This window comes from Melanerpes formicivorus, unplaced genomic scaffold (genome assembly GCF_026170545.1).
Source record: "Melanerpes formicivorus ecotype bairdi unplaced genomic scaffold, bMelFor1.0.p_v2 SCAF_20, whole genome shotgun sequence".
In the NCBI taxonomy this organism is placed as follows: domain Eukaryota; kingdom Metazoa; phylum Chordata; class Aves; order Piciformes; family Picidae; genus Melanerpes; species Melanerpes formicivorus.
The window spans coordinates 7,933,149-8,473,621 of NW_027142372.1; the positions used below are offsets into that span (position 1 = coordinate 7,933,149).

The following is a 540,473-nucleotide window of genomic DNA, read 5'->3' on the forward strand; positions in this document are numbered from 1 at the left end:
AAAAGAGGTGGCATCTTCCCATAGGCCAGAGGTTCTGCATCCTCACATTGGAAGTCTCAGCTGTATTACCAGTTGCTCTGTGCATGTTTCTTCCTTGAAAATTATCCTTTTCCTGTCCCCAGATATACAAACCAAGAGACTGCTCATTAGCAAATCTTAACTTTTCGATAGAGAAGGACCAAGACAAAACGTGAAGTATAAATCAAAAACATTTTTTTCCTTAACACTGTGTACTACTGTACTTCTTAAAGCTGGCTTAGCCATTCACATAAAATATTCTGCATTGTGTATTCTGAACTGCCTTTCCAGTGACCTCCAATATGGGAGACTTCACAGCAGCAATCCAATTCAAAAGTGATGAAAGCCAGAATAAGCCAGTGAAGGCAACAAGCAGAAGTTATAGCTCCATCTCTGAGAAGACAAACACTGCTTGTCAATGCCATCTAAGTACTCAGCATCATACATGGATTCCACAGAAGCCCTTGACTGCAAATTGATTTGTGTCACTAAGTGCATGCCTACCCAGCATGCTGCAGCTAGGAAGAGATACAAAGCCAGAAATCCAAAATGGGTACAGAAATATTGTAGCCATCTTAGTACAGAACTTTACCTGTATCAATTAGTCCAACTGAGATGTAAATTAAGCCTCTGGAACATGAGTTGGTGATGAACCTAACAACCTATTCAAAGGTAGCACTGTAGGACAATTCATTATCAATATGAAATAATAATCTGTTAATAAGGATCCAACCCTTGCCACAGTTTCTGCTTACTTAATTTTAGGTTGAGTTTCAGCTAATTGCTAACATTATGCTTTCTCCTGCTATTTTTGCCAAGTTGTCTTAGTATGACAATGCATTACCAAAACGTTCCAAAGGAGATTGTAATTTATTTCAAGAGCAAGTGACTCTTGCCCTTTTCCTCTTCTCTTGTCCTTCCATTTCTTCCCTGACCTCCTTTCTCCCTTTATTTCACTCTGCTTTACAGAAAAAGCTTTTTATCAAATCACTTTAAAATGAGAAATGTGAAAATATACTAAGATGCCCTATGACTGTTCATATGAAACGACCCTTTTCCAATTGCAATGGCATATTTAGAAGTGTTCTGAATAGTGACATAAAGTTACCACACATTAAGTTTTAGTTGTTTATTATATCCTGTTGAAAAATAATGACTCACTGAGCTGCTTAGCAATCAACTGTAGAGGCTGGCCTACCAGTTCTTTAGTTGTTTTTCTTTTTACAAGAAACCAACCACAAGTTCTAGGGAACCTGTCCTCGTTGTACTAACTTAAAAAAGAATTTGAAGCCCCTTATTCCATAATTGGAAGTTTCCTATCAGTTAAAGATATATTATTCTAAAAGATACAAGGCAAAAAAAACCAAACACACAAACAAACAAACAAACATAAACCACAAACATTGTCCTAATTGGCAAGAAGGACAAATTTTCCTAGGCATTTGAAATTAAAAGTATATGTCATAGAGTGTCTGACTCTTCAGAAATTACCTATGCAGTGCACACCTCTGTGCTCCATTTTTGTGTATCTCTGTGGTATAATAGAGAGTACAGGGAAATGCTTTATAAAAATGAAAATGCAATTGTCTGACCAATAAAAGGTATTCCTGTATGTAATCCCAATAATAGATTTTTAAACCCTTACCACTGCTGCAATATTATGTATTCATAGTTATTATCTTGTCCACTTCCAAATCCTTAAAGGTTAGATTGTTTAAAGATTTGTTAGCTGTGAAATACTTTAAAAAGCAAAGTATTAAACTCAGAGTTAATTGAAAAATAGCATTTTATCAGATTCTCCTTTGATATTATCTTGTAATGATTGTACTTAAAGCTACTCACAATACTTCAATAAATGGTGAAATTAAAAATATAACATCTTTAGGGCTTCTCAGAGAATGTGGCTGTTAACAATTTATACTGCCTCTTTTTTTTTTTTAACCATTATTTTCTTATATTTCCCACAATGCTTCACATCAGAAGCAAACAGAAACTGAATGATTACCCCAAAGTGTGCTAGATGAACTGGAAAAAGTCTATTCAAACAAAGCTCATTAGTTTTGATACCTCCAGGGCTATGACAAATTAAGCGGCTGGTGAATATGCTTGCAGACAAAAGGATGATGCAAAATCTAGGGCTTGTGCTAGGCATTGTGTCAATAAATTCTACTGAAAAAGGTAAAAATTACAATTGAAGCCAAAATGAAATCCCTTTAAGGAACATGTAGAAAATAGATCATCCCTTTTCTTAAATACATTTATGAATGATTGTGCTATAAATAATAAAGGGATTGCTTATTGGCTACTTTGAATGTACATTCTGATGGGTCAGTCCTGGCCTCTGAAAAATTGTACTCCAGAGCTACTAAAAAGCATGCAGAGTATTTAGGTAGACTCTCTGAATTGCTTTGCCATATTGAAAATTTAACTATATCAGAACCACTGCACATCTATGCAATTTATTATAGCATCCAGTCCTGAACTAGAAGTCATCATCAAGCTTATGATTGCACCTTTGGAACTCAGCAGTCAAAATGCACCATAGCTATGAAACTAATTGGTGGAGCTGGCCCTGCTCCTAGTGAACAGGTGTCTAAACCACATACCCCATCACAACCAGAAGCCCAGTTGATCAGCTCAGAAAAGACAGAATGAACAAATTCATTCTTCTATTGCAAGGTGACCCTACTATATCATCTACTGAGCCACTCAACTGATCTGATATTTGTCTGCTCTTTGTGGTGCTTATGCTGTACATGTTCTGAAACAAAGTGAAGAATTTGAAAGACAGCACTAAAACTAAAATCCTTCAAAGGCACTACGAGCTTAATCTTGCTGCCTGTCAGCTTCCATTGGTTTTAATGAGAATAGAACTGGAACTTTTCTAAATTATAATTAATTCCTAGTATTTGCTCTCAGATCGCCAAAATGCTTTCTGATGCAAACCTTGTTCCTCTCATGAACTTGTTAGTTACTTCCAGTTGTGATTACTTTGCCATGGGTGGTATGCAAACACCTACAGCTTAATTTTGCTGATGACACGGCATACCTCCTCTTTTCCAGCTGTACAATATGTGACCTAAATATCAAAGTTTCATGTTCAACACAGTCAGGATCTGATCTATGACAGAAGCCATACTGCTACATGTTGCAGTCAGTGAATCATTTCCTCAGAATAGTCTGTACCTTAAAACCACTACAGAATATGAGCTAGAAGTTGGATGGACCTCCTTTTATGTTATCAGGAATTCAAAGTCAGTGCATGACCTAACTAATCCAGGCTGCCACTGAAAGCAGACTTTTGCTTTGGAAATTCGCCTCACCTTCTGATAAAGCCTAACTTTGCAAGCTTTAAGAGAACATTGCAGAACTCCCTTTTGTATCTGATGCATAATCAAGAACTATATTTGACCAAACAGGTCTGACTTCCTCTCCATAAACTCAATGAGGCTTTTTACCACCAGGGAAAGAAAATCCTCCTTGTATACTTCTACAGAGTATTTTATATACACCACAAATTTGGAAAATGTCTTTGAAAATTCTTTTTAAAATGAAATACACATTTTTTAAATAAAAATTGACTAAAAATATTACAGATCTAAATTCTAACTAGAAATAGCCAGACGAAGCAAAATATACAACACTATTTTCTCTGAGGTCTTAGTTCCTGCAAGAATGTATCTCTATTTCCATATTTAAGGTCACTTTTGTTACTTAAAGTCAAGTTAAAGGATGGGATATTTCCCTAGATAGCATAGTTTCCAAAGGAAAAAATAAATCCATTAAATATTACACAAATTTGTCCTGCCAGAAACTAAACAGGAACTTACAGTTGTTGCTTTTTGCATGTGCGAACAAATTTCAAGTACCAAGACAAACTGTTACCAGAAGATGTAAATTGCAGGGCTGGGGGAGGAACCCGTGTAAGTTTCTCAATAAATGAGGAGCCAGCTTTGTATATCTTCATTATTGGTTTCAAAATTATATTTCAAACAAGTTTTCTATCAGATACTACTGGCAATGGAAGAAGTGGAAATGACATGCAGCAAAGCATCCTGATTTAATGGCTTTCCATAGAGAAGATACACATCACTTTAAATAACAAAGCCCTATAGAAATATGTTCTAACAGGATCAGGTCGGCAGGCAAGACAGTACTGGCCTTTGAGACAAAAGCTAGATGCAAGAGAATTGCCAACGTGTCTATAAGTGACTTGAGAAGTCTTGGGAAGAAATTAGTAATATCATGATAAATTAATGAACAGCCTCCAGAAATCAGACTTTTTGTTCCTGGTTACAATTTGCTAAGAAGAGCATCTTATGACCAAGATTCCATTTGCAAATAAACTCATGTTATTCTCTTCCAAGTGTCAGTCTCATTTCCTTTATTTGTGTGCAAGGTAATGAAGCACCTGTCTTCTGAAGTCAGTAGAAGTCATTCATTTTATAGGCAACAAAAGGAGCACTTGTTAGTAAAACACCAGGTTAAAGGAAACACAAAACTCACAATCACAAAACAAGCAGGCACTTCTTGCCCAGTTGTTCTTGGTTTGTGAATCTTTAGCTGGAGCTACAACAAATGCCTGGCAAAATGGTTTTAATTTGAACCTCTGATTTTGGGGAAGAATTGAGGAAGGCGTGACTGGGCCAGCATTATGACTGTGCAGTACTGAAACATTACTGTATTTTCCAGCTATGCACCAACCCAGAGTCATCTGACACCGCTACTAACCCTGTAGCAAGTTGTGACCCTATTGCACATACCACTGAGAGCTTTCACAAGTTTTGGAATATCTGTCTGCATGTCTTTGAAAAACAGAGCTTTCTAACAGGCAGCTTACTGGATAAAAAGGTTGAACACTCAACATAAAATATAAAGCAACATGAGTTATTGAGGATGATAGATCTGACATTTCCTACAATTCCTCTAGTCAGAATTATTTGTTAATTAGCTATATCAGAAGGAAAATAAAATATACATGTACCTATGGGGGGCACAATCTTAACTCACTGGAGCTGCAGTCATCATCCTGTACACAACACCTGCCTGTGCTTTTGGGTTTCTTGCAGAACAGCTAAGGTAAGTAAAAGCAAGCAAACATTTTTGGTTTGAAATATATACCACTACCCTGAAGAGAGGAAAAGTTTTTATTCATTCACTCCTAGTAGTAAAAATACAGTTTGCCATTTTCTCTACCCACATTTTTAGGTTGTATGCATTTGGGAAATAACTTTGATGGTTCTGGCACATAGTTCTGATGTCAGGGGCTGGCCTATCCAAATATTTGTTCACTTAAATATATTAAACCTATTCTCACAGTCCAAAAAACCCACAGCCAACCTTGAGAAGCATCTGTTGTGCACCTTGTCTTAGCTGACTCCTAGCCACAGTAGATAAATTACACTTCCTCCTCCATAAACAACATAAATAAACTCAGTTGTTAACCTTGACAACTTCGGGATCACAGAAGTCAGGAAGTTTAATGATTGTAGCTCTTAATTCTGCAGTGGCTTACCCAGGAAACTGCATTACAATAGTTTATCTCTATTCTTAAAGGATAAAGAGATCTATTGAGAGTTAAACCTATAGTTTTGGTTTTCATTTGAATATATAGAACAGTGTTCTGCCACAGAACTATTAAGAGATCTCAGGACTTCGGAATTCTGAGAAATCATCTGTCTCTCTAAATTATTCTTTTGGTTATCCACATAGTACTGAGTTGAGGTACCATTTTTGTATCTTTTGTACAATTCCTTTCTTATCCTATTTCAGTCTTCAAAACTCTATTGTCAGCCACTTCATTATCTTCATTATAATCACTGTCAAGAGTGGAAAGCACGAAAGGCTTCAACTAGCATCTTCCTAAACCAAACTCTTTCGTGCTTTATAAGTCACTAGTGATCTCACATACCATACCTAGGCTCAAGCAGTGAAATATCAAGAGCATAATTCTTGCAAATTTTTGAGTATCATAAAGTCTTACTGTGCACATCATCCAGACAGTTATGATGTTACTTCTGTCTTTTGATATGGCAATCAACAAACATTTATATCCACATGTATAGAAGACATGAATAAAAGATGAAAGACAAACACAACTACACAGATACAAAAGAAGATCTGATACATATAAACATTCAGTCGATAAAGTATAATTTTTTCTATATCACTCTGCCTAGCCCATCCAATCAAAGACAAAATCCAGTTGAAGGAGTGACTTCATCAATTTTCCCAGGACATATTTATCATCAGAACTAAATTAAAGTAGGTGCCTTTTTTAATCTCAAGGTGATTTATGGCAATATTTCATGTTCCTAATCAAAAAGCACTCACAAAGTTTTGGGGAGACAAGACCTTTTCAATGGAAAGGTAACAATGCTGTCACAAGCAAAGTTATACAAGGACATTAGAATCAGAATGCAGTTCTCCTGAGCCTACAGCCCCACCCTTCCCTTTCAGTTCATCTTTATAAAGTGCTAAGCATTGAATCAAACAGCGAAGACATCCATGCAAGCAGACATATCTATGCAAACCTCCACAAAATTAAGGATGAAGAGGAAAACAGTACTGGAGAGTGAGAAACTATAACGAGACAAAAATTCTTCCAGGAAGTATGTAAACTGACTTCATAAAATTCCAATCTGATTTTCTAGCAGCCTTTAATTTTCAATCTGTCCCATTGACATTTAACTGGGAGTTGCTCAATAGCCCATGTTACTCACTTTAAAAAATCTGCACTGAAAGTAAGAGATAGACCACAGCCTGCTGTGAAGGCATATCAATGTTTCCTGAACTAGGAAAGGAAGGTAACAGGACCACATCATCCAAGGAATCTTACCATAGGAAGTTAAAGACATAAATTAAGTAAATTTTTAAAATTATTCAAATAACTGTGAAATAAAGACCACTCTTTGCAGGGGGTAAAAATTCCACAAACTGTGCTTTAAGGCATGTGAGTTTTAAATAAGAACAAACTTTACATGCCACATACTAATTGCAGGTGGTTCCTCTGGCAGGTACACAGAATGTCACGGGGCCAAAGGCAAATAAAACAACACTTTGTGATTTAGAAAAAGAATCACAAAGATGAGGTTTATTCTTAAAGCATGAATGAAGTATAAAAGCTTATAAATCTCAGCAGGAAAAAAAAAGTATCTTCTTGCAATACAGAAGAAAGCCACATTGGTTGGCGTGGGAGGGAGAAGGATAGGATAGGATAGGATAGGATAGGATAGGATAGGATAGGATAGGATAGGATAGGATAGGATAGGATAGGATAGGATAGGATAGGATAGGATAGGATAGGATAGGATAGGATAGGATAGGATAGGATAGGATAGGATAGGATAGGATAGGAAGGTTGAAAAAGACCTTTGAGATCATCAAGTCCAACCTATCACCCAACACCATCTAATCAACTAAACCATAGCACCAAGTACCCCATCCAGTCTCTTCCTAAACACTTCCAGTGATGGTGACTCCACCACCTCCCTGGGTAGCACATTCCAATGGCAAATCTGAGGGAGGGAGGAAGGAAGGAAGGGAGGGAGGGAGGGAAGGGAGGGAGGAAGGGAAGGGAAGGAAAAGGAAAAGAAAAAAGAAAGGAGAAAAGAGAAAAAAAGAAACAAGAACAAAATAAGAAACAGAATTATGAGATACCCATTTGTTACACTTTCATGCCAGACAAATCTGTCTTCAAACAGTTCTTGCACAATTTAAGTTGCCAAACAAAGATAAAATGGCATGAAAACTCCTCCTACAGGCATTGCAACTGAAGTTCACCTTCACATTGATGACATTTTTTGTTTCTTTTTTCAAAACCATATAAAGATAATGTCATCTGTTCTGATACTGCCAATTCAAAACAGGACTTGCCTGAGAATTTCCAAGTAGAGACCTGCCAGATAACACTGATACTGATGATTTTTCCTCACAGAAATTCACATGAATAAAGATTTTCTTTGTTTTTTTTTAATGGAGACTAGGTATAAATACTAGAAGCATTCTGAGAAACAAAAATAAACACATTTCTCTCACAAAGGAGTATTTTTTTGTTGAGATCTTCCTCTTCACTCTTTGCCTATCACAAAAAATTTAGTAGAAACCCTAAAAAGTCTATCAGATATTGGCTTCTAACAGCCATACAGGTTAGATGATAGCTGTGACTCCCAGCTTGAAACAGCATCTAAGATTACACTGGTTTTGACTGTTCACATCTGCTAAGTTGATTCTAATTAAACAGTAATATTTTGTAGGAACATACTTTTATATACTGTCACATTATCAAAATGTAAAATTAATACCTCCAATAATTCCATGATATCCATTTCCCTCCTCTCCCCTACCCACCTCCAATTCCTTGCTCTAGTTAACTGCAACAATTCACACATCGTTAGGAAACTTGTAGCAATTATGAGGTCAGGAGGAGAGAGGAACCCAGCTCAGAGAAGCTACTGGCCATCTCACCATACCCTTCAGCAGTAATGAAGACAACCAAAAAACTGAAAATAAGATAGCAGCTATAATAAAGACAGAAGAAAGATACCTGAGTCCAAATTCAGCTGGCTAGACCTTTCCAGTCTGACAAGTAAAACAATAAAAGTGATTCTTCTCAAGGTCCTTGAAAAAGAAAGTTTCTTGTATGTTGATATCTGTCTCATACAATGGGATTCTGCTCTATGAGCAGAGTAAAAATAATTACATCAATGGGCTTGCAAATAACACAGATGATAGAAATAGACTATAGAATAATTTTGCCATTCCTGGGAATAAAAAAAAATTACATTATAGTCAACAGCTTTTAAATACAGCTGCTATTCCCAAAAACTCAAGAGGTCTCCAGGTAATTTGCAGACCAGCAGTGGAAAACATGAAACATACTCGTTCAACAAAAGTGACTATGACAACTAAAATTAGTTCTTACTTCACTCAGACTGTAACTTCTGGAAGAAAGCTTGGAATGCTATGAGCATGCATACCATTTGAAAACCTATGTATTATAACAGAAAATCCACATGAATGCCCACATGTAACAGAAATAAACTTTTTGATATTATCATATCCTGTATTACTTAACCTGAAGAACAAAATCTATTTAAAATGTCAAGCTTATAAATCCTCCTGGATTGGCTGTGGCAGAAGTAAGTTTTGGTATGCAGCAACTGAAATCTGATCTTTTCTGGCTGTGTTCGTCAGGTTTCTCTAACCAGCAATCCTTAGAATATCTAAACATTTATTTCTGACAAAACCATGCACATCCTTATTAACTTCTCATCTGAATAGTGTGGCTCAACTTAGTATCAACACTTCTTACCTTTATTCAGGTTTTCATTGTCTATGTTAGTGACATAAATATGCATAGTCCTCGTGGTGGGATGTTGTATTACCGGAAGAACAAATAAGTACTTTATACAGTCTGTAAGTTACACACACACAAAACAAAAAAACAGCACACACAAAACAACACAAAAAACCACCAACAACAAAAAAAAAAACAACACAGAAGATCATTTCCTTATCCTAAAATAATGACAGCTGCATTTTGAGAAGCATATTTGAGAAAGTCTTTGGGTTGTTTCTTTCCTAATTTGTTTCCTTCTTTCTCTGAAGGACAGATTAAAATCGTGTTCCAAAGTGAAACACATTTTTGGCTAATTCCACTTAATGGCTTAACCTGGAGTAAAATGAGCCTTCAGAAATCAAATGTAGCAATTACCTGAGGAAAACATATTTTCCTAGGACACTGCATAGCTTTTTCCTCAAGCAGGTTTCAGTGAAACACAAAGGAAAAAACAATATATAAAGACAGAATAAGAAAGAAGACAGCCAACCCCAGCATAGGCAGCAATATAGGGTTAAGGTCTGTCTTAAGCAACTGTGTAAAGCAAAACAAACAGACAAAGAAAACAGTGCACTTGCAATCCATAAAATTTATCACTGCATGTTTCATTCAGTGACTCAGGCATCTTTCCACTGGACTATTTAGGAATTAGGATAATTTATTGTATTATTGCTATTGTATTCTTACTGACACTTCATTAAAGAACTTTTTCAAACTTTCTCAGTCACTACAATGATTACAACCATCAATAGACTGAGGAAATATGTTGCAAGAAATTGTAGGAAATTTAACCAAGAGGATGCTTTTGGTTCCTAAGAGGCCTCTGTCCACCTCAAAGCTATTTTATAATCTGCAATATGAGTCTTTTTTTGCTTCAGTTGACTACTTATATGTGGCACAACATAAAACTCCACCTCTGTTTAATATCAGACTACTATGAGAATCTTAAGAAATGACATTACAAAAGAGTATTGCATCTTTAGCAACACAACCTTACACCTCCTGTTTACGGTATGTCTAAATGTAAGGATTTATTTAAGACCCTTTCTAAAAGGAGAAAAGAGAAACTGATGTAGCCATATGTAAGCCTCAGGTACAATACATCCCAAAGATATTAATCTATTGCAAAATTGTAAAGATTCACAAATACCTGTAAGTCAGATTTTCAATGCATGCACAGTTGACTTCTGTTTTGCCATTTTTCTTATATTTGTCTGCTAGTCTACACTGTAATCATTACTAATATACGGCTTTAGGCCTGAATGCTGTATTTGACCAGAAGAGAACAGTTTATAATGCTGGGACATTTTGAAGCATGCCTTAATAAGAATATAAAATGCAGACACTTAAAAAAAAATTTAGTTGAGTGGAAATACAGCCACAAACCCTGGATTTTATCAAATTAATAGCATGATCTTCAAAGCAGGGAACACATGGGCAACAGTTTCTATGTGTATGCTATTTTCAAGGATAGAACTTCTAACATTACAAATTCCGGTCTGGAGGGGATATAAGGAAAATTCACGTGCCATTACAGCAATCTAAAGCTCTTTTCTAGCTGCATTTGTACCCTACAAAACCCACTATTTAAATTACACAAGAACACAATCCTTTCTTCCTTTAAATTCTCAGTACCTGAAGTTTCTCTCTTCTGTAGTATAAATCCTTTCTGTAATTCTACTGAGTATTATCAAGGTTTAAACACTTGGAGAGACCAACCCTGGAACCTTAGTTCACATTTTGCCTGGGTTGTTTGGTTGCAGTTTTTTAGAGCCACAGAAAAGAATACATCAGTTCATATTGTTTCTATTCTGTCAATATTGTTCCCACTTCGTTAATATAAAATTATTCCTATCAGGTTGATTTCTTTCCAATGAGTCCAAGCTACATTTAAATGCTGCATGATAGAACTTCTGCCACAAGCTGCATATTTTTCTCTCTAAAATCTTTCTTAACATCTCAGAAATGCTATGTATACTAGTTAGCAGCCTCAAGCAGCTTTAAGCTGAGAAACAAAACCTAGGCAGCAAATTGTGTCACAGTCAGTGACAATGACAGTACAACAAGGTTTTTCTGCATCATATATCATGCACAAAGAGTTTTCAACATCTGTCTACTACTGCTACAAGTTCACCTCCTTTTTCCTCAGGAATAGAGCTGGAAGTGCTGTATTTTGAAACTATAGAAGCCTTTATTGCAACAAAATCTTAAGTATTAACATGCCAAATTATGCACTATTTCCACACCCAGAATACAAGGGAGAAGTCCTTGCCTTGGTGCTCTACTTGTAATCCACTGGTATGCCCATGACCCAGCTGCATGCCTTTCTGTGAGAAGATAACAATAACAATAGTAGTAGTAACAATAATAAAGATTCAAGCATCAAATGAGGGATGCCATATTTAATAAAACTTCATTTTATCCAAATTAAAATCATGCTCCTGGATTAACTCATTCTACAAAAGAAGTTATCTCTTTCAGGTCAGTATGCACTTATTTACAGAACCTATTAATGCATACTTTTAAACATGAATGAATTTGGGGTGCTAATATTATAGAAAATACAATTATTCTGTTAAATGGGTTTTATGTTTATTCTCTTACTTAAACAACCATGATTTATAGTCCACATTTTGTATTTTTCCATATATATAATACAGAGAGAAGGAAAAATGTGGTCCAGTAATCCAAAATTTACCTACTGGTAAATGTAGCAGAGGTTATGTATGTTTGGGTTAGTTATCCCATAAAAATTTCAGATATAAAAAGATCAGATATATATGTTTCAAGATGGCTGCAACATAATTTAATTAAATTACTATTTGTGAGGTATAGACATCATTAAATTAAATATATTTACATATGCAGAAAGCTTAAAAAATAAATGGAGGGGTTGGGGGGTGCTGTTTTGAAATATATATATATATTTGCATTGTGTCTTTACCAGCCAACAGCTAGCTACTGGAGCAGTTTATTGGTACAAGGATTCTTTACTAGTACAAGTGACTTCCCTTTGGCCACCAGAATTTATATTAGAAAAACATATACTTGCATTCTTCTCTATAAGCATCTGCTCTAGAAGATTTACTCTCTGTTTCAGCTCTACTTTCTAACATAGTCTGCCCATACTCACTCAGACTACTTACGTTGACACAAAAGAGAAAATGACACTTTTTACCCCAAAGCATCAGAGAACTCAAAATTTAACAATAAAGTTTTGCATCTAAGTCTCTACCACCTAACCATAAACTTTTAACAAACACATAATACAATCGTATTTCTTCCACAATAAATTACTTGTAATTATGTTTTCTTTTGCTCTCAGATATTTTAATTGATTTTTCCCAACAGTTTTAGTTCTTCTAAACTTTGTAACACTGTAACCTATGTCAAATAAGAACGAACTGATACTGATCTCTGATCTAAACCAGTACCTGCCACTGTCTGTTAATAATAAAATCCAGTTTACCTGCACTTTACATGTAAAATGGGTAAAAGAAGCTCTATTTAGCATCAGCTGAAGTGATTTTAGTTGCAAGATTTGTGTCACCATAAGAAAAGGAATGTAAAAATTAGGAGCTAGAGCTCTGGTTCAAAGTCTTTAAGTAGATTCTTCAGTACACAAATAAGCCAACACTATTCATTAACTTTAAGGATGCAAGCTTTCCCAAAAGTGTATTTATGCAGTTTCCTGAATCGTGGCCTATAAGTTTGTTTGCATGAGGTAGTTTCAGAAAGTTTGGGAAATTTTATTAGACTTACTACAGCATGCATTTTAGATCCACATGCCTAAAATTAGCCTCTGAATCCATAATGAAGCATCAGAATAAAGCTGTAAAATCTTTGACCATTTAGGATATGTTCAGACTGCACATTACAACCATTAGCTTGCATTTAAATTATTGAAGTGTCAAGATGGGGCCCTTGCTGTCTTACCCTATAGGTTTTTAAACCATTATGCCAAGAAATCTCAAGACAGCCCAACCCAGCAATCCAATGTGAATGGACTAGCGTAAGGTTACTTGATCTCACAGTGCACTCCATTCATAGGTGACCAGATTCTGAGTTTCATGTTACCATTCTTGCCACATGTATTTATGCCTGGACAACATAGTTTTGTTTTTTCTAACCTCACCTCTTCACAACTTGTCAAATGAGAAAAGCACAAGGCATTCAAATAATAAATACCCCACAAACTCTTAGAGAGTTTTGTATTATTAAAAGTGGGTTAAAATTAGCTGTAATGCAACTACCTATTGCTATCCAAAAGAGAGAATTTAAACTTCACTGAGTGCAGTGACAGGTTGGTCATAGCAAAAAGGGAGTTTACAGCAATCATTAAAAAAGACATGTAATGAAATGCTAAAATTCCCCTCCCTCCTTTAGCAAATGCAATGACATTGCTCCCTCCTTCCTCACACTGGCCATGTAAATATCACCCTTTTTACTTCTGTCACTACTCTATTAACAGAGCAATTAGCTGAAGCTGCCAGAGCAGCAGGTGTGGCATACAACCAGGTACTTTGTAATCCTATATGGATGGCATTAATCATTAGCTTATAGCTTTAACTTGTCTGAACTGGAGACTAGACCTAAAATTATAATTCAGATATGAAGAACAGGATTCACAGGATTCATCTAATTCAAGTTTTAGTTATTTTACCATGACATATCCAAGTCTCAGATCTGTAGACTAAGTAGAGAACAATGGAAGCCAGGGCGCATTATCTGTGTAGACATTCCTGCAGCATGGCTCCTAACTTCTTATTTCTTCTATAACTGCTAGCCGTAGATAAAGACTCAGCACAAAACCCAACAATCTAAGAAAGTATCTATATTCCACACTGATTTTTAAGTTATAAACTAAGTCAATTGTAATGTTAAAGTATGATAATTTTAATGTATACTTTTTTTATTAATGCTCACACTATTAGGTTCTGAACTTCACTCCACCATGGTAGATTCACATTACTCCATGCTTACACCATTATCTGGCCCAGCACGCCCACGGAACAGGATAGCTCATAGCCCTTTCAGATACCACTCAGGTGTTAATTACCTTATTTTTATATAGTTTAGGTGGAATATCTGCTTAGTTTGCAATATATGCTATGTATTTTACCCAAAGAAATATTGCATGCAGTCATTAATGAAATGCCACAAATGCTAATACCTAGACTATAATACATGTGGAGAGGAAAACATGCTAAACTAAAGGAAAAAGTATTCCAGGCTGTGAAGTGTAACAAAAAAGGCCCACGATGACAGTTTCATCTGAAATAGCAGATTGAGACATATTAAAATTGGTTTATTGTCTCCCTAATGAGACAATGTATGTAAAGCCCAAAATATTCTATAATCAAACTTACCTGGCAGTATAAGCTTTGAGAAAAGTGAAGCAGCTCCAGAGCTGGTAATTAACAACTTCCTTCATTGTTGACTCTGCAGGAAAGTGAAGGGTGCTTTTACTACTGTTGTAGACTGCTTTACTGCATGATGCCACTGCTACCACGTGGTCTGAACCCAATCTCACAACACAGTAACTCCTTTAATTTTTTCTGAAACTCTTGTGAGTTGCAGTCAAGAAGGACTAATTTTGCACACTAAAATCCCAATGCCATTTATTTGGTTAGATACAATTAGAATAATCTCTGTAATTATAACAAGTCATAACCTTTCAAGCTTAACCATAATGTCATGAAGATACAAAGTTTTTCTTACTCCAGTCTGTTTTTTCCAGGTTAAGTATAGCTCTTCTCTATGCAAATACAAACCCTTATAAACTGCTTCATCACACCTTAAATAGCAAAACCCCAAGTATTTCTGTCCTACCAATATTCCTATTCAATAATGAGTAAATCTAAATATCTTACCTTATTCTCCCAAGTTTCAAATAGACCTGGATGGCCAACTTTTTCTGACAACATAAGAAAGCAACACTGGAAAGAGTCAAGATAGCTTGTTCAATCAAGACTACTGCCTGTAGAAGCTCCAATAATCAGGAAGCAGCATTATTAATAAGATGACCTAGTTGAGAAATACAATTTGCAATCCTTCAGCTGAAATCCTCTGCTTCCCACTGAATGACAGTACAAGATGATCACTCAGACTCCAGCCTTCTACCAAAATACTATGCTCCCAGCATCCTGTCTTTCAAGTCAACTACTGATATTTGACTTTGACCAGTGTTCTCTCTGAATGTTTTCACAGCCTGAAAATAATACATGAACATGAATACATGAATTAAAATGTGAGGAACAGGGTCTGAGCCTCTGACAAACTCTGTGAAATTTTTCTTCCCCTAAAATCCAAGCTTTTTTTTTTCATAAATCCAAATTATTCTTTCCTGTGTATTCCTAACAGGATGTTGTGTTCCATGCTGTAAGGATTTTTAGGCTGTGCCTTAAAATGCCTCACATCTAAACTAGGTTTTCAAAAGTGGCTGCATGCAAATCAAAATACTACTTACTTATTAGCCCAGGGCAATAATTATTTTCTATAAATTTGTCAAATGTCCTTTGTTTCTTAATCAATCTTAAGGGCATGTGCCAGACAAGCAGGTTTTGTGACTCCTGAAAGTAAAATTTCAGGCCAATTTTGCAAGGTTGGTATTAAAGAATGTGTGTGATCATGTGCATTGAGTATTTCAAGGCTCCAATGAAAACTGCAAATCACTAATGGATAATACAGAAAAGTTATATCCAAGTCCACTAAATCCAAACTTCAAAATCATTGGGTAGACCACAAAATAGTTGAATGATATATACAGATGATATCACATGTACTATTGAAGAGAAATAATAAACTGAACTCCAGTACAAAAGCTTATCCCTGAGCCCTAGTGTTCAGTGAAGCTATAATGGCATACCTATGCTTCTGGCACTGAAACTTTTGATCTTAGGAAAGCACAAACTATAAAAAGAAATGAGTCACATATTTTGAATGAGCATACACATGGTCCACAGTTTAAAACATGTATATATGAAGGGCTTTTTTGGCACACTCATATGGGACTTTTTGATAAAGTTTAAATGGAATCACAAGGTAAACATTACTTAAGAGGGGAAAGAAAAAAACAAAACAAAACAAAACAAAACCACCACACACAAAACCAACTGGTTTGGATCTGACCATCTAACAGCCAAAGAAATATTGCCTCTCATACTGTAAATCTGTATACAAACAGTGGCTATTAATCATGTATTATGATCAAATTCTACCACAATTGAAAACTCTGCCATCACAGATCCTTAGATATTTTCATGTTCTGGACCCCATCTAAATGGAAATATTACCTTGTGGATCACATCCCTTCTCATCAGCACTTCCAGAAACCAAGCTCCCTCATACTGATAATCCTGACTCATATCCATTTCCATTTAGGAGCAAGAGTATATCTTTCCAGGCCTTCATAACTCCATCTGTTCTGCCTGAGATTTCAAGTACAGATAAATTCTATTGAATAACACTTTTCCCCAGGAAAAAAAAAAAAAAAAATTAAAAATCCCTGGCTGCAATATGTGGAATGTATACATTGAGAGCAGCATATGGAAAAGCAATATTAAAAAGTATGTCTTGTGTATTAAAAATACGCATGTGATTTAGAAACCAAAAAACCCTACCAACCCAAAAAAACACACCCTGAAAGATAAAACATTACCATTAGACTCCAATCTGTCTGCAGACAATCAATAATCCATGGTGAAAGTTTAGATATAGACTCAGCTGAGTAGAATATTCTGCATCAATTTATTCCTCCAAAGGCTACATCCAAAGTACAAGGGGCCATCTGTAAAAGAAAACATGTATGGGATGCATTAAGAAACCCTGAAACACCCTCTACGCTCTCCTCCAGCTGGTCACTACAGTTCTTTTCCACACAATCTAGAAAGCACTGGCTAATAACACAATGTCCTTAGTTTGATATCAATGGGCTGATACACAAAGAACTCAGCAGTATGAGCAGAACCCTTATTGTTTACTCTGCACTGCTACTGCCATCATTACATCTAAATCTAACATTTAATTCTTGGTGTGGGCTAATGGTTCTACAACACAGTCCATTATTGGTTATTCTGTGGTGTTTGCAGAGGTACCCTTATGACCTTCAGTTCAAATCATCCTCATTTAATTTTTGTCCTCTGTAAATGAACTTAGCTTTGCACTCCCATCCTATTTGACAGGAGGAGATAGATATATCTACTACTTTGTTCGTATTTTTAAGTGTCTTTTCTAATATTTTTTCCATCACCATCCAATTTTCCAGTTACCACATGAACTGGATCTGATTGATTGTACAGTTTGTGGAAATACTGAAGATGACTCTCTCCCACATAGTTTTAAATAAAGTTGTTGGGTTAGGGTTTTTTTATATTTAATTCTTTATTTTAAAAACCCCAATCAGTTCTCAACCATGTTTTTTTGCCTGGGTTTTCTAAACAGTATAGGAAAGGCTGATCTCAATGAGAACTGTAAAAGCTTTTCTAGATTCATACTCTTATCTGGACTCAAATCTCTCAAAATAGATATTCCTCCATAGGCAGTAGAGAAAAGAAACACTGAGAAATAATGAAGTGACAAAACCACAAGCAAACACCAACATCACAACCCATAGCTCTGCCCCCCTAAAAAAATTCCTGCCTCCAACCCCACACACTGCCCCCCTTCTTTTTTTGTTTTTTATATTGCAAATCAATATTTGGGACTATTGCAAACAAATTTTGATATCTGAAATGCAGCAACACCAGCAACCAGGTAAAAACTCTAATTCAGTTTTGTCTACTCTGTTTTGATATCACCAAAAAATTAAACCACATAAAATGCATGTGTCATTTATTCAGCTTCATAGTATTTTTAAGTAGCTGAGTTCTTTCTGATGTTGTGGCTTTTGCGGTAAGCTAGCCAGAGTTAACATTCCAGGTAGCACTGTCTCCAAAGCTATATAAACCTTTACTAGCACAAAGAAATTGCAAAGCAGGAAAAAGTTTAAATTATTGCAGAAATAAACCTAGAATATAAATGGTGCTATAAAACCCTATTTGTTTCAGCACTTTTTCTTTTGTAATGCACTGTCACTATCATGTGGCAATCACACAAAATCTATTCTTCAAAAACGAGCCCTTAGCCACTGTTAAAGAACTAAAAATGGTTTGGGGGTTTTTTTTTGTTGTTTTTTTGGTTGGTTTGGTTTTTTTTCCAGATGGCCTAATGATAGCACTTTTCACAGATCAGCTGCAAAAGTTGGTTGTTTTGTTCTCACTTCTGTGAAGTAAAATTCCAGAAATGTCAGAGTCAAGTTAATCTCAAAGGAAATACATATAATGAATACAGAATCAGGGGGCTTGTCTAAACTGTGACTTTTGTAGAAATGTTATATCGCTTCTGCAAGTATTAAACCTCATCCTGTCATGTGTTATATAGCTACAACTTCCACCAAAGTCAGAACCTCTTAGGACTAGGGCCAAGTCTAGACACACACATACAAAAACACACTGACGAAAGCATCATTTTGAATTGATCAAAAGGTCAGTGCCTTTTCTGAGTCCAAGTTCTGCCCTTTGAAGGAGGACACTAGGAAAAGGAGCATCATGGGCCTAATTAAAGCTCAGTAATTCTGATACCAGTCTGACAGTCCCAGCTTGAGTATGACCTGTGAGGGTATTTGCCTACAAAACACAACTCACAGATGGTAGCTATGGGAGTTTATGCCAACAAACAACTGAGATCTGTTGTGCTCTTAAACCATTTTGCCCTTCCCCAGCAAAGATTCTGAATGCCTGCATCTTTAAACCCGAGTGCATTCTGGTAACTATTTCTCTAAAGAGGATAATAGAACTAAAAAGGGCACTGGATAACCAGAATTATAAAACTAGAGGTCATAAATTGCCACTTTCCAGAAACAGGGAGTACACATTTGGGAAAACACAACTTTACTTTTGCTCTGTTACTTCTACTCTTTCCCTCTAAATCCTTCATTGGCCAACATTACAAAAATGCTTTCAGGCTGATGCAGAATAGTTGTTCTTACCACCATAAATTTGAAGATGGGAGGGACCCCTAGAGCACTGATTCCCAGTTCAGAAAATCTCAGCTAGCCACATAGATTCCAAATCAGACTATTTAAAGGAAAGGACATTAGAGGACATTAGAGGATTTAGATTAACTATTTCTAGAATTCCATAGATGTCTAGGTAATATAATATACAGGATCTTTAGTACTTCAAAATTAGCAAACTAAGGTCAGAATTTTAGAACTAAAGCATCATACTAAGAATGTAAGCTTTAAAACAACCTCAGAGTATATTACATATTTTCATAGGCATCTTTAGACTCACATCTGTGTCTATAACAAATGAGGAATAAAAAAACTGAGAGCCTTCTGACTACAACAGAAACAGAATCAGTCTCTCACATTAGCACTTTGATGAAAAATCTTGTCGAATAGAATAGAATAGAATAGAATAGAATAGAATAGAATAGAATAGAATAGAATAGAATAAACCAGGAATGACTGTATAATAACAAATTACATCTAGAGAAAAATGGATTTATTTTTTTTAATGAGTAACACCTACAGCAATAAGCAGAACTCCTCAGTATGTCAGTGTTTTAATGCATTTAAAACACAAAACTAAACTATTTTGTAAGCAAAACTAAAAGATACTTTTCTTATGTTCCCGAATGCTTAATAAGAAAAATGATACAAATTCATTTTTAATTCAAAGGTTTTCCTGCTTTTAACAAAATATTTTTGAGTCTCATTCCACCAAATCACTATAGTTATCATAAAGAAATGTAATTATATTTTAACCTGACTTAAAACACACTTGTAAATCAGTATTTCAAGTCATACATAATAAAGCAATTTAACATAGTATAGAATGCTTAAAGGTAATAAGTAACTTCTCAGAATGCTTTAAAAATAAAAACAAGAAATACACATCTTTCCATTCTTACTAATTTTTTCCTTCATGCTGAGATACTTTCTGAATGTTCTTTAAAAAAGAAATAAATTCTAGTAGTAGTACCCAATTCCTGAAATAAAATGTTCAGTGAATCTTTTCAGAAAGACTGTCTGTATAGCATTTGATGCAAATCAATCCTACTCACACAACATTAAGAAAAACCCACAAACAAACAAAAATAAACAAAAAAATCACCCACAAAACAAAGCAAAAAAACCCAACTTGTACAGATAATGTGGTTTCCCGCCTCTACCCAACCTGCTTATGCACATGGTTGTTTGCTTAAGTATGAAATCCTGATGAAATTGCATTATTAAGTGCCTGGTGCTAAACATGGTCACACAGAAAGAAGCAGCAGTGGAAAAAAACATTTCAGTCGAAAGATTTCTTCCATAAGCAAACAAACAAACAAAAAACAACCACAGAACAAACAAGTTTCATAAAAACAATAATTCCAATATATAAATAGATTCTGAATGTACGTGCTATTGCGTCGGTATTTTCTAAACCAAAATGCTAATACAACAGATTATACCAGAGCTTAATCACTGACAGATTGAAGCAGTAAAAATTTCCTAGCAAAATCAAGACAGCATAAAAGATGCTGAAAAATATCACACTTCTGCAAAAGCAAAAAATCAGTGTAGGAGTACTTTGACCAAAGAAACCTTTCCAGAATAAGAGTGTCAAAACATCTTCTCAGTCAACCTGTCCAATCCACATGACTGCAACAGTAGATCTTCTCCAAAAACAAAGCAGAAGCTTCATTTTTAAATCCAGTTTCTGCCTTGGAGTGCATTACAACTTGTCTGTTTTGGTTTTTTTCTCATTCTCTCCTCTCAGAAATGTTATTTTAACTTCTCATCATAAAAAGATATGATTCCAATGTTTATACCATGAGTTACATTTATCTTTAAGAGCAAGATGTTGATTTTAGTTCTAATGATGAAAAAAGCCTTTAAAAAGGCAAACTCATCACAACTCATTATGTACTATAAAGGCCACAATTTAAGGATTCTGTAATTCCAATGATGATCATTTTAAAGTAGATTTATAGCAGAAAACAGTTAGATCCTTTGACTTCAGTTATAATTTTCCATTTTGTAATTTAACACTCCTTTAGTTTATATTTGCACATTAAAAATATAGCATCTAAAAGTCCATCATTAAATACTTTTAATAAGTGCAATAAATAAATTTTACAGTGTGCATAAATCTAAGAACAAAACACATCTTAAATTGTTAATCTTACACTTTTTCTCATTAATTGCAATACATAAACATATGTTTTATACAAAGATATTTGCTACAAAATAAGTATAATAAATACAGTTTACCACATGTATTAATCTTAATAGTTACAAGCTGTTAATCTTATATATTAGGTAATAATTTGCAATAAATAATTGTTTATTATCTTGATGTTTGCTTGTCTTGGGTTTTAGCAATATGCAATAAAGAAATGCAATTTTGAATAATTTGATTGTAAGACTGCTGGGAAAATACTGTAAGATAATTAGCTGAGGGAGGATTTTGTTCACTAGATGAACTATAGAGATATAGTTCAATAACAAAAACATGCATTATTGCTACCATAAATAATTTAAAAAGTTAACTTCGGTTTCAAGCAATAAGAGATTTTTTAAACTTAAATGCATATAAAATTAGTAAAATATTTCACATACTTTAGTTCTTTTATCATTCTGTGTTCACTGACTACAGCAACAAAAAAAAACAAAGAAACATTTCAGCATCTTCTAATTCTTTACACACGCATACAATGCACATATACATTTATACCTGTCTCCCCCATCAATATTTGCCTGTTCAATAACATGTCATGTATTTATCTCAGTATCAAACCATCTTCTGTCCAGTTCTAGGACAATGTGTGTTTTACCATATGTACTAATCCCGATAGAAATTGGGTTTCGTATATATAAAGGGGAATAATTTGTCACAAAGATTTGTTCATTAGTGTAGTATTTTCTCACCTTGGAACTTGGCAACATGCAATAAAGAAATGCAATTTTGAATAATTCGATTGTAAGACTGCTGGGAAAATGGGGTAAATTCTAATTAGCTGAGAGAGGATTCCAGTCACCTCAGAAGGAGACTGCTGCTTGCCTTCAGTAACTTTAGAAGTTTGCTTTTAGCAAGTAAATGTTACCTCTTAATTTAAGCAAATAGATACAGTAAAAGGACTGCAAATGTATCACTTCTACAGAAACAAAAGCATAGCTACAAACAGTAAATTAAACATAGGTCCTGAAGCCTCAAGGTGCTTGGGTTGGGCAGGAAAAACAGTATTAGCATTAGATAACATCTCCCTGTACCATTCAAGTGGTCAGCATAAGGTATGTATTTTTAGGTAATAGTGTAATTTTTAACATATTCCACAAATTTTGCCTTTTTTTCTTTCTTTTTTTTAATTCATGGCCTAATTCTGATAAGTATAGAAGTTGGACATGCCTGTAAGAAATACAACAACAAAATTTCTAAGGTAAAGGTTTTTGCAAACTCTGCTGTCCACTGGCAAACTCAGAGCTGCAACACCCTTTAATCACCATCATACCAAAGCAGAACATGTTTATACTTTCTGTGTTCTAGATGCAGTATTCGAATGCCAGATATTCCTGTCACACATACAGAGCAACAACTTCTTCCTGAAGTGAAAAACTTACTATGAAGCCAGAATTTGCAGAACACAATCCAAACTATTTTTGGAATTTCACTCAACTTTGCTTTCATTGCAGCATCACTCTATTCCTCTGTTTGATTTCCCTGTAATCTGGCTCTGTTTATAATCTGTAAACCACGCATGTCAAATAAAAAGAAACTGCATTACAAATGCAAGCAGTACAGTAGGAAAATAACTCATCATTAGGTCACAGCATTTCATAATTTGTATATTACTAAAGTTATTACTATACACATACCTACAGTATCTCTGAAAATTATCTACTGATAAGCATTGCTATATATGGCAGTATCTGTAAAGGAATGCCACTTACTGTTAAGAAAAGAACACAGCCACACATTTATGATATGTAAATTGCAAACAGTAACTATAATACTTGTTCTCCCACCTTTTCACTTTGTACCATCGTGTAAACAAATTATTTATGTTGCTTGAACTTCATCTAAAACTTACTACTTAACCACCAGAATTTGCTGACATTTAGGAAATAAGGAAAGACAGACTGCTCTCCTTTAGTGATCAGAACCTGGTGTGTGCATATATATTTACTTAGCAAAGTTGAAAGAAAGAATTCACCTCTCTAGCAATTTTAACAATTAAATGACAGGGCATTCAACACCGCAATGCAGGTAACAAAACACTCATTGTTAACATACTGTAAAACAGTGGTGGAAGGAAAATTTATTTGTAGGTAGATTTACAGAGGTGTATTTATACATACAAATTTTAAACTAACTCAAGTCTGAAAAACAGTGCTCAAAATTAGAAAATATTACAGGCTTAATCGTTAGAGAAGATGAAACACATGAGGAAAACAACTAACTCACAGTGGGGAAAATAAAATGCTCAAAACCCAACTCCCACTTGCCTTACTTACATGAATAACCTTATCGATTTTAATGGGACTACCTGAACAAGTAAATCATGGAAGAGAACAGGATCAACAGTGGCAAACCTATGATGGGAATGAATTCAGAAGCCCTTTGCATAATATCCAGGAACGATTTCCATCTAGAACTCAGGAACTGGAATAAGACCAGTTCAGGTACTCAAATGAATTTGTACCCAGCATGTAACAAGAGAAATCAGAAATCCGCATCTTCCATTCACTAAAGATAAAAGGAAAACATCCTCAAAACAAAAGTGTTTTTTTACACCAGATGAAAGGCATTTGTTAAACAAAGAGCTAAAGAAGTCTGCTATTCAAATGAAACACTGTACTACAAAAACACAGCAAGACAAGCATTATTAGAAGCTTCACAGCAGATGGAAAAGCTACTTTGTTGTAGCCTAAAGATGTAAAATGCAATACCAGTCCCTAAGTGGCACTGGTACAACTGTGGAAATCATGCAGCCAGATGAAGCACATAAATTTCCCATATGAACAATTGTTTTCATTTTCCTCCCATGCCACTAGATATTATAAGTGGAAAGTAAAACACAAGTAAATATGTTCATTCCACTCTTGTGATCAGTGATAAATGAAAGGCTATTGAGCCTGACAAAGGTCAACCATGGCCTCATTGCAGTTTGCGGCTGCCCCGGTGTGCGGCAGGTGCATGTGCCTATACTCCCACCAACAGGCCGCAAGTGGGATCGCTCCCTGGGTGCCTTACCCAAGACCGGTCGTAGTGGCGTTCAGCTTTGAACGCAGAAAGGATTTTCCCGGCTGCTGTTTGTAGAATAAAATACAATACGGTCAGTGAACACTGATGCAAAACAGTCCATTTCTTTAGACAAACAACAGCAGCGGAGAGAAAGATCATCATCAGCTATAAAACACAAACAACAGAGGGGAAAAAGTGGCAAGAGCATTTCAGGGGGTTATTCGTAGAATCATGGCAAGATTTCAGAATATTAAATGGGTATTTCAAGAAAATTCAAAATATTAATAACACAAATAAAAATAGATTAGTATGTATGCAATTGTCCCAGACGTTCTCTGTCCTTCACTGTCTATATTTACACTGCTACATATTTTCCTGAAGTTCTTAGTGTCTCAGCAAGAGCTGCAGGCACAAGTCCATAGCCAGATACTATTCACTGCAAACCTTAACGTACAGCAGGACTCAAGGGTAAAACTAATACATTTAATTACTAATTCCATGTAAACACAAAATCTTTGTTATCCTACCCAAATTTTAGACATATTCCAGAATTTTTATTCTTATAACTACAGCAGCAAAATGAAGAAGCATTAAAAAACACCCATTTGTAATAGGCGGAATTGGGTCAATGTCATCTTTTGGACAATTAATTTCATGTTATGAATCTAATGCTATTAAATTTTCAGTAGCACATTTACTAGTTCAAAATCCCATGAATAGGATGTTTAAAAAAAAAAAAATCTATTACAATTACAATTGTTAACCAAAAAAAAAGGGGAGGGGGGGAATTGTAGCAATAAATTGGAAACTGCATCAGGTGGAAAACAAAATAAAAGCTAGAATTTCAGAAATCTGAACATGTTTCTTAGGATTGCTAGATGTTGCTAATATTATCCATCCCTCCGTTTACTTGTAGGATAAAATACCATAAAACACACAAGGGAAAAGGGAGAAGGGAAAAGGGAGAAGGGAAAAGGGAGAAGGGAAAAGGGAGAAGGGAAAAGGGAGAAGGGAAAAGGGAGAAGGGAAAAGGGAGAAGGGAAAAGGGAGAAGGGAAAAGGGAGAAGGGAAAAGGGAGAAGGGAAAAGGGAGAAGGGAAAAGGGAGAAGGGAAAAGGGAGAAGGGAAAAGGGAGAAGGGAAAAGGGAGAAGGGAAAAGGGAGAAGGGAAAAGGGAGAAGGGAAAAGGGAGAAGGGAAGAGCAAGGGAAGAGCAAGGGAAGAGCAAGGGAAGAGCAAGGGAAGAGCAAGGGAAGAGCAAGGGAAGAGCAAGGGAAGAGCAAGAGCAGAAGGAGAAGGGGAAGGGGGAAAAGCAGAGCAAGAGAAAAAGGAAAAAGAAAAGGAAAAGGAACTAAAATAAACCACAAAAAACACATAACAAACACAAAGAGAGGGATGGAGATATTCCAGAAGCAGCCAAGACCTAAAAAAATAGCCATATACAAAGCAGATAAAACTTCTGAAAGTGGCTGTGAATAGGATATGTTTAAATAATAAATATACTTTGATATTTTGATATTTTTACAGTCACTATTTTTGCAATATATTACATTGATGCTCCTCTTTCTTTACCAGTCTCTATATCTGCCTTAAATCTGGATCTCAGTTACTTGAGCAGGATTTTATATAGTCTGTACGTTCTAAGAAACAGCACAGGAAAAAAAAATATATATAGCACAACTAACCACAGGAAATACTGTTATCTACACATTCTCTGTTTCTGTAAAGAAGAAGCGACAGTGAAGACATTAAGTCAAATTTTGCTTCCTCAATACAAAGCCCAGGGCAGCAATGGAAAAGAATGAGAGGAAGGAGTAGAGACAATTCTGCAGCATAGCTGTATTTCAGGGGATGGCACAACTGCAAAGCTCCAGCTCCAGAGCCAGGAGCAGACCACTCAAGGGTAGAGGACCTGTGCTGCAGAAATACCAGCAAATGCAGTAACTTGACCTAGCAGAAGCATAACAATGTCCAAATAAATGCACTCCCTTAGAAGCTGTCAAAGGCAAAAATGACAGCAAGGTACTGCTAAGCAATTTACCAGAACACAGATTTGTAATTGTTAAGTTCTTAGTAAGAGCCTGTTTGCAGTTCTTTGTGAACGACAGACCAATTGCATACATTTTTAGTTCATAATTCATATGCAGACTTCTGAGATTCAGTAATCATTCCTGAGTCAACAATAGAAACTTCCCTGTGTTCCCAAAATAGCACGTGGAAATAATGCTAGGTATTTACAGCATATTTACATAAGCAGCAGTCAGAACAATAGGTACTACTACTGCTGATAGTGCTACTTTTGTCTTTTTGGGTAGCCCATTGCATCTTACCCAGGCACCTCTTAAAATCTGGCAGATCAGAAGTATTTCAAAGTTTTCAAATCTGCTTCAGTACCACTCTTCTACGTTTCAATCTCACAGAATATATTGGAGATTTCTGGCAAGATAGGCAACAAAAGATGGAAGCAATCTTATGCACGCAAAATTAAAACAGGAACAACTAGAAAAGGAAGGAATACATAGATTCTTCAAAAGTGGGGAGGGAGAACAAATAAACACCATGAAAAACAAATGACAATACTTTAAAGATGTACCACAAAAACCTCACTATTACAGCAGAGTGAGTGGCTGTGTTCTCCTGAGTCTGATGAACTTCATCAAAGAAGGTACCTGTAGAAATTTTTTCAGAACTCTTCCTTGATCACTTCATAAAGAAAGGACATAGCAGAGACAATCACACTAGAATAGCTCCAAGAGGTAAGAGGTCTGTTGTTTAAAACAGACAATCCATTCGAGGCCAAGAATGAACTTTGGCTTTTCTACCATCTTGCTTCCAGATGTGATGACTTTAGATCAACTCCAAGGCAGACTGAAGATGAGCTAGACTCCTTGAAGGACTGTGTATAAATTGGACTTTTCTGGCCACCTCGAAGGAGACAACGTACATTTCCAGCAGCCTTACTCTCAGTGTAAGACCTACCCTTTTGCCTCTCCCCAGCCACTCCCACCAGTTAGAGTGAATAATTTTCACAATGTTTTTAGATTTACTCCCACAGATATAGCCTGCCCAGGTGTTAAGGTATAGTATGCACAGACTAGAGGGGATTTCATATGACATTTATTTTGTTTACATACTAACCAACAGCAAAAAGTTAACGGGGCTTACACATAGAAACAGTTACAATAGAGACCAATTCTATATGTAAAAATCTCAAGAGTTCCACTTTAGAAAAATCACTATTTTAGCTGAGAAGTAACTCAGATCAGGTCTCATGCTGCATGTTACATTGAATGAAACAGGTCCTTGGTCCCCAGGTTTCTTTTTGGAATGAACTCCTTTAATTCCACTTTTTTCTCCTCATGACCTGCCTCCCTTCCAGCCACCATCTTCCCTTTCCTCCCTCCTACTCACCACATTGCTTTCTGCCACTGCCTGATGCTCTCTCCTTGTCTTCTATTCTTTGTTCTTCTGATTCCTGCTGCTACCTCCCTCCTCCCCCAGCTGCCCAATTTGGCAGTGTCAGCACAGGGCCCAGTCTAATAAGCCTGAAAGAGCTTATTAATTTAGGCTTCATGCCATGCCTCAATGCTACTGGTGTATCCCTGGTATCTGGGAACCAAAACATAGACTTTCAAGCTTCACTGTAATGTGGAACTCAAACATTTCAGAATTAAAAACTGAATTAACAATTTCTAAAATATTTATTCTACAGGCAGGCAAAATTTGAGTACCAATCTCTGTCTCTATTTCACTAAGCTATCTGAAGCTCCATTAGTTCATGTTTCCTGAAATCACAAGAATTGCCATGCTTTACTATAATTTTATAGTCAAGGTGCTTCATCTTCATATTGAGTGGGTTCTGTGTAGTGGGTTCTGAGTTCACCAACTCACCAGCTATTTCAGGTGTACCCACAAATGATTTCTGTACATGTGAGAAGCATCACAATTTCGCTGCACAGCAAAGGTTGCAGGGAAGCCTTGTGGTGCACAAAAAGGACTTTTGAAAGAAACAGAAAATAGCTTCTTAAAAAAAAAAGAAGCTATATGGACACCACAAAAATTGGTCTAGACCATATGATAAAGTGAAAATCATGTGACACCAAATATTAAGCAGCATGTGATACTGTTTGTAGATTTTATATACTTTACCAACATGTTGATCTTTTTTTATTAACTCTTAACATAATTTTGATAATATAAAAATCACCACTACTCTCTCTGCCAAAAAGAAATACTAAATACAGTGCTAATATGTTACAGTAGAAAATTGCTAAACAATACAATAGATCTTAAAACAAAAAAAAAAAATTATATAGATTTCCTGTAGTTTCCCTGCACTATTTTCAACCCTTCTCACAAGGGATACAGCAAAATGGCAAAGAAAAGTGAATTTCCTGCTGTTACAGCCACTTTGGATGCTCATGCTTCTGTTCCTGTGGAGCCAGCTTGGATCAATTTCAAGAAAATAGCCTTTATCTACACTTTTGCACAGAAAACACATTTCAGTTTTGTGGAGATGCAGTATTTGTCTGTGGTCAGTATTTGCATCTGCGGCACAACAGTGTTGTCACTTGAATATAATCGAAGCGTAGCATACTATCGGATTTACAAAGTACTGCAAGAAAATTATTTTGAATTTTATGAATAAGGTAGAGATGCATCTAGTTCAGAATTCTTAATATCATTTAGGCACTGTACATCCTGTATTATATGCACCTGGTATGCTTTTGTCTGCTGAAGCAGAAACTGAAAATTTACTGAAAATCAGTATTGTTCCCATATTGAGCGTGAAGATGCTCACATTGTCATTTGTAGATCATCCATGTCTTCTGAACTAATCAGGAATGAGAGACTCTCTGTAGCAGTTAGTTCTAATCCAGTTACCAGGTGTGACAACATTCATTCATTAGCATTATATTATATAACTCTATGGCCAACTCATGTCACCAAGAAGAAAATTTTAAAGACGTGTTTGTTTTAGGTTACAGACACTCAAGTAAATTAATGCACAGAGCAGCAGCACACAAATTTAGTTACTACTACTTCATTGAGGACTTAATAACAACTGATGGGCTGTAATCTCACAGCAAAAGACTGTAAAGACACATGTTTATATTCATGCCATAGTTAAACTCGTCATAGCTTGTGTTTGAGTATACCTTTGAAGGGGAGGTGGGGGAAATCAGGGTATCATGCAGACTTCAAGGACACAAGACTAAACATACAGTCAGTTTGAAAGAACTCCAGACAGGCTACCAACGAAATCTGAATCAACCATCCAGCTGTCATTCTGTTCATTCACAGTTAACACACGCATTACCTGGCCTTTATTCCTTCAAATTTGTTGCATAAACATACAAAAGCACCTTACAAACTGTACACTCTAAACAGACACATCTGTAACTAAACAAATCACAGCATCTCTGTAAGAAGAATCCACAAGAATCAAAGCAAAATCTGAGTTCAGACTTTCTTACATGACTCCAGGAGAGTTGATCAATAGTAGCCTATCTAGGTCCTTGTTTCAAAGCAAATAGAAGCACAGGGTCAGTAGGAACAGACTAATTCCTAAATTGTAAATCAACATTACTTTATCTTTTGTACATGAATACACTCTACCAAAAGCACAGCTCCCATTTTGAATGTCAGCTCTCTGGAGCAATAGTTGTGACAGAACACAGCAGAATGTGCAAATTTCTTAAGCTGCTTCATGTAATTTCACACTAATTTCCAGGTATTTAAAAGGAAAAATGGTGGAAATTAGTCTGATTGTTGCTAAAACTTAGTTGTGCCTCTTAATAAAGAGATCAGGTACAAAGTATGGTAGGTATTGTTTCCTCTCTATGCACTCCATAAATCTGTTTCTTCGATAAACAATTCAAAAAAGGCCCAAATTGCTATTGCTATCATGATAAACATTGGAAAGTTCTGCTTGACCTTTTATTAACATTTTTCTATACCAATATGGTTCTTTTGCTACAAGCACCCTAAGGAATTATGAAAAATACTTTTTTCTGTAGTTTAGCCCATGTGCACTTAATAGGCTCACAAATATAATACCATTATAAAAAAGAAAAACTGCCAACACTGCTAAAAAAATTGTCATAACACTAAATTATTATATAAATATAAAAGGAGTATGTCTGTAAAATATTCACTCAATGAACATCCCAAGGTGATGATTTTGCTATGTTGTTTTTATTCCTAGGAGATCCATAACACATTTGGATATGCCACATGTCACCACATGAATCAGGCAGTTAATGCATGTGCTTTTTAGAAGCAGAGATGTCTTCCCAATAGAATGTGCTATAAAAAAAATAATGTTGAGATTCTGCTGCTTTGTCTGATAGGCATAATTTAATGTCTTGCTTATAAAGCTGCATCTTAAGGAAAAATGTGCACTGTCCTATGTAGTTATTTACAATATGTTACTAAATCTATGCAAATATATTTCCCTGAGCTTGCTATTATATAACAAAGGTCAACAATGTCTGAAATATTTTGAAACACATTCCTAATATATTTTGTATATAGCACTAATGTCCAATGTACATACATATATCTTAATATATTTTCAGATATTTCTATTCATTTTATCTTGCTGTAGATTTTCACAATAAATAACGTGTGAGGCTTTTTGTTCTAAGACTCTAGAAAATGGCCTATCAGGATATAGCTTTTAATTAAGAATGGTGATTACATATTTGTTAACAATGCATTATCTAAATCACTATGTAATAAGCCAGGACTATTTAATAAAATAAATTTTAGTAGTTAATATTCAATACCAGTCAATAGTAAACAGATACTTAGTTGAGAAAAACGAAAATAAAAGAAGCTTTAAAGTTCCAATTCCTATGGGATTAATTTCATAATTACTATCATTCATATTTTTTTCACTAACATTTAACCAGCAGATCCCCAAATCATACTTTTATGTCCCATTTTAGGATAAGTATTTCTCTCTTTTTGGTGAAAACTCCAGACATGTGATTCCACTTACAGTATCACAGTATCACTAAGGTTGGAAGAGACCTCAAAGATCATCGAGTCCAACCTGTCACCACAGACCTCATGACTAGACCATGGCACCAAGTGCCACGTCCAATCCCCTCTTGAACACCTCCAGGGACGGTGACCCCACCACCCCCCTGGGCAGCACATTCCAATGACGAACGACTCTCTCGGTGGAGAATTTTCTCCTCACCCTTTTGTCATTTATGTCCACATTATTGTTAACAATTTTTTCCTTTCCTACAAATAAAATTGTATAAATGATTAGCAGGTTGTAAAGTCATGTGCATTACACAGAGCAAGAGTAATAGTTTAAAAGGCAATATATGTTTTTTCCCATGCTTTCTGTATTTTTCCCCCTTTTTACACAGCACATATTTCCTCAACAGAAGAGTAGATGATTTTTTTGTTAAATTAAAATATCAAATGGTCCAATGTATATGAAATTCCCCTGAAATGCTCAGCAATTTTTATGTTGCCCTGCCAAGTAATGGACAACTTTTCAAATTTTATACACATATGATTTCAAAATGAAAGTTCCAAAAACTAATCAAGTGACATATAGTAATGACAGTTTTTTCCATCTTTCCTATGTTAAATCTGTATCCTGACATTTTAGCATAGCATTAAATGTATTTTAGCATTCATCAGCGCATTCATTTAGCATTCATCTGAAAAGATCCATAGGTTTTCAAGGCCAAAGGGAATCCCATGTAAGTCAGGCTAGGTAGCACCTCTGCCACAATGCCTGTTATGGAATGATTTGAATACTGAACTCTATGGCAAATGCAAAGATTAATAAAAATATTAGTAACTTTTTATTAATATTAAAAATTGCCAAAAGCTTATTAAATAGGGTTTGACATACAGTTAGAATATATATTTACAGTGGCAATGTACAGTATTTAGGCAAATATAACAATTTTGATGCAAACCAGGAGGAAATAACAGAGAATCCCCAGGAGCGAAATGGTGCTGGACCACAGGACGGGGGAGACTCAAAGAGAACTGTTAAGCAAAAGAGGTAATGAATTAATTACTCACAGCTGATTCTACCCAAGCAGGGAGTGCTGCTGCAATGTATTAGCTGTTGAGGCTTTTGGGGTGATCTCATGCAGCACTGGCATGGCTGGCTGCCAGCAAATAATGCCATGCAGTCTCAGGGCTGGTCTAGCTTCAGCTATACAGGAGGCTGTACGACACTATTGCAAAGGGCTCTCAGCTTTCTTGGGTGAACTGAGGCACAGCAAAGTTCTAGTTGCAAGGAGAAGCAAGGCTTGGTTCTGGCTCCAAAGCTCATGGCATCTCTAGCTTGTAATGAGTAGGCTTGTGGCTTTTGTCCCAGGTTCTGGACCAGGCAACTTGAGGAGAGACAACTTGAGGCAACTTCAAGCAAGACAGCAAAGCAGGTTCAAGCAAGGCAAGGCGACTAGAAACTGGCCTGTATATATATCTTGCCTGAGATTCAATTGGACCAGTAGGGCAACTGAAGCCAGCACATAGTTACCCAGTGACAAGGGGTTCTGCCAGGCTGTGGCCATAAAAGGCAAAAATATAGTCCTGGTCAGGGAACAGAGGCCAGTACGCATGCTCTTACCCCAGAAGCAGACTTGTTTACCAGACACGCATGGACCTGTCCACTTTGTTCCTTTTCCTGCATTACCCCAACTTTCTCCAGGAAGGAGGAGGGAGTGGGGGAGAACATCTGGACACATCAGGGCCTGTCTAGGTTTTGTACTGGGCTCGTTTGGCTGTACCATGACAATGCTTGACCAAGCAATTTTCAGATTAAATCAAACAGAATTGCTATAAGCACTGGGGAAAAAAAAAATAGGCTAGAACTAGTCCATATTGCTGCACAATGGTAATGGCAAATTTTTTCTTTATGCTTCTTCCCTATTTCCCTGGGAGAGGCAAGATGACATCCTGTGAAGCACATTGTTGAATGCAAAGCATCTCCCAGGTCAGTATTTACTATTGAGTTAGCATGTGCTAGTTGCCTTACATACTCCTAAACTTGCAGACCAGCTCTGTTGTACCATTAAATAACAGGTATAGCACTTTGCTCAGTAAGTACCAAGCAAGATTTAGCTGACTCTGGCTACATTAAACTGGAGGAGCCAAAAGCATTTTCAAGCTGTTTGTGTAGTTATATCCCATGGCCATATCTGAATTCTACCCCTAAAACATAGGCCAGGTTGGTATTAGGACACTAGGAAATGTCATGGCACACCCTTCCATGTCTGTTTAAACTGTAGACTCACCCTGCCTATTTTATCAGCAATGTGCAGGCAAAGCCATTCATTCCTAAGGACTCTAACTGCTGGAACCAAAGCAACAAGGATTCTCCATCACTTACCCACCATTCAGGTTGTACACTCAGACTCTAAAGTTCAAGTCACATGGGCAGATCAATCAGTACTTTAAATCTGTGCTGACTCAACTGTGGGTGTAAGCAGATAGGATGAACAATATCAAGATGAGAACACTTCCCCTTACTACTCTCCCAGCCTTCAACTACATTTCTACATGAAGCCGCCTCCTGCCACTCTGTATCTTTTCAAAATATTCCTCAGCATCTTACAAAATATTTTAGACATGCAGTGTCATTACTCTGATGATATTTTCTTTCTTTCTCTCTGTGTAGTGCTGGTTACTATTTGCTGAAGTTTTAAATTTGAACATGTTTTGCTCATCTCTGATGGGTGTTTACTCCATTCACATCAATTCTTACCCACTTCATTTACTTCAGCACCAGGCACTTCAATATTATCCATTCTTGCTTTTCAACTCTTCTTTTTAAAACTTAATTATATATTTGAATTGTAATTCTAACTCCACCAAACTGTAAGAACTGTCATTATGTCATTCTATTCACAGCCATCTTTTCCACAGAACAGCCATCTATTTTTGTCTTATGTAATACAGTTTGCATTTGCAAACTCAGTAGTATAGTATGCAGGTAATTACTTAACCAAAACTACATACGAAACTACCGTGCCTGTTTTCAGCACAGTTTTCCACATTGTGCACAACTCTTCCTACTTTCCAATTAACACGCTCATGAGTACTTTCTGTATCTCTTTCCTTGCTTAGCATTGTCTGCATTGCCTATGGATCTGTTAAATCTTCATCTGACTCAGGAAATAACACATTTGGAATTGATAACACACGCAGAGCTGTGTTTAGATCTAGGATAGTCCTGGTCACTCAAACATGGCGATTAACTTCCACTGCATTTTAAAAGATACCAAAATTATCGATAAAGAAAGTTGATGACTAATATCACAGTCCTATTTAGTATCAATCAAGCATACTAACAAAAGCAAGCTCTCCAAAGCTAACACATACTCTACTTTTAAAAAAGCCAGACTACAGAGGCAACAAGATATGAATAATGCCTACAACTGGCAGAAATTTATGATGACACTGTTTCTGGGAAAATACTTTGAATTATGCCCATGATGTTTGCCTGGAGAATAAAATCTTTATTCGATTGGAGTTAGTTTCTTAGTATTATCCTTCTCTCATGTGTACATTAACTTCACTGCAAAACTTCCAAGGCTCACTGTCACGAAGGCCAATATTTCTTTTGATGTCAGAGACCTGCTAACAACACTCTGTATCTCTTCACATTGTTAACCCAATTCCAATAAATATTAGCATTTCTTCTACTGTACTTTGCAAATCTCCCCCCATAAACACATACACAAGAGTACCAATGTTTGATGCATTGATATCACTTCTCAGAAAACATCTGTACCCCAAAAGGACTATACCCCCAATAAAGCTGCTTGCCCTTGAGCTTATCTTTGATGCATATTATTTCAAAAGAGGCAGCCATATCTCTGAGGTCTGGGACAACTGCTTCCTTTGTTCTTCAACACCAAATCTACCCTACCTATTTTGACATTTTCACACTTCTTTCTATCTTAAAAGAAAGAAGAGGGGGTACAAAATTTGCAGTGATTCCAGGAGTCTTTCCAAATAAAGATATTCAACAAACCTAAGTATTACATGTTTTTGTAGAGAGCCTTAACAAACATCATTACAAGCAACAGATTGCCTTAAGACAGGGAAGTATCATTTTCAGACTCTTTAAGAATAAATCTAAATATGAACTTTATGTTGCAACAAATTAGCAAACAGCTAATCGTGCTTTTTTTGGTGCAGCTGTGGTGACAAGAATCTATTGGCATATTTAAAGTGAGTTACTTTGATATTATACTTCAATAGTAAACTAATTTAGCCAACTAATCTTGTTTATTTCCTAAATATTTAGTTTCTATCAGTCAGATGATTTTTGCAGACACTTACATAACAAGCATTAAAAAGACACATTTAGCAGCTACAATTGTTAACATAACAAAGGCTACAGAATCCAGAGGTTATTGCATTCTCCCAAAAGTACTTAAATAATAGCCTAAAATCTGAAGAATTACTTTAATACTTCAATAAAAATAACCCAATTCAAAACATTTTCAAGGAAACAGAGCTCCTTGCTCTAGGCTACCGAATAATGGCTGAAAGAAAGTATATAGCTTGTCACTTCTGATTAGAGAACTGTGCCTCTGTGCTTTGAATGAGAGGCATGTCTGGTAATAGGAAGTGCAGATATTAAATTTAATAAAATAACGTGGAATACGATATATATGAAACTTGACCAAGTATAGCACAAAATGTAACATACATTACCCTGCTCAGTCAACTACTGTGGCCTAGCATCTAATGACAGATTTAATTTCTATTTTCCAAGGAGAATACTACCAAAAAGAAAAAAAAAAAAAAAAATCAGATTACACAAATATTTTATCAGACTGTACCAAATACGTAACCATAATTGCCTTGCATATCTGCATGAATACATAACAATAGTAGAAAACTGCTAGGCTCCAAAACGGTCAGCCTTAAAAGCCGACAGAAAAACATTAGGTCTTGTAAACAATTAGTTACGAAGACCCTGATGCTAAGACATCACAGCGTCATATGACTCACAGGACATTTCTTTCTTTCCAGGTTTAAGGATTCATTCATTCTGGGGTTTATTTGTTGAGGATTTCAGTTGTGTTTTTTTCTTACGCACAATCAGGATACGGCATTTGCATATCGTTTATGAAGAAGGAAGTGTCTTATCCGTGTTTCTGTCTTACTTCTGTCATTCCAATGCAAATCATAACGGCTTTGTCTTTCTATACACTAACCCTCAGCATGTATTTCCACAATTATATAACCAGCTGCACATAGTACTTTCCACTCCCTTTCTTACACAGAACTATGCTACCTGTGATATGACACATAAGGGATTTTAAAACAATTCCAAGAGCTAATTCTAGTAAACCCAGAATTAAAGTTCTTGTTTTCATATTTCACTTTCAAAATATTTAGAACTTTGACAGATATGACATTATGTTTTCATTAAAACAGCTGATTTCAAAATGCTGCACTGTGCAAAAACACCATAAACAGTTTATGATGAACTGCCACACTCTTAATTAAAACTATAAATCCAGTGCACAATATTTGTGCAGCCTCTGGTTTGACCTTTGCCTCTTGCTATCCACTACCAAAGCTGCTGCCTCATTCTGTGCACCAGATGTAGAAGGTTTTAAACCATGATCTGAAAGGCAGTAAAGATAAAATAAGAGAAAATGTGCCATTACTCTTTGCAGTTATGATTAATTCAGTTCATATTTTACAATCTGGTTATGGAGTAAAACTGCAGACTTTACATCAAGTATTTGCCATTCAATATACCAAATGTATAAAAATGCCTGATACTTTAGAAAATGGCACAAAGCTAATTCACAACTACCACATGAAGGACAGCAATGGTAATAATAAAAAAAAGAGGATAGTAATTAGCTATCCATCTAAAACAATGAGGCTATTTCAGCCACTTGATGGTCAGTCTTGGCAACAAATTCATCTGCTACGACAATGCGAACTCTCTGCCACTTGATTTTAGATTAAAATAGCTTTTCAAACTATCAGGCCTGCTCCACAAACAGAAACAAAAGGTTATTAATTACTATGGCATGATGTAATGATCACAGACTGTTGTGTTTTCCTGGAAACAAAGTCAAATGCAGAAACAACTCAAAGTACAGGAAATGAGTTAGGATCCTATAGTACAAGCTGGTATAGACAGAAATCTTAGAGAAAAGATGAATTGAAAGGTCCTCATTTTGTTAATGTATATCAATTCATGATTTTGATCCACTAGCTTTACATACTGTAAAGCCTGTAGTAGTAAACATTGTTTCTGCTTGGTAGATTCATATGTGACTCTCTTTACTGCATAATTAATATTTTTCTATCAAAAGGAATCAGTTTACCAAATGAAGCCAACATAGTTATGATCACTTCAATGGGAAATTGGTATTAAAAGATTATTTTTTTTTCCCTTAGAATGGAAGATGGAAAATGCTGTATTTTGCCCAACAAACAAATTCAGGATTCAAACACAATTCCACTTATGCCCTAAGAAGTTAAGATTTCCTTTCCTATAGTAATTCCCCATGCAGAGATCTAAAGAATAAGACCCTTATTTTGGTAGTTCTTTGATTTTCTCACAGTAAGAAACAAAAATCTCTCCTCAAGGTTAGCTTACAGAGACAAATCATTCTGCAGTTGTCAAGACAGTAGATCTTTGAGGTGGTCAGGGGTGATAAGAAGTTTGGTTTTCTTTTGATTTCTTTTTACTCCCCAGTTTCAGTTACAAGTTAAGAAAAATAAAAGAAGAAAATAAATAAAAAGAGTGTAGACATAAACTTTCCCCTGGTTTGATTCCTTATGCCTTCAAAATCAAGGTGAATGGCTGTACAAAGCAATGTATCACTTTTCTGCATCATTCACAGACAACACCATTTCAAATTCAATGAAAGAATTCTTCAGGGACGCAAAAGGGAAATGCACACATGTATCTAGTTTCCTGCCCACTGAGAAACCAGAAAGTCTTTTTAAAAGGCAAGTTTACAGGGAATAAGATCTTTTAAACTAAAAGTGGACTAAACTTACAAAGGGAGGTGATACTTCTTGAGCTTCTCTTGTTTAATTTGCATTATCACAGGTCCCACAGAAGTGATCCTGAAACACTTGTGGAAATTGAATATGAATTCTAACAAGAGCATAGAACCTCAGAATTTTAAATCTAACTACAGGAAAATTCTTCCAAGTAACATCTCCAGACTGGGATTTTTCCCACTTTCCATATTTTTAAAGAGAGGATGGAGGAAGCCTTTGAAGCTGTCAGTTAATTTCTGTAAGCCCTTAACGCTTTCACAATACCAAACTTATTCCTACCAGCGAAGTTTCATGAACAACATTAAACTTGCAGGACAGCACTTCCAAGTTGTAATTACTCTCTAACATAGCTTTTTCCAAAGCAGAAATGTTGACCCTGCTGGCAGTAATCTCACCTGCCAAGTTAAAACTTTCTGATGAACACACGTAAAAGTCCTTAAAAAAATAATCTAGTTCTCAGAACTAGAATTTTTAGCCCCAAAGTGGGTGACATAAAAAAAAAAGTCTTGAAACTTTGTTATAATATTTTTTAGATTATTTTTTAATTTGAAAGGTTGGGCAAACTTAAATTAAGGGTGATGTAAAGCCTGCTGTAACAATATTTCTATGCCTACAGCAGAAGTGTTCATCCTTTTAGAAGGAAACACATTTCAAAAGAATATGTCACATAAGGCATAAAATTTAAATCCATTTTAAACAGGAATTTTGCCTACAGATCCATTCCACTCCAGCCTCTGGTAGATATTTTTCTGAAGAATATTTTTTTTAGTCCATGCAATGATTGATTTCCCTTCCTCTACCTTCCAGAAGGAAGGAGTTGGTCAATTTTGATAAGATTCCTGGTGCAGGCACCTTCACATGAAATGGTTTTGCATCGCCAATTAAAGTGGTGGCGCTCCGATTCAGAACAAATACTGAATATACAATAGAAATTAATACTGGTATATGCATATATAGCATACAGATTAACATAGAAAAGTATAAAAGCAGGCAGCAAATCCCACCCCATCCCCTTTTCAGCTATGAAAGATCTGCATAGTTATCTCCTCCTGGATCATATTAACAGTGCATATATGTGCAATGAAAAGTTATGCCCAGAAGGCTAAAAGAACCAAGACCATCTCTCAGCAGCCTGGATGTATGACAAATCTAGAAGCAACCATGATTACTTCAAACTCCACAACCCCTTGAAGAGCTGGAAGGGTATAAAGTAACATAGTCCCACAGGGAATTTCCATTAGCTCACCTGACAGCTGGAAATTATAATTATACAATCAACATGCTGCAGAACCCCACGACCACATTCTTGTAACACTTTTAATGATCTTTTAAAAGGAAGAACAAAATGCGTGGAGAGAAAAATACATATTCACCTTCTCATTCAAAACATTCATCTCACTTTTCTCCTTTGCATTATTTTTCCCACAACACATTGCTCCAATACTTCAATTAACAGTAGTTAAATTTAATTTTATGGGGAAACTTTATGGAGGGACCTCGACAGGCTGGACAGATGGGCAGAATCCAACGGCATGAGATTTAACACATCCAAGTGCCGGGTTCTGCACATTGGCCACAACAACCCCATGCAGTGCTACAGGCTGGGGTCAGAGTGGCTGGAGAGCAGCCAGGCAGAGAGGGACTTGGGGGTACTGGTCGATGGTAGGCTGAACATGAGCCTGCAGTGTGCCCAGGCAGCCAAGAGGGCCAATGGCATCCTGGCCTGCATCAGGAACAGTGTGGCCAGCAGGAGCAGGGAGGTCATTCTGCCCCTGTATACTGCACTGGTTAGGCCAAACCTCGAGTACTGTGTCCAGTTCTGGGCCCCTCAGTTTAGGAAGGAGGTTGACTTGCTGGAACGAGTCCAGAGACGAGCAACAAAGTTGGTGAGGGGTTTGGAAAACGAGCCCTATGAGGAAAGACTGAGGGAGCTGGGGTTGCTCAGCCTGGAGAAGAGGAGACTCAGGGGTGACCTTATCACTCTCTACAACTACCTGAAGGGAGGTTGTGGACAGGCGGATGGTGGTCTCTTCTCCCAGGCACCCAGTACCAGAACAAGAGGACACAGTCTCAGGCTGCGCCAGGGGAGGTTTGGGTTGGATGTTAGGAAGAAGTTCTATACAGAAAGAGTGATTGCCCATTGGAATGGGCTGCCCGGGGAGGTGGTGGAGTCGCCGTCATTGGAGGTGTTCAGGAGCAGACTTGATGGGGTACTTGGTGCCATGGGTTAGCTGTTTGGGTGGGTTGGATTGGTTGATGGGTTGGACACGATGATCTTGAAGGTCTCTTCCAACCTGGTTTGATTTATTCTAATAAAGGTTTATTCTAACCTGTAAAGAATTCATGTTTCACAAAGGAATCAATGACCTGTCCAAAATTTTTAAACTTTAGGATCCAAATCCAAACAACCTTCTTTCTCCATGTTATACTGGAATTGGAGATGTAATTTGGACCCCATAGTACCTGATTTTGCTTCTAAACTGAGAGTAATTACTCACAGACTACTAAATTTAAAATAATTAAGATACCAATTGGCTGAATAAAGCAGTTCATGAGTGTTACTTCAGTCCATACATTCAGGAAGATGACATCTGCTATTAGGCATTTTTCTTTAAAATAAAAATCAATTTTAAAAAGAAATGCAATTACATAAAAATTTTGGCATATATTAAATGTGCCAAATAGTCTGAAACTTCTGAGTTGAGCATTTTCAAAGCTATTCCATGACCTGAACTTTCACACTTTCTTCTTTATCCTGACTTGAATACCAAAGACTTAAAGAAGTGGAGAAGAGTAGATTAAGAATAATAAAATATCTTGAGTTACAATATTCTTTAACCTTCTATCAGAGACCCTGCAAGAAAACTAGGCATGTGAAGATCAGCATGTGAAAGATAGCATCCATTAAGGTTTATGCTGCAATGGCTTGAGGTTTCATGAATAACAAAAAATGAGCTCAGTCAAGAAAAATGGTTGAATAAAATGGAGAAGAAATACAGTATCCACGCAAGGCCGAGGAAGTCCCCTTTCCTATGAACTCAGTTAATGCTGTTTTCCTAACACAAAAGTAGGCAATGACCATTTGTTTAATTTTTAAGCAGGTAAATGGTGATAAATCACTAAAAAATGCAAAGTCTTTTCTTACTAGGAAATATATTTGAGGCATGGAATAGAGGAAATAGGAATTAACTAGTATGTTCAATGAATTCTAGCTCAGGAAATGCACAAATATATGTAGAGGTAAGAAATATATATTTCAACAAAGCCAAAGGAAGAAGAAAAATGAAATTTCTTACAGCCTGTATAACCAAGTATCTTTTTGACATTCAACCCTAACATTTAATGTAAACAGTATATATGTCTTTCTAAGAACTGGCAAGTATTTCCAGTGATAAAAAATTGACCTACTTTAACAACAGCAATCCAAAATAATAAGTCTCATATAGAGACAATGTGCAGTAAGTCATATAACCCTCTGTCTCCCTCTCAACTGTCAGCTTTAGGAATACTACTGGGTCAACATTCTGGGCATATCTGCAAAACCATAAAGTCTTCAGTGGTCCAAATATCAAATCTATACTTAAACTCACAGAAGTTGGTAAGTGATTAGTTGTTAGAGGTAAGTGACTGATTAAAAAAAACATCTGAGGAGACGATTAGAATGAGAATTAACTTTGAATTACATAGGGTAACAATCATAAGTCTTTGTAAAAGAAAAAGATATGTCTTTCTGGTATCATTATCCACTGATCAACTATCACATTTCTACAACTGTAAATAATCTTCCTTTTTAATACTAAGGAAAAGGGCTCTTGTTTACTAAGATGAATAAACAAATATTGAATTTATTATTTTTCAAGTGTTTTCATAACTTTTATTTTAAAATATGCATTATATACTGAACCTACAGCAGTTATAAATATGAAGACAAGAAACTCATGGTAAGGATGTGCCTAAAATTCTTGCTGAATGAATAATCAGTATCTTTATGTTGCCAATTCAGGAAATCCCAAATATCATGCATTGAACTTTAGAAGAACATTAATAAATGTATTATCTTTGAGGCTAAATGGAAACACTTTCTGTATCTCATGTGAAACAGATTGACCCAACTCAATACTTATACATGAAACAAGTCATCATAGACAATAACAATGAAGTCAATAAATTTCACTTTGAATCCCATTATCTTCTTCTTTAACAGCTCATTTTTTTCAATCTGATATAAAATTCTTTTGCATCCGTGTGGAAACTGAAAATGCACAACTGTCACTCAAAAGAACTACACAGAGACTGTTTAAAATAAAGACAGTTGGCTGAAGCAAGGAAACCCAAGACACTCAATAATTTCAATTGTGAGCCTTAATTTGTACTGCAGCACACATAAGCAGCACCACATGAGAATAATTCAATATAAGTCACACTCAACTTCTGAAAATTTGGAATTTTTAGTTTGAAGTCTGTGGGCACTATCCAATAAAAAAATAATCAAAATTTAATGAGGAATTCTTCTTGAGTTATACCTGAAAAAAAAGAAATATATCTGTCCTTTTTAGAATTAACAGAGGCTTTAAGACATCATTCCTAGTGTAAATACAATGAAAAATCAGTGCCACTACATATGGAAAAACACTGCTTTAAAAAATCCCACAAAATAAGATGCATTTCATATTAGTAAGTTTCACCATTGGGACAGTGGAAAAAAAAAGAACAGGGATACATCTCCATCTAATTGTTTATGTCTTTCTCAGTGCCATTATAGGACTAACATATTCTCCCTCTCAACTTTTTCTTTTTTTTTTTTTCTTTTAAATTGTGATAGCACCACTGGGAGCAGGTGCCTTGAAGTGGGGGCACATACCAAGCCTGACCTCTCTATGAACAGCTCTGAATTCCCTGATCTTGTTATGAATATTTTTTCTTCAAATGCAAAGCTGCAAAATGCATGGAAACTAAAGTAATTCAATTAAGTATCTATTCTGAGATGGAAAAGACCATTTTGTTAGAACCAGTGGAGCACTAGTTTAACCCTGGCGCTCAGAATTCCCAAGCAAGTCAGCACATTAAGCCAGCTCTTCAACTTAAGAACAATTACTGTCATTTATCAGCCTGAATAGCAATAATGCACAAATCGACAGCTTTCAAGAGGCAAAGAGTGAGCTAGGTGTAATGATATGCAAAGCCACAGCACTCTACATTTTGAACTGTCTTCAGCCCATCAATACATCTCCAAGTACCTACAATTTATCAATACAAATGTGGTACTCGATGAAGGCAGGACCAAAAAGATAAATATGAACAGGGTAAGAATAAAAGGTTCAAGAATGTTTGAATCTTATAATGATGAAGTACAGATCACATTCTTACAGCATTTTACATGCAGTGACCTGATCACATAACATTTTATTCAGCAAGAGGAGACTAGGATAAGAGATAATCTTTCTTTCAGGTAGTTGTGAGCAGCTGCTTTGCTTTATTTTTAGTTTGTTTCCTCTTTCTTTTCTTTTTCTTTTCCCCTTCCATTTCTATTTCAATCATGCATCTATGCCGTAGTTACAGATACGGTTATTTTTACTGGGATATATAATTAACATACCATCATTTTTATCTCAGAAAACCACAATATATAGAGAAGGGCATTATTTTAGTCTCACTACCTTATAAACCCATTCTAGCAGTAACTGAAGGATTAAATGAATGCTTGAAATCTTACTTAAGAGCATATATATCAAACAATATTCTGCTGACAAAAGGCTCAATAACCCAGAGCTGATTTCCTCTGGACCTGATCTAATTGTGTGTGGTATTTTCTTTTGGTTTTTTTTTCAATTATTATTTATTTTTGCTTTCTTAACATAAACAGCTTCAATTCGGATGGAACCTTTCAGCAACTGTTGCAATAGTCAGGCATTCAGACTCCTTTTCTCATATGGGCCCTACGCAGGCAAGTATAGGCATTTGGATTAGTAGCTAAGATATAGAGAATAAAGACACTTTTATTTCACACAGAAAAAAAAATCAGGATTATTTCACCTGCAAGCCTGACCACTCCACCTCAAACTACTAGTTTTATAATACCCTTTAACTTTCTATTCCTTACTTTCCAAATACTACAGCATGTAAATTGTTATACGTAGTCCTATCTTCATTCACTATTTTAGGGTGTTCTCTTGCATTAAAAATCTGTTTTGAAATGTATTTTGCACTGGGGAACTTCATAGGCTTCAAAAACTTAACTATGTACTACCACATCCAGATAAAATGAGGGGTATAAAATGACAGTAAGTCCAGATAAACTGAGATATGAGCAGAACTGTAGTTACAGAGCAGAGATCAAGAGCTCTGGGGCTTATTTATGCAATTGTTTCTGTTGCAAAAGACCTCTAAGACCACCAAGTCCAGCTGTCAACCTAATACCACCATGGCCATTAAACCATGTCCCAAAGTGCCACGTCTATGTTTTTTTGAACACCTCCAGGGATGGTGACTCCACCACCTCTCTGGGCAACCTGTTCCAATGCCTGACCACTCTTTCAGTAAAGAAATGTTTTGTAATATCCAATTTAAACCTCCCTGGTGCAATTTGAGGGCATTTCCTCTTGTTCTATCAATTGATACTAGGGAGAACCTAAAATCCATCTCACTACAACCTCCTTTCAGGGAATTGTAGAGAACAGTAAAATCTCCCCTCAGCGTCCACTTTTTCAGACTACACAATCCCAGTTTCTTCAGACACTTGTCGTAACGCTTGTTCTCCAGGCACTTCACCAGCTTTGCTGCCCTTCTCTGGCCACACTTCAGCAACTCAATGTACTTCTTGTAGTGAGGGGACCAAAACTGAACACAGTATTTGAGATGCAATCTCATCAGTACCAAGTACAGGGGCTTGACCATTTCCCTATTCCTGCTGGACACAATATTTCTGATACAGGTCAGAATGCTGTTGGCTTCTTGGCCACCTGATCACACTGCTGGTTCATGTTCAGCCAGAAGATAAAAAAAAATAAATTATTCAGGAGAAGGAAAAATATCAAATAAATGTGTAACCTAAGCAATCCAAATGATGTTGTGTCAAATCCCTTTGTTCATTTCTTATGTCTAAACTGACTGCAAATTTAATTTGTCTCTGAATTCAAAATAAAACATCCATCTTTTTGTTTAAAAAAAAAAAAAATCACAGAAAGATCTTTTGGAGACAGATAGTATCTTCATCCCAGAAAACTTTGTATTTATCTATTTCTTGGCTCAAGTAACAGGCAGAAACAAAATAGTAAGAAAAATTTCAATAGTACAGTTTCAAGCATTAATTAACTGAAAAACTGTGGTGTGCCGGCTGGATTCTGCTTGGCTTTATGATAAAAGAGTAGAGTATCACATTGTGGCTAATTATCTAGTTAAACTACAGATCATTCTGTGTGGTCAGGACTCAAAATGGCTTGAAGGGACCTGGAGGTCTGGGAACTTTCTAGGCTTCTGAGAGCATTGTGGAATTAAGAAGAGGGGACAAGGACTGACTACATCTGCTTCCTTCCTCCCTTCACTGAGCTCTCTAGCAAAATGAACGCTTGCACTCCAAGAGCAAAACACAGGCTCCTTAACAAAGATTTTCACAGACATGAAGACATGATTCATCATCGCACAGCCCATAGCCATGACAAATCTGTTACAAAGTTCCCAAATAGAATTCGCCACACATACCAGCCATAATATCTACAGCCATTTTATCTATAGATATAGCAAAGTGATGACAGATCAGCAGCCGCTTTGAAGGCTCACTAAATGATGAAAAAGATGCAGGTTAGCATCCAATTTGTAGCAGAAAAAGGAATGAGCTCTATTTGAAGATGAGTGGGAATTAGGCAAGTCTGTACTTAGAGAAGACACCCGTCTGCACCTTTACACACAAACACATTCCTACCAAATTGATTCCATCTGGGAATTAATACCCACCAGATTAATTTAAATGAGAATTATGGTGAATGATCTCTAGCAATTTTTTAGTAAAAGGAGAAAGCTCTGAAAAGTACCCAATTCTTTCTTCCCAGAGTTCTTGTTTCTTCTTTCTTTCAAGGTTTTTAAACATCAGTAAAGCTACAGAATGCTTAAGGAACTGGAGGAACAAAACTTCTAAATACTCATTCCAGCTGATCCACATTTTAGCTGCTTAGTAGACAGCACGGAACAAACCTGAGAATCATCATTGCTTTAGTTCCTAGAGATAGTTTAACCTGACAGCTAATTTCATCAATAGCATTGAAGGAGTATGGCAGAAATGAAGAATTTTGGCAGCAGCAGTCCAGCCAGCCTCCTCCTGAATAAAGACCACAGTCAGTCTGACATGGAGTTACCTTGGAGTTACCTTGATTTATGCTAAAACAAATTTATGCCAAATTATTGCAGAATTTGTCAAAAGACAATTGAAGCATCAACTGCTTCAAAGTGATCAGCTTACCATTGTCATTTCTAATGGAACTTGTAGCACAAAGCCCTTCACTGGAAGTGTGGGTATTCTTTTAAAAGGAAGTATTCCTAAATATGGATGTTTAATATAAAAGCTCATACTGACATCTGGATTTAAACTGCCAGAAAAGATGTTACAGCCATTTTATCTTTGTTTCTATTAACTGTATAACAAGCATGAAATATATACAGAGGATGACATGGAAGAAAAAGCAAACCATAAAATGGGAAGTCAAACTCTCAAACTGAAGAAAACTTCCTGGCTCTTGTTACTCTTCTCTTTGAAGTATCCATGAAGTAATTTAGAAGGGAGTACAGCCTCATGAAGTGAAAAGAATAGAGGGCAAATCAGGGCTATTTCAGGGATTCAGATCAAATGCTGATTTATTTAAAAATGCCATAACCCAAAGAGGAGTGTTTTCTTCAATGTCATCTTATTACACTACAAGGGAGAAAGCCAGACAGTTCAGTCACAAAATCATAATGCTTAAGAAGCATGAAATCATAAAGCTAACAACAAAACAGGTGAAGCATGCTACATTTATGATTCATATGCTTCTTTTCACCCTAGCACAGTATTGGTTTACTGATAGCCCTAAATGGCCAGTCCCTGCTGGTCTCCAGCACAGGAGGAGTGAGCAGTATTATCCTTTTGGGTATACTTACTGTACTGAACTCCATCATATAAAAATAATGCACATAAATAGTTAAACTGTTTATCCAACTGTACACATAGGTTACAAGCTACCATAAATAGGGTTGCTGTTTGGACATGTACATAAAGCTCCATGCATACAAATAATCTTTACTGTCTCATTGTAGGTCCATTGAAATAGGTACACTGCTACAATATAATCTGGTAATTTCACTTTGCTACAGCACACCCAATTCTCTTTAAAATTGATATGAAGTGAAATAACAAATTATTTGCAAAATCATATATACAAAAATCCACATGAGGACTTTCTCTGATCATTTAGGTTTTGGTTGTGGGTTTGTGATGGGGTTTTTTCCAAATTTATGTGATTTTGACATCACTAATGTAGATATTCTCAAGCACTTTTTGGGGGGCAAAAAAGGTCATGAAAAAGCTGTCACCTTAAAACTTACTTGAGTATAATACCCAGAATAAAAGCAATTTGAAGAAAACTCACAGCTTTGTCTTGTGCCTCCATGTGGTGAAACAGGAATCTCCATCTAAGTTACTAAACTGAAATTAGAACATCACAAAAAAAACCCAGGACTTTTCCTCTCTGCTTAAAGCTGAACTCAACACACATGAGGAGGGAATATAAAGGATAACTTTGCTTACCTTTGCTTCTTCAGTTTCTGCAGCAATTCATTTGGGTGAGTACTTACAGAATTCAGGCCATCTTCTATTAACAGAGACCTACCTGATAAAAGTCAGTTCCTAAGAAAAGGATACTGGAGTGACTATATAATCTAAGAGAAGTGAACTAGTCTCCTAAAAGGGCTTTTTATTAATTTTAATCATCTATCTCATATTCTGACGCATTCACTGCCAGGTCAATACAGCTGCTATCACAGAATGAAAGAGGGTAAGGGTTTGGAAGTGACCTGAAAAGATCATCCAGTCCAGCCCCCCGCTAGAGCAGAATCACTTAGAGTAGGTCACACAGTAACACATCCAGGCAGATTGTGAATGTCCTTGTATTTTATTAAATTTTTCCCTGTCCAACTCTCCAGTCTGAATTTGTGCCCCAACTGGCATCTGCAAAATAGAAAAACCTAGAAAACCTTCTGGATTAGCTGCAAAGGTGAAATCAATTTCTCTGCTTTAAAGCATAGAAAGAAAACCTCCACCCAGAATACTGGAACAGGCTGCCCAGGGGGGTTGTGGAGTCTCCCTCTCCGTAGACATTCAAGACCCGCCTGGATGAGTTCCTGTGTGACCTAGTGTAGGTGGTCCTGCTTTGGCAGGGGGGTTGGATTAGATGACCTCTCGAGGTGCCTTCCAGCCCCTGACATTCTGTGAATTCAAATAAATGTGTCCATGAGCACTTAGGAATGTACCACCACAGATACCTAACCTGTGCAAAATGAGAAAAATGTTTCATAATTCCTCTATGCAATCGCTTCTAAGTTCCAAAAAGTAAATGTAAGAGGGAAATTATTGCTTTACATTTCCCCATGGTTTTAATTTAGATATGTCTGCAGAGCATTTATGCATAATAAGACACAAATTCCTATAACTGAAAACATGCAGTTCTCTCAATTTTTTCTTAAAAGTACAATACAATAAACTCTTACATACACTTCAAAAAATGTATTTTCTTAGTTATCAGATATCTGTTTATAAAGCTTTCACAGTTACCTCAGAGGTTTCAGTTTAATTCACAATAGATTAATAACTTCACTACTGAAATTTCATGTTACTTCCCATAAAAAGATATTCACCCACATTTACAGTTCAAAATGTTTAATCTTCTACTGCAGTGTTACCAAACTCACACTGGTAACTCCAGTCAAGTTAGGAAAACAGCACTGCTATTAATTATTATTATTTACAGTGCACAGTAGTCAATTAATTGGGCAATAAAAGGTATTGCTATGATTTATCAGAGTATTAAAATCTCATTCACTGGATTTTTTCCCCCCTACTGAACTACTGCATTCAGTACTATAAAGCAAGCTTTTCACCTTTCTATTTATTTTAGTGCGTTGATTTCAGAGAAAGTAAAAGGGAATAATTGTGAATGTTATTGAGAAGACAGCAGAATTTATGTTATCATTAGAAAAAAAACCAGAGTGTAAATAATTTAAGAAAATTTCCTTCATCTTACATTTGTGCAACTGCAGAAAATCAACAAAAATTATTGTTCAGGAAGTTTGACATCTGGAAAACTTAAAGAAAACCTAAAGAAAAAGACAAGAAATATGAAATCCATCCTTAACAAAAGAAAAAGAATGCCTATCCAGACAGGTTTTTCATTCAAGTATCAAAAATCACACCTATTTCTGCTTAATCACCACTCTTAAGAGAATTTTTTAGACATAAGACATGTCTATTTAAACAGAAAAATATAACTGATATCTGGCAAACCTTTAGATAGTAACATGCTTGTTATTACTGTACACAATAATTAATGAACTATTTTCCATTTCTTATCATTAATACTGGTTTTGAAACTACTACCTTTGTGCTAAAACTGCTAAAGTAGCCAATATGGTACAGAGATGTAAAGACCTGAATTACTCACCTCAGCACTTTGCCTGCTTGTATGATGCTTGCAGATACATTATGTGTAAGGAAAAGAATGTATTATTGAATAACATTCCTAATTGCATCTCTCCCTGTAGGATCCCATCGAAACATGACATGTTGTATCTTTATAAAAACATGTTTTGTAGAAGGAATTTGGAAAAGCAGAGAGCAAGTAAACAGGTAGTCATTGCACATATAGTTACAATGCATTATGTATTTAATAACCTAAATTTTTCAATTGACAGTGCAGATTTTTAGTAAACCTAAATGAATATTAACTCCACGTGCTTAAAAGCACAATCTTTATCTATTTGTATAATGAAGATAAGCTATTAGCCCAAATGACAGATACTGTCCATGCTCACAAATACTGCCTAAATATTCCTTCAGTTAAAGACACATTCTGCTGATAACATGGATCCTTGAAATTTATGTGCAACACCACAAAGATTCAAACTTTTCTATCCCCTAGTATCTACCAGACCTGTGATTTCCTCTAGTTACCATGACAGCAATTGTGAAAGAGCTTTCATTCACAGTTATATGAGGATAACCTCAGTTTTCATCCTGTCATCCCCTTTTTTTTTTTTTCCTCCCTTAAAACAAGCAGGCACAATCCAAAGAGTGGTTTGGATGGCAGTGGTCAAGATGGTGTGCTGTCAATCTATGACTCATGAAGCAGCTCCTTCAAATATCATACTATCAAACACATTTAAGTTTATTTCCTTCTGAAAACCCTAGCTTGGGCAGGAAGGAAAGCAAAAGAGGTGGTGAAGAGAGTAGAATGGAGATGCTGATGGTTAGATTTGTACTGATTCTCCTAAGCCTTTTACTGACATTCCATGAAAGCCTGTCCACCATACTGCCTATTTACTGATCTACACTCCTTAATAGAAAATGTTATTACAGTGTATCAGGTGGAACAAGCTTGTAAAAGGATCTCATTTTATTTCAGTCAATGCAGAAAAAAAAACTCTCGATCTCAGGGCGGTGATCCAGTACACCAGTCTTGTTGGGAACTTCATGGAATCTTAGCAACAGTCACTGCATCTTCCAAAACACCGACCTCATTTACAGCAGCAGCAGTGATACAGGAATGAAGAAATGGTTCGTACAAAGCTAATTAGTATACCATCTTGAGTGCTGCTGTGCTGGTTTCCTTGCAGGTGGCAAAGAGCTGGTCTTTGAAAGGAGAGGTTGGTAATTCCGCATCCCAACACACAGCTGGTTCCTGCCAGCTCCAGCCAGTTCTGCAGCTGCCTCAGTGCAGGGCCCAGATGAGTGCAACAGAGACTCGGGTGGTGCCTCTGGGAAATGAATCTGAGAAAGGGCAAAATGCTGCCCACACACAGCAAGGAGAAAGTGTGAGAAGTGAGGCAAAGCCCTGAGACCACCAAACCAGGAGGAAAAGTAGGGTGCAGGAGGTGCTCCAGAGACCAGAGCAGGGACTCTCTTGCAGCCTGTGGAGAAAAAACGGGGAGCACCCAAACTGCAGCCTATGGAGGACCTCACACTGCAGAAGGCAGATATTTCCTGAAGGAACTGCTGCCTGTGGAGAGATTCACATTGGGGCAGAGAAAAGAGCAGCAGAGATGCACTGTAACTGACTCTCCACAACCTGCCATTCCCAACCCCCTGCCCTGGTTAGAGTTGGAGTGGGTAGAGGAGTCGGGAAGGAGTAGTAAAGTAGTTGGGAAGAAGGAGTAAAGTCTGGGAAGAGGAGGGGAGGCTAGGTAGGTGTTGTTTTAATTTTGTTTCTCACCATCCAATCTATTTTATTTGACAAAAAAATAAATTCATTTTTCCCAAGTCAAGTCTGATTTGCCCATGCCAGTAACTGATAAGTTATCTCCCAGCCTTTATCTTGACCCATGAGATGTTTCATCTTACATTTGGCTGCAGTACAAGGTCAACCCACCACATCCCCAGGCTGATGTCCACTACCGGACTCAGCTGAGGCAAGAACATGGCAGAAAAGGGGTGAAAGTTACAGGTGGTAAACATAAAGGAATAGTAGATTTAGTTGAAATGATACCCAGATTATTATTAAGTTTTGATGTCAATCTGTGATATATTTGGATATTTTGATCACACATCCACACAGCCAACATTTATTTCAGTGACACATTTGGGCCTCTGTACTCATTTAGGTCTATTCTCAGCATACAACAGGAACCCCAAATATAGTTCCAGTCTGTCTATGGGTATCATGCTATGTAGCTACAACAGGCATACTTTACTGTAATAACCCATTCTTCTACTTTCAAATTGTATAAGCACTTGGCAGGATCTATATCTACAAATGCTCGATGTCTTTCATTGTGCCAAATCTTGTATATACCTATTTGTAGAGAAAGACATGAATAAAACTATCAATATTTGTAATGGTTACATAAAGAAAAGTGCTTTTTAATAAACATTATCATCATCTGACAAGGATTGTATAGAAAACAATTTAAAAAAAAAAAAAATGTTTACAACTACAGTATTTTCAGGAAATAATGTCACATTATGACACCTTCAGTATGCTATACTTTCACATATGGATTTTACTAAGATGCATTTAGTATCCCTGAAATTTATTATCAATTAGTCTCCCTTTGCACTTAACTTCTTCCACTATCACATAGTTAATGATGCTACCCTTAATTTCAGGCCCACCATCTTCCCCAAGACACCAAAAAGTGACTTTTTTTGCTTACTCTAGATAGTTTTCCTATTTTTCCATCAATTTCACACTTCCATGTCTCCTTTCCCTTTAATAAATAAATAAATAAATAAAGTTCTACCAAGAGTCTTCAGTAAACTTCTGGTCCATCAGTAATGACATTTCTGACTGGCTACTGAAGAGCACCAATCTTGTTCTTACACACTCGATTCATGTAGCAGTTGTGATACTGATCTAACAAGTCCACAAAAACACAGCTTTCAACGGTAACAATAATTGAGCAAAACACGTTCATTCTGAAATTATTAATACTATCAGAGGGAGATTAATTTCCTTTTGATGTTCTTCTATCAGGAACTCTACTTTGATTCATTGATGTCACAGAACAAATTAGCGCCGTACATAGCCAAGCAGTATATTAAAATCGGACATTGTTCTGCCGCTGATATCAAACAATAAAGCAGCAGATGGCTTTTTTTAAGAAATGGCTTTCATGTCTGAGTAAAGGCTATAAAAACAGAACTATTTTTTTTTCCTGTAAGTCATTCTTGTTTGGTTGCATGTCCAAACCAAAATCTCCAATGTATGAAAAGACTACATTATACAACAAAAGGTCAAACATTCAGCAGTATACAAGAAGGTAAGAGATTTTATAGCCCTTCACGTTTCAGCTCTTTAGCTTCAAAGTGGCTGCACAAAATTTGGTGAAAAAAACAAACACTAACCAACCTGTGTGTACTTTTGGATAAACTATTTGCCAAGCATTCCAGTTTTCATAACATTGCCATTTTTTATACAAAATTTACTTACAACACATGCAACATTTATTTTGAAAGCTTTAGTGTTCCACGGTTCTTCATTTCTACACTAAACCTGAACTTGCTTCTCACTGAATTAAAGACAAACATTAAGATTTTGTCATTTGTTTCTATGGGAGGTAAATGGAATTCAGTGTCTTCTTTCAAGCGTGTCTCGCTTCAATACAACCAATGTCTTAAGGACACATGCTACCTCACCTTATTCAGCACAGCTAATGTCTTCAGGAATTAAGTCACAGTATCTGAATACCCATGCTTAGAGACAAGTTTCTTTGTTGAGGAATAGACCAATCCGTAGCTGATCTATTTCCTCCCACCAGCTGCTGCTAAGTTTATATAATGTAAGAAACAAAAGACCATTTAGCAAAACAATGTTGTCTATGTATCGTGGGTGAGTTGAATTTGCTGATGATACTCAATTATTCTGCTTTGGTGGGACCTCACCTGGAGTAGTACTGTGTCCAGGTCTGGAGCCCTCAATACAGGAAGGACACAGACCTGATGGAGTGGGTCCAGAGGAGGAACATGAAAATTACCAGGGGGTTGAAGCACCTCTGCTATGAAGACAGGCTGAGGAAGCTGGGGTTGTTCAGCCTGGAGAAGAGAAAGCCCATTAAATTCCTTATCTTAATCCAGAGAGGGTTTTGTGTTACATTCCCTCCTGTCTGTGAGGCGGGGGAGAGAGGCTTGTGAGAGCAGGCTGTGTTAACCCAGGACACTATGACTACTTTTAAATGAATGAAACAAAACACAGTGCACAAAGGTTTTTTTCATGTAGCATTTAACACTGAGAATGACAAGTAAATGCAGGTTTTGTGCAGCTATTTTTATCCACCAGCAGATGGCTGAAAAACCAGATACCTCAGAATCTTTGAATTTCAGTTGCACAGATGAGGATAGTATATGTAACCCATTTCCTGTACATCATGTGGTCAATTCTGTAGCTATAGCTTCATACAACGCAGTTTCCAGGACCTCAGGAAAAAGAACGAAACAGGGTCACTTACTTTGATCTCATCCCATGGGAATAGAAAGAAAGAGCAGGAAGAGGTATTTACATATTTAGTAAAAATAAAAGAGTTAAAGTACAGAAAGTAAAGAAATCCATAGAATCTCTAGAAAGAAATACTACTTCATCACTTCCTAAAAAAATACCTCAGCAGAGAAACATGAGAGGCTGCAAAGTGGATTAGCTACTGTACAAATCCTATTGAACAGAGCAGGCCTTCTAACAACTTGCAATTTGCATTTCTCCATGGTGGACCAGTGATTAGTTTTGCATTAATTGCAGCAACCTGTTCATACTATCCTGGACAGGTTCCACTGGCAACTCGAACCACTTTCTTTGTTATCAGTTCTTATTAGTTGTTATATTCATTTAATGCTAACATATCAATCACATTGAGTTTTTCCATTTATTCTCATTAATGCAGGAACTTTTGAAAGGTTGGACTACTTACGGAAGAGGTTGGGGGCAGGGGGTGTGGAAAGAATTAGCTGTAGTTTCTCTTCGAGAAAGTATTTGCACCTGGGTTTTTTTCAGTCTTCTAAACTCTGTGACCTTTTAATATTCTCACTTGTCAAAAGTCAGACAGTTAAATTCATTTCAAGCAGTGAAAATATTACAAGTTAGTAGCACAAAATCTGAACTGAAAGATTTTCTCTTTTGAGCAAAACAGTTAACAAATTCATATCTGTTTTCATATCTTCATCTCCAATTCTACCTTTTTTTTAGTAAATAAGTATCCAAACATGAACAAGCATGAGATACATTCTCAAGTTATTTTATGAGTTACTGTGACCCTTTCACTTCCACTCCACAAAACACCTCAAAATATTATATTCACCATCTTTTTCAGTATAAATTGTCTAGAATATACCGTATGTTATACAGTGAAAACTTCTAATAAAGCTAAATTAACAAAAATCTGCAGGTTTTAGAGTAAAAAGATCAGTGTTTTTTCCACCAAATTAAATGAATGGCCAGTAAAATTGTAGGCACAGAAAATGCATTCTGTACTCACTGTAATAGTGAAATGTTTGGCTTTGCCAGCAACAGGCCAAGTACTCTGTTTTATGTAGAACGGGATGTGGTTTGCTTAATTAGCTTGGAAACAAAGTCAGTGAAGAAAAGTGGAAGCTTTCGAAAAACAGAGAAGCACAACTTAGTACTGTTTTCCCATAAAGCTGCAGAATGCAAGGTCCTTTTCAGCTGTTAAAAGATTGAAGAATGACTTGGAGTAGAACAATAATGTCAGAAGAACAAGGAAGTGCACACTAGACAGCCATAAGAACTTCATTTGACTTGTATTGGCAATTGATTTAAATGGAATTGCAACTACCCATCAAGGTCAAGAGTGCTTTCTTGACATTAGGGACCTTTGTGTCAACTGTAAATGTACAGTGGTCATCTATTTTTTACAAACATGTTCAAATCATTATAAATCATAGTTTAGAAGGATTCTTTTAATGTTCTAGGTAATGTAATTTTACCAAATGGTAGTACTGCTAACTGAACAGGTTTTAATATATTCTTTGCTATACAAATTACCCCATGAAATAATAAAATTGTCTTTATCAGATACTACATACTTAACTGAAAGGGACAGATCACACCAGGCACTTTCCATTTCAGTGCAGTAATGGTACCTTTAAGACAGCAATGTTGTGATTTCAGGGCAACAAGGTCTTGCTTAACATTAGTGTAAGATTATGCAAATGTTATCCTATCACCTGAACAAATCCTAAAATATTAGCTCCAGGTCAAAATCTCTGAAATATTCTGCAACATCTGTAATAGATTCTTCTTCCACTGAAGTTGAGGACAACCTGTTTTATTCAACTTTGTATAAAGAAACCCCCAGCGTGACAATTGTAATTCTTTTATTTCTTCACAAAATATTTCTTTATGGTGCTCAAAAGACAAATAAAAAGCACATCTCTGCTTTTGAGATACTGATAATCTAGGTTCCTGACATACAGAGATGAGGGGTACCCTCCAAACCTCATTTCTATATATTTCTGAGAAACTACTTGCAGTAATTTCCATGTTAAATATGTTCAGGTCATATATATTGTTGCCTTACTCTTATTTTTGAGGTAAATGTATTTTGATGATAAAGAGCCATAAGGTGAAAATCAGAAAGAATGAATAAAGAAGTTTAAAGTGAATTATATTGTTCACAGGAATACTGCTGTTACCTGTTATCCTGTTGCTTTGTAAGTACTGCATTCATACCTTTAGAAATTCTGTAAAATCACAGAAATTATATTTGGAAACAGTGAAGTGTGACAAAGAGAAAACTACAGTAAGGACCAGAAGTAAAAGATCAGATCTATGTCTGAGTGAAGTAATAGTATTTGGATTGGCTTTAGTAACCACTGACGTGGCCCAAACAGCATTCATACATTGTAATCTCTGGCTTGTGGTTTGTGACTCTCTGCTTTTTAAATCTAATAACACATGATTTTTGAGATATAATTCAGCTTACATTTGCATTTTACTTGTACATATTTACTTGTTTATATTTGTGGTGGGTTGACACAAACCACAATATTTAATAATCGTATTTCACCAGGAGTTGAAGAAATTCTCAAGGTACACCTGGTCAACAAGGAAAACAAGCAAAACATGGGTGAGAAATACAAACAGGTCTTATCTTAGTATAAACATAAAACCCTAAAGACTCACTATGACTTTATTTTTCTTTAAATATTTTCTTTAAATATCTTTAAAATCACTGAATTAATTTAACTATTACATAAACCATCTTAAATCAGTCCTTTGGACTTCTGTAGTAGCAGTTCCATAAAGGTGTTCCTTCAAATTAGCTTTTACCTGATGTATAAACACACCACTAACATTAATTTTCTGCATCTGTTAGCATAACTACTCTTGAATGCTGTTTCTTTCACACCATTAAGTTGCATACTAGGTATTTCTTTTGACTTCTAGTCCATACCCGTGTTTGTCTTGCAGAACAGCAGCACCAGAGCAACAATGCAAGCCACACAGCAAAATCATCGAGCAGTGCTAGTATCCATCAACTGGCTTCCCAGCCACAAGTTGTCTCAGAAGTTTGTAAAAACAAATAAACAAATGCTTTGAACCTTTTCTTCTAATGCCTCCTACTTTTACTAATTACCTAATAACAATTTGGTAACATAGTAGTAATTAGTAATTAACAACATAGAAATGCATAACAACCATGCGCTGAAGACTGACATAAGCAGTATCATACCACCCAATATACTGGGTTTCATACAACTCTTTCATTACCTGCAAGCTTCTTGGTAATGAATATGCTATTAAAAGGGGTTGGGTTTTTTAATTTTCATGTTTTCATGTTGTAATTCTCCAATAAATTTATCTGACTTCCAGCATAAATAACTTTCATTATTCCTCATTATTAAAAGAAACAAACACATTCTCCTTCACTGAAAGGGTGTCATATAATTAGATGACCTTCCCACATAAAATCGTGAATGAAAAAGGACCTGACAACTTGCAGGAAAATATTTAATCAGACATTAGGACATTAAATACAGTTAGTTAAGACACAAGACAGTACTGTACTAACAAATGCTTTCAGAAACAGTCTTTTACACTACAAGAGATCAAAAGAGACTTTAGTTTTACTACACCACTAGACAAGCCCCAGCTTTCCAACAATTTATTACCTATTTCTTCATTTGGTTGCTTTAAACATGCTTTTAAAACATACTTGATAACTAGTAAAAATTGTATACAATGCAAATGACATTTCAGATAAGTTTTATTGACTTAATGCTCTGGTAATAAAATTATAACAATCAGTATTATTTTGATTTATTTCATATTTTACTTTCACCTTTAATGGACTTGGTGTATCGTAGAATTGAATGTAATTCTGCTGCCACCTCAAGGTCACTACAGAAAAGTGTGATGGTTCATTTCAGTCTACTCATACCTAATGGACAGTAGCAAGATTCAGTAACTAAGAATGAACAAACTCCTTTGTTTTCCTGCAATTGTTCAATGCTGTGTTCAGATGCCACAGGCATATTTGCAGTAAAACATGATTTTATGTCACTGTGTACACGGAAGTGTATACACATGCTCCTACAGACCTGCATGCATGCACAGTGCTAAGGGCTAGAGGAAAGCAAAAACCTTGGGATGTCAAGGAATGTTCATACAATGAACCAAGCCATGAGGTCCTAATTTTACAAAAACCCATGAACAAGAATTTTACTTAGTAAAATGGAAAAGGGAATTAGAAACTTAGTCCAGCACATTTCCAGGGTTTTACATGTTTATTTATTGTTTTATTCAAACTTTCAGATTAAAATCACAGTAGGGTGAAGACTCCAGTTCGTCATGTTTATATTAGCATTTGAATATATATATTTTGAGAGAACAAGTGCACAATAAGTTCTGTAGCACCAATAGGAAAGTTGTGTAAATTTCCTTATATAAGAGGAGGCCAAACCTTCTAATGAAGACAACTGAAATAATGTATTTATTGGGTGCTATGAAACGTCTGCAGTGTTGTTGTTTGTATAGTGCTCAGAAATAACGTAAGTTTGCACTCCTGAAAGTTCTACAGAAGCGTAACAGAAGCTTCACACACAACAAATATGGTCACCCATATAAATTTGGCAAAATTTATCAAGATTAGGTTAATGTGACTGTTTGTAATTCACAAATTAATCCTCTTGACTGTGTAAAACACACATCAAGAGCAGTCACTGGGGCATATATGAATAGGCAAATACAGCACCTGGGATCAGTATCTACCTGCTATAATGCAACACTCACCATACAGCCAATTAAGAAAGCAATGGACAATTCTGTATTTTCATGGACTGTAACAAGAGAAAAAGAGTGGGAGTTCTTTGCTGTTGTAGGAGTCTTTTGTGCACGACTCCCCTTGCTACAACTGCCAGTAGTAAATCACTTTCTACAATCCCTTAATTGAATTACATGCCTAAGAAAGCACTATTTGGAGTTAACAGCTGGCAAAAAAATATCAGTATCTATGCAAAGTAGTAAAAAGGAAAAATAATAATGGACATTAAAATATAGTACAACATGACAAGCCTCTATGAATTGCCTTGACATTTTCAGCACAGCTAAACACTTTTTATCCCTGTTCTAAGTGGTTTCCCCACTGCCAATTCAGCAGTTAAAAAATAATCCTAACTTTCCCTAAATTTTCACAAATTGAAAACAGCTCTGTCCAATACATGTGCACAGACCACATTGCCTTTAATTTATGGAATATAGGATCTGGTATATGTCTTATCAAACATAAGAAAATTGCATATTCTAAGGACTAGGAGAAGCACTGAGCCTTCTGAAGACAATGGTGAAATACCCCAAAAAAATGACAGTAAGGTGCAGTTGCCACCTACCAGCAGGCAATACAATTTCCACATCTGCAGACCACTTTAAACTGGTTAAGTGACAGGCTGGAGAGCTATATTCTGTGATTCTCAGATGGTTCCACTGCCCTAGCTCACTGCAGCATTGAGTACAACTATAGCTCATACCACAACGATTTCTCCTGTAGTGCCCAATTTCAGATCAAAATTTTAAGGATATCGCTATAGAAAACTATGAGCCTTTCCCTGTTTCTTGATCTCCAATGGTTCTTATTCAGGTCTCTTTTTATCAACAGCAATGATAAGTCAGTATGCTAAAGACTGTACAATATATAGCACAGAATGGCATGAGGGGAATTTTGCAAAAAACTACATTCTCTTACTCCTGAGAAAAAGTTGTAAATATAAGAGAAGAAGCCAATGAGGAAGAAATATAGAATTTATTTTTTTTTCCTGTAAAAAGCAATTCCAAATAAGTGACTTATGGTCATATAACTAAGATTCAAGGGAAAGAAAGTAAGTTTGCAAATAATAGGACAGATGCTGTTAAATCATCTCTAAATTGCAATTACGTGCTTTACGTATATACTTACTTGCACACATAAAATTGGATTTACATACAGCTTAAAGGAGGCACTGAATCATAGGGTTTAAATTTGGAGTCAACCCTACATCTGCAGAACCACAAAGCTGGGGAAGTAGGGGACTGAATACAGGGATTTTTGGTCTCACTCCCAGCACAAAGTACATGTTTTTTCAGAAGACAGAATAAGTCATATAAGAAAGCAGAGTCAACAGGATTTCCCTTTAGTTCAGAGGAAAGTATATGTAAAGTACAGAGTGGAAAAGATCTCATCATTCGATAACTTGTCATGAAACAATGCAAGGGCTAAAGGAATGGGAGAGATTTGCTGATTTGCAGTGTTAGCAGTACTAAAATAATTAAAAGACAGATCAAGGAAAAACAAAACAAAACAAAGTTAAAAATGTCACAGCTGTTCTCTGAACATACAACATATTTACAGCTTTTCACCAAATACTAATAATTTAGATTTAGTGAACATATTAGTAACCATATTACCAAAAAATAGGAGATACGTATCCAAATTAAATTAACATAAATCAGCCCCTAGATGTCATTGTTGCAGCTGAAATATCATTTAATACAGAACTTACCTAATTCTGCAGTAAAAAAATAAAGCTGTGTAAAGTAAAATAAACCATCTAAGTATTATAAATTCTGTGCAGTTTTAATGCCTCAATGCCAAAGCACAAAGACTTCTGAGGCTATAACAAAAAGATAACTAACTATAACTATACAAAAGGGCTGTATAAAAGATTCAGATTCTGACAGTAGGTAAGCACAATCATCTCAAAGGACATTGCAATCTAAACCTCACGGTGTAAAAGATCATATATCCCTTTGGCTAAGGAGATTCTTCACAGCTCCTATCAAAGTTTGCCTCGATGCTAAAACCATTGATGTTTCATATAGTTAACGTATTTCTGTCTAAAACAGCTGTATATATATGCTTTCCACTGGGAGGAAAGGGGTAAGGGGGGTAAGGGAAGGCATTGGGTTTTACATCTTACAAAGTTTTTATTTTCTACCAACAAAACCAAAATAAAACAAAACAATCTAAAATTTCCTGTACCTATTTTGAAAGTGCATTAATTCAACATCACTGAATACCTAATTAGTCTAACACTGAGAAAAGAATATTTAAATATTTAAAGTGTATTTTCTTTATACTATTTTGTATCATTATACAGCTATAGCTATCATGTTCTGCAGTATCATCTAAGTGAAGCAATGCAATCTCTATATAATTTGTCAATACTTCTAAAACTTTTTAATTCATCCATAATATTTTCCTCTCAGAATATTAGCCCTGTTTAATAAATGAATAACATATTTTTTTCCTTATACAGCATTCTTACCATTCTTCTATCTTTTATTTTCATAGCTTATATACCAGGTTTGCTAACTCCTTGTCATGGGTTAAGTTGAATCTGATGATGATACACGATATCATGTTGCCATCATGCCAGCTTCAAAATGGAAGTGCTGGCTGGAGCAAAGTAAGGTGGGGCTTGACATTCAGATTGTAACATCAGAGGCCTCGTGCTTCTTGCTGCTTCAGTTTTCCAGTTTTGGGGTGTTGGTCTTTTCCACTAGGAAGGCTGCAGGTTAGGGAGTGGGGGTAGGTCGCTGGCTTCTGCTGCTGCTTCTGCATTTTGCCGCACTTTTCTGCAAACAGGCTAAGGCAATTGTGCATTGCATTATCTCAGTTCCAGTAAAACTCTTTATCTCAACCCAGAGCTGGCTTTCTTTATGTTACTTTCCCTCCAGTCTGTATGGGAGGAGAGGGGCTTGTCAGAGCAAGCTGCGTTAACTTAGGACACTACTATATTTAGTGGGTCAAAGCATCCCTTCTATAAGGCTCCATTTCACACTAAAGACGCCCAAGATGGCAGGCACATTAATCGAAGTCGTCAGTAGATATGCACCTATGTAAAAATATGTAAATTCTTCCTCCAGTTTCTGAGAAACTGACAAAACTTTAACTTTTTGCAAAAATCCGTTGTATATTATGCACTCTGCAATTTTATTTTCCCCAGAAACAGAGCATAAAAACTTAATCCACAGATATAGACAATATGAAACAGATTCTGTTTGAGGAGCATGAGTAAAGTGCAGGCTCATGCGTTGCGGTTAAGTCTATAAAGATGGAAGAAAGATTCCTATTTGCTAAGAGGGTGGCAATGCTACTGCAAGTTTCACTTTTGTTTGGTGGATCTACTTCATGATACAAAGATCACCTCAAGGCTTTCAAGACCTAAAACTTAAGCAAAATATAAAACAGTTTCACACAGTAATCTTGGTCACTGTAAAAGCCAAAGCCTCTATTCTGACTAGTGCTCAGTGCAAGAATCACTTCTGTTGTACATAAAACTGTGAAGCAGTTTATTTAATCTCCACTCAGAGGATCAGGGACCCCATTTATATAATACATTATACTAATGTGAAAATTATAAAGCTTTTGGAATGCTTTCGGAACAGCCAGGCACAAAGTGTAGAAAACTCATGGGCTATATTGAATTTTTTATTGACAACTATATAACTCATTGCTGTACAAGTCATTAATGAAAATAAACCTAATCATTAATCTTGATGACTGAAAAGAGTTTGAGACTGAGGTCACAAAGAATAAACAAGACACTGTATAGGCAAGTGACTATATGCAGATTTTTCTTGCTTTAAAAGCTTACCAAAGTGTGTGTACTTTGCATGTGTTTACTTCAAGAGAGCATCTCTGCTGATGTAGCTCTAAATTTCCTTGATCTTTCTAGACTATGTATTGCTCTTTTAAATTAAGCTTATAATGTTTGCCATAAAACTTATGCCACTGACATTCTGTACATATTTACAGTAATTAGGAAGCAATTTTGTATGAAGTTTTACAAAAAACATCAACATTCTGAACTTATTATGCTCAATACAAGTGTGCCATCTCTACCACTCAAGGAATAGCTGCCTTACCCAGATTTGATTTGGTTTCATGCCTCCTTCAACTCGCAAGCAATGAAAATGAAACATACGTAAAGAACTCTGTGAATTAAGAAGCCTTTCAAATTAATGTAAACATCTGGTTCTGTTGTACAATCACACTTACACAGAGAATTGTATCTTTAACTTAGTCCGACTTCAATTACAATGGAGAAGAATAACAGAGTGCACAGATACCATTACTCATTACGGACAGAGTATTTTTAATCCAGACATCACAGTATAACTAAGGTTGGAAGAGACCTCGAGGATCGAGTCCAACCTATCAACACAGACCCCATGACTAGACCATGGCACCAAGTGCCATGTCCAATCTCCTCTTGAACACATCCAGGGATGGTGACTCCACCACCTCCCTGGGCAGCCCATTCCAATGATGAACAACTCGCTCGGTGAAGAACTTTCTCCTCACCTCGAGTCTAAACCTCCCCTCATGCAGCTTGAGACTGTGCCCCCTTGTTCTGGTGCTGGTTGCCTGGGAGAAGAGACCAACCCCTTCCCAGCTACAACCACCTTTCAGGTAGTTGTAGAGGGCAATGAGGTCGCATATCAGATCCTAGCATATTTTGACTGGAAAAAGGAGGGTGAGAGTTCTGTATCTACCAGAATGATTCAAGTCAGATAAATGGTTAGTTAAACTATGACTAATAGAGATGTGGAAACTAAGCTTTTAAAGGAACAGGGTCCATGAAAAATAATCACATTTCCATGAAAAGGCTCCAGTTAATATAACAGGAGAAGCTGAAACAAGCTCCTACTATTACAACTACTACATTTGACATTAATACTGTGCAGATTTGGTGGGTTTGTTTGGGTTTTTTGTTTGCTTGATTTTTGTTATTTGTTGGGGGGGAGGGGTTGGAGTGTTTTTTTTAACAGATGTATTAGTAGCTGTTAAGAAAATAAGTTGTAACCTTGCACTTTCCTTGGCAATTTCTTTGGGGAAAAAAGAAAAATTGAAAAATCTTATCTCACAGACTGCAGAATAAGGTTTGAAATGTCTTAAAATGTCACATAATTAAACAGAGCTTCATCATTTAGGGAACTAAAACATCAAAGTAAAATTACAAACTAATATTTAATAATTTAGTTATAATTTAATAATAGAATGATTTAATAATAAAGGTTTAAATCAAAGTGGTTTCAATGCATTTTAAATCTTTAAGCGCTTCTGTTGATAAGTTTAGAGAACAAATAACCAAGCTTTTAGAAAAACAAACAAACAACCCAACAAACACAAACCAACCAAAAAAACAACAACCAACCCACCAGCCCAAATGGTCAGTGAATTTCTCTTTAGATCTCTGCACTGTCTCTGTTAAGACTCTCATAAATGCCTATAGATACTTCATGGGTGGGTGTTAGGAGGATGGGGGTAAAGTGCTCAAACTTGAACATAAGTTCTATCTAAACATGAGAAATTTCTGTAATTTAAGGGTAACAGAGCACTGGAGCAGGGTGCCCATGGAGACAGTGGAGTTTCTATCTCTGGAGACATTCAGAACCTGCTGGATGTACTCCTGTGTGACCTTCTTTAGGTGAACCTGCCTTGGCAGCAGGGGTTGGAGTCGATCTCCAGAGGTCACTTCCAACCCTGTAACATTCAATGATGAAATAACATCCATTGAAAGGATGGCTAAATCCTTCTCTTGAAAAATACCTTATTTGCCAATATTTAAAATGCATCTCCTATCTCTATGAAACAAAATACAATCATGAACAAAACACCTGTGGGAGGAAGTGAATTTGCAAAATGTTACTATAATTTTACTAGGTGTGCCCCAAATTCAACCATAGACCTATCTACATCAATACAAATCAGGGCTCTTTCTGGAAATGGAATTAGATTTTACTTGCTGTTACTAAGTCATGAACCACTTCTGAAGCATATTATTCCCTGATTTTTTTGGTTTATATGGGGTAACTCACAAATTCACAGTATACATTTCTGGTGGGCAGCTTCTAACGTTGCCCCCCAACATGCAGTATATGCTTGCAACTCCATATTCCTGCTGACTTAAATCACTAAACCTTATCACATCTCTACAGTTTACACTTGGAAACCAGTTTGTCATTTTAGAGCCAAAACATGGAGGGGTTTGTGTTGGGTTTGTTGGTTGCCACTTGAAAACTCTGCCAAAAGAAAACACCCTTTGGGAGACTACACCATTTCTTGAAGTGCATCATGCTGCCTGGCTTGGCACTGAATACTGAAATATTCACAAACTCCTCACTTCGGAAGGCAAGAAGTCTGATCACCTAAGCACAGGAGCTGCAACGTAACCACCACCAGTTCACTTTACACCAGGCCATCATGAGTGGCTGGGCACTGCTGTCGGTTCTCCGCTGCTCAGAGGAAATCTAAGACATGATGACACACCTATATTGCTCTCTCACGAGGCCGGTGGCAGCGGTCTGTGGAGAGGACCGGAGGCCCACAACCGCACCGTGACAGGGCTCCGTCTGGCCGTAGGGCCGAAGCCAGCGCGGAGGCGAAGGGCCCAAAGCACCGCGGCCGGCAAGCACCCTTAACAGCCCCATCCGCACAGGTGCCTGGGACGACGAGCCTGCAGTAGCCCTGCAGTAGCCCTGCAGTACTAGTCACGAACGCGGAGGGGTGCGGCCACGGCAGGACCCACGCTCGTCTCCGTGACAACGACGCGGAGCCGCCGGCGCGGCGGCAGCGCCCACCCGCCGGTCACCTGACCTGCGCCGCCGGTCACGTGACACGGACTCCATTGTCGCCATCTTGAAGCGGTGGTCAGGGGTGAGGGGAAAAAAATTTCTTTCTTCATGAAAACGCAGGTAAAAAGCAGGGCGGACCCTCGGCCCAGCCGAGGCGAGCGGGAAGTGGCGGCGGCCCGGCGGCGGTGGGCGGCAGGGCGCGAGGCGCGGTGTTGGGCAGGCAGGCCCCGGGGCGGCACGCCGCAGCCCATGTGCGGAGCCGCGGGCGGTTGCGGTTCGCGGCGGAGCCTTCTCCGCGCTCGGTTCCGGCCGTCTTCCTCCCGTATCCTCCTCACGGCATCACCTTCCTAGCGGCCCAACTCTACGCAGTTCAGCTGCTGGAGCGGAGGACGCTGCTTCTTGCCCACCCTGCGGCGTCAGGCCCACTGCTTGAGGGGCCCGCCGCCGGCACCTGCGCGATATAAAGCGGGGTCCGCCCGGGGAGTGGCGGCAGGTGCGGCCGGCAGAGAGCGTGGAGGGCAGGGAAAGGCAGGGAGGACCCACAAGAGAGCGTCGTGGATCCGCGGCCGGACGGCTCCGAGACGCAGTCCCTGGACAAGGGCTCCGCTGCCTGGGGGTGACACTTGGCAACACGGAGCTCCCACTGATGAAGTTTTCCCAACCCTCGAGAGCCGTGATGTAATCAGACCGGCCTTTCCGAATCATATTGTTGTGCAAAGCGGTGGTTGGCTTTTCCGATACCTGAAGGCATTTCACCTTGCCTGTGCCATGCTGCTCGAGTGGGTGTTTGGCACAGGTGGATCGGGAAGGTCCAGCACAGAAGCCTTTTCCTCTGCTCTGCATCTGCCCTTACAGGCCCCATTCCCACCCCCAGACCTCGTATTTTCATAACTCTGTAGGTCAGGTAAAGGACGCATGCTGGTATTCTCTGTGTTTTCATTTTCGACGTGGCAACAATATGTGGCAGCATAATTCTTCTATGGTCTATGTTTTCTCTTAGTTTCTGTGCTGCTTTCAGATGAAAGAGGTTGTGGAAATATTTGCCTGTTCAACATTACTTACAACGTTTTTAAAGAACCAAGTATCATTTAAAGTAGCAGCATGTGCTTATAATTTTCCTTAGCTCATTCTCAAGCTGAAAATATTTCAAATACATCTTATTCTGTTCAGCACTTTATGCAGTTAAATTTGCTTTCGGGGAGAAAAGCACATTGGCTTACTTTTCATCAAGTTTTTAATCATACTACAGACAATATTAAACAAATAGCAAAGTATTTTTGTATAACTGAAGAGGATGGTTTTCAAATAATAACAAACTTACTTTAAGTTATTATACAATTGGAGTTATTACATGAAAGGGGTCACATAGACCAAAAAAGTTGGTAGCTTCATTTTCTAGTTATTGTACATCCAGTTACCCTATGGCAGTTGGATCCATGAATATATGATTTGTGAATTATACGAATATTGCTTATACTGATAGCTCTCATAATAGCCTAAATTGTAAATTGAATGGCAAATAAAATCATAGAATCAATAAGATATAAAAGACCTCAAACAAAGGCCAACAAGTCCAACCTGTCACCCAAGACTACTTGACCATGGCACCAAGTGCCTCATCCAATCCCCTCTTGAACACCTCCAAGGATGGTGACTCCACCACCTCCCTGGGCAGCCCATTCCAATGCCTAACAACTCCCTCTATGAAGATCTTTCTCCTCACCTTGAATCTAAACTTCCCCTGGTACAGCCTGAGACTGTGTCCTCTTGTTCTGGTGCTGGTAGCCTGGGAGAAGAGACCAACCCCCTCCTGGCTACAACCACCCTTCAGGTAGTTGTAGAGAGCAATAAGGTCTCCCTTGAGCCTCCTCCAGGCTAAACAATCCCAGCTCCCTCAGCCTCTCCTCATAGGGCTTGTGCTCGAGGCCTCTCACCAGCCTCGTTGCCCTTTTCTGCACACATTTAAGGTAACTTGAATGGTTCTGCCCAGAAATTTTCTGTAGTGGGAAAGGGGAACCACAGAGCCCACTCACATAGGTTCATTATATTGCTGCATACAAAATCAGTAAGTAGGAAAGAGTGGATTTCTTGGGTCTTTAGAACCACTTCTGGAAGTTCTGGTTTGGCCTGTGTCTTAAAAAGAAAACAAACCAACACCACACCAAACAAGCAAACAAAGCCAACAACAAAACCAGAAACACATGATGCTAATATGGCATCTCTAAGTTCTGAATTTTAAATATAGCATATAAATTACATATTATGTCTAAACTATATGTGTGCATATGGTGGAACTTGAATAGGATCATTTTAGACAGATTTTCAGAGGTAAACTCCACTGTAAGGCTTTTTGTACAGCTTCTCCACCCCACACCTCACAGCTTTGCCCACGTCACAAAGTATGTTTTCATGTAAATGTGTACATACTGGCTTCTAATTTAACCTCCAACAGTACCACATTATTGCCTATGGTTTCTGGTTAGATCTGTTTAGAGGAAGCGTAAGTGGAAATACTAGAATAAACCAAACCAGGTTGGAAGAGACCTTCAAGATCATCGTGTCCAACCCATCAACCAATCCAACCCACCCAAACAGCTAACCCATGGCCTTTAGCTTTCCCTCAAAACAGGAAAAAAACCCAACAACTTTAGTTCAAAATTATTTTCCCTAGAATTAAGGAACCGTAGAAAAAGTTACAATGAGTACCTTTTCTGGAAAATTACGTTTGCCATGAAGAGTATGACTTGACATTTGAGTTGTCTTAAATATAGTCAGAGCAAAATGACTAAGGCAACTAAATACCAGAATTACCGTTTTTCCCCCTTAACATTTCAAGGAAAACTGCTCATTGTTGCAAGTTGTCATTTGATTTAGAAGACATCAGTGGATCAGAGTGTTAAGAATGCATCTTCATATCATGCCATGGCTTTTTAACATTAATATCCCAATTACTATTGATTGATATGTTTAAATGTCTATCATTCAGGTGTGGAGGCCTCATAGAGACAATGATAAGGCTGTAACAATGCTAATCAGCCTATAGTTGAAGAATATTTCTTGCCCTTGTAGAGCTTGGAAGCAGGATGTTATAGGCTCTCTTGGAATTATTCTGTCCAGCCATATCAAACAGCATCCACTACATGTCCTCAAAATCTTTGCCTATTTATATAGCTATTCTAAAAGTTTTTATGAAGGCTTCCATATTCATTAGAGGGAGAAATCTAAATAGTACTGGGTTGTATTTTTGTTACTGTGCAGGTATACATTTTGATTTTTTTATGAACTCTTTTCTCCTAGGTATTATGGAAGAAGGAAGCAGTGTTGCAGTCTTGATGCCAAATATTGGGGAACAGGAAGCTGTGCTGATATCTGAAACAGTCATTAGCCCAACGCTGCAGAGCAGTGAAGATCAGAGAAAATGTAAAACTGATCCACTAATCCATGTTATTCAGAAACTAAGCAAAATAGTTGAAAGTGAGAAGTCACAAAGATGCCTTTTAATAGGGAAAAAACGTTCTCATCCTAATGCTTCTACGCAGTCCTTTGACACAGATCTTTGTGAAATCCCAGCTAAAACAATTGAGCTATCTGTTATTGCTACTAAAAAGACTGAAGAGTTACAAGCAGATTACTTTGTGACTGAGTGTCTTCCACAAAGCAAAAAAAAGGTGATGTGCTACCAGTGTAGTCTATGTAAGCTTCTATCACCTTCTCTCTTAACGCTACAAGAACATATAAAGCAACATGGGCAGAAAAACGAAGTGATATTAATGTGCTCAGAATGTCATTTTGCTTCCAAAAGCCAAGAAGAACTTGAATCTCACTTCCAAAATTACCACGAGAATGATGGTAAAAATAGCATCCAGACAAAAGTGCAGCAATGTGTAAATGTTGCAAGTTCATTTTTGCAAGGGCCATTGGAAGGAAATGCCAAATCAGGGACTGATCAGACGGGAAATCTGGAATGTAAAGATGCAACTCAGTCCACTCATACGCCTGAAATGGGTAGGAGGAAGTGGTACACTTATGAGCAGTATGGCATGTACCGGTGTTTAATTTGTCGGTACACCTGTGGTCAGCAAAGGATGTTGAAAACACATGCCTGGAAACATGCTGGTGAGGTTGACTGCTCCTATCCTATCTTTGAGGAAGAAAATGAAACTACCAACTTGTCAGAGGCGGCTGTAACTCACACACCTCAGAGTGTGGATACAGTTGTTCTTTCTTTGGAAAACAGTGAACTTGATATCCATGGTGAACATTCTCTTCAGCTTCAGATTTGCAATTCTGAGCAACTGTCATGTAAATCACCAGTAGGAACAAACATAAAAGACGAAGAGCTGTTAAATCAGTCTGTAGTGCATTCGCCTACTACAGAGGTTTTAGAGGAGACTGTATCAGATACAGAACAGGATAATATGATAACTGATAGCCTACTTTCATCAGCACAGAAAATCATCAATTGTAGTCCAAATAAAAAGGGTCATGTTAATGTAATAGTAGAGCGTTTGCCAGGTGCTGAAGAAAGTGTCTTACAAAAGCCTTTCTTGATGAACACTGACATTGAAACAGAAAAAAAATTAATCTCAGATGAGTCCAATGCTGCCCATGAAGAACATGATGAAGTTTATCGTTCAGATGAAATTCAAGAAGTAATAATAGGATGGAATAATACTGAGAAGAAAGATAATGAATCAAGCTCTAGTAAAAATGTAACAGCTGACGAAAATGTACCTCCCGCACGAAGAAGGACAAATTCAGAGTCTTTACGACTGCATTCATTAGCTGCAGAAGCTCTCGTTACAATGCCTATCAGAGCTGCAGAACTAACAAGGTCTAGCCTCAGGACTCTGACTGGAGAAGATGCCATAGATGCAGGTGCAGGACAGGGAGTAGCAAACGGCCCATGCATGGCTCATTCTAAAGTAGTATCCTCGCTTAAGAATCCTTCAGAGGAGTTGAGCGGCTTAAACCAAAGTGAGTGTACAATAGTTGAGATACAGAAAGATAGGTCAGAGTTATCAGAAGCACCAATTAAAATGGGCATCAGTATGTCACTACTCACTGTCATTGAAAAGCTGAAGGAGAGGACAGATCAGAATGCTTCTGACGATGACATTTTGAAAGAATTACAGGACAACGCACAATGCCAAAACGCAAACGATGCAAATATTTCTGGAGGCAACCTAGTAGAATATATACCTAACGCAGATCGACCCTACCGCTGTCGCCTCTGTCATTATAGCAGTGGAAATAAGGGCTACATAAAGCAGCACTTGAGAGTCCATCGTCAGAGGCAGCCGTACCAGTGTCCTATTTGTGAACATATTGCTGACAATAGTAAGGACTTAGAGAGCCACATGATCAACCACTGCAAAACAAGAATGTATCAGTGCAAGCAATGTGAAGAATCCTTTCATTATAAGGTAAACTTTCCTGTGCCTCTCTATAATAGCTCAATAACTTATTTTGCTACTTTTTTAATAACTGGGAATCTCTCTTGGTAACTTAATGCAGTCTGACATCCTGGCTTCTTCTTGTTACAATTGGGGATTATTGCCAGCAGCACCTTCCAGATAGACAATTCAGCTAGAATTATTCTGCTTACCCACTGAAATAAACTTGCTTCTTCACATAAGTTGTTCAGTGAGAACCATCTCTTATGGACATATTAATATCATGTTGTTTTTCTGCCCACACGTAGCAACTACAGGAAGAAATGGAAGTGTTAGAGAATTTATAGTTGGAACTTTGAGTGCTCTAGCATGCCCGCTAGTTGTGAGTGTGTGCAAAAGTAATCATGGCATTTGGAGGTAATATGAAACACTTTGAAACTGAAATTATTTTCATTTTTTACTGTTGTTGTTGTGTTGGTCTGGTTGTTCTGTAGAACTTAGATCTGAAAGCTTACACATCAGAGCAGAATAATGTACTTCTCCCTGCTTTATAATCATTATTTTAGGCGTTTGTGCTGGTGAGTGTGTTCCTATGTACTCAGTTCAGTACTTTGGAATATAGAATCCATAGCTGTAGGCAGTGGTAGTGCAAATTTGCTCCTATTTACTGCTGGCTAGTCCTAGTTTGAAAAAATGTACAGGTAGAGTAGCAAAAGGCTTTGTCTTCCCTCTCCCCAGCAAGTAGAAACAGGAATAACATATTCTTCAGGTGCTAGGCAATAGGAAAATTGAGTCAGTTTTCACATAACCTATCCTCTAACCTCTAATGTAATACTGCCTTTGGAGTATACTACTTTTGGAGGAAGAAATATTTGCCATTTTTTCTGTGAGAATGTGGGAAGAAAGAAATTTATCTTCTAAATGAACACAAACAAAATCCTCCCAGTCACTCTCATCAATCCCTGATGTTATTAATGTTAAGTGCTGTGTTTGTTCCTAGTAAAATGACCTGAGGGATATTTTTTATATATACATATGTATGTTAACATACATTTTATAACAGTTGTCATTAAAACTTGAGTAACAATGTCAGAAATCATTGCAACCTTTGAAGTGATCAGTGTATGTTTGTAGTGGTGTATTTAAATGTGGGAATTTGTTTTTTTCAGAGCCAACTGCGAAATCATGAAAGAGAACAACATAGTCTTCCAGATGTCTTTTCCACAGCTACATCAAACAAACTAATAGTTTCCAATGAACTAGATGAAAGAGAAGGTATTGCTTGTAATTACACTTGAAGTTACAAAAAGTCATTTATTATCTTTGTTTGCTATACTTTTGTGTAAAAGTGCTTTAAATCTTGCTCATGCTGAGATGTTCTCATGCCTGGCCATAACCTTAAATGCATGAGATTTTCAGCATGCAAAACTTAACCATAGTCAGTGTTCAGGTACTTTGCTGACATTTATTGGTAGTTAAGCATTTTTAACCCATCATTGGACCTTGCATTTCTTCTTAGGAAAAACTATTTGTATGGAGTAGTATTCTGAATTTTTAAGACAAAAATCTTTTTTTTCCTTCTTTCAGCCACTACAATATTTTCCAAATCACCTATAGCAAACAAAAGAAAGCCTTTTTGTTTTTACACTCACTGTAGTAGTTTGCTGTCAGCATATAAGTACAATACCGTTCATTCTGTGTTTAGAAATTTCTGTTCAGTTATAGTAATGTCCAAAATGAGTCAATTTATTTAGCTCTAAAGAGGCAAACGTAAGGCATTCTAAAAATGCAACCTGTATCTGTAATAGTTGCCAGGATAACAGTAGGTAGACACTTTCTAAATGCTTAACTGTGTATCTGCTTACAGTTTAATAGTGTTGGTTTTAAAAACAGCAACAACAAAACCCAAACAAACCCCTGATATGTTAAGGTAGTGAAATCAGGGGTCAAAAATAGCCACATTTTGATGTTTAGGAAAAAATACCATCTTAAAATCCTTTAATTACCCTGGAGGCCCAATATTTTGAAACTTGAATGCATCCTCCCCTTTGGTGAGTTGAAGTTACTGAAAATATTTACAGCATTTTTATTCTCCAGGCAAAATGTAATTATTAGTATTTGGCCATTTTCGAGCACTGTGGAAAAGTTCTAGTAATTATAGTCACTTTTGAACAAATGTGATAGGAAGTACTTCCATTTTTCCATTATTTTCTGTCCTAATTCTGATCTCTTTTTTTGTTTAGATAGCAAAATGTGCACTATTATAATACTTAAATTGCATTTGAAATTTTTGGGTTCACCACTACAGCTGATAAATATAATAATCTCTGAAATTGATGCAGCTAGTTGTAGAAAAAAAGGCACTAACCAGCATGAGCCAGGGTGGATGGCTTGAACCATTAATGATTTGTCCAATGCAGCACGGTAGACACCAGAGTAGAATGAGATTGTTAACTCTTGACTTCTGTTCTCTTAGCTCACACTGCTTCTGTTTCTGGCTTTCAGTATACCAGTTAGAAACGCAAAAGTTAATTACCTTATCAGCCTCAGCCTTCCCAATTCCTTTTAGCTCTCATCAATGCAGAAGGCATTTAAATTCAGGGTCTGTAGTGTGTGCTACAACCCTAAGACCTGAGCTCAAGTGACTCTGAAGTTATTGGAGATAGGAAGGAGGCTAGCAAGGGTCTGCTGGTAGTGGGAATGTTCCTCATTAAGTAGTGGGTTTCTTTCTTCAGAAGAAATAGCATAAATGTTTTTAATGGAAGTGTTAGGAAAAAAAAATCAACATTATTAGTTTAGCTGGTTACAAATGTCTATGACCACAACGTGGACTATTACTAATGACAGTGTTTTGTTTCTTTTAAATCAATATTTTTAAAGATGTCATGATACAGGAAAAACTACTTCACAAAGCCTGAAACAACAGAGATTTGGGGGAATACTATACCTATTTGAGCTTAAGTCCTGTTAAGGTGACTGAAAATCAAGATACCTATAAGCTTTTGAAGACAATATATTTTAATTAAGTGGTTTTCGAGTTTGTATCCTGATTTTGTAACTTCCATGAAAGAAGTTGAACTTCCTGTTCAAGAAAACTGCCTGCTTTCAGTTTAGTTACTTTAGAGACTCTTTAAAAATATTTTTTTGCTCATTATTATATTATAAAAGTGTTAGAGCCCTGAACTTTAATTGATTGTTTGCTTCACGTGAAATTTAGTCATGTGGCTTGAATGAAAACTATTCTCCTTTTAAACTTTTATTAATTCATACTGTGGAATTCTTAAATTCTTTCAGAACCAATTTATAATCAAATTGCAACACCACTGCAGTACAGCAATCTCTTGTCAGACAGATGTCATCCCTATAAAGCGACACAAAACAAAGAAGTTTATGGCATAGCATCTGTTTATGTGAAAGATGCCTGAGCTGGAACAGTTTCATTTCTTGTTTATGAAATAGTTAGTCCTAAAAGTCTCTTTATTCATCATGGTTGTACAATAAATTGAAAGGGAGCATTATGACACTGGATATGTTCAGATTGTAAATGTCTAATAATGAAGGAATAGGGTAATAAGCAGCATTACAGGAGCACCTGTTACTGCTGCTAGAACAAAGATCTGTCATTTCCCTGTTCACTTTTAAGAGACCTTATATTCTCTATATAGAAAGCTAAAAAGGCCTGAAACCCACAAGAAATATGGCAGTGTTGGGGGCGGGAGAAACAACTGCTACTTAGCAACAGTGAGAGATTTATATGATGTATTATTATTTATGTGTATTTGGTGGAAGGAATAAATACAGTGATCGGTGTAAATAATTGCTCCTAAGTGAGCTCTACTGGGTGGATAGCCACTTTTAACTATGCCATAGATAATGTTTGCGTAATGCTTTAAAAATTTCATTAGATACTATTAGTTTTAAGCTGCCTGTGCAATAAAATACCAAATTTGTAACAGAAAATGCATTTGGAAGCAGTTTACTCTAAAGTTGCAGAATTTAAGATGAAAACCCCATTGAAGTAGAGCAGTCAATAGCTTGACCTTCATACAACCCCTGCTCTCCCATAGATCTGCAGCCTAGTAAATGTCTTTGTATTCATTCAGTCTTCAACATTCATAACAGAATAATTGTAGAAATATAAATTCCAAAATCTCCAACTATAGAATTGATTGTTTTGATAATTCACATTAAAGAAAACAAATTTAACTGTATGAGCATATCATAGGGAAAATTATGATATACTTTACTTTAAGGTTGACTTGCAAAGAGTGCATGTTATATCTTACTTTATAAGAATGCTAGAAGAGTGAGCACAATGTCATATTTTAAAGGGGAAAATATAAAATACTTGCTCTATTGGTACACTCAGAATTATTCAAATTTTATTTCAGGCTGTCTCTGTATTCAGATTGCTATTTTATTTTATATGATATACTATATATTCTTCAGAATGACCCTCTGGTGTTATCAGCCCTAACTAATTGCTTTACATCTTGAACCAGAAGTGCTGGGTTTTGGAGGGAAAGTTTAAGTAGTAGTAATTTCCCCTTACTGTTGAAGTTAGTTGTGTGACTATATCCCACATCCTTGCCCACCTGTGGAGGGAAAAAAATGAAAGTGAAAAGTTGAACTTCCATTTTGGATGACTCATTCTACTGGTTATTCTGCTCTGTCTCCTTAAAAAGAGTTTTACTGTAAAGATTCTTAATTGCTGCTTTGGTAATGAAAGGATTCACTCTGGGTTACTGGAGTCCAGCATCATCAAGAAGAAACTCCAGAGCAAATTAAATTTAAAAAAATCTGTTCAGTATTTTTGACTCAGGAGAGAGCTTTTGTTTACTGTTCTACCTGGGATCTTCTGGTATATGCTACTAGTAGTAAGCCCCTTCACCACACAAAGTAATGTTTTCTTTTTGCTGGAGATACGCTTCACATGAGCCTGAAGTGCTTTTGAGGTCTGTTACTGCAAGATTTGAGCTTTACTTTGTCTCCCACACATTATTTATTGAATTGTATATTTATTTTGGTTTGGGGATGTACTTTAGTATTGATCTTTACCCACCAGAAAAATTCTCCAAGTATCTCTATCAGACTTTGTTCAGAGTTCATGTACATAACTGAGAGTAATGGCTTGACTTGTTCAGCTAGCTAACAATTTGGTGTGAAGATAGAATGAACTTGAGCATCTTACTTGCACTTGAAGGAAAAAAAGAAAACTCTTTGGGTTTAGTTTGATGTTTCTTTTTAGAGTAGAGCTGATTTAGACAGGTGCAACCTTGGTGTTCCTTTGTTTCATGCTGTTCTCTCATTTAGGAGGTGCATTAAGGCTGCACAATAGACTGGAATGGGAGAATGACCTGTATAAAAAATACCATCCCTCTTCCCACATGTTAATATTTTAACCCCAATCAGTTCTGTTATTCAGTGAGGGAGCAGGAATAGCACTGTTTAAGTCAACATACTTATACCTTAAAAATACTCAAATTGCACTTATAGACACCCATTTTCCTATGGTAAATTAGTCATTAGCCTTTGTCTCAGAAACCATTAATTTTTCAACAGTCTCTTTTATTCTAGAAAGGAAAAAAATTCTTTTTGTTAGAATTGCTTTTTAGTAATTTGGAGAAGTTTCAAATTATTTCTTAACACATTTGGTTGTTTTTTTTTTATCATCTCAGACTCTTCTGAAACTGTGAGTGTATGTGGTTGATAAAGAAAATTTAGATGCTTTGGGAGACAATTTTGCTATTCTATGTTTGCCTGTTGGAAACTTGTACTTTCTCAATACCCATCATCTCCTTTGATTTGGTTCATTCTGCAAAGCAGTGATACTGCTGGGTTCAGCACTTCCCACATTTTATCACCTTTTACTGTAACACAGGATTTTAACACAACTGCAGGATGAAGAGAAGGGTCTGCATAGAGAGGAAGAATGTTGTTTCCTAAAATTATCATAATTTCAGTAGATGAAATGTAAAAGAGCATGAAGGGTGAATATAGAAGAACATGGCAGTCTATTATCTCTATGCCCATTGCCAGTTTCCTCAAAATACTTTAAAAGTATTAAATATTTATAGATGTTTAAAAATTTTACTTCAAAACATTAACTCATGTTTCATAATTCAATCATGCAGAAATTATCATCTGAGACCCTCTTAAAATGCTGAGTGCAACTCTAAAATAATGGATTTTGTTTCACATAGGAAATAAGTCTTCAGTTCAGAAACTGTACAGATGTGATGTGTGTGACTACACAAGCACAACTTACGTTGGTGTACGAAATCACAGACGAATTCACAACTCAGATAAGCCATATAGGTAAGTGTCTCAGGTATTGCTGGCTAATGCTACATGGTTGATTTATCATGGTCATATTGCTAACTTTGCATGTTGACTCCTACAGCACGTGGCAAAAGTCTGCCTTTTGTTTTGTCACTAATTCTCTCATCTTTTTCACAGGTTTCAATCAATATTAACATACTCACTTAGGATCAGACTTTATCACTTTCTCTACAAGGATGTTACATAGATTTATATAGAAACTTTGATACCTGTAATCACACATAATGCTACAGCTCAGATCCCCAGCAGAAAAATAAAGCATGCATTTTTCTATTGGTTGCTGCATAAATTCCTGCAAATTCAATCTATTCTCATTCAGTGTGGATCTCTGTCCCTCTCTAGTGGCTAGAAAATAAATCTGAGTTAATAGAATTGTTGAGCTAATATACTTCTGTCTTTTTAATATAAATTCTGGAAACTCTACACCTTGAAATGTTGAGCTTAGCCAGAGACTCTCTTTCAGATAAACAAACCCAGAAGACATGTTGTATTTTGATTTGTGCATTATAATGATATCCCATAACATTAGCAAAAAATTGCAAGATGTTTGCTCAGGGAGCAAATATGAAATACAAAGAGAATCTTTTTTTTCTCCTCAGGAGCTTTCATATTGCCATCACTTCTTTCTTAGTGCAGTTGGAACAGCAGACACTGTAGTGTCTTATATATGATAGTTTTCTGATGTTAGCCAGCCTTTCTGATTTAGGAACTTGAAAACTTTTCATTGGTGATACAGAATGCTGCAGATTAAATTTACATCTACTGATGTGGCTTGCTCTTCTTATTATTTTTTTCATAAAACCCTTAGACAAATCTGCAGACCTGCCAGGATATTTAAGCTGCAGCCTAAAAAAAAACCATAAATATTCAATATTCATGGTATTTCATACTCTGAAACATGTATTTGTCAAGCCTTTCTTATTATCAGATAAGAGCCCACTATATTGTTGCTATTTTTATAGCTGCAAATATATTTTATTTATTTGACAAAAATTGCTGGAAATTAAACTGTATATATAGCCTCCAGTGATGCATTTTTGCAGATTTGATACCTTCTGGATTTTAATACTGCACAATTAAGTCCTTTCAAAAATAAAGTGAGCAATCTCAAGGTAAGTATTCTGCAATCTCAAGCTGGTTTACTCTATAGACCTGACTTAGTAAATATTGGGCATTTTACTATTTAAAAAAATAACCTAACAAACTACTAAAGTCTTAACAAATAGGTTGAGTTTTAGCTGAGCTTGATGACTTCTGTTTCTGCATGTTATATACATGAAGCCCATATGGTAGTATATTGATATTTATGAATAGCATAGTATTTTGTGTAATACTTGGGGATCTAAATCTAGCTCCAGGCTGGTTTATGTATGGGTTTTATAAAAAGCTGTTTTATAGAAGTAAAAAAATTAAAATGTAGACAGCACTATGTGACACACTTGTCTTAGGGCACTTGAATCTAAACGTATTGATCTTGTCCCTGACTTCTATTTCAGATACAACACTCTGAAACTGCGGTATTTTATTACTGAATAGATTTAGCTTTTAAAATGCATGAGAAACATGGCTGTTGCATTAAGTAGCACATGCATTCTTGAGGAGCAAGACTTACTTCTACATACGCTGTGTTCCTTAAAGCTCTTAACAGACATGTTCTGCCTTTTCATAAATATAGCCAAGCAACTTGCATCAGGGCTGCATCCATTCAGGCTCATCCACATCTCCCTTATACTTTGTGATGCTTACCAACTTGAGTAGAGGCACACAAAACAGATGTCAGAGAGGAACATAGTCCATATGCCTAGTGATTCTTGCTGCAAGGTGGAGAAGGCTTTTTTGGGCTGCAAAAGATTCTCACGGTCCAAAAACTGAAAGTTAATGTCATCACTTGGATTATGTAAATACTGTTAGTCATTAACTGTAGTCATTCCAGAAACCTTCACTTTCTCATATTTATTTATTTCTGAAATAGTGCTAGCAGTTAATTATCAGATTAGTTTACTTCTTGTTGTCTCTTCAGATGTCGAGTATGTGACTTCGCCACCACAAATATGAATAGCTTGAAATGCCATATGAGGCGCCACCCCCAGGAGCATCAGGCAGTGCAGCTAATGGAACAGTACAAGTATGTAATGGTTCTAATGGGGCAAAAGCTGTCATAGTAGTGATTTTGTTATGTTAAAATACAAAGCAAGGTTCAGCTTCTATTCTTTTATTTCCTAGATTCATTCTTTGTTCCAGTAGCTTTTTTTGGGAGGGGGTGTTGTTTGTTTATTTGTTTTGAGAGAAAGAAAGAGACTTGATGTAGTATTCACAGTGATGATAATTAAACATGTCCACAACCTCCCTCTGGTACAGTATTTAGCTTTTCCTTTCCTGAATGGAGTGGTTGCATATAAACTGCCTATTACAAGCAGTTTCTGGACCGTGTGAATTACAAAAGCATGCCTAGAATTGTTTGGAAGAATGTATGTGCCAAAGCCATGCCAGGGGCACTTCTAAAAATTAACATTGTAGATTGTTAAATTCCAGTATTCAGGAATGTTCCCTGGCTTTAATATCCTGGTCTAGGCACAGACTTTGCTAGTTAGAATCCAGATTGGCATCACCCTGCCCTATTTAAGAGTTGGTATGAATAGTCATTATGTGTAAGTGAGGTGCATTCTTTACAGTCTGTCCGTTCGTATGTGTGTTATAGAGAGAGATATATGAGAGAAAGCTGGGACAAATAAGTGCAATTGCTCACAACTAATATGCAACAAAAATGAAAGCTGAGAAAGAAAATCATGAATATTCTGAACATTTCTTAGGGTAAGATTTTATGAGCAATAGGAAGAATCCAAATAAAGTGCATTCACATAAGGGTTTCTTCTCAAAAAAGTCTGCTTCTACAGCTTCAAAGTCCTTCCACTGCATCTTTTCCCCAAAATGTTCCTAGTAGTGCTAAGCTCTATTTGCTTCACTGTCATCATACAGTATTACTGAGTACCCTTAGTATTTCCAAAGATTATTGAAAACCTCCACACTTTGGTCCCTACATCCCCAAGGAAATAATCTTATCAAAAGCTGTAAGATCATTGTTTCCTCAGTAGGTCAATTTAGGATACACTTGAACAGCAGAGGTTAATAATTCAACATAGGTCAACCAGTAGGGCAAATCATGCTATAGAATTGAAAGGGTCCTTCTACTAAACTCAATGGTTAAATAGTTTTGTTTCTCTGGGAATATACTGCATATGCTGTAGCTATACATTAACTACATGATTGTAAACTGTAGTGCAACAGGCTAAATGCTGTTGAGTTTCTGTGTCTTTGATTTGAACTGTATGCTGAAGCAGTCAACAGCATTTGGCTCATCATCTGATTAGTAAATCACCTGAGTAAATTACTGTACTTCAAAAAAATGAGACTGCAGTTAAAAAGGGATAAAACACAGCTTCATTTGCTGTGTTACCAACCCACTGACCAACCTGTGTTAGTGGTGCAAAAAAAACATATAATATTAGTGGAGTACATGTGCATATAGAATGGAATTGAGATTATTTGCTGATCTTTGTGTTTTGCCAAAAAATAATTTTATCTGCCTTTTATCTTACTTTTAATGATGCCACTGTTTTATAACAGCCTTATTAGAAACATTAAGATTCTCAACCTCAGAGTGAATTTGCCTATATTTGAAAGCATCCATTTTCTTTACAAGGCTCCAAATTAGGAGGAAAATAGCTTAGAGAACATTCTAGATCAAATAATAGAGGAAAGTGAGCTAGAAGGACATGCCTGTTTTTACCCAGCAGGACAGAATTACCTTGCTACATAAGCAAGGCAATGTACCATGCCTTCAGCAAACTTGTGATCACCAGTTTTGCTCTTCTTCACAATCTTCTGCTGAGCAAAACTAGTTTCTGTATTATTATGATTATTTGCAAGTCATTTAAGGACTGTATGCTACTGTCATTAAGAGAAATGGTAAAACCTTACTGAATTGTATGATATAATACTTGTTTATGTGTTTCCAGGTGGGGTTTTTTAAGAGGTCTTTTGAATCTAGCAGGCAGGTATCATTTTGAATTACTAGTATTTTGAATTAATAGTATAATACTAATTTTAGCAGACTCGTCATAGTGTAACATATTGATTGAGCAAAAAACATCTTATTGTCATTGAGGAATGAGATAGACTAAGATGCTATAATTTAATAGAACAAGGTTGACTTTGATTTCTAGAAAACATTGATCCTAGTCTTTTCCATGTGATTTGACAAACTGAAGACATCCAAAGTAGCAGGTGGCGAAGCAAAGTAGCTTCCTCATCCAAAGACAGGGAGCTACATCACCGTTGCCATAAGTACTGTTCAGTTCTGGGGTGATGTCACACAGTATCACTCATCTCCTTCGTGCTAAGATGACTAATTTATCATATGAGAAAATACTTGTAAAAAATCTCCTCTGACATATGAAAAAGTCCAAGGATTTGATCAATCTTGGATTGTGTCTCTAAATATACACTACTACACGAATAGGATTTATTCTTAAAGGTTTTGTTCTTTATTGTGTATGACAGTCTTTCCTAGGGAAACAGAAAATTTAGTCTTGTGGTCCCTGGAGTTGATGGGAAACTCTGTGAACAAAACTGCTACCTGTCAGCATCTCAATCTGCAAATGCATTCAAAATCTGACTGGATGCTGTCCTCAGCAACCTGTTGTGGCTGATCCTGCTTGAGCAGGTGGATTGGACTAAATGATCTCAAAAGGTCAACTTCAAAAATTTTGTGATCCTTAACTAAACTGATATATGCTACAGCAGGGAAGACTTTATTAGTTAATTAAAACTATCAGTGCTAATTACACAGCTCCTGCTTGATTCAGAGCAATGGCAAAGAGAGCTCATTACCTGCCTGCTAGATACCACACCGATGTACTCTGTTTCTGCAGTCATCAGAACTACTGCATTTTTCAGTATTTCAACAGTATTAACAGGCTAAGGAGATAAGACTGTAATTCAGCTGTTTAAGAAGTGAGAAAAAAAAATTAATTTCTCAGACCCTAAAAATACATTTCAGGAGGAAATGTTGCAAACTAACAAAAGAGATCTAAAACTGAAAAGTGGAACTGAGAAGAGGATTGATATGTATCTCTCTGTTCGCTAATCCATTACTACTAATAAAAATTAACTTTTAAATGTTTTTCTTTTTCCTCCACATTTTTTCTCTAGATGTTCTCTCTGTGGATATGTATGTAGCCATCCTCCATCCCTGAAGTCCCACATGTGGAAACATGCAAGTGACCAAAATTATAACTATGAACAAGTGAACAAGGCTATTAATGACGCAATCTCACAAAGCAGCAGGTATGTCTGACTTACTTCCATGCCCTATCATTTAGAGTTTTCAAAAGACCCAACTCTCACCCAAAATAAAGATCCTGTCAAAAAGCAACAGCTGTACATTTTGGTTGTTGTTTTGTGGGCTTTTTTTGGTTATTATTATTATTATTTCAGGTTTCAAGGACAGCTCCCTGACAAAACCCTATCAGAAGGCACAGATGAAAGTACAGTACCTATACTAGGAAGTTCAGACAACTTGGTGTCTTTCACAGAGTCTATTAACCAGACTACAAATGAAATTTCAGGTTCTGATGAAAATGCAAAACCTAACTTGATGAATACCTCATGCAGTTTAGAAAAGAATTCCACTCTACCCCATCTTGGCACAGAATATTGTGTTCTTCTCTTCTGCTGCTGCATTTGTGGTTTTGAGTCTACCAACAAAGAAAATCTGCTTGATCATATGAAAGAACATGAGGGCGAAATCATAAACATCATTCTTAATAAGGACCACAGCGCAACTCAGAGCACAAACTAAGTGAAGCAGTAAGTTACAGAAAGGGTTTCCTAGAGTGATTATTTTCTTTCTTTGCTAATTTTTGCCTGAGAAACTTGTTAAAAAAGATTGCAAGCAAAACTTGATTTGTCATCCTGAGTCCTTGTTTTAATAGGAGTACAATATTTTAACCAGGGACCGATGAATCATTTAGGAGATAAATATAAGGAATGGGGAATAGAATGGTCTGTTTTAACCTGCTATTTCTCTATATGGTGCCAAGAATGTAGGATTGTTGAAATTTTTTTAATTGTCAGGTACTAGTCAGTAATAATGCAGTAATTAGACCAGTAAGTTAAAATCCAAAGGTATGAAAGCTTTGTATCAAGTGAAGAGCTTTTATTCTTCCTCCCTCTTTGCTGTTTTCTAAGTATTTCAGCAAAGAACTTCTTTACCCTCTTTTCTGAAACTGGCAACAGACCAGATACCCCACTGCCTGGATTCTGTAAAGTAGGGAGAGGGGAGTTGGATGGGGCCATGTGCATGCCTGCATGCACACATAGGCATTGTATTTTTCCCAGTCCATTTTGAGGGCCTTACAAACTCCAGGTCATCCATCAACAAAGACTGCTATCCTTTCTATCGATTTAGAGGAGCAGGAGCTGAGTAGTCTAAAAGTATTTTGCTAATTACTATTTGTCTGATTGGATCCTAACTAAAAAAACTGCTATCTTTGAACTGATAGCATGTTAAAGATCATTTATAATAATGACCTGCTGTTTCTTAATGGTTCTCTTGACACACTCAGCAGAACTATTAAAAAAACAAAAAAGGCTTATCATATGTCACTTTTAATTTGTGGTGATTACTTTGCAGTATGTATGAGCAGTGTTGTTTAATGAGAACAAGATATTAACAGTAATTGCCACAAAGAGATGTACATTAAGTCTCTATAGATTCCTTAAAGATGTAGGTAAGCACAAAGTGGGATTTTGAGAAATGCATATATGCTCTGGAGTTCCTTCAAATCCCACTGGCTGTCTAAATTTCCCATCTGCTGTAGCTGTAGAAATAATTCACTGAAAGATGGAGCAATCTTCCTGTGCAAAATTATATTTTAAAAAAAAAAATAGGCAAACAATATTTTTAGCAAAAACTGTATCCAGTCACTTCCAGAATACATTTTGCTGGTGCATAGAAAATGGACTCCTAAAGGAAATTTGGGATTACTTTGTTTCCTGAGGAACACACAGAAATTCCTCCCTTTTAAATCCTTTAGCTTTTAAAATTACAGTGCTTTTGTTTTGGGGTTTTGTTTGTTGGGGGGATTTGGCAGTTGCAGCAGTTTGCAGTAGAAGACATTCATCTATCAGTTTGAGATACTGCTATACCGGTTAATTACCTGGCAACTTCGTTGAGGCTATTTATAAAGTTGGGTACTTAAATTCTTTGAAATATATGCTTAAATCAAGTGAAGCAGTAGCACTTCCAAAGAAGCCCTTTAGCAGCCAGATTTAAAACTTCTAGTTTGGCCACATATTTCTGCTTTTGATGAATGGCAAATGCACAGAAGCATGCCTCGCTCCTGACACGGGGATGCAGTTACCTGATTTTTAGTAGCTCATTACTTAAAAACTGACTGACTCTTAGAAAAAAACAGTATTTTATGGTTAGTTTGTTTATATGTATCTGCTAGCAGAAATAAGCTACAACTGTAAATCCAAGAAGGTGTCACACATAGTGTACATTCTATTGCGCAATCACTGACTCCAAGTGGCAAACAGGAAAGGAAAGCAAGTCTTGTTACAGCTTCATAAAGGAGCACAAAATCTAAAGTCCAGGGTAACAGCCCTAAGATTCCAAGTAAGTTTTTTGATTTTTGTTTTCAAGTTATTTCCTCAATTTGATTTGTTCTTTTGGGGTAACTATCTTTCATTTCCTTTATAAATTTGATAGCAGAAAATAATGGCAAAGTATTTTTGTGTCAGATATTTGAGATGTTTTAAATACATATGTGAAGTAAGTATACATTATTTTTGGTTAAAAGTTATTTTTCATATTCCTATAGATGGATTTTGCATAGTTTATTTACATGATCTTGAATTCAGTTAGAGATGGTAAACTTTTAATGGGATATTCATACTGTCCTATTGACACCAATGCTTTACCTTCAGTGTAGAATTCATGTGGAAATTACTACCCTTTTCTGGAATATATCTCAACTTTCTCATTCAGAGATTCCATTTGTTGAAAAAATGGAAGGTACAAATTCTGTAGTAATGCTAGAGTACTAGTCAGTATTAACAGAAACATTTTGTCACATCACATTAAGTTTGTGTAAAGGGATAATTATTTCAAGGTTTCTCAGCTAGTAAAAGGTGAAAAACATGCATTCATAAGCTAAGAAGAAAATAGCAGTGAACCAAGACTTAAAAAACAAGTAACTTTGAATCCAAATTAACAATTTTGGTGTATGTGCAAGCCACATTTGCAGTATTAAGTATAATGCACCGGGACTCGTAGGGAGATTGCTAAGGAGGATGTGTCTATTTGCAGTTGTTCCTTGTCATCTTGTTGCTTTTTTCTTTTTGACCATGTGTTCCTATAAAACAGAAGAATGCTAATTGCCTCTCAAAACTGTTGTCAGTCCTATCAAATGCTAGCAAATAATGCTTTCCCTTATGCACAGAGATCAATTTTTATTTGACTGTCTCCATGCTGTTTGCCATTAGTTGCCCACTCACAATTCCCATGGACTTGTATCAGAAGTTCTGCATGTGAAGTAAGTAGAGTTTTTCTGAAGAAAGCAAGTTACTCCTCAGGTTATCTGCTTTAGAAAGTATATGGTTGGCTTGGTTGCATGTTATGTAAAGGGTTTTAAGCACATTTCAAAGTCACCAACACTGTAGTCTTTCCCTTTCTTTAAGCTTTTAAAATATTTTCAGGTCTTCTAACACAGCAGTGTCAGATGACCATCTAGTCACTTCCTGCTTATTTAAATTAGATTTTATTCTGAGATATAAACCATAACTTGCAACTTTTGTTTAAATGCCTATACTTCTAATAAAGAGAAAACTTCATTCATACCAGACTATACAGGTAAACAGGTGCATATTTCATCTTTCCAAGTTATGCTTGGCCTGGAAAAAGAGTGGAATTCATTCAGAGTTATTGTATTTTCCTCTTTCAGAAGCACTTATTTAATCATTGAGAAAAATGTACAGTTGGTGCTCAAAGTAACATTTGTTAAGATATATTTAATAGAAATTTGCATTTGCATTTGATATTCATGGACATGGGTACATGTATTTTTTTAAGAAAAGGTATTGTAACACTATGGCACTGCTTTTATAGCCAAAGTATTAAAAAAAAAAAAAAAAATCTAGAAAACTGACATGTAAAGACTGCAGTTAATTCTGACACTGTTACCTTATTAAATAGGATTACCTTCATTTTATAAAATTACCCAGCACATTAAGCTGCATGCCTTAAGCTCTCTCTAGGATTGTGTTCCTGATAGACAACTGTTTGGAACTATGAAGCAAAGTCTGTAGTACTACTTTAACTACCTTCTGAAATACTGTACAATGTTAGAATAATTTATTTTGCTTTACAGGAGTTTGTCATGTATTGACTTTAATAATGTATTTTGGTAATAAACATTTTTTTGTTAAACTGCTTCGTCGCTTTTATTTGACCGATATGGAATATGAATATGGAAAATTCACTGAAATGGTGTTTAGGGTAAGATGGGATCTGTTTAAATCAAAAAGTATTTGAAATACTGTACTGCCAGTTCTCACTCTTGTGTCAAGTTATTACAGTTCTAATACTGTTAATACAAGTTTCATAAAAGTAATTGTAGTGATGAAATACAGGACCATTAAGTCAAAATACTTGTAAGCCTGCGTGCAGTTAACGATGGGACAATGCTGAAGGACAGAACTGCACTTTCAAAATTCATCATGAAGCTAGCTGTGATTTTTTTTCTCTAATTTAAATGGAGAGAAAGCATTATGCAGTTTTTTTGAGGTAAGTGATTGACTCTTGCTTACCCATTACATAATCTAAAACATATCTTGCAACCCGATTTTAAATAGAGAGTTTATTTCATGGCCTTGCTGGAGTTTTCCCATCTTTTTCAAGGGAAAAAAAAACAAAAGAGGAAAACTACTCCAAAAATAAAACAAAACCAAACAAACAAAAAGTCTAATTGCTGGTAAGGAGAGAGAAGAGAAAGTACTATCATATCCTAGAATCATTTAAGTTGGAAAAGACCTTTAAGATCATTGAGTCCAACCATAACCCAACTACCACAAGCACTGAATTATATCCTGAAGTGCTACATCTACATGCTTCAACACCTCCAGGGATGGTGACTCCACCACCTCCCTGAGCAGCCTGTTCCAATGCCTGATCATGCTCTCAGTAAAGAAGTTATTCCTAATGTCCAATCTAAACCCATTAAGTCCATTTCCTCTTGTCCTGTTGCTGGTTACTAGGGAGAAGAGACCAACATCAGCCTCACTACAACCTCCTTCCAGGTAGTTGTAGACAGTAATAAGGTCTCCCCTCAGGCTCCTTTTCTTCAGACTAAACATCCCCAGCTCCCTCAGCCACACAGGACTTCAGTTGTTTGGACGGAGCCATTAAATAAACATGAGCAGGACAGGGTGTGCTGGCAAAGGAGCACACATGCATGCCTGTTTGCCTGAGGGGAACGGACTTCATTTCTTGGTGGTGCCACAGGCAAGCCTCTTTTGGACATGTTTATGCTGGAACAGACTCCACTTACTCAATGCTCTTACTATCATGATTTACATTTACATAAACAGGTTATTTTATTTCATTTTGGATTTACTATTATGGTCCTGGGACAGATACACTGAAGTACAAAATGTGAACTACAAGTGGATTTAGAGGCAGTGCTACAGAATGAATTTTAACATTTTCTGTCATGCAAAACTTGGGGGGAAAAGTCTCTGTAGTAGGATGTGGCATCCTATTCATTGGGCTAAATGCCTTATTCACTTCCCCTTGATAAAGCAGAATAGACTCATAAGAAGTTACTTCCCCCCATAAATAACCTGGCAATGTGTGATCCAACTGGTATCCGAAGACACTTACCTATTGTGAAGCACATCTTATCAGACACCTTCCCTCCTTACCAGTGCTGGCCAACCCAGAGTGGGGCTGCTGCTGCAGAGAGCTTGCTAGTGAACATTGCAGCTCATGCAGAAATGGGACTGGGCACATGGCTTGGGATAGAACTGTACTGACCTAACATTGGATTAATGTAATACTCCTGGAATTAGGACAAAATGGATTAGAGTGGAATTTGTATCACTCTGTGTTATATCTGGTGAGTATTTAGTTAGAATTATTGCAGAAAAGTTAATGCACCATGCTTTGCTTTTTTTTTTTTTTTTGTGCAGTCCCTTCTAGGCATATTTAGAAAAGAGCTCCCACACTGAGCCACGCAGAAAGTGAAACACCATTAATACTGACTTGGCTAGCTAAAAAGCCTCAGAACTGGTATAATAATAAGATGCTTTTGCCCAAAAGCAAAACTTCAGTCATTTGACAAACTTTTAAAGTAGAAAAAACAGATAACCTAGAAACCTGTCATGCTTGCATGCAGCACATTGCATGGCTGCTGAATAGCAACTAAAAAGATTGCAGGTTTAAACTCAAAATTTACTGAGGTAGAACTTGAGTCCTCCTGTGCTTCAAGTTCACAGTAGATCTTTCTACAGTATTGAATGTAACGATCCAAGAGAAAACAAATAGTAGAAAGGAAGTGAATTGAAAGTTTCATTCATCCATTTCCTAGACATTACAGTTTGCAGGTGTTTGACAAACATTTGTTAGGATTATGGGTAACATAGCACTAATCTTAAGGCTTTGCTACCATACAACCTAACTAGAATACAATGAGCAATAAGAATATTGGTAAATAATACCCTTTTGCTGCTCTGGCAAGTATACAGTCAGCATTAGTGTATTATATGTACTATATATATACTATATATTATGCTGTATTATAATACAGCATTACTGATGGCTTACTACAATTTGATGTATTTTAATTTACATTTTATAATACAATTTTCAAAGATCAATGTCAATCTAGAAGTCTTTACTTTTTCTGTATCCTCAAAACTTGAAACACACTTGTTGCCTAATACACTGTTTCACTATGTTGAACAATAACTCTGAGGTATAGCTACTTCGTGATACAGGATTATTTTTTTAACTTAACGTTGCTCTAGTCTCTGACAAAAAGAGGATATCTGTGATACTTCGCAATTATTACTGTATTTTAGGTGTCATCACTAGAATAATGGGCAAAACGGCATCGCATTTGTCTTCTCTAAGTAATCCTAGAGGATCAAAGCAGAGGGGGTGTCTGCCACTCCGTTTTTCTCTAGTTATGTACTCAAGTACTTTTCAGTCCAGCGGGACAGTACGACCGAGGACACCCGTTGCTCCCGCCTGCTTGAAGGCAAACCGCCCACGGGGACACAGCGCAGGAGGCGCAGAAGCGCTTCATGGGATCGAGCCGCCCATCATCACCGCCAGCCCTGCTGACTCGATTTTCCCAGTCCGGGGCAGCCCAGGGAAGGTGCTAGCCCTTGCCCGCTGCAAGCCCGTCTTTTCACATTTAAACTTTCAAAACTCCATTCGGGGTGGGGAGGGACAAGTTTCAGACTTAGGCGACTTTGCCTGTCTCTGCTTTCGCAAACGACTTTCCCCCCGCCGGACCTTTTCTCGCAGAACCCGCCAGCAGAAGTCCAAAGCGCCAGCAAACCCCACCGAGGCATGTGCCGCCCCGCACCCCGCCGCAAGGCGCGGACAGGCCGCCCCAACCGCAGCCCGGCCCCGGTTCTCAGCCCGCCCACTCCCCAGGGCCCGCAGCTCCTCCCCGCGCGGGCTTCCCCGGTCGGGCGGCGGCTGCCTGCCCGCTGGCGCGCCCCTGCCCGCGCCGAGCTCCGCGCTCCGGCTGCCGCAACCCCTCCGTTCTGCCTGAGAGCGGCCAAAAAAAGACCGCCCTCACCCCCGCCCTTTCCCCTCCTCGCGGCGGTGCCCGAGCGGTTCCGCTCAGGCAGCGCCGGTAGAAGAAGCCGCCGCCCCGCTGCAGCAGCCTGCGGCCCTCGGAGCGCCGACAGGTATCGGCCCCGTCAGGGTGGACGCGGAGGGGAAGGGGAGGAGGCGGGTGGACAGTGTAGCCGCTGCCAAGCAGGCCGCGCAGGCCGCGGGGAGCCGCGCTGCTGGGGGCTGGAAGGTGGCGCTGTGCAGAGCTACTCGCGGCCTTCTGGGCCCGCCCCAGCCGCTGGGGGTGCCCCAGACCCGGCCCTCCAGCCTCCCCTTCCTGCTTTTGCCCACCCCTTGCCGCTGTTTCCCTCTCCTCGTCGGTCCGCGGAGCGTCAGGCGGTCTCGCAAGTAGCCGCCCTCTCGTCTCCCCCACTGTGTACCGCCGCGATCGAGGGCCTCTGCCCGGGCTCTCCATCGTGCCCCCCGAGCCTGGCCTGCAGCCGCAGAGCCTTGCTTTGCCGCACCTCACCTCAGGCATCGGTGCGGACTAAGGCGGGCCGTTCCCTTCCCGGCATCCTGTCGAGGCTTTCCCCGAATGTGGCAGGCAAAACCGTTCCCTTCGGCGTAAGGCACTGAGGACAGCTGGCTGAGATTGCAAAATGGAAAAAAAAAAAAAAAAAAAAAAAAAAAAGAGTGTAGTTACAATGACCATCTTGCCTGTGTAACTTAATTAATAGGATTGCTACACACCGGCATTTAAAGACGACTTGGATATATGCTCACACATTTACCTGCCAAGGCACGTGGGAAAGCGATAAGGCTAACGCCCTGTAAAAGCTTTAAAACAACAAAGTTGTGCATTTGAGGCATTATCATTAGCGGTCAGTTACAGCAGTGGTAACATAAATATTAGTGTTTGTGCTCTGGGAATGGTAGCAGATTTTTGCATTCAAGATGGGACATCACTTGATTTCAAGATGAAGAATGGCAGATTGAGGCAGTTTTGTGCATGGACCAAGCATACAGAGCAGAGGACACCTGGCAGCTGATAGGACTGCTGTTCTTCATCTTTTATATTATTCTCAAATTTTATGGTCCTTTAAGAGTATAAAACATTAAGGATATTTTTAATGCTGTCTCTCTAGTTGCTTTTTTTATAGCACATGTTCTCTGGCATGATTTTTGCAACTTACGCCCCCCCCTTTTTCAGGGTTTCCTGAAAGCCAAGATTTAAAACCTGGCTTTCTTTTTTGGGTGCCCAACTGAAATACCCTGGAAAGACTAATTTTTCTTTGAAGGGCTTACACTTTTTCAAAGAATTGAAACGTGGTATGAATTTTGAGTCAAGGTGAGGGCAGTCAAAATAGTCATTCTGAAAACCTGGATAAGAATATGTGTAATAGTGAACTTAGGGCTTTACAAGTTTAAGATAATGTTTTTATACTTTTCAATTGCATTGTGTTGTAAAAACTTTTTAAGTCTTGCATTTTTGTAAGCTGCACTTCAAGTACAACGCAGTTCTGTAAATTAAGTTCTCTGATGGCAGTAAAACAAAATTCTGTTTTCTGATACTTCATACAGTATTAAGTGAATGTTTGGGTAGAAAGATGCATTGCTTATTTGTGTCCATTTAGGAGTCAGACTGAAAAATAATGAATTAAAGTGACTGACATCATGACAACCGTAAGGCAGAGAAGGGTTGGAAAAGGCACAGAACCAGCTGAGGACCAGCCTTCAGAGGAGAAGAATGTGAAGCCTGATGGGAAGATTCTGTCTGGTGGGTAAATGACAAGGATTGTAACGTTATGGCTTTTTAGGAGTGTTTATAGCTTCAGGTATCTATGTTAAGCACTGGTTAGAGCTAGGTATGTACCAAATACATTTTCATACTTAAACATCTGTCACCAAAATTAATTGGACGAGATGGAGGACATGCAGATCGCTGCATGCCAATCTCATCTCTGGTTTAAAATAGTAATTTTAATTGGTGATATTTTTTTCTCAGTTTAGCATCTGTGACACACTTCCAGGTTTCATATAGCTGTCGCAGGTTCTTAAATCCTGGTTCACATCACTGGTAACATAAAAGGAATTGAAGACCTCTGAGGAGTCGAAGCTAAATATAAGCAGATTGCATGTTGAATCTGAATTTAACTGCAAACCTTGTTTTTAACTATAGGACAGACTACATAAATAAATCTAAAAGTGAGACATTGTGTCTTAATTTGAAAATCTGTTTAAGTCACAAAATACACCATTTTGTTTTAGAAATTATATCTTTAGAATTGGCAAAATTTTTTGAGTTTTGGTTTTATAATTAACTTATTCTAAGGGATGTTTTGATCAAAATTTGAAATGTTTCTATGTAACAACATTAAAAAAGAATAATAAACAAATAGGAATGTAAGTGCACAATACATGGAACTGCCTAGAAATTTCTTTCCCATCACTTTGTATAATCTTACCCTGGTGACAACAGGAGGTCATCCTCAAGTCAAAGCATGACACCATTAGCAAAGGCTGCTTTGGCTGCTGTTCAGTCTCTTTGTAAGACTTAATGGGACTTCTGAAACTTCAGTGTTGTGTTTCACAAAAAAAAACAAAACACAAACCTTGAGAAAACAGGCATCATTTGTAAGACATTTGAAGAAGATTTTAGTTTCTTAACTTTGTGATCTAACAGTCATCTTGTATTTCTATAATTAAAATATATGCCCTGGAGGATGTTCCAATTCATATTTATAAATTAGATATGGTATTTATCTAGATTTATATAGGACCATGGTGTTCTTAAACCATAGCTATGTTTTACCAATTAAGGAATGGCTTACTTCACTTTACATGTAAATGATATGTGAGAAAATGAAAAATACATCTACATGAAGACCTTTTAAAACCAAATGTTGTGTTACTTACGGAATGTGAACTGTAATAGCACAGGCAATGTATAAATGTGTTTCCAAAATGCCTTCAAGTTATGCCTTTCACAATTACAGAGTGAAATATTTTTCTTCAAGATCATGCAGGTAGAAAGTTGTGGAACATACTATCGGTAACTGTTGGTGGAATTGCTGCCGTCTCTCTTGGACTTCTCACGTCTGTTTATGTTGCTACACTGCATGAAAATGACCTGTGGTTTTCCAATATTAAGGTAAATATCATTTTCATAGTTTGATCAGTGCTTTCACAGAACATTAACATGAATTTAAATTGAAAATTCATTTCTTTATGTATTTGTCCTGTAGCTTACTCAAAAGCATGGAGTGAGTTTGGGTTTGTTTTTGAAAGCTGTGCTTCAATTCCTTCTACACTAAATTCTTGTTCATTTCTATAAATACTTTTTCCTGGTTACTCTCTAAAAGCGTTGCTGCGCAGCTTCTGCTTGAGTTGTGGCTATGGTTCTTCCAACTATCAATCATTATCTAAAATAGAATTACTGTATGTTGTTCTATAGTCATTTTTTCTTTTATCCAATGCCAAACAAAAGCAGTTAAAATAAACAATGTGCAAAATCCTGGCATGCATTTATTTTATGATATTTATACTCTGTTCATGCAATACAGTTCAGGCACAGTCTCTTACTATTTTTACATATATATATAATTTATGATAAACATGCAAAAAAAAAATCAGACATTCACCAATATAGACCAAACAAACATTATGGGAGAATTTTCATTCCCAAGATCCAGGACTGACTAGTTTTTTCCTAGAATCATTCCATGGGAGAATGCAGCAGTACACATATCTAAATTTAACCAGAGAAAAGAATCAGGTGAGTCATTTTCCTTTTAGATGCAAAAAATTCACTCTATTAGGTCTATGTGTTATGTTATTTAGAGTACATTTAGGTGGAACATTTTCATTGCAGTAAGTCTTTCCTATACTGCACATTTTTTATGTCCTAAAAATATTTACATACCTGTGATGAAAATAATTGTCACTTACTCAAACAATTTGTTGTATTATGCATATAATACTGTTTTGTACACAACTGTCATCTTCTTTTGAATACATAGGTAGATTGTGTATATATATTGAAGATAGGTTTGCCAGAAGCAAGTATTGACCAATTCCACAGTTACTGTATGTTTTGGCATGCAAACAAGCCTGTATGGCATTGTATGGACATAACATACAGCATTTTTACTCTGTTGAACTGATAGAGAGGGACAGAAATTTCACTGAGAAGCAAGTCTGTAGTTAAGTTGTCCCCCACTGGATGGCATGCTCATTTTACATGATCATTTCTTCTCATTTTAAGTATACTAGAATGCCATTAGATATCAAATCTGAAATAAAACCCTCAAGATACTTTCAGTCTGGATTTGATTGTCCCTGTAGTTCTTACTTCATCCACATGAGTTGATATGATAATTTGTAACATTGAAACATGAGCAGTTTCAGCCAGTTTGATGGAAAGATTCTAAAAAGCATTAAGTTCATCTACCAGCAGGTTAAAGGAGGTGCAAAGATTCTCTGATCTCACTTTATAATGCCACCAGAGAATTCATACAGCCACCATGCCAATTTTAAACTGCTAACATCAGAAAAAGTTTTAATTGGAGATTACACTTAGCAGAGATAAAATAACCAGTTGTTACACAGCCAAGAGGCTCCATGCACACTCCCATTTTTTGGAGCTGTGTGTTCCATGAGTGTATACTGTGTTTTGCATGTACACACTCTCAATTTATATTTTGTCTAAGGCTATCTTCCCACATAGAACGCTGTAGCTCTGATTTGATTGACTAGATAAAGGCAGTTTATTTCGTAAACACGTCCCAAGTGAGATTCCAAGGTGCTCATAGCTTTGCGCTCAAATAATTTTTACAGCATGAGCTCAAACAAGTATCCCCTGCAGCCTATGTGCAAATACAAAGAAGGCTGGGGATGAGTGAAGTCTGATCAAATTTTCTGCAGTTGTCTGCCAAGTCAGAATTGGACTATGCTTTCACTTTGACAAAGCTTTCTGAGGTTTTACTGTTTTCTTACCAATGTTCATATCAGAACATTTAACTAAGCAGAGGAAGAATACATACATGGATGAGATAAAGTTTAAACAAAACTGGGTTTGGAGTAGTATGGGAAGTGAAGACTGAATCTGAAAAGCCAGTGAAATTTCCTGTGAAGCAGAGGCTAAACAGCACACCTTAACATCTGTAAAACAATATATAAATATCTCTATGCCTGTGTGTATCAGTGGATGCAGTAGTATCTCTAGGTGCATGGACATGTTTTCCACCATTTCTGAATTGGTTAATCTCCCAATATATACAATAAAGTACAAGAATAAAATACACTAGGGAACAACCTGAGATCCTCAAAATTATTATGAAAATAAATAGATTTTTTTCTTTTACTGTCTACCATTTTATAGTTTCACCAAAATATATTTTGCATCAATTGACTGCATTTTCTTAAACAAAAAAAAACTAGAGTATTATTTTAACGTGTGCCACAGCCCTCATTCACAGAATGGATGACTGTAGTCTGCTCCTTGTCACACAATTATTACATGCTTTGCTTGACAAAATGCAGAGGTTATTTTGTTTATATTAAAAGAAATGGCAGCAATGCTAATACACACTGTTTTGTTAACCCCCATGCCTATGAACCACAGCAGTGCATCACCACAGCAGTGCATCACCACAGCAGTGCATCACCACAGCAGTGCATCAAACAGAAAAGAAAATAAATTCTAAATAAGTTATATTTCCATGCATTTTAAATTAGTAACTTCAATTATTCTGAACTGGTTGTAGAGTTCATTTTGGGGGATTTTATGTTACTAAACTCTCATATAAAAATTCTATAGCAGTAAATTATTCTCCTGATTTTTTTTCCTGTCTTTCAATAAGCTATGATTAGTCACATAGTAAGAATTCATACACAAAAGTGTATGCAGACCACTACTTTAATATGGTGAGACATTATGGGAGACTTGATTGTCATTTTTTATTTTACATGAACCCTCATGTTGTCTTTGCATGTCAGCAGAAGAAGGTCTGCAATGTTTATCTGACTAGGACAAAGGTTTTTACATACACCATTTCAATACAAAAGGTAGAGGTTTTTGTTCTGAAGACACCGTTGACATACAAGCATCATGGTTGCCTAGTTGCAGACTTGTGCAGTTTGCCAAATGTATTCAGTCTTAAAAAATGCAAGGATGAAGCATTCATTGTGCAAAGTCATGATTCTTAACTTACAAATAATTGAACTCACAAATTGCCTATACACTTGTAGTGATTACCTTTCTGTAATTTCAATTGCAATTCATGGAAAGTCAGTTCAGTCTTGGGTGTCTTCCAGCAAAGGCTCACCCAACTAGAAAAAACTCTTCTGTGATTATCACACCATTTTGTGCTATTTTGAATGTGGCTTTCAATAGTGCATTGATTTCAGCTGTTGCAGTATGTGTGAATCTTGTTCTTGTTTGCTAATGACTATGCCTACTAGTATAAATTTGCCATGGTCTTTAAAGAGAGATGTAATACTGTTCCTTATCAGAAAAACTGAAAATGCAGATCTTCAAGAGTGTTTTCTACTGTGAAAGAGGTACATGATTCATATTCTTTTTTTATTCCAAGACTTTCTGAAAGAGATACTAGGAAAAAAAAATGAAAATGCAGAATACTGCATCACATAATATCAGAACCAGTGTTTGTGTACACTTCGATCAGGGATCACAAAAGGTTATAATCACTCCCCTTGTCCAAACAATTTTGAAGAAAAAAGTTTGGATCTCTTCTCTTGCATTAGAACAACAAAGATTTCTGTTTGTGGTGGTGCCAGCCAAAACAGATTTCTTAGCCAAAAATCCCTTCACTGTTTTCAGAAAACTTACTGCGCTATACATATAAAACGGCAGGCTCTTCTCAGTAATTGACTGCTCAGGTATAGAATCTTACAGGTACAGAATCTTCTATGAAAGTAAGAAAATTTGGAATGAGAGGAGAATTGTTTCACCACACCTGTCAGCTGTCTTATTGCTTGTTCAGATGCAGACTGAAGAAACCTTGATCAGAAAAGTTACTAGTCCCTCGTGTTTTGTTTTGAACACTTAGTTTTATTAGGCTACTACTGCATAGATTGAAATCATATGGACCTCTATACATATCCTGGAGGATCACGTTCTTCTTTTCCTTGGAAGAGTGATAACTTCTTTGTTAAACACTCACAAATTGAATATACAGAAAGATAAACGTGTGCTGTTACTGTGACTACCCATGAGTCTGTATGTTTTTATTGACTTAGAATACCAGGAAAAGTATAAAGTGCTGCAGAACTGGAAAAGTATTGAGAGTGAATAAAACAGATGTTATCTTAGCATGAAACAGATGTAAAACTCACTAGTGTTTGTCTCATAAAGCAGAGCATGTGGTTGAATACAGCTGGTGCCAGGATTACAAATTAATCACGTTTGAATGCATTTTTGCTAATTAGATCCCCCTCTGTGACTACTCTCTCCCCCTTAATAAATTCCAAATGTTAACATGCCTCTTTTTTTTTTTTTTTTTTTGGTATGAGCTCTTAGAATCAACCACTTTTTGGTATTAGAAAACTTCAGTAGTGATGAATTTGAAACTAGAGTTCATTCAAAATCCAGCATTTGCATTTTGCTAAGTGTGTGGGTTTTAGTATTTGGTGCCAATGTCAGTTTCTTCTGCTGATATTATAATGATTTGTGTGTTGTAGAGCAGCTGGAGAGTTTATTTGTGAACTTATATTGAATCAGATGCAGTTTTATCTGCTGATTTTTCTCAGACCAGAACTAATACTGGTTTAGTTTGTCAACAGTTGACTTCAATAAAACAAGATAATATTCCATACTGGGCAGCAGAGGAGAGAAGAACATGATATTTTATGTAGCTTTATGTTAGCTTTGATACAGTGTTGATTCTGTTCCAGCAAATGAGATGGGATTCTATAAGAAAGATGAAAGTCTTGGGATGCTGTACAAGATTGCATTAATCTCACTGAAATCTCTTTGGCTTGCTTACACCACATGCAGGAATCCCACTGAGTTTTCAAATGCGTATCAAAGCCTTTTCTAACTTACTGCATATCAGAGATAAGAAAGGATGTTTTTATGTAAACTGCTAAAAAGATCACTAATACCAAAACAATATTTTTGTAAGATGTCCATTATTTCTTTTCATATTGGTTGTTCATGTACTATTTCCTTTAAATGTGGTTCCCCAAGGTTCTGAATGTGTTAACTATCACTGGGTCTTCACAACTGATGAGTTTACAAAGGAGGTGAATTCCAAAAGCAAAGATCCTGCACTGGCAGCAGTTTTCTGTAGAAGAGCTTGTGTATCTTACTAGATCCCTCCTGCTTCAATAACAGTCTGGAAAGAGGCATAATTTGAAGTGTACCTAATCATTGTAATAAATGTATCTATATGCAAATAATTTAAATGTTTTAAAATTTAAAATAACTTTACCAGGACCTAAAAACAAGTTAAAAATTCCCTTTCCTTTAACTTGCAATTTAAGTATGAGAGTGATGAGCAGCTGGCTTCCTGCAAGAAACAGCATCAATCAAGGGGGCAGCAGTATACCCTGCCAACTGAAATCTCAGAGTGGCATTATGGTGCAGTCCCAAGTACAGCACATCAAATTAATTGAGCCTTTAGGTGGCAAAGCCAGGGAACATTATAGCATATCTGCATCTGGAAGAAAAGGTTAAATGTATGCAGCAGTTTTGAAGTCCAGCTGTTGGCCATGGCATCTATCTAAACATTGAATATTACAAAAAAGAAAAAATATCCAAAATGTTTCATAACAGCATATCAGAATCACAAAAAGCATTTACTAGTAAACAGAGGCATTGACTTCTCAGCCATTTGCCTCTCACCCTGATTTGTCTATATATTTTACCTATGTTTGAAGTAAGTGGCATAGAATGCATGAAGCCTAAGAGTCAAGCTACTGTATATAGGGCAATTTCCCTGGTGCAGCAAGAGTATGAGTTGAAAGCAGCTTTGCATGATTGTGAAAAAAACAATGGAGTGAATTTACTATTGAACTCTCACTTTCAGGAAGTTGAAAGAGAAATTTCGTTCAGAACAGAATGTGGACTTTATTATTCCTACTACAAGCAGATGATTCAGGCTTCATCCATCCAGCAAGGTATTGTAAACTGTACAGTAAGTTTTACTTTATGTTGCCAGCTGAGTAGTATTTTTTCAAATATAGTTGAGAACAAGGAACGCTGTAACTGTGAAAGATAGTGTAACAATTGTGCTGGAGACATTTACTCTGTTTATATGCTAGGGAGCCACACCCTTATGTTCTGATGAGGATAATCACTTTGAGGGACAGCTTTGGTATCTCTAAGGTTTCAGCCATGCTGATTTTTTTGGTATATTACTTTAATTTATATTCTTACCTTGTTTAATGTGAATCAGGTATTATTTGTAAGAGAGGAGGTTTTTTTGTTGGGGTTTTTTCATTGCTGTATGCCTGGACAGCAATTTACACAATAATCAGGTTCCCAGAAAATTATATATGATGATGGAGTTTTCAGAACCAGGCTCATGTTTTCTAGATACTTAACTATTCCTTCCTAGCAATTTTGCTTATACTATGCATTTGTTGATATTAGCATCACCTGTGTTGTAAGTAGTGACAAGAGTGGTTCTCAAGATCCAGTATATACCACAGATTCTATGCTAGGAATGTAAGCGTAAAATCAAATGGGTTTACATTACTAAATATATAATAATTGAGTTAGTACTCTGAGCCATATTTGAACCAGGGAAATTTAAGACTTCAGAAGGCCATGTTGATTCAGAGGATAATATGTTCTGAATCGTTGTCTCAAAGTTTGCAGGTTTTGATGAGAGATCCTAAAATACCTTTGAAAAAGTTATTCACTGTTCAAATGAAGACAGAGGGGAAAATGACAATCTCCTATTTCAATTTCTCTTTATCGTTAAGGTTTACATGGTTTAGTATATGACAATAAAACTGAATCTGTGAGGACAATTAACATACTTGAAAGAATGAATGTTTACCAGGAGGTGTTTCTCAGCATTCTGTATAGGATTCTTCCAATTCAGGTAGGCATTTATTTATGGCTTTAGATTGTAAGTGCGTTATGAAGATTGCTCAGTGAATCGTAGCTCCCTTTTTTAGTTATTTTCTGAAGTATTTCTGATACCTTTTTAATTTGCAAGAGCAAAATATAATTCATGCTAAGTATAATCCCCCTCATGAGTGTTTTATGTCAACATCAGTATTCTTGTGTTTTACAGCAATACCTAGAGCCCGTTTATTTTTATATCTACACTTTGTTTGGACTTCAGGCAGTTTATGTCATTGCTCTGTATGTAACAAGCTGGCTTCTTAGTGGAACGTGGCTTTCAGGGTTGTTGGCAGCTTGCTGGTACATTACAAACAGGTGAGTGAGATTAACTATTTAATCTTTCTAATCTTTACCTCATGTCAAAGGTAAGGCAGTAAACTTTCAAATGTACAACTAATTGGACAAAAGTGAAGCTATAATGTCTTTGTCCAGATTAGCCAGAAAATGGTGGGAAAGTTAATAATACAAAATTTATAATTTGGCTTAAATTGGTCTCTCAAAGTAGACAATGTCTTTCAGATGTGTCTGGATCTCCAGGTGACCTACCCTTTCTTCTCCAGCCTAGGATCCCTTAGATGTTAAACACACCTATTTATATGCTCTTCAGGCCTTTCCTCACTGCCCCACACTCAGCCTCCAGAGGTTCCTTCAACAGCCCAAGATTGTGATAAATTCAGTTTCCCTGTTCCCTTATTCCTAAGGCTCATAGAAAAGTTGAGCTGCTCTAGTGTTTCATCACTTGAAGAATTCTCAATTTACAGAGAAAAATAAAATAACTGGCTCTAGGCCAGCAGCTTGCTGGCATGAAGCTAAAGCTGGTGACAGCCATAACTTAATAAAGAAAGTAAGAGTACAGTGTCAGTTCTATCAAAACTGTTTGATAAAATGTTTCTTTCTCCTAAGATGAAAGTGATTTAAAAAATACATGCAATGTGTGCATGTTTATGTCATGAGGTCATCTTTTCTATTTACAGCATTCTTGGAGCAAATGTGGTTTTTCCATCTTTCTAATAATTCCTGAACAATGGAAGCTTGTTATGCCTTATGCAAGTAGGATATAAATACATGAGATGAATTTAGATAAAGACTTTCTGTCCAGATGAAGTGCATCTGAGTCTACTGAGTAACTCCATTTTAAACTTTTTTTTTTTCATCCAGCTAAGCCTTCTTCAGATGTGTTCCATGTTAAGAAACATTTTATCTATACAAGAATAAAGGTGGTTTTTTTAACACCTTTTTTTTTTATATATATAAACTTTTGAGCTAGGTTTTGTAGATTACTACTCTTTGAGTAACTTTTTACTAACTTTAGCCACTTTTAATCTTAGAACATTAAAAAACCACCAGAATTTCCTAAACACTTTAGCAGATTCAAATCCAATGCCCTGGGATCACAGTGAAGAAATAAATTCCTTTTTTATATATGTTTTTTACCAGCCAAAAAAAAAAAGTGAAGTGAAGTACAATTACCTTGTGGCATGCAAAATACATGCTGGATCTTGGGAGTGGTTTTGTTTTGGGATAAGTTTTTTCATTTTTTAATTACCCAATCTGTGCTTCCTAAGTAAGATTTAATCCATTGTTGAGGTTATTTAGCAGTAAATGGAGGTAAAGTCAGCATTTGGCGTACAGAAAAAATGTGTGACTTGCCTGGCTCTGAGAAAACACCATGAAGGTTCTGCAAGTTGAAGGAACTAGACTGTAGAGCCTCTGTTTTTATCAATAAGTAGTTAAAGTGCCACAAAGATTCCTGTCATTGCAACCTCTCTGTCACCAAGTCGGTGTTTGTTTTATATTTACGGCTCTCCATTTGTTTTGTACAGAATAGATACTACAAGAGTAGAATTCACCATCCCTTTAAGAGAGAACTGGGCACTACCATTCTTTGCTGTTCAGATAGCAGCCATTACATACCTACTCAGAGCTCATATACAGCCTGTTCAAGAAGTGAGTATTTTTAGTAAGCATGACACAGTAAAATCAATATCCAAAACCAGTCTATAAAACTTGGGACAAAATACTTAGTAAGCATTTACAGCAGTAAAGGTGTACACACACAAGTCACTTGGAATGTTGAAAACGATAAAATGAGCCTTCTGTTAATTTACCACAGTACTGTGTATTTAAGAAAGGGTAAGAGACTAACAGAAAATGGGCAGTAGAAAAGCTTGTGAAGCATTAAGGATTAAGAGGTTTCTTTTGATTTCATTTGTTTTACAAATACCAGGCATCTTATAAGAATAAAAGGAAATTGGTGATACAGTTTCTTTCACAAACAGCTCCTAAATCATTACCCCATAATTTCTTCAAACAACTGCCATTAATAGTATTGTATAACACATATTGCATCTATGGGCTGAAATTATTTGAGATTTCACCATTTTCTTGCAAGTGGTATTAGAATAGTAAAATGCAGTATAAAAATATGTAACTAAAGTTCATTATCCTCCCAGCAGTTGTTGCAATTAGAAAACTCACATTAATGTTTTTAATAATTATTTAAAATAAAACTATGTTAAAGTGGGTTTTGGTTGGTTTTGATGTGAGTTTTCTGTAGTTTGGGGTTTTCTGGGTTGGTTTTGTGGTGGTGGTTTGTTGGGTTGTTTTTAATGAAGGAAGGTATAAACTTAAATATAACTTCTTTCCCTCCTTCCAGAAATTGACACTTGTGGCTGTGTTCATGGCAACATTTCTCTTTAGCCTGACTTGGCAATTTAATCAGTTTATGATGCTGATACAAGCATTGGCATTATTCATACTGGACTGTTTTGATATGCTGCCCACAGCAAAGGTGAGAATGTATTTGGAAATAAAGCTAACAGTTTTGGAGGTATTTTACTAACCAGTGTAAATTTAACAGAAATTTTACTGCATATAATGCTGATACTTTGTGCTTTTAAGTAATTACAGTGTATATGCCACAACTATCAAAATGAATAACCAAAACCCCACCATTTCTGATTTTTTCTCAAATGATCTTATTTCAGTTTCTGTAATTTATTTCCTATTGTGCAATTTTTGTCTCGTTTAGTTCAGACAGGTACGTTTTGACACTATTAAGGAACTGCTTTTAAATACCACCATAACAGTTGATCTAATAACACAGTTAAGCATGCCCCCTGGAAATGGCCAGGAAAAAAACAACCATAAGAAGTCTTTGGCTAAGCTGAAATTACAACAGGGTATCTTTCATACATTGAAATTCACAGCAAAATAAGAACATTGTCAATGCTGTGTTGCTGAACTGAATGAGCCAAAATAAAATGGGTGTTACTAAGGAGATAAGGGATTACCTACAGTCAATCATAGAAAACAGAAGATGTTTTCACCTTCTATAGGACATTTCTAAATTCAATGTCACTGGGAAATTCTACTGAGAAGATTTTTAGCTCTTGTAAAAGCTTATAGTAGTTGAAAAAGTTCTAACTTTACTTAAGGAAGGTTACAGGAGGATGAAGATTAATTCACATTAATATCATTTTAAATTTGATGCAGACTTGAGTATCAGTAATTGTATTAATTCAACTGAAAATTACTATGGTGGCTGCATACACTAATAAATGTTTAACAGTTTCTGAGTTCCAGTTAGCAATTACTGTGACCAATCAGCTATCTTAAGAGTTGGCAAATTACAAGCTTCATCCTGAATTATACTAAAATGGACTTAATGCACCATTCTTATTCCATATTAATTTTCAAAAAATTCTTACTTAAAACTGTTGGAGTTTGTTGGACCATTTAAAACTGACTTGCACCACTACTGTCATACAATTTTAAACTTAAGGTCTTTGTGCAAGGTAATACTTTTATGTTGTGGTACCAGTGGTATCAGAAAAAGAAATGGTTTTTAGTGTTGCCATTCAGTTGAGCATTTGTAGTAGATCAGTGTAGCTCAAAAAGGGCTACTGTAAAAGTTACAGAAGTCAGATAGTGTTTGATTGCTGAACTGCAATGAGCTGTAATGCTTTCACTAGCCATAAAGATATTAGAGAGGGTACAGAACTTCCTCAGGTGGCTCAGTTGGTAGCGCATCAGAGCCTTAATGGGAGTGAGTTCAAGCCTGCAGTGGGCAGTAGTGTCCTCCCTACTCTAGTCATGAGGTCTGTGGTGACAGGTTGGACTCCATGATCTTTGAGGTCTCTTCCAACCTTAGGAATACTAAACAAAGAAACATGTCTTTGACAAAGGAAAATAAATAACCATCTTCCAAATATTAATTAATATTTTCCTCTGCACTTGTTTAACTTAATCTGCTTTATTCTAGTATCAGACTTCTCTAGGCATAAAACAGGTATAAAATATTAATCTAACTCATTCAGGACATAAATGTACAAAGGATATAGCAGTGTCTGAGTGTAATGATTTAGTGAAAGGTGATGCATTTTTGTAAAAATTACTGATGTTTAAATAAATTATAAAACATACTCAAAGAAAAGTAGCTATGATTATGAAGTTTTGTAGGCATAAAATCTCATTATTGTTACAGGTTACATGGCTCTATGTCATTCAGATTTCTGGATTGCTGCTAGTCTGTGTCCTACAGTTCTTTAATTCTATGATTCTTGGATCATTACTTATAAGTTTTAATACTTCTGTCTTGATAGCAAGGACAATCCAGGTAGGTACCAAAATATTTGTGTAGTACGAAATAAAGAGTGTGATGTGTGGAGATAAGTAGTTTATATGCATTATAATCCACAATTACTAATACTAATTAGAGGAATTACTATAGCATAAAGCAACGAAAACATTGCATGATCAAATAATGAATTTAATTACACTAACTACAACATAACCAAGCATAGCAGACACCATAATTCTGTGATTGCTGTTAACATTTATGACTGTGCAAGCTGCAGTTAGACAATGTCTGCACCTATTCCAAGTTGTCTGTAGGCAGCCAAAGAACTGTTGTTGTATCTTTAGCTTTGAACTGGAAAATTGTTCAAAATCAATTGCCACATGGAACCAGAAGACATTTTTGCCACATTGAGGTGGAGAGTGTTGGAAAACAACCACAGTTGAATTGGGTGCCAGCAGTTGTATAAATATAACAGGGCTGCTCTGAAGGAAGGCCATTTGGCTAGTTATAAAACTCTGAGAGATCAATATGCTGGGGAGCTCTCTTGTTTTGTGGAAGAAATAGATCTTTATCCTGATACTTGGTGATGTATACATTTTTGCTTACATGAATCTTAATCCAGATTTCATCCTTATCAGGCCTATCAGATGAGCAATTTCACATAGTCTGCATTGCTTTTGTTCCACATTTACTGAAATGCCAATATTTTGTACCAAGTACATGAAAAAAGTACTGAAATATTAATATTTTCTTCTTTGTAGAAAAATCTAAAAAGGGGCAGCTTGCTCAATAGGCTTGGGAAGCTTATCCTCCATGTGCTGTTAGTCTTGTGCTTGACTCTTACAATAAATAAATTCATCAAGGTAAGTAAATAATTTGTATTGTAGAACTTCCATATGTATTATGTTACAAGCTACTTTTTAATCATTTACAGTAAGATTAAATAAAATTGCAATGAGGTTTCACTGCATTTCAGAGACTGCAGTTTTAGTCTCTTCAAGAGATCTGTATCAACAGATTAAAATTTACTACATGGGGAAATTAAAAGTTTCATAGTAAGATATGATAAGTCATTAAACTAAAAAATACAGCTAAAGCTAACTTGTCCTGGATAATACTTATCAGTAAGTAGGAAACTAAACCTAAAAGATATGATAAAAAGTAACTAACTTGCCCTTTGGACTACAAGACCATAATTACAAGCTGAATGATTATTGGATTGCAGAGTACCCTATCTGAGTAAGTCTGTGTTGCTTCACAGTTTCATTTCATAGAATCATAGGATCAATAAGGTTATAAAAGACCTCAAAGATCATCATGTCCAACCTGTCACCCAAGACCTCATGACTACTGGACTATGGCACCAAGTGCCATGTCCAATCCCCTCTTGAACACCTCCAGGGATGGTGACTCCACCACCTCCCTGGGCAGCCCATTCCAATGGCTAACAACTCTCTCTGTGAAGAACTTTCTCCTCACCTTTAAATGATTAAAAAAACCTGTTTATTGTGGGAAGCTTAGTTTTCTGCTACTTAAAACACTATTTCCTTTGTTTTTTTTCCCCTTCACAGAAAATTCTTAATCTTGAGTCAGATGAACATATATTCAAATTCCTGAAAGCAAAATTTGGATTTGGGGCAACAAGGTATGACTTAGCTGTAATTCTATTTTTTTTTATGACTTCATTAAATGAAGCCTGTAGGTTGATTCTCACCTAAAATTGTGGTGATGAATCATATATTTTTACTTCACATTCATGTCATACATTTTCCTTTATAATAATCTGTGCAACAGTGGGTTTATAATTGCTTGGGGAAAAAAAAGAAAACGTTGGTCCTTGTTTGCATCTAGCTGTGAAATGCACAATGACAAAGATTTATTTTACTTTTTCTTTCAGAGATTTTGATGCCAACCTGTATCTTTGTGAAGAAGCTTTTGGGTTACTACCTTTAAATACTTTTTCAAGACTCTCAGATACATTACTTTTTTATGTCTACGTATTTGTTCTGTTCCTTATGACAATAGGAGCTGTAATTGTTGCCTTCCAGAATCTCAGGTAAAAAAAGTGTTTTTAAAATAATTCACTTTTTTAATCTGTTTTCTCTTGTTCAGTAGTCTAAGGACCTGACAGTTGAATAGAGCAGCACAGACTATTGCTTTCCACAAGTACTGAGGAAACAGTAGGACATATTATAGAGAGATCAGGCAAAGCCCAACAAAACAGTGAAGTCTTCACTCTCATCAGAAGCCCTGTAAGAATAGCTGCTTCAAGGCTTTATGCTTTCCTGTAAACAATTTTATCCCATTCTAAAAACATGCCATTTAAACCCGTTGCATTTCCAGAAAACTAGACATGAAAGTGTACCTGCTAGTGCATCAAGTTGGTGTTATCAGGCTTAATTGTATCGTAGATGATTGAGGCTTTTTAGCCTCAGAAGGATTAAATGCTTTTAAAAATCCAACTGTATGAAATGTGTTACAGAGCTTAATGTAATACTTTTTATTTGTTTTATTAGTGGTTCAAATCAAGTTGATTTCATGGAAAAAATGGAAGAATGCACAGTAACACTGAAACCTGATGCTGCTTACAACTTAATTCACACAGTTCTCTTTGGATGCCTGGCATTAAGCACAATGAGGTATATTTCTTTTTAATTCTACTAAAGGCTTTTTTTAGACAATTGAGCATATTTTGAGAAAAGTGCAAAATATAATGACCACAAACTGATAGGATCGTGAAACTACTTTCTCCCCCTGGTGTGTTTCTGCTTGTATACTGAGGCTTTTCCCAAAGTTCTTCCAAAAAGAAAATTTCGAAGTTTGGGAGCATAGATGTTCTCAAGAGCACCTAATAAAGTGCAAAGTCAGTCTTTTACTCAGTTATTTCAGAGTGCAGAAAACCCAAGAGCCCTGTGTTCAGAATTTCCCTAATATAACTGCTTCCAACATGGCTTAGCAATGTTCAGGAGATCAGCAAACATTTGTCTATATTCTTCCAGAATGAAGTACCTCTGGACATCCCACATGTGTGTATTTGCATCTTTTGGCCTGTGCAGCACAGAAGTCTGGAGACCTATCCTGAGGTGTATTCATCTCTACACTTCCCAGAGGGTTAGTGCTATACTCACAGCATTTCATGAAATTGGGGTCTGCTGCAGAGTCCAATGGAGAACCACAAGGATCATTAGGGAACTTGAGCATCTCCCCTTCGAGGAGACTGAGAGACCTGGGGCTGTTTAGTCTTGAGGAGACTGAGAGGGGATCTGATCAATGTCTATAAATATCTGAGGGGCAGGTGTCACGTGGAGGGGCCAAGCTTTTATCAGTGGTGCACAGTAGTAAGACCATGCATACAAACTTGAACATAGAAGATTTCACCTCAACAGGAGGAGAAACTTCTCTACAGTGAGGGTGGCAGATTACTGGAACAGGCTGCCCAGGGAGGCTATGGAGTCTCCTTCTCTGGAGATTTTCAAAACCTGCCTGGATGCATTCCTGTGCAGACTACACTAGGTGATCCTGCTTTTGGCATGGGGTTTGGACTTGATCTCTGGTGTTCCCTTCTAACATCTAACCTTCTGTAAATCTGTGAAATCAAGACTTAGAATTGTAAGACACTCTAGTCCTCTTAAAATGGATATATCTGAAGTACATTCTGTAAATTTAGTAAATAAAATGTATTTTCTAATGGTTTATACATTAAACAATTCCATTTGAATACACTAGATGGCATTATAGATGTGACTATGAAAAATAACCACAACTTTACTAAAATAGTCTTGGTCACCATATTAAGAATTCATCATCAGTGACCTTTACAATCTATGACACTGAATCATGTAGGGTTTTCTTCTGTGGAGAATATAGATTTATGTATAGATTTATAAATCTGTCATTTTCAACATGTCTATATTAAGGAGTTTACTTGAAAACTCAATCAGAATATGTCTTAATTCAAACTCTGCAAATCCCACCATATAAAAAAAATGTCAGATATCAATACATTAAAAATTAAGTCTGTCCAAATGAATGTATCAGAATAACTAATGGCTTTTTTTCTGCAATTTCTCTTAGATGCATGTGATTAAGTATTCTGTACCCATAGTTACGTTGCTATACATTTCATATAAGGTAAGACATTTTTCTTCTCGATGTTTTGGCATTTTTTTAGTTGCATTTTCCTTTTCTCATAGAGGGGTTTTGTTTTATAAATAATTACATGCAAGGTTTGTAGCTGAATTTTAAAATTTGGGATAGATGACCTGAAGTAGGAGTACCTTTATGCTTATGAAACTCTATGTAAAGGATCAGTCTGGTTCATTTGTTCCAAAGCAGCTTTTCCTGGATACAAATGTTTGTCTGATTGCATACAATAGGTTACCAGATGTTACTTAAATGCATAATTTTATGGGCATAATTTTATGGAAATGTAAGTTGCCTGGTTTGGTTTTGACTAAATTGCAGATAAGATACAGATAGTTAAATCGAGTAATTAGTCATTGTAGGCACAAAAATTATCTTAATGTTCTATTCTGCTGTTCCTCATCTCATGTGTTCTATAGTATAGAATTGTTAAACTCATCAGGTACTTATGTTATCTTTGTTCTGCCCCAGAAACAAATTAATATAGTCATTCAAATGTATATACATACTTAAAATAATAACTTGTATGAGATTATTAGTCTGTTAGTTTGTCACATCAGTGGGATTTAGAAGATTAATTTAATGGGTATAACATTGTCTTTTAATCTGCATTTACAAAGACCAAACAATCAGATGCTACTTTGATGAAGAAGTTATTTATGCAATACTTAGTGTGAGATGAGAACATTTCTGTTAACTACCTTCAGAGAAACTCAAGGCATTAGTGAAGCTTAACAAGTGGGAAAAGTGCTGATGGAGTTCACTCTGGAAGTCTGTTCACTCTTTTAAAACAGTGAAACAAAAAGTTAGAAAAGACTGAGTTGGTATCAAAGTTATACTAATGTATTCCACTTACATTTTCTTATTATTCTGCTAGAGGACTTCCTAGGAATTTTTTTCTCATTGGTATGCTGGTTAGGGAAATCATTTAGCATTTTCATCATCTCTGAAAAGGATAGAAATAATGGTATTTCTCTTGACATGGGTGATGCCAAGAGCATGACATTCTAATAGATCAACTGGGAATAATTTTCCTCCCACTCTTCATGAGCAGATGTGAAGTTCCTAAACCCTGTCAGATTCAATTCTGAAGTCAACATAAGTCACCGATTTTCATAGGCTTTAGATCAGTCATTAGTTATGCTCAGTCTGCCTGAAAAGCATCTTTTTTGTCTTTCTTCTTAATATAGGAAATAACTATTACTGACATGGAAAATTTTTCAAACCTTTCAGTAGGAATAAAGAAATACATCACCTCTCAGGATTTTTTTTTTTGTCTTAAGTCTGTTCTTGCAGCTCAGCAACCAGGGGAGTGAATATATCTGTGTGTCTGTCTTTTCTGCACATCTGTGAGAGTTAGTGATGCTCCAGGAAAGGATCCTGCTTGATGGGCAGATAAGTCTTCTCACCTGGTTTTCTGACAGTGATCAGAATAAAAATTCTTGCTGAGAGAGATCCAGAAAGTATCCATTGCTTCTGGGAGAATGTGTTTATATATTCTCTCTCTAAAACCTTCAGAAACAACCTGACAATGCCAGTAGATTTCAATAACAGTCTTGCTTATCTCTGTCCCTTCCAGATAAGAATTCATCTGTTCATGCACTGTGACTGCTCAGATTGCATGAGCAGTTTGCATACTTACTACAAAGTTAACTGGTCGTCATGGATAGTTTTCTTAATCTAGTAGTAGGGCAATTTTGTATTTCATTGCCTGCTATGGTTGCATTTGTCAGAACTATTCTTTATGGCTGTTTCTCAAAATAGGAGTTTTATGGGATTATTAACCTAATCCTGAATAAGCTAATGAAAGCCTCTTTTGAGGCATGTGGTTAATACAATCCAAAATACATCACTTGAACAGTACTTTATGAGATAACAGTTGTAGCTACAATGTTGGCTGTGTTTCAGACACAGTATGGTTTGAGACCTGTAAGATGTCTATAATTCTATTTACACAGGTTTTTTTCATTAGTGTAGCACAAGCATCTTTTAGATCAGGCACTGAAGTATTTCTGTGTACTTCAGTTATGCTGCAGGTAACATAACACATATATAATGCAGCACTAGACATTGCTTATGTTTCACTTCATGTGCTTTATGTAGATTTCAGCTGTATCTGTGTCCATTGCATTCAACTTCTCAGTAGAGTAATACCCATCAATTTGTGTCTATGTGTCTGTCATTCCTAACTAAATTGATGGCATTTAAAATCAGTTCCCTAGTTTCAGCAAGTCTATAGCTCCTGGTTTTGCCAAAAAATCTTAATTAGTAAACTATCTCTTCATATAATTTCTCAAACTGCATTGTTATCTTTGTCATGGCCAGGTCCCTTTGCTCCAAACATACACATTTATTGCAGCAAATAGTGCAGCTTATACCAGCGATCTGAGCAGTCTTCAGCTGTACTGAAGAGCTCCCTATATGCACTGTGTTCATCCTTTAAACCTACAGTTTGTAAGCTTGAGAGTCTGTAGAAAAAAATTACAAAAGAAAATGTCATGTGGGTTTTTTTTTTTACTCTGAGAAGACTTAATTTTCTTTCCTAGGCCAACAGTAGCTATTATGCTGGATGACATCACGATCGTAAGCAAGAGGGATAACAAATGTGAAAGAGAAAGCCAAAGTCTTTCTACAGTATAGAGAATTGGGATAATGTTTTCAGGCACAAAAGATTTCATTTTACTCATGAAAGTTTAAAATGATCTTAGATCCACCAAGGAGCTAGAGCTGGGGAGCAAAAAACTTGCATACCTAAATCTAATAATTGTGTTTATTTCTGTGGACATGACATCATGTACAGAGTTTGTTTCATTTATTTTTGTAGCTTTTAGGTCTTAGTGATATTTTTCAATGGATAATTACATACCTTAGGAGAAATACTCCCTATTATCAGTTCAGAGTATGCCACCTTTCTATTTTCTTGGGTTTCTTTTTTGTTTTGATGCAAGTCAGTAATAATATGTCATATTACCCTTTTATATGCAAGTGGTTTTATTAAGCCCTTTGGAAATTGCAAATGCTTTAGATTTTTCCAGTCCAGAACAAATTCCCTGTGTTGCTGATTTAAGCCACTTGACAACAGGCTTCTTTTTCTGAATATTTGGATCCTAGAGAGTCAAAAGTACACATCCCCTTGTAACGAGTATGTTACAAGTTGGAAACCTCTCTTACATGCCACTCCTTGTTACGAAGATTTGTTACATCCCTGATTGGGATCACTTCTTTTTATCCATTCTTTGTCACAGTACCCTTTAGTTTTTACTTACTTTTTCATTTTTATCCTGATTGGAACTCCTGAAGTTCCTCAGGTTTTTTTCACTAATTAGATGTAGCATTACCTGAAAATTTGGCGTTTTGGATTATCAGGCAGGTTTTCTTACACTTTTACCCTGTGACATTTCACTTAAGCAAGACAGCAATCCTTACCTAAGTAGTTTTGCAGAAGGTTTCACCATAACCCCTCTGAAGTAAAGACTGGTGCAAAGGAATCAGCCTTGGTGTTCTCTCTCTTAATTGCTCCCTTTTCCCCTTGAATATGCACTAACATAAACAACAAGAAATCCTTAAGTAACTCTTTGTTCTATTAGCTTTTTTTAGAGGAGGGTTAAGCTTTTCAGAATCAATTTCAATCCTTATTTCTCTCCTACAGGTTTGATTTTTGTATTCTTCAGAAAGTTTTGAAACAGTTTCACCCCAGTGCTCTATTGGATGTTGTCATTCAGTCACACTTTTCTTTTTATCTTCAGTGGATCTCTTTTAATTAAAACTTCTGAAATGCCATTAATGGCATCCACAGCATGTGGATAGAGATTTCCTACCATTTTATCTTTTTGTAAGTTGCCTTTCCAAACTGAATGTTAATTCCTGGGGCCTTTCCTTCTCCTGTAATCATAGGCATTATTTAATATCTTGGCTGTTACATATTGAACTGTCTAAGGATGCCTCTTTATCTTGCTCTTTTTCTCAACAGTTTAAACATTAACATGCATCCTATCCTCCACAGCAGTTATACCCTGGTAACTTTTGGGTTCCCATTAATTTTAAGATTTGCATGTTGACTGATCTTAACTAACAGAGTTCTGAAAACTTCACTCCAGCAAGATGTGCATCCAAGAAAAGCTGTTCTTTTCAGGATCACTAAGAGTGATAAATTCAGTTCCTTCTGGTCATCTGAAAGGTCCTGCAGATCTCAAACTCTGGAACTCTTTTCTTTCTGCAATGACAGCCACCTATCCACCTATAAGAAGGATGGATGTGCTTATGTCTTGCAACTTATCCATGAGCTGGGCAAGATCAGTTACCAGCTAAGAAGAAAGGTGTTTCAACATCCAGAACTTGACTTCAGTTTGTTTTATTTTGTTTCCATTATAGTTCTGGCCAGGAATAATGGATGAATTGTCAGAGCTGAGAGAATTCTATGACCCAGACACTGTGGAGCTGATGAACTGGATTAAGTAAGAGGATTTTTTTCTCCATTTAAGTTAAATGCTATTTGTGTAGATCTAATGTTCTTAGTTATAGTGTTCTCCTTACTTGTCAGAGCTCATCAGTGAACTCTGGTGACCCATGGAGATAGTCAAGGATGAATGGGCTATTGAGAGGTTAGCGTATTAAGGGCTGTCCCCCAGATTGCTTGGCTGTGGTTCAGTGTCCTGGTGCTGTGTTGCAAGTGCATCAGGGAACCTGTTGACTCCTATTTGACTCCATAAGTACATACAGCTTTCTCAGCTGAATGAGGTAAACTTGGAGATATCACACTTCTACCATTGTATTATAACAACTTCTTTACATTAATAGATCGTTGAAGTAAAATAATTTTACCTCCCCCCTCTCCCCCAACCTGGTCTCCTTTCTGGTTCCAGCTTTATAATTTAAAAAAGCTTGTTGTAGGATTGGAAAATCTGTAGTCTACAGTGTTTCTTGAACTTAAAAATAACTTGAATTGTTTGTACTTATAAAAATTAATTTGACCCTGTGTTCTAAACTGTAAGCAAAATATCTGTAATTGAACATGATCTTATCATAGCTAAGCATAGGTGCAAAGTCATGAGCTAATCATTCAAACCCCACATCATCATTTCTGCTCTCTCACAGAGTATAGGAAAGGGTTTTTTTAGGTGAAAACAGTTTAGAATACTGCATGTAGAAGGTCTTGAGAGAAGGGGACAGGATGTTCCTTGGAGGACTGTGAATTTAAGGGATATGTTCTTTATTAACGTACACTAACCACTAGAACTTTCAGGTTAAGTTCTGAACAGAGATATTCTTGGCACTTTTGTTTATTTTTACCTCTTACAAATATTTCTGTCCTCCAGAAAATGAAACTGGAAGAAACCATTCTGAAAGTAAACCTGAATGTATTACATTTAACATTAATCTATTTGAAATATTTCCTTGGAGCTCTGTGTTGTGTTTTCATGTGGAATGAACTTCAGTGAAAGCAGTTGCCCAGCCTGTTCTACCCATAGCAACATATTTACACTCAACAGTGTTGTATTTCTTTAATCCATAAACTGGAAGTAGTAATTTAGAGACAACATTTATTACAAGCCTTCACTGACTTATTTTGAAGGCAGGCCATGGGTTTTTTCCATTATTTAGAATCTTTGAAGCCATATTGACACATCCTTGTGACTAATGTTTACTAACCAGTTCCATTTAGCACTCCTGTTTTATTAAAAGATGGTAAATGTCTGATAGTTCAAATCTCCTGTGTACAATATATAGAGTTATAGATAGATTCATACATAAAATATGCATGTGAAGTTATTCCTAGCCATGAACTGGATTTGACTGGATCCAATGAGAATAATTTTTCATATGTTCCTAGTGCTGAGAATGCTAAAGTGGTGCTTGTCCTCTTTTCATTTTAAGTCATGACAGACAATTACAGGGGGAAATTTTCTACTTAGAATTTATTGTGTATAGAAATACTATTCCTGTAAAGAAGATTTAATTATCTGTGTTTGAAATACAAGTCAACAAAATTTATGGTAAGTTTCTCAAAGTGGGACAGATTTTCTTTAGCTTTGGTGTCTAAGAAAAAATAATTTACTCTACCAACACTTGACAGTTCTGTTGTAGTTAATGATCTGTCAAGGCTGGTGTCAGGAACTAATCATTCATTATTAAAACTCAGTATGAGAAACTAATGTGTCGTGTGTAGCGGTGAATTAGGAATAACTCATCTGTCTTGCAGTCTCTCCCCTACAAGAAAACCCTTCAGTCTGATTAGACCTAAGTGCACAATAACTTGCCCAAATACACAGTCTGAATGATAGCCAGCTATTAGTCTGTCCACTGTTGAGTATTGCAGATGTATTTTTCACTCTTCCCCATACTAAAACTACCATAGTGTTCTCAGGAAGATATACTGCTTTATGTCCTTACAGTGAAGTACTGCATAGTATTGGACTGCATCTGTTGCAGAGCAGAGTTTTTTGCATAATGATCTTGCATATCCCAGTCTCTTGCTTTTTAACTACAAACAATGTCATCTTCTTAGCTTTTTTTTTTTAAAAGAAAAAAAAGTCAAGAAGTCCTGCCAGTAACCCAGGGATAGTTCACAGCTGTGTTCCCAGATGGGAGGTACATTAAAAATCTTAGTTTTGGTCTTTCTCCCGAAGACAACAGGAACAACATGCTCATTTGTGAGATGGGGAAGAATATCAGTAGAATGAGCAAATCAATAGCGTGAACTTCCCTACTCTGTTTACTTCTGGTAAGTGTTTAAGAAGCAATGTCTTCTGCCTTTAAAGGGGAAACCTTTCTAGATGTGTGGAATATATCATAAGCAGTTACCCAAAAAAAAATAATCACAGAAACTTAGAAATCTCAGACAACAGTGGAACAGTTATCTCAGACTGAGATTTGGCAGAACCTAGTTGGACATCAGCAGCATTTGAATCAGGCAAATTTTTATATTAGTGGAAACCCCACAAATTTCCAGAGAGCTCCTAAGGTTACCAAAATGAAATACCCACATTTCAATGCTAGTTCTCTCATTTAGTAATTTATATGAATGGCTATATTTTAATTTCAAGACAGCTCTAAATTTTAACTTTTAACCTCTCATTCTTACTTGCATGCTTGCCTTTCAAGGGTAATCACACTGAAATCAACACATATTCCAGACTTTAAAGGCAATGTTACACTTTTACTTTTTTTCTTTTTAGTTATTGTTCTTAAATTCTTGGGCTTATCTTTTGTCACTGACTGATTCATCAGAAGAATTCAGGCATGAACTTGATAGTGCCTGAGAATTAGGCTTATGCCAACTGTGTAGGCGCACTCCTTTCTGTGTACAAAATGTGCATGCATAAAATTGAGGCTGGGACTAGAAAAAGAAAATGCATCTTGTTGCTCGCTCTTTCTGGCTCTCATTTTCCATTTTTGCAATTTTCAGTCTTTCCAAACCAGAGGGAAAAAAAAGAACCATGACACTTTGACCGAATGTGCTTTACTGCCCATCATTTGCAGCTAAACCTGTAGCATTTTCATATGGCATTCTGCAAATAAAAATACTTGAAGGGGGGGAAAAAAAGAACTGTTAACATGGCACGTTTGAGAACCCCTTTTCAGAATCTCCTTTTCTCAACCCCCCCTTGCTTTGTAGGTTTGTACCACACCAGGTACCAGTAAAGGAATAATGTGAGATTTGTTAGGTGTTACAGTTTTGAAAGTGAACTACAATGTTCAACTCTGGAGGACTTTAGGTAGAAATACCAATTTTATTTCTAATGATGTAACCTATAATTGCAATGTTGGCCATTTCTGTAAAACACCCTTAAAAACAACTCACAGTAAGTGTTTAGCAGCTTAAGAGAAAGAATTGTTACCACTTTTAGAGCCTGTGAAAGTAGTTCCTGTAAAACCCTTCTATTTTTAATGAACTATTCTTTAGTGTTTATGTAATTCTCTAACTTCTTAAATGTAGGTAAAGAAAAGCTTCATGCAATGTATTATAGTGCTTAGTTTACCCATTAGTTCAGCTGTAATTAACTTGTTGAAGGCATAGAGCTTCAAAAATAAATGAGATTATTTGTTCAAAATGCCATCAGGTCTTCTTGGAATGAAATTTAAATTACATAATGTAAATCAGTTTGACCTGTAAGTCCTTATCATTATGTAGTGACATTTTGTACAGAACAAATTGTTTGCAGGTTGGGCAGAGTGGTATGGAGCTTAGCAGAAAGCTAGAAAAACAAATTATCCTTTCATTTTATACATCATTTGCTCAGACATTTGTAAAAATTGCTTCGTTTTTCTATAATAGAGAAGTGTCATTCAGTGGGTTGAAGCACATCAGCTACTTTGGCTACAGAACACAGCAGTTAGTGTCTGACTCAGAAGCGTTAGAGAGAGACACCTGCATGACATGTAAAAATCAGTCTGGACCTGAAGACTCAAATGGTCACTGTCCAGTCTCCTGCCAGTGGCTTCTTCAGAAGATAAATGGTCAGAAACAGCAGCTGAAGTTCTCTTGCTCAGTGTCACCTCCCAGTTTCTAAGTGTCTGTCTGCAGCAGTGAAATCCAGTGCCAGGTTTGTGTGCTTGACCCAGTGAAGCATGAGGAGAAGGTGCCTCCAGTAGCTCTGGTAGAATTTGTTGGTCTGGGAATTGTCTGAGCTGGCCCCAGTAAAACATAGACGGTGATAGATCTGAAAGCTTATAGTTTTCTAGCACTTCAAACATGTAAATCCGAGTCTTGGGGAAACATCTGCCATTACCTGGATTACCAGATTTTCAGCTCCATCCAGGCCCAGATTGCTTTTAAGGTACAGGAGGAGGAAGAAATGCTGGTAAATACCTGATTAATAAGGAACGGGCTCACCAGTATTTCACCCCTTGTGGAAAGGGCAGGAATTGAACCCTTCACCTTCTACATTTCTGATGAGGATTTTTACCAGTAAGTTATGGAAAAAGGGCACTGTCACCATTTCTTCTAACTTTGTTACATAAGAAAAGAGGCTGCAGGCTGTTCCTTGGTATCTTTTCTTTTCTTTGTGGGTTTGCCTTTGGTACTTGTTGTGGAGGTTTATTTAAGGAAAGCTTGAGTCTGAAAATTACCATCATATTGAGCTCTTCAGGAATCAGAGGTGCAGGATTGCTGTGGCAAGGCCAAGTCAGGAGATAAGCACTGCAGAGCATTATAGAATTTGAACTCATCTTGAGCAAAAAGAAGAGACTTTTCACACTAGAAGTTTCCTAGCCTGAGCATAAACACAGAAATATGTTGAAAATGCTTTGAGAATCATCCTTTTCATTTAGGTATCTTAATTTCTACCAAGTCCCTCTGTGAATCTAAGTACATGTTCTTTTCAGCTTAGTCCTAAAAATTGTGCTTTCCTGTGGGGTATCAGTAAAGTTAAACTAGCCTGTTAAAAATACTATCTCTGTCCTGCCTATATGAGATTAAGGTACCAGTGCAAGGATTTTTAGGAAGAGTTTGTGGTTATTAATTCATCTGCTAAGGATAGTCTCTTGGAAGGCGATAGTAAAATTTAATACTTGTCTCAGCATTTTCAAGCTGATTGTGGAGCTTAACAAAGACTGAATATATAGCTGCAGTTTCAAAAGCTCCCTAAAGTGCACCCCTAAGTTACTTCACTACTATAGATGGCATATGTACATGTATGTGAATATTAGGCAACTATTCACATCGTTTATCATTTAACTTTACCTGATTTCATGCATGCTTCTCTCTGTTAGTTTACTCTATTTTTAATTAGCCTAATCATAGCACTATTTATTGCCTGGCATTTTCACTTCACCTTTTCCCACACCCTTCTGTTGTGTATTTACATACATTTTACATTGTAAATTTCTTGAGGGGAAGGTGAGCAAAAAATACCTTTTTTTCTCTCAAAGGTATTTAAACAATCCTGAGATACCAAAAGCTGTTATTTAGGTAACAATTCTAGATGCTGGCTTTGAATTTCAGTACCAGTAACTGACAGCATTTCTGTCTGGCATGTCCTGCACCTACGCCGCCCCACTTTTTGCAAATGGAGTGACTTTGTTTCATAATTACTTCTCCTGTTCTGACAACACTGGGAGAAGAATGTCATGCATAACAGAGTTTTCATGCCAAGTGAATGGAGAATGGACAGGAACAAGAAGTTTTAGCATACAGACTAAATAATCCATTTTCAGTAGAATACCTTACATATCAGACACAAATCTAAGTCACGCTGAGTTCCTTGAAATATTAAAAGATAACCCAATGGATGTAGGAATTTACAAATATTCAGGATTTATATGAACCCAAGCATTGGATGAAATAATGGAAGTAGTTTGAAATTTTAAGGATCGTGCTACCCCTAAATTTCCTGAGAGTGCATAGTACATTTGTTTTCTTTGCAGTTACAGTATTATCAGATTTGTCTGCTTCATATTTGAAGAAAACACAGTTGCTTGAACAGTTTGCTCACTGAACAGAGGAGAGGCAGAAAAATATTTTTATAGTCTTTTTTTCCCTTCTGACCTGTAACAAGCAATGCAAAAATGCCTCTACAGAGACTTCCTCAGACTTATCAACATTTCTCTAGGTCAAACACTCCAAACACAGCAGTGTTTGCTGGGAGCATGCAGCTATTAGCAGGAGTCAAACTCTGCACTGGACGGACCTTAACTAATCATCCCCATTATGAGGATAAGAATCTAAGAGAGAGAACAAAACAGGTAAGAGTATTCTGATTAAACTAATTGTTATACATAACAATGGCTCCATTCCAGGAAACACATGCAGTTACTAATAGCACACTGCAAATGCCATCAGGTGCTTTACTAACTGAACTAACTCACTTTAAGATAGAGTTCCATAATTTGACTTCTGTGAGACTTGTAGTACTTCGGGCATGTGGTAACTCATTTCTGACAGCTGGTATATGAATGGATAACTCAAGCTAGTTCTGAGTGAACTGGTTTGGGTGCTGTTGGTATTGATAGAACTTCTGCCCAGTTTGGCTGTTAAACTTCATATGGAGCATCTCTTCATTTGCTTGTTAGGCCTTTCAGGTCCCAGAGTAGCACATAACATTTTATATAGATACCACTCCAAGAAGCTCCACACAAAGCTGGGGAGAGGGAGATTGTTTTACACTACCTATTTTGATAATTTAGATGTTCTCTGGTTCAAGATAAAGGAATCATGAGAAAGTAAACAAAGAAATAGTGTTAGTCTGTTTGACAGCTCAGTTTTCTTCTTCTATAGATTTATCAGATCTATGCCAAGCGATCTCCTGATGATGTTTACAGAATACTTCGATCCTTTGGCACAGATTATGTGATCCTAGAAGACAGCATTTGCTATGAAAGAAGGCACAGTAGAGGCTGTCGGCTGCGTGACTTACTAGATGTAGCTAACGGCCATGTAAGTATTACAGACAGGATTCTTACTGGAATCATGATTTAAAGTAGCCTGGGCTCTGTCAACTTTGATACAAGTGTGAGAAGTAAAAATGTAATGAATCTCACAATCACCTGGTTGAACATTGCTTGCTTTTAATGGTATTTGAGGATTTGGAGAAAAAAAAAATAGGAATTCAGCCTGGCCAAAATAAGCAATCACTTCCTGGTGAGCTTCAGGTCAGCAGTACACCAGGAATGCTCTCTCTCAGTATAAAATCATCTCATGCCTTCAATTCCTGCAGGACCAGTGGACTGTTGTAGCACTCCGTTTTGTCAGGGGAGTTCTCAAGTGTTTCTGGGGCTAACATGGAACCACAGCAAACCACATAACCCAAAGCAGATATGTACCTCTGAGAAATCATCTTTAACCATAATAGAAATGATGCTATAAATCTTAACTGCTGTAAGATTATTTTTCTCCCCCTTTCAAGAAGTCACAAATCTCACCAGCCTGAGGTTGTTTTTAGCTTCTTGTTATTGCCTATAACTGTGAATTGACTAAAGATATCTCACAAATCTGTTCAATTTCATTACAGATCATGGATGGTTTGGGAGAGAATGAACCTGATCTGAAACCTTCCCTGTATCCTCGCTTCTGTGAGGAAATTAAAAGAAATCTGCCTTCTTACACCACACACTTCACTAGAGTGTTTCAAAACAAAACATTCCATGTTTACAAACTTGCTAAGCATAAATAACATTTTCAACCATGGCTTCAAGTTCAGCATTTTAGTGCCAGGATTCACAGTAGAAAATGCAGAAGAATTTTACAAACATGTGGCATTTGTACGACATTTTACATAGACAGTTCCTTGCTTAATTACTTTGACTGGTTTTATTTCTTCTTTTTTTAGACAGTTTAGTTCTTACAACATTCTTGATGTTGCCAACATTTTCATAGATTCATAAATAAGTGCTAGCAGGGACCATTTTGGTTAGAAGATCTGACCTTCTGTATACCTAGGGTACAATTGTTTTCCAGTTTGAACTGGTTGGAAGACATGCAAAATGCGCAGCCTGCATGACCGCTGCAGAACAGGTGGCCTGTGAAGTTCTGCTTGGCAGTTTGGATTTTTAGCATAAAATGGTAGAAATTCAGTGAAAGCAGGCCATGCTGCTCCTGTAGGAGTATGCATTACCTTTGTGAATCCTGAAAATAGTCACAAATTTTGACTTTTGTCTTATAGTCTTATCCTCTTTGACTGCTCTTTCAGTGCCTCTTTTTTGAATTCTTTGGGAGTGTATGCGGATGTGAGTTTCCAAGCTTGTGAGTGTGACTGCAGAATCAGTGAGTGCAGAGTCAGCACACCTTTGAATAGTAAAACAGTCGTTGTCCAGCATTTTTAGTGATACAGAAACATACTGTTTGTAACATTAAGCATTTAATGATGGAGTGTTATGTGTTTCTAATGAGAGTTAGGGGTGGAGCATGCTTGATACACATTGCATGTTTGTGTCCTTGTAAAATCCCAGAACAAACAAAAAAAAAACTCCACAAATTTCTCAGCTTGGATTCTCAGAAAACTAACTTCTGTGTTTGCTTTCTGAACTACAGGGGATCATTTCCTCCCCAGTAGGCTGCCAAAATTGAGCACTGCCAACCTTATGAACTAAAAACCTCATCTCTAAAATCAGAAAGAAATGTAGGTATTTTAAGTATGTTCAAGTATTGGAGCTTTGCTTTAACTTATTTTAGACACAAAGCTATATATTTTAGCACAAAGTCATTGTGTCCTTGCTCTTTATCCTAAACAATGGACTAGAGTTATTTTCAGTTCTCTTTGAGGATGAAGTGAACAGTCCACAATCCTGAGACTTTTGTCATTTGTTTGTACCCTTTGTCTTTTTACGGCCTAGAACTTTGTGAATCGCGTTGACTTTCTAAATGCTATGTAGCTAACACACAGCTTTTGCTGTGTTTTAACACTGCTTTGAGTTTGTATTGAAATTAGAGATTAAATCTGACCAAAAGTCTTAACAGTACTATCCAACTTTAATTAGACATCCACTAGGATCATTTGTTTCTTAGAAAAACAGAATTGTAATAATCAAGTGCCTCTAGGCCAATGTTGAATTAACATTTGAACACCTATAAGAGTGTTTGTGGCCTGTGCAAATAACTCAGTTATAATAATTACCACTGCAATTAATTTCTAATGATAGAAAACTTAAAAGTGCTACCGATGGCAAACTCTGTGTTTAATTGAATCAGGATGTGTAATGAGATTAGCTTTCACAACTGAGCTCTGTTCCATTTCCAAATGATTTAAATGTTTTCCCTTTTTGGTTGGGCTAAGGTAAATTACTGAAGAGATGTAGATGGTTATGTCATATGCTCAATTCTATGTTCAGTAAATACTCCTCAAACAATGTTCAACTTCTTTCTGCATTTTCATGCTAACACAGAAGGAAAGCGTGCTTTAATCAGAATATTTAAATCAAACATTGACAGTAGCTAGGTTGTTAAACTGAGCAACTGAAACTCCTGAGTAATTTCTAGCCTGTATCCTTTAATGAGGTTGGAGACCACTGCAGTTTAACATAATACAGTAATCAAACATTTTAATCAGTATTAAAACTTTAATTAGGCCTGTAATGATGCATGCCTGTTCTTGCTGAAAGCATGGGTCAGTGAATTCCTCAATGAGTGCCTTACAGTAATTGAAAACAAGCACACGTAAGGTGAAGTATGTCTCAGCTGTATTGTCCTGTTTTAAAAAGTGGTTGTATCTTTATTTGAAGGTGCAGTGACTGTCCTGTGACTTACATGAGAGATCCCAAGTGCCTGGGGGCTTGGGATCTCGTTTTGAGAATTTACTTGTAGGTAACAGTTGAGACTAAGAAGCCCTCACTGTAACAGCATATTTTAAATAGACTTTTTTAAAAGCACCATCTCTAACCTTGCCAAAGGAGAAATGCAAACTTTTTGTAAGAACTACCACACTAACCTAGTTTCTTTGTGCAACACAAACATCTCCCACAGAAGCACACCAGACATTGTAAGTATTAGATACAAAGTATTTTGGAGCTTGCTCAACTCCTGCCATTCACAGTCTTCAAAGCCTAGCCAGCTTGTGACACTTTTCAGCAGCAGTTCCTGTATCAGAAAGATGTAATGCTAAAGGACAGGGCCTGTTTCATGACTATGTAGGGCAGCATCCCAAAGACCAGTCTCCCTAAAACAGTAAGATAAGACATGCCAAGGAACAAAGCCACTTACCTGCTCAGAGGAAAGCAGCACACAGCATTTGGAGAGAGGAAGCAGCTGCTTCTGTGTCTCTCATTTAAAGGCTTGCCTGCCAAAGCAAAGCATGCTGGGAAAGGCTGGAGCAGTGGTGAGTAGTCAGTGCTGGCTGAGGTGTGGGGCTGTGGGACTGCTTGGGAGAATACCTGCCTTCCCTGTTCATAGATGTGTAAGAGTCTAAGACTTCTAGGAGGTAGGTGGTGTTTTAGTTGTCTGATAATTATTTTCTCTACTTCCTGTGTTGTTGTTGTCTTATTCACATTAAGAAGGGGGAGGGGGAATAAAATTACATAACTGTACCTGTTACTGAGCTACATCATCCCAAAGCACCTTACTTCCAGGTGATTGCTGTGGCATCACTGTTTCATTGTATTAAGTATGATCCAGCTCCAGGAACAGCCCTGGTGGCAATGTGTTTTCTGGTCTTACAAAGAATTAGCAATGGGAATGGCACCATCATGACTTCTTGTGTATGATGCCTGTTGTCTGCAAGGACTTTTAATATGTGCATTACTGATGGAATTGTGGTATGAATTACAGTTTTCTTAGATTGCAGATACAAGATGTTATCAGGCAACCAGAATGTTTATAGGGGAGAAAAGCCTTTGAGATCCATATTTTCATTACTTGTTTCCATATTCTACCAGTGAGATCTAACATAGTTATTTTATAATACATTGTTGTAAAGAGATGTAATGACTATTGTATACTAAATAAACTGTGTCATTTGAAAAACACTTTTTGGTTGCTTTTATGTTGGAATGGGCTAAGAATGGAGCATTTGGGAATTCAGTTCCATTTCAGTCCATAAGGAAGAAAGCAAAGTTATTTTTCAGCAGAAATTTTTTACTTTCCTCAAGCTTTTCCGTGGCATATAGCAATGACTCTTTCAGTCATCTTTGTGTTTTAACAGCTTGCTGGACTGCCCTGCTACAAGATAAAGGTGTGTTGGTCATGACTTTTACCAGTCATTGTCCAGCACACCTTAACTTCAGCAAGGTCACTAGACTTGAGGCAGTTACTCCATGTAAGTACCATTTCCTTTGATCAATAGGGATCTGCTCATGTCTGCGTTACAGCTCAAACTTTAGTATTGTCAATGAAAAGAAGCACACATTCTTTAGGAGAGAATTCCATTATCAAGTCCTTTATTTGAACTAGGATGTCCTGACATAGGTAAGCTTTTAGAAGTCTTGGTGCTGGAGTGGCAGGGAGAAGCAGGATGTGCAGGGCTGTACCTACAACTGCCTGGCATGTGTGTTTCTCATTTGGGATGCCAGAGTGCAGTCACAACTTCACTTGTGGTACTGCTCTCAAAGGGAGGTTTGGGGGAGTTTTGTCATGTGTTGCAAGCTGGTTAATTAAATCCCCAAGAACTGGCCATGGGTTTTAGCATTTCTTTAAGAAAATTATCAAGTTTCTTCTGTTCACCTAACCCTGCTCCTTTTGCAGCCATGGTTTCCATTCTGAACCTGCTAGTACTAGCCAGTAGGTCAGACCTAAAGACAATCAGCTTTCATGTGGCTTGGCTACATGTTATATACTTGGAATGTTACTTTAAAAAGGGAAAACCACCAAGATTAATGTGGCTGACAGGCAGACAGATTAAATACTAATATCCACATGATTACTTAAATTTTAGACCTTTACAAATATTTTATGCTAAATAAAATGTTCTTACCACATGTTTAAAGTGAGTAAAGAACGTGGAAGAAGATTACTAAAAGAACCGGATTATTGAAAATCCTACTACCTAGGGACCCAGTGGGGTTTTTATTCTCTCTTTTTTTTCACTGCCCTCACACATTGCAAAGCTGTCTGTTGTCAAGCCAGCTGTTCCTGGTCTGGAGTGATGCCACTGCTACGCTGTGATAAGCTTTTTTTGCAGAAGTACTGAAGTATTTGTATGTGTAAGTGCAGAACAAGTGAAGGTAGGAGTTCAGCAATTGCACAGTAATTAGAAGAGCAGCATGCAAATTAAAACAGGTAAATGAAGTGGACTAATTAGTAAATCTTAGAATGAGGAAAAGTAGTTTTTTAATAGAGCATGACAGCAGCAGATGAGTGTGTCCTGTTACTGAGATTGTGTTTACACAAGGTCCTCTAGCAGTTTTGAAAATGTTTTCTGACCTTCTGTTTTATGCTTTATGTACTGTAAGAGGTATAGCTAAGTGCAGTTGCAGGAGCAGCATGAGGTTGTGGTTGTTACTTTATTTATGTTTCCTTAAAAATTAGTGACATAGCTGTAATAGGGGAAGAAGCAGTGGTACAGCACCAGCTCCAGGCTGGGTTCCAAGTTTCCTGTTTGGAACTGTTGAGAGGAGACATACCGACCTCAGCAAATCTGCAGCCTTGACTGCACAACCCATCTGCCTCTGTGCTCCCAGTCATCAGGTTACAGAACTGTGTTTGGCATTATTTTTGCTGTCAGTGACAAGTACTTAATTAATGGCCTAAGTGCTTCAGCAAATGGAACCAAGGCCTCCATGTCTCAGCATACTTTGTAGTCAGGTTACTTGGGCACATTCCAGGGAAGGTGATAGAGTTACAATTTTTTTCCCACACATAATTTGAACTGTGACACATTTAGAGCAAATCACCACCAGCTCCTCTGCTACTAGGATTTTGTTGCAAACCTCAACTTGCTATACACATGGGAATTGTTAACCTGGGGGTAACAAAACTTGAGTAATTCTACTGAATGTAAAATTAAGGAGTTGTTCTTTCTTAGATTGTCTGCCTGTTGAAAAAACCACAACCATGCAATATGCAAAAAGAAACACCCTGGTCTGTGGCCCCAGCCAGCTGCAGCCCCCTGAAAACTCCAAAATGGTGAGCTTGAGTCCACACCTCAGTGAGAACTAACTGCTGCTTCCTTTGACTTTTCAGACAGAACAGCTTGCATGACTCATGGCTGTGGAAGTATCTGATCAAAAATGGGAAATAATTCTGCAGAGTCCAACCTTAAATATATGCAAGGAAGAGACATCATATACAGAAAGTTTGTTTATTACTAGTATGGTGCCTTAGATACACATGACACTGTACAAGCAAATAAAGGTAGTCCTTACCCCAAGGAGCTTACATACAAGCAAATTAAAATAAAATCAGACAAAATGGGAGCATATCCATAGCTGTGGAAAGAACACAAGGCATGCAGACAAAATTACTGCTAGTTGGGAACAAATGGATTGGCTTTGTATAATACATTGACTTCATTTTCCATATCCTGCTCATTACTGTTGTGATCATGAAGTACAGAAGCTGACATACCTGACTTGTGAACACTGCAAGGCATTTTAGTCTGCATTTCCTCACAGGTAACATAGCAGTCAGATTACAGAATCAAAGACTCTGTTCCACCTGTGACTCAAAATTGTAAGGCATGGGTAAAAATGGCATTTAGCTCTCCCAGGTGAAAATGCTACATCTGCAGCATGTAGCCATTGGCCGAATGTGTGCTGCGGAGTTTCCAAAGTGTGTCCCAAAAGCACACAAGAACAAGATACTGCATGAACATTTCGTTTGGAAAATGTGCAAATTCATCTTGCCAGCAGATTGCACTGACCTATTTATGTGTTTTTTATATATATATATTTAAGTAAAAGCCAGACATGTCAAAACAAGCCACTGATGCACCTGTAAGCAAAGCAGTTATAATGTCTCTTACAACAGATCGGTTTGTTTTCTTTTAATGAAACAAGTTCTCAGATCTATGTATCTTAGACCTATATATTATATTCATATTGTCAGCTGGTAAGATTATATATAATTTACATAATATATGAACAGCACAAAATAAGATTGTGTTCCTGCTGCACTTTGCTCCATTTATATATATATACAAAAGGTGTCTGTTTAAAAAGTAAAAAAGAATCGACATTAATTTTATGGGATCTCCTCTTTCCAAATATAGTCACCTTTAGGCAAAGAATTTCAGAACATAGCTGGACATTAAAAGGTTTGAAAAGGGGATTAATAATTTAAAGCATAATATTCCTCCCTCTGCAACTTGCTGCTACTTTCCCCCATGTTTCTCCTTCCACAGCTGATCATGGTTCTCTACTAAAATGTTTCTTCCACTAACTGCTAAAGCTCCTACTGGAAATAAAACACATACACACCACGCATGCTTCATGCTTTGAGCACCATCTTAGATGATGTGCATAGGATCTCTCAAACAGTCTATTAGTTACCCAAAACAAAAAAAAACCCACCCTGTTTATTTCTTAAACACTGTGAATGGCTAAGTACCTCAAGTTCTTCTTTTATGCCTCCCAGTAAATTGATATTCCCAAACATAAATGTCCAGAATGCCCCAAGATTAGCGGTGTGGCCCATGAGTGGGAATATGACTGCCTATCATAACAGGAAAGAAAAGGGGGTGGGGGTAGTAGATAGCAGGAGCATGAAAAACTGTCCTTCACCCCTGCTTCCAACATTTTAATTTAAATAGCATACATTGTCATCTACAGGTTCTCTGCATTTATATGCGAGTACAATTCACTTAGTTTCTCAAACTTTGGTCCCCACTCTCTGATGTCATCATACACTATACCTTCATTCACTCCAGAGGAGCTCAGGGTACTCAGACTGCTAGCAACTGAGCCTTCTCCTTCGGTGCAGAACACCTGCAGTGAGTCTTGAGGGACAGCTTGGGGATGATGGTCAGCATCTCTGACAACATCCGACAAGTACTGACCAAAGTCTGTGCTACTACAAGAGGCCTCTGTAGTCACTGATGTTTTGGTCTGCTCCAGCATGCCTGGGGATGTGTCCCTAATGAATCTCTTCAGTTTTGTTGTTTTTTCTTTCTTCATGTGGAGGGAATAGGCTGGGCTGGTTTGAATAGACACCTGCAGTTCTGCAATGTTGTATGCATCCTGGGGTGAGAAACCATTCACAGGCAGTTAATACTCCCTGCAGCCCCCTAAATTTACCATTTTAGTGGAAATAAAGAAGGAACAATCCCAAGGCAGTTTGTTGTGTGCGAACATGCAAAGGACTGGCTTGTTCAGCCAACTCTGCCTCCTACAATGCCAAACCCACTAAGCAGAAGAGAATGTATGAGGAACAGCTGTGCAGCCTGCGCTACTACATCTGGGTTCAAAATCAAGTACACTTTCTTAGTAGAAGCTAATTTAAATGACAGCAAAAGCCCCAAATTTAGTTCTGAAATTAAGATCTGAATATTTTCTCATCATTAAACACTGATACAGTGTCTGGCAACAAAGGTGAGAAAAGATATTCACAAACAACATGTTAAAGGAAATCTTTCTGCGTTAGTAGTTCAGACATTGACTGTGATTTCTGCTGAAGTTGTATCAATCTGTGGAATAATGGTTAGTTGTGTTAACTGGAAGGAGCATTAGTGTACAAGCCAAATAATTACCTATTACCAAAATAAATACATTTCAATAAAACTATTCACCACCTCATGCAAAGCACTTAATGGTGTCCATGCTACAGGACCTGAAGTACAACTTCTGTCAGTAAAGCTACCAACATGGTATATGTCAACTGCATTAACTGATCAACGTTTGCCAGCTGAAGGAAAGGAAAGTGTTGTTCTACAGCATCCTTCACCTTCCCACAAGCCAGAGGTTGTGTCTCTGGACTTCCTTACAGGCCAGAGAAGGCTGCTGACATGCTGTGAGACAGAATTCATTAGGGCAAACAAGTAATTATTTGTATCGTTCATGCTATTCACCTGAATAGCAGCCACCAACAACGGAGCTCTCAAAGCATCACTTTCCAGAAGATTACATTGATTCTCTCACATATCCATTCTCTAAGAGATTAACCTAGGTGCTCTTGGTAAGTTTTGCTGAATTTCAATCAGGGACAAAGAAGCCATGCAGGTGGCAAGAGAAGTTTGTGACAGGACTGTAACACCAAACAGCTGCTTATTTCAATTCATCTGGAGTCTAAATACTGTTAGTGATGAACAATGTGAGACCCACAGTGCAGATGTCTTTCTTAGACATTCTAAATAAGTGCAAGCTGCAGTATGATCCCAGGATGAGCATGTTCCATTAGCATGGCTACCAGTAAGGGTGATAAGACATGACAACTTTCTGTCACATGAAATTTGAATGGGAGTTTGTCCAAATACAGATTTAAGGGTCATCTCTGCTGAACTGGGTGATACCTTTCACTGCTATTAGTTGTCCATTACAATAACACATCTCTTCTGATTATAGACCATTCCCAGTCAGCAGCTACAAACCCCAGCTGATCCTTGCCTCTACCTTCAAAGCTGGCTTTTAACAACACCTGATGTTTTGATGTGTTAAGCATATACTCAACAGTGCACTAAGTTACTACAGAAATGCACCCATAATTCCTCCAAGGACAGTTTATTTCAGGTGAAGAAACTCCTTGGTAAGACACCTTCTTATCCCCATAGTCCTACCCTGTGTTAACGTTACAAAGACAAAACTCTGTTGTCCCAGCACCCTCAAGATCCCTTTGTTAAGGTAACATGAAAATACAAGTAATTGTAATTCTGGGTATGCTGAGGTTTTTAAATACAGACAAGCAATTGGCTATTAAAAAGGATAGTTGAAGATTTTTAGTTGCAACCCCAGCAACTGTAAAATTTGAACACTTTAGGAGCAGTATACAGAACACGTAGAGGCTTCACTCCAGGCAGCATTTCCTCAAGACAGACCAATAGCCCTGAGGATCAAGTCACTAATTTGATTCCACTGCTTAAAATAAGGAGTGCATTTTAAGAACTCTCTGAAGGTAATCAAACATGTCATACAGACATTCTGGGTGTAAAATCCCAAAGTATTGCAGAGGAAGTTAATCTGATTAACAGCAGCAGGATTTATGCATAGAGCTGTCTATGTTACTGCATGGATATGTCCCTGTAGTTATGATGTTCACACTAATTCATTAAGAAGGGATGCTCTATAAGTAAGAATATTTTCTCAGTTGGCTTTTTAAAGGAGATATTTGAATTTTGAGGACAGATCATATTTAATACTTGGTTTTAATTGCAGCCTTTTTTTGACCCATCACATTAGTGGCCTCCCTACTATTACCTCTGTAGTGTCACACCACTGTCAAGTCTATGAAATGAACAGTTTCAAAGGTGGCAGTGAAGATCCTTACCTTTTTTAAACATAGATCATTTGCTGACCCACAGACATTTGCTATTTAAATTGCTCATCTATAACATCTGCAGGTTTCTTTCAAAGTCCTGGCTTAAGCTGACAAGTAGAAATCCTTCAAACAGGTAGCCGAAATGTTAGTATTACCTACTCTTGGTATAATCTGGTCTAAGTATAAACAGATTATGTTCAGTAGTTTATTTCACTCCAGAAAAATGCAGGAAGGTTCTCCCACAACCACTCTGTGCTATAGGGCTTAGGAGAAGCAAATGCAGAAGTTTGCTTTCTTAACAAGTCAAGTCTGAAAACTGCTATTACAGTCTCCAGAAGGAGACTGTCCCCAAGGAACAGTTCATGTCAGGCTCTTTCAAGCCCTCAGTGCTGCAGCAGTAATTACCACTGAAAACCTCAGTGGCTTCCAAGACATGAAACCAAACCCATCAGCTGTTATTTCTTTACTGCTAAACTCGCTCTACAAGCACTTTTAAATATGCACATAGGAACACTTGCTTTAAGACAAATTAAAAATGGATAGGTACTTATCTCTACTGAAGAAACATGCACCCTTGTGTGCATAACCTTGCAAATAATTCCTCTACAAATAGCAGTAATGAATCAGCAAAATAAAGGTTAAGGTCCTCCGTTATAAAGGAAAACCATAAAGCACATTTTCATTAGCATGGTGAGCCACTAGTCCCCTCAACTGTAATGTAACACAACGATCCTTACTTCGTCTTGTTCCCCACCACCTTCTTCATTGTAGTTGAGGATATTTTCTCTGATGTCCTCCAAATCCTCATGATGTGCAGACACCTGGTAAACTCCATTCAGGCGTTTGTGAGTCTTCCAGCGAGCCCATAAGAATACAGCACTGAAGAGAGCTGTGCAAACACACAGGAGCAAAACAGAGCATCATTCAGATACAAATAAAACCCTTGTGTACAGCAGTGCTGCAGGATGGCTTTTCTGTCCAAGTGCTGCAGCACTGCTTTGCAGCCACTGCCAGCAGGGCTGTAGTTTTGTGTTTCCCAGCAAACATTGGATTTTTGCATTCTTGAACATAGTTACAAATGAACATCAAAGACAGAGAAACTGCCTTTAAAGAGCATTTTAAATTCCCTTTAAAGGACAACCTTGACATTGTGAAAGAACTGAACAACCCAAGTGGTGTTCAGAGACCTAACATTTACTGCCAAGTGTTAAACTGTGTAAGAGAAAATGTACACAAAGGGGTAGCAGTTCAGTATCAACATGTTGACAGGAGGAGACACAGCTACACAGAAATGGAGCACAAGATGGCATGAGACAAAAGAGGAAATTACTTCATACATTTTACAAGAAAAAATATCAGGCACATTTTGCCTTAACATCCATGAATTTAAAGTTTTTTTTCCTTAAATGCTTAGGTGCATTTCACACATTGACAGTTGGAAAGCTTCAGCATCAGATAAAGAGAAACATCAGATAAAACAGAAACTTGTGCACCACTGGGTTACCAACTCTACAGAAACTGATAGAAGCTCATAGCAAGACCTCAAACTATTGCATTCCTTGAACCAGTACCAGCTCTATCACTGAATTAAAAGAGACCAGAATCTCTTGGAGCATCTGCGTGACAGAGTGCAGTTCAGTGCAGCAGCATCTGGATGTCAGTGGGTCTGGAAGTGGTGCACACAGGTGTATGTGCTGCACTGCGCTGTGTAGCTACACCCTTGAAGCTGAACCAAGGCAAGTGAGGTGTGCATTTACCTCTTCCTTCATAGCCCCCATTACCATAATGTGTCACACAAATTTTCACACATGGTGACTTTTTGGCAATCATTTTTTTTTAACTGAGCTGATTTTGACATACTCAACAATTCTTTAAATGTTCCACATCGCTCCTATTCTTTTACTGTGACCACCAGTAGAAAGCCAAAGCTTATGGTGAATGTAGCCCATGTGCCAACCAGTGTAAAACCAGAAGTACCCCGCTGAAGACAGGATCTCTTCCACACAGAGACCAATCCTGCCCAATTCTGTGCTTAGGATCTTACAATCCTAAACTGCCATTAAAAGTATTCTGTGAAGTTAATTGAGTCTTTGAGCCAAGAACTAGTCCTAGGGCTGCTGAAAGCTCCAGAGTGTCACTGTGCCTTTAACTGAACAAAATAAGTTGAAGTCTTGTCACAGCAGGGAGGGATGGGGAAGATTCACATGATATGAAACCAATGTGAGGCCACCACAATATTGATTTACTTGCAAAATCGCTCCACATTTGACCTTAAAAGATGTAATCAGATGTGGGAAAAAAAAAGCAGCTTTTCTAACATATTGCGAAGATATACATTTATAATGAAAACTGCATGAATTAATCACTAAGTGCACTACCACTTTCTAGAGGCTGTGTAAGAGAAAGAGCATCTGAAATCTTGAGAACAAGGCATTTTATTAAAAATTCTCCTAGCAGAAGTTACAGTTGTGTGATAATGTCGTTGCTAACCACGTCAACTAAAATTTGCACACCACCACACACCACCTGGTTTCTTACTCATAACTGTGACCTGAAAGAGTAGCAGGATTATTAGCTACAAGAAGTTTTTGCAGCCAAGCACAGGCAGCCATACAAAGTCAGCTGACAAGAAAACTCTGACAAAGCAAACACCCTCCTTTAACATAATGGTCTATTAACCTCAGCTAACCAGCATTCCAAAAGCCATGTGAACAGTTAGCTTCCCAGGTTGTTTGCTGTTCGTATTTGCATGGCAAACATATTATCTAGCAGAGTTGGGGAAAATGATGGTATTTCAGGTATCTACACAGGTGGATCCAAAATAGTCCACAATGTATCTTTTTCGTCTTTGAGACCAAGTACCTAAGGCTGAAAACGCCTGAGGAAGCCAAAAGCAGCTGTCAGGAGTTGTGACACAACTGGTTAAATGTGAGGGACTGCTTCTGCCTGACCAAGTGTATTCCTATCGGACAGTGCATTTCTGCTAGACAGAAAAATCTGTTTCATGCTCAGTAGTATTTTATGCAGTGCTTATCTGGCAGCAATTTCCACTTGTGCTGTTCAATTGAATTTGCTTCCAATTATGCATCTGAACAGTTCCTTAGCAATGAAGTGAAAATGTGCAGAAAACAAAAATGCAAGGACTTCCCATAGTTCACAAAGGTCGACTCACTTAGCAATACACCTTCACAGGGATGAAAAGTAAGTTACTGATGGAGCTGAGACCATAGCAAAGAAATGAAGGAGAGTCAAGTCTCCATTAGGAGGATGAGATGATGACTGTTCAGGACAAGGTGGATAAATGAGTTCACCAAAGGTAATACAAGATGTAGTTGCCATAACTACCTAACAGTGCCAAAAAGCAAATGCAGATGGCAAACATGGAACTAAAGCTCAGGCCAGTATCCTTATGAAAGATCGCCAGTGTGATTTCACAGTTACGTCCAGTATAGCCATCAGGGCAGTGACATTGGAACTTGGTTGGTGACTGCGAGATGCAGGTACCATAGTTACAGGGCCTTTTAGCACATGCAGTGTAGACACACTGTCTACCAGTGGCATTCTCCATGATCATGTGTCCTGGAGGGCAACTGAAAAGACGAAGGCAGAATGAAAACATTAAACTTTGAGAAAAGTAAGCATGAAAGACAGCATTTAAGATTTTAAAATAGTCTTTGACATTCTACACACAGCTCCTGAAGTAGCTATTACAAGTAAATTGCTTAGAATAATAACAGGATTGTAGTCTTCCCTAAAGTAGTCATACAACAATGAGCTCCACAACATTAAGCCCTTATGTCTGGGGCTTTCAGAACTCAGGTAGTTCCACTGGCTACTGCAAGACTACCCATGAAAAACTAGCTGGATTAAGGTTTGCAGTTCCATCCAGGCAGGACAAACTATGCTGTGTTACACTGAATTTCAAGGAAAAAACAAAACAAAACAAAAACACCCCATGTCTAGAAAACTCCATTTGTGTGGACAGTGGCAGTCAGTAATGCTTACAGTGTACATTTTCACAGCACAACTAACTTGACTTAGCGTTGTCCTAAGCTCAGCCCCAGCCACACAAAAGAACTCTGAGTTTTATGATGTGGTGCTTCTAATGCAACCTGAGTGGCCTGTAAAGGAACAGAGGTCTCAGTTTAAGACAGTGTAAGAAGTCAGACACTAACAAAGGAAAGCGCATCTACGCTGCATAGCACAAGATCCAGAAGCCAGCCTAGTCATGCTAGCGTTCTGTTCCAATGCAGCTAACATACCTTTCTTTCCCTGGTTTTCAAGGTTTACAAACATTCTGGATTTGCTGCTATTCTTTAAATGTTTTTCAATTAAGACAGGCAGGTGAAATTGCTATAGAATCAATGGAGATGTGCTGATTTACATCAGCTAAGTGCAGTACCTAAAAGGCCAGTGTTCTCTGAGTTGCTTGATGCCTTATGCAAGCTTCTAGCTCAGTGTTCCACTGCAGTTCAACCAATTTGATGAGATTGCCAGTGGCAACCTTCAAGTTGCACACATATGCAGCATCCACCCTTTCCCACCTAAATCTGGAGGATTTTGTGGTTTTATTTCCACCAATTACCTGCATTCGTGCATCATCCACAAATCAACACAAATAAATTCCTGGTTACAAGGGTTATTTGTACAAGCCTCTGAAGAACAGCCTTCTTTGACACCTTGGGCACTCAGTACTGACACCAGCTCCTTTACATGAGTATCCAGAGGGATCACGTAGTTATTAAATCTGACATCCTTCATACATCCTGAGGCAAGGCAAAAAGAGACTGTTTTAAAAGCTATTCAGCAAGAATGATTTAAAGCAGCTGTAAGATTTGGCAGTTCATGTTTAACAAAGGACTCAGACTACCAAAGTTTAAATCTAGGACTGAATCTACCTCAACTTCCATGGCATCATTCTCCCTTTTCTGTCTGATTTTTCGTTAAGATTTTCAAGAATCAAGTGCTGTGCAGACCTCTCTATCTCTGTGTTTTCAAGACACAGATATGTTCTGCTGACAAAATACCCTTTCACTAGGTTTTCAATAGAAAATTTTAATTGTTAGCTCTAATTCAATAAAACATTTCTAATTTTAGTTATTGTTTCAACTGAGTGACTGTAAAATCCAGTAATACAGAAGTAGTACATAAAGGTAATAACCCAGAGTTTGTTGTGTACTATGCAAAGCACGTAGGAAATGGAAATATTCCTTTCAGCATAGGGGCAGCTGTATTTGTTTGGGAAGCACAGCTGCTGGATGGACTGGGCAGAACCAGGCAAGGAACCAGTTCTGTGTAAATAATGCAATAAGCCATCCACAGTCCACCTGGGAAAAGCTTGTGGATCTCCAGTTATAAATGTTCTACATACAGTCCTGTGAAGAAGCCAACAGTATAATCCCCTGCTGTACATTTTTCCTTGTCAGAGGAGTTTATTTGTCCCTGTTGCAAAGTGTCACTCAAGAATCCTGTTTACTTTGTACTCTACATAAACAAGAAAGCTTCTCACAATATGCCCATGCAGTACCAACACACCAGATTTATATGTCCATATCCTGAACACTGAGATCAAGAATTCCTCACCTTGAAAACTCTTGTTTTGATTGAATGGGTAGGTGTTTCCAAGGACCAAACTGCTGGGGTCAATCATGATCTCTTTGTATATTCCTGCTGCTTTCAGAATTTCTCTCCTCCCACCTCCTTCATAAAGGCGAAGAGTAAATTCATTTTCATTTCTCTCCAGCGTGATATGATGCCATTCACCATTATCAACATGGTAGGAGGGAAGGCTTACAGAGTAGTCTCCATCACCCAGATTATATGAGACCATTAAGAACCCCTGAACAACCTTGGGAATAATTAACAAAGTAGTAAGGGGAAAAAAACCAAAAAACCAAACCAACACCCCAAACACATCACATGACATTTTTAATTGATCTGTAACTGTCATATTACCTGAACTAAGATTTTTGTATAAACATCAATCTTAAAGCATTTATTTTCATTTAGGATAAGTTTACAATGCACAGAACTAGACAACCCAAATACTGGTAGCAGGGTACTCACAGCAGTATGTATTTTACTCAGAATAATTTTACCCTCCTTCTTTCAGACAAATTAATAGTGCTCTTGAAATGCTTGAGAATCTGGTGCATCATTTCCACACTCTAGCTCAAACCAGTTGATCTGAAGAGGTGACTAATCCAGTGGTCTGTATACAATAACTGTTGTCATTTGGAGAGCCTGACACCATTAGAAGTGTTATAGGAATCTTTCTTGACAGGGTCAGAACTACACAGAATTGGCCACTTGTGAACATGGCTGAATAGGACACCAGGGTGGACACCCTACTGATCCTATTCTGTACAGGAAACAATACTTCACTATAACTGGCAATAAATTCATTTGAAACCCAAGGGGATACCAGGGCTGTGTGCTCAATATCTTAAGTGAAGGCTCAGGTCTGCAAGTGTTCATAAAATGAATTCCAAAGTTTTTGTGCTTAGCATAAGGTTTCAGTTCTATTTCCAGTGTTTCTCTGGGCTAAGTACTCACTGGCATGGATTTACCATTATGCTATTACTGCCTGGAATGCCTTGCACACCTGTAGGGTGATGTGTTCATCCTTATTTCGAGACAACATGCTCGTGATGACACTGTCAGGCTGCCGTGTCCTAATCATAGCTTCAAACTGCGTCCTACGGGCTGGCACGCTGACGGGAAGCTGATAGCGAATGTGACTTCCTGGCCCAAATGTATATTCTTTGGAAACTAAAAAGACAGGATAAAGACCTTTAAATCATTTTGTAGGGAAAGGGAAATATTATTGTCTCCATTATTTTTGTAGCAAGAGTTGAAAGTAAAAGAAAAAACTTGTCATGCCCAGCAAGAATCCATGAGAAAGAACTTGTCTTTTGGGACAGGTCCCTTTGTCCACTTCCACAACTTCTCCAGTTGCTCTTGCACTTGATTTTCCTCTATAAAGAGAGGTTTTCCCTCCTAACTTGACCCCACTAATGCTTCTCCTTCCAACACTCGTGTGACAGGAGGAAAGCAGAAGCTCTAATGAAAACAAAACGAGAGCTGTAGACAGCGTATTAAGTACTGCAACCTAGTTTCACAACCTGCTGTCTTACAGTTCTCTTTTTGCTGCAATCTTTGGCTCCATGAGGGCTAAAGAAAAAATCCTACTATACCAAAGCACAGATTCTTAAGTCTCTTCCAGACACCAAGAGAGCAGGAATTTCCTATTTCTGTTGTGTAGCTCTAATTCTGCACAGTAAAGTGGTACTGGCACACTCACATTTAGGTTTCAGGTTATTTGCTTTCTGAAACAGATGCAAATTCAAAAATTGTGATGCAAAGAAACAATTTTGTTCTCAAATCTTTTGTCATGTAGTCTCCATTATATAATTATGGCACAAACACTCTCAGGATTAAAGAAATTATTTGATATTGAGAAAGTAATTTCTCAAAGACAATTAGAAAATAAACTGTTAAAAACACAGACAACTACACTGAAATATGGCTTTACACAATGTAAACATCAGAAACCATCTCAGCAGCCATTACCTGCAAACATTTTAGGTTTTAAATTTACCAGCCTATCAAATACATAACTGAAAAACAGACTTCACCTTTATCACATCGATAGCCATAGTAACCCGGCAAACAGTGACAAGCAAAGGAGCCCCAGTCTCCGAGACACCTCCCATGAATACCACAGGATGAAGATCCCATCGTCTCACAGCTCCCATCCGTAAGTGTGCAGCCAGGAAAACTATTCAGGGACTCTGCAGGAGACTGCAGGTCATAAACCTTCAAGAGAAAATCATATGACACTGAAATATCACTTAAGAAACACACTTCATTTTTAAACAGAAATGGTTATACCACATAAGAGTCTGTTCTTCATCTCCATTGCTTAAGATGCTAAGTTTGCCTTCTGATATTCAGATTTCAGCTTATTTTATAAAGACTGCATTTTGCCTGTGAATAAACTCAACTGACTATGAAAGTAAAAGAATCCCTAATATTTTCTAACAAAGCAGACAGCTGGCATAAATACACCATTATACAACTGCCATTCAGAAGTTCCCTGAATGAGCAAAGAAGCTTGGAAGACAGCTGCATTAAGTAGGAGATAAAAAGGCAGAGTTTCTGGGTCACAAATACATCTGTTTGTAATTGAGAGATAACTTTTCAAGGTGGTTATTCTAATGACGACAGAAAAATCCAGAATATTTTTGTAGTTTACACTGATGTAGGCAGGCATTGAATAAACAGAAGTAAAAGTTTCAGGTATAGTACAAATCTCCCCAAAATTTAACGAAGTTCACTCCTTTGCTAAAGCAAAATGCTACACTTGCACTTACCTGAGTATCCAAGATGAAATTGCGCAAGCAGCCAGAAAAGTGTTTGTGTTGCAGCTGTGGGTAGGAATAGGGTAATGATTCTTTTACACCACCCAGCTGTAGGACATGGTTCACAGTCAAATACCTTTAAAAATTATGTGAATAACAGAAATAGATGTGAATTGAACTTCAAACATATTGCAATAAGCAGATAAATAAATACCTACACTGCATTTCCAAGTAACAGGGGCTTTATAAAATAACAAAAGTAGGCAACTATTTTATCTTTATCCTTGTAATCCACACAGTGAGCAGAAGGCATCATCCCTTTAAAGGGTAATTTACTTTTTAGGCATGACAGTGAAATCTGTTAGGAATTTAACTATAGGACCATTACAATTCAGGTACGCTTGTGTTCAAGATGCCATATTCTCCTTCAGGTGCTTCTGTAGGTGCTCATTTCTCCTATATTGTAGGAATACTACAACAAAGACTGTTTTGTGGATAATAAAGGCCAGAAACCTTAAAGTTGGGTCAATGTCCAGTACAGTAGGCTCTTCAATGTATCCCAATTATCTCTCTGAGCCAAAGAATTCCACATATTTTGGCTCTCACAGAGTTTCTTTTTCTCTGAGTTATCAGCTCTGGGATTTTGTTTTCATTGTTCTCATGTTTTTCCCCTTTCTAGGTGCTTCTTTCATGACCAAGGTGGCTTCATGCATCTGCTAACAAGGCTTCCAACACTAATCAGCACACTTGCTGGAACTATCTGCTCCACAGCTCAAATATCTTTAGTACAAAGGTTTCCTTAAAATATAACCCAAATATTTCTTATTGTAACTTAAAGTACTGTACAGGTGAGATTGTCCAAATCCTCTTTGTAGCATTCTTCTATATACACTGAGACGTATCACATCTCTCCTCAGTTTTCCCTTCTTCCAGTTAAGTGACCTCAATTCCTTCATTCTTGATAAGGCTTACTCTCAAGGCAAGCTGATTACAGTCATTGCTCTTCTCTGGACTACACCCATTTGTACACATCTATCCTGCACCATGGTACACAAACTGGATCCAGGACTCCCGCTGAAGTCCAGCAGCACTAACCAGAGTGGAAGGATTATTCTCCATCTTTCACAGATGTACATATGTTGAGCTATTACCGTGTAGCCCTTGCCTTTTTCAGCTTAATGTGGCATTCCTGACTTATTTTCCAACTACCATCTGTACCTCTTACTGATATCCAGCAGTTCTTCCCTTCTCTCTATTTGAGACTAGTTATTGTATTTTCTGGTCCTATTTTCAGTTTGCTGAGATCACATTTAATTCCAAGCCATGGCCTCCAACATACAGGTAATTTCTCCTAGCTTGGTGTCATCAGCAAGGGCAACAAGCATCAGTCCAAAGGGCTGAATAATACTGAAGCCAAACCCCTACAGAATGTAGCTGAACCCAGCCCTCTGCTTTGAATGTAATGACGACTTTTTGAAGAAGATTTTCCATCTTTTCCAGTTCTAACCAAGGCTAAGGACTGACCCAACAGTACAAGCAATTTAAACCACCAGGCTCAGTGCCCAACTTTGTCTGTATTGGACAAGGAAATGTGGATTGTGCATCTCATCAGCACTCTGTAGGACTGCAGCAAGCTGTGAAATCTGAGGTATGAGCAGTGCTTCTCTCTGTCCTAGAAAGGCAGTAATGTTGGATCATAGAGACCCTCATGTGCCAAAAGTTGTCAGTAGAGGCCCTCAGACTTCTACCAATCAGACAGTAAACAGACAGTAAAACTGGTTGACGATCCAGTTATTACCATTAAAATGTCAAGTGGCCTAATATGGTGAGGTTTTTAAGAACAGGCTTACACTGACTTGATAAATAAAGTGAGAAATCCTGTGGACTAGGGATGGTACACAGTACCCACAAAAGCTCTGGTATTTGCCACGGAGTGTTCTGGGGCTACTGTTTAGCATGGCAACGATATTTTGGTTCCCCAAAATTTGTTTAGTGTTTTAAGGTCCAGACTTGACCCAGAAGGTCCTTGAAAAAAAAAAAGTCTTACAGTGAATCTCCTGAAATGTACCTTGCTTCTCGTGGGACAGACCCAGAGACTTCACAATTTGTGCGATCTTCAGTGGACAGCCATCTGCCTACGCCTTCTATCTCTGAGACAACCGCTGTAGTGCAGTGATCCAGAATGAATCGAACATCCTACACCAACACACACAATTACTGAATTAAGAATTTCTGTAACATTCAGGAAACAAGTTGTATCAAATTTCCATCTTTTTCTTTTTGCATACCATCAAGCACAAAGGGCTGTGGTTTTTTCCTGCTCTGTTTTCCATTTTGCAACAACCAGTGAAGGCAAAGTGGAACCATTTAACAAAAGAAAGCACTTAACTCCGCATTTAATTTATGCTTCTGAGTGCTTTCACCACTTACATAAACACTGTAACTGCATTTGCAAATAAATAATTATCTCTTTTTTGTGCAGAGGTAATCAATTTCAGGGTCCAAATGTGTAGCCTGAATGAGCAAATTACAATTAAGCCTTTATACACCTTCCACATGTGCTGGAGAGTTTAAAATACATGAGATAAAAAAGATTCCTCTGATCCTGGAATAGAGACTACGACATAGGTAGGTTTGAAACTGACAATGCTGTCTTCCTGAAATTTGTATTGATAATCAAATCTACAAACATTAGAATAATACATGTAATAACCCTCTCTGGTTTTCCTGCCCTTCTTTTTCAGCACAGAGAAATTCTATTGGAAATACAAATATCCTGCTGTGGAACAAACCAAATAACTGACCTGGCCTTTGGTTCTGACTTCTAGATGATGCCACTTTTTGTCTGCTACATTCAGCTGACTTGGAAACTGCAGCATCACAAAACCTGAGCCATGGCTTATCTTCAGCACAGGAATACCACTGGAGAGTTCTAATGCAACATGAACAAGAATTTAAATACAGCTAGGAGAATACATGTTAGCAGCTAGTGAATGTATTGATTTACTGGTTAGTACTACTCACATAAAATAGGGTTCACTACTCCATAACTAGAATTACATGCTATGACTTCTATGGTGCAAACACATTCATTCAATGTAGTATTCATTTTTATACTTTAGATTGTTCCACTTCTCTGTCACAACACTAAGTCCTGATAAGTAATCTGCACATTTTTAATGCTCTAAAACAATTAACACATGCAGGTTTTACTCTCTCCCATCTTCTACTCAAATTTATAAGTAACAGCAAAACAAAGCAAAAGAAGAGATAACTGATTAACAATGTCCAACAACATTACCTTTCAATTCATTAGAAACATGCCACCCATACTGTGACTCATTTATTAATTCACAAAAAAATAAGCAGAAGCAACCTTTTAAGTAGGTGTCAACATAAAGGAATGTGTTCTACTTGTGTATAAATTGTACTACAGTGGTGCACTGGGGCTGGATTCATCCATCAAGTCAGTGCCTGTTCAAAAAAAAAAGTGTAGAAATGCCCCAAGACTGAAAGCAGTTTAAGGGGATTTCTTTTCTCACCAAACTAGATAAGAATGACATGCAACTAAGACTGCATTAGTCATGTAATACCTATCTTCAAAGTACCTAAATTCCTTTATAGCATTAGAGCTTTCCTAGGGGGATTATTTCATATATATATACATATAAATCAATCAATCTATTTTGCTTTCCCCTTGATTTCTACAGCTCTGAAATGGACCTAAAGCTATAGGTGCAGGCTATAAAAATAGACATCAAAGAAGAAAGAGCTATTAGTAAAGGTTTCAAAATATTTTCAAAACAGAAAATAAATTATTTCATAAGATAGAAAGGCAGAATTCATACTCTAACTACTACACTGTACACAGGCAACCCAGTCTCAAAAGAAATTCAATTTTTTCACACACTTTTGCAGGAGTACCTATTGCAATGAAGTTTTCTGTCCTACCAGGTTCCGGATTTGATAAAGGACCACTATACAGTAAAAGTCCATCTGGTACCACAGTAATAAACTCTAGAGAGAGTGAGCTTTCAAAACAAGGCCTGATGGGACGAAACCATGCATAACCATTTCCATGGAAACTGTGCTTTGTCTGCTGGCAGTCTGGTCCATGAAATGAAGCAGGACAAAGACATCTGAAAGAGCACAAAAACATCAAACAGTCAAAATTCCCCAACACTTAACTTTGGGTTTTTTGTTTCACTAGCATTAAATAGCTGTTTAAAAATAGGAGCAAAACAACAAATACTTTAGCAGGGTCTCAGTGGTGCTTGATTAAAGTATTTTAGGAGTACAATGCATATTTTTCACTAAATAAAAACAAAAAACCCACCACCAGAACACACTTCCCATTTCTTCATACTGAATTAGGCACTCTTAAAAAATTACCTCTGTTAATTACACCACTGGTTTTTTTCCCCCAGAGTTCTCTTTCTTATTCACAAACTATTTCCATGACTTTTAGGACCACAGAACTCTTACCGGGCCACTACTAAAGATGCTCTGTTTACAGTGCAGTGCACTCATGGATTTTCTCCTTCAGTAAGAAGTACATTTATGATTTTTTTAGACCTGTATCTTATAATCCCCAGTCAACAATTTAAAAATAGAAGGAAAACAAAAAAGGAGACTCTGCAATGGAAGTTTTCTCACCTGTAACCATTCAAAGTGTCGATACACATCCCACCATTGAGACAAGGGCTTTGAGGGTAGGAGGAACAAGACTGATGAACTCGGTCCCTAGCTGCACAGGTGCAGACTGCATTGATGGTGGTTGTTACTGAGACAAATGACACACTTCCAGTATCCATCACTGTTGGGATGTCACTCATGGCAAGGTAGTTGGTACAGCTCTCACTGCATTTTGCGCTCCTACATTCATCTACATCAATCTGTGAAATGTTCAATTGCAAAGCTGACTGGATCTAAGAGAAAATACAATTTAACACATCACCAGTCTTGTCCTAATGAATGTTTTTACTCACTCTGTAATTTCTGAAAAATCTAAGCATCACAGCCTTCATGGGATGCTTTAGTTTCTTGAATATTAAAACAAACCAATTTGACAAATACAGGAAAAAAAATATGGGAGCAGTATTTTCTAAAAACAGAATAATTGGCATGACTGACTGTGAACAGGTTGAATCTGTACTGGCCTACTGCCATTATTTCCAAGGGCCAAAGCCCTGAGAGCAGTGATATTCAACCTTCTGAGCTGTGCTGTCTGTATCACACTTCTCTGCACCCTGACAGCAACAGGCATGTTTTAGCTGAAGCCAGGAGAAACATTCTTCTGTGTGAGTTACACCCAGATACTATTTCTTATGTCCTCTTGCACATAAGGATACAGACACAGGAAAAAGCAGGGCATTCAATATATTCATTGCCATTACATGCATTCAATAATAATGTCCACAGACAAGAGAATTTCATAGCAATTAAGGTTCAGTCTACTAACTTGTGCCCCATACACTTAAATTTAATGGCAAACTGTCTGAAGCAAAATGTGGTCAACTCAACATACTGGATACTGTATTCTGTTCTACATTAATCTTTCCTAGTGCATTGGGGGGGGTTATCATTAATTGGGGTTGCACCTGTGAGCCCAAACACAAATAACAGCTTTATTGTATACATAGGTCTTGTAATGTAGTAACTCTGCAGTTTGCAGCTTCTAATCTGAACAGACTGAAGAACTAGCAGAAAGAACAAAGGGGAAAGTAAGCTGTCCACAATAAGCCTCAGGACAGTAACACGGCTGCCATTAATTCAGACTTTTTGTGCTTCTGCCAGTAGCCTACACACTGAACTAAGTTATCATGAAGTTTGTTCCCTGGCATGATAGATTTCTCCCTTCCACTTACTTGGGGATTGTGCACTATAAAGCTTCTGACATTAAAATGATGTGCCCAAACACAAGAGACCTCACTGCACTCACAGTGGTGTATATATTGAAGTATACAAATGTAAAACTAACATTAGATCAAACTGACACTCTCTTCAATTCTATATTTAATATGTATCTTTTCAAATTATCAAATGTATGACAAAGGCCTTAAAAATAACTCTGAAAGGATCAAAACAAATACATAAACACTGAAGTGATTTTTTCACTCGTGCTGCCATCTCAGTTCACCACTGTAAGAACTTTGACCTTTGTAATCAGCTGTCAGTATATCCTCAAGTATCATAACATGTATTGAAAAACGTCTCCCCAAAGGCATAAAATACACTTTACAATGACGTGATGCATCCTGTCAATGCAATTTCATGTGTGCTGCCCACATCTATCACCATTAGTGGAGTGTTCATAATGTACATGTAGACAGATGTGTAATACCATTACAGAAAACCAGTGTATATAACCAACCATGGCTGCTTTACACTATTAGGATGGATTATTTTTCTGCTAAACAATAAAAAATCACAGCTGTTGTAAAGCCATATCCCAGGGAGGTAATGCAAACATATTATTTGTTTAGCAATTCAATGAATAATTCCAGTGCTAATTATTTATTTTCTATATTTATAGTTAAACATGTACAAAAACTACTGGAAAAATTCTTCAGCTATGATTGGTTTTCTGTAAACTATTGGTGATTGCTCGCTAGAGCTATTAATTAAATATTAAAAGGTGATGTATAATTAATACAGGCATATTTTTTCATTAAAATATGTGAACCAGTCCCCTTGTTACCATATTGATTAATTCACCTGCCATATATTATGGCACAGAATATTTTAAATCTATGCAATTTGCTATATTATTGTTGCAGTAATTCAATAAATAAGCAAAAGAAGCATTCCTCATTCATACTTGGTCACTCTGAAGTGTCTCATAATCCGCACAACTATTTAAGAAACAGTAAGATGTAGGCAGGTGGCTTCCAGAATCAGGAAGACTCTTCCATATTCACATAAGTGGGAAGTGCAAATATGCTCCCATAGCCACAAATGACATGTCAAGAAGCACTGCCTTGCCCAGGGCAAGTCACAAGCCAAGCAGCAGCTCCTTGCACTTGTGCAAGGCAGTAGCTTTAGCGTCTGTTCAGCAGCATCTGCAGGACTTCAGCAAAGCCACAAGAAAGAAAAGTGGGCCCCAGACAGACTGTATCTGGGTGACTGAGTTAGAGAGCATGCAGGATGTGGTGAGAGAGCAGGATAGTTATGGAACACCAGGATCAGGAAAAGGACATCTTACATTAAAGAACTGATTTTGCCTTGTTACAGTGCAAACATTATTATAGAGTAGAGTAGAGTAGAGTAGAGTAGAGTAGAGTAGAGTAGAGTAGAGTAGAGTAGAGTAGAATAGAATAGAATAGAATAGAATAGAATAGAATAGAATAAACCAGACCAGGTTGGAAAAGGGCTTTGAGATCCTCAAGCCCAACCTATTATCCAACACTCTCTAATCAACTAAACCATGGTACCAAGCACCCCATCCAGTCTCTTCCTAAACACCTCCAGTGATGGTGACTCCACCACCTCCTTGGGCAGCCCACTGCAATGGCCAATCACTCTTTCTGTGAAGAACTTCTTCCTAACATCCAGCCTAAACCTCCCCTGACACAGCTTGAGACTGTTTCTTCTTGTTCTCTTGGTGGTTGCCTGGGAGAAGAGACCAACCCCCACCTGTCTACAACCTCCCTTCAGGTAGTTATAGACAGCAATAAGGTCTCCTCTGAGCCTCCTCTTCTCTAGGCTAAACAATCCTAGGATGTCACTTTGCATGTAAAGTTGTCCTTTAGTGATTTGAATACAATCACAGAATTGGTTGTCTCCATCTCAATTATCTGTTGCAACTCTTCTAACCTGCAGATTCCTTCCAGCAGGATTTTTTCTATGGAGTGTCTGATAAGATTACACAATGAAACACAGACAAGAAAACCCAGGAGACTGCACCATGACAGGAATGCAGTCCCAGACAGCTTTCTGTGACTGAAAAGTGGTTATATTTACTGACTCAGGAGCTAGCAGAACAATATAGTAATAGCCTGTAATATAGTATTACAGTAATAGTATGTAATGTATAGTATGGGACCAAGGAGAAGCAAGAAATCAATTAATTACTTGCTTGACAAGTGGTTTTGTCCTGAGTGAAGCAAAAAGCCTTACCTGGAGATCTGCATGTAGATCTGCAGGCAAGATGTTCTTCCACTGAAGTTTAGGATGCATGCCCTGCAAACTCAGTATCTGAGTGAACTGCACAGATGACAGATTACACAGATAACCCTAGAGAACATACCTCATTTTTAAATGCTGCCATCTCAGCATGCAGTTTCTCAGGTCTATAATATGCTGAGCCATCATGGACTGCAAATCTTACATCTGTCTGTTTTCCATCAATGTTCATCACACTGAAGACAATGATATCACTGAGCTTAGCAGGTAACATTTTTGCCAGTAATTCCTTGAACTTGTCATGTCTTGTTTTGCCATGTCCATCTATCCTTACGAACTCCTCTGCTGTGACATCTGAGTTTGGTATGTAAGTAGATAAACATTAAATACTGGTAGAATGCAGGATAATTTCTCAGCTTATTTCTTGTTTAACAATATGGAAACACACTAGAAAATGTCCTAGAGTGCTAAGTAGATCGAGTATTGATATAATAATACCTACAGCACATGAACATTCAGGTACAGAAGCAGCTGATCTGAACTCTCACCAGCAAATAGAACCAACCTGATAGACGCACAGAGGCCGAGTTTTGTATGGCTTCATTTTCCAGCTCTTTGACATGGATTTGTACTGTAGATATAACATCAGGACAAACTCCGTCAGAAACTCTAACTTCCAAGTTGTATATTCCTTGAGGAGTGTTATCCACCATCATCAGAGAACCAGTCCTCTGATTTAATCTGAAAGACCTAGATATAAACCTTCAATTAGGAAACCTCAGTATCTCAAATGGATCATTTACTTTATCTGTTAACATAATTCAGAAAGCCTTAAATGTAACTATGAAGGTTATAGGAATTGATAACCTCAAAACAGCACCAGAAACACCTTAATTCAGAAACTACAATCTGCAGAATTTATAACAGGTGTCTCTCCCACTACCTAACCCCTAGACTTTCCCAAACTCGAATAAAAGCAGCGTGTAAGCTGAACCACAGGGTTCAACATAGTCATCATGGTCTGGTCTGTGAGATAAGTAATAGAAAGTGACAAAAACACACAAAGTTTTTCCAGATCTGCATTTATATGTCTGGAACAGCATAAGTTCTGCATGAAATCACAGATAAAATCTTCATTTGCCACCTCAAAGGGACCTTAATCAGTCATTATGGAAACATTCCATGACCACTATTATGGAATAGTAACTCTCTTACTATGAAAATAGGCCCAGGGGCTGCTGACAGAAAGTCAGTTTTTAATTCTGAGCCACAAAAAGCTCTTATGCACAGCAGAGACAAAAATTCACATTCATTTTGACATCCATTTTCTGTATCCATACATGCAATCACGCTACATGCCATATCACTTTATGAAAGGAACAAATAACATCTAAGTAGGATTTAAGGATCCAAGTCCATATTTCAATTAACAGAAAAAACTTCACTAATCTGAGTCATGGCTTTCACATGCAATTGTAAATTTAACCATCAAAGGAGATCAACAAATTCCCTTTCATTTTTGATTAAACTATTTCATTCTGCCCTTTGAAATTCAGGGTTTGTATTTCATCAACTCCAACATTTGAGAGCAAGTATTAAACATTCTGCCTATTTTTCAATTGGATCGTACAGAATGCACATTTTAAAATAAATTAGTGATGACATCTGACTAAAAATCAACATCATGGTGTGATCCTCCATTCTCTTGGAAAAAAAAAATATCTCTTGCATTAATTTCTTTATACCTAGTTACCCAAATAAAAAGAGCATTCAGAAGGTATATTCATTAATACACTCTATAACCCTGGCTTTATGCATATCCTGAACACAGAGAAATACATGAGAAAATAATTACAAAAGCATAAATATTACTCATTTTGACACAAATACAATCCTCACTTGAGCAGTTTTCCTTCAGCAAGAAATGTTTTATTGTCCCAGTCATCTTGATCTGGTGCAAACACTTCCCCAAGCACTGCTGTTGACCATTTTCCTGTTGAGATCAATTATAATAAATCTGCATTTAATTTTTGCTTTTCAGTGCACTTTATATTCTGCTGCATTCATTACTGTATTTATTATTTTCAGACCCCTGCTTAATTTGGTCATGGTTATGATCCGAGATTCTTAAAATAATGCAGAGCCTGCCACAGGACTTCCTCCATTTCTGGAAATGTGAGCACACTATGGATGTCACATGAATAGAAGAAAAGCTGCAAACAACACAAAACAACCACAGAATGATAAATAAGTACAACTCTATATACAATTCTTAGATAAAAACAAAAGTCACCACATCAGGAGCTAATCCCCAAATGTTTCATTGCTACTCTATTATTTCAAACAGCACGTAAGTGGAATCCAGCAAAAGAGAGCAACTTGCAGGGTGCAGCTGGGAGAAAAGGACATGACTGAGAAAAGGAAATGGGCAAGAAGCCACCAAGCTGTGACAGTTCTTTGCCCTTTTTTCAGGCCCTTGTGGGCTGTCACAGAAGTGGAACATCTGAGCAACTGTTCTCAAATACTAAGCTCCAGGGAGGGAGACCTTTGAATTTCACAGCCAAGATCCAGTAACACGTGAAATTTTGAAGGTTCAAATCTGGAGCCAATCCAGCCTAGAAACTTTGTTCTCCCATTTCTGCACTAGGATCAGGTCACATCCTTTTCTAATCTAGGCATACTGATAGTCAGCAAAAATAGCTCAGTAAAGAAATACTCTTTGTAGATTAATCTTCTCTAATAATTATCAGAAATTCTACCAGTGCAGTGATAACTGAGATATAGTCAAGTCTACCTGGAATGGAGTATCTGGGCAAAGGCATAATAAAGCACACTTAATAAGGGCCACCAGGACTAGTTTTGCACACAGTTTCAGGATAAAACATAGTAAAACATAGGAATTCAAGAACAAATTTTAGAAAATATTACTAAATTGTTCATCCTCTGCTAAACCACTCTGATGAGAAAATGTAAAACATTCACTTAATGGATGCATTTGCTCTTCTCTTTCTATGATAAACCTCACAGCCCTGTGGCTGCTATCACAGAGCAGCTTTCCTGACAATATTTCTTGAACTCGGTACTGTGTATTGCTCATAAACACATCTAGAATCAGTTCAAAGACTACATTTTAGAGCACATTTCCTAGAGGAAGCAGTCACTTATTGTACCACAAAGATTATTATTTTCCTTTGGGAGGGGAGGGGAGGTCCTTTCTCTTGGATCCTTTCTTGACAACAGAAAACTCCACAGATTTCTGTCCTGCTCAGCCACACAGTGGCTGTCTCAATGGAGGTAGGACTGGTCTACAATTCCTCATCTATGAACTTCTGTTTATCTCAGATACTTCAGTTCTCCCTTTCTCATCCCCAGATCTCTTCACGTCAGATCATGGGTGCACACAAAAGACTTTTCCTCTGTGTAGGTGGAAAGTAGTGAATGGAAAACAGATTTTATTGGTTAAAAATCATGCTTTTTCTGCAAGTGAAATATGTACTTGTTTGCAGGTAACATTTTTTGGTAGATGATCACTTACATGCTAGGGTCTCAGCTTTGCAAATACATTTTACTCGTTCCACTTTATTTAGTACTTTACAGAATTGGACTTGAAATTTAAAAATAGGAAAACCATTTTAAAAATAAATTAAGAACTGCAAGGGGGGAAAAAAAACCAATGTGTAAACCCACACTATATTCATGAACCTGCTACAATACCCAAATACCACTTACCTTTGTAACTGTTCACATAGACTTCCTTATGGCCAGATTCATGGCAGTTGTCATTTTCGTCACCAATTGTTATAGTTAGGGTGCTTGTAGAGCTCATAGCTGGAATTCCACTATCTGTTATAACTATTGGCAGATGAAACACTTTCTGCTTTTCTCTGTCAAAGGACCTCAAAGCAGTTACAGTTGCTGTGTTATTTCTGTTGTCAGTAAGAGAAAAATCCGAAGAATTCTGAAAATCTGGCAGCAATGAAAATGTAAAAGGTGGCCCATTTTCCTCACTGTCTGGATCAAATGCATGAAGCAATTTTGATGTGTGGTTCATACGCACTATTTCAGGCCTCAATATATTTTCCCAAACTACAGGCATGTATGGTGCCTCAAATCTTGGTCCATTGTCATTGACATCAAGCAAATTAATCAAAACTGTAACACTTCCAGTGTGGGCAGGTGTCCCTTGATCACAAGCTTGCACAATTAAGCTGTATTTTTCAATGACTTCACGATCTAGGATATTTGCCACAACCACATGACCATGTTGGTCAACCACAAACTGTCTCATGGGATCTGAATCTGACCTTATAGAATACATGATGTTCCCATTCAAACCAGAATCCTGGTCTGTAGCGCTCACTGTGGTTACTGTAGTACCTACAGGCACGTTTTCAAAGAAAGGGCTTGTGTGAACCACCTGAGAAAGGAATACTGGGCTGTGGTCGTTAGAGTCTTCAACTTGGATCAGGCACACTGCAATACTAGAAAAATCAAGATCTTCCACTGTGAGAGTAAGATTAAACTGCCTTTCACGGGCATTCTCAAAATCCAATCTTTTTTTGAGTCGAATAGTGGCACACTGCCATTCTTTGTCTCTCTCAATACTAAACTTCTGATCTGGGTCTCCCCCGATGATACTGAACATTAAGTCAGCATTTTCCCCAGTATCTGCGTCTGCTGCACACACTTGCAGAACTTCTGAGTCGATGGCACTGTTTTCAGGAATTGTTGCCTGCCACATCTTTTTTGTAAATTTAGGTACATGATCATTGATGTCTGCAATCCAGATAGTGGCAGTGCCAGTTCCTGTTAGCCCTCCCCCATCTCTTGCCTCAACAGTAAGAAAATAATTGTCAGTCCTTTCTCTGTCGAGCGTTCCCCCTGCTACATGAATTGTACCAGTATTGGGATTGATATTAAACATGTCAGTACCAAACTCATTTTTTGCATTCTCTGTTATCCTGTAAGTCAGGACAGCATTAAGACCTACATTTGGATCATCACGATCAACTGCACCCATTTCCATGACTAACGTTTCTGCAGGAGAATTTTCAAAGACACTCCCGTTGCAATCATGAGGCATGCACGTAAACGTGGGTGCATTGTCATTTATATCCCACACATTAATAATTACATCAGCAAACCCTGTAAGTCCTTCTCCACCTTCATCAGTAGCCAATACAACAAATCTCCACAAGGCTCTCTCTTCCCGATCCAGCATCTTGTGTGAGTAAATGCTGCCTGTTTCCTCATCTATTGTGAAAATGTCACCTGCACCATGCCCATGCAGTGAGTATCTCAAATCTCCTTCATTCCCATTACTATCAGGATCATTTGCCATAACCTACAAAAAACAAAGACATATAAATTATTAAATAAGCAATTATTGCATTATATCCTTCCTATATGCTGCTAATTTTACTGTGCTGTTCTGATAGCTACTTTAAAATTTTAATGATTTGCTTTTTAGGATCACAAATTATCCATCCTGCTTACCCTACTTGCTATCTTTGTAGTTATTTTTCCATTTCTCTTCACCCACTAACCAAAAATAAAAATCAATAAAACTAAATTTCACTAATATATCTGTGCTAAATTATCACTAACATAATTGTACCAGAGTAATCTGTGCTCTTTGACTGAAATACTATAATCTCTGAAACTACATACACTACCTGAAGTACAAAGACTGGTAATCCATCCAGCTCCTCAATTATACTTCCATAGTATTCATTGATAGAGAAAACTGGAGTCTCGTCATTTTTATTCACGACATTGATGATGGCAACTGCATAATCTTCCCATTTCCCATCAGAGGCCAGCAAGTGAATCTCATACATTTTTGTTTCTTCATAATCCAGTGGCTGGGCAATAAAAATGGCTCCTGTTTCTGGTTCAACATCAAGCACTCCTCCTGTGTTTCCAGCTGTGATCTGATACCGTAATTTAGCATTTGTTCCTGTCAATTACCATCAGTATCAGAAAGCACACAGTTCTTGAAGCAGACCAAACATGTGGTGTTAAAATGCAGTACAAATTATATAACAACTGCTTTTGGTACTACAGTTTTGTGGTCTTTTAAAACATGCAGCTATGTCAGTTTTATGTGTCAGAATGTCCAATTTTAATGATATAATGTGCCTTTCCTATGAATTATTAATTACTTATGAACCCTCCAATTCATGGATGGATCAATATGACTGGCCAAGTCTACAGGACAAATTCTTATTTGCTAACACCCAGCATGTAAGAATGAGTTATAAATACTTCATACTGTAGAACCAACCTGCACTCACTTATGCATAGACCTTTCCAACAAACAGGATAATTATCTACCAAACTAGAGACAGCCGAGACAGCCCTAACAGAACTTTTCAGATGCAATACTGATTAGTCAATAGTTTTACATCAAATAAAGACTTTCTGACCTTTCTGCAAGCTCTACCTTCACATTACTATTCTTCTTGCCTTCCCTTCTCTTATAGCTACATCTTTAATCCTTATTAAAAGGACAGAAATGGAGTGCCATATATCCATCACATTAGGTTCTCTGATTCAACACTATAGATGTACAGGCAGCCTACGTAATAAACTAGAAGTTCCTTGAGTAGCTAAATCTGTCTTCAGTATAACTTAATTATAACTTCATTACATTTGTCTCAACCTCAGGTGGGTGAGGAATCAAATGCAACCAGGATGCACTTGCGCTTTGTAGACGTGCTGACAGAACAATGCTCTGGGACTTGTGCAACAACAAAAAAAAGGATGTTTAACCATACAGCCAAGTCAAATTAGTAGTGCACTGCAGCCAAAAGGTGGAATCTGTAGTGTTCCTTTTCTGCTTTATGATCACTGGTTAGGTACTTATTTTTACATGACTTATAGCTGTATTCCTGAATGATTGGCAGATAAAGCATTATAGCTAAGACTCGTCACATGCCATTTAAGGAAGGTCAATCTCGAATATGAGAATGTGTACCAATAAATTTTTGTTTAAAACACAACTATACTGTCCATAAAGAAAACAAATTAATCTCACTGAAACCAAGTTTGATTCATTCTAGTTAAGCAGGACATTTTTATAGGTGCCCATTTGTAAGAAAATTACCTAATCTATAATACATTTTTATTTGCTGGCAAAGAAATTATTCCCCATCATTCCACATTAATGCATTGCCTCCAAAATAGGAGTTACTTGACTTATGCCTCGCAGCTCCATTATGAACTGATGTTCATGCCCAATCAGTTCACACTTAAAGTAGTTTTAAAATCTAGAGGGAAAAAAAAAAAAAAAGACATTTTCATTTCTAACACTACTAAATATGTCTTGGTGCACTGAAGTTAACTCATTAATATTTTAGACGCAGCTATGGGGAATTCCAATAATTTACCTTCATCGTCGTCATTAGCGCTGACCGTAATGACAGTCGAGCCCACCTCCTGATCTTCATCCACATTTGCTTCATAGACACTCTGAGTGAAGACAGGCTTGTTATCATTCACATCACTGATAAAAATGCGCACGTAGGCCGTGTCTAGAGAAACAAGAAACTAAAATACTCAGCTGTGCCACTTCTGTCAGCTACAATTCTTTAAACTGTCTAGCCGCACATTAAATGAAGACGAATATGCAGACAATACAGAAACAAACCCTTAGGGTTGTGGACAATATATATACCAACATTATTCCAAAGCACTTGGATATCAAATGCATGTCACATTCAATTTGTCTGAACAGATAATATGTGAATATCTGATGCCTAATATGGCAATTGTACAGTTTTTGGTCAGAACTTGAAAAAGGGAAATTAACATTTAATCTTGTATCTCCGAGCTTCTGTTTTCAAAGACAAATCCAGGTAAAATTATGCTTGCAACAGACATTTGTCTCTTACCAGAGTTTGGCTTCCCATGTTTTCCAGGTCGAGCTGATTCAGAGCCATCTACTGACTTGACTTCTAGAAGATAGGACCCCTTCTTCTCTCTGTCAAACACTGAGGCAGTGTATATTGAGCCTGTCTCTGAGTCCAAGCTAAAAGATGTGTAGTCTCTGCCACTATCATGTAACAGGGAGTAAGCTATCTAAAGGATTAAAAAGAAGTCATTATTCTTATACTTCCTTTTGTTGGGCAGTTCACAAATTAAAGAGAAGAACAACATTTCTTTCGTTTGAGATAGCTGAGTAAAACTACCATCTTGAGCAACCTAGTTTAAAGTCAACTGTGTGAAGACTGTGTAAATAAATTTGTCTTGGTTCCCAAGACCGCTAGTTCATGTAAGCACAGTGCTTGTGTGACTGCACTCAAACTCAGCCAAATATCACAGGTATTAATATAATAGCCACAGGGGAGCTGTGCACTTGACTTCAGCTTGCACTCTTCTTCTAAGAATATAACTACTTCCAGTTTTTAAAATCACTACCAAATGCATCCACTTTTGCTGTTTACCTGACATCTTTTGTAAGAGATCAGTTCTCAGTACCCTCCACAATTTACAACTGTCAGAAGCTTTTAACTTCTAATCACACTTTAGGTCTATGTAAACCTTTCCAAACCAGGGCAAGTTTTTCACCTGAACTACAGGTTGTATTTCTCCACCCGCTAGTTTCAGTTGCATTTTTTTCACACAGTAAGAGAGAAAAATATGTAATTAACTATTTCCCTATTAGTCATCCCTTTTCTAGTTCGAAGACTTACAGTCTGGTTTACCTTTGGAAGCTATTCCATACCTTTCATCATAGAAGATGTAGGAACCCACTTGCTTACCTCACCATTCTGACCAAGGTCAAGGTCTGTGGCAGACACTTGAACAACAAATGTCCCAACAGCAGCTCCCTCTGCTACTGAGGCTTCATAAATAGAGGAAGTGAAGAATGGAACATTGTCATTGACATCTGAAGCACAAAAAAAGAGCATATAAAAAACTATTACACTTTAAAGGGAAAAAAATAGAACAACTACTATTAATATACTGTAATATCACTACACAGCTTACACACCTGTTACATTAATATAGACTGTAGTGAATGCTGCCAGAGGAACTGCAGCGACATTCTGTGCTCGAACCCTCAGCAGAAAACTCTTTGTTGTTTCATAATCTAGTGGCTCAGCTACTAGGATTGAAGCAGAACCATCATGTCTGTTTGGAGTCAGGTAGAAACGAACTGGCATGTTGGTCTCTGGTACAAGGCCCTCTTCTAGGTTGTAAGTCACACGGGGATCACCAAGGGGAGAACTTGCTTTGATTGTCTGCACAGGTCAAAAATTTCGCACAATTAACAGTTTCGTAAGTACCACAACATTTCTAAAACCTTTTGTGTATTGATTCATCTAGACCTCCATCTCTCAAATGAAAACATTAGGACACATGTTTCCTGAGACCAAATCTTAACCCTACCCAATGCAGCTTCGGGCTGTACACAGCTGCAGCCAAAGGTCACATTTGGTTACTCATTAATTTATCCTAAATATACGAATTTTGAAGTTACTTCATAAAACTGTTCCAATTACTCACTCTGAGCAATCAAATTGAACAACTCTAATTACTTTAATTCCAGTAATCACCTCATGTAACACAATAGCATTAAAAATTTTGGAACACCTATTGTGCTGTTCAAGTGGAAGAAAATTAAATAATGGCTGCAACACATACAAACTAAATAAAAAATCCTGGTTACCATTAGCACTTCTAAAAGAAAACTGATAGTAGATCATTGGTCCCTACAATACCCAAAACTGTTATAAAAGCTCACTATATCTAAGCAAATAAGCAACATTCAGTTATTCAATGACCTTTGAGCTATAGATAGATAGCCAAGCCTGTTCCAACCTTACCAGAATCGATGCATCTCGTGTAGTGTTCTCTGGAATAACAACTTCGTAGCTTTCTCTTTCCCACTGTGGAGGCTGGTTTTTTGCACTGGTAATAGTTACTGCAAGTTCAACTTTACTGCTTCTGTTACCTCCATCTGTAGCAATAACCTCTCGAATTATAGATGACCTCTGAGCAGTAAAGAAAGTTCTTCTTATCAGAGGGTTTTGAATCAGGCACCTTCTTTAATTTTTTTTCCCCAATGAATTAATAAAAGTGATTTTTGTTTCCAAACGAATTAGTAAATGTAAAGGCACACTTAAAAAAAAAAAAAAAAAAAAACCTATACAGAAGAAACACTTCCACAAGTGCAGAATACTGAGCTCAGACTATGAAGCAGGTGCAAGGTTCATCCAAATTCTGCTATATGCTTTAATCAATATTGTTGGAAACTGTTGCTATTTGTCTCAATAAACATTAGCAAATTTCACACAAAGTTTCAAACAAACCCAAACATACCCACTTTGTGGAGCCTTTGAGGTCCTAAGCCTACCTACCAACAGTTTTTCTTATTAGGTCTGTAAGGCTCTCACATTCAACAAGGAAAATATGTTTGATAATATACATTTTCACCAAAGTTCTGTGTGTCAGTTACTTATAAGTTGAATCTCTATGAGATATTTAAAGATTGATATCTACAACAGCATGTTTCAGTACAAATTACAACTCTGAAAATATCAAACTGCTTATGCAGGTTTTGAGAAAAAGCAGACGCTGGTAACTTTTGGATAACTTCCTGAAACTATCTTGTTCACTACACCTTCACCATACTGAGGGATAGCCATGCTTACTCCACCATGACGGATGTGTATCAAGTTGGTAATCTGTACCAGAAGTAAAATCTCAGTGTCTTTCACATTCGGACTTGTGTCTTAACTCATTGCCTGTTAACACAGCAAAGTCCTACACCTGGGTTCTTGCTCCCCTGCTTACAGACTCAGCCCTCAAGTCCTTACTGTTAGTATGTCAAAGCTAATAAAATGGGAAATTCTCAGAGGCAATGCTGTGAGTGACTACCTTCCAGCTGAAAGCCAGGCTTGCTTATATGCAAGTCACAATCAATGAACTCATCAGCTAAAAGCCTTAGACTCAAGTTTAATTTAAACATGACATATTGATCCTTTAATAAGAAGTGTAACACAAACTCAAGACCTCAGTCCCTCCTGAGATAGCCAGCTTAAAGAGGAAAGCAAGTGCCATACCTGAGATATGGGTTGGTTCACATACACCCAGCCTGTAGTAGGATTAATCTGCAAATAATTGGGTTCTTCATTTGCTATTGAGTATGTAATGGCAGCATTTGAGCTGTAGTCATCATCATGGGCTGCAACACGAAGAAAACTGGTCCCAACTCTTGTGTCCTCTTTTAGGAAATCTAATGTAAGGAATGGACATTTCAAACTGATCATTAATTCACTAAAATATACCTTTCAAAGTATATGAAAGGAATAACAAAAAATGCTAAATTAGCAATGTATAGGAGCTATAACTTTATCTCCTTTGGAACAATGGCCATCACTCCAGAGCTACAGATCACATGAGATCTTCACATCATCACATTCACAATTTGGAATTCTTATTTCTCATAAGATACTACTTTTTTTGTCCTGCAGTTTTGCTAAGGGACTAAGTGCACTGTATGAATTTTACTTTAGTGCATAAAACCAGAAGAAAAGGACCACACAATCAGAAAGTACTTTCTAGGATTTGCATAGAATAACTAATTAAGAACTACCAGTCTTCATTTTTTAATGAATATTACACATGCCTCTGAATGTTTATGCATGAAGAAGAAGGTGGTTTTTTATGAATCAAGAAGGAAAAGTAAAACAGTGAACAATGAAGAAGTACAAAATTCAAATGAGAAAAGTTATGACAAGAATCTGTTAATCAGAAAACAAAGGATACAGTTATTGCACAGTGCTGCACACTCACATTCTTATCTCTGCGTAACACCACAGACACTTGGTGTGGTCAAGTAAACAAAGATACAGACATGACTATTGTTTCAAGGAATTCTCCCATAGAGACACTCAAGAAGTCCTAAGATTCCAGACTGTACTTGTTACATTGCACATTACACAGAACAGCAATTCTGCAATGAATTAAGGTAATGCATCTCTGGCTGCAATCACCTAGTGGGTCACATGATCTACTGCCAGGAAAGACAAAACTCAAAAATCTTAGCCATCAGGTAAGCTCACAGTCAGGGCACCGAAACTCTATCCAATGACTCTCAATTACATTCATAGTGGGTGTTTTCAAATCTGGGATCATTGTCATTTTGGTCCAGGATGAGAATATTTATCTGACATATTCCAATGAGCGGTTCCGCTGCCTGATCTGTTGCTGTCACAGTGATGGGATATTCCTTCTGCTTTTCTCGATCAAATACCTGAGCAGTTGTCAGAACTCCTGAAAACAAATGTAATGCCAGAGTTAAAATGCTATGCATTTGACAATATTCTACATTTAGATGTTTATTTATCTGTCAATACACTGAGAAACAGTGCAGCAGGTTAAATATGCCTGTAACCGTGAATTTCGAGTTCAAGGATTTGAATGCAAGGTTTAACAATTTCAACATCTTAAACTGTGCTGTTATAGATTTCATATACACTTAACTGCACCTAAATTTTGAAAATGGAGATAAGTAACAAATTATTTTAAGGGAATAAGTAAAAAAAAAAAAAAAAAAGGAAGAAGAAGAAGAAAAATACAGGTGTATTCCATGCTTTTAATTCTCCAGAAGTTCAGCCTGCATTTACAGAATCACAGAATCACCAAGGCTGGAAAAGACCTCAAAGATCATCAACTCCAACCTGTCACCACAGACCTCATGACTAAACCATGACACCAAGTGCCACGTCCAATCCCCTCTTGAACACCTCCAGGGACGGTGACTCCACCACCTCCCTGGGCAGCACATTCCAATGGCTAACAACTCTCTCAGTGAAGAACTTTCTCCTCGCCTCGAGCCTAAACTTCCCCTGGCACAGCTTGAGACTGTGTTCTCTTGTTCTGGTGCTGATTGCCTGGGAGAAGAGACCAACCCCCTCCTGGCTACAACCACCCTTCAGGTAGTTATAGACAGCAATAAGGTCTCCCCTGAGCCTCCTCTTCTCTAGGCTAAATAATCCCAGCTCCCTCAGCCTCTCCTTTTAGGGCTTCCGTTCGAGGCCTCTCACCAGCCTCGTTGCCCTTCTTTGGACACATTCAAGTGTCTCAATGACACTAGTTTTGGCCTTGCAAGACTTTGTCTCTTTGCTGTTTATAAGGCTACTGTCATTTGGATAAATCATTTATATGCCATTAGCAATGTTTTAAGATAATGTGCACTTAAAAATTTGTGGCTTTTTTTTAATCTAATCACAAAGCCACAAGAGTTATTTCACAAAGAACTTCCACATTTCAGGGAAAGCATCAGTTCTAGTTCACAGTATCACAGTATAACTAAGGTTGGAAGAGACCTCGAGGATCATTGAGTCCAACCTGTCTCCACAGACCTCATGACTAGACCATGGTACCAAGTGCCACATCCAATCTCCTCTTGAACACCTCCAGGGATTGTGACTCCACCACCTCCCTGGGCAGCCCATTCCAATGATGAACAACTCGCTTGGTGAAGAACTTTCTCCTCACCTCAAGTCTAAACCTCCCCTGGCACAGCTTGAGACTGTGTCCCCTTGTTCTGGTGCTGGTTGCCTGGGAGAAGAGATCAACTCCTTCCTGGCTACAACCACCTTTCAGGTAGTTGTAGAGGGCAATGAGGTCACTCCTGAGCCTCCCCTTCTCCAGGCTAAACAATCCTAGCTCCCTCAGCCTCTCCATATGCATGAAACTAGAAGGAGACTATTTGTTCCTGCAGTTAATATGGTTTATATTCTGTCTGCTATTACAAAACTAAATGAAAAAGTACGAAATCTGATTTTATTTTTTTTTTCAACCCATGTAACAAAGTGGTCTCCAGTATCAGTTATGATATTCACTTTACCTGTGTCAGGATGAATACTGAATGCTGGTAGAACACCACCTCTGTGCATCAAGCCATATTTCACCATACCATTGACTCCTTCATCAGCATCAGTAGCTTCAACCTGCAGTACAGCTGTCCCTGAAGGCTGGTTTTCCAAAACAGAAGCATGCTCCTGATAATACTGACACTGAAAAAGCAAGAAAAGAGATCTAGCTACACTTCCATTCATATGCACTGATGTCAACGTTTTCTCTGTAACATAATTAACTAATTAATACTGTGATACTGTGATTATTAAAGCATATTTAAAGATTTATTATTTACAGTACTTTACAAGTTAAGCTAAAACACTTCCATACTTCTCCCTTCTATCAGTTCCATACACACAATGATCAGAAGAAGCCTATGTAATTTAGAGAGGTATTTTGGAATATTTTGCAACACAGGGCCAGTGAATAGATAGCTATACCTAGCAATTCCTCTTCATATGTCACTCAACCTCCAAAAGGCTCACATTCTAACATGCCAGAGATGAGATGTGGTTCAAGAAAGAGACAGTGCTCACAGGAACTGTTCTGCCACAAGAGGAGAACAAATCCTATAAGTCTTAGGAGAGGGATGGAAAAAACAGTGAAAGGAACACCAGGACTCAGAATCCAAAGCAGATCACTTGTTGAATAGCTCATCTGCTGCATCACTTGCAGTCTTTAACATTTGCTACAGAGCCTCATGTATTTACCTTCTGAAAGACAGGTTTATTATTGTTGACATCATCAATTCTCACAACAACCTGGGCAGTACTTGTAAGAGAATGGGGCCCTCCAGAGGTGTTATCATCAGTAGCTGTGACATTAAGTACATATTCTGGTCCCTGCAGCTTTGGAAACGGACTTGAACGAAGTCTAACTAGCCCTGTAAAAACAACAGTAGATTGTGGTTGGGTTTGGATTTTTTTTTACTAACCAATTACTATTATTATTCTCACTAGCAAGCACAACACCAAATCATTCCAATGTACCTACTCATGAATAAACCACAAGGCTGCTACAGTTTAACTGTGGTATTTTCACTGCAGTCTGATATTAAAACAAAATTAAGTCAGCATAATAAGTTTGTTCGTCTACAGAGCTAAAGGAGATAACAGCTACAATTCAGCTGACCTGCATAGGTTAGCATTCCTCTACCTATCACAGAAAAAAAGAAAATCTAGAAAAACTTTGTGGCAGACTTCAGTTTTACCTGCACCTGCCCCATCAGTGAGTCTGGTTATGTTCCTGTACCATTATTGCAATGAAGCACATATCACCAGGTTTACTTTCGTAGTTAGTGATGCTAGCTCAACTGAAACTGGTTGAAGTTTACCTTTGTGCATCACAGTCATAGCAGAATTTCAATAGAGGTATATTCTCAGAAAACCTGTATTTTGCTACTTTCCCAAGTCACTCAAATGATACACCCTCCTAAATGAGACATAAAGGCATTGTCAGAGAAAGATGTATGGAAGATTTGTTACAAAAGCAGAAGAGACTACAGCTACCCGAGACCATGCAGTAAGAATCTCTCATTCCTTTGCTCCATCATCCATCAATCACCTCTGTTCTTCATCAGGCACAACAGAAATTGTATTGTTACAGATCAATGTCACTCAATTAAGTTGCAAATGTATTGTTTTAGCTGCAGCACTTATTTCTGACACTTCTCCACTTTACCTTGGCATTCCTGCATCAAGGGAGTACAGACTATTCTCCTGACATGATTTATTTCCGAAAGGAAATTGCTTCAAGCCCCTGTATAAACCTTTGCTGCTTTACTAAGCAGCAAAAGCCTGAAAGTGTTTTGGAAAAAAAATTCTACTGGTTATAAAATTAAGTTAATTGGTAAAAAAGCATAAAAGTCCATATAAATTATTATCTATATTAAAACTATGGAGCTAATCCTATCAATCAAATTTTAAGGTTCTTTAAGCACTACAATAAAGTTCTTTTGAGAAGCATCAGATATACTACCCCTGTGGCAATTAAGGCACTTTTAAAACCATTGCTCCTCTTCAGGTGCTGAAGTATCTTTAGAAATTTAACTCTTGGAAGCTACAGCTCTATTTTTAAGTTGGAAAGGATAAAAGGAGCTCTCAGTAAATTGAGGATCGTGCTCCACCACTTGCAAGTTACCTGCATGTCATATTTTTGGGAACATTTCAGAACCTAACATTAATATTGCAAAAACATGATTTGCATCGACATTAAAATTTCATGCTAAGTGAACTCTATGAAATAAAAAGAAGGAATAACTTTAAGCAGCTCATTCCTTCCTATATACTCAACACATTACATTCAGATTTTGATTGCAGTTCAAAACAGGTTAAACATCAAGTAGGTTAATTGAAGTTAATTAAGTTACTTCAGTCGGCTTTCAATCCAGTTGCCTGTTGCTGTCTCAAAACATTGCCTTTTGCTTTTTCAAGCAATCAGCAGCAATCCTATTAATTCAAAGGGATATTCCAGCCTACTCAGATGATGTGTGTTTGTGCATATTTTTGGTTTTAAATGTTATTCAAACCCTTTTTTGACATTTTGGAATGTCTATCAGTAATAACATTCTCTATTAACTTGCTATCTATTAACTCACCTGTGGTTTATAATCACGCTCTCTATTAAGTTAACTGAAAGTAAACAATGAACAAATAAGATCAATTTTACAAAGATTTTAGGAAAATGGTACCCTTTTTTCAATATTATGAATGTCTAGAATGATTGCATCTTTTTCCTGAACTTTTAAAAAATTACATTAGTATTAGCTTAAAATTGCATATGCTTTTATAACTGCTACCTAAGGATGACCAAATTCAAGCTGCACCATATGAGAATCAACATTGTGACAGCAGCAGCAAAGAGCTAAAATAATATTACCTTTCTTAGGATCGATAACAAAGTTTCCTTTTTCATTTCCAGACAGAATATCATAGGTCACACCATCTCCATCAGGGTCAACAGCATTAACTGTAGCAATCAGTGTATTTGGGCCTGCATCTTCAGAAACAAAACTTCTGTAGCTGTTAAAAGAAATTATGACAACTCATTTATGGATTGACAGGACATAACCCATACAGAACTATGCTTTACAAGACCCACTGGCTGCCTGTGCCGAGATTTCAATTAGTTTATTAATACAGTTACACCAGTGAGATGCTTCTTTGTTAAGCAGTGAAATATTATTGATGATCCATCCTACCACTCATATCTTTCTGGTGTTACCTCCCATAGATTTCCATCACAAACTTTAAGCAGCATTAAAGTTTTTCTGTGCTACAAGGCATGAGTTACTTGGAGAATTCACTCTGCTTTTTTTAATTTAAAAAAAGTGAGTTGCATGATTCAAAGCCAATGTTTTCCAAATTGACAGCACTGCTTGTTATAGTACACTTTCTGACACAAGGTCTAAAAATGCTTTTGGTGTAGTCTTTGCCACCAGCGTGAGTAGGATGAGAATCAGATCTGGAGGACATGTGTATAATGTCAGCTTTACAAAAACATCAAGTCCATATCACTGACATTGTAAGCTATTAAGAGGTAATATCAGCCTAAATTTAACACTCTCTGGAGTAGAAAAGGCCCCTGTTTTCACCAAGTATTTATTATTTTTATCTTAATGGATTGAATATAATCCAAACTATGCATACTACAGTCCTGCCACATAAGAGATATTCCAAAATGCATCCATAAGAATGAACTACAGTTGGCTATATCCAACAATATAAAATACATATGTACTACCAGGTTAAAAGTGCTTATGGACCTACTCACCATATGCTGAAAACAGGGGAAAAAAATCTAAGAAAAAGAAAATGGATGCATAGAAACCATCCCCCTGAGCTTTGTTATTATTTTTTTCCTAGATATATGTGTGTTTTCATCAAACCTTCACAGAAACTGCTTTTTTTCTTCCCCCAGTTTAACATGCAATGAAGTAAGTGAAGTAAATTATCCTGGTTTAGCTCAGCCACAACCCTCAGGACACTGTTAACTCTGCATCTGGAAAGCAAACGAACAGTAATTCCAATAATTTTGAACATGAAATATAGGGACAGAAGAGTTCCAGGCATCTGAAGAGGTCTCTTAACAAAGAGAAAAGTAAGAATTGACAAAATGAAACAGAATGGTAGCCTTAAGCATTTCATAACTGAGATAAAGAATAACTGTGATGAAGGAAAGCTCATGACAAGGAATTGTAGGTTTATACCAGGCTGTAAATCTATTTAAACAAGAAGCTAGAAGGACATCATCATGAGGACAGGCTGAGGGAGCTGGGATTGCTTAGCCTAGAGAAGAGGAGGCTCAGGGGTGACCTCATTGCCCTCTACAACTACCTGAAAGGTGGTTGTAGCCAGGAAGGGATTGGTCTCTTCTCCCAGGCAACCAGCACCAGAACAAGGGGACACAGTCTCAAGCTGCACCAGGGGAAGTTTAGGCTCGAGGTGAGGAGAAAGTTCTTCACTGAGAGAGTCACTAGTCATTGGAATGGGCTGCCCAGGGAGGTGGTGGAGTCACCATCCCTGAAGGTGTTCAAGAGGAGATTGGATGTGGCACTTGGTGCCATGGTCTAGTCATGAGGTCTGTGGTGACAGGTTGGACTCAATGATCCTCGAGGTCTCTTCCAACCTTAGTGATACTGTGATACTATGATCTTGATTTGTATTAGCCTGCTACAGAGTACAACATTAATTGCAAACTAGACTCTCAGCAGGACCTAATGTACAAGTTTTCACAATGAATCTACTTCACAGAAAACTATGAAGTTCTGGCTGAAATTCACTTTTAAGTTGGAAGATTTTTATTTTTTTTTAAATGAGAAATTTAAAGTAAAATCAAAGCCCTGTTTAACCTGGGTGAATAAAAACCTGAGATAACTTGAATTCCAGGAGCTGAATTCAATTCCAGTGCCAATTTACACACATACAGAATAGAAGTTTGCTGCTATTGCACAGGAAACAGCAAAGCTTCTTGTGAATGTTTGGTAACTTCAAATAATGTTAATTTTAGTCATATTCTTTTGTAAGCTTTAAATATAACAGCTGGCAGGGTGCTGGGGGTTTTTTATAGTATGTTTTCAGCTTCCAGTTTGTTAGAGATCTTTACAGATTCTTTAACAGTGTCACTTATTTATGACTAAAAAATGAGGAACAGATACAGGTAAATATTCAAAGACCTTCAATATTAACACAACCACATGCATGAAAAATAAGCATCATAGGAAGGCTGAGAAACTTAGTTTGCTTTCATGCTAGAAAATGCATAGAGATCCAATAAGAATTAACAGAATATCAGCTTTTCCAAGCTGTACCTCCTAAGCAATGTTTGGGAAAGAAAAGCAGGCACGAGATTTTGAAGCCAGAGGTTACCTTTACGTACAATAAGGACTGTCAGAAAGCTTTGCTGTTTTGTTCAGCTAAACCACAAGCTCAGCATCACTGAAATCTCCACCAAGGTTTTGTTCTGAGCAACTTCTACTTTTAAGAGTAGAAGATTGGTTCAGAGACTGACTGTGAATTTCATTACTAAGCCTTAAATGCAAATCCAAGTTTATAGCACTTTTGACACTGCTTCAGATGCTTTTGAGCCCCAGCTATGGAATTAAAATGCTTCCTGATGCTGTAGGGGGACATGGGGAAGAGAGAGCAAGAGAAAAAAAGCAGAGTTTGTAGGGCATGAGTCTAAGTAAAACTAAGTGAATTCCACTTATTGACATTTGGTTTGTGGGTTTTACAATTCAGTGGTCATTTAGGATTCTGTCATTTAAGCATTTTTCTTGAACAATTATAAACCAAAGATGCAGAGTGTTGACTCTGTTTAAGCTTAAATTGCCTAACTAAAAGGCTGAATTCCACCATGCACTCTGGATGAGGGCTGAAGACAACACTGAGGTGCCTGCTTTTTCTGCTTGATTTCCTTTGGTGGTACAGAGGTCCTCTTGAATAATTTGAAACAATTGCACCATCACTTTCAGTACATACTGGGGAAAACCTAAGTGCAAGATCTGTCAAAAGAAAGTGCCTATATACTTCTCTCTAGGTAGATACACAAGTCCTACTACAGAGTGTTTATATAGGGATACGACAGGGGCAGTGGTTTGAAATTAGAGTAGATCCAGGTTGGATATTAGGATGCAGTTCTTTACCATGAGGGTAGTGGAACACTAGAACAGGTTGCCCAGAGAGGTAGTTGAGGCCCCATCACTGGAGATATTCAAGGTCAGGCTCAACAGGACTCTGGGCAACTTGATCTAATGAAGGATGTCCCTTCAAAGGGGTTGGACTAGACAACCTTTGGAGGTCCCTTCCAACCCAAATCATTCTATGATTCTATATACTACCTCTCTAGGTAGTTAAACATGTCCTACTATTGAAAGTAAGCCTAAACCTTAAACTTAGGAACCCAGTTTAAAGATGTCTTCTTTGTGGTTTTTGTTTTTTTTCCAAAACTGATAGTAAGAGAGTCTCAAAGTCAATGATTGTTCTACATTTGCCAGTCCGACTCTCAAATTTGACTGAATCTAAGTCAGTTACCATGCTGTAATGATCAGCTTTCCAACACAAACAACAAGAGTAAAAGACAAAGATAACAGAGTTTTAAAAATATGTATTTACATTCTCTGAGAAAATTCAGGTGCTTCATCATTCACATTCGAAATGTGGATCCTAACAGTTGCTGTCCCAGTCTTTGGCTCTTCCCCTTTATCCACAGCCAGCACTACAAACTCATACAGATGGTTAGGTCGCTCATAGTCCAGTTGTGTTGCTGGAAAAATAGTACCATGAGAACTAATACTGAAATCTTGACTCAAAGAATAATACAGCAACTCAGCGTTCTCCTTTGAATCACAGTCAGAGGCTGTCACTAAAAAGAGAAAAGAAAGACATTGTATAGATCAAAGCCTGTGAATTGGAATGTTAAGTACTTTAACAAGAGAATTAGTGTGTTGTTTAAAGCTGTAATAGCATTTGCCTTGGCATGTGGTGTTTGAAATAATTTATGAAATTCTGCTATCCCTTGTGCTTTTTATTAAGCTAACCCTTCCCTGAATGCAAGTTCCTTTAAAAAAAAAAAAAAAAAGAGGAACATTTAAGTCCCTGATTGAATTTAGCTACTAGATCTTGCCTTTGTCTGCTGGATTCAAAGAGAGCAGTATTCCCTACAGCCAGCCCACATAGTACTTTAAAAGACAGGCAGAGAGAGTGAGCTGATGTTTCCATTATTTCTGATCCAACATCACTCTCTTCCTTCAAATAAACACTGCAAGATTGCTACTATAAGCCTGCTGATACAATACCAACCACAACCAAAGTCCTGTTACTTCAAAAAATTCTACAAAGATTTCTTTCCTTTGTCTCCTGTCCCCCAAAATCATTTTGTTTGTGCCAGTAGTAAATAATTATGACCCAATCCCACAAGGTGCCATTTGTCTTCAGAAAGTCGCAGCTACCAACGCTGGGCCAGGTAATTTTGCCTTCTGAACTGAATTCTAATTGTGAGAAGAAAATAAAATACCCACACTGAATGTAACAAATCAGTTTAGAAACACTAACCTTGTAGAAGCGCAGTTGTCATTGTAACTGTTTCAGGAACATCAGCTTTGCTGTAAATCATCTGATGAAATTCAGGGGCACAATCATTCACATCTGTGATTACAACCAAAACCTTAACGGAAAAGAGGGGTATGTTAAACAGCAAAATTCATCAAGGTAATGATTTTACTGCTCTAGAAATATTGGCAGGAAGAATTTCCCAAAAACATCCTTGAGGTCTTAAGAACCCACAGCACATAGGCTAAGCCATTTTTCTGAGATTGTTCTTCTTCTACTGAGAACCACTGAAATATTAGATTCCAGAATACAACAGGGTAGGTTTAGATTAGACATTAGGAAGAAATTATTTACTATGAGGGTTGTGAGACATTGGAATGGATTGCCCAGAGAGTTTGTGGATGCCTCACTCCTGGAAGTGTTTAAGAACAGGCTGAATGAGGCTTTGAGCGCTGTGGTCTTGTAGGAGGTGTACCTGCCCATGGCAGGGGGGTTGGAACTTAGATGATCCTTAAGTTCCCTTCTATCTCAAGCCATTCTATGATTCCATGATACTAGAAATTGCCAAGTTTCAGTCCCTTGCAGTAAAATTTTCCACTCATCATCTCATAATCTTTCAAGTCATATTCTAACACTCTTAATCTTGTAGTACATAAAAGGGTCAACAGAAATTATGGGTCTCTGGAGCACTACAGCCACTATTTGTTACATGGACATATTGCTTTTTGTTTCACTGTCTCTGTGACCTCACACTTGGTCCTAGTAATTCAAACCTCCTATTCCCACTATTGGGTACATCTTACTTCCTGCAGCAGGAATAAGCATGGATTATCTAGCTCAGTGAATCCTTGAATTCAAATAACTGAACACCATGATATCTCTTTGGTTTTATTACTTTCTCTCTTTACAAGTTCATTTCATGTCCTAGATAGGAAACAAGTAATTTTCTGTTCTGCCTTTGTTTTAAACTGGAACAATCTCAAAAATACATTATACTTTATGAAGGTTTAGTGCAGAACAAAACCTTCTCCATGGCTTGGCCACATCTATTTCCATATCTTCCCAGATAGGGGATGGCATGTCAATTCCTCACAGAAATAGCCCTTTCATCATCTGCAAGGGTGAACTCTATGAGTACCTAAACCTGCCCTCAAATAGTCAGAAAGACTACATAGACAGTAGAAGAGATAGGATGAGATGAGGAAATGAGAGCCCCTAGTGAATCTGTACAGAACTCTGGAAAGGCTGACAGAAAATGGAAATACATAGAGACTGCCAGAAATGAACACCTACCTCAGCTGCACTGCTGAGCTGTTGTTCCTCATTTTCCTCTGCTCTGACCAGAAGTAGATACTGGTGTTGGTCACTCTCATAATCCACACCCCGAGTTAAACTGATATCTCCTGTTCCATGATCAATGCTGAATAGCCCACTAGGATTAGTTAGTAAACTGTAGCTCAGGGATTTCTTTTGATATGATACAGCAGTGACTGTAAGAAAGCTGCATTTTAATAAAAAAAAGAAAAAAAACACTCTTAAGCACATAAAAAAGCATATTGGAAAATATTACATAAATTATATATATCAAAAATTATGGTGAAGACTTCCAAGACCCATCTGGATGCATTCTTGTGCAACCTGTGATAGATTCTGTTGTCCTGCTCTGGCAGGATGCTGGCCTCAATGATCTCCTGAGGTTCCTTCCAACCCCTAACATCCTGTGATTCGGTGATCCTGTGCAGTCCTATAGGTCTAATCAGGGCAATACTAACTGAAGCCAGTGATAGCTAAACACCAAATGCAAACATTTTGTTATATAATACTTCTGTCACCTTGGGGTTAAATAGGTAAGGATAGAACTCTTGGAAACAAAACACAGTAAGGATTAAAAGCACAGATGCCACAGAAAAATTTGCCTGTTCTAACTTTCCTCTATGATAGTGATGGTTTTCAGGCAGCAAACTAAAAGATAAAACAAGGCACAAAAGATTACTTTTAACCACAGTATGGCAAGTTTGCTGCTGCAGTCATTTCACCCTAAATTTTCAACAGGTAGCTGCAAAAGGATAAAAGCCAGTCACTAACATGCCAGTTGTACAGAACATGTGGGTTTTGCTCTTGAAGTACAATGTGTTTAAAGTCATCAAGTGGGAAAACACTTGCAGCATGAAGTAAAAGATGACATTAAAAAATAAATATATTTAAAGGGTTTAAAATACAATACTAATTCCTCTAGTGCTTGTTGCCTTAGCATGCAGGCTTCTTAGTGAAGAGAATTCTATCTCCCAAGAGAATCCAACAATACATTTGATACAACTGCAATGAAAAAGACAAAACTCCATTTGTGCAAACAGCTTTTTTTCCATTGTATTTCCACTCTGCTGTCTTCTCACTTCCCTCAGGTGCACGACTGAAACAATGGAAAAGGTTGCTCTAGGTCATTACCTCACTTCAGGGTTTTTTCTGTATTTTCCTCTGCTGTGGTCTCACACTCGGGTTTCAGCCAGCGCATGACTGTGTTCCTGCCAACAGGAATTATTTTGTCCTCCTTCTAGCTCCCTACCTTGGCTGCACGTTCACGCCACCTCTCCTCTCCTGTCAGCACTAAAAATCACAAGGTCATGCTGTGAACACGTTTAATTATGCAACTGAAAGCTTTTTTTTCCCTCTTTTTTTTTTTTTGCATTGTCTTTCATTGTATCAGATAGCTCATGCAGCTAGATTGTTAGCACAAGTGGCAGACCAAAGGAAGAGGAAGATCTGGTAACATTCCCCTGCTCAGTAGCAGTTTTAAATCATCCTGTGAACTCCTAAACCCAGAAATCCAGTGTACGATAACAGCTCTGTTTTCCTGCATACTTGTGCAAGTGGTCCAATTTAAATACCAGAACTTAAGGATTCTATGTGGATTTTCATGACTATTCCTAGGTCAACAAACATAAGGAAACTGCTTTCACTGAGCACATTGCATATATTCAGCCCTCTTCTGATATTATAGTAACCATGTTAAATACTTTTACAGAATGTTATTCTTTTTAATCCTAAATATTATTGAACCCAAGATAGCAGGTACCTGTTACAGTAGTGCAGCATTTCACAGTTCTTGCATTTCTTTTATGCCTGTGTTATTTCAGTTCATTGCAGTTTTAATAGTAGATAAGGTTTTTCTTCTAACAGTTGCTATTATTCTTTTTGCCTAACACACTCTTATTATTTAAACACTGTAAAACTCAACGGTGTGGATTAACAGTAAAATACAACCCCATAGATAATACAATAAGGCTTGAATGGCCACACAAGACATTTGCTGAACAAAAATATTCTCAATTCAACTGGAAATGTTTGCCTTAAGAACAAAATTGTTTGGGAAAGACAGAATTGAGTACTCAGGTGGGCCTACACTGCTGTCATTTTCTGTGTTATTTAGATCGACGTGGTTAGACAAAGAATGGAAAATAACATGGTGAGTTTTGTGGCATCTTCAATTTTTCCTTAGTTTGTCATCAAGATGAAGACAGCAAAGAAATTCTTTTGCTTTTTTTCTAATTTTCACTTGATGGAGAATGCACTTCTCTGGATTTGGCACATGAAATTATTATATTCTTTTGCACCAGGATATCTTACTTCATGACGTAACAGTTCTAACTTATATTCTGAATTTTGTTTGAAAATTAAGACCCAATCAGCAGCCCCTAGTACCTCCCACATCATTTAAAAAAAAAAAAAACCCAGACAACCTTAATTATTCAGTGTATAAAAGGGTAAATTTAAAAAATGCATCAATATATCTTGATCCCCTCCATTAAGATACCTAAACTGCTACTCACTGTATCTGAGTCACGAATACTGGGGTACTGGGGAGATCAAACAGAAGTTAAACAAGGAACACAATCTCACTGCAGTATGTTTAAGTGTCACTTACGATTCTCCTTGTGGCATACTTTCAGGAACATAAGCCAAGTATGATATGTTGGTGAACTGTGGTGGTCGAAACCCAGCAATTATAGAAACAGAGGCTGGAGACCCTCTGCTGCCAAGTTTATCTGCTGCTAGCACAGTCAGCAAATACTCCTTGTCCCTCACCAAGGGCAAACCTGTTGTTTTAATCCAGCCAGTGTCCCTCTCAACTTCAAATCTGCCTTCACCACCTAAAAAGAACAGATCCACAATTTGTTATCAGCAAGAACATTTTTATTTGCTTGAAAGGGGAATGCAGTATCAATTCCCAAGTTGATTTTGCCTTAGGATCAGCATGCACACTGAAATTCAAAAGTTTGTTTAAAACTTAGAAATCAGTAGTTACACCCACAATTACCTTTCTAAGTTGCATTTTACTTCTCTGGACAATTACCACTGTTCTTTATCCTCCAATACTTTGTTGTTGTTTGACCCTAAATACCCCTTACCAGAAAACATCCTGCTAAAGTCCTCATGAAGAGGAAGAAATTCACTTTTGGAGAGGTATTGCCACTGCCCTTCTGCTTAGACAGTGTTAAACTATTGCTGAAGTTTAAGAGCCCTATAAAGAATATTATTAATGAGTCTATACAAGTTTTGTCAAGCTAAGGCACAACCCAGACCCTTAAAACAGATTAGAAATTAACCACAAGCACAACTCCCACAATGAAGAAGGAACATGAATTCTCTCCACCCAACAAACTTTGCTCCACATACTGCCCTATCGCATAAACAAGCAGTCCAACAGAGAGGTACTAACCACTGCTGCTACTGCCACCTCACTGTCAAAGGCCTGAGAAGTACTGACTGCTCTGGTCCCCACCATCCTCTGAGGGCAAATTCTGGCAGGAATCCAGCTTTGCAGGGACAACACCCTCTGGCAAATCTGTCCATAGCCTCAGTAAAAATTGATTTAACTCACACACAGAAATGAAGACTTATGAACCTTTTGCAGGAGGAAGGAAATATCTTTTACTAGCAAAACTGAAGTTAAAACACATAAAAAATCGCAGTAGCAAAGCTTAATACACAGGGAATGATGGGGTTAAAATTTACCTTCCAAGAGAAAATATTCTACAGTTCCATGGATCCCTTCATCTGCATCCACAGCAAGCAGCTTGTATACTTCAGTACCTCCTGCAGCTTCAGGGGAAACCACAGCTAAGAATGGGAAGGGCTCCATGGCCCACTCAGGTACATTGTCGTTCACATCTGTCACAGTAAGTGTCAAGTGCACCAAGTACCAGTCCTTTCCTAATGGTTAAAGAAAAATAAATGCATATTTAGACTTAGCTTAGTTGCACTTGGAGTAATGTAAATAAGTATCAGTTGATGAGTATTGTCTGCAATATTGTTGGCATGTAACCCAGAAAAAAAACTTATGGCTACAGCAAAACCAAACTGTAGAGCACACAAGTGATCCATTTCCTGAAAACCAGCCTTGAACATATATTGCAGTTCTGCAATCAGAAGTGTTGGAAGGCCATGTGTAAGGATGATGAGTTTAATTTCTCTAGTTGAATGCTCTTTATAGTATTGCATGTGAAGCCAAAGATAAACACAAACTGCCTTATTGCGGGGGAGGGGGAAGAAAATAAGACTGACATCAAGGTGAGAATAGTGTAGCCCACACTGCTACTGTAATGTCCTTATAGATATCCAGGTGTAATTCCCTTCAAAATTTAGACAGACTCTGTGAAAGCAACTGCTTGCTTTCTCCTCTCTATAGCACAAAAGAAGCCAGAAGCAGCATCAAAAACACATCCAAAATCACAAGGTGAAAAGCAGCAGCATGGATGTTATTTCCTACTACCATACTAAACAGAAACAGATCTGTTTCATGTCAGAGTGCGTGTTCCAAAAGTCCAAGCCACCTGAAGAAACTGCAGGGAAGGGAACTTTTTAAATCTTGATCTGAGTCTGAGGTTGAAATACACCATGATGCCCCACAAGAGTAAGCTCTAAATGAGAAGTGCCAAATGGGATCAGATTCTGCTTGAACGCTCCAAAGATTTTAATTAAAAGGTTGTCCAAAAAGAGTAAGTGCAAAAGGAAGAAGTTAGTGCCAGAATTGCCTGTCTCTCCTCAAAAGAACAGGTCTTGTGGGTGCTGTCACAAGTTTGCATATATCCACTATTACCTTAGTTTGCCTGGGCGTACTGCAGACTTAAAATAGTAAGCACTAAATTAGAAGCTGAGTTAAGAACCTTTGAAAATCTGTCTCTATAATAGCAAGATCTATTGAGGATTTGAATGCCACCTTAGCAGCCCTGCCAGGAGTAGAAAGGTTACTAATCTTCCTCCCTCTGGAGTCTGAAAATCAATGTCCTACTCAGCCCCTGAACTCATTCTGTTTCAAGTTGTGCTAAAGTTCTTACCATGCATGTATTCCTCTATCAAAAACTGTGTCTTGGTCAAGGAATTCCTGGTTTCTACTGAACAAGTAGCAATAAACCTGGATACAAATTCCACTCTTGTCACTTACTGATTGTCAGCTCATTGAATATTACTATGCTGATACTTAGCACATAATTATAACTGAGAAATACCCCTTATAAGGAAACTATGGAAAACTGCATCAGTTTTGAGATTAATAAAGTTTGCTAACGCCTGTGAGGACTAATCAAAAACTAAAAAGACTTGAACAGGTACGTGTGTTTTAATAGTTGAGAGACCTTAATGTCATTTGACATCTTGGCAAAATCAAAGCTTTCAGCAATGCTGGTTACCTCTGAAACATCTGAATACTCTTAAGAATTTTGTTAGGGTAGTGAGCAGAAACTGCAATGCACATAATTGAAGAGACAGGCATAAGTGCCTCTCTTGACCAGTACGTTTTCACTGCAAATGACCTTACAGATCTTATTGGTGTGTTTACTTTTTCCATCAATCATAGACAATCTGATTCATAAGCAAAAATACTAAATAAATTATCATGATTTTGCTTTCAGATGAAGGAAGTCTGGAGGAAAATGACTGTAAGTTAGTTTTCCCTTGACTGCATACCATACATCAATGCAAAAACTGCAACAGAAACACTGAACAGGACTGTACTTCTCTGCACAGAGACCTACAAATGTGACCTGACAACTTGTAGAAACAACATCAGGGTGTCCAATGAAGCATGATCAGACAAGGGCTTGCCAGAGGACAGCAAGTGTGATGAAGAGGCTGACATGGACAATAATGTGTAATATGTATGTGTCTAACAGGACAATGCATTAAGAATTTCAATGTGTGAGTGTGTGTTCATGAAAGTGATTTTTTTAAAGCACAGCTCCACATTCTAATGAGCACAGCAAATATTTTAAACTTTTTCCCTTGGTGTGATTACTACGAGTCTATGCTCTCACATAGCTGCTTGCCTGTGGAACAGTTGTGCTTTCCCATGTGGCATAGAGTTTCAAACAGACCTTTACCTTTTTTTTTTTAAAGGTATATAGAATTCTTTTTCTCCTTTATGTATGAAAATTATTTGTGCTTCAAGATAGTGGAAGGAAGGAAATTTGAGACGCATCTCTTGACCAAGCGTCACAGTGCCTCTTTCCACTAAAACACTCCCCATATGTATCTTGCATACATGTACATTTAGTATAGTAATAGTAGTAAATTATTATGTATCTGCATTCATATATTATGATTAAGAGTAGTTTATTAGTAGTATATAAGAAGCACATGTGCAGTAATATTGCTACATTATGGGCGAAATAACATGTTACAATTCCACTCAAATCTTCACAGAAACAGCTTAAAGCTGGTAATCCTCTGTGGATTTGGGTTAAGTCCTAAACACACAGGCAGGTTCTGCATAAATTTTTTGTTCCAAATACCAGGCCCTGACAACAAGTGGAGACACCTGCACCTATATTCAGCAGTGCAAGTCAACCCACTACTGAGATCCTAAATCAGGAATCTAACACAGGCTTAATTACCCCTTAAAGAATTTGCAAGTGTTTTGAAACACACTACCAGTAACCACTGCCTCAATATTAAAAGCTAGATCCTCAACTTTCAAACTAGGAACACTGTAGATACCTTACACAATGTCACAATGTCATCCATTCCATAAAATCCTACTAAAAGAGTAGTTCTGCTAATTGCATTGTTGGCACACACACAGATTTTGCATTTGACAGATTTTCTTCCCTGGCTTAAGACAACAGAAAAATTTAAATTGCTTTCTCACAGATGCTGAGCAACAAGAGATAAAACTCAAAATAGCTCTTGCTGCACATAAACATGACAGTAACGTAACACTGGAACATCTCACATTAAAAATAAGTATTTTGGTAAGTCATAGAGAAAATACTATGTCATATTCAAAAGGGCAAAATCATCTTTTTATTTGATCAGAAAGTATTCTTCCCCTTTTCTTATTTTTCTTCACTAACAGAAATTAATGAAAGCAGGTCCTGTGAGCAGACTGCTTTTCTCACATATTTGCAAACATCCATTACTTGCCCTTTGCAATATCAAAACTAAGCCCTCCGTACAGTTCTCTTTTCAATTTATATAAAAAATTAAAAATATAAACATCTCCAGAGGTTTTTCCCACTCGAGCTGCTTAGTTCCTTATTAGAGTCAATTCATGTATCATTAAAAATCCTTCTGAGGGCAACTCATCCTGAAGTCTGCTTTTTCTCTGATATTCCTCCCAGTTGGGATCACTTCCTTTTAACTCAATATTACTGATGAAAGCAGCAGCACTGAAATTCATTCCCTGTCACCAAAATCAATCTTCATAAGCCACTGCTGAAACCTCATCACAGGTATTTATTTAGAATAGCTTATTATTCATTCCTATTTGTGGTTGAAAACTGATAAATAGAAGGATTTATTATACTGCTGCTGAATTCTAGCTCCATTAGGTAATGTCCCAGTATAGCTGGTCCAAGTAATACACTAGCTGATCCAAGTTCACAGGAAATATATAGTATGCTACGACTCACAACTGTCATCCTTAAAAACAAAATACCTAAGTAAATTAGTAAGTGACTTGCTGGGAAGTTTAAATATAACCAAAATGTTCTTTAAAAGCAGCAGAAAGAAAATTAGAATCATTAGAGTATCTTCTTTAGGCTTCCTTGTAGGCAAATTTCTAGATCCACACAGCTAATTAAACCAGTTCTCTGCCTACCTAATCTGTGTAGGAATTACACATCAACATAATCCAACTGTCAATTTCTAGGGCAGAAGCACTTCAAAGTCATAGGTTACCTAAATAATATCCCTGGCTGCTAGACTTTCAGCATTTTATGTTGATGATGACTAACTTTAGTACTACACCTGTTTAGCCCTTCAACAGATGTGTAAAACATAGTCTACCTCAGCTATATAAAGACAACTAACATTCCTTCAAGTCCACAAGGTCTTTAATAGTTAATCATTGGATTGGTTGATGGGTTGGACGCAATGATCTTGAAGGTCTCTTCCAACCTGGTTTATTCTATTCTATTCAGTTAACAACAACTTTTCAATGTTACCCTGGTTAAACTAAGCCCTGAAAAGCATGGATGCTGAAATAGTTTGATTGCAATTTCAAATACTGTAGGCTGGAGTTGCCTCTAAACCCATCTCTTTTCACCATGTCAAATTATAAAAGATGCTGTCAATCTCTGAAATCTGACATATTCTCAGACTTCTGATTTCATTAGGATTACGTGACTGTCTTTTCTCTCAAAAATCCAAGAGATGCTTCTGTAAGATGAGACTTGAAAATAAAATCCTTGTGTTTGTTAAAAATGTAGGCTTCTCTGCATCAGTGCCACTGATAAAATGGACAATACCAGACATCCTGATCTTTAAAGTCTGACAATATAGAATATGTACTTGAGTGAACATGTCTCTACAATTGTGGGCAAATATTATACATTCCTTGAATGTACTGATGGAAGAGGTATTATATTATTATGATTAAACAATAATGGGTGAGAAGCTGGGTTGCTCCTGGCATTTTTAGGTCATTTCAATTTATTTTTAAAAGGAGATTATGAAAGTGTTGAAAGTCTTTCAAGCCCTTAAGTCGATATTGCTATTACATTCTGTCCTACATCTATCAGCAAATTAAGTACTCAAAGTTGGTATTTTTGGTTTGGTTTGGTTTGGATTTAAGTTGCTCCAAGACTTTTACCTGAAATAGACGAATGTTTTTGGAAACCAGGGGTTTGCTATTTGTTTAGGTTACTGCAAGTCAAATACTTTTAGTTTGGTTGAAAGGACATTGTTGTTTTGAGGAGTATGATATTTTAAAATATCATACTGAACACCTGATTCTATAATATGCCTTCAAGTAAAGTATCTACTGAATTACAGTTTGGGAAGACACGTTTCCAGAAAAAAAAATCTTGATGTTTTAACCCTCTAGCTGCAATCAGGGGAAATCTCTGGTCCCATTTTCACACCATAACATGAGATAAAAGCTACTGGTTACTGTACCCAGTCCTACTGTATATCCTTCAGAAAACAGGACAATTATGTGTGAACATTTCTCTACTGTCATTTCTGAAAATTCATGAAGTATATGATGGGCTACTTTTATGCACAGGAGTTTGCTCATTCATAAAACATAAACCTTCTAAAGAGATAACTTTGATGGGCTCAAGCTGTGGACAGCCCACATTCCCTCCTAATATGCCTTATCCTTCTTGCAGATAGAATAATGACAGTCTGTCACATCTCTTCCTTACCCTCACACAGCTTTTAAAACAGAAGTGAAAGCAAACCAGAAAACAAAAGTAGAGAAGGCATTAGAGGAGCTAAATGATTGTGGCAGAGTGGATCTCAATATAAATTACCAATTAAAAGAGAGTAAAGTGATAACCATGTTATAAGGGAATTGCCAGTGTGTTAACCATCTGTGGAGAGTGGCAGACAGAAAAATCAAGCATGCACAGATGTGAAATAACTGCTACAAATTAACAATCACAACAGATATCCTTAGATAGTAAAACATGTTTCTTAATAAATGATTATTGATTGTCAAAATGCATTACCATAAGGGGATAACTTCACTAAACAGGTAGCAGCTATCATATCACTGTAAAATGGGAAATTGTCTTGACATTTTATTCAGAATTTCCTGGGGAAAATCTCCTTTGCTTCTCTGTAACTCATTACGTGCAAGAAAGGAAAAAAAAAATATTTGGCACCACAATCAATAGCTTCACAAGCACAGCCTCTTTGTATCATTATGCACAGAAAGTCTTTTGAAACTAGCATTATCTGCACTGCAAACCCAAACACAGGAGAGACAGGAAATCATCATTAATTTTCATTTTCCAGAAAAAAAAATGAAAATGAAAAAGAGAAATCTGACTATGGAACATCAAATATCAACATTTATATGCATCATCTGTAAACTGGAGCCTGCTCAGACCACACAGAACTGTTGTCATTAGTGCTAGGAAAAATCAATAAACTGCTATCCACTGAGTGCATTGTTAGCACAAAGAAATTACACAAGGCTGTGAGACTTCACAAACATTTCTTTTTCAGCAGGGAACAAAGACTGACAAATCTCAGTTTCCATTTCAAATTGTGCTGAAGAGTAAGCTGTCACACAGAAAAAAGCTTTCCTTATCCATTTCAACTCTCTATCGCCCCCAACTGTCCTTATCCCAAAGCTGGCACTTCATCAACACCGATTTTACGTGCAGTTCCCATTTAAAGAAGTAGAAAAATTGTATATGCATAACACTGAGCATCTAAGACAATCAGATTTCCAACCTTTTGTTTCTATTTAAGAAATTATGTCCTCTTTTTATCAGAAAAGGGAAAAGAAAATGTGTTTCAGATGTAAACACTGCATATTAAATGCTGCATATTAAGTGGATATTTATGATATTAAGTGAGTCAAAAAGAAGTTGGGGCTGTTCAGTCTGCAGAGAAGGTTCCGAGGTGACCTAATTGTGGCCTTCCAGTATCTGAAGGGGGCCTACAGGAAGGCTGGGGAAGGACTTCTCAGGATCTCAGGTAGTGATAGGACTAGGGGGAATGGAATGAAGCTGGAGGTGGGGAGATTCAGGCTAGATGTGAGGAGGAGGTTCTTCACCATGAGAGTGGTGAGACCCTGGAATGGGTTGTCCAGAGAGGTGGTCGAGGCCCCGTCCCTGGGGGTGTTTAAGAGCAGGCTGGATGAGGCTCTGGCCAGCCTGATCTAGTGTGGGGTGTCCCTGCCCATGGCAGGGGGGTTGGAACTAGATGATCCTTGTGGTCCCTTCCAACCCTGAATGAAACTATGAAACTATGAAATATTGAATTTGTCTCTTCTTTACACCAAAACACTTACAAGTCAAAGGAAAACTTACTGTGGGCTACATCTCAGTCTCTCTTTTTTTCTAAGACCTAAACTCAAACAAACCAAGGTTTAAAGATATTCTGTCAGCAAATTTGGACACTACACTTCTGAGACTAACTGAAAAAGTTAGGAAAAATTATTTTTAAAGATATTTATAATTAAATAAAGGGTAATATAATTGCCAGCGAATCAATGTCCAACTGGAGATGTTATAAAACAGCTTTGAGAAAGATCCTGTCCATAGGTTCCATAATTTACTACTTCAATCAGATTAACAGATTTGTGCTGAAATCTAGTTAGATTTTTATTTAAAAAGAAAAAAAAAGAGAGAGCTTATTTCTTTTGCAGAAACTGAACATTTGATATGATAAACAGCTTTGGTGCTCAAGTCCCAGTAGTCTCACAAAGACATTTTTAATCTGACTGCTTAGAACAGACAGCATATAGTATCAAAACATTCAGACTGAATAAACATCAACGTTGCACTTTAAAGCTTCCCCAGGCATTCCTTTCTGGCACAAAAAGAGTAACATTCCAAACCTGTGAGCACCTACACCAGTCCCAAACACAAAGAAGGTACATTTTCTTTTGATTTGGTATCATGAAATCCATTGCAGTTCAACAATACATGTCTGCTGGATAATAAATGATGATTTCAATTAAAGTCCATCTTGGTACCTGTTAACATGGTTGTAATACATGAAAATGGTAATATGAACTGCAAAAAAATGAAGCCTCACCCAGAAGCTACTTAATTCATAGGAATGATCCCCGCAGAATCAATACAGCTAGTAAAGGATAAAACAGATGATCTTTTGCTTCCAAGCATGAAAACCCTCAAGATTTAAAATATCACTACAACTGGTGCCTCCACCCTATATGTCAATTGAAACAGGACAAATATACTTAAAATATAAGTGACTGCAGTTAACTGTTTGAGAGGTATGTCAAATAGCACCCTTAGTAAATCCTCTGAGAAGAAAAAAATGAATGACAGGGGATTACAAAGCTAATGCCCACGGATGAAGTAAGGTCAAAGGAGCTTGAGATGACAGAGGATTAGAGAGACAGGATCTTTCATGGACTTCCCTCAAGCATTAATGGAATAATAATGGCTCCTTCTCAAATTAAATGCTAGCTCACTGTTAAAATATTAATGTGTATGACAGTCTGAAAAATTTTACCTTCTGTTCACTGGGTAAAAACTTAAAATAGCATTAGGATTTTGTGAAGAATAAGTAAATTGTGTTCCAGTAAATTAAATGGGATAAAATCTGAATTGCCACAGAAAATGTGAGCACGGTTATCACTTCTTCAGGCAAGGTTAACTGAAGAATATAGGCCAGAGCTGAGTGGTCAGCAGGGTCACTGGAGGAATTTGCCCATCAAGGACCTTGTGCCAAAAAAACCTTCTCAGCAAGTTAAGCTCTGAAATTGTGGAATTCTGTTTAGCATCTCTTTTGGTCAAACTGATATACAAGTTTTTCCTGGTGTTTCTCTTTGCTTTGCGGTTTGTGAGGGTTGTTTTTTCTTTTGGTCAATACATTTGTAAGTTATGAAACACTGTTGGACCCTATTTCAATTTCAAATAAACGGGTTCAGCTCTCAAGACTGCATTTACTGTTCAGCATCCAGGCAAAGTAATTTAAGTTCTCAAAGTGGCCACAAACAAAATGCACAGTGAATAAACAGAAAGTTCCATACCCTCTCCTCCACAAACTGCAGTTAATTTTACTGTAGCACTAAAATGCACAAAATACACTGGTAGTGACTTCCCATCCCAAGTAGGATGAGCTAGGTTAGCTCATACCTTCAACAGCCTGCAACTTAGAGTGAGGGAAGCCTTATTCTAAGAAAGTACAACTGTTATCCAAATATTGAGATGCTTAAGGCCTGGGTGCATCTGGAACAGCATTTACTTCAAGGAACATCAGCTCTGGACACACCACTGTGTTGATTATGCAGAACAGAATTGAGAGGAAGCAAACAGAAAAGTATTTAAATTTTTGTTTTAGCTAAAGAGAAAAAAAATTAACACCCATCCTGTTACATAGCCTTTGTGCTCCTTGGAACAAAAATTAACTCAGGAGCAGGACATCTCTTACACAGTCATGGGACACAGTCATGAACTAAAGGGTGAAGGCTGTCGCATGAAGAAGAAAGACTGATGAATGTTGCCTTATTACCATATACCAGTCTTTTTGATACTATTTTGAGACTGAGCTATCAGGGGGGTAGGGGGAGAAACCCATTTTTCTTCCTAGAGATGCATCAGGACCACTTGTGCCACAATGCTTTTAAGCAGTCTTTACTGCTTTAGATAATAAAGTGCACCATATAAATGGATCATAATAGACTACTCTAAAAGATAAAGGACAAAGAATCTAGGCTTCATGTCCTAAACCACCTAAAAATCTTGTCCTGTCTTTGACATTAATACCTGGGTTGAAGGACAGATTAACACCAGAATTACATTGCTTTTAATTAATTTTCAATTCTCAGCTGCCAGACAGCAAGAATTTGGTGAGGGGGATAGAAAATGAGAAATACATTAAAGGAAGTAATGCAACTTTATACCGCTTGAACACAAATCAAGATCTGATACCATAAGCTGTAACACCATAAAACCAGAGCTACTGGGATATTTATGGTTATGCACAATGTAAAATAGGCCAGCAAATATTAAAAGCAAAGCAAACAAACCAGAAAGAACCTGAACTCACACTTACATTCACAGCAAAAGTCAGTGTAACTATCTCCACACTTTAATTCACCCTGAAAGCTCACTTCTGTAAATACTGGAGGGTTTTTTCCTGGAGCTTTTGCAGTCTTCTTCCTAATTTCAAACTAATGCAAACATCTAGTTCTGCTAGCCATCCTTATTCTACTCCAGCGCCACCCTTTTGGTTACCTTACCTCACATTACTGAAGTTTGGATTGCAAGTAAGGAAAGCGACACAACTTTACAAATACGTTTCAGGTACCTATGTATTGTAACTTCTATAAAACGAAGGTAAGCATTCTGTAACTTCAAACCATTTTTAAAGGGGTCATTATTAGCCTTTAGCTGTATTTTTATTTCTTAAACTTCAATCACTAGCACCTGAAGTATGCCATTTGTACTGTCCCAAACTAATTGTCACCTACCTAATTTCATACATTTGAGATGTTACCTTACTACTTCATACCACTAGCACTAACATATCAGGCTAGTGGAAAATACTCCATACCATTTAGTAAAACTACACAATGATGAAAATAAAAATCTGAAAAATGTTAGTTACTTCCTTTTTTTTTTTTTTAAGTGGGTCAGCAAGTATTGCTTTGCCTGTGACTCCATCATGCCAGAGACCCAGAGACTTCTTTGCCAATCTCAGACTTCTATATTCAGACTAGATAAGAGTAAAACCCATCACAAAGGTGAGACCAACTGTAACCAGAGGCAAGGTTAGCTACCACTTTTCTAACAACATCTTCCTGATCCTGACAGAGGGAGCTGTGACACCAACAAAGGGCTGAAACTTGAGCTACATGACAGTGGATGATCATCCCAGAAGCACACTCAGCCTGACCCAATAGATTTTGTCACTGTCTCTTACTAATGACATCCCCTTTGGCATGTAGCCTTGCTAAAGACTGAGTAGCGAAGATAGGACACAGAAGGCATTTGTGTCTTGGAAATTGGTCTATAAACTTCCTGGTTAGCAGCCAAAGCTCAAGCCAGAATACGGTGTAAAGCCAGTACAAGTGACTGACATCAATATGCTGCAGCCACAAGCATGACAAAGACCAAGTGAGAATGAGAGAAAGATCTGAGAGTCGTTCCTCAGGACCCAAGTGAAATGAGTTGGTGACCTAGCCTGCTTCACAGGGGGAGTACCCATGTCATTGAAACTGCCAGCACTAATTAGAATCCCTGCAGGCATCCTCAGGGATTTAACAGACACCAAGGAATAAACTGCCTCAGTCCTATGGACTGCTCCTCAGTCAGAAAACAGAAGAGATGAGGGAAAGGAATAGTAATGGGAAGCTTTTCATCTCTCCCTCCTCCATTGCTCTGTGGCTGACAGAAGTTACTCTGAGCAGTTGCACTGCTGAGCAGTTAATAATTTTCACAAGCACTCAAGGTCACACCATACAAAACCCTTTCTAAACCTTTTTCAAGATGGAATCAAACCAACCAACTTGTTTCTGCTGATACAATTTTCTACAGAATGCTCACATTATAGACAATCTTCACAACATTATTATAATCAAAAGTAACATGAAAATAACAAGAGGCATAGTGAATGCAGGCAGATATCCACCAGCCGGTGACTTTAAAATATGCTTAAACAAGGCTGTATTTTCATAGGTGAGAAATATTAACCCAGATGAGAATTCAAATGTAAAAAGTAATAGGTGTAATCAGCCAGAGATTAATTAAATTAGCTTATTTAACTAGAATAAGACCCTGTGAGAGATGACAATTTGAAGCATAAACCTGTTGGGGTAGTGGTGCAGATTGGGCTCCTCACTCTTTCAAAGAGAGCAGCCAAACAAACACAAAGGCACCCATCTTGCAAAAACTCACATTGTGCTTCTGAGTCAAACATGCTTAACCTCAGCAATGACTCAAAACTCAGTGACTTCAGCTGCATGCTTAGCATTTGCAGAATCAGAGCTGTAGGAAATATTTTAATAGAAAATAGTTGTGTAAGAATCATGGTGTATCGCAGTATATCTGACGTGCTTTATCTCCACATGCATATACCGTAAGTAACACTCTTGGGTTACACCCCACATTTTCCATGCTGCTCATTAATGACTAAGAATTTCAAGAGGTGAAACAGTTGAATTCTGACAACCACCTTAGTGCTTTAAGCGTTTTAACAGAGCTGTACAGCCCATATGCACCAACTGTGTCACCCTTGGCACCTGTGGTGTTTCAACATTGTTAATCTACAGATCTACAAGAATCAAGTATGTGTTCCACAGCACAGCTTAGGACACCTGATGCTAAACCATCCTTGTGTGCTTTCTGTCACTTGGGGACGGATGTGTTACTCTTTGAAATGCAAAACATCCTCAATCTTACTGATGGGACAAGACCATTGCTCTGTGTAAGACCCTGTGGTTTTTTGCAGCTGCAGCTGTGAGGGCGAGCAGAGGAGCCCATGGCTGCGGGGACAGCCCGGGTCGGCGGACCCACCTGTGCCTGTGAGGACAGCCCATGCCCGCGGGGGCAGCCTAAGTCGGCGAGTCTACCCGTCCCGTGAAAACAAGTCCGTGCCCTCACGTCCACACCTACCTCGGCGCTCCTGGACGCGGACGACGAGCTCCCAGGCGGCCGCCGCCTCCCTGTCCAGGACCGCGGCCAGCGTCACTTCGCCGCTGTCCCGCTCCACGCGCACCGGCGCCTCCTCGACGGGCGGCGACACCAGCTCGAACCAGGCGGAGGCGAAGCGCGCCGAGGCCAGTGTGGCCAGGTGGCTGCCCGGGCGGGCGTCCTCGGGCAGGGAGAGAGTCAGGGGCGCGGCGGGGGGCAGCACGGCCCGCCGGCGGCGGCGGGCGGCGGGAGGAGACGGCAACCGCTTTGCCTGCGGCAGAACCTCGAGCTCCAGGGGTTCGCTGAGCAGCGCTGGGCGGCCGCGGTCCCGCGCGTAGAGGCGCAGCGAGATGGGCGCGCGCAGGTGGAGCAGGGAGCGCACCAGCAGCACGCGCCCGCTGCGCGGCACCACGAAGAAGTGCGCGCTGCGCGGAAGGGCGAAGTAGCGCAGCTCCGCGTTGGCGCCCGCGTCCGCATCCTCGGCGCGCGCCTGCCACACCTGGGACCTGAGCGCCAGCGTCTCCTCCACGCGGAGCTGCATGACGCCGCCGCGCGGCGCCCCCACGAAGCGCGGCGCGTTGTCGTTGTCGTCCAGCACGCGGACAGTGAGCGCGGCCAGCTCGGCGGCCGCGGAGCCGCGGGGCAGGCAGCGCTTGCAGCACAGCCCCAGGCGGAAGGAGTAGAGCGCCCGCGCCTCGCGGTCCAGCGGGCGGCTGGTGCGCAGCCAGACGCGGGCGGTGCGGGCGTGCAGCGACACCTGGAAGTGCGCGTGGCCCTCACCCAGCAGCTGTAGATGCCAGCGGCGCCCCTGCACCTTGGCGCACCAGGGCTCGGGCCCCAGCCGCGTCAGGGGGATGCTCAGCCCGCGCACACGCGTGCCCGCCGGGCGGTTCTCTGCTACGTGCCCCTCGAACGAGGGTCTCCTCCGCGGGGCGGTGCGGGCGGCGGCCAGTGCCCAGCATAGCAGCAGGCAGCCGGCGACGCGCGGGGTTCCGTGGGGACCCATGACGGCTGCGAGCGGCGCAGCTTTCCGTCGGGCTGCGCGGCGCTGCCCGCCGCTCCTTGCAGCGGCACGGCCAGTGGGCGGGCGGGGAGGGGCCGGGGCCGCGGGGCAGGGCCGCAGCCGGGAGGCAGCGCCGCTGAGCTGGGCCGGGCGCGGCGCCCGGCTTGGGGCTGTTACTGCCGCTGCAGGGAGCGGCAGGCAGCGCGCATAGAGTATAACGCTCTGTGCATCTGGACTAAGAAGTCCCTGATGGGTTAATTGCCCGTTAGCCCACATTACCCTCCTTGTGTAATGATACCACCGCCTGCTCTACCGCCGTAAGCACCGTATCTTCCCCAGGAGCCAAGTTCTTCGTCCTTACCCCAGGCATCAGTACACAGGTGATGTCCCACAGTCTGCTGCGCGTGTCAAACAGGCTTTCCCGATACTTGACTGTCTGCTGAAAGTACTTTCGTGCTGATTTCCAGACAGGTTCTTATTGTAAAATCCCGCTTTTACCCTCGGGTCGTACTTGAGCAGAGTCAATGGCCTAAAGTTACATCTCCAGTCATGATTCATCAGCTCCCTAATACCCCCAGATTTGTAAAGGCGAAAGAAATCTTTTAGGCAAAATGTAGTTTAACTAGAAACCATTTCTGGTAATAAAGAGAGAGAAATAGAATCCAACATTTGTTAAATGACACTGATTTTTGTATAAGTGAGTAAAACTAACCAGTAAAACTAAGCATCATCATTAAAGTTTGAAAATTACTGCATTACAGTCTTTGTAACTTAGTCATTTATAGTATTGATGCAATTTTTAAAAGAAATGCTATGTCAAGTAGTCGATGCAGAATTTGCATTTTACAAGTTAGATTTCCTTTAAGATGAAGAGGAAACATTCTGAGGAAAAGCTTGCCTTTAGCCTTATGGACCTGCACTGCAAGTGCTGAGGCAGGAGAGAAGGGTTGCTTCCTGGTTTACATATATCTTGTAGCTGTAGGGCAAGATAGCTCAGGCAAAAGGGGCAAAATTTGCTTTGCTTTTGATCAAAAGCCAGCTGTGCCTGAAGCTCTCAACAGCCACATACTCAATAGCTCACTTTCAAGAGGGAGAAAGGGGATGGAAGTCCCCTAGGATCATTTACTATAAATAACAGAATTAATATATCCCTCTGGAGCCAACTGACACATGTGTCCCCCTGGTACATCTGACAGACATTACCCCAAGCACTAGTTGAAACTTTACAGAAGAGTTCTGCCCTCCCGCCTGTCTAGACAAAGGAAGCTCTTTCTACACTGTTTACTTCCCACTCATGATTCTACAAGTGTCTTGGCACACAGATCTGCAGGATCTAGCCCCAAACGACAGTCCCTGTGCTATTTCAGATGGTTTGCACATTGCCACTTTTTGTAACAACTCTTACAGCTCCATTTTCTCAAGTGCAAGTATAAGTGATAATCCTTTCCCATATAACTTTGCAAACTAAACCTAAATTATTCAGGAGTACAGCTGCTGTGGACTAATCCTTCCTAGCTCTTGCAGCTTTCTCATCACACTTCACAATTTTTTTTCTTGGAAGCTAACGGTCAAATGAGTACAAGAAACACCTTCTGTCATGCTAAGAGCAGAATGCTTCCTCCAAAACAGAAAAACTGGTGTTATTTTCAATATCTTTCAGAATCTTGTAAAAATGCACTTTCAGTTTATTTTCAAACAGCTCAAAGACCCTTCCTGCTGTTAAGCATAGTGTGGTATATACAAGTTCAAGAAGGCTAGAATAAATGTCTTGATTACAACAGCCCATGTAAATGGGTGCACTTATGCAGTCAGAAACATCTCCTATATAACTTACAATCAAATTCAATACATGTAAGAAAAGTGAAATCTGAGGTGTTGCTGAAATCAGATAATACAGTAGCAATAAATTCTCACCAAGCAACATTTAATGGCATATTCTGTCTTCCCTGGCTGGGGCCTTTCTACTTATCAAATTAATTACTGGACGTGTTCCAGTGTGATCTGGTATAGGTCATCCTGCTCTGGCAGGGGGGTTGGACTAGATGATCTTTCAAGGACCCTTCCAGTCCCTGACATTCCATGATTCTGTGTAATAATCTCAGCAAACAGCCTGAAAATCTTTACAGGAAAGCTTTTCTTAAATAACCCTGAGTTTTCACATGATAACATTTTTCTGTTCATCAGAATTTTTACTTTCTTGACTGACACAAAATGAGTCATTTCCCCTTTTTTTTTTATAATTAATTTTGTAAATTACTTTATACTACTCACTAAACATCCATCTTCCTCAAAACTATGCTTTATCCCTGTAATTTACTTAAAATGTTTAGGCGAGAAGCAGACTGCTGGTTTTGCATTGAAAGTATAAACCACAATGAATGCATATGCCTGGCACCAAACCTTCATAAGCCTTTCTTGGAGTATTTTTCAATTATCTATATACAAGCAGTACACAGAAACTATAAATTAATTCATGCTTGTGTTTCCTATTTATAAGCATAATTCTCAAAAACTTCAATGCTTTTGGTCAACACATTTCTCTGTGTTTCAGAATCTCAAACTAATTTTGTCTCAGCAAAACTAATCAGAAGAACAGAATTTACACTGTCAGGGTTTGCAGGTTGGCAAAGAAAACTTATCTGATTCAATTCTGGCCAGGTTGCAGCAGAAGCCAGGCAGGTTTCTGGACAGCTTTTCAGCAATCCTGCCTGAAGAGCTGTTGAGAAACCTGATCTTCCAGATTTTGCATCTCTGGGAAACACATCATACAGACTACAGCCCTATGGCTCAGGGTGTTAAGGTCTCCAGGGTCTCAAGCAGACAACTGCTACAAAATCAGGGAGCCCACATCTGCCAAGGTCAGTAGCTCTGAGAGCCACAGATGGACTGACCTAAATCCAGTGTAACACTCTTCTACAGAGATTTGCTAGATTTGAGAGGAGTTTGCTCCTAAGTGATAGGAACCAAATTTTTTAATATCATACATCAGCACATTTAACAAAAGCCTGCTTAAAACAGGTTTACACAGAGTACCCATTGGAGCTAATGTTTAAATAACTATGAGCAACATGACAACACCAAACACTGGTGTCTGCACTTGTTTGAGATGTCTTACACTGTATATCAGAATTAGCATGTGTCAGTCAGATTGACATTTATTATGAGAAATATTCTTGTTTAGTGAGTAATACAGAATAATACACTACCTACAAAGGCAGAAACCACCAGTAATTAGCTCATCTTTGTCTTTGAAAATTAAGAATCTTGAGTGATACAAACATAACCTAATATTTGGCTGACTTCCACTTCAAGCTCCTACGTGTTAAAAATACTCAAGCATGCTATCACTGGAAAGTTAAATACCAAAGCTTATGGCTGCAATCAGGGCATATAGAAAACCTATTAAAGGGGAATACTGAGAAAATATTCTTGTTTCTACAGCCCAAGGAATCAGTAAGGAATGATGCCTCCATGAAGGATTCGTCATCCTCCTTCACATTATGTGAAGGTGTGGTGTGACAAGCTGAAAGCAATCACTCTACCTCTGATTGAATTCTCTTATATATAATTCTAGGTAAAAGACTGCTCAGGCAGCAGATCATCTGCTTTCCTTACAATGAAGTTTTAGTACTAGATTATGCCCCACTTCCACAGCCCTTTTTTACAACAGCTACTGATTCACATGTGTGTGGAATATCTAAAATGCTGCAGAGGTCACCTAGGATCTTCTCACCATATCTTGACCTAAGCAATAGTATATGACAAAAGTAAAAGTGCTTTTTACCCTAATCTCACCTTTCTTTTCCCACCTCTGCTCGTTTGATGACCTCCTCTGTAGCTTTCTTGCAGTCTTACCTCCATTTACTCTTCTGTCATTCTTTTCATCTCCTCTTATGAAGCAGCAGCTTTAAAGGGTAATAGTGAGTTAAAGTGGGTTAACCCAACTGTTTAGTCCACAGACTATTAATTAAATATATAATTTAAACCAGCATTGTTCCATACCATGTAAAATAGATTCTTCCCATAAGCTACAGCAGAATCTAATAGTTGGAATGCAGTAAATACTTATCTTAGTTATAAAACAAATAAACAAACTAAATCTAGTGCACTTCTTATCCCAGTGTCATTTCCAAAACCTAGTAAAAAGTAAAGTTGATCTCTGTTACTAAAGAAAGCAGATACTCAACACAAAGGAGAGAACTGAGAGGCAAATTTGATTTTTACATGGGAGTATCTTTTCATAAAGCCACACTTCAAAATTTGTCAAAATTCAAAGGATGTGGAAGAGTTTGCTTGGCATGTTGGGGTGGGGGAAGAGGCGGGGAGGGCACTGCTAAAATTAAAACTTAATTTTGGTGGGCCACAAGGATATACTACCATATGTAAATTTATCAAGAGTTTTAAAACTCCTAAATTAACACCTATAGAAAAGTGAGAGTATCTAATTTTATTACATAAAGCAACACTACTGGCAACAACAATAGTTTTATTTTAACTTCATTAAATATTTATGAATTGTCTATTCCCTATTATTCACAGGTCAGAGATTTACTGGGTAGCACAGGTTTCAGAACAAGCAATGTTCAGTTGCAAATACAGCTAAGGAAGAAGCGTGATCCTGACCTCCTCTTATCTGATGTACTTTACCTGCTCAGCTAGGTTGAATATAATGGTCCTAGGCTGTTAATACAGTTGCTTCGTTCAAATTAATTCCTAGCTTGAATCTGAAATATGGTAGGAATGTTAAGAAGGGACAGTGAGACAATATAGTCAACATTTGTCATTAATCAACAAATAAGTGACTAAGTGCCTCATCCTGTAGCTTAACAACACAGTAAATACTATTATAGAAGAATGGGATGATATATTACAACTCCAAAAGAAAAATAGGAAGATCTTTCAATCAGTAGTCCACCCTCCGCTTCATATATATGTTGATAATGCAGAGTTCACGTTTTACTGGCTTTGCTGTGCTCTAGCTCATTAAACACAGCTGCTTTTATATGGGCACAAACACATCACCCAGAAAGAGAATGAGCAATCTGAGGTATAAGATTTTAGCCAAAAAAAACTAAGGCATTCATGCTCCGATTCTTGATAAAGTAAAAACCAACCCACCAAAACAAACAAACAAGCAAGCAAACAAATAAGTTAAAACCATATACTGTAGACACTCATAAGGCAGAAAAAAAATCACATTAATGTCTTCAGGCAGGTTAAACTAACTATTGGCACTCCTGTCATTGAATGATGGCAACTCTAAAGTAGGAAATAAATATATGTATTCAATTGCACTGTGCTTCCTAAAGTGTCTTATTTCAGTTTCTGTAAGGTGGGAAAATCTTGCAATGCTTATTTTGAAGGCATTGCCATGTTTGCTAATTTTTCAAAAATTATAATAGGAATGTTTACAGCTTTACTTTTTAATACAATTTTACACACAGATCAGAGGTGACTACTCAAGAATTGCAATGAGCAAGGAATTCCAATAACTTTCAGTCTAAACAGAGTTTGCAGTGTCATAACTCTAGGTATTTATTTCATTTATGATTGCTTGAGGAAGGAGATAGTTTGTTCATGCATTGCCGTTCTTCTGGTACCACTTTAACAATGTCATTTTAAGGATGATTGCAAGGTGAATGTAAGCATAACTGAAAAGATAAGCCTTTGTAGTGATAAAACCTTGTGGGGGGGAAAAAACAAACACACAAACAAAAACATTTCTTGGGTCCTCTAGTGTTTAAGTCCCATAGAGCTTATCAAAATTAATATCCTTGAGATTTCTACATATCTCAAGGAGTACTGATAACTTTTCTTGTCACTCTGCTTAATTACTAACGTACACATAGTGCACTATCACTTTCAAACAAACTGCTACTGAGCACCTTTTAGAGCTGAAAAATGCATCATGAAAGAATACAAAGTACCGCGCATACGGGACGGCCGCAGCGTCTTCCTTACCTAGAGGCACCAAAGAGCGCGGCGGCAGTAGGGCAGCGTAGCACCGACTGCCTTTATGAGCGTCTAGCAGCTGCGGAACTCAGCAGCTGCATTACCTAACTGTACACACCTGGTGGCAGCAGCGAGCGCGACAGCACAGGGCACAACGGCCCTGATGCCGACTCCATAGCAACGCGTGGCTCCGCTGCCATAGTGACGCTTGGCCCCAACGCGCAAGCGCCGACCCAAAGCAACGCGCGGGTCTGCTACGCTTGTGCGAACCCCGTAGCAACAAGTTGGCCCCGATGTCCGTGTGCCGACTCCATGGGAACAGTTTCTTACGTCTGCGATCCTTTGCCCAACACAGTAGATACAGGAGATTTTAATTTTAAATCCTTTTTAATATATACATGAATATGATTTTTCAAAATCTATATAAAAATTATACTTTATTTTCTCTATTTCAACATCTCATACCCATACTTACTGTGTTAAATATTTTTTAATCCCTCCCCAAAATTTTCAGTCATTTAGGTCTGCAAGTACCTTTTTGGGAGGAATGCTCCCATCCCCTACTAACCTGCTCCTCTGCTGCATCATCAACCCCCCTAAATGACATTACTATTGCCTGAAATAAATGACTCTGGAACCAAAGAGCTGTTTAAAGAGGACACTCAGCTGATTCAGTGGCAGATACTAGGAGATATTTCCACAAAGCCTGCACATCACTGAGAATTCTCAATGGTTATTTACACGTGAGTTTTACATAGTAATGCTAATCTAACACCATTATTCTTTCTACCTATTACACATTCATAAGGTTGTGCAAATATATTTTAATGCAGGCATATTTTCATTTGGTTGCACTGGCAAAATACTTATTTGCTTGCACATGGTCTGTGGTGGTCATCTGACGAGTGGCATCGCCTTCCTCACCTTATCCTCCTATGGTATTGAGTCACCTCAGGACACTGAAATGTTTATCCAACTCTGCCAGCTTTCAGGAAAAAATTAAGGATGTTCCTTAAACAAACACTTCCTTATCTGACATTAGTGCCCACACTTGATGTACACAGATGGTCCTTGAGCTGATTAATCACTTTGCTTATTTTAATTCATTCTTTTCCATTTTTTCCTCATGCAGGGAGAGTGAGGCCAGGCGAAGATGACCTATGGGTGCAGTCAGCAGCATCCCCATAAGAAGAACGGACAATCTAATCCTCAGCATAGCTTTTGGAAGACGGAAAGAAGAAACAACATCATTGTTACTTTAGCTTGCCCTGACTGGAGCCAGCTCCTTCTGCAGGAGACACATCAGGGGCTAGCTTGCCACATCAGGACAGGGTTTGGGAGTGCCCAGGGGCTACGGGACAGGCTTCAGAGGAGCTACTGGATCTTGGGGAAGCTGCACGGGGTGAGTGGAGCTGGGGAGAGACTCAAGGGGACCGCCGGCGAGGTGGGGAGGGGTTCGGCAGCAGCGCCCTGAGGGGTTGCCTGCCTCCTTCTCCTCTCCCCTCCCATTAGCTCCCGGGTAACACCCTGGACCGGCCCTGACCTGGCGACTCTAGCGGGCCCGGAATCTGCAGCAGCTAGCAGGAGACATCCCCACACCCGCCGAAAGGCCTCAGTTAACTCAGCGGTGGCCTTGGCGCTGCAGTTCCGCGGTTTTCGCACCTGGCGCCCGGCAGCGCCACGCATTTGGTACGGCCGCAGTATTTTCTTACCGAGGGGCATCATCCTCGCACTGCCGTTACCGCTGGACAGCAGCGTGCAGCACGGGGACAGCACAGCGCATGGCAGATCCCCAGCTGGCTGCATTACCGAGTTCTGGACGCGTGACGGCAGCAAAGAGCAGTGCAACGCCCTGTGCGACCGCGAATGCGAATGCACCGCTCGGCTCTGCCTAGCCCCAGGCTGGCAACATGAGGGCTCCGGGAGGCGCTGTCAGCCCAAAGCAAGCGGCCCAGTGACCCGCAGAATCCCTGTCTCCCAGCACCGTCCACAAAGCCCCCGCCCTCTGCCACAGACACACTGGGTACATCTCAGGGCGCCACAGACAAAGCCTGGAGAACTCATGCAATCCTGGAGGCAGGAGGCCAGGTCTGGACACAATGGCAAATGCCACTAACAGGTCTGAGCATGCATAAATCCCCAGCAGCCCAGTGAGCAGCACTGGTGGTCTCTGGGACCCCCTCACTGACCCAAAAGTAGTCTTAAGAGACCTTCAGACCATCTCACTCTCCGTCCAAAGCAATAAGTGGCCTCCCTTCCTTGGGTGCCTGTCCTCAAGCACTGCAGGTCCTATGACCAGCCACAAGTGTAAAAAATAAAGCAGTTATTCATTAATGCACCTAACACCTGGGAACAGGCCCACCACGCAGGCTGCCTGTGCTCACCCAACCCCTGTGAGACCACCGTAAGGGTCATTACTGGAACAGCATTCATCACTCTGGTGGGGAAGGGTCAGCTTCTGCCTCAGCCCTTGATCTGTCAGGTCACTGAGCAGCCACAAGCCTCTACTCTTTCATTCAGCAACAGGATTTGAAAGAAACACCCTAACTTCACCCCCTTGTTCCTCTGCCTTACCCCTTAATAAGGACTCTGCAATAAACCTGCACAGCTCTCAGATCACCTGCCACTTCAACAGTCCACTCAGTGCATCATGTCATTCTGAGACCTTAGATCAGAGGGCAGAGCTGAGGGCCAGGTTGTTGGAACATTACTGTAGTAGTCCTAAACATAAGACTTGTACAATCAAGTTGCTAGTGATGCACATAACCTGAGAAGGTGCAGGCCTGCACAACCAACTTCACTTCCAGCCTGTGTGGTGCTGCACATATCCCTTGCTAGCCAAATAAACTTAGCTGTCTAACTGCATTAAAGGAGCCTGTCAGCAGCTCCCATTTGGCATGGATAATACAGCATCTGCATGTCATTATCATAAAGTAAAGCAGCAAGTTCCCATGTGAGCATCTTTTTGTTTGATGACAGAAATGATGAAGAGAATTATTTTAAGAAAATCCTCTAAGACCTCTAAAGACCAAGGCATTGGTAGACCCTCCCTACAGAGGGGTTCTGCAAGATATGACAAGCCTTGATTGAAGATCACTCTGGCTCTGTGAGAATCAGATTTCTCAGCATCTGAAGGACACAGTACTACCCATACCAACCTATTTTTCCTTCTGGCATTAAGTTCTCTAAATGGAATTTTATCAATGCCTTCTGGAATGTAAATACCTTTCTCTGTGAGATCAACAATCCAAAGTTTATCATCTCAGGATTTAGACCTGATTTACTTTATTGTTTAACAATAAACTCTAAACCCTGAAGTCTAGCTGAAAAACTGCCGAAGTCAGAGCCCAGATGGTTGCAGGAGCTTTACAACATATGGCTGAGTTTAGAGTTTAACACCTATTTCTTGAGCATTAAATGTGTAGACTGTAAATCCTAACTGATAAATACTGAAGCCAGCAAGATTAACGAGTAAACCATAATGCCCAAGTCAGAAACCCTCGAGTCTACAAATAAAGTTAAAAAAAAGAAAAGGGCACAAGAAAATTTCCAAACCCTCAGTTTTATAGAAGAAACACTTTCTCTTCTTTGTGAGTGCAGCAGAACTGTAAGACATGTCACAAACACTTTATAGTTGCTTGGGTTTAGCCACCGCTCGAAGGTGACCATATGCAAGAAGCAACACATAGGATGTACTAAGCTGTACTTCCACTGAACCCACCTGCCACACTGTGAGCATCAATTCATGGACAGTGCCAAGAAACGTTTGTGTTATCCAGACAAGCCAGAAGAATCCAGTCCTGTAGAAGTTGAATATTGATCACTTCCAGAGAGCAGTATAATCAATACACAGATTTCCAAGGCACTTTAAATTTCTCAGTCATCTTCACTGGCCACAACTTGTAGTGCTGAAGAGAGGATAATAGTAAGAATCATGCTGCAGGAGCAAGAGCGTACCTATTCTGTGTCACTGTGCTAGAACACATGCTTGGGGTGGCATTAACAAGCTGTTTCCATTGTGATTTCATTCACAGTTTCTTCATCTTTCACTTTTTGCACTCCATGTGAACATCACATTCAAGTATCTGATAGCAAACTTTGCCACTCCAGAGAAACCACCCAGAAATCAAAACAAGTTCCTGCCTCTGCCCTTTAAAACAGAACCGCTACAGTTGGCCCTGCTTTTGCAGAAGTTTGCAGAACTTTTATGTTAAAATGTAAAATATCAAGAAGTCTGAAAAAAATAACACAACTGCACAACAATGCTAAAGCAAAGGAAGGAAGTGGAGCAATTCTGGAAGAAAGCAAAATAATTTAGTTCTACTTTGTTCCATTTACACAAAACTTAAGAACTGAGATTCTTAAATATTTAAAGCATAAACCCAGGAGTGAAGTGTTATCAAACGAAGACATTTTGGACAGTTTATCTTTTAATAGAAAGTACTTACATTATATTTTCCAACAACGCTGAGAACAGCACAGCTCAGCTGTAAATTTATCTGACAAGTACCTCATGGCATTTCTTGTATTGCTTTTTTGCTTTTGCAGTGTAAGAAACTCAGAGAGAAAAAAACCCTCTCCTTCCATTCATCAGTCAGGAAGACAAACTCATCAGGCAAGGATTTTCAAATTGCTTCTGCAGAGTAGACAAATACTCAACCAGCTGCCCCTCTCTCCACCAGATCTCTTTAAAATAACGTCTCATTCCTTTGGGTTAAGTGATGACCAACTGAATTGCCGTCTAGGCAACACTAAATCCAATGACATATCTTTTTGTTCTTTTTCTGAATCCACCAGCTGATAGCCAAGCATGTTTATAGCACCTTTGCAAACTTCCTGAATTTTCTTAATTTTCTCGAAGGAAAGAACGTTTCTCCAGGCCTGTGAAACACTAACTGCATCTCGAGATGTAATTTTGAAGGCTTCTTTTTTTTGTCCCGGTCCCTCTCCATGTGTGATGTTATAGATCCAGCTTTTGAGCGTGGGGGTCAAACTAAGATCTGCAAATTGATACATTTCTGAGATTTCTGCTAGTGGATCTCTGACCAGATCCTCAAAACGGATCATTAAATAGCGATCTTTCAGGAAGTTGGGTGGTTTTAGCGTAGCCGTTTCATAAATCTGAACATGACTTCTACAAATCTCTTGCATCACTTTGTATTTGCTGTCTTCCACTTTGGTGCCATTGGTACTCAAAACAATTCCATTGTCACGGGCTAATGCTTTGACTGATTGTTCCCGTGACTTGACAACTGCCCTGGGGTCACGGACCAAGTGAATGATTTTGAGATTCAGAGATGGATCAGTGAGAAGCGGGTAGAGGACCTTCAAGTCAAAGAATCGGACCTCCTTGATGACCACATGGCTGTAAGTTTTACAGGCTTCCTCCACTTTGCTGAATGGGTACCGTCCACAAAGAGTCTTGCATGCTGCTTCACTGGATATGTCAGTACGTTGAAAGGAGTCACAAGCAGGAGCTGAACACAGAGCCCTACTCACTGCCCACTGGAAAAGGTCAGATAAGTTCCTTTTCCAAGGTATGTAAGCATCAAACACAGACATGTCACACAGAAAGACCGACCTGACTAGGTCCCTCACTGCCATGTGTAAGACTTTGGCACTGTTCTTGTACATCGTAACCCACACGTGCCATGCAGGCTCCATCAGGTAGAAGACACTGGGGTGCTGGCTGAAAAGTTGACCAACAAAAGAAGATCCTGAGCGCCAGGAAGAGAGAATGAGGATGTGGACTTGAGATGGTTTCTGCTCAGATTGAGGCACTAAGTTACTGTACCGGGCATACATGAAGAATAAGAATCCAGTCTGAACTGCAACTAAAAGTATAATGACTGTGTTAGGAATCCGAATCCTTGCCATTCTCACCGAGGAAAAGCAGTGACAAATGCTGAAAAAGAGGGGAAAAAAAGCTGGTGAATCATTATTCTTGTGGCACAGTAATGATAAAACATGATACAAACTTTTGCATTACTAAAACCTTTCCTCAAATATGTGTGTGCATATGTGGCACCATTTCCCTCCACAATGAGAGACACTGCGAGATGATCACCTGCAGGTGACAGGTGTCTGAAGCTGAAAGAAAGTACAGTGTGACAGCAAGATCACAGCAGAAATAAGTTTGAATCAAATGTTTGATACTGAAGGAAACCTTGGATTGATGCAGCTCAGCTTGAATTCTGGTAAACACTGCTGAGGAATAAAAAAAATTCCAAATCACTCCCTGTATTTCCATTTGAGCCTAAAATTGCAAGGGCTTCTATCCCTTAAAAGTAGTACAAGTAGTAGAACTGTGGCTACTGAAAGAAAAGCTACCTTCTTACCAAACATGAGCTCTGCACCCTGCAGTGATGGTAGGTATGATGTTATATCACCTGACACTTGTGCACAACCATCTGTTTTCCAGACTGCAGGAGGTGAGTGAAAGCTCACAACCCGAAGCCACATCTGGCCACAGACGTTAAAAAGAAAAAGCAGCTGATGTGTGTCTTTGGGCTGGAGCAGATACACCCTGTGACTGAACACCTTGAGATTACATGGGAATTACTAATTTGTGAGTTACAATTAGCCTGCTTGTAACTTCTGGGAAGTTTTAGGCATTTTGACCCCAAGTGGACCTTTGTTTGAAGTTTAAGTTCAAGCCACACGCAGTCTTTTGCACCTAACCCTTTGTGCTCTCAGTTTTGCAGAGCCCACTTGTAAGCAGTCAGTATATCTTAACAGACATGGTATTAGCAAAATAAAAATCCCTGTGCTTGAAGATCATCTCAAGAGTTTCATATGCAAGAAAGTGAAATGAGCAGTTTGTGCTCCTTTCACTGCCTAAATGTCTCTTCACAATATAGAGAAATGTCTTTTACCTTAAATGAACACAATTGTGGCATTAAACTTCTGTTTGTAAATAAAGACAAACTGGGGAAATATGAGCTAAGAAAAATGATTTGATAAAAGCATCTCCCTTCAGTTTCATACAGAATCTTGTAAGGACAGTATGGCAAACGTGTAAAGTACTAATTTGACTGTGGAAGTTTTTCCACGCAAAGTAATATCTCTCACTTTTAAGACACAGAATCACAGAATTTCTTAGGTAGGAAAAGACCCTTAAGATCAAGTCCAGCTGTTAACACTTCAAAATTCACCAGTAATCCATGTCCTTCAGCACCACATCTACACACCTTTTAAATCCCTCCCAGGATGTTGACTCCTGGGCAGCCTGATCCAGGTTTTGACAACCCTCACAGCAAAAAAAAATAATTCCTAATAGCCAATCTCAACCTCTCCTGGCACAGCGTGATACCAGTTCCTATTGCTTGTTACTTGGGAGGACACCAACCCCACCTGGCTCCAACCTCCTTTCAGGGAGTTGTAGAGAGCGAGAAAGTCTCCCCTGGGCCTCTTTTTCTCCAGGCTGAAATCCAGTTCCCTCAGCTGCTCCTCACAGGACTTCATTCTTTAAACCCTTTCATCAGCTTTGTTCCTCTTCTTTGGACACAAAGTTCTGTATGATTTTTACATCCACTTTAGTTTAAACTCACTCAGCTAAAAATTACTTTTTACAGTTTTCTGTTCCCTGCTTAACCATGCAATTTGCTCCTGTAGCTTAGCAACAGCAACCATAAAACTATGGTTATCACCAAGTTTTTAGTGCTTGTGGCTGCTCATTGAGGCAAGGCTCTTTTCTTTAGTGGTTCCACATTCTCATCAGCTGTGTGCAAGTATCCATGACATACGACTGCAGTAGCACCCACTATGTTGAAACCCATGGGCCCCTTACTCTCTCTTGCGTAGTACCAATGCTTATCAGATGTTCTGCCAGGCTGTTTCAGTCTGATAGCCTGGAAGAAAGCTACCCACTCATTCTTCTTCACCTAGCTCAGCAGCACTGAAACAGCTCACAATAGCATAGTCTCAAATGAATCAGGTTTCACAGGTCTTCAGGTTAATCAGTGTTACACGTTTAGCTGGTTTTCAATCCACCTCACTGCCCACTCACCCAGCCCATACTTCAGGTGGCCTCTCTAAACAGTAACAGTTATTATTTTCATTTCAAGAGGATAGTAACAAATGTAACGGAATGCCTCTGGATAGCCTAGCCATAAATAGCCCTGTTCAAAGACACGAAAGAAGCATGCCCCAGGTATCTGTATATTCACTGATATTGCTACTAATATATGCAGGCAGACAAGCAGAGAAACAGCAGCCCAGTCTTCTCTTTTCTGCACTGGAAACAGTGGAGCAGAGGCTGGTCTGTAGACCAAATATCCTGCAAGATTTCTTTTGTGTTTTGCAGCACAATCCATACATAAGCTGTATTTCAAGGGAACTGAAGAATAACATGTGTAGTCTGGTCTATAAACTGATACCTTGGCACTTCACTAAACCACAAAATGTCAGCTGTAGAATCATTGGACCCTTGGTGCAGCTCCAAGACCTGATTGAGGTCCCAACAAGTACTGACTCTGTATAGGATCAATGGCTTTTTTTGATAGCATCATATTTTGCATGCTAATTTGCCCACAAAAAATTCTTCAAGACAATTTAGCAGAATGCAGCCAAGTGTGAAGACCAAGCACAAGGACAGTCAGTGACTTCTGTAAAAGGAACACTGAGGAATACTGAGGTGACTATCACTCCTCAGCCTAGAAGAGAGTCTTCCTGGACAGACAAATCACATCCAGGCTGGTGAAAGCAACTGCAAAATCACTCTCAGGATTTCTCAAAACAGGAAAATTGGCAGAATTTCATTAAATGACCACTCATGACAAAACCTTTTTTGTACACTGCATCACAAAAATGTCAAACTCTGCTACAAAATGCTATGGCAGCAAGAGTATATTATATGTGTTCAACAAATGATTACATGAATTGAAAGTAATTAATGGAAGAAGAGCCCCTCAAGAACTGTTAAATGCAAAGATGAGGCCACAGCCAGTGGCTTGGCAATTCCCTAAACTGTAGATGGCCCAAGGTATCTGCCTGCATCCCGGAGATATACTGGGAGAAATCACATTTCCTGTGACTTAACTTTCTCCTTAGCAATCCACCACTTGCTGCTGTAAAGAACAAGAGCAGACAGATAACCCTTTGGTTTAATTCATCATGGACATTCTTCATAGATAAAACGTGCCTCATTCAAACGCTGGGTTTGCATATTATGTCCACAGAAGCATCTACAAACTTCTCAATGCTGTGAGGATTATCAGCAATCCAGCAGCCTGCATTGATACTTCACCAAGTAGAGATGAAAGTTCTAAGCAAAGGTGGGGGAGCAATTGCATTTGCTAGTTCAAGGAGTTTTCCTGAAATAGACCATATGCCTGAAAGCCAGCAAGCCATAACTACTTCAAACCCTTTTCTTATCTATAAAATATTAGCCATTTTTCTGCAGTAAGACTGCATTAAGAAAAGTGTGTCCAGCAGGTCTAGGGAGGTTCTCCCTGATGAGACCACACCTGGAATACTGTAGCCAGTTTTAGGCTCCTCAGTTCAAGAGAAACAGGGATCTGCTGGAGAGAGTCCAACAGAGGATGATTGTGGAACTTGAACATCTCTCCTATGAAGACTGAGAGACCTGGGGCTGTGTAGTCTTGAGAAGAGAAGGCTAAGAGGGGATCTTGTCAATATCTCTAAATATCTGAGAGGTGGGTGTCAAGTTGAAGATCCCAGTCTCTTTTCAATGGTGCCCAGTGATAGGACAAGGACCAGGTACAAGCCAGAACACAGGAAGTTCCACCCCAACACAAGAAGACACTTCATGGTGAGGGTGATGGAGCACTGGAACAGGCTGCCCAGAGAGGCTGTGGAATCTCCTTCTCTGGAGACTATCAAAACCTGCCTGGATACATTCCTGTTCAGCCTGCCCTAGGTGATCCTTCTTTGGGAGGGGGTCTGGACTCAATGACCTCGGGAGGTCCCTTCCAGCCCCTAACATTCTGTGATTCTGTGGCTCCTTACAGTCTAATCCAGCTTTTAGAGACCAAATAGTGACTGTAAAAGAAGTCTAGCTACACAGAACTACTGCTCCACTGTAACCAAGATTCCTCTGCAGAAATGCAAACACTAACTGTTCTTAATAACTTATTGGCATGGGATGGGAGAGTGAAGAATAAAAGCATGCAGATGTAAAACCAGAAGCCAAAATTATTTTTTCTATTTACATCTGCCTTGCCTGCCTCTCCTTGCTCTGATTCTCACCTAAGTACTGTTGCAGACAACACTGTACCATTAAAAAAAAAGCTACTGAATATTATTCCATAATTTGTGTCTGAACTAGTCTGTCCACCATAAGAACTACAAGAAACATGTACAATGACTGTAGCTAAAGTATTTGCCTACTCTTCATTATGATATAAACTGCAAGAGCAGCACAATATCAAAGTAAAACACTAAGTAAATACCTGTTTAAAGATATATCTTCTACCCTTTGGGGAAAGTTGGGATGTTTCTGAGGACTATGGATACACACTGACACCACAAAGAAACGAGTAACTGCAAACCAAAATGTAGCATCTCCAAGAGTATTCTCTCAGGCGGTTTCCAGTGCATGAGGCCAAATACACATCCAGGTCACTGGATTTTCTTTGTGAGCACTGTCTTTTATTTCTGCATTTCTCACACTGGGCACCTGTAATTCTATTTGCATGTAAATAACCTTTTACTATTTGTAATTGCATTCTGCAGTTAAGATGCTTTCAGCCCAGGTTACATTTACACCTCTCCACTGTGCTGCTTTATAACCCACCAAGCTCTTTTGTGATTTTTGATGTTAACTGAGGCAGAAAGCAGTCCTTGAATATCCTTCTCATGAAGTTGCTGAAGATATGTGTACCTGTGTATTATATTTCTAAATCTATTGATTAGATTACAAAGCATTGCCCTAATCGTGAAGGACGGGACCTTGGGATACAGGCTGCTCCCACTGCTCTTCTATTTATTCCACTGCAGGACTCAGCAGAGGGTGCTGTTAGGCAAGCTGGCTTACTACAGCACAGAAAGGCAATATGCCGAAGATTCGTTAAAAGGTGAAACGCTAGTCCAGGACCTGCTTTGCACTGCCTTGCTTCTCTGTTTGCCAGCGCCCTCCTCCACCTACAGCTCAGGGGCTGTGAACCTGCCTACGCCAAGGTTCCCTCAGGAGATATAAAAAGGGATTTGTTCCTGCGTCCTTTCTTCCTCCTTTGCCTCACTGCAGTGCTTCCTTATGGTTGCACCCACCTGACGAAAGCAGGCCTGCTGATTAAAATCTGGGAGGAAAACGAAGAAGCGCAGTGGGACCAGATGTCCTAGCATTACTGTCACTTCAGCTGCCATCTCATTGACCAAACCATCTAGCAAGCACCTCCCCACTGACTCATGAAATCAGACTAACCACAAGTGGCAAGGGAGCCACGAGAGACTGAAAAACAAGAGGCTGAAAAACAGACTGAAGGGGACGTAAAGCTGCAGCACAGAGCACTCCCAAGACCTTTCACATCCCTCAGCTGAGATGTGTGAAGTATTGCAATACTTGGTTCTGCTTTTGTCTATAACATAACAAATACTGCTACACAAATTATTTTAATAACAGGTTGATTTTTTTTTAAGTGACAGTGGTATTACTTCTTTTGAGGTATTATTTCTTTAGAAAGAGCTCTGGCAGAGAGTGAAATAATCAAAAGTCTAATTCTAAGAAATTCTTGAGGGAAAATTGTCTCTTCACAAGCTGATGCCAATGTTCAAAACACGATCTGAAAAACATCTGAGTGCATGGTTTAGTTGACAGTCCTAAGTCAAGCTCTGTCACTGGGCTGGCCCACTAAGCACTAAGGAAAACAAGATCCTAGACTAGATCAACTCAGGATCTACACCAGAGTAAATATTCTCACATACTGTGCAAAGGAAATTAATTACACAAAGTGGACAACAGATCAATGATGATTTTTTTTCATCACTTAATCTGGTTCTGACAATGCTGAGCTGCAGGGCCACTAACATCCACCACTGCTTGCCAGGAAACTAGATACATTACACAAAGCTATCCAGGTTTACCAGGCAGGGTAAAACCACAGTGGGCAGTAGTACTGATTCCAGAAAACTTGTTTTCTAAACAGCACCTTTCAGATCCAATATGCTAGAACTGTGCAGTAGATGATGATTTAGCTCTTACTTTCAGGGACTTTTCTTTGTTTGTTACACGCGACAGGTAACATTGGAATAATCAGATGTTTGCAGCAAAAGTAGCATGACTGCACAGTAATCTCCCCTTCAGTATACAATGCAACTTGAAGAAACAAAAAATAACTTCATAGCTAAAACAACAACAACAAAACCTTCCATTATGCTGCTCTTTCTTTTTTTTCAACCTGTGATAGTAGAAAGACTGGAGAAAGACAGAATCAGAGTGCCTGACATTAGAGCTGTAAAGAAACATAGGCTTGGGACAAAAGGCTAGGATCTCAGAGTCCCTCAGAACAAGCAGGTCTGGATCTGTTGCAAGAAACTGAAAAATCTGTCTGGAACAAAACAAAATAACTGAGAGAAGAATTACAAGTACCTGCTCCCCTAAAAGGACTTGCGAGCCACTGAATAGTGTGTCTTTGTCAAAGCTTTCCCTGGACATTTTGTGTCTGAGAAAATTTCCAGCACACATTACTTAAAACAGTTCATGCAGCACTTTGAAAATCAAAGTCCTTACAGATTACACAGAAATTACTTTGACTTCCACAAAATGTAAAAATACAACTGATTTCCCAGAATGACCTGTTCCACTGAAAAAAATGAATAGCTAATGCCATGTTATATGTTCAGCCTTTTGCTGGCCAGAAATGATTTTGTCCTGTATGCTTGTCACAGTAAATGCTGACTTTCAGAGCAATCATGAACTGAATCTAATTATCATTTGTGTACTTATAATTCACCAAAACATCTCAGTACTGACTGAAAGGACTGGCGATGTCTTTGTGCATTTGTATATGTCATTGTGCATTTTATAGAGTTAATACGAAAATGTTTGTGCCAGGTGTGTGTTGTGTTACAGGTAAGATCCCAACATCTCCTTGTCTCAGAGCCCAGGACTCTTACTGAAACTATTTGTCAAAATTTAGGTTTGCTTCTCTTTCAAGTGCCCCAATATGGACTTGCTTTGACACAAGTTCATAAAGTTAAAACACTCAAAAGGTTTAATTTATTAAAGAGACAGATAGAAGAAGTTTGGGATTGCCAGTGATAAAGGCACTAACTGCGAGATAATCTCAGGTTAATGAATCAGGTTGATAGTATCCAACGCAATACTGTGTGAGCAGTAGTTCTAATATAAAACAAAAAAGCTAGCAAGAGGTAAGCCATATATTGAAGGTGCAATTTTTACCAAGAATGGTGCTGGCTCTCTTGTTTGGAGGGTAAGGAACACAACCCATCAACCATGCTTGTCTTTATCTTTCCTTTCCAGATGCTGTGGCTGCTGGTGCTAGTGGCCCCACACTTGGGATATGTTCCTCTTACGGGCTTTATACCTCAGTCCTGTCTGACCCTGCCTTCTAGGTGATGTTTAACATGGTTTGGCAGGAAAGTTGAGTAACATAATCAACTATGTTTAGTGTGTACTCAGTTTGGCTCATTAGCATACTGAGCAGTGTTAACCCCACTATTAAATTAATTAGGCAAAGGTCTTCACTTGGGCACCCAGGCCCTCAAAATCTGTTTTGAAGTCGGGTGTTTATGTTATTTTATCCTTGCTTCATTAGTTGCAGCCCATGAAATGCTGTCTTGTCTTCATAAGATTGTCTCCATCAACTCTTTGGCAGGTCAGCTACCTGGCTCTTAACACAAACAGCTTCTGATTGCAAACAGCTTAGGTCCCTAAGTATGGCTGATCAACTTGCCTTCCTGTCCCACAGTAAGATAGTCAGTTACCCTACAGTGTGATAACCAGAGCAAAGATCACCTAAGATCTTCCAAACCTTATGGAGAAGTTTTGTCAACACAGACTTTGCCCATAAGACATTGCACCAATGCAGCTGTCGCAAAAATGGCTGCTTCTGTGCGATCCAGGAGCATGACAAAGCTGGTCCAAGACAAACGTACAATTTTACTATCGATTCTTGCTATAAATCACCCACCTGGGGAAAAAAAATAAATTAATCACTTTCCAGTGTTCTTCCACAGCTAGAAACGACACGTCTTGCCAAGCCAAGAGCTTACTGTACCAATAACAATATGCAGATTGGTCTTTGAAGGAGAACGTAAAAAGTTCATTCGGAGAATGCCCTCTATCACAACTGGTACTTCAAAAAGAGTTAAAGGTCTTTCCAACAGATGACCATTGGTATAAATAGTTAGTATTGTAACACACAGTGGAACTGAAACAAAAATAATAGAAGTACAGTAAATGTACTGGAAGTAGACATTTTGAATTCTGACCCTTTATTAACGTTTCAGCTGATAGTGTTAATTTAGCATTAAAAAAATATACTTTCATTTACAGTGTAGTGGAAAATGAGCTTGGAAGAGTTGCTTACAGGTAGTCACACCATAGGTTTCAGTACATCTTTTTTTGGGGTGTGGGTTGGTTAGGTTTTTTTAATACCGTTTTGGGGATTTTTTTTCTTTATGTTTTTTGGAGTCAGGTATGTTGAGCCTGAACAAATGGCAGCGTTGAAGCACACCCCTAAACCACCTGTTTCTCCATGCAATACAGGCTGAAGTGTTTTCAGCTACTAGAAGCACGGCTATTCAATAAATTACGTCTGCTCAGTTGCAATTTCTACTAGGAATTTTTACTATTAACAACGGCAAAACTGGAATGACAAAGAGACACTTGCAGTGACTGAACATTATTCGTTTACTTTAGGCTTCACCTGCCTGTGCAAGAGAGTCCTCAAATTCCAACACTTTGAGGACAAATGGTCTGAGGTGTGCTCTGTGTACCCCAGTGATGCAACCGCTGCAACTAACAACAAATTCTTTGTTCCAGTGTCACTTACACCTAGAAAGGCAGGATACAGTACAGAAAGGGTTTTTTCCCGGAATGACGGAAAATATTCACTAAAGCACCTGATTTCGCCATCTAAGCGCAGCAAACTGAAACACCTCAACCTGAATCAGCCATGTTCTCTTGGGGATTAAGAAAAAAGAAATGCTTAAGTTGCCTTTCAACAACTTTGCCTATGTCAAGAACTGACTACACCACAAGCACTGCTCGACTGGGGACTCTGCGACGTCGACACCGCGGCAGCAGCTATGACCGCTACTTCTGGAGCCGGGCCGTGTGCGAGTGCCTTAAAAGCATCCCCTGAAAACGCAGTGTAGGTGATCATTAACACCCCTGCTGGGCACCGGAAAGGAAAATTCTGTCATCGCCCGGCTCGCGACCGGGGCGCCGATCCACGACGGGGTGTGGGACACCCTCCCCCAACTCACCGACCTTCCCGCCGCCTCCCGGCACCGCCGCGAATCCGAGCTGCCTAGAGAGACAATGAGCCGCTTTCAGACGTGGCCGAGGTGCCGGGGCAGCGGGAGGAGCTCGAAAACGTGCCGATCCGCCCCGCACCCGGAGCATCCCCCGCCAGAGGCGGCCTTGCAGCCCGCCCCGCCCCGCGAATCACTGCAGCCGGGCGATGGAGCGGGACCGGCGCGGTGGGGCCGCCCCCGCCGACTGCAAATGGAACCTCCTGCAAATACCCGCCCACGGTTCGGTGCTGCGCCGCGGGTAGGCGGCTGCCGGCCCGTTGGGTGCCCGCAGCCCCACCGGAGTCATCCCGTTGCAGTGTTGCCGTCTTGTGCATCTTTCACCGCCAACCGCCTCGCCTCCGCCGCCTCTTCAGTGCCTGGAGCCCGCGAGCTACAACCGGCCGCCTCCTGCTCCCGCTGGGCACGCCACAGCCCCACAGGGCCCCGCACCTCGCCTGTGTAGTGCGAGCACCAAAAGGACCGGCTCCATAAACAGGCTGTTTGGCCAGTTAGGAAATAAGCATTGATGTGGCACCTTTCATCCTAGTATCACCGCTTAGAAAACTCCTGAAGCGTGACTCTTGCACGTCCACATGCCCACTTACACTTAGGCACAGAACTGTCAAACAGCTACTTCTTCCTCTTACAGAGCCACTTACAGAAAACGATTAATCCTGGCATGCTCTTCCTCGAAGAATGACGTTCAGACTGCTCTGCGTACACACAAGATGTAGTAGCACTGTGGCAGACTGCAGCAGTATTTTAATTTCCTGTTTCTGTTACTTAGCATGTTAATGGAAAGGTCCTTACAGAGAACCTTCTGAGAGACTCCTCTTTCCACTGCTAGCTGCAGTGGATTCTCTCTGATATGTTTTCCATTGACTTCAGCTTATTGCTACAAGCAATTAACTGGTTTTTTTTTTTTATTTCCTCCTCTTAAACATTCTCAGAGAACATAAGGATATTTTCCTCTGTATTTCCTGAACTACTCCTTAGCTCACATACACTCACTGAACAGTTGCTGTGAGCAGCGCCATTTCTTGTAACTTAATGTGGAAGGCTGCACTAGGCAAGAGAAGTGACATGGGGATAACAGAGTCTCCCAGTATCGTTTTCTAAAATTAGCCTCTTTCACATTCTAGTTGCTACCTTCAAAAGGCTTCTATTCAGCTCAGAGGACCTTTTACACATTCTATTTTTGTGGCAGCACCACAGCTCAAACCCTTAAAATGGGTTTTGTGGTCTCTCCAGAGATTTCTGTCCCTTTCTTATGCTCACCTAATGCTTGCGCAAACATACCAAGTTCATTCAGAGAACTGACTTGTCTGAAAGGGTTAGCATATTTGGTCTATATGATCTTCACCACAAAGAACTTCCTGAATTAACACATGCAGTCACACCAGTGCAAGGCAGAAAAGCTGTGACTACAGCAGAACATGTGTACATCAGCTTGAGATGTACAGCAAGCTCACAGGCTCCTGCATTCATCCTGTGTAGTGCCTAGGAACACTGAAAAGCAGTAGACAGTTGCTTTCAGTCCAGGCACTGTGAAACAAAGTTAGGTATTGTTGAAAAAGTGGTTACAGTTAAAATTTCACACCATCTCACCAATCTAACCACTTCCTTATTGCTGGTCCCTAACAGGCTTCGCATCCTTATCACCAAAGCTTAAACATACATGCTCCCTTAATAGATGGTGTCCTTCAAGACCGGCGAGAACTGGTTGATATGGGCCAGGACCTGACAAAGACATGATCTAACTTATGACCATATAAGGAAGAATTCGACAGTTCAAAGAAAGTTCAAGAAAGATTCCCCTCCAGAAGACCATCAGAGACTGCTAAAGAGACCCCTGCTCAAAGTAAACTCCTCACTTTGTGAGCACACATAGTGAATTTAAGAGAAGCTGGACCCTTAATGTGAAGCAAGCAGGAAACTAACCAATGGATGGTTAGGTGTCGGTGTGAGGTGTCACTACTGTATTCCATTGTACAAGTATCTGCAGTGAATGTCGGCTGGTATGCCAGATTTGTGGGCGTACCTCTAGCACCCAAACATGCACAACTCTGTAATAAAGTAACGCCTGCTCATTAATGTCAAACCCTGCATTAGTTTTATTGCCTATTTTGGTGACATTACCAAGTAGTCTTTGCTGCCGCAGATCAAACGGGGAAGTTCACGTATGTATGCAAGTTGAGCGAATGCTCCTGGCAATGATTTACTACATGTTGAGACATGGGTCCCCATGTTAGTTTTCCTTTGCTGCAGTCCATCCAACATGTAAAAGTTGAGAGAAATTCAAGCTGCATAACCAAAAAGTTTAAAATAAGCTTAAACGGAAGTTCAAAAAGGAAGAGTAAAACACAGGAAGAGGCAGGTGTCCAAACTGCCAGGATGCTGAACTCTAGTGGCTGAAAGAAGGGATAATGCTGTACACGTTGCTCCTTCACATTTCATAGTTGCACCGTCTCTTAAGAGTTCAAGAGAACCAAAGACACACAGGACTTTGTTAACTAGCACCCAAAATTGTTTTAGAGTCTCTCCTACCCTAACATTGCTTTGCTAGAATTAAATCTTAACTGAAAAAATGGAAACATAATGGAAAATCTATTGGTTTTCCCTGTTAAGCTTGTCTGGCATAAAAGCGAAGCCCAGAAAGAGGAAATAAAATTAAATAATCTTCCCTGCCACCACCATCCCCATCAAGAAGGTGGACAGTGTCTTTCAGTGCTTACCTGGTTATTTATAATTGATTTAATTTTTATCTAAGTTATCATTATTGCTGTCTACAACCACCTGAAGGGAGGCTGTAGGCAAGTGGGAGTGGTTGGTCTCTTCTCCCAGGCAACCAGCAACAGAACAAGAGGACACAGTCTCAAGCTGCACCAGGGGGGCAGGTTAGGCTGGATGTTAGGAAGAACCTCTCCTATGAGGACAGACTGAAGGAGTTGGGGCTGTTCAGTCTGCAGAAGAGAAGGCTCCAAGGTGACCTCATTGTGGCCTTCCAGTATCTGAAGGGGGCCTACAGGAAGGCTGGGGAGGGACTTCTCCGGATCTCAGGTAGTGATAGGACTAGGGGGAATGGAATGAAGCTAGAGGTGGGGAGATTCAGGCTAGATGTGAGGAGGAGGTTCTTCACCATGAGAGTGGTGAAACCCTGGAATGGGTTGTCCAGGGAGGTGGTTGAGGCCCCGTCCCTGGGGGTGTTTAAGAGCAGGCTGGATGAGGCTCTGTCCAGCCTGATCTAGTGTGGGGTGTCCCTGCCCATGGCAGGGGGGTTGGAACTAGATGATCCTTGTGGTGCCTTCCAACCCTGAATGAAACTATGAAACTATAAGAAGTTCTTCACAGAAAGAGCGATTGGCAATTGGAATGTGCTGCCCAGGGAGGTGGTGGAGTCACCATCACTGGAGGTGTTTAGGAAGAGATTGGATGGGATGCTTGGTGCCATGGTTTAGTTGCTAAGGTGGTGTTGGGTGATAGGTTGGACTTGATGATCTCGAAGGTCTTTTCCAACCTGGTTAATTCTATTCCATTCCATTCCATTCCAGAAAGTAATTACTCTCTTGCTTTGGCACTCTGAAGATTCTCTGGCATGTTTTTTGTTATTTTTCTTGAAATAATCAGGCTTTTCAGTTTTACTACTCCAAATTAACAATCTAATGCCAATAGTAAATGATTTTACAAACCATGCACCCACACCCCAGTTTCTAACAACAGCCTTGAATCTACCAATCATCTAATTTAATCACTAAATGGCTGAGCATGGACACCCACAGTTACAGAAGCGTGCCTCTGACCCTAACTCATCTACAATTTTTTTTCAGATTTCTTGCATTTTTTTCCTTTCTTAATGCACATAAATGCATATACAAATAGCTCTTGGCAGAACAGCAGTGAATGAATTTACCAGGCAGTAAAAACAGTTTGTTACTGTGGTATATTTGTAGCACAGGTCATGCAAAACCAGTCTCATTGCATTGTACTGGTTTTGGAAGCATGTTCTGGTTAAAAAAAAACAAACAACAAAACCAAACAACAAAAAACAACCAAAACCAAGCAGGTTCTTCTTTAGCTATCAAAAATATTAGAATTCTCAGTCCCAAAGCAGTGCTCCAAGAAAAATAGATGGACACGTACTTTTAAAAAGGAAGCACAAACAGAACATACAAAGTTCTGATCTCCCAAAGTAAAAAGTGTTTAAAGAACAAAAGCAGCTATCTGGGTTTTGAACTGCATTTCTTCAGAGTGTTCTCAGGCATCTCCTCAGGACTGGTGCTGTTTGTAGGACAGTACAGGAGACACTGGCAATATTGGCATTGTAGTCAACACCTGATTCTGAAACACAAACATTTTAATCCTACCAAATGCCCAAAGAAAGATAAGGAGAATGCTGACATACTGGATCCAGGCAAATTTAATAATTTCCCAAAATCCTGGCTGATATTTAAAGAAAGTCAAGGACTGTTAATGAAGAAGTTTCTGAATCTAACCAAAGGAACTAAGGAGGTAGAAAGGCACAAACTCATTGGACACTATTTTTTGTGGCAAATGCAAAGCCTTTGAGGCCCAGAAAGTCCTAAAAGCCTTTTATCATAGTACCTAACAAAAGCTGCAAGAGAATGTCTGACGCAGAAACAGTTAAATCAAGTCCATAGGAAGTGCCTGCTTTGCACCTGGCTCACCATAAAGTATTGTTAATACTTAGGCAGTTAAAACCTCATAAAGAGTGTGCTCCATACAGATTCTTTTTAACACAGGCTTGCTCTTACCTGAGAAAATGATTAATGAATCTAATGCACATTTTGCAGAAGACAAAAATTCATGTCTGTCTGTGCATGTAAGAGGTTTGCCACATTCACTATAGGCCTTATTATTTGGTCAGCTTACCTTGCATACCAATTTCTAGTGATTTGTTTTGGGTCTCAGAATACAGTATCATGCTTTGATAATGGCATCCATGACAGACGGAGACAGTAAGTACTGCAAGAACAAAGCATGACTTACTGCAGATATTCACTGTGAATGGCTAAGAAATGTCCTAAAAGGCCAGCTTAGTAAGGCTGAAAAGCAACATAGATTTCCAGAAGAGAAGGGCACAAAGTGGTTATGCAAGCAGATCCATCTGGAGGACCAGGCAAAAAGGTATTCAGTATAGCATTTGCTTAGCTAACAAAGGAAAAGTTTAGCAACAAGACTACACAAAACCAGCTTTCATGTGGTCTGTATGGGAAGGCCCAAATGATACAACCCAATTATGTCACAGTTAATGAAGTTTTCAAAGGATATAAGATAACTTCCACTGGGTAACGAATAGTGGCATTAATGGTAAATGGTGTATCTGTTGCTCTTCCAGTCATCCAAACAGGACTGGGATCTGAAAAGACTGTTGTCACTAAATGGGGAAAGAAAACACCCAGGTTAAGGGAGGTTAAGATTCAGCCTTGACGCAGAACTCAAGTCCTCGCAGAACAGCTGTCAATATGCTAACTACTGCTGCTGGCACTCCGCAGCACTATGTTCAGGCTTACCATTTCTATCCTGATAGGCTGCAATGATGTTTGTTAGATCGTAGTCACTCGCAAAAGGACTTGTGCCATTGATAACAGACACCTGTTACAACAAAGAGATGCCGGCATTATTTGTCCACTCTTTGAGAAAGAAATTGCAATGAATTTCTTGCACAAAGTAACCATGCCCTTGAAAGAATGGACATAAATATCAGACTGAATATCTGGCCAGAAAAATCTCTTCCACCTTTCAGCCTAACGTGACAACAGCAGTTCCAAAGTTGTAGGGTACACTCTGTGCAAGAGTACAATTAAATAGGGTGTTACCTCTGGTACTAAGAAGATAAAGAGGGGAAGAAATTGGTCAGGAGGGAAAAATAAGTTTCCTCACATTGTATCTGGTATCCAGTCCACAATGGTTAAGTAGTTGTCTCTGGTTCAATTTCAGGTCTCCATTCACATAGAGTTGAGACCCCGGCACAGGAGAAAAAAACTGAAGAAAAGCCATGCTCTGCATCACAAATGTTGACATTCTCTGAAATGATGAACAGGAGAAAAGGGACTTCAGCTGGACGCTGGAAGGAGGAAACACCAACACTTTTCTACCTCTTTGTATCTACAGATTTTCTGCATGGATTTGATGTTTTTTTTCCTAACTCCCAAGTTTCAGATTGTCACATTAGTCTAAACAAGGGAACACTGAATAAGAAATGTTAATCACTTTTTTTATTTTAAAGTAAACTACCTTAGTTGAAAGTTAACTAATTTTACAAATCCAGTGAAGTCCCACAGTTTGTGGCTAATGAGGAAGATTGGACTTGCTATAATGTGAAAAGCAGCAAGAGCACTACACATATTCACTGGAGACATACTTTACAAGAGCAGTCAAAACCAACTAAGGACTCCTGCTCTCCCATAAAGATCAAACAAGGAAGTTCCTTATCTCTCATTAACCACTCAACCGGAAGGAAAATTTTCACTTCACATTTACTGTCTAACAAAGATGTTGTGATTATCAAAACTCTCTGTGATACTAATCACTGACATAACACCTCAGCACAAAGTTCAGACTCATAGCCATGTTTAATAAGAATCTCTTGGTGCAAAGGTTCTTTCATGCTTTGCATAACTACTACTCGAATATGACAGAGTCTCTATACCGCAATAAAACTAAAAATGCTCACATAAAGCTGGTAGGAGAAGAGTAGAATCAGCTGAACACCAACTACATGTTCTGTGGGTTGTAGTGGAAGTTCCAATTTAAAATGCAATTGATCCATTTTGCCATCTTGATTTTTGTCTTCTTCTCTAGCCTAAAATAATCAATCACAATATATGTTATTTTTTTTCACATAGGAACTTCTGTTAGAAAGAAAAACAAACAAACCAACAAGCAAACAAAAAAGGGAGATCTCCACAACTGCTGCATGCACATGTTAAGAAAGCAAATAAACTGCATAGCTGGAAAAGTAATAAAAAAATGCTTCACTTTATAAACACAAGACTAGAGGCAAGCAAGAAGCCTGCAATTTTGTCTGTATACAATGTCTCACATTTGCCCCAGGGAAGGAAAGCTCACCAGACTCAAATGTCTCTTCTGCTCTGTGCCATTCCAGCCATCTCCCCTGCATGGTACAAAGCCTAACCTTAGCATCTGCCAGATGGTCAGACTTTTGCCTCTTGCCATTACAGCCTGTCTCTTATTAGCCTCTCTACTCCAATTGCTGGTTGTGAGTCAAGGCTTGCTACACTTAGGTGCCACAAATGCCCAGTACTTCAGAGATAAAGCCAGAAAATAACTCCCACTGTTGAATGCCCAGAAGGCACAACGGCTGCGGGGGAGAGGCTACATGCTTTGCAAAGCGCTGTCTGCTTTCAAACCCAGAAGCTAGCTACCAATCCCTGTAGATTTCACATCATGGTAAATCATAGTGGCCACGGGCACAACTAATTTGAGGAAAGTGAACTGATGCATTCATGCAAATCAGCAGTGTCACTTAGGGACAAGGTTTAGTGGCAGACAGTTGGACTCGATGATCTGTTCCAACTTAAATGGTTCTGTGATTCTGTAACACTGAAAGGACACAGAACTGGGCCAGTTAAAAATTACCTGTCCCAAGTGAATTTTGCCGAGGTACGAGATGACATTGAGACTCTTGAACGTGTCCAGAGAAAGGTAATGAGGTTGGTGAGAGGCCTTGAGCACAAGCCCTATGAGGAGAGGCTAAGGGAGCTGGGGTTGCTTAGCCTGGAGAAGAGGAGGCTCAGGGGAGACCTTTTTGCTCTCTACAACTACCTGAAGGGAAGTTGTAGCCAGGTGGGGTTTGGTCTCCTCTCCCAGGCAACCAGCACCAGAACATGAGGACACAGTCTCAAGCTGCACCAGGAGAAGTTTAGGCTGGAGGTGAGGAGAAAGTTCTTCACAGAGAGAGTTGTTAGCCATTAGAATGTCCTGCCCAGGGATGTGGTGGAGTCACCATCACTGGAGGTGTTCAAAAAGGGATTGGATGAGGCACTTGAAGCCGTGGTTTAGTAGTCATGAGGTCTTGAATGACAGGTTGGACTTGATGATCTTTGAGGCCTTTTCCAACCTTATTGATTCTGTGATTCTAAGTTGCTGCTACTTGAAGGCTGCACTGCACGACAGGCTGCCTGCGAGCAGGCACCGCGAGCACTCATCCCCTGCTCCCACTCTCCACTCCAGCTTCTCGCCGTCACTGCTGGGCCCGCCCCGGGCAGGCTTACCGACAAGAATGGGACTCGTAGCCGGTCCTCCTGGAGTCTGTTGAACGCCGGAAACGTGCTCCACGCCAAGAAGTTGCCCGGGCCGGGCCCGGTGGTGGCCACGAAAAGCAGCTCGTACCGGAACCACACAGTGGGCTGCTCCAGGTATGTGCTTTGCTTCAACCAGAAACCTGTGGACAGAGACAGCGCGAGGCCTCAGGACCGCGCCGCATCGGCCAGGGCTGCAGCGCATGGGGTCGAGCGGCGCTCACCGTGGCTCCGGTAGGCCACCAGTAGCGGCGGCACATAGGTGAGCACCGTGATGAGCACCAGCGCCAGCGCCGCGGCGGAGCAGAGCCCAGCCCGGTAGCGCGTGTGAAACGCGGGATGCGAGAACAGCTCCACGGCAGCCATCGCGAGCCGCCCGCCCGGCGCCCTCACCGTGGCAACGGCGGCACGCGGGACTGACGGGGCGCTCTGCCTATCACCATTTAGAGCGCCCAGGGGGAGCGGGCGTGCCAGCCAATGAGCGTGTGCCGCTGCATTCCAGCATCGACGCCTGCCATGAAGGGCGAAAGCGCCCGGTAACAGGGGCCGGACGGAGACGAGGCCATCTGCCGCCGCGGCGGAGCCCATGATGCGGCTTAGAGCGCTCCGGACACGCCTCGCACCCGCCCGGTGACTGCAGGCCCGGGGGCTCCAGACCCGCCCGTCGATGCGTGTGGCCGGAAGCGCTGCGTTTCGGGCGGTTGCTAGGGAACTGGCGAGACGGAAGTCCCGCCTGCCGAGCCGTGGCTGTTGTTGTTGTTCCAGAGATCGTGACAGCTACAGGCCCGGCCGCCCGGGACGAGTCCCCGCCCGCCCGTACACGGGCCTCGCTGCCGCTGGCTCCGCATCCCGCCGGCCCGCACCATGAAGTGGATGTTCAAGGAGGACCATGCGCTGGGTAAGGATGGGCCCAGGCCAAGGGCTGCCCGCCGAGGGCCCCGCTGTCTTCCGTCTGCTATGTCGCCATCTGCCCCGGGGCCTCCCGGCTCTGTGGTCTCCGGTCGGCTGCCCGAGCCGGTCATCTTGTCTCTGGGCGGACAGCCGCCTGCGGCCCTCGCTGAAGGGTGGCGCGATGTTCGAGGACAGCCTCCCTGAGCAACCGGAGACCCCCTCGGGGGTGGGGGGTGGGGTAGCCGGTCTCGATCCCCTCAGGCTCCCAGCCCCGAGAGCGCTGCCCTCTCTGCCTGTGACACTGACCATACTATTACTGTACAACGACTAATTACGAGTTTTGTTCACAGAGCACCGATGTGTCGAGTCGGCAAAAATCCGAGCCAAATACCCTGACCGTGTCCCGGTGAGTAACCCAGACAGCTTCATCAGACTACTTAGAGGCAGACGTGAATAAGCTGTTTCCATCCTGTCTTCTCTTTTGTCAGACCCTGCTAAGTACATGCATTTTCCCTTTTGTGCCCTTAGGTGTTTTCAAGTGGCCTCAAACACCCTAATCGAACATTCCCTTCTCTGTCCCAGTGCCTATTGACAAGTAAACAAGAGTGCCAGACTTTCTGAACGCTTGCCAGGCATGGTTGTGGTTTGTCAATGCCCTAGTTTCTTCTAATGGCAATTATATCCCAGCAAATATTGTCAGTGCCTTGAGGCTTCATTCTGTGCCTGATTCCAGGAAAGACCATAAAGTCTTTAAACCTTGACAATCTTCCATCCTGGCTCTATAAAGAAGGTGATTTTCCCCCATACAAATCTTGCAGGTTGAGGAGGCCAGTGCAAGTGATGACCCCCTCCTATCTGCATTCATACCTACCTGCTAAATAGTAAATGACCTCTCTTCTTCACGCTTCTTTTATCACGTATCAGTTAGTGAGATGACCACATTTCACATCTTTATGTAACAGTTTGCAACACAGCCACATTCTCAACTTACCTGCTTGTGAGTAAAATCTCCTACAACCAATCTGACGACATGTCCATCTGACCATTTCATAAATAACTGTAAGTAATTTATCCATTAGCACAGTCAGGCAAGAACCTGTAATCTCACTTTCTCTGCTGCCAAGTTGCCTCTAGTCACAGCATCTTCAATTGCAGTCCAGCAAGCTGACCTCATCTTTGCCAGTCTCTGGCTAACTACTCCCTTATATGTGGGCTGTAGCATGTTCCATACAATACATCTCCACACTTAGCCACTTGTCCATTTCAAGAATATCTTTCATAACCCTAGGGGAAAAAGGAGACATTGAAATTCTGAGAGAGAATTACATGATGGTACATCAGGAATGGACAGCAAGGTGTGGACAGTTGCAGGCATTAAGTATCAAGTTGCTGATGCCTGTCTTGCTTGATGATTCAGGTGGAGCCACATACCTTTTATGAAATAAATGATAAAATTGTATTTGATGCAAACTAATAGAAGTGTTTTTCAGACTTGTGTCCTGCTTTTCAGGTTATAGCCTACATCCAGAGTGATGTAGGCCAAAGGGACTCCAGTTCTCAGCTGCTGTATCTGTCTACCTGGATTTAGAGATGTTTTATTGGTTCAAACCTATTAAGATAATACATGCACAGTCTGCCTCTGTCCTAGGCTAGGTCTCTTAAGAATACAATGGGAATAGAAAGAAATTCGTGCTTGCTAAGCACTGCAATTTTAAAGTGGCAAGTGGGAGTCAAGTGGTTTAAGGGTTAAAAGCATTTAAGGATTAAAGTTATCTATAAGTTTTACTGGAAGCAGTTCAGCAACAGCCTTAACTTTCAGTTTCTGCATTGTGAAGGTGGAATGCCTAGTGTGTTATGGTAATCTTAAAAAAAATCCAAACCCCCCCAAAAACCCCAACAAACTCTGGTCTTTGCCACCTCCCTTCAGATATTTGTGCACATTGATAAGATGCCCCTGAGCCTTGTCTTCTCTATGCTGAACAGTCCTAGCTCGCCCAGCCTTTCCTTAGAGGAGAGATTCTCCAATCCCCAAAACATCTTCAAGGCCCTTTGTTGGTCTGTCTCCAGGACATCCACATCCGTCTTGTACTAAGGAGCCCAGGACTGGACACAGCACTCCAGCTGTGGCCTCACCAGTGCCAGTACAGGAGAAGAATCACCTTCCTGGACCTGCTATGAATACTTTGCCTAATGCAGTCTAGGATACCATCAGTCTTTGCTGCCGGGGCACACTGCTGACTCCTGTTCAATTTAGGGTCCAAACTCCACTTTCAACAAAACATTAAAAGGTGTATACTTTTCTGTCACAGGTTTCTTTTAGGCATATTGCATCACTTTACCCCATGACTATCAACCCTGGGCACAGGAAGTTTGGAGCCATTGTATATGTGAATGCAGGTTTCAGTGCAGTTCTAAAATCAAGTTTTTAGAATGCTGAGCCCATCCTACCTCTCATTTGGTTGTGGTCAAGAAACCCTTTTTGTTCCTCTGCTCACTGTTGCAAGCCTGTAGCAGCAAGCAAATTACTGAAGTTGTGTGTTCATACCAATCCTGAAAAGCCTGACCTTTACATTTGCACTTCACAGGTCATAGTGGAGAAGGTATCGGGATCTCAGATTGTTGATATTGACAAGAGGAAGTACTTAGTTCCATCTGACATCACTGTGGCCCAGTTTATGTGGATCATCAGGAAGAGGATTCAACTGCCATCTGAGAAAGCAATATTCCTCTTTGTAGACAAGACTGTCCCACAATCCAGGTGAGAGAGGCTATTCACTTGGTATTCAGAACCATTTCAGCAAGCCTGTGCATATCAGAGGAGATAGGAGCTCCTCCTGTTGAGGCTTGTTTGGTGATTTTAGGAGGTGTTTGGTTACATCTCAATCTCACCATGTTATTTTTTTTCTCATGAGTTTGATAAACATTTCTTGAGCTACTTTGAAAGGAAAGGTGAGTGAAAAATATATTATTATTTATTTCCATGGCAAGAGAGTGAGTTCTGGAGTTATGATAACCTTGGGTGAGTGCAAGAACATTTACATCATCAGTGCAAGAAAAACCCCTACATTAACAGTACAAATAAAAAGTTGCATTTTAAATAATCAAAAGAAGAATGCCATAAATTATTCTGAAGAGACATTAACCTGTTAGCTCACAAAGAAACAATGATGTTACAGACTAGTTGCTCTTACTTCTTTTTAAGATAGCTTACTTGCTTCTATAAATGCAAAAAACCTATAGAAATGGTTTTCACATTGCTTTGATATAGGAATAAATTTCATTGTTGTTTGCTACATACAGAATAAGGTATAGCAGAAGCAGCTGCCACAGCTCTTTTCTGGATGAGAGTCTGTACAAGATTATTTAACAATACTTGAAGAAATAAAGGTCTTGATGTTACATGGTTTAGATAGAACATTCTTATCAATTCTTACCTGTGTAACAGTTATGGTCCTTCCAGGTAGCTTTTCCAGACTCACTTAAGAATATTTTTATTTACCTTGTGATACACAATAGGACCTGTGAGAATAATCCTTTTTTGCTTATCTGCTTGCTTTCTTCCAAAAGTAGCAAGAATGCCTGTATGTAATTTTCTTAACAGTGCTGTGGAACTGCTAGGAGTAGGAAAGAGACGGGGCACATTGTCTCATCTCAAGTTCATGATGACATATCCCATCTCTGCTTGAAAAACAGGGTCTTGAACCTTCAATACGAATGCAAAAATGTTAAGCCGTTAACAGATAAACAACAACCTAATCCCTTCCACTTCAAGTACTGCCTGCAGCAATTCCCACCTCCTCTCTTGGGTAGCCATGATCGTTTCCCCTATCAGTATCATTTAATCTACATCTTTCAGTTCACTACCGTTTTCTGCCTTGGGAAGTCAGAGAAACGTGAGCTGAGGCTATGTCATCTGTGCCAATTGATGTCAACTGCCTGTTTCCTCTGTAGGTAGACAGCTGGAGCAGTTGTATTGGCTAAGCAATTGCTCAGGTTTCTTTTTGTCTTCAAAATACAAACACTGCTGTAAAGACCACAACTGCTTAGACCCTGAAAGGTCACATCCCTATTCAGTGGACAAAAAATGTAATTCAATCAATTGTTCAAAACCTTACCCACTGAAAAAGTGATTCCTTCTGGCTAACTTGCAATTTATTGCCAGTGCATTTTATTTTAAGTCACTGCTTTTTAACGATACAGAAAACAACTTTTTTACTCCCCAAAATAACCTGGACATCAAAGAAACAGTCCAAAAAGCTCAAGTTCAATAGGCTGGAGGCCAGCTGAACGCTGATAACCACACCAGGTGGAGGGAGAAATGCGGTTGCTCGCACAAGAAGCAAGACAACACAACTGTGTTGAAGGAAGGTGGTATCAGGCTATTGATTGTGGCATTAGTCACAGCATCAATAATGGATGATTCAGAACCTGAAATATGTGCAGTGTTGAATTTCCTGTTAAACAAGGAAGGATTCCGAGAAATGTATTAGTGACAAAGTAACAAAACCGTAGATGTGCTGCAGAGAGCCCAGGATCATTTTCCTGTCTCAGGAACCAACTGCTTTTCACAGATCCTCATTTGGGTATTTTAGATTTACACAGTGACTTACAAGTTCTAGCTTTTATGAATCCTCATTTATGGTAGGTTGTAACTGTTAGCATTTGCAACTGTCATGACACAAGCAAACTGTTCCTTTTTTTTTGTGTTTTTTTTCCACCCCCTCAAGCTTAACTATGGGACAACTTTATGAGAAGGAAAAGGATGAGGATGGATTCTTGTATGTTGCCTACAGTGGAGAGAACACATTTGGTTTCTGAATGGTGGGTCTTGGCTACTATACCATCCCTGCTGTGTATCTTGTAAATAGCTGATCATTTTCTGTTCTGACATCCACAGAAGTTCCTTCTATATACATGCGTTTGTAACTGGATTTATTTCTTAATATATTGATAGGTCTTGTTTTATTAGACTGTTAAATTATCCCCAAAAAGGGGGGGTTTTGGTTTTGTGCATTATTTTTTTTTTTTCTCATGGCTGTGAATTCCCAGAGGCTCACTCCTTTGAGGGATGCATTTGGTGACACTGATTAAATGACACTGATTAAATAATAAAGCAAAGTAGTTGGGCTGCTATAAAAAACAAAATGAAAAGAAGAATATGCATTTATTCTGTTTTGAGGTGTTAGTTTAAGGAAAACAAAAACATTAAATTAGTATTGGGAGCACTGGACTTGCTAGCTTACCTGAAGCAGGAGCAAGATGCTGGTTGTGTTGAATTGAGCTAGTATGTTCTTCTTTCTCAATTAACAAACAAGTACAATAAAAATTCCTGTCACAAAAAGGCAGTGCTGTCATTTATTTTCCTTCATTTTGGCCAGAAGGTTACATTATGTTTTAGGTTTATAACAAGGCTAAGTGTAAGATCCTACTTGGGTCACAACCCCATGCAGCACTACAGGTTTGGGGCAGAGTGGCTGAAAAGCTGCCTGGCAGAAAAGTACTTGCGGGTGCTGGTAGACAGCCATCTGAACATGAGCCAACAGCGTGCTCAGGTGGTCAAGAAGGCCAACAGTATTCTGGCCTGTATGAAAAATAGTGTGACCAGCAGGATCAGAGGAGTGACTGTGCCTCTGCATTCGGCAGGAGTGAGGCCACACCTCAAATCCTGTGTCCAGTTCTGGACCACTCACTACAAGGACATTGAGTTGCTGGAGTGTGTCCAGAAAAGGGCAAAGCAGCTGATCAAGGGTCTGGCAAACAGGTCTTACAAGGAGCAGCTGAGGGAACTAGAATTGTGTAGTATGGAGAAGAGGAGGCTGAGGGGAGACCTCATTGCTCCCTATAACTACTTTAAAGGAGGTTGTAATGAGGTGAGGGTTGTTCCCTTCTCCCTAGTATCAGGCAACAGAACAAGAGGAAATGGCCTCAAATTGTGCCAGGGGAGGTTTAGGTTGGATATTAAGAAAAATTTCTGTACTGAAAGAGTGGGGCCAGGTTGCCCAGGGAGGTGTTTGAGTCACCATCCCTGGAGATGTTCAAGAACTGTACATGGCTCTTTGAGACTGGTGGTCGTAGGTTTACAGTTGGACTCTACAATCTTAGAGGATCTTCCCAGCAGAAACAGTTCTATGATTTCTATGACTACACAGCTGCTTATATTACTTACTACACACTGTACAGCTTCTGAACCTTTAGCATCTGAATGATGGTACAAGGAAGAAACAAAGATCTATCTGTAGGTTCCAAACCCAAGAGTTTCAGAGCTACTAGATCTCATCAGAAGAGTAATGCCTGCCACTGGCTGTCAAGCGAGAAGCACCGTGGGCTTTGGAAAGCAGGGCCCAGGTGACAAAGCCATAGCATGTAAGGAAAGGGCACCCAGGAGACCAGAAAGCTGGAGGAGTGGAAGGTATAATTTGTACGTGAATTATTGCAGAGAAAAATAATTAAGGAAAAATCAAATTAAAACAATTGCACAAGCAGCTCTTTGAAAAAAAATAAAATAGCAGTAGTGTGTTCCTGGCACTTCTATAAATCTGCACATCCTTTACAAGTCAGCATTCTGTAGATGTTGTAAGCACATTAGAGAACCAAGTGTGTGAAAGAACAGCTGAGTGGTGTGACTGACACACCTGAGGGATAGGATGCCTTTGAGAGGCACCTAGACAAGCTCAAGAAGGCGGCCCATGTGAATCTCATGAGGTTCAACAAGGCCAAGTACAAGGTCCTGCACCTGGATCAGGGAAGCCCACAGTATCAGCACAGGCTGGGGAAACAACAGATGGAGAGCCATCTTCCAGGGGACTTGGGTCTACTGGTGGATGAAAAATTGGACACAAACTGATAATGTGTGCTCACAGCCCAGAAAGCCAAGTGTATCCTGGGCTGCGTTAAAAGAAGCGTGGCCAGCAGCCTAAGGGAGGGGATTCTCTTCCTCCAGTCTTGTGAGACCCTACCTGAGGTAATGCACCCAGATCTGAAGTCCTCAGCACAGGAAAGACACGGACTTCTTGGATCAGGTCTGGAGGAGGCTGCAAAAATGATCCAAGGGCTGAAATGCCTCTGCTGTGAGGCCAAGCTGGAGAAGAGGAGGCTCCAGGAAGACCTTCTCATAGGGATTTAAAGATGAGGACAGACTTATTGGTTGGTTGGTTTGTTTTTCACATAGAGTGGTGAAACACTGGCTCAGGTTGCTTAGAGATGTGGTAGATGCCCCCATCCCTGGAAACACTCAAGGTCAGGTTGTTTGGGGCTCCAAGCAACCTGCTCTAGTTGATGATGTCCCTGGTCACTGCAGGGGAGGTTGAACTACATGGCCTTTAAAAGTCTCTTCCCATTCAAACTGTCCTCTGAGTCTACTCAGCTGAGGCAGAGTTTGAAAGGCTGCATGTAGGATAAAGAATTGAAGATCAGTTCCTCCAGTTTATGAGCACTATTGCCAAAGCACATACACAGCACAGTGAGAGGCTTTGTCACAAAACCAAAAGCTGTTATTTATGAGGCTCTCAACTTCTCTCCAAATGGGCTTACCATGGTTACAGAGCTACCTCTGCCTACAGGCAGAGGCACACTTGTGGCTCTGAATGATGGGGGGTGGGAAGTGAAACCACCTAACTGACCTAGCTGCTCAGTACTGGAGTTCACACTTTGGTGTTAAAAAATAAGACTGGGTTGGAAAAATAGCATCACTGTGACTTTCATAAACCATCAAGGAAATACTAGTTATAGTTTAGATTCCTAATAGAAGTTTGACTTTGTTTTCATGCTACACAGTTCAGAATATTTCTTTTTTAAACTGAACAGTTGAAATGGATACTTTCTAAGCTTAAATCATAATAAATTATACTCCATGAAGTCATTGTATGCCTAGAATTATATTGGCTCTAGTCATTCACAGGTACTGGCAGAAGGACTCCAAACTGAGGAGAGAGAAGCCTGTGAAACGCTGACACTATTGAGGAGGCTTGTCAACAGGAACAGTGCTGCATGTGCTTACTGCATCTAAAAATGTGCTGCTGATTTCAGTAAGCCTTTCATTCAGAACAGCACAGCAACGTATAGAGCACTGCTGTAGCAAACATTCCGTCAGGGCTTCCATCCTGAATTCCTTCCTTCCACCCTGCCTCTTTCCACGAATTTATGTAAATATTTACACGTAGCAGAATTTTTGACTCAGAATAAAGGAATGTGGTTTCATCTGTGATTTTTTTTTTTTCAGTCATGCTTTATTACTGGAAAAATGTTGTGTTTTCTTTAAGCTGAAACTTCACAGATTGTCTGTGGCTATCAAGTAGTAATTTTTTCCTAGCTGTTACCAAGAGAGAAAGGTAACTTAAAACTGCTAGATAAAGCTAATAACCACATGCTAACATGGAAATATATCTGAACAAACCAAGGGAAGATGAAGTTTTTTGCCCAATGTTATGATCAAGGTGACATTTGAAATACCCTTCATCAGCCTCTAAAAGAAAAAAAAACCAAAAACCACACTACTCCCTTTCATGCCTCTGTAATTATTGGGAGCCCAGGTACACAAGTAATTCCAGAGAATACAAGGAAAAACCTTCTACAGCAGTTGATGTACTTTTCATCTGCAGAGGCACTTAAGATGGCAATAAAACATCAAGAGATTTCCTTTTGAAATGCACAGGTGAAATGCATCTCTAAGTAATACAATAGTACTATTGTCAGCAGTCCAGTTATTAAAAGCATTTGGGGCCTGTATGATCTTCACTTTCTGTTAACCCTTCAGGACTGGAAAGGCATCTAAATTTATAGACTGAACAGAAAAATAAGGAGTAACTCACTATTCCTACAGCAACTTCTACACAGCCTAACTTCAAATGTCATCTCCCTCAGCAAGCTAGTCCTAGATGAATTCAGATGATCTTTCCTCAAAAATTACCTTGCATCCACCTGAAAACCACTGTTGAAACCCTCTTAACAACGACATTATCAGATTTTTGGCATGGTCACACTTTGAGAGAACTGCTTAGAGCCCTCAGCTACATTCAGCTCCCAACTTCACTCCAGCACCTGGAAACAGAAGGATTTCTCCAATAGGTAAGCTGTTAAAGACATCCCACCCAATATAGGAACTACAGTTGCTTTGTTCTGGTAAATAGGGACCACTGGTCCCCATACTAGTTTGGGAAAGTCAAGAACCTGTCTGAGCAACACAAATAGGCTCTGCAGTGCATTTTACACCTGCATTGAGCATCATGGCCTCATGTTCTGCCACTCATTACCAATTGTTTGGTTGTCCTAATCAACCACAAACTGTGGGCACTCCATTCCCCCTACTTCACACACACAAAACTCCACTTCCCTGTGGCACAGTCTCTGTGTTCCATTGTCCTTCCTATGCCTTGCCTATCTCTTTTTCAGTGCTACCTGCAAGCTTGGAAAACGCCAGCTGATACCCTCCATGAGCAATTCTTCCAAAGCTCTGCTCACAGTTATGGAAGTTTGGTTTGCTACTTCTTCTAAGAGCAAGAGATTGTGTTATCTCTTCTTTCTGTATTTTTCCCTTAGGATTTTTAGAGCCATTTCTTGGTACTACCCACAGCATTTCCCGACATCTTGGGATTAAACAGATACAGCAAATACTTTCAGTCCATCCAGTGAGTGTAAGATCCTGCAGGCTTAGCCCCTCAGCCTTTTAAATGCTACTCTTTCCCTACCCTTGCATATTCATTGACTCACTCTAGGCTTAAATATATCCTTCACCTATCCATACAGTGAGGTTAATATCAGTGTTCAGCACCTCTAAAAGCACTTGTAAACTTGACAAATAGCAGAAGGCAGCAGCCTACAGCTCAAAAGTATTTTACAAATGCACTGTGAAATCTTACAAAGAACAATTTCTAACAGCCAGGCTTAAATTTTAGGAAGGAGTTAAAAGAATTTACACCATATAACTGCTTCTCTGAGAACTAGTCTCATGCCAAGACCAGAGAACAACTAGCCTTATGTAACCCATTTTAATATTGCAGCTGGATAGGAAATGGGAACATTCCAGTCTGGTCAACAGGTTCACTACAGACCTCATTAATTAACAAAGGGAAAATAGGTATGTTAAGGTATAGTTCCTGCAAGATTTCAGGGAAAGACAAGGTAGATTTCAGGAGCCTGGAAATTTGCTAGTTATTTCTAAGTATACCACAGGACTCTGCCTTTGGAATACTATCTCCTCCATTACTGGCTACCATTTCCTCTCAGCAGTTCACTGTGTAACCCATCTGCAATAGCACCTGGCCGTTTTTCAGGCACTGATGACTAATGCAATTCACCATTCTGCATAATGCCCTGTACCCTACAAACACATACAATGACTCTCCCCCCACCAATACAACTGGTCTTTCTGCATGTTAGTGCTGGATTTGAGAGGACAGGCTTACACACACAAGAATCATGTTCTTTGATATTTCTTCAACAAGAGAGAGAACTGTTCTTATTTGACAAGTCAACTCAAGTGTGAAGTGAGAGGATTTGAGGCAATGAATTCTCAGACTTTAATGTGATACAAACTGCTTAGTCCCACATGTAGCTCAGCAGGTTACTGTAAAGGCTGTTTGGAGAACTGCTGTGCCCATTTTTCAAATACAAACCTATAGTAAGATACAGAAGATTCAGTATGAACAGAAAATCAAGACATTACTCATTCAAGTCATTACATTCTGAATTACCCACTTATTCATCCTGCCTTGTGCAAATATTTTATGAACTGTAGTTTACAACAAAAAAGGTACAAAAAGGGAGTGTGCTTGGCAGCACACACACCGCAGTCTTGGACTAGCTCACAGAAGGCAAAAATTGGAACAAGAAGTTTAAGGAGGATAACCTGCTGCTTCCCCCAGCTTGAAATGTTGACTGTTCTGCCATGCAGATGTCATTTGGCAAAAAAGCATAAAAGCAAAGACTGCCAAAGACTGCCAGCACCCCCCAAAGCACCTCCACCTCTGCCAAGCTATTAATGAACACTTGCCAGGAAACAGTGACATAACTGGCTACAGCACCCCTGCTTTTAATTAACCCTGAAGAGGTAGGGGGATGGACAGTGCCTGAAACACTGAAAAGCTGGTAAATGTTTGCCTGAAATTGCCCAGGACTGACAGGTCTGGACCAGGTAACTTAGAAGGTTTCTTTTCTGCCCACAGAAGCAAAGCAGATGAAGGGATTATCTGGCAAAGTCCTGATATTAAGAGAGATGCACAGGACCTCATAAGTGGTTCTCCCCAGAACTCTTCTGCTCTGACTCTATTTAGTAAATGGACGATTATGTGAAGGATTCCCAGATGGAAGACTCTAACAGAACTAGTATTTCCAGTTAGAAGCAATGGGGCCAAAGGACATGGAAAATTCTACCAAGCTTTGGTGGAGGACAGCCAAGAGTTAGGGTTGTCCCAGCAACACAAAACCAACTATAACAGAATGAAGAGTAAAAGAAGAAAACTGTAATAAAATTTTACAATACCAGCCTTCCTTCCATTGAACAGCCTCAGTTTCAGTTGACATTACTTCTGTTGCAATGGACTGTGGCTGATAGATCATATCCTCAGAGAACAGGACAGCACGTCACTTCTTCCCTTCTTTTGGAGGCATATTGTTTCATGCAGCTCTGAACTTTGTCTGCAATGATCTTTTTCTGTGTTTCAATAAAAAAGGGATCCAACTCAACCAAAACAAAGATTTCCCTAAATTGCTTTCCTTTTCACTTCTGTCTCCCTACAGCACATGAACTAGAGGACACCTTTTCCTAGCTCTTGAACTGCAGAGGTGTCTCTGCTGTGCACCAGGGTTCATTGCTGGATTTACACCTTTGCATGTATTCTCATGTGAACTGCAGATATTCCTTGGTGTTCTTGATCCAACCCACCAGGGCTTGGCTACGCAGCACTTTCCAGGCTTCCTGGTAATTCAATGCAGCTTCCTTGTAGTCCCAGTATGTTTCTAGAGTCTTCATCCTGATAGGAAAAAAAATTTCTATTATCCTATTGGATGCAACATCACAAAATGAAGAGCAATAAACCATCTAAAAACATGCTAGCCCCCTATGAGCTCTTTCATGCTACAATATAAAGTTTTCTTGTGCTTCTAAAGAAGACTTGGAGAGGGCCATGCCCCTAAGCTCTTGTGTCCAGACATTGTTAGTAAAATAGAACAGAATAAACCAGGTTGGAAGAGACCTTCAAGATCATCGCGTCCAACCTATCACCCAACACCACCTAATCAACTAACCCATGTAACCAAGCACCCTGTCAAGTCTCCTCCTGAACACCTCCAGTGACGGCGACTGCAGCACCTCCCCGGGCAGTCCATTCCAATGGGCAATCACTCTCTCTGTGTAAAACCTCCTCCTGACCTCCAGCCTGAACTTCCCCTGGCGCAGCCTGAGACTGTGTCCTCTTGTTCTGGTGCTGGCTGCCTGGGAGAAGAGACCAACCTCTGCCTGTTTACAACCCCCCTTCAGGTAGTTGTAGAGAGCAATAAGGTCACCCCTGAGTCTCCTCCTCTCCAGGCTAAGCAGCCCCAGCTCCCTCAGTCTCTCCTCATAGAGCTTGTGTTCCAAGCCCCTCACTAACTTCGTTGCCCTTCTCTGGACTCGTTCCAGCAAGTCAACCTCCTTCCTAAACTGAGGAGCCCAGAACTGGACACAGTACTCGAGGTGTGGCCTAACCAGTGCAGTGTACAGGGGCAGAATGACCTCCCTGCTCCTGCTGGCCACACTGTTCTTAATGCAGGCCAGGATGCCATTGGCCCTCCTGGCCACCTGGGCACACTGCAGGCTCATGTTCATCCTACCATCAACCAGCACCCCAAGGTCCCTCTCTGCCTGGCTGCTCTCCAGCCACTCTGACCCCAGCCTGTAGCACTGCATGGGGTTGTTGTGGCCAATGTGCAGAACCCGGCACTTGGATGTGTTAAATCTCATGCCATTGGACTCTGCCTATCTGTCCAGCCTGTCAAGGTCTCTCTGCAAAGCCTCTCTACCCTCTAGCAGATCAACTCCTGTCCCCAGCTTGGTGTCATCAGCAAATTTACTGATGATAGACTCAATGCCCTCATCCAGATCATCAATAAAGATGTTAAAGAGGATGGGGCCCAGCACTGATCCCTGGGGGACTCCACTACTGACTGGCCGCCAGCTGGATGTGACACCATTCACCACCACTCTCTGGGTTCGGCCATCCAGCCAGTTCCTAACCCAGCTCAGAATGCTGCTGTCCAAGCCATGGGCTGACAGCTTGGCCAGCAGTTTGCTATGGGGGACGGTGTCAAAGGCCTTGCTGAAGTCCAGGTAAACTACATCCACAGGCCTCCCCACATCCACCAGGCGGGTCACCTGCTCGTAGAAGGAGATCAGGTTGGTCAGGCAGGACCTGCCCTTCCTAAATCCATGTTGGCTGAGCCTGATCCCTTGGCCATCCTCTAAGTGCTGTGTTAATGCACTCAGTAGTCTTTAAAAAAAAAAAAAAAGGCAAAACAACTCCTCCACACACTCTTTAACAACAAACATGTCAGTGTTGGACTGTGACAATAGGTTACAGAAAACTTCCATGACAGCAAAAAGTGCTGAAGCAAAGCAGAAAAGGTGACTAGGTAGATGCTTTGGAAAGGGTGGCCTTGTTTTGCTAGAAGAATGGGTATGATTGCTGGCTGGAAGGGAAGGGGACAAGGCAGAAATTTTTTTTTATCTTCTCCCTAAAGCAAAAATTTTCCAAGCAGCTTTGGTGCCCTCATCCCCTTCCTCATGTAGCACCTGCTCCCCACAATCACAGCAGAATGGTTGGTCACTGCAGGGTGCATTATCCCATAAATTTTGAAAATAGGGAAATTCAGGTCTAGAATGTCTGAACACAAGTGCTTCCAAGACAATTCCATCAAGACTTCTTTTCCTTTCCTTGCATTCCTTTCTTAACCTCTTCCATCTTCTTTTGCCAAACAGCCTGTCAGCCACATGTGGCATGTAAAATTTATACACTCAAGTTATGAAGGGAAGATTGTAGGCAACATGACATATAAATATAGATCCAGATAAAGACAGATAGATGCATTTTAAAAAATTATTATATTCCCTGCCCCTAACCCAAGAGAAAGGCTCCAATGCCCAGCTGTTCTTTATTTATTCCTTGCTAGAAGTTGCTCTTTTTCCTGAATCTGCTGGCAAACCAGGGCCTCTTCAGCTCATATCCGGTAGTCTGATTCAACTGAACTGAGGCACACATGGGATTTTTCTAACATAGATTATTCCACAGATCCTTGTCTGGAAACTGTTGCAGCACATAAGAAGGGTAAAACATAGCTACCACAAAAGCAGGATAGACAGTAAGGAGCAGCTCAGTAGTTTCACCCCTCTGTAGCAGCCAGAAGAGCACATGTGACCACAGTCTCCTGGGGTCTCATTCTCCATGCAGACAACATCACTACAGGATTTAACAACAGATGAAAGAGAAAGCTAAGGCCCTCTTGAATTAAATCTGGAAAGGGATGTGAATGATAATAAAAAGGGCTTTTTCAAGTACATCAGTAGGATAAGGAATAGCAGGCAAAATGTGAGCCCACTGCTGAGTGAAGTGGGTGCCCTGGTGAAAGAGGCTACAGAGAAGGTGAGGGAATCATAGTCCCTGGAGGTAAGAGAGAAAGTCTGGGTGAAGGAAGGCTCTCCTTTAGTCAAGACAGACTGGGATAGAGACAAGCTGGACAGCCACAAATCCATGGGTCCTGACGGCATGCAACCACAAGCGCCGAGTGAGCTAGATAAGGTTTTGGAAGGTCATGGAGAACAGGGGAGGTACTTAAGGACTGGAAGAAAGCTAATATCACTTCAGTCTTCAAATAGGGCAAGAAGGAAGCCCCAGGAAACTACAGGCCAGTCAGCCTCACCTCCATCCCCAGAAGGTTGTTGGAACAAATCATTCTGGAAGTCATCTCTTAAGTGTGTGGAAGAAAAGAAGATTATCGTGAGTAGCCAGCATGGATTCAAAAGAGAGGAAATCACCCTTGTCCAATTTGATAGCCTTCTGTGATGGTGTGATGAGGGGAGAGCGGTAGACGTTCACTTCAGCAAGACTTTAGGCACTGTATCTCGTAACATCTGCATAGGTAAAGCTTAGGAAATGTGGGTTAGACGAGTGGACAGTGAGGTGGATTGAGAACTGGCTGAATGACAGAGCACAGAGGGTTGTCATCAACAGCAAATGGACTAGCTGGAGATAGTGATGTTCCACAGGGGTCAGAATTGGGTCCAGTATCTTCACCAATGACCTAGACAGAATGCACTCTCAGCAAGTTGCCTGATGATACAAAACTGGAGGTCAAGAGAATGAGGCTGGGCTCTTTTCAGTGCCACCCAGTGACAGGACAAGGAGCAATGTGTACCACCTAGAACACAGGAGGTGTCACTTAAACGTAAGGAAAAGCTTCCTTTAGTTTGAGGCTGCCAGAGCACTATAAAAAGCTACCCAGAGAGGTTGTAGAGTCTCCTTCTCCAGAGCCTATCAAAACCCACCTGGACATGTTCCTGTGCAACTTGATCTAGGCATGCCTGTATTAGCTGAGAGGTTGGGCTAGATTATATCCAGAGGTCCCTTCCAACCCCTACCACTCTATGATTCTGTGATTAAAACAGTTGCCTCAAATAGTTAACAAAAATCAAACAGATTTAATTCATGAGCAAATTATGCATTAAGATTCTAAGAAATTTTCAACATATATACAGGAAAAACGTTTTCAAATTTTAAGTACATTATATCTGCCTAAAAACCTCACATGATTTGACTCTGTTTCAGCTTTGGTTGAGCCATTAAGGCTCTGAGAATTTGTAACGAAGAACCTGTGACTTTTTTGGGCAGAGGGGAATGCTAGTTTGCTCCCTCTGGCAAAACCCAGTACGATCATAAAATCTCCAGCCTGTCCAGGTTTGCCTGACTACATTCCTTTTGTTTCCCTTTACTATTTCAATCCCTTCCCTATGCTACTGTGCAAGAGGTAAGAATGATTCCGATGGCTGCATGCCAAAGACATGAGAGGTGATCCACAGATTTCATTCTGCAAGGTATCACACTGTTGGAAAAATAGTGACACAAGTCAGTATTATGCTAAAAAACATTCATGTGCTTAGCCACAAAGAAAGCTAAGCATAAATGGGCCCACAAGCAAAGCAGCCTGCAAAGAAAAGCACCACACTACTGCAATAGTTTCTCCTCATGTCCAGTTTCAAACATTTACATCCAATCCATAATGTGCTTTTGAAATTGCAGACATACTGCACATGAAGAATACTGACCTAAGCACAAGGCATCAGCCAAAGCATTACTCTTAGACCAAAATGAATGAGTCACATCTAAGAGGGCAAAAGCTCACAGATCTTCAATACTTAAAAACCTGCTCTAAATCCATAATGACAGTGGCCCAGAAAGCTCTACTTGGCCTGACATGATTAATAACTTTTTTAGTGCTTCAAGTAAAAGGCAGTCATTGCAGGCAACCTTTGTAACTGACACCAACTGTTACAAAGATATAGAATGAAGTAAGAAGTTTTAACAATCATGTAAAATTATGCAGCATTTGGAACATTGTTACTGCATTACCCTCTCCAGCTTAGGAGACAGGATTCTCAGAACATCATTGAAAACTGCAAAATTAGCTTTGTGGCTTTTTCCAACAACATTTAAGATGTGTGTGGGGGGAAAAAAAGAATCATGAAGAAAATACATAGAAGCTCAATAGAGTCATTAAACAAAAAATAAAATACGTCTTGAGATAATTATGATGGGTGTTTTGATGGGGCAAAAAAGGCTACATGAAAGGCTCTTCAATCTGCACAATAATTCCAGTCAAGAATTAAAGGGAATGGAAGGCACAAAAAGCAGAAGTGGTTTTACACACAGGAAAGAAAACAGAAGAACATCAGGATCAGTATACCAGTTCCATATAAAGTTTTAACTGCCCCAGTGCCTTAGTTTTGACAGTGGACAAGAGTAGATGAAGGAAGGGTTAAGTAAAGAATGATCCTTGCGCTAAGATACACTACAACTACCGAGACAAGTTGCTCAGGATATCTGAAAGGACTACAGAATAGGATTCCCTTGATGGAGCAGAAAAGATGGGAGCCAAAACACCAGAGAGTGATCTAGAAGAGCCGGGGCAGGAACTTAGAGGCAAAGATGGAAAAGGAAATTGAGTGACAGTGTAACACAGTATTTGTGGGAGGAGATATCCAGATACATTTGAGTGGAAAGAAAATACAAACTTGGATAGCAGTTAAATACACAGGAGTTTGAGAGGAAGCAATCTAAGATTTGGGATTTCTTATCTCAGATTTTGATTACAAGGAGGAAAGGAGGGAAAAGGAAGAAAATACATCAGACTATTCTATGGAAAGGGAAGAAAACGTGAACAGCAGTGCAAGATATTTACTCATTTAGCCTTTTAAGTGAAGAGCAGGAAAAACAAAGACTCCAAAAGAAAAGCATTTGGACAAGCTGACTGGAGAGCTAGCACCTCTAGTGTATAAGTACAGTTTATAAACACAGTCTAAACATGATGCCACATCTGCTGATCAGCTGGATTTCGTCAGGAGAAGCCCAGGCAGAAAAATGGTTAAGGACAAAAAAGTCAAACGGAAATTACAAAGCCACTGGAGTCTAGAAAGGCCCTGAGGTAAAGTGTCTTTATGTAAGCAGCACATGATCAACACAATGAGTCACCTACCCAACAGTGCACTGGCTCACACTCCATTCTGAAGAAATTGTAACAGCTAAACAAGCAAGGACAAACTCCCACCCAAGAGAGGCTAGTAATTTCACATTTAAAGATTAATTAAGGAATTAAGGTGTATTGTTACCTACAGAATCAGTTTAAAACATTTCAGCAGTGGCATGGCTCATGTTGACATTGCTATCCAAGTGAAACTGTTTGACTAAATGCTGAGGTTACAGTGATGTTAAGTTAGGGTTAAATATACTGCACTCATCAGGGCAAGCTTAACTTGCTGGGAACTTAAAGAACTGCTGACAGACTGAGGATGCCTAGCCTGTGCTGGAAGGTCCCATCCAAGTAAAACAAAAGGCTGTAAGAAGACACCAAGTACATCAGAACCTAAAGAAACAAGAGATTGTCATCAGAAGAAACATTTATCACCAAACCATGGAGGTGTAAAACTGTTGCAACTTATGTTCCTAATAAGTGAACTTTACTTTCACTCATATATCATCATAATACTGAAACCCACCCTTGTGCTGAGAAGCCCCTTAGTGCAAGACCACCCCTCTCAGAGCATGTGCTATCAAATTTGTACATATTGTTGTTTTAATTTAAGAAGCTGTAAAGCAAATCAGGTACTTTGGTGATATGTAATTGTATATAGCACATGGGGAATTTCTGGGGAGGTGTGCTAGCTTTGAGGGCGACTCCTTAGCATCCAAACTGATGCAACATTGCTGAGCTCTGTGTGTATACTGGCTGTGGCATACTGGGTGAAATAATCTGTTTTTCAGACAACATCAGAACTTTAAAATATTTGTAAGATGCTGCTACAGACAAGAGCTGATAATTAAAGATCCAGAGTGTGCTGATTTTGGCTAAGTTTATCTCATCTAATGTCTTAGTACCATGAAAGACAGGAATGGCCTATCTCCCCAGCTTCCAGCCACACAGACCTCCTACTTCCTTTGCACAGGTTTGACTATCTTTCTTAGCTTAACTCATCAGTCCAACAGAAAACAGAGAAGGCAAGAAAATAATTTCTGCCACATTAGCTAGTTGAATTTGGTCACCCTAAGGTTGGAGAAGCGCTACTGATAGAAGGGAGAAAACAGGAATCTGTAGCCAGTAGCAGCAGAGACTGTTGCAGGGCCACCCTCATCATCAGCTACAACAGCTGGTATAACTGCATCCCAGCACCGCTGAAATCATATCTAAAACAGCATAAACCTCCCAAGACAATGGATTTTGAACCTTCTCTAAGCCCAAGTGAGGCAGAAGTTTCTGCATATACAAAGCTACGCCCTGCTCTGTGGTAGCTGTTCAGGCTGGAATACCACCAAATACTTAATGCATGCAATGCAATGCTGGATTGGAAGATTACTGCAAGAAACTCCAGCCTGATAAACCAAACCTGTTTCTAACAATGTAGAAGAAACCTCCATGTATACTTTCTTTTGACAGAAGCTTCTTTCTACTCTTTTCCATAAAGTCTCCACCTATGTAATATATGCACTGCAGAAATAGCCCTGCACACTATCTTGTCTTACTGGGTCTGACTCTACCATACATTTAGATTAAAAAAAAGATGTAAACTTTTTGTTTACCTCAAACTCTTCCTTCTTGTGAATCTGAGAAGTGGCATTTGATAGAATTAATAATCACCAACCAGGTATCAGTAACTCCATGACAGTTTGAACACCACCAAAGGCACAGTGCTGCAGGCAGCTAATCAAATGACTCATTTTCAAAAAAGATAATACTTTCTTCTCCAATTTCTCTCTTCACTTCTCCTTCTGCATCTGCCCACTGCACTTTCAGACAAGTTCAGTATAACTCGGGGTGGGGGGGGAATAAAAAGAAAACAGTTTTCTGCCAAGGCAGCAATTTGAAGAACCTTACAGAGGTGTCCAGATCTATTACAATAGAAGGGTAAGGCTCCATGATCAGGAAGAGAGTTTACTCTTTTGAGAAGCAGTAAGCCTTCAAATGAGATCAGCTGTCCAAAACTGTTACCTTAACTCCAAGCAAACCAACCACCTGCAATTTCTCCTCTCAACAACACGAGATGTGACAGCTGTTTCACCAAGGAGATGATTAAAAAAAGACAAAAAGAGAGTCTTCCTAACCCATCAAACACATGCCATAGTTCTCAAGTGTCAAATTTTAGCCATGAAGTTATCTAAAGTGACATTCATGAGATTCTTGAGTTCCATTAAGATAAATGCACTCTTCTAAACATAATGAAAATGACTTTACCGGAGAGTGTCTGGTAGATCCTCTTGTGAAACACTTGCCACCAGCTTTTGGAACGTGTGAAAGAGCTCCACTTTACAGATCTTGGATCTGATAGAGGAAAACTTAAAATAAAAGAATGTACAAAGTTCTTCTCAATTTAACTTTTCCTACCTCATCTGAGCTGCCCACCTGCCCTTTCTTTAACACGTTCCATTGATAAGGAGCAGCATTGTCCCCGTTATCCCAGCCAGCACCGTCAGTTTGCAGAGAGAACGCTTTAATACCCCCACATTATTATCTCTGTGAGATTGCACCATCATCAGCTCAAACTACAGCAGGTTTAGCCAGAAGGACTAGTCTCAGAACCAATCAAACAAGCAGAGAAGGCCTCCAAGGTTTGTTCAAACTGGCAAACTTTGTACTATTCAGGACAAATAAAAGAACCAGCAGAAGTATCTGGAACAATGCTGTCCTTTTCACAATGGTGACGCACGCAGTGGCGGCCGCAGCCCCGTTGAATGCTAATAGGCTCATCGAGAAATAAAGGGAAACAACGTCTCAAAAACCTTTTGAAGATACCACATGCATCTCTGTCAGCTTTAGGCCCTTATTGTGGTAGTTTTAGGCTATGCCTTTAAAAATCAGTTTCCTTGATATTTAGTGTTATCTAGCAATTGAGGTGGGGGAAAACCTCAAACAGCCCCCCCCACCAATCATCCTGAGATGTCTTAAGGGAATAAAAACATGGTATAAACACAGGTCTTGTTTATTACTAAACACATCCCCCTCAAAAAGGCTGCAAATTCCCTATTTTTATGATAGAAGTTCCTTTTGTGACTATTTATCATGAAAGTGTAAACAGTTTACTTCTTGAGATCACTTCTAATCCTCATTTCCTAAGGAAAGGAGACCTTTGCAATGCCAGTGTCTTGTAGGCCCTCTCTAATACCTTTTGAATGTTTTAGTCAATTTTGAGCATATGTGAGAAAAAGAGAGCAGCTCTCAACACGAAGTTCCTACAGTTTTGTGCATGCTGGCAGCTAGCAAACAGCTCTGAAGTTTTAGAGCTGATACACGAATGCTACCCAACAAATTTAAGCCTACTGAGAAAAAACAGGCTGATTGCTTTGTCTGATCTTTCTGGAATATGTTACTCATCACATACTGAAAACCAATACACATAAGGCAGATAAAGACTGTCTCTAAAGACACTAACTCACCTCGGTTATCTGTGCTAATGATACCCCAGACATCAGTACTGGACACAAATCACCAAGTTCCTGGTTCTCCTCTTTCCATGGAAAATTTGGAAATCCTAAGGTATACCAGGATAAGCTTCAGCCAAGTCAGGCTTAAATTCAAGAAGCTCAGAATGTGCAACTGACCAGCATGTGAATGAATTCCCCACAAGAACTGTCCAAGCTCTACTAATCATTTTATAATACTGTCAGGATTATCTTCTTTCTCCCCCCAAAAAGATGGGAAAAATGAGCAATGTGACTGTTGACAAACTGGTAGTACAAGCAGTCAACAACCAAAACATGAGCTCAGCTGTGAAGCTGAACTTCCACAGACCAATGATAGTTGGGCTCACCTCCCCTTAAGTGAGCAAACTGTGAAACAGAACTAGAAATTTCCCTGCAGATGTTTACAAGCACGTTTTGAAACTCTAAGGCACATTTCAAAGCAATACTTTTAACAATCCTACAGCCAAGGTCACACCCCACATCTTACAGAAAGAAAGTGTAAAAAGAGGACTTGCAACACACATTTCCTTCACAGCCCATCAACCTGAAAGCACAAAGCAAAAATTCTGCAAACTTCACCAATAAATGTCCTAATTCAAACTGATCACAGCCCCTCACTAACTACCATGCTTTCTTTAATCAACAGTGACAAAGAAATAAGATACGCTTTTTAACCCTCAACTTTTGTCACTACTACTCTTCTCTCCCTTACACAATTGCTCTTCCCTTTCCTCTTCTCCCTACCTTTCCCATTTTTCTCCCACTCTTAGATTTCTCTCGGCTGAGATAATCCACTGCACATCACATGAGCTGACAGAAGCATGTGTGCTAATGAGCAAGATGTCTTCATCCAGATATCACAGCATTTCCACACCTGCTCTGAAGGCTCCCAATCCTCTTCTTTGTTGTTCCCTGCCGGAAGCCATCTGAGGTGACATCCAGAGGTTGCTCAGGAACTGCACTCCAACTGATAGCTGTAGAAAAAATGATTATGAACAAGGGAGATGCTCCCACCACAAAGGCAGAACTTAACAGTTCCTTTCAGTCTATGTCTTCACATGGTAACATGCTGCATCCCAAAATTTAGACTAGAAAGAGAGCCATGGTTTTTTATAGTCAGGATTCCAGGACCTAAAAGAACAGGTATATTATGTTCAAATAATTAAATAAATAAACAAAGTATATGCATACACACAGAGCTTTCATCTTAAATCCCATCCTACAAGAACCCATGCTTCTAAATATTTGATCTCCAGCTTATTAACTCTCCAATTTTTAGGGAGATTCTACTTTTTGCTGTGCACCCTATCCAGACCAACATGGAAGAAATTTCCAAGTCAACCAGCTTCTTTTCCTATCAGGCTGTGAAATACTCCCCCACATTACCTGCACCAGTCACTCTATGCTTTCCTCACTTATTGTATGCTATTATTTTATGGTATACTCTATCTCTCTGTGCTTGACAATTGATACACATCAAATACCTGTAAGACTTCAGTTGAAAAATGTTATTAGCTAGTAATCAAATAAAAATAATTTGTTAGGAGAGGTAAGAAATGCCACCAACCTTATCCTTTACCCCCATTATGGTAACCTTATTACCATCTTAGACTGTAAACTTCTTAATGCTGAAGCTCTGCACATCATATTTCAAAGATTTATAACTAACTAGCAAAGCGTCAGTAGCATGCTAATGAAATCACAACTGACTGATAGGCCTAATCTGTCCTTCCATAGCCTAATAATAGTTCCTTTAACTTCTACAGCCTTGAGACAATTTTTGTTCTCCGAGTTGTTCCATTTCTCTGTGTTCCTAACAGGCACACCAGCTGCACATGCATTAACTCTAAAAACAATTTTCAGAGCTTCCCTCCTTCATGACACCATCATGCTGCTCAAGATGCTCAAAGACCACACAGGATAAAGCATATTATGGAGACTGGTTATGTTAATTACACTTGTGTTATGATCCAGCTGTATGATGCAGCTGCTGTACTCTGAAGTATAAATTGCATTTGTATTGTGACAGGTACAACGCTGTATTTACTCCACGAAAATCCTGTGCAATACCTTAGAACATTAATCACACACAACTGGTATTAAACATTAAACCCTCCAGGTGTGCAGTATTTAAAACCACCTGGCCAGAGGACAAGCAGATAAAAATGCACTTAAAATGAAAGTGTTATCATTCTTTCATTTCTTCATAGTTATCAAGTGTAAAAATATTAAACAAGACACATTTTTCTTTTTAAAAATACCAGCTGAAATGTTCCTATTGAGCATATTTCAACACTCAATGTAAACCAATCCTGAATCCAGAGTTCATTCTGATTTCAACTCCTTCAAGGAAAAATATCAGCTCAGCATAATTCATAGATGCAAAGTGTGATAAGTCATCATCCATCTTGATTTAACAGAATGACCTGAGCAACTGTACAGAACGACAGGCACACAGAGGAACTTGGTCACAGTAAGCTTCAGATCTTCTTTGTTAAGGGAATTGAGACCATTTTTCAATGATGGACTTTGTTCTCTCTCTCGCAGTATCAAAGTATTTTCCTTCCTAGCACCTGTAAGTAAGCCCAATGTAATGAATTCCATTAAGGAACCCCTTGTTTCCATTCTACTTTATCATCAGCTCTTTGTAACAGAGTAACTTCTAGCTCCAGTTAAGACAGAAAATTACACAAATAGAAGGTAGGCATGTCCAAGTTTAAAGAAACTGCTTAATCATACACATACAGCAGCAGCTCCACTGTTTTTTTTTCCCCAAATGTTGCTGAATCACAACGTGACTTGCATGTTCATTCACCACTGTGACAAAAAATGCAATGTCCAAAATCTCTGTCAATTAAACCCTTACACTATACTGCTCTGTATTCTTTCTACACTCACAGATTTCTGGAACAATTACAAGCATAACACAGCATGGCAAGAGTGTTCTGCTCATTACCAAGGAGAATGCAAAACTAACTGAAACAAGAAGCCTTTTGATATTTTTGTTTTCTTATTGCCCTCAAAACTTTTGCTTTTGCTGGTCATTTTCTGTTTTGGTTTAGAGTATAAATTCTTTATAGTATCAGCCAAGTGTTTATTCAGACTGAATACTCCCTACACGGAAATTGAAGCTGAACCAAGTAATATTAATTATTAACAATTAATTTCCTGCTAAAAGTCACACTTTGCCTCTATGATGATAATGAATGGTAATGAATGATGTTCAATTTTAGGAAACCAACAAAACCACCTAATTTCTATTTGGACTTTTACATACAATTATGCAACCAGCCCAGCTTAACTCACCTGCACTACAAGGAACAAGTTTTGTTTTGCTGTTAGCTTGAACCCCCTGGATTGCCTGACGGCTATGCTCAAACTGAAGATTCGATTGCAGCATCTTCACCTCCTGAGCAAGGAAACCATCCGGTAAAAGTGAGATGTGCTGACACCTAACGTAAGCACAGAGAAGTGCAAGTGGTATTGAGTCTGATCCCAAACAGATTTAGTGAAATTTATTATAGGATTGTCAGGGGTGGAAGGAACCTAAAGGATCATCCGGTTCCAACACCCCTGCTATGGGCAGGGACACTTCACACTAGATCAGGCTGCTCAGAGCCCCATCCAGCCTGGCCCTAAAAACCTTCAGGGATGGGGCTTCCACCAACTCCCCAGGCAACCTGTTCTAGTGTTGCACCACCCTCATGGTGAAGAACTTTCTAACATCTAATCTGAATCTACCCACTTCCAGTTTTGCTCCATTACCCCTAGTCCTATCACTACCTGACACCCTAAAAAGCTTTCTTGTAGGCCTCCTTAAGAAGCCAGAAGGCCACAGTAAGGTCTCCTCAGAGCCTTCTCCTCTCCAGACTGAATATGCCCAACTCTCTCAGTCTGTCTCCATAGGCAAGGTGCTCCAGCCTCTGATCACCACCCTCTGGACTCAGCTGTTCAGCTACTTTTCAGTCCACATCACTGTCTGCTCATCCAGCCTGTACTTAATAGGTTCTCTGTAAGGGTCTTACAAAAAGCTTTACTGGAGTCTAGGTAGACAATATCTGCTGCTGTTCCCTCACCTACAAGGCCAGAAGTTTTTATCATATAGGTTTTTCAAGTTGGTCAAGTATGACTTCCTCTTGGTGAGTCCATTTTGACTACTTCTGATTATAACATGCCTGTAAATGGTTTCTAGAACCTACTTCCCAAGGCTCGAGGAGGCTGAACAGCCTATAGCTACCCAAGTCCTTATTTTTGCCCTTCAAGAATGGAGTAACATCTGCTTTCCTCCAGTCTTCAAGAACTTCTTCCAACTGCCATGATTGATCAATAACTAACAGAAGTCATTTCACCTTTAGGACAGATGGATTTGGTGACTTTTTAACTTAATTTTAGAAATGACCCTGCAAGAAATAAAAGCTGCTTTTCTTCACCAACCAAGTTCCATTGTATAAAATGGAACTTACAGCTATTCAGAATGACTTTGTGGAGTATGGATAACTGAATAAATTAAAACTTTTCTTGATTATTTGAGGAAACAAAATCATGAAGAGGGCAAGTTCAACTTCACTAGGCTAAAAATCTTCACTGTGCTGAATTTCTGTCCTTCTAGCTGCTTTTTCTGCTGGAAGGCTTCTAGAAAAATCTTAGGTGGGTAACAGCTTCTCACTGCTCTGGGAAGGGACAATCAAGGGGGTCCTGAATCTAATGGAAAATATTTTGTGAATCTTCAAGTTTGATTTGTTAGCAGTAGTCATCTTTTTCCATACTATACAGGGCTATTTTCTGAAAACAAGTATTTGCAGAAATTCACCTTTCCTGCAAATTACTTTGGTGCAAAGTCCTGATATTTATGTGACACTGTCTTCCATAATTGATTGTCTCCACACTCCTGACTTCCAAAAGAGCGCTTACCTCTCAATAATTGCTCTCTGCATAGCTTCTTGGCTGTATGGACACTTCCCCACCACAATTGCTGACAGATACACTGGATACTGCAGGAAGTGCATCAGAAGAGCTCCCTGACATCCCAAGACATTCCAGCGAGCCAGTTTATCACTGCAGGACATGGAGCACGTCCTGTCACCACGACCTGGCTTCACTCGTAGTAATCCCACACAGTGATACCCGAGCCCAGGTGTTTTGGCATCACCTAGCTCTCCAGGCACGCATTTTGCTCCAGTTCTATGAACATCTACTACCTCCTCTCTCCCTAAGTCAGTGTCTTTATTAGCTGCTGGCACCTCTGCAGAACACTCACAACTCTTTGGATTACTGTCATCTTCTTGTTTCACAGACACTTGCTGAATTGCCAGGTCTTCAGGCATGACAGGAAAATAACCATCATCATCAGTTTTCATTCTCTTGACCATATGATTACTTGGCATTTTCTCTGATTTCCTTTTATCTCCTGGACCTAAATGATCATGGTTACTTCTACACTCTGCTGATTGTTCAGCTAAATCATCTCCAGCCACTGTCTTGGAAAGCTGCTTCTCTGTCTCAGTAATTGGAATAATAGATGCATCTCCACCTACAACAAAAGAAAGAACATCAAAACTGGCTGAAAATTGCATCTCTCATTATTAGAATACATCACACCAGAGGTATTACAACCACTACTAGCTTTCATAGATGCACAGTCATGAAAATTTAATTATGAGAACTATGATACTACAATGATGAATCAGACTTCACTGAAATTTGAACCAATGTAAGTTTAATCTCAAGTTTTGCATTCTACCCAAGAAATAATTTTTTAAAAGGCAAAATTTAAACCCAAAGTTATAAAGCAAAAAGTATCAAAGTCATTCGACAGACAAGGGAAGTAGATGATTCATAATAAAACCAGTTTAATCTAACTAATCAATACAAACCTCAAAAGAGCAATTAAAGCATAACCTGTCAAATCAGGATGGAAATGTTGATCTGTATCACTAAACAAGCTCAAAACCAAAATTCTGAAGCTCATTTCAAAGCAAACAAAGCCTGACCAGCATGTAAGAAAAAGGCAGTCAAGAAATTATCCTTGCTACAGAACTTGATCATAGTATCACAGTATCACTTAGGTTGGAAAGGACCTCGAGGATCATCGAGTCCAACCTATCAACACAGACCCCATGACTAGACCATGGCACCAAGTGCCACGTCCAATCTCCCCTTGAACGCCTCCAGGGTCGATGACTCAACCACCTCCCTGGGCAACCCGTTCCAATGATGAATGACTCGCTCGGTGAAGAACTTTCTCCTCACCTCGAGTCTAAACCTCCCCTGGCGCAGCTTGAGACTGTGTCCCCTTGTTCTGGTGCTGGTTGCCTGGGAGAAGAGGCCAACCTCTTCCTGGCTACAACCACCCTTCAGGTAGTTGCAGAGGGCAACGAGGTCACCCCTGAGCCTCCTCTTCTCCATGTAGGTTCTATTCTCATACTGCACTAACAGAGAAAACCATCACAGCATATTCCATCAGTGCTATCAAAATCATTAAAATGTTGAGCAGCTCATTTGCTACTGAAGTGCTGAGCAGGCAGATTTTGAGAGTGCTTAGACCTCTTTCTGTGGCTACAGGCTAGCAGTTGAAGATCACACCAGTGAGAGTGTAGTAACATTGAGGCAAACAGTAAGCTGATACACCAAGAGGTCACATCCCTGCATTTTCCATGACAAAACCAAAAGTTGAATTCCATCCCACAAAAAGTTGGGGAGAGTGGCTTTTTTTTGGCTGTTTGTAGAGGAAGCTTGTTTTTTGTTTTGTGGTTGGTTGGGTTTTTTTCCCTGTTTTGATTTTTTTTTTGTTGGCTTTTGTTTGGTAACTTGGGAGTTCTGTGTGTGGTGGGTAGGGTTTGGGGGTTTTTTGCCATTGTGGTAAATGCCAATGTCTTCCCTTGAAATTTGAATGCAAAGAGACAATGTTCAAAGCACCCAGCATATGACAGGAGCCCTGCTCAGTTTCTGGAAAAAAAAAACAGTAGCCATTATGTTTTTAAGAGATGGTGACATATTCCACACTATGACAAGCAGTACATGACCTCATTAAGGGTAACAAATATGTGAAGGGCACGTGTCAAGAGGACGGAGCCAGGCTCTTCTCAGAGATGTCCAATGATAAGACAAGGGGGAATGGATGCAAGCTGGAGCATAGGAGGTTCCACATGAACATAAGGAAAAACTTTTTTTTACTGTGAGGGTAATGAAACATTAGAACAGGCTGCCCAGAGAGGTTGTAGAGTCTCCTTTTCTGGAGACGTTCAAAACCCACCCGGATGCATTCCTGTGTGATTTAGTCTAGGTGATCCTGCTCCAGCAGGGGGTTTGGACTAGATCATCTTTCGAGGTCCCTTCCAACCCCTAACATTCTGCACTTGGGATTTATTGAATTCTCATGAATCACATCCAGTGAGATAGAACATCAAATTTATCTGTGAAGGATCAGTCAAGTACATCTTAAGGGGCATACTGATAACACTGAGTTACTGCCTCACTCACTCCAGACCAAAGAAAGGCAAGGGACAGAAAAAAATTGTGCTAGGTGAGCCATAAAACTGATTCACTCCTGCATACTCACATGGGGTGTGACTGCAGAAGAAAACAAATATGATGTTTGGGTTGAGTTTCCATTTCCCAGTTTCCGTTCCTGGAATAAAGATGCTGCCTTGCTGATGGGAAGTTGCCAGCCACATGTGGTGGAGAAGATACCTGTTAAGAAAGTTCTCATGAAACATTCACATTTTTGATGCGTGGGAAAACAACAAAAATTATATGCCCACTAGTCTTTCCTGATGAAATATCTAAGGGGAAAGTCAGTTAGGCTTCTACAAGTAAATCAGATCCAACTGACTCCAGAAACACAAACACGTTATTGGCACCTTAAAAACAGACCACAAAGGGTTCAATTCAGTGAAGTTAGCTGCCTCCTGAAGTCATATACCTAAGGTCTCCCCCTCCCAGTCTTTATTTTTACCAGCACTGCAGCTCATCTGATTCTGTGAGTTGGTTTACAGAATCACAGAATCAGTAAGGTTGGAAAAGACCTTAAAGATCATCAAGTCCAACCTGTCACCCAACACCTCATGACTAACTAAACCACAGCTTCAAGTGCCACTTCCAATCCTTTTGTTGAACACCTCCAGGGACAGTGACTCCACCACCTCCCGGGGCAGGACATTCCAATGGCCAACAACTCTCTCTGTGAAGAACTTTCTCCTCACCTCAAGCCTAAACTTCCCCTGGCACAGACTGAGACTGTGTCCTCTTGTTCTGGTGCTGGCTGCCTAGGAAAAGAGACCAACCTCCTCCTGGCTACCACCTCCCTTCAGGTAGTTGTACAGAGAGTTTGGTGGCATTGAACTGTAAGAGATGTACTCATTTCAGTACCACTACTATTCTCCTGGCTTAGTTCCTTGAACCAGCTTATCCAATGTGAACAAGAGGACTGGTATGTTGGAAACCACAAAAAGGCTACCCTTGTCAGCTAACCATCAGACTAGCATTGACAGTATATGAAATCAGATCCTACTTTTTCATAGGCTCTCTACAAGAATGGAGAAAAAAAAATCTTGTGAAAGGGCCTAACACCTGGAAGTGTAAAAATTAGGTTAAACTGCTAACAAAGAGGTGGGGGGGGAAAAGCGTTACCTACTCTCCTCTCTGAAGCTGGCTATTTCAACTATAGGTCAAAACCATTTCTATCACAAAAAAAACCATCAAGAGGCAGGGGATAGCAGCATGTGGATTTCACACCTTACCTTTGGAAGCTCCTCTTGGCCACAATTTCAGCATGACTGTCATTCAGAACGTCTCCTAAAGCAACAGCCAAACAAGAACAATATGCACCATTACTGGAAAGGAGATGAACAAAGCAATTTGAGAGACAACAGTTCTCCAGATTTGTTAGCATTTGCAAGTTTGACATGTTAGCTCATCGCAAAATATTTAAACTTCCAATCACTACAAAAGGAGGTCAGCCTACTTAAAAGGACAAGTCTTCATTCCATGACAAGTCAGACTTGTTTAAACACCTAATTGTAATTCTTCTAATACCTGAAATATTTTGACTTGAATAAACAGTAGCTTCCTATCTCCCTCTCTGGAGATATTCAAAACCTGCCTGGATGCATTCCTGTGTGATCCGGTATAGGTGATCCTGCTCTGGCAGGGGGGGTTGGACTGGATGATCTCTCAAGGCCCCTTCTAACCCCTAACATTCTGTGATTATCTTATTCCTTCAAAAACCATCCTGATGTTTGTCTTGAATAGTAAATCTTGATATTCTAGGATTAAGTATAACATCCAGAAAGTTTCAAGTGTTTGTCAAGTTTTTCATTGAAGTTTCTTCTTGTACTATGTCCTACAATTTAAATTACTTTTCTTTGTAAATAACTCTCATGTTTACCACCCTCAAACTTCCTGCAGTGCTTTCCTATTGCAGTATCTAAAGGAACAGGATGTGTAGGTCAGCTTTTATTTCACAAATAAAAGGCCAGATTATAGGAGTCCTCTTTCTAGAAGCTTAATTTTTTTCTGACAGATCACCTGGTTTCACCCCTACCCTTACTCAGCAGTGGTATCTTTTGCCACACACTACTATAAAATCAGAGTGTAACAGGTGACTGAACACACTTATTTTGCTTATGTTTTGTTTTGCTTTTAGTTATGAAGTCTTTAAATATGCAGACTCAGAAACTAAACTATAATTTCCACATACAAGGAAGTTTATTCATTTTCAAGGCAGCAAGTGAAGCATACTTTAAGGGCAGCCATCCTGGCTGCCTGTTGCCCTCTCTTTGAGGTGAGTTCTCCCTTACACTTCTGGCTTTCATCCACAAGCCTGAGCTCAGTGCCTTGGATATTTTCATTGATTCTATGACAGCAACAAGAACAAAGGTAGCATAGGTAGTCTGTTCACAGATTTTACACCATACTTACCAGTTTTTCTCATTTTGTTTTGGCCAATACATTTTGTTCCAGTTCCCATAGCAACAACTTCCTTTGTTACTGAGAAAAGAAACATTAACTGAACAAACTTGTCACCAGGAACATTGCTCTCATGCAGAAGGAAAGGTACAAGGAGGCAGGGCATGTGACATTCCAGAAAGGAAATGGCATTAGCTGGAGAACTCAACATATCAGCAGAAGCATTAATGCTAGGAAAAAAATCTTACATTCCATAGCAGGAGTACTAACACAGGATTGATATGCTGAACACACTAGCACAGGATTCCCCAAACACAGAAGAAAGAAGTATGGGATACAAACTGCATGACAACAGTGCCAGTAAGGGAAAAGATGACAAGGAACTAACACAAACACCCACTGTAATAATGCATCTGCCAAGGGAGAGTAAATGGAGACCTTTCTAGGCTTCTTTCAAACAGTAGCTGTGAACACACTTTTGCCGAAGTTTACATTAGCTGCAGTCTGAGCAAAATGGTATTTCACTAAAATATCTCTATTCAGACAGAAGCTGTAAAAGCTTTTACAGTAATAAAGAGCAAAGAATTTAGGTGAAGACAGAAACAGGACAAGCAGCAATGTCATTTGGGGTTTTTTTAATGTGTCTTGGAAAAACAGAAAAGCATCAAGGACTGCCATCTCCTCTTCCCCTTCCCACTCAGTCCACACAAGTCATCAATTTAGTCTTACCCTGCAAATTCCCTGGACTAGCAAGAACCTCTCTTTGAGTTGCAGACTCCACTTTGACAACAGCTGCCAGTGAAGTCCATTCCCTCTTTGGATCTGGTTTCCCCTGTTTAGGAAGTCTGGTCCTATAATGCAGGTAACACAGCTCAGCAATTTCATCAGCTGACCACATGGCTCCCGATGCAAGTGCAGGCTCTAAACGGAATTTAATTCCATTACAATACTCATCAACAAACCCCATCTCTTCAAACCCTACTACTTTCTTCTGCTCGACACCTCCCTGCAGCAGATTCCAATGCCCAAGGGCTAATCGCATCACCCCTTTCAGGATTTGGTACAAGAAATGCACCATACGAATTAAGAAACTTTTTCAAATCGCTAGAAATAAAAAGCAATGAGAGAACCCTGAGAGTCCAGCAGCAGGTGGAGCGGCTGTACTCCCAAGGTTCCTGCTCTGCAGCGGCGTGCACCAACACCGCCGCCCCCATGTGGTCCCAGCTTCACATCGCGGGAGGGACGGCACCACTCGTTCCGGTGCCTCCAGGACCCCGCTCTGCCCCACCGACCGGGGAGCGCGGAGTTCCAGCGCCCGAGCGAACCGGTGCAGCACTCAGGGAACAAGACCATACCCTGCAGAGCAATAGTACGGCGGTTCCACGGAGGCTCCGCGCCGGCTCCGCCGGCCGCGCTGCCCGAGGCCGCGCTCTCCAGGCCCGCCCCGCGCAGCCGCTTCCCCGCGCGCGGAGCCCGCCGGGAGCGCCAGACCGGGGAGGAGGGAGGAGCCAGCCCCTGCGCAGGCGCACAACAGACACGGAGACAGGCGGCTGAAAGCAGTATCTTTATTAACGGAACGGGCCGAGGTTCATACAGAAGTGCCTTCGCCAGGCTGGTCAGGCTGCACCTCCTTCTTGTTGTCCTCCGGTTTCATGGCAGGGAAGAGAAGCACCTCCTGTGAAACGGAGTACCATCAGCGCGGCCAGGGCTGCCCCATCGCGCCCCCTGCCCGGGACGCAAGACCCACTGGGCAAGTCCTGTGCTAGTAGCCCCCCCTTGGCTCTCCCCGGCTCCCCCGCGCCGCAGAGCCAGCTGCCCAGTGCGGCCGTGTACAGCATGACGCAAGCACGCCGCCGTGCTCAGGCACAGCCACACTGCAGCTGCAACCTCTGCAGAGGTTTATTAGTATGTGCACCAAAGAAGCACTTTTCTGTGGTGAAGTTCTTTAATTCTTATTAATGAATCCTGAATGGCTACACTGCCTGGTGTTTGTTTGTGGCCTGCTTTGCAGGATCTCAGTCCTGTTCTCTGACAAAGGCAGCAGCAGATACTGCCATCTCTCACGTTTACCTTGATGTTATTGGAGTCTGTGAGGAACATGGTGAGGCGATCAATTCCCATGCCCCAGCCAGCTGTAGGAGGAAGGCCGTACTCCAGTGCAGTACAGAAGTTTTCATCAATAAACATGGCTTCATCATCACCTGCAGCTTTTGCCTAGATGAGAAAATGAAACGGTAAAAGGTGGATTGTACAGAGTTAGCTAGTACCACATCTGCCAACCCCTACCCAAAAAAAGAGGAATATTGGTATTTGTAGCAGGCAATGAAACCGAAGCCCTATACAAATAGCTCTAGGCCTCACTCCTTCCTGATCTGTAAGTTTCCTTTTCAAGGCAAAGGCCCTTCAAATCAAAGCATCTCCAGGACCATAGGGCAGCAGATGACAGTGGACCAAACTGCTCTCAAAGGCTTCTGGGTTCTTTCACTGCTTGCAATCTTTATTAGTTTGTAGAAGCAACTGATAGTTGTTTCAATTGTCAGTAGTTGCTTCACGCAATAATGTCCAGGGACTGGTTTATTTCAAGTAGAACAAAACAACGCTACACTGAGATGGTAACTAATGTATCTGACCCTGCCAGCCTCCAAGTGCCAAAACACAAACTAGCCAACCCTATTCATGCTTAGAAAATGCCAAGTGTTTATTGTTGTTTCAACACTTACACATCTTTGCTCACAGGTTCCACAAACACTTTAGCAGTCTTCTCCAAAGCTAACTTTACTGCCCGAGTCTAAATCCTGAAATGCAAACTACCATCCTTCCATCTCAATCTCCACCTTAATATTAAATTTTCAGGCAAATTTGTATTCAATACATACAATCATATGCCTGCAAAGTGTGGCTATACACAACTACAGCAAACATAAACACAACAGACCAAAGGTGAAAAATCTGTGATGTTAATTCATTCTGGATGATAATTTTGGAACTATCAAAGCTGGTTAATGTAAGTCAGCTTTCCTGGTTTTGAAAACTGTTCAATCCTCTCAGACACTGTGAAAGAAAGAGTAGGAAGAACAGGAACTCTGTGCAGACCCCAACATCTGACCTCCATCAGGCATGGGCACACATGCATTCATGGATGTGTATTCCCACTTAACAACAAAAGCAATTTTGGTCACTCCTTTCTAAGGCTTGTCCATAGAAAACTACTACAATAAATTTGTAGGCCTAGTAATTTCCAGTCTGCAGCAGTGAGTCAATTTAAAAATAACTCAGATCAGGAAATTGGGCTATTTCTAACTCACTATTCAAACTCCTACCAGCCATGAAAATTTATTTAAGAACCTGGAAGTATACTCTCATATGACTACATAAAAGCTTAACTGGGGAAAAGTAACTTTCAACCTGAGATAGAGAAACACTTTGTACATTTGCTTTTTGTCAGTTTAGTACTTCAGGCAGAGTAAGAGGGAAGATGTTCCAATACAAAGTTGCACTAGTGAAAACTAAATCAACAGCTGTGCTTGGATCTGGACTCTAAAAGAAAACAAGCTTTCCCTTAAGCAAGAAACATTCGCTCCAAGTAGTGAATGTCCCTTTTAAGCCTCCACCATTGATTCACTATCAAACACCATACCTTGGCCTGCTCCTCAAAGAGCTGTCGCTGCCGGATGGGATCGTTAAGTTCTGTGTATGCATTGCACACTTCCTTCTTCATTACAAAAAGTTCAAAGCGTTCTGTCAGCCCCGGATAAGAGCGATGCCTATGTCAAGAAGGCAAAGCAACCATACCTTAAAATAAACGTCTTTACAGAAACAAAGGGCACACAGATTACTTCACAAGGATTGCCCATCCTTGGGGGAAACGAAGCATCAGAACACCTCTTGCCTGGATGATAGCTTTCACAGCTCAGGAACCAACATCTGTCTGGGCTGGTGTTAGATCTACAAACATTAAAATCTCTATTCGGCATATATGACTTTTTTATGACTTCCCACCCACCCAAGGAAGTAGAGGAGGGTTTAATTATTACACACTGATTGTGTCTCTTACCATTTGGCTAGAGGACTCATGACTTGTGGGTGATCACAGATAAATGTTGGGTTGATACACGTGACTTCCAAGAATTCACCGACTAACTGGGAAAACAAAAGCAAAACCATTATGTAGAGCGCAGTTTCACTTTCCTAGTGGGGCCTGCTGCAAACATCCTCCCTTCCTTCTATTCACTACTGAAGAATGTATTATAAAACTGGAATTTCCCAACTAGTAATAATCCTGACCCTACTAATGTCCTTATTAACAGAGAGTCCATGTCCTATTTAGGTAAAAAAAAAAGGACATTGCAAACGCTGTATGTAAAGAAAAAATTACTTACATCAACTTGGACATTACATTGAAGGTGAATATGAAAATCAGAAGAGAAACAGCTATCAGGGCAGTATTTTGGGTTAAGAATACTTGAAATACATGTGATAAAACTATATGGTAAGCCTACCAGTTTGGTAAGGTACATATGAATACGCACATCCCACAGAAAAGTGGCGGATCTGCTTTAATCACAAGAGATCAGGTATTAAACTAAAATCCTTCAATGCTTCCATTAAGCAGGCATCAGTAAACTACATTTTGGTGAAGACAACAACAAAAAAACCTCAACATTTTGACACAGCAAGTTTTCTCACTGTGATACAGAAATAGCTGAAGCGTATTTCAGTGAGTTTTCCCCGATACAGTTAAACTTTGGTTCTGAAGGGACTTCTTTGGATACAGACATATCCTCAAAAGACATTAGGGTTATAAAAACACCTTGACTTACTTTGTCAAGAAGCCTGGCTGTTGTTCTGGGAGGTGGACACTCAACACTTCTCTCAGCACAAAGGTCATCAAAGAATTTGCGAGTTTCTGAAATTGTTGTAGACAAAAATGAGAAAAGCTACCTGGATAACCACTTCTTTTTCTTCCTGCATACTTCAACACGTTATCAGAGTGATTTTTAAGATCTTAATGGTATATCTCAAGGCAAACATGAGCTTAAATGTGAAATTGCAAAAGCAGTAATTTGTTTTAAAATAATGTTACACCAAAATTTAAGTTACTTTATAGTTCAGAAACTTGACAACAATTAAGCACAACCCCACAAAACTGCTGGACATAAGTACCCTGGGGGGGGAATATAGGGAAAAATCACTACAAAGTGTGTGCCATTCCTAACCTATGAACACAGGCACAACACTGCACAAAGGACAGAAGAAATAAAAAGCTGTGTCTCTTCGAGAGATCAAGAACTCCCCAGATCATGCCTCTTGAATACACAGCCATCAATTACGCTCAACAAAGAGGCGGAAGAGTCAGATCCTACCAAAGAGTGCAAAGCACGAAGGCTTCTTTTTGGACTCTCAGGTAACAGACCAATGCTGACAGAACACAAACTAAGAACAGAACTGAGAACTTTTGCATTTTTTCTGTTAATTCATTCATATTGATCATCTGACCTTCAGTTTCAAAACACTCAGCTGATGGAAATTTCACTCCTAAGATCTTTTCCAGATCATGCACCATGTTAATTCGCCGGAAGGGAGGGGTAAAATCTATCTCATAGGCCTCTCCATCCTGGCCATCTGGATGGTAAGTGATCTTGTAACTTCCAGTAATATGTTTCACCATCCCTACAAAAGGAACCTCAAGTTTAGGAATATGCCACATAATACACAACTCTTCCAGAGACTTACTCTTTTTTTCATTAAGTTTGTATACATCACCTGAAAGCAACTTCTCTGTAATTTCCATCAAGTCATGGTAGTCTGCATAAGCCATGTAGAACTCACAAGTTGTGAACTCAGGGTTGTGAGTCAAATCGATTCCTTCATTCCGGAACTGACGCCCAATTTCATATACTCTGTCCATGCCACCAACCACCAACATCTGAACAACAGAAAATTCTAGTAAAGACACTGAACTTTTCCACAAGAACTAAAGAAAACTCCTAACACACACAACTGCAACACAACCTCACGCATCTCATTCAAGATAAATTCTGTTTCCTCCAATCCAACATGTCTACGTTTCTTCAAGAATAGTCTTTGTTTCAGCTACATTTATTTTTCTGGAGTAAGATCACAACACTCTGGACAACAGAGGCTTAGCCATAAAGGCCTTGCATTTTACCTTGTGGTAAAGCTCAGGAGCAATTCTCATATACAAATTCATATCCAGATCATTGTGGTATGTGATAAAAGGTTTTGCCACAGCTCCACCTGGGATTATATTCATCATAGGGGTTTCAATCTGTAAAATTGTAATAATACAAATGTTAATTTAACAGTGCCATATTTCCAGGCTCCTGCCTCAATGCTCTGCTTTAATCTGTCTCCAAAGCTGAGCTCTGTAGATCAAGCAAACAAACCACAGCTAGCTCTAATGAAAAAACTCTGTATTTCATTATTTGACCTTCCAGTATATGAGAAAAATTCTGAACTAAAGAACTAAAAGTCTTCAAGGCTGCCAACAACCACTGTTATTTACTACAAATACTCATCTCCTGGATTCAGGTTATGGAAGCCAAGTGGGCTGTAGGATTGTCACATAATTATCTCTGCATTTCAGATAATGAAGTTCAACAAAGGCCAGGTGAAAGCTGGTCAGGTCAATCCCTAGTATCAGTTCAACCTGGAGGGTGAATGAATGGAGAGTGGCCCAGCAACCAACTATATCCTGGGCTGCATTAAAATAATTGTGGCTAGCAGGTGGAAGGTGGTGACTCTCACTCTCTGCTCAGCATTCATGAGGCCCCACCCAGAGCACTGCATTCAGCTCTGGAATCCCCAGTACAAGCTTGAAGAACACAGACCTCTTCGAGCAGGTCCAGAAGAGACTACAGATTCAGTTGCTAAAAACAGATGCAAATAAACCACATTAAGTTCTAAGCTTTTGTTAACTGTAAAGTAGAACCAAGAATCTGGATGTAAGAGAGAGCAGAGCTAGTTTCATTTTCTCATATGCTACTCCCCAACAGAGCTTAAGATAAAACCAATTTTACTTACTGAAAAACCTTAATTTATTGAAATAGGGAAGAGGCAGCAGTAGTTTGAAGTACTACCTTCATAGAAGTTTCACAAGTCACAGCCTAAACCAACTGAGTAATACTCTTAACTTTAAGATGAGAGGAAAGGAATAGCCCCCTCTACATTAAACTGCTAAAAGACATCATGCTGAGGTTATTATTCTTACTTCTGTAAATACTTTGCATGAAGCCCAAACATAAAACATCCCTGAAGCTGAAAAGTTCTAAACATTCAGTATGCAGAAAAATAAATACTGAAGTCTTACCTCAAGGAAGCCCAACTCATCTAGAAAGCTTCGAAGGTATGTAATGATCTTTGCACGGGTTATAAATTTCTGCCTCACATAATCATTAAGAATTAAATCCAAGTATCTCTGACGATACCTAGTTTCCTGAAAAGAACAAATATCTTCAGGACACACTACACAAACTGTGCTACCAAAGGAAGAAAAAAATCTCCAAACAAAACAGATGTTCCTTTGTTGATTGACACCATCAGCAGATAAAAAAAAATCATCCATTCAGACTTAAGTGCCAAATTGCCTCCAGGAGTGACAGGCGTGACAAGTACCTTATCTTTGAGGCCAAAATGAAGATGAGGCAACATATGCAGGCATGGAGACAACAGAGTTATTTCATATGGAATAATACTCAGTTCCCCTTTCTTTGTTTTCCCAGGATTCCCCTCTACACCAATAATGTCCCCACGACGCAGCTTGTTGTTAATGCGGAAATAGTCTTCCTCAGATTTGTAGAGCCTGCAGATACAAAACCAATCCAGTAAGTTTGATTAAAATTCAACATTCCAAACTGTCCTGCAAGTCTTCCCCCAGACCAAATGCTTTTAAAAAAGGATTACAGTATCACATTATCACCAAGGTTGGAAGGGACCTCAAAGACCATCGAGTCCAACCTGTCACCACAGACCTCATGACTAGACCATGACACCAAATGCCACATCCAATCCCCTCTTGAACACCTCCAGGGACGGTGACTCCACCACCTCCCCAGGCAGCCCATTCCAATGACTAATGACTCTCTCAATGAAGAACTTTCTCCTCACCTCAAGCCTAAACTTCCCCTGGCACAGCTTGAGATTGTGTCCCCTTGTTCTGGTGTTGGTTGCTAGAGAGAAAAGACCAACCCCTTCCTGGCTACAACCGCCCTTCAGGTAGTTGTAGAGGGCAATGAGGTCACCCCTGAGCCTCCTCTTCTCCAGGCTAAACAATCCCAGCTCCCTCAGCCTCCCCTCATAGGGCTTGTGCTCAAGGCCTCTCACCAGCCTTGTTGCCCTTCTCTGGACACGTTCAAGTGTTTCGACGTCCTTCTTAAACTGAGTGGCCCAGAACTGGACACAGTACTCAAGGTGTGGCCTAACCAATGCAGAGTACAGGGGCACAGTGACTTCCCTGCTCCTGCTGGCCACACTATTCCTAATGCAGGCCAGGATGCCATTGGCCTTCTTGGCCACCTGGGCACACTGCTGCCTCATGTTTAGGCAGCTGTCAACCAGCACCCCCAGGTCCCTCTCTGTTTGGGAGCTCTCCAGCCACTCCGACCCCAGCCTGTAGCTCTGCATGGGGTTGCCATGGCCAAAGTGCAGCACCTGGCACTTGGACTTGTTGAATGCCATCCCATTGGACTCCGCCCATCTGTCCAGTCAGCAGAGGTCCCGTTAGGCTTCCATTAGGGAAGCCAAACACAACATCCTAAGCAAAATACTACCTAAGCCACCATACAGATGAATTGACTAAGATGAAGAAATAGAATGCCCAACTACAGCTCTCTAGGCCCCAGAATGCAGTTCAGTTTAGAATGCCACTAGGAATACCTCTACTTACCTGGAATTTGCCATGACCTGTAATTTGACACCTTCACCACGGAGATCATAGAATATCAGCTTCCCTCCAGAGGCACGCTTCGCATGGATTCGACCTAAAGATCAAAGTATGCAGGATATCAGCAAGAGTCACCAGCAGAAAGGGTACAGGGGCAAAACCCACAGTATTATCACTAGGACAAAGGATTATCAGCTCTGAACTGATCACTAATTGTGAAAGAGAAACAAGTCAAGTCTCAAAATGAATACCAGTACAGCAAAGATCACGTGAACTCTGGGTTCTGAGGCAGGTATCACAATCTCATCTTGTAGCTCTATGGGATGTTGTATGGGTCTACTCATTCCGAAAGGGCATGTCCTGAATAGTCAGCTATGGACTTTGAGACCAAGTAATGGAGGATCAGCTTAATTCAAAGAGACCACGCCATAATTAAAAGCAGCTAAGACTTCTCTTAGCAAAACAGCAGACCATCTTTCTGTATCCCAAATTAAGTCCTTACCTGCCACCCTCACTGTAATGTCTGTCAGGTGATCTCCTGGCTGCAGGTGACTGTACTTTTCTATAAAATCCGAGAGTGACAAGTCCACATTAAATTTGTGGGGATAGGGATCTTCATTAGTGCCTTTCAGCTGCTGGATTGCATGGCTTCGAATCTTGTAGTATTGCTGTCACCAGAAACAAACAGAACCAAAATAATTTGTTAGAAACTGAAACTATTTTGCAGGTTGTAAATTAAAACAGCTGCACTTATTTAGGAAAATGTAGGTTGCTCTCCTCTTAACCACTTAGATCCTCTTGAACGTACATCAAATCTAAACTAAAAGTTAGTTTCAGAATACTAGTAAAGCATGAGGGCAGATGCTCACATTGGGGTCCAAGATTTCCTCATCAGCACCAATGTTATTCTCAGAGTCAGAAGTCAAGGATGGTTTATTTGAATTCTTTTCATTTTGCTCTTTCTGCTTTGCCTCTTTTTCGGCTATTTTTCTCTCAGCCTTTAAACGTCTCTTCAGCTCACTACAAAAGAGAAGGAAACCAGATGCAGCAGGTACTCTGATACTTCTACAAGGAAACACTTGACAGGATTCTGACAAAAGCTCACTGTATAAATAACCCTGCCCAGAAGCCAAAATAATCCTGAATTTTAAGCATTTTCTTCGCTGAACTGTTTTAGCTCATATATACAATATAAATATCCAGAACAAGTTAAAACTGAATTAAGTATTATGTAAAGCGTCCTTGATGATGCTTGCCTATGTGCCCAAGGCCTTTTCCGATGGCCATTTCACACGTCAGAGCCTAGCAACACCACGCAGCACCCAAGCGGAGTAAGGCAAGTTCTCCTGCAAGAAGTTAGGCGCTATTTAAAGAGTTCCCGAGCCGCCTTCACAGCCCGGACCGGCCTCCCGCGGCTCCCGACCCTGACGACCAGGACTTCATGAAGAGATGGGCCCAGCCAGACCGCAAAGCACGGACCTGCTTTGGTCATGAAGTGCCTGGTGCCATCGGAGCGCGGGCGCGACCCTCCAGGCCCAGCCGCGGAGCCGCGCAGCAGCAGGGCTCAGCATGGCAGAGACGCACACCAGGTCAGCCGAACATTCGCCTCGCCTTGTTTTGCTTTGCTTTGCCTCGCCTCCCCAGCCCGGCCCGGCGCTGCCTGGCTCCACCTGCCCGCCCAGTCTCCCTCACTTTTTGCTGAGGTGCGACTCAGTCTCCGCTGCTTCACACGCCCGCCCTGCCACCGCCGCCATCTTCTCGACTCTAGCCGGCTCTTCCGGCAAGCCCGCGCCTGCGCGCGCAGCCTGACAATGGCGGGGCCGGGGCTCTGGGGCGCGGATGGGGCGTGCTCGCGGTCACTGTTCTTGCAGGACGATGGCAGCCCCATGAGGTTCTACGTGCGGCCGGGGCTGGACAAGCTGCGCCTGGCACCGCTGGTGCTGGCGGGCGGCGGGCGGTTGTGCCGCGTACAGGAGCCGGGAGCTGTGCTTCTGGCGCAGCCCGGGGAGGCCGCCCCAGCCGGTGCGATCTCCACCGAATACGTGACAGCGTGCGTGGAGCGCAAGCAGCGGCTGCCCCTAGAGTCCTTCCGGCTGCCCGCTACGCCGACTAGGCCTCCCGTGGTGGCCTCGTCGCGCGGGCGCCGGGCCTTCACGAAGGCGGAGGACACGGCGCTGCTGCGGGCTGTGCGTGGCCGCGCTACGGCGCGTGTGCGCGGCCGGGCGCTCTGGCAGGAGCTGGAGCGGGCGGGGCTGACGCAGCACAGCTGGCAAGCCATGCGCGACCGCTACCTACGGTACCTGCGGCCGCTGCTCGGGGGTGAGCTGGGGGCGGCCGGCCGGATTTGGCGGCGGGGAAGAGGGGAGGTTGGCGGGCGGGGGAGTGGCCGCGCACCCGCTGCGGCCTGGCACTCGGTGCCCTTGTGTTTCCGCAGGGCCCCAGCAGATGGAGGAGCCCGCACAAAGCACGGGTGTTTTCGAGGCAGCGAATCAGGAGTTCGATGGCGCGGAGGTGAGCCCCTGGGCTAGCAGGGGAGTAGAGTGGCTGCTGCACCTGCTTCTAGTTCTGCTTGTCACAGTGTGACACAACTGTAATTCGCTATTCTTAAGTGACAGCGCTACGGCTTCCCTTCTGCTAAGTGGGTGCTTCGTGTGAGGTGTGAGCTGCGTGCCTTCTGGTGAACGGTGCCTCGCTGCGATGTTTTCTTAGATTGATCTCCTGTCCAAGTTAATTTTATGTCAGAGTTGTCACACCAAAAACTGTACTGGCACTGTACTGCCACAGTGGAAGGTGGTTGGGTAGTGGTGATAAAAAAGCTTGCCAGAAATACCACGTCTAACTGATGACTCCACTCTCTTCATTTTAGTCAGGAAGTGACACTTCAAACATTTCACAAGAGCTTTCTACAGAAGTTGGAGAAGGAAAGTACCCAGAAGAAACAGCATCTGGCTTGCAAACTGGATCGCAGGAGTGGGTTCTCCCTGACGCTCAGTTACAAGGACCAACAAGCACTTGCTCTTCCAGTGTGGTAGAAGAAGCAGTAAAAACTATGCAGTACTTCATGAAGAAGTTCAGCATGGACCTGCACACTGTTACACAGGCCTTTCTGAAAAACACCGGTGAAGTGGAAGCTACTTCATACTTTCTGAAGACAGGGCAGCGCTTGGATGGGTACCCTGTGTGGAGCAGAGAGGATGATTTGGAGTTGCAAAGAGATGATGAACATGTCAGAAACAAATTGATAACAAAATTTGGAGCTGAAAATGTAGCAAAGCGGGTGGCATTTAGGAAAAGTTAGATAGCAAAGCAGAGGAGAATCTAGATCTAGAACTGTGGCAAGAACTGAAAGTCATTTCAGAGATGCAAATGTGATGGAAAATGTCATGCAACATTTTGAAGCTTCAGAAATACTTGTAAATATTTATAAAATACCTGTTTTGTATTTGATTTTTATTTGTAATACTTGATGCAATAAACAGGCGTCTTAAGTTTTTGTTGCTACTGGCAGCATATGTTCTCCAGCACTAATTTTGCAGAGTTTGGTTAGTAACTTTACCATCTTGCTTCATGGTTTCAAAAATAATGAGTGGGTGTCCTCCAGCTTGCATCTCTACAGGCTGACGAGTCACAAAGTAACATTTGTAGCAGACCATACGGTCTAGCTGGAAAAATCAGGCTTCCAGGATCATGTGTGAGGTATGAGATACGAGGTAAGGAAGAGTGCTCAGAGTTTAGGTAACTCTCACCTGTCATGTTTCAGAGAGAACACCCTTGCTAATGAACAGCTACAATCTGAAAAACTTGGTATTTTCCAGCCTGGTGACGGGTCACAGTTGGTTAGGTCCTGATTTTTATTGCTTTGTGCTGCCTTGTTTTTTTTTTCCCCCTGAAAATAGGCTGAGCTAAGGGAGTTGTACATTGTATTATTATTATTACCCAATTTGCCCAGTAAAACTTTTTCTCTCAATCCAGAGTTTATGTGTGTTATTTTTCCTTCACTTCTGTGTTGGGGAGAGGCGGGCAGGCAGGCTAACCTATTTATGGTGTGTTAATCTGTTAAAATCAGCTGTATTTCAAAGTGCCTAGGTTCATGAACAGGAGAGTCGTCACTTCATGCAGCCCTAACCTCCCACGACAGTTTGGGTGGTGTATGTGTTTCAGTAGATCCACAACCTCCTAATTCAGCGGTCCTATTTAGCTAAAACTGCTCTAGATTTCAGAAGGAGAGCTAGAGTAGATTAAATGGCCACAACATAAAAAGATCAGGTGTTAAGGTGGCTTGTGTCTTTTTACAATTTTGAGTGACACTGTAAGAGTGAGTTTGTCGATTTCAGCACAGTCAGATGTGCAATGCAAACTTCTGAGTCCACATAAAGTGGTTTTTACCTTTGCAGAACCGTGCAGACATCTTAACAGCGAGAACCTTTACATCTGCATTTTCCATTTCCCTGTGGGGTCCCTGAACTATCAGGGAGTGTCAGGAATACTCTTCCCGTAGCTCAAAGCAGTAAAGAAGTTTCCTCTTTCTGTTAACTGCCTGAAGCATTTTAAAATTCAGCAGCATGTTTCTGTTTGTAAGAAGATTGTGCAACTTAGTAACATGCAGATGAGGTCTAGCTCTGCAACTGACACTCATTTTGCTATAGAGGGCAGCAAATGCCCTTCTGCCAGGTTTAATATGAGCATTCCTCCCCAGAGCAATACTGGAATGAGAAGGGCATGATTTGAAGTTGCAAAGAGATGATGAACATGTCAGAAACAAATTGATAACAAATTTGGAGCTGAAAATGTAGCAAGTGGGTAGCATTTCGGAAAAGTTAGCAAAGCAGAGGAGAATCTAGATCTAGAACTGTGGCAGGAACTTAAAGTCATTTCAGTGATGCAAATGTGATGGAAAACATCATGCAACACTCAAGTTTCAGAAATAAATATTTATGAAAAGCCTATTTTGTATTTGATTCTTATTTGTAATACTGAATGCAGTAAACATTTTAAAATCATAGAATACATCTGCTTGGAAAAAAAACCTCAAAGACCATTTAGTCCAACCTTCCACCCAGCCCTGAAGAGTCAACACTGGGCTATGTCCATAAGTGCCAGGGACTCAGGAGCCTTTGTTTTCAGCTATAGCTGGTTTATTCCTCTTTCCCCATTACAACAGTAAGTGAACACATTTCCCCAACATTGCCCAGCCACAGGAATGGAGCAAAAGGAAATCTGGGCTTGAAAACAGCCGTTTTAAAAAAGGATCTTTCCAGAAACAAATGTGTAGTGATCCTTGTGTCTCTTCTGGCATTATGTATCCCAGGTGACAGCACAGCAATAACAGTCTCTTTATTCAGCTTCCAATTTATATCTCCTCTTCCTTTGCCATGCAACTGCTGCATGTGGTTTCACTGGTATTTCAATTCAGTCTGTGAAGAGTTTGAGCTCTAATAGCTGATACCACTCCTTTGCCATTCTCTTTGCTCCAACCTACACATACTTGCTCTTTCACATAAAGCACGGACTTCATTTGGAAAACACTTGTATCACTTCAGCCTGCATTGTGGTTGAGCCTCCAGGGGCCTTGGAGAGTGACCTGGTGCTGCTGAGGAAGCTTTCGTGAGTGCAGATGGAGTTCTTGTATTCCTCATCCTTGCACTGTACATCCATGCATGCACTCTTACACACATGCATGCACCTCTGTCCTCTTCTGTTGTAGTACTGCAACCTTCAGAGAGCAGCTGCAGAGAGCATCTTTTTCTGCTTGCAGACTTTGTTACTCTGTGGAGTTCTGGGCAAACAAAAGATCCAGTGACATATTTTTTTGCTCTTCTTCTGACTGAAGAAGCCGGTAACCCAGTAAGTCCATCGCATCCTTGCACACATTTTGTACTTTTTCTATTTTCTCAAAAGGAAGGGTCTTCCTCCAGGCCTGGGATACACCCAGGGCATCTCTGGAGCCAATTTGAAAGGCCTGTGTGCCTTGTCCCTTCCCATGGGTGATGTTGTGCAACCACTTCTGAAGTTCTGCTGTGAAATGGAGTTCTGCAAACCTGTACATCTGAGCAGCCCTTGCTAGCGGGTCTCTGACAATGTCTTCATAGCGAACCAGCAAGTAGCGGTCTTTCAGGAAGCTGTGAGTGGCCTGCCTGCCTGTCTTGTAAATCTCAACCTGGCCTTTGCAGATTACTTCCATTGCACTGTAAAGCCCCTTTTCTCCCTTTGAGTCCCTGATCCCTGTAACAATGTTACTGTCATGTGCCAGGACTGCCCTTGCGCTCTCTCGGGACCTGAACACAGCCCGAGGATCACGGACCAGGTGAATGATTTTGAGGTTCAGGGATGGATCAGTGAGAAGGGGGTAGAGAACTTTCAGACTCAAGAATCTAACCTCCTTGATGACGATATGGCTGTAGGTTTTACAAGCTTCCTCCACCTTGCTGAAGGGATACTTGCTACAGATGATTTTGCAGGTGGCTGCAGGGATTATGTCACTGCGACTGAATGTGTCACAGGCAGGGGGGGAGCACAAGGCTCGGCTTGTCTCCCACTGAAATAAATCAGACTTTTTCTTCTCGGTAGACATGTAAGCATCAAACACAGACATGTCACACAGAAAGACCGACCTAACTAGGTCCCTCACTGCCATGTGTAAGACACTGGCCCTGTTCTGGTACATCTTAACCCACACATGCCAAGCAGGCTCCATCAGGTAGAAGACACTGGGGTGCTGGCTGAAGATTTGTCCAGTGAAGGATGATCCTGACCTCCAGGAGGAGAGAATGAGAATGTGAACTGGAGAAGGTTTTCCTTCTGTGGGGGCATTGTTGCTGCAGTGTGGGAAATGGAAGTGGATCAGAAGGAAGGACAAAACTGCCAGGATCAAGAGCCTTTTCACATTTCTAGACCTCATGGCTGCATGCGACCTGCAGAGACAAAGTACAGCATCACAGGATCATGATAGAATAGAACAGAATAAACCAGGTTGGAAGAGACCTTCAAGATCATCGCGTCCAACCCATCAACCAATCCAACCCACCTAAACAACTAAACCATGGCACCAAGCACCCTGTCAAGTCTCCTCCTGAACACCTCCAATGGTGGTGACTCCACCATCTCCCCGGACAGCCCATTCCAATGGGCAATCACTCTCTCTGTGAAGAACTTCTTCCTAACATCCAGCCTAAACCTCCCCTGGTGCAGCCTGAGACTGTGTCCTCTTGTTCTGGTGCTGGCTACCTGGGAGAAGAGACCAACATTCGCCTGTCTACAACCTCCCTTCAGGTAGTTGTAGAGAGCAATAAGGTCACCCCTTAGTCTCCTCTTCTGCAGGCTAAGCAACCCCAGCTCCCTCAGCCTCTCCTCATAGGGTTTGTGTTCCAAACCTCTCACCAATTTTGTTGCCCTTCTCTGGACTCATTCCAGCAGGTCAACATCCTTCCTAAACTGAGGGGCCAGTTCCTCTGCAGGCTCAGGGTTTTCAAAAGCTGCCATACTACCAGTGGTACTGTGACAACTGTAGGAGAAGGTCTCTTTGCAGTGGACATAAATACTGCAGGGATGAAAGCTTTCTTTAACAACATTACTGTTGCTCAACAAGCTATTATAGTGCAGTCTTAGAAGATCACTGGAAAGCTTGTCTGCACTTTTATCAAAGTTTAAGAATTCTTTCAGTGTATTGAAATAAGTTGGTACACACAAATATATATTTAGTGTACATGTCCTTTGTTCTGCCTAGGGTAAATTCATAGCCTGAGTACTGCCTGGCACAGGACTTTGCAGGAAGTACACTGTCAGGGATGGGATCTGAGGCAGAAAGGATTCACTTAATTGTCATGCTCTGCCAACTGCTTCTCTTTTGTGTGCTCTCCTCCCCCAGACATGCCTGGCTGTGCCTTGTATATAGGTGGCTACATGAACTACTGGTTGCCCTGGGGGACCAGCCCCTCATATAATACAGAAGTCCACAGTATGGTTTTCTCCACTGTCACCATGTGCCAGGCTGGCAGTTTATCTGTGCTGCAGTGAAGATAGGCCACTCTGGACGGTGCAACTGTTTTACATTTCCCAAGATAAGATAAACAACCTTATGGGCTCTCAGTCACAGTCATTTTTTCAAGGTGCTTCCACAGCTAGATAGGATAGGGAGAGCGGGATTTTCAGGGCTGAATGGCAAGATGGAAGTCATCCTGGACAGAGCAGCACTGGAGCCTAGGTCCATAACAGCTTTAGGTGCTGCTTTTATGCAGCTCACAACTGCATTGAATTCAGGCAGCTATGCCCATGCAGAGGAGCCTCCCTCTACTAAAGCAGCAGAGCTCCAGCTGCCCACAATGCAGATGCTGCTTGCCCACTATGTGCTTACCATGATTAACATGTTTATCATGGTAATGCATCAATGTTCCCAGGCAAAATCTCCCTTCCTTCATTTCCATATGCCCTACCTCAATTTCCCTCTGCAGCAAAACATTCAGACTAATGTGCACAGATATGCCTCCTCCCATAATTTCAGTTCCTGTACCACTGAAGTTTAGTCTTCCAGTTACAGTCACTGCTACTAAGCAGCTAGGAACAGAAGTCATCTTTCCTTCCAGCATATAAGCATAAATTGGCTTGTTTCTCTAATCTACCTGCTCTGCATTGGTTTGGATGTTAGGGTTTATTAAGGCAGAAATAATAAGTTCTCAGAAATAGGACAATACTCAGCCCAACCAAGCCTGGCTGTTGCCAGTAAGTGCCATCACAATATGAAATTTAATTTAATAGTGTCTTACAAGCATGCAGGGGGTCATGCATCTAGCAAGGGACCGCATGTTTCTGGTCTCTTGGATAAGAATCTCACTGGGTTTTTTTGTTATACAAATGGACTATAGTGTTAGATCTGACAAGAAGCTTATGAGATTGCCATTTGGACCAAGCATAGGAAACGCTGCAAACAAAGACTGTGGTAAAAATAGGTCATGTATCACCTTCCCTGTCTAAAATGAATACAGCAGTGTTTACCAAAAGCCCTGGCTTCCAAATGAACTTCGATGATATCACTTCCATCCGGCACCATCAATACTGTCCTGACAGAGTTTCTGGACTATAGCCAGAAACACTTGAGTGAAAACTCTGTTGAGAAGACATGAACATTGGCATTAAGATATTCAGGCAGATTTAAAGCCACAGAAGTAATTATTTCTCTGGAAACCTGTGTGTGAACAATCTGAGGGAATGAATCCAGATTCTTTTGGGAAGCAGGGGTGTACTTTTATCTTTAATCAAATCAGAGTATGAATGTTTTAGACATTTTACAGAGTATGTAGATCATCCCTGTTACTGGTCTTGTTGGAAACGGTCTCACATGAGGCCACAGACTCAACAGCTTCTTCATTCTTACACAAGAAGTAGTTATGAATGTTGCCCTGACCAGTCTGTCCCACAGAGAGCAGGGAAGGACTGAAATGAGTTGTGTGTGGAATTGAGGAGCAGCAGCAAAGAGCAGTAGAGTTTCAATCTCACATTTCCTAGTGCGTGAAATACCAATTGTCTGGACTTATTTTTTACTGTACCTCTCAATCATGACAGCTGGGATGTTTCTGAACCAAGATCTTAAGCTTAAACACATTTTAAGCAAATACCCAGTCACAAGTGATTCAGTTAATTTCGTATTGCAACAGTGGACTATGAAGCCATCACAGAGCTGCAGAGTAAAGAGTAGCCCAGAATGACTGAGACAATATCTGCTGCAGAACAAAATGTGGAAAAAAAAAAAAGGCAGCACAGTTACTGTCTGTTGGCAGAGAAATGAGCCAGGCTTTGGCTGAGAGCAGAAAGAAAAGGAAGACTCTCAAGGCACTATGGATGAAGAAGGGACACTACTGAAAATTACAACAACCCAGTGTCATCATGTTGGAGTCTCTCACAGCACACATAGGAGAAAGCAAAAGACTGGGATCTGCCTGTCTAAGCAGCTGGGGTGTCCATAAAAAAATCACAGATTTCTAAGCTTTTCCAGAAACTCTTAGGGGCCTTGGAGAATCTTGATCCCATCAGAGAAAGAGCACTACAGAAAGTAGCAAGCAGCTCCAAGGAGACACATTCACCAAACACACTTTGAGCATGGGCAGCGTGTCCCCAGAGTACAGGTTTGTTGCACCTGTGCATGTCTGGAGGGGAAGTGTGTGTGACAGTATGGCACAAAATACCTTGTGCTATGCAGACAGCTGAGTGCTCTCTGAGCCTGGGGGAGTTCTCCAGACCTGCACAGATTCCTCACTGCTGTAGTGACAGTAGTGTAGCAGAGAGGATCTGGTGCTAGGGAAGCTGCAGGCATAGCTCTGATGATTGCTCTTAGTTTTATCAAACCCTTCTTCAATATGGCCTGATCAGTTTCTGCAAAATTAGAAGTAACTGCTCAGTCAGTCAGGAGAACAGATGGCACAACTGTCACTAGTGGGAAATAACAAGAACAGGCACTGAGAAGACAGTCTGAAGAAGCAGGAATTACCCTGTAAGCTAGAGCAATAGCTTCCATCTGCAGAAGGAATCATGCAGCAATTTACTGGCATCTATATGTTTACAGCGTTTTACAAAAATCATCTCCCAGGTCAGGCTGGTGAGCATGAACAGTGAATACAGTTCTCAACACCAGAGCATCCACCCCAGATACCAAGAAATGACTGAAAATCTCACCTTAACAAGTCCTCTTGGAGCACCACCAGACCTGATTCAAGCCATGTTGCCCTCACACAGGTGCATTTATATGGTACAATCCTCCAGGCAGGCAGAGCAGCAGCTGTGCATTTACTGGCATTATGACTTCATGCTTAGATCTCCTAGATATATACATGTACTCAGATCTCACCTATACCTGTGCCTCCTCCCTCCTGCCCCTTCATTTGTGTATGCTACAGCTCCGAGACTGACTGCTCTACCACGCCTGCCTACTTTGACCAGCCTTAGAGAACTCCACCCTGAGTTCAGCAGCAAAGCATGGCAATGGCAGGTTCTTGCAGGGGCAGTGCTAGTAAATGAGAAAGGACAGGGAATTTACAAAGGACATTGAGAGGTGCTTTGATAGCAAGTCCTATTGCAAGCTCTTAAAGAGGCTGCTTTCCATACGAGGAGGAACAGGGATGTCTGTGGAGTGTTAGAGCAAAGAACAAATAGGAACCCTTACTGCAAGGAGGACCAGCTTGCCCACCAGGGGTGCAGAGAGAGACCATATTTGACTACTATTGCAGGCAATGTGTTGTCAGCAGATGCAGATTCATATAAAATCTTTTTGGCTCCTGTTTGTGCCTTGCTTGAGGTAAACGTTTGGGACCTGGGAAAGAAAATTGTGTGAAAAGAGAAGCTGTCAAAGGAGCAACTGGACTTGACCTGTTAATGATTCACAAGGGTGCTGGAGCTGCAGCGGGGCTGTGCCCGATAAGGTAGTGAAGCAGGACAGCAGTAGGCTCAAGAAAAGTGCATGGTATTCTGCAACCATGCAGAGACAATTGATTCGGGTCATTCCTATCCATGTCTGTTCATTTCTAAAACGCTGTCTGGAGAGGTATAGACCTTCTCTCGATGGGGTTCTCTGATCTGTATGCAAGTGGAGTATAGGAGACAGCAGAAGCAAAAAATCGGGGCGAGGCTGGATCTTCTAACAGGAGGGACAATCTGAACGGGGCAGGTCACGTTCCCTTTCACTTGCTATGTTGTGAACACAAATGGTCAAGCCCTGGTAACCCTGGGCTGGCAAACAAGGTGAGAAGCTGGCAGTGATCCAGGTAGGCTTCTGAAAAGAGAGCCATGCAATGTTCAGTACAACTTTGATTTCAGGGCCCTGCACTGACACTATTTGTAGGAAGGATTTACCTGTATGTTGTCAACTGTTACAAAGCTGGTTTGTAAAGCTCACACAATTTGAATGGCTCTTCCTGAAGCCTTATTCCTCCCTAACAAACAGTTGTATGAACTTTTATTTCATTTGTACACAGTTTGTCCAAGACATGCTGATCCTTTGGCACCAATTTTCAGGCTTCATGACAGCACTGAACACTGCTGTACTGTCCTTCAGTCACAGGGTCAAGCAGATTTTACTTTTTTTTTCACTTGCACTGATCCCAACTTCTAACTACTTGGCTGAGCTTTCCAGAAGGCATCTTCTGTGTCATGAAAAGCTGCACAGAGGAGGACAGCCTTTGGAGATGAGGCTTGGGAGGGCACACTGTTCTGGCACACTACATTTCCTGAGACCTGCACATTGTGGAAAGTGAGGGAGGAATCTTCTGGCTCCTGAACAGCAGATAGCATTCTCATATAACTGACTTGCAAGTTTTATAAAGCCAAACAAAGGCACATGGCAGACAGCTTTTGCCCCATGACAATGAGCTCCATATCACCTGGCCTTCGACCTCTTGCTTTCACATCACATGATGGCTGGTCACAGTTTTGCTTTCTACCCTCCTCCTGTCAACTGCCTGCATTCCAATTTTTATAACCTGAGGAAGCCAGCATCTGATGCTCTGCTCCCTAGCACACGTGCACAGAGCATATCTGACCTCATGCAGCAGCAAAGGGAGCAGCCTGAGGAGTAATGTCAGAGGTACAGACTAGAGGTAGCTCCTCAGTGCTGACACTGGAGAAGGCTCCCTCCCTAAGAGACAGTGTGATGAAAGAAACCTAGAGCAATGGAACCAGATCAGCTGACCAACTCCATGCCTTGTCTTTTGCCATCAGCTTCACCGTTCTGAATGTAGGTGTCCAAAATAAGCTACTGAGTATCCTGCAAGTTCTTGCCTCTTTCTGCTAGCTGTCACAAGAGTCAGGTGTGGTGTTTATGAATGCAATGGAAGCTGTCTAAAATGAGTTGAGCTCAAGTTTGTCTTTGCATTTCACAGCACTAGGGTTTTTTTTCTTTTTTTCTAGTCACTTGTCCAGTCATGTTTTGAACTCATGGGTACTTTTGGCATCAACAGTATTCCCTGACAGTGAGAAAGTGGTTGGCTGCATGCTTTGAGAACTACTTCTCTTTGGTTTGAGCCTGACATATAAAAAATGTATTTGTCAACACCACCATTTTTCATCAAAAACCAGAGTGAGCAGTTTTGCCTTTTTTCACAGCCTTTAAGCTATACAGGATTTTATAATTCCCTCTTATAAGCTCTGCAGAACACAACTTGTCTTATATCAGGTTGATACCTAAAGGAGCTCATGGGAATCACACTGCAGAAGTCTCTGTCTTTTTCCACTGATTGCAAAAGGAGCCCACATGACAAAGTCATCAAAGGAATATTAACCCTGGAGCCATCTGTCACATGCAGGAGAGATCACAACCCTATGCAACATATAAGGGGAGTCAGACTGATGAAAGACCTTCATATGTTCTGTGGCCACCTTCTCTCTTCTTCAACACATCAACTTATCTCAAGAGCCCTGCCCTTGGGAGAACCCTCCTTTGGAGACAGCAATGTTTTATTCAACAACTGAACTCCAGGCAGAGATGAGCAGGACATTGTCTTCTAAAATGTGAAAGGAAGTTTGCTCTCTTGCCATATCCTGCCTGGTTCAGACCACAACTTCAATCTCAGGCACACATTTAGATTCTTAAACATAAGGACTGGTACACCGCCACTTTTTCTTGCCCTTCTGGCAGATTTTGAAGACAAGTGCCTCTTGTATGTTTCTTAATATTTATTTAGAGAGATCAGTTAGTCCCTGATGTTGCAATAGATCTCAAAGGGGTATGTGATGGGATGATTCACATTTCCTGCATGCTAAAGGTATGATACTGGGGAGCTGGCATGAGAATCAATGTGATGGCTATGCACTGGTGAATGCCTGGCACAGGAAAATCTCCCTTTTGGAGCAGAGGGAGTTCAGATGTTTTCTAGCTAGGACCACTAATGCTGCAGAGGAAAGATGGAAGTTCTGCAGGATTGAGTGTGACAGAAAACTACCATGTGGCTACTCACTTAAGTGCCATGCATGATCTCCTGTACTGATCACTGGATTTTGAATACTGCTACATTTTTGTGTTTTGAAATGCACAGGGGAAACCCCTGGTCCTTGCAGAAAAGAAACCTGACAGTAATCTTGAAACAAAAATTGAAAGGAAAAAAGGACAAACAAACAAACAAAAGGCATCTCTATGTCAATTGCTCATCTCTTTCATAGGGGTGAGAACTCTAGCTTTTACTCCATGATTTTATGATTTCAGAAGGCAGTAGAAAGACTTGAGTGAAATGGCTCTTGCCTTAGAGAGATGCATGCAAAAAGATGGACAGCAGAAGAGTTTGGGCAAGGAGCCAAACAAGCATGTAGACTTGAGGACTTCAGTATACAGTGAAGGCAAATGAGCTATAAATGCAGACATCAGGAATGATAGGTGGTAGGCATCAGGAAAATCATAATGAAATATACCCAACCTCCAAGCAACAGAGCATACTTTTAAATGGAACTGTTTTACCCTTTTTCTGTAGAAAGAAAATACAACCAAAGCATGCTGCTGTTGAGGAGGTAACACTTTGGACCAGCAGAAGCCATTGTGGTGAATCACAAGCCTTGCAGGGCGAGTACCATGAAATCACTATTACTGAGTGCAATCAACTATTCCCCTTTGGTACAAAAGATAGAGTTGCACGTGGAGAAACATTAGCCTAGGAGAGTTACAAGCCTCACCCACGTGCTAGTAGCAGGGCTCCTCACTTCACTTGACCTTTGTTTCTCCCTGTGCAATTCAAACAGATCTCCTTTGTGTTCCCGTAACTGGAGGTTATTTTCCATTACTGTCTTCTACAAGATGATGGCTACTTGCCAAAGCAATTTGGAAGTAGCGTTATTTCTTACTAGATCACTAATTCAGTTAACAAATTTCCCCATCACCTCAGGAGCAATTGATTCCTATTGTGATGCTTGTTTTCCAGACTCTTCCTGAAAAGCTGGAAGTCTTCAACAATCATACAGCCCTTCATTATTTATTACTCTAATACCATGGAGATCTGTGTATGTAATCACTCACTAATGGACTCCTTCCATCATGCTTGCTTCTAAGTTGTCTACAAAGAGATTTTCAGACAAGCAATTGTGGGTTAGCTGCAGATTTTTGAGCAGAAGAGTGGAGAAATATAAAAAAAATCACAGCTGGGTGTAAAAAGGAAAACAAAAGGTTATTCTATACTAATTTAATTGTCCAGATGTGTGAAGGGTACCCCTAGCACTCTCACACATCCCACTTCATTCCTTTCCCTTTTCTCTGGCTGCTGAGGCTGCTTCGCTGGAGGGGATCTTATCTAACGACCTTGAGATAAGAACACTAACAACTAATGATGGTTTTTTTGATCTACTGTTCTGGAATACCAGAAGTGGTAGAGGGAATTTCTGTGCTGTTTTCTGATTGTAAATACCTGTACAATATTGTAAATACTGTATCTTTATACCTACCCATTGCATTCCATTGTAGAGTGTAGTTATTGCTTGTAAATATAGCTTCCATTTGCTTTCCCGACTGAGTGAGCCATGCTTTTGTTAATGTGGTGGTAAATTTCAAACCACTATAACCCCCATCACTGCTGACTTGTCACATGACTTACTTGTGTTCCTACCCTTTATGAGCAGTGAATGTCCTTGAATATGTGTGTTCCATTCATAATTGCCAATCTAGGGCAGTATGTAAGTTTCCTCCTCTCTGGGACCAGTATCAGAGTTGTAGTTCCTCCATTTTACTGCAAGACATCTGTCAGTATGTAAGCTAGAGCTAGTTCATTTCTTCCTGTCCCTGGGAATGCAGAGTTGACCTGTGCATCCCAGTTCTGTAGGAGGACAGGTGAACAGAATTGTAAGTGATGACGTGAAATACTCTCTGTCTTGCCTCCTTGCTCCCCAGTCCCATGGTTAATATCACCTCTTGACTGCACAGGCACACCTGTTTCCACAGAACTAACAGACACCAGACCACCCATTGTTTATTACTTTATGGGGCTGTATATTCACCAGTCAATAACCCTGGCACTGCTGGCATATCACAAACATCCTGCACAGTACAAACATTTCATGGGCTGCCACCCATTTCTTCATTAGTGCAGCATGAAATGCCTGTCTGGCCTGGAAGTGAACACTGAGGCAGCAGCATCTGGCATGGCCAGCTCTGCCGCAGTAGGCACCAGCACCTGCCGCTATCTCTAGGGCTGTGAGTGCCAGCTGCCAGATGAAGACAGGGTTGTTCTGTGGCAAGAGGCCAGGCTGCCACCATCAGCAGGAGTATCCAGCGCTGGTCTGTGCCAGGCTGGCAGGGCCCAACCTCCCTTTGGGGGTGTGGTGACAGGGCAGTCTGTGGCCAGCCCGCTGCAAGGCAGGGGCAGGCCTAGGGCACTGCAGCACCATGAACCGAGCAAGGGTGACCCACACAGTGCCAAGGAAGACCTGGTGCAATAGGAGCACAGCACAAGGATTGGCATGTCAGAATGTTTATTAATAAAAAAAATCAAAATAACTTACTCCCTTTGTTGCACAAAGGGCTCGGTATAAAGAGCTCTGGCCTAGGGTAACACAGGTAAGTGAGAGATAGGTACTTCTCTTGGTTTCTGAGATAGCAGCCTTCTCCTGTCCCCAAGGGGAAGCACAGCCAGCACAGAAGCTACTGGCCACGTGGAGTCTGGGCCATGGGGCCTGGCACAGGGGCAGCCTTTGTGCCCCCACCTGCAGCTGGTTCACAGGCAGCACAGACCAACACAGGGTGCAAATGCAGAGTATATAGAGACCATGGGCACTGAACGCCAGAGGGTGTGCAAGCTGCAGTGGAGGAGGAGAGAGAAGAGGCTGATTCTTCCCCTAGTGCTGAGGGGTCTGTGGAGCACAAAAAGTGAAGCAGCAGGACGACAGCTGCTTGCAGGCAGGGGGATGTGTGGCTGGCTGGAAGCAGCCTTGCCTGCCCAGCTCCTACCTCACACAAGGCTGGCAGAGGCAGGAGGCTAGCTGTGGCTACTTGTCACACTCCATATCCTGCCCTCCCTCAGCACCCTGGTAGTGTATCTCGCAGAATTCCTGAATGCGACTGCAGGCCTCCAAGATCATCTCCTCAGGCACAGTGATCACCACACGGAAGAAGTTTGGATACTCAAAGCACTGAAATGAGAAAGGATGAAGCTAGCAGACTACCTGAGATAGTGCTATAGTTTCAGAGCCCTGCCTTAGTGCCTATGTGCTGTGTCAGCAAGTCAAAATGGTCAGTGAAGGGCAGACTGGAGAGCAGAAGTTCTGGGCTCTTGCTCCCTTGGGCTGGTTTTGATGTTCCAAGCAAATGTCTCATTTGCATCTATGTAAACGTGATGCTCTGAGAGTAACAGGCTGCAGGATTCTGTGGTCTATGTGGGACCCAGAGAATGGGTTGGAAGGAGTGAGAGGGCTGGAGATTATCCAAGGCCCCATCTGTGTTCAGAGCTGGAAGTGGAGCTGGAAGGAGGCAGGAACACACCACAGATTATCATCCTGAACTCCATCCCTGTGCCCACAGGGGTTGTGGACTGGAGAAAGGGCAAAAAAGAAACATAGGTGGGAGCAGTCCTGGGCCTCGGAGGGAGCAGCCTGAGCAAGGAAGTACAGAGGTATACAGGGTTCAGTGATACAGTTCTGCCAACTTGAGAAATACAGGGCAAGCCTGGAACCAAGACAATCCTGGCAGCCTGACTGAGGGCTGCTAGTGAGCTAGAGACTGCCAGTCAGCCAGAGACTGCCAGTCCCCATCCCTACACACAGGACCAGGAGCTCAGAGCCAGTACAAACACCATTACAGACCATGGACACTGCACACAACTCAACCAGTCCCCAGAGTTCAGGGCTGCAAACTACTGTTACTGCTCTCCCATGCTTTGGCCACACAGCTCCCTCAGGTTCTCATGTGTTAAACTCACCGAGGCTGGCAAGCAGAAAACAGACTGCTCTGAAATGAGTCGCTCAGTGAACTCCACATCATTTTCAAACTCAGGGAAATGTTCCATTTCAATCTCAACCTGCAGGGATGTACAGAACAGAATCACAGGGTCATTTAGGTTGGAAAACACCCTGAAGATCATCGAGTCCAATGGTTAACATGGCAACCAAGGGCAATGTCCCTGTTTACCCACATGGCCCAACAACTTCTCAGTCAAGTGTAGCTGTCTGCCCTCAGTTTTTACTCCTGATTTGGGCTGACTGGAATGCAAGACAAACAGAAATGTACAAATAAAAATTTGGCCTTCTTTAAGAAGCATTCATTCGCTAGCTAAATCTGGAATTTCAGGTAAGGACAAATTTAGTTAAAAAAAAAAAAAGATAAAAAAGATGGCAAAGATACAGTATCCAGTTAGATGTGAAAAGGAATAAACAAGAAATTGAAAAGAAAAAACAAGCATGGGAGACAACTCTAGTCAATACACATGAATAATTGTCAGGTGAGAAATCCATGCAATAATAAAAAGATCATCGAATGAATAAGCTTGGAAAAGACCTCAAAGATCATCAAGTCCAACCTGTCACCCAGCACCTCTTGACTACTAAACCATGGCACCACATACCATGTCCAATCCCCTCTTAAACCCCTCCAGGGACAGTGACTCCACCACCTCCCTGGGCAGCACATTCCAACGGCTAACAACTCTCTCTGTGAAGAACTTTCTCCTCACCTCGAGCCTAAACCTCCCCTGGCACAGCTTGAGACTGTGTCCTCTTGTTCTGGTGCTGATTGCGTGGGAGAAGAGACCAACCCCCTCCTGGCTACAACCTCCCTTCAGGTAGTTGTAGAGAGCAGTAAGGTCTCCCCTGAGCCTCCTGTTCTCTAGAGGAGACCTTATTGCTGTTTAGCTCATCACACTCCCAGGTCCAGCACAGATGTTTTAAAAAGAGAAAAATAGCAGTGTCTCAAATGTCAAAACCAACATAAAATCTTTGTAGGGTGATGCAATTGGTAAAATGACACCAAAATGCTGAAATCTTTAATAAATATTTCTGTTCTGTATTTGGAAAGAAGAGGTTGTCCCTTTGTCACATGAAGACAATAATATCCTGGCCATTACTTTGTATACACAGATGAAAATACTTGTAAGCCAAGTGAAAGAATTTTCATGCAGAAGTTCTGAGAGAGCCAGTAGAAGAAAAAATTTACTAGATGATTTGAAATAAATGTTCAGATGTGGCTCAGTTGGTAGCACGTAAGACCCTTAATGGGAAGGTCATGAGTTCAAGCCTGCAGTGGGCAGTAGTGTCCTCCCTACTCTAGTCACGAGGTCTGTGGTGACAGGTTGGACTTGATGATCTTTGAGGTCTCTTCCAACCTTAGTGATACTAAATACTGGATACTGCAGAAATACCTTAGTTGTGAAAGAATCTTAGAGCTATGCCTCTACACAGAGCCTAAACAGAATGACCTGTGTAGCTCCAAGGCTGGAAATGGAGTCAACCAATCAAAACTTATCTACAGAACCTGAGTCAGGTTGACATTGCAGTATTCTCCAGTTCTGGGTCCACATTTTTAAAAGCTGTTGAAAAACTAGAGACACTAATGGAAAGCATGAGAAAAAAACATTAAAAGTGAGTTGAATGAATGATATTTAAAGGTCTCAACTGGGATTGTTGAGATGAAAAAGGAAATGGAACCAGATCATTAAAAATTTTGGGTTTTTTAGAAAAGCATAGAAAAAGGCAGAAAAAGAGGCAACAGCACAGGCAGAAGACAGACATGCTAGTATGAAGGCGGCTACATCTTCAACAAGAGGTATGATAATCTGACTTGTCATGTAGGGGCTTCCCATTGCCAGTTAACTTCAAATCCAGGTAAAAAAACATTGTCTTACAAACTACAAGTCAGAGCTATGTGCAAGAGCAAGTGAGTGAAATGTGCCAGCCTCACTAATGTGAGAAGGGGACAAAATATTTTGGCCTTCTGTAGCAATCAAGAGGTGTCTATTGCACAGGACAATGTGAAAATCCATGGTGAAGTAGACCAGGTCCCAAGCACCAGTCTGAAACCATGGACAAGCACTGGCAATGAGACCTAGCATGAGTGTTGGTGATCTGGAAATGGCATGTTGCTTTCCTCACTTACCATGAGGTACATGGCTCCAGAGGGACGGACAGGCCGGAGGCCAGGGATAGCTGATAAGGCAGCGTAACAAAGGTCAGCATTGGACTGAAAAGCAGAAAGGAGAAATTTCAAAACAGGAGAAATTCCAGGAAGCAGCTCAGCAAATGGAAGCCAAGCTCTGGATGAGGACTATAAACAGGTTTGCTCGCTGCAAATAAAGGGACAACAAATGCAAACAGCACAGATGATCATGGCCTTAAGTATGGCAGGTGTGACTGAGCTGAGCTCAGCAAAAAATCAATATCAAACATCCCATTCCCTGGACCACCAGGTGCTGGGCTGTCTGACAGCATAGCCAACATCTCTGCTCCAGTTACCATGTCTCCTGCTAGAATAGATTTGTTGGCCTCTCCTACTCACAAGCACAAGTGCACCTTGCAGTGAGGTGGGGAGGGATGGGATGATGAACTAGCAAGATATGACTCCCTCCAGACAGCCCCTGAACAAACTGTGCTGACCTGTTACAGCCTGTTTACCTTCAGGAAGCTGAGAGTGTTGTGGTAGAATTCAGGGGGTGTTCGTTGCAATATATGTTCCAGTGCTCCTTGGACAAGAGTACAAGGTCCTAGGATCCTTTGGCTCAGTCTTAGAAGGCCATCCCTGATCTGAAGAAAACATGGTAATATTTGCAGCTCAGATTGTGCTTCCATCAAGGAATCAGGCAGCCCCATGGACTGCTCTCTCTATTGCTACAGCTGTGCAGACCCCTCTCTTCAGTGAGCATAAAGAATATTGGCTTGACTATATGCCAAGTATTCACAGACTATTTTTGGTATCATTCTCTGTTTCTATACTGTGAATTGTAATGCAAACAGAGACAACCTTTGGAGCTTCACAATCTGACTGAAACCAGTCTGGAATATAGCCAATGCAAATAAAGCCAAAGCTGTTCCAAATAGCACTTTGCATTTCTCCCTTAGGTTTGGGCCCACAATCCACCCTTTCAAAGCAGGGCAGGGACAAACAACATTAGCTCTTCTGCTCACTCAGTTGGTCCTCTTCTCCCTCTTCCTCTGCAGAGAGCCCTCTAGGTGGAAAGGTCACTGCAGCAGATGGTTGTCCTTGTAACACAACTGAACAAATAGCCAGATAAAGCACTGGCAGCACTGCAAGCTGCTTTGATCTTACTTTTAAGAGAAACAGCACAGAAGCACCTAGAGACCACACATGAGCTCTGCATGCTGGATAAGCCATGCAATACCTTCAGTGCACACTGGCAAAGCAAAGGAATTAGAAGTTCACAAAACAGACACAGTATACAAAGGATCAGCAGACAGAAGGAATGTGTTACATCGTAGATGTGGGTAGAAGGACACATATGGGAGCCGATGAAGTAAGGAAGGGATATGTGAGAGCAAGGGAGTAGTACATGCCTGTATCAGTTAAAGCCCTGGTGATCCACACACTGAAGACACTCTAAGTCTCTTGCAGACAGTGACAATGAGCAGTTCTCACCTCATTACCAAAGATGTCTCTCCTATCATGAATTAGGATCCAGCCCATCCGCCAGCCAGGCACTAACCACCTCTTTGCCAAGCCACCGCAGGACAAGATCGGCACATTTGTGCTGAGAGTTGCAATGGGTTCATACTTGCAGTCACCAAACACCTGCAACAGGAGGCTGTGTTATGGTTGTCCGGGCCTCTTACTGTGAGAACTGCAGGGGTGTGCATGAAGCATGTGAAAGGAGGCTGAGCAGTGATGGGAAATTGGTGGTGAAAGGTCCCACATTTCCACTTGAAAATGAGCCACTTGGGAAGAGGAAAGGAGATGAATGTGAGAGGTACTCCTGGGACTGCACACCAGAGGACTGGGAGCTTCAGGCATGGAATCAGGTACAGGATAGGGGAGTGAAGCTGTCACTGATTTCTGAAGACCTAGGTGCCACGGCCAAAGGGCAAGTGCCTTAGAAATGACAGGCAGTATGGGGGTGCCAAGGGTTGCAACTGACACTCACCATGTCTCCATAGATCTCGTCAGCAAGGATGGGGATGCACTGTCTTGATGCCACTGTGGGAGAGAAGGCATTTAGCTCTGTGGCAGCTGACTTGGTCTTGGCTGCTAGGCTGGCAGGGCTCTGAGGGAAGCTCTGTCCCAGGGCAGAGGGTCCCTATTCAGACTGTTCATTTGAAGAACCCAACCCTGTCTTGGCTGAGCCTTATTCTGCTGTTACCTGTGGAGGCAGGCAACAAAGCCTTCCCACTCAATGAACAGATGTCAGAAAGTATAGGGCTCCCTATGAACACTCTCCCTCTGCAAAACTAGGGTGGAGAAATGATCAAGCCAAGCCACACTGTTTGAGGAAGAAGACATGCTCTGCATGCTTTTGCCCAGACAAGGCAACACCTTCACACTGAGAAAGCCCTACTTCCTGGGCCAAAGTCAATCATGGGCAGAGAAACAAAACCCTGGGCCATGGTGCTGCAGTGACTGAGGCATGGGCAATGTGGATGGACATTGAATTGCAACCATCCAGATACAACACAGTCAGCCTCACCTGCCAGGATCTTCTGGAGGTGGCTTTTGCTGAACACAGAGCCACAGGGATTTGATGGATTGTTCACAATGAGGCAAGCTGTCTTCTCATCCACCAGAGACTCCAAGTGTTCCAAATCAATTTCCCAGGCCTTCTCTGGCTAGTGAAGTGAAGGGGAAGTAACAGCTGAGGAACTGGACTTGCCATACAGGATGAGGTGTGATAGGGTGTCCACATTTGCTCAGGTTATCCTCACCCACTTCCCAAGCAGGGCCAGGGTATTTCTGAGAGGCAGAAATATCAGAGCTGCCCCTTCCATGCCTGCCACCACTTACCAAGAGGTTGTAGAGTTTGACTTCAATCCCCATAGACAGTGCCAGAGTCTTGTAGAGGGAGAATCCAGGCCGTGGCACCAGGATGTTCTGGCCGGGGTTGGCCAGCACTGCCAAAGCAAGTTCTATAGCTTGGCTACAGCCACTTGTTAAGATGACATCCTGCAAAGAGTACACAGGAGTCAGTGGAAAGCCTGAGGACTCTGAAGTGCCCCAGCCATGTGGGAGTGATGTAATCCCCAGGCCCTGCCAGGTGAGAGCTTCTCAGCCAAAAAGACAAGCCCAGAGCCTGCCTGAAAGCAGGAAATCTGCACCAGCTGGAAAACTCAGCCTCTTCCTGAGGGTGGACAAAGGCTCTGGGCAGGGAATAAGAGTAGCAGGAGGCCACTGTGGGACAAGGTCATGGGCTAGCCTTCAGTCCCACAGATGAGCAGGGGAGAGACAGAGCTGGGGCAGGGCCCTCATGCCATGTGGTCTAGGCTAGGGCAACAGCACCCTGCCTACACTGCAGCAGGAGTGCCTCAGCTGGGCCTCAGTACCTGAGCCTTCAGTGGTGCCTCTGGGCAGCTGTAGTATGAGGCCACTGCTTCCCGGCAGGATGGGTAGCCTAGGAAAGAAGGACCAAACATGGAAGGGAGAGGTTCACAGATAATTCCCTTTTTTTTTTTTTTTTCTCTTCTCTTTTTTTTTTTTTTCCCCCCCAAGAACAGGGCTCACAGTTGCCACCCAGCCAGGAGAAGCTCATTTGTTTCTGATGCTGTCCCAGAGTTCAGAGACTGTCCTGCCTCAGGACAAGCACTGTGCATCCTGCATCTGGGCCAGGCAGGCCAAAAGCAGCAAAGGACTGTGGGCAAGGAGGCAGGCTCTGGTTCCCATCATGCCCTGGGCACAGAACTGGCTGGAGCAGGACAGGGGTTAGCCAAGGAGCTGCAGGAGGCCAAGTGCTTTTACACGGCTTTCACTGCTTAGTGATGGCATAGTGGCAGCCCTCCCTGTCAGCACATGGAGCGTCTTTCGAGGCAGATGTGATCTATGATCCATGCATGCTTTTTGCTCTAACTGCAAACAAGGCCCATTTAGTCTGTCAAGCCCAAAGGGAGACCTGGGGTCAAGGCAGATCAGAAGGGAACTTGGATGAAACTACCAGGAAGACAGAGCACTGAGCCAACCTGGGTACCCAAACCCTGCCTGTTGTAATGGCTAGGGGAGCAAACACAGCATCTGTAGGAGGCTCTGGAATTCACACAGACCATGCAGGGAATGGCACTCAGGTGTGTCTGCGGGATATACATGGTTGTGTGCTTATAGGAAGGTGAGGAAAGCTGCAGGGTGCTACTGGAAAGATGTCCTCTGTCTCTGTATGCTTGCTGTGAGGCAGGAGCTGGCACATGCCTTTGTCCTACCTTCACAGAAAAGAGCTTTGTCAGCTTACCAACAGATGGAGCATAGCCATTGTAACGTCCCGAGTCCAAAACCTCCTTCACAGCCTGTGTGACTTCATCACTTGTGGGAAGGTTTCCAAAGACAGTTGGGTCTCCTTTTCAAAAATTGAGAAATAGCAAAGTTCACTGATCTGTGACAGGCACAGAGCTGTAAGGTTGTATGGCCTACCCCTGGGTGTTTGCACAAGCTTTGTACTTCAAGGCCCTGCAGTCTGCCAGCCACACAGCTGACCCCACCACCCAGACACTTCAGCCACAGCACTATGCTCACCTAAGGACAAGGAGATCATAGCTTTCTTTGGGTTGGGCTCCACCTTCATGGTGTCTACAATGGCTCGGACAGGATTGAAAGTCTTCTTTGACATTTCAGAAGCCCTGACAGCCCATCTTGGCTTCCGGCTCTTCACCTTCCCCAGTGATATGGTGTTCCCATTGGTCTTGAGATGGACATCCAGCATGGGGGCATGATCTCCATGGCCATTCACTCGGATCAGGTATGAGTCCATCCTGAGAGCTGTCAGTGTGAAGTAGATTTCCTGGGCTTAGTTAACACATGCCAAATGAGACCTGCCTGTCTGGGGACACAGACCACAGCTCTCCAAAAGTAAAACTTCTGATAGCCACAGACCCTCCTTACTGCCTATCAACATCTTAGCAGGAGCAAACAGGGCTGTATTTGGGGACAGGATGAAGTGAAACCCCGTTTATAATTAAGAGCACAAAGCAGTAGGAAAGAAAAATGCACCTCTCTGTGCTAGCTGCACCACTGCCTAGCATAGACTTGCTGTGCTGAGGAGGAGCAGGCCCTGCTAAGTCTAGCAACCAGGAGTTAGCAACATGTTGTAGTCTCTGCCTGATTGCAGATTCACATGTTCCTCTGACAGAAGGGCCAGATCTCCTGGCCACCAGATAACCTTCTCCCCCCAGCTATCAGCTTGCAAAAGTTGCAGCCACAATGATCAGCCCACTCTATGTGTTCACACCCAGAATAACTCTCCAGTTTGCAGACAGAAATGCAGCACTCTTCAAATCAAATCAAGTCTCAGATGCCAAAAAGGTAGTTCTGGTCCAATGCGATCAGGACGCACTGAGCAGTGGCAGGGTATAGGTTACAGACACTTGCCACTGTCAGCAGAGCAACAGGGAGTAACAGTCCAGCACAGAGACCCTACATCAAAAGATTGTGCTTAGAAAATGGAGCAAGACTGGTATGGCCAAGAGGGAAATCGGGGAAGTGTCAAAGGGCCTGTGGTCCTGCCCAAGGCTGGGTAACGAGCAAGGCACAGCAGAGGAAGAGTTGCCTTCTAGGCCCCAAAACACACACAAAAGTGTTTATACACCCCATCATGTATACTCAGAGCAAAAGCCAGACCCAGCCAGCAAAAACCTTACTTATGAACTGCTGCTTACTCAGGACTTTCCACCTGCAGAAGGTTAGGGGACAAGCAGGCAGACCTGTCCTGAGCTACTACCCCCATTCTTGCTGATACTAGCACAGAATCTTGTAAGCCTGCCACCAATTGCTTAGGCTTTCTGTATTGCCCTGTTTCTCTGCTCCACTGAAGGGCAATTCAGTGAATGGTGGTCTTTTCTTGGTGGTAGTTAATTAGCCCCATGTTCACAGACATTCACAAGAAAGCTACCCCTTCCTTACTGCAGAAACTGAGCCGGAAGACTTGAGACATTTTCTGGTTCAGGCAAGATCTGCCATTTCAACACATTTCTCAGTGCTTCAGTGAAGCGTGCGCCTAGAGATGTCCCATGCTGCTGTAGTTTACTCTGACAATAGTGTCGCACTAGTTTAGTTATAGCAACTCAGGCTGATCTAACAGAGCCACAAAACAAGACTTCAGCTCCTTTGCTACCGGTAGCTTTTTGGTCTCCTTTCTACCAAAAGACATACAGCTAAAGACATGTGCGGCAGGGCTGCAACAACAACAAAAAACCCACAAAACAAAACAAAACCAACAACAAAAAAAAGAGCAAAGAATGAGCCACATAGTTCAACAGCAGGGCTGAGACTCAAATGTACAGTGCAGAGTCTATCCCAGTAGAGCCTTTACAGCACCCCACAGCATGGTTCTCTTGTAGACAAAGGCACAAAGGACACCTTCCATGTAGGCAGCCAGGGAAGATTGCCCCACTTCTCCCCCTGGAAAAGCCAAGGTACCAGAGTACAGCACTTTACCTTCAACAGAACAGAGAGGGAGACGCCGCCAAGCTTTGGGGTCCAGTCCCTACTTTTCATTCAGGACAAATCCCTTTGAGAGGAATTTCCTGCAAATTCCTGCCCATGAAATAAGCCCCAAAACTGGGCGTTGGGACTAAATCGTTTAGCCATTGGCTCGCAGAGAGGGCTGCTCTCCCCACCCAAAATTGCCCTTTCCTCCCCATTGCAACTATGTTCACTTCAAACACCTGGAACATGCCTGTGCATTAACTCTTTCTGGGGGCAGACCACACAGAGACACAGCTCGGCTTCCTGGAGGCCCTGGGCTGTCACACTTTGGACCACTTCCCTCATTCCTCAAAGGCTGTGGGGGGCAAAGCTTCACAGAATCCAGGTACTCCAGCCCTGGCACTTTGTAATGCATCATGAGTGGATTCATGGCTCCCAAATCCTGCAGAAAGCATCAGCCTGTCCTGATCTCAAAGGCTCTGGGCTCCCAGTGCAGCAGCTGAGGAAAAACAGTATGTGGAATCATTATAATGAGGAGATACTTTACTCTGTAGGCTGGCACTTGCCTAGCTGGTGTCTCAGAGGCACCAAGGCCTGAAGTGTTAAAGGAAGTTCATGCTGCTATGGGTTTGGGTTTTGGTTTGTTTTGATTTTGTTTTTTTGGTTGGTTGGTTTGTTTTGGTTTGATTTTTTGGTTGCTGCAAGGCCCAAGTAAACTCGTAATTTTGGCAGCTAGCAGAAATGATGCAGTTCTCTCTTTGATGGTGCTGCCAATCACAGTGATGCCATTCTCAGAAGGCCTTTTTTTTGCTAAGTGATGTGAAACCTATGCCTCCCTGTCCCTTCACTGCTGCAGGTCTGAGATAAATAAGAGAATCATCCTCACTCTCCTTGTCTTCCAATGGCTGCTTCAAGTCTCCCTTTGCTGCCTTGACAGCATATGTGCAGAGATCAAAGAGTCACTCAAGTACAAAAGGGATCCTGCTAATCTTTTTACAAGTCTGCTGGCACGTTCCCTGCAGTGGCTAGCAGTCACTGTAGTTTTTTTCCTGTTTACACTTGCTCTTGAATGGTAAAAAAAAGGACCACTTGTGCTCAATCAATGCTCACTACACTGGCTATGAGGCTGCATCTCCCCAGGTGCAAGCCCTGGCTTCTCCCCTGAGTGCTGGTGCTGAGTTGGCAATGCTGGGGAGCCATGACCTGCTGTTGGCCACAGTGCCTCAGTCAACATTACTGAGGCCACATTGGAGGCCAGGGACTTGGGGCTGGAGGCAGGCTGGGAGGTGATGAAGTGCAGGCAGCAGGTCTAGCCAGGGTCCCCAGTCCCAGCTTGGCTGGCAGGCCTCCCACAGCAGCCACCCCACCACAGGCTTTGAACAAGGAAGAAAACCTTTTAAAAACACTTCATGGATAAATGTCTTGTATTGAAGCTGCTTGGACTCTGCCAAATGCTGCACAGTTCCAGACTACTTTCTCTCTTTTTACTGAAGCCTTACATGAGCAACCTTTAGAAGTTCATGGAAGCCCTCTCCAAGCCTAGGGTTTGTTACCTCACTTTCCCCACTTAGTCTCATCTTTTGCCCTGCTGCAGCCCTGACAGGGTTAAACACAGCGTGGGGAGGACTCAAGGACGATACTGCATGTTCTGCTTAGCAACAGCCCTGCAGGTGACGCAACTGAGACTCTACCTGTAATACTGCACACAGTAGTGGGGTTCAGGGGAGGGCATGCCGGAACCCTGCTGCCAAGACAGTAACAAATTTGGCTCTGGAGACATAGGTAGACCCAGTTACATAAGGCTGAGAAACTGGCCAGATGCAGGGGGAGGGGAGGTGGTGTAAAATGGGGTCAGAGGGTCTCTCCTACTATTAGTATGTCTTTCTCCTCTCTCTGCATGACTCCAGTCTTCCTCTGGATGCTAACATGAGGTCTTCAGGCCTCCACAACCTTGTGGTGCACAGAGCCTCCCAGGCCTGAAGCATGAGACACAGCTCAGCACTCCATATTCAACAAATATGTCCAACCCACCCCTCGCATGATGGTTGATACTAAAAGCCAAGTTGCAGTGTAGCTAGAGGTGTCATTTCTGGATCAGCAGCCTATGTACAGCAAGCAGTTTGCAGGGTGCTCTTGCCAAGGCTGTAAGCAGGGCTTTGGAGTGGGGAGCGGTGGCACCCAGGGCCTGTCTGATCTCTGCACTTCATTTAAAAGCAGACAAGGTAGCTCACAACATGCAGGAATGCAGGGTGCTGCAGCCTGGACAGTGCTACTCTGTCAAGCTCCTGATAGAGCTCTCTTCTGCAGGCTCTGGGCCAGTTTGAAACCAGCTGCATCAACACACCTGCTTTAATGAGTGTGATCTCCCACAACTGCAGTTCATCAAGAAAACCATGGAATGCTTTTAAGACATCTTGTGAGCCTCCCACAATATCAGCGTCTGGAAATGTAGTGCTGCAACCTGGTATCAGCTGTGTGACACCATCCAGATTCGTGTCCCCAGCCATGGACTGCTGCCCCACTGTGGAGGGGAAGGAGTCCAGCAGCTGCAAAGGCCCTTGCACGCTGAGCCTGGGCACTGAGTCCCTTGCAAGCATGCTGAGAGACACAGAGCGCACTCTAGGTTCATTCACGGAGAGCTGGAGTCACTGGTGAGCTACAGGCCCAACAGCCATGACGAAATACAGATGCTGGGAGGAATGTTCCACAAAGTGTGAACATTATTGTCTCCTGGGTACAGGCAGTGAAGAGAGACACCTTGGTCAGCCTTGCTTACATTTGCTTACAGGCAAACATTATGTAAGTGCATACGCTGTGTTTGAGTTATGACTTCAGAGAGTTGAGCTGTCGCACGTTTTGTTGTGGCAGATGCCCCCTTGATGGCCTTGAAGCCACGGGGCACTGACCAGCCAATGGGGAAGAGATAGAAAGGGGCATGGTGACTTTGCATGTGGGGCAAGGCAACACTGTGAACTGACTGTGAGTGGGGTGGTGGGGTGGGTGAAGTTATTTAGATCATTTAAAGAATTATCATCAAAAGTATTAACAAAAGTAGCTTTAATATGAACTTACAAAAGTGCAACTTAACAAAGTTCGATGGCAAGGTTTGCTCTATTACTTACTTTAAAGGTCCTACACAATTTTGAGGTATTTAAGATTTATTAGCACTACTATGATAAATCACAAGATTGGGTTGTGTAAGTTTTAACAACACTTATTCATCAGCCAGTTATCAGAGTGATTTAATAATATTTGCTATAATCAATGCAGTGACTGGAAGATTCAGAAAAGGTCCCCCCCAGACTTAGGATAAAGTTTTCTCAGTCAAATCCATCACACACAAAGACACGTATACACACAGAGATATGGAGATTAACACACACAGATACAAAGAATACACAGAGATAGAGAGAAATTATATTTGAAACTTTGCAAAATCCACTAGTAGTGGATTTTGCTCTCCTTAGGCAGCATTTGCCAGCTGAACATCTTTGAACCCTTTCTCTTCACTGGCATCTCTGGGTAGATGAATTTGAAACTCCTCATGAAATCTGTTCTTCAAAATCTTAATGAAATCTGGTTTTTGAAGTCCTCAGGAAATCTACTCCAAGATTCCCAGCTCAGGGGAAAGATATGGGGTCACAGCCTTCTCTGATCCCAGACAGCTCTAAGGGTCTCACTTAGGATTGATATTTATAGAATTGCAGGATTACAGTTCCTTAGGTCAAGTTATTTTTGTGTTTTGGTGTGGGTTTGGGTTGGGGTTTTCTTGGTTTTGTTGTGGTTTGTTTACATTTTGGTTTGGGGGGTTTTGTTTGTTTGTTGTTCCTTTGGTTTGCTTTGCTTTGTTTTCATTTGGCTATAATTCCTGTCAGGTAGTTCTGTCTCCTTCCAAGAGTGGGCTATGACCTAGGCAGCAGGAATTTCCTAGGCAACAGGAGTTCCAGTTAAATGTAGGGAGTGCCAAATTGTCCCAACTCACTGCACTTGTCACCAAGGCAGTGGCAGATTGTCCCAGCCCATTGCATTTGTAACTAAGACAAGAACACAGTGTTGCCTAGTCCTGACATTGCAATGTGCCTGCACCACCACAGCTGGGCAGTACCAGGCACCTCTTTCTCTGGGAGCACAGACATGCCAGCCCCTTTCATGGCTGCATTTGAGCCCAAGTGATAGAAACCCACCACATGCCCAAGCAAACTGCTCCAGCAGCAGCTGCTCATTGTTTTACAAAGTGGTGGAGTTGGGGTGTGTGGAAGAAGTATTGTCTTTTTTGGGGGGTGCCTAAGTCATATCCCTTTTGCTTCAAGCCAAGCTCACTACTTTCTGACCATGCCAACAACAGACAGGGAAAACCAAAAAATCCCCCTCCTCTTGGCAGGAACTTTTCACAATCTTGTAGGCGGCTAAGGTACCTCCCTGTCTGACGTGCTTGCAAGTTGTTAACATACACCTGCTCTGTCAAATGAGAGGACTGGCTTTTTTCTCATGGGGTGCATTTCTAGAGCTTTCTTTTGCTTTCACCTGGATTCCCTCCAGCTGACGGACTTGCCTCTGGACACGCAGTGCGCAAGACTGGAGAGCAGAGGGGGTGGGCAGAAGAGTTTCTTCATATGTCCTACACATGACATTCCTGTTTATATACCCTAGCAATGTTAGCTTTTTTCGCAACAGGATGACATTGTGGACTTGAGTTCAGTTTGTTATTCACAATAACCTCCAGTTCTTTCCTGCAGCACTGCTGCATCATCATTGTGCTGCTCTCATTGTTCCTGATTATTTATTTATGTGGGACAGTCAATAAATCTGGCTGTGGTGTTCAGCAGAGATTGTACTGCAACTCCCAACTGCCTCACACTGGAGAAATATGAGGCAGCTCATGACTTGCTCCTTCCACTTCACCCTCCAAGTTCCCAGGGAGGGCACTGAACCAGGTCAGAGCTTTGGGCTCATGGCAAGCCAGACCAGGCCCTTCCCTCCCTTTAGTGCAGCAGAAATGGGGGGGGGGGGGAGGGGAGGGGGGAAGGGAGGGGATGAAAAGAGAAGCCAGAGCAGCAGCGGTGAAGATTAATATTGGCGTTCTCAGCTTCCTCTTGATCTCTTTTGCTGACTGCTATTTGTTGCAGTGAGAATAGGAACCCAGATAGTAATGCTGCCCAAACTCAGGTGTGGTACTTTGAGGAGGAGTGAAAGCATTTAAATAAAAAACTAAAACAAAAACCAAAACCCCAAAAGATTCTCAACACAGCAACAGAAAAAGGAGTAAGATTTACCCAGCTCTACAATACCTTGAAGTTTGTACATTACTTGTTAGCAGCAAACACTAGTAAAACATGAATGCATCACAGTGTCAGCAGGGTGGTCTCCCAGCTCTGTCTTCAAACAAGTAATTCCAGCAAGCACATCCTGAATTCCAAAGAAAATCTCAGCTCAGGTTGCAGCAACAGTACTCTGCGTGAGAAACGCTTGTTTAATCTCTTCTTCTGATTTGTGATTATTGAACCTAGTTGTTCATGTCCCTCTCAAGGCAGTTAGAAGCTCTACTAAGCAAAGTGGCACTGCTCTTAATCCTAAAAGTACACAAAGGGTCGCTAAAGCTTCTAAGCTCATTGTGTGCATGGTGGCATGAAGGCCTGGGTACTGACACATGAACATGAGTCATGCAATATGTGCACATCAACAGGTGTGTAAAACAGCCTCATTGCTGAGCATCGGCCCTGCCTCCAGAGCCCTCGTCCTAAGTTCCTATGATCTCCCCATTTCCTAATTGATTGTCATCATGCAGCTCCTCTCCCCTCTATCTGAACTGGGGGTTGGACAAAAAGTGCTTTCATTTTGCTCCTCTCTTATCCCCAAACTGAGTAGATTTTAAAATGAGTTTTCAGACCTCCTGTCCTTCGCAGAGTCAGGCAAAATATTTTCTGCAGTGCTGACTTGCAGAAGTACTGCAGTTTATAGGTTCCTCATGGGATCAGCTGTAGGGTTGTTGCTCCTGCAAGGACAGAAGGGTGAAGCAATCTCACTGTTGCCACCAGTCTTGTAGATGGAGGAAACATATTTCAGCATTTCAGTGACAAATTTGGACTTCTGAAGGCACATATTCAGGCACTGTATCTGAGACCTCGTGGAGTAATCCTGTTTCCCTCCAAGTCTCTCTTTTCTTAAGTGCCACAAATGTATTTCTTTGCAGTGTTGAAGCTTTTCCAGGTAGTGTTTCGTCAAACTCTTGGATCAAAGCATTGTCTCTGTGGAATTTTCTATGCTTCCCTCTGAGTTTCCAGAATCAGCTGGGCCCTTAACAGCCCTGAGAAATGCTGACACTTGTGCAAGGCTAAGATCCCAGGTACTTGCTTTCACTCCAGCAACCACCAATAAACAAAGAAATAATTAGTTCATTGCCTCCTCTACCAGAAGGCAGTGGCTGTGCTCAGCAGCCTCCTGGAAGAGGATGACAGCCAGTCCCACTGGGCAGCCTGGCACAATTGTGTATGGAAATGGAGCTGCTAGTAAAAAGGTCACATCATATTGTCTGAAGTGGCCTCCAGCAAACAGACACAGAAGAGGTCTATTTGACTCTGTCTGAATAAATGTAAGGTGATACATCTAAAGAAAATTACCTGAGTGTGGCTTGAAGAATGGTGATCTGGAACCTGGCAGTTTCACTGCAAGACACTACCATGAGGGTAGTTGCCTATGGAGGTGGTTTGGGACCCATTCCTGGAGATATTCAAGATGAGGCTCAACAGGGCTCTGGGCAACCTGATCTATTTGAGGAGGCCTCCATTTACTGCAGAGGGACTTGGACTAGATGACCTTTGGAGGTCCATTCCACCACAGACTGTTGTATGATTCTATGACATATCCCAAGGTGTTGATCACTGTCCTCTAGAGACATAGTGTCCACATGCCAGAGCAGCTGGAGAAGCCACAAAACGCTGCGCATTGGCAGGAACAACACAGGACAAGGCAGAGGCAGCCATGCTACTGTGATTGGTACAAACCACTGGTGCACTCACGTCTTTACTGCTGCAGAGGTCCAGTCACGACATCACAAGCCAGGTTTAGGGGAGATAAGGAAGGCAGAAGGCAGAAGGCAGCAGCTAATAGAACAAAGGGAATGGTGCCACTGCTGCGCAAAGAAAAAAACAGGCTGGGACATGGGTTTGAGAAGGGAACAGGGACAGGACTGAGGTTCACAGAAGCACCAGATGGCAGACACTGTCAACAAACCACAGCACAGGAAAAAAGCAGCACTTGTGAAAATGAGTCGGTGCTCTGCTTCCAACAGGTCAGTCGAGTACTTGTTACATTGGGGGGGGGGGGGGAGGGGAACTTCAAGACCTTGTCTCCGCAAGGGTTGTGGAGATCGTGTCTGCATGAAGAGAGGGGGAGCGGCCCCACGCCGGCTCCAAAACAGGTGCCGAAGGGAGGGGCCCTGACGCACCTCCTAAACACCTTCCTCGGGCGGGGCAGGGCTTGGCCGCGGCGGGAGCTGTTCGGAATTCCGAGGAGGACCCTGGCAGGGCTACGGAGAGCCCCGGGCGGAAGGCCCGGAGGTTTCACCACTCCGATCGCAGCGCGACCCCACACAGAGCCGGCACCAACTTCGAGCCCGGCCGCCCGGCCCAGCTCAGCCATCCTGTCCCAGCGCCGGCGGAGCGCGGCCACGCCGGACCATGGCGGAGCGGAGCAGCTCCTACGGCCGGGACGCATCGGGGCGGGCGGGCAGTGAGGGGAGCAGGCGGGTGGCCATGAGGGGCCCGATCGGGGGACGAGACAGGGTCCGACGGGGCGGGCAGGCTACTGCGAGGGGCTCGGTCGGGTCGCTGCCGTCCCTGCCGCAGTCCTCCTTCAGCGCCGTGCCTGGTGCAGGGCCAGAGGGGCCTCCAGGAAGCCGCGCAGCCGCGCCGGGGCTGCTGGAGTGCCGCCGCTGCGGTTACCTGCGCACGGGCAGGGGTGAGTGGGGCGGAAGGCGGCCGCGGGAGCGGCCCTACGGCTTCCCTTGCGGGAGCTGCCCTTTCCCTACCGTCCGACCCCGGGCCCACCTCTGCCCTTCCCCTTTCAGCCTGGTGCCAGGTGATGGAAGCGCTGCTCGCCGTGCTGATCGTGGCCTGCAGCTCCGTGTCCGGCAGCTCGACGGGAGGCTACACGGGCTTACCTAGCCTGGGGGGCATCTACTACTACTACTTTGGCGGGGCGTACAGCGGCTTCAGTGGAGCCGACGGGGAAAAAGCCCAACAGCTCGACCAGCGCTTCTACCTACAAAAGCTGCCAATCGCAAGGGCTGCAATGGCCGTGGGAGGATGTCTCCTGGTCTTCTCTTGCCTTCTTATTTTGCTTGGTGTTCTGCGGTTACCGTGGCATTTCCCAGCCTGGCTGCTAATTGAATGCATCCTGGACATCATCGTTGTAATTGGCATGGTGCCTGCTCTATACTATTTCTTCCATTTTCTGCTAGGGGTCTATGATTCATCAGTGTGCAAAGAGAGAGAGCAGCTTTACCAAAGCAAAGGCTATCAGGGGTTTAGATGCAGCCTGCATGGGGCAGAGATTGCTACCGGCTTCTCAGGCTGCATCACCATCATGGCATACCTGCTTAGTGCAGGCCTAGCTGTCAAGGGGTACAGAACAGTTCACAAACTGAAGCAGAAGCCAGTACAATCCTATGAACTCTAGAATGATTTCTCCACTCCAGAAGTAGCTGATTTTTGCCAGCCTCCTTACCCTGAGACAAAGTGATATGCTTTTCCTTGCTTCTAGGCAGGCATCCTTAATGCTGCAGCAGAACACAGAGAGTGCAGCTCTAAATACAGTAGTCAAGCTGTTTCTGACTTAAGTTTGCATTATTTTAGCGGACACAAAGTTGGATAGCTTCATCTGGTGGCTGTCCCATAGCAGAGAATGACTGTTCTGAGGTAGCTGAGAAGTGAGCTGCCTGCTTCAGTAGTAGCCTTCCCCTCCCCTCTGTTGGGTATCCTGTTCTCCAGTGAGGTCTTTGCTACAAGTATGGCTACTGTGTACTTCTGCTGATGAATGGCTTTCAGTATCTGAAAAGGTCTTTACAAAGAGCAAAAGTGATGGAACAAGAACAGAGTGATGGAGGCAGCTAATTATTGCTTTTGTGTAGGTCTTTTGGAACTAAGAGCAGTGTGAGTAGGCATTTATAAAGCCAACCTGCAAAACAGTGAATACACTCAGCCTAATTAGTGACACAAATGCGTTTTCAAACCATCCTGGAGAGGGCACAATTTGGTATGAAATGGTCTTTTGCATAATTTGTATACAATGATTTTGCTTAAAAAGACGCCCTCTGTTGGTAGAACGTGACAAAAGCTTTTAAGTGCTCAGGTGGTTTAAAATAGAAGAATGTTGTTTTCCAGATACATTTTTAACATAGAAGTTGGGGAAATGAGGTACTGCTCTTGTATTAGTTATTGGGAAAAAAAAAAAAAAGGTGAAGTTTACTTCTTTGAAAAATTATAGGAAGTTTAACAGGGAAAAGAGAAATGGTACTGGAATCACAAAATCATGCCTCAGAACAGTGTCACTTCAGAGCAGTGCCTTTTATGTGTGTTGTCCATATGAAGAGGAAACCACCACTGGTCTTACCAGTTCTGCCCCTATTTAAAAACAAGCCCAAACCCAAGCACCAAACTAAATACCCCAGAAACATGTTTTGTTCTGGATGTATCTTCAGGGCACTGGCACCAGTGACTAAATCCTCACACTCACCAAAGTGTTGGAACTGGAGATAGAAAAGTAAACCAAATTGTAAACAGGGATACACAAGGTACTCTGGGGTTTGATTTCTCCTCCCTTTTAGTAGCTAGGTGCATGGAGTGTCTCAGTGCAGGGATATGTGGACAGTCCACCATGGTCCTGCTTCTTTTATTGACTATTTCCTGCTTGCTGCAGCTGTGCATCAAGAAAGATGTGCAGTAAAAAAGCTGTGCAGTACTAGCTAGAGCAAGTTCATAGGGCAGGATTTCTCTGGCAGGACACAGAAAGCTGCCCAGTAACTGGTATTATAAATCCCAGCCTCAGAGTGGTCTGCAAGTATGGAAGCTTGCTAAGAAAAGCAGCACCCAGGGGTCAGTGAAGGAGAACACACAGCAAGGCTACTGCCAGCCACAGCCACATTTGACTGCAGTACTGCACAAATTCCATCCAGTAATGGAATCAGAATATATAGAGTTAGATGAAAGTAAAAATCTTTATTGCTAAGTCAGCTGAAAAGTTGATGCAAAAATATTCTTCCTTCCTGGACTGCTCTATACATCTTGAATAAAGAATCAATGGAATAGTGTTTTCCAGCAATCTTACATTATTTGTCTCTCCAAAGCAATACAAACATAGGCCAGAGTGCTGAAAGTGCATTCACTGGACAACCTACTCCCATACACAATAAAACCAGGGGTTGTTACACGTGCATGCTGGAGTGGGATACAGAAATTATCCTCCTTAAAACAAACCAAACCAAACCATGAAAAAAGATTATTTAGTAAACGGTGCACTGCAGTATTGGTTTAACATGCACTGGGTCATGTGAGTCAAGTTAAAAAAAGGAAATGCTTCAAAATGTGGAAAAAGAGGAAAAAATACACTGGACTCTTCAGACAGCAATGGAACAGCAAATGATGACTGCACAAAACCAAAGAGGTGAACCTCTTGCCTGAAGGCCTTTGGCAAGTGACAAGAAAGCCATCACCATCTGGAAGGAGTGCAGAAGGACCTCACAGCTGCCCCACCCCAAGAAAGGGAAATACTTGCTCCTTGGAACAGGATTTTACCCTCCCCTCTAGTTGAGGATTCTGATCAGGTCCCAACAGACTATGGTGCTGCCTTCACCAGGCCTGTTCCTGGTGCTGGCAGCAACTCAGAGGCTATCCCTTACCCTCAGTACTTGGCTCCCCTACTACTTGTCAGTGAGTGTAACCTTTATGGATTCCTTTTGCAGAAGTCTTCCTGGACAGGCCAAGGTCAGTGCCTTTAGAGCACCTGTTCTTAGCAAGCATGCTTACCAGCAGAGACAGAATTACTGAAGAGATGGACAAACCAACTCACCAGCCTAACTTCATTGTGGCTGCATGGAGCATGGCAGGTCTGGCACTACTCAGCAGGGACAAGACAGCCTGATGACACCAACCTGTAACAGCAGGTCTGTTAATGAATGGGACATTCTTAGTGACATTGCTCTGTGGCAAGGATGTATCTGTGCAAAACCCACATACAAAAATCAGGGAGCAGACTGGAGAACAGGAAGAGAACGGGGAAAACACTTTCTATCCCGTGCTACGAGTCCTTCACTAGACTTGGCCGTTTATACCTGTTCTACCTAGAGCAGTGCTCCAAGGGAGCTCAACATCTAAGGTGGTGTTAATTTATATGGTGAGAAAGTCAAAGGAGAAGCTTGCTGCCTCTAGGAAGGCAGGAAAACAAAAGGTGGTGGTGGAGGGGAGCACTCAGGCTGTGGTGCTCAGAATGAGACAACAGTTCACAGTATCGGCTGAAGCACAGGAAGCTGTGGACTCTACCTAGTGTAAGAAAATAAGGTATGTTCTGCCCTGACAGTTCACCCCCACAGAAAACATGAGCTGGCTGTATTAAACTCCCTTTCTGCTTCAAAACCAGAAACAGCACTGGAGAAGAAGGCTGAGTAGGAATTCCTTGCATTCCGTTCTGCCATTACTGTTAGGAGGAGCAGCTCAGAAAACTGCACACTCCCCTGCAGAGTTTATTTCACTTAGTCCTTCCCCACTGAGCCAGGAGAACTATTCATGATTATCTCCCTGTAGGACTGCCAACTCTCCAAGCAATGCTACTGGTTCAAACTGGTAAGTATGCATGGGCTTTTCCACATCAGTGCAGGAAATGGAAAGCCGATTTGCATTAACATCTGCCACTCTCCTAGTGCAAGGTCTGTCACAGTCTTACTCAGAAAGAGGAGTTGTATTCCTGCATCAGTCCTACACTGGACAGAGGCTGCTTTGCAGCTCTGTCAAGTATCAGAAACTTGGCCTGGGCACAGATACTTGGTGATCACCAGAGACAGAATTAAAGTTACAGTAAAATACACTGGGATGAGCCTTTTCTGCATACTTCATATGAAGAGAACATGAAAGAGGTTTGGGGTTTGATGCTTTAATCTTTTTTCTGCTGTTGTTTCTCTGCCTAAGGGATTAAAATGATGCTGGTTTTGTGATTCTAAGAATTAGCTTTTGTCTCCATTTCCAAATGAAACAGGTATTCAAACAAAATCTGAGAGAGTTTAAACCTTGGAAAAAGTGGGGCTGTTTCAAGATGACATCATAACTAGCACAAGGATATCCTAAAATGTCCTCTGATGCATGGTAAAAATATGGGGTTTTTTCATAGTGACAAGGAATTCAAGGTGCTTTGAAATCTCAGTAGGACTCCATTAGATTTTGTCTAAAGATCTATATGGACAGAATCCTACAAGTAGTCTGCAGTATATCCTTCTGAGCATGGCCTGAATTTGATTCAAAAATAGACAACTCAAGCCCCTCAGAGTTCTTGAGAAGAAACTTTCAAGTTTTCTTCATAAATATAATAAAGAAGAAAAGGCACTAGCCCACATTACAGCCAGGATTATTGCACCACTGACATGATGGGGACAGCTGCTGTCCAGCTCTCTGCCAGCTAAGGAAGACAGCTCTGCATGCTACAGGAGCAGTGGTCTTTTCACGACCCTTACACAAGATGATGATGTAGGCAGCCAATTTACACCCTGCACCAAAAATCCTAATGGAAACACAATGCATCTGCTGAGTGCAGAGCAGCCAGCTCACTACCAGTGGGACTGTTGTAAACACTTCCCAGTGCTGGTAAAGATGTTCTTACAGTGAAAAGTTCTAGTTTTCCCTTTTGCATTGAAAGCTAAGCAGAAACAAGAATGCTTCCACCTTGCCTGTGGCCAAATTGGGCAAATACTGTGAAATGCAGGCTGCTGTGGATTTAGAATATGACTCCTGTTTTCAGAGGCAAGGTAAGGTGCTGTAGCTGACAGTGAACAGGTTCATGTGGTGAGAGCACTAAACACTTGCCCAGCATTTGAAGGACAGCCTCACTGCTCACTAGCCTTAGATCACTCTGGTTTCCCCTTAGGCCAAGTAGCTCATTGAAACAACCACGAGTTCCTGGTTTCATTTTGTCTCTTCTGGACACAATAAGCCTTGACTGTGAAGCATCCACAATGGAACTGGCCAAGTTCCTGTTGAGCTGGGTCTGTGCTCTGCAGCTAGAAGCACTATCTCTACACATGACCTTAGTCAGCCAGTCCAGAACTGATCTTTCCTATGCTCCATGTAAAATGCATCAATAGGCATCTGCTTATCACTCAGCTGTTTTCTCATCCTGCATAGGCTGGTTGCATCATAATCCTCATTCTACTCTGCACCAGTGCTCATCAGAACACTGGTACCCTGATCTTGCCCTAACAATATCCACTGGGAAAAGCCCTCACCACACCTGCTGTGGAGTGCTCTCTCCCCTAACCCTAAATAATAAAGTGCTGGGCTGAAGGGGAGCAGAACAGCGTTAAGTGCAATCAATAAAAGTGCTTGCAATTAATGTAGGAAACCATTCTTGGGTCAGCTTCATTGCAACTGGCTGTATTCTTTCAAGGAATAACAATGTCAGCTGCTGGGGTGGGTGGAGGGGGGGCTGCATCAGAAATATTCACAGAACTCCAAACACTGAACATTGCCCCCTCAGCAGCCCCCTCACACAGATAGGCCAGCTCCTTTCCTGCAGAGCTGGCAGAACCTCAGGGCTCAAGGAGCTACACACAGGTGTTGGAACACCTGCCCATTTCCTAGTGCCTGCACAATTTCCAGACAGTCCCTAACACAGAGCTCAGCTGCTGGTCTGAGTGTTCACAGAACTACTGAGACTCTGCAGTAAAAAGTGGACAGCCCAGACCTTAGTACACTTATTTCTTCCTCAACTCCATTAAGGAAGCAGCAGATGCCTGTACTCCTTGCTGATCCCAGCTCCCCTTGGAGGGCAAGAGAGCCCTTATGGGTCAGAACTTCCTGGGACAGATGATCTGGGAGCAGTACTTTTAGGGTTACAAAGCTGTGTCAAACTCCTCTGGCATAGTCACTGCATGTTCCTCTTTCTGTTCCTGATCTGCTCCATTCTCCTGGTGCTGCTTCATTTGTTCCTTCACTTCCTCCTCCAGATCAGGTGGCACCACAAATTGATCTTCTGGCTCCATCTGGGATGGAGCAGCAAAATAGCCTGTCTTCTTCTTGGGTGCCTCTGTGGCTACTTCAATGAGGTTGAGGCTCTCCTCCAAGGGCACTATGGAGCCATTGGAAAGCTTCTTTCCATAGAGACAGCATGTGGAAAGAGATTTTTGCAGTTCACACTTTTCCTTGACCCCTCTCTGCACAGTGTTGCTGTTTACACTATTCTGTCTCCGAATGACAAGGACAAGCCCGGAGTCATCCTCTGGCCCTGGAGCAGAGGAGCTATACTCTGCAAGAGGAGGTTCGGACTCCAGGCCCTTTCCTTTGCAGCAGTGGATATCCACCTCTACCTCTACTTTACTGCCATTTGTCATCACACCTTGCACAGGCTGCTCATCATCGCTATCTAGACCATTGTCAGACTGGTTGCTAGAGAAGGTGGCACTAGAAGGTTGGCGTTGAAAGATGCTTGAAGAGAGCACAGGGTGTAGGCTGCAGCGTCGCTCTTGTCGTGGCAGCAAACTGCCGTCAAGACCAACAGTGCTGTGTTCATCTGAAGCAGTAGAACCCACCTCACTGCTAACCTCAGAAGCAGACAGCTCACTGTTGAACTCTGAAGCAATTCCACTGCTAGATGAAGGCGTTGCTGGCTTGGTGGTGGTGGAACCAAATCCCCCGGAACCTGGCAGGGTGAGGCCGTGCATCTCACACGTGCAGCTGTCATCACTGATGTTCAGACACACCACCACTGCACCTACATTGTCTTGGCACCCATAGCTTTGGGCTAAAGTGCAGAGTTTCTTCGCAGCAGCCAGTGGGTCGTGGAGGTGGCGCACGGCTGAGACAGCCTCTGTGTAGGAAAGGTGCTCCCAGAGAGCTTTGTTCCCTAGAAGTAGCAGCTCATCTTGTACAGTCAGTGGAATGGAATGGACATGTGGTTTGGGCAGGATCCAGGGATGTAAGTATGTGCAGCCCAGCATCCGAGTGCAGCAAGTCACACCATTCACCTTATTGTCCTGCAGACAAGAGAAAAAAGGGGCAGTAGCCTTAGATCTGCTGTTGGATCATTTGGATCACAATCCTTCCTCTGCACACATACTGGCTAGGGAGGGGCCTTGAGAAATGCCAGTACACAGCTACAGCAGAGCAGAAGGGGGTCTGGGCCCAGGAACCACAGCACAAACATTCACTGTGCCTGATCAGTAGGTACAGTAATCACCCATCATTCACACTGGCAATAACACACTTTTATCCCACAAGACTTTTTGTCACAGTCTGAAGTTTCAGCAAACTATTGTGGAATGAGCAGCTAGATCTCCTGCAGCACATGGACCAGAGTCTAACTCACGAGTCTTACATGAAACATTTTCTCAGTATGAGTGAGACAGTGACTTTTTGCTTTCTTATTGTGAGGCAGGTTGTCCAGACATGAATTTCTGTGCATTTACTGAACTATCTCTCTTAACATTCTGAAGTGTGGACACTACATCCTGAGGAAGATACAAGAGGGATTTGGATGTACTGGAACACGTCCAGAGAAGGGCCACAAGGATGATCAGAGGGCTGGAGCACCTCTCCTATGAGGACAGACTGAAGGAGTTGGGGCTGTTCAGTCTGCAGAAGAGAAGGCTCCGAGGTGACCTCATTGTGGCCTTCCAGTATCTGAAGGGGGCCTACAGGAAGGCTGGGGAGGGACTTCTCAGGATCTCAGGTAGTGATAGGACTAGGGGGAATGGAATGAAGCTGGAGGTGGGGAGATTCAGGCTGGATGTGAGGAGGAAGTTCTTCACCATGAGAGTGGTGAAGCCCTGGAATGGGTTGTCCAGGGAGGTGGTTGGGGCGCCATCCCTGGGGGCGTTTAAGACTAGGCTGGATGAGGCTCTGGCCAGCCTGATCTAGTGTGGGGTGTCCCTGCCCATGGCAGGGGGGTTGGAACTAGATGATCCTTGTGGTCCCTTCCAACCCTGACTGATACTACTACTATGATGAGGAAGAAATTAACAAGTAGGTTTCTCACACTACTGCTGTAAGCAGGAGGTATTACCTCCTTCCTGTTCCTGACAGATAATCCCTGTGTACTCTGTATGCATGTCAGTGCATACAGAGTACACAGCTCCCACAGTGTTTTGAATTTCATTTCAGTGTTCCTACTTTCTCAATCCTCTGGTGTTAAATGTTGCTGCTGCTTCATATTAAAAACCAGCAGAGGTTACATGCAGGGAAGTCTCTGCGAACAATGATTTAATTTAATCAGTTTTTAAACCATTTAATGTGCTACACTGATTCAAGAATGCTACAGAACACAGCATCTTGCAGAGCTGTAACACATTGATTGGCCCTGTCAGAAACACTCCCATCAAACACTCTGATACTTTTGAAAACACTCAGGATAAAACCAGCATGACTGGCACTGATCTCTCAAATCTTCACCAAGAACTTGTCTTCCAGTTCTTTGGAACTCCTCTTTCATTTCAAAGTTTTTAGAAAGTTAAACACTACAGAGTTCTCCAGAAACTCTTTCCATAATTTTGCATAAACCCAATAAACATTTCTGGTATTTTTTTTCTGGTGTTAAGAATTTTTACCTGTAATACACTTTTTTTAATCCAAGTTTTGCATATCCCAGTGACCACTAATCCTGTACTTTCACTGAGTAAAACACGGAGGAAATCCAGAGAGAGGTAATTTGAGTCAAAATTGTCAAGAAACACCAAAGATATTTTGTTATTTTTGTTCCTCAGTGGCTCACACTCCACACTCACCCAAGTCATGCACAGTATTAGGGACCTCCCCTTCTTTAGCTCCACAGCTATTTCTTTACTTCCCCCTCTCCCCAGGCCATCCTTGGCATCCCATGCCTGTAGTTCTTAAGCCACAATGGGTGTTCTAGGCACGTGTCATTCTGAAGAGCTAATCAGGAAGCAACAGACAAGTCACCCAAACACTCTCATGCCAACCTCTCTCCTGTAGTAAAGGCAGCAGAGCTCTTGTGTTCGTGCTAAACTTTTTCAGGAGGGTGGAAGCTGAAGCAAAGAGGATCCAAACCAACCTCTGTTATAATGGCTTTTTGCTCCTTGACTCTCTTGGCTTCTTCTGAACACTGTTCAAGGCTGAAGACTTTGGAGAGAGGCAGTGGTTTTCCACTTCGGCACAGAACGGCTTGGCACGTCCCCACATTGGCCACCGTCAGAGAGAAGCTGCTGGCTGCATCAGCCACATCGTGACGAATATAGCAAAGGACAGCAGAGGACCCCAGCTTTTGCCCAGCCATGCCCAGCTTCCTGTTGGAGAAGATGCAGAAGGTTCCAGACTCCACTGACATGCACTCTGGAGGGCTGCCTCACCCCACCTAACACATGAAGTGAAATACCCATGCAGGTCCTGCCAGGACCAGCCTGCTCCCTGTCCTACCTGTGGGAGACCAAGAAGGTGTTGGACATGAACATGGTGTCTGACTGCTGTACCTCCTCCAGGAGCACATCAGCCATGGTGCACTGCAGCAAGCGTGGCAGCTCCTCATTCTTGTCACCATCAAACATGCCATACACAGCCTCCATGCCCTCTGCAAAGCTCCCCAGTGCCAGGGATGACACACACAGCCTGTTAGAGAAGCACACAAGCACAGTTAATGTCTCAGAAGATTACACATTTCCCAAAACCATGTCCACCAGGCACCTTGCCAAGAGTGCTCTTCTTGCAGGGCAGCAAAGCCACTGTCCCTATGTTGACTCCCCCATGAGATGTACAGCTGCATTCCATTTCTCTTAGACCCTCCTTCACCACACTCAGGAAAGGCCAATGGGCACAGCTAGAAAAAGAAAGAAAGGGTGGGAAACAAAATGCAGGAGTCCCAGGATGAGCATGAAAACTGAGGGACAGAACATTGTGGATGCTTTGCAACTTAGCAAGAGATCTGGAGAGGCAGCGTGGTGGATAAGCTCTTGAGCATACGAGACCTGCTTATGTGCCTAGCAGTACTCCCCCTAGCACCCTGAGAAAACAGTGCCAGCATTCAGCAGACCATGATACTCACTTATTCCTTTGGCCTGCCATCTCAGCCACTCCATGACTCCAGAAGGTGGAAGTGAGTGCTGTGTCTGCTGTGAGGGAGGGCTTAGCATCAATCTTCAGCGTGGTAATGTGACTAGAGAGAGGTAGAAGAACAGAAGTCATTCTCTCCCAGAACCTGCTGAATAGTTTGTGGTCAAAAGACCTTGTCCAGTCTAGAGTTTTAGACAGCAGCCTATTTAAAGAACTGCACCAAGGGGAGGAGTTTAAGGGCTTGGCCTTCTGAAGATGTCTGGCTGCTTATGCCAGAGACAGCTGGGAGAACCTCATGCCACTTGAGAAATTGTTTGCTTGCTCTGATGATATGGACCCAGACTTACACTTTTCCCTCCTGTAACACAGAAAACTTCAGCTGCCCCAGGCAGAGAACATCATAACACTATGCAGTGTTTTGATACACACTTTCCTATCCCATTTTCCCTCCCAGGAAGGGCTACCTTTCCCAGGTCACTACTGGTTTGGTATCCCCATGGCTCACCTGAAGATGTCCAGTGTCTTGTGCTCTAGCACCAGGTTTGTGTTTCCGCTCAGGTCCAACTCTTGCAAGGCACCTGGCAGTGCCTCAGGGATTAGGATTTCAGTTAACTCATTGCAGCTCAAATCCACAAACTGCAGTACCAAAAAAACCCACAATGAGAAAGAAAATACCCTTTGTTCTGTCACATGAGCAGTTGCTCCAGTATGCCTTCTCAATATCACATGGCCCCCTACTGACTGTGCCCCACCAGCAGGTCATGAAAATGGGCCTGACCTATCATTAGAAAAACTATTTAGAAGCAGTAAATACCTAGAACCTGCAATAGCCAGGACTCCAGTACTGAAAGAACAGCTCACACTGAAGGCAACAGCAGGCCTATATAGACAAATCTGCCCAGCTATGTAACACTCCCTGCTGTCTCAAATGGGAACCCAGAAACACACATAGCGATGGATGGCAATGACGAATGAGAGATGAGCCATCTTTGATCAATTTGGAGAGGCATATTCTGTGCCCTGTCCTTGGATGGCTCAAGCAAAATGCTGGGCTCCTCCCCCACTTACTCTTCACTCTCAACCCAGACTTTCCCCAATACCCCTCTGCCTTCTTCACACAAATACCTGGATTCGGGGCAAATGCAGGATCTCCGGAAAGATGCTGATTTCATTAGAGTGTGCAATAAGTGTGTGAAGTAGCTTGCAGTTTGCCACCGTTGTGGGAATTGTTTTCAGTTTGTTGCCACTCAGATTCAGCTCTTCCAGGTGCTCTAGTTTACTAAGTTTGCTGAAAGGCAAACAAAAGACTACTGCATCTTATGCGCAAAACCTTCTGAAGCCACAGATAAGGCATCCACAGACGTTGCCCTTGGGAGATACATTTCTAATTTATTGATAAGAGCCCAAAAGTCCTAAGAGATGCTCCAATAAGAGCTTGAGGTCCCCATGCCTGGCTTGGGTTTATGCAACAGACTGATCCTTCACCTCTGACTTGTAAAGCACTGGAGCAGAAGACTGCAGTGTCTGTTTCAAAACTGGCTAAAAAAGTCTAAGCTGAGTCAGTGTACTTTGTAGGAAAAAACAGGTTTACGTGGAAGTGGTTGCTTAGCCTGACCAGCACCAGGAAAAATCAGGGAAAAGCTTGCACAGAGAAGTCTGAGGGTCTTCTGACAAGACTGAGAAGTGAAAAACTGCAGCACAATGAGCTGCATGCCAGGAGCCCCGAGACTGTGGAGATATACTGTCTCCACATACCACCCCCCCCATCCATCACAAGTAGAGGGACGGGAACCACTGCAGCCAACAGTACCCTGTGCAAATCCCCTTTGGCATGCTCTTCCTCGGTGTGTGTGTATGAATGGCAGGCTTCTGCCCACAAGCCACAGGCACTGATTCACACAGAGTTGCAGTAAGGCAAGTGACACCCTCCTGGTGATCACTGCCTTGCCCACCAGCCTCACCTACCTTGCAGGGAAGGTCTGTAGGTTGTTGTTTGCCAGGTGCAGGATCCGTAGGCTCGGGTGTCCCACCAAGACAGGGATGCATTGATCTGTGAGGTTATTATTGGTCAAGTAAAGCAGCTGCAGCATGCTCAGACTCTCCTCCCCTGTACATGCAGAGGGCAAGGACTCCAGGCTGTTTGCAGATGCATTCAGGTACCTGAGGCTAACCATAGCAAGTGCAAAAATCAGACTTCACATAATTTAAAGCACTCCACTAACAGCAGGAAAAGGAGCTATAAAAATGCCAGTGCAGACAGAACAACAGCATTAGACAGAAGGCCAGACAACACACTGTAACATCCCTACTCACATTCAGATTTATGAGCCTACTAATGACTTATTAGCTATCTAGCATTGCAGATGCACACAGTGTTTTACAGTGAACTGTGAGTAGTGAAGAAACTGTGGAGGTGGTGGGTAATGCTGGCAGGAAGCAGACTACATCAGCTCTCACTCAGTCTTTAAAAGAAGGGTTGACTCATGTCTGAATAGACAGTTATGAATGGTTGTGACCTTGTGAAGGTCTCTCTTGCTGTCCTCCAATGACCTGATGTACATTCTGCTATAGCACATGAAAATCTGTATGGCTTTCTTCCTCTGCACTTGACTTCACACACTACTTTTAAAGACAAGCTCTTCAGACAGTAACATGATCTGACAAACAGTTGCAATTGAAGTTAATTTTTCAGTTGGCTGTTTTCCTGTAACATGGACTGATTCCCACAAATCTGCATGACACCTTCCCTTATGGCACCTGAATTACCTCCATGAAGTGCATGTCTCATAAGAGATAATGCAAATGGCACCTTGCAAGGACAGTCATGCAGATGTCACTACCAGCCTTTACAGCTCCAAAGGTTAATGCAAGCAAAAGATGATTGCTGTTGCCACTCACTTCAGAGCCTTGACAAAGAGTGTCTCTGGCAGTTTAGTCAACAGGTTGTGCTGAAGGTCCAGCACTTCCAGTGGAATGTGTTCTAGAAGAGGAGGAAGGCTCTGCAGACGATTGTGCCCCACCATCAACTTCTGAAGGCTCAAGCTGCTGAGGATCCTAAAACGACACAGGGTTTTCTGTATCAGCTTGGTTCACTCCACACCACAAAATGTGAGAAGGTAGTATTCAATCTATTACCATTTTACTGTACAGCAGAAAAAAAAAAAAAGAAAATACAGCAATCCATAAAATATAAGCAATGACAAAGCAGGAACCCACACACGGTAAGGTGCCTCAGTCACTCTGAATGCTTGCAAGTGTACCTGCATTTGTCTTTGTGCTACTGCAGATCAGTAACTTGTGATGTGTCTGTGTGCATATGCCTGGCATTCTCTCAGATAGGAATAACACAGAAGTCATAAAGGATGGATTTAAAATGCCTGTTTCTCCCCTGTGCCAGCTTGAATTCAGAGCTTTAACAGGCTGTATAGCACTCCTGTATCACTGCTGAGGCTGTTGGCACATTCTCCAGAGTGGCAGTGCTTGTTGAAGGAAAAGCCTCTATCCCCACAAACTGCAAAGAACTGCCCACAGGAATTTTGAGAAAGGGTATTTGAACACACCTGGATATAGACCAGAACCATCCTGCCCATTTGTGTGAGGTGATAATTTGGGACTGCATTCTGAGAGCCCTGTACAGAACAGCTTGGAAGCCAGAAATACAAAAGCTGCATTAGTGTGCTGCGCTGTGTGGGCCAGCTCAGTTTCCTTCTGTATGCTGTGGCTTCTCAAAGCTAATTACAGTGGGGAGAAAAAAGCTATTCAAATGCAGATACACCAATTTCTTTACTCAAACTGACTGTTCCAGAACGGGCTTGGGTATCTCCACTCACTGTTGCACACCACTTTGATACAATTCTGTTTTCAGACAACTAAGTGTAAATGACAACTTTATGGTGAACTATATTCCTTTCTATGAGGCTCTTTACAATTTAGTCTGCTGGATTAACCTGACCAATGGCTGAAAATCAATGCTTGCAAAGTTCTAACTGTACACAAAACATACTTACAGTGCTGGTGAGAAGCACATACTGGAAGAGATCCCCAATGAGTAGATATACAAGCATATTTACTAAGAACAGTAAGACAGTACATTCCAGCAAGCTCTAAAAATGCTTACATTTATTTTCAGAGTATTTATTCCCATGTCTGAATTCTGCAGGTGCTTTTTGCATAACATACTTAAAATCTGGCCTTTTTTCATCCAGGGGTAGGGCTAGAATTCTTTTGGCAAGTTCTCATTATCATATCTGTGTTACATCCTTTTCTTGCTTCTGATGTATACAGTCTTTTCTCTGAAAACCATCAGAATGTCACTAAGATCACTTCCTATGCCTACTGTTTTAACTGCTTCAACCTGCTTTCTGTATTCCTTCACTGTAATCCATCTTCCTGTTCAATTTCAATATAGCTTACCCTAGATGCTGTCTCTCATTCACTACAACCATACCCCCACCAAACACACTTGTTAGGCTTCTTTTTGTGCTTTGCTTCTTTCCATGATATGCCTTCTGTCCTGGAGGAGTCATAAATATCTGCAAAGTTATATTAGTTCTTGGCTCCCCTTTACCACAATTCTGCAGAAACTGAATGGGAAACAGGGAGAAAGGACTTGGCTGATGATGTGCTGTGAAAGCTACCTTTGAGATCAGCTGTATCTCTGTGATGTCCCTCCATGAAAGGTAAGAGATGAAATGTGGGGCAATGCAAGGCATATTAGGGCCTCATCCACGACCTGTGATCACAGACACTATGGTAAAACAAATCATAGCAGTGTGTTCCACTTCATGTGCAAACAGCTGCAGCAGAAGCCAGAAGACAGGATGAAATTACCTGGCCTCTGTTATTCAAGAAGCTGATTTAAAAGTCAGTTCTTTCCAACATTTGAATACAGAGTATTTTCAACGCTGCACAGGGAAAGCAAGCACATTATATCTCTGCACAACAAGGAATAAAGCAACTGGAACAGCACTGCTTCTCTCCCCAGTCAGCTCACTATAGAAGAAAGCTCATCTCTGTGTAAGAACGTTTGCTGACCTTGACGGAAGATCCACAAGAAGGTTGTAGCTCACATCCAGAACTTCCAGTTTCTTCGCTTCACAGGCCCAGTCTGGGACACACTGAAGTTGATTGCTGAGAAAAGCAAGAAAGTAAAGCTGGACACCAGCACTCTATGTGGAACACAACCTGTTTGAATGCGGCATGACACCAGTGACAGCCAAGCAAAGAACAACAGGCAGGAAATGAACAGCACCTGGGTTAGCCGCACAGCAGTGAATTTATCTCACAGCTAGCTGTGTAATGCACACTGAGCTCGTGCAAGACTGGTAGAAAGCACTGATGCAAGGCTCTGATGGTTAGGCTTTTTGTTCAGCACTCACACCAGCAGAACAGGCCACCCTATCCTATCCTGCTATTCTGTGTAAGCTGAGAACTCAAGCAAAAAGCTATCACAGGATGACAGAATGTTAGGGGTTGGAAGTGACCTCCAGAGAACTTTGAGTCCTGTCTTACAGATGTCATAATGCTGCTCCGAGGGCAACACAGCTGAAGGCAGAGATTACTGTTGGCTACTCTGATCTACAAATTCCCCCCTTTTGGCTCAGTAAACTGCTACAATTTCAGTGGTCCCTGCTTGGCAGTTTTTGCTGTTCATGGCCTAGAGCTGAAGGACAGCCAGTCATCTAGACAAGTCATACTGGTTCAGAGGGGCTTCTGGTCTGGGACACATTCTTTAGCAATGGGCTTTCCAGTTCCACTGTTTAGATGGAATGCCCTCCCTTGATTGCTCTCAACTCTTTCTAAAGCTTAAAAGCTTCAGAAAATTTCTCCAGAAAACAGCAAGTATGTCCAGACACATCATGTTGGATTCTGTAGTATATAGGCACTTACTGAGAGAGCTCTAGACAAGTCAGTTGACCAGGAACTGGATAAATATTGACAGCTGTTAGACCTGATGAAGTAAAAGAAAATAACTGTGATTGCAGAGCTTCAGAGGGAAAACAGCAGAGAGAACCAGACAGACTAGCTAGGAAGTGAGACTCATACAGTCTTTATGGACACTCAGGGTCTTGTCCTTCCCAAGAGAGAGTTCACATTTAATACATCTGCCATATGGCGCTAGAGTGTCTCAATATGCCACTTCTCCATCCGCCTCCTGGGGCATCAGAGCAAGGAACAGCTATATTTTTTTTCCCAAACAAACCTCACTGAAATCCAAATTTCTTGGACAGCTACTCAACACCACAACCTCCCCCCTCTTACACAGCTTGCCCACATCCATGCACATCACAGTATCGCTAAGGTCGGAAGAGACCTTGAGGATCATCGAGTCCAACCTGTCACCACAGACCTCATGACTAGACCATGGCACCAAGTGCCACGTCCAATCCCCTCTTGAACACCTCCAGGGATAGTTACTCCACCACCTCCCTGGGCAGCCCATTCCAATGACTAATGACTCTCTCGGTGAAGAACTTTCTCCTCACCTTGAGCCTAATGTGATCCCTGGAAGCTAACCACAGAAGACCCATCACATATAGTCTCACTACTGTAACATCAGTGTAAATAGTGTGTGTGTGTGAGAGGACAGGTGAAGAAGACAAAGATACGTACAGTTGCTGTTGGCATAGAGGGCCCGAAGGGAGAAGCCACTCAGTGTCAACTCTTTCAGCTTATTCCTCTCACAGTGCAGCTGCTCCAGGCTGCCCAAGGAGCTCAGATCCAAATCTGTCATCTGATTGTCTCGTAAATCCATGTAAGTTACAGATTTGTTCCCCTCCAGAGTGTCAGTTGCTGCTCTCTTCAGGTTGTTCAGCCTAAACACTCAGAGATAAGAGTTACAAAATCAGAAAACAGGACACTGAATGCCAGCAAGGAGAGAGAAGAAAGGAGAGGAAAGGAACAGTTCTGGTGAAGGCTAATGCCAAAGGTGAGCTCAGGAAAATGTGTGAGGAGCAATGGCGGATTTAGGCAGCAAATACAAAGAAAAACATTTCCTTTGTCTATACTGCTGTGAAACCATTTCACTCTTCCCCGCTATTTAAGAAATTCTGAAGATCAGCAAAGAAATTAGAAGCCAGGTCAGTGGACAGCTACTTATACAGGAAGCTAATGCAGAGACTGGGTACCAGACTGCCTTGCCACAGACAAAAGTTCTTTGTCCCTTTCTGAGAACTCTGCAGTAGGCAGCCTGGAGAATTGGGATCACATCTCTAAGGCGGGGAAGGAGGGAGGACAAAAGAGGGTAGGAGAGATCAAAGAGCTACTGCTTCATATTCAGTGACTTCAGGCATTGTTTAGTTAACCTTGCTTCCTTAAGTGAACTCTGCATGCCCTCAGAAACAGAACTCCCTAAAAGCTGAACAAACAGTAAGAGGATAAAAAAATCACACCTAGTTTACTGCAAAATGTACCAGAGCCACACAGCTTCTCTACTGAACAATCTGGTTTATACATGTATGCAAGCTTCCCTCCACCTTACCTCAGGTCCACACTTTTGATGTGACTCATACGGTTCAGCACAGCAAGGTCCAGGGTCTCTATCGAGTTCCCTGCCAGGGATAGTTTGTCTAAGAGGACAAGTTTCTCACAAATTGCTGGCAGTTCACAGAAGTTATTGAAGGAAAGCCCAAGACAGCTGAGCTGTTGCAGACTTTGTAGTTCTTCTGGTAAGGAGGTGAGGAAATTCCCATCAAGCCAGAAGGTCTGGAGACTGCAGCAGTGAAAAAAGAGCAACAAAGTAATTCAGCAGAGAGTGGTGAACACTACATTTAGCATTTTCAGTAAATACCCTCATGTGTCTAGCTTGTCTCAGTGTGGCTTTTTCAAAAGTACCTAATATCCAATATTATTTTTATATACAAAGTTACTGGAGTTTCTTTTATTACACGTGGAACTGAAAGTATGCAATACCAAATAGTTCCTAAATTGTTTTGGAGGTAAACTTCTAGTTGTGCCAAAGATTCTAAGTTAACATCTGCAAAACACAAATCAGTACTTACATTGTAAATGAAAGATACTTACTTAATCACTTGGTTTAGTACAAATTAAGAACTCCTCACTCAGCATGCTGGACTATCTTTAAAAGACCTATGACAAACTAAAGCCAAACCCACAAGCAGTAACAGTGCAGAGCTATCTCATAAGGAGCAATAAAAATCAACTGCACCTTCATGAGCTGACTGCTGGACTCTCACATCACTGTTCATTCTCACTGCACTTATGGTACACCTTAACCACAGACCCTCAGAGATGCTGAGGCCACACCTCAAACACTGTCTTCGGTTCAAGTTTACTAAACTCTAAGTGACAGTGTATTCATATGCTTAGAAGCCTTCATATTTACTCCAGTTGAGCAAGGTGGTGCCTGTGATTCAAGCCATCACAAAATACTGTTCAGTCTTCCTAAGTCAGTCCAAAATAGGCAAAATCTATTAATCTCCTCCATTAGAAAATTGATTTACACTAAGATATACTGCATAGCTAGTAAAATTTGCAGGAAGTCACAAATTATGAATGATAACTCACTACATATCAGTGATTTAAAATGGCAACTATATAAACATACTGTGATAGCTTCAAGAAAAATCAAACCTTATTGGATATCCTGGTCTTTGACTTTCTGATGGGATCAAATCCATCATTCAAGTCTTTGAGGGAAGAACAGGCTGCCCCAGCAATCATACTTCCCCAAGTAGTACCTCAACATCAGCTGTGCTCAAAAGAAGCACAAAGGTGTTTATGACTACAGATAAAAAGAATATACTCACTTCAACAATTTGCCAATCTGGCTTGGCAAGTGGTGAAGTCCATTACAGGAAACATTAAGCTCTGTCAGAGTAGAGATCTCACACAGTGACACAGGAAACTCTCCTAGTCTATTATGAGATAGGTTCAGGCTCTTCAACTGAGAAAACCTATGGGCAAGAATACTAGTTAATTCACAAATCTCAAAGCAAAACCATACAAAGCCAGTCATAAAGAAAATGCAAGTCTTTTTACACTGGTGATACAGTCAGCTACCTCTTTGTGGGGGTTTCTACACAAATTTGGGTTTAAGCTACTGGTATTTGTTCATCTTGGTGGTAACGCTAAAAGTGATCAAATACCATGGTTTTAGCACAGAAGCCCTAAGACCTTCACCTAGAAGTCTTTGGAAGGGATTCCACATCTAAAGTGCCACCTGCTTGGCAGACTGTACCACAGGTACAGCCACACAAGTACTGACACAGCCCTCAGTCACTACCATTCTACTTGTGCTTCACAGATGGTTGCCTATTCCAGCTCACCCTATCACCTTGCTAGGTCCAAATAAAGAGAAGAAATTAAGGGTGGCAATGGGGTAATATGCCAGAGGTTCTTTGCACAAGTGTTGTGACCTTTTCATACAAGGGGTGGGAGGAAAGAGTCTTTCTCCCCACATAATAGAAGCAAAGAATCATTTGGCTTGGAAAAGACTTTTAGGATCATCAAGTCCAACCACTCTCTAACTCTACCAAGCCTGGTGTTAAACCATGTCTCTCAGCACCGCATCTCTGTGTCTTTTAAACACCTCCAAGGATGGGGATTCAATTACCTCCCTGGAGAGCCTGTTCCAGTGTTTGAGAACCCTTTCAGTCAAGAAGATTCTTCCAATATCTAATCTGAAGTTCCCCTGGTACTTCTCGAGGCCATTTTCTCTTGTCCTATCACTTGTTACCAAGGCAAAGAGACAAATCCCCAGCTTGCAACCATCTCCTTTCAACAACCTCACCCTTTCATGAGACAACTGCAAAACTAATGTGAAGTACCAGAGAAATACTTCTTGGAAACATGTAATTCATTCATTTGCTCCACTTACCACGTTTTTTTGACTAGACAATGGCAACTAGCTCTTATTTTGAAGCAAATGTTTTTGATACAGTTAAAACCAAGGTTAATTAGTTTTGAGGGAGAATACTACTTCTAACTTGAGATGCCTTGGAGTGTAAGGTGGAAAAGTTTTGAATTTTTTTCTTCTTTATAGTGACTCCTTTTTTTCAGATTCAGAATACTTGAAATAATCTCATTCTATTCCTCTATTTTGTTTTTTGTGGGGTTTTTCTTTTGGGGGGGGGGGGGGGAGTTTTTTGTTTGGTTTTGTTTTTTTAAAGAGGTGGAATATCCGAAACTTGGACATGGGTTGTTTGCCTTGAGAAAGGACCCTGTTATGCAAGTAAGGGCACAGGCATTTTTTTGTTTGCAGCCACAGAGTTGCTCACTTGCAATGCAACTGAAAGCTGAAGATGCTGCACTGGTAACAGCCTTCCTAAAGGGAACACATTGTATGATGCAAAGATCTCACGACACAAAAAAATCCAGGAACTTGCACACTGAACTTTACAACAATAATTTAAAAGAAGAAAACAATGAGCACAAACCTACAGATTTGAACGATCTCACTAACTTGGTCTACTTTAAAAGATTTAGGATGTTTAACAGTTCTCAGGCTTTGGAACCAGGAAATGCATTAATGAAACTGCTTTCTCTAGAGTTCTACAACAGCTTTTCCTATGGCACCTGTCCTTAGCACCATGCAGCTCTTACTCTGTCAGTAGCATAGTGGGAAGCTGCCCAAGAGGCATGGCATTAAATGCAACAGTATAATCAATTTTTAGAACTCATCTCTCTGCAACAATATTAAATCAAACACAAAAAGGGCATTAAAATTTCAAAAAGCTAGGGGGAATCTGGTACAGTACACAACTCAGGGAGAGACTCCTCAAGTCGACTGCTGTATGCAGCGGGGAAGACAACACTCAAAAACCTTTTGAGTTCCCCTTCTCTTCCTCCTTCTTTGCACCAATATTCTCAAGCAGTAGGTATGCAGGAATGGAATGCAAACCCAACTCACATTCAGGTTGTATTCATGAATCATGTATAATAATGAGTAAGGATCCTGAAACTGTTATGGGTCCCAAACTTTTGGTCTGTGCTCTCACACCATGATTACAGCAAAAAGGTATGGAAACAGAGCAACAAATTATCAACGGTATGACCATCCTCTCCTCAGAAGCCCATACTGGTACAGGCCTGAAATACTCCCAGTTTAACACAGCATCCTGTTCTGTCACCAAGGCATCCCAGCACAACTGTGTCAGAGAGCTAGAATGGTAATAGACACACATGTATAAGCCTATGTGTGTGCACACACTTATCAATAGAGATCAGATTTGATAACGTTTCCCAGAAAAAGGATACTGCAAAGGCAGTATGTTGCATAAAAAATAAGCCAGAAGATGCAACATAACAGTGGGGTTATTCAATTTCCTTTGATTAACATCTCCCCTTTCAGTCCCTTTTTTTTGTGAAAGCTAATTACAGTTATAGCTAATCAGACTCCTAGAACGTCAAGTATTTCCTCAGAGTAAGAGATCTGATCATAGCAAAAAATTCTGCTGTTCAGAATTGTCAGTCTCTAGGCATGGGTAACATCTATTGCAAGTGAGTAAATTTGGAGGCTGTGACCTATTAAGTAGCCTAAAAACCTCAGAAAGAACATCTTCTCAAAAGGCAATGAGCAGCCTTAAGTGGGCTACCTAACGCTACCTTGTTTATTCAAGACTGTGTGAAGTGAGGGCTTCTTTTATGGCTTTTGTTTGTTTGAGGATTTCAGCTTCATCAGATAGTCACTGCCAGGGAAAGAGTCGAGTTTCTGACATGTCAGATCTCTTGTTGACTACATGCAAGGTCAAAAGAAATTTCAAGCCCCTTTGCTGATCCTGTGAACCAAGGATACCGCATTTTAGCAAATGAATTTCTGGTACGGTTTGCAACATCATACAAAGTATTTGAAGAGAGAAGCAGAAAGCAAAACCTTAAATTATTTTAAGCAGTTTTCCCAACAAAAGAATGTATTACAATTAATTAGCTAGAAACCATTTAAACAAGTTTGGAATAAAAACCAGACAAGACTGACTCTCAATGAAACTGCAAAGAGCTCCCAGAGAGCACAGTCTTTTTCCTGCATACTCTCACAGATACCCTAGGTATCTCATTATTCTGTAGGAATAAATCACCTGGTAACAGGCCCCAAGAGGTAAACTAAACAATAACACACAAAAACCCAAAACAGAACCCCCAGACCAAAACAAAACCCTGCTGTTTTGCAAAGTTTCTCCAAATTCGTTTTTCCTAAGGCACAATGTGTCCCCAGCACAGAGTCATTTGACAGCATTACTTCAGGCTTCCTAATGGCTTTCAAAATCCAAAGAGTGGCTCCTTCGATTCTTTTCAGCATGGCTAGCATAGATATCAACAGACTCATCTTCCTCTAGATCGTTATGGTTTTCATTTGTTAAGACTCCTTCACTTACCTGACCATGCCATGCCTTCACACCATCACACAACTGCTACTCTCTTAAAAGCAGATCATTACCAGCTCCCAAAGCAAAGCTGCAGGCCCTTTGCCAATTCGGAATGCACATTAAGAACTTACCAAAAGAGGTCTTTCCAGATCTTCCTACAAACACTGACCCACAACAGCACCATTGTGCTTTCCCTCACCTTTTATTTTATCCCTCAAGATATTCTCTGTTTAGTGGGCAGCCTTCTATTAATATTGCATCTTGTTGATACAACTGGCATATTGCACCACATAGCTCATCTCAGTCAAACTTAGCACAAGGACTGTGGAAGGGAGGCCATGAACACTTTGAACTGTAGGAAGCTTAGGCCTGCCTGTACTGTTCAGTTTAACTTCATATCTCCCTCATTTGTCAGCTTCCCCAGGATCAACCCTTTTATAATCCACATGAAAACAGGCAACACGCTCCCTCTCCTCTTCATCCCTGGATACACATATCAAGAACTCCAAATGTAGAAGAAAATTATTTCTTTGCAGACCTGCAAAGAGAGTCAAGACTCCCTGCTCCACTTGATCTCATAAAATTGTGTCGTAGGTTGAGGTAGACAATGTCTTGACTGTAGAAGAGGTGCTCAGGTAGTTCCTCAAGGCTGTAGCATGAAAGATCAACCATGCCAACTCGCATAGACACAACCTGAAAAGAAGGAGAAAGAGCTGCAGCTGTGCAACAAATTTTCTCCAGAACAAACCAAACTGTTGTAATGCAGGGCCAAAGAATGCAAGTAGTAAATGATTTGCAAGAATATGAAAGAATCCCCTTGCAACCACCAGGAAGAGTCCAGGCAGGAATCTGAGTCCATGGAGCATGAGTTATACCATTTGCCCCTAATGTTCCTGCAAGCCCTGAGACAAGGATGCATATCTGGATACCAGCTAGGACACAGAAACCCTGCTCTGTATGTGCAATAGGTGTTGACTAAAAGGTTAGACTGTGAGAGAGACAACCTATTGGAGAAAACCAGTCTATGGCTGAGGAAACTGCTGAGAAAGCATCATCTCCGAGTGCCTTCCAAAGGTGCAAGTAGCAACAGGAAGCAGTTGACTTTCTGGTTCAATCCTTTAAGGTACACAGAACCTCTGCATAGCCTGACTACTTCTTCCAACTTTCTTTTGTTGGCTTATTCAAGGTGTAATATTGGATTGGTGTAATGTTATGATGAAAAGGCTTCATAAATGATTGTTTCCTAAAGTCTTTCCAAAGAACTGATCTCCATTTATTAAGTGTGCTTTGTTTCAAAGTCTTTGGTGCTTCATTCCAGATTTCATGACCTGCTTTTATCTTGAACTCATTGGCCACTTAATGGTATTATGTGTATATCTATATATGAGGTCAAAGTGTAGCTCAGCACTAAGCTATAACCACCTAATTGTGGTATTCATTGTGGAATAAGGGTGAAGCTCTGAACAAGCTACACTTCCCTTGCTGACCTATGATCTCTGTGTTAAACTTACCAGGGTAGCTCTATGCCATTCCAGGGCACAGTTCAAAGCAGATGGAAGTGCGGCAATGTGTGCCATTTATGGGTTTCTGTGACTGCAGAGTCAGTCAGTTCCCAGGGTTTACTCTATGGCTGACCTGTGACTAGCTACTCTCAAGAAGTGCAGTGGGGGGTCAAAAAAATGCAGAACTACTACTCGATATTGCACAGGCAGAGAGAAAAGAGAAGGCTAAAAGACAATCTCTGTAATCCTAAGAACCTAAGAGAGAGAAAACTGCAAGTGTCCTGGGGTACTTTCTCCAGCATCCTAGCTTCATCTTAGCCTGCGTATCAAGCCTGTGTCAGAAAACCCTTCTTACCCCTGCACCCGCCACCCAAGGCCCTGCAGCCTCCCGGGCCTCACCGTGGACGCTTGTCGGTGCCACCTCTGGCACTCTGCCAGTGTTTCAAAGGAGACATGGTAGGTCTGGGCTTGTGCTCCAGCAGATGTGAAAGCAAGCGTGTACTGACGGCGCTTCATCTCTTCCACCTGCAAAGGGAGAGTTGAAAACAAAACAGGCTGCCTGAACTCCAACAATCACAGCAGATCTGAAGCCTAGGGTGAGGCATTACCAACTACCAGCAACATCGTGTTTTTGATGGCAACACAGTGGTGAAGCTATTGGAGAAAAACACAGAAGCAAATCCTTCTGAACATCTTTCTGCTGAAGTAAATCCAAGAAGTAATAATTTCCAGAATGCCCATTCACACCACTGGCTAACATGAAAGCAGAACTAGGGTCTCTTAATTTTATTAGCCTTAAGACTACTTTTAAGCAAAGCAAGTAGAAAGGGAAGCACAACTCTCTGCACAGGTTAATGCAATAATTTGATACAAAAACCTGTATTAACTTCTTGTGGATAATACCTACCACTATAACCCCTTCTTCCTTTCTAAAGCACAGGAAGCTAATCAAAAGAAGTCTCACCTTTCCTCCAACGAGAGGCAAGATGTGCATCTTCCCTGTGTGGCTGTCTTTCACAGAGGACACGATGAGGCACGTACCACAGAGAATCACCAAGCGCTCTGCCCACTTGTGCAGCTGGGTCTTTCCCTTGCGTACATTGTAGACACCAGAGAGCAGGACACGGTCCAACTGCTCCACTTGACATGGCTTTTCTGAAGAAAAAGGGGACACTGGCATTTACTCTTCATTTGTTCTTCATTGGCAGTGGTGAGTACAAATATCAACACAGCTGCACTGTTCAAGATTGGTTATTGTAAAGAACAAAGCCAAGTTGCACTTTATTTAAAGGATCTTGTGCAGAGGACGACCAACTTCCTCAGTCAGGGCAGCAATGTCTGACAAACCACCAAGGAATGCCTTCCAGGACAGCATTTTAACAGCTGCCATGCAGTGTGTTCTAATCTGCTGGTAATTACAGACTGGCCAAACTTACATGCTTGCCAAACATCCCTCATTCAGATGCAATAGAAAAGCAATTTCAAACTCTTGTTGAGTCAGCTAAAGTCACGGTAACCACCAAACAAGTGGCTTCTACTGGGCTTTAAATGAAGGCCTGGAAAATCAGCCACAGAATAAAGTTATTTCCTTGAAGATGATTGAAGTGAAAGGACTCCAGCACCGACTGTTACAGCTGTGTTGTGTGTACTGTTATGCTGTGACTAAACAGCAAAGCAGAATTCTGCCTCAGCCTTCTAATCCACACTTACTTTAGGTCATCTGAGACAATGACAAATCTCCCAGATACTTTTCAGGATTCTGTCTACTGTTTATACCATCTTACTGCCTAGGAAAGTTTCACAAACAGTCACTTAATACTTAAAAGAACAGGAATATGTCTGACCTGATTGACCTATGAGTCTCTCTGGAGGAGGAGACTCCACAACCTCTCTGGTCCAGTGATCTGGCACCTTCCAAGTAAAGATGTTTCTCCTTAAGTTCAAGTGAAACCTCTTGTGTTCTGGTTTGTACCTGCTATACTTTGTCCTATTCACTGGCCACCACTGAGAAGAGCCCAGCCCCATCCTCAAGACCTCCACCCTTAAGATATTTATATGCATTGTTAAGATTCCCTCTCAGTCTTCTCCTTCCCAGGCTGAAGAGCCCCAGATCTCCCAGCCTCTCCTTGTAAGAGATGCTCCAGTGCCCTAATGTTTCTGTTTTGAACTTTTCTGCTATCATTCTGATATCCATAAGCAATATGAACCTTGCCGTCAGAGGAACCGTGGTGCTGTCTTTTCTCCAGCCACAGACATGGATTGAGAAAACAAGAGAATGGTTTTCACGTTGATCTTGAAAATTATTTGTTTAAAGAAATGCTTACTGGTACTTTGGGTGCTTGACATAGCCATCTATAAGCCAAACAGTTCAAGAATGGGGGCCTCACAGCTAAAGTACAGGAACAGTGACGCACACAATTTCTTACCACTGAAAAAGCGAATCATGCAGCTGAGATCAGAGTTTGCTGCCTCTTCCTGCATTCTGACAGGATCATCAAAACCCAACTGAGCCAAGTAGTCATACACAATCTGAAGGGGTTTTTCTGTGGGCTCCAGCCTCCTGTCAAAACATACAAGAAAGTAGTTTGAGGACATAAAAATATTGAAGGAGTGTCATCACAGCTGAAGTGTAAGGAATAGTGACACACAGGTTGTTCTGCTCCCCTGAAAAAGGTCTGGCAAGCACGGATCCTTGGGGTCTGTGCTTCCCGCTTGTCAAGCAGCACTTAAGAACTACAGCACTTGAATTACACTGTGCAAGGGAAAAGCAGTAGGCATCAGCCATATAAGAACCTTCCTTAACCAGAAATACACTAATTCCTCATCCAAAAATGCTTACATTGCATAACCATTTCCAGTTTGTAAGGTATCACCCAGCAAGTTTCATTGGTTTGTGCACTGCTTTTCTACCAATGACATCAGAACACAGAGAAAGAACAGTCTGGGTTGGAAGGGGCCTTGAAAGGTCATCCAGTTCAACCCCCCTGCTATGAGCAGGGACATCTTCAACTAGATCAGGTTGCTCAGAGCCCCATCCAGCACCGCACACTGCAATGCATGACTAATGCCTTTGGCGACTAAGCCTGAAATTTCAGTGGATGAAGATCAAGTTTGTTTGGTAAGACCAGTTTTCTGCTGAACTTTGTTGACTTGCAGACATCATTTACACTGCACGTCTTAACATGAAATATTTTATTTCTCTGTGTACCAAATCTTTTCACTTCCTCCCAACTGAAGAACAAAACCATTTCTGATTCTTTTTAATGATTACACTACACTATTTCCACTGCCACTGAGAACCTTATCAGTGCCATTTCTTAATTAAGGCAGGACTGATTTCATAAACATTTACAAGTATACCATGCAACATTTACAAGTGTACAGTCATCCAGACTTTTGCAGTCAACAAGGCACACCTCAAGAAAGAAAATTATCTCAAGATACCTCAAGCACATACACTGCAACTCTTTTACTTCACACATAGGACCTCTGGATCAGAAACAGGGTTACTCTCAAAGTTACAGTCCAAACCAACAGTTTCTAGCCTGAAACAACAATGTAGTTAATGGGCAGCTGATCCAGAAAACTAGTTCTTACTGCTTAAGGTTTGCTAAGCCTCATTAGGGCAACTTTTCTCCCCCCTTTTCTTTTACATGGAATACACTAGCTTACTAGCCAGAAGGCTGTATATGAAATTATGCCCTTTCACCAACTTCAAAAACTGTATCTTGGAGCCTCTACTGGTTAATAAACTACGTTAGGCCTTGCAGACTCCAGTCTCTATTCACAGAGGTATAATCAGAAAGATATGGACAAATTTCAACCCATAAATAGGCTTTATTTAAAAGACAAAGAAGGAAAACCTTGATCTGTATCTTCAAATCCACCCAAAGAATTGCTCCCTGATAGAGTCAGCTTGCTTGGAAATCTGCTGTTATTGCTTCCTTGAACGGAGTAGGAGGATTTAAATTTTAGTTTATAAAATATCAGCTGCCTTAACCAGCAGAAAACCTCCTTTATTCATACACCAATCCCTACCCCTGGTCATAATTTTTGGTTTATTTTTAGGAGTTATCCTAATTTGGGGATGCCTGCAATGTGAGCAAAAGCGATGGCAGAGACAACAATGTAGCACATACATACGTAGACTCCAAAACTCACACGTCAGAAAGACAGTCATTGATCAAGTTAAAGTTCAAGATGTAATCAGAGGACTGCCAGCAATGCAGGCCATTGCTGCTGCTACTGCTGGCCTGTTGTGGGGTTTTGTAGTGGTGCTTTTTAAAATACATAAAACCCCCCACATTTGGAAAAGTGCCTTTCCTTTCTGTCCCTTCTCTAAACCTGTAAAGAAAAGGAAATAAACAGCTCACCAGTGTAGTTTAATGCAAACTCACATGAATTTCAGCAGAAAGCACAACCCCTCCCCAGGCCTAGCTATTCCCTTCTGTTAAGCAAATCAGATGCTGTGACATACACGTATGGCAAAGACAGCTTTTATTTAGAATAGACTTTATTTAGAATAAACCAAACCAGGTTGGAAGAGACCTTCAAGGTCATCACGTCCAACCCATCAACCAATCCAACCCACCTAAACAACTAACCCATGGCACCAAGCACCCCACCAAGTCTCCTCCTGAACACCTCCAATGACGGCAACTCCACCACCTCCCCAGGCAGCCCATTCCAATGGGCAATCACTCTATCTGTATAGAGCTTCTTCCTAACATCCAACCTGAACCTCCCCTGGTGCAGCCTGAGACTGTGTCCTCTTGTTCTGGTGCTGGCTGCCTGGGAGAAGAGACCATCATCCGCCTGTCTACAACCTCCCTTCAGGTAGTTGTAGAGAGTGATAAGGTCACCCCTGAGTCTCCTCTTCTCCAGGCTGAGCAACCCCAGCTCCCTCAGTCTCTCCTCATAGGGCTTGTGTTCCAAGCCCCTCACCAACTTTGTTGCCCTTCTCTGGACTTGTTCCAGCAAGTCAACATCCTTCCTAAACTGAGGGGCCCAGAACTGGACACACTACTCGAGGTGTGGCCTAACCAGTGCAGTGTACAGGGGCAGAATGACCTCCCTGCTGCTGCTGGCCACACTGTAGGCCACATTCCCAATTATTTGTTAATACCTTCCTTGATGAAAAAAAATAAAAATGTGAAAGCCAGATTCTCCTGATTTTTCCCAAACATACTGAACAAATGATCAGAATCCACATGAATTTAAGGCATGTAATGCCAAACTACTGAGCTCAGAAGATTACTGCTGTTCAACTTGCCAACAATTCAGTACAGATATTTCTATCCCCTGTTACACTGACTAGAAAATGAGTTTAATCTCCATGGTAAGTACAGCACGAAAGCACACAGAACAGACTTTAAACATGTACTTTTTCCAAAGTCAGCCCATGCATTAGCATAGCAACAAGTCTGAATTTAAAAAATAATACAAATCTTTTTTTATCAGTGACTCCATGCCCATGGAACAAGCTTCTGGAGTGACCATCTAGTCCAAGCCTCCACTCAATCGGGGCCATCTAAACATGGTTATCCAGAATTTTGTCCAGTTGGGTTTTCAGTATCTTGAAGGATGGAGAATCTGCAACCTTTCTGGCAAGCTGTGCCAGTGCTCCATCACCCACACAATGAAAAGTGTTTCCTGATGTTCAGAGGGAATCTCCTGTGCTTTGGTTTGTGCTCACTCCAACTCTGAAATACTTTAGAGAGCTTAAAATAGAATTATCATAGAATCAATAAGGTTGGAAGAGACCTCAAAGATCATCAAGTCCAATCTGTCACCCAACACCTCAGGACTCCTATACCATGGCTCCAAGTGCCAGATCCAATCCCCTCTTGAACACCTCCAGGGATGGTGACTCCACCATCTCCCTGGGCTCTGGCACATCCCAAGGGCAAATAACTCTCTCTGGGAAGACCTTCCTCCTCACCTGTGCCTGCAGTGACCAAAGGGTCCTACCTTTCCTCAAGGACCTCTTTTCTTGTGCTCTGCAGTCATTCCTAATGTTGCTTTTCCCTGCTAGAGGCAACAACCAGTGCTGAAAAAGAGGTTTGGGGAGGCCACGTTCCCACAATCCTCTTTCCACAGAGCTTCGCCAAAGCACACCCTGCATTACTCTGCCCTGCCACTGAGCCTAGAGATACCTCCACTTGTAGCTGCAAGGAGCAGAGAGCCTGCCAAGGGTTGCCAGTCAAGCTGTTACAAGCTTATAAGCAAGGATTAGCTCCATGCTTTCCAAAGTAAAATGGAAAATATCTACCAAAACAAAAATAACCCCCCCAAAAACCAGGAAAACAGCAGTTGAGAACAGAAATTCAAACAGTGCTGATCAGCAGCCAGTAGTATCACCCATCACTCTGACACTGCTTATCTTCTCGGGACTCCTGGAGAAAGATCAGGGAAGATAGAGCCTTTTGAACAACCAGAATGAAAAGCTGACTCATGAAATGCCTTTCTTTCCCTGTTTTGTGAGATGGATACAGGACAAGAGATTGGTTCATGAGAGCATAAAGTCACTGATGCTTCTCTTTTGCAAAGATTTCTTCAGTTCAAATGCAGACTCTCAGGCTTTTTTAGGGCATTCTATCAAGATCTAGAAGCTTAGAGTCAGGCACTTCCACAAATTTGTAACTGAGGTTTATGCTACCATTTAATTAATTTTTTTTGCTACAGAGAGCAATGGTCTTGAGGCCAAGCTTTCAAAAGAGCTTTCTGAGGTTATCTTGGGAGTGACAAACCTGCGTGTCTGTCTCCTAGCTACTAGGAACTGGAATAAATAGTAGACTGCACCAAACAATGTTGACTTCCAACACAATAAACCCTAATGCATCTGTATCCTTCAACACAGAATCCAAGAGCACGAGATATTTGACTGGCTCTCCAAATAGCCTGCCTCAGTTTCCCTTGACTACCTCTGGATTCCAACTTTTCTGCTATTAAAGCCTCATACTTGCCAGTAAATAGCTTTTCCAATGTGTGATCCGTGGGTCAGGAACCATAAACGCTTGAGCATCACTCACAAAAAAGCCACCTCAAGTGGATTCCATCTAGATTTCATAGGAAAAAAAACCCAGAACACTCAAACCTTACAATTTGGTTGCTGAATGGACTGAGGCCTTTTTTGAGTGTGCACTGAGCACATCAGAGTTCAGAAAGAACCTTGACATAGTAAAAGAATAAGCATGTTTCATATGACACAAATTAAATCACAGTTCTACAGGTTGCTTGGCACTCTCTCAGACACAGTACTGTGGCTTACCCTCCTGGAAAAGCTGCATGGTGTCCCAACTGCCTCTTCTAGGGATGAGACCTGGGGTTTCTTTTCCCATTATTTTTATCCTTCTTATCTTTCAATTCAGCATGAAGTGAAAAGATTCAAAATGCTGGTTTGAAAACCCCTTAACTTTCTATCTTGTCCACATAAAGGACTGATGTCCTTCTTGAAGATAACAAACACAATGCCCTTGGTCTCCTTTCTTTATCAAAACAGCCACATACAAAGGAGCATTGGCAGTAATCCCTATGCAAGTCTAATCGCCTCACACATCAATCTCTCTGGCCATGCTACCATACCTATCTGAAGACCAATCAAAAGTGCAGTCTGTACCATTTCACCATCTAGGTTTGCTGTCACCAGCTAGAAGATATAAGCCTGACCAAAAAGGTTAAGTCTTCTCACTTCTTCAGGTTGTCTGCACAACTCTGCAAATTGTCCACTATTTGGAAAAAGAATTTGAGTTTGCAGAAAAATCTACACCTAAGAAGTCATGAATATGCATTGACTGGCCACTCTGCAGATGATACACACATCAAGCATGAAGACCTGATGGGAAGAATATTTGACTCCCAGCTCCCCTGCCAGACAGTTTGACTCTCCCGGCAATAGCTATATGCTTGGTCTGTGACCCAGGAAGCACCATGCAGGGTTCAGGCATTTAGAATCATAGAATCAATAAGGTTGGAAAAGACCTCAAAGATCATCAAGTCCAACCTGTCACCCAGCACCTCTTGACTACTAAACCATGGCACCAAGTACCACGTCCCTCTTGAACCCCTCCAGGGACGGTGACTCCACCACCTCCCTGGGCAGCACATTCCAATGGCTAACAACTCTCTCTGTGAAGAACTTTCTCACCTCGAGCCTAAACCTCCCCTGGCACAGCTTGAGACTGTGTCCTCTTGTTCTGGTGCTGATTGCGTGGGAGAAGAGATCAACCCCCTCCAGGCAACAACCTCCCTTCAGGTAGTTGTAGAGAGCAGTAAGGTCTCCCCTGAGCCTCCCCTTCTCTAGAGGAGACCTTATTGCTGTTTAGCTCATCACACTCACAGGTCCAGCACAGGGCTCTGTACACAGAGCAATGAATAAAGCATCTCATTACCTACAGACTGTAGTCAAACCAGGGAGTAATTCAAACACCTTTGGAGATATTCTGGAAACCTGACTGAATGGATCACTGTTCCAAGTTCTTGCAAGAGCCATGTGATCCACCAACAAAACCTAGAATAAGCCATGAAAGTGCAAACCAAACCAATATCTGTAATGGCAGTTTCCATACAGAATTTCTTTACTAAACTGATCAAGGCTGATAGGTTCCAGAAGCAACAATTACAGCTTTCTCCCTTTGAGAGAAAGCAATGCGGTATGAAACCCAAACTGGCATATGATCACATTAGAAATGTAGAAACTCATCTTGCACCCAGTGCAATACACACTAAACGCCAGCACACATGGAGAGCACCCTGGCTGTCACAGCAGCTGCTATTTGATACAGGCTGTTATACCCACATCAGTATCACATATCAGGTATCAGCCACTTCTGCTAGTCAGAGAAGCAGCTCCGTTAAGTGAACGTGCAAAAGGTAAGAAGACAGAAAAGCCAAGAAAAAGCAGTAACAGTTCCACAACTCCTGCTGCAGCTGTAATTCCTCTTCACAAGCAAGAGTCAGTTTTTCAAGTTTGGTAGTTGACATTTTCGCCACGAAAGGCGTTCACACCAAAGACAACATCCATACTGGTTTTGCTTAATTCCACCCTCTGCAAGAACGTATAATTCCTGCATAGGAAAGGGAAGTTTCTATCTAGGAGAACTCTAAAGATCCTTGAAGTGCACTGTGGAGGTTAAAAAAAAAAAGAATGTTCTGACAGAAACTGAATCTCTGGCACAGGCTTGAAAGCAAAAGGCAGAATGATCACAAGGACATCACTAAGTGTTTAAAGCAAATATACAATAAGGTTTCTGTTACTCTTCCATTTACTGTCCAGCTCTTAGTCTTCTGAGTCAGGCACCTCATTAACCTTTGCCATACTCAGCTTCTGAAAGCAAGCCACCTACTGATATTAAAAGGGCAAAAAATGCAGGAGCTGTTTGGGAGACAAAGGTACCCATGGTAAAATGCAATCAGACACTTAACACGGTAATTTGTACTTGCAAACATACTATTAAATAATCAGCAAACTTTATTCCGAGAAGGAATAGTCTCAGCAGGGCATGGGGATATCTTGAGCATTCTGTCATCTTCCTGTGGACATGCAAGCAGGTACCACTTGGGCCTGCTTCCTGTTATTAACACAGATAGTACTGAAGCAATACTGGTAACTCCCATTTCACTACTGAGAACAGCCCTAGCAGGAAGTAATCCAAGGATCTCTTCTGTGGCAAATATGTTCTGAGCACTACAAAGAACAGACATTCCATAACCAAGAACCCCCCATGAAATCTAAGATGAAGACTGACAAAGTGCTAGACATACCAAGAGGCAGCAAGAGCAGGAAGCAAACATCTACAACTTGGTATGTGCTTCCAAAACACTGGTAATGGGCTCATTTGCTAATCCGGTGCAAAGCCTGCCCCAGATCAGACAGGCATGGCTACCACGAGAAGAGACAGATACTGAAGTGAATTCAAACAGAAAAGTCATTTCATACGCCAAGAAAAATCAAAACATTCCTCTCTGGATGTGTCTATGAGCTTTACCTATACCTTTTTCATGACCTGAAGTAAAGAGTCTGCTCTTCTTTCTACATGCTGGAAAATCTCCCTGTATAGAGTCCTAAACAAGCCCATTTCCTTATAAATTCTTCAGGCAACGAATGGAGATTCACAGCTGCTTTGATAGGTACATTCAAGTGTCCCTCTATCCTTACACTAAGTTTTAACCACCTCTTATTCCCTGCATCTATTGCCATAAGCACTGCCTCCCCTGACCTGACCAAACACATGACACCCTTTTAAAATGTGGACACGTGCAACTTGTGACTTCCATTTCACTACAAAACCAAAAAGCTACTAGCCATTTTCAGCCTGCAGTATCTATACTGCTCAGCCTTCCAGTAAGGAGACAACAGTAATTTTTCCCCCTTGCCCCGAGAATAGGAGTGGCAACTTTATAACTTAATCTTAACCCCAGAAGAGTAAGTGCAATGTCTAAATCCTAACAAACCTAATAGGAGCTTGTAAACCTATAGGAGCATAAAGTTCATGCATATTAAACCCTGAGCTGTCTATTTTCAGCCCAAATCAAGTGCAAGCATAAAACGTGTAATCTGATGCTTAAGCCTTCTTTATATAACCTTTACTACGCTATCTTTCTCTCTAGCTTTAATTATTTACCTGGAAACTCTTCTTAGCAAAAAATTACCAACATATAAACATTATAAAACATAACTATGAAAGTACCTTAGATGTTTTGCTGACTCAGGTTTTGCTGACTCAGAATTTGCTTACAGCCTCTTACATAGATAACATTTTTTTCAATTCTATAATGGCCATAACACAAAACATAAGAGATGTGTATGAACCACAGCCTCTGCCTATGAAATGGGATCATATTTCTAGCTGGTGCACCAGCCAAACCCTCCCAGTTAAAACACCTATGGCTTCACTAAGAGATATGTAAAAGGCACAGCACTACTTCATTTTTATCAATTGCACTGTTCAAGGCTGTACCCAGCTGCTACCTACCACCTTTTTCTGCTCCGTACCTGCCCTGCTATACAAGCAGGCACAGAGTGAACGCAGCCCTGCAAGGCTACAGCAAGTATTTCTCTAGTAGATTCATCCTTTCCCAGTCCTCACCTGACCAGGTCTCCATGAAGTTGCAAGAAGAGGTTCTTCCTCCCTTCTCCATCACAGATCTCAGATGCTGGAGTGTCCACTGTGCAGAGGACCAAGCGCAAATCTGAAGAAACAGCAGCTGCAGAATCTCGCCCGTGCACATACACGCAGCCTCGTCCTACGTCTTCTTTCAGCCAGCCCCTCTCACGGGAACCAAACCGACTCCTGTTCAAACAGCTTCTGCTCCCGTTGCGCTTCACGTTTCTCTGCGAGACAGCACAAACCAGAGCATCAGCTGCAGCCTCTGCGTCTGGCTGCCCTCCTCCTCCTTCTCTCTGGAAGGCCGCAGCTGACCGTTCCGACCTGGCCCCACCACCCCGCTCGCAGGCATTCCCTCTGCACAGGCCGCGGGCGCGGTCAGGCCCGGGGACGGCCAGACCCCGAGAGCTCCGCTACGTTCAGGATCCGGTCGCGCCGGGCCGGAGAGTGCGCCGAGCCGGGCCGCATCACCGAACGCGGCCGTAAGGAGACGCTGGCCCCACCTGGCCATCCCGCCAAGGTCGAGGCGGGCAGCGACAAGCAGCCGAGGCAGCCCCACCTCAACAAGTCGCCCCCAGCCCACCGAAATGCCGGCCCCGCGCGGCGCAGGCCCCGGCCCCGGCCCCCTCCTCACCTTCAGCACCCGGATGCCACCGCGGGGCCCGGCTCGGCTCCCCCGCGGGCCGCACGGCGCCGCCGCCTCCTCCTCCTCCGGCTCCGGCGTGTCCTTCGGTCTTGGTCTTGGTCCCGGCCCCGGCCCCGGCCCGGCCTCCCCCATCGCCGGGCGGACGGCGAGACACCGGGCAGCGGCGGCGGCCCCGCCCCGGCTCCGTGCAGGTCCCGCCCCGGAAGCGCGCGGGCTTCCACCGCCCCCGGCTCACGTCCCGCTGGGCGCCGGCTCCGAGCCTGGATCCTCCATCCGGGGCGAGCCGCAGCCCCTCGCGGGGCTGGCGAAGGGGAACGCTCCGCTGAGGCGGTGCTACACCATTCCAACGCATTGCGGAGCCAGCGCCAAACCAGAGCCGTGCAAACGTTCAGCACACGGCAGCAGCACCAGCGGCCGCCCACAAAGCTCCCGAGCAGCATGAAACGTCGGTTCATGCGTGCAGGTTACACAGCTGCCTCGAGAAGGGGTGCAAGGCATAAACTGTTCACAAGCAGGCGAGGAAACAATTCACCTGCCTTCGCCCAGGCCCTCCATCAACACGGTTTCCATCGCTTAATTCTAGTGTGTTACCACCAGCGTCCCAAGGCTAAAGTCAGCCAGAGAGAGTACCCGACCATCACCTTCCTCCCTATGCAGCTCCTTCCTCTCAGCTATTCCCTGTGCTTTTTACCAGAATTTGTTTAATGCACTGAAAGTGCTGCTGTTCATGCCAGAACAGGATCAAGGCATGTTGAAAAAAATTGAAGCTTCAAGCTTTCCCCACCACCACAAATGGTTCCCAACGTCAGCCTGTCATCACAGTTCTTTCTTGCTACACTCATTCCCGCTCTTACTTAAGTCCAAGCTTGCTTTCCAAACTCTCACCCCGCTACTGTTACTTTCTAGAACTCTCAGTTCTATTGAGTCTCCTTTCATGCTTTTTTTCCTGGAAGCATCAGTCGAGGAAAACCCAACATCTACAAACATCCATGCTTTTACATCATCTGAGCTTTTTGCTGAATGGCACCGTGGACATAGAGCACACATATGCTTCTGGGCACATCTGATGTGCGCAGCATGGCCAATACCCAGGAGGAACACTGAGGAATAGCTTTCCAGGGCTCTGTCCCAGAGCAGAACTAGTACCCAAGTTGACTGTGCACTGCCACACAAACTGGCAGTTTCTGACCCCTTTTCTCAACAAGCCAGTATCCAGAGGGCTCTCCTACTGAAGAACAAGGTACTGACAGACTACCCCTCTTCTCAGCAAGGTTAAAGGTGCTCCCCCGCACTTTGTATTGATTCGCATCATTAAATGAAGACAGGCACTGGGATAGCCACCTAAATCTTAATGCTGCCAGACTACAGACAAGCTGTGAAGACTAGTCTTTAAAAGTCCAATTTCCATTGGGTTTTCTCTACAGACAAGCAGGATTGCAACACATCTCTAGCTACAGCTTTGTAGTTCTGTAGTTACACTGCCTCAACAGCGTGTCCATAAAAGAAGGACACATGGCAATACAGAGGAGACCGTACTCCCCAGAGCAGTGATGTGTCAGAAAATACATGGAAATTCACCTAATAAAAAGTTACTGTGGCTAGAAGATGAGAAAAACCTTATGACAAGCATGTGCATCACTTGAACAGACAGTGAGGTTACAGCAATCCTTATCCAGAGGTGCATGGGGTACAAGAAGGGAATTTTTAATCAGAAAGGGAACTATAATCAATTCCAAGGGCATGCTGCCAACAGCAGGGAAAAAAAATCATGGGTGTTCCCATCTCATCACACCCTTCTAGCACATGGACAGGTACTGCTGCTAGTAACTGACAAGCTCTCCTTTGGGGTGCAGGTGAGGTAGTTGACACAACCTGTTTAAGCATTTTGCAGCTGTCAGCCATTTCACTCTCCAAAATTTCCTGCACGGTTTTTCAAGCTCTGCCTTTTATTATTTCCTATCATCTGACCTTGTCACGGTTGAACAATAAGAACCAGTGAAGTCCTAGCCTACTGCACTTGCAAAAAGCAACAAGGCACAGTTTTAAATCATTGAATATTGACTCATTTTATTAGTCACTTCATAATTTGTTTCAACCAAAAGACAATACACACAGCAGAAGTCTAATGCATCCCATGTAAATGTTTACATCCGTTATGCTCCTCATTCGGCCTAAGACTCAGCACTTACTGAAATTTTTCACATCTCAAAAATAGGTCTGCAGAAGGTAGCATGCCACTGGGCTCCCTGCTCAAATGGCATGTTTTTAACTTTAAATTTGGTTGGGTTTGTTGGGATTTTGGTTTGGTTGGTTGGTTTTTTTGTACTATAGTGTCAAAGGGTGGGATGGGCCTCTATGTAAAATGTAAATTACAACATCAGGAAAGAAAAAGGAATATACAGGAATAGAGTGAAAGTTCAGAGGGAAGCACTCCAGTAGCTCCTTCCCTCACAGCCCCCAAGTAGAAAATGAACACATAGAAAGCACACCAGCAGATCTAAAAAAAGCCATCTTTGCTGCTCCATCTTGCAGCTAGTACCAGCTGTGGGGAAGGCACTGAATCACCTTTCCCAGCTGTTTCAGCATCTTCTGCGTTATTTATCCAAGGTACTGTATAGGTGGCAGTCCCCTCACTGCTATTGCTTCAAAAGGTTGTTCAAGGCCATAATTTGTCCCATCAAAACCTGGACACAGTCACATCTTAGGACCTTTTCATGTCTCCTCTCCTTTCAGGCTCATTATGGACACTATTCTTTCTGTCATTTTTTGACTCAAAATACATTCACTTGAAAAAACAGACATTCAATCTCTCCCAGCTCCAAAGTCTCCAACACAGATATTAGTAAGATTAGCAGATATTAGCCAGATTAGTCATGGAGTCTGTGTCTTGCTCCCTTTATATTCCACTCACACTCAATCAAGGAACCAGACTTGTAAGAAGTGTTACATTCAGCTGGTAGAAAGATTTGCCCTATTCTTAGAGTGTCTCAGATGCAGACATGCAAGTACTCTCCAGTGACCAAACCCAGCAGCAGAAGCAGAGAGCTTTAGAGATGCACTTTGGGGTCCAGGAGTGAGCAATGGTATCTAGTACTGCAGATAAGGGAAGATGTGAAACCTGGCCTTCCTTCTGGTCTAATGTTAGCACCCATCTCTTAGCAGGGAAACGAAAGAGCTCCAAGGGTAACCGGAATGTTTGGCTGCTACAAAGCACTACTTTGTAGGGAAGAGATGGCTTCAAACAAAATGCATTTCAGGTACAGGCACTGCCTCCTTCAGCTCAAGTCAGAAGCATGTGACAAGCACCTGTTTCCCATGACACAAGTACTGTGCAAGAGTGGCTGAGAGACCCAAGATTACCAGACAGAGACCAACCACAAAACCCAGCTCTCTAGGGAACAGAGAGCAAGTGCAACAAGAGCGACAAGATAAACTGTTCCTCCTTCTCCCCATTTGGTCTCTGCACCAGTGCTCCTTCTCAGCAAAAAATAACTGGAAATTGAGGTGTGCCAGCTTTCAGTCCAAGGGACCATGCACAATTCTGTGAGTACAAAGGGAGAACTTAAGGGCAGCTCAGGAACTAAGGCAGAGACTCTCCATTACTTCCATGTCTGGGACAACTTCAGAGCTCACTGGAGTCTAAACTTAACATACTCAGCCTTCAACACTAGTGGGGTGGTGAATAGCCACAAACACAGTGAAACCAAAAGGTTCAGCACCCATAAATGGACACTGATAGACTCATTTTCTTCAAGATTGGTTGCTTCATGATACATACACTTCTAGCTGAAGCACAGTATTTATGTCGCCACTGAGAGCCAAGGCATGACCCTGCCACAACCTAGAGTTACTTTTAAGGAAGTTATACATCATTCTTCTCGATTTTATAACCCTATACTGATGCCAGTTCCAGTTCTTATTTGAAGGCCCAAACCTGTTTATTCAGTAAGGCAGCAAAAATGCCCTCCAAGAGAAGCTCGATTTGTTCCACCATACAAGATCAGCACTGAAGCCAGTGACAGTCAGTCCTCCATTATATATCTCAATGCAGCTAAATCCAAAGCAGACTGAAGAACCTTTAGTGGCTTCCTGCTCCAAATCCAAGGATAAAATAGGTCTTCAATTTTCCTTAAGTACGCTGTGCACCACTCTTACCATGTTTTTGGCAAGGACCAGAGCCTAGTGTTAGCACTTTTGCAGATGTAAAAGGCTGTGTCTAAGCTTGCCATCAGAACACTGAATGATCACTATCTGAAGAGCCCTGGAACAGAAATAAAGCAGCTGTACCATCCGCTTCTTTTGCAAAAGCACTGGGCGAGAAGCTAGTGCACCTTCAGCTTACCAGCACACTCATGGATGAAGATCTAAGACATATGCTCCCCTTTTTCCCCTGAAGAGTGCTGAACATCAGAACAATTTTGCCACAGTGGGCTTGATGTCCTATACATTGCCTCCATGAGAATTCACAGAACTGAACTATCTCCACAGCAGCTCACACTAGGAAATGAAACTCAGCACAGCTTTCTCAAAGTGTGCTGGACCTGACATTTTTGGACCTAAACATTCCAACAACTGGCTTCCATTCAAAAACCTGTGCAGTGACTTTCAGTCTGAATCTGAACTAGCACATTACTGAAAGGGGTGCAAGGAGCAAACTACATGAATCAATTAAGTAACAAAATGGGAAAAGGTCTCTTTAAACCGCATGGTCTTTATTTCAGTGCCAGTATTACAGATACAACACAAATATCCCAGTCAGAAGTAACTCAAATGGAATCCGGGGGATCTACAACAGGTTCTAGAAATCAAAGTGGGGAGAAGGTCTGGAATAACTGGGAAGAGCAACTTTGCAGCATAGTTTCTGATGAGTCTCCCAGCAGGAACAGAGCCCTGGCTCAAAGACAGATCAACAAAACTGAGTATGTCTTTTCTACCCATAAACCACAACTGATGGGTTAAAAGACTTTGAAACCATCTGTGGTAGAAAACCAGCTGCTCCTTGGATCTCTACATCTCTCACACATCACTGCACTTTCTGGGGAAGCTACAGAAGACTGTCTGTGAATCTGTACAGCTGTAGCTACTGATGGAAAGAAAGAAAGAAAGAAAATTCAAGTGTAAGGTCTTCATTTCCGAGTACAGCACCAAAGCAATTTTATCAGCTGTCACCAGCACCTCTTTTCCCGCACTGTCCCAGGTTCGCAGATGAAGTCCCAAGGCCTAACTTGCTCTTGGTATGTATCACATAACTAAGAGGTGAGTGTATACAATAATGCACTGAACAGGCTGCAAGAAGCCTCCAGCCCCTTCAGACCCAGATGATACAAGAAGAAAGAGGCAGGGCAGCCTGACATTCCCCAAGTCCCCAGTCCGAGCCCCAGATGAAAATGCCTGAAGGAATCCAGCTAGTAATGAATGACACGCCTTGCCCACCCCAGAGGAAAAAGACAGCAGAAAGAAGGGGCAGCTGTTCACTTGCTGCAGAGAGAAGAAAGTTTCCCTGCTAGAAATTCCAGACTTCTCTTCCAACCAGGCTGTGTTTCTTTGCGAGGAGGGAGGGGGCAGGAGGGGAGGAGGGAATGTTGCTTCTGGCTGTGAACGCATGTGTGAGGGAGTGCACAGTAGCCTCCACAAGCTGCCAGCCTCATCAGCGGAGGAGAGGAGATTAGTCTTAACAGATATGCTTCAAAGTCAGCAATCACTTCAGGAAAATTCCTCCTCATCAGCAGGTCTCATCTGTTCCCCATGCCCACGGTGCAGTTTGGGGGATTGCCAAGGATCACAACCTTCTTCCCAGAGTTCTTTTGATTGGGTGGGGTGAGAATAAGAATGGTGCCAGAGCCTCACTGCCAAGACTGAGGGGGAAAGTTGTTGACTTCTGCTAGATCCTGCATTGCTGAGCCCTTGTGATTATATGTCAACTTGATCCGCATACGTAGTTGTTGCTATAAGAGAAAAGGCAAAAACACAAAACAAAAATACAAAACAAATTCAGGTCTGCATTAAGGGTCAGCAACCACCCCACACCCCCCATACAGCTCCCCTCCCTTACACCATGAATACAAAGCATGGGCCTTTCCTGGTCTAGGCAAATCTGCTTTAGCAGGGAGGGTGGACTAGATGGTCCCCAGAGGTTCCTTCCAACCCCAGCCATGCAGTTCCTCACAAGAGCTTGCTGGAAGGATGTGCATGCTAATCTACGACTGCAGATAAATGATTTGGTAGGATGTCAACTGGTCACTGTAGCTCTCAGATCAGGTGTAACCCCTCAGAAAAGCTATAGCACAGCTTCTACCCACATCTGTCTCTGCACTGGTCCTGTTCTCACATGCACTGAAATCCTTAAATATAAAAATAACTGCCTTGAAATCCCAGTTAACAATGGGAGAAAGCAGGAGGCAGATCCAAACTCTGATCTGCACTTAGGCTTGCAGTAAGAGATACAATTTTCCATACTAGTAGCACTGTGAAAGAAATAGCATAAGGAAGACTCGAGACAGAGTGAGTAAATGATGGAATAGCTCAGAAAGCACAGAAATTGCTTCACCCTCTGTCATTTGGCTGACATCCAGATACTAGGTGACCCTTAATATCTCAAGCACAGCATGCTCCAGCCAGGCTCCCTATTCTCCTCTCTCAAAAAAGAAATTGTTTCCCCAAAACCCTAAAAACAAAAAGTTGGTTATTTCTGGCCCTTTTACCCAGGCCTACAGGGAAATATGCAAAAGGGATAGCAGGAGGAGGAAAGGACGATGGTAACTGCTTCTACCACCAAAGCTGTATCAGTAATAGGTTAATAAAACCATTGTCAGTTTTTTTTTTTGTGTTTGGTGTTGTTTCCATCATTTTCAATCCAACATAAGGACAGTTCATGTCCAGGCAAACAGATCATTTTCACAACACCGACAGGACAAACACAGCTACCTCCTAAACAACCAAGCTTCCCAAGGTTGCCTCCCTTAGAACATTCCAGGTAACTACACTATCTCATGGATGCTTCTTGCAAAGCTGCACTTTCAGGCAGTAGCAATCTAAAGGACAGTAAGAGATGCACAAATGCCAGAGGTGGAAGAGTTACAAAACAGCAGGCAAGGAAAGCAGGCAGTAAACCACTATTTTGCACCTCTGTACCCTGAAGCATTCATAGGAGTTGCGGTGTGCATCCCACTATCTGGGTGTATTTCACCTTAGGGGTTCTATAGGGGGTGGATCTACTAGGACTTCTGGCACCTCACAGGAAAACTGCTAAACCTGACAAGCTCAGAAACAAACTTTGAAGGTGATTTTTGAAAGCTGCTGAACAGCACCACAGAAATTCCTGCCAGATGCATGCAGGACACAGAATTATAGGTTCTGTGCCTTTACACTGGCAAAGGCAGCACACAACACAGACCTGGGAGATGCCTGGAAACCACAAAAAAATATGCACTAGAAGACAGCCATTTCAGTGAAATCTTGGGCTGAGACTGAAGAATTTTCCCTAATTTGCACATCAGTTCAGCAGCAACACTTCACATCTAAAGCAGTACAGAAACACTAATCTATGAACAGCTTCAGATGGTTTCAGATCTTAGTATTTAAGATCTAAGGTTGGCCCACAATGGAAGAAATATGTGATCTCAATTTCATTTTCTTTTCTGATTCCATCAGAAAAGCCTCTTAAAAGAGGACATGGACCATACCCATCCCACCCCTCAAGTCTGTTGTATCTCAGTCTTGAAGCCTGTCTTTGAAGGCTTTAAAGCAAATGGGATTATGCTTAAATCGTACCTAAAGATTCTATCAACTGTTTGAAACCACACTCCTCACATTAAAAACAAATGACACCACTTCAGAAAAGAAACAATTTTGTTAATGTTAGATTAAGCTATTTTTTGTGTTACAAACACTTCAAGTAACACTACTGCAGAAAGCAGATACAAACCTTGAATTATTTATATAGCAAGATATTTGCCTTTCAGATATCACTTTTACAATTCACACAAACAACAGGTTGAGCCCCCCTAGAAAAGCCATCTAAAAACCTCGTTCAATGACCACTTCAGTGCAAAAGACATTAACAAATTCAAGAAGATAGCAGAGATGTTGATCAGTTTTAGTGGTACAACCAGAGAAGGCCAAACCTGTGCCCAAGACTTCCTGTCTTTTACATAACTTCTTCCTAACCCTATCCACGACTGTCAGTAAACAGACATCATTTGCAACCTCATTCCCTATCTCTCATCAGAGATACATTCCCTAACTGACCACCAAATGTATGATTCTAAGACAGTATCTTTAATGACTGCTCTTGGAATCACTCACCTTTTGTGGATTCAGGACTTTAATGACCTGTGTGATGGTCCCCGAGTTAAATGCAGGGATGACACTGCTGCTGGGAGACAGGAGCTGCAGCTGGAATGTCTGAAGAAAGGGCAAAGAGAAAATAATGTGATGCTGAATCAAGCAGAACAATTTGTTTGCACCAAGAGAAAGCAAGTTAAGAGTTCAGTTTGTGGTCCTGAATAATCAGGTCTTCAATTTCTTGTATGTAAAGAACAAAATATTCAGCAGCCCACCATCTGTCTAAACAAGCAGCATAAACATAAGGGGTGAGGGCTTACTGTAGTGTTCCAAGATCAGCATTGATGCATTGTTTTTTGCGTCATGTTCAGAGGAGCAGTCGAGACTGCTCAGCACCCCTGCAACTTCAGGAGGCCCATTCCTTCCTGCAGCAGGTATGAAACCCATCAAAATTAAATCTAGATCATTACTGATTCCTGGAGGTCAACTCCCAGACATGAATGTATTTTTCCAAACTTGAACAACACTCCAATCATTTCAACAGTCTGCTCTACCAGAAATAAGGCACTGCCTGTCTCCAGTATTCTTTATCTGCAGCTAAATGCAAAGGGGAGGCAATTCACTGCTCAGAAGAGGACCATTGCTAATAACCATGTGGAGACTCACTTGAATTTTGTAAGCAGACAATAGCTTCAGAAGACTTTTTTCGTGTATGCATAGCTGCAAAGAGCATGGTAGATTTCTTAGAAACTAAGAAAAAAGGGAAAGATTCATGCCTTCACTTTTTTGAATCCAACATTTTTCTCTGTGTTTAGCAGCTCTCTGAGACAGTGGTGATTGTAAAGCAAAATGTTGTCCAAGCAGAAGTAGTCCAATCTGATAAGGAGCTGGTGTTCTACTGCATTTGTAACATGCAGTTTCAGAACAGAAAGGGATGACCAAACTGAGTACGAAGACAACTTATGAACAGCTCAACCATGTTTACCATGCTGGAAGTTTCTGTCTGTATGAAAGCACTGATCAGGATGTATTTGCAATGGGCCCTCAACCTATCACTGTAGTTGCCCTAAGTGGCTCTACCTTTGGTACTGCAGCTTGGAAAACAAAATCTGTCATATCCAGCTCTGTGCTGTTGGAGGCCTGTATCGTGATTACAGTGATGCTGGGGTTGGTGTTTGACCTCTCAAAGGTGAAGTCAATCTTCAGCCCATTCTTGTTGTATGCAGTAATTGAGGGGATTCCTGTAGAAGACAAAACAGCATGACCTACAGAACTTGGACATCACTCTCAACATCACAGAAGTGTCATTTACTTTACCCTAGACATGAACTCTTAAGAAGATTAAGCACATCCCCTTGTCCTGATGTATGTGCCACACTTCACTTCCAACTCCCCCCTTTATTTACTACCCCTTTTTTCCTCTTCTAGTTGGGTGCTGTGGCACCATGGGCTAAGGATTTATAAGTCCCTAACCTGCAGCAATATCATTGAAGAGAGGCTGTGATGAAAGTCCATCAAGCAGGAACGGAGGCTGTGCTATCTGGGGCGCAGGGGCGGATACTGGAGAACCTACAAGAAATGTTGAAGCATTATTACTTAGCTGTCATGAAATGAAGAGTAATTACTCCTTCTCCAGAGATAGACTATTGCTTATTTCTTTACTTGAAACTCTACAATTCATCCTCCTCTGCTTTTGCTAACAAGGACTGGCTCCTCTTGAGCTAGCAGGTATTTAATGTAATGAATTCCTCTTCTCCCACTCCTCTCTGAAATGGCTCACAGTTCCCAGGTTGGAGTATGAAAATGCTCAAGCCTCACCACTCAACCTGTGACTTCCTTCGCTGACTGCTACTTGTATGTTGATACGGATTTTGGTGAGAGTAAGTGTGAAGACTACGACTTGATATACATTGAAGAACTAGTCAGCCTCTCATCTCATCCCAAGACTGAGAATGTAGACTTTTAAGAGATGCAGCTTGCTCACCTGTTAGGTTGAGGTCTCCCAGAAGGTCAAGGAGCTCCCCACCAGCAGAAGCTGGCTTGCTTGTAGGTGCAGTGGGGATTACAGGTGTTATATCACTTCCTCCCAACAAGTCCAACAAATCATTTGCCTAATAAGAGAGTGGATGTAATAGTTACATATTCAAATTCCCAGTACATTTCCATGAAAATGTAATGAAATCTACTTGTTCTTGGACTGAAGACCAATAGGACTGCTGATGAGTCAGAGAGGTTCTTAGTTTGGATATGGCCCCAAGCCCCACAAGAGATCTAGTTTCCATGCTCTTGGGACTACAGATAGAGAAGGCTGGAGTTTGTGCACACTGAGCCTATTTGGGGGACAGATGGCTTTACCCCCATCCTGCTCTTGGACCCCCCACAACAACCTCCTCCACAATCCTGTTCCTGACACTACAACTATCAGAGGCAATGCAATCATTACCAGGCCAGAACTAGCAAAGAGGCGCAGAGGGGGAGCGAGATGGTCTCAGCTTACTAGTGGAAGTGGCTAGTAGTGTGTTCTGGCAGGCAGTGGAAACTTATCCTAGATCAGTTTCCATTACCTGGCTAGCAGGCTGCAATCCAGGGGGTGGAGGTTTGGTTTCCAGTACCGCTGGCTCCGTCTCTCCGTTGGTCTGTACAATCTCAGTAGGGCCATTCGTGGTGACTTTCTCCATTACTGGCATTCTCTCAAGCAGGGCTGGCCTGAAAGAAGCTGACATAGTTACACTGTGCCATCTTCCTGGATCCTAATCCAAATGCTCAGACATTCAGGAGATTATATAGACAGGGCAACCTGCCTTTTCCTTTTAGCTCCATTGCAGGGGGAACTGTAAGACTGCATGGCAGCTTGAGGTGGTAATCTCTGGAAGTAATCTCTGGCATTTTGTGCCAGTGTAAATACACTAGTTGAGAGCCAAAAGCCAAACAAGTCCTCCTGCCTCCTGTTTTCCCCTAGTACTTGATACAATTTCCACTGTGGGGCTAGGATAACAAACCCAAGACAAAGATTAAATGATTGACCAATGGGGATTAACTGCAGATGTGGGACACTGGACTGCTGTGTTCCATATGCAGCTGAATTAAAGAGTCAGCTCATTTGACTTCTCTTTGCAGAAGGGTTAACCACTTAAAACAGGGGACAAAGTTGGGAAAACAAATCACCCTATTCTCATTTAGCCAAATGAGGTCTCCAAACCCTTGAGAGTATCTTCCTGAATTGATACAGAGACTCAAGAGGAGGCACAGGATCCAGAATCCTGACATCAGACCAGAAAAAACTAGGAAAACCTGTACAGGGAGAACTAGTCTGTAATACAAGAAAGGCCATTACCTTTCCAGATCAAGCCACAAACTGCTGTATGGAACAGCAGCAAGCTGCACTGTCTATGCATTGCCTGGGCTGAAAAAGTGTACCAGTGCCAAAAACCCAACAATGAGCTGCATTTTTGACCATGAACAAAGTCCTAATGAGTAGAAATCATTAAATGTTGACTTTTACATTGTTGAGAATGTACTAGGGGGGAAAATACAAATACCTTGCTGCATGAAGTGCACTGCTTCACTGAGTGAAGTTCACATGTGTATTCCTGAAATGCAGTGCTTCCCAAAGCTATGAACGGCAGGCACTATGGTCTGATCACAAAGCCAGCTGATTGCCAGATGCTGCCATCTGAACAATCAAGGGAGATTTTTCTCAATTCATTCCTAAGGCTTCACATGAAGCCCCAGGCAGCTCAAATGCCCACGCTCATTAACATGGCTTTTCCACAAACAATTTGAGTTGCTCCATGGATTCCACAGAAAAGAAAAGAGGAAAATAGAAGGGTGTTATGTCCTCCACACACTGAATAGCATGGTAGCCATGGCAAAAAGCGATGGCAAAGAGCCTTTGAAACAATCTTTGAAGGCTCCTACAAACAGAGGCAGTATTCAGTACAGTGGCATCCATTTCCTCTCTGTCTTCTCATCTAGAGTCCACGTCAGACCCTCCTGAATTCAGTGGAATGTTATGGGAAGTTTTCAAGAGTGGATGAAGTTAACTCCCAGACCATCTCCTCCAATCTTAGGATCCTCCTTGAACAGAATCTACGGTACTCCTATGTATCAAAATTAAATATTCTACATAGCAGATTAATGAGTACTCTGCAAAGAATTGCAGCATACTTACTGCAAACAAAGGTGGGATTTTAAACATCTCATAGAGAAGTAATCACTTGAGCAAAGCAAGGTTGAATGGGGATCTCTCCATCATAGGGTGTAAGGAAGCGAACATGCTCATAAATTGCAAGACAGGGATGCTGTGTAGTGCAGTGAAAAACTATGCCTTTGTGTGCAGAATTTGAGCTTTTAAAATAAGACACCACAAAAAGACACAGTGAATTCAAATGTTTTCTAAAAAACTGAGAAGTATTAACAGTTGGAAGAATTACCCCAAGTTCAGAGCAGTTTAGGACAAGTCAGTCTATCTCTGCACATTTATTGCAAAGATATTTTAAAGTAAGTCTGAAGCTAATTACTATGACAATGCTAGCACAGTAAAGGCTAACACAGATACTTAATCATCTAGCAAATTCAAGATTCAACATCCTGAAGTAAAAATTAGTCCAGTTCAAGCTCATAAGCAAGGCAACTGTTTTGGCAGAGAGTCCCTGATCACAGAACTACCTTCCAGGATAGGTTAGGCTCTTAAAACCCTCACTAACCCTTTAGGTAAGGGAGGAATTCTAGCTTCTCTGTAATCCTACTGAAATAACCAAAGAAAGCCCTCAAAGCACCAAGTGTTAAACAGAGGAGATCAGAGCAGATGATCACGATACTCTTCAAACACCAAAACCCATCAGCACTTACCTCATGTGATCATACTTCTTAAAAAGTGCATTATATTCCACTGCCCTCTGCTGTAGCTCCACATCGATGCTGCTGCCGTAAATGGAAACTACTTTCTTGATGCGACTGTGTGGGGGCAGGGAGAAACAAACAAAGCACACCATGGAATCAGCACCAGTGAGGAAGGAATTAGCATGTGTCATCCAGAAGACACTATCCAGCCTCTGCTGAACAGGTGTCCTGTGTAATTCATTTAAAACAGCAGTCACTCCTGTTTTTCTGGAGTGTCTATCCAACACCCATTTTTGAACTGGCCCTTCACAACAATGTAGGCAGGTGATTAATGTACCACCACAGGGTGTATCATAAGTAAGCTCAACTACCCACACTGAGAAGCCATCTGCATAAAACAAGGCTATTTTTCTCTCCATCATCCAAAAAAGAAACTGGAAAGAACAGTTTGCTGTCAGTAAGGACCTAGATTTCCCATAAAGGAATTTTCAAGCAACAGCAACATGAATTAAATCTCTACACAGCAGAACGCAACTGCAGAGAAAACCAATACGAATCAGTGGAAGTTTTCCACTCTGCAAGCAAAGGACTATGACAGCCAACAAACAAGACAACTCTCATGAGCCATGGAAGAACATGTCCATGGAATACTTCTACTGAAGACAAGTGATGCCAGCATGCTTGCGGTACATCAACAAGAACTCACTTGACAGTGCAGGTGAACCTTGTGGAAAGCTTCATAATGGCAGTGAGAGCATAGCCTCGTGTAACAGATGCAGACATATTAGATATCAGGACGCTTTCTAAAATATCAAGAACTTCATCCTCTGTTACCTGAAAAGTACAGAAAGGTTAGGCTGAGACAGAGAGAAGCTTTGCAGCAAGTCTTCCAAGGCACACTATAAAAACCTGTCCCCTGCTTAACGGCCATGCTTTACCTCCTCTACAACTGAGAGCCCGTAGCATTTCGAGTGCATGAGACAACTGCATCTAGGTGGAGATTTATGGTATTAGCTGTAAAATACAGCTCCTGTTCCACACATTGAAGAGTGGGTTCATCACCAAATCAGACAGCTAAAACCCTAGCAGATATACTACAACCTAGGTTAGCACTGAAACCACTGCTTTGCCAGATGCAGCTTCACTCCACATGGTGTTTACACAGCCCACGCCTGTTGCATGGCAAGGAGATTCCTGTCCAGGGTCCATGACCATAAAGGGACACCAGTGCTAGGTAACAGTTGAAAGCATTCCCCTCACATAACCAGCATCAAGCAACTCCAGGCTCAGTTTGCACAGTCATTCTTCCCAAGCTATACCTGTATTGGTTCCTCCTCTTCACACTGACCAGACACCAGAAGATCTCCATACTCGCCTATGCACCAAGAGGCCACTTGCACCAGGGGTTGCTGTTAGAAGAAGAAAAATCAGATGCCTCAGTGATAAATGGATGCCTGTATGACAAATTAAACCATCACTATTTCTCAGAACAAGCTCAGCCCTCCTGCAAGCCAAGGAAGGTCTCCACAGCAGAAGAAACAGGAATATTCAATTCAGTCAAGAACTCCACAAGAGAATTAGAAAAAACAAAAATAACCTAAATTTACAGAGGACATGCCTCATCTGCAAACTGTCTCTTGAAGCAAGACACTGATGTTGCCTTACCTTGAGATACTTAGTAAACACATTTATTGCAGTACAACAAGGAAACTGAAGCTGGTCACGTTTGGTATTACCTGGGAATAATCACCAAGGATGGCTTTGTAGAGTCTCTGCACAGTGTAGGCATGCATCTCCACACTATTAGTTATTAGCTGAATCAGATTAGGAACAGCATCATCACGAACGTAACTTCCTGCCTGCAAAAACAATTGTTGTTAGGTTTTGCTATCCAGCTTCTCAGGACCACCCAGCATCTGCTGATATCCTTCACAAACCCATCTGATCTATACGAAAAAGTCAGCCTCTACACCCCCAGATGCTTCACGGCTGATGCACGAGAGAACTGCAGACACCAAAGTCAGTGAAGAAAGAAGGTGGAAGGAGGTGCTCCAGGCACTGGAGCAGAGATTCCCCTACAGCCTGTAGTGAAGACCATGGTGAGGCAGGCTTACCCCTTGTAGCCCATGAAGGGCTCCATGCTGGAGCAGGAGGAGCCTAAAGGAGGCTGTGACCCCATGGGAAGCCTGCACTGCAACAGGCTCCTGACAGGACCTGTGAATCCATGGGTGACCCATGCTGGAGCACTCTATTCCTGAAGGATTGCACCCTATAGGAGGGACCTCACACTGGAGCAGGGGGAAAGGGGGAAGAGATTTCCCCCTGAGGAAGGAGCAGCAGAGGCAACATGTGATGAACTGACCACAACCCCCATTCCCTGTCCTCCTGTGCTGCTGCAGAGGAATTGTGAGTGAAGCTCACCCTGGAAGAGAGAGTGGGAGGAAGGTGTTTTAAGATACGGTTTTATTTCTCATTATCCCAATGAGTTTCGCCCACAACAGTAACTGGTGAGTGATCTTCCTATCCTTATTTCACCCATGAGTTGTTTGTCACATCTCTCTCTTGTTCAACTGAGGGATGGGGGTGATACAGCAGCTTTGGTGGGCAGCTGGTATCTATCCAGGGTCAACCACCACAAGGACTGATACTATCTTTCTGTGTTAGTTCTCCTAAGTCTGGTAAACTGGAAAGGAGGTTTATCTGTAAATCTGCATTAGGCAGTCTCACAAATACAACTTCATAAATGGTTTCTGTAACAGCCAAAAGAAGGAAGTTACTTTATTAAAGGAAGTCATCTGAGAGCAATTCTCACAGCCAATCTTCTAATGGAAATTAATTCTTAGTTCAGAGGAGCCTACATTTCTCTGTTTCAGGCTGGCAAAACTGGGCACAAGCCAGACTCACTTCTTGATGAACTTCTCAAATTTGAAGACTCATATTGATAAAGTAAATCCCTTTCCACTCTTCCACCTCGGGGAAGACATTGCCTACCCAAGTTATCAGGATCGCTGCCAAAACACTACTTCAGTTCCACTTCAGCTGTGATGATCATGAAGAAATTCATGTAGGTAAAGAGTAATAATTAAACCCAAAGAAGAGGCACTAGAAGGCTATTGATACAGCTTCATTAAAAAGCTTTGATAAATTCAGCTTGGAAACATTCCAAGAAATGGTTTCACCCTCTTTTTGCAAGTCACTTAAGGCTGTGCTCACTCTCCTCAGAAAGTGCTGCATGCTGGAATCACAGACAGCACAAGAGCAGTCCTAACTTAGAACTTAATGTGATTACTGCAGTCAAACTGACACACTCTGTATTCTTATCTGAAATCACATTTCTTCTAAAACCCACTCAGACATATTTACTGAATTTATGTATTTCTGACTGGCTGCCTTGGGTCACTACTACCTAAGGACACTTGCTGCAGCATTTGTTAACTGCCAGCCTTTGTAGCCATCTGAACTTGATGCTGAGTAACCTTGCATAACAGTTTTTTACTTTTGTAGAGTGACAGAGAGGCAGTTTCACTTACTGTTGTTAAGACTCTCATAATGGTGTCTATGTGCCAGCGTTTGGAAGGAGCATATCTGAAAAAAGTAAATAAATAAGGAAACAGGTTAGAGAAGTAACTGCTGGCCTTCAAACCAGCAAGAAACCCATCATCATCAGAACCTCCCCATTCAGTTACTTCATGGCCCATTGTTTCCTGAGGGAACACATCAACAAAACATGCACAAAACACTCCCACATAACAGAACACCACACACTTCACATTCTTTAGACTTTTTTTGTATTAGCGTTGACACTGAAAAACTGAATGAATATACAAGTCTCTATATGGTACCACAGCCATACCTTGTACACACAGTACCTCACAGGCTACTGATTACAGTGGCTCAATAGAAACAAGATCATCTCTCTTGTAAACAAAACAGAGGAAAATTTCTGTGTGTGGAGAGGGAGGCAGGACCAGGATGTCAGCACAACAGCTGTTCCAAAGTCCAGCAGAAATAAATATACCAGAGTGGTTTAGTGATATGAAGACTATACATACAGTTCACAATAGTGCATCCTGTTCATCAGACTAGGTTGAAACTGACAAACCACACACAGATCAGCAAAGAGAGAAGGGATGATAAACCTATTCTGTCCTGAGGGAACAGAAGGAGAAGGAACAACACACACGGTGTTCATAATTTCAAGGATGTACAAAAACTTAATAACAAGTTGACCCCATACTTTTCAGCTGCGAGAAATATTCCAGATGCACAGTCTGCCTTGAACTCTGGTTCACAGGAATCCAGGAAATAGAGCAACTCCTTCATCATTCCACGGACATTGTTCCCATTAACAAGAGCGAAACTCAGTTCCATTGCACGCCTAGGGCAAGAGACAGAAAACCAATAGAGTATCTTCACCTAATGAAGTAAAAATAGACAACCAACAACACACAATTCCAGCTACTAGAACACCCTTACCTTTTAATTAAGAAGAGAGCAACATTTATTACCTTTGTGAGAACAGCCTTCACATTAAATGTACCAGAATTCTCCTGTTCATGAGCAGACAATAAACACACACCCCCAAAAAAACCTCAGAGGGAGCAGTGTGGGTGTGGGATGTTCTAAAAACACTTCTCTATGTGTCCTAAAGGCTAGAAATATCTTACAGCAACCAGAGTCCACCAGCATTCAAGTCTGTCTCAAATATTTCTAATGGCATACTGGTCGTTTCTGACACACAACTGCAGTAAGTAATCCATGCTACCACAAGCCTTCTCCCACGTCAGGAAAGAGAGCAGTTTTGATCTCTTCAGGGATCCAAAATAGAGACATTTTGATCTCCCTATATTAAGGATTCAAACACAGTAGAAATTTAAAATGTTAACTGAAAAGCTTTATTGTATCCTGTCAGATAAACTACATATGATTTCTAGAACTCAAAATTACCCTAGTGCTCTTCTCAGAACCCATTCCTCCATTCTTCCACCCAAGCTGATACCACAACTACACAGAAAACTGTCTCAAGAAGTCAGAGGCTAATCCTTAGCCTTTCTACATCAAGCTTCTGTAATTGATTCCAGCACATATCTTCCACTCTTCTGACATTTTTTGAATTAAGACTACCATCATCAGATGTCTCTCTACAATGCTGGCAATCGGTTATGTTAAAACACACTGTAACTATGGATTAAAACTGCCTTACTAAACGACTTGGACTCCTCTTTAAAACTGAGCATTTGGTGTAATACAGAAACCAAACTCCAAGTTCTGAATGCTTCATACTATCAGGAACTTTAATCCACGCCTGCCACTGACAGCTATGTCAGAAAACACTACTAGAAAACAAAGAGATCCTCACAGCACTGGACTTTGTCTGTTCTACTGGCGTTGTGCAACCTGGGGACTCTGACATCCAGTCAATATATTGCTCCAATGAAGACAAGTGCATTGTCAGCAGCAAGAGTGTCAGCATGGCAACATCGTGCTCTGCCGATGGATCACTCAAAGGCTTCATCCTCCAATTGCACTCAGATGTGAAGCTCTGTTGTTTGTAGCCTACCTGTGTTTTCCTAGCAAGACAGATCCAATTTCTTCCCTATTCTGTACACAGATTGTGCAATGCTGTTAAAAATCTAGACTGGATTCAAAGATGGCATGAATCAACTTCACATGACAGAAAAAAAAAAAAATGAAGTTGAACAATTTTGAAGGTATAGTCATGATGTCACAGGAGCTCAATGAAATTTTCCCAAGATGCAACATGGATGCAACTGTTCCCATCATTGACATGTCGTACGCTGCACCGAGCTCAGACCAGTTACACAAAGAATAATCATGAGGAAGTGAATTGTGAAAGAAAGAGCAAGCAACAGTCTGAAAGACCCAATTTAGAAGAGCAGTATTCCATGTAAGTTGGGTAAAAGTGAGATCAAACAATCCAAGAGCAACTATGAGTGTCTGACAAACAGGAAAAGTTACTATGACGAGTGAAAGGAACATAGTTGAAATAATGAGAAGAGACAAGAGTTTAGACTACCAGGAAAAAAGTGCAGCGAACAGTAAGGTTGCAGGCTCTTCCACTGGCCAGACAAATAGCAACGTATTGCCATTTAAATGACAAATGAACATTGAGCATTTATAAGAGGCCATGGTTTGTAAGCAAATTACGTGAACAATCAAGTTCAGTCTAAATTCTATCACTGCTTAATCAAATTGAATCCAGAATACATTATTTGGACAGCCTAATGCTGCTTTAAAGACACCACAGTACTGCCTGTTCAACTGGGAAAGAAAAGCAGTGTGGAGCATGCCAAAGTAGTTTTGTTAAGAATACTTTAAGAGGCTTTCCCTTGTTTGTTGAGAGCAAACAGTCTGATGTCTGCTGAGACTCCATATGGAAAAATTCAGGCCAACCACAATACTACATGCATAAAAACTAAGTGCATCTTCTCAAAGAAGGTGGCTGCACATTTTCATTACCTTGTTTGAAGTATGAATCACACTATACATTAATAGTAGTCTCCCTGACAGCTCCCCAGATTAGTGTAATTTCTGTTTGGGCCCTGCTCATTTCCCATAGGCTGCCAACCATGAGTCTATGTGACTGATATTTCAATTACCTTTTAATGGAGACATCCAGATCCTTCAGGCAGTCCACTATCGTGCTTCTATGCCGCTGTACTGCGTTATGGTCTGTCTGCACAGTTTTCAACAACGACGTCAAAGCTACATATCTGCAACAAGGGCATATCATAACAAACAGCTGGCAGCAGGCATTTCATTCTATACACAGACAATCCCCCAAAAAAGAAACCCTTAGTCTTATTTTGCAACAGAATATGGTTCTCTTGTACTCAGTAAAAAATGGACATCTTCCAGAGGACTGTCTGGCCTGTCTCCAAAAGTGAGCTGCCACACTGAACTGCAATATGCCCAACAACATCCTGCTGCCTGGACAAGCACCTGTCCCAGTTCCTAGGTTCATGTCAGTTGTCCAGTCTGTGCAGATTTGAAAACAGTAAAGCAATTAAAGATTAGACCTCTGCAGACCGTACACTCCAACTAGCGTAAGCTGCAATTCCCCAGGCTAGAGTCTTCTACCTATACTGTAATTTGTAATCAAAATGCCTAAAGACGGGATTTAACTCCAGCAGCTGCAGCAATTCTGTGTCTAGCTATAGAATGACCACGGCACAACCAAACCTCCTTTTGACAACAGTACACAAAAACCCACAGACTTTGCCTAATTTGTCAGATCTCCAGTGCCAACTTTGATTGGAATACAGCATAGACCAGCTGTGACAAGACAGGATATTCACAGGTTATTAAAACATAACTTGACTAGATTAAGGCATCACATGTTAAGAAACAGATCATACATCCACCAAAGAAGATGGGCAGGGCCACAGTAAAGATTTTCACACAGAAAAGAATGCATCAAGAAAGAAGTAAACATTCATACTAACCCCACTAAAGTACTTCCAAGTATGGTCTGCTGGAAATGTGTGCTTTAGCATAATCTTTGTGTAACTGCACCTCACACATTTTAAAGTGAGTGTTGCCAAGTACAGGTGATACAACTTACCTAATGTTTTTGTCATTGTTTAGTAAGAAACGGCCCAGGATGTTAATGGCTAACACCTGCAGAAAGAGTTAGGGAAGGTCAGTTATCAAAAAAGCCTTGTTGGTCATCTTCATTGTTTCAAGTTAATTTTAAAGGCAACATGTGAAAGCTACTATTGCAGCTTTTGGCTGAAACTAACATCAAGAACTCTAGAAACTGCCTAAGCAGAGGAAAAGCTAAGCTGCAGAAAGTTTTTCTTTATTATTTGTGTTATTTAAATACAAACAAACAACCCCTCAACAACAAAAACCCCACCCCAGCTTAAACAACAACAAAAAAATCAACCCAACAACCACCACTTTCTGAAGGTTAGTCTTATCTAGAGCCAACTGCAGAGTTATCTTTGTGAGAGACAGCTTTTCTTCACACCTTCTACAGAAATTACTGTAACGGAAGCCTAGAAAGAAAAGGCCATAGCAAAAGTAACTTACTCTCAGTCCACTCTCAGATTTTATGTCCATAATAGTCAGCACAGTTTCATAGAGAATGGCATTTCCCACATTTTTACTTGTTTCTGTATTAGTGGCAACCTGGAGAGAAGAGACAAAGTAAGTTACTCCAAGGCATACAGAACTGATCCCCTTTGTGCTGTTCTGCTGAACCAGCAGTGAAACTGCCCAGTACCTAGCAAACGAGCCATGACACCTATGAACATTTGTCAACCCAGCAGAGAAAGCAGCTGTACCTTCAAAAGTGCTGCTCAATCCAAATTAAGAAACCAGAAAACTTAAGCTGCTCATCGACCTTGCAGATCTCACCTGTGCAAGTATATCATTCATTGCTTCACTAGAATCATCATCATTTCGCCCTAGAATTCTTAGTAACCGCAGGATCCGTACCTATTTGACAAAAGAAAGGCAAGGAAAAGCTCATTGGATGGCAGTGGCTTACACAAGGGCCATGAAATTCCCAGTACACCTCCTGAAGAGTGGCAGAAGAGCAAAGCAAGCTTCTGATTTCCATTCCTAAGCAAAATCCTTATCCTTAAGACCTTTACCAATAAGAACAGGTTTATGCTATGTTCATTTTCTCCCCATTAGCCAGAGCTGTTAAGAGCTGCCCCCATTATCCACAGCCTTGCAAGACCAACCCCCGTTGCAGCTTTTCCTTTCTGTCACAACTTCACATAAGGCCCTACAAATGCTGTTTAAACTAAGGCAGGTGTCTTTCACTAAGGTTGATGAAGAGCATTTGCACATTCAGCTCTAACAAGGCCACAAAAAAAATAATCTTAAAATCAGCACAGCTGCCCTGAGGTAACCACTTCATCACACCTGTCTCAAAAACAGTACTAGAATTAAAGCTATCAATCACTGCTTGCAGCATCTTCTTACCTGCAGAAAGGGGTCACTGATCCCAGACACATCATGCTCTGGTGAATATCCAGACATGATAAGGTTCTTCAGAATACGAACTAATTGGGGAACAAGCTGTGAAGAAGAGAGGTTTCCTGTTAGGATGCTGGTTTTCTACACTTTGAAATAGAGGTCCAAGAACAAATCTTGTATTTGAAAGCAAATCAGTCTGTGGATTCTTCCCCTGATGTTCTGCAACTAACTAAAACTTAGCTAGGGCACAACTGAAAACAGTTAAAGCTGGGCCCTGAGCATCATACTGTATCTTTAAAATACTAAGTCTACCAGAGCTTGGCAGTTGAGACCTGAGAGAAAAATACTAACTTAAATTCTTTCCCTCATGAAAAGAGGATGTGCTGCAACTATTAAACTGGTGTAACTCCAGCACTTAGCTTGAGGGCTTTACATCACATACATTTTTAGTGTACTTTTCCAGCAAAGCATCAGTCACAGCCAAGAGATTTGATCTTTCAAAGTACATTAAGAATTCCTTCAAGTTCCTTCTACATTCCACAACTTAGCTTCTAGAAAAAAAGATCTTTGTGATCTGCCTCCTCTCCATAAGATTCCCAAATAGGGCAGAGAACGGATTTCCCTCCAGCCTTTCCCCAGGGCTCTGTTGTTGGGACTACTTCCTTGTGAATAGCTCCATCATCTATTCTCCTCCTCTTTATCCCCAAAGTCTCAGCAAGAACAGCAACACTAAACTGGCCAAATTGTTTGTTTCACTGTTGTTAGAAAGGTTCATTTCACTGTTGTTAGAAGGTTCTGCACAACAGCAGAGGAATGGATGGAAGCACTATGTCTATGTCACGATTTGGAAGCACAAAATCCTATCAACTTGCACTGTTCTTATTTTAACATTTCTTTCCAGCTCTGCAGGGTAAGAAAACTTTCAGAAGCACTTAAGGCACTGTTATCCTAGTAGACATCTATCCAGTAGACTGTCTACCTAGTAGACATTTGCAAAAGTTTGACTGACCTCCCTCCATCTTGAGCATCTCTAGCCACAAACTTCATTTGTCAGTGTAGCTATGAGAAACCATAATGGAATTTCTCTGTAGTATTTCACACATGCTGAGCAACTAATGAGTACAGGGCAGAATGTGGCAATAAGCCAACCATTGCAGCAGACAAGCTATAGCAGACTAATTCTCTCCAAAAGCCTTCATTACAACTATGAGTAACAACAGAGTTTTGGAGATGAAATGGAAGCTCATTTCCAATATACCCTATTTAAAAAAATTAAATCTTAAGATTGAAGGACAGAAATTGGACTCATTTTCATTGAGCTGTAAGAGAAAAACCACTCCTGGATGATGACAGAGATGTAGATCTCTACAAACTTTATTCCTTCCAGGGATATGGAGGTGCTGGAACGTGTCCAGAGAAGGGCTGCGAGGATGAGCAGAGGGCTGGAGCACCTCTCCTATGAGGACAGACTGAAGGAGTTGGGGCTGTTCAGTCTGCAGAAGAGAAGGCTCCCAGGTGACCTCATTGTGGCCTTCCAGTATCTGAAGGGGGCCTACAGGAAGGCTGGGGAAGGACTTCTCAGGATCTCAGGAAGTGATAGGACTAGGGGGAATGGAATGAAGCTGGAGGTGAGGAGATTCAGGCTGGATGTGAGGAGGAGGTTCTTCACCATGAGAGTGGTGAAGCCCTGGAATGAGTTGTCCAGGGAGGTGGTTGGGGCCCCATCCCTGGAGGTGTTTAAGACCAGGCTGGATGAGGTCCTGGCCAGCCTGATCTAGTGTGGGGTGTCCCTGCCCATGGCAGGGGGGTTGAAACTAGATGATCCTTGTGGTCCCTTCCAACCCTGACTGATACTATGACACATAAGATTCTCCTATCCCAGTCAGTGCTGGTATTAACCCACATACAGGCTGAGATGAGGTGATAAACTAGATAGAGGCGTTACAATGCCTGCACTCTGTATTTCTCATTCTTGAAGCATGACTAGCACCAGGACACCATCATTCTTTCTCTTAGCTCCATGCATGACAATTGCTCCGTGCAACTAATTCAATCTTAAGACTTCACACATTTTCTTGTCCTTCAGATGGGCTGCTCCAGCCTTCAGGGATGCCCTCTGCGGGTCAGGAATTGCAGTCACACTGAACTCTGACCAGATCAGAGATTGCTTACAGTCATGTTGCCACTTCTGACATCAAACCAAGACAGTGTGTCAGATTTAGAATAGATAGTAGCAGCAGGTATCAAAAGCACTACGCGACTTAGAGCACAACACTTGCATGTGGACATAATAAATAGGCAATGCTTTCTGGACTAAAGTCCTGGATATTTGTGGTATATAGTACAGGAAGAAAACCAGCTGAGTTTCCCTGTCATCTCTTTTTATTCCTACCTTCACCCTCTGGAAATGACAAACTCCTCTGAAAATGTGCACTTCATAAAATAAACAAAAGGAACCATTAATTTCCTATTATCTGCCCTAAAGAAGAAACCAACGTGGAGTGACCTGCTGGAGCACTCCCGGAGCCTTAATTAACATTTTCTTTGTCCTTCAAACGGGCAAGAGATCAACACTGAAGACAGACAAACAAAGGGAAACATTACAGCCGTGGAGATCGGTTGAGGCCCACCCCCGCAATCTTCTGTAATCGAATCACACCCATGAAAAGTCCTATCAATGCGGCTGTACTCAGTAGCTCTTTGCAGCACAACGAGCCACTTACAGGTGAGTAAATAACAGTCTCTCGTGCCCTCTGTCCGGATTGCCTAAAGTTGCCCCCTGATTCAGGTCCAGGGCTACAGTTTGCTTAGGGACAAAGGAAAAAAAAAATCCCTAAAGTATTCCTCACATGAGAGAGAGCTGAAAGAAAGCAGGCTCATGTTTGGAGGAGGCCACAACTGAGATTCAGGGCTGCCAGGGGTATTGAGATTTAGTGACAAGACAAGACCAGCACACAAAAAGCATTAGACAAGTGCAAATGATCTAAGCATGTGGCATCAATCACAAATGTGGAATTAAGAGGCACTGCCTCACAAGAAACATCTATAGATTGAATGCAAGCATGCACCGTCTAGAAGAATTAACTCTTACCTTTTCATTCTAACACACAGGAGGATTCCAAACAGACAAAAGGGACAAAACAGACGAAGCAGGCATTAGGAATCCATGTTATACCATTCACAGCATAAACAACTACAAGATAGCTAGAGCTAGAAAAGAATGTACCTAGCACCTAAATTGTGTGACCTCAGCTCCTCTCTTTTCCCACGACTATCATCTTAACTGAGCAATTAGTAGCAGGGATGGCTAGGTCCAAGGTGACCCTAGCCTCATTCCATTCCTACTTCGACACATACAACCAGACCAAGGGAAGATGCAGGCCAAAATGCACAGATGCATCAAAGGCTACAGTACTGTTTGAAATCCCTAATAATATAAACAAGGCAAGGCAGAAAAGTGAACTGGACATGCAAATAAATAAGCACCTTTAAGACTTTTCAGAGGACAACCATCCAGTTCTGTTCTAGCAGCTTTATTCAATTTACCCTTCTTTGCCCAAGAAGTCTGAATGACCACCCATGTGGTTTTCAGATGCCCTTCTATTGGTAACTTTTCACCTAGCAATAGTACCGTGCAGCAAATTATAGCAAACAGCATGAGCAAATTTGTGCTGGGGATGGGGGGAAGGAAACATTCCTAACCAGAGGAGGAAGAGTGATGTTGGTTCTCAAACTTTTTAAGTGGAAAATAATATAATACAGCATGCACAAGAGATGAGGTATCTACAGAATTATAACTTCCACTGGTATTTTCAACATATGCTTATAAAATTGTGCAGCTGTAGTTAAAGCATTTGAGTGCTGGTAGAAGGTTCATCTTTTCATCTTTGCCTCTATGTTTAATACATTTGTGATTCCAAAGTCACTATGCAATTAGCTACAAAAAAAACTTAGTGGAACACCAAACTCAACACTTTAAATCCAACCTTAGGATGGGTTTCATAGTGCACAGTCTAAAAACTGGTGTTGTAACTGACCCACCTATTGAAGGTGACTAGGGTTAGGTAAACAAAAAATTGCTAACTTAGTTATTTTTGGTTTTGTTTGTTGGATTTTTTTATGGATAAGAAGCAGACAGTATCATTGAATGCTTCACCCAAACAGTTGTAAAGATTTTATTAAAACACTTGCACACTGCTTCTCCTGAGGAGATTAAGAGAATGCATTGGTTAAAAAAAACCAAAACAATAAGCCAAAAAGCAAAGAAACCCCACCTCACCAGAAACAAACCCACAAATACTTACTCTGAAATACTATCAGTTCACACTTACCTTTCTAAAGTGTGCAAGCATGTCTGGGCTTCTTTCACACATCTCTGTGAGGAGGACAACTGATGTGTGAAGAACACCTAAAGGTGAGGGAGCAAAATAAAGAGAAAAGTATCTACATGTAACAATTCCAATACCTCCAAACATGTGGCTAAGGAAACAACAGAAAATTATTCTGAAAAATATTACTGAATCCAATGTATCTATCATGGAACATATTTGTGCTTGCACCTCTGCCCAAAGGAAAACAGCCAGCACTGTGCTCATGCACATGCACTGCAAGTAAGGGCCAGAAGAGAAGAGAAAATGGACTTTGCTGCAGAAACTTGCATACTAAACACACAGTCAGATGATAACAGGCACAGGTGCACTCAATCTTTAATGTTCCCTCCAAACCAAACCATTCTATGAATCTGTACAAACATAAGACTCTAGAAGGACAATATCTGTTAATTGTACTGTAGGTGTCAGGATCCTCATGCATCCCAATCTTCTCTCCTATTTCAGTACCCCAGCAAATGATAGGTTTCCAGCACTGCCAAATATTTACTGTGAAACTGCTAGCATATCTACTTATTTTCTCAAGGCACACATTCACTGCAGATGTGCCACAGGACTAAGACTTGGGGAAATGAGCATGAGGCTAGACACAAACCAGTCAAGGTGTGACATTAGTATGTACCTTTAAATAATCTTCAAGAAGCAATAAAATGCATTAAAACAAATAAACTTGCAAAGACCACTAAAGTGAGAATCTGTTTTATGATGTAGTTCTGATGAAAAACAGCACTGAAGAAAGACACTCTCCTGATGGCAGCGTGGATGTCTCAGACCTGGGAATGCCCGCTGAAACAGTTTCAGAGAATCCTCTAGTGCTATGCTAACAGAAGGCACACAAACAAAAGCCCTAAGAAGTGCACTTTAGAGTACCTTCAGGCACTATATAGGATAAAAATCATAAACTTTCCCATTCCACTCACTCTGAAGTGTATCAAAACATAGTGAAAAGTTCCTTTCATCATCTCTGCCACATGAAAATCCTGCTGACTAGCAGAGTGATAGAAATCCCTTTCTTCTGAATGAATGACATTAGCCTTCACTGCATAGAAATAGGAAGAAACAAACCGTACAAATACACCTTAAATAGTCCCTTCCAAACAAAGATCTGAGGTGGCAAGCACACCATCCCATAAAGAGTGGCAGTGTCTTACTAAGTAGAGCCTTGGACATTACCATGGTTCTTCTCATTCAGCAGGTTTTTGGTGGCTGGCAGGAACATCTCCATGAGTTCAGGCACCTTTCTAATGACGTGAACAGCACACAATGCTGCCTGTACAGAAAGAACAGCTCTGTTAGTACACACTGCAGTGACAACAATACATGTCTTGAGATCATCCAGAACAGTGAGAACTGCCATAAATTTCATGATACAGAAAGGCCTGGAACATTTACAATACATTTTTCTCTCTATCACAACTACCACTAAACAGCATCACCAAGAAAAATTCAATAAACTACCACAGGTGAAGAGGGAAAGAGAAACGTACTGAGCTACAAAGAAATGCTTCCACTAACAAGGTTTTTTCCCTTTACTCACTTGACAAGCTATAGTAACTGCAAAGCAGCTCTGCCTTTAACAGGGCTACGTCAGTCTGTTTTCCTGTTGCTAGGGAGGGAATAACGCATTGGAAGCAAACAATTACATATATGTCATATTATGGCTCACTTTCTTTCCCTTGAATATTATTAACTTGTTCCCCACAAAATAGCTTTTTCTTGCAGGTGATGTGTCCTACAAAAAGCAAATACACACTGCAAAAAACCTGCCCACTACTTCTAGGCTACAGAAGCAACAAGAGACACTGTTCTTTGTAGTTGCTTGAGAATCAAGTGGGCCTCTTCCCAGAACATAGCAGTACCTCTTAGCAGTGCTTTCCCTCCAATCTCTAGATCTGGCACTAGATACAGAAGTAACAGAGGAACTCTTGCTAAATTTCATAGTTTCATAGTTTCATTCAGGGTTGGAAGGGACCACAAGGATCATCTAGTTTCAACCCCCCTGCCATGGGCAGGGGCACCCCACACTAGATCAGCCTGGCCAGGGCCTCATCCAGCCTGGTCTTAAACACCTCCAGGGATGGGGCCCCAACCACCTCCCTGGACAACCCATTCCAGGGTCTCACCACTCTCATGGTGAAGAACCTCCTCCTCACATCTAGCCTGAATCTCCCCACCTCTAGCTTCATTCCATTCCCCCTAGCCCTATCACTACCTGAGATCCTGAGAAGTCCTTCCCCAGCCTTCCTGTAGGCCCCCTTCAGATACTGGAAGGCCACAATGAGGTCACCTCGGAGCCTTCTCTTCTGCAGACTGAACAGCCCCAACTCCTTCAGTCTGTCCTCATAGGAGAGGTGCTCCAGCCCTCTGATCATCCTTGTGGCCCTTCTCTGGACACGTTCACTCTCACTCCACCCTCCTCAAGACTTAGCAATGCAATAAATTTAAAAGAATAGGGATGATTACACTTTGCAGGCGTTATAACACACTTGCTATGGAAATGAGACCCATTTCAGGTTCTTAGCCTATGTCACGTACTGCTGTCATCACCATCAACGGGAGAGATTAAATACCTTCAACTCTTCAGATATCAGCCTACACTGTCAATGATCAGTTTCTCTGGACTTACCTGAGAAGATATAGAAATAAAACTGATGACTAGAATTTTGGGGTTAATGTCTGTGAATGGGCAAGTGTTCACATCACCATCAGTAACCTCAAGGTAGAGAGCATAAAATAAAAACAACTGCCTCACCTGTTGGAGGCCTGTCTTTTAGAGGCTTACACATATTCCTGCTATAGGTAGGACAAGGAGTTTTGACCTCTATCTGTCTTGCACACTGGGAAAATACTCAGCCAGTGTGATCCAAGCCATCTACAATTCCAGGTATTAGCAGGTATCCAATCAATCTTGAGTTTTAATCCATAGCAAGGCATTCAAAAGTTCCCTGAAGTACCTTCTTCCTAAGATAGGAGTTTGAAGTTTTGAGGAGCTTTTCCACCTCTCCTGCAAGATCTCTGCACATTTCTGAGGAGCCCATGCAGCCAAGAGTGCAGAGTGCCAGCCCCTGCACATATTGCGTGCTGTGATTAAGGTCACTGTAAAGAACAAAAAAAAGCCAATCAGCATGCACAGAGAACCCGAACATACAAGGGGAAAAGGGCATCTGTATCTACAGTCATCTCATCAGCTGCACATGTGGCCTGGAAGAACACCCCCCCCCAGGGTTCTCAGCTATGACTTAGGAGCAACAGCAGCTTTGAGTGCACGTACCGTATTCTTTGCTACAATTCCTGCTTAGAATCCTCAATTATAAAGATAAAATACTTGGTTAAAACTAACAGGTAACTATGTAAGGATTAAGCTGAGAAGAGGGAAGACCTTCTAAAGTGAAGTAAAATGAAGAAAAGAACCTAACAAGAAATACACTCCTGAACTGACTCTGTGGTTTGTCCCCCAGTTTAAACATGTTCTAGGACAGAATTTTGCTTCTGCATTTACAAACCAAACACTACACAAAAATCTGTGTAAAAATCTCCTCTATCCTGAGTGAAAAAACCACAAACCCCACCACTTGCATACCTTGAAAATAATCCACACAGGAATTTTGTTCAGCAATCTTAACTATTCACTTGCCTAAGTTGTGACACATGGTCAGAAGTTAAACCACTTTACAGCAGAGTAGACTCTCCTTAAGTACAAGACAATAAAGCTTCCACACAGCAATACCACAGCCTTTAAAATGTACTTCTACACTACTTTTCCCTCAGACTATTTGGTCTTAATTTTGCCACAGGATTCAGTGTTGAAAGCACAAAATATGCTTCCTGGTTTGGGAGGTGGGAGCTGAGGACTGCAGGGTGGGAAAGCCGGGGAAATAAGAGGTATGTAAATGCGCACAGCGTGCAGAAAAACCAAGGCAGTATTCTGGCTGTAGTACCAAGCAGCTATGGAAACATGCAGATGAAGGAACAGACAGCACATGCCACGAAATGGGTTGTGGGGTTGTTGTTTTTTTCTTATTAACAAATCTTAGCAGCTATTTGAAGTTGTCTGGATAGCAAGTATGTGCTCCACAAGGGTGCTCTTTTTGTTTTTTTCCCTGGTATAAAAAAATCCAGGTCAGATTGACAATGACATAAATCAAGCACCTTAACATCTAGATAAAAACAAGACAAAGTATCAGATACAGAGGCCAAAGAAGAAAGCAATAAACAACCCACTGAGGTGGTGGGAAGCTACCCACTGGTTTTGCTCAGCTTCAGTCTGACCCGTTTTCAGTTCAAAGTCATTACACCCCTACCATAAGAACTCATTTTAGCATAAACAACCAACAGTTATTAACCTAGCAAAGTGGTTCTAATAGAAGAGTCCCACAAATACTGCATTTCAATGAAAAACAGCCAAATGTCTCTTCTCTCCTAGACACAAAGTCCAAGGCTCGTGTCCAGCCAATCCTCATGCTTGCAGTTTTGTCAAGTTTCTTTACAAGCACTTTGAGGCCAAAGTCTAACCAAAGAGGAATACTTATGTTCTAACACCACACACAACTAAGGAGTCCTCTGCATAAATCAGCTAGAAACTAGTTGTTCACATCCATGTTGAAAAGGAGTGGTGTTAGAAATGCACCAATCACCATCTACTAAACTATAATGTAAACCAGCCCCAGTTTAACAACGTTTTCCTGAGAGAAAAAGTTAAAAAAAAAGAGCCAGGGGGTGAAATATTATTTCCCACCCTCTCTTGTCTGACTTCAGCAATATGCCAGACAGCACATCCCAAGCTGCTGCCTTGCTTCCAAGGAAAATCATTCATCAGGACTGCTAGACCAACTTCGAAAGAAGGATACAGTGCCTTGATCCATGAAGTCTGACAACTCTTCAGAGCTCATCATCAGAAGTCAAGTAAACAAACAGGACAACAGGGCTGCAGCAACAGATATGACTGTGACACAGCTGGCCAGTCCACACTACATTTCAACAGTGTTATAGAAACATCCTGATTCTATCATATTTAAAAGGTGCATGGACCTTTACTGATGTTGCATTACTGCTAGCCTGGCTCTTTCCCACTGCAAGCTGGAGCATAACTAACTTCCAGAAAGAGAAGCAAGCTCTTTACAACAATTGAAGTTCTTCTGCACTGGCTGAGCTGCTTGGTCATTTCATCTCCCTGATTTCATTTATCTTAACATGACCTCCACAAACATGTACTGCCATTCTGTAACAGCAGTTCCATAATGGGTTATTTGTCACATATGCCTCTTAGGACCAAGGCAGTTTTGTATTCTCTTCCCTTTATGGAAGCTAAGCAGGATCTTCCAACAGAGCACAATACTACAATAGTCTTGTATGATTGACAGCACACAACAAATTGAAGACAGTTTTTTAACACAAAATACCACTGTCAGGAGTGTACTTTCAGATCCTGAAACCTCAAAGCATGTGTTGATGGAGAGAGAGGTGGTACCCTTACTTCTTGATGCAATTGGTCATAAGAAGATGGACATCCTGTCTCTCATCCAGCAGCAACATGGCACCTAAATACCCAATGCGCTTGTCTGTGAATTTCTGAGAGGCAATGAGCTTGAGGCACTCCAACTGGAAAAAAAAAAAGAACAAGAAGAACAAAAAGACAGAATTAGCTTAAACTACTTCTTAACTAGAGGAGAAACAATTTGAATTTTCATGTTTACTTATTTATGTCTCTCAGAATGCATTTTAAAAAGTCTATTTTACTCTCATGCTGGTGATGTGGAAAACAAAGAAAGGTTAAAGACATGTCCAAAGCACCCAGCAAGACAGCAGAAGAGTCATTATCAGCTGTGGCATCTTCAAGAAGTCAGACACTGTTGGCCTTCCATAACCTCAAATATACTAGGTACATGGGGTTATGCCAGACCACAACAGTAAAATATATTTAGTGACAAGAGATCCACCATTAAAAACAAAACAGTAAAGATAGGGAAATCTAGATAGATTTAGTTTTTGATACATACTGAAGACTTCTGAACCAGGCTTAAATAGGTCCATTTACCTACCAGGGGAGAATCAATGCTCTGTAAGTTGTCAAAACCAGTTTTTGTTTATTACAGTCTGTAACTACCTTGCTAGCCAGGTAAACCTTAGATACAGTCAGAGACAGAGATTGCACAGTAGCACAACTCAACTATCTAAACACCTGAAGTTAGACTAAGATCATATGCATTGTCTCCACTACAAGCTTCCTTCACCACACAGAAATGTCAGCTGTGCTCTATAGCATAAAGGAGATCCCTAAGACAACCTGCACAGGTGCTGCTTGCACTCAGCTGATTAAGAACATTTTTCCTAAACCTATCATTTTCTTACTGAAACAAAACCAACAATACAAAAACCACCTGAAAAACCATCAACCACAGATATTCTGGCATTAGTATTATGCACTAGAATACTTTTATCTAACAGGTAATATCAATTTTAATCAATATCTACTTCCAAAATGTCTTCTCAAACCAGGTAAGAGACCTATTCCTCTCAAACACACCCTGTAAACCTGCTTGACAATTAGCTGGGGCAGCAAGTAAGCATACACAGTTTAAGGAGGGATCAAAGCTTGCAACAGATCCATTTTGAAGGAAGTGAGGGGGCATGCAGAGGCAAAAATACTGGGTGTCATGAAAAGTCTTTCATCATCCCTAGCTACAAGGAAGTTTGAACAGAGCAACAGACATGGGGGAGATGCAAGAAGCAAACACATTGGGAGGGTAAAGTTGTACAGGTTACTGGTAAGAAAATTAAAGCTGAAGTGACAACAAAGGTGCATGCTATGGTCTAGAACACTACCAAGTGCTCACAGCTGCATCAGGACATACAACAAAGTATGTGACAACTAAGAAAGTATCACATATGAATGTCAGCTAGTGCAGGGTGGCAAACTGCTAAGAAAAAGTTTGAAAGAAAGAGAGCTCACTCTGCTAGGTTAAAGGGGATGAACACTAGAATAAAGAAACACCTCTGAACAATAAGATCAGTCATCCACATGGATAACCTGCATAAATGGGCAAGATCAAGCAGGGATAAGGTACAGAACACTACATACAGAACTCTTATCTTTCCAGTGCTTTCAGCAAGAGAATAATGCACCTCTGAACCAATTTTGTTACCCAGGCTTACAAGACACTTTCTTACACAACTCTGCAACAATGCAATGTAGAACAGATGACATCCAAGCCAAAGTGTAAGACCCAACAAAGGCAGAAGATAACCACTACAAAAAATGAATGTAAGTAATGACTGCAGCAGATAGATTTCTAGCACTTTTGAGTTTGAAATTTACCCTGTGAAAGGCTGATGAGTTCTTGTTTCACTTGTATACAAATAGATGCCAACTAGCTTCATGCACAGCAATACTGAGAAACATGATCAGCTGAAGCTCTTACTAGGTCTAATTAGTGGAAGAAATCTTGATACCATTATATCCATTTCATTCAAATGAACAATTAAATCTGCTACACCAGTACAGCAACAGATACATTAGGAAAGCCAGGTATGATACAGGTGTATAGTCAAACTACAACTTACCCAAGTTTATACTGACAAAGCAACTCATAAAAACAGGATTTGTATTTTTTTTTGGGGGGGAGAAGCAGAAATAATGACAATAACAAACTTATTTGATCATTTTCCCAGGCTGCCTGACAACTTCTAAACTTGCACACATGCCTTTGCACATGCTGAAGAGCCAGTTTGCCATCCAGTGCATCTCACATACACTAGCTAAATATGATGCTTACGCTCATACTTCTGTACAAGATACCCTGAGTCAAAGCTGAGGATTCCTGACTTGGAAAGGAGGAGATCAACCATTCACTACTTCCAATACCTTCTCTAAATCCTCTTTTATTATTCATTACCCCATTCACACTGTTAGCTGAAGTCAGATGTCTGCTTACATCTTTATCACAGTATCAAAGTATCACCAAGGTTGGAAGAGACCTCAAGGATCATCGAGTCCAACCTGTCACCACAGACCTCATAACTAGACCATGGTACCAAGTGCCATGTCCAATCTCCTCTTGAACACCTTGAGGGATGGTGACTCCACCACCTCCCCAGGCAGCCCATTCCAATCTTTAAGAGAAACTGTCTACCACGCCTCTGGCTTTTTTCTGTTTTCACCAAAACATATTTCCAGCATATTTATCCTGTCAGTCTCAGAAATTTATTTCCTCTCTACAAGACTCCACAGCTGGAACAGCACATGTCTTCAGCAGGTCCCCCCACTCATGCAAGCATTACTCCAACTACACAATATTTGCACTTTTTTTCTGAAAGATTTCTTCTAATTTTAAGCACTAAGGACATACAAAAGTCTGCAGCTTACTCACTTGGAGAATACTTGTTAAAATGCCTGCTCAGCCTTCCACACCTACCTCAAAGAGCAGCTGATAACTACATGAGAACCAAGGCTATAGAACAAGGTACTCTGTTCCCAAAATACTCAGCACAGATACTTCTGTTTGAGCTGTAGCAACTTCAGCAACAGTAGATATTGAAGAGTCTGTTTTAGCCGCCTTCCACCAAGAACAAAGAGGTAATCTGCTATTACTGACCAAAGCAGAAACTTAAAAAGTATTAGATATGTGGTCTGAACTTCCACATATGGGATTAAATACTTGAATAACAAGAAAAAAAAATTAAACTTGTTCCAAACATATTTAAACGTAAAAAAATAATCTAGATTATACTTATCTGCATAACTTTTCCTGTTCCTTGCAGCTCTTAGAGCCTCAGTCTTAATTTTTGTAATGGGAAGTTTCTCCCTTAGACTGGGGAGTCTGGCCATGTGAAGCATTATGAATGGGAAAATACACAAGTTTCACTTGCTCTTATGCAACACCCCATTACCCCAAGAGAAGAATCCAATGATGGAGAAGCAGGATGTGTACTTTATATGCAATAGCACAGCCCAGACTTGCTCCTTAGCACTATGACTATTTGGAATTTGATTTCAGTGGTTTGAGTTGACTGTTTCAGTGAGTCCTGTCAGCATTGGTAAATCTAATCATGAATGGATAGACTCCTAAGGCAGGAAACTGCTTTAAGGGACACAACAATTTGACTGATTATTGATTTATTTAGCTTTATGGAAGGCCTAAGATAGATTACTACTAACAAGACAATTACTGACTTCTAACTGAAACAAACCATGCCCCAAAGACTTTGCAAAACTCAACTTGAAGAACATCTTACACATCAAGAACTCCCATCTTCCAGCCTCCTTTTCCACAATTTAGCTGTGTCAAAAACAGCCAAGACAAAAAACTCATCCCAGCATTCTCCAAGTCACCTCACTAAAAGGGGAATAACGAACACCAATTCCTTACTCCAAGGAAAAGACCAGCTCTGACCTGTCTAGATCAGATTACTTTAGAAAGGAAAGGGTAAAGAACCTCCTTTGAAGTACTTGATATTTCCATGACATAGAACTACACAGGGATGTTTTAAGCCCATCTAGAAATAAGTGTTTGTAATGGGCTGCGGTTTAAGAACTTCTGCTCTGTAGAAACATTGGTGCTGAGGAGCAGACAATCTTGCAAAAACCAACTAAGTTTTATAACAAAACATGTCTCCAAACAGCAGATCTTACTAACAAAATCAAAACTAACTAATGCATGTTCAGACCATATATGAAGAAAGATCCCAACACATCCCAAAGAGCAGACAGCAAAATTGCAGCTGGGAATGCTCCAAACAAGCCAATGTGCCCAAAGCACACAAAGCAGACTGGCATGTGCACAGCAAGCACTCAGCTCTGACCCACCTGTCCAAAATGTGCAGGGTATCCCAGCATGTGCATATACAGCAGCTTTGCCACGTTTCTGCATCGGTACGTGTTATCCTCCTCTCGGAAGGATGACCGGATAGCAGCACACTCCTTCTGGATCATCTCACGCTCTTCTGCCTGGGTTCTTGCTGTCCGGATGGTCCGGATCAACTCCCGTAGTCTGATGGGGGCTGGCATCCTCTGGGAGAAGAAAGAGATCTGTAAACTTTGTACTGTACCTAAAGGCTTCACAATGGCCCTGTGCTTTAACCTTTTCTTACTTCTTTTTAAAATTCTTACTCTATAATTTTTGAAGGAGAACTATCAATAAAATGCAGACTGCTTCAGAAGCATGGTTAAAACTAAACCTGAAAAACAGAGGAATTCATTGTACCTCCCCTTTGCGTTCCCAGAACATTAGAAACAGGTATTGCTATACATTGAGATAGCTGGCAGGTGAACATAACATGTCTCCCCCCACCTAAACATGCAGAAATGGCACTCTGCAAGGTGCCTAAGGTCCCTAATTTTTAAGCCTGGAATTACCTATCACACAGACAAGCCACATGGTTCTAGATTGATTTTGACAAGCCACTGCTGGAAAATTAGGAAGAATTACAAAACCAAAAGACTTGCCATTAGATTATAGTTAAAATACGAGGCTACCTCCTGTAACACACTAAGAGGCAGTTACTAGACACAGTCCAATCTGAACTACTTCCTAACAGCAGTTTTACCTCATACACACTTCCTTCTTGATAAAAGCAGAACAATTCAGAGCTGCTCTGATGGAGGACAACATGAAGGACAAAAGGCAAAGCTATGATTTATTTTCCAAGATTCAGTACTCCTGTCCTTGTACTATAATTCCATACTCAGCTTTTTTTTTTCCCCCAATATTAAATCATTCACCTTTTTTAAAAAACAAAATATACCTTGAATCCTTCCCATAAAACAGGTTTGGCACTCATCTACATAAAATACTCTCTCTCTCTCACACACAAAAATCACTTCACATGCTTATTCCTTAGGGTTTGAGCTCCTTTTTTTGTGCACACACTTTTCTAGCATTTCAATGCACAGTAATTCATACCCAATGTATTGGGTTGGCTTTTCTTCCCTCTCCACAAGAAAGCATTCTCTTACTACCAAGAAATTCTTACATCAGGTATTTGATTTCTGCCTTCGTCAACTTTAAGATTCCTTTGCATGTTAATACAGTGGAAATCTCATCTCATCCCATCTCACTGTTAAGCATCAGGCATTTCAAGTACATATAAGCAGTACATACTGAAGGGGTAAAGAACATGAGAACACTTAAGTCCAGACACATTCCAGAAGAGATTAAGATCTATGTATTACGAGGTATTCCAAAGCCTTTCACAATGCTGACAGACCTTTAATGTGACATACCTTGGGTAATTCCTGATTGCCTGTTAAGTATGGCTGTTCACAAGACACAATATGCATATACCCAAACAATCTGAATAAAATTGTGAGAGTCTTACCAGAAGACTGCATGATTAAGTATCTGTTGTCCTGTATTTATGTACTACAGGCAACAAATGGGAAACTGCAGAGGACGGCAGCTGTCATGCCAGGTAAGGCATAAAGCTGACCTCATCCAGTAACCTGACCCAGGAAGGGAAGTACCAGGTGCATAGGAAAAGAAATTGATAAAATGTATCTCCCTCAGCATCTTCCCTGCTTCCTGTATTTCCTGCAACTCAAGGGACTTCCTGAACCACAGACTATTTTCCTGCACAACACCTCTCCACAGATCTACACATTGATCTAATCACTTTTTGAAAGCATCCACAATCTTTTTCCCATTCATAACCATGATAATAATTTGCAGTTTAACAAATTCCACAATTTCTCTGATCAAGTAAAGGCTAATAGAGTATTACACAGTGGAAAGTAAGTACTCATCACTTATGAACTGATCTTACAGCACCTATGATCTTGCAGCCTTTAATTGTACCTCCCCCTCGGATACCTCCCATTCTAGGCAGCAGAGTCCTCCTCTAATCTCTTCCTGTGAGGCTACTGCACAATTGCTTGATATCACTCTGTACCTTTCAGAATTCCACTCCTTTTCTTTTTTTAAACAAAGAACAGACCTATAAAATGTATTCAAGCAATGGGTGCACAGTGAGTTCACATAGATTTTTTTTTTTTCCCCCTTTTGTTTTCTTTGTAGAGAGAAAGTTCAAAATGTGCAAACTCATTCTACCTGTTTGGCTGCTGTTGAGCTGGCATTTTTAATAAAGATCCTACAGAAAGCTGTAAGACCTCCAGCCTGAGTGACAACTTAACTTAGAGCCTCTCACTGGGTATGCATTTTTGCAGCAATTTCTTTTCAAGGCAGGCACTGCTTTGCATTTATTGGCAATTAATTCATTTTACCATCTTACTGCATACTTCCTCAGTATAACAGCTTGAGGGTGAAACTATCACCTGACTATCACCCCTCTTCTCTGGATTGCTTTATGAACATGCTTAGTGGCACCGTTACGCAGAGCACCATTCAATATAATCATTTCCCATGACAAAAGCAAACAGATTTTTCTATCAGTCTGGACACTTTTTTTCCCCCCTTGCCTAGTTACTAACTCACAATAGGATCACCCTTAAAAACCTGTGTGTACTCCAATGCAATTACAAAAATGTTAGTTATGAGCTCTACCAAGATTTATGAAAAAAAAAAATCACCATTTTATAATCGAGATGACCTTTACCCATTTCTCGGAACCTGCCGAGAGCCACACAGGTCCTGGGCCATCACCCAGGGAGCCCTTCTCAGAACTGGCATCACATAAACTACCACCTACTCTTGTTGTAAGTAAAGCATTGATTAAGAGAGTGACAGATTTACAAGTTGAACAGTTCTGAGTTCCTTCAGATATACTAACGAACTTCACTTTCTATTGGCAATGTATTATTCATTTTACCTCTTAGTTCTAAGTGTTCTTGTGGCATTTCAGTTTGAGAGTATTCTTCAGATTTCAACAAGAGAATCCCAGTAAAGTTTTCTATGTAAAGCATTAATGCAAATAATGCAGATTTTTCCCCCTATAAATGTGTTTCCTTTACACATTGGTTATCAGTTAGAATTCTAGCCTGAGTCTCTGTTATGTACCATATTCTTATACCAGGCAACAAAACAGAGTCCTCTGAGGGCACATGGCTCATTGGGTGCCACTGGAACATTTCAGAAATAAAAATGTTTCTCTTCCACGCTGAGGTACTGAGAAATTGAACTACGAACATCAACTGAGAGGAGGAATGTGGACAGGGAAATAGATCAAGAAGTCTGCTTACGCACATAGCACAAAAAACCCTTCAAAAAAGCATTAAGCAGTTTTTCCTTGTCGGTGCAACCCTCAGACACTTTGTCACATCCGAAAGATAGTCAGACAGGGCTTCCACATCATGACCAGCAAATCAATTCTTCAAGACCTTCAAGATTGGCCCAGTTCCCTCCCATACAGCACAGATAACACTGACTGCCCTGGGATCCTGCAGGTACAACAGCAACACTACGGGACTGGGGGGAAAGTGTTTGGAAATTACCTTGGCAGGAAAGGACCTGGGGGTACTGGTCAGCAGCCAACTGAACATGAGCCAGCAGTCTGCTCAAGGTGCCAAGGCCAAGCATCCCAGCCTGTATCAGGAAAAGTGGCCACAGCAACAGGGAAGTGACTGTGCCCCTGCAATTGGCAGTGGTGAGGCCACACCTCAAACATTGTGTTCAGTTTTGGGTCCCTCTCTACACTAAGCACACTGAGGTGCTGGAACATGCCTGGAGAAGGACAACAAGGCAGGTGAGGGGTCATGAACACAAATTCTGTGAGAAGCAGCTGAGGGAGGTGGGGTTGTTCAGCCTGGAGAAAAGAAAGCTGAGGGGAGAACTCACTGCTCTCTACAACTACCTGGAAGAAGGTTGTAGCCAGGTGGGGGCCAGCGTCTTCTTAGTAACAACTGATAGGATGGGAAGAAATGGTCTCAAGTTGCACCAGGGGAGGTTCAGGTTGGGTATTAGGAAAAATTTCTTCACCAAAAGGGTCACTGGAACAGGCTGCCCAGAGAAATGTAGAGTCACCATCCCTAGAGATGTCTAAAAGGTGATTGGATGAGGAGCTTAAGGACATGGTGTAACAGTCATGTACAAGAAGATGCTAGGTAAGGTTGGATTAGATGATTTTAGGGTCATTTCCAATCAGGTGGTTCTATGATTCTGTGAAAAAGCACAAAATGGAAAAAGGCTCCAGCAAGCCCTAGAAAATTATGTATTAGCAAGTATTTATGATTTTCCTAATGATATAAACGGGGTTTGGAGCACAAAAGCCCTATGAGGAGAGGCTAAGGAAGCTGGGGTTGCTTAGCCTGGAGAAGAGGAGGCTCAGAGGAGACCTTGTTGCTGTCTACAACTACCTGAAGGGAGGTTGTAGCTGAGTGGGAGTTGGTCTCTTCTCCCAGACAACCTGTGTCAGAACGAGAGGACACAGTTTCAAGCTGCTCCAGGGGAGGTTTAGGCTGGATGTTAGGAAGAAATTCTTCAGAGAGCGTGATTGGCCATTAGAATGGACTGCCCAGGGAAGTGGAAGAGTCATCTCTGGAAATGTTTAAAAAGAGACTGGATGAGGCACTTGGTGCCATGGTTTAGTTGACTAGATGCTGTTGGGTGATAAGTTGGCCTATTCCAAAGGTCTTTTCCAACCTGGTTAATTCTGTATTCTGAGGTATGGATAAAGGCAGCATAACCATAGCAGAGCTCTGCCAAGGGTGCTAGTTACAGTACTAAAATCTTCCAGGGACTTGATGTAAAACCAAACACTTCACTAAGGGAAGGAATTATGGCTACACATCAATAATTAGATTAAAAGTGAGAGTTAAATCAAAAGGAACAGTAAATAATTACAAAATAAAGGAATAAATAGGATTAAACCATTTAGAGCTCAGAGGGATTAAAACACTTAAGTGATCATCTAATTTTGACTATATTATTTGTCTAGAAATGAGACAATCTTGAAATCCACGCTGTGAACCATGTGAAAGGTCAAGAAAGTCAGCCTCAGGTGAAACTACAAAGCTATCAGATAGCAAAGCGTCACGAAAAATTGAATTTTCCAGATTTCCCTACATGACAAAAAAAGCATTCTATTGCACAAGATGACTAACAGAGGGAGGGCAGCCATATAATCTAGTAATAACAGACCTGAAGTTTAACTTCAGCTGATTAAATGCTGCTTAGAAATTCCTTCAAAGCAGCAGGTCCTGTTCTTCAAGATTTGTTAACATTTTTCACAAGCACTTGTTTTTATTCTTTGCACATTAACAACAAGGTAATTTTTCCCAGCTACCTTTTTCCTTGTTTACAGAAGCAGTGTCCTTCTGCTATTTCTTTGCTAACAACAAGCTCTAGATATCAGGGATGATCCCTGAATACCTGGTAAGAGCCTACCAGTTAATACAGTATCTGGAGGGAATGCAGAATTCACACACTTCAAGTCCATTTCCCTTTCTCGTTTTGAAGGCCATACTCAGAGTAAACTACTATCAAGATCAAAGCTTCTGAAAGTTTTATACAGCACTTGGATTAGTTCCAATGACACTGGTGGCTGGTGTCTAGGTTCCTTTAAAAAAAACCAATTCCAGCTCATTTCCTGGTCTCCAGATTGCTTGAGAGGTGTTAGCTCAGGGATTCTCTCTGCTATTCATGAAGTGTTCCCTGAACTAATAAAAAAGGGCATTCCTTCTTTATGCAATTCATGCCTACTAAATTATCCAAGAGGAAAAAAAAAGGTAACATATTAAAGCCATTTTACTTTCATCTAAATTATACTACTAAATCACTATTTTCTCCCCTTTTATGGTCTTGTTAAGCTTGTTGTGTTTCAGAGTTAAGGATTTTATTCAACAAACCATTATGTCAGAAGTACAGGGGCTTTACTACAAGTCTCTCTCAGAATACAATCATATTCAAATATGATTATTCACCTAATAACCCTTTACAAGAACCACCTGATAGTACCAAAATCCACCTTTAAAATGCCTAAATGCTTCAACCAAGGTGTATTACACTATCAGGAATTGAATGTAAAGACAAAAGGACTTCCTGTCCTTAAACATATAATTGAACTGAGATTCTGCCTTCTAGAAACTATACAGGAATGCTAGGAAAATATAAAAATCAAGCCCACTCTTTGAATATATTAATGAAATTAAAAGTTGCCTAAGAACATGTTTAGGAGAAATTAATAGACATGGGTTTAAATTCCACTATTATTATTTAGCCTAAAATTCTGGATGCACTAAGACATAAACCCCACCAAAGCTCATGGATTTATTCACAGAAGGGCTTTACTGTTTGGGAAAACTGACTTTTCTGTTCAAATAAGATACATACCCAGTTAGAGCTCTTCCTGTAAACAGCAGGATGAACCAAGTTCAGAAAGAGTCGTCAGCAACCCAAGAGCGAGGACCCAAACATTTTCAAACACATCTGAAGTACAAAAGTTGCTCCGCCCCAACACATGCATAAGTAATCACATTCCTCAGGCAGAAACAGCTTTTGGGAAGTTACACAATTAAAGCCTGACCCAATACCCAACTGAAATCAGCAGCAAAACTCTCCTACCTGCTACCATACAACCGAATCAAGTACACAAAAGCAAAAGATGCATCTGGACTACAAGACAAGAATAGCTGCAGTGGTTCACTACAAATGCTGATGGCCTCAACTCTATAGTGCTATCAGTGGGCTTCACAGTTCTATGAGATACTAGAAGAACAAAAAAAATGGCAGTAAAAGCAGAAATTCACACTGCAAATCGAGAAGCTATGCACAAAAGCAGAGATATTGGTATATGGTCTAATATTACCAATGTTTACACAGAAACTATTGAACACCTAAGCAAGGAGCACTATCATCATCAAGAAGGGCAAAGAAGGGCAAAGGCAACACAAAAGAGTTAAGAGGAAAAGCAACCAGCCATACAACATTCCAAGCAGAAAAACAACCTCTCTTGAGAAAAAGCTATTTGATACAACAGAGAAAATGAAAGTTAGTAACATCAGAATATCAAAGAAATTAAGGCAGCAAGAGACTGCAAAATAGAGTATACTAAAAAGCATCTAAAAAGACAATATGGGGCAAGAAAAAAAGAGGTCAAGCAAGGAAAAATGCCTCAAAACAAGAGCTAAAAAAACAATCTCAGAAGTGATGACAAGTTATTTAACACAAGAGTATTCAAGAGGCAAGCCACCATGCAATTCAGAAGCTGAGGAGGAGGTACAGGAGATACAGGACAATGGCAGAGGATGTTCCACTGCTGCTGTTAGGGAACCTTAGTCTGAAAAGTTTCCAGGAGCCCCCCATCCTGAATGCAGCCCTCCCACCTCTGTCCCTCTGCTTCCAGCCCAGCCACAGCAGTGAGGCCAGGCAAGCACTTTGGAAGAATTGTTAGCACATTTACAGAGCTGATCAGTGGGACAGAACAGACCAGAATTACAGGCTTCCTGGCTTTTGTTTCTACACTTCTACTACCACTGACCTACACTACCTTTGTATTTATCACCTGCTTCTAGTTTCCTAACTATAATCTGGTTATTTTACTTCCTGTTCACTTTCCTGCAGAGTTAAAATAGGTTTGGGTTTTTTTCAACTAAAAATAGCTACTACTTGAAGCCTCCACATCTTTCTTTATCTTGACTAATGCCAGATAAAAGACAAGGTGCCACCTTTTTACATTCTTTAGTATATAAACTTCACAAGTAACTTCAGCTGTGTCCTAGGAAGCGGAAGCTCTGATCTTAGATTTTACCTATACCATCTCTGCCAAACAGCAGATAAAAGCTACTACTACTCCTTGTGACATTAGCAGATTAATTTGCACTCATGTTACTGTAACTGTTTTTTGAGTTACAGCCTCATCAATACATTCACTTATTAACTTTGGAACTCTCGTCCAATCCAGCAACACAGCCCAATGAAGCAATACTGGTACCAAGGCCCCTTCCTCAGAGAAGAGCTGAGTATCATTACCAACAAACTAACTTCACTTTGTGCCAAGAGAGTTTGCCCTGTTATTACCAAAAGTGCCAAGAAATCAAACAACTTATCTGCTGAAGTTATCATACATTACCAACTTAAAAATAGAAATAAGTATTTACCCTGAACAGCCACAAGAAGCTTTACTGAATGAATCAGCTTCAGAAGCAGTTAAGATTTTTATGAGCCCTGACAATCTGAAAGGCAGCTCTCCAGACCTCGACTGCACTAACCAAGGCAGCCTGTCTGCATGCCTGCGGACAACTTCAGTTCCTTTGCTACTGTTCACAACCTTTTTACATCAGTGCTTGACAAACTTGCCCATCTCATTTGACTTTATAATGATGGCATTGCACAGCTCTGTACAAAAAGAAGAGCTATCAAGAATGCAAACAGTTTTCTATCCCTTACTCTCTCACCAGGACACTGCAACAAAAGCACTGCAGGACCTCTCACACTACCTTCAGGAACAATATCAGACCAGCAGAAATAGGAACAACAACAAGCCAACAAACAAAAACCCCCCAAAAGCAAACCAAAACTAACAAGAGAATGTTTTTTAATCAAAAAACCAGCATGAAATTTGGAAGCTATCTTACACACTAGAGACAGAAAAGTTGGATCCTTTTACAACGCAATCACCCCGAACTTACTTTCCCTTTCTCAACAGTGAATACTTTGCCCCACCACGGAAGAATCAAGGGCTTCACACTGAACCCCTCACACACACACATAAAATGCTCTTGCTTTCGCTGAACTTTGAGGTACCCAGTAAAGTTTTCACATCCTGTGCCAAATACCAGAGTGCACGAGGAGGCGAACGAAAGATTTTGGCAACAGTGCAGACCTTGCAAACAAAGGAAGAAATAACAAGTGTAGTTTATAGAACGGGAAGGGAACAGGCACACAAAACCAGCCGTGCTCGATCACGTGGAAAACAGGACAGGAAAGACACAAGAAGAAAACACAAATCTCTGTCATTTTAAATGCAAAATGCTAGGGGTGCTACAGAGAGGAATACACGCATGTATTTTCTTTGTTCAAGCCAATATGAGCCAAACTGGTCATACATATACACCCTTCCAAAAGCGTTCCACTGTTCTGTACTGTTCCATTAATATTTCAGGTACCAGAAACTAAAATACATCACTAAGCATCATTTACAACACAATAAAACACACAACTGTTCCCTCTGCAAACTTAAAGAACAATGCTTACTATAAAAAGCCCCACACCTTATAATCTGTCTTCTAGCTCTTGAGAGAAGAGTGACAACTCAACCAAGCTTGACGAAGGGACTTGAAACTGTCTTTACCGATTGATTCTCAAAAAGTAGCCTAGCACTAACACAAACCCACACCTGCTGTTTATTACACAGGCCTCTGGACAGAGCTTATAGCTGTTTTGCTTCTATTAGAATCCATGCAGTCAACACGCAGGCACTACAGGTATTAGAGAGACACTAACTGTAACACTCTGAGCAGTTGTGCAGCACACGCAATAAAATGCCAAAGGAAGGATGGACGCAAAATTCCAAGCTACTTCTTAGGCGCCAAAGGCCTCCAGCATGGGTACAGTCATGCTACACTTCGCACTGACAGGACTCCAGCAGGTCTACGCTTTCCACGTCAGGGAAAGCGGTGTAAGATCACCCGACTGCCAGTAACAAGGGCTAAGAGAGAATCCTGTCAGCAACACCTTTCCAGCGGGTAGTAACAGAAGCACGTACGAAGTGTTGCCTGTGCCCAGGAAGGCAGCGGGGCAGTCCGGCAGCGCGGGGCAGAGTCCGGAACGGGCCCCGGCCGCCGGGCCGAGGCGGGGTGCGCAGGCCGCGGCCGAAGAAGGCCGGCACGGGCAGGCGGCCCGAGATTAGTCACGCCGGCGACGGCCGCAGGAGGGCATCGGGTGGCCTCCGCCGGCAGAGGAGCCCACGGCGTTGTCGCGGGCCGCAGCCCAGCCGCGGAGCTCGGCAGCGGGCAGAGGAACGAAGGCACGCGGAGGCCCTGGGCACTCGGGACCTCACGGGCCACGGGAGCGGAGACGCGGCCTGACCAGCGACGTAGCAAGGGAAGCAGGCAAGCGGCGAACGCCCGGCACAGAGGCAAGCTGGGACGGCGGGCACCACGGCCGCACTCACCGGGCCGGTCCCTGCAGTAGAGGAAGCGGCAGCGGCAGGAGCCAGGCATTCAAAATGGCGGCGGCGCGGCCGCAGCACCGATACCGCAGGCGGAGGGATCCTCTCGCCGGCACCTTGCTCTCAGCCTCCCGGCTTCTACCGGCAGCGGGTGGGGAGCACGGCCGCGACGGCCTCAGGGGAGACAGCAGAGGGACGGTGCGGCACCACCGATGGCAGACGGAAAAGACTACTTGCACTACTTTTCTTGGCGGAAGCACCCGAAATGCTAGTCTTGCGAGGAGTGGTGCGTCTGCACCGTGGCAGTCACTGATGGCGTCACGCGCGGGGCGGTCTTTCGCGGCGAGCGCTGTCCCGTGGAGGGGCCGGGCGGGTCGTGCCGCCCGCGAACAGGGTTCCGCCGCCCGAAACGGCCGGCGCCGGGGCGAGGTCCTCACGGAGCTTGCCGCTGCGCGTAGAGCGCGCAGGCCGCCCGCGAGCAAGGCCCAGCTGCTGGACAGAGGCCGCCCTTGTCCGCAGCAGGGAGATTACTCTCAACTTGCCACTTGTCGGTTTTAATCGTTTGCTGGGGACTCCGGGGACAATGTCATGGTCGTCTCCTGACCTCAGAGGCTCGGCTCTGTACCTTTAATGGGGCAGCAAGAACGAAGCAGAAAGTGTTGTAGAAAGTGTGCGGGGAGACTATTCCGAGACCAGCCCTGCGGTGGGCAAGGCCGTGCACCAGCAGCAGCAGGAGCGGGGTACAGGTCTGGCTTGCGTGACAACTGTGATGGGGGAACCACTCGGAAAGGACATGTAGAGCGGGCATAGGGACACCGCTGCTCGGCCCCGGGGTCTGGATTTAGGGGGAGACAGGTTTAGCGTGCGACAATGAATAAGGAAACTAAAGAAAGGGGCTCAGCCCCCCACTGCACTTTCCAGGAGTTTAAGTCACCTTAAAAATCAACGAATGCCAAGAAATGGCACATTGTGGGGATCTGCTGGTAGCCAGGAAAGTGCCGTGCAGTGGAGGCCCAGCTCTGAACAACCAGCAGGCAGCCGTGAGTCGCGTGTGCCCAGCCAGACGCCAGGAATGTCCACCTGAGGGGAGTGAGACGACGAAAGCCTCACGAGCCGCCTTTCCGACTGGGGACTGGGCACGTCCTTCACCTGCAGGACGTCGCTTTTCCCGCGCCCCGCCTAGCGGGGCCCAGATCTCGGTGCAGGCCTGTCCTCCTGGCGACGCCGCCCTGCGCGCCCCAGAGCAAGTTCTGCCGCTCCACCGCGACATGTTCTCCGCCAGGAGGGTCCCCGGTACCCGCCGGCGGCGGTGCTGACGTTGCTACGGGGCGGCCCATACGCGCGGTGCCATCGGGCCCAGGCGGGCGCGGCTGATTGCTACGACAACCGGCGCTGCAGGTATCCCGTGACGTCAGCCCCGGGCGCCGTGTCGTTCCGCCCCCTGCCGGTCAGTGAGGCACTTCCTCCGCGCGGAGCGTGACGTCATCGCTGAGCGCCGCGGAGCGGGGAGGGGTCGGGCCGGAGGCGGCCGCGGGCGGCGCCGGGGCCGATGGGGGTCGCGGAGGAGGAGCCGGGCGATGGCGGGTGAGCCGCGGGCTGCGATGGGCACCGGGCGGGCCCGTGGAGGCGGGGCGCGGACGCGGCGCCTCGGGCTCGGTGGGGCGGGGTGCGGCACGACCGGAGCTCTGGGGCCGGGGGTGGGGCCGGTGGTCGGGCTCGGGCGCCCTCCGTCCCCTGGGCTGGGGCCAGGGGCCGTCGCTTTGCTTGCTCTCGGTGCCGGGGCTCGGGGCTCCTTCTGTCCCTGCGGCACAGGGGCTCGTTGTGCTCCCGGGACCCTCTGTTCCTGGCTCGGTGGTGGGGCCGGGACTCATGGCTCCCTCTGTTCCTGCTACAGGTGAGGCAGCGGCCGGCAGCGGGGACCTGGGAGCCGGCGTGTGGCAGCCCCTGCGGGTGCCCCCATGAACGAGCGTCGCGGCCGGGGCTGCCGGGACACCACGGGGCACCATGAGAGCGGGCCACGAGCGCAGCCAGGAGTGCCTCCCGCCAAAGAAGCGGGAACTTCCCGCCGCCAGCTCCGGCACCGAGGCGGGACGGGCGGGGGGTACCCAAGCTTCAGGCGAGGGCCCCGAGTGGGCTCGGACAGCTGGGCTGGGTCCCACAGCGCTGCGCTATGGCTCTGGCGAGGCCACAGAAACACTGCCAGGGCTGACGGTGGACCAATATGGGATGCTCTACAAAGTGGCAGTGCCACCCGCCACCTTCTCTCCCACGGGCTTGCATCCTGTGGTGAACGTGAGCCCCCTGCCCCCTGCCTTCAATGTGACCTCACCAATAATCCAGCACCCAGGGGTGCCGTACCCTCCCATCCACTACGCGCAGATCCCTCCAACGTCCCTACAGTTCATCGGCTCACATTACACAGTGCCCTATGCTGTTCCTCCTGGCTTCCTGCCTAGTCCTCTCCTGTCTCCTTCCACCAACCTCACCGCCTCTCATGTCTCCCACTTTGTGCCATATGCCTCTCTCTTCACGGAGGAAGCCGCTCCTTCCCCCCAGACTACCTCTCCTACCCACACCTTCAACAAGCAAGCTTCTGCAGTCTCTCCTTCTGGCCAGATGCAGCACCATGCTGGGACGCAGCCATTAGATATTACACCAGGTAGAATTCCTGTTTATTATCAGATGTCTCGGCTACCACCGGGGTATTCAGCATATGAGACACCTACAGCAGGTGGAAGCCCAGAGTCTCCTCATCAAGACAGTCAGCTAAGTTCGGAGGTAGCTGCTGCTAATGGTGGACAAAGGCATCTGGAGCATAGTGTGGTGAAGAGGACCAGCGAGGCTGTGGACTCTGCCAGCAGTAAAGCTGAAGAGTGTCTGCCGGGGACTGCAGTGGGATGTGTGGTTGATGGACAGTTCCTTTCAAGTTACCAGACACTGGGAACAGAGGTCTCTGTGCCAGCTCAAAGAAGCACCCCAGATGCTGATCTGGAGGTTCAGAGGGTGGTAGGTGTGTTGGCATCTCAGGATTATCATGTTTTGGCAGCCCAGAGGAAAGATGACCCGAGCCCTTTAAACCTTTGCCATAATGTCCCTGATCAGCAGGGGGAGTCAAAGGATGCGCTGAGGAACGCAGTGGAAAGGGCTGCTGCCGAGAAAAGCCAGTCCAGGAGTCCATACGTAATGTCCCCTGAAGAGCCGGTTAGACAAAGACAATTAACCAAAGGAATGGTGATAGCCAACGGCAAGCCAGTCCTGGTTCCCGTTGGATCTGAGCACGTCCGGTTTTCTACTTCAGAAAGCCTGGTGAGGCAGAGCCCTGATGCACAGGCTCGAGGAAGCATGCTTGAAAAGGACTTGGCCCGGCCACAGCCACCCAGCTCTTCACACTTGCCCTCTCACTTCATGAAAGGAGCCATCATCCAGCTGGCAACAGGGGAGCTGAAGCGGGTAGAGGACCTGCAGACTCAAGACTTTGTTCGCAGTGCGGAGGTGAGCGGGGGCCTGAAGATCGACTCCAGCACTGTGGTGGATATTCAGGAAAGCCAGTGGCCTGGGCTTGTCACACTGCATTTTGTGGTTGGGGAGCAACAAAGTAAAGTGAGCATTGACGTGCCACCAGAGCACCCCTTCTTTGTGTATGGCCAGGGCTGGTCCTCCTGTAGCCCAGGGCGGACTGCTCAGCTCTTTGCTTTGCCCTGTCACAGGCTGCAGGTGGGTGATGTCTGCATATCAATCAGTTTACAGAGCATGAATGGCAACTCTGCTTCTCAGGCTAACCACCCTCTCACAGATCAGCTGATACCTGCTAGGGAGAGATCTGAAAGAATGGCTCTGGTGTCCAGAGAACCATCTGACAGAGCTGCTGAAAGGAAGAGCCACACAGATAGGGACAGTGCAGTCCAGAGCTCTCATGCAGAACCCTCTCAGCCTGAGACTGTCAGTCAGCACAGCTGGACAGCCCCAGGCTTCCAAAGATACAGCATGCAGGCAGAGGAACCTCGACCCTCTCTGCTCCGTCCCTCTTTCATTCCCCAGGAGGTCAAGCTGTCTATTGAAGGGCGTTCTAATGCAGGGAAATGATCCCTTTGAGGCTATGAGTTAGGGCATCCCCTGTAGGTGAGCCTCACCATCAGATGGAGAAATTGCACAGACTTCATGACAGGTTCACCAGCAAGGCTGCTTTCTGACCGGCAGGACTGGCTTTATTCCAGTTCAGTGGCTGACCGGTTCCTCTTGGGGAATCAAGAGGGCTCCATTGCCTCAGGGAGCAGCAACAGACTAGCTGGGGTAGGCAACAGGGATGTGCTCATGAGTTTGCAATGAGAGCATTCCAGAGGTTGGAGGCTGGGGCTTTCTCACATCTCCCTGAGGAACAGATTCCCTGCAGGGCAGGGTAGAAGCATTTCAGGATAGGTGGGGAGATGAGGAGGGCAGACATGGCTTAAGGTAGCAGATGAAATTGCTGAATATGTTATTCCTCCTTTCTCATGATAGGGAGATATGGGTCCCCACTGGAGTTTGGGGGGCTCTGCTCCCAGTTTCCCTTTTCTTCACACATGCACTTTAAAAGGACCGTTCACCGATGGAGCTCTTGAGGGCAGGACGGAGATGCTTCTCTGGTGGTTCTGTTTAATGTCTCTTCCACTGAATCCAACTGCTCTTTCTTCTTGCAAAGAATGTATGGATTTGAATGAATCACAGAAATCCAAGAGGAAGGATCAAAAGGATGGGTTTGGGTGTAGGTGAATAGGGAACTTAAGCACTTGGGATGGGACACGAGTTGGGATGGGATACATCAGCGTCCTGCTATAAAATACATTTCTTTATTTGCCACCAAATTGAATCTTTCTTGCCCTGTTAATAACTTAAAACATAATCTCTTGGGCTTGTAGCTTTTGCAGAGGCTTAGCCTATGGATGAATGAGGTTGGGGGTTTGGGTTGGATTTTGATGTTTTGGGGTTTTGTTTTAGAGCTGGAGTAAAATATATTCAGCATTCTCTAGGGAAGAATAGAAGACATATACCTTTTCTGTGAGAAGACTGAGACTATTTTGTAACTACATCAGAAAAAAAACCAACAACCTTTCCAGATGGCTAATTCTTGCCTGCAGGCAGTTTCCTGAATAAACTCTAGACAAGAGACAACTGTTGTGCATGTGCAGGCAAGGTACACAGTTTCTGCTGAGTACAGCTGTATGATTAATGTAGGGACTCAAAATATCACAGCATCACAGGGTATTTTGAGGTGGGTTTCTGTGAGTTCTGGTGCTTCGTTTTGGAGTTCCTTTGCAGAACAACACAGTAAAATCAAGAGTAGTCTTTGTCACGGTGAGATGTAATACAAATGTAGATTAATACCTCGTTATGGTAATAACACTCCATTCAAGTGAAGGCTCCTGTAGTTACACTAATTTGCCCTCCCTGGTGGTGTGTTATGACACCAACTCTAGCTGCTTAGCTAGGATGAAAAATAGTCACTATTATTTTGAGGCTAAGAGTCTTCACTGGCTGAACTGGGTTTAAGTATTCCTATACTAAGGTGCCCATCTCTGTGTTAGGACCAGGCTTTTGGGAGTGTTTCTCTTTCAGTGTGCAGGTCCCCACTAGAATTCTGATTCTGCTCCCAATGTTCAGCGTACCATTCTCCGTCTCCCTTCTCCTTCCTAAAATTTTCTGTTGAGCATGCCTGACTGTGAGGGCACTGCTTCTCTCTTCCCCTGAACGGCTTGTGTGCCAGCAGCTCTCCTCAGCATTGCTGTCCCTCAGTCAGCTTGCAGTGATGGTGTCTTAGGGCTGTTCTGCACGCTCTCCAGGAATGTGTCCTTGTACTTGGCTGTCTTTAGTTGGCTGTGTGACGGCGGTGCTCTGCCTGGGTATTAAGCAAATTTAGAGAGTCTCCAGAATGTCCCTTCCATCCAGGCCCCAGCCCTATTTTCCTAGCACATTGCTAGCTATTTCTGTTGCCTTTGAAATGCCTGCATCAGGACAGTTTCTCTTCAGGCCTTAGGTGAGATACACGCTACTCATGCCTTCACTTGTTGTGCCTCATGGGGGTTTCTCCAGGATGAGGATGCTGCCTGTATCACATGTAGCTTCCCCCAGGGGACACTGCTGCCGATCTCATCAGCTGCATTTGAAATTTGTGAAGTCATGCTGATGCTGTCACGTGAAGATCCTGTCTCCTTGGGTGCAGCAGCTGTGGGAGCAGATGCTATTTTCATGGCACTGTTTGTCAGTAAAAGTGTTCTGTCTGGGCCCAGTAGCCTGTCCTCATCACCTCCGTGTTTCACCATTGCTGTTCATCACTCTCCTATACAAAGACCTCGATCACCGTTGGTTAGTACTTAATGCTCAGGATAACCAGGCAGAAGGCAGAGGAGCACAGGTTGTCTTGCCTGTTCTTTACGTGGTGCATGCAGAGGAACTCAAAGCTGTGGCAGGCGGCTAAGAAAGGGATCTTGCATACGTATGGTGTGTGAATGTAACAGGCTGGTTGCATGCATAGAGGGAAGGGCTGAGCAGATGAAGGGTGCAGAGCCCCTTGTGCATCTTTGAACACAGAAGTCTGTCTTTTATAGAGTATTTGGAGAACCTGCTATCTCTTGTGGGGGGGGGGTAACTACTCCTAGATCTCATCTGCACTAAATAGTGGCCTGAAAGGGCAGATGCTGATGTAAAAGGCAAGATGCTGTGTGAATAAAATAACTTTGTACTGTAGGCAGCTGAAGAGCTGTGAAGGTGCTCACCCTGGTGTTTACCTGGCTGCAGGCCTGGACTGTGGTTACCTGCTGATCTGCCGAGTGTGGTTCTGGGCTCTGTGGAGCAAGCCAGGGTGAATTTGACCTTGGTGCTTCTACCCAGACTCGCCATCAGTCCCATTGATGTGCATGTTTCAGCTGCCAGCTCTTATGTATGCAATGGTTTGGGGCACATCTCATGGTGGGGCACTGAAATGAAGAATCTGGGCATCTGGCTGTTTGCACCAAAGGCAGCAGATGGGACAGGGCCACTGTTTGCCCTCTGGCCCCGCTTAGCAGGATTTGTAATCACTGGAATCTGTTTTACTAGGTTGATCTGTGGTGCTCAGCACCTGTGGTGGTTGTTGTGCTGAGCACTGAGGCTCACCTGAGATAGGGAGTGTGTGAGACAGGCTCTGCTGTAGGCAGAAAAGCTATGAACAAGCTCAAGGAGGAGGCTCTTTATTTCTTAGGTTTACAGGAAAAGGAGGAGATAAAGCCAGGAAGACATTGTGGAATGAGATGGTTATCTGGGCTTTTCTGCTGGCAGAGATGTGACAGGCTTCTCAGAGAAATGTACTGTTTTCCTGCTGCTATTGTGGAGGGGAGGAGAGCTGTGGTCTGTCCAGCCCAGAGGTGGGGGCCTCCTGGTTTTGGTCTTATGCAGCCCACACTCTGTGGCAGGAGTCTGTAGGATGCCATAAGGGGTATCTGTAGCCACCTGTCCCATCTCACAAAGCATTCCGTGGGTCAGCTGCCCAGCAGAGGCCAGGCCTCTTTCTAGGCTGCATGTACACTGTTGCTCCAGAAATGTGAGACTTGCTCCAAGTGACAAGCGCTCATCACTACCAGTCTATGCAGAGGAAGCTCTGTCTGGAGAGCAGGAGAGCTGCAGAGGCCCCTCTGCCTCCCCTTTCCAGCAGGTGCACCAGTATAATGCACTTTTCACATTAAGTGTCCCTGCCCCCTGTCCCCATCCCACACTTGAAGTCACTTTCCCTCATAGAGAACCAACAATCCTTGTAACTCAGAAAATACTGTAAAGGAAACTACAGCAGCTTGAGTAGCCCAGATGCTAGTTCCTGCCCGCAGCAGTTCATGTGCCTTTCCCTAGTGTTACCCACAACTGCTCTTTGTCTTTCAGACTGTCCTAGGGCCTGAAACTTTGCAGAAGCTTCTCAGATGGCTATGAATGCACGTTCTGTACAGAGTTTGGCCCAGGGCATGTTCCATGTATGGCTTAAGATGCTGATGGTCAAGGCCCTTCCATGGTCTGCATTTGTCTGTGGAGGACAGGACTTGCCCCTAAGGTCCTTCAAGGCTGCTGCCACCCACCACACAAACACAACCCCCTTTCCCCCCATTCTAGTTGTTTTCTGCTTCCCTGGCACCTTAGCGCCAGGGGAGGGTCTGCCCACGCAAAGCAGAGAAACAGGCGTGTGGCACTGGGGAACATGGGCTGCCCTGAGGCAAGGAGGTCTTTGTAGATAAGTGCTGATCCCTCAACTATAATCCCAGTTATGTAATGGCTGTATTAACATGTAACCGACCGCATTGTATCTAAAGCCTTAGAACTAGTCAGGTGCTCCCCTCCAACCTTGTTCCTGCCCCTCCTCCTACCTGATCTTTAACAAAGCATTAATAATTCTAAGGATAATCTCTATTTTGTTGTGCTTTTTTGTAACTGTTTTAAATAAATCAATTTGTACTGTATATTTGTACTTTTGGTGAGATCCTTTTTCCTGTTTTACCATTTTAAGTCTGTACTTGGCTACACACAGATTGTATTTTTATTGTTAATGCTCTTATGAATATTGCATTTAACTTGTTGACTCTGTAAACACAGTATATATCTATATCTATATATATATATATATAAACCAATAGCTTTTCCTTTGGTGTTTGAGACTTCTTGCTCGTCTGTAGCATCAGTGATCATTAGTAGGTGGCTTCTCTGGTCTTACACAGTGATCTGGAAACTCGTGGTGAGGGCAAGGTAAAGACTGTCTGACAAGTGGATTATAAGACATAATTCCATCCTCAAATACTTGCTTGAAGGTTTGGGAATGATGATAAGGTGCCAGTGAAACTGCAGAGAAAGTTTCAGCTGCAGATCAAACAGTGAAGCTACATCGCTGTTGGCCAAACAGAACAGCAAACTCTGTTGGTCTGAGTATGAAAGGACAGAGGTAAGAATAAAAGTGAGAGATCAGTTCAGTGTGCCAGGGAATGTGGGGCTGCATGGATCCTTTCCAGATCTGGTGCCATTTCCCAGAGAGAGGAAAGGATGTCAGCAATAAGAGATGATAATGTGTTGAAACAGCTTCCATAAGGTGAGGAAACAAGGTGGTGTTACAGTGGCAGGTGAAGAAAATTACAGTGTTGAAAAGATTAAATGCTTTCTGTAGCAAGCTTCCACAGCAGTGTCCCTGAGGTTAGTTTGTTACCGTGACAAAGAATGCAACATGATGCACTTTGAAGCATTAACTGGGGCTTTTGCAGACTTCAAGTTTTTCAAAATGAGAAAAGAGGGGAAAGGCAGGTTTCTAAGTAGTCTGGCCAAAAGGTTTTGCTTCTTGTTTTAACTTTTCTGATCTCAAGTAGGAGTCTTACAGTCACTGTTTCTGACTTAATGCAGAGAAGCAGACATTGGAAAGAAGACAGCAGCTCCCAGTGTATCCAGACCACCCTGTAACCGTGCTGCAGACCTCAACTGGAAATGCTGTGAAAGCAGCTGGGGTGTTCAGCCTACGAGACACAGATGCATGGCACCCCGGTGTTTGGTGGGCTGACCTTTGGAAACCACAAAGCTACAGCATGCGTTTTTAGATGCTCATTCTTAAAGAAACCAAATAATGGAGAGTGTACCACCCCTTTGCCTGCCGTGAGTCCCTCTCTGCTCATCTTTTGCCTTTTCCAGTTTAAATATGCCTAGGTTTAATTTCCATAGTGGCATGGTTTCATAATGATTTCTATTAACAGTGGGAACCTTTTCATATGGGTACAGACTAAGATGACCTTTTGTCTTGGCTACTGCTTGAATCACTTAAAGAAGACTCCAAATTCCTTACCCTCTGGCAGTTTTTTTCCAGACTTCTTCTTGAAGCTTTCCATGGCTCTTCCCTAGGTGACCCCTCTCCCATGTTCCTCCCATTGGTTTTGGTGATGAGTGGAAGCAAAAGCAACTTTCTATTTTACCTGTGTAGTTCTGGTTACTAATGGTCCCCATTTCACCCCACAGTGTTATTTGCAGTGACCACTGAAAGTCACTGCTGCTCACAGAGGAGGTAATGCTGATCCGTGGTCCCAGATGAGCAATGTTGTATTTGGCTACATGGGAACAGTTGAACAAGCCTAGGTTACTATTATGTCATGGACTCACAGAACAATTGAGGTGATAAAGGACCTCATGTAGGTCATCTGGTCCAACCTGATCAAGCAGGATCACCTATAGCCAGTGGCCCAGCACTATGTCCAGACAGCTTTTGAGTATCACCAAGGTGGGAGACCCCACAACTTTCCTGGGTAACCTGTGTCAGTGCTCTATCACCCATACAGTGAAAAGTGTTTCCTGACATTCCTGCTCAGTTGGTAGCGCACAAGACCCTTAATGGGAAGGTCGTGAGTTCAAGCCTGCAGTGGGCAGTGGTGTCCTCCCTACTCTAGTCAGGACTCGATGATCTTTGAGGTCCCTTCCAACCTTAGGAGTACTGAATACTGAATCTCCCTGTGTTTCCCTTTGTGCCCATTGTCTCTTGTCCTGTCACTGGGCAACACTGAAAACAGGCTGGCTCCATCTTCTTTACACTCTTCCCTCAGATCTTTATACAGATTGATAAGATCATCTCCTCCTCTCTCAAGCCTTCTCTGGGCTGAGCGGTTCCAGCTCTCCCAGCCTTTCCTCATGATCTTGCTGGCCCTTTTCTGGACACTCTCTAGTATGTCCATGTCTCTCTGGTACTGAGGAGCCCAGGACTGGACACAGCACTTCAGGTGTGGCCTCACCACTGCTGAATAAAGGGGAAAGCAAATCCACACAGTATTACTGGACTGACCTGCTGACTTACTGTTTACCATTCAATCAGCTTCTTCACTTGCAAACCTGACATGCTGTTTAAGTGAACATTAACTAGTGAGTAAAACAGGAAACTTGTTTGCTTGTTGTCTTACCTCAGTCAGCCTTTGTTAGTGTTTATATGGGGTATCTGAGAACAGGAACTCAGTTTACTCTTAGCTTTTCCATGAATGCTACTGCAAATGAGCACATAGTGTTAAGAGAAAGGGCGGGCAGAACCATTTCCAGGGATGTGACATCCTCCTTTGCTTCCTCTTTATGGGCACAAACGTTGAGGGATTTAGTCCTGGCAGCGTTGTCCTCAGCTCCCTCATTCATGCTGCAGTAAACAAGATTCTTTTTTTAGTAAGGCATGCTTTCACCTACAGCAGATTTGCAGCAGCCCAAACCCATCTAGGGGGAAGGGTCCATGAACAGGACAAAGCAGAAAAGGTAAAGAAAGGCACTAAATAAACATGAACATTAATTTATTTTCTGCTCACAGGCTGTAACTTGCCCCCCAGAGCAGACTGCATCCTCAGAATCTGCTCCCACCAGGGCTGCTGTGGCAGACAGCGCTGTTCTCCTGCCACGTTCGGGAGAAAACCACAACCATCTGTCGGGGAGAGTCAGCCGAGGACCCACAGCAGCCTCCTGAGTTCTGAATCCTGCTAGAGTACCCACAGCAGGTGCAGCAGTGGTGGCACAGTCCTTGGCTGCAGCTTAATGCAGCGTGGTGTTGCTCTGCTCCTCAAACGTCATTTTGCCCAGCAGCTGGCTCTCCAGCTCCACGTTGCTCACTGGCAGCTGGAAAAAGTTCATTTCAGCTGCCAAGGCAGCCATGGCAGAGGGGTCCTGGCCAAACTGCGCCCGTAGCATCATGTCCATTTTCTCCAGGCGCCGCTTGAGCCTCTTGGCCTCACGCTCCCGGATGAGCCGGGCCTGCCGCTTCTCTGGGGTCTCGTTCGCGCGTTTCAGCCTCATGGCCTCACGGTCTCTCTGCAGGCGCCGCGCCCGCTGCTCGTCTGTCTCCTGCATGCGCTGCAGGCGCTTGGCTTCTCGATCCCGCATGCGCCGGACTTCCCGCTCCTCAGGGGTCTCATTGTCCCGCCGGCTCTTCTTGGCCGTGCGCTCCCGCTCCAGGCGCTGCAGCCGCACCTCCAAGGGCTCGTTCTGCCGGCGCAGCGCCCACTTTCGCATGCCAGGCGCCTGTGCCTCCAGCAGCTTACGATATGCGGCACAGTTGTTGCACACTAGGAGGATGCCCGCAGGGTACACGGGCGGGTGGAAGGCAATGTCTTTCCCCTCAACACTGGAGGAACCCTCGCTCTGTGGTGCTGGCAGGCGATCTGCACTGAGCACCTCTGGCAGCTTCTCACTGAAAAGAAGAGAGAACAGTCGGAGACCTGGTGGGACAGCAGAGTCCCCATCTCAGACTACCCAGGGAGCTGCAATGAACAGAACCCCTACTACAGCTCATGACAGAGGCCTCTGCTAACCATTCCTGCTCACACATCTGAATGTCTGAAATGAAGCAACATCATATCTGGGGGTAGGAATCAGGATAGCCCAGAGCAGTATCAGGGCTGGAAGAACAAAGAGCAGGAATTACCCAGCAAGCTGCTCCTCGTCATCATCTCTGGATTTCTTCTTTCAGCCCTATTACACCAGTCACTGGATGATCTTCCACCAGGCAGGCCACAATTTCTGCCTGTAGTCCTGCTCTGGGAATGCTGAACCCACCTGGGCAGTACGCTAAAGGACTGCTGGATAAGGGAACCATCTGATTGTTCTCCAGTGACTGGAGACCCCAGCACTCTCTGCACTGTTCTAGCTCTCTACAGTGCTAAGGAATGCTCTTTTAACAGCACAGCCCCTGGAGATCTTCACAGGTGATGCACTACTGCAGGCAGAAAGGGATCAAGGGAATCTCACCGGGGGTGTTCATAACTCTCCTACAGGCCTTAGTGGGTCCAGAGCCATGCCTTTGGTGTCATTTAAGGCAACCCAACTTCATCTTTCATGTGGGTACCCAAGCCCACTCACCAGCCAGGGTGACCCTGACCTGTTGAATGTGACATGGCTGGTGAAGCGTGCTCCACACACTGCACAGTTTGACAGCTGGTCCTCTGAGTGGATCAGAAGATGTCGCCCAAGGGATCCTGGTGAGCTGAGGGCTCTGCCGCACACAGGACACATGTAGCTCTTGGCACTCACCACAGCTGCTGTGTGCTGTAAAACAACCACTGTGGTGTTAGCTACAAACTGCCCAGCTCCCTGCCCAGTCCAAGGCAAGCTCAGCAGACACAGCAAACCATCTAGTTGAGCCTCTTGGAATGAGAACACTTCACCACTGTACAAAATAAATAACTGAGTGATTAGGAGGAAGGCTTATCTCACTGAATGATGTAAAAATTGCTTTCATGTTTAATCTCAAGGAACTGCTTGGACTCAGCCTGCAATTCCTTGCTGAGTCTGCCTAAGGATAGAGTTTTGTTTTCCAGATTTTCAGACTGGTGCTTTGCTGATTCTTTCCCCAAGACACCCTCAGCTTACTGCTGTAAGCTTCAGTCACATCCTAGCTAGAAGCTCAGTTCTGTGACTCCAAAGACCAGAACAAAGCTACCCTGTCCTTTGAGTTGTTTCTGCATTTGGGACATAAAACTAGAGATTTCCCACTGTTCAGACCATCTCTTACCTGATATACATGAGCAATGAGCTGCTCTCTGCTTCCACACTCCAGCTGGCAGAGAGGGCACTGGGAGAGCCCCAACAGAGGGTCAGCATTCAAACTCTCAGGCACCTACAGGGAGGAAAAGCTACTTTGGTGTAAAGGCACATAGACCCTGCACATAGCAACCCTGCCTGCCCTTGCATATAGTCAACCCTGCAGGCAGGCCTTGACCAAATAAAATGCTGCATGCCCAGTCCTGCTGGTTCCTTGCAGTCTGAAAATTCCTTCATGTAGCCTCTGAGCAAACCTCTGGCTACCTCAGGGAGAACAGCCACAGGCCTCCTAGCCTCTGCTTGCACCCAAGCTCTTGCTAGTGCAGTGGTTCTAGCAGGCAAGGCTGCTCTGCAACAGAAGGGAAGGGGCAGTCAAAAAAAGGCACCAGAATTGAAGGAAGGGGACACACTGTACAATCATCTTGGCCATCCAGGACAATGGCAGCTGGTGCCTGCTATCTTCCTGGCAGCCCAAGGACCCTTCATACCCTATCTGCCTGCTGGGAGATGTTCTTTGGAGGAGGTGGGAGGTAGAAAAAGGTAAGCAACCATGATGGGGAGAGGAGGTTGTTGACATTACCCTTCTCTCTCCCTGGTAGGCTAAGATAGAGCTGGTACACACTTGCCTCATTTTCCCTCATCACTGGGGTTCCAGCCACTGGTTGTTCTGCATTCTCCAGTTCTTTCTTCACTTTCACCATTGAGCCATCCTCTTCAGACGTATGGGAAGAAACTTCATCCTGGGTGGTTTCCTCCTCATCACTGCTACCTGGAACATGCAGAACAGTTATTCCCAAGTGTCAGGACCCTGAAGGCACTCATAGACCCTAGTTGTCATGGCTGGCATCACTTGGGCTCTCTACCCAACCCCTGTAACCACGGGCTCCATTTAAACTCAGGCTGCAGAATCTTTGGGCCTGGGCTGTTACCCTGCCTTGCTTGACAACCACTAGACCATTGGCTGGACTTGCTGCTGTTGCCAGCCTGCTCTGGTAAGCTGGGACTGCATCCTGGTGGTGAGGTCATTACCCAGTCTGTGTTGTGGTGGTCCCTGGCTGCAGGCTTGCCTTCCCTTAAGGAGCAGCCCTAATTTTGCTGTTTGCTGACAAAGTCCTGCACGGGAGCCAAGAGCTAACCCAGAGGAGGAGATGGGTAAGATGGCCCTCAGAATACCCCCACAAGTCATGCATCACTTAGTCTCACCCCTTGCCAGGGTCTCCCCAGTTCACTACCTTGCCATTATTGGAAGGGGCAGAACTCACTGCTGCTGGAGTCAGGGTCTTGCAGTGGATGAATGGCTGGCCTTTGGTCCCCAAGAGCTCCAGAAAAGTTGTTCTTCATCATGGCTTGGCGGGCTTGTTCCTCCAGCCCTGCAAAGACTTGCTCCCCTGGCAGCCACAAGGACAAAGAGTCAGACTGGTGCCATTCCATTGCTTTCACCACCATGACTTGCCAAACCCACAACAGGTGTGGGGCTGCTCACCTGCACTGTGCAGAACCTCTGAAGTCACTTCTCAGAATGCACTTAAGTTACCTCTCTGCTTGCCTACCCTGCAACACCAGCCTCTTGCATCTGATGATGTTAGCCCAGTCCCTGTGCGTAGAACAGTCTTGCCAGTGGAAATACACAGCATCAGACTGCTTTCTGCATACTCTTTGCATGCCACTCCAGCCACAAAAAAACCCCTGTGAGATCCCATTTATCTGCCATATGTAGCCAGCTGGCTTTCTCTGCTCCCAAGCTATCTACCAGCAGAGCTATAGCTCAGCTCTAGGTGGGGGAAGCCACTCAGGGATTATGGCTGTATCCCAGCTCAGCCATAGTGCTCTATGGTGCTGCTAAATCATTGTCCTGTTCCCTGCCCTGACAGGCAACTTGCACAAAAATAGTACCTCCCCAAGGGTCCTGGCACCTCATCTGTGCTCCACAGGGATACTCAAACCAGGGACTGTCCTCGGCATCCTCTGTCCCAGGAGGACTGAGGACAAGCTGCCCTTCAAGAAGGTGATTGTGCAGGAGCTGGTGTTCTGTTTGTATGGTGGGTAACTTGTTTCGCTACCTTGCCTTGTCCAGGGGTGGCTCTGGCTAAAATAAATCTCAGTAACACTTCATATGCTCCAAACAGAAAGCTAAAGGAATGAACTCAGAAAGATGGATGCTTATTTAGAATAGCTTACAGTCTGTTGTGTTGAAAGACACTGATCACTAGTACCTCAGCTCAGCAGGAGATGGAAACACATTCCAAAAGAAGCAATTATTTGTGCTTCTCTGAAAGAACCCTTCTTACAGCAATCACTGCTAAGGAGAACTTTTGGTTCCAAAAATAAGGCAACCATTCATTTTCATATTAAAAACAAAAATAAATTGCTTTGTTCCAGATGTTCTTGTGATTTACCTCCCAGTGGATAACTGGGATAAACTTCAAGGTGCTGAAGTTCCCAGTGGGCTAGCTTTTGGATTAAATCTATCAACTGATTTCTAAGCTCTCAAGAACCACTCAAAGCATGAATGCAAAAATGCTAAGGAAGACGCAGTGCATTTTTTTCACATAAAGCAAAAGCCAAAACCTGGCCTTCAGAGGAAAATTTACGGCAGGCCACATCAGGATCACCAGGCAATGGAATCCTTGACCCTTGAGAGAACACCAGTCCTGTTACTAGGACAGGTACATTCCCATATGATGCACAATTTAGCCAGCTTTGCCCCATGTTCATACTCACACTGCCTTCCTGGTGCTTACCTCGCAACTTCCAGCAGTGCCATATAAAGCAGTAATTTATGGAAGATTTCAAAGACTTTCAGAAGTTTCACCGAGACTGTGGGAGAAGAGTTTTAGTTCCCAACATCCCCATGGAGGTTTCCAAAAGCATTTGAAGGCATTTATTCTGTTTCAGAAATGTGAGAAAGATTTCTGTAATGAAGGCTTCAGAACACCATCCATGGGGGCTGCAGAGGTGCTGAGGAGCACCCCAAGTCTATTTGTCACTGGAAGAAGCAGGTGCTGCCATGACTGCTGTGACATATGTACCCCCATCAGAGGCCATTCCAGTACTGAATGTTTTTTGTAACCTGGAGTGCTACTTTTATGTCTGGATCACAACCCCACATTGGTGGGACTGAGATAGAGATGGTATGAGCAGCAGACAGTGCCTCTCCAAGAAGCAGATGTCCATAAACCACCAGGATAAGAGCCCAGAGGCCAAAAAGTACTGTAAGACAAAGTGTGCTGTAGTGAGGAAACCTGCAAGACAGAGGACAGATGTAAAACTGTGGTGGGAGATGTGCTACCTGTGATAGGGTAGCAAACTGGACTCCCAAACACCACAGCAGCTGCCAGTGTAAGCAGCGAGGTGTTTGTTTTCTTCCACCTTTCCCCTTGCATTTCCACTGAGCAGCAGCCTGGGGTCTAGTGGCCACTGGGTTCCTTGGGGCTCAGGCACACAGACTATGCAGACAGTTTGGAGGATTATAAAAGCTGTGACCTTTACAAGGGGTGACTGAGGAGGGAACTCCTGTGAGTAACAAGAGCATCACTCACAACCACCAAGAAAACCATTGTGTCTGCCAGCAGCCTTCCCACATGGCACACCCAGAACCAAGTCAGCATTGATTCAGTGCAGGGCAGAGAACTGTCAGCTTGCCAGCCAGAAATGCAAACTGTTAACAAACCGGTGCTGTTAGCAGATGACACCTTGTGCATTCTCCACTAGCCTGGACCTAAATAGGCATCATAGGATGGGGAAGGACAAACTTTTAAAAAAGCCATTTTTAGCTTATGCAGAATTTCTTCATGTATTAAACTAATACTGCCTCCAGAAGAACTTAGGGAAGAGTATCCTCCTGTTCATCTACTGATGGACTCAGGCCTACTTTGATGAAGCTTTAGAGCTCTAACATTTGACAGGCACAGGGTTAGGGTTATATTTTCATTGTTTCTGCTCACACTTGCTCACATGCAGACACTTAACACTCCCACCCCCTTTGAATACACTTCCATTTGTTTGGAAATGGAGTAAGACAGGGAGCAGCTTTAGGATCGCGGCTATTTGGTAAAGGAGCTTAAACTCAGTAGTGAATCCACAGACTCTTCTCCAGAAGTTTTTTTATTAAATACAAAAGGGCTGCAGGCTGACCAAAACAAGTCACTGTATTTGCTTTACAAACAGCTAGAGACGCCCGACAGAGAAAGATTGTACAAATGCCTCTGCTTTGCACTCCAATTCTCCTCTCCATAATCTTGTAAATGAGTGGGATGCCAGGTGAGCAGCTGTGGAGGTGGGGGGCAACCCTGTGGTACTGAGCAACAGGCAGTTATGACTGCTAGGATCTGGTGGTGCAGCAAGTTGGTAGCCAGAAATTATTTTTTTCCTGAGCCCTTCCCTTCTTGAACTGTATGAATGCAGGATAACTCTCAGATGTTCTGGAAAATAAACACACAAACAAACAACCCCCACCCCAAAATCCACACAGCGAGGTCAAAAGAAACTGCGTCATTCCCCTGTCTTCCTTCCTAAACAGAAAGGTCTCCCAGAGATCAGCCACTGTTTTCCCTCCTTGTACATCAATTTAAAGTCCCTGTTCCTGTAGGGTCTTCTCTGTGTTCCTTTCCTGGACCTGAAATCTGCAAGTCTTTCCACCACTGTGGATCTAGTCCACCTGCCCCATCGCTATTCTGGGTTGTCCACACTGCTGTAGTGGTTACTGAAATGAAAAACAACACAATTGAAAGAGTTAACAACAGCAGCCCACACAGCCCTTTAAGAACCAAGAATTTTGATGCAAGTAATATTTCTGCTGGGTTTGAATGCTGGGTGCTAATTCTTACAAGACACTTTCTCTTCAAACTGGGAATACCAGAGATGGCAGAATTCAAGGAACACCAAAGAGCTGAGAGTGTGTGTGTGTGTCAGGAAGGAAAGAGGATTAATGGGATGTTGGGACTAAGACAAAGAGAGCTAGAAGTAGGAGTTTGACTAACAAAAGCTGTTCTCAAGAGTCCTAAAATAAGCACCACTTGCAAAGGGTACAAGCAATAGAAAGTAAAGCAGCTCATGGGGTAGCAGGGAGAGGAAAAAATGGAAGCACGTGCCAACACCTGCAGATTTTTGCAAGCACGAGAGCAGCCCACAACTGATGAGGTGACAGAGCAGCAACAGGTGGGCTTGAGTGTGAGATCTGATGACCTGCCTGGAGATTTTAGACATTTATTGTTTAGACTCTGGGAGAGAATAAAGACCAAATTGAACCAATTAAGGTGTCTCCACAGGAAGAACGAGACTGCAGTGTATTTCTCTGTTCAGTGGAGAGCTGGCAATGAAATAAGTACATTCCAGTGTCTCTGCTTTGTCAGGTCCAAGAGTTTTTTTATGAACCATGTGGCAAAACAAAATTAAATTAAAAGCCAATCATGCTGCAGCCCTGCCAAAGGGGAATTGACTACAGTTAAAACAGTAGAAGGACTGGCCATCAGGTACAATGAGACTTTGGTGATAATTGCAATTTTTGTCATCTTTTCTGTATTATTTTGAATTTCCTTATGCATCAGCTTCCACTTAGAACTGTTTTGACCTGTAACCACACCACTTCCCAGCCAGTCGCTCTGCATGCCAAACAAAGTGCTTCTGTGCTAAGTGAGGACAGCAAATGTAGTTGCAAGAGCAAGGTTAAACAAGGCCATGCCAAGCCTGGAAAGTAACCCTGGAAAGAGGTGGCTCCACGCAACCAAGGGAGAGGAGACCTACAGTTGTCACTTGCCCTAGTCAGTCCAAGAAAGAAGATAACATGGAGTGGCCATGCAAAGAAGAAGTTGGCACCATCCTCCCCCAAACTTGTCCAGTTAGATATTCAGAGTGGTATTTATGCAAATCCAGAAAGCACTTCCCCAGCCCCACGGCCTGCCAAATCAGACCCCAGCTGCAGACAACTCCATTAAAAGCTGCATACCTGCTGTCCCATTTATTCCTCTCCTCCCAACCACTCCAGTCCCTGTGAAGAAGTCTCAATAATATGTCTGCTATGTTTCAGCCTGACTCCTCATTTGGCTGGCTCACCCAGTTCTTGGAGCTGATTCTCTCTTCGATTATCCTCGTCAGTGCACTGCATGGCATTTCTGGGCCCTCCAGATACACAGCAGGCTAGATAGACAGAGAAGTCCCAATGATTTGGTGGTGTTCATCATAAGACAGACAAGATTTTCCATCCCAAGGTGTGGAGACGTTGCCATTGACATGTTTCTTCTGTCTTTTGGTCCCTTTATTTTCTTGCGGTGCTGCTTGCAAGCTCTTGATGGCTCCCGTTGAATAGTTGCTGTGTAGCAGTGTACTGCGTGTAAAGGAGGTGAATAGGTCGCAGAATTCCTCTCTATGACACACCAGATGTCATAACCTCAACCTCATGCCCACTAGTAGCATGTTTGTCAGATAGCTTCCCCTGAGACCAAAACTGGAGATATAATCACTTGTGTTGCAGATAAGCCCCAGGAATGTTCACTGAGAAAGCAGCGCACAGCTGAGTACATAGAGTTTTGTGTAAAACAGCACAAGCTTCTGAAGATCATAACCCTTAGCAGTGGAGTGCAGAAAACAGTTGACCTAAGCAGCACAGACACGCTACCTGCATCCTTAGAGCTGTGGAACTCCCAGGTTTTCATACACAAGAGACCATGACTACACCAGGGGAGAGGAGAGCCTGAGTGTGTGCCTTAATCTAAGTCTGGTCTGAACAGCAGCAGTAGTATCTGAGCACTCTCAACAGCAAATGCATGAAGACACAAGATGTGTTACTAGCATCATAGGACAAAACACAGGACATTCCAGGTTTGTCTGAGAAAGACAGCTCCAAAGTCCTTGGTGTACCATCAGGCGAATCAAAGCTATACTCTGCCACTGCTGAACCCAGCACCCGGAAGCAGGAATTGGAGAGCACAAGTCAGTGCAGATGCGAAAAGCCACACTGGTGACCAAGGAAAGCTTTGTCAGCTCTCCCATGCCTAGCTCCAGCAGCCTATGGGGCTTTCAAGTGCCAGACAGAGGCAATTCTTGCCAGTACACTCAGTGAGTGTGCAGAGTGTTAGGCTGTATCACAGTGTATTTTCCCCCAGTACAGGGAACAGCATGCATAGGTTCCTGTTGCTGTACCCATACAAGAGGCAGCACAGGAAGAGAGAGACATGCAAGCCAGCAGCATCAACAAAGGGAGGCAGCATTAGGGCTGCAGCATTCAGTTCTCTATCTCATACTCTGACAGCTACAGCACTTTAGCAATACCAAGGCCCTCTCATCAGCCTTGCTTTCACATGTCTACAGAAACAGAAATTTGTTTTCCTCCTTTCAGCCCAAATTCCAGCCACAGAGCTGGGTATGAACAAGGACAGACCTTCAGTCCCCCAACTTCCCTCTGCTACAATCAGTCAGACAGAAGCCGTGCATGTGCAGTTTTCCCTTTGCAGCCAAATGTCCACACATATCCCAACTCCACTAACACCTTGCTGTAGCCTGACCGCACGACGTGCTGATGTACAGCACCTTCAGCCTTTTCGCCATCAAGTGCCAGGGTCTTGACAACGCTGGAGAAACAGAGGTCTGTCCTGTCAGCTCAGCTCAAGAATGATCTGACAGACTGCATTTATCTGTCCAGTACATGACTCAGCCACTGCCTACTCCCTGCAAGGAAAGTGCAAATGGCTTTCTTTACATTATCTGGTAGGAAACTGAAGTACACTGAGCCTCAGTTACATGCCCAAGACCAGTTAGTTGAGTCTGTGGTAGGGCAAAGACTGGAACCCAGGACTTCCTGGCTTTTAGCCGCACACACAAACCACATTGCCTAGAATTTCTTTTGCTATCCAAAACAGGCCAGAGCCCCAAAGTCACATTTCTTAGTGTACTAACTTGCACTTGTGACAGTGTGAATGCAATGTGCAGCTACAGATCCTGCACATACACACCTACCTTTATGGTGTTAGTCGTTTGGTCAAGCCTATCCCTGTCCTGTCATGTCAGGACACAGCCAGCTACCCTGAGGCACAGAGCTCAGTTTCTCTACTTACAGTCCCTAAGACGAAATGTGAACAACCACCATTCCCCCACAGACTACACCTTTTCATCATTTCCCTCCTCCCCATCTCACTCCACAACAATCCAGCCAGGGCAAGGACTCTGTGATACTGCGTAACGGAATACTCACAGTGAACTTTGTTAGGAGTGGTCTGTTTCCGACGGGACATGTTTCCCTGACCCGGAGGCAGCGTTGGTCCCCTCAGCAGAGGGCTCACCTGAGAAGAGAAGAGTCTGTCACACACACCACTGGTACCCACAGTGCCTCTGGCCAAAGGCAGCTGGCTGTCACTGATCACTTTTCACCCTTTTGTCTACAGGGCACATCCTGTATTACCGCAGCCAAAACAATCCACAAGCATTTCACAAACCACCCTGTATGGGCAGTCTCATCCAGTTCTCAGGAAAACTTATAAGCAATTCTGTCCCCAGTATAAAGAAAGCTCAGAGTGCCCCACTTAAGAATGACTGCAATCCCAGTCCAAACAACCTTCTCCCTCCTGTCTGTTCCCACAGCTGACAGGGGAAAAGCCTAACCAAATGTGTAAACCCTGCCTCAACTCTACCCCCTTATCCAGAGAGATACCAATAGAACAAAAGGCCAGACCACACTGAAGACTGGCATGAGGCACTGGATAATCCAGCCCAGGCAGACAAGGGAACCAAGCACCCCACAGTCACAGCTCCAGACACAGCAGCAGATGACAGGATGGTGTGGCCAGCCAGGGACAGGTCTTGAGCTGACAGATGTTCTTTGAAGGGAAAGACCTCACCACTCCCACAGATGGGCACATGCAGAGGGCAACAATGGTGCTGCTTGTCCTCCCTCCTGCCAGAACCTCCTGGGGCAGGCAGGGCTGGGACAGGCAGTGGGGACACAGGGAGGGACCACTGACACCCCACCTCACACAGGGGGATGCACCTCTTTGTCCCACACAGGTAGGGACACACTGACCCCCTCAAACTTTACAAGCAGGGGAATTGTCAACTCCTCATCCTCAGACTGACGGAGGATGGAATCAGTTCCAACAGCCTGCTCCAACAGACAAAAGGAGGAGCTGAGCCCACTTACCCCTAAACAGGACACAGGGATCGTGTGAGCCTCTTCAGACAGACGGGCACAAGGATCCCCTCAGCCTCCCACCGACAGACGGACACAGGGATGCCCTCAGCCTCCTCTGAGGGGTGCAGCCAGCGGTCCCAGCACACGGGAGGTGGCTGAAGGAGGGATCCAGCCCGAAAGAGGATGGATACATAGGCAAACGGACGCCGCTACTCTGGCAGCGGAACGGAAGGAGGAACCCAGCCCGCGCCCCAGAGATGCCGCCGGACCACCGTGGGACGCAGCCCGGCAGCCGGTCCGGACAGACAGTCGGTCCGGACAGACAGCCAGAGACCGGCCCCGCGCGGGCGCAGAAACCAGCGCGGGGGCCCCGCCGGCGGACGGGCCCGGCCCGGCTCGCCTTACCCAGTCCCGCTGCAGGCGCCGGGGAGCCGCAGACAGACAAAGGGCTGCCGGACAGACAGACGGGCAAGATGGCGGCGCCGCCAGAACGCGCGGCGCGGGCACGGGCGCAGGCACGGCCCCGGGAGCCCCCGGCACGGCCCGGGAAGCCCTGGCCCGGCAACGGCAGCACCGTGCCGCCTGTCAGAGCCCTGCCGGCAGAGCCCGGCTGCAGGTTGCTCGGAGTATCTCACCTGTCAGCCATGGGTCTGTCCCGGCCGGCAGCGCCCGGCTTCCCGGAGCCTCTCATTCGTACCGCTGCCGAGCCCGGCGCCCGGGCCGGGAGGCGGCTGTCCCCGTGCTCTCCGGAGTCTGTCTTACCCTGCGAGGTGAAAAATCACGGTTTTACCATTACTGTCAAAAGCACCACGTGCGTTTAGGACTCATGCATCCGTTCAAAAACGAAGAGCCCCGCAGAGAGGAGGGCTCCGGGCTTCCCCACCTCAGGCCACCTTCCGCCTCCAAGCGGCCGCTACCGCAGTACCAGGGCTACGGGCGCCCGACCCTCTCACGGCGGCGCCACCGCTGCTGCCTGGCCCTCGGGAAACGGGAGACCTCTTCGTCTTCCTTCGTCTCTGCGCAGTGCCTTCAATCGAGCGGGTCCTGTCCCTGTGGAGGCGGGGCTCACGACAAGGGGCAGGGGCAACCTCCGCGGAACGCCGTGCTCCCGGAACCTCCACGCCGGGGACGGGAACCGGCGGGCGTCTATGAGTCGAACACATTACACTGACGCGATTAAAATCCCTCCGCCGGATTATTTAGTTCCTCAGCATCACTCCCCTCGTTCGTGTCGCTGATGCTTCTTCCCCGGAACGCCGCCGCGCCTGTGCGGAAAGACATCTCTGCGATTTTTCAGCCGTAGCTGCCCCACCAGCTCAGTCGTACGCCAGGTAAGGAGCTGGGGGGGGCTGGGCTCGTGGATCCCTCCGCGCTAGTCAGGTGTTGCGGTCGGGGCCCGCCATTTTGGTTACCTGAAGCCTGCGCGGAAGGGCGGCCGGTGAGTGTGTCTGTGGTGTGGTGGTCGAGCTCGGTGCGGCGGGGCGCGCTCGGTGCTGATAAAGGTGCTGGTAGTGAGCGGAGTGCCTTGCTCCTATTGTCGGGTTGAGGGCAGGCCCAGGGCTGTCCCGCCCGCGCCGTGGGACGTTCCTACGGCACTTCGGTGCTGGGAACGCCAGCACTGGGGGCGGGGGAAGTCTTTTCCCCTCAGCCTCGTCAAGGCGCCGCGGAGCTGATGAAGCTCACCCGCGGTCTCCTGGCCGCTGGTCAGCTCCGCGGCGAGCCCTGAGGTAACTTGCGCAGCCGGACACCACCCTGGCCGCAGGCTCTTTGCTGCTCAGGGCAGCAGCTCGTCGGCAGGGAGGGCGAGGCACGGGGCGGGAGGACTGATCAGGCTTTCTGCAGCAGCGCGGCCGAGAGCCGGGGAGTGAGGACAGCAGGACTTTTTGTTAGAGTGAGTGCAGGGTGGCTGCGGAAGAATGTCTGGTGAGCTGGAAGCTGCTTCATGGCAGTGTTTTGAGTAGATCTGTTAAAGCAGGCTACTGTTGTTCAGAGTAGTTACTTAATCGGTACTTTTACAGATTCGTACTGAGACTTTCTTGCAGCACTGTGAAGCTATTTTGATGTTGTGGGAGCATGATCCAGTTGCAGAAGGGCAAAACTTATTATGGCGTCAGAGTTATGCATATGTATTTCTGTAGCAATGTCTTTTGAACTTGGCTGGTTCAGTGCCTCAGTGAAATAGCTGTATGGATGTGGGAATAGATCAGCTAAATCAACTGGGCGTGCTGTAGGCAATGATAAAACTTACGTGAAACACTTGTGTAACAGGTGCCCGAGTGTCTGTTCTAGACTATCCTTCAAGTGCAAGCCAAGATCTTTCTATTTAATGTGGTAGCTCTTCAGAAAGCAGGTTTTGATAAACAGTTCTTGGCGTAACCAAATATTGTGATAAAAGGTTTTCCTGGGTAGTTTTCTGAAGGACTGAACCAGGGTTATACTGGCTTATAGGAGACTGGAGAAGCACCAGAACATGTGTTCAAGTGAGCAGGAAGAGTGTGGGGAATATGGAATTGCAGCAGCTCTTTCCTTCCAATGACAGGACTGTAACAACCTTCATTTGTACAGTCCTTAATTATACAACTGGCTTACAACTTGCATATTAGTAGGACAGAGGCTGGCTTGGTTCCTGCAGATGACCTTCACTTTTTTTTTTTTTAAAAGATGAGTTTTTGTCAATGAAGTAACAGAGAGAAGAGGGGATTTGCCTGTGTGATATTTGTCACAGATGGCATCTTGACCCCTTCTGAAGTAAGTGAATGAGAGCATGTCCTCAGGAGCTGTGCTGTTTGCAATGGGGGGGGTGTCACTTGAGCTTCTTAAAAATGTAGAGCTAAATGGAATCTCAAAACACTGTCTCAGTAAGCTCAACTTATTGAGCTGAGGCACTGTTGCCTTTTCCTAGACCACTGCTGGTAGGTGTTTAATGTTTATTGAAATGTCACTGGATTCTGGCATTCACATCAGTGGCTAATGTCACTTGTCTGGATTAAATAGACCTTAGCTTTAGGGGATGTGTTCTAACCCTGTTCATGGAGTATTCCCAGTTTTTGATCATCTTACATTTTTTCTGGGATTAAGATTCAGTCTTATCTGAGACTATCTGGGAAGTTTTTATTCCCAGTTGGTGTTGGGCAGATGCAGAGTTACAAAGTGGGAAAGGGAATGGTGAGTGCTGTAGGTCCAGTCAGTTGTAAATGACCAGACTCAGGAATAGCAGGTCTGTGCCTGGCTGTTTGGAGACTATTTCTTCCCCCCTGTTCCCTCCCAAGTAAAACAGTGACTGGTGTCCTGACTAACAGCTCTTGGTTCCAGTGACCTTTTTCTCTTTCCCACAGAGCATTTATCATGTTGGGCTCTGGGTTCAAGGCAGAGCGCTTGCGAGTCAACCTGCGCCTCGTCATAAATCGTCTCAAACTGCTGGAGAAAAAGAAGAGTGAGTATTTCAGGGAGCAGGTGTGACCCAGGATGCTTTTGGGGCTCAGGAGACTTGAGGAGGTCTTTCTGGAGTCATGGTACTTACATGGCATGAGTATGGGTCAGTCTTATATTCCTCCTTACTAGACCCAGGCCTTGCAGCCTGCCCTGGTGTGTGAGTACCCAGAACTGGCCAGAATGTGACCTCTGTCTAGTCTCCTGGCAAGGGGTAGAGTGCAGTTTATGGGGTGCATGGGGTGGCAGTTGTGAACTCTCTGGACTGACATACCATTTTGGCTTCTGGGCCTTCTGTGCTCTCAGTGTAGTGGGGAATTTCCTGGGGGCTGTGGGAGTCTTTCCCAAAAGTCCTGTCCTGTCCTTCTGTACTCAGAGTCAGATAAGATCCATGATTCTGATCGACTCTACAGGAAAACTGAAGGGGTGGGAGTGTTTGTAGCAGCTAAAAGCCCATTCACTGTCCTCAGTTGTTGTGCTAGGACATAGACACAGGGGCTCCCCCAAGCCGTGGCTGAGTGTGTTGCACTGCAAAGGCACCATAAAGGAGAGAGAGGAGCTCATGATGGCTTTGTGTATGGTGGGGGCTGTGGGTGGGTGCAGAGACAGCAGTCCCTGCCAGCACAGTGATTTGCTTTGGTGATATCTACCATAGCTGAGCTGGCCCAGAAGGCAAGGAAGGAGATTGCAGATTATCTGGCAGCAGGGAAAGATGAGCGTGCCAGGATTCGTGTGGAGCACATCATCCGTGAAGATTACCTTGTGGAGGCCATGGAGATCCTGGAGCTGTACTGTGATCTGCTGCTAGCCCGCTTTGGCTTGATTCAGTCCATGAAGTAAGCTGTGTTCTAGAGGATGTGCTGTGGGAGAGGGCCCAGGGATCAGGGAGGTGTACTCCTGGGGGCAGGTCTGGGGTACAAAAAGACATCTGTGCTTGTCTTGGTGTCCTGAGGCCTCCAGAAACCTTTTCTTCTCCAAGCAGGGAAGGCTCTGGAGCCCAGCATGTAGGATGGGGACTTTCAGGCTAAGCAGATTGAAGACAGCAAAGTCTAGGTGCTTGGTGTGGAGATAGCATTGTCTTCTGTTGTCCTCAGGGAGCTGGACTCTGGCCTGGCAGAAGCAGTATCTACACTGATCTGGGCTGCACCACGACTCCAGTCAGAAGTGGCTGAGTTAAAGATTGTGAGTAGGGTTGTTTGAAAGGTGTTACACGTGCGGGGTGGGGGTGGCACTGCCAGAAGCGGGTGGAAGCTTTGGTCCAGGACTTAGTGTCATTAATGCAGAGGACGTGTTTATGAGCTCTGCAGATACAGCCCCCATTATAGGTGTCCCTGGAGCATCAGTACTGGCTGAGGCTGCTGAGGTGGGGTCTCTATGGCAGAAATGAGGGTGATCTGGGGAGGGGGTAGCTGTAGGGGCTACAGCAGCGATGGGGGAGGGCAAGGGTGTGCATGTTCCCAGAATTTCTCTTCTGCTGCAGGTTGCTGACCAGCTGTGTGCAAAGTACAGCAAGGAGTATGGGAAGCTGTGCCGGACAAACCAGATTGGGACAGTCAATGACAGGGTAAGGAACTGGTGGAGCTGGCAGAGCAGACAGGCCTGCTGTGGCTTTGTGCCCCTTTTTCCTGTGGCCCGTGGCTGATGCCTGTGGCTCACTGTGGAGTAGGGTGGGCCAGCTGAGCTGCTGGGGCCTGCCTGCAATGGAGCGTGGGAGCAGAGTGCTGCAGTCCCTGTGTGTGGGAGGAAAGCAGCCCCGTCCCACTGAATCTCTGCACTTCTGTGTTCCAGCTCATGCACAAGCTGAGCGTGGAGGCACCACCCAAGATACTGGTGGAGAGATACCTCATTGAGATTGCTAAGAACTACAATGTGCCCTATGAACCTGACTCCGTGGTGATGGTGAGTGAAGCACCTGCCAGCCTGGAGCTCCCTTCTGTGTTCCTGTGGCTGAAGCATCCTGTTAGTGCTGTGTGGGCTTCCAGAGCAACAGGGCTGTGACATTGCTGCAAACTTGGTGGTAGTGATGCTTTGGTATCTTCCAGACAGCCCTGGCACAGTACAAGTCCTGCTCCTTCCCACAGCCATAGTTGGGCTGTAGTCTGTTTCCCTTTCTGATTCCCAGTTATGTCACTGTGTAGCTGCTGCCTCTTCTTTTTGTGTCATGTCCTTGTGTTGTCCCATCTTGTCTGGTGACAGAGATGCATCTAATGCAGTTCAGAGGGCTGTGATCAGAACAGAGAATTGTTGGTGAGCAGAATCCTTCCCCTTCACTCCAGGCTGAAGCCCCTGCAGGTGGAGAGGCAGACCTGATTGATGTGGGATTCACAGATGATGTGAAGAAGGGTGGCCCTGGAGGAGGAGGAGGTGGTGGATTTACAGCCCCGATGCTTGGTCATGATGGACTAGTACCCATGCCAGTGATGATGCCTATGCCCATGCCAGCACCAAATCCACCCTTTTCTTATCCACCTGCAAAGGGACCGGTAAGTGCCTTTGCTTTGAGTGTTCCCTTTTTCAGTGGAACTGAAAAGCACCACTGACTCTGCCTGCTAGCTGAGGGGTGTCCCTACCTGACTGACTGTGCCTGCTAGCTGAGGGGTGTCCCTACCTGACTGACTGTGCCTGCTAGCTGAGGGGTGTCCCTACCTGACTGACTGTGCCTGCTAGCTGAGGGGTGTCCCTACCTGACAACTTGATGTCTCAGAAGGCCATTGTGTTGGTGTGAGACTGGGGTGGAAATTGAGTGTTGCAGGTGAAGCTTCATGTTGCTTCTTGAGTGTGGAGGTTCCTATTCCTGTTCTCCAGCCATCCCCCTTTGCCTTCAGGGAACAGAGGAAGCCAGACTTAACTCCTGAGGCAGCCTCTGACCGCTGGGCTCTTGGCCAGAGGTTGGAGCTGCACTTTGGAGTTGTTAGGCTGGTAGTGTGTCAAGATTCAGTCAAAGTAGTGAGGTGTTTTGGGTAATGGGAGCAGCACAGAAAAATGTGGAGGCGCCCCGCCTTCAGGCCTGCAAGGGAAGAGCTCCAGGCCAGTGGCTCTGGGAAATGATTTGTTGCAAGGGTGAAGGTGGGAGGTGAACAGAGCACTGTGCTCTGAGTTCAGTCACTTACAGGATATGTGTGTAGATAGGGGAGTGGCAGAACAATGGAATGTTTGCAATCTTAATATGGTCCCAACAATGCTCTAGTGGTTTTTGTAGAAAATCTGGGCTGAGGATCATCAGCTGCTGGATGGCTCAGGCATAAATATGCTGAGGACTTGTGCCAAGTCTAGGTGTTTGAGGCACTGCTGAGTTATGAGTAAGGCTAATGCAAAGTCTAGTGTGAGCCAGTGAACTCCTTCCTCCTGTTTTGTGATACTGCAGTGGGGAGGTGGCTGGGGTCTGACTAATGCAGAGTATTGCCCTGGTGTCCTGGTACTTCTGATAACTTGAAAGGTGAAGTGTTCAGTCATGCTTATTCATTAGAATAATCCCCAGTCCTGTTAGCTGGGTCTGGTTGCTCCAGCTGACTATATCTGACCTAATACTTGAGAGTCTTTTTCTAAAGTACTAACTTTATCAGATTGCATGCTTGCCTGCATTTATCTTGTATTACTGCTTTCTCTGACTCTCACAGCAGCTATAGGTATGCTGTGTCCCATGGTCACTCTCTCAGGTGAGTAGTCTGATGCATGGCTGTAATCTCTCTGTACAGGAGAACTTCAATGGCCTACCAGTGGGGACCTACCAGCCTTTTAGTAACCTACATCCACCACCAATTCCAGCAACTCCTCCAACATATGAGTCTGTAAGTGCTTGAGCTGAGGCTGAAGGCAGCAGGGGGAAGCTCAAAAGGGTGTGTTGGTAGCCACAGAAGAGACAAAGCACACTGCTATCAACCTTTGGAGCTTTCAGGGTGGTGCTTGGTGGTGGTTGTGGGTGTGGTGAACCACTGCATGTGATGGGATCATCGTCGTCATTGGAGTATGACTTGTGAGAAGTTCCTCATTCAGCTATGTGCTTCGGCTGCAAAGGAAAGCCAAGGTTTATTTTACTATGTTGTTAAAATGGTGATAAACAGTTAGCAAGTGGAGTCCACAAGCCCTCGTTTTCTGCAGTGAGCACAGGTTTATCACTTCAGTCTGTTCACTTACAGCTTTTGAGCTTATGAATAGTTAGCCTGGATGACAATTTTGGCTCACCCATATGACATATATTGAAATACTTTTCCTTTCTCAGGCATGTCTTAGTCTTGAGGGAAGATGAAGGAGAGGCTTGAATCTTTTCTTTCTGTGCTTGGCTATGTTGCTTCCATTCATAATTATTCCTTCTATTTTGCTTTTGGTGATGTACTGCTTGGTTTTCAGTATCCTGAGTAGGGATGAGTGTAGCCAAGCATGAGCATGTGCTGGCACTTTGTACAAGCTGAACAGCAGCTCCTGAGTGCAGGAGATGCAGACACAGATGCAGCAGCTGTTAGTGGGTGGGAATAGATGTCACCACCTGTAGCCACAGGGAATGATGAGGAGCTAAACTGGCACAAGTGACCATGCTGCAGACCTGAGGTGGCCTCATCTCAAACCTTGCTACTGGTCACAAGGACCTGTCTGTTGTTTATGAAAGGAGGCCATAGCTGTGATGAAGAGAACACTCTTCTCCTACTTAAGCCCTTGATAAGTACTTCAGACCTGCTAGCAGATGTGCTCTGTTTACTCAGGTCCAGAATATGGCCAGTGGATTCTTGGATTGACAGGGAGGGGGAGGAAAGTTGAAGCACTGATGCCTTTACCTGGGAGAAGAGACAGATTCTTCTGAGTGTACTGGATGCCAGGGCTGCCTGCCTTCTTGGGGAGGGGTGGGGGGTGCCCTGCTCTGTGAGCAGGGTTGCTGTGGCCCAGTGCCTCCACAGGGTGTGAGCCTCTGCCTGGCAGGAGAGAGAGCTGTAATAACAGAGTCTTTTTCAGATCGATGAGCCCAGTGCTGACAAGGATGCCTCTGTGCCAGTGGTGGGTGAGTATGTGGGGAGGTGTGGGAAGCAAGGGTGGAGAGGGGATGTGGTTATTCTGGTGTCCCTGGGAGGAAGCTTTCCATAGAGGACCTGAGGTATAGAACTTGGTACATCTTGGGAGCTGGATTTGAGTTTGGAGAGAAGTCTCATGGAATTGGAATGTGTCCTCTCAAAATGGGGAGATCCAGTCTTCCACTGGGAAACTCAAGAACTAGAGTCTGGCTTTGGAGTCATCAGACCAACTGATGAGGTGTTGGTCTGAAGCAGAATAAAATGGGAAAGCACCAGTTAGCTCCAAGTGATGGTTTTGCACACTGTAAATAAATAATATTGTTCTGCAGCAACCTAATGAAAGAAGCAGGTGCTAAGGAGGTGGATAGGTTTGTATTTATGTCAGTATGGGGGCTGTGCACAACAGAACAGGACTAATAGAGATAGTTGTTACTTGTTGGTCCACCTGCCTAAAGGCTCACAAAGTGCTTCATGCATACATGACTGGATCATAACAAAGTTCTGCCTGTGCAGTGTGAGCCTGCTCTGTGTGTTCTAAATGCACTTGTTATTGCTAGCACTTGATAGGGCCAGAGGGGGGTTTGGGAATAAGTAGGCACTTGCCAGCTCCGGCATGGATTTCAGATTGTCTGATGGAATCCTCTGGGGAGTGTTGGTGGTGCCTGCAGAAGGATACAGGGCCATGGTTGCACTGGATCTGGTGATATGCTTTGTTTTGGCAGCCATGTGACAGTTTGTAATGCTGCATGTGTCTCCAGGAGGTGTCAGAGTGGAGAAAACCGGGACTTTGAATCCCTGGGATGCAATCCAGACAGTGTAGGCATGTGGGAGCTTCAGCCCACCCCTTGCTGGCCATGGGTAGCGGAGGAGAATCTCCTACTGTCTGGTGCTGCCATGAGATAGGGTCACAGTCTAGATCTGCCATGGATGCACCCTTGAAATGTGGTGCTTTTGTCCACTGATGCTATGTGCAGCTGGGGCTGTGTGGTCTTGCTCAGACAGATGTACTGCTTTTTTGGTACAGCCACCTTTCTTCATGTGGCTGTTTGGCATGCTGAGTGTGGTGATGGTGAGGTGAAATGATACATCTCTTATTACAGGGCCTGGGCCCAAGTCAGAAGCTTCTCCTAAACCAAAAGTTGGAGCTCCTAATACCATTGATAACTTTGTACTGCCTGAATTGCCATCCGTGCCAGACACGCTGCCCACAGCATCTGCTGGCGCCAACTCTTCTGCCTCTGAAGACATTGACTTTGATGATCTTTCTCGGAGATTTGAGGAGCTAAAGAAGAAAACATAAAACTGGGCTGTAAGCCCAGTGTGTGGGGCAGGAGCTGTGACAGCTGCTTCTCTCTGAAAAACACTCCCCTTGAAACTGGTTTCCTCTATTAACCTCAAATGAACATGCTCTTCTTTTCGAGCTCTCTTCCTGCTGTACTTAAACCAAGTGCTGCCACTTTCCTGATCATTGTTGCTCCAGGAGGTGAGACATGGGGAATCTTGTAAGGCTGGAACAGGGAATAGCCCTGTCCAGTCTGGGTAGCTGTACAGGAAAGCTGTACTGATCTTCTGGGTGCTGTTTCTGGCTCTCTGCTCGTCCCACAGGGAAGGGAGGCAAAGTCTGAGACAGGATGGGGCTTTCTCCTCTGACCTAGGCAGAAAGGGCAGCAGCGTCCACACACTGCCACTCTGCTCTGTGGCCTGTGTGGTGGGAGATGGTTAAGTCCCTATTGTAGGACCTTTGGCTAGTGGGGGCTGTGGTGGGGAATATGATGAGGAGGCATGGTATTGCCCTTTGAGGGTGTGCAGGATGCTGGCACCACTGCCATCTCCCTCTCCTGGTTCTGGTTTGACTAATGTTCTTTTTGGCTCCCACTTGGGGAGTCCTCCCTGGCTGTCCTGGTATTCTTGGCAGGTAGTCTGTCCTGCTCACAGAAGGGCAGCACAGTTTGAGCAGTGCAAGCCAGGCAGGCATTGGCTGTGCTGCAGAGTGCACCGGGCACTAGGCATGTGAGGGGACTCTGGATTTGAGGTAGTGCCTTTGCTGTCCTCTGATCGAGTGCTGGCAGAGTGCTGGCAGCTGGTCCCGCACTGCGCACGGGAGGTGCTCTGTGTCTGTACCCGTGCAGAATCCTTTCACACAACCTTTCTGTGGAGCTGTTGGTTTGTAGCTTACAGTTGGTTCCCAATAAAGTCGAGGCCTGTGAGCAGCTGTGGCACGCTGTCACTGGGGGTGCGCGGTTGTGGGAGTCCCCGGGGTGTGGAAGCGGGTGGCGGGGACAGCTCTGATCCTGCTGGGTTTCGGGCCCTACTTGCGCCCCGGGGCCCGCGGGGCTGACGCCGTGAGCTCTGCCGCGCCGGGTCCCCGGGGCGGAGTTAGGGTGGGCCCCCTCCAGAATCCGTCTTTGCCGTTTGGCCGCCCGCCTTGAGTGCTACTGCGCCCCCATTGGCGGGCGCTGCCCAACATCTACCAATTAGGGGGGCGAGCTCCCGGAAGTGTCCCTACCCGTGTCGGGCTGAGCAAATGGCGGCGCTGCTGCGCGTGAGCGGCTGGCGGGATTCTGTGGGGGGTGTCCCGGGGCGACGGGGAAGGCCGGGCTGGTGCCAGCTGGGGCTGGGGCAGGCAGTGCCGGGGCGGGACGCGGGATGAGATGGGTACCAGGGCGGGGGCAGGTACGGGATGGGTGTGGGGAGTGCGTAGCGCGAGGGATAGGGGTGGGGTACTGGTATGTAATGGGAAGTGCGGTACCTATGCGGCCGCAGCTGACGACCTCTCACAGGGACGACTGAGGGTGCTGGCGGCGGCGCTAGGAGGCTGTGGGTTGCTGCTGGGCTCGGCGCTGGCTGCGGGTGACGAGCGGCTCTACACGGCGACGATGCCCGCCCTCCGCGTCCTCCCCCCAGAGGCCGCCCACGGCCTGGCCCTGCGTGCTGCTGCTCTAGGGCTGCTGCCGACCGCGCGTCCCGACGGCCCTGCTCTGGTGCGGCTCTGCGGCGGCTGGGGACTCGAGTGTGTGGGGGAGTCAGGGAGCAGGGCAGGACTGGCCTGAGGGGGCAGCCGGGGGGGATAGCAGGGCCTCGCGGCGTGAATAGGGTTCGCGTTACAGCATGACTTGTTGCAGTCCGTGTGAGCCGTGGGTTTACGGGGGGCTTCTGGGCCGGGCCAGACCCGGGCGCAAGAGGCGGCGCTGGCGAGAACTGTGCGTCCCCAGGGCAGGCACCCGGTGAGGACACACTGCAGGGCAGAGGGGATGGAGCGAGGGGGCTGAGGTGAGACCGTCCTGGTAGCGGCTCCTGGAGCTGGTGGGCTCCGGCCCTCTTGGCTTTCACCTGACGATGCGTGACCCAGCCCCTGCACCGCAGGAGGTGCAAGTCTTCGGGCATCGGTTCCGCAACCCAGTGGGCCTGGCGGCTGGCTTCGACAAGCAGGGAGAGGCTGTGGACGGGCTGTACAAGATGGGCTTCGGTTTTGTGGAAGTGGGGACTGTCACACCCAAGCCCCAGGAGGGGAACCCGAAGCCCAGAGTCTTCCGGCTAGTGGAGGACGAGGCAGTCATTAACAGGTGGGATCTGAAGGTGGCTCCTCTGTGGTGGCCCATAAGCTGTCTCACTCTGGTTTCTCCTGTGTTCTGCTTGGGATTGGTGGATGCTATCCCAGTCCTCCTTTGTTGTGTGGCAGGTATGGATTCAACAGCCATGGCCATGCTGCAGTGGAGCGCAGGCTGCGGGCTCGCCAGGAGACACAGTCCAGGCTCACTGGTGGTGAGACAAGCTTACAAGCCTTTGCTCTTGGGGTCTGCAAGATGGGTTTAGGTGTTTCCCAGGTAGCTATAGGCCAGGAAAGATATGTAACAGCAGTGTATAGGCACGGAAGGGCCCTGGCCGGAGTGAGGTATACTTGGACAGCAAGAACCCACTTGGGACTCTGACCACCTTTCTCCTTGCACATCTAAGTTATAGAGGCTCTGCTTGCTGCTCGGGGCAGGATGTGTCTGCTGAGACTAGGCAAAGACAAGAGGGCCCCAGCTGGATGGTTTCCAAGGACAGCCTCCTCCAGGTGGCTCAGCTGGAAGCTGCAGTGCTTGGAGATGCTGACTAGGCCAGCTATGCTGATACTCCTGTGGCAGCAGGCGAGTCCCAGGCTCACCTCTGAAACACATGGGCTGCATCTTCCTGGAGAAGGTGCTAGAGAGACCTTATAATAGCAGGCTTCCACTACCTGAAAGGGGCCTACAAGAAGGCTGGAGAGAGACTGTTTGCAAAAGCCTGTAGTGGTATGATGAGGGGCAATGGTTTTAAGTTGAGAAGAGCAGATTTAGATTGGATGTTAGGAACAAGTTCTTTACCATGAGGGTGGTGGAACACTGGAACAGTTTGCCCAGGGAGGTAGTTGAGGCTCCATCCCTGGAGATACTCAAGGTCAGGCTTGACCAGGTTCCAAGCAATGTGATTTAGTAGAGGGTGTCCCTGCTCACTACAGGGGAGTTGGACTAGGTGACCTTAGGAAGTCACTTCCAACCCAGACCATTCTATGATCTCAGTTTTAGCTGGTCCTGTGGTCTCCCTTGTCAGGCACCCTAGCCCCTTGGGTAGTGGTTGGTCTTGCTGCCCTGGTTCAGCCATGTCTGTTTTTCAGCGGGGATGCCCCTTGGAGTCAACCTGGGCAAGAACAAGACCTCCACTGATGCTGCAGCGGACTATGTGGCTGGTGTCCGGACGCTAGGCCCTCTGGCTGACTATCTGGTTGTAAATGTGTCCAGCCCAAACACCCCAGGGCTGCGGAACTTGCAGGGCAAGGTTGAGCTGCAGGAACTGCTGACCAAGGTGGGTGACCCTCACAGCTGTCCTGGACCACAGCTGCAGCACTGCATGCTCATGGTGGCTTCCTGGAGTGGTGGGTAGAGCTACCAATGTGTCCCCTGAGCAGCTGCTGGCAGAGGGGGTCACCAGGGCACTGTATTCCAGCAAAGGACACATGAGCAGGGAGGCACTGACCAGTGCAAGGGGTTAGCAAGCCACCCAACCCACAGCATTGGGAGTCAGTGTGGTCCTCTGTGGGTCCTCTGGCCCAGGCCCTGCGCCATTGGTGCCCATCCCATTGGCATTGCCTTCCTGGGAGAGCAGGGCCGGTTGTGATGCTGCCTGTGGCAGTGGGTGCACATCTTCCCAGTCTGGGGCAGGAGATCTTCCCCACATGTGCTGCTCTGTGACCCTGGGGGCATGTGTCACTACAGGTGCTGGCAGAGAGGGATGCGCTGCCCTGTGAGCGCAAGCCAGCCGTGCTGGTGAAGATTGCCCCTGACCTCAGTGTGCTGGACAAGCAGGACATTGCTAGTGTTGTCTGCGAGGTGAGCAGGTGGGAAGGGCAGGCTGGTGAGGAGCTATGCTGTTAAGTCTCATGCTCACCCGGCACAGCACAGGGCAGGACCACAATGCTTCTGACAAATCACTTTTCTGAAAGGATAGGTGGGCCTATAGCTGTTGACATAGTGTCCTGGGTAGCCCTGAGTCTGCAAGGACCTGTGTGTGCCACCCAGACCTTGGGGACAGTCCAACCAGTGAGGGGCAGCTGCTCTGTCCCCAGGCATGTTGCTGAGGTATTGGAGTTCCTGGCATGGCAGTCTGGGGATAAGACTGGGTGGCCTACAGGTGTCAGCTATGTCCTCATGCTGCTGCTCCCCTCAGCTAGGTGTGGATGGATTGATCATCAGCAACACCACCGTCAGCCGCCCCAGCAGCCTTCAGAGCAGGCAGCGCACGGAGGCTGGAGGCCTTAGTGGAAAGCCCCTGCGGGAGCTCTCTACCCAGACCATCAGGGAGATGTATGCCCTCACCCAAGGTAGGGGCAGAGCAGGTCTTGGGGGTGTGTGCTGGTATCACCCATGCTGTCTTGACCCTGTGGCTGCCTGCAGGCCGGGTGCCCATCATTGGGGTGGGTGGAGTGAGCAGCGGGCGTGATGCCCTGGAGAAGATTCGTGCTGGAGCCTCCCTTGTGCAGATGTACACAGCACTTGTGTACCACGGGCCGCTGGTGGTGGGGACAGTGAAGCGGGAACTGGAGGAGCTGTTGAGGTGAGTGAGGAGCCTGGCACCTCCCCAGGGAGCCCTGGACCCAGGGTGGATCTGGGCAGCTGCATGCTGGTGCAGCAGTGGTGCTGCGGTGCCAGGCCAGCGGTGCCATCACACTGTCCCTGCTTAGGGAGCAGGGCTTCAAGAACGTCATGGAGGCAGTTGGAGCAGATCACCGGTGCTGACATGCTGACCAACCAACATCCAGCTGGGAGGACCTGTGGCCAAGCAAGGGCAAGACTGACACTTCCACTGCTGGTCAGGCTGGGGCTGAGCTGAGGTCCTGGTCCAAGCCTGTGAGAAGGGTCAGTGATGGGTGAAGCTGGGGATGCAGTGGTGGGGAACAGCAGGGGTGGTGGCCTCTGCACTGGTCCTGCTGTGAAGGACCTTAATTTGGCTTTCTTGTGATTTGGCTCCCCAGCAGACACCAGTACTGGGTCAGTCTCTGCTGGATGGTGGGGTGGGCCCCTTGCGGGGGACAGCCCTATGGCTGTAGGTAGTCCTGTGCCCTGGCTTCTGCTGCAGCTCTTCCTGGAGAGAGCACACCCTCCCTGCTGTTACTGCCCAAAGCTGTGGGACAAGCAGTGTCTTGACCATCCCTTCTGCCAGGCATCCTGCAGCCCGTGCTGCCAGCTCTGGCTGATGTTTGGTTCTGTGCTGCAGGCCCTGCAGCAGGCTGTGCACTCCCTGCCCTCCCCTCTCCACACGTGATTCTGTAACAACCCTGCAGGCCCTGGGTCCTGCCTGAGTGTCAATAAATGTTTAGTTCACCATGTCCTGTGTGCTGCTCTGGGGACACCCCTTAAGCTGGAGGGACACAGCTCTCCTTAGCTGTGCAGGATTGCTCAGTCAGTGCATTTTTTCTGTGGTAGAAGCTGCAGGGTAACAGCTTGGGGATGGATGCCACAAAGCTCATCAGACTTCCCTTCACAGAGACCTTTGCCTGAGGCTGGGCCCTTGGGAGGTGCTGGACACCATTTCTTCCCTTTGCTGCTGGTACATAGATGTTCAGAAGCAGCTGTGTGCCTTGTCACTTGATACAGAAAGGCCCTATTCATTCATGCTTTTGGAGGATGGTTTGTCTTTGGGGCTCCTGTCATTGACTGTTGTTTTGCCCCAGACTCTGTGGACTTCTTGGGCTTTTCTTACGCAACACAGCTTGCCCTGGAGATGTTGCTTCCTCTTCTGGCTCTCGCAATCCACCCTGTGGAGCAGGATTGCGCCAGCACATTAGTAAGCTTGTTTACAGGAGGAGCAGGACTGTTGACACAGCTCTCAGTGACCCTCAGCTCACATCAGGGCTGTCATATGCCTGCTTCTCAGTTTCTGCAGCCCCCTGCACCAGCTTCTTTGGTTCCTAGAGACTCCTTTGGACAGGTGGTGCCTACTGCTGCTCTAATAGGGAAGTGACCTGGCTTGGTCGAGATTTTTATGTGCTTTTCCTGGGGAGGGTCTGCTTTCCCAGTCTGGAGGTGGCTGTCTTGCCTTTGGGAGCATGAGCTTGAGTTTCACCTTGTCCTATGGCACTGTGGTCTGTGCTCTGTGAAGGTCTCTTCCAACCTGGTTTATTCTATGTAATTCTATGGCAGTCCTGGCAGCTTTGGCCTCAAGCATGGCCCTGTTCTGCCAGAGCCTGGTGTGTGGGCTGTGGTCTGTGCCCCATGAGCAGGCTAGGGCAGCTTCCACCACTCTCTTGCAGGCCGTGCTTCTGTCTGAGTAAACTGTGAGGCTGATGAGTTGGCATGGAGGCACAATCATGTGTTGCTTTTTCCCCCTGCTAGGGCATGGCAGTCTGATGTTGAGGGACAAACCTGCTGCTCCGAGACAGTGCTATGTCACCCTGTTTTCCTCAAGTGCTACAGCATCTTTCCAAGTGCTGGTGTGTTCATGATTCTGAGCTCTCAAGCCCTGATGCACCCTGTGCTGGGCTCCAGGCTGCATTTCAAGTGTGGTTGCATGAGTATGGGTGGTGCTGGGCCAAAGTTGTCAAGCCCTGTATTGTTCAGGGGCACAGGCACCCTATGAGATGGGAAGAAGCCTGTGCAGGATGGGTTGGCCCTCTTCTGGTGTGTCTGGGACCAGGCACATAGATCTCTCCTGAGTCTGAGGGACTGCAGTGTTTGAGTGGTCAGACCCCAGCAGGCCAGGCTTTGATGGCTCAGTGCTGGAGCTGGCCCTATACACTCCTGACAGTTTTGGGGTGGCCTCACTGCAACACTGGCACCTTAGGGTAGTTAAGAGGATGGATGCCTGTCTCCTCCTTTCCTGCTGCTCCTTGGTTGTGCTTCTGCTGGAAGTAGACTCCGCTGGTTGGAGCAGGCTCATGTGCTGTAGCTGGTGCCCTTGCTGCTGGCCAGCCACGTCCAGCTGGGCACTGGCCAGCGATTGCTGCTGCAAGTTCCCGTAAGGCTGGGCTGGCCCTTGCCTTTGCTGACAAACAACATGTGCCCAAGGGACCAAGAATTGCCAGGATAGGGGGCTGGAGCCAGGGTGGGGACCCTGGCTTGGCCACAGTCCCTTGGAGCCTCCAGTGACCTGGCATAGGATGTGCAGCCCTCAGCCAGCCAGGTCTGGACACTGATGGTGCTGAGCTCTGTGGTGCCCCAGCTTTGTAGGATGTGCCCCAACGGGGCAGAGCTGGGCATGGTATGGAAGTTGGCTCCTCTGCCCCAGCTTCCACTGCCAGCACTGGAGTGGCTGCTGGATGCCCACTGAGGTGGTGGCACAGGGTATGGGGAAGGGGCTGGCTCTGCTTTCAGTGAATCTCAGCAGCTGTCACAATGCCAGGGTACCAGTGTTTGCAGCCAGATCCCTCCCTGTATATTGGTAGCTGCAAAATCCGGGAAACTCTTGGCAGCCAGCTTCCCAGAGGGGCTGGCAGGCTTCCCAGGAGCTGCTGCCAGGCTGGCTGTGAGCCAGATGGGGCTTTTTGTGCTCCTGCTGCTGGGAAAGGTGCTGGCTGCATACAGCAGGGTCAGAAGGTCTGGAGCACATGGGGCAGGGAGGTGGCAATAAAAGGCATGAGGAAGGAGCCCTGAACAGCATCGACCTGCAAAAGGAGGTTGCTGCAAGGAGAGGAAACAATGAGCATGGGGTGAGTGATGCTGATGCACCCTTCATGTGCTTGGTGCTGTGTCTGTCCTGCATGTATGGTTGATGACCTGGCCCTGCTGTGGGCTGCAGCAGGACCCATGGAGGACCTGGAAGCGCTACAGGTCCCAGCGCTGCAGCCTTGTTCTCCACAGCAGCAGGATCCAGGTCTGGCCCAGGCAAGTTCTCCAGGCTGTGCCTAAGGGGCATCCCTGGAGGTGTGAGGTTGGTGTACTGCCCTTCTGGGGAGGGAGACCCCAGGGCTGGGTATGAGCTGGGGCAGTGCTCCAAATGGATCCCACAGGCAGGAGCAGAGGGTGGGAGATCTCTGCTGAGTGTGTCCTCTTTCCCCTACAGACCTGTAGTGCTGCTGATTACTGGCCTGGCCTGGACTGTGCTGGAGACTGCAACTGCCACCGGTACTTCCAGGGCAAGGGTGGGAGCACTGGAACTTGACAAGAAGCAGGCATGGGGCAGGGAAGGCAGGACTGGGGAGGGACCTGCTGGAAGTGGGGTGATGTCTTGGGCTGAGTCCTCTGAGCCAGCTGAACATCCTCTGCTTGCAGAGCGGAGCTGTGCAAAGCCTGTGGAGATAGAACATGGCTATGTGGAGCACCTGATCAAGTACCACTGCAACCCCTACTACAAGCTGAGCAGCTCTGGTGATGGTGAGGCATGTGTCATGGGCACAGCACCCATGCTTGTCCTGGCTTCAGGGGATGCAGGGGGCTGCCCTGTGCTGGATCGTGCAGGCCCCACCATCCTGGGGGGCACGAGTGGCTGCATACCCCTGAGCCTCCCTGGCTGCAGGGCAGGGATGCAGACTCTGATTTTTCCCCTACAGGCACATACAAGTGTGATGAGAATAATGAGTGGGTGAGCCCTGAAGCTGTCCAGGAGATGCCTGTCTGTGAGCCTGGTGAGAGCAGAGCGACAGGGGCTGGGGCTTTGAGGGGCAGTGTGGGTGGGAAAGTGTGAGGCGCAGGGCAAGTGGGAAGCTATGAGCAGCCTGCCTGGGCAGTCCTTGGGGTGTGGGGACTGCTTGCAGCCACCATCTTCAGTGCTGCTCCCTGGGGCTGCTGCAGGCCAGGAGGCACCCAGCACCTGCTGGCCTTGGAGAACTCACCAGGGTCCTGCTCTGCCTTGTGCAGTGTGTGGGAAGCCCAAGAACCCCCCCAGGCAGATGCAGCGGATCATCGGGGGCCTGCTGGCTCGGAAGGGCAGCTTCCCTTGGCAGGGCCGGCTGATCACCCACCACAACCTCACCACGGGGGCCACGCTCATTGGTGACCAGTGGCTGCTGACCACGGGTAGGAACGTTTACCTGAACCACAGAGAGGATGCCAAGCCAGAGGAGATTGCTCCAACACTCAAGCTTTTCCTGGGCACCCAGGAACAGCCTGCCTTAGACATTGAGCGTGTGGTGCTGCACCCCGGCTACCCGGAGAGTGTGGATCTGGCCCTGCTGAAACTCAAGCAGAAGGTGCACCTTGGAGAGGAGGTGATGCCTATCTGCCTGCCCAAGAAGGACTATGTGCGCCCAGGGCGGGTGGGTTATGTTTCAGGCTGGGGCCGTGGAGCCACCTTTGCTTTTTCCAGCATGCTGAAGTATGTGATGCTGCCAGTGGCGGAGGGGGAGAAGTGCCGGCAGTACTATGAGGCACGGAATGGGTCCTACTGGGTCCAGCCCATCCTCAGCAATGACACCTTCTGCGTGGGCATGAGTGAGCTGCGGGAGGATACATGCTATGGGGATGCTGGTGGTGCCTTTGCCGTGCAGGACTCTGATGATGACACCTGGTATGCAGCTGGCATCCTCAGCTACGACAAAACCTGCACGGCCTCCAAATACGGTGTATATGTGGATGTGCAGCGTGTCCTGGCCTGGGTCAAGGAGACGATGGCATCTGGCTGAGGCAGGGCCATTAAAAAATAAAAGTGCTTCACCCCTGGCTGCAGGCTCTGTCTGTCTGTGCACACCATTGTGGGGACCGCACATCTGTTGGGGTGGGAGTGGTGAGCGGGTGCCAGCCGCGGGGGGGTATATGCCTGTGCGGCCCCTGTGGGTCCCAGCAGGGCTTTATTGGGGGATGTATGGGAGACTGCAGGGACGGCTAGGGGTGTCGTGTGTCCCCTCCCCTGTCTCTGGAGGCGTCCGTGGGCTTCTCGCCCGTGTTTGTGGGTGCCTCTAGGGCTCCCCCGTGTGGGCGGGTGTCCCAATCTGCCTTGCCCCTCCCCTCCCCGACGCTCTCTTCCGGCGCCGCCCTCCACAGCTGGAAGTTGTCCGGCAGCCACGTGACACGGCGGCTTCCTCACGCCGGAAGTCTGTCGAGGTACGGGCTGCAGGTCTTGTCTGGGGTGGTTGGACTCTATGGTATCATAGTATCATAGTATGTGAGTGGCTAGAGCGGCCTCCCGCGGGGCATTGTGGGGCGGCCATGGCGGCGCTCTGGGAGCCGGTGCATCGTCGCTGAGGCAACTGTAAGCGGGTGCGGGGCTGCGGGAGTGCGGCGGGATCGGGGTAGCCTGTTTCGAGTCGGGTCGGCGGCGATGGCCGCGGCCGAGGAGTCGCTACACCGGCTGGCTGGGACGAGCCCGGAGGCCGAGGCCGGTGGTCTGGTGCTGCGGAACCGGAGCGCTGCCGCCGAGCAGCACATTTTCAAGGCGCCGGCGCCACGGGCCTCTCTGCTGGGCTTGGACGTGTTAGCCGCCCAGAAGCGGCGGGAACGCGAGGAGGAAGCGGCCGGTGGGAAAAGGTCCCGGGTCTCCTCATACAAGGACTGGGAGGAGGGCCGTGATGAGGTGGGCAGCTCTGAAGAGGACGACGAGGAGGAGACTTCCCGGAGCGGCCGGAGCACTCGCAAGGACAGGTGGGATCTGCTGGGGTTTCTGTGAAGGCAGGGGCACCTGGCGCGGTGCAGCCATTCGATCCCAGCCAGGGACACGGGCAGAGCAGGGATTGTGAACGCTGTCGGAGTGAGTGGTGGGACTGTAGCCTCCTGTGTGGCAGGTAGACCTGGAGATCTCCTTGGAGCACTGTGGAGCACCTCTGTAAATCTGACAAGATCTGGGAGAAGCCCTTTTACTGTGGCCCTCCCCGAGGCCTTGTGGGTAGTGCATGCTGGGCCTGCAAACAGCAGCCATCCTAGTGCAAGCCCTCTGCTTCGTGATGCCTGGGCGGGTGCCTGCTCAGATGGGCACATGTCTGAGGGCAACACACAAGCTTCTGCTGTAGTAGAAGGTAGAATGAGAGTTGAATGAGACAAGCCAACCACTGGCCCAGCTGTTCCTCAGTGCTTTAGAGCTTGCTTTCTCTCTGCTCTGTCTTTACAGGCATTACCGTTCTGTCCATGTGGAAACACCCTCCTACACAGGGGGTGTCAGTGAGGAGTTTTGGGAACGCAGCAGACAGCGGGAAAAGGAGCGTCGGGAACATGGTGTCTTTGCTTCCTCCAAGGAGGAGAAGGACCGAAAGAAGGAACGCAGCAGGGATCGGGACCATGACCGTAAACGGGACCGTGGTAACTGCTCAGAGACCCTTTGTGGCTTTTCCTGCTTTGGATTTCCGCTTGTCCCTCAGCTTGTCTGTAGACATTTGTTGTGTTTGTTGCTTGGGAAGCTCATTTGTGCACTGGGCACTTGATTTTACTTCCTTTTTGCAGAGGAGCGGGACAGAAGTCGTCACAGCAGCAGATCGGAGAGAGATGGCTCATCGGAGCGGAGCAGCAGGAGGGGTGAGCCAGAGAGCCCCAGACATCGTCCCAAAGGTAGGAGTGGGACCTGATCAAGTTCTAATGTGAGACCTAACAGGGTCCTGCCTCGGGCAGGTATAAAAGTCCTACCTTCACTGGGGTCTGGGAGCAATCAGCCAGCTCTGTGTGTGTGCCAGTCTGTCTGGTGCCTGTGCACTGGGGTCTGTTTTGGGTTTGTGTGACAGAAATGTGGTTCTTTGACAGTTTTTCTTGAAATTGCTGGGTCAGCCCCTTCTCTTAGAGGGAGGGCAAATGAGTGCCCTCTGCTCTCCTGCCGGGAGGTGTAAGGTGGCTCCAGGTGCCTGGAATCACTGTCTGAACTTCAAAGCCTGTCTCCTCTGCCAGATGCAGCCACACCATCTCGCTCCAGCTGGGAGGAAGATGATAGTGGTTACAGTGGTGTGCGCCGCTCGCAGTGGGAATCTCCTTCACCCCTGCCCTCCTATCGAGACTCGGAGCGCAGCCACCGGTCATCATCTCTGCGGGACACGGACCGGAGAGACCGTGACAGGTATAGGTGCCAGGGTCTTCAGCTGTGAGTTACTGAGCTGCAGCAAGGGGAGGGTATGCCTACCAGTAGTACCTGGCTGTGGGCACCAATGCTCCCCTCATGCTGTGTTCTCAGGTCTGTGAGGAGCAAGTACTCTGATAAGACGCCATTGCCCACTCCCTCGTATAAGTACAATGAGTGGGCTGATGACCGGAGACACCTGGGGTCCACTCCACGGCTATCCAGAGGGAGAGGTGAGAAGCCTGGGCTGGACCATGGTAGAACCCTGTTCCCTGCACAGCATGAGATTGGGCTCTTTGGGATTTCTTCTGGATCTGGTGCCTGAACTGACTGGCTCACCCCATCCAGGACGGCAAGGAGATGGAGAGGAAGGCATTGCCTTTGAGACAGAGGAAGAGCGACAGCAGTGGGAGGATGACCAGCGGGTGAGAGCTTGAAGGCGAGCAAGGAGTGAAGTGGGCAACAGGCATGGGGCTGCTGGGCTGAGCTGGCCAGACTGTGGAGGGGCAGGGGGCAGTGGGAGCAGTGGGGCAGTTGGATGGCCAGAGGGCTCCTCTTAGCAGCTGTACCGGAAGCAGTGAGAAGGCCTGGCCTGGGGAACATCTCAGCAGGCATGAGCTGCAGGGGCTGCCCGGACTGGGCTTCAGGGATAGCAGAGCTCAGGGCTGTGCCTCTCCCCTCTCAGCAAGCTGACCGTGACTGGTACATGATGGATGAGGGCTATGACGAGTTTCACAACCCCTTGGCCTACTCCTCTGAGGAGTACGTGAAGAAGCGGGAGCAGCACCTGCACAAGCAGAGGCAGAAGCGCATCTCAGCACAGCGGCGGCAGATCAATGAGGTAGGAGCAAGAACTGGGCCTAGCTTCTGTGAACATGTGAGTTTTGTTGCCCTTCCAGAGATCGGCTTGCAAAGGTAGAGATCAGGCAGCGAAGGCCAGGCTCTTGCTTGGGTGGGGAAAGGCAATCTGTGTCCTGGCCCAGACTTCAGAGAGAATCTGTTAAGTTCCCTGGAAAGTGTAGCTCCATATCTTCTGCCTGGGGTGGAATCCAGTCAGGGTGACTGTGGAGGACCACAGTGTCCAGGACAGAAGGGATGCAGATGTCTGCACTCCTGTTCTTCTGGGCTGTGAGGCCAGGTGTCCAGGCTTCCTGACGTGTTGTGAGTGTGGTAGGGACCTGGTGGACATTGTGTCCTGCATTTCCTTGGAGATATTCCTGTTGACTCTGTGCTTCATATGCTTAGGCTGTGTTTCTCTTACCCTACTGCTTTCAATCACAGTTTATTCCCTTACATTCATGCTTCTGAATCTGGAACCATCAGTTTCATCCTCAAAACACAGGAGAAACCCAGTCCCTATCAGCTGGTCCATCTCATCCTAATCTAGCTTAGGGCCTTCACTGTGATGGGTGTAAAGGGCTTGCAGATGAAAGCCCCTGGGGGAGGGCATCCATCACCGCTGGCCCACCGAGGAGGTTGTGTCTCTTCCTCCATCTCGCTTCCTGTTTGTGAGCTGATGGCAGCAGCCTCTAATTAATTCTGGCTTGAAATGATTCAGGCACTTCTCAGGGAATAAATCATCTTCCCTGGCTCCACAGGGCAGGTCACAGCAAAGGCATAACCCAGAAGGGGAGAGGGGAAAGGGCAGGGCTCAGACCTGAGCTTGATCACACCTGATGTGGTGTGATCACCAGCTTCCCTTGGAGTTTTCTGGGCTTTCTCTGATGTGTTTTTTCCCGCAGGATAATGAGCGCTGGGAGACGAATCGGATGCTGACCAGTGGCGTGGTCCATCGGATTGAGGTGGATGAAGATTTTGAGGAAGATAACTCTGCTAAAGTGCATCTCTTGGTGCACAACCTTGTGCCCCCTTTCCTAGATGGAAGGATTGTCTTCACCAAGCAGGTAGAGTCTGTGGATGATGGCATTGATGGCAGGGAGCCCCACACTTGTGAGTTCTGTGTACTGAAGCAATTGCTCTTTCCTCTAGCCGGAGCCAGTCATCCCTGTCAAAGATGCCACCTCAGATTTGGCCATCATAGCCCGCAAAGGCAGCCAGTTGGTGCGCAAGCACAGGGAGCAGAAGGAGCGTAAGAGGGTATGTTTTGGTTCACTGCTGCGCTCTACAGGGGTTGGGTGGTGCCTCACTGCTTTTGTTTGGGCTGTGTGGAATACAGGCCTCGGCAGACCTGACAATGAGTAGCTCATATTTTAAGATCTGGAGTATCCTGGAAGCCCAGCTCATTGGGTTGTCTCATATACAGCTGCTGTGATGTGATTCACTGTATCCAGAGCAGTGTCTAGAAACTCTGCTCCAGCTCTCTTGGGAGATGGGACTTGGTGTAAGAACAGGCTGCATGTTCTGCACTGTAGCATTGAGTTGTTGTGTGGCTTAGGAGTTGAATTGGAGGAGGTTTATTTATTAGTCTTTGCTATGACAAAGTTACACTGCTCTCTGCCCTTCCAGGCTCAGCATAAGCACTGGGAGCTGGCAGGCACAAAACTGGGAGACATTATGGGGATCAAGAAAGAAGAGGAGAAGGATGAGATGGTGACTGAAGATGGCAAAGTGGATTACAAGTAGGAGCTTGCTTTGTATTAATCTTGCTCAGCTAGTGATGTGGACTGTAGACATAGCAAAGTGTGTGGAGAGGCAACTTCAGGACTTCTGGTGTTTCCTTAGGACTGAGCAGAAGTTTGCTGAACACATGAAAGAAAAAAGTGAAGCCAGCAGTGAGTTTGCCAAGAAGAAATCAATCCTGGAGCAGAGACAATATCTGCCCATCTTTGCGGTGCAGCAGGAACTGCTTTCCATCCTCAGGTATGGCTGCCAGGGAGCTGGTCCTAGAGCATCCCCAGGGCATTGCTCTACCTCCCTACACAAGCAGCACGTTGAGGCTGTGCCCCTAGGAAACAGACCGCTGCATTGTATGTTCAGTGGCAGCTTTCCTGCCTGAGGAGGATGATACTTGTTTGGCCAGCTAGGGCTGTGAATGCAAAAGCCCTTCTTTGTGATGCATGACACTTTTCCCCTTTCTTCAGAGACAACAGCATTGTGATTGTGGTAGGGGAGACGGGGAGTGGGAAGACAACCCAGCTGACGCAGTACCTCCACGAGGATGGCTACACAGACTACGGCATGATCGGCTGCACCCAGCCCCGCAGAGTGGCAGCTATGTCAGTGGCCAAGCGTGTCAGTGAGGAGATGGGGGTGCGTCTGGGTGAGGAGGTGAGTCTGGCAGGGCTGTGGGGTGCAGCTGGAGGGCAGAGAGTTCCTGGGACTGTTGGCAGACTTGCTGGTGTCTGGGCTCTCCCAGGTGGGCTACGCCATTCGCTTTGAGGACTGCACGTCCGAGAACACAGTGATCAAATACATGACAGATGGGATCCTCCTGCGGGAGTCACTGCGGGAGGCTGACCTGGACAACTACAGCGCCATCATCATGGATGAGGCACACGAGCGCTCCCTCAACACTGACGTGCTCTTTGGCCTGCTTCGGGAGGTGTGTGAGAGCCTGCGCCCGGGGACAGCAGCATGGGGCACATGAGCTGGCCTTAAAACAGAGCATTTGGAGGAACAGCCCTTTTCTACCAGGTCTGGGAGAGGGAAGCAGAGCTGCCACACCTGTGTCTGCACTTGCTGCTCTGACATCGTGGTCCCTTGTTCTGAGGGGTTAAATCTCCCCTAGTGCCCAAGTGCTGCTAGGGGCTTGCTGGCAGAAGCTCTAGGTGTGATCTGTCTTTGATGGATTAAGGCTTCCTGGAGTGAGGTGGATGGGTTTTGCCTGCACAGAACACGGAGCATCTCTGTTCCCTAACACTGATGTCCAGTACCTCTAAGAGTACAGTAGAAGCTCTGTCCTGTGTTCTTGTCTCAGTAGTAATGGAAGCAGCCTGCAGCCATAACCAAATGCTCCTTCCTTATTGTTCATCTCTTTTCTAGGTGGTGGCGCGACGTTCAGATCTCAAACTCGTGGTCACCTCAGCCACCATGGATGCAGATAAGTTTGCATCCTTCTTCGGGAATGTTCCTATTTTCCACATTCCGGGGCGCACCTTCCCTGTGGACATTCTTTTCAGCAAGGTATCATCAACATTGCAGAGGGAAGCTCTGTTATGACAGGAGGGGCTTGTGTGTTGGGTGTGCTGTACTCTGGTGGACAAAGGGCAGAGGAGGACTGCTATGATGCAGTCCTGCACACAGGACAAGGCAGGTGAGGTTATTGGTGTCCGTAATGTGGGTTGTGTTTTTCAGACCCCACAAGAGGATTATGTGGAGGCTGCAGTGAAGCAAGCCCTGCAGGTCCATTTGTCTGGTGCTCCTGGAGACATCCTTGTCTTCATGCCTGGCCAGGAGGACATAGAGGTGAGCTAGAAGGGCAGGCACTGCTCTACCCCCTTGTCATTTTAATCTTATGTTTACACCCCTCTTTGTGTCTAGGTGACCTCAGAGCAAATTGTGGAGCACCTTGAGGAGCTGGAGAAGGCACCCGCTCTTGCTGTCCTGCCTATCTATTCTCAGCTACCCTCAGACTTGCAGGCCAAGATCTTCCAGAAGGTGCTGATGTGTGCTCTGTGACAGGAGTGGGGCTGGGAAACTGGTACAGAGAAGTCTCCTGAGCATGAGTGGTGCAGATGTGCCTTTTGTATTGGACAAGGAGGCCAAGTGCAAGCTTGCATCCATCCCTCATCTTCCCAAGAGTCCCCCCTGGCCTTCTGGGTTCTGTTTTGCTGCTCTGCACTCCTCCTTGGTGGTACAGAGGCCCATGCTTGTGGGTTTGACTGATGTGTGGTGTGCTTGCAGGCTCCAGATGGGGTCAGGAAGTGCATTGTTGCCACTAACATTGCAGAGACCTCACTGACAGTGGATGGCATCATGTTTGTGATTGATTCTGGCTACTGCAAGCTGAAGGTAAGCCAAGACTTGCTGTGCTCTTCATGGCCATGATCTCTGGGGTCAGGTTGAGGGAATTCTGTGGCAGCGACCCAGAACCTCTTACTTCAGCCTTGTTTTCTTGTGCCCTGCAGGTTTTCAACCCCCGTATAGGCATGGATGCGCTGCAGATCTACCCCATCAGTCAAGCCAATGCCAACCAGAGGGCTGGCCGAGCTGGCCGAACAGGCCCAGGCCACTGCTTCAGGTAGGCAGAGCACTGCTGTTCCTCTTCCTATTGTATCTACAACTCTGCATCAGATTGTGTAAATCTTTCTTCTCACTGAGCTGTTGTTATCTTGAACTTCTGGGGTCATCAGGGCAGTAGGCAGGCCTTGAAGCCTTTTCTTTTGGACCCCGTGCCTCTGCAGAAGGCAGGACATGCTCCAGTTTCTTTCTTGTCCATGCTTACTTGTGTCTGTTCCACCCTTGGTGCTGTGAGGATAATGACCAAGCCAAAGGCAGCTTTCTGCAGGCTTTGCTGTGAGATTGGTCTGTGCCTGGGGAGGGGCATACACTGTTACTGCAGTCCAAGCACCTTATGTGCTGGCAAGGACACTCTTTGGCTAGGCTGGAGGCTCCTTCTGGGGTCCTGCTGGCTGGCTGGGCTGAGTGTGGAGTCGCAGCCCTGTGTTGCATGGCTGACTTGGGCAATGAGAGGAGCATGCTGTTGGCATCTGTTCCACAGGCTCTACACCCAGAGTGCCTACAAGAACGAGCTGCTGACAACCACAGTGCCCGAGATCCAGCGCACCAACCTTGCCAATGTTGTGCTTTTGCTCAAGTCTTTGGGTGTGCAAGACCTGCTGCAGTTCCACTTCATGGATCCTCCCCCTGAGGACAACATGCTGAACTCCATGTACCAGCTGTGGATCCTGGGTGCCCTGGACAACACAGGTACTGACTGCTGGGGCAAGCTGCTAGCCCACGGGCCTGGGACCTGCCTGGCTGCTGACCCTTGTGCTGTTCTTACAGGTGGCCTGACCTCAACAGGACGTCTCATGGTGGAGTTCCCACTGGATCCTGCGCTCTCTAAAATGCTCATTGTTTCCTGTGACATGGGTTGCAGCTCTGAGATCTTGCTCATTGTCTCCATGTTGTCTGTGCCTGCCATCTTTTATCGGCCTAAGGTACCGGTTTGTTCTTTGAGCAGTCTGAGGCCTTCTCCTGCCCTGTGACTGACCTGTGTTTGTTCTTTGCTTACCCTTCAGGGGCGAGAGGAGGAGAGTGACCAAGTGCGGGAGAAATTTGCTGTTCCCGAGAGTGATCACCTGACTTACCTGAACGTTTATCTGCAGTGGAAGAACAACAACTATTCCACACTGTGGTGCAACCAGCACTTCATCCATGCCAAGGCCATGCGGAAGGTGAGGTTGTGGCAGCGAACCTGGGGAGGGAGTCTTGTATGGGAGAGGGATCCAACCATCACACGCCTTCGCAGGTGCGGGAGGTGCGTGCCCAGCTGAAGGACATCATGGTGCAGCAGCGGATGAGCCTGGCATCCTGTGGCACTGACTGGGATGTTGTCAGGAAGTGTATCTGTGCTGCCTATTTCCATCAAGCTGCAAAGCTGAAGGTGAGAGGTGTCTGTGCTAGGTGAGTTCCCACTCTGGGAACTGGTGGACCAACCACACTTCTCTTTGCAGGGCATTGGGGAGTATGTGAACATCCGCACCGGCATGCCCTGCCACCTGCACCCCACAAGCTCGCTGTTTGGCATGGGCTACACACCAGACTACATTGTGTATCATGAGCTGGTCATGACCACCAAGGTGAGCCTGACCTGAGGGCTATCAAGAAGAAGAGTGCTCTGAGAGAGATGGGGAGGCTTTGCTGTGGTGCCACAGGGCAGAAGGGCAGTTGTCAGCCTTTCTCACCCATTCCAACTCAGCATGCCTGCATCATCTGCAGTGTCTCCTTTGTCCATTTCCCAGTGTTTTTCCCTGGCCTGTGTGGGACGTGTTTGAATCTCTTTTCAGTCCTACTCAGTCCAGCCCATAGCAGCTTCCAAGGAATTGTTCAGAAGGGATGTAGTCCTTGCCTGAGAAGTGTCACCAAGTGGGGGAGGGAGGGAGCTGCCATGTCTCTGGAAGTGGTGCCCAGGCCCTGAGAGTGCCATCCTGCTACCCTGATCTTTCCTCTGTCCCTGCAGGAATATATGCAGTGTGTCACTGCTGTGGATGGAGAGTGGCTGGCAGAGCTGGGCCCCATGTTCTACAGTATCAAACATGCTGGCAAGTCACGGCAGGTGAGTCTCCTAACCAGGACGAGCTGGCAGACAGCACACTTGCTGGATACCCATTTTAGTGCAGTCTGTATATTTTGGCATGGAGGGAACAGGCCTGTAGGCTTGCAGAGAGTGCTGCTGCTGGCCAGCCCTCTTTCTGACCCTCACCTGCTGCTGCCTTGCTCCAGGAGAACCGCCGCCGTGCCAAGGAGGAGGTGTCAGCCATGGAGGAGGAGATGGCTCTGGCTGAGGAGCAGCTCCGTGCCCGCCGGGAGGAGCAGGAGCGCCGGAACCCCCTGGGCAGTGCAAGGTGGGTACTGGCCTTGCCTGGCCAGGGCTTGCCTGCTTAATGACAGCAGTGACCTGTGGGGCGGATCCCAGCTTCCCTGTGCGTGTTCTGGTACGGGGAAAGTTGCACTGTCCACTAACCACCCTTGTCCCTTCCTGGCAGATCTACCAAAATCTACACCCCAGGGCGGAAGGAGCAGGGGGAGCCACTGACGCCACGACGCACCCCGGCCCGCTTTGGCCTCTGAGGAGGCAGTGCCCATGGCTTTGAGGCTTAAAGACTTCCAGGAGCAGCTGAGCCTTAGGAGAGTGCCCAGCTCCTCTGATCAGTGTACTCTGTGAGGACCTCCACAGCTTGTGGCCCAGGAAGGCTTTGCACTTGGCACTGATTTTGCTACAGAACACAAAGAATTTATTTGTTTAAAGGTTGTCAGTCTAATCCTTGCTTGGTTTTGTGCTGCTCCTTGTCCTGGAGGCAAGTGGTGGGTGGAGGCAGCCCTGCAGAGTCATGCAGGGATGACACCGTTCATTCGTTGCTCTCTGGAGCCTGGGATGAGGCACAGAATTACACTGACGGAGGGCAAAACCAGCCTGTCCCTCTCCTGTGCTGCTGCAAAGGCAGTTCCATGACCCATGCCCTGGGCAGGTGACCAGTGCCCAGTGGTTCCTGTGCACAGAAGACCACAGGCCCAGGCCCTGTCTCAGGCCCAGACCTGTTTCTGACGCAGCTGTGCTAGGAACTCATCTCACCTTCGGTTGCTGGTCCTGCTTCTGCGTTCTGATTGTGAGATACCTGCTTTCCTCCTGTATCCTGCCCAGTGTGTCTTGAAGATGCCTGGAGGAAAGGCAGGGGAGATGAGGTGTTGCAATGGTGCAAATGGTGCAGATACAATCCTGATCTGCTGGCCTGGCAGGACCTGAGGCAGTCCAGCAGTGGTGTTTCTGTCGCACACGTCTCTGCTGGCAGCAGTAGCTGCTGTGTGCAGAGAGCTGAGCCCTGCTCCCTGTGTTCACCAGGTACGTCTTGCCTGTCAGCTCTGTGCTCTGCTTGATTTGCTGCTGGATCTTGTGGCCTCGTTTCTCATTTGGCTGCTTGAAAATAGCATGAGCTGAGGGAGTTGGTGTGAGGAGAAGACAGCCACCTGCCCCTCTGCTCTGGTATGACTTCTCACTCACATTTGCTCCTTCACATGCTGGCTGATGTTGAGCAGCACCAGCTCCCTTTCCTTGCACATCCTGCTGCTGTCAGAGCATGCCCAAGTGCAGCATGATTCTCCTCTGTTCTGGGAGCAGTGCCCAGAGTCAGAACCTGTTGGCCTCGTGCACTGGAGAGCACCTCCTGGTGCTGGTGCATCTGGCAAGCCCCATCCTGCCCCACTGGCAAACCTGTACCAGTGTCCATGGTGAACCTTGCAGCATCCTCATGTCATGGCTCTGTTGCCAGCCTCATGCTGCCCTTGCACCCCCTTCTCTCTGTGCTACCCTCCTTGCACCCTGCTCTGGCCCCATTGCTGGCCACAGGACATGGTGCAGGCCTGCAGCTTAAAGTGGGTGCTGGTGAGGCCAGCAGTGGTGCATGCTGGCACTGTTTCTCTGGGCCAGCTGTGCTAGTCAGCAGCTCCTTGAGCTGTCCCCTGAGCTGCCTCTAGAACTGCCCTGAGCTCTCAGAGGAGCTATTGACTGGGGCTCCTGCTCCCTGTTTCTTCCTGTCCAAAAGGGTAAAAATAACAGGAATGAGTTGTTGAAAATGAAATTTCACTTTCCCCACACCCTTCTGTGTCCATGTGGCTTCCCAACACAGATCAATAGTGTTTAGACAGCCAAGGAGATTTTTTTCCCCCTCTTAAGGCACCAGATCAATAGTGGAAAAAAAAACAACAAACCCTCTGCCCTTGTGTGTGTTAAAGTAAATGTGAACACGTTGGGCCTGGGGATGCCCAAGTGGTGTGATAGCAGTGGCTGGGGTGGGTGTCCCCTTTGCTCTGCACACCACACACGGGTCACTGCTGGTGGGACTTGCTGCGGGGGAAATCCTGGCAGGGCTACAGGCCATGGGCTCCAGGGGAGGCTGAGGGTGCCCCGGCAAAGCCCCCATAGGTCATGAGGGGCTCTGAGGGTGGGGATGAGCTTGGCTGTCAGCCATTAGGCTCAACAGAAACCCAGGCTGGCAGGCACACGTGCAGCATCGATCTGCTGGGGAAGAAGCTTTTGCAGAGGGGAATCCTGCTGCGCAACCCTGCAAGAAACCTTCACCAGGGCTTTCAGGAAATCAATCGGCCAGCATGCAGGGGATGGACTGGTGCTAGCAGGAGGAATCAGTGTCCAGTTGTGATAGGCAGTGACCTCCAAGCAATGTCTGGCCACAGGGGACCTGCCCTGTCCTGTGGGGCCACAGGCTGCCTGTTGCAGCTGGGAGGTGTGGGTGCAATTTCCTGAGCTGCTAAAGGACCATGTGAGCTGGTGTCCAGATAGAGGCAGGGCTAGCCCAGTGTAGGGAAGTGTGCAGCAGTGTGGACACACCAAAACCTCTGCAGAGGGGATCACTGACTGGTGCAATGGGTCTGTAATGCCTGAGCTGGGGAGCTGCTGGCTCACCCTTGCACCCCAGGCTGCTGAGGAGTGGATGGGACAGCTCTGGGTAGTGTGTGGCTAGTCTGCCCACCCTTCTGGGGCTGCAGGGCAGCAGCCTGGATGGCCCAGGGTAGCAGAGTGGGTCTCTTGGTGCCAGCACTACCTTGTGCACAGCTGCAGAGCAATGCCCTGGGCACACATCTGCCTGTGCCATGGGACTCCCTGCGCTGTCCCCCCTCACTGAGGCTCAATGCAGTCTCACAGGTATGTGTTCTAACAGGAAATTTCCAAGGCCAAGCTGGGCCCAGAAGGTGAACGCAGATGTACCATAATAGAAATCATCGGTTGCTATGGAAACCTGCTCCACCAGCGGGCCGCAGCCACAGGCGGTGGGTGGGAGCGGGTGAAGCACCAACAGTCCTGTGAGCAGGACCACTTAACCCCCACTGTGCAGAACACGATTGAATTTAGCCCTAATTTCTGCCAGTGTGAGGGAACAAAATTTCCCTGCAGATTTCAATCTTCTTCTGGCAGTGGCAGCCAGGGCACAGAGTCTCCATGGGGTACAGAGCCTCCACAGGGCACAGGGCCTCCAAGACTGCCACCCTCTGCTTTGGTGTTCCAGCACAGCCTTATTGCTACTTTAATTAAAGGCAGTTGCTCTCCTTAGCAGGGCCTTGCACATCACACACACGCTGGGATGGAGCCCAGAGCAGCCCACACTACTCTGTGGCACAGCTCGGCATGGCTTGATATAGCTCTGCTGTCCTGTAGCAGGATGCACACAGATCTGCAGTCTGCAGTGGTTCAGCTTCATTGCAGTGACCTTTGCCACCTCATTTGTCCTTGTGACTGCAGCAGCAGCCCTGGCCATGCTGCTGGGTTATGCCACTGCTGGGTGCTTCTCGCATGTGCTGTGATCATGGAGTCACAGAATTGTTTTGACTGGAAAAGACCTTTAACATCACCGAGTCCAACCGTTAACCCAGCACTGCCTGGTCACTGCTGAACCACATCCCTCAGCAGTGCATCTCCATGGCTTTGAAACTTCTCCAGGGACAGGGACTCCACCACTGCCCTGGGTCAGCCTGCTCCAGGCCCTGACAATGTTTTCTATGCACTGCTGTACACCATGCTGACCTGTGCTGTGCTGCAGGGGCCCAGATGCCTGCTGCTGGAGCAGGGGAGCTGTGTTGGGCTGGTGTGTCTGGAGGTGCCCACTAGTGCCTGCACACACCTGACCCACTGGATTATCTGTTCTCTACTCCTGCTGCTGTGCTGGTGACCCTGCTGCCGTGGGGCTGGCTGCTGTGAGGCCGTGAGTGAGCAGTGCCTACCTCAGCCGGGCTCAACCCTGCTCCCGCTTCCAGTGAGCCTGTGGGGCAGCCCCACAGCGCTCGCCCGGTGTAGGGAAGATGAGGGGACCAAATTGGAGTCTGCAGGGTGAGCTGGCACCGTGCGGCGCTGGGGTGGGAGTTGTCTCGCTTTAATTACTGCCGTAATATTATTCTTTTCAGTGTCACGTTAATTGAAATTAAACAGCTGCCACGTTCTGGCTGGGACAAAAGTGAATCCTTTTTCATTCCCCTCCAGTTTAATGAAGACTGACGTGTGGAGAGGAAACAAAGGCAATCCAGCTGCTGCCTCTTGCTGGCACACGCATCAGCAATTACTGGGGACCCTGTGAGCCGGCAGAGACGCACTGGAGCACACCACAGCTACCAGTCCCAGCAGGAACGGGGTACCCATGTTGTGGAGGATGCCAGCTCTGGGGTGTCAGGGAGAATTGCAGCCTGCCCAGGCACTGAATTCAGCCTTTGGTTCCACCACTTGAGATGCATCCAACCATCAGCCATGTCCCACTGTGGCTCCTTGACCCTCCTGCACTGCCAGAGTCATCTCATCCCTGTGGGCTTGGCCAGCCTTAGCCTCCTGACATTGGAAGTCAGCAGCAGGCCCACACAGCCTGAGAGCCCGAGCTGAGACAGCAGTGTCAGATGAGGAGGGTATCTCTCTCCAGCCTTAAGTTTTTTTCTGGTTTAGAACTAGACGCTTGCTTGTGATGCCATTCAGTACTTTAAAATATGCAAAATGAGGCGCTGGTACAAACCTCATTAACACCCGCCTCCAACATCATTAAGATGTTTCCAAGAAAATTAATTGAGAGACTCATTAAAAATAAATTAAGAAAAATGTGTTGCAGAGCGCCTGCTCTGAGCTCGTAAATCACGGCTCAAAGCTCCAGGCCGCTGCACAGGCAATTAACGCCAGCCAATTTGTTTTATCCTGACTGCGAAAATTAGAAAGCAGACATGGAGATTAGATTAGGGACGTCTGTCAAGCAGAACTCGGAGTGAATATTTTAGGATACAAAATGGAAATCAGGAAAACAAAGCTGGGACTTCATTTGGAAGAGCTGACAGGCAGAGGTGGGGAGGGAGGAGAGAGATTTCTCTTTCAAGGAGCGGCACCATGCTTGCGTTTAGCTGCAGCCCCACCTCGTGCTCTCGCCATCCCACCGCTCCCCGTTTTCATCTGCGCATCGCCAGTCCTTTGTGGCCACCTGCACAGACACCGCCTGCCCCTCTCGGAGAGCCTGGGCTCATAGTGAGAGCGTGCTTTGAAGTCGCTGTGTATTACAGAGCCCGAACCAACATGTCGCCTGTGTATCTGCCGATTACACACTTGGATTAGCAAACACAGTACAACTGGGTGAGCCCACTGCTTAGGACTTGCTCAGCTTTGTGCCATTAGTACCCCTTTGTCCACCTCTCGCACCTTCCACCAGAGGATCTCAATCTACTTTATATTCATGAACTGAACTGCAGAGCCCTTCTGCAAAATGAGCAAGTGTTATTATCCCCATTTTGCACAGGGAAGCTGAAGCAGAGATAAGTTAAGGTCTTGCTCGTAACTGTATGAATGCATAAATAGCTGTGCAGCAGCAGCCATTGTATTTGCACATACCAGTGGTGTGCTGGACACACTCATGGCTCTTTGTTCAGTCAGATGTCCAGCCATAGCTGCAGCAGAACCAGCTGCGGTGCACAAGGGGGTCACTTCCAAACAGCCACACAAACAGCTCACAAAAGTGCAGGTCAGAGCATCCTGCCTGTGCTCAGCTCTGTAAAAGTGACAGGGGAGGTTTAGGTTGGATATTAGGAAAATTTTCTTAACTGACAGGGTGGTCAGGCATTGGAGCAGGCTCCCCAGGGAGGTGGTGGAGTCACCATCCCCAGAAGTGTTCAAAAATGTGTGGACATGGCACTTCGGGACACGGTTTAATCGCTGTGGGGGGTTGAATGTTGGACTTGATGGTCTTAGAAGGCTTTTCCAGGCAAAACAATTCTGTGATACTATGATATCTGGAGTGACCTGTCAGTGTGGCCCTGGAGCAAATGCCACCTTTCGCTCATTGCTGAAGCTGCTGGGCAGCTCTCTGTGGGCTGAGGAGCTGTGTGTGGCCTGTCAGGTGTTCTGCTTCTGAGTCAGCTGATGCTGGCCACCTTCAGGACTGGGTACTATTTCCTAGCAGCCCACCAAATGGCCACCTTTTGGAAAAGAGCGGTCATGCTTTTGCACAAGGGAGACAGGAAAATCCCTGGGCAGGGCAGGCTTTATTGCTTTCTTACCTCACATTGTTCTAGATGTGTCCAATGCTTGTGTCCTGAGGTCCAGCTTCATAATGCTCCTGATGGTATTTTAAAAGAAGAACTCTCCAAATATGTAAAGTGGTTAAGAGATTAGAAGTCTTCTCCTGCATTTTAACCTGCCTCTCTCTCACAGCATTTTATCTGCTGTCCCCTCCCCAGGATGCCTTTGTGCAGCCACTCCATGTCACCTGTTACATTTCAGTATTTAATGTGTGTGCTAGTCATATGCACTGTCTGCTTTTAATCAGATACTTCTACTGGTACTAGTGCAGGTCAAGTCCACCAGGACAATGTTTGGTTGTGGTTTTGCTTGTTTTGGTTTGGTTTCCCAGTGCAGTATTTCTACTAGAAGCACCTTTGAACACAAGGAGTTTCTGCCTTCCCACCAAATGTGAGCCTTCACATTTGTTCATGTGCTTTCCCCCCCCCACCAAACGCTGCCTCACTTCTGCATGTGATTCCTGGACTGCTTGGTCTCTGTGCCGGTGCCCAATACACTGCAACTGAGCAGATGCAGAAGAAAAACCAAAGAGAGAAAAACTTGGAAGGGATCACTTTAATATGAGCAAGCTCTTGGAGCATGAAAAGCACAGGTGATGGTGAATTCCTCCAGCAAATGTAAGTGCATGTGCTGGAGCAGACAGTAATATTTTTACCTAACTAATGTTAGAAAACACAGACATGGCTGATGTCCTGGTTTTGCTGGGACAGAACCATAGGCCAGCCACCACCTGCAGGCCATTAGCAGTTTGGGGCCAGCTTGCAGGTGTTCCTCATACCATAAACATCACTCACTGCAAAGGGGAAAGTTTACTGAAGATAAGTTCCTTCTTGGGTTCCTGCTATTTTTTGGGCTTCTCCTGACCCTGTTCCTCTTCCCTCTGCTCCTGAGGTCTGCTTTCCTGTTTATTGTGACCACTGTACTAAGTGGGCTAAGTATACCTTTGTACACTTTATTTTGACATTGGAATTAGTTTTGTTGTTTCATTATATTTGTTTTCAACCCATGGGTCTTCTCTCCTTTTCTTGATCCCTTCTTTGCTGGGGAGGGGTCATTGTGTGATAGGGAAACAGCTATGGTTTACCTCCAGATATGGGCTAAATGTAGACAACTGATTAAATTATTAATGACAAATTCATGCACACAGGGGTGGGGAGGTTGCAAAGCAGGTGTTTCATCACTGCTGAGACTCTGGACACTGTGGTAGGCCAGGTGCAGGCAGATGACATCAGGTCTCTGCAGGATGTAAATTCCTGTTTTCAGAAACAAAGTAGAGACACTCCAGCAGTGCAAAAATCTGTCCTGGGAGCACATACTTGGAGGAAGATGTTCTGGTTTTGGAGATTAATCAATGGCTTGTGGGTGTTCAGTGGAAGCTGTGGGCTCATGAGTCAATGTGATTGTTAACAACAGGAACATCTCAGCAAGGATCTGTGGTCTTTGGGTGGCAGTGGGAGCTTGCATGCTTCCTAGGGCTCATGGTACAGAGCTGTAAGAGCTGTGTAAAGGGCCCTGAGAGGAGCCACAGGCACTGCCTCAGCCTTCAAGACTCAGGGGTACTGCATGCAATGTCTAGTGGAGGGGAGAATGAGGGATAATTTTCTCATGCATCTGTGTGTAAGTGGTTTTGTGGCGAGCAGAGATGAAAACAGAAGGCTCTTAGAGCTAGCAGGCAAAAGTTCTCTGTCTAGTGAGTGTAAGACGAAACAAGCTGCACTTAACCTGGAAATAAAGCATTTGCATTTCTGGCTCTTTGCAGAGTAGAATGAATGCTGCAGGACATGTGTCAGTGAAAGTATAACACAAAGTTTTAACGTGATCGTGTCACACATGGGCTGAACTCTGAGATACTTCATTTTTGCAGCTAAAATTTTCCATGCTGAGGTCTTGAGTGAAGATGCATTTAATTCCAATGTTCAATTAGCTTGCTTTCAAATATTTCTGAGTTATGGAATGAGTGGAAAAATACTTGCATGTAAAAAATTACTGCTGTTAAAAATCATTCTAACCACAGGAAAAACGCTACATCTTTTTAGCTTAACCAGACTTCATCCTCATGTGGCTCAGCTCCTTCCTGAGAAGCAAACACTTGCAACTAGAACAAAATTGCTTTGGAGCATGCTCAGATGGTTGTATGCTCTGTCTATGGGGGGTGAAGAGTTAAACCTAAGGGAACCTCAGTCTAATCCCAGTCTCCCTCAGACTGACAACGGAGTCGCTGTTTGTACACAAAAACTGAGGAAAAAAAATAATATAAACCCGCCCCACAAACCCTATCCCTAGACCTATAAACCTAACCCCTAGCCCTAACCTGAAACCTAACCCTATCCCTAACTGTATCCCTAAATGTAAACCTAACTCTATCCCTAGCCCTAGCCCAAACTGTAAACGTAACCTGAAAGCTAACACTAGCACTAACCCTGAACCTACGCCTTAACCCTAATCATAGTTTAAACCCTAAATCTAAAGGCCTAACCCTAAACTCTAGTGTTAGGGTCTAACTCTTAACACTAATCTGAACCATAAACCTAATGGCCTAACTCCAATTGGAAATTAAATGCTAACCTTAATTTTAATGGCCTAACCTTAACCCAAAATGTAACCCTAATGGCTTACCTTTAAGCCTAAACCTAATGGCTTAAACCTAACCCTATGCTAATCCTTACACTAATGGCTTAATCCTAACAGTCTCAGCCTAACCATAGTGCCCTAACCCTATCCCTAGTGGCCTAATTTTCTAGAACTATGCTGATAAAGTTGTTGGCTCAGTAAAAGGCTCTCCAAAGCAATTCCAGCTTCCTTTCCTTTGATGTCTTGGAGAACCTGAGCACTATGCCTGATGGGCATTCTTCTCCAAAAAGCAGCAAATATTTTGCAAGGCCTGAGGGAATCTTAAAAAACAGGCAGAGGATGAAATGGAGAGGGGAGGAAAAGATGCAGCAGGCTACAAAAAGAGTTTGAGTTCCCCTACAAGAGCTTGAGGGGGAAGCAAAAAGGGCAGGGCAGCTGGAAGGGATAGGAGGCTGAAAACTGGTTGTCTAGAGAGGTGGTAGGTGCCCCAACCCTGGAAACATCCCAGGTCAGGTTGGATGGGGCTATGAGCAGCCTGCTCTAGTTGAAGATATTCCTGGACAAGGTGAGCTTTAAAGGTCTCTTCCAACCCAACCCATTCTATGATCCTATGAAAAAGCAGTGGAGACCAGAATGGGATGGAGGATACTGGAAAAGAGTGGAAGCCAAGCAGCTTAATGGAGGCAAAAAGGGCACCTGTGCCCCTCACAAGAGGGACATAGGGGTGCTGGACTATGGCCAAAGAGCAGTGAAGCTGGTGAAGGGTCTAGACCCTAAGCCTCGTGAGGAGCTGCTGAGGGATCTGGGGCTAGCCTGAAGAAAAGAAGGGTCAGGGGAGACCTTGTTCTGTACAGCTTTCTGCGAGGGGAGGTGGGGGGGCTGGACTGAGGCGGGGAATTGGAATCTTCTATGTAACAAGAACACGGGGAAATGGCCTCAAGCTTTGCCAGGGGAGGTTTAGGTCGGGCATTAGGAACATTTTCTTCTCTAAAAGGGTTGCCAGGGTCTGGGCCAGGCTGCCCAGGGTGGAGTCCTCCTCCCTGGAGGGGTTCGAGAGTGGTGAGGATGTGGTGCTGTGACACGGTTCAGTGGTGACCCGGCAGTGCCGGGTTCACGGCTGGGCTCGGTGATGTTCAAGGTCTTTTCCAGCCCCAAGCCGTTGTCTGACTCCGGCTCCCGGCAGTTCTCGCCCTCTGGTGTCGCTGGTGCCGCCGCCCGGCAGGGGTCGCCCTCAGCCCGCGCTTCGCTGCTCCTCCAAGATGGCGGCGACGACCCTCAGCATGGCGGCGGCGGCTCCTCCCAAAGGCCGCGGGGCCGCGGTGCTGCTGGGGCGGCTCCGGGCACCTTTGTTCTCGCCGTACGGCGAGGCGGGGGCTCCGAGAGAACAAAGGTACCCGGAGCCGCCCCAGCGGCAAGATCCGTCCTCGTCCTGCCGTTCTTCGGGCCGATGGTGCTGCCCCGGGAGGAGCTGCCCAAGCCCGAGGGGCAGAGGAGAAAAAAGGCGGGGGGGGGTGGGGGTGGTGGTGGCGTGTGTGTGATTGATAAAAGGGGGAAAAAAGAGAGAGCGAGTTTGCGTCGGTGGAATTTTAATGAAGCCTTAAAGGTTATTTCTCTGCGGCTGTAGTGATAATTTCCAATTGCGTTCACAGGGAGCTGGTAGCTGTGGTCTAATCACATTTGGGTACTGTCTGGGGCACACTGCGTGTTTGGCTGGGGAGGAATATCAACAAACATAAATTGCCAGGAGCATGGGCAGAGTCTACAGGGCAGAAAGCGCAAACAGGGAAGTCTTGCATGGCTTTGCATTCGACAATGAAAGTGAGCTCATTATCCTTTCCGGGGTCTCAGCCAGCTACTCAAAAAATACTTATTAAAAAAACATTGTGGCTCTTGGGAGAGCGTCCCCCCCCCCGAGAAGGGAGGGAGGGAGACCTGGATGCGTACAAACAGAACGGGGTGGGGGGGTGAGTATCCGTGGTGGTTAAAAACAGAGGAACCTGCCCTGCTGCATTTCAAGCACAGGCTGAGTGCAAGCCAACCTACAGAATGGTTTGTGTTGGAAGGCACCTTTGAAGGGCATCTAGTGCAATGCCCCTCAAGGAGCAGGGACATCTTGAACTAGAGCCCCATCCAACCTCCTATGAAATGTTTCCAGGGATGGGGCTTCTACCATCTCTCTGGGCTAGCGTTTCATTACCCTCATTGTAATAAAGTCCTCCACTTGGTCCTTTGAAATCTAAGGGGGGTGGTAGAGTGTTGAGGCAATTGGTTGTGCCTGGGGGAGCCACCCAGCCCAGTCTCACAGAAGCCAATTACTCAAAGCACCGGGTGCTTTGACTTGTCCCTGGTGTGATGGTGGAGATGCTGGTGCTGTATGAAGCTTGGGGACTTTGCTGATGATACAGAGGCTGCTGTCTTTCCAGCTTCCAGGGCTTGGGGAGAGGTGGGATGGGCCCAAGGGCACAGAAGCACATCGAAGGGGCCTCTTGAGATTATCAGGTTCAGCTGTTGTCTAGGGTGGGTCAGCTGGCACAGGCTGCCTAGGGCTGTCTAGGTTTAAACACCACCACCCAGGACAAAAGGAATGCACAGGCAGGTGTGGGACTGACTCTGCAGACCCAATGGGACTGCCTTCTGCCCAGCACCTGCATGCTGGCTCTGGGAGCCGCCTCCCCAGCCAGCATCAGTGGCAGCAGCACGTGGGAAGAGACAAGCGGAAAACAGGGAGGCTGAGGAGGCAGAAACCAGAGTAAGCTGGGTAAGTGGGAAAGGGCTTTTCTGATGGGGACCACAGCGAGAACATTCACCAGTTGGGTGGGCATGGGAATGCAGAAATAAAAGCAGAGAGGATATTCGGATTCTTCCTTTCCTTACGGTTGACCTTAAGTCTCTGGTCAAAAAGAAAGGAGTATTCTAAGATACAGAAAAGATAAAGCTTTAAAACAGGGAGAAACGAAGCTGGTCCCATCCTGCTGCTGCATGGAAAGCTTCACTGGCCCCACTGGCAGAGAAAAAAACATAAATTAGTAGGAATGATGCAAAGAGATTGACTGCCAAGGGAGGAAGCGGTGCATTCGCCATCTCTTGATGTCTTCAGGTCCAGCTGAACACCCTCCGAAGCTGCCTTTGTCAAACAAGGTATTGAATTCAGCAGTAACGTGGTAAAATTTTCTTGACTACAGGTACAGAAGGTCAGGTCCTGCTCACTCTGTGAATCTACAGAAAGAAAATGTGAAGAAGGACTAGGAGAACAGGCCATTATTTTTGTTCTTCAATAGTGACTTAAAGTCAGCGCTTATCTGCGGGGGCTCCAGCTGCATTCACTGGTTAGGTGTGCTTGTGCTGAATGCTGAAAGGTTATTGGGAGCCACCTGGCAGAACTCTTGAGCAGTAAAGCTGGCTGCTCTTCAGCACTGACCTGGTGCTGAAGCATGTGGGCCTGTCCCTGTGCCACGTGGGCCACTGGCGGTCCTGTGGCCTGTATAACAATGGCCTTTGTGCTTGGTATGGTAAGTGAAGGTGGGATCTAGGAAGGAATCCTTGCACCAAGGTTGAAAGGGTGACCACATGTAGCAGGTGTGGGTGTTTGTTTAAGGGGGGGTTGGTGTCAAAGTGCAGGACACATGTAGGCTGTTCCTTGCAGTTCTGCCTGATATGACCTCAGGTTTTGCTTCAGCAAAGGGCAAGCTCCTGACCTCTTCCCACAGTATTCTGCAGTCTCAGGCAGGGCTGGGACTCCAGGGTAGACATGCCAGGAAGAGGATAGGGCTGCAATGTTTTGAGGCTGATCTTAACTCATTATTTCTTGTTTTTCAGATGTTTAGTAGTCGTTCCATGGTCTGGAAGGTATGAGACACAGCCAGGTGGTCTTAACTCTGCTAAAGTTCTGGGGCTTTTGCACTTTCTTTTCTTACAAGATTTCACTTGCAGTCCCAGCTGCTGTAGCTCTGTTCCCTCCTCAGGAGTGAGGGCTTGGGGCTGTACTAGATAAAACCAGACACAGATGGAGAGATGGTTCTATGGAAACATTTGCTCAGTGCCCAGGAGCAGCCCAAAAGGCAAAGTGACTGTTAAGAATTATTAAGAAAATAATGGAGAGCAGATCTCAGTTATGCCACTGAAGAGATCCATAGTGGAAGCTGCACTGTGATTACCATATGCACCTTTGGTCTGCTGCTCAAGAAAAAAGGACTTGGAAGCATTTCAGAGAAGAGCAACAAGAATGATCAAATACAACGAATATTTTCCATGTGAGGAAAAAGTAGATAGTCTCTTTAGCTTGGAAAAGAAGTGACTGAAGAGGATTAGAAAATCAAGTTTGGCATATAGGGATTGTCTGCAGTATGAGTTCTCATTGTCCCTTCAATTGAAGAACTGGCAGCACCCCACAAATGAGCAGCTAACAACTGCAAAACAAATAACAGTTCTGTTTTTTAATGTCCTGTGTGGTGTCAGACTGCTCTGCACAGGATAGGGTGGGCTCCCAAAGTTTATTATATGCATTCTCAAAAAGATAATAAACATTTTAATGGGAGAGAAAAGATCCACTTACGCTGGTTAAACCCAGGACCCCATTTTTGCTTTCAAAGCCTCTGAGCTGTGGATCACTGGAGGCTAGTGGAGTGTTCTGGGCAGCACTGTGATAGCTGCACCCTCTTTACACCGGCCAAGGCAGCAGTTCTGGGCTACTGTCAGAGACGAGACGGTGGTGGGTATGAGTGAGCTAGACAGGCTTCCAGCTGGTCGCAGAGTTTTCCTTCCTTCACTGCTCCAGGCTCCTTGCAGGGACTGATCTCGCCCTGTCACAGTATCAGCCTGTTCTTCTCTAAGGAGCTGTATCTAAAATCCCTAGCTTACAAATTTGCAGTGGTGGGCTAGCACCCTTACCTTCACACTGCCGTGCTGGGATACATGTGAGTGGTCTGCTTTCAGACACCACTTGCTCTCAGCTAAAGCAGAGCTGGTGGTAACCATAGCAGGAGCTCCTCCCTGATGAGCTACCAGGATGTCCAGCAAACAGTTTGCTGTTGTGTCAGCAGCTCAATCTCGATGTGAAATTCTGCCTTTGTTCTCATGGGGTGCCTTTGGGTGGGGCCATGGGCATTTGTGTTGTGCAAGTCAGGGAGCACCTCAGCACAGGCACAGGGTACTGGTTCCTGGGAATGCAAGCAGAGCACTGAGGCTCAATGAGCCTCAGAATTACAAGTGCTTGCCATGGTACATGTGGGAGAGGCAGCCCTCCAGCACTGACCTCTGACGTTGAACTAGTCACAGCCCTGGATGCCTAGCCCCACAGAGATTGCTCTTCCTCTGTCTGGGGAAGCTCTGCTTGCACTCCTCCCCTCTGGGCTCCACTCTGATTACTGTGAGCCCAGCAATGCCTCTTAACTTCTCACGGCTACATGATCAGGTGAAAACACAGGGACAACACTGCTCAGTTGTCCCAGGCAGTGTGATTCTTATTGCAGAGTTCCCACTATGGAAACAAGAGTGTCTGGCTTAGGCACAGAAGAAATGGGACCTGTCCTGGAGAGCATTCAGCTGCATCAGTGTGAGGTGAGTGGTGAGGAGATGCAGTGCTGTCAGACATGGGCAGAGCTGTACAACCACACCCTGATGAGGGCCTCCTGGACACACCCAGATTGCTCAGTTGGGAGTTTTGAGACAACTGCAGAGCTTCACTTGCTGCCTTCAGCAGAATGAAGATTGGCTCAGCCACAACTGTAGTCGTCTTTATCATCATGGTCATTGCTCCAAGTCTGCCCTCAACACTACTGACCTCAGGAAGCTCTTGTTTGCCAATTCTAGCTTAAAGAGATCCACAGCATGGGCAAAAGGAGACTCTAGCAGGCACTCTGCTTCCTGGGCTCCTGTAGACTGCTCTGCCAAGTCATGCTCCTACTGCATTTGCTGCTTTGAGCTTTAACCTGCTGCTAATGCAAGCATCTCTTGGGTGGCTTTCCAGCAGGCTGTGGGTTTACCAGATTAGTGTAACTGTACTGCTCCTCCTTTGGTCAGCTAGAGTGCTGGTTTTGGCCACAGCAATTGCTGTCTGTCAGGAGCTGGTCTAAGAACCTACAATAAGCTGCAGAGAGCAAGATGGATCTCAGTGGCTTCCTGGTGGGTGCAAAGCTGTGCTGTTATTTCGGCTGCATGCAGTACTGGGCTCTCTGTCACATTTCTCATCTTCATGTGGAATTTGTCTGGGTAGCTGCCATTCCCGCAAGACTTCAAATGAATCAGATGAATAACTGTTTTTCATATTACACAACATGATTCCAAATGACCCAGCACAGACAGGCTAGCCAGATCCCAAGAATCAATCTCCAAATTGCACTGTCTCCTTCTGGAGCAAGTTACCAGTGGAGAAACTGAAAACAGGGCTTTTTGTAGCTATACTGAAGCTTCACAGTCGATTTTAAGCCTCTTAGACTGTATAATACTGAATGCAAGTTCCTGCTGAGGGCTATCGACTTCAGTGTGTGCCAAGCTGCAGGGAGTACCCTGTGCCATGCCTGCATGTGACAAAGTGCTTCCCTTCACCAGCAGTGTGACTCGGATCAGAGACCAGCTTCCTGGGACTTCCCATCAGCATCCTTTAAGATTGCCGTCCAGCAGAAGGGATCTCTGCAGCCATGAGGTGAAATGCACCAGGAAACAGCATCATCTTCAAAACACACATAGGGATTAGCACAGTCTGAAAACAGCAACACACTGCCCTCTCCTCAGGGGTGGAGGCATGCTGCCTGCTGGGGCCTTGGGGATGGAGGGGGCCAGCCCTTCAGATGTTGCTTTCCAGGGTCAGGTGTGTGCGTAGTGCTCACCATGTCAAAGGAGTTGCACATTCCTGCAGTGTGAATCCTAACCTGACTTCTCTCAAAGCACCTGCTCTCGTGCTGCCACGGTGCTAGGTAATGTCTGAGTGGTGGAATGCAAGGGTATACCTTAAATACTTACTGCAGAGCAGTGGTGTTTCGGTGTTGTAGGGCTGCATCAAGACTGCAGATTATTCACAGCCCTTGTGTGTTACAGCAGCAGCCAGCATTCATTGCTGCAGCCATGCTTTGGCAGCTCTGGTGACTGATGTCCTGTGCATGCAGGTTCAGAGTATGGTTAACCATATTGTCCCCAGCCTGCCCTGTGCTGCTGGCCCTTCTCACACCTACCTTCCAGAACTGCTCCAGTGCATGAGAGTTCCATAAAAGCTCCTGGTATATGGAACTGATGGGACACACTGTCAGTCTTCTTAAAACATCCATATGAGTGGCCCTTTATCCAAGCCTTTTCCTACATCTCTCCCAACTGCAAACACAAGACGTATGAGTCAGAGAACCCATGATGATTTCCCTTGGTACTGTAGAGAAGAGCTGCTCAGTGGGCACTATGGGCAGACTGGAGGTGAGCTGCTTGGTGCTGTTCCTGTTGTCATTCAGGCAGTGCCTCTGCTTTGTCACATTAATCCTGCTCTGCTGCACACAGCTCTCTGCAGTGATCTAGCAATCACAAATCCTCCATCTTTGTATCATGCAGTGATTCCCCTACACCACTGTTTTCATACACCATCCACTACAAAGAGAGGACAATACTGAGCTGTAATAAATGTTCCCCCAGCATTTCCCTTTCCTTTCTCTGTGAGATGACCCTGTTCAGTGGCAGAGCATGGTAATCAGATGAATATCACATTAGTAGCATGGTTTTAACAAGGGGAGCTCTGCCCAGTCTGCTTCCACGTGGGAACCAAAAAGGCAGTGAGTGGAAGGGGCCCCTGCTCCCCTGTTTCTGCAGTTTGCAACCACAATATCAGAATTATGGATTGCAACAATTTCCTATTCCTTCCTTTCATTCTGAATTAAAGACCATCTGCTGAAGACCCTCACTTCAAAAACCAGCCAGGCACTTTCTAATATCAAGCAAAATGCCTGAAGAATAAATTGCTCCTATCAGAAATAAAGCATTTTAGTTCTGCCACAAGCAGAGAGATCTGTGTTTATAAGTCTCTCCAAAGGCAACTCCATCTTTCCTGCTTTCCTCTCATTTTCTTTTGATGCACAAAGCCTGCACACTGCAGTGCTGTGATTGGATTCAGCTTTGGAGCAGTGTAATTGTAAATATTCATTGGAATCCTGGCTAGTTTTCCCAAGTCTCTCTTAAAGGCTCTGCAGCTATACAAACAGCCGTGGCTCTGCGTTAGCCTCACAGCCTGGAGGCTGCCTGTTTCTCCACAGCCCCAAAGCCTGCTCCTTCAGAGGCTGCATGGAGAGGAAGCAGCCTTGCAGTCCATTTTAGTCAATGCTCTATTATTTTCTTTATTCCCTCTTTAACATCTGCATTGTAGAACTGGCCCCAGACCCAGGTGGCTGATAGGGTTCCTTCACCAGTGTCCACACAAGTAACACAGGTCAGTGTCACTTACAGCTCCCACTGGCAGTGGTGGCTGTGTGTGTTTCTTGCCTTGTCTATTTGCTGATAGTGCTGGGATGTCTGTACCAGCTGCTCTGTGTCATGGTAAAAGATACATGGTATAAGGCCTGTGCCTGGGCACATTCTACCTTCCCACCAATAAACTAAGTGGGTGCTACTCAACAGGTAGCCACCAGGCTCTGTGGGTGGGTGATGCACTTCTCATTAGGAACTGCACCGTGGGTTACTGAGGAGAAGCAGATATCACCCACTGATACCCAAACTGTCCTACCTCTCCAGCTGATGGAGTTCCATGGCTGCACGCAGGAAGCAATACGCCAAAAGCAGTGGACTACGGCCACTGAGGAGCAGAGGTGAGACCTTCTCATCAGGCTCTAACCTCCATATTGCCTGCACAGCAAGACTACATGGCATCAAGCTGACCTTACTCTCCAGGTGGTCTGACTGATAGCCATATCCTGCACATTTCATTTGCAAAGCAGCACATGTAAGAAACTGCACACAGCTATTCTGCTGAAAATGGAAATTGAATCCAAAAGTTCTGATAGCAAATCAGCCCTCCCATCTCTGCCTCATCTACTCTTATGTTTACCACCAAGGGTGGAACTGCACTGCTGAGGCCAAAGCCTGAGGCACAGCAGCACATGTCATACAGATGGTGGTATCAGAGCCTTCATCACCCACTGACATCTTTCAGGCCCTGCTTGTTCTTTCAGTACATGTTAAAGCACATATTCTGGCTACTGGGTGACCTGTGACCAGGTAGTAAGAAGGGTGAAAATCCAGCTTGCTTTCCACATGCCAGTTCCTGGGTACAGCTCAGCAAATAAGCACCTGCCAATTCCAGCTGAAGCAGTGCAGATTGCTGGATGTGTGACTGAAGGGAGCAGCTCAGAGGCTGTCAGCTATACACACATGGAGACCTCCAGCTCACAGCACTCAGAACAGAGAACACTGTTCATGGAGAAGAGAGCTGAAGAAACATCACTAATGAGGAAGACAAGCAAGGAATTTACATGGGAAAACACTAGTATGTGCTCCCCAGCAAGCTGCTCCTGTGAACAAGCCTGCAGGACCACAACAGTGAGATGGAATAATGGTCCCACAAACCAACCCTGCTACCCAGCAGCCAGTGCTGCTGGAGATGTGACACCACCTGAAACACAAAGCTGGGACTAAGTCTTGTGGAGGTCAGGTGAACCACAGCAGGACATGAGCACACATCCTGGACTCAAATGCAGTCACTGTGCTAGACAGGGGAACGAGCCTGGCAAATGACACGCTGACGTCACATCGGTACTGAAGGACACTATGGTGGAACTCTGAAGAAAGAAGAGCTGGGTTTCAAGGTACAAGCAAGGGCAGATTTAAGAAATGAGCAAGGCTGGCATGAATCTCAAGAGACTGATAGCCCATCTTCCAGTTCTGAGACAGAGGAACCTCCAAGCGCTCTGTCCTTAAAGGTCTCCTATGATGCAGAATCCTCAGCCCCCTGGCAGTCTGTTCAAGTATTTTGTTCTCTTTCCCATCACAAAGCTGTTTCTAACCTGAATCTTTCCTGATGCAGGCTATGTCCATTAGTTCTTGTGTGTCCCCTCATGGACATGGAGAGCAGATGGCTTTGTTCCTCCTTCCAAGAGTTTCTTACATGCAGCTGGTGGTGTGATTTTCCTCAGTCATACAGGAGAAAAAAACAAACAAGAAAGAAAACCTGTCTGGGGGAACTCACTGTCACACAGAGACCGCAGCTACGAGTGCCCTGTGAGAACAAAGTGGTGAGGCCTTCATAAAGATGACAGTTCCTAGAGTCAAAACAGCTTTGCAGAGAGAAATGCCCTGTTCCAGTAGATCTAGATCTCCTTGGGGAAGCCACCAAATTGTCCCCTTTACATTCTTTCCCACCACAAAGGCAGGCAACTGAAGGCTAGCTGCCTTCAGATGTGGTGAAGGAAACAGCCCTGGAGAAACTCCAGCTGAAAGGAGCAAACATGGAAGGAAGACCATGTGGTCATGAGCAGGGGCTGGATGGTGAGACATGCCTGGTGGCTGGGTGGTGGAAGGAGCTGTGGAAATCCACCCTCTCCTCTCCCAGGTACAACCCCCACAGCATAGCCTCATGACTGCTCTGGTGGCTCTCAGGGGAGGGAGTATGCCAGTGGACTCTCTAGCCTTTTCAAGTGTCCAGGACCTCACACCTGGCCTGGAGCACCAGCAGGGTCCCTGGCATGATCAGTCCTTTGGCTGCACAGCCCCAGTGCAGACACGCCTTTCTGGCACAAGCTGGAAGCACAGTCCTTCCCTTCCAGCTCCATTCTCCAAAGCAGTGAGAGTGGTGTTCTTCAGAGCTCCTGCAAGGATGATTTATCCAGGTCACGGTGAGGACAGCTGGCTAACTGAGGTTAACAGCTTTCTCGGTTTCATTTCAAAAAGACATTAGCATGGGGGCTGTATTAAACAACGATATGCCAGGTCCTGATTCATTCACCAGGAGAGCTCATGATCAGGTGGGGGACTCAGCTGACAGGCAGGGCTGTGCTGCTAGCCTTTCCTTAAAGGGCAGGACCATAACTCACACTCCCAGTGCTAAATTACACATGACACTCCTTGCAGAGGGCTTCTGGTATGTGCAGCCTGCTACAGGCATCTTGGGACTGCCAGCCATGGGAGCCCAAAGCCCCCAGAGCAGGAGATTTATCAGCAACTCTGTCTGGCTCAAAAACCAAAAAAATATTGGGGCCCTCCTGTCTGGAAGAAGGATGATGGAAAGGAAACACAACAGAGGTCTATTAAACACAAAGAGTCACAGGGAAGGTGACTGAGGAGTGACTGTTCATAGTCCCTTCCAATAAAACAACAGAAATTGTCAGGGGACAGGTTCAAAATAAACAAAAGGAGGTGGTTCTGCACCCCACACATGGTTATACAGTGGAACTTGCTGCTAGGAGACACTGAGGAAATTGCTTGATATCTGTGTTGCAAAAACAGTTGGACATGTTACGGATGAAAATGCCCCAAGAGTTGTTAAACACAAAGACTCCTGCTTGGCCTCAGGAAGCTCTTTCATCACATGCAGAAGGTGGGTGAGCATATTGCGGCAGTACTATGAGCTTCCTGTTTTTCCCAGAGGAAAAGAGCTCTTTCCCAGGCACTGGCACAAGCTGCTGCCACACACAGAGGTAGGTGGGATACTGTTCTGACCCAGAATAGTGTTACATTTTATGAAACAGGGCTTGATGTCCAGCACTTTAATTGGGAGTTTTTTTAAGAGCAAGTTTAGAGCAAGGCTGATTTCACTGCTGCCTTCACACTAAACCCAAGCAGCTAGGCTGAGATGAACTTGTTATTAGGAGGGATGGGAAGGGAGTAAGGCAGAGTAGCTGTAAGGAGAAATAGAAGTGTGATTCCTGCCCTGCCATGCTGTCCTTGCACAAATCAATACACGGTCAACTGCATACAAACACAGGACAAGACTCAGGTATGCACTGCCACACTGTCAGGTTCGTTTGTCCTCCACATGCATGCACACAAAGGCACAGGAGCTTCCCACACCCAGCCGTCACCAGCCAGCGGTCGGGAAGCAGCTCTCCGTGTACAGCGCAGCCCTCACGCTGCGTCTCTTCACACACACACAGAGAACAATGGAACAGTATCCTGCTATTGTCCTTCAGATGCAACGAGCATAATCATTGCATCATATCCATATGTGATGCAATATAGATATTGTTCATATATGGTCATGCTCATATGAATGCATTCATCATCACTAAATTGAGGGAAACAAAATGGTTTCACTTGGACTAATAAGAGGAGATCCTCCCCTCGATTTTAAACGCTGCCCTCTGAGCTGCTGCTCAGATGATCCAACTGTACTGAGCTCATTCCTCTGTACAGCATGCTGGTACCTGGTACTGCAGTAACCAAAATATCTGGTTTAAATATTCTCAGTGTTCTGGAAGAATAACTATCAAGGTATTAAAATAGACATGTTTCTAGCTTATGGGGTGCCAAAAGAGATTAGAAGTGGGTGCAATGGAGGACACATACAGGTCGAGTGAGAATCCTGCTATGTGCAGCAGCAGTGGCTGCAGAGATTTTCAGCACCAGGTCTCTTCACCTCTTTGCTATATGGATCTGAATGACAGCGTGTGGTCAAAATCTGCTCATGGCTACAGTAGCCCAAGTGGCCATTGGGCACAGAAGCCTCTGGCTGGAAAGCCAGGGGATTGGCACACTCTCCCAAGCCAGATTAACATGCAGAAGGGATACACTGTCTGAGCAAACAGTCTGACTCCTGCAGCTCCTGAAACACTGGGATTGTAGAGAGGAGATGTGGCAAGGCAGAGGCACACAGAGCTGACACAGAGTGGACTGGCACAAGTGCTGCCCAGAAGGCCTCTGCTCTGCAGAGCAATGAAGGAGCTCCCATCCTAATTGTATGCATGTCTTGGAGCGAACTGAGGATTTCACCCACAGCAGCACAGCTGAACAGATCCAAGCAAGCCTCATCTCCTGCCTCACTACATGTCACTGCTACCACCAGCTAGGACAGCTCTGTCCTGGGAGGCACTGCCTCTGCCCGCCACCCTGTTCACGTCTCTCCCAGCAGGTCAGCAGCAAGACCAACACCCAGGACATCTGTGCCTTACCGCAGTCACAGCCTCAAATCAACAGCCAGCAGAGCTGTAGCTGTCTCCCCAGTTCCCTGGACTTTCCCCTCCTCACTGGGAGTTGACGGACTCCGCTTTTGCATCTTTAGCCCTTCCTTATGCTGCCATGTAAATGAGAACAGTGGATGATCACTATGGCTGTGAATGCATTAAATGCAGTTCCCTTCCCAGCCTGGGCTGCCAAGCTAGAGTGGACTGGCACCTTTTCCTACCTGCTTCTGAGCCTCCTCCTGCAGCTGGTGGCTGGCCTCGGGGTCCTGGCTGAGCTGCTGGATCCGGCTGCATTTCTGCTCCAGTTCTGCCTGCCTCTGCCTCTGCTTGGTCTGCAGTTGATAGATCCTCTGCTCTTGAGCATCCAGCTATTGACCCGCCCAGGGAAAGAAAGAAAAAATGGAAAAAAAAAATCAATTAATACTAAACGGCTTAACAAAACCCCGAACAGCACAGGCCTGATGCTGCTGGGGGTGGGGATTGTCGGGAGGAGACACCCCCCTGCACACATTAGCTGCAAAAACCTGATGTTCTGGGGACAGGAAGCCAATATGGTAGGTGTGATCTGACACGCACGCCCGCGGCAGCAGCGATATGTCCAACTCAGGGAAGGCAGAGACTCTGCCACACCAGGATACCTGCCTCCTCTGCTCACAGAGAGGGTGTCAGACTGTCTGGGTGAGGGAAGCAAAGAACAACTGAGCAAACCCAAAGTTATTCTAACTAATAACTAAATAGCCAGCTCCTGATCTGGCTATTGTTTGGGCTCTGTGTTCCTCCACCCTGCACTACGGACCCCTTCAGTCATTTCCCCTGTGCCTGCTGGCCACAGAGCAAAGAGAAAGGGAGCTCTGGCACCCTGCATCTTGGTCATCCACCCCACTTGTCCTGCCCATACAGGAGTAGGTTTTGAGGGTTCAGTGCTTTCACATCTTGACTGTAAGAAGTTTACACAGGGAAGGAACAGAATGGACCATGAATGTCAACCAAGGAGCAATTAGCATGAAAAGACTGAAGTATTGATCTGCTGGAGCTTATGGTGCTGCAGCAGTCCTGGGTGGAGCATGTCCTTGGCCACTCAACCCATGCCTTGCAATGAAAGTCTCAGGGGTGCTGCCTTAGCTTCTTCCAACAGCCAAGAGGAGGCACAGCCCTTGGGTGCAAAAATGTGAGGCGGGGCAAAGGCCCTGCACAGCTCCTGCCCTGCTCATGACACATAGGTCAAGAACTGGTCTACCTGGTCTTTTAAACTCAGCATTAAATCCTCTGCAGTGCTGGCCAGGGGCTGTGCAGTGTTTTGCCATAACCAAGGGTCCTAAGTGCAGTAAAAAGTGATCACTGCAGGTGAGAGCAGAATGGTGCTTTACCTGCTCAGGAGTGATGGCAGCAGCCCTGTGCCATTGGGCAAGGGCTCTCCAGGGCTTCTTGCTATCACTAACCAAGTAATGTGCATGGCACAGACTGCAGACATCTCACTGAGACTGGATCAGAGGAGTTCCTGTGCTGCTGTATAGAGGTGTGGGGACAAAATAGGACATACAAAGACAGATTTCTAGAAGAGCTCTAGTGTATTTTTCTCCCCTATCAGCAGGTCCCATATTTCAGTATTCAGTATTCCTAAGGTTGGAAGAGACCTCAAAGCTCATCGAGTCCAACCTGTCACCACAGACCTCATGACTAGAGTAGGGAGGACACTACTGCCCACTGCAGGCTTGAACTCACGACCTTCCCATTAAGGGTCTGATGTGCTACCAACTGTATAGGTTATACATCTCTTCCTAGAAACGGGAAGAGCAGAATCCTGAGAGCTCACAGGCACTGAACCATTCAGGATTCTGGTCTCAGACCTGTCGTCCTGTGTGCGTGGCTCTCCCAAGAATGGCATCTCCCAGAGACCTCTCCCCTGCAGGCATGTGTCCACCTGTCCTTCTGGCAATGCTGCTACCCCAGCTGCCTGGGCCCACTGGCTGCCCACGTCCCACAGAACTGAGTATGGCTGAGCCCTGTCAGTGGCAGCGTGGACACCCTGCAACACAGGCAGCAACTGAGGGGCCTAATTAATGCTCCCTGTCTGCCTGACTAAACCTAGAGAGATTTTCAATATTAATTAAATGCTAACTGATTAGTAAAACATATTTACTGAAGACTATCACCCAGCTGTCAAGATTCAATAAATACATTAATAATCAATTTGCATGTAATAAACATAAAATGACATTAATGTCTACATTAAAGACGTACTGGAGACATTGTGAGGAGCGGAGTGACCTGTGCTCCTCCAAGCTGTGTTCTGTACACAGCCCCTTCCAACAGGTTCGAGCTGGCCAGCAGAACACCACCAAAAGGAAGAAGCCATTTAAATTCAGGGTGGATCTGAGTGTGGGCACATCTGCTGGCATGCCTGCACACTGTGATAGGCAAGACCCCCACTGTGCTGAGCCAGGAGCTCCCCATACAGTGTCAGATCTCTGCTGCCTTTGTCTTTATAGAGCTTTTCATTCCTCCTCCTTGCTTTTCAGTTTCCCACTCTCCGACATAGGGAATGTGGCCCTGGAATACACCTGGATGAAGGCTGTGGAGGAGCAGAGGGCAGGGAACTGCACTGAGGAGCTCCTGGATGGTGAGGGACTGGCTGTGTGGCAGCTGGGCCTGCCTGGGTATTCTGGCAGCCAACGCTGCGTGCTCTGATGAGCAAAGGATGTGCTTGGGTGTTGGGCAGGGGACAGACAGACTTCAGCATGGCACTTGCTCTCCCAGCAGTGACAGCTGGCTTCCATCACAATGTGAGCAGGGATCAAATCGAGTACTGAACAACCTTATCTGTGGCTTCCTAAGCTGGGAGGAACCCCTGAGACTCCTGTGTGGTGGTTTCTTGCCATGTCTGCCAGAGAACAGAACAAGCACTAGGGCATGGAGGACATTTCATGCACCACCTCATTCAGCCTGGCACAGACAAAATATGTCCCACTCCTTCTCTGCTGTCTGCAGCTGCCAGGCTGTGGCCAAGCTGTCAAGCTCCACACTGTGAGCCTCAGGCCTTATCTCTTGGACTGTGGTGCCACCTTGCTCTCACAGGCACAGCATCTCCACAGCAGTCCTTGGCTGCCTCTGCCCATGGGTGGAGGCTGATGGACAGCCAGGGAAATTCCTGGCAGCTGGGAAAACAGCACAGCCAGACACTGGCTGTGGCTGAAGTCTGGACACACACCAGCTGGCTGCCATGCAGAGATGAACAACAAAGAGACAACATAGTGAAGCATCTAGGGAGTGCTTATTCTTCCTCTCTGAGAGGTCAAGCAGCAGCAACATTCAAGACGCATGGAAGCACTTTGCCCAGCCGGCCCCAGGAGCCTGCTGCCACCTGCCAGCACTATACCCAAGAGCACAACAAACCCCAAGATAGCCACTGCTTGCCTAGGACAGCCACAGCACAGGTCCATAGTAGTGAGGGCTGGCAGCCACAGAACACTCTTTCCTTCCTGCAGCCCCATGACCTCAGTGCCCACCCTGCAGCACTGGGCTGCAGAGGGGAAGCAGAGGGGCAGCCCTCACCTACAGCCCCCCATCTTGGGGGTGGTGTTGTGCAGCTGTAGGGCAGGCACAGCACACCTGGGAGGCCTGCACATCGGTACAGCTGGCTTCCAGCTCCCATGCCAGGTAGCTCCAGGGGAGGCGCAGGGCCCTTGGCAGAAGGGTGTGCATCCACCAGCAGGCACCAGGCTGGATAGCTTCCGAGGCATCGGACTCTCAAAGCTTTATCCACAGGGATAATCTGGGATGCATGAGAGATGGGGAGGTACTGATGCCTCCTCAGCATGTAGGATAAACACCCCTTCCCCCAGCCACCAGGCAGGTGAGTGGGTTTTGGAGGCAGAATAATTCTGTGATTTTCAGTGCAATGAGGCTCCCTAGCAGCTCCTCAGCCACAGAAATGTCTGTGACAACAGGAGATGGCATATGGCTTCATGAAGCAGAGGTTGCCTCTGGGGCTGAGTTACCTGAGAGGATGTATCCTGCTCAAAGCAGCACTGCCTGTCTGAGCTCACCTCTGTCCCCTGTGTGCCATTCAGGGGCAAGCCCACCTTTCCTTCATCCCCACACAGACCCACGAAGCGATTTGCTTGCAACAGGGAAGAAGGTGGCATGTTTAGGGTGAACATCCCCCACCCCCACCCCTTCTCCTCTCATTTAAGTGGAATCAATTGTGCCATTTCTGCTTTGCTTTTCAAAAGCAATTACTTTCATGTCATTTCTACAGACATTCACGGAGAGCAAGAGAGTGAGGGCTTGATTATCCCCCCTCCTATCCCCATCCTCTGGCTTCCGCAGTGGCGGTGAAGTATTAAATTAAATGAGGTGTCTATGGAGCGGCGATGGTTTCAGGTCAGAGGCGCTATGGAAAGCTGTATGCTGCACTGCTCCTGTATATGTAAATGGATATATTAAAACCACTGATGTCAACTTGCAGCACTCATCTCCTCTGCTCTTGGGTGATCAAAGCTGATTGCAGAGGCAATTACTGCAAAGGAAAAGAAAATCACGGCCTCCTGCTCATCCCTGAGCTACCGGAGTTTAATTGCTTAGTGTAGCTGAAACTGCCTCTCCATCTCCCTGGTGTACACACACATATGTGGGAGCACTGCACGCCACGAAACGCAGACCAGAATGGACATTTTTGAGGAGAGCAGTGAGAAGCACCCCAAGTAGGGGAAGACCACAACATGAAAAATAATGGTGCTAAAAAATGGATGAAACCACTACAGCAGGCAGGGCTGTATCTTTGCAAGCCGCCGGATCGATAACACAGGCATAAAATCAGGGCAGCATAATGCACATCTGTAAGACATCTCTACTCCCTGGTCCTAGATTCACAGTAAGACATCTTCAGTCTTTTACAGGCTGCAGCTAATCAGGCTCCCAAACCCTTATGACACACATAAGAATTGTGACCCCTGTTTTACAGCTGAAATGACTTGAAAGAAAGGTATCGGTGCCTGCCCTGAGAAGCCCTGACTCCTCACCCTGTTCTTGCCTTTGTATTTCACCTGCACTTCCACATCAGTGCCAGCAAAGGCAGAGGACGTTGTAAGGTAAGCACAGCACTCAACAAAGCTGCCCAGCTGCACCACGGGTGGTGCTGGCCAGACATCAAATGTGGGTACCGACTTCACAGGATGGTCACCAAACAGCTTCTCTTGGAGAAGCACGAAGAAATGGCTCAAACCAGGTGGATCCATGCATGCCCTCCTACCTGCCTTTCTACACCCATTTTTTCTGTAGGCTGCATATACCAGGATCTGTTCCCTGTGTGGGCATGCTGTGCTGGGAGTGTGCTGGTTGATATGGCATGCTGGTTGGCATGGTGTGCTGGCCAGTGTGTGATGCTGGCCAACATGGCACACTAGCTGACACTGTGTGGTAGCTGTGGGCATGTGTTCTCTGCATGAGCATCAGGAAGCATGGTCTGAAGCAGAGCTGTACAAAAATGTAAGACATAAGATCTGTCACTAAGTTGGTACAAGGGGGCAAGGATATCAACAAAAGGCCTTTCTACCCAAGGCAGGAACACATTTTGGAAGAAATACCTTCCAGGAGGATCAGCCATCTCCTTCAACCTGTTTCTGAGCCAGTGGGTTGGGACCTGAGCAGCATGAACAGGTCCTGCCCAAGCACATGGTGCCTGCTCTGAGATTATGTATCAGCAGGCTTCTTGTACCCCCAGTACTGCTAGAACTGCTGGTGCAGCACAATTCCTGGCATTGTACTGATAGCTAACAGACAAAGCAGGCCTAGATGTTCTCCAGGTAAAACCCAGCACCCCATCAGCTGCCTCAAGGTCAGGCTGGTGAACACTTGAGCCATGTAGCCCTTCTGGCAGCTCACAGGTCACACACACCAGGACATTCTGGGTTATCAGGAACAAATCTTGCCCACGTGCTGTGTCCACAGTGGGGAAGAGGATTAGGACATGTCAGTAAGCTCAAGTTAGTAAACATGTTAGAGCTCTGCTTTGTGCCAGAGTAGGTGCTGACAGCCAAGCTGCTGGTGAGCATTTGTAGAAATGTTGTGCTGGCCTGGCCATGTGGAGGGGTTTTGTGCAGCTATAGTGGACTGAATTGCTGCAGCACCTGATCAAACAGTAAGGCAGCACCTTAGGAGAAGTCTTGCTCTTCTCACAGCCAACATGACACTTGCTGGAGGACAAAAGCAGGGCCCACAGCTCTGGGGTGACTGGTAGGCTGTGTGGAAGGAACCAATAGCTTGAGCAAGGTGAAATGCAACTGTCTCTTCAATAGGAAGGAAAGCGACTTGGCTGGGGAGGAGCACAAGCTGAGAGAGATGGAGACTGGGCAATTGAAGGAGGAAAGCCTGCCTGCTCCTGCAGCAGAGCAGCTCCTCTCCCTTCCCTTTGGCAGTATGGGGCAGGCACTGCCATCATGGCAGGGTGCCAGGGCAGCACCTTGGAGCAGGACCTGCAAGGTGCCACCCCAGAGACACCCAAGTGCGAGGTCTGTCCCCCATGGACCAAAGTGCCTAGGAAACCTGCAGTGGAGGGAGGTGCCACCAGTTGTGACCTGTGCCACAGCACTGCAGACAGTGCTGTGTTACAAGGACTACCCTAAGGGAAAGGCACAGGCAGCCTTGAGACACTTGATGCTTTGCTGTGCCTTAAGCTGCTGGAAGCCACCGCCATGGAAGCGGTGTCCACTCACACACAGCAAGGCAGGCCCAAGAGTTTGTTTTCTGCTGTAATCTAATTCTCTCAAATGGCTGCCACTCTCCTCTCAGGCTCGGCTGGGCTGAGTGGCTCTCTGAAAGCTGTCCTCACCTGATGCCTGGGGAATGAGAGCCAGACCCAGAGAAAAACAAACACTGCGACGCATGGCCAGAACAAAACCAGCAGCAACTCCCTCCTGAAGGCAGATAAACGGAAACACCTCATGATGAGCACAGTTCTGCCATCCTGTGACTGCATTTGGGAGCCACGAGCCAGGCCCCAAACCGCAAATGTTTACAAAATTCTAAGTGCCAAGTTACTTTTTCTTCTGAATTTTTGACCCTTGAGGGTTTCACTTCTGCACTTTTCTCCTGAAGCACTGGAAAGTGAAGTAGATATTTTTTTTATAACAACAAACAAAGCCTGAGACTCTGTTCTTTCTGCTTGATTCTACAACAGGAGCTTCAAAAAACTCACAGAAAATCATGAAACCCAGCAGTAAATCCTGTGATCTGCTCAGGCTGCAGGAACACTGGGAGCCTTGGGCAGCACCTGCCCTCCGTGCTGCCCGTTGGGCTCTGCCGCACCTTCTCCTCCCTTCCTTCTGAATTTGTATTTTCAGCCCAAGGATGCAATTCCTTTTTTTTTTATGAGCTGCCTGTCTCTTTTTGTTTAGCTGAGAGTGCTCAGAGCCCCTCCCCCACCTTCTTTTCCACTGCTGCTGCTGGTTTTATTCAATTCAACACTTGAGGGAACTGCAGATGAAATGTCTCTGAATCTAAATTGCCAGCGATAGATCTAACAGCCCTTTTCCCTCTCCCCCTCCCCAAACTCCCCTCAGACACAATCTCAAGCACATTGTCTCTGCCTCCCTTGGCTTCAGCTGCACAATCCCAGCACCAGCACAAGAACCCTGCACAAAGCTCACCCAGCCCTTTGCAGCAGTGCAGGCAGGAGCTGACACCTGACCAGGAGGAAGGTGCTGTGCCTGAAGTCCAAAAGGTACCTGCACAGGCACGTCACATTCTGCTTATGTGCCCTACATGGGGCACCACAGACCATCACAACACATGGATTTTGCAGAGCACAGGCCCTCCCTACACTCTCCTGGGTCTCCTGCATGCAAATAACCCATGCCCTGAGCTAAGCATGGGCTGCTGCAGCCAGTCTTGGTGCTGCACAGACACCCCCACTGCAGCCCCACCATATCTGCAGGGGCAGCTGGCAGAGCAGCCACTCAGCACACATTACCTGAAAGGCACCAGACAGAGCCTGGGGGAGCAAGTCCTGATTGCATCACTGTGGTCACACTGAAAGGCATGCCTGGGAGCTGTGGGTCCTGAGCCTACAGCAAAGGGAAAGGAGATCACTCAGTCTGAGCAGGGAATCCCACTGGCATTGGCCTGAGGAGAAGGGAAACATGCTTTTTCTTTGGGTGGGGAACAGTGGAGAACTCTCTATTGATAGCATCTCTCTGCTCAAACATTCACATGCTTAGCACACAGCGCTTGATATCACATAGGCAAATGGCATGGAAAAGGAAGGAAAATGATGGGAAAGGCACGCACTCTTTGTTAAGAGAGGAAGCCAGTGCAGTTCTTGCTATAGGACTGCATGTCTCTCCAGTAAGCAGAGCACATCTGCCCCTGCATGAATCCCAGCACTGAGCCCTAAGGACAGCCACAGAGCAGAGCAATGCTTGAGACAGCTCTGTCCTTCAGCTCAACTTAGTGCTTTGGGAATGCACTGCAGCATGGGGGAAAATGGGAATTCACCACGTGATTGTTCCTGCTCTCTGGAGAAACTTCGATTAACTCTCCCAATTCTTGGCTAAGCTTTGTCTTTCCACAGGACAAACCCTTGACCTTACAGCATAGAAAATGGCCAAAAGGGAAAATAACAAGGCAAAGAAGAAAGAGGGTTAACAGCTGGGCAACACAGAGGAATCAAAAGCTTGAGGGAGTCACTACACATGGGAAGAGACTGCTGCAGCAGTCTGGCCAAACAGCTCCTTTCACAGGGCTTGGACTCATGGCCAGATCTGTGGTTCCCCTTTGTGCTGGCCCTTGCTGCTGCTCCATGAGCAGGATGATCATGTCTCCATGATGCTCCTACACCTGCTCCTTAGCTGACTGTGGGGAGGGCTGGGCAGCAGCACTTTCTCTTTCTCTGCAGGGGTACAGAAGCACCAAGATCACCCATGACTGTGTGACAAAGGGAGGCTATGGGGTCACATAGTCAGCAAGTGCCCAGAAGAGAGATTCAAGATGTTTTGCAATTTTAAACCATGCCAGGAGGACAGGTTGAGCAGAGATGACTGGAGAGAGCAGCTGTCCTTTCCTTTGCAGACAAGCACAGGCCTGGGTACCACACCAGCTAGGGACTGGCATGCTTCATAGTGTTCATGACACCTACAAGGCTCGTCCTGGGGAGATCTAACCCCTTCCCCAGCACTTGAAACTGGGTTGGGTACAGAACCCCAGTTAAGCCACACAACCACAGCTGAGCCACACAAACACACAGATAACTGCATCACCTTTGGTGCTGGGGAAATTAAATGCTTTTTGCCCTTAGGCTGCAGAGAAAAATATTAAAATGTATGCAGAATATTACTGAAACAATAAATATTTTTTTCTTCTGAGCACAGAAAGTGAAACATTAACTACAGGAGGTATGAAACACTTCACTAATCTCAGAAGCCTGCTAATTCTGAAACCTAAAGGCACCAGCTAAAAAATGCCAACTTTGCAATTTCAGTATTATTTTATGTAAAGGACTAGCTGGCACATCTATTCCACAACTGTAAACAACCCCCACTTCCACTCAGGTATTGAAAAAAACAATCAGCTGACCTCTATCCTGCTCCCCAAGTCCTTCAGTCCTCTCTGAAATTCATTGTAATGCACAGATGGTCAGTATAAAAATCCCCCTCATAATGAAAGCATATGTTGAGAACAAAAGCAAATAAATGGGGTATAAAAATAAACAAACCAAGAGGCATCATGCTGACTGCATTATAGGTTTTCATATTTAATTAAAAGAAAATCTGCCTTTGGGTATCTGTCATGAGAACAGTCCTACTGCAGAACCCACGGCCTGGATGGGGTCTGGAATAGAGCTGCTAGCTGCTGCCTCTGTGCTCCCAGATGGGGCTGGATCATCCAGCTGGTCCCAGGGCCGCTGTTGCCAGGTCTAGGTGAGGAGCAGTGCCTGCTGTGAGGGGCTGTGGTGTCTCTGGGGCTTTGCAAATGCCTGAAGTAGGTTGTATGTGGCACATGCCACAGCGGCTCAGAGCAGCAGCATCATCCTGGACACCACCAGTGAGGTGGAGGACCCTCAGTGAGGTTAGGGGACTGCAGAGCACAGCACTGCCATGGGGCACATATATTCCACAACTGTCTGTTACATGGGGAAACTGAGGCCCAGAAAGGTTTCAGAGACTCACACAACACCACAATGGGTCTTGGTGTAGCCTCGTACAATGGCTGGCTCCTGTCTCAGAGGGTCTGTGACACTGCACTGCTCTTTCACAAAACCTCTCCTTCCTCCACCTGGTAATCCTCCTACTGCTTCTACCCTGGACCTTCCTGGGGGAGTTGGCAGCTTCTACTGAGCTTCAGAAGAAAAGACCCAACAAAAGTGTTGGCACTGCCTGGAACAGCAGGGCTGGGAGGCACACAGGGAGCACTGCCCAGTGATGAGAAGAGAGGTTTGTGGAGGGAAGGATCTGCAGGAACTTCAGCAAGTGAGTCTGAGACATACATGAAAAGGCAGGAGGCAGCAGAGTGCGGGAGCAAACAGCACATCCAATTTGGCTCTTACAGAGCTCTTTCTAGATCCCACAAATTAGCAATTCCTAGTATTAAATGTTGTGTAATTAGACTTTCAGTGTATGCAGTAGATTGGATGAGAGATGGGGAGAGCCAGGGGATAAACCTCCATCCCGGGTCCAGTTGGCCCACAGCTTGCCCCTCGGCACATCTGTGCAGACCTCCACAGAAATCTGTCTCAGTATCTGCAACGAGAGCTCACCCCTCACAGGAGATTTTCTGCAGTAGGGCTGCCATGGATCCAGGCGGTTTTACAGCCATCAGGAGGAATAATCAGACAGCCCTGCCTGGTGCAAAGTGCTAGGAGGGGAATTGCTGGGGAGATGCTGCATGTGTGAACAGGAGTGGAAAAAGGATCACAAGGCAACATCTGAATACCACCAAGACACAATCCCTCTGGTAGGTCTCTGAATTCCCTCCTCAATGGAAAATTCAGGGCTTTGTGATGAAACAAGAAATCTGCAAGTAGGCAGCTCAGAACACAGAAATCTTCCTGCCTGACGCTCCTGCATCCTGACTCACTCTGTGAGGGGTGTAGACACATTCCTCCCACCACTCAATTCCTCTTACTGCAGTGTCCCTCATCTCAAACCAACACATCAGGTGATGACAAATGAAATACAGTTTACTGGGTGCACACTGGTATGACAGGCAGAGGGTCTGGTTTTCAGCAGCAATGGATCTCTGCAGCTCCCATAAGCATCAACTGCTAAGGAAGGGGCACAATGACTTCACTCTTTACTGACATGCACTTGCCCTCTCATGTAAGCGAGGGAAACCCTGGAATAAGAAGATTTAAGACAAAGAGGAACACAGAGGAACATGTCAGGACACTAACTGTCTGACATGGAGGCACCGTTCCTGGGACTGCTGTGGTTTCCAGCAAACACTTCTCACTATTTCAGAGGCCTTTAAAGAGGTTTCACGATGAAAACTCAGCTGAACAAGACCCTGAGCAACCATATCTAAATGAGATGAGTCCTGCTTTGAGCAGGAGGTTGGACTACAGACCTCATGAAGTCCTTTCCAACCTCCAGTATTCTGTGATTCTCTGATGCTAATTCTTAATTCATGCTAAATAATACAATTGAACGGGCTTAACAAGGACTTGGTGTAACACCAGACAGGAGTTAAAACCTCAGAAACTGGAGAAATGAGCTTGGAGAATAAAGTAATATACAACAGAGATGAGTGCAAGGTCTACACAGGCAGGAATCACTGCTGCACGTACAGAGCATCAGCAGTTGTGAGACAAGAGCTTGTTGAGATGGGGCCTCTACCACTGTGGACCCACACAAATGGAAGCTGCCAAATGGCTAGGTAAAGAACATCAGTGAAAAAGGCCTCCACATACCAGCTGTTTTTCATCTATTTCCTGATGCCATTCTGTCCATAAGACAGAATATCTCCACTGAAGCATCTGTGACCTCGTCTGCTCTACTGGCTGCCTGTGTGGCTGCAGGCAAGTCATTCTGTAGCCTTGTGTGGAGAATCTGCAAGCAGGAACTTCACTGGAAAACCTTCAAGAAAACTGTTATCAATCTATCTCGAGATTTCCTGAGGAAACAAATTCCCCAGCTCTTCTCCAAGGAAACATTTGAGACACATGCATGAGGAAAGTGGAAGTTTTTCATACACATGGCTGTATCACCCCTGTGGTTCATGGCAGTGCCTGCAAAGTCAGCTAATTGTGTTCCCTGGAGACCAAGGACATGCAGGAAAAAACACAGGTGATGACTGTGGCCTTTGAAGTTGGTGCCAATGCATTAGTGGTTTGCTGTAGGGAAAACTGAGGCATCCCTGCCAGTATTGAGGGCCCCATGGCACCCTGATGAAGAAATACACATCATTTATAAACACTGTTGTGAAATACACAAGAGTGCTTTGTGTATATGTTGCAGACATGATGCAGAGCCCCACTTCACCCAGTTCCATGGCTGTGGCTTTGGCAAGAAAACAAAACTCAGCTCAAGCCTCCTGGCCAAATTGAATGAGCTATGTCTCCCAAAATGCCCACCCCATCCCAGACACTTCTGATTCAGCACAAGTCCTCAAGAAAACAGCTTTTCTGACAGGACAGGGTACCTGAATGCTCCTTTGAACCCCTGCTCCTGTATCCAAGAGAAATTACTTGTCTTGAGCATGGCTTGCTGTTGAGATAACATGGCTCAAACTACAGAAAACAGATGGGACCTGCAGACTATAAGAGCAGACCACAAGAAAAAGCTTCAGGGCATCACAACACAGAAAATACAAGACACTGCTCTTACTGGGGCTACTTGAGGCGTAGAAAATTCCATATAAACATGAGGAAAAAAGTCTTTTTTCACTGTAAGGGTGGCAGAACACTGGAACAGGCTGCCCAGGGGGGTTGTGGAGTCTCCCTCTCTGGAGATATTCAAAACCCACCTGCTTTCCTGTGTGATCCTGCTCTGGCAGCGGGGTTGGACTGGATGATCTTTTGAGGTCCTTTCCAACCCCTAACATTCTGTGAATCTGCGAAAGTGCTCTGCCAAAAGGTTGGCCAAGCAGAGTCCTAGGATGGGTGGCTCAGCACTGTGGCCAGTGCCCCTCACTGCACCCAGAGCTGCAGCATGTCTCAAGGAAGGGGCAGCAGCAGGTTCCATCAGCAACAGCCAGGCAGGCCCTGGGCTGGCAGCAGACTCCTGCTCCATGCTCCAGGCTGGGCTCTGTGTGGCCAAGCTCCAAAGAGTTCTGGATGACAGCAAGGCTTCATGGCACAGGGTGCTCCCCAGAACCTCCCCAGGCATGGCCAAAGGGAGTTTGTGAGGTGAGATGAGAAACTATCACACAGATAAAAGCAGAAATAGGAGGAAAATCTTAACCTCAGTCTGCAAATTGTAACAGCTTTGTCAAAATAAAAGTCAGAGCTAAATGCCCCCACTGTACACCTTCCTGCTCTGGAAAGCCTTCAAGCACAGACATTTTCTCCTAGCTGCAAACTCTGCAGATGTTAGGGAGAGGCTCAAGCATACTGTCTGCACAACAGCACCCCCCCACAAACACGGTACTGGGAACGGGAAATTTTCATCATGTAAAGCAGCGAGGTCACACGATGAGTCCAGGCAGCCCTTGCAAAGGCTCAGTCTCTCCAGATATTACAGAGGAAAGCTCAGAATTGCTCCTGGGTCATTAGGCTTTGCCTGAGGGGTTTTCTTCTGCTATTAACCACAAACAAGGTTCAGGCTCTTGTTACTTGGTTCCATGCATGCAATGCAAAAAGGTGAAGGGGAAGGTTTACCAAGAGTCATTTGTAAATATGCTGAGACAATTCAGGTACGTTTTAAAACCCCATCAGACATCCTGTGTAGTAAGCCACCTTAAGCAAGAACATGGAGGAAGCTCTGTCAATACAGCAACATCTCTTTCAGCAGAGAGATTTTACATCAACATTGGCAGAGTCTGTGCATAAATTACACATAGCAGAACGCACTGAGCAATTCCCTTCCCTCTAGGCACTGACACTGTGTTCCCCTGCAGCCTGCCTGTTCCTCCCAGCTTTATGACCCAAATGAGATGAGCTCTCACTGTTTTTTTCCTCGTTACATTTTGATATTTCAAAGCATGGCCTGTTTCTCACTCCCATCTCCCTGCTCCACATTATTAATGAATTGGAAAGCAGACATCATTAGTTTTTGGAGACCATTTCTTTTAAAATTTACAGAACCCTTCATCTGAATCCCCAGAGCCAGTCTGCTGTTCTCATCTTGGAATCTTATTAGCATCATATCTCCTGGATCCTGCCATGCAAACTGCATTGCTATGCACTTTCTAGCACTTGACCCTTTTGCGGACGGAATTAATTTCCTCTTTGAAGACAGAGCAGCAGGCTGTTGTGCTTGTTAAGGAAAGAAAACTCAAGCTAGAAGACAGGAAACAAGCAGAGGATATTCTCAGCTAAATATAGGCCACCGTAAGATTTTATACAGGCAGGATGAGAAAGAGAAAGATTGGTCAAAAGAAATAACAGATGGATGACGTTTTATTACCAGGAGCATCTTCCATGGGAGCACACAAACAAACCGACTGACAACGCTCATGGGAAGCCGCTGGTTTATGGCACGCTCCTGCTCAGCAGCCTTGTCTTTGTCTGCAAGCCTCTGCATCCTCCACCTCTTTCTGTACCCAAAATACCCTTAGACTTTTGTTATAGAATTAAATGTGAATAATGCAAAGAACCAAAATTTGCTTGCTGCTTGGGGCAGTGAAGAGGTGCCCAAGCTGTGTGTGAAGTGCGTAAAAAAATAATGGCCCTGGTGAAAAGAGGCCTTTCTCTGAAAGAATAGAATGCCTAGCATCCCCTGTACACTGATGTCAGTACTACTGTCCCTTCAGCAGGTGCAACACTCCTAACATGGTGTCAGCTGGAAAATGTAAAGTGTTGTTGCTCAGTTGGGCTTTTTATTAGTTCCACAGGACTACCAGAACTGAAGAACTTTCCTTATCTGCATTGATTTTTCAGTTTTGATTCTGCTGCCTAGTTTTGGCAGCAATCTATACTGACTGCTGCAGAGGAAATTCCTTAGGATGAAGGCTTTGTCCCTTCCATTAAGCTCATCAGGAATATGTTAACAAAAAACTTCAGAAGTTTATATTAAAGTAACTTCTTGTAAAAATACAAAGCCAAAGAGCACAAAATAGCAGTGCAAAGCTTAAACCTTCTCCACCGGCAAAACTACCAGACTGCAGCTCTTTCCAGCACACCAGAGCATGTCAGAGAAACTAAGAGCCATACTCAGCAAACCCAGTCACCTTTCCTTCCCCTTTCTATCCTACCACAGCCTGTAACATCAGTCTTCCCAGGAAAGCCAAGTTCCCAGGCACAGATTCCTCAGAAAGTGATCAGAAGGTGCTCTGTGGTGTGTAGAAACCCCAGACATTCTTTTTAACAGGCTATTGTGCTTGTAATATTGGGTGAGAAAGTATCACGTCTATCATGTTATCCTTTACTGTGTCTTCCAAAAGAGCAAGAGAACTGCCTGAGAACTGTGACTCACTCTTTTCTTGTTGTTCACCACTCACCTTCTGAAAACGTGGGGGAAGTTCGTGCAGAATTCATCAGGCAAATGGTGCTAGCAGCAGCAGCGCAAGTGCCAGACACAGACTGGCAGAAAGCTTATGAATAGCACGATGAATGATCTATAGCAAAAGCCATGGGCAAGAGCTAGCCATTAGTCTGGGGCTTAGTAATGCACTCCTCAAGTACATTACTCACCAATCCATCAGGCAACCTGCTGAAGAACTGAGAGATTCCAGCACTTTTAAATCTGTAACGCAATGGCTGGCAGCCTGCACTACATGCCCTAGGTTACAAGGGCATGGAGGAAGACAATTCATTTTGTGTCATAGCCAGTATTTCTTCTTCTCCTTTTCTGTGTGTACTTAAGAAATGGACCTTCTATTATCCGCAGATTAATAGCCAGGAGAATGCTCTGGTGTCTCAGTTAACATTTACTACTGAGGAAGGCTTTCACAGAATGCCAAACCCTTGCAGTTTTCATTAGCTGGACTAAGCAAGGGATCATGCACGAGAACAGATGTGATTTCTTCATTTAACAAGAGTGCTTGCAGTAGAACTGTTTTAGAAAAACACTACAAGACACTATTAGAACACTGGAGAGAACAGAATCAAGGTTGCTGGCATAATTTGATTCCCTCTGTATAAGCATATGATCTGGACTCCAGTACATGATCCTGTATTGTTCTGGACTTCCTCGTTCACAGGGTGGATAATGTGCAAATGGAAGGTAACCAGTCACTATTTCCTTCTTTTTCACAGCTTAGTGTGTGGCTCCAACTTCCATTTAGAGAATACTTTTCAAACCTCACACAGAACATTGTTATTAATCCCCTTCTGGGAATTTCTGTGACACTCATCATTATCTGAATTCTGCAGGAGCATTACCTAATCTCAGCACCCCTGTGAGGAATAAGTTTTATTATCTGCACAAACAGAAGCAGAGAGAGATTCAAGCACTAGATGTGTCCTCTAATTTTAGGTGCTTGATTTGAGGTGTCTAGTTCTGATTTGTGAAGCACTTAACAACTTTATAGCATTTAATATGTTTCAAGCAAAACTGTGAGTGCTCAGCAGTTCTACAAAGAAACACCTTTGTGCTCCAACCTGAAAACTTTGGCGATAAGGACAATTAGAGCTGTCTGTGAGGGTCCTGGCTTGTCCACTGTCTCTAGTCACATAAACCCACAGCTGTACCTGCCACTAAATCAATTCCCCACCGAGACAATTCCCAAGCCACTGCCTGTCATTCTTTCAGCGCTCCTAGGTTTCCAAAACAGCGATGTGAGGAATCCCACAGAGACCAATCCTACCTTTGCTGCACGTTGATCCACTCACAGAGCCGTAACCGCAATCAGTCCATCATCAAGGCAGGGTAGCTGAGGCATATGAAGGGAGGCCGAGCTGGAGCGTACCATCATGCCAGGTTTTGTGGTTTGGGAATGCAGCCACACTGTAAGACCATGGGCTTGCATGGGGTCAGACCACAAGCAAATGGGCTGGAGGAGAGTCCCAGGCACTGCAGGGTGAGAAATGTCCATGCTAAGGTTGATTCTGAAGGCAAGGTGCAGCACATCATTGCTACAATACTTCTGGCAAGAATACTGAAATCCTTTCATTGAAGCACAGAGGCTTTTACACTTTTCAAGGCAATGTCTGTAAGGTTTCCCCCCAATTTTGAACAAGTCATGCATTTTTTTAATCTTATAATAATTGTTGTCAAACCCTTTTTTTTCCCCCCAGAAACACTAAAAAAAAAATCATGCCCAGACAAAAATTAATGTAAAAATTTCAGGTTTAAAGTGGGTAAAGAAATGGCAAGCAACCAAAGAGAAAATCTAATGGGAAGTGTCAATATTACCTTTATGTGATGAGTTAATATTTGCAATGAAATTAAACACAAGAACTTCAAACATTAAAATTTAAATAGTAAATTAACTTTGATTACATCTTTCTGGGCCCCCCAGTGCTGCCTGTTCTCCTCCCTAAGCCTTTTTGCCACCAGCCATAGCTGCTTTGGATGTCTGTTTTAGCTGAGATTCACGTTTAGGACTCCGAGCAGAAATAGGAAATGCTACTCATATCCAACAAGGGTGGATGTATCCTGCAGTAAGTGCCCTAAATGTCTCCTTTTACAGCTTTTGAACACCTAGATCTGCAATTCAGAACCACTGACATATTTTGGATTGTTGTCCTTTTTGTTTTTGAATTAATCTGACAATAAGAGAAAACAGAGCAACCTGACAGGGCATGACCAAAGGAGCCCAAATGAGCTCTGCTGCATCTCCATCCTTGCTTCGTGCTCCTGCTACATCCTTGCCCCTGCCCTGTGTTCCTGCTGCATCCACAGCCACATTCTTGACCCTGATAACCCATACCTGTGGGTGCAGGAGCTCCTGTGGCCTGCAGCACTCAACTTTCTGCTCCCAAGCCTCAATGGCAGCTGGACACATGCTGCTGGAGATGCTCAGCATTATGCTCTTGCATTTTGCTGTCACTCCCACTCAGCACCTTCCTCGTGCACTGTTGATGAACATGGGTAAGCCTATCCTTCCTTTAATAACCTCTGCACTCCATAGGGCAGGAAAATGGACTCCACAGATTTCAAGGAAGGAGAGGGAAGAGGACCTGCAGGTACATGCTGCTGATAGCCAGGAAAGTGGAGACCACAACAGCTGCAAGTTGTCAGTGATGTTACAGAAAAAGGAAGAAGCTAGGAAAAGAAACCCAAACCACAGCAGTGGAGGGTGAGAGCAGAAGGCTGGGAAGCAGGGAACTGGAAGGAGCAATGAAAAATGAAAGGAATGCAAAGAGAAGCATATAGTCATGGCAGACCTAAAATCAAAGCCTTGCTGAGGGTAAAACCAGTATGGCTTAAAAATAAGTTTGAAAAGATTGTTGCAAAACCTAGCACAAACTCTTATTTTGGGCTGAGGATAGCTTAATTTGATAACTGATCAATGTATGTCTCTTTTAAATGAAGATAAGATTGCTTAGACAAGATTGCACACCAGTTAAATAATTTCTAAAGAAATTCCAGCTTTAATATGGGTGGTGGTTCAAAGAAGAACAAACCACAGAGCAAAGAGAAAATTCTTAGTTATAGAAATATAAACAGAAAAGCTAAAGCTAAACCAATGAAAAAAATATGGCATTTCTTGGAATCTTTCCTGAAAGGGCAGACTGTGCTCTGCAGGGACAGAGGTCGTGGTAAGCCCTGAGACCCCTGCACCTACTGCATGTGCTGATGCCAGCGTTTCTTGGGTGTTTCTGTGCATGATTGAGGAGCAGGAGTGGACATTCACACTCTGCTTTGGTGTTCACTCAGCAGACTTAGAGTTGTTCTTTCCTTTATTTTAAAAAGTTTTTAAATACTCTAGTGTAGGGCAATTCACTTGGTATTTCAGCATTTTGTGGGCAAAACATGCTGAAGCTTTGGACTAGGTTTTTTTTGTGCACATTTTGTACCATTCTCATCTCCTTGGCCAGGTGAAAATGGCCATGCCAAATGAGCTGTCCTGACCTTTTTCAAGATACTTAGATGCCTCTGACTTGTTTTCCAAATTCTGAGTGCAGGGAACTGTGTACCCCAGTACATGGGCTGTATCTGGGAAACAGGAGACACAGCAAGAGCCATTTCTCCATCCTGGAACATATTAATGTTGGCAGGTTGCAAATCATACTCAGACACTTCATCTTCACCTTTTGTATTTCTTCTGTTTCTCTGTCCTTGTCCCTTGCTCTTTGCACTGTAGAGGAAGACTCAATGCATCAGTGAACACCAAATAACACAAAAACTGGCTATTGTGCAAAAGCACCACTGGTAACCAGCCACGGGGCTATGCAGGTCCCCACTGCAGGGTCGGAAACGAGGAGGAAGTGGCACACAAGGAAATGGGAGGAGGAGGCATTGATTCACCTTGAAGGCTTCCCCGTGCCTGAACTCACACACACAGAACAAACACAATTCTGCTGTTCCTAGGGGAACTCTCACCCTCAGGCTAACCCTAAAGCAAGCATTAACCTACTTATTGTGCCCTTGGGCAGTTTGCAGGGTGAGGAAGATGACTATCTGGGGAGCAAGGTGAGCAGATCTCAGCATTTAAGTACATATCCTGTGATCACCTGAGAGCGACGGTAGGAATCGATTTGGTGGAGTTGGAGGAGTAGCTGGGCACCCTCCTGTCCTTGATTGCAGCCATCTTCTCCTGTGATTAGACAAAGCATAACTTTATTAGCAGCATCACCGGTTTAGGAGACCAGTTGCTATGGCAGCTTTGAAATCTTCAGCCAGCTTCCTCTTTCTTCCATGAAAGATCTAACTGCTTGGTGAGGCCCAGGCTGAATTATCTGTATCAAAGTCTGTTGTTCTGCCCATCTTGTAGTATGAGGTAGAGAAGGGACATGTTCAACTGCTTTGCTGTACCCTCAAATGACTTATCCTGCATCTCTTCTTTCCCTTTGTTTATCATCAAACTCAGAAAAGCTGCTATTGATGTGGTTGTCACACTGAATGTTCATTGTTTCCATTTGGCAGTGTTTCCATTTGGACATAGGACACAGAAGCAGGGGGCACTGCTGCAATTTTTGGTGCCAGTCATTGTGGTGCCACCTTTGAAACACACACATATATAGATGCTAGAGCAGAAAAGTCCTGGTCCTTGTTGGTCTGGGGACAGCATCGTGACAAGAGCCAAAGGCAAGGACAGAGAAAATAGAATCATTGATCTGACAATGAGTGGGCACCACTGAAACATGGGACTGGGGCAGATAACACACAAGAAAGAGTGAGCAGGAGCCATGGACAACAGGAGGGGCAGATGGGTGAGCAAAGAGGGGAGCAGCAGCCAAGAGCAAGACCCTGAGTAACCACAGGCACAGGTTATGACAATGTGTGGACTTCGCTGAGGAGTCTAACTGGTACCTGCAACACCCACAGTCAGCAATGTCTGTGTACTTTGCACCTCAGAGGGTATCTTTAGAAAAGGAACACGCAGTTCTAAGGAAGAGAAAGCCCAAAACACTCAACTAAGAGTTTAATCTTACAAAATCCACACCTTCAGTTACTGAAGCAAAGTCCAAGTACTTGGCTGAATTTCTCTGCACTAAGATATTTAACCATATCATTGCCAGAGTCACATCTACAAATACAGACCAGTTCCTGTGACCACCACAGAGAGTACCAGAGGCCATAAATAGGCCCTTCTGATGTTCAGGATCTTAACACCAGGATGTACTTTGAAAAGGATCCTGATTTGCATCTGGGGCCTCATCCTGCCTTGCTTCTCTGAAGGTGCCGCTCATACAGAACTTCATCTTGGAGGTCTCTACCAACCTGGTTGATTCTGTGATTTTCTGAGTCTGCAATAACTGTCCACTGCATCTTTGAGATTTTCAATCATGCTCTACAGAACCTGCTGTACATTCCTATGTCATTGCATCTTTGGCTCCACTGAATCCAGGTCCAGTGGTCTGACTGCCATCCTAATTTCCTCTCTACCGGGAACAACGGAGCAGCACAGTACAGCCTGTCTGCTGTTCTTCATTGCATGTATTTTCTCTGTCCTACAAGTGATCAGCTTGCTTCCTTTTAAAGCCTGCAGTCAGCTTTAATCTACTTAGCTCGGATTAATGAGAGATTTGTTAAAGATTTAAAGATTTTACACACTTTGCTTACAACTGTTGTTATCTACAACCATGAGGCAGTAAGCCCTCTGCAGACAAGCTGTTCTTAATGCCAGGCACCTCCATCAGGTACCAGCATTGGTACTTGAGGAATGGAAACTGGCAGAGGAGATGTGATTCTTTAAAACAAGGAACTCTTGGGTATGGGAGGCCTCCATGTGCAGAAAAGCCTCAGTTTATAAATCTGCTGGATTAGTTTTTCAGATGGCTTACCTCCATTGAGGTCCAGATAGCAAGAGCTGCAGAGAAAGGCCCTAGTATGTCTCAGGGATGGATCTGCAGGGAATTCTTCCAATGCCACAGGTGGAAAATTGCAGAGGCCAAGCACAGGACACTGGAAGAAAACAACAAGAGTCTGTCAGGTGCAATCTGTTAATCTGGAAAAAACACCACCTCAATAGAAACACAGACAATAAATGAGTGATGCTCTGAGGGATTCCCCATGCTGATATCCCTTGTTACCTGACCTACAAAGACCAGAAAACCTTGTCTGGCAGACATGGATGTTGCAGTGCATGTGCTAGGTGAGCTTTCACCCAAAGAAGCTGTCTCCTCCCTAAACGCAAAGCTCAGGACATTCACCAGTCCTCAGTGCAGCATCAAAACCGTAATAAAATGGTCCTGAGTTTTGGTGGGTTTATAAAAATACCAAAACCCAAGACAGACATAGAAGTCCTGGCCCACTGGAAGGAGGGAATACCCTAGCAGGCAGCTGTTCCTGGAGACATTAGGGCAGAGGACGATGGCATGGCAGAGCTCCCAGAGAGCCCTGTGCTGGAGGTGACAGGGGAGGTGGCAGGGTAACCTGAACTGTGCACTGTGCCCTGAGGAGGAAAAGCGAGCTCTGCTGCTGCTTCTGTCTCCAAGTTTGTTGAGATTCTTCCTATGCCACACAGGTTAGAAGAAGCAGCAGGGAGTGGGACACCAGGACCTGTGCAGACCAGAACACGGAGGGGTGAGCTCCAGCCAGAGCTGTGGCTTCCTCCCAATTGGAGAAAAAATTCCTTTAATGCCTGCAAATTGCTCTACAGGCACAGGTCCTCCTTGGTGGACACCAGGCATTCCCAATGGCCCTGATCCTGCTCAAGCTCCAGGCTGGACTCAGCTACTTCTCTGCTGACAGTCACCCCTCAGGGCAGGAGTGTGGTACCCAAGCTGGGCAGTTGTAGAAGCTGCTGTGGAGTCTGGGCGTGCTGCTGCCTCTCGCTGGCTTCTCTCTCATGACAGAAGATGTGCCTTCCTTACACCCAATGCAGAGGGACCTTTTATATGCCCACGCCAGGAACCCAACAGGCACAGGTAAGAGCAGTTTAGGAATTCCCTTCTTTGCGCTGGAGATGTTCAGGGTGACACTCACTGTTAGAATCAGATCTGCAACTACTAAATAAACCACACAGACTCACATTATTTTGAAATTGATCAGAAGTGAGAGATTCTTCAGTTTAGATGGTAGCTAACACCCCAAAATTTGTTTTGAAACCAGGGAAACACATATAGATTTTACAGCAGAAATGCAGATCCTCAGGGAAAGCAAACCACACTTTCTTGCCCAAAACCCCGTTCAGGATCCTCCCAGAGCTGAGGGAGGCTGGTGCTGAGCTGCCCTGGCCCCTGGGCTCACCCATCCTGCTGCTCTTCGATGAATCCTGCCCAGTGTGGGCAGGTTGGGATCCGCACACCAGAGCCATGCCATGGTCATGGCCATGGCCACAGCAGCACCAGAGCCATGTCATGGTCACAACTATGCCATGGCCACAGTCACACCACAGTCACACCCATGCCACAGCTATCCATGTATCAGTGCCCATTGTTATTTACCCTCTCCCTGCACAGACAGCTTGGAGTTGTGGCATCCGTGTATGAAACAGCCTACCTGCGTTCTCCTGATGCTCCCAAGATCTCCAAACATGCAAGGAAAACCAGAAGAATCTTGATAATTGTCCTGCATTTCCAGATATTCCAGAAACCTTCTCGGGGCTGAAGATGACATCTGCCGGCGCTGGGCAGGAAACTCAAGGTCTCTCCACTGGCACTGACACACCTGCTTTGACCTTGCACCTCTTCTGAAGGTCATGGGTGTCTGACTCAGAGCACAGGTTGGACGTGGTGCCTTGCAAAGCAGCAGTAATCCCACTATGCCTGTCTCCATGCACTTCCTGATGCGCACTGTGCCCACGGAGCTTGCTTGCCTGCAGGGCAGGGTCTCTCCTGCAGCAAGAGCCCCAGAGAGCCCTGAAGCGAGACCTGCTGAGGCAGCCCACAGGGATTGCCCAATCGATGCAGCTCCGGCTCCCCTGCACCAGCCAAATGCCTCCTGGAGAAGTTCGAAGGGAGCAGGTGGGGGCTTGGTAGAGGGAGAAACAGGAAATAAACCGAGGGGAACAGGATGAAAAGGGGGGCTCGTTCTTCATTAATGAGCGCTTGAGCTGCTGATCTCAAGGAATACTTTGAAAAGAAAGCGCAGAGCCCTCCTGGAAGGGCAGCCAGCCCAGCTGCCCTCCCCGTGCCTCACTTTTTATAAATTCTGGGAAACACTTTTAGACAGACACTGGCACTCATAAATTATAAAACTCATTTGCATATTCCAGTCACGAGACATTATGCAAATGTGACCTGATTTGCATAATGGATTCCTCTCGTCGCTTCACTCGCCTCATGCGTTTAAAAAACCAAAATGAAATAAAATGAAAGCAGGAGAAGGTGAAAGCAGCAAGTTCCCAGCACTGCTGCGTCTCCTCCCCACCGCACCGTCACTCACCCTGGCTGGCGGCAGAGATTGGGGCGAGGGAGAGCGAAAGCGAAAAAACAAAGCCCTCACATGGTTTATTTCTCTTATAATTACAGCGAAGTAACTTTGCCCTGCTCCAGACGCTTCACCCCAAGCGATGCATCTGAGCCAATTAAGGAAATGCACAAGAGCCTGGGCAGAGGGGACAAGTCCTTGATGGGCAGCAGTCCTGGCAGCCCCACCTCAGCTGTGGCAGAGAGCTTGAGGTGGGAGCCCACAGAGGCTGGTCACTGCTATGCTGAGCCTGGGGGATGGCTTCCCCACCTAAACTTCAAGAGAGCTTGCCTCTCGAAGATGAGGGTGGCAGGAGAGGCAAGGGGAGGGGTTGCTTTGATTGTTTATAGCAAAATATAGCAGTGACACGTTGGCAGGATGAGGCAGGAGTGCATCAGCTGCCCCAGCTGCACTCCAACACGCGTCCATCCGTCCGTTTGTCCGTCCAACCCTCCGCAGTCGCTGGTTTGGCTGCGGGCTCTTCTTGCCCCCCTGCACCAGCCTGAGCGGCAGAACCGTGCCAAGCGGCTGGCGTCCGTACCCTGTGGGAAAAGTTAACTGTAATTCTTCAGCTTTTAAAATCAATTAACCCGTGTGTTAATTAACATCAAGTCGACGGGAGGAGGAGGAGGAGGGGAGAGCAGGAGGGAGGAGGGAGGAAAAGAGCTGCAAGGGCGGATGGCAGCGGAGTTGGCACAGTGCCATCCATTCAGTGGCAACGCCACAGCTCCCTGCGATCGCGGCAGCGGGTATATGTTACGGGGGCCCTGTGCGCGGGCCAGACAGTGCGGTAAAGCCAAGGGAGATTATCCAGACCCCCAGGAGCAAACGACAGGCAGCAACTGGAGGCGCAAGTGCCAGGATTACAGACTAGGCTTCTCTGCTGCAAGCCCTTCCTTGGATGCACGCCGCAGTGGGGATGGGGGCTCCCCTGCACAACTCAGACTTCCAGCACTTTTCCCCCCTTTTAAACGTCATTCTGCCGCAGTGGAGCCAGCACAACGGATGCTTTCACACCCTGCGAGACAAAGGCCGCCGTCTCCGCCATGACACCGCTCCGTTCCAAGCCGAGGCCGGCATCTTGGAGTCTTTAAAAAATAAAGGGAAAAGGGAAATGCGAACAATAAAAACAGCAACAGCAAAAACCTCAACAACAACCCCCTTGTGCCCGCTCTCCATGCCAGGGGCAACATGGGCATCTGTCGCAGCAGAAGGCGTTTGCGTGGGGCTTTCTTTTTTTTTTCCTTCTTTTCTTTTCGCAAGCTGTTGGCGCGTTTGCCATTCAGGTTCGTTTACAATTAACTCCAAAAAAAGCCCCAACCACACCCAGCCCAGTCAACAACAAACAAAAGGGAGTAGCCGACATCAAGAGAGAAATGCCATAAGAAGCTGCAAGAATGCAAGCCACAGACGGTGCCATTTGCCATTCGGACAACCTCAGGGAAAGGTGCCAAATCTGCAGCTTGGGAGAGACTCCAACAAGGGAGCATGAAGGTTGGAAAGAAGGAAGGAAGGAAGCAAGGAAGGAAGAAGGGAAGGAAGGAAGGAAGGAAGGCAGGCAGGCAGGAAGGAAGGAAGGAAGGAGGGAAGGAAGGAGGGAAGGAAGGAATACCGTTCTTATAGGGCAGAATCACAGCTGCATACAGCCTCTGCTGGGAGGAGAGGGAATGTTTATCGGTGTAGCAGAGGTGCCTGTGTATGCACACACACAGACAGAGCAGCGTGCGTATGGACACATATACAAATGCACACAACTCCTCAGATAATTGCAGAGTAGGTGTGTGAGTGTGGGGAGCGTATGGCGGGGACATGTATGGAGCTCTGTGCACACACACCTATGTGTGGGTGCAGGTTTGGATGCACATGTGTGGCACACACACACAGAGGGAGTTGTATGTTTGTGCGCTTGGGGGAGAGAGAAAGACACAGACACAGGCACACACACATTCACCCAACGTCAGAATGCATCCCACTTTTTGACCTAGGTATACACTGAAGACAAAATAAAAATCATACTCGAGCAGCAAGCAGGCAGCCAGAGATTTATCTACATTCACTGCTATCACCAGGGAGATGAATGGGGCCGATCTGAAGCCCTTTACAAGATCCACTATGGGAGTGAAGGAGGAGGAGGGATGCCACACAGACATGCACAAACTTGAAGACAGAGAGATTTGGAAGGTGCTACTTGTGAAACCCAGGTGGCACTCCGGAGGGTGAGCGAGGGAAAGAGCCACACAGGCACTCCGCAGGGTCCGAGGGCTTGGGGCTTCAGGAAGAGGGCGTCAAGGGACAGCTGGCTACTTACGTTGTCTGCGCTGCTGAGGATCCTGCAAGGTGTTCTGTTGGCACCGGGCGCTGAGCCAGGGAAGGGCACTGGAAACAAAAGGGAGAGACAAAAAATAAAGTCATACAACGGGAATATTAATTGCCTCTCTTGCGGATTTTACAAAACACACAAAATGTTTTCTTTTTGCCTTTTTTTGTCGTTGTTGTTTTGTTTTTTGTTGTTGGTTTTTTTTTGGTGTGGATTGGTGTGCTACCCTTCTCCATGGAAAATACTAACATGGGATTTACAGCCCAGCTACAGGGCTCGGGATTAACAGCGCTGGCATCTTTTGGGCATATTTTTTCTTTTAATGAATGAGCTTTCGCTGTTAATGAGGAATAATCGTTTGGCTAATGAGCTTTGAAACATTAAGAGAAAAGAGGGTTTTTTTCCCCGTTAATCGCCCTGGTGCGACCGCATGGATGGATTACAAAAGACAGCAGTAGGAACGCAGTACAAAGGGGGGGAAACGTCTCCTGGAGTGGGATAAATGCAGAGATGGGTGATGCGTCCCCGCATCTCTTCTTCCTTCTCTCTCTCTCTCTTACTCTCTCTCTGCCAACTGCTATGGGTTTCCATAACTCCGCAATCAAAGTGGATGCTCGGGAAAGATTATTATAGTCAAACAGTGAAGCGTCGGCAGTTAATGTCTCCAGTGTTTAATCATCATACAGTAGAATGGTTTTATGCATATTTCATTTGCATATCATTAAACCGCGCTGGCGCGGGACGTTCAGAGCTGGAGAGGTACAAAGTTGGGGGGAGAGAGAGGGAGAGCGAGAAAGAGACGGAGGGAGGAAGGTCCCTATGATGCCTATCTTCAAAAGCCAGGGACTTGTTCCATGATCTGCCTTCTACTTTTACTAAAATCATGATGACTTGGAAACCTTTGAAGTTGGATATAACCTTGGATTCTTCTAATTCCAGCAGAGTGATGTATTAGAAAGGGGAAAATGATGCTGCGCTAGACATTTAAAGGAATATAAGCTCCAGTGGAATGGAAATAGGAGCTCTTTGGGGAACGAACTGGCAGAGCCAGCCACAGCTTCGACAAACACCACACCTCTGGGTTAATGCTAGTGAAGGATATCAGAGTAATACAAACGAAATGAAGACAACATAGACATTAAAATGGGGATTATATTTCTCTACTCTTTTCCTTTTCCTTTTTAAAGGTACAAAGAAGGATGGAACCAGCGGTAATTTACACACTAATTAGTGAACAATTGCCTCTTTTTGTGTTTGTTTTTCTTCTCTTTATTTTGGAGAGGGGTGTTGTCACCACTGAAGTGATTAATCAATTATTTGGTAGCTCAGATCCTCCTCCACTGGCACTGATCAAGAAGAGAAGGTGGTGGCTGCGGGGGGAGGAACACAGTGGGCTCTTTGTAGATCTTATACATGCACAACATATTAATTGGGGTCTTTAAAAAGCTCCCTCAATAGACTGTTTCTTCCCTGGAAAAACAGCAGCTGGTTAGCCACCGTTGGCGACTCTTCAAACATCACTTTTGCTGGGGGCAGTTTTGCCGCTGTTTGTTGTTGTGCTTTATTTTCTCTCCCCACGGAGGGGCCACGCATGCGAGGCAACCACTGCCCACCGCTTCTGAACGGCACAGACGGACACCATCGCTATCAAGACATCTCCTGGGCTGCATGTGGAACTTTGCTGCAAATTGAAATGCTGTTTTGTATTTACATTCTCCTCTTTTCCCTCCCCCATGTTTCTTCTCCTCCAAGTCTTTGTCTCAGTTATGAATATTCAGATGAGCCGTGATGTGATTACACTGTACAATTACTCGTGTCCATGGTGGTGGTGAAGGCACTAAGGAAAGACAGAGCCAGATGAGCTTGGAGCTCGTTTGGGATTTGTTGTCCGTGTTTCCCCATCCCTGTAGCGCTGCGGCACATGCAGATGTCGCTGTTGTTCTTTATAAAGCCCTAATGATATGCGAGAGCATAACGAGCCCATTTGGGTGCATGGCATCAACGAAATATTATTGGGGGGAGGAAGGAATCCTGACTGAAGGAATGTCCACATACATTATTTTTATTTAAATGAGTTGAAGAGGTGGCGGTGAGGAGAGGAAGTCACATGAATACATGCATAATGTTAATATGCAGAAAGGTTATCGCCAAGGAGAAGAAGGTTTTTTGCACTGTGCTTGGGACAAACAGGCTCATTAGGGACTGACACAGCCCACCGCCTCCGTTACTTATTTATCAGTTCTCACAGCTAAGCCAGGGCACCAGGCACCTCACCACCTGGAGAACAGAGTGCTGGGAGCTGGATGCCTGGATGATTGCAGGTTTTCATTCAGAAATCTCAATGAAGTGTGTGGTGGGAGGGAGACAGGAGAAGAACCACCAGAATGAGAAGGTGTTAAATGCCACAGCTGAGTGGCAAAGGAGGGGTCTGATGATAGCCGTGAGCATTGGTGCTGGAGTGATCTGAGCTCATCACAGCAGTGGTGGCACTTGGACACACGCGTTGCTGATGCCAGGCTTGCATGCACCTCCCCAGGGACAGAGCTCTGACACAGCAGGTCCCTGCCTGCCAGCTTTGTGTCCTCACCACAGGACAGCAGGATATGGGGCTCAGCACCAGCTGGGCAGAGCAGCTCCTGGCTGCTATGCCATCCGGAGAGAGGCAGGAGCTGTCCAGATTTGCCCTCATCCATTTTTCTCATAACAGTGAATGTTATCACTGGATACTACAAGTACAGAAAGATGTCCATGAGGAAACAGGGCTTTTGGGCTCCTCAGTTCTCCTAGGCATGTCTTCTGGGCCAGGAGTTTGCACCTAAGTAAGTCAGGAAGGGGTGGACATAGTAAGGTACAGTGGACTAGCAGCAAACAGCTGATGTTTGACATCAGCTTTCAGGAGGTTGTTGTCATCTGTACTTGCCCTACACTGGTCCTGAATGGCTCCTGCCTTCACAGCACCCTCAGCCTCCATCACCACATCCTTGGTCATGGGTGAGGCTCCAGCTGCAGCCATTCCTGGTCTTTAGAGAGGGAGCATTACTGTCCACCCTACCCAAACAAGCAGGCAGGACAGAGAAGACAGGCTATTGCAGGCAAGACCCATTGTGAGGGAGCGCTCCTCTCATGCTGTTGGCATGCACTGATTTAACCATGGCTCTAGAAGCCTTTCTGAGCCATTCTGTGCTCCTCAGTGCCAGAGTGGGGTGTGTCCACTGCCCCTAAAGGAGTCTGTTTGTCACCAACATGGAGGTGGCATGAGAGCCTGCCCTAAGGAGGTTGTGGATAGCAATCAGCTCTCCTCAGGCAGATTCCATCACAAAGAGAACACTGAGGGCCCCAAACAGGAGGATTATGTTCTAGCCTGTATCTAAGGACCAATGAGCAGAGGATGCAGGTGATCCATACCAGAGGGAAGCTGCTGCCCAAAACTGCTGAAAGATCACAGTATCACAGTATCACTTAGGTTGGAAAGGACCTCGAGGATGTGTAACCACAGGCCCACCTGCCTCCATTTTTTCCTGTATCTCAGCAGAGGCATGCCTGTCATGCACCTGCACACGCCCTTCTGCAAAGGCACCTGTGAGACTGAGCAGGAGGCAACAGGCTGCCAGTTCTGACCAAAACCCCACAGCACCGGTATTGCCTCTGGACAGCAGTCTGAAATCTAGGCTCTCTCTGCTTGCACTTCAAAGTGTGCAAAAATTCAGGCCATGAGGCATAACCCAGTGGTCAAGCCACTTCTGAGGTTAGATGTGAATATCCTGTCCATGACCATGCAACCCTCTCAAAGGCACGGCTAAGACAGCTTGTCTTGATGAATAGAATAGCATAGCATAGACCAGACCAGGTTGGAAGAGACTTTCAAGATCATCGTGTCCAACCCATCATCCAACACCACCTAATCAACTAAACCATGCAACCAAGCACCCTATCAAGTCTCCTCCTAAACACCTCCAATGATGGTGAAGCTTGTGCTAAAATCAGCCTGGACCCAGGCAAGCATGCCAAAACTGGTCGGCTGTAAGGAGCTGAGCAACCATGGTGAGCAGGAATGATCTGAGCAGATCACCTCCACCCCATTCACCATTGCCACCTGCTTCTTGACCACAGAACAGTGACACTGATGGTCTGTACCTTGTGAAACAGCAACTCAGAAGCTGCCACCCAACCCTGCTGTTTTTCTGGTCTCCAAGTTCAAAGCAGCTTAATGCAGAGGTTATCCGTCACACACCAAATGGAGCTTCAGAATATGGAATAACCAAGCCACAGAGTGACTCCACAGAAAGGCCATTTATGTGCCATGTCCTTGTCATCATTCCAGGTATTGAATCCTTCTCCTGTCATGGCCTTTCCCTGGCAGCACAGCAAGGACCTTGATCTTCAACAGTGCTTTCCACACTGTGTGTCTTACTCATTAGAAAAGGGAAGGGGTTAACAGGGCAAGTGCCCAAACACAGATCTGCCCCAAGATGAGGACTGAAAGACAGGCTATGAGGCACAGAGGTGGTGGTCATCTCAGTCCCCTTCCTGTGCCTGACCAGACAACCCTCACTGAAGAACATGGACAACCCTCACTGTAGAAGACAGCTTGTTGACAAAGCCTCAGAGGGTTTTCTGACCAAGATACGGCTGCAAACCAGATCAACAGCTCTAGCAAGTGGCTTCACTTGGCTGACACTTTTCCTGCAGTTTTGAGGACTCCTGAAATTCTTACTCCTATCACATGCAGAAAAGCATCTGACACTACAGGAGGAGGCCAAAGGACGGAGAGGCTGGGAACAGTCAGAAGTGTTCACATACCCCACTTGGGTGAGGTAAACCCCCAGGGAGAATGGAGTCAAGCAGTTTAGGACCAAAAGCCCAGTCAGAGTCACTCTCTGAAGAGAAGTAGGAAGGAGCCTACAGCTAGGAGAAGGAGCATGAGGTATACTATGTACACAGCAGGTGGGTAGGTGAGGCAGGTCAGTGGGTAAGAGGCAGTGATGCTCACTCCAGGACATCCATGCTGGGCATTCTGCTCTGCACCATACCTAACATGCTCATACACCTCCTGCAGAGGTGGTCTCATCTGTACATGCCACTGCCACTTTTGGACATGCAGAGGTGTGAAATATTACCTCTGGGGTCCCAAATATTTTCTGATTACAAGTCTGTGACCATTTGGAAGTGAATCTCCTAATGGAGGCTTTAGGAAGGGGCAGCTCCTACAGCACTACGGGAGCCATCGCTCTGCTTGTCAATTTACCAAATACCCTGAAGAAATTGCTATTTAGAAAAAGGAAATTCAAGCATTTACAGAACATATTGCTATTCAAAAAAACCAAAAGAATTGTTTTGCAAATAGTAGCACTGCTGAAGAGGGGGAAGAAGTACATCAGTCATTTGATATTACATATAAGCAGTTTATTAAAGAATTAAATATTTATAGACTATAAAGCAAGCAGGGCGATGAGTCGCAAACAGCTTGCTGAGAAGTATGTTATAAACAATGAGTCTGTCAGTGACTAATAAAGTATGGAGAACGCAAATGTTTCATAAAAATCACCAAGCCAGCTATGAATCTCCAAAGCTGAGATGCTGCAGGACCCACCAAGGTTCCTGCTGCAATGTAAGCCCAGAGCCAATATGGGAGGGACAGCGTCTGATGAGATATGTGGAGTGCAGACACATGCTGAGCACTCGTGGGAACGCACATGATTCAATGCCTTGGAGAGATTTAATTTTTCACATTACTTTAAACAAAGATCTATTAATAGGAAGTTCAGGAATTTTCAAAGAGTTCAAGGCACTTCCCTCTTCAGTTTTTCACTGCCTCTACTCTTCCATTTTGAACACAACTATAGTCTGTAATTCAGGCTGAAATTCCTCTCTCTACCAAGTCCCTTTCTCCCTCCCCAGAAGGAAAGGTGTAGATCCCCAAGGAGCCAGCCTTCCTGCTCTCTGCCATCCTCTGGATCAACTCAAGGGCCCCAGAATGACCTGAGTTTGAAGAAAAACTGCTCTCTCCACCACAGCCACAGTATGTTCACAAAGGACAACTAGGATTTCCAAAAGCTGGACAAGAGGAACAGAGACTGCAGCCTTCGAGGACAGGAGGACCTTTCACGTGCAGGCACTGGGGGAAACTGTGCGTGACAATGAAGGTGCGCAAAAAGGACAGCTCTCCTTTTCCAACAGAACACAGACATACAACAGTATTGTTTGGGGGTATTGCTGTTTTGTTACTGGATGAGATGAAAGACTCTCCAAATTACTTTTTTTGTGTGTGAAGTCAATCCAAAGCCCAGAAATTGTTTCTAACACCTTTGGTGACATCAAAGCTAATTTCTACAGCTGTTCTCACAATTTCAAGGCTGGTTAGATGGCTGAAGCTCCCTAGTGGTCTAGGAACTCGTGGCCTGTCTGAATTCCCTCTTTGGAAGCCAGCAGGACTTGGACCCAACTGAAAAATCCTGGTTGTCACAAATGTCATTATTCAAAGCATCACTGCAGTGACCACTGTCCTCCCAGAGCAGCAAGCCAAAGTGGTGTCTGTGAGACAAGAAGGGGAGAATCTGCACAGAGGCAGATAGCATCACTGCTGCCTCCTTCTTCCCCTCAATTAAGGCCCTATGAAGGACCATCTTTAATTAACACAGAAATAACAGGCTAGGAACTAACTGGGGCTGGTGAAGACAGATTCCATCTTGGATGTAGAGAGAAACCTCATTTTGCCAACTGTTCTTTCTGCACTTAGACAAGGTGGTAGATTTTAATTCTTTGAAACCTAATTAGGACAGATACTTTTTTTACTGTTAAAATGCAGTAATTGTTCAAGCTTATTTGCCAGGGAAAGTATATCAGACTAAATTTTGGTTTAAAGAGCAGCCTTTGTGGTATTGTGTGGCAGTGACTACAGCATAGTTCAGATCTCACCAGACTTCTAGGCTGACACAGAAGGTACACAGAAAAATCACAGTCCAAAGGCACAAATCCCATTAGTTCCAGATTAATTGTTTGAATGGCCACTCTCTTGAGAGCCCATTATCTTCAGAGGTCTCTACAGGAGACTGTGGTGTTTCCCAGAGAACACTACAACCAAACACTGCTTTTCTGTGCTGGCAGAGCCACTGTGATCTGCATCAGCTCCACCAGTTCCTGAGCCCTGCAAGAATCCTTAAGCATGATGCCCACACCAAAACAAGATCAGTTGAGCTTCACTGTTCTTTTCTCCCTTCTTGCTGGCCAGCTCTCATCTCTCTCTGTAAGTGTAAACCATGACATTCTTCACCCCTTAGAATGGTTTCTTTACCACAGTGATTTTACCAAGTATTATTCTATCCCTCTCCTTCCCTGCAATCCTAAAATCATGGAACACACTGCAATGTGCTCAGGGTTTGCTGTAGCAAAGGTCATGCCTCCATTTCATAGACAAGCTCTTTGCAGGATACAAAGGTCTGTCCTTGACCTGTCCTCATCTCTTTTGTTGGAGATTTCAGTACTGTGCTCATCTTCTTGCTCAACCCCATGGGGCCATCAGGACACATCAATTCATGACATGATTCAATGACCCCGGATATGACACACTTTTCAAGTCTGTCCTCCCTCTTCAGTCCTTTGCTCCTTTGGTCTTTATCCCCTGTCTCCAGGCACCCTTCAGCACTCGTAACTCCCAGCATCCGTCTCCATTACTGACTCTCTTCCTTCCACCCAGGTGTTTGAATGGTTTTTGGCGTTGTTGCTTGAAAAATAAGCCCTGCTGAGCCTAAAGCTCCTGTTGTCCCTTCCTTGTCTGTCACTGTCACACATCAACATTGACATCTGTTCCTAATGCTCACTCATAGCTGATCTCACTCCTCACTTCCATTTCTCTGCTGTAGCTGTACCGCTTTGGACACGGCTGCAGCTTTCCCTGCTCCATAGGTGTGGGTGGAGTAACACCATCCTACTTTCACAGCAGCATGGTGGGAAGATTACTAACTAGTACTTCTTTTGCACTCGCTTCTCCCAGTCACACTCCTTGCTTGAAGCCTTGCCTGAACCCCCTTAATTGCTGCAGCTACTAGTTCCCTGTCACCCAGAGCATCCACCTTACCTTCTTTTTCAGGACATGGGGAACATCCCCACTGTGTTTATCCCATTACCCTACAGATCTAATGGCAACACTTTGCACTCTGAATCCTATTGCTAAGTTTCTGAGAAGGTCCTTAGTTATGTCTCATCTCAACAAAGCATCACCACCTTGCTAACAGAGAACATGCCACCCAGCTCCAGCATACAGGAGGGAGATTTCTGCTTCTGAAGCTCTGCTTGTGTACAGGCAGTCCCACGAAGCAGATCTCCTGCAGGAGGAAGTTGCCTCTTCTCAAACACAGAGCCAAGCTTTGCTTTCAAGATTTCAGGACAGATCGCATCCCAACGGAAAAGGCTCCTACACTGGGAATAATGCATGTACAGCTCACCACTTCAGGACCTGAGCTTTCCAGACCGCTTTTTACTTGCTGTCCCACTTGCAAGGCACATGCCTTGTACCACTGAGAGCCTGGCACATAGATAGACCTGACACTGTGGCAGTGCTATCCAGAGCCAAGACTGTGAGGTGCCATGTACATTCACTTGCCTCCCAAAGGAAATAGGAAGAGACACAGAAGTCAGGGCAGTTGTGTGAATGTCCAGAGAATGCTACAGAATTGGAATTATGGGCACTCTTTATTGGCATATTCCCACTTAGCGGCACAATGACCTACACAATAGAAGGTGAGGAGTCTCACCTAAGCATGGATTGAACAGCTACGAGCTAAAGCAAGCATCAGGTGTACAGGTAGAGTCATAAAGAGGTGATATTTAAAGGTGTACTTATTGTTACTCCAGCAAGCATTCTGCAGATGGCTATATGATGCCAAGCATAGTCAGGCAAGTGATCTGCAGCACTTAGGCCAGGAAGCTCCAGGAGCGATGTGACAACTGCCACACAAACACAGCATCATGCTGAGCGAAGCCTCTTGCAATCAGCACTCAGTGAACATGATGTTCCCTCATATGTATTAGATGGTCATTACAAATCTCCCAAGCACATCTTTCTTATCCACAGACACAGGTAAAGCCTGTTTGTCCTCTGTGGGCTGGACTTCAGTATTCAGTATTCCTAAGGTTGGAAGAGACCTCAAAGATCATCGAGTCCAACCTGTCACCACAGACCTCATGACTAGAGTAGGGAGGACACTACTGCCCACTGCAGCCTTGAACTCACAACCTTCCCATTAAGGGTCTTATGTGCTACCAACTGAGCCATGCCATACCTTGAGTATGCCATACCCTCATGAACAGGAGAATGAGCTGCGTAGACTCAGAGACCATCTGCTCCAAAGGCTGTGGAAACATGGGACAAAATTGCCCTGGGAGCACGGGAAGAGGACAGTCAGCCTCTAAACCCTAAAACGTTACATTATGCCTTCATGATTAGAACAGCTGTCTTGTCTTGAGCAGCATGAAGTGCCTCATCAGACCAGCTGGATCACATTTCCATGAAAGCAAATACTTTGTTGTCCTGTATCTTACACACCTAACTCAGAATACAAACATGGTTGAGAAGACAACAAATTATCTCCAGGCACATCACATTCCTACCAAGCAGCCCTCGAGCACACCTTACACGAAGCAGATGCTGTGCCATTCTCACCAAGGCAGGCTTTCAAGACACACGTGCCTTGTGCAGTTTGTTATATATGTTCCCACATACATTAAGATGGGTTTATTTTACTTTAATGGAGTCCTTTAAGGAATATTTGTCATCCCGGAAGCCTGTGAGTGAGGCTACTGCTTAACATACTCCTGCTGCCTGCCTAGCCAGATATATGGTCACAGGATGCTCACAGAGCTGGCATGCGTCCCACGGAACCATTGCCTCCCGGCAGAGCAGGTGGGAGTGAGTGCTCTGTTTGCTCATCTGCTGTATGGCTGTCGTGCTGCCTGTCAGTATTGCACCAGAGTCCTGGAGCACTAGAAGTGGTTTGGAGTTCACCTTGCTGTCCCTCCATCCCAAAGCAGTGAATACAGAGCATTCTGCACCCCTCAAAGTCACAATGTGGTTTAACCATGGATTTCATCTAATATGCCTAGATAACATCCAAAGAGGAGGAGGAGGGGGACGATGTCCTTCACCTCCCACATGCCATTACCCTATGTCAGCTCTCACTTGGATTGCCTCCCTGGTCTGGCTTGGGGTGTGGCTGATAGAGCACCAGTGCTGGTACAACGTTGTGGAAAGAACAAGTTCCAAGGGAAGGCAAGATGGGGGGGATGGAAATCTCCCTTTAACCATGGCCAGTTTTCTAGGTTTAAACAGGTCCAGAAAGTGCACCCTCAGTTTCAGAAGATGGGGTCCACAGCAAAGATCAGGAGTATCTAAATGTTTACATTGTGAGGAAAGAGACAAGATAACCTGAAAAAGGTACAACCACAAGACAGTCCTCCCTACCAGACCTGATTAGTCTTTGCCTGGCACTGCTGCAAACACTGCTGTGTTGTTCTTTTTTAATGAGGGAATTAGAAGGAACTTTTGGCAGTGGACAGGCTGCCTCCTAACTGCCTGCAGAGGACATTTTCTGCATCTTGTTAAAAAGATCATGATTAAGTCAACTCATTTATCCCAATCCATCACTTCCAAATATTCTTATTGCCTGACTGTTCTCATCTTTGCTGAGGACTTTGAGAAGCTCTAAGCAGAGCTCCAGACAGCTGTGTTCAGACTCAGAGCCTGAGCTGTACAGACTGTACCTCAATAAATATCCCCAAACTTGTCTTCAATAACAAACAGTGAATTATATAAAAGCTTCCAAACTGAGAATGATCAACGTGCTTTTAGGAGCTATCAAAGACAGATCACCATGACTGAAAAAAGAGAGACTATTGGAGAAGTTTGTGTTAAAGTCTACTCTCTCCTCCTCCCTTTTAAACCAAAAAGAAACACATAGAAGAGGGACAGGGGGACAAAAATAGTTCTGGCAACACACAGCTTCAGTCTCTGGACACAGACTTACCACGATTATGCTGTTGTTTGGCATGCCTTTGTTTCTCCTTGCTACTGTGGGTTTAGGGGGTTCTATGTCCAGGTTTACATCAGATTCATGAAATATGAAACAAAGGAACACAAGAAGCAGAGCAAATGTGAGGTGAGAGAAAATGTCTAAAGCACCACTTGACCCCCATGTTGACAGCATAACTTTCTCTCTCCATCATAAGACCAGAAACAAACAGTGATATGACTGGTCATGGAGGGTCCTGCCAAGGTCTAGAGATGATTGTGTGGTAACTGTCCTTCCTTCTCCTCCTCCTCACTTAGATGCCAGAAAATAAATTCCATGTGCCAATTTCTCATTGCAAGATTTATATTTAAGCTCTCCTTTGGAACAGGAATGATACCAATGTGTGTTACAGAAATAAACTCCCAAAATGCCCATGAGTACTGCAAATAATTCTTTAAACTTAAGAGGCCCAGCTTTCACCACTGTTTCTGTCCTCAGACTTCTAAGCTCAAAGTAGACTTGTGCCACCTTGCCCTAAACACAGAATAAAGGAACAGGTTAAAAGAATTGTAATGTCTCAACTTACAAAGGCCTAGTTCATGCAACTTGCATCAGGCTGCTCAAAGTCATGCCATGTGCCACATAGCCCCAGAATCCTAGGGGCAAAACATACAAATGATAGAATAACAGAATGGTTTAGGGTGGGAGGGACCTCCAGAGGTCATCTAGTCCAACGCCCTGCTCAAAGAAGGTCTAATTAAACCAGAATGCTCAGGAGCTTGTCAGTGTATGTTCAACCTTGTTCCTGAAGGTGAAAACCAAAACCTACATACAAACTGCTCCACAGTTAACTGGAGAATACACAACTCGGCTAACACTTACAGACAGATGGACCAGAGAGCTTTCAAAAGAACCCTAGGGGTCCACGGACTTCAGATCCCAGGCTGCTGGTCTAACCTAGCTGCTATTTAAGCCATTAATTCTTAAACACTGAAAACAGATGATTCCCTTCCCCTTGGCAGCAGCTCCTTCGTGTTTGAAAGCTGTTGTCATATCAGCCTTCTCTGCTGCGATCATAAAATTTGCACCTAAGAGCCAGCAGGACGAGACAGAAAACAGCTTGGCACACTGCCTGCTGTACTTCTGCTGATTCATCTCTTTGGAAGTATCACATGAGCAACTGTTCTAGAAGCAGTATCACATTAGCACCAAAAGTTTTCCAAAGCTGATCCTGAGCCTCCATTTACTTCCAGAAATAAATGCAGAGGTTCAGGTTATTATCTTGTTATCAAACACCATGAAAGACTGGACCAAACAGCATTGGGCAAGAGGGTCCCACTACTTCATTCATGCCTGCAGAAACAATCTGTGCTGTGTGTACACACATGCTGAAGCTACCTGCTCTTGAGCACCAAACCTGCCACTGCTGGAGAGGTAGCACTGGACTAGATGAACCAGGCAGGGTATCTCTTCTGCTCTTTCTGCTTTTAGAAGTGTCTGATACAGCAAAGCAGCTAAAAAAAGTGCCTGAATTCCCATGTAACATCTTTATTTTTCTGTCAAACCACCATTATTCAAAACTGATTTGAAGGTGTAACGCTGACAGGTATGCCTAGAAATACATGAAAGTGGTTCTTCTGTTAGCAGCCTAACAGACACAATTCTTGTTACTACCCAGGCTCTCTCCTGTGTATGCAGTTAGTATATTCCAGCCATGGGACCCTGCTCCAGAGCAATCCTGATCCACCTCACCAGGGCAGCTGCAGACCAAGATGATGCTCTGGGTGAGGGGATCTGCACTCACTCCATGGGCTCCTGTCTCCATCCCAGATGCTGTCTTGTCTGGTCCCTGCCTTCTGTCTCACATAGCAGATGCTGCTGCTGTGCTCTGCACTTCCCCAGTCCACTGCTTTCTGGCACAGGGACCTTGGCAGGATGTTCTTGAGGACACTGGCATGAGGTCTGAGCCGGCCTGCAACATGGACAACCTGCACTGCCACCAGTAGGTCTGTCTTGCTGTTCCCTTACCCAAATATTCCAGCTCCCCATGACTGCTGTGTTATTACTTTAGACTAAAAACTTTTCTGAGTTGTCAGAGTCACAACCTTTATTCAGCCCACAGCTCTTCAGCACAGCTGAACAGAGCAATAATGCTGACAATAATAACAAGAAGAACGGTAAGAATGAGAGAAGAGATGTACAGACCTTCATAAGAAGGAACTCAAAGTGGAACTCTGCTCCTTGGGATGCATGCATGTCACCCCATCCCAGGAAGAGCAGAATGATTGAGAGGCAGGACATAAAAATGCTATGGATATACTGATCAAATTGAAGGGGACCACCACAGGCAGACTTGTACTCAGACACACTCCTGAAAATACATGGATTTTGCCTCATCCCTATGGTACACCAGAACCACAGCTGTGTAATAAGCCAGTTCTTGTTTCCTATCTTCCAGAAGACCCTCCAATAGCAGCATGCTGCATTCTCCAAACAGTGCAGCAATTACACTCCCTTCCATCAAACCTTGGTTCAGGTTTCTGATGAGAAATGCCTGTAATTAAAGTGACAAAAATCTTCCTTTCCCAGATGTAGAGGAGACCTTTATCATTTGCTGCTATAAGGCAAAGCCTGGGTTTTTAATTTCAAGCACTTTTGGTTCAGAGATCACGACACACACACTCCCCTTCTTAAATAAAGACCCTTCAGAGGTTTAATTCCCACACATCTGACCAGCTCCATCATGCTCACACAGCAACTCTTCAGGCCTGGCTGTAGGCAGAGAAGCACAGGTGCTCCTACCAGCTCCCAGCCATCCTCACGCCACCCACTGCTATCATTTTTGTGGAGCCAGAAATATTCTTTAGATTCATCCACCGCTGTAAAGTCAGAGCTGTAAAGTCAGATCTTTTCCTCCTTTAAATGTGACTAGCTATTTACTCCCTAACAATTCTGCTTCAGAGCTGATTTAGCATTTTTATTGGAATGTGAAAGCTCTTAAAAGAAGAAAAAAATCTAATCAGGCAGAAGAGATAGAAAACTTGCTGAATTTTTTCTCCCCCCTTTGCACCCCTTCAATCCTATCAAAAGCACATCTTCCATTCATTGCTTCCCGATGTCATTATGACAAGCGGCTACAAATCAATAGCAGAGGCAAAGGCAGCCCAGCCCGCACTCACCAAGTGATAAAGATTCACTCTCAACCCCGATTTGCTAATAGCACATAATAGCAGCCATTGGCGCCCCGCATTAAATCATACATTTCACTCGGCGTTTATTATGGGATTTTTAAAACTCCTCACCAAATTGGATTTTCTCGATGGTCTCTAATTTCCACATTTATCATTTAAAATTAAACTCCTCTGTGGGGAGGGGGTTGGGGAGAGAGGAGAAGGGAGAGAGAAGCCGTGCAATTCCGTATTTCCCTCTTTCTTTTTTTATGAAAACCCATAAATAATCCCAGGTATCGTTGCCATCAGCCCTGAAGTTTTATATATATATATATAAAATGCCAGAGCTTAGGATAGAATAGCTCTGAGACTCAGCTTACCTTCGCGCAGCTCTGCTGAGGAAGAAGAAATTGAAGAGGCTGCCATAAGGAAACAAATTTTAAATAAGAAATCCAATAAACAAAACAGTCAACAAAGTAAGGTGACATGACAAGCATTATGGAAAATTACTGTGGATCTCCTTGGCTAAGCAGGGAAAAGATGGACCAAAAAAAAAAAAAGCAAAAAAACATTACCACCAAACCCCACACAGATAAAACCTTCTCATCTCTTTTTGGTTTATGGAGAATTTATTTGACAAATCAAGTGAAAACTTAACAACAAACTCATCTTTTAAAACAGGTTTTTCTTAGAATTGATTTCTTTGTCATCAGGACCAACAAAAAAAAACCCAACATACCTCAAGCCACTGTCTCTGAAATTGATTTCCATCCCACTTGTCCTGAAGGTGCCACCACGTGCAAGACCATGGAGTGGACAACGACCCTTAACAGCACCTGTGGAGCAAACACAAGATTTTAAGCCATCTAGTACCTGATTACAGAGGTCCCTGAAAGAGTCCTCAGATGACTTGGCAAAGATAACTTGGGTTTGGTAACCTATGGCCATGCAGACAGTGAAGTCTCAGCACCTCAGTTGCAGGGCTCCAAAAGACTATTTGGAAATGGTCACTTGCCCACCGGTACCAATCAACTGGAATCCTTATTGTTCAGGTCAGTGTAATCCTTTGGTATTACATGAAGGATTACCAGCTTCACCAAGGCTGTCGAGGGATCTTGAACACAAGTCCTCAAAGAACTTCCTGCCTCAGGAGTGAACATCCTATGATCTGAGTAACCAGAGGACTCTATCAAAGAGAAGTGACCATACAACACTCTCTTTCTCCTTCCTGGTCCACTCCCAGTGCAAAACACTTGTTCAGAGGACACACGTGCCAATTACTGCTCTTACACCAAGGAGAGCTGTGCTGAGCCCATGAGTATGGAGGTCCAGATTCATGCATTAACATACAGAACTTCAAATAGCCTGGGATCTGGTTGCTTCTTTTGAGGCCAAGACAGACAGAGGAGTCTTGACTACTGGAAGCACTGTATGTTACAACATGAATTTGAGTGTAATGTGAACAAAGGCCAGGGACTTCTGCAACAGAAGGTGATGTGATAACAGCACGGTGATTTAAGCTTTCACTGCTTGCAATTTCCAACCATGAGATGTGAACTCAATCAGCCCTCTGTCTAACACCCAATTAGTACCATCACCTCAGTTCACAAACTACTAAGCAGTTTAACCAGGACTCTGCTTAAAAGTACTTGGAAGATTTTTATTCTGGTAAGTTTGGGCTTCACTAAAGAGCTCTCAGAGAGAAAAAATCCTCACAAGGACTTGCCAGTTCAGCCGCTATGCACCAAACCACATCACAGGCAACACTCCAGCAATTTCTGGCCTTTTTGTGACTGTATCAATGTCATTCTGAGTCCCAGGTGAATGCAGAGACAGCTTCTAAAATGATCCTCTCCTAAAACTTACAGTCATAAGACTCCAGAGTCTCTCCTCTGGACTAGTTTCCCCAAGCACCTGCAGAACAAGCAAAAGCTAGCAAAGTGTAAATGCTCCTGATCTAGTCACCTCTCAGGAAGCAAAAGGACAACCTAACATGGGTTCTTCCTCCTTGGAAGTGCTGGTAACTTCCAAGAAATGTAACTGTTACAGGTACTGAACCTGAGTATTGGGCACCACTTGATTTAATGAGACAAACTGGATCTCTGGTATCTTCACAGAAGGCAATGTATGTTCCTCATCTATAGCCAGGACATGGATCTGGCCAATGAAAAACTGCACTGCTACTTTCTTTCACTAATGGCATCTGCTTCAAGTTAGAACATCTGTGAAAGTTCATCTAGGGACAGAGCAGAGGGGGGAAAAGTGTCCTATTTTAGCTTAAGAGCCCTTTTTGCCTCAGACATTACATAAAGGACAGAGCCTCAGCAAAGCAGCATCTCATTTCACATTATGTTATGTGCTAGAGTCCAGTTTCTTCCCCCATCCACTTTTCTGTGGCCTTGACAATTCACTTTGGTAGCTTTCTGCTACCATTTCTTATCTACAGCTGCATTCTTTCTTACTGCTCCAGAATCCAAAACTTCCTGTGGTTTACGGATCAACCCCACCACACATGGCCACTGGGCTTTACATTTCACACTCTGCCCAACTAGAGAATCAAGAAGGGAAGTGTGTGACACTACCCTCCAACTGACCTGTGAGGTTTTCATACCACATAGTCAAAGCTCCCTGACAGCCATTCTCTTTCCTTCAGCTGCAACTTATGGAAAAGGATGCTGAACTCAGAATCAGAAATTATCAGAGTAATTCTGCATCTCTTGAACAGACCAAGCATGGTGATGATGAGGGTGATGAGACACTGTAACAGGCTACCCAGAGAAGTTGCACATGCCCCATCCCTGAAAGTGTTCAAAGGTCTTGTTGGAGCAACCTGGTCCAGAAAAAGACATCCATAGCAGGGGTGGTGGACCAGATGCTGATAAAAATGCCCCTTCCAATGCAAACCAGTCTCTTATTCTATGATTTTAGGAAAAAGTTGCTTCCATCCTGCCCCAAAAGAGATCTACTTCTGATGAGTGGGGGAATCATCCAACAAGGCACAGTGATTTATCAGTGAACACCTTGTTTAAAAAGGTGACCTTGAAATGGACAGCAAGCTCTGCAGGATACCATGGAATATAAGAAATCTTTTCTGAATCACTTAGGAGCAATGCCACAGAAACCTGGTCTCAACAGTTCTGATGGTTAGGAAATCACAACCTAGGCTAGCACCTTTGTGGTAAGAATGTGGTAATATGAAGGAGATCTCATTTCTCTGTCATTATCATCAAGATTTGAATGTTCATCTGCAGAAAACAAATCTATCTCTGCACAGCTAAACAAAAGAGTTGGGTGCATTCCTCTGCTGCTTAATCAGGTATAAACTCTACCTGACCCAGCTCTGCTCACAGTCCTGTGGTGCAGTAAGATTTGATCACTAAGACCTTTTCTCTGCAGAAATTATTTTCCCCAAGAAACTTCCCAACCTACAGTCTGCATGACACATTGTTTTAAATTCCTTTGTTCACACATTTCACATTCAGAAACGATGATGATCTTTGGGGTCGTTTCCAACCTTACTGATTCTGTGATTGTATGAGACGTGTAACTATTTCTTCAATGCTTTGGGGTAATAAAACAAAATAGATTAAGCTTTTAAATTATCTATGTAAACAAATAAAATAAAAATAAATAAAATAAAAATAAAATTAAAATTGAGACATTTAAATAATAAAAATTTATAATAAAACCAAAATAAAACCAAAAATAAAACCAAAAATCAAACCAAAATAGGCTGAAAGTTATGGCATTAATTGCTCCTGCAGAAAAACCTGCATTATCAAACCAGTCACAGCCACCATGGGACAGCAGAAGATCTATGTCCGAGCGCTGTACCGCCACATTCGTACATCCCAGATGAACACTCTGAACATCAGGCTGCACAGGGATGTCTTGCAGTCTTTCCTGTTGGCACTAAGGCACTTCATAAAAGAAACTGAATAATCACTGGGCTGATGTTATAGCCCAAGGGTCAAAGCAGTACCTGGAACATAAAACAGTCAAGTTCAAGCCATTACTCCACCGAGCACCAAATGACTTATAGAAATGACACAGCTGCAGCTGAGCAGACCACATGAGGCTCAGTCCAGCAGAGCTGGCACCCAGTAGCCACAGCACTGACTTCCTATGTGCAAGACAGGGACATGAGTTCCAGGCTTGATTCAGGCAGGCATGGGTGCTGCCAGCTCACAGATGCAAGATGAGGTAAATGGCTGTTCCTTCAAACCTCTTTTGCATTGTTTCTGTTTCCACCAGATACTGCCTCTTTCTCCATTCCTTGCTTTCCAAAAGAAACTCAACCCCCTGCTCTCCATGTGCATGTCTGGGCACTCCATTGGGCCCCTCAGGGCCCACATTGGCTGCATTTTGCGGATACAACCATCCAGCAGCCAACAATCAGCACTGGTTTTGCTCAGACTTTGGGAAAGAGAGGAAACACGAGGCTCCTGTATGGACACACAGATGGATTTGTAGGTTTACAACAGAAAAAAGAACCGCCACCACAACTAAAATACAGAATCTTAATGGTTTCAAATCCTAAAGGCAAGCAGCCTTTCAAAAATCCTCATGATCTAGGAGAGCTTAGGGTCAGCAAAAATGTAAGACTGCAAAAGATCCCTAAAGGTTATCCTTATTTTACCAGAGCAAGTAAGAGGTTTTGCCAAAAAACCCCACCAAACAAAACAACAAAAAAACAGGGCTTCCACAAGTTGGCTGCTTAAATCAACTAGCAGGTGTTCTCCCAGCTCTGGCATCAGTGGGCTGAAGTATGGCAGCCAGCTCTGCCAACTGTCCCTGTGGGACAAACTGACAAGATTACAGAAAACAGAAGCTGTAAAATGTTTTTATTTTCCTACCACATTTGCAGGCAAGTTTCTCCTTGCACCTTATTAGAGAGACAAATTCTGACACCAGTCTAGCAAGAGCCAGGAGCACTCTGAGCCTTGGTGAACCAGTACATGACAGGATCTCCACCAGGCATGTGGAGCTAGGAAAGGGAGGCTGAGGTCTGGAAACCTTGCTGGCACAGAGCACCGAGTTCCCTTTTCACACTGAGCAGCTCACACCATGACACTCAGTAGCTTCTAATCTTTCTGTGGATGATCTCCAGTGCTGAGGTTTAACGTAGAAACGATCACCCACCCAGAGGCTGCAGGGATGTTGAGATTCTGCATCCTCTTCGTGGAGTTTGAGACACTCGAGCTAACACACCCTGGCTCAAGCAAAACCAAGAATTAGACACAGGGCATTTTCAGCATCATGTCCTCAGCATTGTAATTTGTTTCTTTCATTCTGTCAGTGCTCAGACTTGTTGACCTTCCAATCATACTTGCCCTTTCTATCCTCATCTTCGCTTTCAGGGAGGATAGTGGTTTTATTACAGGGCAATTGGGAGTGTTCTTAGTATAGTCATTTGTACGAAGCAGTTACCACATTACTGTTACTGATCAAACAGTGACAGGGAGTCCAGACTCGGGTTAAGTGGCATTCCTACTTTTGGAATGCTGAAGGCCAAACAGAGCCACATTAGCAGAGCTATGAACAAACGTCTGCAAACCAAAGGCAACTCTGTGCACTGTCTGCAGGGTCCTGCTGGAGCAAGGCTCCATGTTAAATGCACTCAGTGCCACGCAAAGAAGCTGAAGCGATGTTAGCGCTTGCTGAGGAAGGTGAGAAGGCAAAGAATATAAGGAACAGCTTATGCAGTGCATGAGTTCAGCTTGACTGACACCCTCCCAGTGTACAAGAGAGGTATGTTAGCAGGACAGTCTGTCATACCGCTGAAGTTTTGACACTGGAAAGCAGCCATTCAGTACTTCAAATAAAAGCTGGCAAAGCCTTCAAACAGCTTAAAGACAGGTCTGCTTTAAACACTTTCCTTTAAATGAGCCAGACCAGCTCTGACCAGCAAAACCCCAAGATTCTAGCTAGAAGATCCAGTAGGTTTTTGGTTGTGTGAAAAGATCTCAATTCCCACATCATACCTTGCAAACAATAAATTATGAAGAGTCACACAGAAAATCTGTGCTGTGCCTGAACTAACAAGCCCTGCCAAGCAGCAGTGTGCCAGTTCAAACTGGGCTCTCCTGTGACACCAATATGAGGCTTCAGCCACCCTACAGAGTGTGCAGAGGTTGCTCCTGTCCTCCTGCAACACACCAGGAAGGCAGAAGCACACAGGAGCTGGTCTCACCCTAGAATAACATGCAGATAGAAATGAAGATCTGTACCTTTAAAGTTCCTAAGCATTAAATCACTGATGCAGAGCTGCAATTATATCAAGTTATTCTGCCACCATGAATCCTGGAGATACATATCCAAACCAGCAAAGCTGATTAGTAGTGTGGGAGCTCCCTGCATGCTCCTTCAAAACACAATTAAAAAGAGTTTTATTCAGAGTAACACAGGGGTTATAGGGTCAGAAGAGTTTCCATTTCAAAAGGCAGCAGGATACAAACTAGCAGGAAGGGGAAAGTAAATTGCTCAGATTTTGTGCTAGAAATATCATGGGTATTTAAGCAGCTGGGCTTCAATTTCTTACCAAAATTTTATCCTGTAATTTCTGCGGAAAAGAGAAAAATCAGTGCAAAGACAAAGCCTTATATATCGTGATGGTGAATGACTATTGTTCCACCTACAGCACGTACACATTCTGCCATCTTGCTTCAAACTTTAGGCTTCCCCATAGATTCTTATAGAGAACAGACAATGATCCTTTTAACTTTCTACATTTGAACACTTATTATGATTAAAACTGAAAAACAGTGACTTAAGAATCGTGGAGGAAGCTCCACTAAATGCTCTTCTTGTCCAGTACTGCTTTAAGAAGTCAAAATTACAGTGTCTTAAGCCAATAAAAAGAAGAAATATTGTTCAGTGTTTGGCAATTGGCAAATCATTACCTTGCCCCACAGCTCTTTCTGGGGCCTGGTCTGTTGTAGTCAGCTACCTTCCTGTGGGCCTCATAGAAGATGACTGCTTTTAGCAGATTATATGTTCTAAACCAAAGTGATGTACAGAGTTTCTGTGAAATGCATTTCTGCACAAAACTTTGAAGATTCACCTGGATCTGACAGAAGCCAGCAAATAGTAAACAATATATGTAAGGATCATATAGGTATTTAAGCATATTATACATGTGTATGTGTACGTAGATTAAGTGGTTTAGGAACAAAGACATTACCCTTAAGGTTATAATAATAAGAAACACACACACACACCCCCCTTCTATCGGAAGAAACATATCTCAGGTTTCATCTTCCTGATACTAACCAAAGGAATTAACAATGATTTAACTACTGGTAAAGGTTTTATCTTGTCAGTAAATGCAGTGCCAGAAGTGCACAGCATTGAGCTCTCCCATTCTTTCCAGTATGGAAGCACACAGCATTTTCTGTAGAGCTCTGAATAATTTCCTTCCCCCCCTTTTTTTTTTTAAATGGACAAGAACAATTGTTAAAAGAAATATTAAACTAGCCTGTGTTTTTCCTTGAGAATTATAAAAGGGAATGAAAGGCTTAATTATTTAGAACATAATTTTTATATACTATAAAAGCACAGGTAGCTTAAGCAATCATTAAGAAGGAGCTATCCGAAATAGTAAAGAATGTTTGAAAACATGTGGAAAATTGTGTGCTCCAGAGGATTCTGACATACTTGGTTATCCTGAGAGGGGAGCAGGCAACTCTACAAAGAGAACACACTTACTGGACTCTGATGGCTAAGGTTTGAACACTCTCCTGCTTTTTAAAGAAAACAGCAGAATTTTAACAAAGCCTCAGAACTCAGATTGGTGGCTTTTGTGTGGTTAATTAGACATTAGCAATAATGACTCCACACACCTTATTATGGATGATATCATAGGACTGAAAACATTCTGAACCTGGAGACCAGAAAATATATGAAGACATGGGTCCCATGTCCAGCCCTAAGATACTTCTCATGTTTCCATGCCCCACCAGTTACAACCCTAAATGGTTGCTATTGCTGTCTGCAGAAGAACCACATGCTTCTCAGATCAGCTCACACTGATTTCTACAACATGCCTCACACAAGGTTTTTATTGTTTTTTGAGATTTTACTTCAAGCAACATCTCACATTTTGAGCAGCCTGGTGGATGCTAACTAACCAGGCTGCTACTAAGAGAATCCTGGTGCTATTTGTAAAGAAGGAATCCTGCAGTGAAAATGGCACTGGGCTATTCTATATAATCTACTGTACCAGAATATAGCAGTATATTCTCTGTTCTCTGTCTCTCTCCATATATACACCCTGTTCCATATGCTAATTGTTTTATGCAATACAGAATATATAAGCCCATGTACTATCTAATGAAAGGCTAGCTTTGTAAAGGAAGGTTTCATTTGAGTATCACTGATAAGCCCAAGTTCAAATCACACACAGCATGACATCCTCAGGTAAGGTGGCAAAACCCCATCTCTGTGTCCTCTTCTGCAGCCATGCCATGTCAGAACACCAAACCCTCCACTCAGATTCTCTGCTGCTTCCTGGTGCTTCGAGAGACCTGCCCAAGCTGCAACACCACAGAACAGCTGAGCTTAAGCGACAGCCTTTGTTCTTAATTTCTTGGAATCTGTCAGCCACAGTGACACAACCCGGGGTTTGTGCTTAATTTTACAGAACCTTCCCCCTCACCCCCTGTTCAGCAGCTCACAATTCTTGCCTTTCCCACGCTTACTTCCTAAGCTCTGGCCCTTGGGAAAGGGAACAAGAGGCAAAATGTTTACAAGAGAGAGATGTGTCACAAACTGCGCCCTGACAAAGGTTTGGCAGCTGTGTTCCTGCTCTCAGTCTAACCAGCATCGGAGATCTTCAGAAGTTTTCACCCTTAATCACACCAAATCAGCTTATTTTTCAGACCAGCTAATCGAGACACCCACCTCCAGTGGATGTCAGAAGGGCAACATATTGTTTTTTGCCCGGAGAGCAGAGCCCATTATAAATAACACTAAGACCTTTGTGAGGATGACTGTCCTCTCCACAGCTTACAGCCTAGAGGCTTCATTACTGCATTGACCATAATTCAATTCATCCCTTCCTAAAAGGTCTATTTCTGCAGCCAACCCCCACCCTTGAAAATACGTCCAACTAATAATTTCCGATTAATGCAGTCAATTACTAACTCTCCCCCAGCCCCTGAAGATCACCTGATTGGGCCAGAAGGGAAAGGAAGCAGCAACTAGCTGGGGAGGAACAGAGGTAGGGGTAAAATAGCAATAAAAAGTAATTACATAAAAATGCTAAACATATTACATCTGTTAGTTTGCTTAGCCCAGTGGGCTCGACAATTCCAGGTTTCTGCCATTGTCCACGCTCAGACAGACAAGAATAAGAGAAACAGGGAAAGGATCTTTCAATAAGATTATTAAATCAGTGCATGAAAAATAAGTCGTCATTACATTGCAAAAGGGAGAGAGAAACTCGCTGAAATTTCTTTCTGCAGATTTGCCTTTGTGATCTGCAAGGTGCTGTTCTCCTGCTTACACTCTGTTGCCCTGGCAACGTACTCCTGTAAAATAAAGATTATTAAAGCGCATATGATTATTTGGCCGCACAGTGAATGAGGCAGCCGCTTCTGAAATTCCTTATCAGAGAAATTCAATTTTAGGCCAAATTGTGTTTTCACTGCCTCTCAGCTTCTCCCTCCCCCCCTGCAATACCAATAAAACCATCATCTCCCCAGCTGTACATGATATTTTGTCACTAACTCTTTCATGCCTTTCCTTTCCCATTCCAGGTTTTATTTTTATTCTGTCAAAGCAGAATGCTTTTCCTAGTTTGTAGGCTTTCCTCCTTACAGGTTTTTTTTCTGGCAGCCTCAGGCTTTTCTTCCCTGCACACACAGCCAGCACCAGCCTGCAGCCTCCTCATGTGCTGCAGCCGTAGCAGAAGAAAGGACATTCCATGCCAGGGATGCCAGTGCCTGGTCCCTGGCTGAGGAAGCCAGGACAATGTGGCTGGAGCGCAGGGCGGGGGGGGGGGGTCACATGAAACGTGGCAACCACACACCTGCCCTTCGCACCACACTTCCTCCTGGAGCCTGCTTTGAAGGCCTTGGCTGCCGCTCCTGCAGCTCAGTCTAAAGCGCCCTTGTGGAGCTGGTGACAGCTCACGGAAGCTCCAAGCCGATGCGATACGCAGTGGCCAGGCTACGGGAGTCCTCCACCTCCCACTGACACAAGCAGGAACCTTTGCAACGAGAAGCGAGCTCTTGGCAGGGCATGGCTCTGCCAGCTGACCTCAGCAGCACCAAACAAATCGCGACAAAGTCGTGACAGAGGATCAGGATAGTGCTTCGGTTCCCACTCCTCATGATCCTGAGCGCAGAGCCGCATTACAGGTGCCGCCCCAGAACGCATCGCACGGGGCGCAGGCTGCCGCTGCCCCTCACCGTGTGTGTCTCCCTGTTTCTGTCCGCACATGCGGGGCACAGGCCCGTGCGCAGCGCTGCGGCACCTGCAGAGCCCGTTCCTTTCCTACCGACTCCCCTGACTGCCCCCCTAGGGCACAGTTGCCGCAGGGAGGCCACAGAGCGCGGAGCTACCCCGAGGGCGCGGCCCCCGCTGCCGCTCCGGCTTCCAGAGCCCGGGGCCGGCTGCGGGGCCCGTGCAGGCGGCGTCCGGCCGCCGCGGCGCAGCAGGGGGCGCTGCCGCCCCGCCGCCGGCGTCCGCCGCAGGGCGGGACGGGCCCGGGGGAACAGGGTCGGCTCGGCGCGACTGGGCGGCTCGAAGAGATGGGACTGTCCGCGCAGGGCATCTGCGGGGAAGCAGTCCGGCAAAGGAGAGGCACAGCCCTCGGGTCCGGCGGGCAGGCAGCGGGAGCAACGATCCTAGCCGTCCCGCCGCGGGCGGCTGGCAACGATGGAAGGCCGGAGGGTGGGCAGGCTTGTAGCGTGGGAAGCGGCAGACATCGACTCCCGTTACTACCGCGAACCGGTCGGACGTGTGGCTGGCCCCTGGCCACCATGCTTGGCGGTGGCACTTACCCGGTTATGTCCCGCAGGAACAAACCCCGTGCACGGCCCTGCAGCGTTTTGTGCCTTCTTCCCTCCTGCAATTTAATTAACAACCCATTCAGGAGGATGAATTAAATCTATATACACGCACATACATACATGCACGCATACACAGTGCAGTACCTGGCCAAAGCCCTGGGCCCGCACCGAGGGCATGAGGGGCCCAGGGCAGTGGATCCCAGGGCCTGCTCAGTCCCTCTCTCACCTCTGCACAGTGGGGATGTAAATTAAAGCCAGGTTACATGTGCCTGATTTGATGCTCAGGGAATTCTGCTGCTTAGAATCATAGAATTGCCTGGTTGAAAACGACCTTAAGGTGACCGAGTCCAAGCGTAACCTAATGTCTCCCTGTACGCAACTATTAGACCGTGTCCCTAAGGGCTTCATCCAAACATCTAAGCTTTTCTAGGGATGGTGACCCACGCTTCCCTGGGCAGCCTGTTCCAGTGCCTGGTGAATCTTTCAGTGGAGAAATTTTTCCTCATACCCAACCTAAACCTCCCCTGGTGCAACTTGAGGCCATTTCCCTTCATCATCTCACTTCTTACCTGTGCCTGGCCCCCACCTCCTTTCAGGGAGTTGTAGAGGGTGAGGAGGGGTTGTTCAGCCTCTTTCCCCCCCCAGATACCCCTCAATACTTGTGTTCAAAACCCCTCATTGCCCTTCAGGTAGTATTAAAAAATTACATTGACTCCAGAAAGGACATGAAACTGCATCTTCAATGTTAAACTTGTAATTGGTTCCTGTTTTTCCTCAGTGTTTTATATCTGACAAACCTAAGTGACAAACAGCCTTGGTGCAACTATTAGTGGGCAACTGCAGTGCAGTCAGGATGATGGGAGATTTCTGAAGGCAGTGAAGATAAAAGTGATCCTCCAAACTAACATATGTTCTTTATGTTTTCAAGGCAGAACAGAAAGGAGGCACAATTACCCCAGATTTAGAAGATCCGAGTTCAAGGCATGACCTACTGGAGCTTCCCATGCCTCAGCTCCTCCTTCTCCTGCCTTAAGCCAAGGGGAATAGCTGTTGCCTACCTTGTGGATAATTGCAAGGATAAATACTTTGGAGGCCAGAGCTGGTTTGTACAACAGAAAAAATGCCTCATATTGTCAACACAAGGTACCCCAAATCTGTCCTCCAGTTTTCATATACTCAGCAGGAGATAACTATGATTAATAACAAGAACAGGATCAGAAAGGAAACCAAAGAGGATGAGTAAATTTCAACAGAAACAGTGTGGTTCACCGAGGTAACACCTGGAAACATTTCCTTTAGGATGGAGCGTCATCCACCTTCTCCTTAAATAAATATACATTGCAGGGCAAGAAACACATTTTACAATGTAAAACACACAAAGATCCCAGTTCCAAAAAGCTAGGGATTTAAAGCAGTTAATACAAGCAGGCCAAATAAGCTAAGAGCAGTTACACACATCAAAGCAAAGGCCCACCTGGTCCAGTTCCTGAGGTCTGACAGTGGCCAGCAGCAGCCTAGCCAAAGTACAAGCATCAGGACAGTAGGTAGGAGATTCCTCACAATGGCTTTTCAGGGCTCTCTCTGCTTGTTGCTCCGAGTTTCCCAAATCAAGCATAACATCTCCACGCTTAAACTAAAGGATGGGGAATTAAAAAGCAACGGTAAACCTTAGGAAAAGTAGAGCAATTATATCTCACCTATATTTTAAAAGCTTAAATAAAATAAAATAGAGTGCAAACATGTTCTTCTCCAATACCCATGCAAGAAGCTGGCATACCCCCAGCGTAAGGTTCCAGTGGATTTAATAGATGTCATGGAGAAGGGTTGCAAGAGCCCTTCCACAAGCAAGCAGTGCCAGCAGCGCCTGTCTCTCACAAGGAGAAGGCAGTCTTCCAGGCTAAAAGCACTGCACATACAAAGTTGCTGAGTTACACTTCTGGCTTCTTCAAGCTGTTCTCTTCTCTCAGAGGCACCCAACACTATTCCTTGAACAGTGCTGTTTCAAAGAGCCAGTAAAAATACTACTTCTCCATCACAAGCTTTCCAACAGACTGGCACTCCAGAATGGGTGACAGAATGAAATAGCTTGTGGTCAAGTAAGAAAAACACTTAACTGGATATTCATAAAATAAACTTTATCCATTTTGTTTCTCAGATTCAATAATATTACAATTAAAGCTACACAGGACAAGAACAGTGATAAGGATTACATTTGTTTGGTACCAGATTATCCGACCTGGAGCACTTCTGGCTTGCCTGGAACAATTTACCATAGTGGTCATAGTTTCTAAGAGCTAGGAATAATAAAAATGGTCTTTGGGGAATCCACAGTGTAGAAACCAGAGAATCTAAAGAATTTAGGGAAAAAATGGGCAAACAGGTAACTGTAAATTCCCTGAGTATCTTTGCTTCTGGTGTTCACATCTTTGAAAGGACACAGGAAAATTTGAGACGGTGCAGAGACAAAAATTGAGAACTGGAATAACCACCTCAGAAAGAGAGACTTAAGGAGTTCAATCTGTTTAGTTTATTAAAAAGATCAAGAGATGGCTTGATTACGATGTATAAGTACCTTCAAAGGGAGAAAATACCAGGTCCTAAAGGGCTCTTTAATCTAGCTGAGAAAGGCATAACAAGAACCAATTGCTGGAAGCTGAAGCCAGACCAGTTTAAATTAGAAATAAGGCACAGTTTTATAGTGAGAATGATTAGACATTAAAACACCCTACCCTATGAAAGGAAAGAAGATCCTTCATCTTTTCATATCTTCAAATAAAAGACAGGATGCCTTTCAGTAAAGTAAGCTTGAATTTAAGAAAAGGCTCAGGACAAGTGTAATTGAGTGATATTTAATGACTTATCACAGGTAAAGAAAGCTCTAACATCTTAACTTGGAAGGAAGGCTTGAAATTTGACAGCATATAGCTTTGGCAACAGGTACATGCAACTTGCACTGGGCAAGACTGACTGCCTAGTTCTGGCTGTGATATTAGTCTCAAAGAACAATCAGAGTGTGGATGCCCATCAGAGACCTGATAGTTTAAAAACTGATACCATTTATTTTTTAGCACATTCCACCTCCTGAGAAGGCCTCACAGTCACCAAGGCCATGACAATGTCATTATAACAAATCTGCTGAAGCTCAGGGCCATGAGCATACTGGGTAGTTAATGTTCTAGATGGTCAAAGATCCTGTGGTTGCAGCTGCCAGTTACAGGTGAAAACACAGCACCAACCCTCGGATTAAACCTGCCATCCCCTTTGGGCGTCCATCATTCCTTGGGTCTTCCAGGACCCACAGCTGCCTGACCACTCAAACCAGGCCTAGATACTCCATGTGATAGCATTTTGGTACAGGACATGAGGCTGCCAGCAGCAGAGCATCCATTGCTAAGAACCAGCAGACACAGGAAACCCAGAAGGCATTTAACTACCCAGCAACTATGGATTTGGATAAGGCTAAAATATACCCTAGCCTACACGAGAAGTTCTTGCCCTTGGATGACCACACAGAGAATCCAGAACTTCCAGGCAGCACTACCAAGGTCTCCTTTCATTACATTAAATCTTTGTATCTGAGGCTGCATAGTCTTGAGAAGGTTGAGATGGGATCTTATCAATGTCTACAAATATCTGAGAGGTGAGTGTCAAGATGAAGGTGCCAGTCTCTTTTTGATGGTGCCCAGGGACAGGACAAGGACCAGGTACAAGCCAGAACACAGGAGGTTCCATCCCAACACAAGGAGACACTTCATGGTGAAGGAGCACTGGAACAGGCTGCCCAGAGAGATTATGGAGTCTCCTTCTCTGGAAACTTTCAAAACCCACCTGGATGCTTTTGTGTGACATGCTCTAGATGATCCTGCTTTGGGAGGGGGGTTGGACTCAATGATCTCTGCTGGTCCCTTCCAACCTGTAATGTTCTGTGATTCTGCAATTCCCTTTTAAAAAGTCAGTATCAGCCTTTAGGATTCTCTTTGTGGAAGAACTCCTTTGTGCCATGGCCATTACCCTTATCTTTCTCTGAACATCTAGATCAGTGATCACCCCCCTCATCAGTAAAATGTTTTCAGCATGGCCCCCAAGAGGTGTATTTCTAAATTATATATATATATATATATGTACCATTGTATTATGCACTGCATAAACCACTCAAGAATAGAAACTAAAAAAGGGTAAGGGAGAAAAATTATTTAATATTTTTAGATTTTAACTGTATTTTTTTGTACATTCTTCTTGTACCCCTATGGACTTCTTCTGCATCCCACTTTGGAGAGCACTGATCTCTAGATCCATGAAGGACATTTCAAGGAGAACCATTCCTCTAAATTCTTCTGTAAAGCTGTATGCATTGTTCCAACCCTGAAGGGAAACTAGTGAATTGCTCAATGCTGAGAATACAGCCTTTGTAATGGGAAACAAGTGAACTGACAACCCTATGGCATAGAGGGCTAAAATGGGGCAAAGCCTGACCAATCACTACCATTCAGGAGGTTTCCAGGAGCTGAACAGTGCAGTCATGTTCTCAGGTAAGAATCTAAATAAAACTGCTGTTATGACAACAGCACTGACCCAAGAGCCTGTGATGAAGCCAATTGTGGAGAGAAGCCCAATAAATACGCAGAAGTTCTTTTGTGCTGAGCATGATATAAGATATGGAGCAGCGCCAAAGAAACACTTGGTGCTAGATGCCAAACCATCAGTCTGCTTCAGCTCTGGCAGCAACTGACTCCTGAAAGCAAGTTGCTGAAGGTGAAAAAGAGTGGGACCACATCCAAGTCTACCACTTAGGCTTATCACCAGACTACCAGAGCCAGAGTTTTCTGAAGCAGTGCCAGGCCACCAGACTCAACACTCTTGAGCTTCTGAAGTGAGCCTTAAGAGTCTGGGAGACCTCCATGCAAGTACCTGCAAACTGGGAAGCAGAGTGAGATCAAGATCATCTGTCACCAGTTTCTCTGCAGATGGGTTCTAGGACCACCCACAGGGTAAAGGGGCATATAACCACACTATTATTTATGAAGACTGACCGTTACAAGATTCAGATGGAACTTCAGCCAAGAGAAGCCTAGGCTTTGCACTCACTGACTGTGCTCCCAAATTCTTACAGCAGCATAGAACCTATGCATCAGTGAAGTCAAGGGAGACTGAAATGTTTGTTAGGCACATGACAATTTCCTCTTCAGGGCTGAACTGTTCTACATCTTCTAATCCAATTTCAGTTGACTCAGTCAATGGACTTTCCATCATTTTGTTCACATTCCTATCATGATGGGTCTCATAAATCTTGCTAATGGAGGATTACCTGATATCTGAGATACATTTTCCTTCTTGTATTATGATCACAATACATTTCATTTGCATTCCTTAGGCTCTGTCCAAAGCAATTCTTCTCTATGGTTTCTGTTTACGCTCTTCATGTGCTTGTGGACAAGTACAACACTCTTCATTTATCTTGCCAAGTTAAACATACCTAATTCTTTTCACATTTCTTCATAAATCATTACTTCCAGCCCTTAAATGCAGCTTTACTCAGAAAAATTACTTTAGCAATGGTGTTGCCTGTGATCCACGTTTACTAATCTCACAGCCACTGTCCCAGCACTTTTCTAACTGCCAGGGCTTTGCACTAAATATTTTTGTCTGTGCACTCTGCATAGTAGAATGGGGAAAGCCTTAGGTTTTCATCTCTTTCAGCTCCTGAATTTAGTTTTGCTATCTTGCATGCAGAAATTAATATAAAAATAATTGAGAAATTTACATACAATGTAAATTCACTGCCTTCATGTGACATGGTACCATCTCTCTAACCCCTCCTCTGTTCCTGAGGTGGTTCCCCAGCCAATGGAGTCATTGACCATTGCCGGCAACATGCCTGATGCTGATTGAGGAGGGTGAGTGCTAATCCAATTCCCATCTGGACTCTGGACCTTCAGCAGCCTTCTCCATATTCCTGTATCTGGTGATGGTAGAATAGAAACTCAGCCATGGTGGGAATGCCTGCCTGTGGCAAGCTCCTCACTTCTCAAGCACAAAACATACCTTGCAGATTGGAGATTTGAGTTAGGGATTCTTCTTAGGGAGCATGCCTCACAGATGAGACAAAAGAATCCTGACAACATTTTACTACATACTGAGTACTACCAGCTTGAGTCCCTTTTCTGAGGGGAGGAAAAGGATTCTGCACTCCCTTGCTCTCTGAGCAGTTTATTATCCTGCAAATTAATTCTCAATGTTTTGCAAAAAAAAAAATAAAAAGAAAAAAGTAATTAATTTCTTTAACATAAAGGACACATAATATACATAGACCTGTTTTTCTATTTATAGTAATATTTTCCAAGCATTCTATTACCATCCCACATTCTGAAATGTCTTCATTACTTATGAATAGGCTATCTGCTGCTGTGTTTTTTTTCCCCTTTGTAAATGCCCATTTATGAAATCAGTTCAGTAGCTCATCCATTTTAGATTACTGGTTGACTCTGTTTAGTAATGATTTCTTTACTCTCCTCACCCCCCCAGTACACACTGTAAGCTATTTCTTATTTCTTTTAGTTCTCTGCAGAATTTACTCAGTCTTTTTTATTACTGTCCCTCTTGCTACATCGTAAATAATATTCTGATTTTTGCCCTATTTTCTTTCATCATTTCAAGTAAAGGCGCCTTTGTACCCTCAAATCTTTGAGCTACATCAATCACTTCTTGTGTCTTGTATCTTCCTTTATCAGATGAATTAGTTGTGATGTGCTTATGATATATTTAAATCCTTCCCTGTTCTCTCTCTCTACTTCTTATCTTTTTAAGTATTTCTTGCACTTCTATTTCACCAGTTGCTTAGTTCCTTCAAATTTATCAGAATTTTTAATATCTTGGTATTTCCCATCACATGCAACTTCCCCTCACAGACTCATGACCATGAAGACAAGAATTTATGGTGTACAAAGGTAACACACAGCTGCTCTTCCTCTGGTCAGACTCCAAAGGACTAAGACTCAGAGCTGCAGATCTGACATGCAAGTTTTCTGTCTTCACTCTCCTTTTGCAAATATCCCAGCAAAGGAGATTAGTGTTAATGTTCTACTTCCATTTCATTATTCTGAGCAATTACTTGAAAGATTCTACTGATACAGATTTGGAGAGCAAGGAAAAAAAATAATGGAAAAAAAACAATCACTGTAATTACTGAGGAGAAAATTAATACCAACCCTTAAACTTAGGATAAAAGTTAGTGTTTCATGTTGCACCTCAAATTCCTTGTCAGACATTAAAGCTTCCACTAAATTCTAAGGAAATCAGGGCTGAGAAGGGTCTGCCCCGCTTCACATCGTCTTAAACATGGTTTGTCTCTTTCCGTGCCATGAAATGTGTGCAATGTGCTTTGAGGGATTCTTCAAGATGTGCTATCATGTTTTATCAACACAGAGTACTTATCAAGTGTTGATGCAAAAAGCCCAAAGGAACATGTGTAAACTGACTTCTTCAGAAGAAATGATGGGAAAGACCTGAGGGAGTTTAATATAGACACCAGGAGTAAAATTTGGTTATTAGAAACACTCTTCCAATGCTGAATATATCCAACTGACTAACAAACCTCCAACACGCTCTTGGAAAGGAACAAAGAAAAGAAGAGACATGAAATACAGACTACAAAGAGACTCTATCAGAAGATCCAGCGAGTCAGAAAAGTGTCAGACAACTGGCTATCTTAATTTCAGTCCTGACAGAAATGCTGGTACCTCAGTCTGTTGGGATGGGAAGAGCAGGTGAGAGATGGGAATTGTTAAGATAAACGTATTTGAAGTGCCACACTCCCGCACGAGCCTGGGGTGGCATTTTTATTGACAAATGAATCAGATATCTTCAGTCCCAGACAGGTCTACTGCATTTATGAAATGACTGAAGAAATAACAATTCTGCAAAAGTAAGTAAATTACAATACTTTAAAAATAAAAAACCTTGAAGCTTCAAGATGCAAAGTAACCAGCTACCATTCTGCTCACTGTTGTCTGCCCAGAAATGGTTTGTAGGCTTTGGCAGGCTACTGATTGGTAATGTTCCAGTAGATGAAGACACAAATAGTTAGTTAAGGGTGCCTGAGGAGTACATTTTGACTGAGTTTTTCCAAGATTCAAAAAGGAAAAAAAAAAGAGGAAAAAGAAGCAGAAGAAAACTAAACCAGCACTGAGAAGATGCTATATATGTAAAAAACTGAAGAAGATGCTCTGAGAAGTGGGCTGTATTATTTCCCAGAGTAACATCTGGGCATTGAAAGCAGTGCTATAATGGAAAAAGCAAAGCTGAAGTTTACCATGCCTCGATGATCTCCAGAATATATCTGCTTAGTCTGCAAAACAAAGGAGGGTTTTCCCCACCTTCTAGCTATGAAAATCTGAAACTAATTCTGTGTTCTCTGGCCACTCATAATACAGGGTCTACAATCAAAACATAATTAACAACGTTGCTGCTGCTGCTAATGAATAAGCTAGGACAGAATCTACCTCACTCTTATCTAACATTTTCAAAACAAAAGATATTCCAAGGAGAAAGGGAGAGAGAAAGGCAAGGATGACAAAGTAATATTTTGAGGTCAAAGCAAGCAATTACAATACCATTCAATAAAGTAGGCACTCTAAGTATAATTAGCAATAATTAGAAATAGAACCTCGCCACAATAAAAAATAAAGGGCCATCCACCTTCTGGATGCTCCTGGTTTTAAACTTGACAAATAGACAACCTTTCTTGCTTACTATGATCTCAGTTATGTTACTTAAGCCAAGCGTTGTGCTTGGGGCACTGAGTTCAGCTTACACAATGGCAGAGGCAGAGAAGAGATTTCCAAACCTGGGTCACAACCAAGGGAACTGATGATGATGATGCCCACATCTGCACACTGGTTACAGGGCCTTTCACAGCTGGAGCTATGAACATATCAGCACAGGCAGACCACCTTTTGGGTGTTTGTGTGTGTGTGTGTTTGTTATTTTGTTTGTTTGGGGTTTTTTGGTTGGTTGGTTAGGGTTTGGTTTTGTTTTTTTAGGTAATAGTGGCTACAAGGCTATTCTAGAACCTTTCCCCATTTTTTTCCATTACTTATTTCTCAGTTTTGTCTATAAATTCAACCACTACTGTCCACTCAGAACTCAAAAATCCAAGCACAAAAATCCCAAAGCAACATACATTCCCCTCCTCCTCTCCTTTGAGCAGCAGAAGCCCTTCTCAGTATCAGGTCAATAACAACAAAACTAGGAGAAAGCTTTTCAATATTAATTTTTTAAGTTAGTCCAATTAAAGATAACACCTTCAATCTCCCTTATGCTGCATTTTCCAAACATTTTAAAACATTGGATACAAAATGCTGATCATGAAAGAAGCTGAAAGCTAGCTGCTAAGCTCTGCCAGGAGTAAAAACTTTGTCCCTTGGGAACTGCCTAGCAATCGGCCATGTGATCCAGTAAGTTACACCAACCTTTGTCCTATTCCAAGGGCTTCCTTTAATCCAATTGTTTAGATACAGCTTGACATTATTATCCCAGATCTCATTACCACATTGCAGAAGAACAGACTGGAAGTTCTGAATCAAGAATACACTGTAAAATAGTCAGTTATAATACTGGCTATACCAAAAAAGGGAAAAAACCAAACAGATCTCTGCTAATAAAAATGCCTCTTAACTTGGAGTGAAGGGTGGACAAAAGTGATGGAAGACCCAGTGATGATATACTATTGGGAAACTACCAAGAAAAGGAAGTCCAAAGCTCCTCTCCTCCACCTCCAGACTTCTTAGGTGGTGGTTGCCCTTTCACAAGAAAGCCAGGGCTAATGTCAAAACCCTATGCAGCTCTACCTGCTTCTCTTGCAGATGCAGACAATAATGTGCCATAAACCAACTTACTAGTAGGTCTTCCACTTGAGCAATTATTTGTTGTCCCCAAGTTATTACATTTACATTTCTATCTTCCATCTCTTCAATTTGAGGGGCAAGCTCAGTATTTTCTCTTCCTAAATAATTTGAGTTGTTATCATATTTAGCAGGACAGCAAAAGATGACATAAAAACCTCAGAGCAGTTGTCACTGTGAATGCTATTCCTTAGAATTTCCATTCCATGCAGTGATTTATCATGGTTTGACTCACCGATCACAGGAATCACCACACAGAAGGGCATCTATGTTTTCAGCCTTTACAATAAATTTTACTAGATATTGTTAAAAAGTATTTCCTTTTGTTTTTGTAAACCAATTGTCACCTATTAGTTCCTGCATGAGAATAAAGGGAGGCAGTCATTACCTAGTCACATCCATCATATGCCAGAATCAAGCACTTGGTGAACTCCATCTCTGAAGTATGCACATGTGCAGGTGCTTTTCTCCTATCCAGTGGACGACTGTGGCAAATTCCAATTCCACTCAGCCAAAAACACTCTGATACAAAACTTGGAATTCTGAAGATAAGGAGAAAAAGAGATAAATATATGCATGCACAGTATAATATGAAAGCCACCTTCCCCTTACAGCTTTTGTATATATGTACATTAACTCCAGAAATTATTCCAAACATTCTTTCTAGATGCTTAACAGGAGGTCATGATACCTTCAAGCTGGACAGTGAGGACAGGCTCACTCTGCAAAGCCCAGCTGCTTCTGTACTGGCCTAGTATCAAGCAGGTGCGGTAGAACCAGCTCAGCAGGAGTGAGACCTCTTTCCCCTTTGGGCAGTTCTGCCTCTCAAACATGGCACACAGCCTGTTAGCCAGTTTGCATGTTTCTAGGTGAAGGCTTCAACCACTTGGCTATCAAAAGAAACTAATGGGCTGCTATCATGATAAACCTTGGTTACAGTCCTCTGGAAAGTGAAAATAGACTCTCATGACATCCATAGTAGGATTGATACAGCACAGAAATACATGTCTAGATGAAATTCAAACAAAACCCTAAATGAAAAAAAGGCAGTGCTGGAGCTGGACCCCAAGATTGCAAAACCTGGTAGAGTGTGGAATGCAGGGAAGGAAGAAGTTCCAAAAGTCATTCAAGCTAGTAATTCAGACCAGACTTGGCAAAGGAAAGGGCATTCTCCACAGAGACCTAGCAGCGAAACAGAACTCAGGCTTTTACTAAGAATCTGTTCAGTCAGTATGTTTCATGATAACAATACATAACTTGTTGCATAAGACACTTAAACACTTACTGTAAATAGTAAGAAAGCTATTAGAGCTAGGGAAAAAAAATACACCAAAGGCATACAGCAGAAATAAGAGTTCAGCAAAGCTCTTGGAGAGAACTCTCTTGGAAGCTGCATTTGCACCTCAGTGACAGTGGATAAAAGAAGGGTCTGAGGTTACCCCAGAGTAGCAAAGACCCATCTCCACTATTAAAACACCCTCTTCTTTGAGTGGAACTACCAACAGTAGTTTAAGAGAGAAGACATGATATAGGCAGTTCCATCCCAAACCAGGACAGAGCAAGGATTCACCGTGCTGTCAAGGTCTAGGAGCCTGCAGGGGTCCCCAGGTCCTCCAGCAGACAAAGGAGCAGCTAGAGCTGAAGTGAAATCTAGGATCATGTCTTACTGCAACTCTGTTCCTGGTTTTGTAAACCAGAAATCAGTCAGTCTAGGATATAATCCTTTAGTTTGCTAGAACAAACTTCTGGTTTTCCATTTAAAAAACCATCCAGTGCTTAAAGGAAGTCCAGTGGATTATATGTTCAGAAGTTCTATCTTCCCCTTTAATAATGAAGTAAAGCTACACTGCAGATGAGCCTTCAGCATGTATGCAACCCCAAAGAAGTTCAGAAATCTTACTCATCACTGATCTTCATATAGCAGTCTGGAAGCTGCCATCATCAAGTACCAGAACAAGCCTCTCCTGGCAGCCCACTGTCTAAAGGTCAGAAGCAGAAAGGCAACCTGGGATTCCAGGTGATTAATAATCCAGTGTTATCACAGTGACAGACATTACACTAAAGAAGCATATTTAGTTCAAGCCATTGGCAAACAAAGCTTAAGACACAGGAAAAATAATGGTTGTCTAAAAGGACCCTTCAAGGAGATGCTCAGCTGGGTAGAAGACTACAAACTCAACCAACCAATGCCTAAAGGCTGCAAGACAGGAAGCAAGCATTGTTTTGAATACCCTTCCAGCCTCCCAAATCAGGGGGATTTTCTTTTTGTGTTAGTCCTCAATTAATTATTTCTCTATAATTTTTTTGGTCACTGTTGAACCCATGTAAATGTGTAGCATCCACAACTGCAACAGTACTGCCAGTTCTGCAGCTTAATCATACAGCACAAAATGTTACCTCATTATGTTTGTTTTTAACCTTTTATTTGATGTTGCCTCAGTCCTGTGCTAGTGTTTGTGGTGTGATCATTTCCTGTTCATCTTCCCCAGGCAACAACAAATGGGTTTATACTTGGCTATCATACCCTTTTCCACACCCTCAGTCACCCATAAAATGTTCTGGACTCTAAAATGTCAAGTCCTTGAATCTGAGGGACCAAATTGCACTCAATAGCTCTGAAGCTCTGGGTTTGGGGCATTGCTAATGCTGTAGTAATTGTTGCCACTACCATTGAGACCAATCCAGGCTGCAGGACTGCTCAGGGTTAAGTATGTTTGGCTAATGAACATGTATGAGCTAACCCAAAACTGATGTGGAGGTTGCTAGCAAAGGACAGATGAGTCTTAAATTGTTTGCCAACTGAGACTGAAGCAATGCCAAAAAAAATATGCCTGCTTTTCCAGTATATCTAGACCAGTAAAGGATGGGGTGGGTTTCTCCCCCTCAAGATGATGTTCTGGAGTTGTTTCCCTTACTTGGAAACTGCAGCAAAACTTAAAGAGCTGCAAAGCAGAGGAATGCAGAGCTCCTCAGCAGTACCTTAAAAAAAAACCCAACAACATACCACAAACAACAAATTAACCCAAACCAACCCAACCAAAAATCTCCAAACAACCCCAACCCAAAACCACTTCAAAAATATCCTTGCTCATGGGATTACAAGCTGTAAGTTTTTATCAGAAAGGGTGGGATAGCTCCATAATGATGATGCAGATGGAAGTGTGCCCTTGGCTGATGAAGGATGATGACCTTTTGAAAGAATTTCTGCAGGGAAGCGTGCAGGAAGTACACAACTCTTCCCAGTTGTTCCAAACAGCCAGAAGCCGCTCTGGGAGGAAAGAACGCTGCTGGTTGTTAAGTGTTTCAGAAGTGCAAATGATGTGCTTGGAAAATGACCTAGGAGATGTTCCAGCATGACAGTTTCTGTGCTGAGGAGATGTCTGGGACCCAGAAGCCAAGAAGCTGTGTCCATGAAGTTGATGATCCTGATCCTCTTAAAGGCTGTAAGCCGATAACCAGAATAAGTGGGCTAATATGTGGAATAATAGCAGGGTTTGGGGGGATAAGCAGCAGATTCATTGAATAACTTTAGTTGCTGTAGCTGAGATGACGTTTTAGTCCAAGTTTTTAACACTGTTCTGCACCAAGCAGTGTCCCCAGCAGGACAGTTAATCCTTGCAACCAGATTTAGAAAAAGTATAAAAGTGAGCTACTGCACCACCAGACATTTGGCCAGCTACAAGACCAGAACTTCCAAATCACACTCTTCCTTGGGACCATGCTCAGATCATGCTGCACAGATTTCCACACAAAAAAGTGATGGATAGGGAGTGCCAGAACCTGGAACCTTCTACACCAACAGTGTCATGCAAGGCTAGGTAAAGAATTTAATTCATAAAGATCAGTCAGGGACACCTCCCTCAGAGCTGAAATTGTGCTGTGGACCAGATTATCCCATTAGCCCTCCCATGTGGCAAAAAATGTACTTTTTTCTTCAATAAAAGAACAAAGAACATTGATTTTTCTGTTTATAGAGAGGAAAGGGAAAAAAAAACCCAAAACAACACCACAGGCAGAGTCCTCACTCTCTAGTAGTAGTTTTAAATGTACTATGTGTTTGGGGGTTTTTATTGCTGAAAAAACTGTGTCTCAACAGCTGTGAAGCCAGAGTGTTCTCTAGTTCCTACCTGTGTCAGTGCAGTAACTTCAGTAGAGATTTCTCTAAGTTATAGAAACTTCTGGAGGACATCCAGCATCTGACAAGTGGCCTTATGACCAATAGAAGACACTGCAAAGCTTTAATATATTACCTGAATCACAGAATTAGAAGATACTTCGAAGATCATCCAGTCCAACCTTTTGCCCAGTACTGAATGGTCAAGACTAAACCATGTCCCTTAGCACCAGGTCCACATGCCACTTGAATACCCCCAGGGATGGTGACTCCACCAATGCCCTGGGCAGACCATTCCAATGTTTGATAACCTTTTCAGTGAAGAAGTATTTCCTAATATCCATCCTGAACCTCCCCTGGCTCAGCTTGTAACTGTTTCCTCTAGTCCTGTCACTTGACACCAAGGAGAAGAGGCTGCCCCACTTCTCACCCCAGCCTCCCTTCAGGTATTTGTAGAGAGTGATGAGAGCTCCTCCCCTCAGACTCTTCTCCAAACTGAACCACCCCAGCTTCCTCAGGTACTCCTCATAGGCCATGTGCTCCAGGCCCTTCATAAGTCTCATTTCCTTTCTCTGGACATCCTCAATGTCCTTCCTATAGGGAGAGGCCCAGAACCAAACACAATAATTGGTGTGGCCCCGCCAGTGCAGAGTACAGAGGGATGATCATCTCCCTGGCTCCTACTGCTCTGATTTACACTATTATTCACAGCCACCAAAATATTTAAGTATTAAAAATAAAAGGTATTAGTTCTTTTGTGGATGCAGATGGAGCCACTGTAGTGCTCTGACAGCAATTGTATTTCACCACCCTTGAAGCAGCAACTCAGTGCAAATGTTATCTAAGAAATTGCTGAGCAGTTCTCTCAGTGTCTGTGCTGAGCCCATAAAGCAGTAGATAGGTTTGTGCAATGCAGGCACTCTAAATCCACTGAGAAGTGCAGCTCCAGCTGAGTAACTTCCCTTCTAACAGCACATCACTGTTACAAGATTAATTGTCAAAAGTCTTTTTGACAGTAAAACAGACTGTGGGACTGGTCTCTGGAGGTGGACAGAAACACTGCACCATGCAGCAGTGTTCTATATGCCTGTGGAAAAAAATCTCACCAACATTTACCAGTAGTTGCTTTGAGATGAGGATATTGCAGAGCATCCTGCTATGAAGCAGCTCTGATGAGTATGCTGCAGGATTAGTTATGCTAAAGTTTAATTTAAGTTCATTTAATTCCTCATTAATTTGGAGAACTTGATCCCTTTGCAAAGGGTGGGCAGAGGCACTTCATAATGTTTATTCCAGGATTAAAATATTTTTTGTTTAGCGTGCATGGGACTCACTAGCACCTTCCTAGATTGATCTGGATTATGTGTTGAACTTGTTGAAAAGTACACATACTAAATTAATTTTGAAAACATCATCATAGAAGACTGCTGTGCAGTAAAAAGGAATGCCAATATCCTCAGTGCTAACATCCCCAGATGAAGCAGTTGACTTAAAGAAGAGAAATTAACTTCAGGGCAGTGAGTCTCCTGAATGTCAATAGACAGCAGCCCTGAGAAGATGACTGTTTTGGTGCTGTTGGTTTGGCGAAGGAATCTTTGGAAGTAGAAGACAGCAAAGAATAAAACCAAACACACTGGTCACTAATGGATGAATTCTAATACCAACTATTAAAGATAATACTAATATTTGTCTCCCAGAACATGGACTTTGCACAGAAGAAACAGCAGAGGAACAAATACCAGCTACCAGGGAAGTCTTGGATTTCTTTTAAATCGTCAGCAGAGGAAAAGCAGCTGTAGAAAGACAGCAACTCCTGATGCCCAGTTACCTGCCTCCTACAAAAATGAACAAAAGCATCCTCATCCCCCCACCCAAAAATCCCACATGCACAAACTTGGGAGGCTTTTCAGATCATTTAGGAGCTGAGAGAAAGCTGATGCTAAACCTGAGGAGTATCTTAGAATCAGAGAAACCAGAGGGAAAGAGTCAGTCAACATACCATTCACCTTGACATTAAAGACCCAAAACACTCACAAAAGGTAATTCCATTCAGATTTTGCCACCACAGAGCAAAGCAAATACTTTGTGAACTCAGCCTAATGACTTTAAATCACAGCCAAACACCCCAAATGCTTAACCCTGTATCTTCTACCTTTGTCTCAGTACTAAGTGAAAACTAGATCTCAAGCCACTTGGAACTTCTCAGCTTGTTAGACCTTCCTGGATATTTTAAGACTCAATGTGATGTGCCTCAGCACAGTGACAGACTCAAGGGGATAAAGACTAGCCCAACAAGCAAGGCTGTCTTCCATCTGCAAGGAAGGACCAAGACAACAATTCCCTCTTTGTAAGGAAAACCCAAAAACATTTGGCAAGTGATTTTCTTCTGGGTACATAAAGGACAGGATGAGCAGGTGCCCAGCCATTACAACTGCAGAATTAAGTTTGAGGCAATACTTGTCTTTGTTTCACCTACAGAGTTTTTATCTAAGCCAAACACCTAAAGGACAAATACAAGTCTTGGTCTATGTTGCAACACAGAGATATTACCTCAATAAAAAAACATACTGAAATTCAAACCCAACTGAAGCTCAAGCAAAATTAAAAGTAGCCCAAAAGTATGGGGGCGTGGGGGGTGGAGGGGGTGTGAAGGGGGAAGGCAGAACATGTAGAAATCCTGCTTTCCTGCATGAGATACAGGAGAATGATATGGCTATTCCACAAACCTGTTAGTGCTGAAATCTCAAGAAACAATGTCAGTTTTGCTAGGTTCTGTGAAACTTACTGCCTTTTTTCCCCCCCTCCAATAAATTAGAAAACAAACTTCAAGACACACTGGCAAATACATTTGTGCAGCCACATCAGCAGCCTTAACAGGAGACCCGAGACTCACTCAGGTATTCCAGACAGATGGCATTTCCCATGTAGCGTGAACACACACTTCTCCCTGGAGTCATCAGCCAAACTGTAGTATAAAAAGTTCCATTATGTAAATATGCTAAACAACCACCAAACAAGAACTAAACAAAAAGCCCCAGCACAGACCCAGCATCCTGCTACATGCCTACTGGTGTACTCTTTAGACTGACCAAGTTTAGGAAGAGACTGGATGAGGCACTTGGTGCCATGGTTTAGTTGATTAGATAGTGTTGGATGATTGGTGGGACTCGATGATCTCAAAGGTCTTTTCCAACCTGGTTAATTCTGTTCTAAGTCTCAACTAATATGGTTTTTTCGGTCAACATACCATGCAATGGGAGCACAAATAGGGCAAAGGTCTGCATGTGCAGGCACAAGCAGGTTTTTCCCTCCCTCAAATTCTCTCAAATTTCATTTTTCATCCATCTCAGTGATGAAACTGTTTAGCCTCCCGATTAGGCTCTGAGAGTTTGAGAAACACTGACGTGATTACGGTCATCCCATCTGATATTTGCAGTATGCTGTCTGCAACAGACATAAGTACAGGAAAAATAACTGTCAAATGAGGGGCCTGGGGGAAAGTGTTCTTGGGTTCACTGACAACCACGAGAGCACAGTATTCCAGTGCACATAAGCAAAATCACTGTAAACCTGAAAGTCCAAGGAGTGCAAATATCCTGAAATACATGGGCTAAATAGTTGAGATTAAAATGTAACATTTATATGCTATACTACAAGCTACTGCACGTAGCACTCTGCAGCTTAATTAACATGCATTTCTGTATTCGTTTTAATTAATTTCCCATTGAGTTTGAAACCACATTATGGAGCAGCACTCCTTTCCCATTAGTATTTTGGTGAAGAATTTTGAAACACCCAACTGTGCTATGTAGCTCCATCTGTTGATGTTTCTTTCCCCCCCACTTTCTCTGATGAGGTCACTAGTAATTCTCCCTTGCCAGCACACATTAAATCAGTCAGTAACCTCACTGCCATCCCATGTCTGTCCACTCTGAAGAAGTGAGGAAATGGTGTGTGGCTTATCTGGGCAGCAGAGAGACAGGAAACAGCCTTTAAATATTTAGGAGGTTGTGACAAAGAGTGAAAATCTTTCTCCGTGCTTATAGAACACAAAGAGTAGAAGTAGGCACGAACAGGACTAAGGAAGATTCCTATTAAATAAAGGAAAATGCCCCTCTCAAATAGTAAGAATAATTAAGCCCAGGGATACAACTCCCATAAGGGTGTCAATCATCTCCATAGATGAAGAAACCCTTCATGGAGTTTTCCAGCCATATATCCAACAATAAATTCCTGACATCCCTTTCAGCCTTTTATCTCCTTACAGTTTCACAGACAGTTCTTCACCATTATCTCACAAGATAACCAAGTTTGATTTTTTCATTTAACAAATGGTCTAGGGTTACTAAATCTTTTGGTATAAGAAATTGCTTGTCTACCAGACACCAGTGATCCATAAAGTCTGACAGCCTGTCTGCAAGAGCTGCAGCATTAGTTTTGGAAGAAACTTTACCTAAGGGACTTGAAGAATAATCTGTCTCCTTGTGTCCTCCTGGTCTCTAGCCATGAGAGATGGTAGAAGTTAACTACTTTACAAAACTGTTTTCAAAGGTAAACTATCAGAAGTTAAGATTTTCTTGCTGTAGTTCCCAATCTTACCACATTCTTCATCTGCATAAAATAACCCTAAGGGCCAATTTTGAGTAGTGTAGGAAACAGATTTCAGTTCATTAATTTTGAACTTGAGTTTTGAATGGTATCGAGCGGCCTTCTGCTTTTGGACATAACAAAGCCTGAGCGGGAGCCTCTTTCATACATTGTGTTTTTGTGCACTAACAATCTTTCAGGAACACTCCCATTGTTTTGGCAGATCACACATGCTATTTATCTACACAGAGTATTCTCCCAGTAAATGGGATGTATACAGGTCCTGCTGTAAATTCCTGCAGAGGAACTGCAGAATAAGCATTCATGCCATGCTCACAACGGAAGATAAGTATCTGATCAGAAATTTCAGCACTGTGGTGGTTAAAACAGTGAGAGAAAAACAACATTGTTTTGCACTTAGAAACCTGTTTCTAATCAGCTGAGCTACTCCTATGGGGTCAAATAAAAATGATTAGCTTATTAAAAGCATAGCTTTGCTATTTAATAAGCAAAAATGATTGAAAATTCTGTTCCAGATCCTGATAATTTTAGTGTTTCTAGTTAAGCCTGCAAAATTGCATTCATTATTAGTGTCTAGATTCATTAACAATTCAATTTATAGATATTAATGCTTATAATGCATGCTTCGCTTGCCAAAACTTGAAGAGAAATTGTTTCAATTAGCTTTCATGGATCATGAATCCTACCGGCTGGGTATTTTTAGACAAAAGATACAAACACATCCCCAAGCAATGCTAATGCACAGCTGGGATTCGTATGTAAGGTCAGCTAACAGTTTAAAAGGAAAGAAACAATAAATGAGCTTTACACAGAACAGTTAGACAGGAAGGGAACCAATCAAACATTTGCAAGTCACTGTACTCCCCTTAAACAAAAATAATCCAGGATTCCCTGGTTCCAGTGCTGTGCTATTAAAAAAACATACTGGGAAGATATAAACTAGTGGCTAGGTTCAAGAGTTTTTTATCCAGCATGTGACTAAGCATGCCAGGTACATGTACAGGCCCAAGGCAAACCATTCCTTTCTCATTTTCCTTCAAATGATATAATTAAAATCAGTAAAGATGCTCACATGTAACCAAGGACATCATTGTGCTCAACGTTTTCTCTTATTTCCTTAGGTCAGTTACAGTCAGAGAGAAGAAACTGGAATCTGTAAACAATTTTGGTCTACACGTGCAAAATAAAAGCATCACAAGATCACAGCATAAACCACTACACTGAGCTGACTGGATGGTGGGTCCAAGCACACTGTAATCAGCGATATGCAGAGGGCCTGGGGGCACCAAACACTCCCCAGCATCTTAGCAACACCACAGCAGAAAGAGCTGAACCCTCCCAAACTCTGAGATCTTCTGCAACCGCATGTGCTGCACACGAACCAAGGAGAGCATACAGCCTTAGGACAGAGATCAGCAGTTTTATCTGAGCACTTAAAGGAAAAGCAGCCAGAATGGCTTAGGTCCATAGGCTGGACTTCATTAATATACAAAAGTTACTATAAAAAGTTGGCCTTTATTATTGCCAGTAATCCATTACCCTTCCTTCTCCTCTCCTGAGCACCATAAGCACCAACTGAAAATGCTGAGATTTTAATGCAGCTGTTACACAAAAGATATCTGATGTACCTCTTGTTATCTCCAAAGTCAGTGCAAGGCCCCACAAAGAACTGACCTGCTACTCTTCCTTCTTCCTCAGTGCAGGATTATGTGGCATGAGGACTTCAGCCTGCAGTCCATAAATGCTATGTGGCACCACAGCCTCTCCCATGGGGCACATCTTCCAGTCCTTACAGGCATTAACTCCTCCAGGAACTTAGAACCTAAGCATAATGAAAAGATGCTGGCTTGGCTGCAGTTTTCCTTTTTGGTGGTTTGTTGCCTTTTGTGTATAGAGTCTCTTAAAAATTAGGAGGTATTTCCAGTTCAACTTTTTAACACTGGTCAGAGGGGAAGGAAAAGGAAAAAAAGAGCACTCCTCAACATCTGAGCAGCAGAGCTAAGGAACAGTGTGCTTTCAATTCATGCCTATGTTATTTATCTAGAGGTAGTTACTATAGTCTCTCTGAAGCCAACCTAAGGGAGCTGTTTTCAGGGACAGAAAAGATTTAAAAAAACCCACACCCTGGTGTTTCTGCAAACTGATAACTTGAGTTTGGGTCTCCCCTCTCTGAGAACAAGGCAAAATAAATTCCAGGAATACTGAAGATACCCAGTATTTTATCCTAGCAGCCCAACCAACCATTCCTCCATAAAGCTGGCCTTTGTTTCAGGAGTGGCTAGACTATACAGATCAATCAAGTTACTTCTTTTGCATTGGCTTGTTTTTGGAGAGCAGCACTCAGGAGAATACCACCCCAACGGCTGACCACAGAGGTGTCTCAGTCATTTTGCCGCAAGGCTGGAGCGTACTATCTCATGTTTATTTGTAGGGCAGAAAGTCAGGCCCACACTGAATTCTTTGCCAGTGACGTGAGAGCATGTGCTCAGCTGGAATTTCTCTGCAGAGAAAAGCAATTAAGAAAAAGATTTAGAGGACTAACATCAGCACCAAAGTTAGCTGGAACCTGCTCTACAGGCCAGCAGTGTTAGCGGCTGATCCACTGCTCAGGACAGCTTCAGAGCCAGCTAGCTCAAAGGTAGTGTTTCTAATTCAATTTTTTTGTGTATTAAGGCTAGAGTCAGGGTAACCCTGGTATAATTTGAGAGAAGGCAAAACCAAGTGATCCATCTTCCACAGTTTAACTTCACCTTAAATTTGCCAGTGCATTAGGAGTTATGGCCCACACTTCTAGTTTAAAACACATGGCTATTTAAGCACTGCAAGGCCCAAAAAGCTGCTGAGTGGGGCAAGAAGAAGTGAAGATCTCACAGGTTCTCAAAAGGCTTAAAAAGTTTTCAAACCCTCATTCTGTAACTCAGATGTTCACTCTGAGATTCAGACTGGGGCAATCAGCAGGAATCAGTAGTTCCAGAGAACCGATAGCTCTGTTCAGGCTGATACTCCAGCAAAGCAGATAGCATGAATTAGTCCTTGGGCTACTTTTACCTATACCCAGTCTATTTCAGGCCTCAGAATTCAAGCAGAAAAATCATCTAAACAAGTATTTTTAACAGTGTGATGTGTGTCCTCGCCAGCATCACCCAAAAAGGAACATATGCTCCTAGACCTGCATTATCCACACTCCCAAATTCATTAATTCAAGATGATAGCTTGAACAGTATGTAAGAACAGTCAGCTAATTTAATAAGCTAAACACCTCAAAAATACATCAGGAACAAAATGACAATGCCAGCCTTGCTGCCAGCAGCTGTGGTCAGCAATGAAATCATTCACAACACCACATTACTATTCAACACCGTAATTCATTTGGTTTAGAAAGTCCACAGAGGCCTGACTTGTTTTGCCATGAAAAGGAAAGCAGATTCCAACTACAAGATGATCCTGTTTTTACCTCTCCTGTTTCTTATGAGCATGCTTTTGTACACTATCTACCAGCCTCTAAAAGGTCTGATTGTGACCAATGTGTAGAACCTGGCATTTAGAGGTGTTAAATCTTGTGCCCTTGGACTCTGCCCATCTGTCCAGCCTGTCAAGGTCCCTCTGCAGAGCTCTCCAACCCTCTAACAGATCAACACCTGACCCCAGCTTGGTGTCATCTGCAAATTTACTGATGGACTCAATACCCTCATCCAGGTCATCAATAAAGATATTGAGCTTATTGCTGTCTACAATTACTTGAAGGGAGGTTGTAACCAGGTGGGGGTTGGTCTCTTCTCCCAGGCAACCAGCACTGGAACAAGACCCAGTCTCAAGCTGCACCAGGGGAGGTTTAGGCTGGATGTTCTTCACAGAAAGAGTGATTGGCCATTGGAATGGGCTGTCCAGGGAGGTGGTGGAGTCACCATCACTGGAGGTGTTTAGGAAGAGACTGAATGGGGTGCCATGGTTTAGTTGATTAGGTAGTGTTGGATAATAGGTTGGACTTGATGATCTCAAAGGTCTTTTCCAACCTGGTTAATTCTATTCTATTATTCCTGTGACTATGCATTATCACAGAATAGTCCATGTTGGAGAGAACCTCCAAAGATCATTTGGTCTAACCTTTCATGGGAAAACAAGCCTAGATGAGATTATCAAGTACCTTGTCTAATTACATCTCAAACTTCCAGTGATGGGGACTCCATCACATCAGTGACAGGTTGTAAAAACTTTCTTATATCAAGATGAAACCTCTCCCAGTACAATTCGTGTTTGTTGTCCCTTGTCTTCTCCCTGTGAGGAGTGTCTTTGTTGCCACCCTTTAAGTACCAGAAAACAGTGATGAGGTCCACCTTAAACCTTCTTTTCTGCAGGCATAAAACACCTAACTGCTTTGGGTTTTTTCCCTCAAATGGCAGGTTCTTCAGCCCTTCCACCATCTTTTTGGCTCTCCTTTGGATCCTCTCTGTCTACTCACATTTTAAGTGGCAACTAGAACTGGACAAGGTACTCCAGGTGGGGCCCAAAATCTGTCTCTGCTAGCAATGCCCCTGAAGGTGCAAGCTCAGGATCTGATTTGTCTTCATTGATGCAGCAGCAGCATATTGCTGACTCATGTTCAGCTTGCTGTCCACCAAGGACTTCCAGGTCCCTTTCAGGGTTGTTGAACAAGGCTGTTCCCTAGCCAGATGGGTCCCAGCCTGTATTGGGCTCTCTGGTTAAGGTCATCCCAGGTGCCAGACTTTGCACCTGCCTTTAAGCTTCATACAGTTCTTATAGCCAACTCTAACAGCCCAGGTCTCTCTGAGGTGGCTCTCCCTTGTCATAGGTCTCCTTTGTCACACACTTCAGTGTCATCAGCAAACTTGCTAAGAGTGTTTTTGCCATCCAGATCATTTATGAGGGTGTTGAACAGTCTGGAGCCCCATACTGATCTCTGAGGAACCCCATTTGGATATGCTGCCAGCCAGAATAAACCCATTGATCAGCACCCTGAGGATGGCGTGTTAGCCAGTTGCTTACCCTTCTCAAAGACTACCCATTCAGTCTGTGTTTTCCCAGGTGGAAACTAAGAAACAGTGCTGAACACACTGCTGAAAATCAGGTTAACAACATCCACTGCTCTCTTCATGACAACAGAAAGTGTTACCTTGTTGTAGAAGGTGATCAGGTCAGTCTGGCATGGCTGACTTCTGTTAAATCTGTGCTGTTTTTTCCCAGTCACCTGCTTCATCTGACTTAAAGTAGTTTGAGAGGACTCCTTCCATTACAGAGACCGAAGTAAGAACAATGGACTTCTAGTTTCATGGATGCTTTTGGGCCCTTTGCATAGATGGGTGTGACATTTGCTCCCTTCCAATTACCAGGGATATGCCCTAGACCCCATGGATAGAAGTCTTGCACTTACATCAACCACTTCTGTTAACACCCTGGGGTGCATTTCATCTGGGTCAGACTGAAGTGTGTTGAGCCCTTGCAGGCAGCCAGGGACCAGATCCTAAGGAAACTAGCAGAACATGTTGTTCTTGTGCTAGTCAAAAAACACCAGAAACCATCACAGTAGATTGGATTAGCAGTGTTCAGAGGATTGTTTAGTTTATCAGTTCATATTTGCTTTTCTCCCCCACTTACAATAAAGTTTAATACACAACTGTACATGATAACACTGCTTCTGCAGCCTAAACATAGAGACATTTAGCTCATTTCAGGCTGCTCCCACTATTTGCCATGCCTGCCCCTTGACAGTGTTCACAGCCCTATCCCTGAACTGGGTGATACACCACCCCCACATGCTATGCCCATCCACACTGCAGACTTGCTAGTGCTAACCCCACTTCTATTCCTCACCTGCAGAGATACCTGGGCAAGTGTTGCCCAGTTTTAGCCTTGACTTTCCTGTAAGAATTCAGAGCTGCCAACATTGAACAAAATGCATCCTTTTCCTGTTCTTAAAGCATACATTTTTATGTATCTTAACTCATTAAGAACATTTTAAACTGTATTCTTAAAGATTAGGAGTAACAAAGATGGGGAGAACATGTAACACCTTGGAAGAAATACGTGATGGCAAGTGGCTCACTTCAGAGAATGCTCATGCAGGTTAGCTGTACTATTACAGCAAAGTGTTTTTACTCTTAATTTCTTGGAGAGTAATTCAGGGAAAGCATTTGTCATTTGTAGGGGGGTTTGGTGGTTGCCATTGTCAGTTACATCTGACACTGAGTTTGTTCCCTTTGGTAGGAAATGTAACCTTCAAGTCAGTTCCCTACCAAAGGCAGCACACAAGCAAGTTCTCAAATATTCCTCCCTTAATTCTTACACCAATTTAGCCAGAATTAAGGATCCAAAGTAATACCAGACATGAACATTTTAATTGCAGGGCCAAATCTCACTATTTCTTCACCCTTACAAAAACAAGAATTATCTGTACTTTCTATCCCTACTCCAAAGCACACCCACCCCTGAATAATGACAGGCAAACGAAGACTGAATCCTAGCATCTTCTGACACCTCTCAAAGTCATGGGTTTGTACATTGACACCATGCTGCAGGCCACCTGGAAACTAAGTAAATGGATAACTAGACTCAGAAAGAAAAAGGCTCTACTGGTGGATTATGTTTAGGCTCAGCATTTTAAAATGTTTTACAACTGTACAGTCAGATCAATGCTAAAACAAATAAAGAACAGAGAGAAGGGAGCAGCTTGGGGATTACAAAAAAATATAAGTCAGTCAACCCTGTCCCTAAATAAGCCCAGACAAGCTTGCTAGAGAAAGGTGTGCACAAACACTCAAGAACTGTACAGTCTTCCCTAGAGTCCTATGTGAAGAAAACCACAACGTGTCAAATTCAAGTCTTAAATAATTGGCCCATCCTGTTCTGAATTCACCTCAGTCTCCAGCTGTTCTTCAGATGGCCTCAAGATGTTGGTCAATCTACAGCTCATTTCAATTGTCTAGTCCTGAAGTAACTGAACTGAGGTCTACATATGAAAGCAACTACACATTTCCATTTGTCTCATTTTGAGCAGATGGGAAGCCAGCACACATGCCATAGCTGTTAAGTACCCAGAAGCAGAGTAAACTAACAAAAAGTAAATTAAGAACTTATGTTACAAGCACCTTGTCCTGCTCCCTTCCAGATCGTGGTATAAGCTCCTTCCAATCTACCAGCATTATCCCCAGCTTGTGTAGTTCTCATACAGTCTCCTACTGTCACCAAGTAACACTTTCATTTCCAGCTCATCAGTGATGAGGCAAAGCTGAATGCTATTAGCATGTAAAACAGCCTGTAAGACACACAGCCCAGAAAAGGAGCAATATAGCATGAAAGAGGATCCAGACCAAATGAATGAGTGTCCCAGACTACTGTTTAATGGGCAAGTCATGGAAGGACAATTCCATCTACTGCGTGTGCTGGAGGTACAACAAAACTATCCATCATCTGCATAGACCTGTGAAATGGCACGTGCACACTGATTTATCTTCCACATCACTGGGAGGTCCACCAGCCAGAGCTAACAGTGTCTCCATTCCACAGGTTTGAGGCTGCCAGGTTCTGCTTATGAAAACAAACACAAGTTGCCCCACTGACCTGGGGATACCGCACTAGCTTGCAGGCTGGAGCCTGGAAGTCTTCCAATACCTGCAACCCATCAAACTAAAGTGTTGTGACCCTTGAAGGGAGTGACCAGAGCTGGAAGGTGTTACTGTGATGTCTACCCCATGGAGGAAAAGTGTCAATTTGTGTTCTTCAGTCTTGCACTTAGTATCAGATTTTGGACTGACCTTTACAGCTTGACATGAGACACTGTGCAAGCCTCAATTCTCCTTTATCTCAGGATGCAAGTTTCTCCTTGGAGTGACTACAGATTTGAGTTTATCATCTCCAGAAAGATAAAAGTATCCCAAGTTTGTCACTGCTGTGTACTCATATCTGACACAGGATAGCTGAATGGTTAAAAATAATACAGAGTCAGGAAGATCAGATTTCTAGTTACAGTGCTAAAAATAAGACTTAAAGCAATTAAGAACTGCGTATGTTGTGTTTAAACCAAAGATTCTCTCTTCAGTAGACCCCACCTAGAATGCCTGTGTTTTGCTAGCCACAGCAGCTGTGGACAGATTCACCCTGTTTTCCATGAGACCATTTCAGATCACAAGCAGGGAGGAGTGACAAACCCTGCCCTGTCAATCCCAACCATGTTATCTTCCTTCAGCAAGTTCTATTTTCTCATGCATTCCCTCATTTTAAATGTAGTTTGCCCATTTGCTTTCCTGAGAAAGAAAGTAACTTCCATGATTTACTTCTCCTTACACCAACTTTTCTTTATTTTTATTTTCAACTAACAGGAGCAGTAGAAGCATTACACTGAAGACACAAGAGCAATAACTTAGCTTCAGGATTCAAAACATTCTCCAGTATTGACTTTTCTACTCCCAGCTCACTTTAAGGCAGTCTGTTGTATTGCAGCTTTAATAATCTCTTCCATGTATGGACACCCAGGATATAGTTTAAAAACCTCAGACTTGCAATACTTCACATTAATATGTTTCTTATTTTCCTCTCTTATGGAAAGCAGGCACAGGTTTTAGACACACCAACAGCAGATACAAGAGTTGGTACCAAGAAATTTGTGCTACAAGTTTCCCATCCTCAGCACCACCTGTGTCAATTTTAGGTGCTTCTGGCATCAAAACATCACATTCCAGCTGGGGTAGCAAACAGCAGCCTTCCTACTGACCAGTACTGTTTGGTGTATCTCAAGTAGCTTACACTGTCACACCTCTAATGTCCTTCATATCTTTCACAAGCACTTCTATCCATTGTTTAATTAAAACTGCAAACTAGTTTTAAATTTCAACTCAAGACACCGAAAAAACCAAACCCAAAACCCTGAAAAAACCCAAACCTAAACCACTACTTTTTGACAATTGAAATAAACTTTGTTTGTTAAATAATTATTTATACAGAACCATTTTAAAACAAAGCCAAATTCTTTTGTCAAACAGAGCATGGGCATTGATTTGTGAGTACTTATTTTTCTGACTTCCCCCCAGCTCCCCCATCCAACACTTGAAGGATTCAATAAAATGAAATTAGATTTTGGCAAAGTCCACTTCACACCAAGGATTGTTCAAATGCTTTGATGGAACAGTTGCCTTTCATCTTTCCTAAATTTAGTGATTGGCTTCACAATCTTCAAACTTTTGCAGCTCTAATCCTATGGATACAAATTTCCCCCTCCCTTGCAAACACTCCTCCCACGTAGCCCTACCGAGTGCAGCTGACTTAATGTTTGCATTTTGGTTTTTGCAGGAGCAGACAGGGCAGTGGCTAGAGTATGAAGGTTATGTGGTGAAAGCATGATGGAAAAGAAACAGCAGAGATGAATGAGGCCAGAGGGAATTTAGTTGCAGGATCCAGGCTAGATGGGCAGAAATGGTAATGCACACAAGCAGAGATAAAGCACCCCCCCTTATTTTCACTGCCACCAGAGACATTTGCCTATTTATCTCCCAGATGCTTTTAGCTTTCCCTTGTGCTACCCTTTATGCCAAAGCTTCTTCACCCTGATCCTCAGACTGTGCTACTTCCCCTTTTCCAAGATCTTCAGGGCTTACTGCTACAATGATGCAACCAGGGAATCAGCTGAAGGGCAACCAGGAAAAATGGCTGTTCTGTCCATTTTCACAGTGTCACAACAGCAGTGCACTCCAAAGTTATCAAGTACATTAATCCAAGATGGCAGATAGTTGGCAAAACACTCAGCCCTTGTTCAAAGAACAGGCACTGACTGGGACTGTGAGTGCCAAAATGCTGAGCCATGCTCTGGGGTTCTTTGGCAGCCCGAGTCAGGTAGCAGCTGACAAGCTAGACCGACCTCATCATAAAAGGAGATACACATGGTCTAAACATTCAACTCAAGGCACCAGGAGATTACAAAATGGGCTGCCCAAGGAGGTGGTAGAGTCACCATCACTGGAGGTGTTCAGGAGGAGACTTGATAGGGTGCTTGGTTGCATGGTTTAGTTGATTAGGTGGTGTTGGATGATAGGTTGGACACAAGCATCTTGAAGGTCTCTTCCAACCTGGTTTATTCTATTCTAAATTGCCTTCCTCTGGTTGTTAAGAAAGATTTCACTGATTTTGCATGCACTACCAACCAAAACCAAACCAGAAGTGCTCTCAGCAGATGTGAGTTTGAACAGTCCACAAATCAATTTCATCCCTTCTTGGGCTGACGGAAAACAAAGCTCCAGAACAGGAGACAAAACAGGTGATGAAAATAAATGGGAAAACAGGAATGGAGAGTCAAGAGAATATCAGATATTAGAATATCAGAGGTGGAGTTCTTGTACTCATGAGCAACTCAATGTCATATCTGAGCTTCAAGCTTTTACTTCCTTGGAGACAACTCCTGTAGTAAGCTCAGAGGTCCCATCTCTAATTAATTTGTGCACAACACAAAGTTGGGTGCTCCAGATATCCCCAGGGGAAAGAGTCCATTTCAGAATTCCTAGGACAGCAGTCAAACATTAAACCTACTCTTCAATACTTTGGTTACAAAATATAAACAAGTTTGAAAGTTCTCCATCTCCAAAAAAGATTTGATTCTGACATCAGAAATCTCAAGTTTTACCTTGTTGCAAAGACTGGAAGTCTACAGATTGCAGTAAAAAAAGTTGTGTGCAGGACCAGCTGCCCAGTTTAGAACAGCCACCCTCTGCCCTTTGCCTCTCACACACCCAGGCCCATGATCAGGAGCCAGGCTCCTCACTGGTATTTAAACTTAGGAAAGGGAAGCCACTTCCTCATTAAGACATACCCAACTATGGTAATAACATGGAGAGCCAAAAGTAGTAACTGATTTATTATTACCACTGTGTGGAAATAAAATGTTGGGGTTTTTTCCTCTGTTACTCAATCCAGTTAATTATCCATGCAAAGTAAAGTCATTCCTGGCAGCCACAGAGGCAAAACTAACTTCAGTAATGCTGGGGGTGGAATGGTTGTTATGCAGGAGAAGAAACTAAATAGTTCAGTAAATTAGCCCAAATAGATACACACTGGGATTGGCCTCTAGAGATCTGAGATACCAAATTCAATGCTTTTAGGCTTATCATACTTTTTATTTAATAGAGAAATGTCTGATCTGGGACTGCATCATATCCCAAAGATTCTACAAAGAGGTAATTTTTTCAGAGAGCGCCCTGAGGGTAGCAGGAAAAATTACAGAAAGCTTCAAAACCATTCAGCTCCCACAAGGATCCTGCATTCTGGACTTTCACTTAAGCAACAAAGCACAACCAGCAAGGAATTTGTGGCAGTTACCAAATACTTGGATGGGTGTAACCAAGCACAGCACTAAATGTTTCAATGCCCAGTTTTCCTGGAAAAGCATGGTCTGATTTCAGTGAGGGGAGCACCAGGCTGAAACTGCAGCATCTTCCCAGTTATGAGCCACAGCACAGCTGAAAGCACCACCCTGCTAGCTCCCAAGGCATTCCAGAGGCACTGTGTGTTTGCTCTTGAACCTTGTTTGTCCTAGGAAGTGTCCCCACAGCATGGTTTTACCTTGGGGAAAAACAATGACACGCAACTCCCCACTACACACCTATGACAATTGGAGGATGGAGAAATTAAGCCCTAGAGGGAAAACCTCCATACTTAAAGATATCCAAGCCCCAAACTTAAGGCAAGAGCTGAAAGTGAAGAAAACCACAGAATTTATTCAATTCTGCTTCATCTGTCCACAGGCACAGTGATTGTATAAACAAAGAACAACAGGAACACAAATGAACACTATGGGAAAAGAAACCCCTCATTTTTTTCACTGCAGTAAAGTACAGACCACCAAGAACAGCTTGACTCAAATACCCAGCATCAGTTCCCACACGAGAGCTGTTATTGTTGGCTTCAACACCCAAGTCCAACAAGAGCAGTAAGAACATACAATCTGCTAATGTTTGAATAACCCTTGCCAACAAATTGATCCCACAGCAGCAAGGCTGTAAGAGATGGGTTCAAGTAAATAAGTGGGAGAGAAAGTAAGTAAAGGGGAAGGACATGCAGCACTCCTCATTTCATAGATGTGTTCAGTGGGAACTCTTCTTATTTGCCTTATTTTAAGTGGATTGTTTCTTCCTTCCTTCCCCCTTAGGAAAGAAACAACCCAAAAGGGCATTGGTGAGCATCTGTAATTTACATGCAAGGGAGACAACTGCCAGAGAAATACAGATTCCACAGATGTTAACCCCGAGGGCAGCCCAAATTAAGCAAATCTCTAAATAAGGTCTGGGAGGCACTTTCTGAAGAAAAGCAGCATTTTTCCAAAGTAGGCAATTAAGCTGTCAGCTTAAGACCAGTCCAGCAGACAACCTTCTACATTTACCTGGTTACCTCACAGTAAATCCATTGCTTCCATAGGTAAAAGCAATGAAGAGATCATGAGACAGGGAACAATCCCTCTTGTCTTCTGTATCTGACTTCTATTCCCTCTGTCAGAGATAGTATTCTGAAACATCAAAACAAGCTCAAATAGTCAACCCAAAAGCCACATGCCCCTGTTAATGCAAAGACAGATTCACTGTGGTGGTGAGGGATCAAGGCTTCCAATACATGGGCTAATGGCCCAGCAAAGCCGTGTGAAAGGAGCTGTACTGCTCCAAGGACTCACTGGCTCCTCTCAAACTGCCAAGAGAACAAATTGGCAGAAGACAATGGTTTTACTCCTGTGACTATTTCTTCTCCAGGAAATACAACTTCCTTCTAGAGAAGGAGGTCATGTAGCATCAAGGGCAGCACTGACTTTTGACCATCCTTCATTCTTTTCCTTCTTAAACACAGTCACCTGTTGGGTACCTCAGCTGATGCATGGACACTGTGCCATGAATGCAATGAAAACAGAATAATTAGAAATACAGTGAACTGGTCATTATTTCAAACTGCCATGACCCAATATAGCCTATTTCCTGAAGAGACTGCATCCTTCAGTCTTTTCAACCCTTCATACACTTCATATTAAATGGGACTCTGTGCCTTTAATTGTGATTTTCCATCTTGCACACACATAGAACAGTCTCTTTTAAAAGTTTTATTTATAACTATTTTCTTTTTCCCACAGATGAGAACATTAAAACATTGACATTTTAATCTGTTCTATACAAGAGTGAGTTGTGTCAGCACACTGCTTCCAGCTACAACAACAGAAAAACCCAAGTTTAATTAAAGACAGAGTGGAGAAGCTGCATTGTGGTGCCTGAACCACAAAGATGCATAGCACAGTCTCTGGCTCACTCACCATTTTGGGCTCAGCTTTCTCTTTGGATAACTGCTTGGTAGACTAAAAGTGGTTGAAAAAAATAGAGGAGGGAAGGCATGAAACATTTTCTCCCATTGCAAATGCAGAAGGTGAGACCACATACCCAAGACTTACATACATAAACATTTTACCTAGAAAACAGTTAAAGCATAGCAAGAACCCCTACCACAAACAGCAGAAGCCAATTGTGTCCACATCAGCCCTGCCACTTCAGTGCTAGGGCTTCCCCTGATCCAAGCTTTAATGCTGTGAATTATTACCCATTCCCACTGACACATTGTCTTTAACAATGAAACCACAAAAATCCAGGTAAGCAAGAAGCACAGGCTGCCAGGTAGCACTTATGCTTTAGTAGGAATCTTCTAGTAGTTCATCAGCCCAGGTGCAATCCAGGTAGCCTGCTGGAACAGGGTAGAGTGGGTGCTCTGTCCTGTGATAGAGAACATCTGGAAGGAACAGCTGTGTGCTCTGCTACATCCCAACTCCCTGCCTGCACTCCCACCCATGAGCTAAGAGATAGGGGGGTTGCAGACCTCAGGATATTCCAACCAGCACCTCCTTATCAGCTTAGGCTAGCTGATATCCCTAAGGCAGGGGATATGCCAAAGTGAATAAGAAGTTGTGTAAATAGGAACAAAACAGAGTGGATATAGAACTAAAAAGTAAGTAAATAGAAGCAGAAATATACTAACACTGTTCTTTACTTTAAGGATCAGCATTGATGTTTGCAAAAGCCCATACCAGCCTAGTTCCAGTTCCGTGCTGCTATGATTATCCAGTCTGAAAACAAAGGTGGATTGCAATAATGTGCAACTCAAAAGAGTACTAGTCACAGGCAAGTTACAGTGTATCTTCCAAAATCCAGGTTAATGCTTCTCAGCTAGCAGGCAGAATAGACAGTAATATAGGTGAGGATGTGAAAGGTGGGGGAGGGGGGAGTGTTAGTAAATAAGTTTGAGGTTAAAAAATTTAGTATGTCAAATGATTTCCTGCCCCATCCTTCACAGAAGAAATTTTTCCCAAGGACCAGTTTCTAAAAGAAAACAAAACAAAACCCACAGAAAACCCCCAAACAAACAACCCTACACCCCCCACAACAAACCAACCAACCCACCCCAAAAAAGACCCCAACACCCCCCAAAAATACCAACAAAAGAACACCACCAAAAACCCCAGAGCCCAACAAAACCCCCAAAACAAACCACACAACCAAAACACCCCCACAAAACACAACCCAGCTCTCCTTGAGACACTTAGGTAGCTGGAAAACTTGGCCAAATCAGCATACTGGATGCACACTGATTGTTGAGCTGTTTTGAAAACCCAGCCCAGTTACAGATCCCAAGCCTAATATACAGACAATCCATGTGTGCTGCATTCCAGTTGGGCAGCACCACCATTTGTACATAGATCAACTACATAGAGAAGCCTCTGTCATATCATAGAATCCATAAGGTTGGGAAAGACCTCAAAGATCGAGTCCAACCTGTCACCACAGACCTCATAACTAGACCATGGCACCAAGTGCCACATCCAATCCCCTCTTGAACACCTCCAGGGACGGTGACTCCACCACCTCCCTGGGCAGCACATTCCAATGGTTAACAACTCTCTCTGTGAAGAACTTTCTCCTCACCTCAAGCCTAAACTTCCTCTGGTGCAGCTTGAGACTGTGTCCTCTTGTTCTGATATCATACTTAAGGAAACCTTTAATATCTGTTCATGGGTGATCTCTGTCAAGAGTATAGAAGCCACTTTACACACCTGCTTCCCTCAGATGGGCACCTCTCACTATTTCCCTTTCCAAGGGTGTCTGCAGTGTGTGTCAGCTTTGCAATTTTTTTCCTGTGCAAAGCACCGTGTTCTGAACTTGACATTTATGAATGTGAATTAGGAAGGAATTTCTAAGAGTGAGGGGGGAAAAAAAAAAAAAATCCTTAAGATAAGCAAATCCAAGCAGAGACTTTCAGAAGTCCTTTCAGATAATCAAAAGCAGGATTTTCCAGCCAGGCAGCTGTAGTTCATTAGATCCGCCATGGACCGTGAAAGCCACTTGCCAATAGTGTCGAAAGACTATTACTCATTTCAATCTCTCTGAAGAGGACAGCACTCTGACAAAGCATTAGTGAAAAAACAGCGAGTCTGGGGCTCTGGCTGGCACACCTAAGCACACAGATGGAACTTCAGCACTGAGCTCAAAGCATGAGTTGTGAAGACAACTGACGTCCCAGCTGTTCACCTTCAGAGATCAGAGCTTCTGCCCCGATTATACATTGCAAAAAAAGTGGTTTGGAAAGAAAAGTCAAATGGCCATGTGGGTGATAATCCTACTCTACAAGCTAGCAGGAGCCTGTTTCTGAATTGCAGATTTTCTGCACCCCTTTGAGTCTCAGTAATCTGCAATAGACAGCAAAATAGTTATGCTGGGACTAGTAAAGTCAGCTAAGACTCTCATAATCCAGCACTTGGCTTCATCAGAACACCAAATTAATACAAGAGCAAGACAAACATAAGGAGGGTATCTGGAATATACTAATTTTGTTCCTTTTATGAATTAGATTTCTGCATAAATAATTAAAAAACCAAGATTTTAACCATACCCTTCAATTCCAGGCAGTATTATGCTGTGGTCAGAGATCACACAGCAAGCTATATCTCTCACAGAGGATAAATACACCTAATGTTGAACCTTCCCTACTGCAGACCATAACCTATAAATATTCTAGTTTCTCTCCCCATGACCATCAGCCCTGGTATCCTGTATGCAGTAGTGGCTAGGAAGAGCTGTCAAGAGATCCAGCAGATGAACTAGACAAAATTATTTCTCCATTAGTGCCTGTTAAATCAAACACCACCACCCCACCCCAGCCTCCTTTCATCCTGAGACTCAATAATTCACTTTGTGCAGTTCACTTGGATGCCTGTGTTTTTACAGATTACCAGGGGGAGACCAAATAGTTCTCATTCCTAACAGACACCTTTAGAGAAGAATGTTTGCAGAAACTTACAAAATAGCATGATGACTACACAGCAAATAGCACAAACTCAAAGTGCATAATTCAGTATTTTCTTAGTTCTTCAGAAAAGGAACAGATTCTGTTTTACAGAGGTGTCCAGCAAGATAAATAATATTGTGCCCACAGTACAGCTGATTGGTTTTTTTTTTTTGGTAATACTTTGTTCTAACTGAAATATATTCCATGGAAAGGACTGGCAGCATAGTCCCAGAGCCAACATTTCACAGCCTGGACAGGTGACAGAGACCTCTTGGCATGGGAAAGTCTGTTAGGAAAAACCTTCAAGAGGCTGATGTCACATAAGCTGCATTAAATGACATTCTATACACTTTATTAAAAGGCTATAGTACAAGCAGCAGGCAGAAAGATTGCTCTTGCTGTACAACTGCATATCAAAGGGAATCCTTTCCAAGAAGGTATGAAAAAAAGGACATTCAATCGTGAGTTTTATGAGAGAAGGATAAAACCCAGGTAGTTCAACAGATTCCTGAAATCCCAGTAGTGGTCAATAAATCGACTTCTGCTTCACATTATATGAAGAGGCTGTACTTAGCAAATCACTGTGTAAGCTGCTTCAATAACAGCACTCCTGCTATCAAGTTTACTTGCAATGATTCCAACAAAGAAATTAATTTCTTAGATGACAAGAAAAGGTTATCTAGAATGGGGAAAACACAGGAGACAAAAATTTCCACTAATAAAACAAATATCAAACTCTGAACTGAATTTGAAGCTAGCTTTTTTTTTTTCCTCTGAAAGATTTGAAATCCCCATAGCCCAAACACTAGAGCTACAAAGAAAACATCCTGCATTGCTAAAAATACAAGGCAAGTGTAATGAACTAGATCTCTTCTCAACATGTGATTCACTAAAGCATCCCCATACAAACTGTTCCTCAGGCAAGGCCCTTAACAAGAAAATTGCCTTCTACTGCAATCAGAGTTCTAGACTTAAAAGCATACCTTACTTTGAGCTCCTAGATGATTTATTCCTTCTCAAAAACTTTAGTACAATGTAAGAAAAACCTCTGCCAGAGCTTTCCAGAATTGAGAATATGCCCTTTTTGTGAGTGGAGAAGTGCTCCTCATGACTTCAAGTAGTAAAACACATACCCTCCCTAGCCTGGTATTGCTGGGTTTATTGATCTGTTTATTCCCAAGAGACATTCAACAGGTATCACTCACTCATCTTTCAGGTGAGTCATCAATATCTGTGTTTCCATGAAGGGACACCATTTTACACCCTTTATTTCTCTTACAGTAACACAAAGCCTTCAATTATTGCTCTCATTGTATCATCTTCGTATTTATCTTGTGCATATAAAGGAGGCAATGTTACATGTGTTACAGACATGACAACTGGAAGCCAGCCAGCCATAAACATGGGACAACACAGCAGCCTGATTCTGAAAGTGATTATGCAAAAGGGGATTACATTCTTCTATTACCCAAAGATCATCTCCTACCAGATCTCTTATAGGAACTCAATCTGACATCTGAGAACTATATGATCTGGATATTGGCATCAAACAATTAGCCTCTGTGCTAGATGGAATGATTACAATCCTGGACTTGCATGATCAATTTCTATAGATTTCATTTTAGCTGCAAAAGTTTGTTCAATTTCTGCATTTCACATCAGCAAAGATCAAAATATGAATCTATTACAAACCAAAGCAAAGCAGTTCACCTAAAATAGCCCAAAGAGATTTAGACCTTCAGTTTCTGTTCCACCTTCATCTGGCCATAGATGCCAAAAGCAGAGACAAGGCCTTCAAGGTCAAACCCAACCATTTAATGCTGCCTATGCCTATCTGGCCTATTAAGCAGAGGACCTTCAGGAAACTTCACAGTGATAAAGGATTAGTGCAAGCTCAAGTCCCACAGGAAGTCATACAACTCTGCTAGGACATTTGTAAATTAAGTGAGTAGCTTGAACTAGGTCAAACAGGAAAGAGTTAAGAACTGGGTTTCAATTTCCATGGTGATTAGAAGAAGTGACCTTGTCTGAAGAGCTGTTTGGACCATTAATGCTCATTTTTAGTATCCTTTGGAAAGCATGGGATATTTGAGAGGACAGAAAAGCAACAACAGTATTTTTATTTAATTCTGGCTGCTTGAGTAACTGTAATCTTCTCTGTCTGGCACTGATCTCACAGTAACAGGACAACCAATACAACAACTCCAGCTAGAAAGAAATGGAGAGGAGAATGTAGTATTAATGCCATGAATTTTCAGAAACCATTCTTGGACTAGGTTGATTTTTAATTATGAGTTTATTGCTAATTAATAACAAGATATAGCAGATTTTTGCAAGGCAGTTGATTTGATGCAAAATGACATTTGATTAAGAAACTCAAAATCAGCATGACACATCAAGTGGGCTAGAGAATGATAGGCCTCCAAACATAATTGCAGATGAGGTCAAACACTAAATGTTTCCATCTTACACCAATTAAACATCAACACAAAAGACAACAGTTCCTTTTACCCCACCTTCAAGAACTTGACCCTATAGTATTCAGTCTTGTCTATGCTCTAAAACAAACAACCACAAAAATGATTACTGAACAAATTTGCAGATCAGAGTGATAAAAGCCATTTAGTTTGCCTGGTAAAGAGTCAAGCAAAGATCATAGTTTTTAATATAGCTAAATATAAGAAAATATGCCTAAGCCACACTTACAGGTTGGAAGCCTCTTGTGAAAACAGGTATTCTAAAAGGTCAGTGCAGAAAAACATTTGTAGGGAGCTTCAGTGATATACTGTGGGTAAACAGGACTATGGGGATAATTTTACTTTCATATTTCCTCCAAAGCTAAAATTACACAAGCAAGGTTTAGCTGGAACACAGCAGACAACAGCTGGTAGTAGGAAGGGCCACATGCTGTACAGAAAGCAAAGGGGAGCCAGGAGGCTGGTGTAGGCAATAATCAAGAACATGAGCCCAGTAGCACTGCCCTCTCTCCCCCTTCAGCTGAGGGCAAGCAAGGATATGGAGGAACAGTTACTCTGCAAGACACCAACCTCTTCTGCTTTTCCCCATAGCATGCAGATGCAAATTGCAACCCCAGGAGAAGAAACAAACCAAAACAGACCACAGGAAATAAATACATAGTTCAAGAATATACTGCTTTGTGTGGGTTGGGGACTAACCTAAACCATAAAGGGAAAGAATATGCAACACCTGAGCTAGAGGCATGGCTACACAGGTTCTCCTGAAGGTGGCAGGACTTCGGAAATCAGCAAGTAATCATCCAAGGAGCTACTGCCAGTACCTTAGGCAGCATATTTTCCTTATCAAACACAAGGGTTACCAAAGTGCCAGTTGCCTCAATCTTGGCCCAAGATGGGAAAATAAACTGGAACCACTGGTGGGAAACTATGCTGCAGGACACAAAGCAAGAAAAACCTCTGTGTCCTTTCACACATTTCATGTTTCTGTTAGCACTTCCGAGGGAGTTTCTCAAGTTACCAAGCACCCACCACATTCAAATTCTCTGCCATGTGTCAGCCTTTGCTCTTGCTGGCATCGATCTTGTTCCCACATCCTTAACAGAACTGTTAGAGCACAGAGGACTACTTTAAAATTGCTTGACATAAGCTTTAGCAAGCTAATATAAACTCGCATATTTAAACAAACAAAACCCTCCCCTAGAAAGCTACCCAAATTTAAATTGAAACAAAGGAAGCATTTTGGCTTCTCCTGCCTTCCTTGAAAGTTAAATTGGACAAAACTCCAGCATCTGAAAGACATTTAGGAAGCAGTTCTGAGGCTAGACAGCACACAACTAAGACAATACACATCTTAACTAATCATAGTTCTCCAAGTAACATTCTCACATGCAAATAACATACATTCAAGCTCTCCTGCTCATTCTTTTGTACCTTGCCTTTGCAGCTAACAGAGCATTAACACTTCCTCTTCCTGAAAGAAATCTTGTATCCTGAAAGCAGTGCTCAGGAGGAGCTACTCACATATGGTACATTGCTTGTCTTGGCAATGAAATTCTACCATTAAGTTTCACAGCTTGTTTCATCTGACACAGAAATATCACACAATGCTATGATGTTACTAACCTGTTACAAAACCTACAGAGCAAGCTTTGATCCCACCTCACTGCTGACAATCTCAGGACAGGAAGCATGCCAAATGCATCCAGAACATCCATTTGCCTAGGATGTCTTTGTACCAAAACCCATTCCACCATGCTCTTTCAGCAAATGCCCCCCTCTGTATGTGATATTGTCTTTAGCATCTCACACACCGCTAAACACCTACTCAACGAACACATGAAATGCAGGAGGACATGTAGAAAGCACAACACAGCTGAGGGATTACACCCCTGACTGGAGTTAAAGCCCTGGGGCTTTAACACTTAGGCTGAATATGGTAAGAGGCAAAGTCTGTTACAAGTTCTGAGGCAGGGAGATACAGGTGACCTCAATCACCGATCAGACACAGGGATGGGATTCCTCAGGTTCCCACCCAACAGCAGCTGTCAGCAACAGCCATATCTGAACTGTGTTGAAGAGCTCAATCAAGCCAGGTACATTACTGCAGCCGCTGCGATTAAACAATAGCTCTGATGCAAGACCTTTTAACAACACCAAGGGGAGAGCTCTGCTACAAGAAGTATTACCACAACAGGACCACCTTGACATCTCCAAAGCAAGTTTCTCT

General features: G+C 43.1%; 20 protein-coding genes, 1 long non-coding RNA gene and 1 other non-coding gene across 48 annotated transcripts; 10 read left to right on the forward strand and 12 right to left on the reverse strand.

The window, feature by feature from the left end:
• Positions 1-14,727: 14,727 nt before the first annotated feature.
• On the reverse strand, positions 14,728-91,745 carry LOC137447268 (uncharacterized). The gene is made up of 3 exons (XR_010988840.1): positions 91,582-91,745; positions 17,019-17,147; positions 14,728-14,800 (listed from the first exon to the last, which is right to left on the reverse strand). It is a non-coding gene; the product is annotated as an uncharacterized lncRNA (long non-coding RNA).
• ZNF507 (zinc finger protein 507) lies at positions 66,496-87,695 on the forward strand. Of its 3 annotated transcripts, none has more exons than XM_068150638.1 (7): positions 66,496-66,581; positions 69,759-71,887; positions 73,027-73,132; positions 78,061-78,175; positions 80,220-80,324; positions 83,411-83,545; positions 83,696-87,695. In XM_068150638.1, exons 2-7 carry the CDS (start codon positions 69,764-69,766, stop codon positions 84,057-84,059), a joined length of 2,949 nt encoding a protein of 982 aa, XP_068006739.1. In that variant the 5' UTR covers positions 66,496-66,581; positions 69,759-69,763; the 3' UTR covers positions 84,060-87,695. The 3 variants fall into 3 exon arrangements, with proteins under 3 accessions (XP_068006739.1, XP_068006741.1, XP_068006740.1); XM_068150640.1 differs by having other exon boundaries at positions 83,827-83,906; XM_068150639.1 differs by lacking the exon at positions 80,220-80,324.
• DPY19L3 (dpy-19 like C-mannosyltransferase 3) lies at positions 90,961-125,259 on the forward strand. Of its 2 annotated transcripts, XM_068150641.1 has the most exons (19): positions 90,961-91,186; positions 92,687-92,829; positions 94,070-94,203; positions 100,103-100,193; positions 101,004-101,125; positions 101,321-101,466; positions 102,975-103,098; positions 103,808-103,942; positions 105,638-105,769; positions 106,495-106,596; positions 107,305-107,378; positions 107,631-107,789; positions 108,250-108,372; positions 108,733-108,844; positions 109,808-109,864; positions 114,248-114,330; positions 120,427-120,559; positions 121,092-121,250; positions 121,825-125,259. In XM_068150641.1, exons 2-19 carry the CDS (start codon positions 92,727-92,729, stop codon positions 121,984-121,986), a joined length of 2,151 nt encoding a protein of 716 aa, XP_068006742.1. In that variant the 5' UTR covers positions 90,961-91,186; positions 92,687-92,726; the 3' UTR covers positions 121,987-125,259. The 2 variants fall into 2 exon arrangements, 1 of the variants encoding a protein (XP_068006742.1); XR_010988839.1 differs by lacking the exons at positions 121,092-121,250; positions 121,825-125,259 and adding an exon at positions 116,503-116,597 and having other exon boundaries at positions 120,427-120,506.
• Positions 125,260-127,533: 2,274 nt separating this feature from the next.
• On the reverse strand, positions 127,534-188,121 carry LOC137447269 (neural-cadherin-like). The gene is made up of 33 exons (XM_068150643.1): positions 187,098-188,121; positions 174,568-174,765; positions 173,477-173,702; positions 170,848-171,055; positions 169,558-169,669; positions 168,619-168,868; positions 164,885-165,027; positions 162,718-162,890; positions 161,997-162,165; positions 160,247-160,417; positions 159,205-159,377; positions 157,966-158,133; positions 157,131-157,380; positions 156,898-157,025; positions 156,028-156,214; positions 155,524-155,667; positions 153,808-154,091; positions 151,862-153,476; positions 150,032-150,125; positions 148,698-148,882; positions 148,257-148,486; positions 144,665-144,936; positions 143,933-144,147; positions 142,813-142,940; positions 142,077-142,204; positions 140,021-140,144; positions 139,283-139,463; positions 138,250-138,416; positions 137,229-137,493; positions 136,231-136,411; positions 134,991-135,235; positions 132,383-132,534; positions 127,534-129,415 (listed from the first exon to the last, which is right to left on the reverse strand). Exons 1-33 carry the CDS (start codon positions 188,119-188,121, stop codon positions 129,002-129,004), a joined length of 8,604 nt encoding a protein of 2,867 aa, XP_068006744.1. The 3' UTR covers positions 127,534-129,001.
• Positions 188,122-196,995: 8,874 nt separating this feature from the next.
• LOC137447270 (carbohydrate sulfotransferase 5-like) lies at positions 196,996-210,183 on the reverse strand. 3 transcript variants are annotated; one of them, XM_068150646.1, is made up of 2 exons: positions 210,171-210,183; positions 196,996-199,975 (listed from the first exon to the last, which is right to left on the reverse strand). In XM_068150646.1, exon 2 carries the CDS (start codon positions 199,945-199,947, stop codon positions 198,772-198,774), a length of 1,176 nt encoding a protein of 391 aa, XP_068006747.1. In that variant the 5' UTR covers positions 199,948-199,975; positions 210,171-210,183; the 3' UTR covers positions 196,996-198,771. The 3 variants fall into 3 exon arrangements, with proteins under 3 accessions (XP_068006747.1, XP_068006746.1, XP_068006745.1); XM_068150645.1 differs by lacking the exon at positions 210,171-210,183 and adding an exon at positions 209,486-209,595; XM_068150644.1 differs by lacking the exon at positions 210,171-210,183 and adding an exon at positions 209,482-209,595.
• Positions 210,184-213,432: 3,249 nt separating this feature from the next.
• Positions 213,433-218,181, reverse strand: TMEM231 (transmembrane protein 231). Of its 2 annotated transcripts, XM_068150647.1 has the most exons (7): positions 218,018-218,181; positions 217,767-217,936; positions 216,206-216,334; positions 215,413-215,556; positions 215,043-215,124; positions 214,796-214,906; positions 213,433-213,953 (listed from the first exon to the last, which is right to left on the reverse strand). In XM_068150647.1, the coding sequence occupies exons 1-7, from the start codon at positions 218,157-218,159 to the stop codon at positions 213,778-213,780; spliced, it is 954 nt and encodes a 317-aa protein (XP_068006748.1). In that variant the 5' UTR covers positions 218,160-218,181; the 3' UTR covers positions 213,433-213,777. The 2 variants fall into 2 exon arrangements, with proteins under 2 accessions (XP_068006748.1, XP_068006749.1); XM_068150648.1 differs by lacking the exons at positions 217,767-217,936; positions 218,018-218,181 and adding an exon at positions 217,318-217,702.
• Positions 218,182-218,508: 327 nt separating this feature from the next.
• On the forward strand, positions 218,509-224,025 carry GABARAPL2 (GABA type A receptor associated protein like 2). Its single transcript, XM_068150653.1, has 4 exons — positions 218,509-218,691; positions 219,035-219,090; positions 221,270-221,442; positions 223,412-224,025. The coding sequence occupies exons 1-4, from the start codon at positions 218,658-218,660 to the stop codon at positions 223,500-223,502; spliced, it is 354 nt and encodes a 117-aa protein (XP_068006754.1). The 5' UTR covers positions 218,509-218,657; the 3' UTR covers positions 223,503-224,025.
• A 685-nt stretch (positions 224,026-224,710) lies between these two features.
• Positions 224,711-251,219, reverse strand: ADAT1 (adenosine deaminase tRNA specific 1). 3 transcript variants are annotated; one of them, XM_068150649.1, is made up of 10 exons: positions 251,137-251,219; positions 250,511-250,702; positions 249,794-249,862; positions 248,614-248,668; positions 247,434-247,564; positions 244,787-245,405; positions 243,182-243,327; positions 240,750-240,849; positions 238,650-238,736; positions 224,711-230,650 (listed from the first exon to the last, which is right to left on the reverse strand). In XM_068150649.1, exons 2-10 carry the CDS (start codon positions 250,677-250,679, stop codon positions 230,518-230,520), a joined length of 1,509 nt encoding a protein of 502 aa, XP_068006750.1. In that variant the 5' UTR covers positions 250,680-250,702; positions 251,137-251,219; the 3' UTR covers positions 224,711-230,517. The 3 variants fall into 3 exon arrangements, with proteins under 3 accessions (XP_068006750.1, XP_068006751.1, XP_068006752.1); XM_068150650.1 differs by lacking the exon at positions 238,650-238,736; XM_068150651.1 differs by lacking the exons at positions 224,711-230,650; positions 238,650-238,736 and adding an exon at positions 239,809-239,943.
• Positions 251,220-251,332: 113 nt separating this feature from the next.
• KARS1 (lysyl-tRNA synthetase 1) lies at positions 251,333-260,482 on the reverse strand. Of its 2 annotated transcripts, none has more exons than XM_068150654.1 (14): positions 260,376-260,482; positions 259,553-259,703; positions 259,186-259,351; positions 258,687-258,780; positions 257,417-257,603; positions 257,112-257,237; positions 255,951-256,070; positions 255,545-255,707; positions 255,278-255,451; positions 254,602-254,687; positions 253,836-253,921; positions 253,419-253,545; positions 251,852-251,995; positions 251,333-251,456 (listed from the first exon to the last, which is right to left on the reverse strand). In XM_068150654.1, the coding sequence occupies exons 1-14, from the start codon at positions 260,435-260,437 to the stop codon at positions 251,370-251,372; spliced, it is 1,773 nt and encodes a 590-aa protein (XP_068006755.1). In that variant the 5' UTR covers positions 260,438-260,482; the 3' UTR covers positions 251,333-251,369. The 2 variants fall into 2 exon arrangements, with proteins under 2 accessions (XP_068006755.1, XP_068006756.1); XM_068150655.1 differs by lacking the exon at positions 260,376-260,482 and adding an exon at positions 260,163-260,369.
• On the forward strand, positions 260,476-262,650 carry TERF2IP (TERF2 interacting protein). Its single transcript, XM_068150657.1, has 3 exons — positions 260,476-261,002; positions 261,118-261,194; positions 261,550-262,650. The coding sequence occupies exons 1-3, from the start codon at positions 260,495-260,497 to the stop codon at positions 261,979-261,981; spliced, it is 1,017 nt and encodes a 338-aa protein (XP_068006758.1). The 5' UTR covers positions 260,476-260,494; the 3' UTR covers positions 261,982-262,650.
• A 956-nt stretch (positions 262,651-263,606) lies between these two features.
• On the reverse strand, positions 263,607-269,423 carry LOC137447275 (carbohydrate sulfotransferase 4-like). Its single transcript, XM_068150656.1, has 2 exons — positions 269,346-269,423; positions 263,607-265,594 (listed from the first exon to the last, which is right to left on the reverse strand). The coding sequence occupies exon 2, from the start codon at positions 265,579-265,581 to the stop codon at positions 264,445-264,447; it is 1,137 nt and encodes a 378-aa protein (XP_068006757.1). The 5' UTR covers positions 265,582-265,594; positions 269,346-269,423; the 3' UTR covers positions 263,607-264,444.
• A 5,668-nt stretch (positions 269,424-275,091) lies between these two features.
• Positions 275,092-285,289, reverse strand: TAT (tyrosine aminotransferase). The gene is made up of 12 exons (XM_068150658.1): positions 285,196-285,289; positions 283,279-283,521; positions 282,998-283,102; positions 282,105-282,172; positions 281,569-281,727; positions 281,255-281,393; positions 280,715-280,767; positions 280,213-280,365; positions 279,234-279,362; positions 278,719-278,802; positions 276,551-276,649; positions 275,092-275,765 (listed from the first exon to the last, which is right to left on the reverse strand). The coding sequence occupies exons 2-12, from the start codon at positions 283,511-283,513 to the stop codon at positions 275,622-275,624; spliced, it is 1,368 nt and encodes a 455-aa protein (XP_068006759.1). The 5' UTR covers positions 283,514-283,521; positions 285,196-285,289; the 3' UTR covers positions 275,092-275,621.
• A 7,573-nt stretch (positions 285,290-292,862) lies between these two features.
• On the forward strand, positions 292,863-295,646 carry MARVELD3 (MARVEL domain containing 3). The gene is made up of 2 exons (XM_068150909.1): positions 292,863-293,142; positions 293,252-295,646. Exons 1-2 carry the CDS (start codon positions 292,863-292,865, stop codon positions 293,860-293,862), a joined length of 891 nt encoding a protein of 296 aa, XP_068007010.1. The 3' UTR covers positions 293,863-295,646.
• PHLPP2 (PH domain and leucine rich repeat protein phosphatase 2) lies at positions 295,381-329,228 on the reverse strand. The gene is made up of 19 exons (XM_068150659.1): positions 329,005-329,228; positions 328,353-328,597; positions 319,692-319,825; positions 318,230-318,420; positions 317,665-317,790; positions 316,302-316,456; positions 312,209-312,355; positions 310,921-311,151; positions 310,053-310,255; positions 309,330-309,390; positions 308,475-308,570; positions 306,339-306,494; positions 305,406-305,606; positions 304,566-304,728; positions 303,946-304,076; positions 303,433-303,543; positions 302,811-302,999; positions 302,449-302,680; positions 295,381-300,415 (listed from the first exon to the last, which is right to left on the reverse strand). Exons 1-19 carry the CDS (start codon positions 329,146-329,148, stop codon positions 299,276-299,278), a joined length of 4,056 nt encoding a protein of 1,351 aa, XP_068006760.1. The 5' UTR covers positions 329,149-329,228; the 3' UTR covers positions 295,381-299,275.
• A 1,838-nt stretch (positions 329,229-331,066) lies between these two features.
• AP1G1 (adaptor related protein complex 1 subunit gamma 1) lies at positions 331,067-375,765 on the reverse strand. 2 transcript variants are annotated; one of them, XM_068150662.1, is made up of 23 exons: positions 375,480-375,765; positions 365,284-365,487; positions 360,955-361,079; positions 358,436-358,577; positions 356,655-356,751; positions 355,425-355,501; positions 351,100-351,195; positions 350,524-350,604; positions 350,197-350,295; positions 349,727-349,782; positions 348,762-348,875; positions 346,379-346,519; positions 345,672-345,726; positions 343,878-344,000; positions 343,461-343,550; positions 342,848-342,975; positions 342,151-342,255; positions 339,864-340,005; positions 339,284-339,410; positions 338,773-338,868; positions 338,380-338,540; positions 337,321-337,419; positions 331,067-334,961 (listed from the first exon to the last, which is right to left on the reverse strand). In XM_068150662.1, the coding sequence occupies exons 2-23, from the start codon at positions 365,482-365,484 to the stop codon at positions 334,860-334,862; spliced, it is 2,457 nt and encodes an 818-aa protein (XP_068006763.1). In that variant the 5' UTR covers positions 365,485-365,487; positions 375,480-375,765; the 3' UTR covers positions 331,067-334,859. The 2 variants fall into 2 exon arrangements, with proteins under 2 accessions (XP_068006763.1, XP_068006764.1); XM_068150663.1 differs by lacking the exon at positions 375,480-375,765 and adding an exon at positions 375,072-375,174.
• LOC137447433 (small nucleolar RNA SNORD71) lies at positions 347,584-347,670 on the reverse strand. The gene has a single exon (XR_010988868.1). It is a non-coding gene; the product is annotated as a small nucleolar RNA SNORD71 (small nucleolar RNA).
• A 1,140-nt stretch (positions 375,766-376,905) lies between the features above and the next one.
• ATXN1L (ataxin 1 like) lies at positions 376,906-386,861 on the forward strand. Of its 6 annotated transcripts, XR_010988841.1 has the most exons (4): positions 376,983-377,060; positions 377,371-379,190; positions 384,855-385,100; positions 386,776-386,861. XR_010988841.1 is itself a non-coding variant. In XM_068150666.1 (3 exons), exons 2-3 carry the CDS (start codon positions 377,481-377,483, stop codon positions 384,909-384,911), a joined length of 1,767 nt encoding a protein of 588 aa, XP_068006767.1. In that variant the 5' UTR covers positions 376,983-377,060; positions 377,371-377,480; the 3' UTR covers positions 384,912-386,655. The 6 variants fall into 6 exon arrangements, 5 of the variants coding, with proteins under 5 accessions (XP_068006766.1, XP_068006767.1, XP_068006768.1 ...); XM_068150666.1 differs by lacking the exon at positions 386,776-386,861 and having other exon boundaries at positions 384,855-386,655; XM_068150667.1 differs by lacking the exon at positions 386,776-386,861 and having other exon boundaries at positions 377,371-379,076; positions 384,855-386,655.
• Positions 386,862-386,993: 132 nt separating this feature from the next.
• Positions 386,994-399,265, reverse strand: ZNF821 (zinc finger protein 821). Of its 9 annotated transcripts, none has more exons than XM_068150677.1 (8): positions 398,999-399,265; positions 398,751-398,878; positions 397,183-397,270; positions 390,260-390,385; positions 389,624-389,766; positions 388,969-389,073; positions 388,336-388,502; positions 386,994-387,648 (listed from the first exon to the last, which is right to left on the reverse strand). In XM_068150677.1, exons 3-8 carry the CDS (start codon positions 397,220-397,222, stop codon positions 386,994-386,996), a joined length of 1,236 nt encoding a protein of 411 aa, XP_068006778.1. In that variant the 5' UTR covers positions 397,223-397,270; positions 398,751-398,878; positions 398,999-399,265. The 9 variants fall into 9 exon arrangements, with proteins under 9 accessions (XP_068006778.1, XP_068006781.1, XP_068006779.1 ...); XM_068150680.1 differs by lacking the exons at positions 398,751-398,878; positions 398,999-399,265 and adding exons at positions 391,739-393,699; positions 395,049-395,319 and having other exon boundaries at positions 397,183-397,272; XM_068150678.1 differs by lacking the exons at positions 398,751-398,878; positions 398,999-399,265 and adding an exon at positions 398,125-398,662.
• An 88-nt stretch (positions 399,266-399,353) lies between these two features.
• IST1 (IST1 factor associated with ESCRT-III) lies at positions 399,354-408,754 on the forward strand. 3 transcript variants are annotated; one of them, XM_068150684.1, is made up of 10 exons: positions 399,354-399,446; positions 401,451-401,548; positions 402,200-402,380; positions 402,639-402,726; positions 403,025-403,108; positions 403,333-403,443; positions 403,821-404,027; positions 405,240-405,332; positions 406,489-406,534; positions 407,645-408,754. In XM_068150684.1, exons 2-10 carry the CDS (start codon positions 401,461-401,463, stop codon positions 407,842-407,844), a joined length of 1,098 nt encoding a protein of 365 aa, XP_068006785.1. In that variant the 5' UTR covers positions 399,354-399,446; positions 401,451-401,460; the 3' UTR covers positions 407,845-408,754. The 3 variants fall into 3 exon arrangements, with proteins under 3 accessions (XP_068006785.1, XP_068006783.1, XP_068006784.1); XM_068150682.1 differs by lacking the exon at positions 399,354-399,446 and adding an exon at positions 399,510-399,553; XM_068150683.1 differs by lacking the exon at positions 399,354-399,446 and adding an exon at positions 400,842-400,863.
• A 60-nt stretch (positions 408,755-408,814) lies between these two features.
• DHODH (dihydroorotate dehydrogenase (quinone)) lies at positions 408,815-413,387 on the forward strand. 2 transcript variants are annotated; one of them, XM_068150671.1, is made up of 9 exons: positions 408,815-409,086; positions 409,325-409,525; positions 409,908-410,107; positions 410,224-410,306; positions 411,181-411,368; positions 411,779-411,892; positions 412,230-412,383; positions 412,457-412,616; positions 412,744-413,387. In XM_068150671.1, exons 1-9 carry the CDS (start codon positions 409,069-409,071, stop codon positions 412,796-412,798), a joined length of 1,173 nt encoding a protein of 390 aa, XP_068006772.1. In that variant the 5' UTR covers positions 408,815-409,068; the 3' UTR covers positions 412,799-413,387. The 2 variants fall into 2 exon arrangements, with proteins under 2 accessions (XP_068006772.1, XP_068006771.1); XM_068150670.1 differs by lacking the exon at positions 408,815-409,086 and having other exon boundaries at positions 409,181-409,525.
• A 2,211-nt stretch (positions 413,388-415,598) lies between these two features.
• Positions 415,599-417,655, forward strand: LOC137447286 (haptoglobin-like). Its single transcript, XM_068150685.1, has 5 exons — positions 415,599-415,707; positions 416,061-416,122; positions 416,270-416,371; positions 416,548-416,622; positions 416,855-417,655. Exons 1-5 carry the CDS (start codon positions 415,697-415,699, stop codon positions 417,616-417,618), a joined length of 1,014 nt encoding a protein of 337 aa, XP_068006786.1. The 5' UTR covers positions 415,599-415,696; the 3' UTR covers positions 417,619-417,655.
• Positions 417,656-418,027: 372 nt separating this feature from the next.
• Positions 418,028-427,852, forward strand: DHX38 (DEAH-box helicase 38). Its single transcript, XM_068150661.1, has 26 exons — positions 418,028-418,573; positions 419,037-419,224; positions 419,366-419,470; positions 419,801-419,966; positions 420,081-420,199; positions 420,315-420,391; positions 420,652-420,807; positions 421,709-421,870; positions 421,956-422,063; positions 422,433-422,545; positions 422,649-422,786; positions 423,008-423,194; positions 423,283-423,468; positions 423,909-424,049; positions 424,221-424,331; positions 424,407-424,523; positions 424,770-424,877; positions 424,994-425,106; positions 425,587-425,795; positions 425,874-426,028; positions 426,110-426,265; positions 426,340-426,474; positions 426,545-426,670; positions 427,051-427,146; positions 427,314-427,435; positions 427,577-427,852. Exons 1-26 carry the CDS (start codon positions 418,254-418,256, stop codon positions 427,659-427,661), a joined length of 3,699 nt encoding a protein of 1,232 aa, XP_068006762.1. The 5' UTR covers positions 418,028-418,253; the 3' UTR covers positions 427,662-427,852.
• The last annotated feature ends 112,621 nt before the right edge of the window (positions 427,853-540,473 follow it).

What these genes read in the sequence shown, in the direction of transcription:
- LOC137447275 (XM_068150656.1), bottom strand. Translation starts at nt 265,581, where the DNA reads ATGAGGTCTAGAAATGTGAAAAGGCTCTTGATCCTGGCAGTTTTGTCC.
- DHODH (XM_068150670.1), top strand. Translation starts at nt 409,196, where the DNA reads ATGGGTACCAGGGCGGGGGCAGGTACGGGATGGGTGTGGGGAGTGCGT. An exon ending in GATGTATGCCCTCACCCAAG is followed by an intron (nt 412,384 to 412,456) that starts GTAGGGGCAGAG and finishes GGCTGCCTGCAG; the next exon opens with GCCGGGTGCCCATCATTGGG. An exon ending in GAACTGGAGGAGCTGTTGAG is followed by an intron (nt 412,617 to 412,743) that starts GTGAGTGAGGAG and finishes GTCCCTGCTTAG; the next exon opens with GGAGCAGGGCTTCAAGAACG.
- ATXN1L (XM_068150665.1), top strand. Translation starts at nt 377,481, where the DNA reads ATGAGAGCGGGCCACGAGCGCAGCCAGGAGTGCCTCCCGCCAAAGAAG.
- LOC137447286 (XM_068150685.1), top strand. An exon ending in GCTGAGCAGCTCTGGTGATG is followed by an intron (nt 416,372 to 416,547) that starts GTGAGGCATGTG and finishes TTTCCCCTACAG; the next exon opens with GCACATACAAGTGTGATGAG. An exon ending in GATGCCTGTCTGTGAGCCTG is followed by an intron (nt 416,623 to 416,854) that starts GTGAGAGCAGAG and finishes TGCCTTGTGCAG; the next exon opens with TGTGTGGGAAGCCCAAGAAC.
- DPY19L3 (XM_068150641.1), top strand. Translation starts at nt 92,727, where the DNA reads ATGACAACCGTAAGGCAGAGAAGGGTTGGAAAAGGCACAGAACCAGCT. An exon ending in TGCTGGTACATTACAAACAG is followed by an intron (nt 101,467 to 102,974) that starts GTGAGTGAGATT and finishes TGTTTTGTACAG; the next exon opens with AATAGATACTACAAGAGTAG. An exon ending in CAATAAATAAATTCATCAAG is followed by an intron (nt 106,597 to 107,304) that starts GTAAGTAAATAA and finishes TCCCCTTCACAG; the next exon opens with AAAATTCTTAATCTTGAGTC.
- PHLPP2 (XM_068150659.1), bottom strand. Translation starts at nt 329,148, where the DNA reads ATGGGGGAGGCCGGGCCGGGGCCGGGGCCGGGACCAAGACCAAGACCG. An exon ending in CCTCTATGCCAACAGCAACT is followed by an intron (nt 309,391 to 310,052) that starts GTACGTATCTTT and finishes TTACTTCATCAG; the next exon opens with GTCTAACAGCTGTCAATATT. An exon ending in AAAAAGCCATTATAACAGAG is followed by an intron (nt 300,416 to 302,448) that starts GTTGGTTTGGAT and finishes TCTTGTCTGCAG; the next exon opens with GACAATAAGGTGAATGGTGT.
- KARS1 (XM_068150655.1), bottom strand. Translation starts at nt 260,254, where the DNA reads ATGCTGAGCCCTGCTGCTGCGCGGCTCCGCGGCTGGGCCTGGAGGGTC. An exon ending in ATGAGTCCTCTAGCCAAATG is followed by an intron (nt 253,546 to 253,835) that starts GTAAGAGACACA and finishes TTCTTGACATAG; the next exon opens with GCATCGCTCTTATCCGGGGC. An exon ending in CAGACTCCAATAACATCAAG is followed by an intron (nt 251,457 to 251,851) that starts GTAAACGTGAGA and finishes TCCGTTTCACAG; the next exon opens with GAGGTGCTTCTCTTCCCTGC.
- TMEM231 (XM_068150647.1), bottom strand. Translation starts at nt 218,159, where the DNA reads ATGGCTGCCGTGGAGCTGTTCTCGCATCCCGCGTTTCACACGCGCTAC. An exon ending in GGTGGCCTACCGGAGCCACG is followed by an intron (nt 217,937 to 218,017) that starts GTGAGCGCCGCT and finishes CTCTGTCCACAG; the next exon opens with GTTTCTGGTTGAAGCAAAGC. An exon ending in TACGAGTCCCATTCTTGTCG is followed by an intron (nt 216,335 to 217,766) that starts GTAAGCCTGCCC and finishes TGATTATTTTAG; the next exon opens with GCTAGAGAAGAAGACAAAAA.
- MARVELD3 (XM_068150909.1), top strand. Translation starts at nt 292,863, where the DNA reads ATGGCGGAGCGGAGCAGCTCCTACGGCCGGGACGCATCGGGGCGGGCG. An exon ending in TTACCTGCGCACGGGCAGGG is followed by an intron (nt 293,143 to 293,251) that starts GTGAGTGGGGCG and finishes TTCCCCTTTCAG; the next exon opens with CCTGGTGCCAGGTGATGGAA.
- TAT (XM_068150658.1), bottom strand. Translation starts at nt 283,513, where the DNA reads ATGGACTCATACCTGATCCGAGTGAATGGCCATGGAGATCATGCCCCC. An exon ending in TGGCTATGCTCCATCTGTTG is followed by an intron (nt 282,173 to 282,997) that starts GTAAGCTGACAA and finishes CTTCTTTCCTAG; the next exon opens with GCTACCCATCCTGCCGGGAA. An exon ending in AGGCACCACTGAAGGCTCAG is followed by an intron (nt 281,728 to 282,104) that starts GTACTGAGGCCC and finishes TACTCTTTGCAG; the next exon opens with GATGTCATCTTAACAAGTGG.
- TERF2IP (XM_068150657.1), top strand. Translation starts at nt 260,495, where the DNA reads ATGGCGGGGCCGGGGCTCTGGGGCGCGGATGGGGCGTGCTCGCGGTCA. An exon ending in CCTGCGGCCGCTGCTCGGGG is followed by an intron (nt 261,003 to 261,117) that starts GTGAGCTGGGGG and finishes GTGTTTCCGCAG; the next exon opens with GGCCCCAGCAGATGGAGGAG. An exon ending in AGGAGTTCGATGGCGCGGAG is followed by an intron (nt 261,195 to 261,549) that starts GTGAGCCCCTGG and finishes TCTTCATTTTAG; the next exon opens with TCAGGAAGTGACACTTCAAA.
- ZNF507 (XM_068150638.1), top strand. Translation starts at nt 69,764, where the DNA reads ATGGAAGAAGGAAGCAGTGTTGCAGTCTTGATGCCAAATATTGGGGAA. An exon ending in TGAACTAGATGAAAGAGAAG is followed by an intron (nt 73,133 to 78,060) that starts GTATTGCTTGTA and finishes TGTTTCACATAG; the next exon opens with GAAATAAGTCTTCAGTTCAG. An exon ending in AACTCAGATAAGCCATATAG is followed by an intron (nt 78,176 to 80,219) that starts GTAAGTGTCTCA and finishes TTGTCTCTTCAG; the next exon opens with ATGTCGAGTATGTGACTTCG.
- ADAT1 (XM_068150649.1), bottom strand. Translation starts at nt 250,679, where the DNA reads ATGTGGTCAGCTGATGAAATTGCTGAGCTGTGTTACCTGCATTATAGG. An exon ending in CAGAGAGCAATTATTGAGAG is followed by an intron (nt 243,328 to 244,786) that starts GTAAGCGCTCTT and finishes TGCTTACGTTAG; the next exon opens with GTGTCAGCACATCTCACTTT. An exon ending in GATCTACCAGACACTCTCCG is followed by an intron (nt 230,651 to 238,649) that starts GTAAAGTCATTT and finishes TTTTCCTATCAG; the next exon opens with GATGAAGACTCTAGAAACAT.
- GABARAPL2 (XM_068150653.1), top strand. Translation starts at nt 218,658, where the DNA reads ATGAAGTGGATGTTCAAGGAGGACCATGCGCTGG. An exon ending in CAAGGAGGACCATGCGCTGG is followed by an intron (nt 218,692 to 219,034) that starts GTAAGGATGGGC and finishes TTTTGTTCACAG; the next exon opens with AGCACCGATGTGTCGAGTCG. An exon ending in AAGACTGTCCCACAATCCAG is followed by an intron (nt 221,443 to 223,411) that starts GTGAGAGAGGCT and finishes CACCCCCTCAAG; the next exon opens with CTTAACTATGGGACAACTTT.
- ZNF821 (XM_068150676.1), bottom strand. Translation starts at nt 390,443, where the DNA reads ATGGTGGTGAAAGCAATGGAATGGCACCAGTCTGACTCTTTGTCCTTG. An exon ending in AGACCCTGACTCCAGCAGCA is followed by an intron (nt 389,767 to 390,259) that starts GTGAGTTCTGCC and finishes TGCATGTTCCAG; the next exon opens with GTAGCAGTGATGAGGAGGAA. An exon ending in AGCCATGTCACATTCAACAG is followed by an intron (nt 387,649 to 388,335) that starts GTCAGGGTCACC and finishes TCTTCTTTTCAG; the next exon opens with TGAGAAGCTGCCAGAGGTGC.
- LOC137447269 (XM_068150643.1), bottom strand. Translation starts at nt 188,121, where the DNA reads ATGGGTCCCCACGGAACCCCGCGCGTCGCCGGCTGCCTGCTGCTATGC. An exon ending in ATAAACCTGTCTTTCAGAAG is followed by an intron (nt 162,166 to 162,717) that starts GTAAATACATGA and finishes TTGCTTTTTCAG; the next exon opens with TGTCAGTATTATCAGGAGCA. An exon ending in AAGTCAGAACCAAAGGCCAG is followed by an intron (nt 142,205 to 142,812) that starts GTCAGTTATTTG and finishes GTGTTGGTGTAG; the next exon opens with GATGTTCGATTCATTCTGGA.
- DHX38 (XM_068150661.1), top strand. Translation starts at nt 418,254, where the DNA reads ATGGCCGCGGCCGAGGAGTCGCTACACCGGCTGGCTGGGACGAGCCCG. An exon ending in AGGCCAAGATCTTCCAGAAG is followed by an intron (nt 424,524 to 424,769) that starts GTGCTGATGTGT and finishes GTGTGCTTGCAG; the next exon opens with GCTCCAGATGGGGTCAGGAA. An exon ending in ATGCCAAGGCCATGCGGAAG is followed by an intron (nt 426,266 to 426,339) that starts GTGAGGTTGTGG and finishes ACGCCTTCGCAG; the next exon opens with GTGCGGGAGGTGCGTGCCCA.
- IST1 (XM_068150684.1), top strand. Translation starts at nt 401,461, where the DNA reads ATGTTGGGCTCTGGGTTCAAGGCAGAGCGCTTGCGAGTCAACCTGCGC. An exon ending in AAGTGGCTGAGTTAAAGATT is followed by an intron (nt 402,727 to 403,024) that starts GTGAGTAGGGTT and finishes CTTCTGCTGCAG; the next exon opens with GTTGCTGACCAGCTGTGTGC. An exon ending in TGCCTCTGTGCCAGTGGTGG is followed by an intron (nt 406,535 to 407,644) that starts GTGAGTATGTGG and finishes CTCTTATTACAG; the next exon opens with GGCCTGGGCCCAAGTCAGAA.
- AP1G1 (XM_068150662.1), bottom strand. Translation starts at nt 365,484, where the DNA reads ATGCCAGCCCCCATCAGACTACGGGAGTTGATCCGGACCATCCGGACA. An exon ending in TCCTTGGTGATTATTCCCAG is followed by an intron (nt 343,551 to 343,877) that starts GTAATACCAAAC and finishes TTCTTCTAACAG; the next exon opens with CAACCCCTGGTGCAAGTGGC. An exon ending in GATTGCAGCCTGCTAGCCAG is followed by an intron (nt 339,411 to 339,863) that starts GTAATGGAAACT and finishes CTCTCTTATTAG; the next exon opens with GCAAATGATTTGTTGGACTT.
- LOC137447270 (XM_068150646.1), bottom strand. Translation starts at nt 199,947, where the DNA reads ATGGCAAGGATTCGGATTCCTAACACAGTCATTATACTTTTAGTTGCA.